This window comes from Amia ocellicauda, chromosome 21, assembly GCF_036373705.1.
Source record: "Amia ocellicauda isolate fAmiCal2 chromosome 21, fAmiCal2.hap1, whole genome shotgun sequence".
Taxonomy (NCBI): domain Eukaryota; kingdom Metazoa; phylum Chordata; class Actinopteri; order Amiiformes; family Amiidae; genus Amia; species Amia ocellicauda.
The window spans coordinates 7752622-8329337 of NC_089870.1; the positions used below are offsets into that span (position 1 = coordinate 7752622).

At 37.7% G+C, this 576716-nt stretch overlaps 11 protein-coding genes and 1 long non-coding RNA gene across 24 annotated transcripts in view; 4 read left to right on the top strand and 8 right to left on the bottom strand.

Moving 5' to 3' along the window:
- LOC136716732 (formin) overlaps window positions 1-17038 on the bottom strand; it is a 74195-nt gene extending 57157 nt beyond the window's left edge. Inside the window, exons 1-4 of the mRNA XM_066694085.1 lie at window positions 14004-17038; window positions 13037-13157; window positions 10638-10699; window positions 1217-1899 (exon numbers count right to left, since the gene is read on the bottom strand). Of these exons, the coding sequence (XP_066550182.1) occupies window positions 1217-1899; window positions 10638-10699; window positions 13037-13157; window positions 14004-16154 (3017 nt within the window). The 5' untranslated portion in view covers window positions 16155-17038. The remainder of the gene's footprint in view (window positions 1-1216; window positions 1900-10637; window positions 10700-13036; window positions 13158-14003) is intronic.
- Window positions 17039-18126: 1088 nt separating this feature from the next.
- On the bottom strand, window positions 18127-41395 carry LOC136717402 (formin-1-like). The gene is made up of 3 exons (XM_066695019.1): window positions 39367-41395; window positions 22395-22576; window positions 18127-18207 (listed from the first exon to the last, which is right to left on the bottom strand). Exons 1-3 carry the CDS (start codon window positions 41276-41278, stop codon window positions 18127-18129), a joined length of 2175 nt encoding a protein of 724 aa, XP_066551116.1. The 5' UTR covers window positions 41279-41395.
- A 13651-nt stretch (window positions 41396-55046) lies between these two features.
- On the top strand, window positions 55047-201997 carry LOC136717167 (ryanodine receptor 3). 3 transcript variants are annotated; one of them, XM_066694653.1, is made up of 103 exons: window positions 55047-55285; window positions 78351-78470; window positions 88294-88401; window positions 92799-92873; window positions 93948-94026; window positions 95079-95191; window positions 96315-96414; window positions 97362-97455; window positions 100845-100919; window positions 101310-101466; window positions 103853-104017; window positions 106126-106247; window positions 107470-107650; window positions 108849-108984; window positions 110817-110912; window positions 111512-111630; window positions 112483-112616; window positions 112919-113160; window positions 113375-113567; window positions 123983-124199; window positions 124825-124929; window positions 127772-127875; window positions 128961-129044; window positions 129322-129481; window positions 131478-131625; window positions 131863-132068; window positions 132343-132517; window positions 132691-132899; window positions 133195-133394; window positions 133681-133753; window positions 133930-134090; window positions 134334-134499; window positions 135087-135173; window positions 135385-135611; window positions 136069-136873; window positions 137046-137246; window positions 137882-137984; window positions 140815-140952; window positions 146132-146405; window positions 146498-146612; window positions 148015-148147; window positions 149929-150032; window positions 150393-150528; window positions 152078-152264; window positions 152486-152594; window positions 153629-153749; window positions 154080-154249; window positions 155521-155768; window positions 156010-156100; window positions 157386-157526; window positions 159595-159758; window positions 160430-160508; window positions 160809-160898; window positions 161085-161231; window positions 161582-161644; window positions 161954-162029; window positions 162221-162344; window positions 162939-163054; window positions 163505-163572; window positions 165283-165404; window positions 165633-165682; window positions 166232-166292; window positions 166621-166859; window positions 167237-167318; window positions 169220-169350; window positions 169746-170066; window positions 170191-170431; window positions 170646-170733; window positions 171532-171624; window positions 173444-173614; window positions 174020-174079; window positions 174924-175058; window positions 175685-175797; window positions 178087-178183; window positions 179951-180060; window positions 180506-180557; window positions 180677-180733; window positions 180967-181066; window positions 181155-181234; window positions 181546-181622; window positions 181922-181995; window positions 182823-182840; window positions 183417-183497; window positions 184355-184443; window positions 184796-184924; window positions 186981-187085; window positions 187857-187938; window positions 188057-189381; window positions 189753-189811; window positions 190222-190396; window positions 190732-190818; window positions 190917-191114; window positions 193688-193818; window positions 194217-194259; window positions 195418-195545; window positions 195998-196058; window positions 196192-196338; window positions 196443-196577; window positions 196793-196949; window positions 197482-197546; window positions 197723-197823; window positions 199352-199403; window positions 200904-201997. In XM_066694653.1, the coding sequence occupies exons 1-103, from the start codon at window positions 55238-55240 to the stop codon at window positions 200997-200999; spliced, it is 14700 nt and encodes a 4899-aa protein (XP_066550750.1). In that variant the 5' UTR covers window positions 55047-55237; the 3' UTR covers window positions 201000-201997. The 3 variants fall into 3 exon arrangements, with proteins under 3 accessions (XP_066550750.1, XP_066550751.1, XP_066550752.1); XM_066694654.1 differs by having other exon boundaries at window positions 155524-155768; XM_066694655.1 differs by having other exon boundaries at window positions 155548-155768.
- aven (apoptosis, caspase activation inhibitor) lies at window positions 201985-256924 on the bottom strand. 4 transcript variants are annotated; one of them, XM_066694662.1, is made up of 7 exons: window positions 256719-256924; window positions 256351-256392; window positions 254918-255089; window positions 205131-205201; window positions 204123-204218; window positions 203515-203857; window positions 201985-202885 (listed from the first exon to the last, which is right to left on the bottom strand). In XM_066694662.1, exons 1-7 carry the CDS (start codon window positions 256908-256910, stop codon window positions 202776-202778), a joined length of 1026 nt encoding a protein of 341 aa, XP_066550759.1. In that variant the 5' UTR covers window positions 256911-256924; the 3' UTR covers window positions 201985-202775. The 4 variants fall into 4 exon arrangements, with proteins under 4 accessions (XP_066550759.1, XP_066550758.1, XP_066550761.1 ...); XM_066694661.1 differs by having other exon boundaries at window positions 205113-205201; XM_066694664.1 differs by lacking the exon at window positions 256351-256392.
- On the top strand, window positions 238863-259678 carry LOC136717168 (muscarinic acetylcholine receptor M5). The gene is made up of 2 exons (XM_066694656.1): window positions 238863-239561; window positions 257526-259678. Exon 2 carries the CDS (start codon window positions 257602-257604, stop codon window positions 259198-259200), a length of 1599 nt encoding a protein of 532 aa, XP_066550753.1. The 5' UTR covers window positions 238863-239561; window positions 257526-257601; the 3' UTR covers window positions 259201-259678.
- Window positions 259679-260588: 910 nt separating this feature from the next.
- LOC136717173 (fibrinogen-like protein 1-like protein) lies at window positions 260589-263750 on the bottom strand. Its single transcript, XM_066694666.1, has 3 exons — window positions 263562-263750; window positions 263076-263243; window positions 260589-262469 (listed from the first exon to the last, which is right to left on the bottom strand). The coding sequence occupies exons 2-3, from the start codon at window positions 263230-263232 to the stop codon at window positions 261775-261777; spliced, it is 852 nt and encodes a 283-aa protein (XP_066550763.1). The 5' UTR covers window positions 263233-263243; window positions 263562-263750; the 3' UTR covers window positions 260589-261774.
- Window positions 263751-265712: 1962 nt separating this feature from the next.
- On the bottom strand, window positions 265713-269510 carry emc7b (ER membrane protein complex subunit 7b). The gene is made up of 5 exons (XM_066694667.1): window positions 269119-269510; window positions 268220-268339; window positions 267923-268061; window positions 267681-267761; window positions 265713-266508 (listed from the first exon to the last, which is right to left on the bottom strand). Exons 1-5 carry the CDS (start codon window positions 269346-269348, stop codon window positions 266359-266361), a joined length of 720 nt encoding a protein of 239 aa, XP_066550764.1. The 5' UTR covers window positions 269349-269510; the 3' UTR covers window positions 265713-266358.
- Window positions 268232-304261, top strand: acp7 (acid phosphatase 7, tartrate resistant (putative)). Of its 4 annotated transcripts, XM_066694659.1 has the most exons (16): window positions 276720-277022; window positions 278593-278711; window positions 279040-279073; window positions 282135-282281; window positions 283915-284115; window positions 285060-285242; window positions 285893-285918; window positions 288466-288563; window positions 297517-297579; window positions 299082-299196; window positions 299732-299845; window positions 301078-301144; window positions 301818-301885; window positions 302328-302399; window positions 302985-303122; window positions 303515-304261. In XM_066694659.1, the coding sequence occupies exons 4-16, from the start codon at window positions 282173-282175 to the stop codon at window positions 303578-303580; spliced, it is 1320 nt and encodes a 439-aa protein (XP_066550756.1). In that variant the 5' UTR covers window positions 276720-277022; window positions 278593-278711; window positions 279040-279073; window positions 282135-282172; the 3' UTR covers window positions 303581-304261. The 4 variants fall into 4 exon arrangements, with proteins under 4 accessions (XP_066550755.1, XP_066550756.1, XP_066550754.1 ...); XM_066694658.1 differs by lacking the exons at window positions 276720-277022; window positions 279040-279073 and adding an exon at window positions 268232-268361; XM_066694657.1 differs by lacking the exon at window positions 279040-279073 and having other exon boundaries at window positions 276721-277022.
- Window positions 271020-277473, bottom strand: katnbl1 (katanin p80 subunit B-like 1). Its single transcript, XM_066694665.1, has 10 exons — window positions 277283-277473; window positions 275588-275718; window positions 275347-275384; window positions 274935-275211; window positions 274284-274399; window positions 273950-274000; window positions 273773-273862; window positions 272828-272932; window positions 272277-272370; window positions 271020-271621 (listed from the first exon to the last, which is right to left on the bottom strand). Exons 2-10 carry the CDS (start codon window positions 275702-275704, stop codon window positions 271589-271591), a joined length of 921 nt encoding a protein of 306 aa, XP_066550762.1. The 5' UTR covers window positions 275705-275718; window positions 277283-277473; the 3' UTR covers window positions 271020-271588.
- LOC136717176 (uncharacterized) lies at window positions 290917-401488 on the bottom strand. Of its 2 annotated transcripts, none has more exons than XR_010805193.1 (4): window positions 401443-401488; window positions 301545-301624; window positions 291798-291937; window positions 290917-291647 (listed from the first exon to the last, which is right to left on the bottom strand). It is a non-coding gene; the product is annotated as an uncharacterized LOC136717176 (long non-coding RNA). The 2 variants fall into 2 exon arrangements; XR_010805194.1 differs by lacking the exon at window positions 401443-401488 and adding an exon at window positions 314988-315070.
- Window positions 401489-468951: 67463 nt separating this feature from the next.
- Window positions 468952-481396, top strand: thbs1b (thrombospondin 1b). Of its 2 annotated transcripts, none has more exons than XM_066694749.1 (23): window positions 468952-469193; window positions 469313-469404; window positions 469650-470209; window positions 470537-470612; window positions 471108-471197; window positions 471476-471585; window positions 471853-471978; window positions 472649-472745; window positions 473497-473670; window positions 473822-473998; window positions 474212-474385; window positions 474489-474616; window positions 474714-474866; window positions 475036-475254; window positions 475562-475669; window positions 476193-476352; window positions 476472-476590; window positions 477615-477849; window positions 478013-478240; window positions 478362-478633; window positions 478788-478885; window positions 479055-479194; window positions 479316-481396. In XM_066694749.1, the coding sequence occupies exons 2-23, from the start codon at window positions 469338-469340 to the stop codon at window positions 479321-479323; spliced, it is 3519 nt and encodes a 1172-aa protein (XP_066550846.1). In that variant the 5' UTR covers window positions 468952-469193; window positions 469313-469337; the 3' UTR covers window positions 479324-481396. The 2 variants fall into 2 exon arrangements, with proteins under 2 accessions (XP_066550846.1, XP_066550847.1); XM_066694750.1 differs by having other exon boundaries at window positions 469316-469404.
- Window positions 481397-481713: 317 nt separating this feature from the next.
- On the bottom strand, window positions 481714-567823 carry fsip1 (fibrous sheath interacting protein 1). 3 transcript variants are annotated; one of them, XM_066694753.1, is made up of 11 exons: window positions 567689-567823; window positions 566754-566937; window positions 566058-566111; window positions 565727-565896; window positions 565518-565599; window positions 564333-564428; window positions 563339-563475; window positions 562623-562736; window positions 556086-556253; window positions 520790-520936; window positions 481714-485659 (listed from the first exon to the last, which is right to left on the bottom strand). In XM_066694753.1, the coding sequence occupies exons 2-11, from the start codon at window positions 566929-566931 to the stop codon at window positions 485321-485323; spliced, it is 1485 nt and encodes a 494-aa protein (XP_066550850.1). In that variant the 5' UTR covers window positions 566932-566937; window positions 567689-567823; the 3' UTR covers window positions 481714-485320. The 3 variants fall into 3 exon arrangements, with proteins under 3 accessions (XP_066550850.1, XP_066550848.1, XP_066550849.1); XM_066694751.1 differs by having other exon boundaries at window positions 567403-567823; XM_066694752.1 differs by lacking the exon at window positions 520790-520936 and having other exon boundaries at window positions 567403-567823.
- Between the last annotated feature and the right edge of the window lie 8893 nt (window positions 567824-576716).

The following is a 576716-nucleotide window of genomic DNA, read 5'->3' on the forward strand; positions in this document are numbered from 1 at the left end:
CATTTGGCTTAACAAATTGATTTGAGAAGAAAAGCCAAGATACCTTTGTGGAGCAGTGCTTGACAAGTTTAGAGTTGTGGTGAAAAATACAAACAAAGTGAAAGGTTGGATTATTAGTGATGAATTACAATTCTCAAAATTACACCATTAAGATTCTGCAAAAAAAACAACACAAAAACAGCAAGTGTGTGAAACTGGCTGATATTGCTACTGATGAAAGTGTTTGGTCTCAGAGCAGTCAGAAGGGTTTAACAAACCACAGAAAGAAAGATTATTCTCAAAGACTGTTTTTAGATTAACTAAATATTGTAATCTTTCACCTCATTTGCTCTCGTGGCTGTATCTTGTACGTGTACATATTATATTATGCTATGAATCTATGCTGCATTATGTTATGTTACATCTAAATAAAACTTCACTTTTGTACGCAATAAAATAAACAGGTGCTGGAGATTAATATAATTGTAACTGGTATGCCAACACCTACACAATTATATACATCTGAAATCCTGAAGAAAACATATAAAGTTGTTATAGCAACAGGTCAGACTGTAACTCTTAAAGTTCGATGATAAAATGACTGAATTCTACCAACATTTGGGATGTTTCTGACGTAATCGCCTTATAATGCAAAAGCTTAAGCCTTTTATATACAACCGATTAAGTATATTCTGACAAGGCCCGTAAATATATATATTACTGTGTTAGCCTGGCATTGTTTAAAACATATTTCCTATAATCTGCCACAGAAGGTCCCCCTGCAAAACGCATTAGCTTAGACCACAGGATTTATCAACTTGCCGTGAACTGTTTACATTATTTTATACTTGCACTTCCACTAAAGCTGTAAAGGTTTTAATAAAGATAAAGTGGTTGTTGCCCACTTATAGGATGTCACCAGCTTGGTCTACAAAGTATTGTTAGTCTCAGTGGAGTCTTGGCATTAAACTGTTCATCCTTCCATCAAAAAATATAAAAAAATACTTCCATGGGATTGTTTAGTTAATTCCAAGTCAAATTAAACAACATGGCTGCTTACTTTTTATTTACATTTCTACTCCAGACTGCATTTTGCCCTGTCAATGAGCGCAACAGGAAAATAGTTTTGGTTTTGTTGCACCAAGACCTTACCCAAGCACTAAAGACTAGTTTCAGTCCTGAATATTACATTTTTCACTGAATGTGATATGAAGGCTTGGATGGCCTGCCCACTTACTTGTTTTCTTGAATCTGAATTCTTGTCCAGTACAGGGGCTTCATGGGGCACGTGGGCTCCACTGCCGGTTTCCGGGGGGCTTTCTCCATCACTCGCATCGAAAAGCCTCCTGGGAAAGGCGGAGGAGGCGGGGGGCCGGCTCCTGGCATCGGCGGTGGCGGTGGCGGAGGAGGGCCAGCTCCTGGCAGGGGTGGAGGAGGAGGAGGGGGTCCAGCACCGGGGAGGGGAGGTGGTGGTGGTGGTGGTGGAGGGGGTGGGGGTGCAGCATTGGGGAGAGGAGGTGGAGGTGGGGGTGGAGGTGGGGCCATTGAGCCTGGCAGGGGTGGGGGTGGGGGTGGGGGTGGGGGTGGCGGCGGTCCTGAAACATGATCCGTTTTCCTCAGGTTCTGGTTGATGGACTCCAGGTCCAGTTTTTTAGGCACATGTTGGTTGTTTTGGATAGTCCTGTTCTCGTCCTCGGGTGTCTTGATGAAGGTCTCTCTGTCCGTCTGGACGCACACGGTGCGGAAGGTCTTCGGGAGCAGGTCGTCCTCAGTCGACACGCAGACCTCCCTGAGTTCGCCCCGCTCTCTGCAGGCGTTGGTGCGCAGGTCGTTTTTCAACCTCTTAATGACGTCTTCCAGTTTTGCCACGGCCAGCGCATGTTCTCCCCGGACTTGGAAGATCTGGAGCGAGAAATCTACCTGTGGGGAGAAAGAAATAAATATATATGTTCTTTTCTTGTACTTCTTGGGTGTATTACCCAGTTCACCAAATACAAGTTGCGTGTATGACCTGCTCAATCCAAAAAGAAGTGAAGGACGAATAGCGCCAAAATAAAACCGGCAGCATACATCATATCGCTGTTCCCTCACACACTTTGTCTACAGGAAGGAAAGGGCCATGGTACAGAAGATCAGATTAAATAGTCTTTATCTACGGTAATGGGATTGTTGTGTCTGATAATGAAGAATTTAAATAAAAAATGATGTATCCCATCAAAGTTCCTCATAACATTGCTTCCAGTAAAAGCTAATCCAATTTTGCTCAAGCAGATTTGATTAAGTAAGTAAAACCTTTTGACAGAGCTTTTGATGTTCTGCAAGATATAACTTGTTGCATGCAATTTACAGTATTCTTGGGTGTGTAATAATTTTTCCGTAATTAGTATAACATGTTCTGTGGTCTACTTTTTCTTGTTCCTTATCTTACTGTCCTTGTTTTTTTTCTTAGTCCTGGTTTATGCATATATTAATGTCTCCCCATCCTAACTTTCTGGGGTATTGTGCAGCAATAATTTGCCTCCCCACCACACTTCCTCACAATCAGCTTGGTAAAGTATTTTCAAAAGCTAATTTAACTGGAAGACTTTAGCAGGCAGACATAACAAAAGTCAGATGAAAACACACAACAAATATAACCTACTTTATGTTTTACAGGTATGACAAAGGTGCTTTGTCCTCATTAAACGATCCACAATGTGTACATTAGCTCTTCATAAGGATTCTAATCAGAATAATATCTAGTTTCATATGTGTTTTCATTTGCAAAATCCACTTCAAGGCAGAGCACTGTTCTTGCTCTTAAAAGGCATTAATTATTAACAAGCAAGTTAGTTTTGCATGTATTAAATTGTAATGCAGCTAAATAATAAGGCTGCATTTAGTTCACAGGAGTTTGCTATGCGTGCAGTAAGAATCAAAGTCAAATTAAAGACTAGACTCTGGTTTGGAATGAGACAATTTTATAATCCATTTAACACATGTTCTTCATTTTGATGTGGTCTGAACAAAACTGAAAAAAGTTCCCAATGTGCCAGATCCAGTGTATAGTGTTTAAGATCTTTATGTTCCTGAATGTCACTATCAAGATGAATTCTGAAGCATGTAGGCCACGCACGCTATCCAAGAACACGACAGATTACTCTGACTACACAACATCCTTGCAATCCTTTATTTTAGTGGTGACCGATAAAGTGTAGGTCCAACACCCTGGGTTCAAACAACACAACTATCTGATAATTATACAGGTTTGTGTTTAATTAAAGTGAAGTTAAAGTTAATATCATTAAGGGATGAAATTCAAGAAGATAAGGCTTAGTTTAGGGAATTCTCAATTTCATATAGAGCACTTGTGTCATTATTTTTAATTGCAGGTTCACTTCTTAATCCCTTCTACCAGAACTACCCCGGAGACCTATAAAATGCTGCTTGCCTGGATGTGATTTGTCTTGTGTTTTACTTGAAATCACAGAAGTAATCATTTGACAGAAACCGTAACAAATAAGTCTGATGAGAACATCCTCATAAAACAAATCTTAGCATATTGAAGTTAGTATAAATTTGAAACATAACATGCAAAATAACTGTTCCAAAACATGTCCTTTTTCACCATATTTGATTAGATTCTGCCTGATGCTTTTACATAAGACTTAAATGGGCCCTTTCCATATTTTTAAGAGGACTTAGCTATGAAGGTAACACATACAAACTGCTATAGCTGATTACAACCATTTTACACACAGGGTTTATGGCCTACAATGTGTGGAAAAATACTCTGAGAGGGAAGGTGGGCACATGGGATTTGGGCTTGATTTCTCTGCACTTATCGCGCTTCCATCAAATGTGCTCTAGTTAGATTCTATTCTACAGCTCTTCTGTAAAATATTATTCACCGCAAGTAACTGCATTTTTATAAGGTAGTGTGAGTCTTAGACAGACACTTTTTAAGTGTTAGAGTCAAGGCAGATAATATATACAGTGACATCTCTGCGTGATTAAAACCAATTGGAGGGTTCTGTAAGTGAGAACCTACTTAACAACATTAGCTATTTAATGTCTTCTTGCATTTAATGTCTATTTCCGTTGACGAAGCACAGAGGTCAGACAATAGTGTGTGTTTCTTGTTAAGAATTAGCTCTGAAGGGTCTTGTCTGGAACGATTTGTAAAACAAACACTGCTTAGAAAGTCACAATTGGTCAGCTTAAGGACAGATTCAGTTCTAGGAGACGTGCTTAAAGAGCTCTAAATAATTTGGTTCTGTAAATATGATTTCCCTTTTTTCCCTACAGATTTTAAACTATACTTCAGACCAAAACACTTGACTATACTTACATCAATTGCAAATGCTGCCCATTTGTAAAAACTGGCCAAACACTCCATTACAGCCGAAGAGACAATAAATATGAGCAGATTTGTGGGGAGAGAGTAATTCACAAAGAAGCCCAATCCCACATATTAAAAAATAATGGAAGCCTTTTAACTAGGGATTAGACAGCTCTCACCACACTTTTAAAATAAATAGATTCTTTGGATGCATTCTCGTTTTAATAATCATTGTATCCCTACACTACGGAACGATTTTGTTTCATGCAAAATACTGGCAACAGATAAACTGACTACATCTGGAGACCATTATAACATTAAAGTAACTTTTTTTTTCGGTACTACAATGAAATGTGATTATCATGTAAGGAATCGTCCTTACATTTTCTCAATTGGCACCTTGTGTTTGCAGGACATTTGCTCAATTTCAAAATATTTTGGATTTCAGACCTTGCCTACTGTGTTAACCGGGGCCTTGTACTCCAGGGTTGTTTTTGCAGTTCTCTCTGCCTGCACTTTTGTGGAAACAGCCTCTGCCTCCTAAAAGCCCCCTCGGACAACTCAAACAAAGATTCTCACAGAGCAATTTCCATGTAGTGTCAAAACAGGGGGGCAATCTGCTACATAGCATATAAACAAGCCACCTGTCTACATTGCTAGACATACTTTTGAAAACCAATAAGGCCCACATTTGAACATCCAAGAATAACATATGCCTATCCCATTGCAACTGCTGCCAAATTTATATTGGCGTTAGGACAGATCTCATTGCCAATCAAGAACTGGCTGATGCAGTAACACTGAAAGGGAACTAAGACAAAGCCAAACTACAGTTGCCGTATTTTCTTTTTTGTTTGTTATATGTTTTACTTAACTTCTGTTCTTGTCAGACATGGAAGAACTCTTCACTGTCAACAGCTCTGTTTCTATGAAATAAAACTCCAAATGAAATACAAACTCCATGGGAAAAACAATATACTGGATAGATTGACAAAAAAGTACTGTTGACAACCACCATGATGGCGAGACAAAGTTGAAGTACTGGAAATGTTTTTTTGGTCTTAACAGGGACATATATGGCAATCCTGTGTTTGCTGGTAAAGAATAAATGGAAAACAATACTTGATATAACATGTAACAAACTATATGTCTTATAGTAAGGAAAAAAACATGTCAGTGAATTGAATACGGTACATAAAGTATGAACAAAAGCTTTTATGGGATTACTGGGAGAGCACCTACAGAGAGTCCAAAATTACATAAAGTACATAGAATAATCCAAATTATTACTGGCAATTTATGTGTTTCTTCATGATATTACTGGGACATTCTGAGAATTAGTTTGGTTCTTGTTTTCAAACCATATGTAATTAATCTTGTTTAACAAGACAATGGTTTGAATATTAAAGTTAAGCACCACAACCCAAACCTTAGATCCAAATGCCTCTAAGCTGAAAACCAGACCAGGGAAGATGAATAAATAATCAAATAATAAGAACTTGGCTGTTTTTGTGTCCATTCTGGTGACAATCTGTTGTCTTCAGTTAAGTATTAAAATACCGTACATGACCTCAAACTGTCAACAAATTAATGGCACAAAATAAGCACAAAAGAGTAGGGTCCATGTGTGTAAAACAAAGCCTTTCTCATGCCATACAAAATCACGAGATGAAACCTTCATGTTTTCAAAATTAATCAGAGAAAGACAGCATCAAGTCTGGCTTTTGCAAGAAACATCATCGGCTCAAAAGGGTTTCTGAGCACTTCAAAGAGTTACTCACGATCCGCCGTGACAACTTCCCGAAGCTGTGTTGACAAATGCGTTCCACCAATTCCAAAGGCCTGTTCTTTGTATATAGAAATTCCCCCCAAGAAAACCAACTACAAAGCAAGGGCACTGCATTGTTTTGCTATGTCTTCACAACAGATGTGTCCATAATCAAATAATCAGAGTAATTGTTTCAGAATAAATATACAATAAATATGTTTTCACAAACGAGCTCTTTGAACACACAGGCTTGTTAGCAGAAAACAACCGGCAGTGTCATCAGACTTTGGTGTGAAAGTGAAGCAGAGAACAAGTCTTTGTACAGTGAGGGAAAAAAGTATTTGATCCCCTGCTGATTTTGTACGTTTGCCCACTGACAAAGAAATGATCAGTCTATAATTTTAATGGTAGGTGTATTTTAACAGTGAGAGACAGAATAACAACAAAAAAATCCAGAAAAACGCATTTCAAAAAAGTTATAAATTGATTTGCATGTTAATGTGGGAAATAAGTATTTGATCCCCTATCAATCAGCAAGATTTCTGGCTCCCAGGTGTCTTTTATACAGGTAACGAGCTGAGATTAGGAGCACTCTCTTAAAGGGAGAGCTCCTAATCTCAGCTCGTTACCTGTATAAAAGACACCTGTCCACAGAAGCAATCAATCAATCAGATTCCAAACTCTCCACCATGGCCAAGACCAAAGAGCTGTCCAAGGATGTCAGGGACAAGATTGTAGACCTACACAAGGCTGGAATGGGTTTACAAGACCATCGCCAAGCAGCTTGGTGAGAAGGTGGCAACAGTTGGTGCGATTAATCGCAAATGGAAGAAACACAAAATAACTGTCAGTCTCCCTCGGTCTGGGGCTCCATGCAAGATCTCACCTCGTGGAGTTTCAATGATCATGAGAACGGTGAGGAATCAGCCCAGAACTACACGGGAGGATCTTGTTAATGATCTCAAGGCAGCTGGGACCATAGTCACCAAAAAAACAATTGGTAACACACTATGCCGTGAAGGACTGAAATCCTGCTGCGCCCGCAAGGTCCCCCTGCTCAAGAAAGCACATGTACAGGCCCGTCTGAAGTTGCCAATGAACATCTGAATGATTCAGAGGAGAACTGGGTGAAAGTGTTGTGGTCAGATGAGACCAAAATCGAGCTCTTTGGCATCAACTCAACTCGCCGTGTTTGGAGGAGGAGGAATGACCCCAAGAACACCATCCCCACCGTCAAACATGGAGGTGGAAACATTATGCTTTGGGGGTGTTTTTCTGCTAAGGGGACAGGACAACTGCACCGCATCAAAGGGACGATGGATGGGGCCATGTACCGTCAAATCTTGGGTGAGAACCTCCTTCCCTCAGCCAGGGCATTGAAAATGGGTCGTGGATGGGTAATCCAGCATGACAATGACCCCAAACACACAGCCAAGGCAACAAAGGAGTGGCTCAAGAAGAAGCACATTAAGGTCCTGGAGTGGCCTAGCCAGTCTCCAGACCTTAATCCCATAGAAAATCTGTGGAGGGTGCTGAAGGTTCGAGTTGCCACACGTCAGCCTTAAAACGTTAATGACTTGGAGAGGATCTACAAAGAGGAGTGGGACAAAATCCCTCCTGAGATGTGTGCAAACCTGGTGGCCAACTACAAGAAACGTCTGACCTCTGTGATTGCCAACAAGGGTTTTGCCACCAAGTACTAAGTCGAAGGGGTCAAATACTTATTTCCCTCATTAACATGCAAATCAATTTATAACTTTTTTGAAATGCGTTTTTCTGGATTTTTTTGTTGTTATTCTGTCTCTCACTGTTAAAATACTGATAATTTCTTTGTCAGTGGGCAAACGTACAAAATCAGCAGGGGATCAAATACTTTTTTCCCTCACTGTACTTATTATAACCAGTTTGATGATTTGCAGACGGTCGGACACAGGTTGATGGGTAATACACCTAAGGAGTCACAAAATAGGGATCACCAAGGACAAATAAGGATCTACCACAGCATAAATGTAAATGATAGCATAATTTAAACACTCAACACTAACAATATCAACTATAGTTCACTATAGTTTATTAAGTTTACACTTCTCTGAAGTTCAGTTGAATTCAAATGTGAGATAGTTTTATCCTTTGTTCACTGTAGGAAGAAGCTCTCTCTGGAGACAGAAAGGAGGCCTGGGTTATCTGATGAGATGATGGTTATAATCCTTCATTTGAATTCAAATATTTGAATACTGGTACTATTAATGTGAGGGTTTTGCACAACAAACTCCATATTCTGGTGGAACCTATAACTGCTCAAAACAATAACAAACATATTTATTGCAGAAAACCAAAATATTTAATTGATATTATCTGAAATACATTGCACAACTTGGAAGGTCTGTATCTTTGGATTTGCATTAAACTCACTCATATATTGTAATTAAAATGTCCTTCCTGATAGGGAGACTTGCATGTTCTTCATTTTGAAGATCATGAGGCCTTGATGTCTCAATAAGATCAGTTGAATTGTTTAATTAGAATACAGTTCTGGAGCAATTGTATTGTTTAGAAGAATACAAGGATAACTTACATTTGAAACCTTGTTCTTCTGAAGTCGTACTGTGCAGTTAAAAACCACATATAATGTTCAGCTTTGCAAGAAAGTCTAGCTCTGTGTATCATTTAATTCCAGTGGTTTTCTACCCTGCTTTCTAGCCAGAATAATATATTTAAAAAAATGAACCAACTATAACATATAATAATATCCAGGCAGCTTGACTGAACATACATTGTAGGTTTCCCAACATTATTAGGAACATAAATCCCTTCTTCGTTACACACAGACAATGAAGTAACCTTGAGGTTCTGGGAAAATTGGTCTGATTTACATCAAAATGATTCTTCCAAATTACAAATGGACCCCACAGCCCACAGATAATTCCCTCCTAAATGCCTTACATGGCCCAGAATGCTTTTGTATATGGGATTAGCATCCGACTGGAGTGGCTTATTCTGCAGGGTATTTGTAACTATGACCGTCAGTATAGCTAATCTGTATGACCTCTCTGCAAAGGACAGAAAGAGCCGCCTGCTTCTCCCTGCTAAATCCACCCCAATAAAGAGCCCTGCCTTAAGACTACTAATTTATGACTCTGCAAATGTAAATGCATCGCGCTGGCTGAAAGTTATAGCTGCGTCTCTTTCTCTGCAGAGGTCGCTGGGAGCACAACTGCTTTGTATGTTCAATACGGGACTACACTGCTGTATCTAGTGCTTAGTGTAGAATTTTAGATCCAGTAAAGATTATTAAAATGCAAAATCTCTTGCTGCTCCAGCAAAAATGCAGGATCTTATCTGAAAAACTCCTGAGAGCAACCAGTGGCTAAATCTGGAGGATAAAGCAAGTGGAGATGTTTATATATTTTCATTGATTTCAGAGGGACAGTCAATTCTTTAGGTCCCTGCTCAGATCTTTAAATATCTCATCCAGCAATCAGTGACATCTAGTGAGTTAAGGGAAGAATTACCAAAGATTCACCATTGATTTTACTGTAAGCGAATAACATGGTTTCATTTTACAGAACAAATCAAAACTCTGTTGAGTCATATCATGTACTTTTAGCAACATAGTACTACAAATACGATCTATGATCCCTCTTCCATTTCGTCTGTGTAGGGAATCTTCTTCACAGTTCAATGTAAATATGCCAGTGCAGTTCAGACTGGTCTGTTCCACAGTTATCCCTAATCTACATTTTAATTTGTTTGCAGATCAAAAGAAACAGGGCAGGCATTTGAAAGTCAATGAGATTGTTTCTGACCCTTCATAAATATAAATCTTCAATTTGGATTGAAATTTGAAATTCAAATGTAATTGAGGTAAATCAAATTAATTTTAAATGCTGCAAAAGTAATAGACACATTGGTTGATATACACATATTTACCTGTAACAGAAATCTCAGTATTGGAGTCAGGTGTCATCCTTAAATCAATTGGATGAATTTCAATTTGAAGACTCTTGTCTAGTAGTCGGCTACAAACTTTCATTAAAATTACTTTATTTACAGCAGGAGTTTCAGATCAGTGTTGCAACTGGATAATATATTTTTTTAATGTAATGGCTAAAATGAACTCATGATGAGAAAAATGAAGAAGGAAAAATAGTTACATTTTTAACTAACCACAACATTTGGTCATGTTTGGATTGTAACTGCCAATAGGCTAGCAATTTGTGATGAATAAATCCTTTTAAACACTACAGCGCTAAATGGATTTTAAACAAGACCACATTATTACATAACTGTCTTGCTTAATAACAGCTTTCACAAAAGGTTGCCAGAGTTCCATAAGCTTTTGGAAAGTGTCTTGAAGGATATCATTTGATTTACATGTGAATATTTTGCGTCTCTGCTGAAGGGAGGTCAAAATGGCTGAGATTTCTAAATTAAAAATCATATGTCATTGAGCCAGGGCTGACACAAAGGGACGCCTGAACTGTCTTGCTGGGTAAGAACAGCTGCTCCACAAAATGAAGCCAGGCAGACATTTAAAATAATTATTATTAAACGAACGATTCTACTTACATGTAACTTTTCCAGTTCTTCTTTGCTTTCTCTCTTCAACTGCAGAAGGGCTGCTTGGTGTTCTGTGGCAATTAAACAAACATCAGAAACTCAGAAATCAGAAATTTGTGTAGGAAGCAGAAGTTATTACAACTTCTAGAAACAAAGATGATGGCAACATCGTAAGCAACATTTACACTGAGGGCTTTCTTTAATTAAGCAGTTGCACAGTGCTCCCCACAACATAGGAAAAAAAGCAGCTCAGCTCAGTCATAGAGACCATTATAACATCAATACCATATATATATATATATATATATATATATATATATCAATATATCTATATCAATACCTCATCATTCTTCAACATATTTACATAAGAGTATGAATTTAAGAATGGACGAAATAAAGAGCATATTAAGCAGAAATCTGTGGAACTCAAAGTAATTCTCTCCTAAATTAATGCATTAGTTGAATGCACTGAAAGGAGCCGAGTTTTTATGCTGGGAAAAGGACTGTGCTGATTCCAGTTGTCCACAGGATGGCAGTCCTGCTACAGGTTTGTATTTTCACACTGGCACACTGGGAGCAGGTAGTACAATCCTACGACCAAAGTCTTTCACATATCCATACACATATTGTGTGTAGCTTAGAAATATGAAATGCATTTCTCTTCCTTTCCACAACACATTTATTATATACATTTCAGCTATGTATACTCAACAGTTATACGTCTGAAATTGTATTTTGGTCGAAATACAAAGTGGCAGGCAATCCTTGCAGGGTGCAATTGCAACAGCAGTAAATTAAACCCTTATCTAAACTAGCATGTGGCCACAGATACTAATACAAGATGCCATGATACTAATAACATGGCAGTTGATTTAACAGACCAAATTTAAAACGGAAGAAATGTTATGTTTAGTGCTGACTTATGCTTTACTGCTTTTTAGCACTAGTGAAATTGCCGTTTTAGGTGCTTTAATTGATCAAGTTTAATTGCTTCCTGCTGGGACCTGCACAGAGATGTTGAATTTGAATTCTAATGCGCTGCTGTCAGGTAAGAAAATAATTAAGTCCAAGCTCTTCATTAACATATTTCCAACTCCCCACATCGCTGTGTTGACAAATCACCAACCTGCACCATCCCGTCTGTGCCATTCCTCCTACTACTCCGAGAACCCAAAACATGTTCATTATCTGGATTCAAAACCCACACTGCTAGCACAGTACAATACTACTTTCCTATACTGCATATAATATTAACAGAGGATTGCAAAAGGTGTGTACAAAAAGTACATCATAGGCAGTTGGTGCCAATTGTAATTTGGAAAATAGAACTGTTAGTTAAGCATAGTTAAACATGTCTACTTTGATGTGATCCTTGCTGGTATTAGTTACAGAAATTCTGAGATGTTACTAAAACTCTTGCCATTAATAAAAAAATTGGTTCATATTTATGTTTATAGTAGATATTCTACATGTTCATCAACACACAATTACAAGTTGTATCCCAAAACACACAAGACAAACCAATTGGGCATTGCCTGTATACATTTGTACAAGCATCTTAAAAAACAAATTAATCCGAAACAGTTTCCATTTGTGTGTGTGGTAAACAGATTTCTTCCATGGCCATTGACCTGTACAGACAGTATAGTAGCACTGTTGTTCATGTGGTAAGAATCCTTCTATGCTTTGTGGTAGCCTATGATGTTAGTAGTAATTTAAAATACAGAAATATCAGTGTTGTGTATGATTTAGCCACATTCTTACTATAAGCTAATTTCAGAGATATATTACTTAGTTGTTTTCCCCTCAGATTGCAAACATTGCCCAGTGCATCATGCCCTTGGTTTTATAATTACATTAATTCATGCCCAATTAAATTCATACTTTAACATCAAAGATTAATCTGCAGTAACCTGGGTGGAGGTATGTTTCTCCTCATTGATACTAAATTATAATTTAAGGCAAGCCTCTGTAGTCAACTTACATTGCATATTTTCTATCTGGAACAAATTATATCTGCTTTGGGATTGTCAACACTGCACCAAGTAACTTTTTAAAGTGAAACAAACATTAACACCAGAAGACTATTAATCAAATACACATAAAAGGAAAACTTCATTGCTTTCATAGCCCTTTAGAAACATGAACTGTTGTGGAATTAAGTAAAATTAAGTGTAGATAACAGAATGGTGTTTCTCAGTCTTCTGTATACATTTTATTTTATTTAAAACAAAATGTGCACTGATGAACCCCAAGAATCAGCAGCTTTAGTAGCTGCATTTAAGAGGTTAATGTACTCTGAAAACTGCATCCCATTGTTTCCCATAAAATGAGGGCACTGGTTTCAAATCCTTGACTAGCATATCCTGTAGTCAACAGCGAGGAAATAAAACCGCATCGATTCTTACCTGCTTCTGTGTACTTCAAGCCAACTTTTTCTTCTTCATCCTTTGGTTTTGGTGGAGGCCAGACAGCCTGCAGACGCCCAGGTGTCCTGTCCTCACTGTCGGTAGGAGATGTCACCTCTGACTGGAGGAAAGAAGATAAAAATCAAAATTAAATCAACATGTTTTTAAAGATCAATGTACACCAGTCTGAAAGCACAGATAAGTGTCATAACATTATGGGCAGCTTTAACATGTGTTGTTTTCCATAGTTAATGCATTATAAATGTATAAGATATACACTGGTCATGGATTTATCACTTGCACATGCAATATACATCCACCTCCACAGATGGAACAAATATGTGGTTATAACTCAAGTTACAAACAACATTTCTGTGCTGTTCCACTTTCATTCACATGAAGACCTGGAAGAAACAGATCTGAATACACATTTAAGAGTGATTGTATGTGTACGTGATTATCTGGGTAGATTTAGTCAATTGTTTTAATTGCACTCCTCCAGTAATAGGTTTAGTACATCAATGTATTGGGCCCCAAAAAATTTAAATTGAGCTGATTCCAGCTGTGCTGAACAATAACTCCTCGATCAGCTGAGATGCAGGGGAACTTAATTGGATTAAACCAGAAAATAGGACAGCTGTGATTTTAATTCTCCCCACAGTCTTTACTGTTTTGTAATCACTTTGAAACTGTATAGAAATGCACAGAGTGTTTTTTTTTAGTTCTGTCAGATCCACAAATATAAAGGGCTGGAAACAGTTCATTATGCGGCCTTATGTAATCTGATATTTTGTTTAACAGTGACCTCACACCCTACAGCTTGATAGGAGACAAGGAAACGTTATACAGATGCCCAGAATTCAGCTGAAAAGGAAAAGGAAAACCTGCAAAAGGCAAAGCAGGATTACCAACAGATATTGTCCAGACACAGAAAAGTCATATTTACAAAGAAAGAAGCAATACATACTCCCTTCATGTCAACTGGACTCTTGTCAGCTGGTCCTGGTCTGGACGTAGATCTCTCAAATATGGCTTTAAGCACCTCTTTGTCATTTTTTATTTTTCTTTTCACTGCATCCAAGTCTATAGGGTCCGCTGCTTCCTTTTTCACAGGCTTCGGTGTGAAGAACGATTTGAAGGCATCAAAAGCAGTGGGACTGCCATCGGGGCTCTGCTCGGCCTTCGGGCTGGTTTTGTCATCAGTGTCCTTGCTTTCGCCAGTCTCCTCGGAGAGGTCACTCTTTGCTTCGCTTTTGGACCCATCCAGGTTCAGCAGTTGGGTGAGCTGCTCCAGGAGGTTGCCTTTCTGCTCAGGCACACCTTTTGGTTCCCGCTTCTTCGGCAGCTGCTCGGGGAGGAATTTGGCTTTGTTGACAGGCTTTTTCAGATTCAGCATGGCCAGATCAGTGTCTCTTTGTTTGATCTCAGAAACAGTTTCCCTTTCTTCTCCGAGCGCTCCCTTCTTAAGCACCCTGAGCCCACTGAACAAGGCAGGCAACTGAAATACTTTCTCCCCTGGAGTGGCAGGCAGTGGGGTAACACTCTTGGTGGGGGAACCTGTATTTGTAGTTGGTGTTTTGTTGCTGGCAGGCACATCTTGGCTTTTGGATTGAGAAGGCACTGTTGGCTTGGTGTCAACTGAAACAGCTTCTTTGGATTCTGCTGCATTAAAGGATGAAGAGAGGTCCTCCTTCGTAACATCGCAGGACTCCTCGCTGTCTTCCTCGAACACACAGAAATCTGCCTCAGCAACATCAGCAGCAACATCTGGACTGTCAGTTGCAACATGTGGCTCCTTGACAACTTCATAATCATCTGACTCTATGATCTCAGTAGAAGCATCAGTAAGGTCATCTTGATTTGAACGTGTTGGTGACATTCCTAAGTCCATTGTAGCAGGGAGATCATCTGGGACTGTATTGTGCTTCTGTACTTCATCTGGCTTCACGGGTTCAGAAATGACGGTAGGATCCTCTGGCAGTTCTACAGCTGCTGTAATAACTTCTGGTGCTGTTATCACTGTATTAACCTCAGAGTCTGTAGCATCAATTGGCACATCTGGCTGAGAGCTTGTTATAGAGGTATCTGGTTCAGTGATGTTTTCGGGTATGTCTGAGTCACAGATTTCAGTAGGCACATCTAAGCTTTGGATTTCAGTAGCTATGTCTGGGTTGGCTAAATCTGAGGGCACATCTTGGCTGATGGAATCTGTAACCACATCTGGGACAGAGATATCTGCAGGAGCCTCTGGCCTGATGGTTTCAGTAGGCACATCTGGACTGCAGATATTCTCAGCCACATCTGGGCTGCAGATATTTTTAGGCACATCCTGGCTTTTAATGCTTGAAAATACATCAGGATCTATTTCCAAGTCAGGCTTGTCTGACTTTGTAACCTGGAGAACAGCAGTTGCTCCTGAATATTTTCCTCCTAATCCTTTCCATTCTAACGTAGGCATGAAATCTGGGTCAATTTCGTCGTCACCTTCGGTGTTGTCCAAGTCCAGCGTCCCTCCAGCTGTCTTCTCATTCCCCGCTTCATCCGAAGGGGCTAGTTCTTCGTGGGATTCATCTGACAAGCTTTCCAGTTGCCTTGGGCTGCCTCCATCCTCATCTTCACTCTCAGTGTCACTGTAAGTCTCGACAAGTGTCACCTGAACCAGCTCTGCATCCTTAATGTCCTGTAAAGAATTCCCCACAGATACCGGAGGATTTTGTGGTGTCAAAATTGGTGACACCAATACAGACTTTTTGGTGTCAGCTTCAACGTCCTCTGTTGTAAGATTGGCACTTCCATCCGTTTCAGAAGTGCACTTGTCATCATTCTGAAACTCCTCCTCCAAACATAAAACATCTTCCTCTGACCTCTGGTTGTCATCCCCATTTGTATAACTGTCACCAATATCAACTTCACCATCATCATTTACTGGTTCAGATAGTGGCCGAAAAGACTTCAGGACAGCCTTCTCTTCCACCTCGGTCGTGGTTTTTGATTTTTCAGGACCAGACCGTGAAAACATTGTAGAAATCCTATTGAAAAAGGAAAAAGTGCTTCCTGCGGTCTTTGGAGGCACATTTTGTTTTTCTACAGGATCAGGGTTAGGATTTACTTTGTCCATTTTCAAAACATTGGTGAAGAACCACTTTAAGACATTAAATCACTTCACATTAATACAAAATAATAACTCATATATTTGATTACAAAATTCCAGCTCCTTACAATGAATTAGTTTGTTTTTCTGCATGGGCTTTACACATTACATTATAAGACTGTAGTAGTAAAGGAGAAACAAACATCTGTCACTTTACTCCAAACTAATCCAGCACTCAATGTATTCATCTCTGTATCTACAGCACTCAGACCTGCTACAGTCCCAGTTTCAAATGTTCCTTTCAACAAAAAGCCTTTGTGAATTGAAATCCGTTGGTCCTCAGTCTTCTCACTCCAGGACTGTTCCAATAAAAGTGTTTTGTCTCTGTAATCCTTTTGGCAGCACACGGCGATGTGGTCTCTTAAAAGTCTTCAAAGATGAATGGCAGTATCTAAGCGTAGCCTTTAAGTTTGATATTCACTTATCCAGAGACTTGTTACTCCGGTTCAGAAGCCTGTTCTGGAATTCTTGTTTTGAATCGGCAAAACAAGCCAACTTCCAAGTGAAAATGCCAGTGCTTAATCTCCCTGAGAAAAAAACATTAATCCAGAGGTACGGGGACAGGATCACAGCAGAAATTAAAACCCAAAAAACAACAACAAAAACGGCTTCAAAATTAGATCTTTCCAGCATGTGCTGTGAGTCAGCAGTGAAGTCAGGAAGTTTGCAGTTCTGTGTCTCAGACGCCACACACTCTCTGAAGTAAGAAGTTGTGCGCTGTGAGTTTGGTAGTTTAAATCTGGCGTCTGCAAGTGTACAGGAGAGCTCTGTGCTTCCTGAAAAAGCCCTCCAGGTTTCAGATGGAATGCAGCTTTACCCACCTCCCCCCTTGCCCGTCCCCCCAGCCTGAGCAGCAAATCCAACAATGGCGTAGGTGTCCAATTACCCTAGCTTGCTTCCGCAAACTGCAAACAGGTACTTATCCAAAGACTTTCACCACACCCAGAGACTCTACAAGCTGCGTGGCTGCAAAGTAAATAGACAAAGTACAGAACGCCGGGAGCTAATCTGCTGCGGGTCAGGTGGACTGAGGTACCTGCGTTTACGCTGCTCAGCTATAATGTGAACTAAGCAGGGTTTAATCTGCCGAGAGTAAGAAGTCTGCCTGCGCTCTCAGCCTTGTTTATAATAGGCTATTATATTTTTAGATAGGCTATTATCTAATTACTGTAACTTAAACCTTATATGAATTATGACTTTTAAAATATATATTAGGGAAATCAAGTTGCTTAAATTGTGGAAACTCATACACCATATCTATATAGAAAAGTTACACGAAACACCAGCTTTAAAAACTAAAAAAAAAATGTTTTATATTATCCTGCACTTTTTAATCACAGTTTCAAGCAAGTCATTATGTTACACTCAGTTTTGAAACTGATAGAATATCAAATGAAAGTTTATTATTTTAGTAAGTGTGAGGGATTTGCAAAATATCCCTTCTTGTTAATTTTATTCATTAATGGAAGTTGTAGGGAAAACAAGGACCTTGCAGCTGTGTGGTCTGTCTGTTAATCTCCCATGGTCAAGTCTGAACCACTGGAATCTGTTTTATTAACCCTTTACGTAATTGCTGTATAATTATTAGGGGGGCGGGTCTGGGAAGGCCATGTGTCAAAGCCCACTCATATTAGTAAAATAAAGCCAGATAATCCTTTGAAAATACATTCAAATGAAAATTGCTTAATAACACTCCCCAACGCTCAGAGTAGCTCAACCCTCTGATGACAGACACATTTGATATATTTTCCTTCAGCATTAGAGGAGTTCTTTGATCTGCCTGTAAACGTTTTTCTGGTGCAATGAGTGTAAAGCTTCAGGCTCCAGAGATGGCTCACCCAGAGTTGGTCTTCTGATGTGTCTCAGTTCTCTAGGGTGTAATTAGCTATCTATCTAAACCGAGCTCCACCCAGGTATGGCACTACAGTAGCTGCTAATGTCACTTTACAGGTTTGGGGGGCTGCTTTTGGGCTGCGTCGGTGTTGCAGTGAGAGTACTGATTCTCACAGGCTTCTGTTCCCTAAAAATGAAACCATTATGACACGGTTAATGTAGATGGGTATAAATGTGCTTGTTTTAATTTTTTAAACAATTAGTTGTTATATTTTGAACTACGATTGAGGAAAAGAGGACTTAATTGTGGCTAAAATAGCAATTAATGTCATTAATGAGAGCTCATGACAGAGACCAGATATATATAGTACCCCTAGTACCACATTTACATTACCAAAAGACCCCAAATAAACAATTAAACATATATAAAAATGCTAAAATATTATACTGTGTTTACACTGCAAGTTTGAACCTAAAGCGTCTTTGGTCCGACTGTCAAAGATTCCAGCATTTTCCATCATGTTCACTAGGACAGACCTGAGATGTCTTAGATCCCACCTGCATGCATAGCTCCTAATTAAGTTTATTTTGTATTGTATTAATATTGTAATTTATTTAAAATGACATTGTAAATGATATTGTATATTGCATATATTTTATATAATCAGGGCTTCCCACAGCTATATTCAGGCCTGGCCAAAAAACGGTATTGCCTGTCCAATCATATACGTGAACAGCAAAAAAAGTTAAAAAATAAATACATTTTGAAACACAAGCGCACTTGCACATGTTCCGCGTCCCGCTTTTGTTCACTACGGTACCCCACCGGCGACAATCCGCTAGCACCCCCCTGCCGGTACACAAATCGGAAACAGACCGCCACGTCTATGCACATTTCTGCAGGAAACCCTGATAATAATTATATAATAGTTAACTAATATTGTGATTTTATCAATGTTGTGAAATCGAGATTTTAAAAATGCAGTTATTATTATTAATTTATACTGAGCTATGTCTTGTCTTAGCTTGTCAGTAAAGGAGTCTATATGACTGTGTGTGCCTGTGCGTGATGAAAGAAGAGATTCACCCCGAGACAAAAGAGCAAATCAAGCCCCTTGATATTTAAATTGCCTTTTCATTTAGTTGAAAATGCTAAACAAGCATTGTTAGCAAGAAGAAAGAAATGCAGACCTAGTTATCCAATGGTACAGATATCACACACTTATTGTTCAAGGCAATGAGACTATATACATGTCCCTTATAGTATGAAAAGCACAGGATTGAAATACCAACTATAGTTGAAATGCCAGCGCAGCCTGTAATCTACCGCAAAACAATGCAGTGCAATATGAAGGGAGAAAATGAGACTAAAGCCTCAAGATACATAAACACTGGGGTCTGACTAGACTCATCAAACAGGATTACACACTGTCTTTATTGAAGCCCAACACATACAAAGGGGCTTAGTTATGTTAAAGCATGATGAAAACATGAAGGGACATCCTCAGAAAGAGTGCGGTTTGCTCTTTTCAGCCTCTTGTTTATTAGAGACGCTGGTTACCCTGTTTGTCAGAGTTCATCCTGTCTGCGGTCCAGACTGTGATGCTGGCCTGTTGGAGCTGCCATAGGGCCCACAGCAGTCTGCTGGAGAAAGGGCCTTCTGTTAAAGAGATTACATTTCTATTGATCTGATTGACGATGGACAGAAACACAAAAAGGCCTTTACCTTTTTAAAATACAGATTCCAGATTGAATGATGCTTATATTATTAATATTATCTACAACAACAATAGCAATAATAATAATAATAATAATAATAATAATAATAATAATAATAATAAATCAGCATCATCACATAACTTTGACTGTTTATTAGATTAATAATAAATTCACACATGCAATTAAAATATGGTCTCATATAGATCCTAGTTTGGCTATTTAAACTATTTATTTTCCCTCAGCAGGCGGCCTACTAATGAACATACTTTAATTAATTTATGTCAGTACCAGAGGTTTATAAATCTGTCTTTAAAAATACAAGCACAGCTGCTATGAGGTTTCCAAAGAGGCTAATGGTGATCTGTGAGTGAGAATGACTGCGTGGGAGCATGACTCTCCTCCCTGCTCAGCACACTTAGGTCAAACAGCAGTGTACTGACCCTCAGCAGCTTAAAGAGGAACTAGCGTGGATTCTACAATTACTGTTCTATACCTATTTACGTGTTGCTGTAGTGCATTAAGTAAGATGTATTGCGCTTTCCAGTTTATTCTATAATATAAACAACCTTTAACATTTAAAACATTTCAATTCATGTGTCATGTCGTGTGATAACTTCCTGGATAGCGCAAACACAGTGGAAAAACTACAAACGTATGGGATGTGTTCCCAGTGGCAACTCCAGTAATTATTATCAAATTAACTGAGTGTTAGGATTCCATGGTCTTAATCCTTGATAGTATTGTTTGTGTAGACAAGATCAGAGGAGACTACTCATGTTGTTTCTGCTATAAGAGTTAATAAGCACGGATAATACAAATACAAAACGAAAAAATAGCATCACACGTAGCAGAGACCCTACAACCTAGAACCATAAAATGTCAAATGTATTTTTAAATCCCACAAATAAACAATGGATAAACAATTGTTAATATCTGAGGAATGCTTGTATGCTTTAAATTAAGAATCATCATGTTACTGCATTTAAAATATAACTGCAATGGCAAATAATGAAGATCCTTTTTCTTGTTGTACTCCCTTCATTTTATTATCCTAACAAATGAATGGCCCAGGTGTAAAAATGTCTGTTAACATTAAATTACAAATAATATGATTTGTGTTTCCTCATGAATGTCAAGAGAATTACTTTTTTTTTTATATTTTTTGTAAAGTATATAATATATAATAAATAGAGTGTATATCCTGTAAGGATTGTGTGGCTTAAATCCCACACTATACAGCCCAGTTTCTAAATATGAAAAGTGTTACGATCCTTCTAAGTAAATTATGTAAATACCTTGTCTCGAAGACACGCTTAAGTTTAAACTGTTGGAACTTTTTGTACTCTGAGAGCTTTACTTGACAATAATTAAGTTGATATACAGGTTAAGACTGTTTGTAATGACAGTAAAGCAAACACTCCTACAATGCAAAACAATTAAATCAAATGAACATTTCCATGAAACAACTGTACACAATGGCAGCTACAAGATCAACTGAAATAATGCAAAAAATGTTCCCAGGTCAGGAAAGAAGAGATAACAAAACAAAAAACTATAAAAAACAATAATACCTAGCTACATACTGTTAGGAAATAAATAAAACAAAGAAATGTATTTTCCTTAAAATCAGTTGTAAACAAGTTTCATATTTGGAAATCTATTTAACTAACATATAAAATACGTGCTCTATCAAAATATTAGCTGTCTTTCCGCACCCAAGAAATCTTTTGTAAACACCCACTGTTGCCACTCCCAATCCCCATTTATTTTCACTTTTGCATATTTTATGAAATATTTTTATAAAACCCAGAATAGACAGACACTAAGATGTAATCCAAGGAAAACAAGTTGCCAGGTTTAGTATTTTTCCAATAAGTATATTAACATCCAATTCTGTGTAATACATTATTCAGATACCCATCTGTGTAGAATAGTTATAAAGGTCAACTGAGAAAAAACAAGTTAGCCTGGCACTGAGAAAACAACCCAAATAAATCACCTGATCCAGACACTTTGTGGTTAGGGTGGCTGGATTACTTTTCATTGTTGAAATGGTATGTGTTGTTTGTTGTTGTGACAAGTTGCATTTTAAGCTGCAGAGACTGCGAAGATAGTCAGATAGTTTTCAAGAGAACTCTAAATACCTAAAAAACTCCAGATCTATTTTGGTAGGAAATTACACAGCAGGCAGGCAGAGGATACTCGTTTGAACTGAGAGGATTACAGACCTCCAACTTTCCCTTTCACTTGCTCTCTGTACGGCTCACAATGTTACTTAACCTTCAAACATCTGCTACAAAGGAGGACACATATTTTCCAATTCTAGGTAAAAATAACCACACACTATAAACCCATACTTAATCATATCAATCATATCTATCAGTAGAAGAAAGAAGCATCTGACTAGAAATACATCTGACATCTGAGGTTTTCTATTAGCAGGTTTTAATCTGGCCCTGAAAAGTAAGAAAGTACAATATCTTCATAAATATATGAAACAATAATCAAAGCTCACATTCCAAAAAAAAAAAAAAATCATCCCAAGATTCCATTATGCAAAGACTTGACCCTTTCATAAAAAAATAGAAACATATTTTTGAACACCTTCCTCAACATTTCTTAGCCATTTCATATTAGAAGCCAGGTGTTACTCACATTGAACTCCAAATGCGTGTAATAGGATGTGTCAGTCGCGACGCATTCCTCTGCGGGGGTGATTCTGAGGAAGTCCAAGTGATCTGGTCTGGAGCTCCGGGACAGCGAATCATGACTCTGGCAGATAGAGTCATCGGCTTCCAGCAACCAGATCTCATCCTGCTTCAAGAAGGCATCCTCTCCTGCAAGACCAGGACAATGAAGGTTATCATGATGCTGATAAAAAGGGGAAAAAAATATCCAGGGCAACTTGCAATTGTTACAATATATCACATTTTTGTTTACATATAATGACTCATTTATACAGCTGGGTTTGTACTGCAGCTATCCAGGTACAAGGCTACAACGGCAGTGTCCCCCACCTGGGATTGAACCCACAATCCTCAGATCCAGAGTCCAGGGCCTTAACCTCTACCCAGTTATGTCAAATGATGGTTAGCAATTAATTACTATAGAATATATTAATGGTGTATTAAGATGCATTAGTTATTTCAGTATTTTAAAGGAGTTTTATACATTTCAAACAGCCCAACCGCCCTATTAGTTGAATCGATCATAACCGCACTGTAATTGCTATACAATTATAATTGAAGGAGCTTAGCTTGTCAGCATGTTTTCAGTTGCTCTTTGTTGAGGTCAGAGTACTCCTTAAGCAAACCTTGCCTGATGCTAAAAGAATTTGCCATCGAATTTACACAAGGTCACATGAAAAGCATCATAAGAATGATCATTTATTAACATAGTATTGTAAAGAAAACATCAGGATAAAAAGAATGTACAGCTTTTAATAGTAAAACATTAAAGTCCTTCTAATGATTTTTTGGATGTACACCTACCAGAAATGTCCATTGATTAAACTGACACATTCGCACAAGTGATAGATTAGATGTCCTTCCCCAGACTGATCCGAGGCACTTCTAAAACAACCACTTAAATCAGGTGTGTAAATCTCAAGATGAACATGATTATATTTGTATCAATCCATTCACGTTTTCGAAGTCACTATAGAATCATATCTTTCATGAAAAAGAAATTAACATAAATTATGCCTAGTAAGATACATCAAGAGATTATATGCCGATATAAAAGATATAGCTTCCACTAGAGAATTATTCGTGTCACAGTTTGAGAAATTATACTTTTTTCTCTACAAAACGTGATGTGCCTAAAAATAAAGTCAGACTGTAATGATTATACGCAAAGAAAGTACATGTCTGAATTCTGTAATTCATGTATTCCTGGGACACCAAGAGCACGGATGTGGTTTTGAACTCTTTCATTTGCTTGTCTAAGCTTCGTTTCTCATTAAACCTTCAGGAAATTTTCAGAGTGCTGGGAAACACTGTAAACCCACAGCCAGGCAGGAGACAAACCCCTTACTCAGCAGCTTTCGGCTCTGCTAAGAAACACTATCTTCACACAGGCATTTCTACTGTGGTTATTCAGCATTTTCCCAGGGATACTAAATGTCTTGGAAAATACACCATTTACAATATTTCCAGTGTGGAGAGATACAAAACTGTGTCAAAGCACAATATAATATTTAAAAATCAATCAATGTTGTCATTGTTATGACTGTATATTAACCTTTCTACAAATATGAAGATAGCTTTGGGCTGTTAGGCAGTGCCACCTGCCATATATCAAGGACACCACCTGTCTAGAGGTACAAAAGAGCATTTTGTTTTTTCAATTCGAATTGGGCAGACCTGCAATAACATCCACACAAAACGGAAACGTTTACTCTCCAAAAGCCATCATTCCATTCCTCTCAATTTAATGTGACCCACTTGATGAAAAAGCTCACACAGCAATGGCAGGATTTAGCTAGATTCAGGCTGTCAACACTTCCTGATTCCCTATTCAATTTAATCAAGAAAAATCACTAATCAAGTAAACACAATATATGTTGCAAAAGAAGTAAGAGACCAAATGTACTTGAGAGCATATATGTAAATGTTCCACATGGTAGACCACGTCATCAAATATTCTTGATTAAATTTGATTGGAGGAGTTTTAGCCATGCTGTTACAGCCAAACGTTGTCTTGATAATAATTTACCCTCCAATCAAGCAAAGAGGTTTTAAAAATAGGTATAACCTAGCTAGAATAGAAGTAATCTATTAATTTAGAATACTGTCTATTACCAGGCAAGCAGTGAACAGCATATACGTTTTCCATTTTTTAAATTACAAAGTATACCATCAGAGAAATATGGAATACAAGGAAAATAAAACATTACATATCTGATTTTCCACTAATTACAATGGTAATAAATTGCTTAAATTAAACTAATTTGAATCCAGTCTCCTCATGTGTAAGTAAAAGAGGCAATTGTATTGTTATTGATTTTATATTGGAATAACACTGTAGGCGGGATGCCAATAAAAGTCACTACTTCCATGGAAACTGAGCCAAACCAATGTGTCGTCTCTAGCTATTTTAACAAGTACAATATGGCTGTAATTAATAGTTCTATCAGTTCCTTCAGCACCAGATCGGAAATAACTGTGCTCTCAAGTCGGAAAGAAATTAGTATTTATATAATGTACTTAGTCATTCCAGTTCCAGCTTATACACAAGCCAGTCTGAGCCTCTTACGCATTAAATAAATAATATGTTTAATATACAGGGTTTGACCAAGAAAGGCACAAGGCATGTTTCTGCTGTAAAACTACATTTTAACTTTAGGCCTCAAAATCGCTATAATTATTTTTCTATTTTATGTTTGGCTTAAACATAGCAGCAGACATATTGTGACCCATTTTGTAATGATCCACATGACTAATCAATCTCTTCCTGATGAATAGTTTTAGTATTTCACAGAGAACCAAACCGCTAAAGTCTGTATATACACTGACACTGTGCCATGGTGCTTAATTGTTCAGTCTTACACAATGCCTGACATTAATGTTAATATGCTACAGACTGTAACTGTAACAGTACAGTATGTTATTACAGTATAATGTCTTTAATAAATAATTATAAATAAATCTTAACTGAGACTTTACCCTCATTCTGAAATGGAGGCGTATAATATTTTAAACAGAAGTAGGGATTCATTCATCAACATCCTAGTAATTCTCCAGTGCACCATCTGGTTGTCAAGTGATAATATGCTTAATTTACTACATAATGTCCTGAAGATGAGGATTTGCTCACTGCTGTACAGTGCACTGTGCTTTTAACATCAGAATATTTGTTCTGAAGTGTTTACATTGAAAATAAATTGCAATAACATCTCTGTATTTTTAGTCTGAGCCCAAGGGAAACAATGCTTATAAGAAGAAAAGCTGCACCAATCTGTAAAACAATTCCCAGCGTGTAAAACAGGCCTGACGCAGGCATGTTTATAAATTAGGAGAACTAGCAGACTAGGCACATTGGAGATTGGTCCATCAAACCACAGCTCTGCTACTCATTTTATCGTTTTATAGATCATTTGAAACACTAAGCAATACATGTGTGAATTAATCAACTCTTAAAAGGACGCCCCTTATTTTGTTTTGCACAGCTAGAAAAGTCCAAATTGGGAACCATAGAAGATTCCTTACATACCAAAGAGATGGATGTACATATCAGTTTTTAAAACAAAATGAAAATAAAAATATTGGGTTACCTTGAAAACACAACTGAGTAGCAGTTCTACCTTTCACTCAATTTTCAATATCATGCGCCCCCTAGTGTCAAAAACATAAAAGTTGCAATCTTGAAGAGTAAGTATAATTGAGAAAAAAATAATAATTGTGCTTATATAGACATGAGAGGAAATTAAAATCATAGTTCCCTACTAATATTTTACAGCTTTATAACACATTGACAATAAATACATGTATTAATAAAACTCAGTAAGTAAAATACTTTATTTTACACTATAGCATAATGACTTCAACACACTATGAATGTAAATTACATGATTAAGTGTTTTGCTCTGGTTTACATAAGCTTATAGCCTGGGCATTTCCAGTTTCCTTTTTTCTATCAGTTATGGAAATCAATCAAATAATCAATTTTACGATAAGAAGGCAATTCATTTTTATTTCACCAACAGCTCAAAAAAAAAAGACCTGCTATAAAAGAGACTTACGCCCACAGGATTATGTGACTCAAATATTACCAGCAATAACAACAACAGCAACCTCTTGGATGTAAATAGAACTTGTCATGAAAAGACACGCATCTTCTCTACACAGCAAAAGCAGCTAAAGAGTTCCTCTGCATAAGGAAAATATGTCATTTTAAACAGAACACAAAGAAGGGAGACAGGTGCTGAAATATTCCACAGACACACACCCTCAATATTTGATATCAATTACAGTACATATAGCATAGCTCAGGTGTAGTGTAAGACTCACTCAAGTGTCAGTGTCAGTGAGGTGCAGAGGGCGTACCCTGAGAGAGTTTTACAAACAGAATGCCACATTTCAAGTTCTTATTATTCTACCATTATTATAAATTACAGGGTTCTATTTCATTGGAACAAAAAAGGTGTTTAAATTATCCAACAGCTCTTATTGTTGAATTGTTTATCCATTTTAAAGGTTTTATTTGCTGCCAGTAAAGGCTATAATAAACAAAGACTGAACTAATACTAATTTGCAATGCTTTTTCAAAATCACATTGATTTATATATTATTGATCAATTATTACACTGAAATTTCTTTGCACTATATTCACCCAAGTTATCAATTAAGATGGCAGAACTTCAGCAACTGAAAACGGAAAGCACATAGTCCTTACAAAATCTGGAGAGCAATGTAATACACTTTTAATTTGGAGGGCTTTTCTTTTTCTTTTTCTACGGATAATACCAATAACTTTGCTTTTGTTTCTTTGCTTGTGTGGGAAAGAAATGTGTTTTGGCACTTAAACCTGCCCATATATCTTTAGCATATCTTTCTGTTGACATAGCAAGTGGGAGTTGCACAGAAGTCATAAAATATAAAATGCAAGTTTAAAGAAAAGTAGTACTTTCATTTTTGTCAGGTATGAAGAGTTCAAAAATACTTGAAAATGTGGCCAAATGGACAACCTACAGAGCAGGAAGCATTTGAATTGAAAAGCAAACCCAAAAGTAAATGCAGAGAGCTGAAGATGAGCTTAGTTTTGGCAGATCAAAGCTACATGGATATTTACTCTAACTATCTGGCACCAGCAACCTAGCTCAACCCAAACCCTGCCCCATGGTTTTCTTTTTTCAATTCTCTTCACAGGATGTAGTCTGCTTTGTGCTCAGCTTTAAAAATAGTTCGCTTTCAGCCTAGGCCTGAAATCCACTGAGCAGTCTCCTGGGTTTGCTCATCACAAACAATTATCCTCACGCAGCACAGCTCCCCACAAACAGCACAATCAGCGTCCATTACTGCTGGGTGCTTACATGCTCCAGAAGATGTACAATCGCTGCAGTTCACAGAAGGATAACCAGGACTGACGGAAGCATTCTCCTGGTTGTGATGTTTTGGTGTGTATGAACAATACAACCAGGAGAATGATATTGGTAGTCTGTCTTGGCAGGACCGACAAAATTGCAAAATTAAATAAATGATCAATAAAAACAAACAATATAACTTGTGGTTCTTAGAGGCTGGGCGTTTTAAAATAGAACCCATACCGGACATAAGGGACCGCCCGGGATCAAACCCGAGGAACGGCCACCCTTAATACTGTATGACTCTCCTGTCCACAAAGGTAGTTGACCTATTCTCGGTGCTGACAAATAGACTGAGCTCCCTCTACTGGAAAGATTTTGATGCAGACCAGGATGTGCTGATAATACGCTTTCTGCTGAAGCGTGTATTTTTCCTATTACATTTTCTCACTCTTATTGATGACATGTAAAAGTTTATAATGGTTTGAAGTGTTTTTTTATTATTATTATTATTATGTGGAGTTCAATATTTTCCTGGAATACACACTAGGCAACATATTGCTCCGCTGTGCCGTATTTGCACTTTCATTTAATTTGAATCTGGCAGAATACAAAGTTGATGGTCCTCATTTAAAAGGCAGTGAGGACAGCATCAAACAAAGTCGTCATCTCAGCACAATCATTGTTCACTTTCTTTTTATTTTAAACATTATTAGGCCAGTAGCATTGTTGTTACAATGTATATAATTAACATTGTTGCTTGATAAGTACAATTTTAATACAAGGAAATATTTAAGATGCAGACAGCCTGTATTAGTGAAGTATTTCTCCCCACTTTTTTGCATAAACCCCATACATTCCACAGGAAGGACCAAACGAGTGGAAACGTCTGATGAAGTGAATATCTGTTCATTAGGATAATGCACTGCATGGGGCTGTAGAATCAAGCACAGATATGCTGACAACTCTGTATATGGTGCCAAACTGAAAAAAGAAAGAAAGAACAAGCTTCTTCTAGTCTGTTCACAATGCTTGGAAATGGGTAGGGGCTTTTCAAACATCTTTTATTTAAAGCTGTCGCTGCCACAGGGATGAATTAAGTTACTACGCATCAGTGAAGGATGCTGTAAACCAGAAGTTCTCAGTATGTGATGCATAGACCCGTGGGGGCTGGCAAGCTCCCTGCAGGTGGCTCTGCATTGAGATGGAGATATAATTTGTACACTTCAACTGGGAGCTTCACCACTGTCATTGCACCTGACCCTTATGTTGTGTTTAGGGCTAGACTAGACCCAAGGAGAGGTTGGTTATGGTTGAAGTAATAAGGAATTAGGGAGACAGCTGAAAAGGTTACTAGTGACTAGTTACTCTGCTGTAAGCAATGACAAACATCGCCAGTCTCCGTGGGTGCCGACTCTGCTGGTATTTGTTCCATCTGTGCATTACTTGCCTGCCAGTCCATTCATTTGTTTAATTTGATCAATTATGGAGGAATAAGTCAATGTTCCCTGTAGATCCTGTTGAACTGAGGCCTAATAAAACCCCACTGAGCAGACTACATTTTCATTACGTCTCTATAATCCTCCAGAACTAAACATGGGCTCTTTAAATTACTGGTGTGATATGCAATTTTGATATTTGTATAAATGTTTATTCATTTATTTTAAATGTTAATTTATCTGTTTTTACCAATATGTTATGCAGCATTTTGTGTTTAAGGAAACTGATGCCAAAGTATAAACACCCACAGGAATTTCTGACCCCAGTTTAACTGGGATTAGTGGAGCTGCATGACTTGATACAATACATACTGAATATCATTGACCAATGTTCTGATGTCAGTAGACATTCCTCCTGTTAGTTTACAAGGCAAATGTCTACACACAAGCCTCCTCCACACACAAACACAAAGCTACTTTAATATATTCACTAGACTAGAGACATTTGATACACACTTTTGTTACTGGATTTACGATACTCTCAGTGGTTACACATAATAATCAAACAGAAAAGCAAACCAACAATATATCGCCCATGTGTTTGGCGTCACCTTGCCAAATTGCTTTACAACCAAAGCATCCTCTCAGTGATTGCACTGCAAGGGATAAGTGAGTCATAGAAGATACTGGGTTAACTGACTAATAAAACAAATATACAGATTTAAATGTGGGAAATTCTGTTTACACACTTTTTGAGATAATTAATATAACACAATGTGGAAAAAGCATTTATTTTCCAGCAACATTCACACAGACACATAGCTTTCATTTAATTAGCATTCATATTAACAAAAAAATAATTTATACACCTTCAATGTGAAACCATTACACATTAAATAATATTATAACAAACATTACAGGTAAATGTGTTTAAAAAAAACTACTGGAGACAACAGTACTATTACTAGGTCATACCATTGCAATTATCCCATCAAGCAGTCAAAATAACATGGAAATACAACATGAAAACAGGATGATAATGAAAGCCTAACTGCACAGTAGACAGCTGCCAGGTAACAAAAACAACAGAAAGTGTTGTTACATAATTATGATCTGAGACACTGTTTGGCTGTGAAGAATGCTGAATATAACTTTGAACAATGTCTCATGAAAGACTCTGTATTATATATGTTACATGTTGCTTTTGTGATGTATTACTAATTATGAAATTATGAAATCAAAAACATATTGAATGGAAATGCTTTTAGTTTCATTTCTCCACAGTTGAGTGCAGCCAATGAAATACATTGAAAAAGTGCATATAGGGCTTTTACCTCATGAATCTAAGAAAATTAGATTATCTTAAAAATAAATACATTAAACAGTATAAATGAATAAAGAAAACATCTCACTAAAAGCTTAAAAAGTGGCTTAAAAGGGATTGAGAGGGGCCTTTATTGCACATGACAACATAATCCACCACTCCAGGGATGAGGTAGCAAAGAAAAAAAAAAAGCCTTTGAAATAAGCATCCACAGACAGACAACCGGATGCATGCAACTGATGTACATTTCTAAAGGTTATTCATGTGATCTTGGATGCATAGAAAATGTAGTAATTTTGTCATAATAATCCCCACAAACCAGCAACTAAAATAACTGTCCACAAATCCTTACTCTATCCTCTTTTAGGAAAGCTTATCTCCCCTTAGCTAAATGTACCTTTGTTCTGAGATTTTGTGCTCTTCGTTTACAATAATTCAATTTAAAAGATTTGCAGATGATTCATATTGCAGTTGCGTGAGTGTCAGTGTCATTGAAGTATTGTACTGCACTGCACTGGCGCTGAATCTTTCCTGGCAGTTGGACTCCATTTCAAGCCACCACTTTAAACTCAAACCCCCAACTTACACTGATACCGAAAACCAATACTGTGATTACAAAGCTTCTTTGAATGGTTCAAATTTAGGACAACAGATGCACAATGTACTTAGTCAAGGCATTCCCTTTAATGAGGGCAAACCTAATACTCTGGAACATTGTTGATATTAAACTCTACTTATCCATCTATACATATAAATTGGAATAGAAATGCATCAAGATGTACAGGCCAAAATAGGAGGCACGGTGCGGATTTCATAACAATCAGCCCAGCTTTATCTCAGCACTTTAAGTTCCTTAATTGTTATCATGGCGATCTATTTTCGAGACACAGCAGGTTGAGGAGAAGGCTGTTCCAAGTGCTGTTGTGATGACTGGAGGGACGCTTCATGTACCATAAATTGGCAGAGACAGGGTACTCTTTCAATAAAATACCAGCCTGAGAAAACGAACGCCAGACCACGCACAATATTTTCATTCACACTGACAAGGTTTGCAGATTAACAGAACAAACATTTAAAAAGGATAACAGACTGTCTCCGGCTCACAGGAAACACAGCTTGATTCCATGGTTAATTAGTGTCTTTCTCCAGATCGGTGCAGCCCAGAAACCCAATGTCGCAAGTAACAAGAAAAAAATCACACTGGATGCTGTGTGGTGAATGGTTCTTCTTTTGTTTTTGTTTTTACTCAGCAAGAATATGTCATTGCACATTGTAAAATATAAAACATTTATATGGCATAAAATGATCTACTGTATGAGATCAAACATTAAACTTACTTTGAAATGTGATATGCCAAGCATGATTTAAAAAAGAAATCAGTGACAAATCACTCAACTTTTCCGTGACAGACTACTCTCACATAGAACAACTGGGGACATCTAAAAAAACTTGCACTAAAAGTGTTGCACCTTACCAAAGAATAATATAAAAAAGAAAGATGGTCATCTTTCCGCAACTGTCCTTGGTCCTCGTTCGTCACCCACAGAGAGTAGTCATTGTCCTTAAAAATGCACATCATATGAAAAATGAATACCACGAATAGTGCATGTTTAGGGCTGGTTGCCAAAAGAAAATATCAACTGACCCATTCTTCATTGTGATAGGATTCATATGACCACTCTGCTGATTTGTTTACGTAATTAATGTAGTGCATGACAGGAGAGATAAGGGCCAGTATGCATTCATTCATATTTTGTTCATATAGCAACAGCCACTGTTGTTTCCAACCCATGAAAGCTCCCAAACATTTTCTTAGATAGATTATAGATACCCACCAATGCAAATATTTCAAAGGAAGGGTTTGTTCCTTAAATAAAACCACAGTGGTATGGAATTACAAGAACATAACCACTATCTAATTTTATAGACTGTACACACTAATTGCTGGAAATGTTAACAAAATTAAAATGTTGATTCATTAATTTACCTGAGTTTGCAGGAAATTGTAGACAGACCCCTAAACTGATTGGATTGTCTTTGGATTGCTATGTGTTACCCTACTTTTTAGTGTTTTGACTTGACTTCCTAATATAAGTGAATTGTATTGGGCACCTCACCTCTATGATGCTCTAATTAAACATGAGGGATTTAGTACTGGGAACAACAAAAACGGCTTAAATAGATATGCATACAAATCTGAGGTATAAAGGCAGTGCAGAATCCTCGAGGATGCTCCACACTGACCTAATTGTTATTTTAGACTTTCTGTTTGATTTGGCCTTGTTGATATCTCAAGTGTAATTAAATATTGAATATGTCCCAGGGATAACTCACAATCCAGACAAAGGGGTCCTGATGGACAGAGCTTAGGAATTCTCTAGAATAATTATGCTACAACAAAACAAGCCGAATGAAGTCAAGTTGGCACGACGCAATTGCAAAACACTGACATCACAGATGTCACACCTGCAGCTTTGTGTGACTTTATTATAACAGGCAAGCATGGGATAATGTTACTCTAACCTGTCATCTTAACTGTACAGCAGCTTGGTTAGATCATGGAGTTTAATCAATAAAATACACTTTTATATTATTGACCTACTGCAGGTGCTTCTGTTCTACAAACAAGACCCGTGAGGTATAATTAGAAATACCATGCACAGGCTTTCAAAGCACAGATTCCACTATATGATTATCAAAAGAGAATGACAAAGGATACATACCCAGACAGTAAAAACAGACATACTTTGTTGTTTGCTTGTCCTCTTGTGATCTTTATTCAAAGTCTACAAAGCTTGTTCTATGTGAATTTACTCTTTTTTTTGTTTCATTATTCTGGCTGCTTGCTGACTTGCTGACTTGCTGTCCAAAGGGAGAAAAGCTCAGGACCAACTACTTCCAATGGCTATCAAGTATCCTTTTCTGTGCGTTTACCTTCCTTTTAGAGGAGCTGATGGATCTCCCCTTTGGCCAATACTGTCATGTGCTGACCTGTGACCTTTTGCTGAGGCCACACATTCACTGAGACAGCTATGCCACATTTATCATGCTATTGTAAAAGGAATACAAAATCTATAAAGACATGAAATCAACAAAGTATGTCAACAGATATTTATCATGCATATAAAACTGTAATAATAAGGAGTACGGAGTAGGTCATAGGCATATTAATTCAGAGGTTGCTCATATTTGTGGAACAAAACTGGGCACAACATGAGGTCTGTAGCATAATGCTGTATGAGTAATGAACCTGTTCAAAAACATGCTTGATGTTTTCTTGTGAGCATAAACAAAAGCTTTTACCTGTGTGAATACATCTACAGAGTACAAAGACCGGCGCCTCTTTGTTCAGTATGTGGAGGCTCACAATGGAAAATTCAAATGATTATCTAATTTAGCTGGAGTGGATCGGTGGACATGAACTGGAACACAAACAATCCCATGCTAAACTGAAGTGACAGCCCTGTTTATGTTGACACCACTCTTCTGTTTCTTCTTAGATCTGCAGAACAAGAATCCATCCCTTACATTTTTCCTAGATAATATACTGGCATCTCCCAAAAATATAAAGATATTCTGTTCATTACAATAAATGTTTAAATTCAAATATTCTATGGGAATGTCTAGGAATGTATTGATTTCTAACACTAGATTTATTTAGCCATGTTAAATAAATATACATTAAAAACATGTTTAAAAGGATAAGCACACCAACAGCAGGCCTCTGGCTTCTTCTTCACAGCATTATTCACTCACTGAATATTATTGATTCTCAAAGAGTCCCAGTGTATTAGATTCCACTATCTGCCTTAGCAAACTATTCCAAGTATTAACCGTCTGTTTGCCAGATAAATATTAGCCCGTATGTCAACATTTCCTCAAACAGAGCTCTATATTTCAAGGATTTGATTTGACACATGCACTATGTCCTGAATTATGTGCTTCATAGTCTCTAGTCTGTTTTTAATGACTCTCCTCAATGTTCTCCATGTTGTCTCCAGTTTGAATTCATCTCAGGTCCCACATAGTCCAAAAAGAAGACCTTCTCTTCATGAATGTCTCTCCCACAATGAGGTTTTAGGCAGATTAAAATGTATTGCTACGCTATGGTATGCTATTGTAAAATTATACTGGAAGCAGTTAAAGCTTCTGCTATTACAATTCTGTCATTAGTCCATCTCCTACAATGGACAACAGTCACAATTACTTCTCATACAGAGCTGCATTGTGTTTATCTACCACAGTCTTGGAATTCTTCAGTAATGAAATTAGTTTACCATCTAATTAATAAGCTTTTCCTTTTTAATGTCATTACGAATGGGTAGCCAAGGTTATATATTAACATTGGAAAGTTTTCAGGGATACTCAGTCACTGTCATTGCACTTTAATTAGTTCTTAAAAGATATTACTTGCTGCTTTTAAACTGGACTCTGGGATAGCTAATCTTCATTTTACCATTACTATAAGTAGATTTCATTTACAATTAATTAACTCCCTGATACATCTCAAATACCGCTTTGCAAGTACCAAAGTACAAATAGGAATTAAAAGGATCTTTCAGAGCACTCATTGTTAACCATACACAAGTGTGGTTCATTGTGATAACTGTGAATTGGCAATGTTCAACTGTGTCTCCTGAACTTTTACAAGGAACTCTATACTTATATAACCAGTTATCCGGAAAACCATAATGTTTACGCACTTGTTGTTATATAACTTTGGGGCCACAGCTGTTTAGAATTGTATGTTCTTGTTCCAGATTAAAGTGCAAGAATAAAATGTACACAGACGTGCATCAAACACACGCTGAGCATTGAAACACATGGAAATGGCACGTAACTCGGAAGCAGGCCAAAAGCACCTATTGATGGAGCCAAGGAACGATTAATTTCTTTTGATGATGTCATATCACAGGTCATGAGTTGTTAGAAAAGATGAATGTGATATTGCATAATGAGTCATATGTTGCAGTTTCTTCTTAAATAGAATAATTCTCCAATATAAAATGCCAGACATCACCAAGCAACAGGTTATAATAAAGTGAGAGAAAATATGACCTACATTAACAAATATACCCCAAAGGTTGCAGCCCAGTGTTAAATGCAATTTTAGATAAGTGATAAATAGATGCATTTAGTCTTTTATAACCTTCTTTCTTAAATATATGACTTGATTTGTATTTGAATGATATTACATGTATATTTGACATGCCACGTAATTTAAGTAACAATATAAAACAGATATTTTTTCTAAAACTCAGTGACCTTTTCAGTGGAACAGCTTTGACGTGAAAATTAACTCATATCAAAGGTTTAATGACAAGCAAAGGACCAGTTTCTTTAAATAGGGCCTACATCAATCTCTCTTGTAAGGCTTTTTGTTTGAAATTGAAATCCATTTAATATTATTCTGATTTTAAAATTTAAAATAAATGTATTTTAGGAACCTAAGATATGTCTTTTTAGTATTTCATATTCTCCTGCAAAATCCACTCGTGTAAAAACTACAAAAAGCTCTGCATATGAAACAATCTGGGTAAATTGTACTGAATTTTAATAATAGAAAACAGTAAGAGTCATTACACAATGTGTCATTGAAAGTAAATGTCACTTATGGAGTGTAAAAGCCATGATGAGTATAAAGAAATAACAAAAAAAATAGCCAGTTCAGTCTTAAAGTCAGTGAAGATTATTAAAACGAATCAGTATTGTTCCTATCACAGATACAGTAAAAGAGTCCAGCAGCACTTAACAGAAACTAATTCGACTTAAAGTGGGTTTTTCATTTGTATGCTAATCAGCATTATTCTCAAGGTAAAAAGAAAAAGAAGGGTAACTCATATCATGACCCAGTGTCACCTCATGTGGAGAAATGAGCACATCTAAATTCTTGCCATTAGCATGCCTTTAACGTTGCCATGTTTACTGGGGTTAAGTGAGTGCTGCCCTAAAATGGGTCTCCCAGAATATCCCAAACTGGTTTTGGGGATCTTTGTTTTGTTTCGCTTTTTCCCATGGATAAAGGAGCATCTGTACCTCAGTCTTGTTTACCGGTTCTTTGCCTGCCCTGTCATTGGGACTCCTATTGAAACCTTTCAATGCCAAAATGAACGGTATCCCTCGAGACGTAACTGCACTTTTGAGTTATGTCAGCATTTTGGCCTTTTTAACAGAATAACAACATGGGAGAAACCGTGAAATTCTACGTGCTTGTGCTTCCATTTCAGTGACTTAAAAACCTGGACTGTAAGACATTCAGGGGATGTTTACTGGGGAGGAGTTGAACTGATGGATTGACATTCCAGAATGATCTGTCAATTTGTCATTTAGACACACAAACAAGCCTACATTGTGTTTTTTTCCCCCCACAAGGTCTTGCCATAATTATGCTGAATTTGTTTAGGCCAGCAACTCCACCATTCATATATCCTTGTTCTAGAAATCTTAAATCAAATAAAAGCAGTTATCATGCAGACATACCAATTAAAATGCACAGTAAAAGTATAGCTACCATGGCAAGCTAAATATTGGTGTTTTTAAGAAACCTTACTGCTGATAACTAATTTACCAGCTTTAAAGATTCTGTTTTCGTCAGTACTTTAATGATAGTGAAATCATTCTTCTTAATAAGCATGTAAGCGTTTCAACCACAACAGCTCAACTTACTTGCAAGATGAGACAATTACGTCATTGATATTTCAGGACTTCTGACTCGCATTTGGCATAGATATTGTATTGAGTCGAACAGAAGAAGCTGCAGATTTCCAATAAGGAAAAACAGGTAGCAGTATACTTCAAATGCAAATCACTAACTAGTGCCAATAACAGTGATTTCCTTGAATAAGATTTCTTCTTTTACAATTGTCCATGAGACCTTAATTATTCTGTATGTATTTATTTGTTTATGTGTTTATTTACTTAATTGAGTTAGTAGATGGCTTTACCCAGGGCTAACATGAATCATCTGATCATCAGATGAGAACTCAATTAAATCATTCAGATATTTTTCACTCCCAAACAGTGGTCCACCAGCAACATCTGTTAAAGAACTGACAATTAGAAAATTCAGAACAGTAAATGGAGGTCGCCATTTGGCATGCTAACTTAGTTAAGAGTTTGTGTCAAATGTCATCTAATAAAGTAAGCCTACAATGTTTAAGCAGAGGAAAAGGATATTGCTTATGATTTCTGCCATGAACTTCAGCATGCGATGCAGCCTATTAGCAAGCTTAAGCATTCGCCCTGCTGTTTGGAAGTTCCAATGTATTCACGTAAGCCCCCAATAAATCCTAATCCTTTTATAGTAATGCAATTTGCCCTTAGCTGGCCAATGCAAATCTGACATCTGCCTTGGCTTTTCGAGTTCCCCAGGACTCAATCTTGGGGCAATCCAACTGGATGGGAAAACTAGATTAAGCTAAAGGGAGATATCTCGGCCAGACCCTGAACACAAATCAAGAGGATTCCAGTCCAGCAGCAGGTCTTAATATTCCGTTTCAGCAGGTTCCTTGTGTGGGAGAAAAAGTTAATAGCTGATGACTATGAGGCATCCGTCAGACACTCCTGCTTCATGCCAATTTACTTCACTCGGTTACACTTCACTGATTGGCTTTGACCTGCGAGTCACATGCTGGAGAACCTAGACTTCCAACGAAGCACGCCCTGATGAGAAGTCACTCCAATTAAACCCAAGCTCTCTGCTCCTTCTCTCACTTGCTCGTAACTCGAAAGGTCTCTTTAACCCTTTCCTGCACTAGAATTATTAAAAGTAGCTGGTAAAAATTAGACATCTTAAATTTGGTTTTATTATTTTAATTCCCTTGGAAGCAGAAATATAGCGCCCTCACTAGAAGATCACCCTGCAACAAAAGCAACACATGTATACAAGGTAATTTAATTGCTATTACATATGGTATAGCAATAAATTATAGCTTAAAATAATATTGCCAGTCATTCAAAGCACATTTATTAGAAGCTGTTAATATCTCAAATAGAAAAACACCATTCTAATTAATCACCCTTTACTAGCATTTCTGTATAATGTTCGGCCAGCATTGGTACACTGTCTCAAAATATGAATATCTTTTGTGCATTATGAAAAATGTACTAATCGTTGCATAATCATTATTATTATTAATCATCATTAAATTATCATATATATATATATATATACACAGAGAGTTTGTCAAATTGTCCTTCAACACTCAAAGTAATTTCAAAACAGCCCAATGTTTGACATTGCTCTTTGTAGAAATCACTAGCATAGCCAAGCAAAGAACAGCACAGCATTTTTAATTATAATTCACTAATTTGTCTTCATAAATTCACAAAAGTTAAAAAAAAAAAAAGGGAAACCAGATGGAGTTCACCATAATAACGTTGAGTTGAGACATATCTTATTAGGATTTCACTGAGTAATGATCCATTACCTTGAGGCACAACAATGAATTCATCCATATGCAAGTCACTATTCAGTGCCTGTATCTGTTATTAAAAAAATAAAAAATAAAAATAAAACCTCAGGCTAGCACGGCCACATGAGACAACCAAGGTTACAAAACAAACTGTTGAAGACAAACGTTTAAACCTTTTTAAAATGTTCTGATGGTGTCAGTATTTGAAGTTTCCAGTGAGTTCACTATTCCACAAGTGGGAGACTCAAAATACTATTTATGAATTCAGGGTTAACTCAAATAACGTATTTCCAACCAGCTTCTCATAATAATTGGTATTATAGTGTTTGTGAATGGGTGTGAGAGGGAAAAAGGATACTTTCCTGAAAGAGGATGGATCAGGAGTATCTAAGTTAATCTACTTTTATTGAGAATGAAAGGCACTAACCTGCATCAGGGAAAGAGACCCTCGAGCCATTCTGGTTCCCACTGTGCTCCTGACTTAGCCTGGTCACATTCAATTCCAGACGTGTTATGGTCCTTTTGTTCCCATTTTTGTCAATGATCTCTGTAGTGGCTCTATGGGCTCTGGACTCATCCACTCTCTCGATGGACAAGGTGCAGCCTTTCTCCAGCACAACCTCCTCCTCCTCCTCCTCCGATGGGTGCTGAGGCAAGAGTAAGATCCTGTGATTGAGCTGGGGACTGGGAAGCTTCGAGGACAGGGGGGATGGCACAGGTGACATACACTGGAGATTATTGTTGGCTGGGTAGGAAGTATTAAAGACGTTCCCTACAGCAGCCAAAGATGGTGAAGAGGGACTTAGGGCTTTAGGGCTACCATTTCCAGGTGGAGCATCAGCTGGATTCTGAAGTGGCAGCCTCAGCAACTCGGGGTTGCTTTTCTTTGTGGTTAAAGCACCTTTGCTGTCGAACTCTGCCCCTTGGCTGTCAGTTTGTCTCTTTCTCAGAGCTTTCCCCTCCTCAGTTTCTTCAAAGCTGTCATTTCGGATAACTCCGCTCTGTATAACTACCCCACCTGAGCCTGATGACTCATCTTTAGGAACTGTTGCTCCCAGGCATCTCTCAAAGGTAACCTCTCCCGTGCGGTCACACAGCATGACAGACTTTAGCTCCGGTACAGAGAGTGCATTCTCTTTAGACAGTAATGTACTTTGTGTGGCAGTGAAAACTGAGGGGAGGTTATCCTTTCCAGTTTCCACTGAGGACTTGAATTCAACTGCATCGCTCTGACAGACTTTTTGTACAAGACCTTCCACATTCTGCACTTTCGCAAAAACACGCAATCCCTGTTCTCTAGTGTGAACCTCATCCTGGCATGGGTCGGCCAACCGCTTATGAGCTAAATCCTTTTGGATCTTTTTTACAGACTCTTCCTGGCCAGGTAAGCTGGACTCACCTTGGGTGCCCAAGACATATCCACAAGCTGTCTGCTGGTGCGCGTGCCTGAGGTTATCTGGCATGTCCTCCAAAAAGCTGCTGCTACAGGACATCACGTATCCTGTGAGGAGTTCGTTGTCATACTCGGAGAGTTCGCTGCAGATGTCTGTGTCTGACTCGAAATTTCTGGAGTCCTCAACAAAATCCCAGCCTTCTCTTTCTATGCTCTGGTGTCCTTCAGGAGCTGGGGCACCGCCGCTGCCCAGGCTTGTGCAGGAACCGGCCGCCGATGTTTTAGGACCCTGTCTGGAAACAGGTTTCCCCAGAGCTTTCGTGTCTTTTCCCATTGGCAATCCTTTTGATAAGCAGTCAGAGGAGAACTCGATGCCGCTGTTCACTTTCCTCTTGATTTTGCTCTGCATGAACACTTCTGCACTGTCTGCTTTCATCCCAACAAGCTTCTTTAACTTTCTGCCCTTAGAGACCCCTTTCTTGCATTCGGTCGACAGGGAGAGGGATTCCTGCAGGTCCCTGCTGCTTAAGAGCTCCCCTTCTCCCTCAACTGGCAGGCTACCACTTTCAAGGTAGCCCTGAAGTTTAGCATCTTGGTTTCCCATTTCAAACCTGGCCTTGCAGTTAGCGCACAAAGCAATCAGATCAGTCAGTACCCCCTGGTGCTCAGCCGTTAGTCTGTAGAACTCGGAAACAACACTCTTTGTTGCAGTCAAGTTCAGATGCTCTCCACCAGTCTCACAATACTGGTCCTTCTGTTTTGCTTCCCCGGGCTCCTCCTTTCTCTGGTCATAGCAATGAATGGGCTGTTCTCGGGTAGCAGCTCTGCCCTTATACGTAAATCCTTTGATTCTTCCCCTCGGAACATAGCAGCTGATGTGGCACCGCTCTTTGATGGGTTTATGCAGTCGGTGGACGGTGTGAGTGCCTTCCATTACGAACATCATCTAATTATTCATGCACTTAAATTAAGTGGTCAGTGTTCTAAAGGCCTGCTAGCTGGCACAGGGAACGATGCAGAGAAACAGCCTAAAAAGTGCTTGATGTTCATCTTCTGCGCTATCGATCGCCTGTCAAAAAAAAGAAGCTGTTACCAAGTCTTGAAAATAAGTCTTTCATAAGAAAAAATGTAATATAGAAAAGTTACGCTACAGTTCACACACACACTTTAAACTGTGATTTTACCAAATTTCATAACAACTGTGCTTCAATCTCTAGTATTTAATAAACAACAAAGTATATCATAAATACATATCTTTCCAGTACATTTAGGAGTGAAAATGCATCGTGTCTTATTAAAAAAGAAACAGCGCTGCTAGAGAACTGTTGAATTTAAGAAAAAAATATTACACTTTATAGGAAACTGAAAACATCACAAAGGCTACACACTCTCTCCCCCACCCTACCTTATAAACTTGGTGATTACAAGATTGATAAAACAGACATAGAAAGAAACAATGTCTCAATTCAATGCTAAGAATATGCCTTCAGAAAAAATATCCCATGAAAAATGCCATGTGATTTTCTTTTAAAGGAATTTGAAATGCCGATAAATACAGACAATCTGAATTACCTGCTGGCCAGTATAATCAGTCACTTTAGAGGAGAACATTTTCTGAAATGCTATAGAATGATTATAGGCGAACACTGTAAGCCAAATCAAAGTGTGAAAGGATAACCAAGCATTTCCTACCTACAGGTCTGGAAACAATTAAGATACCACTGCAATTTTTTCTTAAATCAGCATCTCTACATGTATGGCAGCCATTCCATTCCATTCATATTTTTATTTGGAATTTGGGAGAAATGTTGTCAGTAGTTTATAGAATAAAACACAAATGTTCATTTTACCCAAACACATACCTATAAATAGTAAAACCAGAGTAACTGATAATTTTGCAGTGGTCTCTTAATTTTTTCCCGAGCTGTATATAACTTTGTTTCAGAAAAGTCCTGAGATGTTTTCTGATACTATTTCAAATAAACAAATGTAATGAAAAAACCAGTTTCCACAAATAACACCTACTTGCTACTTGAAAAACAAATGTTTAATCGCAAAACCTTTAACTTATCTCGGAATATCTTAAGCGACATCCGGCAAGAGATAATAGAGAAAATAATATGAAAGAAGGAATGTTATTGTGAATTATATTGTACATTTTCTTCAACAGAATGAATCTCATTCATCTCAGCAGCATAAGACAATGCAGGCTTGTAAGGTGCTACTTTAACAAGTTGCATGAGAGGATTTATCAAAGGCATTGAATAAGACTGTCCTAATAAGCTAATCACATCAGGAATCAGAATTTCAATTACAGAGAGAAGAATGGAAAAGACAGGCAGTGAAAACCAAGCTTTGCTATTTTAATGATTCTGTCCAACAAGTATGTTTTTTGACACTACAGTTTCCAGGTACAATGGCCTACATGAAAACATTGATCCACCTGAGAATGGCAACCGTTGTCAACACTTTATTCAAGGAGATGGGGAGCAGCATCCGCTTTGCTTGATTTGTGACTCATTTTATGGATTTGAATAATTTTATTTTTATATTTTTATATATTATATTATATTATATATATATATTATATTATATATATTATTTATATATTTTTATATTTTTATGTTGTGTTTCAGTTTTGCTAACATTTTGTATTTTAATGATTTTTAAAATGTCCCTTTAAAATTAATTAAGAAATTGAATACATTTGTGCTATAGAAAATCTGAGCATAGCCAGGTCATGCAAAGCAGGGTATAACTGTACTTGGTTTAGTGTTGGTGAATGGTGGGAGATTCCATTCTTTATTTAACAGGGCCAATGTTGATTTAGCTAAAAATTGCTAAAGCTTGTTTTCTGTGTATAAGTAAAAAATAATCTATAAAACAATCTCAAGAATAAGGAGTTTGTTTCATCTGAAGGTTATATAAGGCTTGTTATAAAATTATAGATGGCAAATCTGAGAGCAAAGTTAAGAAAAAAAACCTGTAATAATTGTGCCAGTTAAAGCATTTTACAGGATATTTGCAAAAGCAGCAAATTACACTGAAAGTGTATATCAATTTATATATAATGTACATATAATATGCATTAATTGCAGCAGCTTATAAAAAGGGAAGCTAACTTCTACTTTCAGAATATCAATCCCCAGTGAAAGAAAGATTGCAGGCACAGAAAAGTACATGTTCAAATCTAGTTAATATAATGACTATAATATTCATCTTCTGAGTCAAAATCAAATCAAATAAGATACAGAAACAAAATCCCTGTGGCTATGGAATGGTTTCCATTTGCTACTTTGTTTCCCTCTCTTCTGATAGTAAAATAGTACTGAGGGGAACCCAAACTCACAAAGCATGAATTTTGTAAAAGGCAAATTGCAAAAAAAAAAAAATGTATATAACTGCACTATATGTGAAAGTAAAACTGGAATGAATATTGACCTATACAATAAATTCCCCAATAAATACATGGTCAAAAAATATATTTTCAACTTCTTTCATCCATATTCATCTTAAAATCAATATTTACCAGCCCACACAAATAATGACCATCTGTCCACTCACACGACACCAAATTAGCTTTGCACTGAATAAAGTCCAAATGTATTTACAGTTCATTTAAACACAATCACCAAAGACAGATGGGTCACTTTACCTGAATATGCTTCCATTTAAGTGGACATTATATCTTGTCATGTCAAATGGATGCGAGTGGAAATCTAATCAAAAGTTATTCAATTTGATTCAATTTTTCATTCATCCAGCTTGTTTTCTGGATCAATCCTTTAGCAAAGCAAACGTTACACTTTTCTGCGAATTTGAAAACCATCTAAAGGGTATGGGGCACAACCTATAATGTGTTTAACTACTAATAAGAGTATTACTACAATTTTGCTTATCTTCACAGTGACTGATGGAGGGTCAGGAACTCTGCAACAATGTGCACTTCGTTTACCCAATAACTTTTCCTCTGACATGCAATGCATAATTAATATTCATGCTACACTGACCCCCGACCTTCACATGTGTAATAAATGTCAACATCATGTGACAAGGATGAGCAATTACAGGAAGTTTCTCCAACACTTTTTTTGCCAAAGGATTTCGGAAAGGTCCCCTATTAATTAATTAAGAAATTAACTGTAGTGTTATCCCATTGTGTAGCTGTGGCAGCATTAATAAACTCTGCTGTACAGAACATTCATCTGGAATATCTATATTGTGTTTAACATGAACGTGTGCTCAGCAGAAAAAAGCATTGCCTGACCAATTTCTCACTTTATGATGATGATAATGATCTATATTATTTTACTATTATTGTTGTTGTTGTTGTTGTTGAAGGTACTCTCTGTATATACTCTACATACCCTTGATACCAGTTTTAAGGAGACATTTTTCAAATGGATCCCTATTCTCCAGCTGTACAGAAAGGTCCCACAATGAAATGCTCCATTTACAGGATTACAGCAACCGTGTCATATTCAGCTCCAGCACAAGGACCAGGGCAACAGCCGCATTGCAAAGAAAAAAAACCAAGAGGAAATAAACTCCTTCAGCTAAAATCTCCTTTTCTGCAGCGCATTATTGACACAAACATCCCCCGGCACAAATCCTGCTCCTCATCTATGCCCTATGCCCTACCCCATCCTATCCTATCCTAAAGCCACGGATGCCAGTCTAATCTACATCTATTTGAAAACATTTCATCATTTCAAACACCGCTACAAAATACATTTAAAAGGACCAACAACTATTCCCTGCCAGGACTCACTGTATCCCCTAGAGAATTCAGTGCAGTATTAACTTCCAAGCGCATCTTTCCATTATTGGAAATATTGACGTAAAGATGAAATGTTTCAAAACATGTTACATGACCTCTGCATGCAGCAACTGCCTTTGATTCAATACAACACGTAAACCCGTAAAGCTATGTTTTTTAAAAAGTACATACAGTGTACTTACAGATCTCAGCTGCACCCTGATCTTTTTTCACATCTTTTCCATGCCCTGGCAAGCCGGACTGCTGGCTCTCTAAGGACAGGCGAATGGGCTCTTGATTGGCAGCGGGATGAGCCAATCAGGAGCCCCAGCGAGTCCTTAAGCCCCATGCGCTCGACAAATCCAGTCAGAGTAACAGAGTCAGAGGGAGGAAATGAATACATTGCATCTGCTGCTGCTCAGGTACGCCGACAGAAAATATAAATATATATATATATATACGCATGAAACCTGACAGGCGTCCCGAGCTTCTATCAGGGATTGATTTGTCTTTCAAAAACCGTCAAAAGAGAGGAAAAAAAAGAGTTGTCCGACATGAACCTGCGAGGCGGGGTTTGTTTGCTTTACCACAGAAAAACGGTCAATGGGATTTTACAGTCAAACACAAAAGAGGCAATTGCTTTGAAAAGCCCGGCTAGCTGTGCAAATGCAGTACACATAGACAACGCATCTCCTTTATGTCAAAGTAGATACAGTCCTTTCCCAGGCCTAGGGAAGGAGAGCACGGTTGTGTTTCCGTGAGCATCCAGGTGCCCGTCTCTCAGGCAGGTGCCCATTGATTTCCCCAAGTCCCGAAGGACCCGGATGACCTTGGCTTTCTCTACGGTTGTCTGTTGTTTGGAGGTCTCCTAGATGTATATCCCACCCAGACATATTTTCAGGGAGTCAGTAATGGATGATCATTGTGAAAAAGTAAGAAAAGTTAAATTAAAATAATGAAGGCCAGTCAAACCCACCACCATCATTAGATTAGACCCACCACACACAAAATGATAGTACAGGTTGAAGTTAATGCAGTACATAATCTATACCAATACATCCTAGTGACATTATTATTATTAATAATAATAATAATAATAATATTAATATTATTATTATTATTATTATTATTATTATTATTATTATCTTAGACCATGTCATTAAATCATATACTACAAATGCATGATGAGAAATGATGTTTGGCTTTCATAACCAGGTCTCTATGGGAGCTTCTGTATACAGGTGTGTTGACCTCTGTTGTTCACGACACAGTGGCAGGGCTTTGTTGATCCTCTCTATGGCAAATCCTTGCAAGGTATATGTAATGTTTAGCTCGAACAAAGCACCCAGCAAGTTAGATTGATCTTGACTGATGTGCAAAGCAGATTACGCAGTTGAGCGCGGATGAACAGCTAACACTGCTGCGATTACTGCGGGCTGCAAATGCAGGCAGAAGCGTGGTCCATGTGCCCTACATTTCCAACACGGTGTGACAGATGGACGAGAAACCAGAACTGAATTTGACTTCAGTCAGTTGGGTTTTTAAGGGAAAGCCTTTTGTTTCTCATATTGGAAAAAAGTGTATATTTGTTTAATGTAATATCAAAACACTCCCTTTCTCCAAAATAATAATAATACAAAAAGATAAACCTACTCTACCAATGCTGTTACTATACATTGTTACACAGAAATACTTTTGTAATTCATGTTTGTGTTATACCACTTGTAGTTTAATTTGATTTAGTAAAAATTACATTTCCTTTAAGTGCGTGTAGCCATCACACACACTCCTATAACATCAATACAGAACCGAGCAGGTTTTCAAGCAACAATGCAGGGTATTTCTCCTAATCATGCAGTTGGTAAATATCCTTTCACCTTCAGTTGTTGTAGATGTTTTCCTTTTTGATTGCCACTTTGATCCGTCACATGTGACAGCTGTCTTTGAGAAAGAAGCACCTGTATTATGCTGTTCTGACCCAGTGAAAGCTGTCTAGACCCTTGATTGTAGCTAATTTGTGATTTATTTAATGGTTTACACCCCAAAACATTTATGAACATCTAAGTCATAAACCCACTGCCCTCACTGGGAATATCCTGCCTCTCATTCACTCTAGGTATGAGTGTATGTCACTCACAGATCCTGGATCCAGTTTAAAGTGTTTTGATTGCACCAGGATTTGCTCAAAAGTGTCAGACACAAGAGTCTTAAGGGAAATCCTCTATTCAAATATGCACTATACAATTTCTTAAGGGAACGTTAGTTACATAATGTTATATATTGTTTTTATGTTTTTACCAACACATTATTTGAAATGGTTGGTTTTGAGCAAGTGTACTTTTAAAATTATTCTGTAATAATCTGTTTTTTGTGTTGCATTAATCTACCGCAGAATAGGAACTGGTTTTGCAGAAAATGAAATTGATTGATTTCATAAATTGAACTCTGGTTTGGTGTGATTATAGTAGATAATCCACAATCATTCTCAGATTATATTATCTGAGTGTTAAATAAATTCAGGAAATGTGAAAAACAAATGAATGGCTTTCTGTGTCGTCCTTTTGGTGCGCTTTATATTTTGCCCTTTTGTTCTCTTTAACATTACTTTGTTATGTCCAGAGACATTTCCTTGTGAATTATTGAGTCTGTCATTAGTTTATTGTTGGAAGACTTTGTTTCAGACACTGGGTAAAATATGACGAGATTAACATTGTCACCATCTGCCTTCCCTGATAATATTCAAGTCCGTTTTTCATACCGTAGTAGAAGATTGTATTAACTAACATCAAGTGTTATTTTCTTACACCAATCTTGTATTGATATTAGTGTTTGTTTGTAAGGATTAAAGGTGATTAGCAACGAACAGGCAGGTGGAACACAGATGTTAAAGTAAAATAATTAACTCTCTTTTAAAAAGTTGTGAAATACATACATAGGATTCTATGCATTTAGATCAGAGAGACCTAACCTACTTCAGTTGTCACTTCAGTGAACTTGAATTCAGTTCTTGTTTTCCAGTCTGCTGAAGTCAGGAGCATAACGCTGCTGATTTTCAAGTAAGATCTTTCATGTCCTGTGAATGCCATTCAGTTCTGTTTTGGCAAAAGGTGAACAAATCAGATCAAATCAAACCTTGACAATTCACACTCTGTGACTTCTATTGCGTTGTTCTTTCAAGAGAGAGTTTAAATTGTGAAGTTAACCAAATGTCATAATTAAAATGGTGAGTAATAAGTGTCCTGGTTTGTCATTGAGAGACTGCATTATCCTGCAGATTTGTAACTGGAGAATAATTATAGATGCTGTCTCTATTACAGTAAAACAAAGCATTGCTGTTGTTTCACTATAATTGAATTCAATTTGAGGATGGAACAAGTCAAGCTTTTCTATTATCGTGTTAGAATATCAGTGTATCTGGGTTGTGTTGTGTGCTTATTAGGCTAACGCTGTGTATTGTAGTTCACTCCACAACATAGTTAACATAGTCATAAGAAAACATTTTGATAAAAACTGTAATAAATCCTGATGTTTCATTATGATTTGTAATTGGACAACATGCTTGCCTAGGGTGCTTCAATCTATCTCTTGAAAACTGCAAACACATGCTATTATATTAATGTGTTGCTGTGTGTGTCACTTAATGTATACCTATTAAAGATGACTTGATTAGCTGTGCATATCCCTTGCTGCAGCAGGTGTCTAAAAACAGACTGGATGTGAAGGAATAAATGCATCCTTAATGATTTTTTTCTTTGCAGTAGCAGCAGGTGCTTTAACTGGGATAATGTTCTTGCCTTTATTATTTAAATTCGACTCACAAGAGCCATGCTTTTTAAGTCCAACTAAAAATATCTGGTCAATACTACCGATGCATTTATGTTATCTTATTTCTCCTGTTGTCTGCCTATGTATCTACCTGCATTTCATTATGCCAATATGTTTACTGTGCAAATAACTATTTATATATATATATATATTTGTTTTTGAACTCCCTAATTTTGCAAAACCTACTTCTGTGCTTGATAGCTACGATATGTATTACATTGTGTGTTAGTGTTTGAGATTGATTTGAAGTTATACTTGTATTCAGAAACAAAGGAAACGTAATTGAAATGCATATTCGTAGTGCTGAATGTTGCCATCTAGTGAGGACTGAAGCAATGCTGAAATAGAGCAATAACTGGACTTACTTTAAATATTGATTGATGGTTTTGTATTTACATTAATAAAAAGGTAGTCAACAGCCTTAAACTAATTTCTATAGAAACAAGCAACTGTTATTCATAATTCATACTTCATCTTTCCCAAATCTTTGAGGAGTACAAGTGAGGTTACTTGATTAGAAAATTATACATTGATGAGACTGATGAGCATTAGTTTTTCTTTAAAATTATTTGTCAGTTGTTTTGTTGCAGTTTTTTCCCCTCTAGATATTTCTGATCCATTAACCTTGCAATATGCATTTAGGCAACACACAAACCCACCTACAGTTACAAAGGATATTAAGACAGTATACATTAGAGAGAAAAACAAAAGTCAAAGTGCAAGAAGTTGATTGCGCTTCAACAGAGAAAGCTATTGGCTGCCATTCTGGGGTGAGTGGATTTACTCCTCGTGATCACTTGGCAAAGGCAAGTAATTAGGAAATGGAAAACTGCAGGCTGCGGCTGCCAACAGGGAAGGTAGGAGTGAGGGGAAAAATACATCTCTGTGATGGGGATTTATTTTTGCACGGTATACTATTGATTTAATAGCAGACTCATCTTGAGAAAAAGGAGCAGATTTATGGATCTTTGTTTTAGGATCATCAATATTTTGTTCTAAAAGGGAATCTAGCCTGGTTACTGTAATTTTGTAACTTAATGCCTAACACACCAGATCATTACAATTTGTATTTTTGTTTTAAAATACATTTTACATGTGTCTTTTTAAAACCCAGTTGTTGTTCACCATGACTGACAGGACTGCTTACTGTTCATTGCTCCCTGCTGCATCCGTGGTGAAGCAAGCCAATAAAAACAGTTTTTATGGATATAGTCCTGCCAGAATCTCAAATGACATGTAACCACTTCTTCTAATGGGATTGAATCACTTGTTAACACAGAGTTGTATATTTTATTATTATTGGATTCACTCTGAAATACATGTCTGGCTAATTATAGCCTGGTGTGGAGACGTGCCTATTTTGCAGTTAACAGTGCAGGGAATGCACTTTTTAAAAGACAAACAAAGGTCTTGGTTTTACTCTGTCAGTACTCAAAATGGTTTCACTTATTTTCCGCAACATTGTTAACTGAAATATATCCATGAATACACTTTTGAAGGCCCCTGCAGGTTTCCATATTGTAATGACTGAGCTAATCATTTGATTGCAAAATTTTCACCCTTGGTGTAATGCGGTTCTTGATGTGTGCCACTAGAGGGCAGAGTTATTCAGAAGGTTGGATTCTTTTTTTTTTTTTTTTTTTCCTTTCCTACAATACTATGCCCAGAATGCTTTTTTGATTTTAACATTGGTCAGTAGAGCCATGGATAATAGATCCACATTTTCTGTGTTGATCAGTGGCAAAAACTCCTGATTTACATCCATTCTGGTTTCACGTTGTAACTCAATGTTATGTGGAAAAGTCCAAGGGGGGTGAATACTTTTGAGAGCCACTGTATGTGCTATAAATCATCATGCAAGAAAATTATTTTTAAATGATGTCTCCTTGAAACAGACGTTTCAATGGTAGTGCTCCCTTTGCTCGGCATATTTGCATCTCTGGCTGTTTATGAGACTTTGTTTTAAGTTGTCACCTTTTTGTTGGACAGGAAAAAATCATGAAGAATTTGCAGCCACACTTTTGGATTTATCCTTTGGTTCATTCAAGATCCCAACTGCGGGGGTTAATGCTCTTTGTGTTTGTTGTGTAAATGCAAATCTCATCTCCTTCAGTTTCCCACTTGTGCTGTTGAGAGACAGCGTGACGTCGGGAAAGCTGGCAGTGCGTTCTGGGAAGTGGAGCCCTGCTGTCTTGCTGTAGGGTGTGATCACAGTGTGTTCTGCTGCGATACTGTTTTCCAAGGTTAAATTGCTTTGAAATGAGAGAAGTGTTCGACATTGTTCAGTCTGGTAAAAGAGGAGTGCAGGTGTGAAGATTTCTACGCTTCTCCTCTGTTCCTTCTAAACCAATTTCTTTAGGATGTTAATTCTTCAGTGCAAACACAATTCCAAGGCATATGAGAACATCCTTGAGTTGAGAATAGATAATTATAGCCCTTATATAACTTGAATTATGTATGTATATGTGTTGTCCTGACCCTAAAGGAACTGATCCCATAGCTAAAGACAAATGTCATTGCAGTTTCTGTGATCTCACACTGCTTGAATAATTGGCCTTCACTGAATTTGTTGCTGTTATTTTCAATGCATATCTGTTATGTATGCCTGTTTTGCTATAGTTTAAATATCTTAAAATTGTAAAAGTTTTCCCTGTGGCAGTATGCTGTGGAAATTATAATAAAATACTTTAATTCTGTCAAAATTGCCTACAAAGCTTTTGGTGAATGCTTAATTATTGGTTTCAGCTGATTATCAATCGGTATATATTTCTAGTTTTAAACATGTACAGCAGTGTCCCTTTGTTCCTCAGTGTTCTGCCATAAATGTTTTTTTAATTGTTGGCCAAGAAGAAACACTTTACTGCAGAGAGGATACGTTTTAATCCGGTTTCCACAAGAGGGCAGCAGAACACTTGTGTGAGGTAGGTTTATGTATTTGCTGTTTATTCACTTCTGTGAAAAACATGATGTATAAGATATAATGACAGTATCCAAATATTCTCTGTAGGGAAGTAAAATGAATGAGATTTAGTGTGTTGTTTATCTCATTGCCTGGGCATTAATTTCCAGCACATTTAAATATTTTGAGATTCCTGTGTATTTGTAAAAAGGATGTTTGAATTCAGTTTTAAATGTAAACATTGCAATCCATTGTGTGTGCCTTAAAAGCTAAACAAGCACCTACTATACTTTTATGAAAGCTTGCTCTGGGGTAATGATAATGTACACTTTTTTATTTTCTTGCTGTATTGAACAGACTGGGGTAAACAAACTTCTCAATGTGAAATAAGCACAGCTTGCACCTGCACCGCCCAGTCCTTCTGGAGCCAGCTGAGTGACAGAAGTGCCTAATGAGTGATGAGGGAAGTTCCCTGCTGACTTCTGATGATTCTAGTAATTGTGTTACTTCAGCTGAATAACAGGTGATTCTGGGCCCATGTTAGATAGTGGAATAAGCTCACTTCAGATTGGTAGTAGAGATCTGTGGCCATAGAATACTTATTTCAGTGCAATACAATGTGAAATCACTGCCTCCACTAAGTTAAAACTACAAATCGATCAATGCAATTTGTAGAATCTCAGCAATAATACATTTTTTATTACATAGAACGTAGAACTGCAATGCAATATATTCTCAATCAATAGTTTTACTGAATTGCAACAAAAAAATACTACAATTCAATACAGTACATATCAGTACTGCTGTTGAGTTAAAACTGCAATGCTGCATGTTATAGACCACATTCTTTACAGAATTATGAACACAAAATGGCTAAATGCACTTTTACAAACAAGTCTTGGTACCCCCTGGAGACCTTATAGAAAAATTAACAAGGAAATAAACAGAATGCAGCATGCAATATGCATTTCTGGCACTTTCATAATGAAATATGAAATACAGTATTTCATAATTTATACTTTGCAGAGTTAAATGCACTACAACTGGTCTCTGCAAGGTTGCAGAAAATGCCTTGTGGACATCTTTTCTTTTTGCTTTACCAAACCACATGCATTTATTAATGCTGTAATTATCTGCACTTATACGTAAGTCCCTGACTCATCCTTTTGAGCAAATCTGTTTATTGATGCAGAAATCAGGAGTTTATTTCCACTAGAGTTTCCAGTTTCCAGTTCCATATTCCCAGTCGCTACTGCTGTTTGCATCGACTTGGTCATCAGCATGTCTTTCCTTTCTCCTCCTTTTATCATGTTTAACTTTGTAGAGAACCAAACAAAGCCTGTTGCTGAGAACTTTTAATTTATCTAAAAGAAAACTGTTTTGCACCATGCAAATAAAATCTAGTAAATCCTAACCAGCGTTAGAATTAATTTGGCCACAGGAAGCAAGAATTATTGTTTGAGTATGTTTTCTTCACCAACCTTCAGTTACAGCAGCCCATTCAGGGGTGTGTGTATCTCACGTTACATAGAAGGAGTTGGTTCTCAATAATCTGAGAAAGACCCTGGGGAAATTCAAAAGAAAAGCTGACAATATTGCTTTTTTTTTTTTTTCTTTATGAAATTGCAAATTTTAATAGTGTACTTAAGAAGCAGCTCTGGCCATGAAGTGAGATCTATGCAGCAGAAAAGTAGGGCCCGCATGGAACAGAAAGAAATAAAATACTACAATAATTGTTCTTAACATTTTATTTTATATTTTATACTACTGTTCTGTTCTACCGCCCAGGTAAAATATGCAAATGAGTGTTTACCATGTACTGATTCTCGGTTTATTGTTGGTGCCATTATTGTAATTACAAATGTCATTTTATTTGACCATTAACAGTTCTTGGGTATGACAGGTTAGAGATCATTTAAAGGGCAACTCATTGGAGTAGTGGTGACATATGACTGTTATGGCCACAGACCTCCCATGTGTTTATATTTGGAGGTTTCTGTCACCTACAAATATAATAAAGTACACATATCATATGAAGAAAAGGCCATTGGGTCCATTGTGCACTTTTAGTAGCCTAATAATTCAAGAACCCACTAAAAACGAATCTTGCTTCCAGTTTCAGCACGGGCACACAAGACTTATTGCGAAAATAATTGCCTCCAGGTTTTGGTTAAACAATTTGTTGTTTTCTTTTCATTTTGGTTTCTGGTCCTACTATGTTGATTATGCTTATGACCTTGTGGTTTGAGTGGACTGTTGTCTCTTTAAGTCTGAGCACCTTAATCCCCTGACATTTGCTCTTAAGGTTGAACTGAGGTCACCCATTTAAATAGATGACAGTGTAAAACATTGCTCTGGTTCCATCAATCGATTATTTTGATTAATTGTTCACAATGCATAGTTTCTAGGTCCTTTGCCATGAATGATTGAAAAATGCCTATGCAACCCCTATAGATTACAGTCCTCAGGTTTAACCTATTCTTGCACACTGTGATGGGTATTTGGGTAATTAACCTTGCAACCTGTTTATTTGTTTTACATAATATACACAACTATAGAATTTAAAGGACATCTAAAAGTCAAGGTCAAAGCCTGCACTGTGCAGTACAGTGTTTAAAGATAAAAGATTGATCTTGTTGGGTTTCTAGCAATATACCAAGTATTGTTCATAGCAAGCCTCAACTGCAAGGTCCCAAAAAAACCCTGTATAATCCCAATGTCATGACCACCTCCTCAGAGTCACCAATTGATGCTCATGATCATAATAGTCTCTCCCTGCAGCTTTATGGTAATATATTCGTCATAAACCCATAAATGGAAAGCGCTGCTTTTGACTTCAGCATGCTATTGCAAAGTTGTGTATTCAATACGTTTTGGATGCATTTATTTCCATTTTGGCTATTTCTTAGCTTTGATGCAGTAAGGCATTTGTGCACATGACTTACTGCATCACATAAAATCTAACACGGGGACGTCAGAGAGCTGTGTTCTATGTATTTGCGTAGAAACATATCATTAACCCATTTTCACTATGAAAGTATTAACTTTCCAACACAAATACGTGCTTCAAAGCTCAGCTGTTATTTTTAGACAGTTTTGAACTAATAAACGCCACTGGTGACGTCAAGACTCCAACCCCGGTCTGTATTTGGACGGCAGCAGAGCGCTTCATTTCCGTGCACGCTTTTCCTCAGCCAGGGCTTCCCCGGGCGCTGGAGCTAGCCTGTGCAGGGGTCTCTGGGGATCGGCACCGAGGGAGCTGAGTGACAGGCTGCAGTGCAGTGGCTCTGCCCGGCTCTGCCCGGCTCCCCTATATGGCTGTGGATTAGCTCTATGCTAATATCCACAGGAGAGGAGCTGCAGCGCCGAGCTGTGTGCTCACAGTGGAGGCTACCCGAGTCTGAGCAGGCTCCTCAACGGCCATGGCTGAAGGTGGCGAAGGGGAGGATGAAATCCAGTTCTTAAGGACTGTAAGTAATAGCTGTCATTTATAAAAGGGGGTTTACTCTTATTCGTCTTTTTCGAAGCCAGGGCAGCGTCGTAATCCGCAAAGCCCGCTACAGCCAGTGTTGAAGCATCTCCTGCCGGTGCGTGAATAGCAGAGGTGCTGTTGCAGGATGCGTGCTTCCCGTCCATGGTGGCATTGACTGAGATGTCCATTTGCGTCTTGACTGGCACAGTGGTGCCTCTTGTTCGGCGCATTGTTCAGTGCCATTGTGCTTGAGCTGGAAGTTGGATCACAAATGTGCGCATGAACTGAAATCGTAACTTACTTCAACCATAATGCTATTTTGTATGCCTTTTATTTTAATTTCCCTTTTGGTGTGCATGTGCTGATTGCATTTAAGAACATTAAACTTAACTTGGGGTGCAAGGTCGATTGATTAAAGCAGTAATGGGCGCAAAAAGTTGAAGGCACAATTTTGTATCTTGAAGCTTTGTTCTCCGAGTTTAATGGGCGACGGAATCAGTGCAGGTGTTATATATGATGATGAGGACTGTTTCAAATGACTAAAGGTGTTGTCTTTATTGCTGTTAATTTGACAAGGGGTATTTACCAGCGCTTTCTGTAATCAGTCTGTCCTGTGGAGGCCTGGCGTTGGGTGTCCGTGGCAAAGACGACTTGGAGAAGTTCTGTTCACACGTTAGCTTCTTCAAGATGTTTCTATTTTAATCTCTGGACTCGGATTAGTTACATAGATGTGGTGGTGCAGGGTAGTTATCTTTGTAAATGATACCATAGGATGTTGGATTGGGAGTGAAGAACCGTCGCAGCTGGTCAGCTACAGAGTTATTGAAGAAGGCCCCTCTCCTTTTTTAAAAAAAAACCTTGGTTACCTGTATATGGCCGTTTGCTCCCATTGCATTTCATCCCTGATATTCAGTACCTGTTTCATGTGTGGCTGCAGTCCTTGGGGGTCATTAAACCATTTCTCATATGCAGTCATTAATTCAGCACCAGTGCATTTTCATTTTTGAATAATTTGCTTCTGATATCAAATGCATTTGTCCAGTGTATTTACTGAGTTGGCTATCACATTGATACTAATACACTTCTACAGAGGATATCGATAATTAAATCAGAAATACTACTGTATATGCACTATTTATTACATTGTAAGAATAAGCACATATTCATTGACTACATTGTCTTATATGATGCAAATAAAAGCACTTCCTCCTAAGGGCGTGGGGTGTAATGTAATGTCATGTTAAAGAGACCTGAACGGGTGCTGCCATGAGTCCATCATGGATTCATCAGTGGTTTGCTCAATTTGTGCTGGCTACCATAAAGAACAAAACAACCAGGGAAATTCATTCAAAATCTGTGCTTTTAAAAATAATTGTCAATTGTGTGTTGATTTTAGCTTACTGGAACACTGCAACCCATTTTAGCTTTTGTGAGTTGAGTGGTTTTCTTCAAAGTACAGTAGGTCAGTAGAGTTCGCTAGTAGACCAGAGCTTGACTTTCAGTGTTTATTGTTCACCTCTGGGATCTATCACTTGGAAGTAACTTGATGAAGCAGTATTAACAGGGCACTCCCAGTGTATTTTTTTTTTTTAATTTCTCATTGGGAATCAGTATAGAAAACTGTTAGTTATTGGTTTGTAGACATAGACACTTGAAAAAGAGTCAGAAAAAGTCCAAACTCAAATTGGTGATACAAATACTGTGTCATATTTTGTATTTGTTGTTGAGGATCTGCTACTATTATCATCCCAATTAACCCGCACTGCCAGCTGTGAACATCAAATTGCTTTGACTATTCAAATTGGCTGTGTAAACAGCTGTGAGTGATTTACAAACTACACAACTTTAAGACACCTGTTTGTTTTTTTTGGGTTGGTGGTCAGAAGTTACTACAATTACTTATAACTTGAATGTTTTGCCTCTAATCCCTATTATTTACAACTTTACACTTATTTACGACAACTTTGAATGTAAATGGGTCTTAATGGAAGAATCCATCTGTTTTTACACCTATGTTGTCTCCAGCACTTCTGCAGTTTAAGACGTATATTTATTAAACGGTTTTGCTCTTGAGCTAAAAGCATTTAACTTCCCCCTGTAAACATATTACTAGACTAATTACATATCAATACCTTAGTTTATGCTTAAAGCAGTAAATGAGGTGCATACAGAAAGAGCTGTGGCCCTGGCTAGTCTACCAATGGGTATAAATACATTGCTATGTAGATTTTATATCTCTCTTTGTTTCACTCGTTCCTCTTACCTTACAGTTTTAAATTAACCATGCCACAGACCAGAAAGTGTAGGAATAAGTTATCATCAAGCAGAAAACTGTCTACGGATGGCTCATAGCAGGTCTTGTGCTTTATCGTGCTTGATTACACTCCCGGCTTTCAGATTCCCTTTCCACACTGGTATGTTAACTATCTGACGACAGCAGCAGTTTATGGATGAACCCAGATCCAGGGGGTTCCCTAGTCTATCCGACCCTGGAGTCAAAGCAGAGAAAACTTATTTAAATTTTAATGATAGGAGCAACTGAGAAATATTTTTTAAAGGTGTATTGTACTGTGAATTAGTTTATGGTGTGTAGGCTTGGTTTTTCTCTAACCCCCATGATGAGTTTGTGTTTAACTGTTTACTGCTGCTATCCACATGGTCGTCTGTCTTTCATACTACCCAAAATCCGTTGCTGACTTTTTTGATGTCTATTGCTACCACGTCTTTAGTCATTGCAATTTTCAGTGTAGCTATAAACACGACAATGCTGTGGGCAGAAGTGTATATGAGATTTATGGGGCTACAGTTCGTGATAGTTACCATTTAAATGAATACATTAATAATCACTCTTGCAAGTTCGCATAGCTTATATGTAGTGCATTTTTTGTTAGTGTGAAAAAAACATGAGGCATTTGCTAAATTATCATATTAGTAAAGGTATGTACATTATTCACATACAGAAATGTTTAATGACTCAAAAAGCTTTAACAAATGTCTTTGTATTAGTCTGGATTTTCTTGTGTGCCGTTGCTGTGTATTGGATCACAATTAAAATAAATTAACTTATTCTCCTGGGGGATTAGTGTTCAAATTGTGGAGTACATTAACAAAAGGACAACCTTTGTCACGTTTTATATATTACATATCTGCATTTGTCATGTTTTATTTATTAGGCTACATATCTGCATTGATAGTATATTTCTTTTGTCTGTTCAAGTTGGCGGAATGTTACAAAAACATATTTTGTTAAGACATTCTCTGACGCATGGAGACTGAAATGCTTCTTTTTGCTTTCATTTTATGTTCTCTCATCTTTCTCCTGTGACAATCGCTGTACTTTGTGTATCTAGGAACTTAGCAATTAAATGTCAGGGCTGGATGTTTTAGGTGGGTGGTTGATAATGAATGTCGATTCAGCTCCAGGTTTAATAACTACATAACCTGAAGCAATGGATTCGTGCATGTGTACATAAATAAATGAATATGTTATTATTTTTAATGAGATACTATTATGTAAGTATATGATATTCTTCTTTTAAGGTAAGATTTCATAACTTGTTTTGCTAATATTAGGTATAGCAGCATAAAAATTGCAACCATATTGACTACAATATAACGAGGCCCAAACTCATGTCATATTGTCCCATGAATTTAGTATGCAGGCAGCGTGCTTCCAGGTCCTACTTGTCAGCAAGAGGTCCAAGCCTTTAAATTCTTATTTGTATTATGTTCACATCTAAAATGCAATATTAAAATGACTTACTTTACTTAGTAAAGGGGAGAAAATGACATTTCTAATTTGAGGTGTCGCTTGAAAATCATTCCAACCATGCTTATTTTCAGTGTTAATCTGATGAGAGCTGTCAAACGTACAACACAAAAATGTTACAAATGAGCGTTTTTGATCTTTCATTCTAACCCGATTTAACAACACCTTTTTAAAATAAAACCATTAATATTCGGTTTATTTCCTCTCCTGTTTTGATGGAAGATGGAACACATAATTGCTGTATTTCACATTGGCTATTGTTTTTCATAACACTAATTAAATTTTCTATGTTTGACAATACAAGAGAAGCATTTTATTACAAGAAAGAAAAGGGAATTAATTGAAAAAATGCCTGAGATTGCATATTTACATTATATAGATTGCATAAATCTGTGTCCAAGATTTATTTGTATGATAGTGCCTTATAAAAACATGTTGCAGCCTCCAGATTTATTGAACCCTTGATGTAGTATATCTAAAAGTTGATTTAACATGAAAATGTGTGTGTACAGTTCAAATGTGTGATTTGAACTGAAAACAACAGTCCACAAGTTAAGCTGTACAACCCAGAGGAGCTGGAGAGATTTTTTGCATGCAGCACTGCTCGAATATCCCTCTTGAGAAGATGATTAACCTATTAAAAAGCTATTGAATGTACCTCCTCCATGTTATAGACGCCAAAGTGGATCTGCAAAATACTGAATGCTGGGATCTGAATACATTTGAACATCATTAATTTAGAATTATACCTATTTTTGACAGCTATGCTATTAATGCACACAGTAGGGAGAGTCATGCAGTTTTTTTACTTTGTGATTTATTTGTATTGAAAAATATTGTAGTGTGTCCTGCCCTTTTCTAAAGTCATCAATTTAAAGTTGTACTTCATCAAGGGTCTGAATACATTTGAGACTAAGGTGTGTCACTAAATTGAAGGTGGAAAGACTTCTAATCAGGAAATTGTAGTTAAAGACAATTAACATTGCATTAATCTTCCATTACCAGTCAAAACTGCCATGAAGTATGATTTTCGGAAAAGAGAAACTGCTGCCAGTTAGATACTTGCTCCAAATCATTTTCCGTTGCGATACATAACCTTGTCAATAGACTGGTAATTCCAAACTCTTGGGAATGAAGAATATCTGCATAGTGTTAAGATTGCAGATCAATTAAAAACCAACAGGCTAATGTTTACCACATGATACTAAGACCTCAAAGCCTTTTCACCTAGCTGTCGATGTGTAAAGGTGATAAATCTGGCAGTGAAACATGCCATTTCTCAATGACAGCATCAGGAAGGTTGAAGAAGAGAGCAGGCTTTGGCACTTCTGTGTTAGTCTTGGGTTCCTAGCTCTTTGTTCCAGCAACACTGCTTAATTATATAATTATTATCATTAAACAAACATTGTCAAACAAGCTTCTTTTCAAGAATTCATCTTTGAGGTTTTTTATTACGTATTGGACTTCTTCATTAATATAAAATAAATAATGTGCTTGTTACTATATCGGCAACTATAGAATTTAGTCTGTAATATGTAGCAACAAAATTTAATGTCTGTTCACCTATATCAAAATACTTCATCCAGTGACACACAAAGTATAGTTTGGTGTTGATTTGGTTCCCCTGTAGTCCTTTTGTGAAAAACCTTTGTGAAAGCCTTTACTGAATCTATCTATTTCTATCTTTTTCACTGGCAAATTAATACACTGAGACAGAGAGAGAGAGAGGCAATCTGAGCAGGAAAATTGTGACTAAACACAAAACACTAACACATTCAACAGGTCATAGAGGAAGTGCAGGTATAAGCTACACCTTTAAGACTTGTTGTGCCATCGCAATGGGCTTATTTGGAGTTTATGTTGTCCTGGAAGCCTAGAGCATTCCTGGAGACGACTCCAAGGTTTAAAATTAGCCTTTAAAAAGCTGATGTTTCCACCGTGCCTACAGTGTCCCCTGGATTGAGGGCACACTGAGGTTATTGCATCAGCCACATACATCGTTAACCAAGTTATGACATTTTAGCATTATTCATTGTATTGCAAATATCTAATGAAATGTAAAATGAACAAAATGAAGATCATAACAGCATGACCTCTTTATACGTCTAGTATGTGCATTATTAAGGTTCTCTAGAGTATTTGTCAGTTGTTGATAGAGATATAAAAGCCTTCAAATTCTGCTTGTTTCTGCTGATTACAATTACTAGTGTTTAACAAATGTCTTTTTCCTTTAAAAATCTTGCAAGCATGGATGTTCTGATTTAAAATATGATGTTTTCAATGTACAGTTTAGAAGCACATGAATTTAAGAACAAACATATACTTCTGCTCATACGTAACTAACTTTGTGTTCTAACTTTTTTGGGGTCTTTTAGCATAATAAGATAAACAGTTTGAAGAACTAGCCCTTTAATAAGCAGTTTCTCATTATAACTTGCCACATGGGGCAGCAGCTGAGCAGATGACTGTAGTATCAGGTTCTGAGAGGTGTAACATGAATGTCTGGTCAACGCAAAGGAAAGAGGAGTGTTAAGCACAGATTAAAAGCATACAATTTATATTAGTCATGCAGCTTGACTTGTACCAATTCTCTTTCCCAAACAAAGTAATTTTTGGAATTATAATGAGACAATAACTTCACACCTTATATGGCTCATGCTTGTGGATTTGGGACGTACGATTTGTCTTTTTTTCTTTTTTTTCTTTTTTTTGTCCTGGACCTCTCGCTTTAAAGCTACGGTACCAATATGTTCTAGCCGTATTTTGTGCCTTTCAGGATCAATCAATGGAGAGATGAATTTGAATTGATGTGCTGTGCATTTTCCTCCTGGTAACATGTACATCACTTATGTGAAAACCGAAAGGAGATAGATAATGTGTAGATTAAGGTTTCCTTTTGGAATTTACAAAATAATAAAGATTTTTCCTGTTTCATCACTGTAAGAAATGTGAAATATAATACACTGTGTAGCAATGCAGATTGTAATATAACATGTGGTAATTGTATGTAAAATACTGTTGTGGACCACAATATATTCAGTATTATATCGCTCATCTCTACATAATTCTGCTAGGGAACACATTTTGGAGTAACTGTAAAGCAGATGTTAGAAGCAGCTGATCTTCCATGGCAATACAAGCCTAATAAGTAAGGCACTGTGGAAGCTTTTAGGATGCCAACTCATTATATCTGTTCCACATATTTTATGAAAAGCACCACTGGGTTATTTCTGGACCCAAAGACTGCAGGTGCAACATTGCAATAGGAAAAGCATTGCGAATGGGACTGCTACCACACTAGTAAGATGGCTGCCTCATCATTTAGTCAGTCCCTGGTTTGAAATAGTACAGATGCTTTGGTGCTTCGAGGTGTATAACCAACTTAATGAAATTATCCAGGGCTGTACTTCTGTTTATACATTTCAGAAAGAAGCTGCATACATCGCCACATGTTGCCTCAACTACTGCTTTTCACGGTGTGCATCCTGATGAGTTTTTAAGCCCGTAAATGTCTGTCTGTATCCAATCTGAAAATTGAATGAAAAGTGATCGCTGTGAACATACATCTACATGTTTTAAAACTCACCTGGAAGCTGACACTACACAGGCTGTGCTCAACAAAGACTACCTTTGAGACCAGCCCATTTGTTGTCTAAGTATACAATTTATTCTCACATTTTGTGTTATTTTGAGAATAAATTGATACAATTTTGTGCCAAACAGGTGGTAAATAGACAGGGATTTAATCTGTCTGCAATGCTTCAATATTGTACAGCTATTTCAGCTTGGAAGAATCGTACTGGATTGCACAAGCTGTACTCAAATAATCAGAGTGTTTCTCGATAAGATCTCGGAATATTTCTCCAGTGCTGTTGGATGCATAGGTATAATATATTGATGGCTTTTACCTCAGATTGTGCCCAAATTGTCTAGTATAAACTGGTTTTCAATTTATCTCACATTTTGATTGAACTGAAATACGGGTAAATAGTTATAATCTTTACAGTGCTAGAGTGAGATCTGCACACCTGCTTTTGATAGGAAACGGTAATGATACAGAGTAGCAATGTTGAAAGGTGCTCAGAATTAAGTACTCCAAATGATGGCACCAACTCAGTGCCAGATTTATGGATGTGTCGAGACACTGCCTCGAGTCTGGGTCAATTAAAGAGCTTTCAGTAAAGTGTGTCCTTTATGTCATTCAGGACAGATTTCATACCTTTGAGTGTAGTCTGGTCCACTGTTATTCATATTGATTGAACAGCAGCTAATAACATTCCTGTAGCGTGCCTCGTATAGTAGTCCAACCTATTGGGGGACGGTCATCTGTTATGAAAGATGCTCTTGCTTGTTGTGCTTCTTCTCCTAAGTTAATTGTTCAGGATGTCAAGGATGTCTGCTTTAGTTAATGACATTATGAACCTGATTTACCAGTCTTCTGTGCCATAAATGTTTAGTTTTTAAAAAACAAAATAATAAAAGGACAAACCTGTAATCTAAAGAACTTTGCGAAGAGACATTTGAATGCTTATTTTAGAAAACACAGGATTTCTAGCACTTTCTGTGGTGACTGACACCCCATTATGAATTGCTCATGCTGATGGTGTGTCAGATCAGTGTGAGAGATTTATTTTAAAGCTTCATCTTTTGTGGGAATCTCACACATTAATTGTATTGTGCCTCTCAGATACTTACACCAGATACTGGTGTTGTTAATTTTGATACAACTTATTGGACTGCACCACATAATGTCATCAGCTCTCAAATAGACATTAAATGCATTGCCTTGAGTGACACAGTCTGCACAGTGAGAATTAGCTGGAATAAGAGTCATGACATCAAAGCTAAGAAACCGAGTTAGTGTGAGGCATCGTGGAAGTTAGTGTGAGAAATGCATTCGTAAAAAGGGCAGAATTTAAATATTATTCATTTAAAATGGAAGGGCTGCAAGTCTTGGATTTGTCTTTGCACTAGATCAGGCTGAATTGCCAGCGAAAGGAAAGTTGTTTTTAATTAGAGATGTATCTTTGTCACGTTGTCTCGTGTAGGCAACAGCAGCAAAGTGCCGTTACTTCTCAGCATGCTTTAGTCTTTGTGGGTGTTTACTTTAATGTAAAACACAGTGGATGCCATTTCTTAACTCCCACATGCATTATTCCAGGTCTGCCGTGACTCATTTGGGTATGAATTTATCAAAGGCTTCAGTGCTCAAACTTATTTTTTGCCTTCATTTAGACTAGGGCATCCAAAAACTGTAGTTGTGGCTTTCCTGGATACAGTCATGTCGAGCTGTCAGTTTAAGTGCCACAAGAACCTCCTTGAAGAGTTTAGAATTAGTGCGGTTGTTTTAAGACATTGCCTGTTCAGCCGCGACAGTTTGTACAAGATATGAGGGGTTCGTAACGTGTGAGGACCATTGGGACAGGTGAGGCTTCTATGAATTATATAAACAGGACTCTCTCGTGTAATAGATAATGTTTGAGCATGTGATGGTGTTTCAGTGTGATCCCATCTTCAGTGAGGTCCTTATTAGCTCTCTAAATGTGTCCATCTGTGGCTGGAAATGTGAAATGTTGCGATCTCTTCTGCACTGCTGAGGTTTCATAGGAAACAGTTCTCCAGACCCGGTATTGGAGTTTCTGCAACCGGTGGTGAAATATAAAGTTAAACCATTGGAGGCCAAAGGGGGCAAACATGCAACATAAAATAAATAAAGAAACCAATGTACCACTTTATATTTATACATTTTTCATGGTCAATTTAATATGTAGAAGGATTTTATCTTTGAAAAATGGCATTTTGTAATAGTTACAGGTTTGCCCTTGAAAACAGATGAACGCTTCATCAATTTTTTTTTGTAGGCTTCACAGTTTCAGTTGTCAGGGTTGCAATATCTATCTTGACGAAAGCTGTTGAATTCCTATGAAACTATATATTACATTATTATTTTATAAGTATCAGTTCAGCCCCTTCATCCATTTCTGCCCCCTCATATGACAGACTCATTTACAGTTTCACTGAAAGGAAATATTTCATTTGATTGGATTTTTCGTTGCTACACCTTTTTATTGTTTTTTTTTAACCCAAAGTTGATTGATTATAAAACACGTCTGGGTATTTTGATGCTAAGCAAATTGCCTGGAGACGGACATGTCCACTTCATTGTGCTAGTCCCTGTGAATTTATGTCAGATGCTACAGAAATAATCTTGTAAAGGGTCTACAGATTTTATGAGAGTTGGATTACAATACAATTTAAAGAGTGAATCTTTCATAACACATAGTCATATAATACACATTTTGTCCCATATGTTTTGGATTTGACAGATTTTCAAAGCTTTGGTTCACATTTCTGCATTTCATATTCTTTGTTATGAATTGATTCTGTTCTTTTATTGATAATTAAGCAATAATAAAGAATAAAGGAACTCTCAGTGACTGGATGATTGGAAACTTAATGGCTAAAGAGTGTTTCTATATTTAAATATAAGATAACTCAACTCTTAACTTTGAGGATCCCAATTTTAAGTATGCCTGGTCTATCTGCAAGATTGTGATGGTATGAGATATGTATTTGAATGTCTTATTCCAATTAAGCACACATGTGAATACTGTTCTCTGTCTATTCTGTTTACATTTGTTTTAATTTAAAAAAAAATTGGATCAAAAACTGTTTTCTGGTAAACCATGCAGCTCCTCCTTTTTGTCAAAACATTACAGCCTGATCATACGTTGGATACTAGTATGAAGATGAAAGTGTGTATGTTAGAAATACAATTGTACTTATTTTAATTTTGAAAGGGGACATGCTAGACAGTGACCGACTCAATTGAACTGAAAAGTGAAATAGTGAAGTCATAGTATATTGGTTTGTATAGTTCAGCTTTGCTGTGCCTAAAGCTTTGGAATTGCAGTATGTGCAAAAATAACTGTGTAATATGGCTTTTACTAAGACTAGTGTTTTCCCTTCCAAGGCTGTGTCACATGTTTTATTGTAAAAGCTCTTAATGCTCTTTTACTTTCCATCCTAGACCCCCCCCCCCTTTTTTTTACTGTACAACAAATAGGCCTACTATTTATGTATATTATAGATATGTAAATACCTTTATATGCCAAAACTACAGGAGAATAAACATAGTTTGCCATTGATTCAATTCTCTTTTTGTGTTAATTGTCAAGTAACATTAATCAATTAATTAATTAATCAAATTTGCAGTACTAGTAAAAAAAAAAACAGGCAAAACAGACTATATCTGAGCTTCTTAGACATATAATTAAACAAAGAATAAAAATAATCTCAACAGACACATGGCTACAAAATCCAATATTGCTTGGCACACAAGAACAATGGGAGACCTGAGTCTATTTTGCTCTACCCGATTATGTTTGCAGTGCATGATTAGTCTTAACTACTCAAGTGTTTTCGGACAATTTGAGCACTGTCATTCAAATGAATGACACCTTAATATGGAGAAATCACTGCCAATAGTCTAGCAAGGACATGTTCTCTCTCTCTTCTGTCTTACTTCACCTGCTCCTGCTTTGCACTGCCTCTGCAAGGAGATGTATCTATTTACTAGTAATTATCAAAGGCTTGTTTTTATAAAGTGAAGAAAATCACACCAAAGCCACTATGAGCCTAAAAAGCAGAATATTGTATTGGTTTAAATGTCATTTAGATGTTTTTGTTTCGTTTTAACACAGGAGAGCTTTATATGGGAAAGATAAAATATAAAAAAGAGTGAGATGAATCTGAACTGATGGAGATTTTCATACAACAGTATGAAAAAGACAAGCTTAGACCATTTATTGTATTATTAACGGTAGCCAAATCATTGTTGACTGAAACTTCATTTTCTGTGATTTAAGTTCTCTGCATGCATTATATCTTGGTGATTGGTTAAATATCTGTAATGCTTTCTGTCTTGAGGTCGCTCTCAAGGATGGAACTGATTGTCATTAATAAAAGAAGATGCTGTGGTCAGCTAAGAGTAATTTCCAACCTTATTGTGAAATGCTGTTGATGTGCAGCTTGCTTCTCTTTCTTCTGCAAAATGAGAAAACACTGTAGTCAGGAGAGTGCAGATGGAAACAAAAATGCTGATAAAACTTAATTTAAAAAACAAAATTGCATGAAGTTAAAGCACCCGAAAGTAATGACGGATGGAAAAGAAGTGCACCATAATAAAAACGGATGCAGGGAAGATGAAACATCCGAAAGCTGTTCTCTGAAATTAATCTGCTCGGTGTATTTATATGGCCATAAAATTCTTGTTTTACTTGCAATGCAGATTTCTTTACCAACCAACAGTACCTCTCCTTGGATACATTCCTCCATGCAGAAAGACATAAAACCAAATGGCCTTTTTTTTTTTTAACCCCATTTTAAGACACAATATTTCCATTATACAGTGGATAGGTGCTCACGGTCTTTAGTGTGTCAGTTGGCTGTTTTAGGAAAAGGGAAGTCAGACAGGAAGCTGCAGTCAAAACCCCATTGTTTGAAATGCTGTCCAGAGTGCTGAAAACGTATGCCTGCTTGCACGCCTCCCTTCCTGTAGAAGAATAATAGACCCGAACCGTGATCCCCAGGTGTAGCACAGTGTATCTTAATTTGTTGAGCACACTCTCTATTAAAAACTAGGCAGCCGAGGTAGTTTGATGTGATACAGAACAAAGAGCTGGGATACGTTTCTGTCATCGCCTATCAGGATCACGGCAATATATTAACATGGTGGCTCAGCACTTCTTGCAGGGTTTTCTGGGCTGCAGTGGTGAAATAATACATTGTTGATTACACACATCATTGACTCTTTGCTGCAACAACCAGTAATACAATTGCAGATATCTCTTAGTCGGGATGCAGTGGTGTGAAGAGACCCAAAGTTGTTATAATGGCATTAATTTTTTATTAGATGGGGGAGTGTTGTGTTGTCAATATCAGGCATTGGGCTTCACATAAGCTAGAAGCCAGAGGAAAGAACAGCATCCAAACATTCATCAATTAAATTTGGGTGAAGATGTAAAGGTAAGGTTTATTGTGTAAAAACAACTTAAACTGCAGACTTTCTGTGTGTTCAATATTTATGTTGAATTAAAGTGGAACTTAGACAAACTTACTTGATTTGGAATTATATCCATATTATAAATAGAAGCAAGATCTCTATGCAAGACACAGAAATAAAGCATGCATCCAACTAATGTACTTGTGCTAGATTTTCATACCAATACATGCAGTGAAAGTATTTGTATTTTTTTACAATTATTATTTTTGGTTTGCGAAAGACCTTTCCAGGAATCGTGAAACACAAACCCTGCAGAAAGATGGAAAAGTGTGATTCAGCTCAGTTACAACAGCTCTTATAAACACAATAGGATTAAGCATGCCTGTTTGCTTTTTCTTCAGAATACATCTGGAGTCAAGTAGCTAGGCAATGCTCTAGGAACAATCATGTTATTCAACGAAGATATCAAAATCTGGAGACGCCATAGGGAAAACCAAATGTGAATAGCATGTTGTTGAAAGGTCAATAATGTTTGGGCTATTGTGGACTGGTGATTTATTTGCACCCCATTCATTATTCTTATGAAACAAAATACATTTTCACTTCACTTTTCAAATCAGCCATAGCAAATATGCTTCTCAAATATATTTAAAGTGAGACCATATGCAAATCATTTTTATAAAATAGTTTCACACAGCCGGGCTATAGTTGATTCCACACAGGGATATAGTGAGAGGAATTGAAGGCAAGGTAAATCAACAGGTGGTCAATGAGATTTGCGTCGTGATACTTATACAAATTATGTCAGGTAATTAATATTAGGTTTGATCAGAAGTTTAGGGGAGTGGGGGGTGTTTAGAGTGTTTGCAATAGACTTAGGACTGCATTTAAGAGATGCTGAGGAGGTGTGCACATAGAGATTTGCATTGTTTTCCCTGAGGTATTTGACAATGAAATGCTGCAATGATAAATCCACGCTGTTGTTTTTTTCATCCACCTGCAAGCTGGCTGACATCCTTTACAGAGCTTTACCTGTCGGATCTTTATTTCTTGATCTCGCAAGGCACCATTGTAGAGCTTGACTAGAAGCTGACTCTTTGGAAACCAGAATCTGTGCTCATCCATGTGTCTAGTTCCTGTCACGGGCTGCACTCGGAATTGGGAAAGGGAACAGTAAAAGCAGTGTAGGCTAAATTCGTATTCCCTCGTCAAGTGATGTCATAGTGCAGCACCGAGATTCAGAGGGAACTACTGCACTTGCTCGATTAATTTTTTTTGTGAGGGATCTGGGAAGTTACTTGGATCAGGGAACGTTCTGCTTCCTGTCGTCCTTGTTGTGATGGTATATTGCAGAGGTGTGGTAAAATAGGAACTGAGCTTGAGGAAGAACAATACATTAAAAAATGATATGCACTGAATTTAATTATAATTATAATCAAATCATTTGAATAAATTAAAGAGGCCTGATGGTTTGAGTAGAACATTTCATTGGCTGATATAATTAATCAAAAGAGGATGAATCCTATTGGATGTTTCAGTGAGCTACCGCTATCAACCAATGACATATGGCGCCTGTCCCATTGTGATTAGAAATTGTAATCTTTCATATGCAGCCTGGGGTTAAAATGTGCCCTTCCAAAGTCAATTCAGATAGAACCTGGATTCGGTTTCTTATTGTATTGTTTCTGTGCGTTTATTTATACATTTGTACCAACTGACTTGTCTTTGGTTTTATGATTGTCACACCCACTATGCATTTATTTTTAAACTTATTTCATCCCACCCAGCCCTGTGCATAAGTGGGCAGTGTTGAACAATGCAGATATTTTTCTTGAAATTCTGTCAGCTTGTAGTAATAACATTGATTGTAAATTCCAGTAGAGAAAAAACAATGTGTGCTGATAAAATCCCCATTCAACCTTCGGTGGAGGAAACAATGTATCATGAGACTCAATCTGTAAAACTATAATGAGGGTGAATGGCTTCCATCAAATTTAATTATATTTCTTTGCCCCTCATGATTTCAAATCTCCTTTAGCAGGCAAAATAGTTGGTCTTCAAAGCAGCAAAATTTATGTCCAAAATGGGCAGAATGTGAAGGCGTAAAGCTTCTCTTCCCATGACATGGTACTGTTTAGGTTAGCACTGAAACTGATGATAGTCCAAACAGTCAAAATGCACACTACTTACAGTTACTCCCAACACAACATTTTCATTTACCATTTGATTCAGTTGATTTTACAGAGAGGATGACTTGCACATGAATATGAATGTATAAAGAAAAACAGAGACATTTTAGTTCTTTGCTGCTGATGTTTGTCATGTTTAATACAGTGGAAGAAATTAGCACAACTGTCTAAATTCCGTGGTTTGATGATTTTACTGGGCTGCTGCAGATTCCTTAAATAGAACCACATTCTCGTGTTAGGTAACAGGTATGTATAACACATCATAAACCTGTCATGTTGGGGACTGTTAGCAGCCTTATTAAAGCAGACTAAATATTTAATAGAGACAGATTTATTTAGCATGTCACTTGAGTGGACAGGAATGTAGTTGCGGTACACTGGCAGTGTGTGCAGTGGGGCTGTCTACGTCTTGAAATCCACAATCAAAATGAACTTTACACTTTCTAGTTTTTTGGAGTCTATTGATCTACAGTGAGGGAAAAAAGTATTTGATCCCCTGCTGATTTTGTAAGTTTGCCCACTGACAAAGAAATGATCCGTCTATAATTTTAATGGTAGGTGTATTTTAACAGTGAGAGACAGAATAACAACAAAAAAATCCAGAAAAACGCATTTCAAAAAAGTTATAAATTGATTTGCATGTTAATGGGGGAAATAAGTATTTGACCCCTTCGACTTAGTACTTGGTGGCAAAACCCTTGTTGGCAATCACAGAGGTCAGACGTTTCTTGTAGTTGGCCACCAGGTTTGCACACATCTCAGGAGGGATTTTGTCCCACTCCTCTTTGCAGATCCTCTCCAAGTCATTAAGGTTTCGAGGCTGACGTTTGGCAACTCGAACCTTCAGCACCCTCCACAGATTTTCTATGGGATTAAGGTCTGGAGACTGGCTAGGCCACTCCAGGACCTTAATGTGCTTCTTCTTGAGCCACTCCTTTGTTGCCTTGGCTGTGTGTTTTGGGTCATTGTCATGCTGGAATACCCATCCACGACCCATTTTCAATGCTCTGGCTGAGGGAAGGAGGTTCTCACCCAAGATTTGATGGTACATGGCCCCGTCCATTGTCCCTTTGATGCGGTGCAGTTGTCCTGTCCCCTTAGCAGAAAAACACCCCCAAAGCATTATGTTTCCACCTCCATGTTTGACGGTGGGGATGGTGTTCTTGGGGTCATTCCTCCTCCTCCAAACACGGCGAGTTGAGTTGATGCCAAAGAGCTCGATTTTGGTCTCATCTGACCACAACACTTTCACCCAGTTCTCCTCTGAATCATTCAGATGTTCATTGACAAACTTCAGACGGGCCTGTACATGTGCTTTCTTGAGCAGGGGGACCTTGCGGGCGCTGCAGGATTTCAGTCCTTCATGGCATAGTGTGTTACCAATTGTTTTCTTGGTGACTATGGTCCCAGCTGCCTTGAGATCATTAACAAGATCCTCCCGTGTAGTTCTGGGCTGATTCCTCACCATTCTCATGATCATTGAAACTCCACGAGGTGAGATCTTGCATGGAGCCCCAGATCGAGGGAGACTGACAGTTATTTTGTGTTTCTTCCATTTGCGAATAATCGCACCAACTGTTGTCACCTTCTCACCAAGCTGCTTGGCGATGGTCTTGTAGCCCATTCCAGCCTTGTGTAGGTCTACAATCTTGTCCCTGACATCCTTGGACAGCTCTTTGGTCTTGGCCATGGTGGAGAGTTTGGAATCTGATTGATTGATTGCTTCTGTGGACAGGTGTCTTTTATACAGGTAACGAGCTGAGATTAGGAGCAGTCCCTTTAAGAGAGTGCTCCTAATCTCAGCTCGTTACCTGTAAAAAAGACACCTGGGAGCCAGAAATCTTGCTGATTGATAGGGGATCAAATACTTATTTCCCTCATTAACATGCAAATCAATTTATAACTTTTTTTAAATGCGTTTTTCTGGATTTTTTTGTTGTTATTCTGTCTCTCACTGTTAAAATACACCTACCATTAAAATTATAGACTGATCATTTCTTTGTCAGTGGGCAAACCTACAAAATCAGCAGAGGATCAAATACTTTTTTCCCCCACTGTATCTATCTGTCTTAAGCTCACAAGCTCACAATCAGAGTCTGATGGACTGATGTTGGAAAATGTAAATAAATATATGCGATTCAATTTTGTTTTTTAGATGCAAAGTATGTTGGTTCTAAATAATATCAATTAAATACCAGTAGTAGTAATGTTTTTTTTGTGTGTTTTTTGTTCATGTTGACAGATTAGGAGAACTATAAATCTCCGCATCTTTCTGGATGTTTATAATGATTGTAATGTTGTTTAAAATCCATGTTTAATATTAGAGGTTGAAACATAAATATAAATAGTTTTCTATTCCTGAATCTGTGTACTGTGTAGTGTGTGTTCCCATGCTCTTCTTTGATGGGCCTTTTATGCGCATCTCCCACACAAAACTGTCGGTGGTAGGTGAAGATTACTGCACTTTATTTTTTCCCACTTTTCCTTAGAGCACATTAATGCTGAGTGTGTTGTGAGCATTTATGTGGCACAGCAGGCACATTAGGATATCTCAGATTACTGCTAATGAATGCATCAGGTCTCAACTCCTTAGGTATCCGGAGCACCTGTTCCTGTCCTTAAAGACGTATGTATTACAGCGATAGGAACATTACAACCTAAAATGTATCGAATACAATACAATAAACATGCAGAAAGGTATGTTTTGTGTACTCTTTGCTCGCACGTGTTTTGGAGTCTCAGTCGCTCCGTTTCAGGGTTTCAGGGTCTCTCTCCGTGTTCCTTGAGAATCAGAGCAAGTTTGAAGCTGGTGACTTAAGGGAGCTCAAGTTCCCGCCTGGGGACTGGACACACACAGCAGAAACCCCCCACCCCCCCAGTCCTATACATAGACTGTGATGTGGCTCTTTAGCTTTCTAGCAGATGGCTTTTCTGCAGTCCTCAGGATCGTTTTGCTGCAGATTCACTGGATTCTCTGGCAGAAGTTCAAGCCAGTAGAAACCCTATTAAAAATGGAGTACCGTACAATGATCTGAACTTTTAATTTTACAGCATCATATCTTTCAGTTAACAGGCTGCTTTATGATACTAAATCACTTTTAGTAGGTATTGCTGGGTTTTTGTTCACTTTTACTTGAGGATTGGGGACAATTTTATAAAGTTTTGTGCCACAGTTCGGTGTTTGTATATGCTTTCTGATACAGAATTAATTATAGCTGTAACATTATACATATTTGATGTGTTATTTGGAAATTCAGGTGATCTACAGCTCACTTAAGGTGTTGAATGTAATCTTGGGACACTATTTTGTATAGCGCCTAAAGCTATTCTGTTTTTTCTTTCCTATTTTGTTATGCCATCTACAACTAAAAACTACACAATTCACCTTTTATTTGACAATGTGCTCTGCTCCCTTTTCTAGCATTAGGAAGATTAGTGTCTTTTTGGTTTTGGTAAGAGTTTACTGCCCTTGTGCTTTACTGAAACACTGCAGCTTTAATATGTGCAAGCAAAGGCCTGAGCTTAATATCTGCATTACTTTATGTCAAACTCTTGAACATAATATCTTCTGCGGGACTTAGAGGAATGCAGAGGTTTGTGGATCAGCCTTCACCCCCTGGAGTTTGCCAGCTTTGTTGCAATGTTTATTAATGACATGGCAAATCCCATTGGCTAGCTTCAAGTGTCAATCAGTGATTATTCGGCAGCGAGGTGCGGCCAGGCCCGGTCATTGCGTGGGTGTGGGAGATCTGGAAGGAAAACCAAGGTGTTCTTTTAGACGTTAGGGATACTGTGAAATTTTTCAGTGCTTTCCCTCTGGGAACCTGACTCTGATACAGTTGGTGTGGGAGCATTGGTAAACAGAAACATGTAGTTTTGGCCACACATTGTAAACTGACCCATCTTTGAGTCTTAGCCAGTAAATTTGATTAATTGACTTTCGTGAAAAAAAGACGTATTATACCCAGGCTTGTGATCCTATGCACTCAACTTCTGAAAGATTAATGTAAGTGGAGCAGTATCTCTCCCCATGTGTTGTGATTAGCGGCAGTATAAAATGCATGTGCAGCTTAATCTTTGTGTTCAGTATTTAGTCCACTTATTTTAGCGAGCAAAATAATATAACCATTGTGTTGCCTGTGCAGCAAGCCGAAGGAAACTGAAATCAATATTTAATTTAATTGCAATTTTTTCACAGAGATCGCCCTGGAAAAAAGACCTGATTAGGAAAAGTATAATGTGTTTTTTGAAGACAGAAGTTTTATATTACTTGCCATGTGAATGCCGTGACATTGATTTAGTGAAGGCCGTTAAGTGACAGACTTACTTAAACTGTACTCCTGTCTTTAAACTTTTTACAAATTTGATTTCAGTCTCACAATCCACTTCTGGGTTTCAGAGAATGGGTTTACAGTGCTTTGACACTTGAAAGGAGCAATTTCAAAGCTTTTTTTTCCCCCAAGGTTAAAATGTGACCCCATTTTTCCTTTCTTTAAAGCGGACACGGTTGTAAACATGCTAGATTAGAAAGATAACGCTGGTGTATAAATAATGCATTTGGGTTGTATCTCAGTTTGTCTATTGCAAGAAAGTGAAGAGAACATTCCTTCTGTGACTCAGAAATAGATCACTCAGGCTTAGCACATGTGGTTTAGGGGTGGGGCTTAAATAGGTTACAAGAGTGTTTCTGCTTCATGGTGCTTGTCTAATTAAAATGCCTGTGGTTTGTATGGGTGACTTTTTAGCTGGCAATTATTTCTAACAATTATTGCTAGCAAGCAAATTGCTACAGTGATACATAATAGGTAAAACAGCCTGCAGTATTGCTGAAACATCAGATTGATATTTAAAGTATAAATCTTTTTAACCAATTTCAGTTACTGAAGGCAAAACAGAAAAACAACCACGTTTGAGTATTGTGAATAAAGCAGTTTCCTACACTTCATATATTTATTCTACACACATTAAATTTGCAAGTCTTATCCAATACTTGTATCCAGACAACCTTGAAATGTACCAGTAAACTATGTATAAAATTTAAAAATCACCAGTATGTTTCAACCCATGATAAGCCCGTGCCAGTGAAGAATATTAATTGAACATCTGTGACGAGAGGGAGTGAACAGTCAAATAGTTTTCTTTATTTGCTTGCTGGACCACCTTTACTGTTCCACTTAACTGGTCCAGGTTAAATGCTTTTCTGCTTTACTAACTGCGTACTCAAGGTTTAACTAATTATCCTGTGTTTTGTGAGATTGAGTACGACGGTTAATCTAGTTGTTACCTTTGCCACTTCGGTCTTTACAGCTAAAGACCCCAATAAACCTCTCCATTGCTCCTTGTTACAGGACAAGTCTTGTACAAACAAAAGTACCATAGCATTATAATAACTGCACCATTTGCAGTGAAGTCTGTCCATTAATTAAATAAAATATTTAATTAAGAATATAATTAAAACAGCATGAGAATCATTGAAAAGGCAGTCATGCAGAAAACTTAATTCTTCAATGAAAATAAACATTTGAAGCATGTTTGCCTACACAGTGAAGTCAGTTTAATGGGATTGTATGTGTACACTTCATTGTGTTCTGTAGCCATCTTGTTTGTTAACGTTTCATAACTGTTATTTTCTCTCAGTGTTCAGTACACCTTACATTATAGCACCTTTAGCATTATAGAGCAAAGGTGTTGAGCTTCTGATGATATTCCCTCTATAAATATGTAGAAAAGCAATATTAATAGCAGTGTTCATCTGCAGCACAAATTGGAAGATTCTCCAGATATAAATTAATATTTAATGTTTTTTCAGGAAATGCATAGCTTTTCCAATAAATATGTGTATGCAGTGGAACACAGGTAAAAATAAATACATCAGCAGTGATGGCAAATAGCCCATCAAAGGCACTTCAAACAGAGGCATACATTCGTTTTACATGATCAGATCAATCTGTCCCTGAATCATGGCCACCTTGTCATCTGATATTAGAAAGCCATCTTGTCAAGTGCAACACGTATATCCATCTTGTCAGGGTCCTGAGAGATCTGAAGCCTACTTTAAATGTTTGCTGCATATTGCTGAACAACAAAAAATGTTTCCACATGTTTTTTTTGTGTTTTTTTTTTTAAGTCTGTTCCTCAGTCACACCTGTTAAAATCTATTGCAATACTCTTACGTTGTTGCTCTAACATCTGCTTATGACAGGGATACTTAACTTATTTTTTATCTCGTTGACAACTTAAACCCAATTATACGCAGGCTGGAATTGCCATGTCTCAGACATTGACCGATATAAATTGAATTAGTTTACCGCAATTTTCAATGAAATTCAGGTCAAAGGATGTAATGACATTAAGTAAATCAATCTTTTACTCTTTTCAATGTATTTCAGCAAGATTGTGAATGTGTTCCACATGTTTGACTGACCTGAATGTACTGAAGCTTAGGGGTGAAGGAAAGTTGTGGACTTCAGTTCCTTTAATTTTAATTGCATTCTTTTAATCTATAAACTTGTGTTCTAGAATATTTTGTTCTCTTTGCAGTATATTTCTATCCTACCTTTCGACTCATTTTAGCCTTGACTTTATTCTTTTCCCTCCTGCCAATGCTTTATTGCAGAGAACAGGCAGAACATAGTATTCAACAAAGAGCCTCATCAATGCTTTATAAAATCTTTGCTTCGCTTTTCAACATTGGTGAAGATAGCTGCAGTTGCATGATGTTATTCCAATGCTTGATGTTTAATGTGCTAAGGAGCAACTGTACTTCCAGAGATTTGGTTTCAGCTCTGCTCTGTTTCTTTGGCATGACATTTTTTATTTTCAAGCAAATCCAGATTGTGTGTACTATAATAATATTAAAGAAATAGTTGAGAACAGAACAAAACTAGTTAAAATAAATGAAGGAGACTGAATATACTGACTCCTTCAAAGTTTAAATATGTTTTCTCTGCTGTCTTTTGTTGGACTGAACAGCAGTGGATACTCATTACTGTTGTTTTGTCTGCTGTATTCTCTAAATTAATTACTTTGTAATCAATTGTGGCTTTAAAATTAGCTCAATCTCATCAAGCATAATAAATGGTTCAAAGCAGTTCACTGTGAAAAGAAAGAGACAGAAACCTTAGCTGGTTTCTTCCAGCTTCACAGAAAAGACCCATTTTACGGCAAGACAAGCTTAGAATGCACAATATGGGTTTGGGATAAAAAAAATGAAAATGGTAGTGTAACTAATGAGGGTTATAAAAACAAATTCTGTAAAGGTTTTAAGGATGTCTGTAAACGATATCTTGAGGACATCCCAGAAAGAAGCTTTTTTTTTCACAATTTAACTACCCTAAAGCAACATCATTCAGAGATTAAAGCGCTTGGTATACTTGTATGGTCTCATTGTTTCCTTTATAAAATTCAATTTCTTTTCACAATTATTTTAGATTATGTAAATTTAAAATATATGAAAAGCAGGTCCAAATGATATGCATATTTCCTCTGGAGGAGCTTTGTCTATGTGTTATTCTTGTTTGTCCAATTAGAAGAGAAACGAGAATATGAATGAAATGTACAGAAGAAAAGACAGCACAATTACTATATTTATTTCTTACTAAAATATTAGAAGCATAAATCATGACATTGATGGGAATTATAATTGATATTAAGTATTCAGAGTGTATGGTTTGCATTTATCTGATAGTCCCCACTGATGTTTATTCTTTAATCATTATTTCCTACTTATAATAACGATTTAACCAAATTTAGGCTTCTTGAAAAAACAAAATCTAGGACACATTGCAAATAAGTAAATCATTATGAACTGAGATGCCCTGTCTCTTGCTCCAGTCAGCTTTGGAAAGAAGAATATGAATCCCAATTCGAGTTCTAAACGAGAAATGCAGTTCTTCACTGCCCCATTCCCCCCCTGATGAATAATGTAAGATGCTTGGCTCTCCTGCCAAATCTTTTCATAACCGAGGAACTCAAAAGGCCCATCATTGTAAAATTATTCCCAGCATGCATTCTTCAAGAAGTGACCCGGCCTTGAAAGCTTGTCGTTACTGAAAGTGATGGAGATTTTTCCCTTTGTAAGGCTCTCTGTTGTTTCTCGCAGGATGATGAAGTGGTTCTCCAATGTGTTGCCAACATCCAGAAAGAGCATCGGAAGTTCTGCCTGACAGCTGAGGGACTCGGAAATCGACTGTGCTACTTAGAGCCAACGTCAGAGGCCAAGGTAAGCAACACTTACACTGTTTTTACTTTTAAGGAAACTCGTAAGTTTGGAATCGCTGCTAGCAAAATCTGGTCTGCAATCTCAGGTGTGATCTGGCCATATTTTGGCCAAGAATAATAATGCCGTGTATCTGTGCAAATCACGTCCTTCCTTTCAACAAACGGTTTATATTTTGAATTTTCAAAAATTGAATGCTTTGTTTATTTGAATATTTTCCTCTTCGGGTCTCAGACATTTGAGATCAGAATCAGATTTAAAATATTACAAGTTGATTGTACATGGGAAAACACTTATGTGGTATTGGAAGGGAAAAACTCAGGCCAGTGAGTACTTCTTAATACCAAAATATGATGGTAAAATTAAGTAATAAGTACAAAAAACAGATGAAAAACATCTGGAGTTAAAAGCCATAATCATTTCTGTATTTTTTGTTAGGCAATCAGTTAAAGAATTTGAAATCTGATCACCATGACAGCTGTATGCCGTAGTACCACAAGCTTCTAAAAGTTAACCTTGTAGGGAAAGATACCTGGGGCTGAGCAGTGACAACGAGCTGAATTAAGGAGTCTCAAATATCGGCAAATAAGATAAGGTACAATAATACAATAAGGCAAACAAACAACACCCACACACACAGAGTAAGATCTGATCTACATTGCAGGTCATTTAAAATAATTTGGAGATTGTACGTATTATTTTGTAATGTTTTTTTCTCAGCTCTGGTTTGTAAAATGAAATTCAGAATCCTGCTATATTCAATGAACAAGTCTCTGTTCAGCTAATGCTGTGTAAGTCATTATTCAATATATATATATGTATGAAATTCTTCTACATTTTTAGTGCAATTTTGTGATGTCCAGCAAAATAAATAAAATAAATAGCAATACGAGCAAACACATTTACTTTATAGAATTTGAAGAATGTGTTATAATTGGGAACAATATAGCCTGATATGAAATGCTCATCAGGATGAAGCAATTAGCCTCTTCTTAGATAATCTCACATTCCTGTTTTCCCTATGTACAGCTTCTTGACAGTGGGTCTAAACTGTATATTCTATATTGATTGTGCTTTTAATTGCAATACGTTTTCTTTGTTGGTAATGAATATGGCCCAGACATTAGCATTCAGCAGACATAAACAAAGGATTTTTATTTTCAAATGCAGATGAGAGCTGGATTCACACACGGCACATATTGTATGCAATTGCTTTTCAACCCCGGAACTGTGAAGAATCAGTGGCCTTTAATCTGTATCAGACAATAATTAAAGTAGACAGGAATGATTTATAATATTGCTGCCTCATAGTTTGTCTTCATTCTATTATCTCTGTCTGAAAAGCATCCCTTGGGGAGGTACAGATGGAACAAATACTGAAATCTTCACTACAGAAAAAGCAAGGAATCACATACAAATGCAATCAAAATGGAAAGAGTTTTCCTCATCCCTGCGGCTTTCAATACCGAGGCTGTTTCGGGACAGAGGTACACATGCAGCTTAAACGAGCCACAAATGTAATTTATTAATCTTGCTGCACAGAACAACCTGATGTGAAACAACTTGAGGGTTCTCATATTCAGCCCTAGTGCCTTATTACATATTACAGGCCTAGTGGCACTGGTTTGGATAGTTTTCATCATCTATCTTCATGGACTTATTAATCAAGATCCTTCATTGTGAACTAAATGAGAAAATACATTTTTCTAATATTAATAAAAGGCCAATTCATCATGATCTATATTTAATTGAGATTGATAAGGCCTATTGCACCAACAAAAAACTGTTAATAGTGTAAAGTGTGTGTATATATAATATAAAATGGCTAAAGCTAAACTGTAATACCAAAAAACAGACCCCACTGTACTTCCCATTTCCCTTGTTTGTTTTTCAATCTATTTCAAAGCACTACATCAACCACTTTTGTGATTTAAAAAAATGACTTTTAAAAAAAACATAACACTGGCATTCTACAAATAACGCTTAGGTAACGCAAACTGAGAAGCAGCGGGAAATGGGAATATGTGAAAAAATAATAATAAATTACTTTTGGACCCTCTACACATGTTGTATCTGCATATAAAAGGCAGTTTTAAGTCTAGAATGTGAAAGGATTAGGTCACGGGCGTTGTTTTTCAGCTGTGTTCTAACAAACCCTGCTACACTAAGGCCCGCATTTGCATTCACTGCATCAGTCGTCTTATTTTCAGTGCTCATTTATAGGATGTTGAAATCCTCTTGCTCTGCCGCCAGTCTTGCCTTTTACAATATGCCTGTTTGTGGCACTAAAACCACAAAACCAAGACAAAATACTGTCTGGCCCTCTTCCAGTAGATTCTTCCAGAAATCCATTTCAGGCCTGGATGTGAGAATCATCACTCTTCACATAACACCTATACCAAGCAGTGTAATGATCAAATTCAGGACAAAACTGTTATTACAGAAAAACATATTGCTGGATTTTACGTGCATTCATTTCTTTAGTTATCCATGTGCAGTGTGCCACTAATGTCAGACCCATTTTGAAAACGACTTAAAAAATTGTCATGCATCATTTATTAAATTATCCACAATAAATAAAATACTTGCAATTTAGAACCAGGGCATATTCCACCATGCACATACAAATTACTAAATGATCTAATGTGTTGATGTCTAATAAGAATGAACTGTAAGTACATGAAGTATAATTACATGTATATATACAGTGCATTGTAAAAATTAAGACAAAAATCTAAATGCAAAAAAGCAGCTGTTCTCAGTCTGTTTAATAGGCTGTAAATTCACCCTTGGCCTTAATGACTGTTGCAATCCTTTTGATAGATGGGCAGAGGAATACTGTTCCATTCCTCCTGCATAGTAGTTTCTAGTGCAACGAGAGAGAGATGGTCTCTGTGGTTTCTTCCTTATTCCCACATAATCTCAGAGATGTTCTACAGGAGGTCAGGATTCCTCAGTACTATTCTACTGGGGCCTGTGTTACCTTAATCTCAGTCTCAATTTTGTGAGAATAAAATGTTTAGGGTCCTCACCATACAATTCCATCAATCCCTCGCTTGCATTGATTTCTCTGTTCAAATAAACTGGAATTTTAATGGTTTTCAAAAACTCTAATATCATTAATAAATAAAGAACAATATTTATTCAATATATGTTCACAAAATAACAGTTTATACCTGTTATTCTATTGGATGGATGTCTAATGCTTTATATATTTTTTTAAAGAAACATATTAAGAACTAGATTATTTGCATTTTCAGTAATACAGAATTAAGACATTTGCATATTGATAGCTAAGAGCCTTAGAGAATGTGTTAATTACCATATTTCCATCTCATTTCATCATCGACTTCTGCTGTATAACAAATATCTAAGTATATATTTGGAGCATCTTTGTAATGTATACATACCTGGAAAGTTGATAGTGAAATGCCTAAATGTTTTCTTAAAAAGAAATACGGCCTTTTTGTAGGCGTTCCCTAGTATGACGCAAATAATGATTTGTAATTCACTGCAGTTTTATTTAGGGGTGAGTCTCATCAGTTCCTGCTAAGGCTCATCAACTTGTCCTGCAAAATCAAGTTGTCAAATTCCTGCAACTTGGATACAGTTGACTGTGCACCCAAGCCATCATCATACATTGTGCAAAAGCTGTTGGAAAATTATGGCCTTCAGGCTGTGACGTGTGCGCTCCCATCTAGACCTCGATGACTCACTGTTAGGCAGACCTGTGCAAGAGGGAATTCAAAGTAGTTTAGAATTAAAGATGAGCAATCCTTATTGCTGTAGACTCAGTTTAATTAACATCTTCATAGATACAACAGTAATGATCAAGAGAAAAATCGTTATTTTTTTTTTTAGAATATTCTTCAGGCATTTTGAATATCATCGAAATTACTAAGAGAGATAATGAAATCTTCGTTAACTTCCAATTTAGTATGCTAATATATGCCATAATATAAATATATATAAAACAATACATACAACAGTGCAAAAGTGGGGGTGGTTGAAACGATAGCTTTTTGGTAATAAAACTAAAACTTGGCCGACCTTACTGATTTTATTTCTAGACTGCATTCCTCAAAGGGGTCATAGTCCACTACAGTTTGTGTATATCCCTTAGGGACTTGAGTGACCTCATTGCACTCTTACTTGACAATAAAATATAACGGGGTAGCAGACAAGTAGTTGTAAAAGTGACTTTAGCCCCCACCTTTCCAGATTGAAAACACAATATCAGATCCCTTGTGCTGAGTTGCATTCTCATTAATAGGTCTTGCTCGTGTCTGCAGTTTTTTTCCTTGCTGTTGCCTGTATCCTTTCACACTGTGCCTCTCAGGTCAGAGGTCACCAGGGTGGATTACACTCTGGGGAGAGTTTCCCCTTTTGCTTTCCAATGTGTACATGATATTTTATGTATGAAGTGCCAGGATTTCTAAAGATGTTTCAATTCTCTGAAGAGGCCTCAATTAAGACAATCAATGGAAAGGGTTACACACTTATTAAGACACTTATGTTATGTTGTACAACTTGAATGGTTGATAACAGTTATTAATGCTTAGTTCAAGGTAGTTGTCTAGACTACTATGTGGACTATATAGACTACCTAGTGGACTATATAATTGACTAGATCAAGTATGATATGACCAGTTATCTATCTAGAAACTGTTATGGAATAGATTTTTTAAGTATTTGTGGTCTGAGTAGACATTCTTCTATATATATAATTTTATGTTATAATTTTAATATACAAAGCTGTTATAGTTTTTTTTTTAATTATTATTAGTTAAGGAATAATTATATGCACACGCACACATACACAAACACACAGACCATCAGGGATTATTATACCTGTGTCCTCTGTCATGTGCTTTATAAGTGAACCACAAGGATATGTAACAGATGTGCATTGTCTCAGGAAAGACGTAAAGTAATCTGATTTCAGAGGCTTTTTATTATTGTGAAAATGTGTTGGCAATTAAAAGTTGGACTGTACTCTGATAAGGGCTGGGGAGGAGAATTAATGAACCCAATTAAGATCACGCCAACCTGAGGGGCTAAACCTTTGACAGTACACAGCCTTAACAACCTTTTTCATCTCCAGCCAGTAATTAAGGGAAAAGTTTGTGAATAAAGCCGCTAGTGAGCAGAAAACACAGCAAAGCTGGATTTATGTCTTGATTTTCGCCCCTTGTTTAATTTTTTGACGGCAAGAATCGCTCCATACAATAGCGTTGCAAATGAATTAGTTGAATTCCTTGATCTACTTTTCACTGATATAGCTCTTGTAAGAACCCTCAGTCTTGACAACTGCTAATTAAGGAATACATGGCAAAATTATTACTTTTTGAGGACAATCTCTAGGCAACTCGGCATTACATGTATTAATGGTCAGAATCTCATGTCCTATAATTAGTATTACTCTGCCTTTCTATGATAGTAAATGAATTAGCTTGTTGTAGCAGTGATAAATCTGTGTCTCAAACTAGATCTTGAGATTTAGGATTTACCACCCTTGTCAGGCAGTCATCACATTGGTCACTTGCATTACTGAAGGATTACCACAATATTATGAGTGGAAAAGCTGAAAAAAGTGTATGTTGAGAAGAAGTTGTACTTTCAATGTTGGCAAACTATGAAAATTCGACAAATTGTTATAATTGGGTCAAAACAAATATATAATAATCTGAGCATGTTTTATTTATTCTTGTGTTCCCTATCTCTTTAAAAATGTTATTTTAACACTAATGATAACTTACTGATTGTCTAAAAACATCTTGTACTAATATGGCGTTCTGACCTAAAACTGCCATTAGTTTTTTTTGTGTGATATAATAATAGAGTATAAAGAGCTATAGACAATTAAAGTAACTGTAGCTTCTGCATGATCTTTAAGGACATGACTCTTAATTAAAACCTACCTAAAAAAAATCTTTGGGCTTCCTGTTAACTCTTAATGTTTGCTGGTGTATCTGAAATGGTTTGATTATTTGGGATATTATCTAAATCTAAATCATTACCTGCCTTTTTTAAACAACAATTTTAGAAAAGTGAAAACTCAATCACTTGACAGCAATTTAAAAAATGACTGTTGAATAATTAAAATCGGAATTGCGGAACTAATGCAGAGCTTTGTTTTCATAAGGCATTTGTCCTCAATGCGCTGGTCGATAATGCATTTCTTGTTTGTTTGTTTATGAGTGTCAGCTGCACTGTGCATCAGAGAATGGTTACTTGTAAACAGATATGCTGTTATTAACATCCATAGCTAAGTGATGTCTGATCCAATTATTACAACACAGTGCCTACAGAGAAAGGCAGCAGGGTTTGCCTATCATTACTTTTAATTTATGGAACATTTCACTATCTGCACAGTACATGCCAAGGAAAATCACAATGCATTGACATTTAGAAGACATTATTATTATTTGTCAATCTATCTGAACTTACACCTTTAATGATGGGAATGGAACCATCGGAGACTTTTTTAATTATATGAACTCTTCAGTTGCAGACAGGATTTTGACCCCTCTGTGTTTTTAGAAGCTGTCCCATGTAAATTCTGTTGTTATCAGTCAGAATTAACCTTGACTTTTATAAAGTTACGCTAGATTTATAAAGTTTACTTAATGTCAGAATAAATAAAAGTGTGCAAGTTAAATCTCTTCAATTTACTTTTAAGCTTTTTATTTGTCTCAATCATTCAGAGTGGATTTAGAGTGCGGTGAAGCGTATTTTGTTTTAAATATTTTTGCAATGGTATTGGAGCAATCTGACATTGGATCACATTGATATTTCATTGTAATCTAATAGGCCAATAGATAGTCATGTTAGGAAACATCTGCAAGGTATGTGATCCCTGTGCCAGTTTAGTTCTGATTCAGGATGTGTACAATCTGAAAATAGCAAGCTTTAGTAAGAGAAAGTATTGGGTTAAGGGCAATTCTTATACTCTTTAATATGCATCTTTGAAAGCTGAGACTAAATATGGGGAATTCCAAAGACTTCCTTTAGATTTTATTTGTAATGGTCATTGTGTGACTTATTTCAGGCTGCAGTCCATGTTACATTGTTCAGGGTAACTTTAGCGGCCAGCTTTTAAGTTGATCTCATAGCAAAGCTCAATAGTATGGCTTCATGCCAGGCACTTAGTATTCAGTGCAGGTTTTCAAAGAGAACAAGCATTTTCAGTCTAAGAACCTTAACAGTGACGCATCTTTCCACATAATGCAGGTTTGTACCTCCTGGTTACAGATTTGTGCTTCCTGTCAACTATGTATCTGATTCAGTTTTTCCATAATTTTACAAGTGTAATAGGGACTTGTAATGTATTCATTGCAGGCAGTGATTTGAAGTACAAAAAGATTAATCTAGATGTCATATGTTAATTAGCTTATTTTAGGAGTCAACCATTGGCATACATTAATGGCTTTGATATACAGTGAGGGAAAAAAGTATTTGATCCCCTGCTGATTTTGTACGTTTGCCCACTGACAAAGAAATGATCCGTCTATAATTTTAATGGTAGGTGTATTTTAACAGTGAGAGACAGAATAACAGCAAAAAAATCCAGACAAACGCATTTCAAAAAAGTTATACATTGATTTGCATGTTAATGAGGGAAATAAGTATTTGATCCCCTATCAATCAGCAAGATTTCTGGCTCCCAGGTGTCTTTTATACAGGTAACAAGCTGAGATTAGGAGCACTCTCTTAAAGGGACTGCTCCTAATCTCAGCTCGTTACCTGTATAAAAGACACCTGTCCACAGAAGCAATCAATCAATCAGATTCCAAACTCTCCACCATGGCCAAGACCAAAGAGCTGTCCAAGCATGTCAGGGACAAGATTGTAGACCTACACAAGGCTGGAATGGGCTACAAGACCATCGCCAAGCAGCTTGGTGAGAAGGTGACAACAGTTGGTGCGATTATTCGCAAATGGAAGAAACACAAAATAACTGTCAGTCTCCCTCGGTCTGGGGCTCCATGCAAGATCTCACCTCGTGGAGTTTCAATGATCATGAGAACGGTGAGGAATCAGCCCAGAACTACACGGGAGGATCTTGTTAATGATCTCAAGGCAGCTGGGACCATAGTCACCAAGAAAACAATTGGTAACACACTATGCCGTGAAGGACTGAAATCCTGCAGCGCCCGCAAGGTCCCCCTGCTCAAGAAAGCACATGTACAGGCCCGTCTGAAGTTTGCCAATGAACATCTGAATGATTCAGAGAACTGGGTGAAAGTGTTGTGGTCAGATGAGACCAAAATCGAGCTCTTTGGCATCAACTCAACTCGATGTGTTTGCAGGAGGAGGAATGACCCCAAGAACACCATCCCCACCGTCAAACATGGAGGTGGAAACATTATGCTTTGGGGGTGTTTTTCTGCTAAGGGGACAGGACAACTGCACCGCATCAAAGGGACAATGGACGGGGCCATGTACCGTCAAATCTTGGGTGAGAACCTCCTTCCCTCAGCCAGGGCATTGAAAATGGGTCGTGGATGGGTATTCCAGCATGACAATGACCCAAAACACACAGCCAAGGCAACAAAGGAGTGGCTCAAGAAGAAGCACATTAAGGTCCTGGAGTGGCCTAGCCAGTCTCCAGACCTTAATCCCATAGAAAATCTGTGGAGGGTGCTGAAGGTTCGAGTTGCCAAACGTCAGCCTCGAAACCTTAATGACTTGGAGAGGATCTACAAAGAGGAGTGGGACAAAATCCCTCCTGAGATGTGTGCAAACCTGGTGGCCAACTACAAGAAACGTCTGACCTCTGTGATTGCCAACAAGGGTTTTGCCACCAAGTACTAAGTCGAAGGGGTCAAATACTTTTTTCCCTCATTAACATGTAAATCAATGTATAACTTTTTTGAAATGCGTTTTTCTGGATTTTTTTGTTGTTATTCTGTCTCTCACTGTTAAAATACACCTACCATTAAAATTATAGACGGATCATTTCTTTGTCAGTGGGCAAACATACAAAATCAGCAGGGGATCAAATACTTTTTTCCCTCACTGTAATACTATGTATTTTTCTATATATTGTAGATAGATACAGGTAGGTGTGTGTGTGTATATATATACAGCTCTGGAAAAAATTAAGATACCACTGCAATTTTTTCTTAAATCAGCATCTCTACATGTATGGCAGCCATTCCATTCCATTCATATTTTTATTTGGAATTTGAGAGAAATGCTGTCAGTAGTTTATAGAATAAAACAAAAATGTTCATTTTACCCAAACACATACCTATAAATTGTAAAACCAGAGAAACTGATAATTTTGCAGTGGTCTCTTAATTCTTTCCAGAGCTTTAACAGGTTTAATAAGTAACCTTTAATCAGCAGTTTCTTAACACCTAGAACAATTTCAATGTGATAAATTAAGCAGGTGATTTGTAAAATGACTGTGTAGAGATCTGGTGTGAGGCAAATTACCTACCCTTTTCAGCCCTCAGTGACCAGAGTTCCCTTAATTGTACAAGTTATTTCCTTAATTGATCAGTAACTTCCATTTGGTCCCAGTCTGTCAAAATTTGCAATTTATGGTGACTAACCAAATGTACTGGATAGGGGCTCTCAAGGACCGTGTTTAGGCACTACTGCCTTGAGGAATCTGCCCCATTAGCGCTTTTGAAAAGCATGTTTGTTCAATTCATTCATGAAGTGGGTGCCTAAGAATCACAATGATGTGGAACTTGCCTGAATTACCCATGAAGTGAAGTTTCTTCACACTGTCTCACTGTAATTAATCTATGGAGGGGTCAGTGGAGCAAACAGTGCTGGGAGGTGTCTTGACCTTTGTTTTCTCTGTCTGCAGTATGTTCCTCCAGACCTGTGTATCTGTAACTTCGTGCTGGAGCAGTCCCTCTCTGTACGGGCCCTTCAGGAGATGCTGGCCAACACTGGGGAGAACGCAAGTGAAGGAGTAAGTGTAACTATTTCTAACTCCCATAAAAATGTTGCTTGTCAAGACTATATTACAATCTTAATACAGCTTAGATACCCAGCCAGAAGCTTATGTTTAAAGTTACTGGACGCACATGTATAAGATATGCAAGGATATGCATTTACACACAGAAATCATAAATATACACTTCACTTTTGACTATATGTTTACTAAAGTGCTCCTGCTGTATACCTGTATGCACCTTGTGGATTTTCTTCCATATTATACATTTTATCAGACTTCACACGTGGAATATGTAATAACTGAAAGGATATTGTGATGTCGGAGCCTTATTCCTCCAAGACTTTATTTCTCTCCTCTTTATTCTGTTTTCCCACTCAATCAACATTGTAACTTCTTTTTGTCTTAAATCCAAAATGACAGGAAAGAAGCTTTTGGTTATTACTAGAGCAAAAGCTTTCATCCACATTTACCCCATTGTGTCATACATTGTTACAGTTCTTTCTTCATAAATGTATCACTTCTTATTCATCAAGGGATTTAAACATTCGGTCTGGTTTCTTTTGCCTTTGCCATCCAAGAGAATTATTGCTCTCTGCAGCACCATGATACATTTAAAATCTAGAGCCGTATGGAAAAACTGGTAAAGGTATTAATAGTCTGGAACAGGACTGCATGTTATTGCTTGTGGTATATATCCACATTCTGGCTAATCTTTTTTTTTCTTTTATTTTTCTTTTTTTGTGCTGTACCTCTGCTAAAGTCAGCATTCAAATAGTTTAGATTAACCACAGCATAACAAGACACGCTTCTTGCCTTCCCTTTACAGTTCTTCCCTTGACAGACTTCAGACAGGGAGTGTGAGGATTTTTCAAGAGATATACATGATGTGCAGACAGCTATATATGATGGGAATACATTGGTTTTATTTTACATTACCTTCTTGAGAATCCTCATTTTGTATCCCAAAACTATTATGTTTTATAGTTCTTTTTTCTTTTTAGATTGCTGAAAATGTATTTTTTCTGTAAGACATTTTTATATATAAAAGTTTAATATATTAAAAAACATTTTTTTATTGAATAATTTAATGTTTTTTTTGCCTTCATTGACTGTAGAAGACAATAATCCATTTCATTTTTATTTTTTTGGCTTTGTAATTTATCTTTATTTTTGTTCGACCATGCTAGCACAAAGACCTCGACAAATGGGTATGTTCACCATCCATTTCACACTCATATGGTTTTAACCGCATGAAAGCTTTCGCAAAGCATTCTCATAACTTCACTTTCACTTAGAAGTGTGCACATTTTTGTCTTGTCCATCTTTTTAACAAAATACATAAACCTGTGTCATGCCAGTCTTTATTTTTAAGGAAGGGATCAATCCTAATGTTTTGCTTTAAAGTGGTCCTTGCTGCAATTTAAGTAAGTATAGTAAACTGTAATTACATTTTAAATAGTTATTTTCATCAATATTTTGAAAATATGAGGCACGATCGGTTGCCTATAATTTACATTGCAATCTACTTTATTTTTAAAATATACACCAGCATTACAATCAATGTTTTGGAATTTGATAGGAATTCAGAGTATTCATTGTGTCTTGATTGTGCCATTATTTATGCATTTAAAATCTCCCACTCAAGTGGAGTTTAGGCAAATTATGTACTTTGAATATTTTATTTCACATACCTTTGTAATGACAGTCAGAATAGGACTATGATAAAACTTTTATTAAAGGCCGATTTTCGCACAATGTACACACTGTGCTCAGTATAAGAACATAACCTTTTTGATTCACTTTATTATTGTATAATGTGTTTCTGGTTATGTGCTTTCATGCTGCCATACAAAAAACTATTTATTCCCAAAAGATCCCAAAAGATATGGGATTGTATAGACATTCCCCCCCCCAGTCTGGTATAAACTGTGGATTTGATATCTAAATGGGAGCAACTTCTAGGTACTTATGACTTTTAACAGGCTTAACATAATTGCACTTCCCAAACTTTCAATGTGACATTTGGAGAGAAGTGAAAATGCTACTTAATTTAATGAAAGGTTCAAGTACACTGCTAATGTGAATGAGTCAAACAGTCCTTCTTTAGCAAGTGTGGCTGGAGGTAAAAAATAAATGTACTTGTCAAAGTGGGCAGAACCCGCCAGACTGTGGAATTCCACTTTATGGTAATTATCAAATTGAAATCCATTGGTTCCGTAATGTCTCGCAGCATCTGTGTTTTGGACTGAGATTATGCAAGTAACGATTTAAAGGACTTACACTGAGCTAAATCCTCTCCTGATTTCTAATTAAACATCTTCAAGTGAAAGTGCCAGCTCTAGACTGCTTAAGGCTAATATTCCTGCCATGCTTATCCTTTAACATGACATTTGCCAAGACATGTGACTGGGGGAAGGGAGACAGGAGGCAGAAGAGAAAGACGTGTTCTTTGCTATTAATAATGTTACTAAAACCTACTAATCACTAACTGACTGAATTCACATCTGCAGAACATCTATGTGACCCAACTTGCTCACTTCACTTGTCATCTTTATTAGCAACTCTAATGATCTTTCTTGGTGTTCTTCATGAGGCTTAACTTCGGTGACATTGTTGTCGTAATCTAATGAGTGCAGTGGGGGTGTATTAACAGGACTCAAGATGAAACTGAAAGCCTGAAGAGCCCAACACAGTTTGTAGAACTTGGGACTGCGACTGTTTTGGAAATGGTGCATGTACGTTGCTCAGAGCAATTTCCTGCCATATCCACTTTTAGGGCCATACCTTCTAACGCTCATTCTTCAAAGTTGATTTTTGTTGTCATCATCGTCGTATTTTTGTTTAATGTATGCCATTTATTACCAAAGTTTCAAGGGAGAAGATGCATTCTTTTCTCACAGTTTGTTGCCAATGGGTTTCTCTCCATTTTAACTTGATTAATCCGATTTCTCTCTTTGCTCTTGTCTATGGAATGTGGTTTGGTAATTGTGTTCTCCTGGGGTTCTAAACCTCTTGAAATTTCAAGGGTACCAAGGAAGGGGAAATGTTCTGCAACCAATATGGAGCACAACCATAAACCTATTTGCTTGTCTTCAGAGCTCCAACTTGGACGGGCTAATGATTATTGCAGCTGTAACCAGAGACATTAGCTGAATTTGTCTGTTAAAAGCGTATCTCCTCTAGCAATGCTCGGTAGTGTAAATCTCACATCAGAGCCATTCTTTAAATCTTCCTTTAGCAGCTATGATCTTTGTAAAATGTTACCCCTTACAAAACATTGCTCATGCAGCCCTGATATTTATTTAATTTTGTGGGCATCATATTTTATTTTAGTTTGGCTTTTGCAGACACAATTTCACAGATTATACATAAATCTGCAGCTCACAACACTGGGAAAAAAAAAGTTCTGTGAAAGGTCACCATTTCTCATGTGATGTCAGTGTATCTGCAAGCTTGAAATACAGCAGGCAATCTTGAAGCAACAGCTGGAGGCAAGATACAGTTTTCTCTTTTATTTGAACAAATGCCCATTCCTTTTTTTTTTTTTTTTTTTACATACACTTCCCAGTTAATAGTGTTATTATATCCACAAATAAGAAGGGGTAAAATTCATATTTTTCTCTTTGTAACCTGTGCCATGGGCAAATTTTATGAAATGTTAGGCCTAGCTGCTGCTCTCTATTATTTGTATAATCTTGGTTTGTGTTTAAAATTGGGCAAAATGCTTTTAGAGCAGGCATTGTACATTTAAAGACTAATGTCATGTTAGCTTTTCATTGCTAACAGAATGGTGCAGTTTTTTCGTGTGTGTGCTCACAAAGTACAATTCGCAATTCAATCACTTTTGTTGTGATTGTTTAATGTTGTTATTTTTTAATTTTTTTTGTTTTTTTTTTTCATCTAAATTCTGTGATGACAAAAGAAGGACAAACAACTTTCATCCGGGATGTAAACTTACATAGCTTCGAACACATTGATGTTCAAAAGATAAGGCATTAAATAATAATATATCTTTCTATTCTATCTTAATGCTTCATAGATGTTTATAAGAAAGGTAAGTACTCTTAGTAGCTCCCAATGAAATGTGAAAACAATTTACTTTTTATTGTCTATACGAAGGTATGAGAGGTTGAAGAGCCAACATTTCCTCCCCTGTGGTATATCAATGAAATTTCGCTGGTTCATAATGGAACCAGTCAATCTCCTTTTTGTCTAACACGAGGAATTGAGTGATGTTGCATGGATTCGTTGGTTTTAGCACACAACTTTTGTATGTGGGAAATGAACACACAGTCATGATTCTTCCTTAACGCTCTTCAGAAATGTCTGTACCCTATTGTGACAAACTTCCCTGCCATAAATGTAATTGTTTTCCAGTGTGAGATTTTAACAGTTCCTTGATGTATCTGCAGGCAGCCCAAGGAGGTGGACACAGGACACTTCTTTACGGTCATGCCATTCTGCTTCGACATTCTTTCAGCGGGATGGTAAGAATGAGGACGTTTCATTGCTTTTGAGACACAAGTCAGGTTTTTATTTTGCTAACCTTTTCAGCTGGGATTTTTTCTGTCAGTAGTCAGAACATGGCATACAAGACATCTTTAGATCAGGGCTGTAGATCTTCAAATACTGTAATAGACCTATTCCTCAATGCTGCGGCATTTCACGCACTCATGACAAGCTGATGAGTTGTATGAAATTGATTTGAATGGATACATTTCCCTGGTGAAGAGAAAACCTTCCCTTCAGATGAGAAATGTTTGGGGTTAAGAAGTATAAGAGATGTATACGATTCCTCTTCAATGAGAATTCTTCTCTCATTGATAAGATTCCTTAAATGTTGTAAGAAAAATGTACACATAGCCCTATGCTTACAAACCACAGTATAGTAATTAATTGTTGGATTCATACCTGGATTAAATCAAAAGTTTACCTACAACAAGTAATACATTATAATGCCAGCAATTGATAGAACACTCTTCCTTATCTCTAGTGCAAACCAGCTATCAAGTACTGTATTTTTTTTCATTTGCAGTTGGTTAGTGGGTGGAAGTTTTGATTTGATCTGGCCCTCACACAAACATGACTAGTGGAAGAGGGGGATATTCTGTTGCACTGAGAAATAAACTCCAGTCAGGAAGCAAGCGCATGTGTAGTGAGGGAACAGTGAGAAGAGTGATATCTGTCCAGACACTAAATGAAATCGACAAGGTTTGTTTATTTCTCTCTGAGGCTTCCTACAACTGGAATTGAATTCATTTCCAAAGGCAAAGCTAAAGGTAGATAGGAGAAAATACGTATTTCTAAGGGACAGATCGAGTGAATAAAACTGAAGATGAGAACATAAACAAATTGACAGGTCTTTACAGTAAAGAGAGAGCTTTACTTGTTATAACAGATTGTTTGCTTACATTTTTGAATGCTGGTGCAACAATCCTATAATGTATGTAAACTTAAACTTAGATCAAGTATTTCTCATTCTGTCTGGAGACCTATCTGTCTGTATATCTGTCTGCCAATCTATTTTTTTATTGATCTTTTTATATTTGTGTGTATTTCAGTATTTAACCTGTCTGACTTCATCACGGTCCGTGACAGACAAGCTTTCTTTTGATGTGGGACTGCAAGAGAATGCAACAGGTAAACACAAACAAGGTCTAATTAGATAATTGAAACAGTAAGTAGGGCAAATAACTGAACCTAAACTGACCTCTAGCCCTCCCTTTAATTATTAATTTTGTTAATGGTGTTAGTTGAGGAGTTGCTAATCATCAATAAGGACAGTAAACATGTACTTATATTCTCTTCAGCTGTTTTCAGTACCTAAGGCCCAAACCACATGAGAAATGGAATACTGTTTTATAAATGCATCATACCCGAATGAGCCAATAAGGAACTGCCACTGCACTCAGGGTAGGGGGAGAAAAAGGAACATTGGGACTTGGTTTTAAAATAGAAAACTGGGGCAAATGTTATCAGTCACAATCACAATGGCTAGAACAGTGAAACATCTGCGTACTCTTAGTTTACTGTGATTTGCTACATGTAGATGGCTGAATTTGCCTGAGGAAAACAGGCACTGTAAGAAGCTAAGTATTTGAGAGAAAAATGTTTCCCAAGTAATTTATTTATTTCGAAGGACCTTTAACTGGAAAGTTCCTGCAATCGCTTTAAATCCACAGAATATCTTAAAATGGCCTTGCATAATATCTGATTCAGGTGACCTTTAAAACAAAATTGATAGAATGACTAGCATTTGGAAAAAGCTGCGTGTGGTACTTGTGATACCTATAGGACCTTGACATAACTCAATGAAATATTTAAAGTAGAGGACCTATCTCAGGGCATATGGTTCCACATCTGCAAAGGATACTTCAGTCTTAGTACTGTTTAACCATCATGCATCATTCATGTGACATGCCTGACCTTAATCTGTCTGAACTGGTGACATAAATTAAACTGCAAATTTAATGCAAATTTACATATATTTTTTTTCAAAATGAATCCATAATAATAATTTTCTAAGGTGGTTAATAATCAACAAATTATGGCCAGTAAGTGGATTAAATCAATATTCTGTAAGGTTTAAACAAATTAATACAGTTATATTTTCTTTGTATAAGATCAGTTTGACTGTGCATGCATAATAGATTAATTTCCCAGCATCTCTGCTTGTATGTACTTCTCTGTAGGTGAAGCATGTTGGTGGACCATTCACCCAGCATCAAAACAGAGATCTGAAGGAGAGAAAGTGCGTATTGGTGATGACCTCATCCTAGTCAGTGTCTCTTCAGAGAGGTACCTGGTGAGTAGTCATCTCTCCCTTTCAGGAGTCACCTTTAAGCGAAACTCATTGTCTTGAATTGTTCAATACTATTACCTTGTACTCTTAGGGTTTTTCTGCTCTTGGAATTGTGTGAAATGCTTTTTCCATAAAAACTAGCTATGGGAAGAAACAAAATATTTCCTGGAAGGTGTCTTCCCGATAATATGGGAGGAAATTAGGTGGAGCACAATTGCAATATTGTTCACACCTCAATACGCAATGCTTCACCAAAGGGCGTCCGCCGTTCCCACCTCACCACCTTGCATTGAGCTTCAGGTAGTCTTTTCTCATGCTAATTTTGCTTGAATGCTTGAATACTTGTCTTGATGGAAAACGCCATAAACAGGAACAATAGGAAAGGAATTCAGTTCAATCTCCAAGGACAGCACGTCCACTTTATCCTCAAAACTTTCTGTAAGGTCCCTGAAAGGTGAACTGCTTCTGAATTTGCTCTCCTGGTACAGAATGCTGTCGGCTTCAGTCAAATATCCTGTCAGTATTTAACTGTGACATTAGTTCATTACATAAACGCGCCAGGATTTTCATGGAAATGGATAGCAGGATATTTCAGGATTATTATCAGGTAATTATAGCATTGATAATACAATGCTTTCAGGTTTTGTGGAATTAATAGGAAACGATTTCACAGCCTTGAAACATTACTAGAGGATTTGTGGAAAGTCTTGTATCACTCTATCAAAGTGTTCTCTCTCTGCACATCAGGCAGAGAGAACAGCACACTGCCAAGGAGAACTACTATCATATTACACATTTTCCTAGATCCAAACCACATCAAGCTTGTAGCGTTTTAATTGCAAAACAATCCAAGACCTCAGAAAGCAATTACCAGTAGAATCACATTCTGCATTGACCCAGTCAGGCAAGGATGGCCAAAGCATTCATGGCTCAGGGATGCATGGCAGTATTAGGACATGTCTAATAATGACAGTGAGGAAGAAATTTGAAACGTTCATTTTCTTGCCTTGCATTTGAATTTATGACCCCATTTCCTCAAGACACAATCATATTGTGACACAGGAGGTATTTTATTATGGTGTTGATATATGTAATAATGAGTATTTCCATTCTTCTCTTCCTCCAGCATCTGTCCATCTCTAATGGGAGTATACAGGTGGATGCCTCTTTCATGCAGACGCTGTGGAATGTCCACCCCACCTGCTCTGGGAGCAATGTAGCAGAAGGCAAGTTGAGGACATGCTGGGGAAATTTCATCAGTCTACTGGACTAGAATACAAATCTCATGTTATCAAAAGTAGGAACATTGCCTTGAAAAAATAAGTCTTCTACATCTTATGCAAGAGTTAGAATTGATAATAAAGATGCAATTTCTTAGTGAAATATAAATATATATAAAATACTCTTGCCAAGGTTACTCCTTAATTGTTTTTATGGCTTGATTCTAGTGACCAGATAAAGAGACACATCAGGGTTGTAATGTTTCACTTCTTGCCCAGACTAAAGAAGCCCATTTATTCTCTGGACTAATAAGGTTGCGTTGATTGTAATTCCTGCTTACACAGGAGAGGGTAAAAGGTACTACTCAGTATTCTCTGCCTCGTCTCTAAAGAGCACCGTCAGTCTCCTGTCTTTGTGAAACTGCTGTTCTAACAGAAGTGTCTTAGTTAAAAAAACAAAACCAAAAACACGCTTCTTTCTTAAACAGGCGAAAGATCTGCATCAAAAACATCAATGTTCTATCCTGGTTATTCTTAACTAATGAGAGAGAGACTATAACATGAAGGTTATTTTAAAACAATTAATGACATTTATAAACCATTAGCAATTCTACAACCAGATCATATGCATTCAATGCTGTTAAAAGAAACACAAAAACAATGTACACAATAAAACAAAACATCCTCAAATGAGCCGAGTTGAGCCCCCCATAAAGCTCTATTGCTAATCATTAAATAGGATATTAATAAACCAAACATCCAATATTTACTTTCTTCTTTCTAGTGGATTTAATGGACATTCTTAAATGTATTACTAAACTCAAAGTTTTGTAATATGAATAGCTATGTTACACCTCTAAGCTAAACATTTTTTCTTATGATGGGTGAAACTTACTTAATCCCATTTCCCTCAGATCCAAAGAAATACTTTGACTCTGTCCTGTTTTCCTCAGGGTTCTTGCTTGGCGGTCACGTGATGCGTCTCTTTCACGGACATGATGAGAGTCTGACCATCCCGGCCTCCGACCAGAGCGACGACCAGCGCAAGTGAGTTTTATTTGGTAAACCCATCTGTTGGCCGGCTCAGGGAGGCCTGGCAGGATTAGTGCAAATTAAAAATACAAATATAAGTACAGAGTTACTGTGCTTTTCAAGAGTTGGGATTTAATTGATATCCATCCATCCATTTGCAGTTACCGCTTCACCCAGTACAGGGTCAAGCGCCATGATCATGGTTTAAAACCTGGGTGTTGTTATTTGATAGAGCATTTTGAGCATTGGAGCAGAACCTTTAATAATTTAATAACAGCAGCGATGCTCCCCTGATCTGTAATCAGTTTGGATTCATCAGTGTGAATTCAACTCAATTCTGAACTGGGAAGGTGAAAACTTGCTGAATTTGGCACTGTAGTTCTTTGGATTGGTAAACAGTACATAAGTGTCAGCTGGAGGGCAAAACAGTAAATGCTGTAGAGTCCTGGAAATTACTGATAAGGTTGAACAAAGCTCTCCTATAGCCCGCTGGAGCACCAATCCTGACTGCACTTCACCCAATCAGAACAGCCATGTAGGCCTCAAAGCCTGAATCAGTACTAAACATCACTGCTGCCTGGCTACTTGAGGGTTCTCTTAGTTTAAAATACTTAATTTCTTCCAGGTAATTTTCATATTTTAATGTTGACATGCCAATACAAATCTACAATGCCGAGCCCCTGAGAACTTGCTGTGTGTTCAACAACACAGCTATTGTTAATTCCACAGAAGGTCTGCAAGGCTGCTGTCTCTCTTACTTTTACATTGTAAGTACATATCTTGCCCATATTCCAGTTACTAATGTATATCTTCTGTAAACTCATCTTAGTACTGGAATATAAAGGTGCTGACAAATATAAAACTAGTATCTGAGTTTGATGAGACAATAACTGAAGGAGATCTCTACCGAGAGATCTCAAAACAAAAAATGCATTTACAATTAATCATAAAGAATAATATATGTATGTATATTTTATTGTAATATGAACACCCACACACAGTCGACCAAAGGAGTGTAAATAAAATCCAATAGAAGTAGCAGGGGTTTCTAATCTGATGCACTGTAGAGCAAACTTAAACTCTCAGATTCTGGAGATCAGATTTTGGTTTTGCATTCCTGCCAGTTTCTCCATCTTGTTCTCTCGCAACTGATCAAAGACAACTGTAAACCTGAGCCACTGACCCCAGGCCATTTTGCTCAGAAGTCAACACTGTCCCTGGTAGTGCTCCAAGCTCTGTCTTACCTATCAATGGTTGTGTTTTGTGCCTCTGAGCTGATGACCTCACCAGATGATACCCATAGCACTGCCATAGAAAATGTCATACCTGTCTTAGTAAGAGAAGAAATCAGTGGATATGACACACTCCAAGGGGCAGATGCCATTCCACACATCCTTGTGCAGCTTCCTCTAATGAAAGGGTCACAATCCGTGAGTTCGGGGAGGTATCAGGCTGTTTAATTCTCTTGGATGAAGAATCTTGATTCCTGGAAGGTGTTTCTGGAATCCGAGATGACGGTCTACAAACAAATCTTAAGACCCAACATTTTGGCACAACAAATGGAGAATTGCATTTTCTGATGACAAATGGCCAGCTTTGCTATGGACAGCTGTGCTTACACACACACAAAAGAAATACTGGGAGTAAATAGGGGAAAATGGCACATGGGTGAATAAGTGGGTCACAGCACAGGGCCTAAGAAACATTACCATGGAATGGAGATGTGATAGGGTTGTTCATCTCGTCTGGACTCATGGGATCTATTTTTAGCAAATGGTGTTTGGCAAATATACCGGAGATGAAATATTCGTTGTCAGCTTTGGCTTTACTTTTAGTCTTGTCCTTGAAATTTAATAGAGGTAACATTTTAAAAGAACCTAAATTGTTACCCAGTTCATAAATTACAAATTCAGAACTGTCACCAAAGAAAATGAAACATTTTTTTACTTCCTGCTGAGTTACAGCACAGCAGCTTGACGGAGTGGTGTTAAATTTAAAAGTGCAGTGCTTGTGTACTGAGCTGGTAATGGGATTTAGTTGAAAATGTTATTAGGTGAGAGAAACACAAGCCTTCTGTGCAGACTAGAAAATGTTGAGCTCAATGCATTGCATATATTCAGATTTAAAATAATTAATATGCCACCAAATATTATTCAGATTGTGATAAAGCCATTAATATTTTTGGAAGCTTATGGAACAACCACTGTTATTTACTTAGTAGACATTATCCTGTCAAATCAGCTGTGGTGAAAGATGGAAAACCATGTAAAGGTGTTGGAAGAAGGCTAGGTGATTGATTACAAAGTCAAACAATAAGATATTGATGGATGTTTCTTGCTGCAGATGAGTGATTACATTAATTACCAGTGGCAGTCTGTGATGTAATGCTTGGGCTGGTATTTTAAGTACTTGCCTAATCCCAAGTGGGAATGTTGCAGCAAATGTTTACGTTCAGGTCCTTGCTATTGTTATTTTCATTTCTTGGCAAGATTGCAAAATTATAGGTCCAGTGCGTTCACTCTCAAGGTACCAGTTTGCATTCTTGCAGGAGTCACTGTCTTCTTTGACGTCACTGGTAGCTGCTGGAGAAATGGCTATTTAAGGCACCTGCGTCACGTCTCGCGTAGAGAAAGATGTTTGTTTCTTGGGCAATTGTCAGTGACACGAGACAGATAGCAGACTCAAGGGATGCCCCAGCCATGCAACACCAAACTAAACCTGAGACCTTAAAGATGGGTGCACTGCAGCACCTATTAATGTAATAATTTGTCCTGATGCCAGTATTTTCTATGGAACGTCACACATACGTTATGCTGTATTTTTCAGAAATCCACTATTTGCTCTTTTAACTGGCTTCGCTTTGCACATGGGTTGCCATTTCAGAGCGTGACATTGATATGTTAAAATGCTGGCTTTGTAATTAAAGGGACTATTGGATTTTCCGGGAGTGACCTTTTGCTGTAGATTATGAGAACTGCTGGTTTTGCCCTAAAGGAACGAAACGCAGCTTTCACCTTGAATGACACACACTGACGCACTACATCGGAGAGGGGCTGACAAAGCCGACATGACTGGCTTCTGAATTGCTTACTCCCTTTATCCAAATCATTTCATTGGAAGAAACCAATCCAAGATCTAGCTGTTTTCTATCGAGTCTGTTATAAATCCCTGTTCCGCAATCTAGATTAATTCTCTCATAATGGGATATTTTGCTCTGATGTAGGCTATATAAAGAACAAAAAGGTGATTACACTGCTTTATTCTGAAAAATGTCCTTTGACCTTTTTTCAGGTATGCCATTTGCGAGCTTTACCACTTTTTCCTGACTCCCTGAAGATATCCCTTTGTATCACTCTCATAATCTGATTTCCCGACATGATCTTTTTTATTTTTTCTACCTTCAGGGTAGTGAACTACGAGACTGGCGGAGCTGGCGCACGAGCGCGGTCACTGTGGAGGCTTGAACCACTGCGAATCAGGTAAATATACAGCATATGAAGCAGCTCCAAGTCAATGCAGTGGAACAGACCTTTTCTGGAAAATTTTGGAGGTGGTGACTTTTCCTCAGAGACTGAGACTATCACAGTCAATTTGTTCCACTGGAGTTTGCAGTTTGGAGATTAGATTTTAGCAGTCGAGAGTTTGGTTCAAGAAGTGTTCTCTGATTTAAAAGTAGAACTGTGAATGGAGTCTTATTCTCACAGTGGAAGAAACAGAATATTTCCTTTATTCGATGTGCTGAGTAGACATACTGTAGCCCTCTGAGCTTGTGAAAAAATTAATTGGGAAGGGTAGGTATGTTTTGCTGTAGTATACAGCCCTTGAAACAGGAGATGGGTTGATAATAACAGGATATTTCCCCTTTGCAGCTGGAGTGGGAGTCACATTCGCTGGGGTCAGCCCTTTCGCCTTCGACACCTCACGACCGGACACTACCTGGCCTTGACAGAAGACCGTGGCCTCGTGCTTCAAGATCGAGAGAAGTCAGACACGAAGTCCACTGCCTTCTGTTTTAGAGTGTCAAAGGTAAGCTCAAATATCAGAACCAAGGCATGTCATGCTGAAAATGTTTCTGGACGACAACAAAATATATATTTTGATGAATTATCACAAGTTGTGAACCTTTAAAAAATTATATTTATATATAACCGTATAACAAATCCGCCCATGTATGGGTGGTGTATTTTAACAGTGCGAGACAGAATAACAACAAAAAAATCCAGAAAAACGCATTTCAAAAAAGTTATAAATTGATTTGCATGTTAATGAGGGAAATAAGTATTTGATCCCCTATCAATCAGCAAGATTTCTGGCTCCCAGGTGTCTTTTATATAGGTAACGAGCTGAGATTAGGAGCACTGTCTTAAAGGGACTGCTCCTAATCTCAGCTCGTTACCTGTATAAAAGACACCTGTCCACAGAAGCAATCAATCAATCAGATTCCAAACTCTCCACCATGGCCAAGACCAAAGAGCTGTCCAAGGATGTCAGGGACAAGATTGCAGACCTACACAAGGCTGGAATGGGTTACAAGACCATCGCCAAGCAGATTGGTGAGAAGGTGACAACAGTTGGTGCGATTATTCGCAAATGGAAGAAACACAAAATAACAGTCAGTCTCCCTCGTTCTGGGGCTCCATGCAAGATCTCACCTCGTGGAGTTTCAATGATCATGAGAACGGTGAGGAATCAGCCCAGAACTACACGGGAGGATCTTGTTAATGATCTCAAGGCAGCTGGGACCATAGTCACCAAGAAAACAATTGGTTACACACTACGCCATGAAGGACTGAAATCCTGCAGCGCCCGCAAGGCCCCCCTGCTCAAGAAAGCACATGTACAGGCCCGTCTGAAGTTTGTCAATGAACATCTGAATGATTCAGAGGAGAACTGGGTGAAAGTGCTGTGGTCAGATGAGCCCAAAATCGAGCTCTTTGGCACCAACTCAACTCGCCGTGTTTGGAGGAGGAGGAATGACCCCAAGAACACCATCCCCACCGTCAAACATGGAGGTGGAAACATTATGCTTTGGGGGTGTTTTTCTGCTAAGGGGACAGGACAACTGCACCGCATCAAAGGGACGATGGACGGGGCCATGTACCGTCAAATCTTGGGTGAGAACCTCCTTCCCTCAGCCAGGGCATTGAAAATGGGTCGTGGATGGGTATTCCAGCATGACAATGACCCAAAACACACAGCCAAGGCAACAAAGGAGTGGCTCAAGAAGAAGCACATTAAGGTCCTGGAGTGGCCTAGCCAGTCTCCAGACCTTAATCCCATAGGAAATCTGTGGAGGGAGCTGAAGGTTCGAGTTGCCAAACGTCAGCCTTGAAACCTTAATGACTTGGAGAGGATCTGCAAAGAGGAGTGGGACAAAATCCCTCCTGAGATGTGTGCAAACCTGGTGGCCAACTACAAGAAACGTCTGACCTCTGTGATTTTCAACAAGGGTTTTGCCACCAAGTACTAAGTCGAAGGGGTCAAATACTTATTTCCCTCATTTACATGCAAATGTGTTTTTCTTGATTTTTTTGCTGTTATTCTGTCTCTCACTGTTAAAATACACCTACCATTAAAATTATAGACTGATCATGTCTTTGTCAGTGGGCAAACGTACAAAATCAGCAGGGGATCAAATACTTTTTTCCCTCACTGTATATTTTTTAGATTGGTGTTAAAATGAATCAATCTTTACACTAAATATTTTTTGTATAATTGCATAATCAGAATGATATTCTTTTTTAAATATAATTTCTCTTAATAAACATAGACATTCTTGTTCCAGCACATAAACGCAACTCTGTAGACATTCAGTGGATCGAATGTGCCCATTTAATTCTTATAGGAAATACATTTTTTAGGTGTTTCCCATCTGTACAGGCAGTAAGGCACTCATGTTATAGCGAAATCAATATAGGAATTTAAAAATTAAACACACTGGAAGAAAAGAAAACACATTGCTGCATCATGTTATTTATTCAAAGTATTTACTTTTGCAGCTGGGCCTACTAATCAAGGTAATTAGGATTGTTCCCAATAATGGTGCTTACAAGTGTGGTGCATGTCACCAGTAATACAGTGAGCTATATTCATTCGCCCTCTCTTTTTCTCTTCTCCTCTCTTTCTAACTTCCTTTGCACTTTTGCCTTATAATTAGGAGTCACTTTTCAGAAAACGGTCACCAGTTTTGCTGTCCTTGCTTAACCTGAACTCGGTTCATCAGCAGAATTTAAATTGCTTCCTCTGAGGACCCACAACACCTGCTGTTTTACATAATTAAGAGTGTGATTTGAATAAAACTGCTTCATCCTGCCTGTTCTGGACAGTAATCAACACCAGCCTGATTTCCTGGTGGTTACCTTTACCAACTCCGTGTTTAATCTAACGACATCCCAATGTGCTTCCTCTTCAGGAAAAGCTGGAATCCAGCCCAAAGCGTGATATTGAAGGCATGGGGGTGGCTGAAATTAAGTATGGAGATTCAATTTGCTTCGTCATGCATGTAGCCAGTGGACTGTGGCTGTCCTACCAAGCGCCTGACGGGAAATCTGCTCGGCTTGGGCCTCTTAAAAGAAGGGTAAGGACAAGTGTTACAATTTCACATGTGATGCTGTATATTCTACAAATATAAGACTAAAATGGCAACCCCCCCTTTTCTGTATTTAGGTATTCATACTGTAACCTTCTTCCCCCGTGTCCTCATTTGATATTTTTTGGATGTTGGTTTGTTTTAGATCTTGAGATCTGTTTTTTATGTTTAAGAAATACTAGCAGGGAATGTGAACCCGTACTGCAATATGCTATCAACTTTGATTAGCATCTCACGTCATCCTTCGTCCTTCTGTAGTCTGGGAAGGTTATGCATTAAAAAGTTGATTAGCCTGAATACTAAGAAAGGAAAGCAGCAGGACTTCATTACCATGAACCAACACAGCGTAGTGCATACATTGCACTTTGTCTACTATAGCAGTGTGAAGAGGGGAAGTGGCTATATGAGTTAATACAGCGACGTGCTGAATCAGCAGCTTGCATGCACTTTCCCGTAATGAAATTGTGGATTGTTAATTACAAAGAAACACCTTTGTGTAATAATAGTTCATGACATTAAAAGGAAACTGGTTTCAATATGGAGACACATAATGTAACATAACATCATATAATGTAACCTAAAATTACAGTAAATAGTCCTTTCTGTTAAAATATTAAAAATATATATATTGCAGAAAATATGAGAGAGAAGATTATAAAACAAACATTGCAACAAGAAAATATGAGAGAGAGAAAATATGATGGTAAATAAGATATCAATATAATATCAATATAAATTTATTTTCCATTGGAGCCATGATGGTGGATTTCAATTCACATTGCCCTGAAAGAGACCCCAACATGATGCGATTTAGATGTTTTTTCCACACTTCTCTTGAGTTAAGGTCCTGTGAGCCAATAGTGAGGATATGCCTTCTCTTTAAGCTGCCCAGCAGATGATTTGTAGCAGGTGTCCAGAATTTGTACTGGTCTGCAAATAGGGAGGGGAGGAGGGGATTTCAAGGCAATAATTTGGAAGACGTGATAATGAGTAAAGCTGTGTCTGGGTTATTTTAGAAAGTGGGATGGTGATTGTGATTCACCAGCTCATCACTGTATTAGGTATGCTGTTATTTTTGGGAAAGGTTCCAATAGCAATTGTTTCACCTCCTCACACCGATCTTTAAAAGTCTCCAGAGTAATTTATCATAATTAAATAGCATTGCTTTCATTAATTTAGCTTGAGGACTGTGTTCGTGAGCCTTAAATACTAAATACAATCAATGTCTTGCCCTATTTCATTAACTGCCTCGAACATAATTTCTCTGTTTACTATACTGTCCATCTTCGTGAAGAAACATGCCTAAAGCTAGTCATTTTCCTTTACTTTAAATCACATGGATGCATTTAATATCTTCATGTATATGTGCATAGGACTTAATTTAATGTCTTCTGTAAAGATGGACATATTCAATTATTTCCAGATAATGATCCCTAGATAGGATGGACAATATGTACCTTTTATAAATGGGAATCATCAAAAAAGATAATTTTCATTCGCTCTTAGTTATTATATGCTTAGGGCTCTGTTTTGATTGATGGCACAGTGATAACACATAATCACACAAAACACAATTACCTTTCATGTGGTAGGAAATGTGATGCACAAGTAACAAAAAGATTGTGCACCCTGGGATTATAGTTACCGTCATCACTTTTTTTGTAAACCACATAAATGTTGAGCAACAAATGTGAGCTATCTTCTATAATCATGGCCCAATTGAACTAGTAAAGTAGAGTACTGTTTCGTTGTTGCACAAACCATTACTCTTAGACCCGTATTATTTAAAGTCACGTTTCAGGAATTTCAAGAGGAATTCTGTTCATGTGTTCAGATAGTGAAGACCACTTTCTTTTTTATGTGAACAGTGGCAACCTGTCAATCAAGGGGGATATTTTTCCCTGGAGGTCTTGTGGTCCACTCTGAGTCTGTATTGTAACAAGGTTGTGTCACCAGAACCAAAGGAGTGTGACTGATGTTGGCGTTTACCAAATGTATCCAAATGGGAATTGGTCTAAACAATGTGAATTTCACCAGAACTGTGACGATATCATTTCAAGGAATTATTAGTATTCTTTTTCATTTTTATCTTCCAGGCTATACTTCACCAAGAAGGGCACATGGACGATGGCCTGATCTTACAGCGCTGCCAGCACGAGGAATCCAGAGCGGCTCGCATCATCCGCAATACATCCAAGCTTTTCAGTCAGTTTATCAGGTGAGAAAAGACAGTGAAAAGGGCTTATTCTGCCTAACAAAGCCAATACTTTTTAATATTTCTCAATACAAGTTGTGTGTGTGTTTTCATTTCATTATACTATATATAGTATAATATGGATTTTTGCAATGCTGTATTGCAACATGGATGCTGTTTTCTGGAAATAATCAATAACACTAATTCAGGTCTGTAAGGACACGTTTACATTTTTAAATATTGAAACCTGGAAGCCATGTTGTTCTGCAGTAATGTTGATTTTTCCAAAAGATTTAGAGAGCAGTAATATACTCTGTACAATAAACGTCAGGCAAGAACACCTATTGCATTCCATTGTGTGTGTTGCATAGAGGATTCAGTGACTTAATACATGAGATAAGGGAGTCAGACATACACCAATTACTATAAATTGTGCACAAAGCAATTGAGCTAGTGCATAAAGGAAACATAATCTGCTAAACTGAAGTGACCATGGAAAACACATTGTTACATCATTTGAATATGGACTGTGATCATCTCCTATTTTGAATTGCACATCTAAGCAGCTGTGACCAGCTGTGATACTTTGACTTAAAAAAAAATCTCAAATATTGAACACATTTTCAAATCACATATCAAGAATGGAAACGGCTACATTGATGGAGTGACATTTTCAAGTATGGATACAGTGTAGCACTATGTTATGTTTCTGCACTGTTAATTTTGGGCATTAAGCTATTTTTAGCCACTTTTCAGTGGCACGTATCCCTCCGTAATGAAGATATATTGGAGGCACTCCATGTATGTATGGGTCATGCTGACGTAGTCATGAAGCTCTTATGAACTGTTCAGCCACTGAGTCATAAACATTGTCTGGGTGTCCTTTAACATAAATTTGGACCAAACAATCAAAATGGCAGGTTGTTACTCAGGCATAAGATTAATAAGGTTGTGTTTGCATTGCTGTTTTTTATTATTCTTTTTATTGATGATTTATATTGGGAATTATTGTAAATGGTGTTTTGTTTAAGAGATTCTGACAGTTCAACTTGTATATATTTAATATTTAGATAAAGATATTACTATTTAATTTTTAGATAAGGTCATTTCTTCGGGGGTTGCTGGTAGAGATTTGATTTGTAAATTGAGAAATAAGCTTTAGTATCTTTCAGATTATTAATGGCACAAGAAAGCTTTGACTTTTTCCACAATGGACTCTCACTGACATGATTGTTGCCTGTCTCAGAGACCTGGACAGTCTGAGTGGAAAGAACAGAACATCTGTGGCCCTGCCTATTGAGGAGGTCCTGCAGACCCTGAATGACCTCATCACCTATTTCCAGCCTCCGGAGGAAGAGTTGGAGCACGAGGAGAAACAGAACAAGCTGCGCTCCCTGAAGAAACGTCAAAATCTGTTCAAAGAAGAGGTCAGTCAGGATAATAATTTGGGACAACAAAGCATTTACTTTAATTGTGGATCAAAGTGGTCAATTTAATCTACTTGAACTGTGCCAGGATATTATTTGATCCTTTTTCATTCTTACTGGCCAATTGCAATGGTTTCTATAAAGTGCATTGGGTGTTGAAGCCAATCCCAGAGTTGCTAAAGATATTAAAACAAAACAAAAACATGCTCTAATGCTTAAGATCATCACCATGATTCTTCAGTTTATGATTATATACAATAGACCAAGATGTGCTTTGTTATTTACATGCTTTAGCTCTGGTTTATTTTTTCAACAATTATTCAAATTATATGTAGACACCCTTTTATTTAAAGTGAATCACAACTGTGACAATGAGTTTTCCACCTTATATTCATATATATATATATATATATATATATATATATATATACCTAAAATAATTCAGGTATATTAATTGATAAGATCAAATTGTTTGTGTGTATATGTACATATATGAAAATGAAGACAATGTTTATGTACACTTTAACAAAACAATCGTATTTAAAATGAGAATGTAGATGTTTGTTGCAATGAGAGAATCCCCCCACCCCTACAAAAAGTAGTGCTGGTGCTATTCCTATGTTTGTTTGTTTTTATAAATTGCTGATTGTAGGGTTTCATAAGGAGACCGTAATTGATCAAATACCTTGCTGTTAGAAATGCTGCTCAGGTTTGGAAATATTGATCAATGCTGGAGCTGAACTAAATGAAAAACACTTTATGATGTATTCATTATATGGCATACTGCATTCTCACTCTGTATGTTTACCTTTAGAAAATGTATTCAGCATCTTCAGCGTTGTGTGTGTTAATCAACTGTATGAATTCTTCAGAGGAATGTCTCCTACATTTTTCAAAATCTGATAAATGCATTAAATCTCCAAAGTCCAACAAAACATCATCAAATGATTAATATCATTGGGACCAGGCATCTCTCTCTCCTTTCTTGCCATTTATATTTGTCGTAGGTGGCAGTAAAAAAACTATAATTTTAAAAGAAAAATAATAACTTTCTTTCATGAAATTTATTTAATTAGCTTTTTTAATCAAATTTCTTGCTGTGTATTTCAAATGTTTTCCAATTCTACCTTTTTGCTGCTTTCAGCTCTTAGAAAACTTAGAAAAGTATGCAATAAAAGTTTCATATTTTTTATTGTAGGGGATGCTGAATTTGGTTTTAAACTGCATCGACCGCCTCAACGTCTATAACAGCGCTGCCCACTTTGGAGAGTATGCAGGAGAGGAGGCTGGGAGTGCTTGGAAAGATATATTGAACCTGCTCTATGAACTACTTGGTAGGAACTATGGCCCTTTCCATTGATATTTTTGTGTTTGTGCTACTCTGTCCTGACCTGGTATTCCTGTGTAAACTAATACTAGGCCTCCATCAAGCCAAACTGCACACAGATGTCTAATTTTTGACTGTGGGATAAGACTGAAGTAGGCTGAGAACCACTTATGAGGTTCTACAGAGGGAAAGCTTGCTATTTTTCCTTGTTTCTTGTTATCACTGGTCTTACCTCTGCAAAGATGTGACCAGTGACAGCAGGAGGACAGCACATTTAATGTGTATTTTGAGGAGTTCTGACATAATCACCCCAAGGCTTTTATCCAGTAAATGCTTTCACTTGAAGAAACCAGTTCTATTTGCCATATGTTTTGCATCTGCCATGAAATGAAGTTTATCATACTCTTCCTTCAAGGACGGTAAAGTTGTTGTAAACAGGCTGGGAATACGATAAATACATGTATTAGACCATTATGAGACATCTGGTCAAACTGCAACACTGTATTTCTAAACACCTTTCAGAATTTGTACGGGATTTTTTTTATTCACACTTTGAACATTCTGTTTCTTATTTGAATGATTGCTGTCCTTTGCTATACAGATAAGGATATCTTTACAAGCAGGTCTCCCTTGATGTCTTGCATTACTGTGCAATTCACATTTCAGTTTTAATTCCCGTCACATCTCTGGTATAATACATGCTATAATATATTTAAAGCACATCTTCAGCCTAATGAGATTTGGGTGACCCTGTCATTTTTGCTGGAATTTCTTTTGCCTTTCAATATTCCACCCTCCCTATAGATGAAATGGTAATTATTATGTATAAAGAACTAAAGCATGAGATCCTCCTTTTCCAAAGCCAATAGATTGTGCAATAAAATTGTATATTCCAAAGCATTTTGTAAACTACTGCACCAGCAATGCACACTTGGCATTTTCACTGACTGCATCCTAAATCACTAAGCCCAGTATATTGTATGGTTTGCACCTTACTTTAACTTTACAATGTAGGTAAAAATACATATTTTTCCAAATTGGTACCCAGAAGGGGAGCAGCACTTTATTTAACACATCTCATGACTAATGTTCTGACAGAACCTGGGTGAGAACAGTACAGAGTGTCCTGAGAACATGTGTCATCAGATTAGCTACCCCTTTTCACACTGTTTATTGGAACAGACCCAGCCAATATTTGGTACCAACTGGAATACAGACCTGACTCGCACTTATCTTGTCCAGTCCTGTAGGGGTCCAGTTTTCCACAGGAGTCAATGCTATGTGCCAAGTTAATTACATCCTGATGAGTTGTACCCAACTCAGTCACAGCACCTTTTGCGCCAGCTCTAAGCTGTCAATTGGCTTTCCCTGCCACTGTGAGCAAGTAGCTGAAGTCTGGAGTCAAACCTTTGATTGTCAGGTGTTATCTCCCAGATGGACTTGAGAGAGAAGCAGCCGCCTTCACACATAATTAATTATGTTTTTCAAATTGCATACCAAAAGCAAGCACATGCATTTTATACAAGCATCTTGAAATGATTTTATATAATTTAAGTCCTCATTTGTTTTTCTCTTAAGAAATTTAGAAAAATGTAGGAAATTAAGTCTGAATAGTTAATTATTATTGAACAAGTGTGTGAAAATACTGTAACACATATGATTATGAAGATATGCATAATTATGAGATTCTGGAAAGTATAAAAAAACATTCTCTAAGCTTTTGGAAACTGATGGAAATGTAGAAGTGCTTAGCATAGTGTGTTTTTTCCCCATACAAATCTGTGACTTTAGAGAAAACAGTCATTTATGACTTACTAATTTTCTGCTGGCTTCTTCCAGCTGCCCTGATCCGTGGAAACCGAAATAACTGCACTCAGTTCTCCAATAACCTGGACTGGCTTGTCAGCAAACTGGACAGACTGGAGTCCTCATCAGGTAATCAGATCTGTTCAGTGGGGTGAATGAAACACTTTTGCCCTCAGGTGTCATACATTTGGGGATTTTATGTTTTCTGTGTATAGCCAATAACTCTCCTATGAATGAGTGTTAAGGGGTTAAATCTGTGTTGATTAAGGGCAGGTAACTGTGTCATTAGTGGTTGTCGCCGTGCCAGTAAATGTCGTGTGGGTTTCCGCTGCAGAGCATCTTCATTCTGCCCCAATTATCCCCTGTTGTCAATCCTGGACTTCTGCCAAATATGAAGGCCAAATCATTCCTCATCATCTTGAATTTTTATGGTCTTGTTCCCTGGCTCAAAATTGAGACCACTAAACTCATTTCATCTGAGAGCTGCAGTGAATGTTAACCCAGTTTCATAGTGGAGTTCTTACCTTTGTCGGCCTTTTTCTCTATTCTTCGAATACTCCAGTATTGATGGTCAGTGTCCATTGTTCAATGTAAGATGGATATGCATTTTTGAAAGATGTTGTATTCAAACACACAAAAGTGTTTGTTGTGTAAAAATGTTAAAACCTTTCTTCATTACGGTTTCAATTCGTATTTCTTCAATCACTAACACATTTTTATCTCTTTAGGAATACTTGAAGTTCTTCACTGCATTCTGATTGAAAGCCCAGAAGCCCTGAACATCATACAAAAAGGACATATCAAGTCAATCATCTCCTTGCTGGATAAACACGGACGCAATCAAAAGGTATGAGGGAATTCTCATGAATGCACTAGTTGTATTTTTGCAAAATACCTCTTTAAAGGAAGCTGGCATCTTCTTTGTCCCTTTCAAGGTTTCAAGTATTTAATTATAATAGCATTCCTTAAGTGTGAGTGGATGGAAGTTATCTGAAATGTATAAAAGTATATTTTTCTAGTTTTCTATGTTCAAGCTGATGCTGTCAGACTTGCATGTTCTTCATTGTTCAATATATTTTGTATGTAGAATGTATTTGTATAGGGATATGCTCATGTTAAGATGGTCGTTACCAGAAGTGATGCATCCACCTGAAGTGAACTTTTAATAGTGAGATTGTGTCCTTAAAATGCAGTGTTGTGCAGTCACAAATTAAAGTTGGAGGATTCTCTGTGAATATTGTGAAGCAGGACTGTGATATTAATCATTTTCTCCTGGCCAGATGCCCTTGACTGGTGCTATTTTTCAAGTCCCTTAATTTCTTTGCCTTGTAGAGGGGGAAGTGCTGGGCTGTTCATATAGATCTGTACTTTATTGGATGTGCTTTGGATATGTATCTTAAAGTAATGAAATACGAGGTACAAGTAAGAGCAACATGAAAGAAAGGCAATACATTGTAACATTGTGTAACACTTTTGCCATGCAGGATTAGAATTAATGTAATTGGTTTCATATCACTTCCTCATCTCAGACAGTCTTTCATATTATACAATTTCACTGATTCCTCTCTTAATTGGCAACAAATGCTTTGAAGAAGTCATGTGATTAGAAGGCTACAAATCTTACACAGTGGGCAGAAATTTCTAATATTGAGTTGTCGTACATGGATTACAAGGTCCTCTCTTTCTCTGACTGTTTTAGATTTTAGATGTGCTGTGCTCCCTGTGTGTCTGCAATGGAGTGGCTGTGAGAGCCAACCAGAACCTCATCAGCGACCATCTGCTTCCCAGAAGAGACCTTCTCCTCCAAACCCGCTTAGTTAATGATGTCCAAAGGTAATAAGCTTCACAACTGCACTCAGCTACTGTTAAGCATGTTTAGATTGTTTTCGTCGCACTATCTGTGTTTTAATTAGGTGCGAAAGTTTGAATCATAAATATAATCCGTTTATTAAAGTATTTTTTTAATTATTAACTGAAAACACTAACACTTCATTCTTAAGCTGTAGGAAATAACTGTGTATCGGTTATTACATTTTTCAGTCCTGAGATCTGGTATTGAATCTCTAAAATTAACACATTATTGAGTTGATCTGTATTGCTATGATTTTGCTTTATTGCTTTTATTTTCTGTACAGTATGAGGCCAAATATTTTCCTGGGAGTCAGTGAGGGTTCTGCCCAGTACAAGAAGTGGTATTACGAGCTGATGATTGACCAGGTGGACCACTTTGTGACCTGTGAGCCTTCTCACTTGCGTGTCGGTTGGGCCACCACGAAGGGGTATGCCCCCTACCCAGGAGGCGGAGAGGGCTGGGGTGGCAACGGTGTGGGGGATGACCTGTACTCTTACGGCTTTGATGGGCTTCACCTGTGGTCAGGTGAGTGAGAATTACTCATATTGTTACTCCGATTATAGATATTAATGACTATTTTTTTGTCATGGAATTGTGTGTTTGTAATGTTTTCGAATGCATTTTTTGTTAAATATTTGAAAAGCCCACAGTTCAGAGGTCTCACACTGCATTTCAGTAAACTCTAAATCTGACATTTGGCCAAACGAACAAAAAGCAAAAGCCTTCGTGTTTCCCAAAGGGCGCATTCCCCGAGCTGTGGCCTCGATCAATCAGCATCTGCTGACCTCAGATGATGTGGTCAGTTGCTGTCTGGACCTGGGTGTCCCCAGCATCTCGTTCAGGATCAACGGGCAGCCGGTGCAGGGCATGTTTGAGAACTTCAACACCGACGGTCTCTTCTTCCCAGTGGTCAGCTTCTCGGCTGGAGTCAAGTAAGTGGTCAGAGAAGCAGGGTGGCAGTGTTTCAGCGGTGAAGCAAACAGAAGAACCACACTTAGAGTAATAAACTAATATTATTTAAGATAAAATAATAATCACCAGTGCATTTGCAGTTACATTCCTCTACACTTGCCCTGCAACCTTCCAGATGCCTACCACATTCTCTTCTGATTGTTCCCATTACCCCCGGCTTCCACTTTCCCCCACTGTCTCTATCTCAGGCCATCTAGCTGGCCATGATCTTTTCCTCCCTATCAATTCTGTCCATTTTCCCCTGGTGGGTGTTCAGGTTGTGCAACCCCGCTGGCCACTTGGCTACTATGCTGTCTTTAGCTTGCATTTTACCCCTCCTGCAATGGTCCAGGGGGCCACTGCAGTCTCTGTGATTCTGCTAGTGCAGTATTTCAGCTGAATTCCTTGTTTATCTCCATTGCACAGCACACTATTATCCAATCGCTTTTGCCATCTGAAACATAGTGAAATAAATCATTGCTTCAGTTGTTTCTTTTCTGTCAACTACAGTGCTTTCTTGTCTGATGTGGATTATCCATGTTCCACATTACAGGGACAATCAACTGGGCTCAGAGCCACATCCTCTGAGTTCCTATCCTGAATCCCAGAACATTACAATTTTAAAATGACAAGCATCTCATTGGGGATTCAGTAGATGTGTAGCTCCTCTCCGCTACATACAATTACCATTATTATTATTTTATTAGTATTGATTTAGTTTCTGGGGGAACAGTCCAGTTTTCTTAATCAAGGGTATGTGCCACCAAACAATCATCTTGAAAACATCTCTGCTTATAGTACTAGAAGAACAGATATAGTAATACAGAAAGACAGTGATGCTCAAAAGATCTATTCCATGTGATTCCCATCAGGATGCTACTCATTCTCTCTAATGCTTGAGCAGATCACATATAGGGCAGTCTTGATTGAGTACAGTTTAAATTATGTTACAACAAGACTTGTGTACTGCAACTTGAGCAACAGAACACATATTTAATTAATGAAACGCTTTGGAATGCAGTGAGCGGTTATAGGCACGCCTCATTGCGCAATAGCATCATTTTCGCTGGCCTGTGTTACTCGCTTTACAGCTGCATCATCTGCACCAACATTACAAACACGTATGTGCTTTTGTCTACACATTTAAGAATAATAGACATAAATATTTCAATAGGGATTAATTACATATTTTTTCATTCACATTTGAAATGAAATTCAAATTGGAGAAGGTTGAATCGAATTGCCAAAATTCTTACTGCAGATTTAAGAAATAACATAAGAAAATTTACAAACGATAGGAGGCCATTCGACCCATCGTGCTCGTTTGGTGTCCATTAATAACTAAGTGATCCAAGGATACTAGCCAATCTATTTTTAAATGTTCCCAAATTTTCAGCTTCAACCACATCGCTGGGGAGTTTGTTCCAGATTGTGACAACTCTCTGTGTGAAGAAGTGTCTCCTGTTTTCCACCTTGAATGCCTTGAATCCCAATTTCCATTTGTGTCCTCGGGTGCGTGTGTCCCTGCTGATCTGGAAAAGCTCCTCTGGTTTGATGGGGTCGATGGCTTTCATGATTTTGAAGACTTGAATCAAGTCCCCACGTATTCTCCTCTGTTTCAGGGTGAAAAGGTTCAGTTCCCTCAGTCTCTCACTAGGACATTCCCTTCAGACCTGTGGCAGGATTAAATAAAAAATGTTCGCGCGCAGAAGCATTAGCGCATGTCTGGGAATGGAAATCGTGCTGCTAAACTATCGTGGTATTAAATCACTTGATTTGCGCCGCAGAACGACCTTCTTACAGCTCCTTTCTCCTTTCACAACGCGAGAGAATAAAATACAACTTTCACACAGCCGCTACTAGAAAACTACATCACACTGTACTCAGTCGCACTTTCATGTTTAGTTAGATGCTACTCTCTTCTAGTTTTTAATGTAAATCCCATGATGTACAGTTGTGTAGTTTGCTATTAGCGGATGGATAAATTGTATATAATCCCGCCCAACAATACAGTGGGAATGGTAAAATTTTTGCTGTATTAAATCAAGAAAACACCCTTAAAATGCTCTCGCAGCTCCTCTAGTTTTAGACACTTTGGAGTTGTCTAAAGCCTCTTGCGGTTGAGGCACATTGGAAAGAAAGCACGGTTTGGCACAGGTTTGCGCAGGCGCTGCTCCGGGTTTATTCACAGCCTCCGCCGCTCTGTGTATTCATTGGAAATAACTGCTCATTGCTACAGTAACTACAATACAGGTGTACAGTGCGGGTCACAAATTACATCCACACAAACGAAATGTTGTCTATTATTTGTGCACAGAGAGAAAATACACCTATCAGCCATAACATTATGACCTCCTGCCTAATATTGTGTAGGTCCCCCTTTTGCCACCAAAACAGCCCTGACCCGTCGAGGCATGGACTCCACTAGACCTCTGAAGGTGTGCTGTGGTATCTGGCACCAAGACGTTAGCAGCAGATCCTTTAAGTCCTGTAAGTCAAGGCCAAGTCATCACCTTGAACTCGTGATTCATCAGACCAGGCCACCTTCTTCCATTGCTCCGTGGTCCAGTTCTGATGCTCACGTGCCCATTGTAGGCGCTTTCGGCAGTGGACAGGGGTCAGCATGGGCACCGTGACTGGTCTGCGGCTACGCAGCCCCATACGCAACAAACTGCCATGCACTGTGTGTTCTGACACCTTTCTATCAGAACCAGCATTAACTTTTTCAGCAATTTGAGCTACAGTAGCTCGTGTGTTGGATTGGACCACACGGGCCAGCCTTCGCTCCCCACGTGTGTCAATGAGCCTTGGCCGCCCATGACCCTGTCGCCGGTTCACCGCTTTTCCTTCCTTGGACCACTTTTGATAGGTACTGACCACTGCAGACCGGGAACACCCCACAAGAGCTGCAGTTCTGGAGATGCTCTGACCCAGTCGTCTAGCCATCACAATTTGGCCCTTGTCAAAGTTGCTCAGATCCTTACGCTTGCCAAACACATCAACTTTGAGGACAAAATGTTCACTTGCTGCCTAATATATCCCACCCACTGACAGGTGCCATGATAACGAGATTATCAGTGATTATTCACTTCACCTGTCAGTGGTCATAATGTTATGGCTGATCAGTGTATGTTGTTATTGAATGTCATTTTATATTTTGTTCAGTTGTGTCAGTGTTTCGATAGTTTTTTACGTATTTTTTCATGACTTGTTTAATTCACTCATTCGTTAATTCTGCCGTTGCTTTGTTCGCTGTTCTGAAAACTATTTGATGTCTTAAAAATGGTTTCCTTCTTAACACATCTTTCGTGGGAGTAGTGCCTACTATTGAGTAAATATGAATCCTCACTCATACTCACTACAACGTTCTGTATATTCAGCCTATATTATATAGGGGGGGGTTTCCATTTAAGTCTCCTTTCTTACAGTGTATCTGTACCGTAGAAGCACATGCAGTAATGCACCACCGCAGATTGAAAGTGTATCTAATGTGTATCTAATGTAAGCATTTTGTAATTGAAGTTTGGACATATCAGGTTTTCAATAATTGATGCATCTCTCTCTATATGGACTGAGCGCAACTTTTAAGAGACGAACACTGCATCGAGTGACACTACTGTCAAAGCGGCTGTAGTGTAAACATACAGTATAATTGCATTTATTCATATTTACACAAATAGGTAAAGCATGGAGACGTCTGGATGATATTTATGGAATATGTACAGGCATATATGGTTGCAAGCCAGTGCATCCAGTGCATGAGGTTTGTGCACTGTACATTGGTGGATTAAATAAATAAATACATACATAAATAATCTGTTAAATGCAAACTTGCACGATGTAGTGGATACATTTAGGATTGGAAACAAATATAATCTTAGAAAAATAATCTGAACAGACAATCTTCTAGGGGGTGGTCAACTTTTGCCTTTATCCCAGGCACATTATACGAAGGGGAAGTGATAACTATACATGTTACATTCACACACACACACACACACGGACATATTACAATGGTGTACTTTAAAGAGTATTTATGTATGGAAATGCAATTTAGACAATAGTACATGTGTAAATATATCTGTGTAAAACAATCATATATTTAACATGTATGTGTAAACATTGAACACTGGTTTCTTTATTACATATTTTGTCAGTGTGCACAGTGCACACATTCTTTGGAGAGATATGGCGAGTGCGCAGGTGCGCTGCACCGCAGGGTCTACTGTCAGTACTGGACATTGAGACACCGAGCGTAATGTTTTTACTTATTGCTTTTTACAGTAGATGGCATTGAGTAATATTAAAATTATGTACTTTGTACTGATGTACACATCACTGTTCATTTTCAAGTGATAATAAAAATTGTAATATGCGTTTATATCAACATCGTGTCCAGCAGTGGCGTGTTTAGGGGGGAGGCATGGTGCCATGGCAAATTTGATTAAAAAAAAAAAAAAAAGGCGTACGGAGCTCCCTGAGTGGGACTCAGACCCGCAGCTCAGGCACTCAGAGCTCCGATACTGTGACACCCGCCAGGCTAATCAGGCAGATATGTTGAAGTGGGCAGCTTAACACTGTACTTATTAATTTGGAAGGTTATGTCACTTGTAATGTGCTATGTTCAGTGAGCTAAAACTACTTAAAATATGTTTGCGCTCCACTATGATAGAAGAAAGTGTTTAAGGGCAGCACACATGTACATAAGGACTAACACTGATGTCTGCTGATGTTATTGATGAATTCAGGCCTCACAACAGGAGACTTGCATTCACACAGACCCTCCCACATAGCGGCGGAAACAGCTGATTTCCAATGAACAGTTGCGACTTATTTGTAGTTGCTAGTTTCTCCCAATGATAAATGTAACCACTATGAGTTTTGTAGCCAGTGCGTCACAGTTTGTTTTTAATCTGCACCACTACACATATCCCAGCTAACATACAATGTTGCCACAACGTTGTATCAACGTAATTTAAGTGGACGCTAAATAAAATATTTACATTGATCTGTTATTCACCCAACCATTGATCCACCCGGTAATAGAAAACGCCTAGGGCGTCTGCCAATAATAATAATAATAATAATAATGACACACAGCTTTCATCAATGGCGGCTTCGGTTTTTAATTTATATTTTTTCTTCTACTCATATTTGTAACCACTATGAAGTACAGGCTTGTAGTCTTGTGACAGCGGGGAGATTAATGCTGTGGATTTACAGCATGGAGTGTCAGATTGTTGTGTTTATCTGCTTTATTAACCCATCACTGCTTCTCGCAGGAACGTCCAGCTCTTCCACCTCCAGTTTCTCTTCAGTTTCAGACACTGTGATTGGCTCGTGGTGCCTCTTGCGCTGCCCGCCCATCCCAGAAGCCACGTCCTCAGAACAGGGTCCTCCCTGCTTGCAGGTCCTAATATTTTAGATTTAATTGAGCGAGGAGCTGAGCTGCGAGATTCCCTCCTGCGACTGTTCCGCAACTTTTTGCGTTCGCACTTTGTGAACATTTTTGATTTAATCCTGCCCCTGGAATAAGTCTGGTTGCTCTCCTCTGAACTGCCTCTAGAGCAGTGATATCTTTCTTGAATTGTGGAGCCCAGAACTGTACACAGTATCCAGATGAGCTCTAACTAAGTGCATTGTACAGTCTGAACATACTGCCCTTTTTTAAATTCTGCACTTTTGACAATATACCCTAATATCCTGTTTGCCTTTTTTATTGCTTCCCCAAAAATGGTTTGGATGGAGAAAGTGAGGAGTCCATGTAGACTCCTAGGTCTTTCTAATGCGTTACTTCATCTAGTTCTATTCCTCCCATAGTGTAATTATAGTGGAATTTTTTGTTACCTGCATGTAATACCTTGCACTTGTCCACATTGAATTTCATCTGCCAGGTGTTGAAGTATTTAATACTATATTTGTAAAGTCTGTTGAACAATATATTAATTTATTTCTTGTTAAGTCTTAGCTCAGTCTACAAGTCTACAAGCTTAAACAGATGCATTTTATGCATTTCTTTTGAGATCTATGGTGAAAATGCATCTGGGGAGACCACTGATGTGGAAAATTGCAATCACGTAGTCGGATTTTCATTTAGAGAGGGGCTTATGGAAAAGCAGATCCTCGGTTTTAGTTCTAACTCAGCCTTCTGGGACCATTTTTTCCTGAATATTTCCAGCCGCAAAATGATGGCAACCTGCTAGGTGGGTCTCTCCATCATGTCAGAATAAGTGAATGAGTATTACAGAAATGTGTCTCTGGAAAAGACTGCAGGGAAGTGATGAATGAGAGGACCTTCTGAAGGGAACTGTATTAATATTTACATAGAATTAATGTCTTCGTGTTTCCCCAATGCCTGGCAGAGCATGGCGGTGATGTTGATTTGTTTCCGCAAATACTTCCTTCTAATCAACTTGGAGTGTGATCGGAAGCTGTTCTTCAATTAATTATTGTCATTATGGGAAATAAGCTACTAGTATAAGTGGTAACATCAGAACATCACACTAGCAACAATTAAATCATTAACTAACAGGAATATATATATATATATATATTATACAGTATGTATACCACATAGTAAAGTATATCACTGGCCATCGATTTACAGTGGGGGAAAAAAGTATTTGATCCCCTGCTGATTTTGTATGTTTGCCCACTGACAAAGAAATGATCAGTCTATAATTTTAATGGTAGGTGTATTTTAACAGTGAGAGACAGAATAACAGCAAAAAAATCCAGAAAAATGCATTTAAAAAAAGGTATACATTGATTTGCATGTTAATGAGGGAAATAAGTATTTGACCCCTTCGACTTAGTACTTGGTGGCAAAACCCTTGTTAGCAATCACAGAGGTCAGACATTTCTTTTAGTTGGCCACCAAGGTTTGCACACATCTCAGGAGGGATTTTGTCCCACTCCTCTTTGCAGATCCTCTCCAAGTCATTAAGGTTTCGAGGCTGACGTTTGGCAACTCGAACCTTCAGCTCCCTCCACAGATTTTCTATGGGATTAAGGTCTGGAGACTGGCTAGGCCACTCCAGGACCTTAATTTGCTTCTTCTTGAGCCACTCCTTTGTTGCCTTGGCTGTGTGTTTGGGGTCATTGTCATGCTGGAATACCATCCACGACCCATTTTCAATGCCCTGGCTGGGGGAAGGAGGTACTCACCCAAGATTTGATGGTACATGGCCCCGTCCATCGTCTCTTTGATGCGGTGCAGTTGTCCTGTCCCCTTAGCAGAAAAACACCCCCAAAGCATAATGTTTACACCTCCATGTTTGACGGTGGGGATGGTGTTCTTGGGGTCATTCCTCCTCCTCCAAACACGGCGAGTTGAGTTGATGCCAAAGAGCTCGATTTTGGTCTCATCTGACCACAACACTTTCACCCAGTTCTCCTCTGAATCATTCAGATGTTCATTGGCAAACTTCAGACGGGCCTGTACATGTGCTTTCTTGAACAGGGGGGCCTTGCGGGCGCTGCAGGATTTCAGTGCTTCACGGCATAGTGTGTTACCAATTGTTTTTTTGGTGACTATGGTCCCAGCTGCCTTGAGATCATTAACAAGATCCTCCCGTGTAGTTCTGGGCTGATTCCTCACCGTTCTCATGATCATTGAAACTCCACGAGGTGAGATCTTGCATGGAGCCCCAGACCGAGGGAGACTGACAGTTATTTTGTGTTTCTTCCATTTGCGAATAATCGCACCAACTGTTGTCACCTTCTCACCAAGCTGCTTGGCGATGGTCTTGTAGCCCATTCCAGCCTTGTGTAGGTCTACAATCTTGTCCCTGACATCCTTGGACAGCTCTTTGGTCTTGGTCATGGTGGAGAGTTTGGAATCTGATTGATTGATTGCTTCTGTGGACAGGTGTCTTTTATACAGGTAATGAGCTGAGATTAGGAGCAGTCCCTTTAAGAGAGTGCTCCTAATCTCAGCTCGTTACCTATATAAAAGACACCTGGGAGCCAGAAATCTTGTTGATTGATAGGGGATCAAATACTTATTTCCCTCATTAACATGCAAATCAATGTATAACTTTTTTGAAATGCGTTTTTCTGGATTTTTTTGCTGTTATTCTGTCTCTCACTGTTAAAATATACCTACCATTAAAATTATATACTGATCATTTCTTTGTCAGTGGGCAAACGTACAAAATCAGCAGGGGATCAAATACTTTTTTCCCTCACTGTATCTAAAGGATTTAAAACATTCATAGCTGCATCCTGTTAGTTTAAATTGATTGGGACTATTATTATTATTATTATCATATTTTAACATTCATTGAGGTTTTTTACTGTCATAATGCATGCTCCCTCGTATTCCACTGAAATGTCAAAATCTCAGCTGAGAAAACTTCCAAATGACCTTCATACCAATAAAGGTTTTAAACATAGACAGTCACAGTTGCAGTTATGAAAGATCCAACTCACAAATTGGAAAAAAACACTTGAGGGAACAGATTACTCATCATTGTGTATCAATGGTAAGTGAGATGAGTCACCTAATTGTGTCCTAATCATACTGAATTATTAATGGGAAATAGAGATTGCTTTCTGTGATCACTAGCAATTATAGGGAAGTACATGATTTACTTCAAGATAGGATCTTTGTTTTTATTGTTTGTTTTGTTTATAATTGGTAATATTTTTATATTTCATATCAATTTTGAATGATGAATGAATACCTAGCCTGAGCCCTGGAGGAATTCAATGTGATATTCCTGCACGATATCCAGGCAAATTGCACAATTCACACTGCATTAGGAACCTCAGCTAGAGAGGAGATATTTCACTGGCCAACTGATGAACCTGTGACCGACTGGACTGCACCCAATCATGCCTGATGGCTTTCAGATGAATATGGATATGAACATTTTGTAGATAGTTTTTGACGTTTGTGAAGTCGTATGGTCATTTCTTCAATATATGATAGACAATGACATTATACTCATCCTTATATACTGATCCTGAAAAAGTTTATATCACGGTCTCATGAAACAAACACACATACATTTCCCAACTATCAAGAGCATATAAAAGGACAAATAAGGTGATGAAACTATCTATAGAGTCCTGGCAGATCCTCAGGCTTCTGAAATAGCCATTGAAAAATGCATGGTACCAAAATAACAACGTGCAGTGCTTATTAATATTTGATCGTATCGGTTTTTTTACGTACGTCACTAGATCTCCATTTAGTGCTATTTTTGCCCAGACTCATAAGACATAGTGTTAAATTAAGTGTCTTTTTGCCATTTTCAGATTGAACTTTGCCTTCACTAATGCATTCTGGCTTTTCTTAAGAAATGCCTGGCCTTCCATGAGATACTTGTCAACTTGCAGGAAATGTGCATCGTAAGGGAGAGAAGATTAAGTTAATTTTGGGGAGGATTTGCTGTAGGGATATATATAAATTCCTCCTCCCTGTTTTCTTGAGAAAACAATGGCTTCATGATTGAACTGATATTTGCAGAGAAATTGAATGAATTTTTTCTGTGCTACCACTGGGTCTTAAAATAGTGTCTGTTTAGTATTAATTTGTCACAGTTGTATTATTCAGCAATGTAGACTACTATTAACCTAAGAATTTATCATACAAATATTTAGGTGTAGGTCTAAGAGGAGAATTTTACAACCTAGTGGCTTTTAGATTGTTTCAAGACCTATTTTCCCATGAGAATTAAAAAACGCAAGACATATAAATCAGTTGTATTGTATTGTTATAATAAATGAATATTGGAAATTCATATTAATTACATTAGAATGTACTGCAGATATCTGTGCTTTTATGAAAAGAAGAGCAAATAAACATTTTTTTTTTATTGCCTCTTGCTTTGAAATAAAATACCACCCATTACAGTTAAGCAGGATACTATTGAATTTTCCACTTAAAATCATTTTCAGTAAACTGAAGCAATATTTGTACAATATTTCACTACTTTTTATAGGTATAATAGCCATATATGGGCATTGTAAATGATTGAAGCAAATAAAAACATCAAGAATGTTATCCTAATCCATAGATGACCCAAAGGGAGCATTAAACAAGTTTGAAGAAGATAAGTCTCTTTGGTATTAATGCTCTAATATCATGAAGATGTTTTTTGAGAGCGAAGTACTACTAAACCACTACCATAACATTTGAAATTAATAGTAAAGTATACACCTCTATTCTCTGATACTACTCAGTGAGGACACAAAATAATGTAATTGAGTTTCTTATCAGCATTCTGTGCTTTCTGCATTGTTCAAGTTTTGTTCCAATTAAATAGAATGAAACGTGCTGTTTTACAATGATGTTCAAGAGCTAAGACTTGACATGTTTGAGTGGGGAACGTTATCACAGCACTTTTGGCCATTGTAAATTAGTCCATTTAAATGTATGTTTCTTCAGGGTGCGTTTTCTGCTGGGTGGTCGCCATGGAGACTTCAAGTTCCTGCCGCCCTCTGGCTACGCCCCGTGCTATGAAGCCCTGCTGCCCAAAGAGAAGATGCGAGTGGAGCCAGTGAAGGAATACAAGCGTGATTATGAAGGTGTGCGGGATTTACTGGGTACCACGCAGTTCCTCTCCCAAGCATCCTTTATCCCCATACCTGTAGAGACTGGCCAGGTAAGCATGAGAAAAGAGTGAGTGTCTCTCCCTGCATTGGTCTTGGAAACATCCCTTTGCCTTTTCCAGAATGCATATTTACTAGCAGGCATGAAGGTAATCATGTATTTGAAGTGCTCTTTTAATTGGGCTTGACTGTCAAATGGAGGTGGGTTGGATTTCACAGGATTCAGTATGTGAAATGGAAACTCAATGAGGAATAACAAAGGCAATGGGATATTTAAAATGCAGACAAATACAATGCAGCTGGTATTCTTATGAAGAGCCCTTTTTATTAATATGCCTCATATGTATGAACATGCCGATGACGTTGCAGTATCTGTCTGTGTTTGGAATACAAAACTCTTTGTTGTGCAGATGAAGTCATTATTTCCCGGCATGCACCATGTTTGTTTTTGTTTTTGAGATGTGTAATTACTGATACAGTATTGTGATTCATCAGCTTTTATTGTCATTTCCTTATTTCTGATTCTGTTGTATGCAATTACACCTGATTCGCTTTCTTTTTTTGTTTTGCGCCAGTTGCTCGTTTAAGAAAAATTATTACTTTGTTTTTCTCAAGGTATTAGATTACTGTTTGAATATTGAATGAGTCCATAAAACTACACTTTTATGTATTTTCCAGATTGTCATGCCTCCACACCTCGAAAAAGTACGAGACAAATTAGCAGAAAACATCCATGAGTTGTGGGGTATGAACAAGATCGAACTCGGCTGGTCTTATGGCAAGGTACATTTCTTTGGATGTGTTTATTTTAAATTGTTTAACTGCAGCAAACTATGAGCAAGGCTCAATTTTTCCAGTAACCAGTGCAGACAAGAACAGTACTTGGAAATGTTATCAAATAGAGCAGGTAACCAAATATCACATGGTCTCAACTACCTGCTTAATCAGCGAAATAATACTGTGGTCGTTGTATCTCACTGTGAGAAATGACAGACGTTTCATGGTTATTAAACCTTTTCTGTGTTCAGATTACAATATTTTACCTTATTATATCAGAATCCAAAGGTATGGAAAAGGGGGCAATAAACCCTGAGTACATCATGATGCCCAAAAAAAACAATGGGCTGCACACATGTCTAATGATTAAAATTGTGTAATGTAACCTGCATGTATTTTAATCTAACATGATACAGTATTAAGTCACCACTCGAGCCCAAATTGCTTGAAGATCATTGTGCTTTCTCTTTTATAATTTGCGGTTCAAATAAAATACCAGAGGGTAAGTGAAATTACCACTTTGATTCTGTTCTCCATTGCCATTCTGACCATGCATTCTTAGATTTCACTTTTATTTGCTTGTGTCATATTCTGATTAATTCTGCCATAAATGTATCATGCAAATCAAAAAATTAAAGGGTGAAAAAAAAAAAGCTTGGTGAATGTTTATATTGGAAAATAAATTAGAAATACTGAAGAATTAAGAGTAAATGAAGAGAAAAGTGCACCTAAATACAATTAAAATAATACATTAATCGGGAAGACATTTAAAACTCCCATACTGAGGACAAAACAAGGACTTTAGAAGTCTGGCTAGCATGGTATGCTTACTCCCTGAGCTGCAGCACTGATGAAACAAGCTCCAAATCACCGACAAACTAAGTTATTAAAGGGTTTTCCACCTCCCTTTCTCAGGCCACTGACCAGATGTAAAATGCTTGTAGGGCACTGCTATTAGCAGGCTCTTTGTCTTCCAGGAGCTTCCTAGACTTATGCAATGCAGCTGAGATATGTGACTTTGCACATCAATCCTCCTTGGTCATTCCTTCCTCTTCAATGAAGCTGACCTTCCTGACTCAGGACAAGCATTACCGTTCATTAAAAACAAATGTGGACCACCTGCTGCCGCAAATTGGATTTTTTCCAAAGGGACCTGATTTAGTCAAAGTGACTGTCTTTCACTCAAGGTCACACAGCATGACTTGTTTGAGTAAACGGATAAGTTCAAATCCGTGATTTGTGTCATGCTGTGCTCTTCGCTTTTGCATCCTATTCTCGGGATCATCAATATGTTCGGAGAGATTTCTATGCCTTATACCATTTAATTTTTTGATGTGTGTATTTCAAACTCAATGCCCATTACAAAGTAGGCTACATTTTACTAACAGTTCAAATAATATCATAGGCAAGTGGTGACGTGTTCCAGTAAATGCAGTGTCTTCTATAGAGTCACTGAAAGCTGAACATTAAATAATTTAATTAAACGTTTTGCATGTCGGTAATTTCTGGAAATGCTGCAAGTGGATTACATAGTAATTTTAAGTCTCCCAGAAAAAAATGTAAATCTCTTGAAAAGCAGAGCACCAGGCTTAAGTTTTTTCAGGTTTCGATGGACAATACTTGAGCGTATGCCTCTTGTTTCTTCAGGAATAGTTGTACAGTCAAAGTAACAAATTAAGTGCTCTCAGACTCATTTAGTGGTACACAAAATCCAGAGAATAATATATTAGATATGAACATAGTAATACACATTTCCAAAAGAGCTGCCTGCTATTCATTTAATTCCTATAAATAGTTTTAGATTTTTTGGTCAGTTTTAATCTTTAGCTTTAGGGCTAGACCAAATCAGTACAAATCTGTACCCTATTGTGCTTTAATTTATTGTTTGAAGCCACTTTATACTATTTATAAATCAAAACACGATAGGTTATAACTCCATACTTTGAATTTTGATTTGGTCTAGCTCTTAAATTGGTTTGAAAAATTTTCACTATGTGAATACTAGTTTAGATTAGCATACTTAACAAAATATATATATATCCTCAGATTTATTCCATATTTTACATTTATTCATATGAAGCCAACATTTTATTTTCAAGTTTTTAAGCATTATAATAGTTTATTCTCTTCAAGACACTTGATACAAGTATCTGTCTCCTTCTATAAAGATTTTAAAGGTTAATACGTTTATTTAATACTTAAAGTGATTTTTTAAAAATTTTCAAAGGTTTAGAAAAACACGAATCTCAAACAGTACGGTGTAGTTTTTCATAATGTCGTCTTTACATTGAGGTTCAAAGAGACTCTGCAACTCCTGGACTTGTTACATGTACTCAATGCAAAGTGTTTTCTCTGAAAAACAGGTGCTGCTCATAACATTCTCCCCAAGAAAACATGCTTTTTAACTTCCATATCTCAGTGTTAGTTGTCAGAAAACATATCGTAAGCTTTTGGGGCATAAATTAAAGTATGTCCATTTTAGTTATAAAATGGTGCATTCATGATATTCTACCTACCCTTCTGTTTGTCTGGCAGAGGTATTGATTGATTGAAAGCCAGAGAATATATAAATATAATTCAACTTAAAACGTTAAAATTCAAATATTGGCACACATTAGGCCTGTTTCGTAGTGTTGGCATTCTCTCAGCGCCAAATAGTGATCTTCAGTGACTGTTGACTGCTTTCGGAATAGCTTTCTGTTATCAGTTCATGTTTCCTTTCTTTTTTATGTTAAATGAAAGTATCCAGATACCTCTTTTGATAAAAACAGTTTTATTGTTTTAGAGGAGGTCTGATATGAACAGTTCTTAAAATACACACAAATTAACATGTCAGCTGATTCCTTAGGTGCGGGATGACAACAAAAGGCAGCATCCCTGTCTGGTGGATTTCTCCAAACTGCCTGAAACTGAAAAGAATTATAACCTTCAGATGTCAACAGAAACTTTAAAGTGAGTTAAAGACATGCATTTCCCTTGATCTTTAATGCACAATGTCAGTGAGCTTCATTTGTACTATGAAATTATTGTATTCTTTATAGTTACTCATTTCTGTGACACTAGTTACTTCATGTTGATTTTTTTTAGAACATGTGAAATGTTATTTCTGCTTTTACTGATGTCTCAGAATGAAAATTTACCTCATAGCTATTTCCAATTCCCTGTCTTTTCACCAAAGACATTTATCATAAATCTAGTAATGGAATCTGAATACAGACTCATACACTTCAGGTTGAGCTAAAAGTGGTGTAGGGGAATAATCTGAGCATTAGTGTCCTGTCAGGAGCTGACAGGTTGTATTGATTCATTGATGGAGACTCTAGGCAGAGGAATGCAAATGAAAAGTAAAATCTTGAGGGGGGAAAAAAGCAGTTTTGATTACATTGAAAGCTTAAAAGTGTATAATTAATTTCTGCTATTAAACCAAACCACAGTGACATTCAAGTGCTCAGTATAGGTCTTACTTCACGCTGTCTCTTCATTGTGTTAACATAGCATGCAAGTTATCTTCCCAAGGAAATATTTGCCTATCACATTAGCTGGCTAAGGTCAATACTTGGTCTTGTTCCCCACCTCAATGGAAAGATTTCTTCCGGGCTGCTAATCAAGTTTAGTTGCTATACCAAGAAAAGTGGTTTGCAAATAAAGCTCAACATTATACCTTAAGTCAGTGGGATCAGTGAATCTGCAGAGGTTTCTGAATGGCTGAAGCTCTACCTAAACTGCTGACATATTTTATCTCATGTCATCACAAACATTTAAATTTTGATTAAGAACTTACTTCAGGTTTTAATTCTAAAAATAAACTTACCTCTTCATGATAATTTTGAAGTTGATACCTCATGATGTAGAATGGATCACTAATCCTGGAAAAGAAAATCCTGTACGGCACCCTTGGTTCTTGAAAGAAATTATCACCAATTGACTCTCGAATGCAAACATTTATTAAACATCTTCATTACAGTCTTCCGCAGTTCATTCCATTATAAAATATGAATATTGTTTTGTTTTGTTTCTCTTGTTTTTAACACTCACAGAACCCTACTGGCTTTAGGATGCCATGTTGTCCAAGTAAATGTTAACGCTGAAGAAGATCTGAAAAAAATGAAACTACCGAAGAAGTAAGTGTGTTTAAAAATAAATCAATAAATAAAAGCCAATTACTGGATGTGACATTGATAAATCTTGCTTTTATTTACACATATTTGGCAACTTCAATTTGATTATTTATTTATGTCACAGACATCATAATTAACAAAGAAAGATTGCGATCAGCTTCAGAGACTACATTCTTTCCACAGCACACTTTGATATGAATTGCATATTAAAATGTTATATTCTTACATACATTTAATCTATATCTATCTATCTAAAAGTAATTTGTTGTCTGTTTTAAAGCTATATGATGTCAAATGGTTATAAACCTGCGCCACTGGACCTTTCTGAAGTGAAATTGATCCCTGCTCAGGAAGTTCTAGTTGATAAACTTGCTGAAAATGCTCATAACGTGTGGGCAAAGGATAGGATTAAACAAGGATGGACCTATGGCATTCAACAGGTAAAACACAAACGCCATCTTTAAAATAAAAAGAAAAGAAAACACTTTGTCTATATAATTTTCAAAATGAAAATGAGTAATTTTTGAAGATGTATTGTTATCCCCTCAACTCACTTTATGTTCACATTGTAAATTCCTTATATTGCCTTATCTTGCCAAGATACAGTGAAGGAAAAAATATTTGATCCCCTGCCCCCTGTACGTTTGCCCACTGACAAAGAAATTATCAGTCTATAATTTTAATGGTAGGTGTATTTTAACAGCGAAAGACAGAATAACAACAAAAAAATCCAGAAAAACGCATTTCAAAAAATTTATAAATTGAGGGAAATAAGTATTTGACCCCTTCGACTTGGCACTTGGTGGCAAAACCCTTGTTGGCAATCACAGAGGTCAGACGTTTCTTGTAGTTGGCCACAAGGTTTGCACACATCTCAGGAGGGATTTTGTCCCACTCCTCTTTGCAGATCCTCTCCAAGTCATTAAGGTTTCGAGGCTGACGTTTGGCAACTCGAACCTTCAGCACCCTCCACAGATTTTCTATGGGATTAAGGTCTGGAGACTGGCTAGGCCACTCCAGGACCTTAATGTGCTTCTTCTTGAGCCACTCCTTTGTTGCCTTGGCTGTGTGTTTTGGGTCATTGTCATGCTGGAATACCCATCCACGACCCATTTTCAATGCCCTGGCTGAGGGAAGGAGGTTCTCACCCAAGATTTGACGGTATATGGCCCCGTCCATCGTCCCTTTGATGCGGTGCAGTTGTCCTGTCCCCTTAGGAGAAAAACACCCCCAAAGCATAATGTTTCCACCTCCATATTTGACGGTGGGGATAGTGTTCTTGGGGTCATTCCTCCTCCTCCAAACACGGCGAGGTGAGTTGATGCCAAAGAGCTCGATTTTGGTCTCATCTGACCACAACACTTTCACCCAGTTCTCCTCTGAATCATTCAGATGTTGGCAAACTTCAGACGGGCCTGTACATGTGCTTTCTTGAGCAGGGGGACCTTGCGGGCGCTGCAGGATTTCAGTCCTTCACGGCGTAGTGTGTTACCAATTGTTTTCTTGGTGACTATGGTCCCAGCTGCCTTGAGATCATTAACAAGATCCTCCCGTGTAGTTCTGGGCTGATTCCTCACCGTTCTCATGATCATTGAAACTCCACGAGGTGAGATCTTGCATGGAGCCCCAGACCGAGGGAGACTGACAGTTATTTTGTGTTTCTTCCATTTGCGAATAATCGCACCAACTGTTGTCACCTTCCCACCAAGCTGCTTGGCGATGGTCTTGTAGCCCATTCCAGCCTTGTGTAGGTCTACAATCTTGTCCCTGACATCCTTGGACAGCTCTTTGGTCTTGGCCATGGTGGGAGTTTGGAATCTGATTGATTGATTGCTTCTGTGGACAGGTGTCTTTTATACAGGTAACGAGCTGAGATTAGGAGCACTCCCTTTAAGAGAGTGCTCCTAATCTCAGCTCGTTACCTGTATAAAAGACACCTGGGAGCCAGAAATCTTGCTGATTGATAGGGGATCAAATACTTATTTCACCCATTAACATGCAAATCAATTTATAACTTTTTTTGAAATGCGTTTTTCTGGATTTTTTTGTTGTTATTCTGTCTCGCACTGTTAAAATACACCTACCATTAAAATTATAGACTGATCATTTCTTTGTCAGTGGGCAAATGTACAAAATCAGCAGGGGATCAAATATATTTTCCCTCACTGTACATTCTATTGAGCAACATTAAGGTATGCACAAGTATACATTATTTTCTCGCGCATTGCATTTTTTATAGCTGTGGTCAATTATATTTTGTAGTTATTTCCTTTTGAGAAAGTAGTTTTGTGAAATAGACAATTTCTGCAATGAGAAAACTAAGAAAAAGTCATCAGCCAATATGTGGCAGGAAATTGCAACACTTTCTCTAAATGAATCAGGTAAATATGAGCAATATGTACATGACGGTATGCTTTATTGTATTTTTTCAAAAAGGATTTGAAAAGCAAAAGGAATCCTCGTCTGGTGCCATATGCTTTATTAGATGAGCGCACAAAGAAATCAAACCGAGACAGCCTCCGTGAGGCTATCCGAACTCTGATTGGATACGGATATAACATTGAACCTCCAGACCAAGAGGGTGGTGAGTAGAAAGCTGTTCAAACACAAAGCGCATCGCACTCCTAAGAGAGCTGTTTCCTGCAAAGTTAATATTTACTCTGTTTCCGAGAAGTCTTTCAGACTGAGATGCTAGTGACACCTTAATTAACCCTCTTCCCAGCATCCCACACCTCCCTTCCCATCTTCACCTATGGTCCTCTCGCTGTAAAGGTTATTATTGTGTGCACAAGCGGAATAAGTGTGAATCTTTTCTCTGAAGCTGGCCAGGCTGTAGAGAGGCTGAGTATTGATAAGATCCGGTTCTTCCGTGTGGAGAAGACCTATGCAGTGACAACGGGGAAGTGGTACTTTGAGTTTGAGGCGGTCACCGGTGGAGACATGCGCGTTGGCTGGGCCAGGCCGGGCTGCAGGCCTGACGTGGAGCTGGGCATGGATGACCAGGCCTTTGTGTTTGATGGTTTCAGAGTGAGTTCATACACTTCAGTCATTCAATATCCAACCCCTCCAAGAAAACCATTGGCATGTGACTTAAAACCATGTGAATAATTGTATATTCTATTATTGGGCTCCTGCATTGATGTAAGTGTAAGTTAGTTTTCTAGCTTTATTTTTGGCATAGTTGGGAAAGCCCATGCTGTATGCTTTTTTAACTGTAACTGGATCATACAGTCATTGTCCTGTCAGCTTTAATCTTCAGAAGAGATTGAGCTGAGCCTTGTGTTTCGCTGCTGTTTTTCAGGGTCACCGTTTGCACCAGGGGAGCCGGTTCTTTGGCCGCAGCTGGCACGCAGGAGACGTGGTGGGCTGCATGATCAACATGGAGGACAAGTCCATGATCTTCACTTTAAACGGAGAGATCCTCATTACCAACAAAGGATCCGAGCTCTGTTTTGCTGACTTCGAAGTTGAAGATGGTGAGTACATACTATGCCAGCTGGAGTATTTTGGGAATATGATTGGATATTGTATAATGTGTGTAATCTGAGGATCATATGTAACTGTGCTATACAGTGGTTTCCCTTTTTAAATGAGTTACTACCTTGCTACATAATGTTTCTTATCCAATTTTTATTTTTATTTTTTTAAGGTTTCATTCCAGTGTGTAGCCTGGGTCTCTCACAGATTGGCCGCATGAATCTTGGAAAGGATGCTAGCACCTTTAAATACTACACAATGTGTGGTCTTCAGGAAGGCTTTGAGCCATTTGCTGTCAATATGAACCGCGAAGTGGCTATGTGGTTCAGCAAACGCTTACCTACTTTTGTCAATGTGCCAAAAAACCACAACCACATTGAGGTACGTTCTGCTTTTATTTTTATATAAATGAATGAAGGTATGAAGTTATCTTCTGCAGTTTACTGTAGTCATCGTGGACAGACTAGATAATGGACAGAATGCATATGGAATAGAACACTCACTATTAGTCAAACCTTGTTACTTGTATTGTTACTATAATTATGGGAAGAAAATCTACTTCTTTGTTTCCTGCCAGGCTTGGTTCGGGTAGACTGTGCAAATCTCATCAAGGAAATGTCTGACCAAAGAGATCCGTTATCAATGATACGTCCTGTTCTTTGTTTAATACTTGCAGGTCACAAGAATTGATGGAACGGTTGACAATCCACCATGCCTCAAGGTGACCCACAAGACCTTCGGTACACAGAACAGCAATGCTGACATGGTGTACTGCCGTCTGAGCATGCCTGTGGAGTTCCACTCCACCTTCAAAAATGGAGCCACCACCGAGGCAGATGGCACGCATGACGACGAGTCCCATAAACCAAAGCAAAGGTGACACCAACTGAGAAAGAATGCCTGAGCTGACTTAATGCTAAACGAAAGCTTCAGGACAGAATATGAAGCAGTAGATTTATTTATATAGTCAACTCTGAATTTACCTTCAGTATTGACTGGAATTAATGTTTTAAGTTGCAGAAGACTATAAAACAAACAAAACTATGTTCACCAGAGTTTTGCTTCTCGTACTCAGATGTATTGACTCGATGGAGAATCGATCTACAGTCTGCATCTATAAGGATATTGCTTTACATTTTTTGTATTTTGTTCCTCTTTTTAGGTTTCCTTTGAAATCCCAGAAACAAATTGATGAAAGTTCTTCAAGAAGAGCAGAATATGGCAACATAACAACGGTATTACCACTTCTATAACTAACATTTATTTTAATATAAATAATAATCAGGACAATAATGAACTAACTTATTTAATAAAAATAACACAATTAAGGAGGTAAAAACTACAATATGGTCTAAACAGAGTAATCTTAGTCTTATTTTCAATTAAAGTAATTGGTCTCTTGGCTCTGCAGTATTACCACTCTGTGCGGGTGTTTGGAGGTCAGGACCCGTCCTGTGTGTGGGTGGGCTGGGTCACCCCGGACTACCACTACTACAGCAACAACTTCGACCTCAGCAAGAACCGCACTGTCACCGTCACCCTCGGCGACGAGAGGGGCCGGGTCCACGAGAGGTGAGAGAACCGTTAGGAGCATCGAAAGAGTCCAGTTCTATTATAATAATGACTATATTATTAAATAATAATAATGAATGGTGTATAGATTCTCAATAAGTGTACATTATTAGCTTTCCTTCAGTTCATTCAGAAAGAATGGGTTAAAACAAATAACTAAACTGAATTTGATAATCAGGCCCACATTCTGAGATCCATAACTGAAGCATGAGAAATCCCTCATACTTCTCTTTCCTCCCCCAGTGTGAAGCGCTGTAACTGCTACATGGTGTGGGGGGGTGATGTCATCAGTACCTCCCATTCCTCTGGCTGCACTAGCGTGGATCTGGAAATTGGCTGCTTCATTGACTTGGCCACTGGACACGTTTCCTTCATGGCCAATGGAAAAGAACTGGGCACCTCCTACCAGGTATCTAAGACCGGTCATGGTGTTTAAAAATAGGCCAAAGACTGTTTTGGGCAAGGCTGCATTTTAACAGCTGCAAATTGAGTCTATGCAAAATTATCTATGAAAGAGTGGCGAGACCACATGTTTGAGATGATCTATGAAACTGAAACATGCTTGTTTGCTACAGGGATAGAAGTATATTTGCTTTTTTATATTATTTACACTGGATTGCTTTGAAGTGTCTTAAGGAAATCAGTAATAGAACACAATAAACGGACTATGCATTCCTGGTGATGTGCTGTCACATACCAATCTGTGCGTCTCTGGAGATATTTTTTGGCTTACATTTCTTTTTAAAATACGTTGGATTAAATCAAGTCTTAGGTGGGTGTTGCTGAGTGTTTGGTGGCAGCAATATGTGACTAATTCTTTCATTTGGCAAATCTAGCAATGTTGAACCAATAGCGCTGAGAGAAACGGGTGATTTAATTAAGCAGATGTGAAGTATGCAAAACACTTGAACATTTGTGGATGCTCGCTCAATCACTGATTATGCATTTCATTCATTCTGTTCATTTAAAGGTTGTTTTTGCCTGTGTCTTCTCTAGGTTGAGCCAAATACTAAGCTGTTTCCTGCTGTGTTTGTGCGGCCTACCAGCCCCAACCTGTTCCAGTTTGAGCTTTCGAAACTGAAGGTTTGTTCTTGTACTTCAAAGTGTGTTTCAGGAGTGAATTGTTTGATACTGTATTTCACAACACATACATAACTTCTAACAAAGAAAAACATTAATAACATAACTCAGAAAACGATATAAAGTGGCATTCAATACCCATTTATGGCTTTCCTTTCTTTGATGTGGTTTGAGATGTGCTGGTGACCTGTGCCGTCTGGTCTTGTGGTTACAGAACGTCATGCCACTGTCGTCAGCCATCTTCAAAAGCGAGCACAGGAACCCCATCCCTCAGTGCCCCCCCCGCCTGGACGTGCAGACCATCACCTCTGTGCTGTGGAGCCGGATGCCCAATGCCTTCCTGAAGGTGGAGACTGCGCGGGTCAGCGAGCGGCACGGTTGGGTGGTGCAGTGCCTCGAACCCCTGCAGATGATGGCGGTGCACATCCCAGAAGAAAACAGGTCAGCGCTCTCACACGAATACGCTCTGTGCTTTGTGTAGTGGCTACTGAAATGACTGGGTTGTGTAGAGAAGGTTGCCAATGCCAATGTTGTCTGTGGATGAGACCTAATGTGAAGGTGCAGATTTAACTGTCTACGCATCATTGATTGGTAATCTATTAAGAGTTGTTTAGACCGCTTAACAGTTCATTAAACAAGCTGAGGACAGATTAAATATAATTTTGTTTGATCGATGTCTTGACAAATAAACATCTGCCATGTCATATGAAACCAAGGACGTGCAAAAAGGAAAAGTTCAAATAAGTAATCTAACTCTTAGACTCACTGTGAATAACTACGGTTATGGCTAATCAAATAGTACATGGCTAATATTTAGAATGTTTGGCCCACATCTTATTTACAGGTTGAAGAAAATGGCCACCCTAACCTGTACCCCTTGCTTGGTCTTTACATCCAGGTGTGTGGACATTCTAGAACTTTCTGAGCAAGAAGATTTAAGAAAGTTCCACTACCACACTCTCAGGCTCTACTGTGCCCTCTGTGCGCTGGGCAACAACCGGGTTGCCCATGCACTGTGCAGCCACGTGGATCAATCCCAGATCCTCTATACCATCGACAACCAGTACCTGTCAGGAATGCTGCGGGAGGGCTTCTACAACTTGCTCATCAGCATCCACCTAGAGACCGCCAAGGAGGCCCGGCTGATGATGAACAACGAATTCATCATTCCGGTCACAGACGAGACCAGGAGCATCCGTCTCTTCCCCGATGAGTCCAAACAGCACTCCCTGCCTGGTGTGGGCCTCAGCACCTCTCTCAAGCCCCGCCTGCACTTCTCTCCACCCTGCTTCATCATCACCAAAGGAGAGCAGCAGCTGCACAGCCCCCAGATCCCTCTGGAAACCCTGAAGGAGAAAGCCATCAGCATGCTGACAGAGGCGGTACAAGGAGGCGGGCATCACATTCGAGACCCCGTGGGCGGTAGCGTGGAGTTCCAGTTCGTACCCATCCTGAAGCTGATTGGCACCCTGCTGATCATGGGTGTCCTGACCGACGAGGATGTCCGACACATCCTGCTGCTCATCGACCCCAATGTCTTCGGGGAGCAGAAGGAGGAAGAGCCCGAGGAAACCAAAGAGAAGGAGGAGGTGACCAGTAATGAGGAGAAGGCTGTGGAGGCCGGGGAAGAGGAAGCCAAAGACGCCAAACAGCCCATGAAGGGCCTACTAGAGAAGAGGTTACCCGAGTCAGTCAAACTCCAGGTGAATTAAATGGCATATTTGTAAAAATTATACTGAATTGCAGTGCAATAATATTTACTTATATTCTTAGGCTATTTAACAAAACTTTGACCCACGTGTGAATTGCAAATAAAAAATACAGTCCTTGATTTGTATCATGAAGAGTTATTTACTAATCACTTGTGTGTTCTAGATGTGTGAGCTCCTGCATTACTTCTGCGACTGTGAGCTGAGACACAGGGTGGAGGCCATCGTGTCTTTCTCAGACATCTTTGTTTCCAAGCTACAGTTTAATCAGAGATTCAGATACAATGAGCTGATGCTGGCCCTCAACATGTCTGCTGCTGTGACGGCCAAAAAGACCAGGGAGTTTCGCTCACCTCCACAAGAACAGGTAATGCTCCTCTCCGTAGCTCTTAGTTCTGCTCTAGGACCTAGTTTCTGTGCTGCACAAGCCTCATTGTGTGTTTGATCCTTTTAGGTATGAAGTATAAGATTCAACAGGAATCAGAAATTAGGAAAAGATGTCCACTGATCAAGTCTCTATATCCTGGCATAGAATTTGCTGTTAGAACATTCTAGAACTGCAGCATGAGCACTTTATATACTATTATTATCTGTAATATGTTTAAAGCACTTAGCAGTTCCTTTACATCTTGAAATTCTGCGTGCTTCCTCAGGTCCTAGATTATTATAGGTGTTTATTATATTTGACCTTGTTCAATATTTATCTGATTTTGGCTACTCCCTGAAGTCTTCACTATCCCACTTCCATTGTATTCTGCACCAGCTGTGTCTCTGGATTTGTAGTATTTGGATGAATACACATTTTCCTTATTGTTCTTGTTATTCTCGCTGAACTTCACTGTTACTGATGGTTTCTTGGCTTAATGGTGGCAACTTTCTCATTTCTTTTTTTTGTGATATACTTTTATAGTTAGTCCAGGAAACATAATATTAATATTTTAGCTTTATACTCACGTGGTGTTTTTTGTCTTACTGCAGTCTCTCTCTCTCTCTCTCATATAGATTAACATGCTCTTGCAGTTCAGTGCAGGAGATGACTGCCCTTGTCCAGATGAGATTCGACATGAACTCTATGACTTCCATGACGATCTTCTCCTACACTGTGGTACGACCTGACACTGCATTTGTTTTAATGTTTACTTTAAGCGGTACTGTAAAAGCGAGTGGAAGCAGGAAATGCATACTTGTATCTCAAATTTCAAAGCTCTTTTTCCTTATTTATTTGTGTTTAATAAATATAGCTATAGGTTAATGAGAGTTTAGCCACTAAAAGTACAAAGACCATGGTTGTACTGATATGGGCTACTGAGTTTTTGATCATAATAAAGATCGTTTGTACCTTGTTTGTTAGCCTTTACCCGATTATACTGCAATTTAAATAAATGTATTTATTTCATGAGTATATCCCACCTGCAGACACATTCATTTTAATTGTATGTATTGTTTGTGAAAAACAGCATGAGTGCATTATACATTATTTTTCATCCTAAACTGTCAGTAATTATATAGTTAAAATGCCAAAAGTCCTAAAATGGGGATATAAGTGGGTATCTTACTTCAAATCTGTTTCACATCATCTCTCCACTATCATCATTTCCAGAGATTAAAACCTAAAAAAGAAACACATTTCTTAAATGAATAACAACATTCATGAAAGCAATTCATGTTAGCACTGTTTAGGGCTAAAAGAAAATGCTCCCGATCTCCCAGACTTACAAGAGTTGAATTTAAGGAGGGGGAAAGGTTAGCCTTTCTGCCAAGCTAACTAGTGGCTTCAGCTTCTGGCTTTGCTGATTGTGCTGGATTCCAGCAGATTTATGATTTAATAATTGCAAAGGCATAGGCCAGGGGAATCTACAGTACTGTTAATGTTTTAAGACCAAATTATTAATAAGCTCATAATTTATTAAATAGCTAATTTATTGCATCTGTTTATTGAGAACAAAGGTATTTTTATTGAAGCAAATACACACACACACTATACATTTGAATGGGTTTTGTCACTATTTGCATATTTAGTCTAATGAAAACTTTGTTTTTATTATGTCTGATATCTCAGCTTACATGTTTTGTCTCCAAATGAGTACTGCTTTTCCCAGTGTTAAATTGTTCCATTTTAATCTTATCAACAGAATTCAATGCTCTCAAAGAAAATAAAAAATCAATACACATATTTTATTCTGTGTATTGCCCTTCAACACTGCTAGCAAACCTTATTATGAAACAACATTGCTCTTTCTTTCTATTATGTAACTGTTACAAAAGCAAAATGGACATGTTAAATTACACTGAAACTTGTACAAGTGTGCATTCGCTAATGTACTCTTGTGGCACAACCTAATGATTATTACATGTGTACACCATAGCTGTGACTTTTAGTGGAAGCTGTGAAAGCTGAAATGGATCATAGAATTTGGTTAAGAACATAAAAAATATCAAACAAAACTGTGTGTCTAGTTGCTTGTAGCATTGTGTATCTCATTTGTTAAAGATAATCAGCACCCACAAAATGATATTACTAGTGATATATATATACACTCACCTAAAGGATTATTAGGAACACCTGTTCAATTTCTCATTAATGCAATTATCTAACCAACCAATCACATGGCAGTTGCTTCAATGCATTTAGGGGTGTGGTCCTGGTCAAGACAATCTCCTGAACTCCAAACTGAATGTCTGAATGGGAAAGAAAGGTGATTTAAGCAATTTTGAGCGTGGCATGGTTGTTGGTGCCAGACGGGCCGGTCTGAGTATTTCACAATCTGCTCAGTTACTGGGATTTTCACGTACAACCATTTCTAGGGTTTACAAAGAATGGTGTGAAAAGGGAAAAACATCCAGTATGCGGCAGTCCTGTGGGTGACTGCCTAGAGGTCATAGGAGAATGGGCCAACTGATTCAAGCTGATAGAAGAGCAACTTTGACTGAAATAACCACTCGTTACAACCGAGGTATGCAGCAAAGCATTTGTGAAGCCACAACACGTACAACCTTGAGGCGGATGGGCTACAACAGCAGAAGACCCCACCGGGTACCACTCATCTCCACTACAAATAGAAAAAAGAGGCTACAATTTGCACAAGCTCACCAAAATTGGACAGTTGAAGACTGGAAAAATGTTGCCTGGTCTGATGAGTCTCGATTTCTGTTGAGACATTCAGATGGTAGAGTCAGAATTTGGCGTAAACAGAATGAGAACATGGATCCATCATGACTTGTTACCACTGTGCAGGCTGGTGGTGGTGGTGTAATGGTGTGGGGGATGTTTTCTTGGCACACTTTAGGCCCCTTAGTGCCAATTGGGCATCGTTTAAATGCCACGGCCTACCTGAGCATTGTTTCTGACCATGTCCATCCCTTTATGACCACCATGTACCCATCCTCTGATGGCTACTTCCAGCAGGATAATGCACCATGTCACAAAGGTCGAATCATTTCAAATTGGTTTCTTGAACATGACAATGAGTTCACTGTACTAAACTGGCCCCCACAGTCACCAGATCTCAACCCAATAGAGCATCTTTGGGATGTGGTGGAACGGGAGCTTCGTGCCCTGGATGTGCATCCCACAAATCTCCATCAACTGCAAGATGCTATCCTATCAATATGGGCCAACATTTCTAAAGAATGCTTTCAGCACCTTGTTGAATCAATGCCACGTAGAATTAAGGCAGTTCTGAAGGCGAAAGGGGGTCAAACACAGTATTAGTATGGTGTTCCTAATAATCCTTTAGGTGAGTGTATATATATATATATATACCTTCACTATTTTGGATAATATATTTGTAATATGCATTTGAAAACCTATATTACAAATATTTTAAAAGAACACACAATGAATACACAATTAACCTAGAGCCATTTCTGAATTCTCGAATGGTGGTGCGGGGGAGGGGGCACTGTGCTAAAATGTCAGGTATTGTTCCTGACAGGAATCCCAAATGAAGAGGGGGAGGAGCAGGAGCAGGACACCTCGATCAAGGGCCGCCTGCTTGCTCTCGTGTACAAAATCAAGGGTACTCCGCAGAGACAGGAGGAGGAACCCACCGAGGAAAAGCAAACCGCTCCCAGTAAGTGTGTTCAGTAACATAACCCTGCAGATACAATCACGTGAAGAATCTCCCGCTCTCTTGCCTTTCCAGTGATGAGTGAATTGCCAGCTGGGATGCACAGGCATGGTCTAGTCTTCCTTCTCATTAAAGATTAGATACTATCACACTAAGAGGTTATATGCCCCCTCCCCCAATGAATGACACGTTTTTCACATATTGATGGATGGTTTCATCCGGAAAAGTGTCCTCAGCATGAGAATTTTAAAAAGGCACTGTTACTAGTTTTGTTGTGCAGGGCTCCTTATGACAGTACAGCTGATTGATGGTAAAATTGAAGCAAGTATGATTGAATATGCCTTCATGCTTCCTGCACAGATTCCCAATATATTTTCTAAGCAGAAGTATTGACAGAGAACCACAGTGTACGTTTCACCTGCTGGTTTTCTACCAGATTTATCTACAGGAGCTCTGAAGGGTAAGGAGTTCAGTGTGTTTACAGGATGAACATTGCAGTAAGGCTGTTGGATTTTCTGTCAAAGCGAGCTCTAGCATTCAGGTTTTAGGATAAATTAAAGGCTATGCAGATTCCTCATCAATACACTCACACTTTCTGCAAATCCTGTGTAAATTGTGTATAAGTAAGAATTGCTTGCATCTCAGCATGAAATCAGACTTTGCAGTATGCAAAGCATTTAATTAATTGGAAATTATTGTTATATATTTAAGAGAACAAATGGATTGGAAAAAAGTCTGATAATAAAATAACAAAACCACTATTACTTAACTTAAAAAGCACATTCATCTGAAAACTGAAATATTAAATTATTTATGGTGCAGCAAAATGTTTCAGCCATCAGAAATCTATTGGAGATTTCTATATTACCTGCACAAGCCAGAACATCCTAACATGTATAACATGCATGTTTATATCTGGAGACGGCAGTTTATATCTTAAAGTATATAAGTATATCTTAAAAAGCTGTATATTTAAAATGGGCTTATACACACATTTTTTGTGAGTGGTTTTATTTCCATTATCAGTAAGTAAATAATTATGAACTAAGCTTGTCTCTTTGCAGTGCACTCCCAGTGAATGGCATAAAAAAATGATTTAGATAGATGCAGAAATAAGAGTGGTGCTGAGCTCCCAATAAAGGCCAGAGCAGTAATAATGAGCTCTCTGCTAATGGGGGAGACTGTGAGAAACAGCAGTAACATCATTGTTATAGCAAACAGCCGTGTCTTCCTAAATGTCAGTAAATCCCAATTACACTGAAAATATATTGTTTGGATGTTTTGTCTGTTTTTAAAAAATATATTGGGTGTGTAAGGAATTGATCTGCAAATCATGCGCCCAGATGTGCGATTAAATGAAACCATGACATTTAGAGATGCAGGGTTAATTAGTGTGAATCTCTCGGTTTTCTAGCCCGTTTCCTCTAGGAGCTTGACTAGAAGTCAATATAAAGACCAATGAAAAACACTCTAAAGAAGATGTATTAATTAATTATTTTAATATGATTCCCTCTGAGGTTTTACAGTGCTACTAGGAGCCACGCTGAATTTACAGAGGCTTTGCTACATTTTAATTTCCACATTCCACGAAGAGGAAACGTATTCTTAAATCGTTCCAATCAACCAGTCAAATGTGTGCTTACACTGGGCTCCTGAAAAAATGATTTGCTTCACCAGCATCTTGAAGGGTTTGATTAATTTGTTTCTTCATTTTGTTCTACGTTAGAGAGTCCTTTTATAAAAAAAGGAACCAAACCAAGTTCTTAATAAACCAAGCAGCTTCTGTTTAAAGACTAAAATGCATGTGTTCTAAGCTTCTCTGATAAGTCTGTTGCCCATAATTTGAATTTTAGCAATTTGGATGGAGTTTATTTTTAATCATATTGTGTTGTTTAAAAAATATTAAATGTATCGCAAATAACACAATTAAGTAGGCAAGCCATCAAAGCACTGTTTTTGCACTAGCATGCAATGAAGCCCAGATATGTATAACAGGAGAGGTTTATGGCTTTGAAGTCAGGATGCCATGACCCTCTGAATACAGATATACAGCCATAGTTTATATGATCAATATGTGTTTCCCCTTGTGTGTTTCCATTACAGGTTGCACAATTAAACAGAGAAAAGGGAGCTAGTTTTTCACCTCATTGGATTACATTGCATCTTCATTGAACAAAGGAACAAACATAATAGCAAATACCCAGCACTAAAATACTCAATACAATCTCAAGAATTCCACCTTCTTGTGTAAATTTAACACCGTAAAGACCTTGTAAGCATGTGCAACAGAAAACAGTCTTCTGGAGCAAAAACTTACCTGTCACAGACTAATTAGTTGTGTCAACAGAGTCAATTGCTGTTTTAGTTTTATCAGTGGTTAACAGCCTGTAGGAAAGATGTGTAATGCCACCTAGTACAATTTAGAGTGGTGGCAGCAAATATTCCCATAGGGCTCATGAGAACTGGACTTTGATTTGTGCTCAGTTAGTTATCCTTCTGTGAATGTTTTATGTCACAAAACTACAATACTGTCTTGCTCAAAGTTCAACTTATTATGGTTTCGAAACAAATGACTGCAAAACTACATAAACACCATTTATTGTAATGCAAAAATAAAAATAAAGCTCTGAAGTGGTCCCGGTCTACTCGAACAGTTTTGCCGAGGCCGAGGCCTTTTGGCTTAACAGACACTTGACATGTATATATCAACAGTATCACTATATTGCAGCCTTTATTGGTTCTGAGTTAATAACGAGACACAAGGGAATGCACAATAGCCTGGTGAAGATCATGGTTTTTAATAGACTTAAAATGCCTTTTGCGTTCTGGTGGCCAAGAACATGAAAAGTTCATCAATCTAAATTTTGAGGTATAACCAGCTGTGCCCTCGGCTGGAAGCAGGCACTTCTAAATTAAAGCCTCCTTTTCGGGTGGTCGGATAGAGCCCTGCATCTTGAGTCCTCCTTGTGCGATGCCTTAGTCAGCAGGGCTGTCTGTGTCCGTCCCACACGTGGTGATCTACAGCATCTTGGGGGTTTCGAATTACAATAACCAACGCATTTTATAAGAAAAAAATAGCCCCTTGTTTATGGCACTTGAGCCGCAGCTACCACCTGTTTCTGTCCCCGGAGTATTTGCAGAGAGCAAGAATGCTGCCCTGTCTAATTGGTGGGGACTCAGTCAGTCAAAGCAACTATAAAGGCATTATTTATGGCCCAGAATATGAACCGTGGACAGTTCTGGTGTATGTTATGTGTCCCCATACGTTCTCATATAGTATCTCACTAATGACATTCAGTAAGGGAATTTCCTATGTGTTTATAAAACTTTTTTGTTTTTTTTGTTTTTGTTTTTAAGAGAAAATAATTACCTGTCACTATTTGTAGTTCTTCTGGAGGTGGAAATGCTTTTGATTGTTATCCATTCATTGCTATAGTAATATCTACCATGTAAGATTTATTTTTCCCTGTATGATTTTATAAAGAAATATCTTGACAGACATTTAGGGAAATAAAGGATATGTTTAATTTTACATAAATAACTTATCGGATTAAATTGTTCCACTGTTACACTATTGTGCAAGTGTGGCTTTTATTTTTTAGTTACTAATAGTGCACCTTTAAAATAATAAAATATCCCATGATTCAGTGAAGCCTGTAGAGCTATAGAGCTATGTTGATCTTTATTATAAGAACAACATTGAAATTCTTCTCAACATGATCACCATGTAGATGCAAGAATATGTAAATATAAAATCTATGCACATTGTGTTTTTAAGCTGGGGAATAAAGTTGTACTTTGCAACATACTTTTTTCATCCCCTCAGCCATCCAGCATATTGGATATAATTGACCAGAACAGTCAGTGGCTATAATCTGTCAAAGCTGATGAATTACACCAGTACTGTAAATGCACTGGTGGGTAAATGTCCAATTATAAACCAGCAAAAAGGTGCCCCAATGGGTTCACTCACAAGAGGCCTGTAAATATGTAATCTTGTATGTACTCCAGTTGGGGGGGAAAAAAAAATCAATGATATTGAAATTCCTCCATTTTAAACTCAATCTAATTCCTCTGTGGTTCAGCAAACATATCTGCTGACTGACACCAGCATATTGATTTAACTTTAATGAACCGCTGAGGTTTACATTCATAGTAACTGTCCAGACAACTGGGTCAGGTACAGTTGAAGAAAAGAGAGAACAATGTATCTGCTACCTCTGTTCACGCAATTACATATTCTCAAAATAAAGGGATATTTTTTCAAAAGATTCTACCCTACACCAACGCCGCAGTTGTTTCATGAAGAGTGTAGGGTAGTACAGCTGCTGTATGGACTGACAGCAAAGAACAGAACAGAACTTTCTTAAAATAGAGTGGTTAAATGGATTAGGATGATAATCAATGGGAGAGAGCAAAGGTTATTTCTGATCTTAACCAAATTGACACAATGTGCTGCATATGCACCAAGACATCTTGCTTTTATTTAAAAAAAAATGTATACATGTTTGGATATTTACACAAGGTGTCTTATGTTAATGCTTGCTGACAGCATGGCTTGGATCTTCACATGTGGTCTCGCTGTTCCCTCACTGTGACCCCAGTCTGTAATTATCAATCAGTGTCTTCAATGACATGTAAAAGCAGAACAGTTTGTGACCTTATTAGCATTTTGAATTTTTGTTTTTACCACACTACATGTGTTAAGTATTTCAGTAGGCATCACTGATGAATTAGTTACAAATAATAGCCAGAAATGTACATGGAAACATGTTGGAACCCTGACATGTTTTGAGGGTTTAGAATGGAATGTTGAACTAGATTGACAAAACTGCATTTTCATCAGAGTACGAAAACACGCGTTTAACTTTTACAGCCCTACAGACCTGATCTCGGAGCCAAACACTTTCCCTGAATTGAGATCCTTTAACTTTCCATTCCTTGCCTTTATGTGAACTGATTCAATCATATTTCACCCACTTCTTACTGGAGCTATAGATGGACACAAAGCGAAAGGTGGCCTTATTGAACAGTCCTAGAGCATACTTCAGCTTTTCCATTCCCTCCATTTGCAGTAATCTTGTATCTCAGATATAACTGTGACTCATTGTGATTAAATAATTCAATGTGGTGTCCTTCGATTCTTCCTCTCATTAAACATCTTGCTTCCGCTCCCTTGCAGCAAACCTGAAGGAGCTGATCTCGCAGACGATGGTGAGCTGGGCCCAGGAGTGCCGTCTCCAGGACCCTGAGCTGGTGCGGGTAATGTTTAGCCTGCTACGACGGCAGTACGACAGCATCGGGGAGCTGCTGCGCGCCATGAGGAAGAGCTACACCATCAGCGCCGCCTCGGTGCAGGACACCATCAACCTGCTGGCCTCACTGGGCCAGATCCGCTCCCTGCTCAGCGTCCGCATGGGCAGTGAAGAGGAGCAGCTGATGATCAATGGTCTGGGGTAGGTTGCCTTACTTTTCTGTGGGTTGTTCATGTTTTTCTTGTGTAATGAGGTTGGATACTCTTTCACACTCCTTCCTGTTCTTTTTGTAGGGATATCATGAACAACAAAGTGTTCTACCAGCATCCCAACCTGATGAGAGTACTTGGCATGCACGAGACAGTCATGGAAGTGATGGTTAATGTCCTTGGAGGAGACAAGTCTCAGGTAATTTCATGTACCGTAGAAATATGCACAGGGATGGCATGTTGCCAAGTTCTATCAGTGTATTTGTGTCTAATCTTGTACACAAAGAGGATAGATCCTAATTCTGTTTGAGAGCACAACAACAGGAAGTCAATAACTCCTTTGGACACATTGTTAGCTTTTATGCATTTTTTTTTTCTTCATGTCACTAAACAGAAAGTTATTAAACTCAGAAATCAAGAAAATCTACTTTTGCCTTCAGTTTACGTATTTAGATATTTTTTGTGTGAGTAATCTAGTTAAATAGGGTCAGTTTCTGCTCTGACGTGAATGCCATTATTATTATTATTATTATTATTATTATTATTATTTTTTTTTTTTTTTTATTTTTTTTTTTTATTATTATTTTTTTATTTATTATTTTTTATTATTATTATTTTTTTTTCTTGGCAGACGCCCTTATCCAGGGTGACTTACAACATAAGTGCAATACAAAGTGCAAGAATTTTATGTTATGTAAGGTAATTTGTCCTTAAATGCTTTGTTTTTCACCAAGACAAGTTATAATTCTATGATGTTTTTCTTAAGTAATTTGAATGGTTTATTTTCCATTTGGTGTTTAAAATCGACTGATCTATGCACTTACGGCTAATAAGAATAAGTGGAGGAATTAATATGTTAATAATTGTGTATAACAGTGTATAATTATATTTTTTTATACAAGGGATGGTTTCCTCACTGATTTACTAAGCAATCCTTATAATAATTATTCACTAGTTCAAAAATATTGTCACAGTCAGCAAAATACCATTGCATTTCTGTCAGATACACTTCCAAATTGATATAATTGGTGATACTCGCATTAGGATTGATTACATAATTACAGTGTCATTTATACCACTACACACTATGCGTTTTCTGAATACCAGCTGTCCCACAATAATCACGTTCTCCATTATTAGCCTGACCATTGTGCTGTCAAAATGTAATGAATTACATTTTCAGGTCTTGCTCACTTTAGGGCTTTAAAAAAGCAACTTCACCTCCAGTAGAAACAGGAGCTTGTAACTTTCATGTTTCACTGTTATGGTGCAGTAGCACCAAGTCCAATACAAGGGAGTAGTAATAATGTTTTAATGATTACAATAGAATACATTTAAGTCATGCAGGTGTGCTGGGTTTTAAGAACCAAGACATTAGTCATAACGTGACTGTAATAAGAAGAGGAATAATGATAATTCCTTGACATTTTATAGCGCCTTTTATTCCAAAGGACAACAAAGGTAATATGGGTTAACCTATGTATAGCTTGAACTTTCTTCACAGGAGATGAAGTGGACATCCATACCAACCTTCATGCGTATAGCACCTACCTGCTGGATGTTGACATTCATACTTGGTTTTCTTTTTACTTGCCTTACAGGAGATTGCATTTCCTAAGATGGTGGCAAGCTGCTGCAGATTCTTGTGCTACTTTTGCCGTATCAGCCGTCAGAATCAGAAGGCCATGTTTGATCATCTCAGCTACCTTCTGGAGAATAGCAGCGTGGGCCTGGGTATGTGGTACTGAGCACCCTGAGACACTGGTACAGTACACCTTGAAATAAGTGAGTGCAAAAGTGTAACAAAACAGAGACCTCATATAGTATAGTATAGTATAGCTTTGATTATAAGCAATACACCCATACATAATTGGGTTCAGAAGTCTCACTTTCCCAACTGCTAACCAATTGACCGAATTTAAAAGAGCTCCTTTATCTAATTCTATTAACCATTCAATGTATTAGCCTGTCATCGATACGAAGGAAATAGCTTTTGTTAATTCCAAATTCTCTTTCCAATAAGTGCATTACTCTTATCCTTTCATCATTGAACACAAGGGAACTGCTGTTACTGCTGTATAGGCTACGCTTTTAACAGGAGCAGAAGCAATTTATAAGACAGCATTGAACAGATTATAGATTATATATATATATATATTATATATAGATTATAGTTTATTTAATGTATTTATTAAGTTAATTATAGTAAAAAAAATAATAATAATAATTTAAAAAAAAAAGCATTATAAGAGCTGAAATATGCAGCCACCTAGTGTTTTGAATCGTCACTGTTTTCCCAGTATATTATACTGCAAGGAAACCTATTTCAAAACATCATCATAACTGTGTTAGTGTCATTGTTGACCTAAAAAGTGACAGTCATTCAATTTGCAACCTGAACAATGTACAACAAAAAAACAAGTCAATAAATAAAACCATAAGCTTTCTAGAGGCATCTGGGGAAATGATACAGTGACACTATAATTAACGGTACTTGCACTAATGGACTCCAGTCGCATAACGAGTGAACACATCGGAGGGGGCTGAGCAGATGGAAGTACAGTGTGTCCTGACTGGAAATCACTCTGTATCCTGAAGGAGATCAAGGTGGGGGGGAGGGGAGGCAGGAAAAATGCTTGTGAGTAGAGCCTGAGTGAGGGAAGAAGTGTGTGGGGCGGGGGGCTCAAAGAGTATTTTGGCAAGAATAGCAATAGACAAAGTGATGAACAGCACCTGCTGCTGGGAACACCTGCACAGGCGAGAGCGTCACGCTGCATCGAAGAGCGCAGACTCCAGATGTTCAGCCTTTCTCCAGGGATCAGGATGCAGGTTGTTCAATAGGGTAAAGGAAAAAAACAAATTCACCCTGCTGTTCAGTCTTGGAAGCAATACATTTTTGCCTCACAATTTATGCCACTGAATTGACGTTTTTCAATATAATGTGCTTCATTTATGTATATTTAGTTTGAAATATGTATTATAAATTGTTTAACATAAGTATTTTAAGGTAATATGTAGAATTATTTTTTCTACACAACAGAAACGGCTATCCGTATTTTCATAGAAAGCCGAGTATATATATTGGTTAAATTAGGAGGCTGAAAAGGGGACAGAAAGTTTAGCGCTATCATGCTGTTTATCAGGAATTTCCTAAGAATATTGCAACTGCACTATGAACAGATCCATCGTGAGGGATAAAATGAATACAGTTCAGAGAAGCATGTCCAAATACATTTGAATATTAGGTTTCTGCAGCTCTTTTGAAGAACAGGGATCCAAACGATTGTGAATGTAAATGCTGCCCTCTGGTGTTTAGATAAAAAATACCATACATGCCAACCTTTTTTTTAATACTTAAATCATTATGAACTTCAAGTTGAATGAAGAATTCTTATAGCAGTAATCTACGCTTATTAGAGTTTCACTTTTCTGTCAAGAAAGACAAAGGCAACTGATTGTACCTGAACCCATGTCTGACCGGATTGTCTGCTGTGTGTGCGTGTGTGTGTTTGCAGCATCTCCCTCTATGAGAGGCTCCACCCCCTTGGACGTGGCAGCAGCTTCAGTGATGGACAACAACGGGCTTGCACTGGCACTGGAGGAGCCCGATCTAGAGAAGGTGACATTTAAAGACTTTTCCAAAGAGACTTGAGAGTGTCATTTGGAGCAATCTTCACATAGATTAAAACATAATGTGGTAAAGATATAGATTAGTCCATAGCATTCTTGGACTGAATGTGCAGACCCTTACCACATCATTTATACAAAAAATTGTAATTTGTAATATTGTACTACTGTGAGATTTTATTTGGAGGTAAAGACTTTTTTTTTTTTTTGCTAAAATTACACTTGTGTTCTCTCCTGTAATGAATAGATTTTCTAACTTTTTTAGTGTTGCTTGACACACTCAAAGCTAATCTTCACAATGTCTCCTCTGTAAGTGAGTTAGATGTCTGACAGAGCATTTGTGTTTTGGCAGGTGGTGACTTACTTGGCTGCCTGTGGACTCCAGAGCTGCCCGATGCTCCTGGCCAAGGGATACCCAGACATTGGGTGGAATCCCATCGAAGGAGAGCGCTATCTGTCTTTCCTCCGCTTTGCAGTCTTTGTCAATGGTACGTCCCAATGTATTTGATGTATTTATTGCTAAATTGGAACGTGATCCCTTAGCACCCTAAGCAGACATTGACTTTTTCGTTTAGACCAGCCATGACTTTTATGACTTTTGAAGCGACCAAACTGGATGACACAACATGGTTGATTAAGTACTAAATGTAAGGGTAATGTGGCATTGTCTTTCAGAAGGCCCTTGTGAAACCAGACCCATGTGTATTTAAAAAACACGATAGTTCCTGTAAAATGTCGCAGCTATTGGCTTCTCCTCTGATACGTTATTTTGCTGTTCAACTAGATGCTTCTTCATTGCCTTCTTAGCAGGGAGCTAATTTTCTGCACCCCGAGCCTAGAACAGCTATCAGTGCCTGGTGCATTAGCATGGGCAAGGCAATCTTCCTTTCAGAGTTGCATTCATTATCATTGTCAAGTGTAAGCATGGTATGAAAATCACATCATTCTTAATAACTCTTACATTAGTCATAGTCTGTCTAGTGTTTGTCCGGTCTGGATAAAGTTAATTACATCCTCCCAGTTGCAAAGGAATGTAATAAACAAGACAGGTTAAAGGATTGGAGCATCTTGAATCACAGATTTTGTGAGGGGACAAACAAGGACTAGAGGTCACACTTGGAAATCAAGAGTATAGCATTGAAAATGACAAATGTGGCTGAATTGCTCACATTTAACATTTCTTATTATTGTATAGTCTATTATTTAAAACAAATGCAGGTATGTTCTTCAAATCATTTTACAATTCAGCAATTGCTTTGCAATGACTATTTGATTGAATTATCTTTAATCTACTATCTGTGAATTTACATTTCCTCTTATACAAATAGAATGATCTATACAAGAGACAAGATGCATTCCTGTGAACTAAAAACACTGGGGGTGTAAACCGCTCAGAAACAATCCAGTTCAAATTGAATGACTTGTTTACTGTTCTCACAAGCAGGAGCAGTAGATCGACAGGCTGGGTATGTTTGAATTCTCAGCAGTCACAGCCCACGTTTGTGTCAGGACCTCGGGCTGTGCTGAAGGACACATATTTGCTCTCTGGAGAAGGGCTCTTGATTATGTTGCTTTGAATACAGACTTCAGGGAACTCAGTAGCTGCAGGTTTTGTGGTGTAGTACATTTAGAAGTGAATACATTTAATTTGTACTGCAATTCTTTTTATAGAAAAAATAGAACTTCTTGTCTTTCATGTTTCCAACTGAATGTAAAATAGTATTTTTACTAAAATACAGCTTTAAAACCATCAGAGTTAACTGGAAATCCACACTTAATTATTGGGCTAACAGGAAGGTGTATTCATTGCTCATGTTTTTTATATATATATATTCAAACATAGATTCACATCTTAATACAACGCAAAAGACAACAACAACAGAACTGGGAAACCACTAGGGTTTCTTATTATGTTTGTCCTTAACTTTCCAGTTTTAGGTTGTTATGTGAGAGATACTTTAAGCGTCCTCTCTGGGTCTGCTGTAGTGGAGTTTCCTTGGTTATTGTGATATGGTGTTACTCGTTTGCTCCTCCCAGGTGAAAGCGTGGAGGAGAACTCCAGCGTGGTGGTCAAGCTGCTGATCCGGCGTCCTGAGTGCTTCGGCCCAGCTCTCCGTGGCGAGGGGGGGAACGGTCTGCTGGCCGCCATTAAGGAGGCCATCAAGATCTCCGAGAACCCCGCCCTGGATGTGCCCCCCGCCCCACAGGGTTTCCACCGCAGCGCGTAAGAAATCCATTACTGACTCAAAATGGTTCACTCACCTGGCATCGCCTGGAGGATGCAACCGTGTGTTCATCCAGCAGTGGGTTTAATATGGGCTGATACATACACTCCTGTGGTTATTTAAGCAATTCTAGCTCAGATAACATCAGAATGTCTTTCTTGTTTTTGTTCCACTCATAAGTTCAGTTCCCCAGCATTGTAATGCTCTTGCTTTTGTGTAGATCTGGGGAGGAAGAAGAAGAGGAGGAGATCGTGCACATGGGCAATGCCATCATGTCCTTCTACTCTGCTCTCATTGACTTGCTGGGACGTTGTGCGCCAGAGATGCATGTGAGTTACATAAAAGAGGACTGCATGAAACAGTCAGATTCATTATAACCATCTGGGCTTCCATGTATAATTAATCTAGACTCATAGTACCCCCAGTATGTGGATCACAAGTCAACCAGGAGAGCTTATAGCTGGTCTGCATCTTTGCCATCTCTCCTGGTTTTGAATTCACTTTTTTTTTTTAGAGTATTAAGATGAAAATAACATGGGCATGAGCCGAACAGCTGTTACCTAAGCTTTAAGATTTCTTGTTTGTTTCTTGTTAACATTCTCCACAGTAAACGTCATTATTCAGCTGTACGTTGTGAGCAGCCATTGATACTTTATTTAAAAATGTACAGTAATGGGTATAGTCAGTATGTTTGATTACTGGCTTTGCTTTAAGATTGCAAAAGATTGCTTTAAGATTTCATTTAAAAAGTCTAAGCAATTTCCACACCATTTCCATTCCGTAATTGAAAACAACACAAATATAATCGATACATCAAGAATTGAGTTGATATTAGTTAGCTTATTTAGTATTATTTCCTGTTAAGAGGGTTAAATGCTTTGTTATGCGACTTGATTGTCAAGTTTGACGTTTACAGATATCAAATATCAATCGAAGTTCACAGTAAAAAAGTGTAATGTAATGTATTGCATCAAAATTCACTTTAAAAGAATACAGTTAAGGGCACCATTTTTCTATTTTTGCTTAAACTTAATTTTAATATAAAACTTTCAAATCATTTCTGAGTGTTTACTTTCAAAAAATATTTCTACAACTTTACAAAAGGTCAAAGCAATATTACCATAAATAACACGGGGAGTATTAGAGAGATGTATTGTCAAGCAGTGTGGTAGTGATTTATGTTATTACACAACACTGATATTGGGATGAGATCTCCCGAGTTGCTTTTGAATACTGTGCTGTCCTGCACTGTGAATATATCATAAAGATATTGCACTCCTTATTCTACTTCTGAGTCTTCAAGTTTGAACGTTCATCTGAATTGTGAATTGTTTTTTTAATATATATTCTTCTTGTCCATCAGCTGATCAACAAAGGCAAAGGTGAAGCTCTGAGGATTCGAGCTATTTTGCGCTCCCTTGTGCCCACAGAGGACCTGGTTGGCAGCATCAGTATACCACTCAAAATGCCAACTGTGAATAAAGGTATGACTCCTGACTGTGGGTTGATTAAAAGCGGTTTCTCAGATGCCCTTGGCTGCTCTCAGAAAGACTAATTCTGTGGAGATTGCTTGGAATCGCCATAAATAATGTAGGCCACTAAAATATAGGCCATTATTTACTAAAGTGGTTATTGCACTCTAAAATTCTACCTCCCACAACAGTGAAACTTCATTTTAAGAACTCCCTTTAGAATAATATTTGGATAAGCTTTGAATAGAATAACAGCAGTAGCTGAAGCTATATTGTGTTTATTTTTTGTTAGTTTGTTTATTATTGACAGTACTCTCTGTCCATCTCTCTCTCTGATCCTAGATGGCACTGTGGTGGAGCCGGACATGTCCGCCTCTTTCTGTCCGGACCATAAAGCCCCCATGGTGCTGTTCTTGGACCGTGTTTATGGTGTCGAGGACCAAAGCTTCTTACTCCACCTGCTGGAGGTTGGCTTTCTGCCTGACCTGCGGGCATCTGCCTCCCTGGACACAGTGAGTCAACAACATTGCTGCTGTTTTTGTGTGTCTGGTTGCTTTTATAGTCTTTAGCATGGGAAGTGTATTGCCTTAACCCCACATGGGCACTGAACTTGGTCTGAAGACCAGATAACTGGCTGGGTTATTTGGTGTTGCTTACGCTATTGGAAATCAGAGACTATTGCAATTCAATTATATTCTCATATTTAAAGATCATTCCCGTTGGGACAATTAAATAGTTAAAAAAAAAAAAATATATATATATATATATATATATATATATATATATATATATATATATATATATATATATATATATATATATAGTGAATTGGTGGATATACATTATGTTATTATTGCATTATTATTATGTTTTTTATTGGACCGATTTTATTAATGCTTCTGTAACATATCTTGAAGATGAGCAAGTGATTTATTTTGAGGATTTTGACATTTGTGTTTCCTCCATCCGCCACAGCCCCCCTGCCTACCCTTGATAAGGGAAGGCATCTCCACAGCTATGCTTATTTTGGACTTCTCTCAGACAGCGCCCAGCAGCAATCAAATATGATCTGCTGCCTTAATGTGACAACAGCTAAAAATAACACAAATACACCAACTGCTGTAATTCAAATCAGATGTGTATTCCTGTTTTGCGTGATGAAAGCTGTTGGATCACAATCTAAGATTTGATATAACATTTAACAAATAAATGTTAAACGAAAGGCTCACACGTAAGGGAAACTATTCCGTCTGCGGTGGCTGGGTGACACTGAAATTTCAACACTAGGCTTTGCAATGAAAACGAATAAAAAATAGATCTTGCAATTATTGAAACCCATTTTCTTTTCCCTAATTTGGTATTGCTTATTGCTCTACGACTTGCTGTGCTTGTGCACCCTTGCACAGATGTGGAAGGGTCATAGGCTGGTGCTGTCAAAAGCTTCATGTCTCTTATAGTGGAGTGTGTTATGGATGCAGCCTCCACTGGTTCTGGTCACTGTTGTAGCAACAGGCAGCTGGGGTTCACAACAAGACCAGCCCTTGGTATTCCCAATCAGTTGCCAAGCAAACCTGGGGTCTCAATCATCTGTGGTGGATCATCTTCCACTAGACGAGACACACAGGAGCCCCAGAAGGCATCGATTTTTGGCCTCAAAATGTCTCGTCACCACGTTACAACATGCTCTTGTCTACTTGTCTGTCTTGTATACTTGTCTGGCTGATAATCCTTTTATGTATAGTATGCATGCAATTATTATTGTTATTTTTTGTATTTTTCTAAGAAGAGCTGTCTTCTTCCCGTCACCCAGGAAGCACTGAGCACGACCGAAACCGCCCTTGCTATGAACAGATACATCTGCTCGGCTGTGCTGCCCCTGCTCACCCGCTGTGCCTCGCAGTTTGAGGGCACCGAACACTACGCTGCTCTCATAGACTCCACCCTCCACACCATCTACCGTCTCTCCAAGGGCCGCTCGCTCACCAAGGCCCAGAGAGACGCCATCGAAGAATGCCTGCTCTCCATTTGTAGGTAAGGATGTTCAACGCCATGCATTTCGGTCATTATTGGGGGATTCTACGAGTGCAGGGAGTGCAGGGAATTTTGAGCCTAAATGTGCTCAAATAGAATACTTTTTTTTTTTTTTTAAGAAAAGGGCTTTTGTTTTTAAAATGAAACTAAGGAGACTGGAACCCTGTAAAGCTTGGTAATTCGTGTCAGGTCCTCTGTTGACATGTAACACAAGAGATTGTCCCTGTTATTGTGGCTGTAGGTACCTGCGCCCATCTATGCTGCAACAGCTTCTGCGCCGCCTTGTCTTCGATGTGCCGTTGCTGAACGAGTATTGCAAGATGCCTCTGAAGGTATGTTCACTGGACCCTTCACAGCAAGGGTCTAAAACATGATGCAAGCATTCAGAATCATATGGTGCTGTTATTCTGTATGCTTCACCGCTGATCGTTGTTTGTAATCCCCTTGGTACATTATGCACATTGTTTATCAGCTGAGACAAGCAGAGTTTGATGCCGTACATCTGAATTAGCAAGGGTGTTTATACAACCGTGAGACCTTTATTTAATTTTTTAAGTAATTGTGCTTTAGAGAAACACCACAGAATTCAGCAACCTTCTAAATATAATCCTGTATTCTCCTTCCGTGTGCGGAAGGGTGCTTCCTCTTTCAAAGTGTTATTTTAAAGTCTTTTCAGCAATGCTATAATGTAAGCTAACAACTTGTTCTGTAGAACTATGCTGTTAATCCAGCATAGGGTTATAAAATGGCAAATACTGAAGGCCTCCAATGTTATGTTTGTGTTTGTTTAGTGATAGAGCGATATCTTGACCTTCATTTGTAAGATCTAAAGCATAGGAGCAACAACAGCAATCTTACCCAGCTTAGGTTTCCAAGCAGCCCCCTTTCGTCACGAGTTACGCGGCATTCATTTTGCGGATTGTCTAATGTCATGCCCTCCTCGGCCACACGCCTCAGCACTCAGCTTTAGCAGTCTGGATGTCTGAGTGTGGAAGTGTTTATGACAGCTTTCCACATCTTTGATCTCTTCCCCCCTCCAGCCCCCAAAAAAGGTTGAATTACTGTCTGAAGCCAGAAGAAAGCAAAATGTCATTCTGTCAGCTATAGCTCAGGGTCGAATTGCCCCCCGTACATCAGTTTTAATCAGCATGCCGTGCTCAAGTTCCCTGCACGAGAGCAGGTGAGAATGATGCCCACTGCATCAGAGATGCACCCACATCCCAGTGTGTGATCCCAGCAATGTAGATCATGTGCCAGCCACCAGCTCACTGAGGGTCGATATTGGTTGGCCAAAAAAGGAGGAGATAGGGTTGGCTGGGAAGGAACATTTTCAGATAGCCTTAAACTGAATATGGAAGAATCAGATACAGTGGATACTATATTATAATGGCTATGGAGGAGCAACTGGAAAATGCTGCCATTCATTTATTTAAAACGTTGTGGAAGGTGTGATTTTAAGCTTTAACGATCCCTTCTGCCTAATAGTGTAGCGTCTCCTCAGTAGGCCATGAATGTTGTGTGTTGTACATGTGTTGTTGCTAGAGGATTGATATTCTGTAAAACAGTGGTGCTGTTCATGTTGTTTGGTTTCTAGTAATGGTCTGATTTATCCAACAGCTCTTAACCAATCATTATGAGCAAAGCTGGAAGTACTACTGTCTGCCCTCCGGCTGGGGCAGCTATGGCATGGCGTCGGAGGAGGAGGTCCTGCTCACTAAGAAACTCTTCTGGGGCATCTTTGACTCTCTCTCACAAAAGGTACTGTATTACTCCATTTCCCAGACACCGTCCCAAATGGTGTTTACTAATATGAATGGTTTGTTTAATCAGATTGCAGTGTTAATTAAATGGAAGTGCAGCCTCTTCGTAAGAAATCCACCGGCAAATAATTATGCAATTATGGAAGGGTTTTAATTGCCTAATCTGTATTCTCTATTTCTAAATGATATTTCTATAATCATATTATTGAGAATAAAAGAAAATGCGTCTCCTTTTCTACATTGTGATCCTACTAATTTGTGGAATAAAATGAAATATGAAATAGGCATGATTTATAGCATGTTTCAACATACCACTGTCATTTCTATCTAACTAACATGGGGATAGCTATTACAATTTGTAAAAAACCTAACAATAAGATTATTATTCAAAGGAGAAGAAAAGCAACAGGTTTTAGTGTTACTTGTGCAATTTAGTTTATTAAAATATAACATCTTGAATATTTGATTTGGGTGGAAACCAAAGTACATTAGTATTTTGAGGCATGTGCATGAAAAGATTAATATATTAACACTGACTCAAAGTGCAAGAAATACTGTTGAGTTAATGGCACCGTGACAGATATTGACTCCATGGGGCCCCTAAGGTCTAATAAAGTCCTAGAAAATAACTTGCAATCATGTATAGCCTGATGTGACTGATCTTATTCTGACTAATTGTCTGAAAGGTATTTTTGACTAATATTTTACACCATATAAAAACTGCAAAATATTCCTTAACGATAGATTTGACCTCAGTCCTTATTTTATATTCCCTCTATAATCAATGTCCAGTTGACACAGGCACAATTAAGAACTGTTTATGAAGTTCACAATAATGTCAATACATTTAACCTTTCTTTGAAATCATGCAACTTACAGTACCTTGCACATATTTAAACCAAGACAAAAAGGAAGAGATGTAAATACATACAAAAAATTATGTGTGTGCACCATTTTGTAACTTCATAAAATAGGAAACCATAGGAAAGATCTGAATACTCTGGCAAAGCATTGTACATACACCGATCAGTCATAACATTATGACCACTGATAGGTGAAGTGAATAACACTGATAATCTCATTATCATGGCATCTGTCAGTGGGTGGGATATATTAGGCAGCAAGTGAACATTTTGTCCTCAAAGTTGATGTGTTAGAAGCAGGAAAAATGGGCAAGCGTAAGGATCTGAGCGACTTTGACAAGGGCCAAATTGTGATGGCTAGATGACTGGGTCAGAGCATCTCCAAAACTACAGCTCTTGTGGGGTGTTCCCGGTCTGCAGTGGTCAGTACCTATAAAAAGTGGTCCAAGGAAGCAAAAGCGGTGAACCGGCGACAGGGTCATGGGCGGCCAAGGCTCATTGATGCACATGGGGAGCGAAGGCCGGCCTGTGTGGTCCGATCCAACAGACGAGCTACTGTAGCTCAAATTGCTGAAAAAGTTAATGCTGGTTCTGATAGAAAGGTGTCAGAACACACAGTGCATCGCAGTTTGTTGTGTATGGGGCTGTGTAGCAGGTCTGATGAATCATGAGTTCAAGGTGTTGACTTGGACTCCAAAGTCCCCAGATCTCAATCCAATCGAGCATCTGTGGGATGTGCTGGCCAAACAAGTCCGATCCATGGAGGCCCCACCTCGCAACTTACAAGATTTAAAGGATCTGCTGCTAACGTCTTGGTGCCAGATACCACAGCACACCTTCAGAGGTCTAGTGGAGTCCATGCCTCGACGGGTCAGGGCTGTTTTGGCAGCAAAAGGGGGACCTACACAATATTAGGCAGGTGGTCATAATGTTATGGCTGATCAGTGTATATCAGTGCATGTGCTTTGAAACTGAAAAAACAAATAAGGGTAATGAAAAACCTGAAAAATCATTGGGTATTAACCAACACACACACACAGCTATTGTGCTTCTTGCCCTTTCAGTGATAGTGCATCCAGCAACTGGCTGCTAACGACCCTATTAACTGTGCAGCTGAGCAGTGTGGCTGTGTTCCTGCCTGTTACTAACACTCTGTGTGTTTCTTTGTTGGGCTACTCCAATCAGTCCCTGTCTCTTCTGCAGAAGTATGACCCTGAGCTCTTTAAAATGGCCATGCCTTGCCTCAGTGCCATCGCTGGCGCACTGCCACCTGATTACGTTGATGCCAGTATTACAACCATGCTGGAAAAACAGGCATCTGTGGATGCTCAGGGCAACTTTGACCCCAAACCTATCAGTACTGCCAAGTAAGTCACAGAAATCGGTGAAGTGATAATTTCACCTTAGTAATGCAGGTGTTTAGAAAAAGAGATGTAGAACTCTTCTGTTTTCTGGTAAATTTGCCAACTCTTCAAGGCCTCACTCTGTTTTTGTGTTCTTTTTCTTTTTGTTTTCGTCTTAAGACAACATTATTGGAAAAATTTTACTCATATCTTCTAAATATAATGTATTGTATTGTCTTTATTTTAAATCTGCAGACATTTGAGTTTTTCAGGTGTTGAATGAAGTTGCTTCATGTATTATTGAGGGGAAACATTTTAAATGGTTTATGAGTATAATGTCTGTTTTCAGCTGTCAAAAACTGAAAATTGCATTTTATTGGTGGGGTGGGGTTTTAGTGGATCTATTATCTAACTGGAAAATGTAGTGAACCTATTTTCTTCAAACCTTGATTCAACCTTATGTTGTATAGTCTTTTTTCTCAAGCATGATATTACATCTTACTCTTATATTCCTTAAGTAATGGAAGCAAACTTCACAGAATTATTGGATAACTAACAATATCAATATCCTAAACTAAAACACTTAAGAGGTTTAGAAAAAATCATACATGTGAGCTGAGCGCCATTCAATAAAAAGCACTCCATCTGACTTTGTTTGAATGAACTGTGAAATAATAATTCTGAACCTTTTTCAGTATTTCCCTTCCCGAAAAACTGGAGTATATTAGCAACAAATATGCTGAGCATGCCCATGATAAATGGGCTGCAGAAAAGGTAAGTGTTTAAATGGAAATATTGACATTTTGAAATATTTTCAACACCTGACAAAAAAGGGGTTAATGTACATCCCTTCATTTTGATCTTATATAAAACTAACCCTTTTATTTAAATAAAATGACCAATTGATTAATCTTACAAACATTAGCTGTTTAAACCTACATTACCACATCTACTGGATTGTCTCAAAATGTGTAGGAATTTATATCCCCAGGCATGTGCCATTTAGCCTGATCAGGGGCATTGTTTGCCATTGTTGTTGGCATGAACTCACTCACTGTGTCTGTGTTACACCAGGTGCCAAGCGGCTGGAAATATGGGGAGACCTTGGATGAAAAAATAAAGACTCATCCTCTGCTGAGGCCCTACAAGTCATTAACAGAGAAGGTAACTATGACAACGTGGACCAATACATCAATGAAAATTACGTCTTTCCCTTTTTTTTATGTGCATTTTCTGATATCAAATAAAAGTGTAATTCTCTGTGAAAAGTGGGGAAGTATTTGCCATTTATTTGCCAGTTTGCAGTGTTTGGCATCGGATGCTGTAGATGTGCATGTCTGTGTTTTGTAGGAGCGGGAGATTTATCGCTGGCCTGTGAAGGAGTCTCTGAAAAGCATGCTGGCTATGGGCTGGAATATCGAGAGGACCAAAGAGGGCGAAGTCATGTTTCAGCAGCGGGAGAGCGAGAAGCTGCGCAAGATATCCCAGTCTTCACAGGTATCCTGCTTCACAGCCCAAATATCACCTGAGAATAACATGTATTCCAGGAAGTTTTAATTTGTTCAGCAAATGCTTGAATTTGAAAGCTGTGTATAGTCTTTCTAATAATGTCTAAGGGCTGGTTTCACAGACCCAATGTAACTCTAATCATGGATTATCCAATGTTATTTTAGGTAGAGCAGTCCTAGATTAGTGCTAATGGATGTATGTGAAACCAACCATATATGTGTCAAGAAGTGTTGATGAGAACGGTGTTTTCAGGTTTCTGCAGTCGTCTTTAGCAAAATCATATTAATAGCAAACACTGAAGTCTTATGGTTGGTAATCTGTGACTTCTTGTTGGACAGGGCAATGGCTACAGCCCATCTCCAATTGACATGAGCAACGTTGTTCTGTCCCGTGAGCTTCAGGTTAGTACGATTCTTTGTTGTGTATGTGACTTTGTTCCTACTTTAGGACGAAAATATCAGATTTAAAATCACTTTGTTATTGTTACTTAGGAAGCATCGTGGATAATTCTAATTGTATTATTTTCGTGAAAAGCATAATGTGTATGTTTTCAGATGAAAATATATAAACCTTTGTATTATTATTATTATTATTATTATTATTATTATTATTATTATTATTATTATTATTATTATTGTTAGTTATTTACTTTTGTCAGATGTTATTACAGAAATTATGAATTAACAGATTTTTATTCAATTTTCATGCAGGCAATGGTTGAGGTTGTGGCTGAAAACTATCATAACATATGGGCTAAAAAGAAGAAAATTGAATTAGGAAGCAAGGGTAAGTCTTTCAGTCAGAAGCACCTACAGCATTTCTGCAAAACCCTATTCCATCTGCAAAATTATTCAAACAATGTAAGCTTGTTTTGGGAACCTACCACAAATGCCCCTGAAGACTCCAGGATAAAGGTCTGTAATACAGCCTTCTCACAGTGCCCCTTTTCTCTGTCTCCACTGTGATTGTCCACTCAGGTGGTGGAAGCCATGCTTTGCTGGTGCCCTATGACACTCTGACTGCTAAGGAGAAGGCCAGAGACCGGGAGAAAGCCCAGGAACTCTTCAGATTCCTCCAGATTAATGGTTATGCCATTTCAAGGTGACTCTCCCTTAACATCACCAAATCAGCCTGAATTGTGGAACCTAGCCTCAAGTGTAGGGCAGTATTTGGAGTGTAAGAAACAACAGAAAAAGCAAGAATTAGACTCAAAAGTATAGTGGTGTTGCAGGCACATTTTTGAGGTAAACAGGCATCTATGTTTGGATAGAGCACATTTTTATTCTGGAACTATACAAATAACCTGGTGATGTTTGGACAGATGACCATTGGGATTGACAGCCCTGTCTTAATATGAATATTTTAAACCAGCCTATGAAGCTGGTTAGCATAATCAAAAGTTTTATGCTTGCATATAAATCGTTTGGATACTCGTCCATTTGTCTACCTCATACAAATGCATGAAACAAAATGATTAACTACACACACCAGGCAAAAGCTTTCATTCTAATCCAGTGCCACCATGGCTCAGAGACATGAAATATTGATGGGCAATTAATAACAAATTAATCAAGTGTAATTGATTGCAGTGTGAAAATATAAATTTGGAAGCAGCACATGCGTAGGTTCAGTAATTTGCCATTTAAATACGAGGTCATCTTTTTAAACTCTACTTTTCTTTGGACTCTGATGCAGAGGTTTAAAGGATATGGAGCAAGATGCCTCTTCAATGGAAAAAAGATTTGCATATAAATTCCTGAAGAAGCTCCTGAAATACGTCGATTCAGCGCAGGAATTTATTGCTCACTTGGGTAAGTGCCCGAGCTATTGCACACTGCAGATGTACATCTCCCCTAATACGCTCGCCTACAGACAGATGCTGTACCTTCCCGGGAAATGAACAACCAAACGGTCCTTGCTGATGAATTGAATCATTATCCATGCTGTTATCAAAGTAAAAACGTTACATTTTATTTTGCACCATTTTGCAGCACATTTTCTTAGGAACCCTTTTTCTTTAATATTGTTATCTTAAGACATTGTTTGGAATTTTAACAAATGCCCTGATTCTATCTGAGTATTTAATCTTCACAATTGTCCCGTTTACTCTTAAGGGTGCACTACTGAACAGATCTTATTTTCTTTTAGCCCCGTGAACATATTGTGCCGTTTTATTTTCTCTAACAGACATGTTTTTGTAAATTGAAAATAATATTTAAGATTGAATAACCAGGTTTAAATGGTCTCTGCTTCCCTTACAGAGGCTATGGTAACCAGTGGAAAAGCAGACAAATCTCCGCACGAGCAAGAAATCAAGTTTTTTGCGAAGGTATGAATTTTTATTTTTACCACTGAAAAATCATACAGTGAGGGAAAAAAGTATTTGAACCCCTGCTGATTTTGTACGTTTGCCCACTGACAAAGAAATGATCAGTCTATAATTTTAATGGTAGGTGTATTTTAACAGTGAGAGACAGAATAACAACAAAAAAATCCAGAAAAACGCATTTCAAAAAAGTTATGCATTGATTTGCATGTTAATGAGGGAAATAAGTATTTGACCCCTTCGACTTAGTACTTGGTGGCAAAACCCTTGTTGGCAATCACAGAGGTCAGACGTTTCTTGTAGTTGGCCACCAGGTTTGCACACATCTCAGGAGGGATTTTGTCCCACTCCTCTTTGCAGATCCTCTCCAAGTCATTAACGTTTCAAGGCTGACGTGTGGCAACTCGAACCTTCAGCTCCCTCCACAGATTTTCTATGGGATTAAGGTCTGGAGACTGGCTAGGCCACTCCAGGACCTTAATGTGCTTCTTCTTGAGCCACTCCTTTGTTGCCTTGGCTGTGTGTTTTGGGTCATTGTCATGCTGGAATACCCATCCACGACCCATTTTCAATGCCCTGGCTGAGGGAAGGAGGTTCTCACCCAAGATTTGAAGGTACATGGCCCCGTCCATCGTCCCTTTGATGAGGTGTAGTTGTCCTGTCCCCTTTACAGAAAAACACCCCCAAAGCACAATGTTTCCACCTCCATGTTTGACGGTGGGGATGGTGTTCTTGGGGTCATTGGCAGCATTCCTCCTCCTCCAAACACGGTGAGGTGAGTTGATGCCAAAGAGCTCGATTTTGGTCTCATCTGACCACAACACTTTCACTCAGTTCTCCTCTGAATCATTCAGATGTTCATTGACAAACTTCAGACGGGCCTGTACATGTGCTTTCTTGAGCAGGGGGACCTTGCGGGCGCTGCAGGATTTCAGTCCTTCACGACATAGTGTGTAACCAATTGTTTTCTTGGTGACTATGGTCCCAGCTGCCTTGAGATCATTAACAAGATCCTCCCGTGTAGTTCTGGGCTGATTCCTCACCGTTCTCATGATCATTGAAACTCCACGAGGTGAGATCTTGCATGGAGCCCCAGACCGAGGGGGACTGACAGTTATTTTGTGTTTCTTCCATTTGCGAATAATCGCACCAACTGTTGTCACCTTCTCACCAAGCTGCTTGGCGATGGTCTTGTAGCCCATTCCAGCCTTGTGTAGGTCTACAATCTTGTCCCTGACATCTTTGGACATCCATTATAACTTTTTTGAAATGCGTTTTTCTGGATTTTTTTGTTGTTATTCTGTCTCTCACTGTTAAAATACAACCACCATTAAAATTATAGACTGATCATTTCTTTGTCAGTGGGCAAACATACAAAATCAGCAGAGGATCAAATACTTTTTTCCCTCACTGTAAATTATATATTCACAGTTTTAGTTGAAGCTGTTCACACCTTTCACATGCAACCATGTTCTTTAGCAATTCATTTTGTTTTATACTGTTCATTAAACTATACAAATTGATAAATGATATCAGCCTGGAGAAAGTTGATTGAGTCAAGACTGGTAAATTTTGGATGGCCACTCCACCAATTACAAATAATTACACTGCTGCTTTATTTATTTTGATGTCTCCCCCCCTCTACTGTTTCAGCTGATTTATTTTGAATTAACTCCCTGTCCGCTGTTCTTTTCTCTTGTTAAACCTACTCAGGTCCTGCTTCCCCTGATAGACCAGTACTTCAAGAACCACTGTTTGTACTTCCTGTCTTCCCCAATTAAGACGCTCAGTAGCAGCGGATATGCTTCCAACAAGGAAAAGGAAATGGTGACCAGGTATGATTTACTTTGCTAAATGTTCGCCTGTAGTATCCATGCAGGGTAATACCATCTCCTATTTTTGATTGTAAAATTTAGACAGTAATGGAAAATATTCAATCATCTTTTTAAATGTCACCTTTTCTCCAGCTTCTTTACCTGTACTGTGTGTTTTCCTTTGCCTTTTATTACTTCTTTCTCAAATCTTTTCACTTGTCTTCCTCCTCTCTTTGCCCTCTCTTCCAGCCTGTTCTGTAAATTGGCAGCTCTTGTCAGACACAGGATCTCCCTCTTTGGTAAGGAGATAATGTGTACATAACTCTGCTACACTGAGACTCGGTAAGATAGGTATAATCACAGTACAGAGTGCAGCATTTATAGATAATCAGAACATCCATAAATTGTAAGGACGAGGAACTGCTGGTAACACAGAACAATAAAACTGTAAATTAAAAAACTGATGGAGAATGATTATAATAACAGTGCACTGTTGCCTACATCTGGGGCTTCACTTCTTCTCACTTAGTCCTGTTGGTTACTATCATTCATAATTAGATTGATGTATACCATATCCTGAATTTTTCTCATTGTCATTGAGGGGAAAAAGGACTAAAATACCCAGAAAACAATTCCAATCTACTGCCACTGCAATGCACTTATAACTCACCTCAAAGTTACCAGCCAAGTAGAGAGAGGAAGAGTAGTTCGAAAAAGTTTGTACATTTCCATGGGGAGAAAATCACATCTTACTACAAAACAAATGTGGTTTATCTGCTTGTGCTTGTATTTTCAGTCATTGAGATTGTATCGATATAGAGCTGATATCGTATTGTGTTATTTTAAAGGGAGTGACTCCGCTACAATGGTGAGCTGTCTGCACATCCTGGCCCGAACACTTGACACCAGGTTTGTTTCTTAAGCCCAAATCAACCATGCAGTATGCCAAAACCAGTTTAAAAGCAGAGAGGACTATGTGAGAGAGAAGATTGTAGCCTTTCTTTCTCTCACAATAACAAGAAAAACACTCAACCATTTTGCTGAAGATGAGATATTGTTCTGTTTAGAGTTTTGTAAATACCAGTCCCTTGTGCTGTCTCTATGAAATGAGGCAGAACTTTTCGTTTACTTCTGGCTGAATTGCCCTCATTTATTTATAAAGAAACTCAAAACATAACATTTAGCTTCAGGGTGAATAGGGAATGCCTTACATTAATAACATTATTTTGTGTTGCAGAACGGTGATGAAATCGGGGTCCGAGCTTGTGAAGGCTGGGCTGCGCACCTTCTTTGACAGTGCAGCGGAAGATCTGGAGAAAACCTTGGAGAATCTGAAGTTAGGGAAATTCACCCATTCAAGGACCCAGATGAAAGGAGTCTCTCAGAACATCAACTATACCACTGTGGCCCTTTTGCCGATCCTCACATCGCTCTTTGAGCACATCACACAACACCACTTTGGGGCTGATCTGATTTGTAAGTGTTACTTGTCTGCTAGTTTGGCTTGTATAAAAGGAGGTATGAGTTCAGGCACAAGCAGGTTAAATTGTACACAAGTTAGAATGTATTTAATATGACATTGAACTGTACTAATTAGAACTTAAACCTTCCATGTTGGTTTCTGATTGGCTGTGAGTCTTTCTTAGGGTGAACTGCATTAGAGTTCCCTGCTACGATCTAGCTCTACATATTTCAAATTCATGATAAAAACAGCAAAGAACACATGAATGCTGTCTTTATCTGTCATGTCCCACTATGACGATCACATCCAATGCTGAACAACGGCCTAATCCAAATAGGGAGCAGATCCTCATTTTAACAATTATTTGTTTTGACTTTCTTGCCTTTTCCAGTGGATGATGTGCAGGTCTCCTGCTACCGTATCCTGTGTAGTCTCTATTCCCTGGGGACAGGGAAGAACATCTATGTTGAAAGGTATTTGTTAACATGTTTTAAAAATGAATAATTTCCAAATGAGATCAAACAAGAGGAGGTCTCTTCCAGTTGATTATTTGGTATTTGTTTTGTCTTGTTCTGTTAGTATTAACAGAGAGAAAAAAGTATTTGATCCCCTGCTGATTTTGTATGTTTGCCCGCTGACAAAGAAATGATCAGTCTATAATTTTAATGGTAGGTGTATTTTAACAGTGAGAGACAGAATAACAACAAAAAAATCCAGAAAAACGCATTTCAAAAAAGTTATAAATTGATTTGCATGTTAATGAGGGAAATAAGTATTTGACCCCCTATCAATCAGCAAGATTTCTGGCTCCCAGGTGTCTTTTATACAGGTAACGAGCTGAGATTAGGAGCACTCTCTTAAAGGGACTGCTCCTAATCTCAGCTCGTTACCTGTATAAAAGACACCTGTCCACAGAAGCAATCAATCAATCAGATTCCAAACTCTCCACCATGGCCAAGACCAAAGAGCTGTCCAAGGATGTCAGGGACAAGATTGTAGACCTACACAAGGCTGGAATGGGTTACAAGACCATCGCCAAGCAGCTTGGTGAGAAGGTGACAACAGTTGGTGCGATTATTCGCAAATGGAAGAAACACAAAATAACTGTCAGTCTCCCTCGGTCTGGGGCTCCATGCAAGATCTCACCTCGTGGAGTTTCAATGATCATGAGAATAGTGAGGAATCAGCCCAGAACTACACGGGAGGATCTTGTTAATGATCTCAAGGCAGCTGGGACCATAGTCACCAAGAAAACAATTGTTAACACACTATGCTGTGAAGGACTGAAATCCTGCAGCGCCCGCAAGGTCCCCCTGCTCAAGAAAGCACATGTACAGGCCCGTCTGAAGTTGCCAATGAACATCTGAATGATTCAGAGGAGAACTGGGTGAAAGTGTTGTGGTCAGATGAGACCAAAATCGAGCTCTTTGGCATCAACTCAACTCGCCGTATTTGGAGGAGGAGGAATGACCCCAAGAACACCATCCCCACCGTCAAACATGGAGGTGGAAACATTATGCTTTGGGGGTGTTTTTCTGCTAAGGGGACAGGACAACTGCACCGCATCAAAGGGACGATGGACGGGGCCATGTACTGTCAAATCTTGGGTGAGAACCTCCTTCCCTCAGCCAGGGCATTGAAAATGGGTCGTGGATGGGTATTCCAGCATGACAATGACCCAAAACACACAGCCAAGGCAACAAAGGAGTGGCTCAAGAAGAAGCACATTAAGGTCCTGGAGTGGCCTAGCCAGTCTCCAGACCTTAATCCCATAGAAAATCTGTGGAGGGTGCTGAAGGTTCGAGTTGCCAAACGTCAGCCTCGAAACCTTAATGACTTGGAGAGGATCTGCAAAGAGGAGTGGGACAAAATCCCTCCTGAGATGTGTGCAAACCTGGTGGCCAACTACAAGAAACGTCTGACCTCTGTGATTGCCAACAAGGGTTTTGCCACCAAGTACTAAGTCGAAGGGGTCAAAAACTTATTTCCCTCATTAACATGCAAATCAATGTATAACTTTTTTGAAATGCGTTTTTCTGGATTTTTTTGTTGTTATTCTGTCTCTCACTGTTAAAATACACCTACCATTAAAATTATAGACTGATCATTTCTTTGTCAGTGGGCAAACGTACAAAATCAGCAGGGGATCAAATACTTTTTTCCCTCACTGCATGATGTTCATTTTTCAGTGGTAGAAATAAAAATTCATACCTTCGCAAAAAACTGCGTGCGGAGATTTGTCTGCTTTTTCACTGGTTACCATAGCCTCTGTAAGGGAAGCAGAGCAGTCATTTGGGGAACAGAAGATTGGACAGAGCTTGAGATGGTTGGGTTTTTGTAGACCGCCATGGCTGATCTTTACTTTGGCCCTCAGGCAGAGGCCAGCCCTGGGAGAGTGTTTGGCCACACTTGCAGGAGCCATGCCTGTGGCCTTCCTGGAGCCACACCTGAACATGCACAATGTCCGCTCTGTCTTCAACACCAAGACGCCAAGAGAGAGAGCTAGTATGTGGGGCTGCCATTGCTATGAAAACAAATTCTGAAACTGTACATATTACATAAAATCTGAAGAAAACTATATTATTATTATTACTATTATTATTACTATTACTATTATTACTACTATTGTTGTTATGACTACTGTTATTACTATTAATGTTATTATTATTATTAATCATAATAATGATAAGTATTTGTTTTTAAACATGTTACATTTTATACTGTTATAGATAAATATTGAATTCACATCGCCCATAACGTTGTAAGTTGTATACCTAATGAAATTGTATTTAAGTATTTGAAAGATTTGCATTTTTAGATTTAATTTCTTCATTATTAGTGGTCGTACCAGCAGAAGAGATTATGGCCTAACGTCTATCTGTCTAACATGCTTGTTGCAGTCCTAGGCATGCCTGATACAGTCGAGGAGATGTGCCCAGACATGCCACACTTGGATGTGTTAATGAAAGACATCAATGACATGGCCGAGTCTGGTGCCCGCTACACTGAAATGCCCCATGTCATTGAGGTCATTCTTCCCATGTTGTGTAACTACCTGTCATACTGGTGGGAGAAAGGCCCAGAGAACATGTCCGAAAGCAGCAGTACCTGTTGCACCATGGTGACCTCTGATCACCTCAGCGTCATCCTGGGAAACATCCTGAAAATATTGAACAACAACCTGGGAATCGACGAGGCATCCTGGATGAAGAGAATCGCTGGTGGGTTATGAAATTCGTCTGATGTATTTATGTGTGTGATACAGTTTGCTGTTCTTTTTTCACAGTTGAACTCTGAAGTTCAGTCACTTATTTCAGCATCCTAAAATATCTCTCTGATTTGCAGTGTATGCTCAGCCCATCATCAGCAAGGCTCGGGCCGACCTGCTGAGGTCACATTTCCTGCCTACACTGGAGAAGCTGAAGAAGAAGACGGTGAAAGTGGTCGCTGAGGAAGAGCTTCTGAAGGCCGACAGCAAAGGAGACACACAGGAGGCTGAGCTGCTTATCCTCGATGAATTTGCAGTGCTCTGCAGGGACCTCTACTCCTTTTACCCAATGCTTATCCGTTACGTGGACAACAACAGGTAATAGACCATGGTCTATTACGAAATCAGTATTTGTACAGAGTTGTCAGCATGGATAAAGTAAGACTAGTCTAGACACTCGGCTTGGCTGTCACTCAGTATATATTTGCAAATTTGCATACACCACATATTAAATTTGTAACGTATGATATCATAAATCCATTTGATGTAATATTGTTTTGCATCTTATTTCTTTTTGTTTCTTTTTTTTAAGGTCCCGTTGGTTGAAAGAGCCTGATGTTGATTCAAACGAGCTCTTCAGGATGGTTGCTGATATTTTCATCCTCTGGTGTAAATCACATGTAAGATATCTGTATTATCAGCAGCATTGAAGGATCCAGATAATTTCACTTTTTCGTCTTATATTTTGATTAAGAAATAATGGCTCTTAACACGTGAAAGAATTTAAAAGGAGCTGAGACAGTGTTTTATAGTTTACTGCATTGTAGTTCTCATGCCACACTAATAGTGATCTATAATATTGTTGATGAAACTAATACTTGATAATGGAGTATCATGTACTTTACAGTAAGTATAAATACATAGTGATATTGATTGTAAAATGTACTCTTGTAGCTGTAATTCAGGAAGGATAATGATCTACAATATATTGTACTTGTAATACATGAATGACAGTGGTCTGTAAAGTACCTTATTGTAATGGAAGTAAAGCAGTTTTATGATTTGACCATTTGCTTAGTGATAATGATTGTAATTTTGCATAAGGTCTGTAATCATTCAGAAGATGTCTGTGAATGTACTTATTTACTGATAAGTGTAGCTATTGATTGCTAGTGGTGGAATGAAATGACATTACACTTGTAAGTTGTGGTTTGGGCAATAGATTAATCAGAACAAGTTAACTAATCATAACTAGGCAAGGGTTCTGTTACCTCTGTCCACTACAACATCAGCATCAGCAAAGACTTACTTCTAGCTGCATCTTGTGGTCTGCACACAGGACTGGTATGTATAGTCCTCACACAATAACTGTGTGATAACGATTAATTTAATTGAAAGTGAAATTAATGCAGAACTTTTGATTTACACTTTGTGTTCTTCTTAAAGTAACATAGTATTTTGTTGTTTGCTTTCCACAGAACTTTAAACGGGAAGAGCAAAATTTTGTGGTTCAAAATGAAATCAACAACTTGTCCTTCCTAACAGGAGAAAGCAAGACCAAAATGTCAAAGGTAAGGATACGTGACTGTCAGTGTGTGACTATTACTCCATGCCCATGATTATACCCATGGAGATCGCATGGTGCAGTTGTCTGAAGCCCTTTGATCATTTCAATGCCATATATCCTAAATGGTGGTACTTACTAGAAGACCCCTGACTGGTAACACTAGTGTTCATTCAATTCACAGACAACATTTCTTAAGTACTTTATTAAAATGTTCAGATATAGTTTCTGTTTTCTCAGGCATGCCATTTTATGTGCTTGGCTTCTTTTACCCTTAAGGGAAAAAAGACAATATGCCTACTCCTTAAACATTCAGTATTGTTCTATATGTATATATGTGTATTACACATATTAATAGCCAGATCAAATCAAAACTTTGACCTTCCCACCTTTTGCAAAATACAAACTCAGTACAGGGAGAAGGGTTCACTAACAGGTAAAAAAAAACACCATCAAGTATTGGTTTTGTAATTTGTGTCAGGTTCTTGATTTGGTCTTAGTTTCAATCTTTATAACAGGACAAAAATAATGGATAATCTGGGCTGCAAGTGTTTTCTGTTAAATAAATGTTTAATATAAAACATTTATTTTTTCAATGTTTTAAAATGCTGTATATATTTAAATACTGTATATATATTTAAATACATAAATCATTTAAACGTATATACATCTCAATTTAATATATGTATTTAAATACTGTATTTTGCTTAACCAGTACAACATTTTCATTAGCATGTCTTCATTTTTGTTTGATTTAATTATACATTAACTGTATAATACATTTTATTGTGTTTTCTCTTTTATACAGTCATTACTGTTAAAGGTACAGGTCAGAATGCATGAATTGTGTCAAGCCTTTTCATCATAGCTGCCAGGCATCAAGCAGAAGATTGTAACACATTATTCTAAGAGTAGTGCAGTATTAGGTATGAAATATACATCACTGAAAAACATTATTTTTTACTTACACATGTACAAGCATTAAGTAAAAATTACACTGGTTAGCCACCAGGACTAACCAGTGCCTTAGTAACTGGTGAGAAAATGAGGAAGTAATTTGTGTTTATTACATTCATATAATATGAAATACATTGCAATGCTTATAATAATGTGTTACTGATAACTGATTAGTATTACTTCTGCGCCAGCTCTTCAATCATTCTTATTGTATTAATACACCTTGTATTTTGAAAACATAATCTGTGCTAATGCATCATTTCAAACAAAGCTTTCAGATAAATGCTTAGCTGACGGGAGTCTTTGGCCCTGTGTGCAGAATTGATTTAAGTTATATAATAATAAATAATAATAAAAGTTGATATAATTCGCTGTAGAAAATGTTAGTAGAAGTAGTGAAGCAGAAAGCTTACAAAAGCCTGTGATTATTTAAGGTTTCTTCTAGACTTCTCTACTCTGTATACTTTGTATTCAAGAATGATTGGAAAAAGTGTATTCATTTTATTTTACTACTTTTAATTGAGATATATTTTTCCCTCCAAAAGAAACGCTATGTTGATGTCAAAATTTGATAGCTGGACTGTCTACTTATAGTATTTCTCTTGAATGGAAACATATTCCTAAAATTGGATACAAAAGCCAAATAAATTATTTGCTGCTTCCTGCTCTATTCTTTTTCAGCAAGTGGGAAATAAACTAAACGGATTTGAAACACCTCTCCAAAGTCTATTTTATCAGAATAATCTGAGAAGTGGGGCTAATTGAAGAGGGCGGCTATGGTGCTGTTTGTTTCTCAAGTAGATATATGAAGCAGTCCACTGTGGAAGGCACTTTTCAATTAATATACATGTTTATGGTTCTTTTACCAGACAGGAGGCCAGGACCAGGAGAGGAAGAAGACAAAACGCCGTGGGGATTTTTACTCCATCCAGACATCACTGATCGTGGCAGCCCTCAAGAAGATGCTGCCTATTGGCTTGAACATGTGTACTCCAGGAGACCAGGAGCTCATATCTCTGGCTAAAGTCCGATACAGCCTGGTAAGAGAGCCATTGGCTTGAAGAACTGTTAAAAAATCGAAAGCACCTCAGAAGCTCTAAAGAGGAAGTTACTTTCATTTAATTGGTTTCCAATGCAATCCTACAGCCCAAATCTTAGTCCAAAAACATGTCTTCAGTGTATGCAATAAAAATCTTTATTTGTAGACTATTTTTAGGGGGAGCTGTCATTTTATCCCAGGTTGGATGAATATATTGTTTGCTGCTGGAGATTCTGTTAAATCAAGATAGGATAAACCTCTGCCTTCTGTATTGGATGTGAAACTAATGCAATTCACACTTGTAAAGCAATATAAATATAAGTTTAGTGACTGTATTTATGTAACTGATTGTATTAGTGGAAGAACCTGGATTATTTACCTTTCTTTTTAAATATTTTTTTGATAGAAAGATACAGATGATGAAGTCAAAGATCATTTGCGCCAAAATCTGCACTTACAAGAAAAGGTAAGCCTCCTTGATGGAATTTTATCTTGGGTTAATTGGCTAGATGCATGCTTCAGTAGACTTTATTCCTGCAAAATACAACTTCTTCCTCAAATTCAGATTTACTGCATATTCAATATGGTCAACTGCAATCAAATATATTAGCCAGTAGCTACAGTGCATCCAGAAAGTATTCAAAGCGCTTCACTTTTTCCACATTTTGTTATGTTACAGCCTTATTCCAAAATTGATTAAATTCATTATTTTCCTCAGAATACTTATGTACAGGTGCTTTTTTTGTTTTTTTATTTTTAATAAATTTGCATTGATTAGCAAAGATTTCAAACTTCTTTCATGTTGTCATTATGGGGTATTGTTTGTAGAATTTTGAGGAAAATAATGAATTTAATCAATTTTGGAATAAGGCTGTAACATAACAAAATGTGCAAAAAGTGAAGCGCTGTGAATACTTTCCGGATGTACTGTATTCATTCATATTGCCATCTGTAGCATTTTCAACCCAGTGCAAATTAAATCAAATACAAAGGCATCACCACATGGAAGTGTCTTTGTTAGGAGTACTGTGTATTATAGATAAAGTATCTTCATTGTCTTTGTCAACTGCATATCATTGCTCCCCTTTCAAATAGGGATACATGTATATAGTTCAAATAATATAAAACAAGGTGTGTTAATAAGTGGTATTATTGTACAGTAAATATTAACAAACTAGATAAAGTACTATGACATTTCATTAGTGTACATGAGACAGGGAACTCACTAACTTGCAAGTAAGGCCCGATTATAAAAGACTTGTCTTCTCCATTCACTATTTATTTTACATTTTTTCTGGTTCCCTCCACAGTCAGAGGACCCTGCAGTAAGATGGCAGCTGAACCTGTACAAGGATGTGGTGGTGAAGAACGAGGAGCCCCCAGACCCTGATCGCACCGTGGACAGAGTACAGAGCATCTCCGCAGCCGTCTTCCACCTGGAACAGGTGAGCCCACCTCCAACATTGACTGTACAGAGACAGTAGCTTTATTAGTCAGACAATGGAGGGATATGGGGTGTGTAGCATCTGTGTGGCAGGACTGAGGGGGTAAAGCCAGTGCTAGGGCAGTTGCACAAGATCTTATATGCAAGGAGACTGGAGGGCAGATACTTACTTGTGGGGCAGGACTGTAGATTTCAATGCAGCAAGACAGTTTCACTTCAGGCTTGGCAAAAGATTTATGTATCATTGCTGTTTTAAATCATATTTTTCTAAAAAGTGATTAACTTCCTAAACTTTTTATGGAAATAATATGAAGGACTGCATAGATATATAGTATGTGGTAAGTGTCTGCTTTGTATGCAAAGACTTGATTTGATCTTAATAAAAATTTGCAATATCTCCCTTGTGACATATCTAGTCACTTATATGCTTTTAAAAACATATACTGGGTTTCATGGTAATCTATTTTGTTGGTCTGCTGTTTCTTAGAGAATGAGTTGCTTAATTATATTGCCTGTTTACTCCCATGAGCATTGTTAATATATCACAGATCTGGATTTATTTATATTTTTACTATGTAACTTAAAATTTTCTGAATACCTATCATCACTTTTTTTAATTAAAATAAGGTTGAGCAACCTTTGAGGTCCAAGAAAGCAGTTTGGCATAAACTTTTATCCAAGCAACGCAAGCGTGCCGTGGTGGCTTGCTTCCGGATGGCTCCTCTGTACAACCTTCCCAGGTATGCTAATGACTCGAAATAGCTTTGTGATTGTAACAAAAATTTACAATTCTTTGCCCAGTCATTTTAAACTTGTCATATAAAAGATTTTAAAAAAACAAAATCTGTATATTTAACGTTTTCTCTCAAAACATCTTTGCTTGGAGTACTGTACTCTCTTGTTAACATGTAATTTATTTAAGCCTTGTTTTTAGCAAATATCTCAATGTGTACACTTTGGAACAGGTTTTGTAAATATGGTTCATGCTCCACGGACATAGATATCTGAAGACAGGACCATTTCAATTGAACATATAGCTTTAACGTATGATTTGGATTCATGAAATGGGTAATTAATAGTCCCACAAAGATAACAATCATGTTTACATCAATCTTCATTGAATCCAGTCCCCCTAAGTGCATAGTGGCAGAGGAAACTTTTGATAATTCAAAGGACTGGTCCACATTTCTGTCAGAGTACTGTGTGCTGCCGGTAAACCCATATAGTGTACATGTGCAATAAACATCTTGGTGTAGTCCTGTCCTTAATATGACCCCTTTTTTAACGTAAACATCCTTTCCCATTTCTCTGTAATGTATTTTGCCTGTAGCCATTATCAGGAAGATAGAGGTTAGGACTCTATGACAATTTTGTACCAAGTTGGTGTAGTTTAATCGAGAAACCCCATAGGAACAAACAAAGGGGAAAAAAGCCAATTATGTTTCCAACTTGCTTCAGTAATTTCCTTCATTTTTTGTTTTGTCTAAGTTCTACACACATATAATGAATAGGTGCTATCTAGCTTCCTTGGTTCTGCATCATATTTAATTCATGTTAGTCAGTGACTGCAAAACAAGAATCTATAGCAAAATATTTGCTGTTTTTACATGTTAATATACAATTACTTTTGAGATAAAAAAAAAAAAAAATCATAGTTACATATAACCTACATACATTTTAACCTGTGACATGATGAATCTTATTTCTGTCAAGTTAATTCTTGAGAGTCCCTGATCTTCCACCCAGGACCAGTTTTAATCTCTAAACTGTAAAAATGGAAGAACCTCTCTGAGACTTCTGTTTATTACACATTTCTTTCTAATTAACTTTTGACATCTATTTTTTTCCTCTTCTTTTTAAATGACAACATTATACTTTTCCTCAGACACAAAAATAACAATTACTTCCTGAACTCCTACCAACAAATTTGGCTGGAAAGAGTGCATGAGAGCACAGACTATGACAGTCTGATCTACATGCTAACGGTAATGTAAGACAGCTAACGTTTGTTAAAAGCAATTTTCCTTCCCCAGCCATGGACTGTAATGCTCCTGCCCACCCTTCTCTTGTTGGGATTCTGATTGGTCTGCTTATAGGGAAAGGGAAAAGACTAAGCATTTGATTATATTGAGTAGGATATGCATAAAGATTGTTAATTTATGAGGGTTAAATCCACACACTGATTTAAGATTTAATTTTGATTTTGTACATACCTACACATGGGGGATAATCAAAATTGCAATAGAAAATACTATAAGAACATTTTCTAGCATCAGGCTGGAGGCCTAACACTCTGTTATCGGTCAGTATTTTAGCACCGATAATTATTTAGTACAGTGTAAGACATATTGGGGATTCCATATTTTTGTTGAAGATTTAACCTGTGCAACATAGGTCTGAAGAGTAGCACAGCATATTGTTCACTTGATTAGTCTTTATCCCTTGATTGGGATACCTTTGAAACTGGCGCTGTAAAAGTATGTACAAAATTAATTTATGTCACAAGATTTGAATGAGAAACTTGGGTTTAGTGCTATTTAATTCAAGGGAGTCGTTGAAACACGTAGAAAAAAAAAAAAAATTGCATAATTCACAAGACATGCAACACCTTCTAATGTGGGTTGCACTTCTTTTGAGTAGTTATGCAGCTCATAATATGGTCACGTGAATCTGTGACATTTCAGCTCTCATTTTTCATTAATTCATAATGTTCTGTACAGATAGGAAAATGTCCATGAACTTTGGACAAAGGCAATCAAACGCATCTTATATGCTGATACTTTCCCCTAAGCAGCTGGGGTTTACTTATTTATTTTTTACTTTCAGAGATTACTGATGGCTTTGAAAACTCAATATTAGGCAGCTTGAGCCCTGGCTAACCTAGTGGAAAGAGAGATCCCTATATGGCAGCCAGTCAGAAGACCAACAGTCTCACTAATCATTAACCGCGCAGCCCACCTGTTCCCAACCTTTCTGCCTTCCTTCCTTCCACCTGTTAATCCTTCCTAATCTCGCTCTCACCCCCCTAGGCATCGCTCTATTAACCTCTACCTCATGGGTTATCAGAGGTTTTGGATAGAGACAGAGGCGTACTCCTTTGAGGAGAAGCTAGTGCAGGACCTGGCAGTAAGTACTGTCCCGTGCTGGCCTCTGTGCTCTGCTCCGAGCTGCAGCTTCACAGGCTGTAAGATTCGCAAGCACAATTACTGCCAAGCCGTGGAAATGCATAACACTGAACAGCAATCTCTCAAACTTCAACTCAGTGCCCACAGGGTTGCATGAAGTTGTAGTTGATGTCCATGCAGTTTTTTCATACCGTACAGTGTGTCCTTCCACTTTAGAGAAAGAGAAACGGTATGGTTCATTCTACAATAAAAAAAAAATGTGAAAGGCTCTTTCTTACATTTTATCATCAGTTTCATTTTCACACCATTTTAAGAAATGTTTTATGTACAGCATTTCAAAGATATACTTTACTGACAAAATTAAAATGGACTTGCAAAATCAAGGAGTTTGATTCTTTGTAAATATATTAAAAGGGAAAAAAACTGTATATTAGTATATTATGTGCCAATTACACTTTGGTAATAGTGTTTAAAAAGGCAGATTAAAATAAAACGGATTATTTTTCTAAAAAACAGTAATATAACTAAATCCTTCCTCTGGTATGATTCAATTTCTATATTGTGGATATGTTTCTTTCCTTCTTTACCTTGAGAGCCTATACTTCCAAAATAATATTTAAAGTTAATTTACTAAGGAGTCTAACCAACTTCTAAGATAGTCATTAGTGTTTCAGTATTTTATTTTTTATTTATTGTTTTATTTAAAAAGACATGTTAACTGATATAAATGATAATGGATTTAGCATACTGTTTAGAGTAAAGAGTCATATACAGGGAACTAATTATTTAAATAGATAAATTTGAAGAAAAAAATGACCCTGGAGATGTTTGAAGAATGACAAAATATAAAACCAGCACTGTTGTATTGAATAAGACAATCCAGAAAGGGCAGATAGACATAAAAGGGAACTAGACAGCAAGTGAAACATTTCTGTCTGACTTTATAAATGACCATGTATTTTAAAATGAGAGGGATGGCACTGGTGATCTGTAGTTGAAATGCTACAATCAGAACCACTTATTTGATAGCTTAACTGTACTAGTTTCTGAGCAGCTTGTATTTATCTGAGATTACTGATATTATCCTCATAAAATCATGCTATATAACTGCTGCCATTCATAATATCTGGCACTGCATTTCAGTCTGTATGTCAGTGTGAATCTGGATGTGTGCATGCACTCTGGGAATTAGTCTTGTCAACCTAAAAGCATCAAATACTTATTTCTGTGTAGAAGAACAGTAAAAGCATTTTGTACGGGTGAGAGGAAATTAAATTTGATTTCATGCCAGATTGAGTGTGCATGTGTAATTCTACCACTGTCGAAAATGTTGTATACCTGCTTATATTAATGGTAAGTGATACAATCTATGTAATATGGCTGGAATATGCTGTAGGTTTTTAAATGTATGTATATTTAACTGCTAATGTTTAGAGATGGTACATTTAAAATCAATGAGTAGCTTAATCATGTTTTTTTTTAATGTATTTAGATATAGACTATAATGTGTCAGTGGTTTCGCTTTAAATTAGTAGATTCAAGGAGGTCTAATTGAAGAATTCTCACTTTTTACTACAATATATATTTGAATGTATATTTTAAATATATATCTAATGTGTGGAATTACATTCTAAGAGGCTGAACAAATATATGAAATGGAAATAATATGTACATATACCCAGGTATATAGGAGCAGTGTTGTCATGCAGTAGTATTTTATTGCTGAGATATCAAGCTGTTGTGCTGAGTGCTGTGTGTGTTCGTGCAGAAACCGCAGAAGAAGGCAGAGGAGGAGGAGGAGGAGGAGGCCGAGAAACAGCCCGATCCTCTTCATCAGCTCATCCTGCACTTCAGTCACAACGCCCTCACAGAGAGGAGGTGAGTGCACCCCTGACTCACACATCTGAGATTACGGGCCTCTGTCTGTGGGGTGCAGAACGTCCCCACAAGCCTTTGGTGCCCTTTTAGCCTTGCGATATATTTAACGGCAAAGAAGAGGCTAAACACACTATAAATAGCCTGTATATGAGTCCATGAACACAGGTTCTTGATTAAAATTACTCTGAAGTACAGAAGAGCAAAACAATTTAAACCTGTTATTCATTTATATTGATTATTAGTGCAACCAAAAGCGAAGGAAGTGCAATTCCTTTAGTGGGAACTTGCTTTCTTTCCTGAGGTGACTGTGAAGGAGCTGCATTGTGGACAGGTGTCATTTGATTAATGATATTGTGTAGGCAGGTTTGGAAATTGGTTAGATGTACTTCATTGAATAAAAAACAGGCTGCTTAATATAATTAACAAAGTTATTTTTCCCTTCTAGTGCTCTAGAAGAAGATCCCTTGTATATCGCATATGCAGACATGATGGCAAAGGTACAGTTTATCTTCTGTTGAGCAAAAATTGGATGATCTTAATTAAATGTAATATGTTGTAGGGGTTCTGTGATCTATATGCCCAAGTTCACCAGGATATTTGATCTTTTGTTTTTCAGAGTTGCCAAGGTGAGGATGAAGAGGAGGAAGAGGAAGGGAAAGAGAAGACCTTTGAGGTGAGTTTCCTCTGTTGGATGCCTCGTTGCTAAATGTCCTTCAAGAAAGTTTCAGTATTTTTGTCCTGTTTTAAATGTTACTAAAAGGCTGTACACCTCAAAATATATTTCCAAAGATATAGGCTGGTATGGCATTTGTATGTTGAAGGCATAAATCGGTCAATTTGTGATATTTATTGCGGTTTTATTAATTAAATTAAAATGATCTACAGCATTCCTAATTTCTTTCCCAGGAAAAGGAAATGGAGAAGCAGAAGACACTGTACCAGCAGGCCAGACTACACGACCGTGGGGCGGCCGAGATGGTGCTGCAAATGATCAGTGCCAGCAAAGGTATCTGCACAATGTGACACCGCAAGGAAGAATTGCCTGGCATGCCATCACAAACTTTTAAAGGACTAATATCCGTTTTTCTCTGCAGGCCAAATGGGACCCATGGTGACTTGCACTCTGAAACTTGGTATAGCCATTCTGAATGGTGGCAATGTTCTTGTACAGCAGGTATGCCAAGGCAATAGCCCTCAAAAATATTAATACTACAGTTTCCCTAAATTCAGTGAATTTTATTGTGAAATTTAAACATTATCAGTTCCATGGGGCCTTAAAACCACCTTTTTATAAGCGGTTTGACTAGATCTCTATAAATCATCCCCTTTCAATTAAGTCTGGTACAGAAAACATACCAAGGAGTATGGTAAAGATACAAACATGATTTAAGGAAGGGGATTTTGATGGACATTTCTATTGCAATTGACAATGCCAGTTTGATTCAATACAGATTCTTGTTAATGATGACAACTTTGCAATTTCAGAAAATGCTAGATTACCTGAAGGAAAAGAGAGATGCTGGGTTTTTCAAGAGTTTGTCAGGACTCATGCAGTCTTGCAGGTTGGTGTCAGCAGGATCCCACATTAATGAAAAGTGGAACAATTTATGAAAAAATAATACATGGGAAAGTACTCTGGTTAAAATGGTTAATTTATACAAATATACCAGTACACTGATATAAGTTTCCTTTTTCCATCATTCATAAGATTGATTGATAGCATGTAGTGTGACTGTGTGTACACTTTATTAAATATGATCTTCATTTGATTTATTTGGCCTCCTTTACCTGTAAAGCTCATGTTCTTGTTTATTTGTTTGTGTTTCATTCCAGAATAACTGTAATTTAATTTTCTCTCCAGTGTCCTGGATTTGAATGCATTTGAAAGACAAAACAAAGCGGAAGGTCTTGGCATGGTGACTGAGGAGGGTTCACGTAAGTAAAGAAAGGGAATGAAAAAGAAATCAATACATTTCACATGCATATGTCTGTCCTATCAAGTCTGCTACAGTCATTGTCTACTGCACATATTCATGGTTTAATTGAATATTACATTCAGAGTTGTAGGATATTGTTTTTGTCCTTTCACTGATTTAAATTGCTGTGAACAGAATAGTTTGAAATTATTTGATGTTGTATGAAACAGAACTACGCTTACCAAATATTAGGATTGGGAGGTTCAATGCTATGCAGGAAAATTAATACAAGATCAACCCATTGCTGTTCTAGTGCAAAATGCCCCAGTGATAGGTTTTTAATTGTTCTCAGTTTTGGGAAATTAGAAGTTTAAAAACATGGTGCATGATTAACCAAACACAAACACATATACCGTTGTTGTCTAAAGCTAAATGTGATCAAGAACAACAACAGAGTTGAGGTCATTGCAGCCTTCATAGACTTTCATCAGACAGTGCTTTCAAAACGTCATATATAAACTCAGTGACACCGCTCTAATCAACCAAAATGAAAAGTTTTAGCACTTTGTATTATTTTAGCTAGCTGCAATATAGCTGTATTGTTCTTCATTATATGAATGCAACTCATCTCCACATCACATATCCAGGCATAAGTGATGATGTTTCCCCTGTACTATTTTCCAGCTGCCAGAGTGTACAGTACTGTGCCTACGATTTAATGCATGTACATTTCTGTATCAAAATCTGTGTGATTTCTACTTCTATTAAATTCAATGTCTTCTCCTTTGCTTATGTCTGCTTTTTTTGTTTGTTTGTTTTTCTGATCATTTTACTCATCGGTTGCAGTCAACGTGCGTGAGCAGGGTAAATACATGGTTTAGATCTCCTAATTTCTGAATGCAGAGTACAGCTAGAATCGTCCCTGTCTTGGATGTTAACCGACTGGTCTGCAGGAAATGTGCATGCTGGGTAAAAAAAAAAAAAAAAACTAAAACCATTGAAAAAGACCAAAGTGGACTTATATCCTCTACTAAACTAGTGCCTGTAATTTGTATGGGAATTGTGTTTTTTAACAATACTAACCAAAATGTATAATTTGAATGAGTCTCTTTTACTTTGGTTGCATCCAAAACAATACCGCATAAAAGCATTTTGTTAAACTTGTTTCCTTTTTTTTTTTTTTTGACAGTAGCGTGTCTGCTGTTTTGAATTAATGTTAGTATTAATGCCATGTTTGCAGAGGAGTTTTACCTGATATGTTTCTTTTGAAAAGCTGATTTCAGCTCGTGAATGAAATGCCCCCTCCCCATCTGGCAGGAATAGGACAGGAATGCTGTAGAGTAACTTGCTTGTCTGACCCCAGTGAGATCTGAGTGGAATGTGAATCAGTGCTCAGCTCTCTTGGTAAATGTGCTTAATTTCAATGGTCTCTTTTCAAAGGTGAGAAGGTGCTGCAGAATGACGAATTCACAAAGGACCTGTTTAGGTTCTTGCAACTGCTCTGTGAAGGCCATAATAATGGTATGTATGACCTTTGGTATAAACATCATGTGGAGTGATATGTGTTCCTGTTTCAGATTTAAAATAGCAATTAACAGCACTTAAATGTTAACTATAGTTTCAGTACCTATAGTTTAATATTTCACAGCCTTTAGTGACATGAAGATGTATGGAGCCTGAAAAAATTTAATATTGGAACTGTTACTGAAGCTGGTTTTCACTGCAGCTCCCAGATTTCCGCAGGCCGCTAAGCCCATGTCATTTCCTCATCCATCATGAATGATTAACGCAGACCTGTGACATCATTTGTTCTCTAAAATAGTGTGATTTATACCTTTTTATCCAGGTTGAAGAAAGTGCTACAGACTATTAACTCCCATATAGCTGATGGCAGGCCATTAATCAAAAATATAGTGCTGTTGGCCAACAATAAAGAAACCCATTTTCATAGTGTTTCAGAGCATTTATGCAAGTTTCTTTATCTTTCAAATAGCAGATACTTACTGCACCAAGCCTTTATTCCCCTTAAAACACTTAAGAACTCCAATATTTTGGATGTTTTTATTATGCTATTTGCCTTGAAATGTAACAAAGAATGCAGCTACTTCAGATGTTAACTTGTTCATTTTACTATCCTACATTAGACATTCATACGAGAGACTTATTACCCATTCACAGTTTAATTCACTGTGTAATGGTTTAAAACAGAGGCCTCCAGGCAACGTTTCTGGGTCATTAAACAGGCTCTTTGTCATCAATACCCCAACCGTTTCAAAACAAGTGGTCTAAATTCAATTCCAACCACATTTAAAAATAGGGAGACAGGAGCCCTATTGATTATATTTGATTTAATTCTATTCAATATTCTCCTTAAACAGATTTCCAGAACTTCCTGCGTACCCAGACTGGGAACACCACCACTGTCAACATCATCATCAGCACCGTGGACTACCTGCTCCGGCTGCAGGTAACGGCACAAAATCTGGGCAGCTCACAGGCGTGCGTTACCTGTTGCATATGGGGGGTTTGCACATATTGAATACATTGGTAATAGTGTTTGATTATCCACATTGCACCTTATAAACAACTACTGTGTGCACCAAGACGCTCCACAGCAGCCTGAAACAGCGTGGTGAAGGGAAGGAAGAAACAGGGAGCACTTAGATATATATGACTGTTTGCAGGGTTATTTGGTGCTCTATTGGACCTGAATAATTGAACTACAGATAGCAATCACAGTATTTTTACACATTTCAGATTAAAACGTAGCTAGTGTTCCTTGTCACGCAATGGTGCAACTGTTCTGTTGGTCTTCACAGGAGTCCATCAGTGATTTCTACTGGTACTACTCTGGAAAGGATGTCATGGATGAGCCCGGGCAACGCAATTTCTCCAAAGCATTAGCCGTGGCCAAACAGATATTTAACTCACTTACTGAGTATATTCAAGTAAGGATGGTTTTCTTACATGTGTTGCAATTGCTCATAACATACTGTGAAAAATTATGTTTTATTTCCTTCTAACTGATTATTGTGTGACCAGTGTGAATATGTAACATATTGTCATTTTCTAACAGTATTTACCTTGTTAAATGGGTAGTTACAAATGCAAAAGTGTATAATCACAGCAGAGTAATTTAAGAATTAGTATTATTATTTTTACATTTAGAGCAGAGTAAGAGTAGAGAAGAAATATACTTAAATGAAGTTAAGTTATTTCTGTACACATGTAGTTCAGGAATAAGCCACTGAGTGGCACACAAGGCCTGAAAAGACAGGAATTTGAGTAGGTGGTGCTTTTATGCCTCTCAGAAATACCGCAGCTCTTCAGAAGGTTTAACCAAAGCCGTGAAAGCTCTGTCGTCTAGAGGAAATGTGAGCAAATTAGCTGCTATAAGTTATATTACAAAGTATCACGAGTCTGTTTTTTTACATATATATTTCAAAATCCACCAACACACATACATGTACAGTGAGGGAAAAAAGTATTTGATCCCCTGCTGATTTTGTACGTTTGCCCACTGACAAATAAATGATCAGTCTATAATTTTAATGGTAGGTGTATTTTAACAGTGAGAGACAGAATAACAACAAAAAATCCAGAAAAACGCATTTCAAAAAAGTTATAATGGATGTTCAAGGATGTCAGGGACAAGATTGTAGACCTACACAAGGCTGGAATGGGCTACAAGACCATCGCCAAGCAGCTTGGTGAGAAGGTGACAACAGTTGGTGCGATTATTCGCAAATGGAAGAAACACAAAATAACTGTCAGTCTCCCTTGGTCTGGGGCTCCATGCAAGATCTCACCTCGTGGAGTTTCAATGATCATGAGAACGGTGAGGAATCAGCCCAGAACTACACGGGAGGATCTTGTTAATGATCTCAAGGCAGCTGGGACCATAATCACCAAGAAAACAATTGGTAACACACTACGCCATGAAGGACTGAAATCCTGCAGGGCCCACAAGGTCCCCCTACTCAAGAAAGCACATGTACAGGCCCGTCTGAAGTTTGTCAATGAACATCTGAATGATTCAGAGGAGAACTGGGTGAAAGTGTTGTGGTCAGATGAGACCAAAATCGAGCTCTTTGGCATCAACTCAACTCGCCGTGTTTGGAGGAGGAGGAATGACCCCAAGAACACCATCCCCACCGTCAAACATGGAGGTGGAAACATTATGCTTTGGGGGTGTTTTTCTGCTAAGGGGACAGGACAACTGCACCGCATCAAAGGGACGATGGACGGGGCCATGTACCGCCAAATCTTGGGTGAGAACCTCCTTCCCTCAGCCAGGGCATTGAAAATGGGTCGTGGATGGGTATTCCAGCATGACAATGACCCAAAACACACAGCCAAGGCAACAAAGGAGTGGCTCAAGAAGAAGCACATTAAGGTCCTGGAGTGGCCTAGCCAGTCTCCAGACCTTAATCCCATAGAAAATCTGTGGAGGGAGCTGAAGGTTCGAGTTGCCAAACGTCAGCCTCGAAACCTTAATGACTTGGAGAGGATCTGCAAAGAGGAGTGGGACAAAATTCCTCCTGAGATGTGTGCAAACCTGGTGGCCAACTACAAGAAACGTCTGACCTCTGTGATTGCCAACAAGGGTTTTGCCACCAAGTACTAAGTCGAAGGGGTCAAATACTTATTTCCCTCATTAACATGCAAATCAATTTATAACTTTTTTGAAATGTGTTTTTCTGGATTTTTTTGTTGTTATTCTGTCTCTCACTGTTAAAATACACCTACCATTAAAATTATAGACTGATCATTTCTTTGTCAGTGGGCAAACGTACAAAATCAGCAGGGGATCAAATACTTTTTTCCCTCACTGTATATTTGTGTGTGTGTGTGTGTGTGTGTGTATTGAACAATTTCAGTATTAAAAACGCAGTTTTTCCCTACCATATTGACTTACTTTGTGCCTCACACTTATACCCCAATATGTTTTAAGTGAATGGCCACAGGGCTCTGAGTGCTGATGTATAATGTGTGCTTCCCCAGGGTCCCTGCATTGGAAACCAGCAGAGTCTGGCTCACAGCAGGTTGTGGGATGCTGTGGTCGGCTTCCTTCACGTGTTTGCCAACATGCAGATGAAGCTTTCCCAGGTACTGTCATTCTTTTATTTACAAAAGAGGTAGCGAGGAAAATCAGTATTGGAATGTCGATTTCTATGGTTTGTGACGGAGGGCCATGTGACTCCTCTAATTATTGTACTACTCCACAGATTTCACTGCACGTAGGAAAGAGGTTATACTGAATATAATTATGCTCACTTTTTCAGCAGACTTAGGGCATGTCTTTTATGTATACTCCATATTTTCTAAAAGGTAATAATTTTAAATTTGTGCCTGTCTCTTTACACGAGGCCTGAATCTGAGATCTGAATGGTATACACTATGAATAGTGTTTGCAGTGTGTAAAAACAACAATATTCCCAGCAACACAGTTATATGAAGGACAGCTTATTTTTCAAATTGTGTATAAATTACTATTATACAGTGTATATATCATATGAAATCTAATTAAATACAGTCCTTCAAAATAACTCAAACATCCTTTAAGTTGTCTTAACTGACTCATAAGAAGACAAACTTGAGGTGAGTAATAAAAGCTCAATTTTAGATGTATTATAAGCCTAGAATGGAACTCAGAGGAAGAAATCGAGTCAAGCGTTTGCAGCCACCTGCTCTGTACTAAATGCAGTGACGTTACAGTGTGCTAATGAATGATGGCACCCCAGCATGGGTTATGTTTTGGATGAGGCTGTGACCTTTCCAAATGCCAGTTCAGCATATTAAACAGTGTTATGTAAGGGTTGAAAAGAATGGCAATTCATAGAAGTCAGAGTTGTAACCTCTCAGGTGCTGTTTCTCTAGGATTCGAGTCAGATTGAGCTGCTGAAGGAGCTGCTGGACTTACAGAAGGACATGGTAGTTATGATGCTGTCTCTCCTGGAAGGTAGGCATCCAACCCCCACACCACAATCTAATGTTGTGTGTTTAAGTACGTCAGAAAATTAAATGAATGAGTGCACAGTGTCACAATATTTGAATGACCCAAGCTGTTTTTTCCCCAGGCAATGTTGTGAACGGAACCATTGGAAAGCAGATGGTGGACACCCTTATGGAGTCCTCGAACAATATGGAAATGATCCTGAAGTTCTTTGACATGTTCCTCAAGCTGAAAGACTTGACATCATCCGATGCTTTCAAGGAATATGATCCTGATGGCAAAGGTGTAATTTCCAAGAAGGAATTCCAGAAAGCGATGGAGAGCCAGAAACAATACTCCCAGTCAGAAATTGAGTTCCTGTTGTCCTGTGCAGAAGCTGATGAAAATGACATGTTCAACTATGAGCAGTTTGTAGAACGCTTCCACGAGCCTGCTAAGGACATTGGCTTCAATGTGGCTGTACTCTTGACTAATCTGTCTGAGCACATGCCCCATGATTCAAGACTGGGGTCTTTCCTGGAATTGGCAGCAAGCGTCCTGAGCTACTTTGAGCCCTACTTAGGACGTATTGAAATAATGGGAGGAGCAAAGAGAATCGAGAGGGTCTACTTTGAGATCAGTGAGTCCAGCAGAACTCAGTGGGAGAAACCTCAAGTCAAGGAGTCTAAGAGGCAGTTCATCTTTGATGTGGTCAATGAAGGAGGGGAGAGTGAAAAAATGGAGCTCTTTGTTAACTTCTGTGAGGACACCATCTTTGAGATGCAGCTGGCATCGCAGATCTCGGAGCCTGATCCCGCGGAGAGGCCAGAGGATGATGAAGAGGAACCTCACAGTCTCCTGGAGGAGTTGGCAGGTGATGAGGAGGAGGAGGCCTCCATGGAGTCTTCCTCAGCCTTCGCTATTGCCTGCGTTTCTATGAAGAAGAATTTTGCTCAGTTCATGCAGCTTCTGACTTTCAGAAACATCAGGAAGCAGTTCAAGAAGTTCAAGAAGATGAGCATGAAGGAGATGATTAAGGTGTTCTTCTCCTTCTTCTGGATGATATTTGTGGGACTTTTCCGCTTCGTTTACACTCTGGTGTGGGGACTAATCCAGATTGTATGGACTTCCATGTTTGGTGGTGGCTTGGTCGAAGGTGCAAAGAACATGAAGGTGACGGATATTTTGGGTAATATGCCTGATCCAACACAGTTTGGAATCCATGGGGATGTTCTAGATGCAGAGAAAACGGAAATAAATGAATCCACAACTTCATCAGACCTAGTACAGATGGCTAAAGGGGAAAAGGGGGAACCTGACTTGATGACGGAGCTAATGGGTATCGCATCGAAGAAGGAAGGCCATGGAAAACATGGTCCAGAGCCTGGCCTGGGTGACATCTCGGAAATTATTGGCACAGACACCCCCTCCACTCTGGCAGGTGCAGTTCGTCAAAAGAAATTTGCACAGGTTTGTTACATTTTTCCTATTCTTGTCTTATACATTACCACACACATTTAGTTATCCAGATTCTACAACAATATTTCAGTAATCTCAGCTGTTCCTCTAATTGCCAGTAGTTCTCTCTACCGACCATTTTTCATTGTGGCAAAATAAGGCCATCCTTCTTGGTTCTAGCCAGGCCTGAATAGCAGAGGGACAATCCAATTTTGGCTGATATTCCTGTGCTGATCTTTAAAGGGAAATGCCATTACTCCCTGCAGGCCCTTTCACTTTTAAGATACCATCTTTCTGTTGAATTCAAAATTTCAGATGCCTAGAAATCCACATTAAATGTATATATTTTTTAGCAATATGAACTTTTTTGTTTTACGTTACAGGCTGCTGATAAAACCAGTGAAACCGAAATGGAAACCAAGACAGAATCAGAAAAAGCAGAGTGAGTTATCTTTCATAAAAGGCCAAAACATTGACATACAAAGTGTGAATTATGAGATCAAAGTAAATGAAAATCGATATTGCGTCTTCTAATAAGGGAATACGTATGTTCTAAACTCCACAGATGGTGTGCAATATAGTTTGTATTTGACATTCAAAAGAGCTTAAGCTTTAACTGGCCATCTGTAGCCAACTCTATCTGTGCTTCCTTTAGAACTAGAGGTACGCACAGGTGAAACTACACAATTTAATCATTGACAGCCTGCCTTAATACATGATTTGGATCAGGGGGAAATTATTATTATCATATATATATGAAACAGTAACCTTGGGAATGTTCAAGTAAGCATGTTTATGGTTATCAGTGATTATTTCCCCCCCCCAAAACTATTATGTGTTCTGGGCTTGCAGCACAGAGGATGGGGAGAAGAAAGACAAGGTGAAGGAAGAGGAGCCATCAGAGCTGGTAGTGGAGGAGGAGGAGAAGAAGGTCAGGAGGAGAAGACATGATCAGAGAAAGGAAGCGCCAGAAGCCTTCATGGCCAGCTTCTTAGCAGGACTGGAAATTTATCAGACAAAGATGCTGGTATGCTTTCAAAACCACTTTCTTCTGTTCAACAGCTTAGCACACAAGAGTTCCTGAAATAAGATTTGAAAGGCTACAACAGCTCTGCAGATGTCCATAGAGTTCAGTTCAGTTCCACTGTTTATCTTTTATATACAAGTCTTTGAACATCACTTAATATAATAGTAAAGACATTTTCCCATAACCTTTCTAAAGATATTCTATAGCAGATTTTTTTTTTTTTAACAACTGAAGCACATTTAATGTTATATAAATTAAAACCGAGAAAAAGGCCATATTTCCATATAAAACACACAACTGTAAGATGTGATTTGTGATCAGTGTTTTTGTTTCAGAACTACCTGGCCCGAAACTTCTACAACCTCCGTCTGCTGGCCCTGTTTGTTGCCTTTGCCATCAACTTTATCCTGCTTTTTTACAAGGTAAAGGAACTGTAAAAAGCAGGAGAGTGTTCTCTATACCAGGTATACATCTAGCAGTTTGGTCAGGTCTATGTATTCTAATCTAAGAATCTCTTCAGGTGACCGAAGACCCCTTTGATGATGAAGAATCTGATGAAGACCCCTGGAATGGTGATGACGATGATGAGGATGATGGTGGCATGGTGTATTTTGTGCTGCAGGAGAGTACAGGTTATATGGCTCCCACACTCTGCTTCCTCGCCATCATTCACACCATTATCTCCTTGCTCTGCGTCGTTGGATACTATTGTCTCAAGGTAGGCCACCCCCGATGCACCCAGTGACTTAAAGCAAACTTCCTCCTCAATGTTGACCTGATTTCACCGAGGACAACACTATATTCCTAACCTCTAATGCTTGATGGTGAATTTAAGGGTACAATATACAGTATCAAGAGTTTCTGTGATCTGATACCACAGTATTTCCTTGGAGCTTAGCTAGTTTATTTTATGGTTGTTTTACTTTGTCATTTTTTGAAAGGATGTTTTATAGTAGGAATATATAATAAGCTTTTATAGACAATATTTTCAAATCATAGCAAGGGTTTTACTTGCAAGACTGCAGCTTCTATTGTGTTGTACGGTCTCTCCACAAACAAACAAAGAAGTGTTTGGGAGTTACCCAAGTCAGACACAGGACAGGTGAGAGAGAGATAGAGCTATTTTGTCGTGTTTTTACTTTCAGAAAGTCTTAGCATTCCTAATCTTGTGTTTAGATTTGCCTTAATTGAAGTAAATATTATTCCTAGTTTGCCTTAACACTAGAAGAGCCGACATTTCAAACTACCTACAAGCGCCAAAGCTGGTCATTGTAACCGATAGCTCTTTAACAGCTGTGATATGATAATCAAAGGCAAACTATCGCATAAAACTCATACGTTTTATTCATGAACATCAAATCCAACATTTGCATAGCACAAATGTTTTATTTAAAGATCTTAGCAGATTATTTAAGATCATGAAAAAAGTGTAAACGTAAATATTGGAATAATGCTCAAAAGCAATATTTTCCCCAAAACTTGCATTCATCAAAACATAATTTTACACTAAAGTAAACATTTTCAACACCGTGTAAACTTTGTTTTCAACATACAGTGCTTGTAATCACTGTAGCTTTGTATTTCAGTAAACTATTTACTTTATACAGTGAGGGAAAAAAGTATTTGATCCCCTGCTGATTTTGTACGTTTGCCCACTGACAAAGAAATGATCAGTCTATAATTTTAATGGTAGGTGTATTTTAACAGTGAGAGACAGAATAACAACAAAAAGTTCCAGAAAAACGCATTTCAAAAAAGTTATAAATTGATTTGCATGTTAATGAGGGAAATAAGTATTTGACCCCTTCGACTTAGTACTTGGTGGCAAAACCCTTGTTGGCAATCACAGAGGTCTTGGCCATGGTGGAGAGTTTGGAATCTGATTGATTAATTGCTTCTGTGGACAGGTGTCTTTTATACAGGTAACGAGCTGAGATTAGGAGCAGTCCCTTTAAGAGAGTGCTCCTAATCTCAGCTCGTTACCTGTATAAAAGACACCTGGGAGCCAGAAATCTTGTTGATTGATAGGGGATCAAATACTTATTTCCCTCATTAACATGCAAATCAATGTATAACTTTTTTTAAATGCATTTTTCTGGATTTTTTTGCTGTTATTCTGTCTCTCACTGTTAAAATATACCTACCATTAAAATTATATACTGATCATTTCTTTGTCAGTGGGCAAACGTACAAAATCAGCAGGGGATCAAATACTTTTTTCCCTCACTGTATAGGAAACAGAGGGTGTCGATTAGAGGAGTCGCTTCTAACTGGGGTGAGGTTGTTAGTAGAGTTCCACAGGGATCAGTATTAGGGCCTTTGCTTTTTCTAATCTATATTAATAATCTGGACTCTGGGATAGTTAGCAAATTTGTCAAATTTGCAGATGATACTAAAATAGGTGTCTCAGCAGATACAATCTTGGCAGCACAGGCTATTCAAAGGGACTTAGATAATATTCAGTTTTGGGCCGACACCTGGCAGATGAAATTCAATGTGGACGAGTGCAAGGTATTACATGGAGGGAACAAAAATGTCCACTATAATTACACTATGGGAGGAATAGAACTAGATGAAGTATCACATGAGAAAGACCTAGGAGTCTATGTGGACTCTTTACTTTCTCCATCCAAACAATGTGGGGAAGCAATAAAAAAGACAAACACAATGTTAGGGTATATTGTCAAAAGTGTAGAATTGAGAACAAGGGCAGCAATGTTCAGACTGTACAATGCACTAGTTAGAGCTCATCTGGATACTGTGGACAGTTCTGGGCTCCACACTTCAAGAAAGATATCGCTGCTCTAGAGGCAGTTCAGAGGAGAGCAACCAGACTTATTCCAGGTCTGAAGGGAAAGTCCTACTGAGAGACTGAGGGAACTGAACCTTTTCACCCTGAAACAGAGGAGGCTACGTGGGGACTTGATTCAAGTCTTCAAAATCATGAAAGGCATCGACCACATCAAACCAGAGGAGCTTTTCCAGATCAGCAGAGACGCACGCACCCGGGGACACAAATGGAAATTGGGCTTCAAGGCATTCAAGACAGAAAACAGGAGACACTTCTTCACACAATCGAGGCGTCACAATCTGAACAAACTCCCCAGCGATGTGGTTGAAGCTGACAATTTGGGAACATTCAAAAATAGACTGGATAGGATCCTTGGATCACTCAGTTATTAATGGACACCAAACGAGCATGATGGGTCGAATGGCCTCCTCGATTGTAAACTTTCTTATGTTCTAAATGTATTGCAGTCAATGAAGGGGTTTTACTTCCTGTCCCCAAAGGTGCCCCTGGTTGTGTTCAAACGTGAGAAGGAAATTGCCAGGAAGCTTGAATTCGATGGTCTTTACATCACTGAACAGCCCTCTGACGATGACATCAAAGGACAATGGGATCGGCTCGTCATCAACACCCCGTAAGCGTGGCAGAAAAATTTATGAAAACAAGGTTTAGACAACATTAAACTGATTGCTGCTTTTTCTTTAAGTTATAATTATTCACCAATGCAAATTGATTCTTTTTGGCTAATTGATTGTGTTTATAAGAGGTGTGAGAATAAGTGAATATGCATGTCAACCTTACTTGAACAGGAAGCATGTTTTTGTCAGGTCCCACAATGATTACAAAGCCCCAAAGTGTTCGATAAGCAAAGCTGTTTTCAGGATGCTAATTGAAGCGCATCTTTGCATGTCATTTTATTGTCTTATTTATTTTTATCTTCTTTATTTTTCTTTATTGTCTTTTTAACAGCAGTGGTCTAAAGTGTCAGTATATTTTGTAATATAGATGTGTGTGTATTCTGATTTTGTGCAGGTCCTTCCCTAATAACTACTGGGACAAGTTTGTTAAACGCAAAGTAAGTACATTACAGTATTTATGCATAACTGTATTCAACTATACACGCCCAACATGGCCCCTAAACACAAGCCAACTACAAAGAAACACAGATCGTCCGTCTCTCTCCCCTTATGTAATTAAATATACTGTAAAATTATATGTTCCATATGTACAATTTATTATTTACGGTACATTACTGTATACATTATACATTTATGAGTGATTTTCGCCTTACTTTAGATCCTACCCCCCATGTAAGACGAGACTCTACTGTAGATTGTTTTCATTGTTTTCAACAGTTGTGAATTATTTATCGTTGTGGGCTATTTAAAAAAATAAGCATGCATAGTCACCAGTTTTTATTGGTCCTTTGATTTTACCACACTCAAATGAAAAACTTAATCTGTGTATGCATTACTCATTTTTACATGATTTTACTGATGTATTAATATCTGTCCCATTCAGAGAGCTGCACACCGTTTTCTTGAATTTCATGTATCAGCTGTATTTCTCATTAATTGTGCTGCTTAGTGATTGTGAAACAGCAATATATGGAGATGTAATCTTTATTGAAAACTGATTAGGCGCACTGTTTTTTTTTTTTTGAGTAAATAGCAGTTTGCAAAAACCATGTGTGGCTTCCCATGTTTAGATATCACACCTTGCATTTATCTTTCTTTGTTGACTTCGTGACAAGTCTGCTGCAATCACGATCAAGATGTCTGCGTGTTCAGGGTCTGTACCCTCGAGGCTGTTGCCTGGCTGGGGTGCCTGGCAGCTGCTAGCGAAAGCCTCCCTTCAAACCCTGATGTGATGGAGACGCCTGTAGTTGGCGATTCTACAGCAGCTGTGAGAGACACGGACAGATAGCAGCCTTGAAGGTTCACCCCTGAACGAGCACAAGACATCTTAAAAACGATCGCATTGTAACTTCCCAGTATAAAACCTTCAGAATGGAGATGACAGTGAAAATGATTTGCAACTTCTGTAACAGTTGAAGCAGCAGATTTGGTGATTGTATCTCTGCATTTATTCCTGAACTCCTGAAGCAGAAAATGCCAATAAAAGGCATTAATATCGTCAAAGAATTTCACTTCCGAGCATTTTTGTATTGAGTCATTTCTACATTTACCCCTAACAATTAAGATAATAAATATTATGGATTTGTTCTTAACAGGTCATCAATAAATATGGGGATCTGTATGGAGCGGAGCGAATTGGAGAACTGCTGGGTTTGGACAAGAACGCCCTCGATTTTGACCCCACAGAGGAAACGGTGGCAAAGGAAGCCACTCTGATTTCCTGGTAAGATGGTTTTTAATGGAATAATTTAAAGACCAACAACACAGAATAAGCTTTTTGTTTGCCTTAATTATTATTATTATTGCTGTATTCTGTATTATTAGAAATAAATTACATTTTTAATTGCTTCAGTTGGTTGCTTGGTTAAATTAAGCAGTTTTATGCTGTATAGGTAAAGAGGTATGAATATGTAATGTTTCTTTCTGATATAAAAAGCAATACATCCACTTCCTATTACAAACAATATTATCACCATGCAGACATTAGTAGCCGAGACAAGGATTTGCAATGAGCGTTCACTGTTGATTTAAAGCAGAAGGCACTGTGATAATGGTTTGCACAACTGGTTTAATAAAAAATAGCTTGTGAAATGTTTTTATATCCTCAAAAACAGGCCAGTGACAAACTCCAGTTCTATTTAAATAATTTTAGAATAATTTAATTTATTTTGTTAGGCTAAGCTCCATCGATACAAAATACCACATCTGGAAACTGGGTGTTGTCTTCACTGATAACGTGAGTATATGACTAATGTAGTTGTCAATTCATAGTTTTACCATTTCAAATGCCAGTTCAGTTTTCTTAATTTTTCTCATTTAACTGACTATCCCTAGGTGACTAAGGCCATGTCTGCCTTCCTTTATTTCAGTCCTTCCTCTACCTGGCTTGGTACACTACCATGTCTATTCTGGGCCACTATAACAACTTCTTCTTTGCTGCCCATCTGCTGGACATTGCCATGGGCTTTAAGACCCTGAGGACCATCCTATCTTCTGTCACCCATAATGGAAAGCAGGTAGGTGCAGCCCAGCCGCACAGGAAGCATTGACTTCTGCACATTTGTGTTGTATAGTACCTGTGGCAGCTCTAGTGACCTGGGAATCGCTCTCCCTCTCGTAGCTTGTGTTGACTGTCGGCCTGCTGGCAGTGGTGGTGTATCTCTACACCGTGGTGGCCTTCAACTTCTTCCGCAAGTTCTACAACAAGAGTGAGGACGAGGACGAGCCTGACATGAAGTGTGACGACATGATGACGGTGAGACGTCCATTAGATGTGCAGTCCAACAACTAGACCTATACACTGGTTTAAAGTGTAGCTCTTTGGCTTGTTAACTATAAGTGCACTCTTATACCTGCTACCCCTCCAATTTAACAATGATTAGTTTAAACTTTGATAAATAAATAAACAGTGAGCAAGGTAAGCTGTATACCTGTGTGACCTGTGTTTCTGCTCCTGCTCTCATCTGGCAGTGCTATCTGTTCCACATGTATGTGGGCGTGAGGGCAGGCGGGGGCATCGGTGATGAGATCGAGGACCCTGCTGGCGACCCATACGAGATGTACCGCATCGTCTTTGACATCACATTCTTCTTCTTTGTCATTGTCATCCTGCTGGCCATCATCCAGGGTGAGTGCGTCCGCCACAAGGAAGCCGCCGCCACGGCCAACACAGTCCCTCCGCAAAGTCACTCCCGCTGTGCTGAGAGGAGCTCCCAGCTGTCCGAGCCTCGCTTTCACTTCAAGATATTATTTACAAAGTGGGAAAATAGCAGTAAAGGCCCCTGAAGCACGCTTTGGCCAGACTTTCACCCCCACTTTTTTCTGCAGCTGACAATTGATTTTGTAATAGAAGAAATAAAAGCTCAATTTAAGTTTTCACACAAAATACTTAAGACTTCAGAACCTCTGCAATCACATTGCAATAACTTATTTTCAAATTAGCACGTTTACAAAATAATGCAAATCAACACATTTATGCAAAGTTAGGTAAATGGTTAATATTATAGACCAAGACCCTCACTGAGACCTCTGTCCCTGGTAGGAAGCTGTATCTAGCCTACTGATGGTGTGATGAAAGGGGAATGGGATGGTATAAATGTGCCTTGTCCCCATAGCCTTTCAAGCTACTGTCTCTGACTGCAGATTTTGTCTTCAAACAGGTTTGATTATTGATGCTTTTGGAGAGCTGAGAGACCAACAGGAACAAGTGCGAGAAGACATGGAGGTAAGATGCTCCCAATTCACTTTCCCAAAAATCTATTCTGATCAATGGTAGAAGGTCATTTCTCAATTCCAGTCAATGGATGTTTTCCCAATTAACTTGAGTGTGAATGTTCCTTAGATAAATGAGGGAATGACATCACTCGTTATGTGAAAAGTAATGCGTTTTCCATTTTTCAGACCAAATGTTTCATCTGTGGGATCGGCAACGACTATTTCGACACGACTCCGCATGGGTTCGAGACTCACACTTTACAAGAGCACAACCTGGCAAACTACCTGTGAGTTGGATCTCTACACTGCAACACAAATCAAGCCACGAATGACATTTTAAAGCTCTTAATTCATGGTCATTCTTGCAAGCATAGACTGTTTAGGATTTAAGGGCTTTAATACATTTTTTAATGATGGCAAATGTGTTGAAAATATATCTACTTTTTGCTCACAGCAGATAATATAGTGTCGTCTAATGAAAATGCCTGTTCAAAGAAAAAAAAAAATCAGAAATCTATTTGTAAATGTATCCGGACACTAAAGGGACACTGGACAGGGCATAGATATTGATTTGTTCTTTTCGAGGAATGCTGAATTATTTATCGTTGTTGATGCTCTCAGAAAGCTACTAAGATAGGTGCCAGTTCTGCTGGTCCGCTTCAGAAGCATCAAACTGGATAACGAATCACCAGACTGTAATGCAACAGAAGCACCGAAACCACAATACGAACCCTGAATACGTGGTGCTGTAACTCTTGCCCAGAGTTTACCCTCACTGCGGTACAGAGCCCTTGCGCTTCTCCTCACCACTCTCATGGCTTTATCGGTGGTGCCAATTGTCACACGGTCCCTGGCACAGTGTATAATTAAGGATAAGGGGCCGATCATTCAAAATACTGTGTGTAAATGCTGGTGGGGAAAGTGGAGACCGTGTGATGTAAGCCTTCGCAACAATTAACTTTATTTATACAGCTTTCATTATAGTTTAACACATGACTAAGCTGGAATATGTGAGTGGTGTAGCACGCACGCATGCAGTATTTACTTCCACATTCTTCATACTGTGATAGGAGCACAATACAGAGGCCCTGTTAACCAGAAAAGATTAATTGGATCACTAAATAACAACTATAGGGAGTCTGGCCTGTTGATAAGGCGCTGGTTGGTTGTCCTGGATTTAACATGTAAAGACTACTGTGTACCACAAGCAGTGACATCCTTGTTCTTTCTGCCATGTTTGTCGTTCCACCTATTCATCAGCCTGAAGTGGACACAACCAACCAGCCTTGTTCCTGAGATCAATGGCTGTTAAACCAGTCTTTCTGTGGATCTCAAAGGGGAATGGTGGCTACAATTCTCTTAATTGGTTCAGCAGAAATCTACTTCTCCTACCAAGTCTATTTCTGGATGCCTAGTTTTCTTCCAATATATAATTTATCCAAAATCAGACAAGTTAGCTGTGAAGTGAGACCAGATATGCAGGGAAAAGCTCAGGCTAAAACCTGAGGATGTTTGGCTTTGGCCAGTTAGTGATGAGAACTAAAAGATTCGCCTCCCCTCAGGGCTCTACAGGAAAAGGATTTATCTAAGCAGTAATACGTTTATTTAGTCCATAGTGTCTACATATGTACTGCAGATATAGTTGAATAAACCAGGACTTAAGTGTAAACTACATTGGTGTAAACTATGGAAATTATAAACTTCCTCACAGTTTCTGGAGGGTTATACTCGGCTTATACTACAAGGGAAGAAGCTGAAAAATATCTATACAGGTTGTGTCACAGTTTTGTTTGAACTCCTCTACTCGCTTTGCAGGTTCTTCTTGATGTACCTCATTAATAAAGATGAAACAGAGCACACTGGTCAGGTATGTGTCCCCGTACTCAACAGTCTGAGCAGCTTCCCTCCGTCCAAACACTGTCCTAAAGGCTACAGCAGAAATACAAGGAGAGAGGCTGCACGTTGGCCCCAGTGGTTTTAGCACATTTCAGAAACCTGTTACAATAATATTGTAAATTCTGTAAGACTATAGGAAAGATCTAAAAGTTAATCACACCGTTATTTTCTCAGGCAAAAGATGCACATAAAGCCGCAGCTTGTCAATATGCAGTCTGTGGTTTGAATCGGCTGTTCTGATGCGGACAAAGAGCTGATGATTAATACATTTTTCATTAGCAGCCTTGATTATCAATCATTAGTCTTGTGTTTGCCTAATATTAAGACAACATAACCAAAGCCAAAAACAAGCAGCTACACGATCATGGGAAGGTCACTCATTAGCACGGGCAAACTCACTCTGATTTCCCCACCTATATCACTGCACAAATATTCTGCAAAGATACTAAAGTGATTTTGTTTAATATTATTTAGGAATTTAAATGACCTCATTAGCTAGGATTGGATGTGTCTGTGATTACATATGCACACTGTCTTTAAATTATAGAATGCACTTTACAATAATTTAAATGCATATATACATATTCACACTAAAATTAAATAGGTAGCTTCAGAAAAACACAAAAATCATTAATGTGGGAAACGCACACAGACGGAAATGATCCGCAATGAAGTGTCGAGCTCCACTGAGGAATTGCATTTTCCCTGCGGTGAAATTAATACATGAGCGTTGACAAATGCATAAATTAGTCTGTTACAGCCCTGTCAAAAATATAAAACCATTAGAATAAAAATACCACCCTGTCAGAGCTGTTGTTGTTGCTCGTGTCAGTTTGTCTTCAGGGTAAAGCTGAATGAAAAATGTCACTGACAAACCAGCACCCTCTTAAAAGTAAATATGTCTTCAAATGATGTGCAGTAGGAGAGTCAGCTACAGAAAACATTTCACCAAAGCCCCCGGGGTATGTAGAGTGATTAGACACGAACTCCACGCCTCTCACTCCCACTACATCTCCATGTTCATCATCAACAGTTTGGACATGGCTTTCCTAAGAGGGCCGGAAAACTAAAAGCTGGAGGTCTGCTTAAATAACGGCAATATTCTATCTGACAGCGCCCCATTTCAGCTACACTAACCTTTACACTCCACACAAAGATGTTTAGTAGCGTTTCACAGGCTAAATGGCTCTGCTATTTTTGTATTGGAGACAATTGTGCATTTTATATTGTACAAACATCTCACTTTACCATCAGTAATTGACCCAGATTGTGGTGTAAGTGGTAAAAGCTCACAAAATAGTGCTTCTATTATTGATGATATGGATAGTATTTTATCAGGAATTATGCCAAAAATGACTACGGACTATATTATACAGTCAAAAACCTTCCATGTGAAGTGATTGTCTACATATTTAGAGTTGAAGAGGGCACTGACACCAATACCTGACTGCTTCCTCTCTCTCTCGTTCAGGAGTCCTACGTGTGGAAGATGTACCAGGAGCGATGCTGGGACTTCTTCCCCGCGGGAGACTGCTTCCGCAAACAATATGAAGACCAGCTCGGTTAAGAGAAACAAGTTTAGTGCTCGGCGCTGCAGGCTGAAGACTAACTGCTAACATTTTTCAACTTTAAAGCAAGAATTCAAACCAGCTCTCCAGATGTACTTGAAGTGCATTTAAATGTAACTACTAAAAATGCTTGCCTCTTTTAACTAAAACAGACCAGACATACTGATCAAGACACCATCTTTTATATCAAGGAAACCATTTCATATCAATGTTGTCCTGTTACCTACGGTACAGTCAGACGTGCCAGTTTTACAAAAACTGCAACTGAAACCTGCCCAGACATTTTTTTTTTTTTCCTTTCTTTTTTTTTTTTTTTTCTTGGACTAATTACTTTGACAACGTGTTGCCTTTCTTCTGCATAACCCCAAACCATTGCACAACTTTTTGTCTTTCGAGAAACATTGGGTTCAGTGGGGTTATTGACTATTGTATAAATCTTCGCCCTGATATGCACAAGAAAACAACTTCAATATCGACTGAATATTGAACGGAGACTTATGCCAAAACTGGGGCTTGTAGATTTATAGAGAGAGAAATGTAATGTGTTATTTAACCCTTTATGCTGGGTCTATCTGCTTATTGATTTACAGAATACAGTTTAACAGAACTGTAACCAGCTAAAAGGTTGCCTACTATAAAGTGTCAAAAAAAGTGCCTTACTTTAATGAAGACAAAGCTATGCAAAATGTATGTTCTTTATAGTATGTTAGTGCTCTAGCTCTCCAGGATTAGCAGAAAGCATCATGAATTAGTTTAGTTTTGTGGCTTTTGTTTTAATTTGTTTAAAAATAAAGGCTCTTCAGTTGAAGTACTTTCCAGTTGCAAAATGTCACGGTACAATGAAACCACATTTTAAACTCAAACACCTTAAGAAAAGTGCTATTGTATGGCCATTTGTATGTAGTAGCTTTGCTAAACTGTGCATTTCTTTTGGAAGGAAGAAAAGAAAAAAAAAGAATAAAGTACCCAATGCAATAAACAGTCTGGTATTTGAGTATTTCGTTAGTTTTATTTTTAGACTACACTTGGGGAGGATTGGTTTTAGCTAAGGAAGCGCTTTTCATTTCAGAAAACTTCAATTTCTGAAGCTGGCTGATTGGAGAACGAGTTGTGAACACCAACAAAAAACAAAATGCAGATTGTAATTGCAATTTAAGTAATTATCCGATTTTTGCACCCGTAATTACTGAACACATTGAGTTGAATGGCGAGTTCTGAGTCAGAGCTCATTCTTTAGGGATCAATAAAGCAGACAGCAGTTTTACAGCCCTGTTTTCTCAAATCTTGGGTGGCGCTGGGGCAGGCTGGAAGATGCACTGCCTTGTCTCCTCTTACAAGTACAATTCAGGGGTTTAGTGCAGGCCCTGGTTCCATTTTAATAGCCCTCATCACAGTAATCCCATTTACGGCTGCCGGGGGCATCATAAACCATTATAGCATGAATTTACTGCCACTCGTCTTTGTCAAGGTGTCAGTGAAATTACAGGCAACATGGGATAGGGGAGACTGACCAGGTTTTCTCCCCGTAGTCAATTTCCTCCAATTTCCTAAAGAAATAATAATTTAAAAAAAAGTTCAATGATGGGGTGCGGGGGGGCGAAGCCAAAACAATCCCTTGAATGGTCTATTTAGGATAATGGCCTACTGAGAGGAAAATGGAAACAAATATTTCTTAACTCTCACGTAATCCTGTTTAAAGCTGTAAGGGAACCTGTTTAATTGGGTATTAAAGCTCATCTCAAGGCATCTGAATGTCCTGGGCTCCCTCCTGCTGGTCAGGAAATCATGCTGTCCAGCCAGTCTTCCAGATCATCTTCCGTGATGTCCTTTTTGGGAACGTCTGCTTCAGGAGTGGGAGGCTCTTCTTCCTTTGCTCCTTCAGATACTACAGGGGAACACATGTATATATGTATAATTAGTGAAATTCAGAGAGATTATTTATTATACATGCAAAGAGTAAGATTACTCTTTCCAACAGCCTACAGCAATGAGAAAGTCTTCTTAAAAAGGACCCATAAACAGCCTGATGTGAAGCTCTCGACACAGAAGAACCGCTGTGGTGCTGAATGATTGCCGTCTAGCATCGACACAGCGGCTCTATTGCCTTGTTCAACAGGCTATAAGGCACTGTCTGCAGAACCATTAGCACTGATGAGAGGGGAGGATTGTGTGGTGATTACCCGGCATAATTACTGCAATTCCACTTCGCCACGCGGTAGAGCCGCAGAATCGAGTTTCGTTTTTTAAAGGCTGGTATTTTTAATATTTAATATTTTGCTACAATAATGTTGCCCGTGTTTTGCTGGGGTTTGCTCTGCATTTGAAGTATGCATGTCCATCGGTCCCTATAACTCAGGTTTTATTTATTTAGTGAGACTAATATCATGGTCTGAAGGTCAAGCACAATTCAAGACATCTCAGCTCTTCAACTTGAAAATCAATTTTCATTTTCTAGCATCTAGTGGGTTTACAACAGATGTGAAATCTATGCATCATAAAGGGCTTCGCACTCACTCAATTCCGGGGCGGGGGCTTTCACTCCAGCTGTGTTCTGCTCGTCCGCTCGTGATGGAGCGCTGTCTGGAGGAGTTGGCACGGCTGTTTCTAAATTCAGCAGCATGTCAAGATCCTCGTCGATGTCATCAGCTGGGGGCTGGGCGGCACCGAGAGACGCCTCCAGAGGTTTGGAGTCCAGCGATGTCCCGTCTACAGTCTTGGAGACGGCGTTGGTAGCAGAGTGTGCAGCAGACGCAAGCAGGGGTGTCTTCATGGGGCTGGGGACGCCGAACTGACCAGCAAGCTTGGAGTCCTGCTTGTTCTTCAACGTCACCACGGGCAGCTCCACCGGAACCGCTAACTGAACCCAGACAACACAGTGCCAACGCATGGGTCTTCAACACTACAGTCCAATAATAAGTTTAAACTAAATAAATAAAGTATGAGTTATTTTGTATAATTAATCCTGACCAATGAAATAAGTTGCGTCAGGAAGAGAAGAGGGGAAGCTTTGCTGGAAATGTAGATGACTGGACACAAGAGATGGCTATCTGACTCAAGTGGCTCAGTTGGTCTCTATTAGACTATCAATCCCAGAATGCAGTGCAGTGAAAGTGCTACGTTACCTGCACCAGTTCTGCTTCCAGGTTCAACCTCTCATGCAGTGGCAGCTCCTGAAGCGACCTGGCTAAAGACTGGCAGTCCACAAACAGAGCTGACATCTGCAATGGAAAGAGTAGGGCTTCACCCAACAGTATTTCTGATATGTGGATATAAACTATTGGCATTTTATTATCCAGACTTCATGAAACATTGTTCTGTAGCTCACTAAAACAAATGGAATAAGTTAACCATTCACTTTTAAGGGGAACTAGTGCAGATCCTAAAATGATGGTTTTATACATCGTTAGTAGTGCAGTGCCATACATCTTACATATGCACTAATTGTAACACATAAAACCATAATTTCAGGATCTGTGATTGTTCCCCTTTACTGGGAGCCAGAAGCAACGAAGACAGTGCTTTTGAAATGGAGTGTGAGAACGAATTAGGTTCACTGTAGACGTAAAGTTTATAAAGCACTGTTCATTAAGCATATATCAAGGGCATCTACAATTAAATGACACTTCTTTCAGCTGCACATCTGGTTACAAGAAAGAGAATAATGTATTTTTCCTGCCGACTAGCCCCTACTTACTTTATCATCAGCCTACACTGGCAGTCAAGACTTTTATAGCCTAAATCAAATGAGTTCTTTAACCCAATGTTTTCCTAATGTGGCAGCATCAGAGTCTTAAGATGTAATCAATATAAAAATAAAAAGATATGCTTCTAGAAGGACACAAACAAAACAAAAAACGTACGCGTAACATCAGCTCAGCAATTGCTATAAATACAACAATGGTGCATTTTTCAGGTCTGACTGTCACTTGGTAGGATCAGAAGACAGACTTTGCAAGTTGGGTTCTGGAACTGTCAGAAGCCATTACAATGCATCTGCAATTACGGCATACGTTTTTTTTTTTTTAAAGCTACTGCTGTCTGACAAGCTGCTGATGAGGAGAACAATAATAGAAAAGCAGGTCACTAATACATATATTATTAAACCGACACACGTGTAAAAGGAAGTGTACTTGATTGTTAGCTGAAGCATCCACTTCCCATTCTTTTTCTTCAGAAAATCGAAACTGGGTGAAGGAGTCGCCTGGGAGAGAGGGAGATAATGGGATGTTAAATTACATTTCTAACATTAAAAAAAAAAAAAGTGATAGTTTGCCCATACACCACAATAAAAATCGAGCGATAATAATAATAATACATTTAGGTATTATTCAGACATCAGCAAAGGCACATCATATACAACAGGTCGTCTCTCCTTAATGCTTTAGCTGTTCGATGCCACGCTGTGTCAAACCATCCCTCGGTGGTGGACAGCTGGGTTATGCTCCAAGCTATCAGACAGCGCTATTCAATTATATGGAAACAGCATGATAAATATCCCCCCTTCCCATTCAAATTGAGTGCATGAACTTTCCATTTGCAACACGATACCTCCATTTACATGAATATTCTGAATACAGTAAATGGTTCCAAAAAGGTCGATTCATTAAATGTGTAGATTGAAACATTTTAGGGCAGACCACAAGCTGAGGCAGATAATTACAGTACACTACACAGCAATTATTCAATCACGCATTTAACCCTGTTGCGTGCCAGCTGGGGTACCCGTTTAAAGTGTGTCCTTTACTTCTCTAAGGCAAATAAGGTTGTGTCTTAATCTGAGTATGTCATCATATTTTTTCTCTCTCAGTATATGCCTCTGAGCGGGCAGTGTATGGAGTTACACTTCTGCAAACAATTGCCCTTGAGTTTTTGTGATCAGACAGGACTGTGGTTTGGTAAACAGTGAAACAACATCCTGTTCATCCCATTGGGCACTGCCCTGCTGTTCAAACACAATCTGCACCGCCAGCATTCCTGTGGCCGACAAAAACCTGGAGTACGTGTAAATAAGAAAACGCATCAATCACCGGCCGAAATAGTACAGTGACGACCGCAGCAATTCACGCGCTAGTCCTGACGCCCAGCATCACTGCGGCGATGCCATGTGGATGGCCCTTCTGCTCTCTGTGGTCATCCAGTACGAGTACAGCGCACGGTAAGTTATAAAACGTATCGTCTCAAAAAACCTCAACGTCCAAATTTCACGGGGGGCATCAACCACCTGTAGACTTCCATCTCACACAGCAGTAAGTCTGACGTAGACACTCTGGTGTAATGAGAAAATCACAGTTCCTCTTTAGGCCTGACCTTTTATTTGCAGATGCCTGTATTAAGATGAACAATATCAATCTTTCTAAAAGTAGATCATTTATGATAACAGTGCAATATACAGGTGTACAATACACACTGACGGAGTACAATAAAGTGGTAATAAAGCGTACAGTTCCAGCTAAGCAAAGATAAGCAGGAGGTAGGATTAACTCGGAAGTACCTGTTCTTTTTTCATTTTAATATAATCTCATACTGTTGGCAAACTGAGGATTGTGGGAGAATATCAGATGTTTTAAATCAGGGGTGTTAGAATTCAGTCCTGGGGGCTGGTGTCTGCTGGTTTTGGTTCCCACAGGAGCTCCCAATTACTTAATTAACACTAATTTACTCAGGTAGACGAATCTAAAATGTTCACATTTAATTTTTATAGCATTACAATGTAATGCCTCAATGCCTCATGACTCAAAACATGGAACCCACAGGACATTCGAGAGTCTGGAGAAAAGTGTTCAATTCATCCAGTTAATTGTTAAATTAGACTAATTAAGGAGCCAAGAGCTGGCACAAAACCCAGCAGACACTGAGGCCCCCCAGGACTGGAGTCTGACACCCCCGCTTTAGATCATTAACAAATCATCAATTTTTAAATCTGTTTTCACCACCCATCATTTTTAGAAGTCCAAAATCATACCCAGTTGAAAAGACTGGCTTCTAACTGGCAAATAAATGCATCTAAAAACATCACACACTTCTGGGTGTAATTTGGAGGGGGTAAAAACATTTAAATAAACCGTATTAATTATAATATTCGAATGCACATGCATAAAGTATTGCTGGCAAGAAGGTATAGAAAGTAATACAAAAGCCCACAAATGGCAGTGAGATTTACTTGAAACCTTTATCTTTTAATAGCAAAAGGAACACTGACTTCGTTCACTGCAATTGTAAATGGAGAAAGGAATTCATATTGAACAACTGAGTCAGGCTTTATCCCTTTTTTATGGAAGTACAGAAGAAAGATCTTAAATGAGACATTTTTATGATTAGATTAATTTGAATTAAATTGCTATGCTTAAAATAGTTTCTCACAAAAAAAGTTGGTTAGGTCTCATTGTAAAGAAGTGCAGATTAAAGTTATATTTAATGTGAAATCATGAATGAACATTTATTGTGTTAAATATCTAGACAAAGGGTAAGAACTAGAAAACTTGGCTCTCATTTCTCAAAAGCAGACTCTTGGATGTGTTAAACGTGTTGCACGACACCAAAATCATAAATGCTAATGGCAGTGCACGAATAATATAACTAATCTAAATATGTAGCAATTGGCATGTTTATTTCATTCAAACTACACCCATTTTAATGTCCTTTAACTGTGCATTTTATTTTTCTAATTTCATTCTTTAATGCTAACAAGTGCTGTAAGGAATGACCAAGTATGATTCTTCAACTGCATGCTGCAAAATAAAGGCACTTCATACACGGACGTCCATTGCCCTGGCTTGATTACATCAGATGATTTTGTACAATCTTGACATGAATACCACTATACAATGCAATATCCCTGCTGGTTTTTACATTTCACCCCAATTTAGAGCTTATTTAATATATGCGGCCAGTTATTATCTGCTGTGAAGGGAGCAGTGATCAAGGACAGCAGAAGAAAGCCTTGGCTTGTTTGACATATCAGCCTGTCAAACGCAACTGGCAGCCCGTGGCGCCATCCTGCCCATCCTCTGAGCCACAGAATAGAGGGGCACCGTGGGCATCCACTCGCTGCCATCCTCAGCCTCCACACAGGCCTGTCTCTTCTCAAGAGCATGTCGATTTATAGTTGCAGAAGTAGTTTACAGAGTTTTTAATTACGCTACTCTACTGGGAGGCGAGGACAGATGGTTTGCAGGGTTACCATTGCACTTTTGTGTTTGTGTGTGTGTTTGATCATCCCTCGCACGCAGTACCCACACTAGACTCCACTGTACGTTCCCTCTAATTAGGATATCCATTCATCATGGAGTACACTACCAAAAGGCAGACAAAAGCTCTAAATAAGGCAAAACACGTCCATTATGAAGTGGTGATGTTTCTCTCTCCAAATTAAATCTCTCTGTCACTGTGTGAGATGTTTTTTTTTTTTTCCCCGCCGTTTGTTTTTTGTTGCAGGTCTAATGATGATTAAATACTGCAGTTCGCCAACCTGGCTCTTGGCTCTTGTGGGGATTTCCTGGCACTGTGCAACTTCTCTTCCTGACTTGAGAGGGACATAAATTGATACTGATTTTGTTTGTGTAGTCTCTTAATTACAATTTAAATTCCTGTTTTTTCTATGGGCAACGAAGACTTTAAGATGCACCTGCATCTCGTAAAAGAAAAAACAAAAAAACAAAAAACTGTCAATCTACTTTTCCCTCATTAAAGATTCAAAATATAAATCTATCACGATACAAAAGGTGAGAAATAATGGGAAACGAGGCACTGGAATATTGTTGCTGTTAACAATTTATGATAAACAGTGACTAAACTGTTGACACAATTCCAAGAAACACAGATTGTGTATCCAAAAAACTAATTGATAAAAGTTTGAATAACATGCTAATTTAATTAAACTGATGGCTATTAATATGCTAAAAAAACATCATTAAAATGTTGGGCTGATTAAACACTTCCTGTAGACATCTTTCAAACTGCAAGGCATACACCAGTAAGTGATATGACCTTGTTTCCTTTGTTCGTTACTACATCGTAGATTATGGATTCCTACGGATGGGGGGGAACAAATGTACCTTCAGAACTACATAATTATAATTAGATATTTTACGTAAACGTATTCCTGAGGTTCCTATAAAGTTAAATACACAATATTTCAGTTCTCCGGGTTAATTATTAAGTGTAGTCTGTTTGGGAGAAAGGCACAGCACTAACGATGTTTTGTGGAGGTCAGCAGAGCAGCAAGGCCCTTCTCAAATTTCCATTCCGCTGTCAACCAAGATACGTCAGCTTCGGATAACGGTTCTCCTCTGTTTGCACCGGAGACGAAACCTGTAACAGGCGGCTGCCCGGTGTGTCATACCGCAGCAACAGTTGTCGGGTGCAATTGCTGCAGTGCATCAGCAGATTGGGACCAGCATGAAGTCAAGTCTGGAACAGTTTCCTTGAAAGAGCTGACAACCCAGAGTCTATAATGACAGCTGCAATGATGATGAGAGATGCACCTGTCAGAGGCAAACGCACTAGACCAGTCTAAGCACACATCAAGGTAGCCTTGAAAATGTTTGTAACATTCTTCCATTCAACGAGACAATTTCTGCCAATAAATAGATAATATTACCTGTACAGAGGACTATACAAGACCAGTCTTTTGAATGATTTATAGGCTACATTACATCATAATAGACACTTTTTAATTATGTGTATTTGGCAGTGTTTATGGAAATATCTGGAATGAAAGAACTCAAGCTGAAGTACTCAACAAGGTCACCTTTACGCACACTGCCTCAAAATAAGTCCTGATGCATCACAATTTGTAACGGTTTGAACAGTGAGACGATGTCTGGAAAGGAATGTGCTAAGGTCTCTTAATGCATTATGAGCAAAGATTGGTTCACCGACCTCCAGAGGTATAACATTTACAAGGCTAGAGAGAGACACACGAGGAAACACATATACATGTGCTGCACACAGTGAACCAATGCCTGCATTCAACACCTTTCGGTGCATTTACAAAACAGTGCTCATGAGATGGCAAGTGTGCTGCTAAGGCTGAAACTGTGGAAATGTTGGCAAACAGTTAAAATGACAGATGTGAACCTCGTGTACAGCTTTACTGCAGCTTGGCAGCTTATAGCCTACTCAGTGTGAGGGATTTTAGGAGATTTAGGGATTACAGTCCATGGAGCAGAGATTTCACTTTTTTATTATGATTTATTTTATTTTACTTTACCATTTTATTCTATCAGAAAGCGGTCTACGTTTGAAAGAACCAGTTCAGAAGAGCATTAATTTGAGATGGAAACAATCAGAAAATATATAAGTGGAATAATGTGGCAGACATCATTGAATTGTGGTAATCTTCATTTCCGTTGGGGGTTCGGATTCTGGCACCGGGAATTTGTGTTGGTATGGGAAGTACAGCGAAATGTCCTTTTAAAGTGAAATCTGCACATGCTCAGTTGTAGATGTAATAAACCCCAAAAAGGTTTGATCTTTCTGTCATTGTTTAGAAACTTCTATGCAACACTGATGTCAGAGATGGATTTAACCAAGTCCAATTTCTCACCCTAACTGATGTGTCAGATTCCTTCTAATTGGCTATGATGATGGTACAAATATATTCATAATACTATATTGCACATGTATTTGCAAATAGAGTGTATACATTCTTCTTAAAATAAATAAATAAAATTTGCATAGAAATTTCCATACACTGCCAGAAACCCTGTGAGGACGCAGATTGTACAAATTTGCTTGTCAAAAGCACAATAAAAATAAAAATATTGGACATTAAAAAAATATTGATTTCAAGGACACCGCAAAGACCGTCTATCCTTTTGAAAAATGTGCGATACAACGAGACATAGTAACAGAGTGTCCCCAACAGTGAACAATCGCTGAGAACGGCAAGGTATTTTATTGCGCTGATCCGGCAGAAGTATAATGCAGGTAGAAACCTAAGTTGAAAAAATATATCAGTGGGGGGCGATAAGGTCAATAAAGCAGCAACCACGGTCATATATTGTTGTGTGTGGGGAAACCTTCCCTCGACGAGTTGAGAAAAAAAAAAAAGTCCTGACCTTTCCTTTGCACGGTCTATGAAAATGGGGGAAGTGTAGAGCAGGGAATGAGGAAGGTGAAGTCACAAACTACAATATAATTCAGCCCCACGCACTAAAGCAGATGAAGTCATTAACCCTAATGCATCTCTGATCATTGGAAAACACACCGAATCATTGGGCAATGGCTGCACATTTATTTGTTTCTGAGCCACAACCTACCCCTGCCTCCCTACCCACTGCGTACTGCTCTGGTCTTTATGTCTTTTAAAATATGGCAGGCTATTAAATTGGTTCAGCCCCGAGATGGGAAATGTGTGGTGCATAACGTGTCTGTCTAATAAAGCGGGGGCTAACGCAAGGGTTTAAGGGCCTACGGTCCATCTTCCACATCGCGACAGCGGGGGCTCCCCAGCTGCAGCACACAGATGGCGTGGGCTGCCGCGAGAGGGGCACAGAAAGGTGAAACATCATTACACTGCACGGATTGCCAAACACAAAGCCCCATACCATAGCACTGTGCTTTTCACCCTTCCATTGCTCACTTTGCTGACATTGCCCAACTTTCACTTAATGAATCAAGTTTTTTTTTGTTTTGTTTTTCCAAAAAAGAAAATCAGCATCAAGCAATGGCTGAAAGAGCAGCATCTTGCACTGATGTCCGTACAACACTCACATACCTCCCCAGGTTATTTCAAATCAGAAGGGCTTTGAGAAAACGTATATCCCTACTTTTCCTTCTCAGACTTAAGTTCACTTGCATGAACAGGCCCAGACATGCATAACATTGAACTCCTCTGGCAGGAAGCCGACATCGTTATGCCCCCTCACCCCCCCAGTGATCAGAAATGCCATTCCGTGTATAAGGTGTAAAGTGAGCATCGGTGAAATGCTGGGACCCTCACTGTCTCGCTCGAGGGTGGACAGCGCAGTGACCCCGCTGCCACTAGACCTAGTCACGCAAGCAGGAGTGAATCGCCGATAAATATTTCATTCCACCCCAAAGAAAGAGGAATCAGAATGGCACGCACGCACACGGGGAAGGAGTTAAAATCAGTTTGAGGCAAATACCTCATGCAGGGCATCGCTTTGATAATGGAAGACACACTGATAAATTAATGCACTTGAGCAGAGAGAGTAATGAGAGAGAAACTAGGGATATAAAAATCAAAAAACCATAAGAGACTTCTGCGTCAATCAACCACCAGCTGAAATAGCAATTTCAGAGGTCAGACAGCATAGTAATTATATAATAAATTGGCCGCCATTCACACTTTGTGATATAAGCAAAAAGGCAAATAAAACAACACCTACAATACAAATAAAAACAAAATAATGTGTAGCTTTCACGATAGGTTAAAAGAAACAGCTGCAAATATTGAAATACAATTTAAGAAGGCTTATTCTAATGATAGCTTTTATTTGTGTCATAAGCTGCTGGAAAGTTTAACCAATTGATTTATGAAGCCAAAAGACAGCAGGAACTAGGTTAGATAATTTATGGTGCTATTTAGGAGTGCACCCAAATTTACTTTAATCAAGTGTGCAATCCTTTAGTAGGATTACATTTCTTAGGGGGTGCAAGATGACTGACAGGAATGGTATTATATTGGCTAATGCTTGGCAATTCATTTTCAGTTTCACTGTCCAGGCTGTTAATGGGTCTTCAATAAATGTTACAGATCCATTTATAACAAAAACTAAAACTATACAGTTGTATTCAACTTCAAAATTACATACAAAACTAAACTGTAACAATGAGGAGGGGCATTATTTTACCAGTCCAACAACCTGGAAACAGAATGCAGGTGTCCCTACAGGAGAAAATGAGCTAAACCCTTGCAATCAACCAGTCTTTGCAAGAGTTTTCAATGCACTATGTAATTGCTCCACACAGACTGAGATGTGCCAAAAAAGAAAATACTTAAAATAATGATCTACTCAATATTAATCACAGACCCCGCAGTGATAAATAAAACTGTCAGGGATTGTACAAATGGCTAAAATGGCAATCAAAATGCAGTTAGTTCCTCCCTCAAAAGGCCATGGGCAAACACTAGAAGTTGGTAATTAAGCTTAATTGGCAAGCAATGTTTTCTTGAGTTCCACTGTGGATATAACTGGCCTAGAGCTGTGCATTCAATCATCATATCGATAAAAGCAATTACATTACCACAGTATTCACTGCTGATGAATATACTGTCTATATCTTCCACCCCTCAAGGTCAACCTCTTCTCCTGACTTCTGAAGTTTCATTCAAATATTTTATGTAGGTAACATTCTATTTGTCTTTATATCCAATACTTCAGTACATGGGTTTTCTTTTTGTTACACCATGTCATGTTTTTAATGTACACTCACTGGAGGACCAGTTCATATATGATTTACCTATGGTGCTAGGGCACGAAGGCAGGATTGATCAAAAAAAGTCTGGTTGAAAAAACGTGCTACATCGAAAGTAATTATTTAGTTTTATTTCCCCATTAAAATAGAAAATCCATACAACTCCTCACGTGTGGCTATTAAATTGAAATGTACAATATTTTAGTCTTTCGATTCAGCACTTTTTAGAAACCCAACTGAATAATCGCAAATTGATTTGACATGGTTTCTTTTATAATTAATGGACGTAGAGCAGAGTGCCAGCACGCTAAATCACCTACTGAAAGAGAGCGTGGAAGTAAAAAACTGTTCAAATAAAAAGAAAGGTGTATATGCTAAACAAGAAACAAATAAAAACTAAACTAAGAGGATAATTGTTCATATTCCACCTTGATTGCAAGATTCTTCACAGTCTGTAGCTTAATTTTCTAGCAGTTTAAATATTTTATACTAGCATGTGTGTGTCCTAGATATTACGTGCAAGTCTGGAATCACTATTTGGGACAGTAAATGTCACAACCAAATACACTAGAAAAGCAAATAATGGTCCCTGTGGAAACACTGGTCATTGCCTTAAAGGTCCTATTGATTAAACACTCCAAAGAGATTGGTGTGCACCTAACATTGCATGCCAGCTTTGTAAAACATAAATGCAGCTTCAATGGGCTGTCTATGTTTGTCTATGTTTGGTGTAACAAACGGTACAGATTTTGGGATATTTAACAGGTGTTGTATGTTTCCTGCATTGCATCGGTTCAATTTAAAACACACTCCAGGCTGCAACAACATTGTGTCCAAATATTATTCCAGTACAATCCAGTTACTATATACACAGGCATGGATGCTCATGTTGACAGTACTTTTTGTGAAGTGTGCTTGATTTTATCTGTGCTATGAAGCAACCTAAATGAACACGAGACAGCTCAGTGAAAAAAATAAATTTAAATCGCTTTGAAAAGAGCATCATCACTTTTCCTGCATGTCTGCCTACTCAAGTAGCTCATAGCAACCTCTTTCCACAAATAGTCACTTTGAATACAGTGGATACCAATTAAATACCTCACCTCAGCAACAGATTAAGTCTTTAAATAAATCATATCATCATTAATTGCACAAAAAATTAAATATTAATGCAGCGATTGTGTAAAGAGGACAGTCAAACTCCCACATGTCAAGAATACGAGAGGAGGGGGGTGTCTGGAAGAATCATTTTCTAATTTTCTAGATGCATTAAGTCATGAGTAATCCAACATGGATCATAATCTATAGTTTCCTACATTACACCGTCAAATCTCTATTCATTCTAAATAATTAAGTTGACTCCTACTAAAAGCGCTAAAACTAACCTATACTGCATACTTAGGGGCTTTGGTTTTGGCCACAGATGCAGTTTATTACAGTTGCATGAAGGCAATGCAGGCACTGAACAGACTGCTTCTTAGATGCCTCATTCTGAAACGTTTTCCTACCAAATTCAAAAAGGGAAAGGAAATCAATGAACATTTTAATTACAAACTATGTGGTTGTCTTTGAGAGGAATCTGGAGCACAACTGCTTGTACTCAGAAAATACAATACAGTAAACTTGAAGGGGGAGGAAAAAAAGTCCTTGAATATTGTTATATCACCCTTGTCCCCCCTCCCTAGTGTAATACAGTATGCATGACGGGACACTCACTGGGGAACTAGTTTCTAAAATAAACAACCAACAGTAGGCAACCAAGTAAGTTGAAAATTGACGTAGACTCTTTGCTGGTTGAGACTCCATGGTGCCACTTGCACAAAGACTTTTAAAGACGCTTGATAAAAATATAGAACGCATTCTAATATATCAAGCATGTCTCTGTCCTACATTTCTTAGGGGTTACTTAAGCATTTCTGCCGATTTAAACCTTGAATTTCCATTTCCTTCAAATCTCTGGCCTACAATAATTTAGACATACAAAGGGTTAGCATATAGTCATAGGAAAACATTTTAAAAGGGGGTAGAATTGAATAAATGCAGAAAGCAAGGCACACCTTACTACAATCATTGAATTTGTGGGGCGTTAATAGATGTTACAGCATGTTGTCACAGGCCAACCATGTTGCCCTTCCAACCCAACTGATGAGTTGTGGGTTGTGGGAGCTTTCCAGACCGCCCTTGGAGTTGCGTTGGATAAGGGATGACAGAGGAATTAAAAGTCTGTAGGCGATTTGACTCCTGTTGCATTCACCGATGCCATCTTCTATCCTCATTTAACTGCTCTGTGAAATCTGATTTTGCGAGAAAACCAAATCTCGTCCAAATCTACGAATGATAGAATATTCCACAATATTCGACTTATGTAATGATTTGAAACAATGAGTAATGTTTCAGCTTGGGAGCTGGAATGGCTGTGTGTAGAAAGAGGATGAAGGCAGGATGCTCTGAGGACACACTATGTGGGCGCTGCGCCGGAGTGTCAATGTGTACAGTATTGTGAGGCTGTGAAAAGCTGCATAGTGAACACACAAACGGAAAGCAATTAACAAGGCAATGGGCATACAAAACACACCAGAAACCAGGTCCCAGATGAACAGAGCATCGGCTTTGCCTGTTTGCAACCGCAGAAAGGAAACGAGGTTGTGCTTCGGACACTGTTCTTGAGAGACTATTTTCATTGTCACTACCAAGGACAGCTCCATACCAGGTAGGTACAGAAACCAGCACGCCCACTACTTGGAGCAATGCCACACACAGTGAAGATCTTGTGCTTACATGTGAAAAGGCTCTTTGGGATCTCGGTCACCTTGAAAGCGATATGCTTGAAGGAATGTACACGATCAGAAAGCATATTGATTTTTTATTTTTTTTATTTTACATTATGCCTTGAGGATGTGCATTATTTACGGGAAGGTCAATTTCTATAGCTAGGCATGCTATAATGCTCTCTTAAGGCATTTATTAACATCTGTGGTAAAGATTTATAATAATGCCTCCAATAAATAAATAAATTAATTAATTAATTAAGACTTCAAATTACAAGCAACACCATAAAAACACAATTTTATACATTTCAAAGGGTTATATAACATCTCACATTTTAGGATTTGAGATTTCTGAAATTGTAGAAGAAAATCTGTTGATTCCTTTCCCTGATTATTGGTTTATGATCCAAAATGCTGCATGCTTATTCATTTTTGACCAGTCATGCACTGACCAGTTGTGCCAAATTCCGCTGTACTTTTCTACTGCTTAAATTCTGCACCTAACAAGTTCGAGAGTGAATTTAGGTTTATTTTGGTGCTTGCAACTTTCATTAATAATGAAATATGGTGTTTACATGAACTGATCCCTACAGATGCTACAGATTATTTCCTCCAAATCACTTGGATTTAGCATTTAAAATCTTCAAGGGAGTCGTGTTTCTGCTCCAAATGACCAAAATACATTATACTTGATAAATAGGAGGCATTCTGCCAATCTATGAATAATTTACCTATTAAGAAACTAGGTCATTGGTTTTATTCCATGACTGGTATTCTCTAAAATGAAATATAACCTTTATTTGGACTATGCAATTCACTATTACCATCTCATTTAGTGAGCACTGATCCATGTGTAAATAATCTGAGGAAAACATCTTGTAATGGAAGTACCATGAGATTCAGTTTCTACTTCCAAACTCTACCTGCAAGACACGTACTTCTCATCTCAAAGGGACTGATGCTCTTAAATGATCCCTCCCCCCCACAGTACCATACTGTATTTCAAAGGTAGGCTTAAAAAGCTAAGATTAAAACCTGCTTCAGTAAGCGCATCTCTCAAAAGAAAAGCAAATACATTAACCTGTGGTACCATTTGTGCAGATTACTGAACGAAACTAATACAGAATACTAAGCAAATATGACAAGAACAACACTGGTCTACAAATACAGTGTATTTACACTTCAGATTCACTTCCTTTCATTCCAGCAAAACAGAATCACCAGTCTCCAATTTGTGAATGAATTCCAACCACAAATAAGGGTTTCTAACCTCAATCCTTTTTGACATTATTGGCTATTAATTCACTATTAACCATAATTTTAAATTCTCAAGCAGTACCTCCATGCATAAAATGCAGAACTATAACAAATCAAACCCATTACAAGAAAGTGTTGCAGTAGAAATGAGTACTGTTTTCAACTAAATATAATTATGATGGAAATTCTTGGAAAATGACTCAAATGTAAAGTAAATGAAGAAACAATTCTGAAAGTTATGTAGTAAAAAAAGGACACCCCAGACCTACACAGAAGTGCTTCACTGAAGCTACTGCCACTTTCAATTTTCTGCCATAAATTCATAGCTGTAATTTATGCATCCCCACTTTCACTTCACTTATGGTCCTCTCTTCCCTTCAATGCACACCCACAGACTTGCAAGCATGGCTGATTGATAAGCACTGCTCTCAGTCTTACCTGCTCACCTCCACTTTTTCACCAAGTTACACTACAGAGATAGTGAGAGAAAGTGAACATACGCAGAAGAGAGGTCGGTGTCTCTCTCCCCCTTATCCACAGATACAAAGAGCAGATGGGCAAAATAAGAAATTAATGCCTTTACTTGCATTACCTATGCATAAAATTGGCTTTTTAATGGACAATTCAGGATAAAGTGCCCATTATAATGCAATGTCTGGGTCAGGATTTGAACCAATAACCCACTAGTTACAGAGTACAGTACAGAGCCTTAACCACTATTCCATACAGATAGCCGACTCTACATTGCTCTGTTATTTTAGTATGACAACGTATTCAAGTACTGCACCAAAGCTGCTTGGATTTGCTTCTTAAACACTGAAATCAAAGCAATGATATATTTCTTTAAGAACCCAGCACTTTAATATGCTTTAATATGCACTTTAAAAGCAGCCTTGGCAACAGGTTTTATGAAATATACTCTTACTGTTCAATACAAAATAAAAAATGTATACATTATTTTCATTTCACATAAATAGGTTTCTACGATCTGCCTTTAGTTTCAAAGCTGTAATATAATGTCTTTACAAACTTGATATTCCTTTTGTTAACCCCATGCCTCAAAAATAAAAATGATGTGTAAAGTAAAAGTATAATTGGTCAAAAGCTGCAGACAACCTCAAAAAAATTGCTTCCGTTTTCAAATACAGACAAAAACATTCCTGAATCCCTCACATAAATATACCAGTTAATGAAAAATACAGCCAAGATGGTTTACTCAATTTAATCTAAACACTAACTGTAAATGCCATTATTATTTAAATAATTAAATTATCATTCTCCCAGTCAAAAACACATTAGAGGCGATTGCAAATATTGTTTGTTTGTCAGGCGGGCAGACTGACTGCCCAGAGATAATGAACTGAGAACAACTGTAATTTTCTGATCTGTTGTGGGTTTTAGGTAACTGCATAACCCTGAAGACGAATTGAGTAGAGCAGTGATGGTTTCCAAATTGAAGTAAAATCTGTAACCTTTAGTGGGGTATTCTATAATTTCAACCGGGAGCATCATTTTCAGAAAAAAGAAAAAAAAAACATTAACCAAAAAATATATAATCTGGCCCTTAATGTTATTATCTTAAATAACTATAGCCCAGCCTTAAATTCCTTAAAGGAAGTAATAAAACTGCCATGGTCTCACTTTCAAATCATATGGAGCCCTACCTTGGATATGGTTAGTTTAAGGTTTTATTGTTACAAAAGAACAGCAAACAATGTGGGACAGGGGTGCAACATGTAATGGTGGTGATGTGTTTAAACTACATAACAAAAGCATTGGTCAAAACAGGAAATGTTTCAAAATGTAAAACACTGATATAGAATGTATTCTTCAAAAAAATATAATGCCACAGAGCTCTTATCCCAGACAAAAAATGTAAACTAGGTATTTTCACAGATGATCACCAATGCAGGTGGAAAATAAGGCATTAACAAAACAATCAGAGGGACGTATGAACAGTCAACACACAAGCTTCACTTCACGTTTTCATCTACTTTGTATTTTATCATAATAATTAAGTGATAAATAAAGCAGCCAAAAGACTCCCTGTGACATCCTGTAACAGTTGGTAGTAATAAATACTGAAGAAATACATTCCATGTGGTTGTAATATTAAGCTATGAAACAAAACATCACAAGATTGTTTTTAATGCATAACAGACAGAAATTATGAGGCTTTCCAATACAAAGACCCATCTAGAATAGGGCATCATTCTTTTTTTTTTTATTTCTTGCAGAATTGTATAATAGATAAATCTGCCATGTAATCTAAGTAGACTATATCACAAATTCTGGTATCAGGTCTCACACATGGAGAAAAATATATAGGGCTACAGTGCGTTGCAAGAGTATGCTCTAGAGCTTGTAGTCATGACTCTTTCAAGTAGGAGATCAGGTGGTATATACTAGGGATGGGCATTTGACATGTTTTCACTATTCAAATAATATTCTTATTTTTTTAGTATGCGAATATTTGAAAATACACTTTCTGCCAGAATTCAACTACTCTCAGAAGTAATTCCATACTAACATTCTTTGAATATTTATATACTCGTGCCCATCCCTAGTCATAGTCTTCCACAGGCCGTTTAAGCATCTTGGTGCCGAGGCGCTATAATTTAAAATGCAAGATTGCCAAGGTGCTATACATTTCAATTGCACTATAAACATTGTAACGATGTAACGATGATTTAAAGAATTTTAAGAAATATCACCATATCAGTGTTTACATCAAGATTTCAAGACCCAGGCCGCCATTTTGGTATGTACGAACGAACGCTTCTGATTGTCTGACGAGCAAATCGCAATCTCCAATTATATCAGCAGTCCCTCCATCCAATAGCAGCCCCCACAGAAATGTGTGTGCTTACAGAAAATCCTGGGGAAGACTCTGCTAGTATACACACAACTGAATCCACATATTCAAACCTAAAACAAAAAGAAAGAAGTAAATAGATGCTTAAGAAATAAAATTGAAAAAGTCATGATAGAACAAGCATCCTAACCCTTTTCTGTGGCAAACCAAAATTAATTCAGGTGCACAAAATGACCTTAAGCTATGTAATTAGTTGAATGGCTTCAGGTCAGGTAGTGAATTTCAAACAAAGATTCAACCATGAAGACCAAGGAGCTTTCAACGCCAGTCAGCACTAAACTCATTGAAAAGTACAGGTCAGGAGAAGTGTACAAAGTCTCTGAATATCCGTGAGCACAGTGTGCTCAACTATCAAGAAATAGAAGGTGCATTGTACTACACAGACATTGCCTAGATCAGACCATCATCCATCTAAACTGAGCAAACGGGCAAGGAGGAAACTGGCGAGAGATGACAACCTGGATTTGGCTGGACAGGTACTGAATATCAAGACGGGTGTCCAAGGAGACGCATTTTTGGCACAAAAGATGTTGACAGTTTATTTGTGACAGGCTATAATAAATGCAAATCATACTGTACACTAGAGTAAGAAAACAGACCATGTGTTAAAGTTAACATACTGCTTCCACAGATGCTATTTTATCATTCACATATGTACTAGAAATGTCATAATCTTTAGATTAACATAAGAAACAGCCCAGTGAAGCTTGCTATTATCTCTTGCGAGATCTTAATTTAAAGTTGACAATTTGCATTCTGCAACAATAAGAAGCTTATTTAAAATAAATAAAACTGATTGGTGACCACCTCTCTAAATGCAAAGGTCATAACCTTGAAGACTGTGTTTCAAGCACAAATATTAAGTCCCAATATATATATTACAGTTTACAGCACCTGAAAGACCTGTAGGATTGTACTGTTTGTACTGAGATTAGCCAAGTCAAAAGCAAAGAAGCACCTGATGTTACAATTAATGATTTTCTTAATGTTTATAGAACTAAATACACTGAAGAATACACCCCCCCTCCAGTTTATTTCATTTTGTTAATAATTTGCTACTTACATTTAGACTTTAAAAAAGTAGCCTGATACCTAACAAATTAAAACAGCTTATTAGTATCCATAATAGTATCTTTCATAAGGATGCTTGATTTAATTCAAACTGAGTAAACCCTACCAGGTGTAAAAGTGTAAGCAAGTCCAAAACTAAACCCTTCCTTGAATAATACAGAAAAAGGCCATCTTAGTAAATGGAGGAATTGTGCATCTCCTATACAAAGTCCAGTCACCTTTAGCTGAAACACCTGTTGTACTGACAAAACCCACAATCTGACCTAATCTTTTGTTTAAACTGACTGTCAGGATTGGAAATTGGAAACTGAAGTGCAAATAAATGGAGGAGAACGCTGCCGGGTTCAAAACCCAGTAGGACAGGTGGAGGCGCTGACAGGGGATCTGCAGGAGCCATACAGCATGGATGGATATCGATCAATTGTTTTCTCTAAATAATACATAACTAAGCCGAACTAAGCTACGCTACAATGAAGATCTGTAACAAAATGTTGCACTTGTAGGTTCTCGCAGTCATCTTTGGCTTTTTGTTGTAACTTATTATTTTTATTATAAACTATGAAGTGACAGTACAACTAAGTAACAGTATACATTTGGAACATTTGAATGACACTACAACCATTATGTTTTAAACCCTGATAGCTTGCTAAACACAAATAACAATAACACTGACATGATAATGCTTGGAATGAATCAATGGATTAAAAGGTGGGCTAAGGGCAATTACATTACTGTAATTCAAAGGGATAAACAACAGCTAGTATATAAATGCCAAAATGGATGAGGAAACTTGGAAACATACCAATGAAAAATGTTAGCATTAACAATGAATGAGGTTTGGAAGAGAACATTCTCTTTAGTATTCATTTTCCCTCTCTCTCTCCTTGTTATAATTAAAAATACCCAGACAGCACTTTTCATCTAACATGTTGGGGAGGAACAAGAGAAGATCATTCTTTAAAAGAAGGTGACATAAATCTTTCATTCTAATACTGCTTTTGGAAAGTGGTGTGACTTTACTAGGGAGCACTGCTTGGGACATTGTAAATATAGACTCGGCATATAACAAGGTAGCGGAAGCAGGCAAAGGTGATTTGTTCAATCACTGTTGAAGGGTGGTTGATTGTGCTCACTCAAACCTCAGGTAAATCTAGAAGTATTGAATATCAAGTATTTATCTATACAATTGTATTGTACTACAAGCATATTTAAACCTGGACTGAAGTGACTTAGTGGTTAGCTAAAGATTCTGAAGACAAATCTAAATGGTCACAGCTGGCCATGCTAATTTAGATTCATATTATTCAACGTAACTATAAAGACCAGACACACAAGCTCAATACAGGAGAAACACAAACATTTGAGCATGACATTCTCTGCTTACAACTGTCTTTTCAAATGTGCTGTAACGAACATTTTTTTTTAACATCTACTGTACAATGTAACTGATTTCCTTCTACAATATTCAAAGATGATGAAATAGCAGTTCAAAAGCTTGCAATAAGGTTACAAATCTAATAAATCCATTAAAAATATAAATCTAATAAAATCTAATACAATTAAAAAATGGTAATTACACATTACAAAATGCTTGACTTATAATTATCTGTATTTCAGAAGTTATTAACAATGATCAGCAGTTTGGGTTTTTCTAACTTCATACACTAAATATTTCATCAGTGCTGTCTCCCATCTTAAATCTTGACAATCTTAGCAATTATTGAATAATCACTGAAAAAGAATCCAAGTTGTGTCTATTAAAAAAATATAATTGTATCCATTAAATAAATTAACAGCAAAGGAAGCTGCAACAGCGACAAATTCATGCCTCGCATTTATGGAATTTGATACAAAAGAGCTCCCCAGCTGAGCCGCCAAAAGTTAAGCTGTAAAAGTCAACGTAATTTCATGTAATTTTCGACGATTCAGTTTGATGCTAACCCACAAGTTTATTTTGCATGTCTTCCAAGCTGAGCAGACCGAACTTTGCCAGGTAATGAATCGGGTCGGCCCAGCCATTAATGCCCCGGGGCCTGTTGTCTCGGGCACAAAGCCATATCCAGGGCCTGTCTAGCATGGCCTCTCCATTCCAGCTTTTATAGTCAAAAACAAAGCAAAACAGCAAAGCAATCACCATGAAGCTGGATCTGCTCAACTTTAATCTCATGGGATATGCCTAGACCCCACTCAAAAAAAGCTGGAAAAATAAGATGAGGTAAATTTAGAATAAGTACATTTAGAATTAGTAAGACGATGTGTGAAAAGGTCCTGTTGCTATAAGCAAATACGTAAACCGAGATCCAGTCAATCCTGGGACTTCAGGGAGAATTGGAGGGTAGTTGTCAGGCATTGTGGGGGACTTTCACGCTGCGGTGTCTGTCTGCTGTGCACCCCAGGAGCGCGACAGTACCTCACAGAACCAGAACAGTCCTGAGGCTCAGCTGTCAGCTAGGAAAGAGGTGCATCTCCCTGACATACGACACTGGGTAAAAAGCCCCATGACTATTAAACGTATTATTTCCAGGTTATGTTGTCCCGGGTGGTAATGAAGGCTGCTGTGTAAAATCTAATTTAAACCTGAGAACCTTTTCTGTGTTTATGTATAGCCCTGCTGCACCACATGCCGTTCCATGAATTTCACTCTGATATCAACAGAACAGTAACGGTCAAATACAATCACCTCTGTCAGCCCGTTAATCTCACTTACAGCAACAAACAATATGTTGTTACATCACATACATTCACTTTTCACTAGAAGGCAGTAACAACAACCAAACAAAAACCTAAATGGAGACACAATTCATTAAAGATCAGCATCCAGCAGAGTATTCGCAACAAATCCACAACCGTGTGCCATTAACAGGGTTAATGGCACATGGTTTGCCGCACTTTGACCACCACAGCTCGTGACTGCTTGTGGGATGCTGCAGAGGCACTGATGAGACAAGATCGCTGCAAAACCAGAAAAGCAATGGGAGCGCTAATGTGAGTTTGAGGTTCTTACAAGCTCAATTTGATGTGACAGTTCTATTCCAGCCCGGCTGCAATGCAAATGTCATGGCACAGACAGCACGTGGAAAACAGAGAGAGGCAGCATACAGTGTCTGAGCAACACAGCGAGCAATACCAAGGGGGGACAAAGATAGCGTCTCTAATGTCTGCTGGCAGTTCAAGGTGTAAGCCATCCCCTTGAGGATATTTAGAACAAATAATGGATCTCTCCATTAAAATCCACAGATACCAAAGGAAACGTTTGATAAAGACATTGATTTGTACGACTCCATGATATAGGGGTCAAATTAGGAGGTAAAGACCTCAAAGAAAGTCTGGGGTGGGTCAGAAATGGAAAGATCTCCCTTCAGTACTTTCTAGGGACCATCATGGAGAGGATGTGTCCCAGACAACTGGAATAACAAGGAGACAGTGTAAACATTTCCAAAGCTATGACTGCCGCCTTGTTGCCTTGACAATATGGTTTCTCTACACCTGCTCTGTTCTCAGGCTGTACATTCAATGCCTCAAACGGCTTTGTCTTTAAGAGAATTACTGCAAACAATAATATGCTAACCTTTAAATGATGATTAACCCTAGAAGGTTATTTTACTACAGGGAAACAAGGGTGTTTTTACTGTGTCTTTAAAAAAAAGGTTGTTCACATTGTGTGTATGTTTGAATAAAGGTCAACAATGCACAGTCAACCATGTTACACTGCACAGAATGACAAAAGTTAAAAGTGTGAGGGGATTTTTTTTGTATTATTATACAGTAATTAACAAAATAACAGAATATAGTGGCATCCAAATCTGTATTGAATTTATTTAAGAATTATTCTGGGAGATTTAATTATATTTCACAATTAGCTCTTGTTAAAAGCAAAATGTACTGAATATAATACTCTCAGTTTCTTTTGGCAGGGGGTGGGAAAAAAGGAAGACATTAATTTCTTCTTAATCGTACAAAATCGTCACAGCAATGGTGTGCTTTTCAAAATTGAAAATAACTGTGTTCAATTGCTGCTGCTTAGTTGCCCGCTTAGTGAAAACAGACGTCCAACTGTTTCACAGCCTACAATAGCAGAGATTTCCGTGTTCCATCCAGCCAGGAATTCATCCAATATTAAACTAGTCCCTTTATCTAAAGGAGAAAAACATGTCATCTGTGAAGTATAGGAAATGGTTGAGGAGTTGTCATATTCACCACTTTATAAACAAGAACATGTAGGAAAAAGCTCTGAAAGCATTACAGATTATCCCTACCTGTGTCACATTAGAGTCAACTTGATAAATGAATAGACCTGCAGCAGAAAAAAAAAAAATATATATATATATATATATATATATATATATATATATATATATATATTAAAAATCAGCGACAAAAAACAATATGAGTTTAAGACTGGGCTGCTGTTACTGTCACATTCTAAATGTATAACAAAGATGCCTTTGGCTCCGAATTTGTTTAGGACAGTATGACCTAAGAAGTAGGTTGAAAGACAGAAATCCTTATCTTACATGAAGCAGGAATTAATCCAGTGACGCCAATCCCTATGTCCCAATGCTGGCTGACTAAATCAGACAGTCTTTTTGGTGTCACAGCAGCAAAACATCACAGCTAAATGTTCCTTTTAATTTAAAACCTGCTTTTTCAAGTACAAGCACTCAGCACTTCTTAGAAATATAAGAGGACATGGCCACTTATTAATGCTCCACAAATCAAAGTGTTAAAGAGCACTCTTATATGTATACATACAGACGCAGAGAAACACAAATAGGCACTATAAAACTGAATTTAGTCATTCACGGTTACATGCATAGAGGAGGGAGGGAGAGAAAAAAAAAAAACTTATTTCCAAGGCCAATAAAACTCACAGCTGTTGCAGGATTCAGAGCCATCCTGAAAATAAATATATTTGAAGAGCTCAAATATAGTGTAGTCAATGAACCCCATTTGATTCACACATACACCAGCTCTTTAAAACACAGTGTTGTGTGTTTATGGATATTTATGCTATAAGTGTGAAACATTTTGTCAAAGTCGTATGTGCTCGAAAATCACTGCCCTTATCTGTATCCATTATATTCAAGCAGCTCAGTTATTAAACAACAAATGCAAAAATCTGGACTGCAAGCAACAATCAAAAACAAACATCAAAAAAGTAAAACACAAAGAGAAGACTACTTACATAAAATGGTGTGTAAAAAAGGAAAACCGTATCAAAACAAAGCTGGATTAATGTTAAAGTGGTCCATTAATCTGCCTGTTACTGTGTGTGAAAGGAGGTCAGACAGTGCATGTTCTTCTGAATGTAACCTACATTAATACACACTCAAAACAGAAAAGAAAAAAACAACAATTTAATCAAATTAAATTACAAATGGAATGGAAAAAAGTCAGTCTCTCTAGTACAGTATATTGAAAATTCAATACAAAAAATTATTTAAAACATTCATGTTTGCTTTTCCACCATTCTGCTGTGCATGTGGAGTAAACATAGGTACCCATCCTGGCTTTACCTGAAACCCCGGCCAAACCCTGCATCCCAGAGTGCCTTGCAGTGCATGTACTTTTAATGAACATCTCTGCCTATTATTAGTATTGTACAAATGCAAGAAACAAGTCTAGACTGAGAACGAGATCATAATCCAGCATCTGTCTCCAAATATTATTTCCTCAAACAAATAGTTATGAAACATTCTCATCGGGTTTCTATTAATAGAGCAATGTGTCTATCCTCATCAGGCATCGAGCTTGCCCACACAGACTGTTAACTAGCAAAATCCTAATGCACTGCAGATTAACAAAAGTAGTTAGTAAAAAATACCTTAAAATTGTGTTTTTATAACTTTCTTCTTTAACTTTTGCCTGACACCAAAAGTCTTATTTTGTCGATAATACTTGACACAAATTCTAACTATTATAGAAAAGGCCAGTCCTCATCACAGGATTTGACAAGTGTTAAACTAGAGATTCCTCCCTAATCCACAACATTGCATTTACCACAGATATCTATTCCTGAAGCTACAGCACAGATGCAACCAGGTGCTCTCCATTTAAATGCATCGACCATTTCTGCAGACTACGCTATACAATTTGTCACCATGAGTTGCACGGTGTCGGCTGCATTGATCCATAGTCCAAGCTGCACGCACTGCATACCACTCAATACCTCCCCATTCGCAGGATGTGGAAGTATGTTGTCCAAGCTCGTCTTGCCAAGTCCTCATTCTCCCCTTTGAAACTGTGTTTTGAGGAGTAATTCATAGCAGGTTGCCTGGCAAATCATTCATGAAGCCAGAAAACGGTTTAGCCTGAGAAAATCTCTGGTCTTTTCCATTAAGCACAGATTAAATCCTTGCATTGACATGATAAACCTTGTTGTTGCTTTTTTCATCCCATACTAATTTGAAAAATGAAAATCGTAAGAATGTCCCTACACCTACAGATCATTTTGTTTAAAACACACATCACTAAAATCTCCAATATCTTTTTTTATTATCTAAAACCTTTTCTAATCTCAGAATAACAATATACCTTGCAGAATAACTTCATATATGAATAAATGTGTATTCTCTATAACAGAAACCTTCCAATTTCTTACACTGCTTTGCTTTTTTGTTTACTCACTTTCATACACAAAACAAGCACTAACACTGTGCTATTTTTAAAATTAGACAAATCACCAAAAGGGAGTGAAGCAACTGCAGCTCAACAACCTTGGAGAGACCCTGTCTTCTCGAATCTAGAGACCATCTTAAATGTGCTTAAATGTGCTTCTTAAATGGTTGGAGTCAGAGGTTTTTCTTGTTCTCTTAAAAGATAGTTTTTAAATGTAACTTGTGTCATCTGTCATGACAAGTCTTACAAGTTTGCCATCAGGCCGCTTTAGATTCCATCCACTAGGCAATACAGAATTATGTTTGAAAGTGAAGAAAAAAAATAAAAACAAAAACAAGAGGTTAGTATTTTACCCCTTTAAAACGAGGGGGGAGGGTGGATAAATAAACAAAATACTATATATATATTTTTTTTTAAGTGGGCCGTTGCTGCAAGTCTTTCTATTGAATATAGAAATGTTATTGGCTTATTTCCTTGTTATGAAACAGGCATCAATGAATTCCACTGGCACCTCTAGGAATGTATTCTTCTTACTGCAAAGAGTAAAAACACATGCAAAACTAATCTTAATATGACATTTCCCCTTTTACACTGGGGGGAGTCAAATGTGAAGTCAAAAAGAGGAACACTGTTCTGATTTAGTTGGCTTACTTATTTTTTAAATACATTTTTTCAATAAAATCTTTGATTGAAATCTGGTTCCTTTTCTCAGAATGTTTCAGCCAGGGAATGATGTGTGAAATATAAAAATATGTTTTTAATTACACAAGTTTTTTTTCACCCAAGGGGCTTCCTGTGAGATGATGAAAATGTCGATGGGAGGAATGATCTTGGTGATGCTCATATTGTCTATCATTGTCATGTCTCCAACATCTTCTGTTAAAACATGTTGTAGATGTCTGAAATCTATTAAAGGGTGTGCATTTGCTAGGGGTAGATTTTTAGGGATTGCTGACTGAATTAATGTCACTCAGGATCATCTTCAATTTATTAGGTTATTTCTCTTGACAGTTCTAATTTGTGTGGGCAGTGTTAGATAATATAATTGATGCGAGGGAATACAAAGATTAAAATTGCTTTTTCATCTGCTTTCACAAAGACACTTCATCTTTCGTCTTCAAATTCAATTTGCCGTCACCTCTCCACCTTCCACATTATAAATTAATACTAATAAACCAAAACCTGAATCCCCATTTCAATCCTGGTTAAGGCACAGGACCGAAAAACTAAATTTAAGAAATTAGTGACTAGTTTGATTTGCAGTCCAGTTGCAGTTTTTTGGAGAACAAATGTATTTAAAGAGTAGTTAAAATGTCAAGATACAAAGTGATACAAAATAATTCCCCAGATGATCGTATAGAATACAGCCACATCTGATGCACAATGTCACAGCTGTTCTGCAGCAGCCATCGCACCACACTAGCAACTTAATAGACCGTTTTTAATGGGACGTGACTGTGCAGATTAGTGGGATTGTTGCTAGAATTGATAAGACTAGTATGTCAGTGTACACTTCAATAGCAAACCTTTTCTTTCCTGGAAAATTTCAATCTAAACTCGACTTCCATGCAAGTCCTGAACATTTGCCTATGTCTGCAACTCCCTAACACTCAGCAGCCTTCAACAACACAAGTATTAAAGCACAGTGGAAATAAATGCCCACAGCTCTTTCAAGGAGAAAACAGATTTGCTTCTAACTTCACCCCTTCATGATTACGCAGTTGTCTTAAGTGAGTAAGAGAACAGCTGAAATCAAGCGTGAAGAATCGTTTCTCAATTAAATGCATTTTTACTTTAGTCTCAAAGTAGCTAATTTCACAGGTTTGTAAATATAAAGTAGAATGAAAACCTTTGTCTTTGTCTTGTTCATAATAAAACTTTCAGATTTTGGTAACATTAAACAATGGTTATTTTGAGCCTTCAAGCTTGCTTGGAGTTAATTCTCTCTCATGTGGAAATATAGGTCACCATAACACTGCTCACAGAAATTGTAAATTTATTTATTTATTTGGCAACAAAAATAAATTCAGGTCAAACGTACTTCAGCTCAATCAACCAGACAACTCATTGTATCCATGTTTAGAGGCACTAAACTCAGGGTTTTCTGGCTGCGGTTCCATCTTAGTTTATTCATTACTTAAGTTTGTTGTTGTGGTCTTATTTTAAAGATACAGTTTATGAGAGCTGAAATATTGCTTAATTTGTGCAATTAATCAAATACTTACACACACACAAAAAAATAGCTTAGGAAGACCAAAAGAGCCAGCGGCCCTCGACAAAGCGCGTCGGATTTGAAATTATTTGGATTGCATGCTTGACCAGTGGGTTCCTGCAGGAACTAGTGGTGTTTCCGCACCTCAGCTTGTCTGTTAACCTCACAGGACAGTAATAAGGATTTGGGGAATGAGACCCTTGAGACTGTAACTCTATACAGTGTAAAGAATCTGCACTGTAGGCAGGAATGAAAGTGTTAATCTGTTTGATTTAGAATGTTAAAATGTTGGATGAAAAAATGTATGGGTTTTATCTCAATCTCCTTTTAAGTGACTTGCTAGGAAATACTGAATCCATGTTGATTGAAACATTACAAATAAATATATTATGATAATAAACATTGTGTAGACTATTTATCCATTGGATACTGTAATAATAACAATCCCCTTGCACATCCTCAGTACCTCTCAAAACACAGGTGTTTATGGTTTAGAGGTAGAAAAAGTGCATTAACGCAATTAAAACCTATTGCAGAATGACCGCTCTCTCGCTTTCACCCAATTACTTTTAATTAAAGCTGAAAATCACTGATCACACTCAAGCACGAACAATGGGAGGCTTTTATTGTTGTGTTTTTTTTTTCTTTCTGAGGGCTATTATTTTAATGATATGTAAATTAATACTTACTAATATCCTGAACACAACCAACTATACTGCTCATCAGTATAAACGTTGCCACAGAAGAACCATTCAGAAAAGCTAGAGAGTGAAACTGGGATTAAGAAAACTTGCTTATCACAATCAAAGAGTACTGATGGATTTGGACAGCATAAATTATATTACATATATATATATATATATATATATATATATATACATACATACATACATACACATATATATACATATATATATATATATATATATATATATATATATATATATATATATATATATATATATATATATAAACAAGATAATGAGATTCTATTCAGATTTACATTGAAATAACACAGAAATAAAATAGGAAGTGCTGGACAAACCCATCAATGTTTCAATCTTAGTTCAATGTAAAGCACATTCAAGTATAATGAAACCATATACAGACAACAATACAAAGTTTATTTAATGCCATAATTGATCTTTTCCTTTTTTCCTTTACTCTTAATAATGGATGATATACAACATGTATAATTAGCTTAATGGCTTCCAATTCTGCTTGGTTCAACAGCCAGAGTAAAACATGCCAGGTTTTAAAAGACACAGATGAATAAAACTGACACCTGTAATTAGTCCTTTCCAAAGTGGCTGCCGAAGCAGGAAGAAAAAAGGCCTCGAGGCACAGCGTGGTGGAAAAAACGCTTCCTACGAAGCACAGTGTGTGTGGTGGGTTACCAAGGCCATGCCATGATTTGTAATTCTGATTAACCTGAGAACTATTTCTATAATTGCAAAATGAACGCAAAAACAATGCCGGTGATCGAGAAAGGAGCACCCTTTTACAGAACAAAACAAAAGATTATTCAAGGTGAATGAAAACCTTAATTTGTGATTCTGTAATCACAATCTGCATTAGACAAAAGATGAAAAAGAAAAATACATGAATGCAATTTGTAATATGTAATTGTGGAGAAAAAGATTAAAATTAATTATTTGTCATAGTCTTACATTAATAGCCAAAAATGGCAAATGTTTTGTTAAGCGGCAATTAAAGTACATTATTCACTATCACCTGATGTTTTTCATGAATAAGATCTTCAGACCTGAATGATCTCTTCAGCTTCAAGTCATCTATGTTTCACAGGATTAAATGTAATTGTTATTTACTATGTAAGCCTATGCACCAGGCAGTGATCCACGTAGCGCATGTCTTCTTCAACATCCAGTTGAGACCACTGACATGACAGGCTTTGGTAAAACATGTCAACATGAGAGAGAAAAGGCACCAATAGCAGTGCCTTGTTCTGCCACAAGATAAAAAATTGAGATCGAGATTTTATACCTTTAAGGAAATCCGCAAAATGTTACAAATTAGCTAAGCTATAATATAAAACCCAAGAGTTATTTACTCTGCACACCTTCCCTAATGATTAGCAAAACAAAAAACAAATTAACAAAAAAAACAAAGCCATGACTAAATAAAATAACACAAATCATTTTCACTCTTTCCACTAATGCACATAGGTTATTTATGCTAAAATGATCAGCCCACACACATTTCCAAACTCAAAGTGAATTCTAATGTACTGTGATGCTGAAGGACAGCCAATAAGAAGGCATGCTGGGGGGGAGGGGTGGAAAGTGCAGATGATATTCATCGCATGTAAACTGTAAATGCAACAGAGGGGGCGGTAGTTCACTTAATTAGCTGCAATCATTTTGAAGTGTGCCTGAGCACAGACCTAACAAAAGTAGACAACAGGAGAGGACGGATGACACTCGCACTGCCCAGTAAGCACACAGGATGGAGGGGAGAAAGGATGATATTTTCCAATAGATTCTGGAAAGCCATTTCACTTGAAAAATGCAAAAGTGCCAGCATCACCACAGGGGTCAGAAAATGGCATTTTGTCTCGCTTTGCACATGCTCAAATTTGTCTACTTCATTCCAAAAAATTTTACCAGTAATGGAGGCTGTGTCATATAACTCTCTACGTCACCTACTACTGGTGGAATTGCAGCAGCGCAATACGCATTCTACCACCACCCAGTCCAGAACCCCCAGCGGTTTCCTCAATACTTATTTTCCAGTGTAGCGTTGTGATTACAAGTTGATATCCAGACTGTCAAAAGCTGTCAGCATCTCACCTAAACTGAACCATCATAAAATGAATCATAATTGAGGTGGAAATGTTATATATTACCAAATCTAGGACACACAACTTCCTTTTATGTGTCAAAGAAAAGTGTGTGTGCAACAGTAGCGGAGTTGCATGCTTGTGGCATTTGTGGCATATTAACATTTCTGTCATATCTTAGATTAGTCATTCTTGAGCCAAAGTTTTAGCCTACAGAAAAAAAAAATAAGGTGTTTAAGGCAGAGTCTGGGGTACTAAGGGTGGCCTCACAAGTCTTCATAACAGTCTCATTTTGTCACTGTAACCCAAAGGGAAAAACACAGATGCACTACAGACAAATCCAATCTGGAGGACTAAAAGAGCAGCATTTGATTGCTGCCCAAATCCAAGTTCAGGGCGAAACACAGCTGTTCTCTGCCATGGCTATAATTCTAGTGGTACAAGGGCACTTGTAGGCTAAGCAAGCTGCCGTTATTAATTATTTGTATTTTCACTGCTCTCCATGGTATCTCCTCCGTGTAATTTAGGTCAGCAGTTAAGGAACTTTTACATTAAGGAGTCATTTTAGTGAAAGAGAATAGAGCCTAGGCCTGACATGTTTATTTTTCTTCAGATGAAATGAACATAAAAAAAAAACATCCAGGCTCCAGGGCTTTGGGCCATGAACTTCTGAGCATAAATTATAAATCCTGTGTTTCTGTAACCGTGTGACCTAATAGAAATGCAGTGCTTGAACAAAATCTTTTTTAAGCGGTCTACGGGCACAGAAGAAATTAATGCATTCAAAAGGACAGTGGAAGAAAAAAAGGTATGCATGTAAAGTCTTCCCAAGATGCACTGGAAACTTTTTGGAGGTCTTCTAGAACACGACAGAATCTCTCTTCAAACAAGCGAAGAAGAAAACTATATTGTGACTTTTTGTATTTTGTCCTACTGATTAATTTACAAACACACAAGTAGGTGGTGATAGCCTTTCAGGAAGTATTTGAACCCAGCTCCTTTATGTAGACCTTGAATTCACTCTCGTACACTCAAGGTCATCGGCTTGACGTCAGGCTTTTCGGTAAAAGTCATATCAGATATCCTATACCACACATTACCCGCGGCGCCACAATAACACTTATGTCCAAGTAGGCCGTGATCAGATATCTTTTGACAAGAAATCATGAAACTTTTATTGAAGGAAACTCATTAATTACCCATACGTGACAATCTTTCCAGTCCTACATTCATGGTTAAGGCTTTTCTCAAAAGTGCAAAGCAGCGAGCTTCTCCATAATGCAAAAGGCAAGGTTCGTAAAGGCAAGCTCAATGAAGGTGCACACCATAGCCAGCGGGGAATTAGTAAATCCATTGAAACCAGGCAAATTATTGATTAAAGGATAGTCAAAAAAGGTGCAGCAGGAAAGTCATAGCTGGGATTCACTGGAGCCAATGAAAAACCTCCCTCCTCTCACATCTCATTCTGCATGGTTAATTTCCAGAATTACAAAGGCAAAGTGATATTCATCATGCTTAGAAGCCTTGATTAGCAATACAAACCACTTGTCATATGGTAAAAAGAAAAGTCATTTCGAAGGGCAAAATGATTAACCTGCCGCTTCGCTGACGAAGGGATAGGTTAATGGCTCGGTGGCAAGCGCTGGGAGAAACTTGATTGTGTCTCAAATCGCCATTAAAATGGCTGCCTGTCACTTTTTAGGGTTTGGAGTTCATTTTCATATTCACACTGAAAAGTACAAATAAAACGTTAAGATTAAAAGTCTTTTATCTATTTAATTCTTGTTACATTGTTTGGCATACTAATCAGCTTTTCCTCATTTTAAACTAGTTCTTTGAGGTTCCTACTGGGAAATGTGCTTGGAAAATGAAATGCCCTTGTTATTTTTGAATGGGGGCATTGGTAAAATATGATCTCATCTAGCATGAATATTTGAGCAATCTCAAGAAAAGCTCAAAAATACAAACTGAACAATTAAACCACCATATCCTTAATGAACACAAACAAAAATGGTAAGAAATTAAAACATGAAGAGGGTGTAAAATATTATAATATATTTATAGCTGGCATATTGCTTACTCTGAATAGACTTTCCTGGAAAGAGAAGAAACACTTCAGTGCAAACAACAGTACATCTTTACAGCTGATTTACATGAGTGTTTCCAAAAAGATACATATTAGACAATATTACTCAGTGTGAAGAAATATGCAAATAATAAAAAGACAGATTAGCCCTGTAAAGAACAGTGAGGACATGATGCTTCTTTTAGAAAGCTGATGAATGGCATTTGGGTACTTAATTAGGTCACAATTTTGCAACACCATCTGGACAGATGTGCTAAAGCTAAACATCCACTGACTTGTCTCGCTCGGTGGATAAGGCAATGAAAAGGAGACAAATTGTCTCACCCCAAATGTTGGGGGGTGACGGGCATGGCTTGAAATGCAGAATACTATAAAACAGAGAGAATGGGATAATACAGAAGACAGAAGACATTATAGCACCTAGAGCTACAACTCAAATTAATGGATATATCCCACATTGTGTCACTTCTTCCTTACAAATAACCTTGTATGTGTGTGTGTTATGTTTACACTTGCTTTGATCTCCGCTTCTCTTTTCCATGTCAAGTCTGCAAAGGGTATGATTTATTTTTCTGCCCATCTTTTATGTAGTCGTCTTCCAAGTCTTTTTCATCTCTTGGGATCCATTCAGTAGTTTCCTTTGTCCATCTTTGATCTCTATTTCTTGCAGTGTGTCCGGCCCATTGCCATTTTAACATTTTCACTCTTTCAATGATGTCACATATTTTGGTTTGTTCTCAGATACATTCATTTCTTTTTCTATCTCGTTATACATCTTTCCATGCTCCTTTGTGTCATCCTCAGTTTCTGTATCAAAGTGACCAGGTTTCACACACAGTAAGCACTGGTAGTATGCCTTGATCAAATACTTTTCTCTTGAGGAAATGGGGAAGATTTCCTTTCAGATATATTTTCTATTGGAGACAGATTCTCTTCTATTATAGGGCACTATTCTACTCACACAAACCAAAGAAACGAGACGCACATTAGCACTGAATAATGGTCCAAAACCCTTCAAAGCCCTGGAACTTGAAGCACATGCAACACTAGTTTCCTTCTCCGCAACATTTTCTTCAGTTTCCCCTCAAGGAACATTTCCTGAACCAATCATCTATCATTATTGTATCAATATACCATTTTTACTGTCCGGAAAGCAAGGGGGGATATGGTTTGTTGTTCCAACACAAAGGAAATTCACTTTCCAATTCTGTTTTATTGTTCAAACATACAGTAGAACTACACAAATACAAAATAAAAGTAACTAATACACACATAGAATGAAATAAAGATTTAAAAGGATATGTAAATTACAAATTGGTTTATTTTTTAAGTGTTATAAGGTTGCCGACTTAAAATCCTGATGTTAAAAGGAGCATTGGACAATTTTTAGATTAAATATTTAAAGATATGTAAATGATGCGGCTGCAATGTTTTTCTTTTTGAGGCCTTATAAACGTGTGCTTTCTGTAATTTTGTGTGTGGAGGTTCCATGACAAAAATACCAAGGAATTTACTTTGTCCGACTTAACGACGATTGTATCAGAGTTTAAATGTTTCACTTTTAGTTTTAAAACAATTCTTAAATGGGAGCCTAATACCCGATTACATTACAAGAAGTAGCCCCACATAGTTTTTTTTTAACTGTCCGCAACTTGATGTTTTAGAAAATTGCAACAAAAGAGAATCTATTTCACAATTAGAAGAAATTTCAGTTTATTATTAAAATAAAAAAAACAATTATCGCAACACCATGGTGATGTGGTATACCGCTCAGCCCTATCCATGCGTCTAACTTGCAGCTGCCAGGCTTGATGCATTCTCTGAATTAATAGACACTCTGGGGGATGTCAAAGTTACTATCCCCCATGCATTCCCCTACTGTGAAAGGTCTATGAAACAATAATAGTCATAGTAACTGCCATATTAATAAATGTACAGCTTTACCCCAAAGTTACGTTGTAATTGGTTCAGAGACCTTCGATGTAAGTAGAGACGCATGTTGTAAACATACCATTAACCATAAAAAACAGTTATCAGAAGTCAGAGAGATGATGTCAATACAGCACTGACTGCACAATGAAGCTCCCCTTTTTGTCAAACCCATTTTCTGTTTTGGTTGGGCATCTTTTTAGTTTAGATTTTGTTTGTTTGTTGCATTTGTTGCATTTAAACATACGAAGAAAGCCTGACTGGCAACCAGCACTCGGGAGATGAAGAGCTATGCTTTTGTGGGCAGGTGGCCTCATTAAGTGCGTGGGTATAAGTGACTTTCAGAGGCCTTAAGTTCTCTCCTTATCCTGCATGCATCAATGTGCACTTTGGAAAGATGTCAGTGTCACTTCAGAGTAAGGTAATATAGAAATCCCTCTGTGCTTAAAGCATGAAACATCAACTGAGCCTTTCCAATATATGCCTGCATCTACATACCTACACACACACCCCTATATTTACCCCCGTCGAAGGTAAAGGTCAAACTCTTTATGAGGATTTTATTTACAGACTTGAAGCCTGTTAAGTAAATGCCCTATTTTCCATAGATTCTGTGACTTCATTAACAGACATGAACCTAATAATGTAACTCTGCATGAACCCACCCCCCCTCCCAATAAAAGCATGCTGGGCATTCTACCATTCTGGCGTCTCATCAATTTTCCCCACTGCCATTAACATGCTGTTCCTCCCGCAGCGTTGACACAGTTTAAATGATCAGAGGATCTCTCTGTTAAGTCAATATGTTAACTATACAAAGAAGCAATGTCTTTCAGGAAGTGTGTGCTTCTGAATCCTTCACTATTCTACAAATCCTGCAAAAAAAAAACGGAAATTTAAGTTTAAATTCTTCCCCCTTTTGCACCTGAAAAAAATAATCTTAGTTGGATATTCATGTAGTTATTTCCATTAAAATTCATCACATGTAATGTCAATCAAAGGATTAAGGAAGATTTGACAGGGAGACATCTTTTTAGTTGACCTACAGAATTCAACCAATTCGTGGTTTAACCTTTTCCAGCATGACATTTGTCACAATCCATAGGAGTCTTCTGCAACACATTATAAAACGAAAGTCCCACACAAAGTTTCGCACTGATCTAGGTATTTCTGTCTGAAATCTGGAAAAGGTTTTATTGTACTGGTACCAGAAACAATTAACAATATTGTCTTGAGCTGTAATGAAAACACATAACAAGAAAAAAAAAGAGAGGGAAAAAAAATGACAGGGACATCTGATTCAGGATGATCTATTAGTGTGTGATTTTCCTTGGATTAACCCAGAGAGGATAATACTGTAAACTGTCCTGATTAGGCTGTGAAAGGGGCGTATATTAATAATGCTCACATCCCCCCACACACACACACACAAATCACTGCAAACATATAAAGAAACAAAAAAGCTGCAGCTAACAACAGCCTGCCTTATCTCTCAGGCACAGGACAAACTATCTTTGCGCAGTTGAAGAAGAAACGCAATAAAAGGAAACAAATGACAATTGATTTCACATCAAAAAAGCTGCGAACGGAGGCTCTGATACGCGCTGCTTACCTAAAGCTGTTCAAACACGAGGGGGCACCAATCAGAAGTAATAACATCATCCGCCTCTCCTTTTTGTCTTTTTAAGCGGACACTGCTGTCTGTCACATGGATGTAATTAATGGGCTCATTATGTAGGAGATGCGTCATCTTGTCAGATTGCTGCCTGGTTTCAGCAGTTCATATCAGCGGGTCCTTCTCCCTCCCCCCTCCCTCTCCACCCCACTCACTTCTTGCCATGCCTGCTCACTGTCCCGAAAAATGATGAGCCATCCTGCCCTATGGGAATTTCTCCTTCCAGCGAGCAAGTGCTACATCTGTGTCTGCTAGGAGCATCACATGGATACATGGCACTCTCCGACCGGCAGCTATCAACTTCTGTGGGAAAAAACTCAGAAATCCGAGAAAAGTTCTGACTGGCGAGATACAAGGCACCTGTTCTTTTCCGAGGACTTCTATCCATCCAAAGACAGCAAACAAAAGAGAAGCTTGCTAGCCACTTTAACCAGTACCTTTTTCTGAGCTTATCCTCTCTCTTCTTTTTCCTATCTCTCAGCACGGAGATGAATGCCAATCAATTTTTAAACAGCTCAGAATTATACAGAGTGAACTGATTCAGCCTCACAGTCTAAAGCACACAGATCCTGCTCTTAGGATGTTTTGGGGATGCTGGCACTTTTTGCCACTGGAATGCCAGCACAATTGGAATCTTTCCTTTTGGAATCTGTAGTAAAGAAGATCCTATTTAATTCTGTTTGTTTTGGACACACATTTGCCTGGGCGATATGAACCGTTAAAAGAAGACTAAGAGAAAGACAAAACAAACAAACAAACAAGAACAAAAGAGAAAAAAATAAAACACACAAGGGATTAGACAGTCACATTCGAACACCCATCTAAATTCTGGAAGTCATGCCTCTGCCTCAAAGAAGACAGCCTTTAATATCCAGAAATGCCAACTGTAAGTATATATTTTACACATGCTTAACAATCTCAGGAATGGAAAGTGGAATAACCTATTGTGATTCTTGAACTCACTTTAATGCTAGCCCAGACATGCAGACATTCAATTTGGGGATGGGTCATTATATTAAATTTAAAAAGTAAATAAAATAAAAAATGTAGCTTAACTTCATAACAGGCATCTGAACAGCAAAGGTAATCAAATAGGGGGAATATCAAAAAGTTACAGGTGTGTAAATCACAATTCAATTTAAAGTGTGCAAAATTAAAACTGATGAGCATTAAAGATATATATATATATATATATATATATATATATATATATATATATATATATAGAGAGAGAGAGAGAGAGATAGATAGATAGATAGATAGATAGATAGATAGATAGATATATTACGTATATTACTTCAAATAATTTCAGGTGTGTATTCAGTCTAGCAGAGCAAACAATTATATAGAATGCATAATTTAAGGATAAAAAACTACAATGCGGTATGAAGTGTATAAACCAAAGAAGCTAAAATACAGAAGTCATTATACTAACAAAAACCGAATGATACAGAGTACAATTGGGTCACGAATCAATGAATGTTTCCCTTTTCAAGAAATTCAACCTCAGCTGCCCTTTACTTTAATTAATGCTTAGTCCCTTCAAAATCCCCTCAAAGTGCCCTTTTCTCGCTCTTCCTTTTTATCCTAGAAATAGTCAGAGAGCTTAAAGACCGGTGCATTATTAGAGTGTAAGGTTTGAGAAATGTATGTGACTACATTAAGCATTGCATGCAATGCAGATTGACAGTACATTACCTGTGCATGAACTAGATAAGCAACAACATACATCTAAATAATTTGATATACCGTGTAGAATAAGTCCGTAAGGTATCATTCAATCTCTGATATTAGTCATATTACGAACAGCGGTAAGGAAACACATCACATTTTTTTCCACAGTGCAGTGTACAATGGTGTAATGCATTTTTGGTTTATTCATAAACTCTTAACTAGGAAACAATATTTTAAATACACAATGTATAGCAAAAAGAATATAAGATGAACTACCTGCTAAGAAATGATGCATGAAATATTAAATTTGTAATAAGGGGTGCGGGGCCACAATAGAAAGCGCTTTTCTTATGTGCATAATACACTGTGAAAGATATGTAATGTGTGACAAGAACAGTAGAAGATAGCCATTTCAATCCTATACACAGCATCAGTCATTACAAATGGGTTTATTTTATTGTATTTTAGAGCAATTTCTATTTTTCAGGCATATTCATCCTTGCCCTCTTAAACACATTTTACAAAAGATTCATACATTAAAATATAAAATAAGACTTACAAAATGCGACGTTTCTGTAGCATATTCCCACTGTAAGATTACTTTCCCATAGGTATTTTGCTCTCTTTACATAGGCTACATGTATATACCTCAACATATACAGTAATTTAACAAAGTAACCAAGGCCAGAAAGTAATGTAATAAAATGAATTATTTTTCAATGACCTCCATTACTTTCAATTACTTCTATACGAGTTTAGCAAAGAGTCTCCATAGCGTATATATTTAGGTTTACCAATTAAGTAATCTAGAAGATTATTAACTGATATAAAATGTCTGTCTGAGAGAATTGCTTGTCACAAAGCATATTAAGAGAGAGTGGATATAAATAAATAAATCTTGATCTGAATGATGCCTCATAGATCCCACACACCGTACTCTGTAGAAAAACTTGAAAAAAGGCTGTGGAATTATATGGAAGCAATAAAACACTGGTGATAAGTCACAATAAAAGGCCATTGGAAATTAAGGAAAGCAATAAAGCACCAGCTCAAACAAAGGCAGGTAAATCTGTCACTACAGATTAGGAGAAACTCATATCAAATCTAATCATCTAATTACTTAACAGAAGTGAGAAAAAATACAGGACTGGAAGCAGAAAGCAATAACTCAGAAAATGAAAATATCTATCTAATTAGTTTCTCACCATATGAAATGATATTTGGGGTTATCTCTGGCAGTAAATCACATGTATGCACACATGTCCCAAACTATTGAGGTTAGAAGCTGCCAATTGAGTGCCAAAGGGGCCTCCTGTTTTTTTCAGAAATACATGTGGCCGTTGTGACACATTAAATCAATCCAGGATTTTATGTAAATAAAATTCATGAACATCTTTTTTTTTTTTTTTATCCAATTTTTCTGACAATGCCATGTATCAAGTCTGTCTACACAGCATAAAGGCTTTTCATTTATACCACTAAAAATGCAATCCTATTGAAATCCATTTACACTTTTTCCAATAACTTCAGGTGTGCAATTACTGTGGGATAACGAAAGCTATGGAGCTTCATAGATTGCTAGATGAGGTCATATATTTGGATCAATTTAAGAAATTATATTCAGAACAGTGAGTTTAAGTGAATTGTGTTGCCTTACTAGGATCCTTTTAAAGAAGTCGTCTCGATTTTAAAGCAAGCCGTTTTACAGTTGTGTTTCTACTGTTCATGGCACAAGGCCAACTTCCAGGAGGGCAGGGGGGAGGGGGAAATTGACTTGAAAAATGTAGTTGTTTCGACCTATATTTTAGTAGTTTAGTAGTAGTAGTTGTCCTTAAGCAGTTTTAGAACAGAACCGTGGATGTGTTTGTGGGGGGTGTCAGGGCATACATATGTTACAACATTGCAGACTTAACTGTGACTATATAGGCAGATATTTTTGGTTACTAACTGATCACTGTTGATACCCAGGACTCAAAAAACAAACTGTTGGGGGAAAAAGGAACAAAATGCAAGAAAACTACTGAACATTTTGGACATTGGTTCCAACACATTTCCTGGAATTTGATATCATGTTTATGCTGGAGAAAGAAAAAGTAGAGATTCCAGCATGTCTTTTTTCGGTTCTCAGCAGATGCATTAATATGTACTGTTTGGTATAGTGTTCATTGATATATTAAAAAAACAACGTATACCATTGCCATGCAATTGTTCACTTTCAATTGTTTGAATGTCCCTGGATTGAGATGGTTGGATGCCCTATGTTGTATGAATGAGGTTAAGCTATTCATTCAGGAATATTCCTTGTAAATAAATAAATAAATAAATAAATAAGCAGCAAAACAAAACAAAAATCTTAAAATTGTGAGCTGTCTAGTGCAGGGCAGTAATGCTGTGCAATGATCCCCTTAAAACCACTGAATTGCATGTCCTCCGCCATTAATCTCTACACAATCTGGAAAGGCAGATGTAGGACACTCACCAAATTAATTGTTCTTAAATGTGTTGTTTAGTTTTGGAAACAAGTATATAATTTGTATGGATCTAAAGAGGCTGTGTTCCTAACCAAAAAAAGATGAAGATAACATTGAATATAACAAATGTTAACAAAATTAAAAAATGTTAACACCAATCTCGGCGGCTAAAGAGTGTTGGCATACGTGAATCCAGGGAGAAACCAGTTATTTAACTACAGGAAGCAAAGAAGCTTATGGACTCCAGATCACTGCTGTAGTGTCTCGTAACATATGACAAGATTAGTCAAGCAAGCCAACCTGAAGCTGCCACGAGTCACACAGGCAAATTAAACAAAGCTGTGACGATGTCTTTGTAAGGAGACAAATCAGAACCATTCTGGAATTAAAACACATTTTGTTGACATCAGTTGCTAGAAATATTGCAGTGTACGCAGGCTGATGTATTCTGGGAATTGCTACAGGATTTACAGTGACATGCCATCTCTGTAGTCTGAAAATATACAGGCCCAAAAAGTCCTATCAGAGTTGTTTTGTTATAAATACATAGGTGTCAGTGGCGTGTGGGGTGTGCTTTGGAAATCCATATTTTTTTCCCTCACTTCCAAAGCAACGAAAAACTAAAAATAACCATGAAGCATGGACAAAGATGACTGAAATATCTGCTTAAAAAGCAAAGCTATGTTGTTCTACTTTATGTAGCAGGTCTCTTCTGGTATACGATTTAAAAGACGCATACTCTATGTGGAGTTTCTGTCAGTTTCTCATGGCTGGCATGGCTAAAGTCAGAACTGTCTAAGAAACAAAACACTTCTAAGCTCCTCCAAGCAATGCGTATTACAAAGTAAGACTGAAGGATTGCATAAGTCTTTTTTGTGGGGTTTTTTTAGACTGCAGGTCCTTCACAGAACAGATTGGCAGACTAAACATTTATTAAACCATAAAGCTTATGGTACTCAACTGCAGCATTTTTATATAAACTTCCAAATGTGTGTTATATAAAATCATCATCACCATCAGCTTATTGATCCACTGTTGAATGAAAGCCATACACACATCGTAATCAGACAAATGCAACAGTAATAATAGGTCTATATAATAAAAAAGCAGTCTGAGATCAATGAGTACACCATTGCGGTTAGCTACTGAACAAAAGGCTCGGCCATCCCTACATCAATTTGAACTTCAGCTTGATTGACTCCATTCTTTCACCACTATGGACTATCTCCCTCCGGAGACTGACACGTTCAGGTTCACCTCAGTTCGGAGTTGAACCACAGATGGAGGACAACCGGCCTCTTCATCAAATAGCATTAATTTAAATTCAAAAGGGAGAATTTAATCTCCATTTCCTCCCACTTTACAATATCTATAACCTGTAACGTCCACATTATGTGCAGAGGAAGAGACGCAAAAGACCAAAGTGATATTTTACATTGACATTAATGTCTCTTAGATGTGGACTGGTGGTTTCTTAGAAAGAGACCTTCACAAAGGATGGGATAGGCCTGCTTGAGGAAAAAGATTTTAATGAACAACAGTAAAGTGAGAGATGAAAATCATTCAACTTTGTCCTGCTGGGGTACAGTAGCTTGTCTTCTTCTAGCACACAATTAAACTAATCTTTACATTTACAAATCTCTTTTGCACTTTGCACATATGCTGTGCAACCTTTTCATTTTATTAACCAAAATTTAAGACCTACATTTAGAAATTCCAGTTCTTAAGCATGTAAGAATGGTCACAGACTACTAGAGAAGTTAACCTGACTCAATTTGATCATCCAAGTATCTTATTGAACGGAGAACTGTGTCAAGCCCATGCACAAAGGAGCCCTGAGGATCAACATGCACAATGTCATCCCGCAGTTCATCCCATGCATGCACAAGTCTGTGTTAGTAGATTGCTCTTACTCCCTGTATGGATCTCTTTCCTTGAACTGACAAATTGGGATGCCTGAGAAACTTTGCTTCTTTGCATTATTTTGCTGCTTTTTCAAACTGGCCTTTTTTAGTAATGTTTCACTGTAATTTGCAATTTAATTATAATAATGTCACAATGCTAAAGAGGGGGAATATAAATAATTGGCTACACAGGTGTGTGGCCATAGATTTTGAACATATACAATTCTGAGGACGATATGGGACATCATCATGTCTGTGAATCAATAAAGCTGTGACACGAAAACATCCTGCACATTGACAGTAAATCAGTGAAGAAAGGGTTAACGCACACTCGCACATTTTTTCTTTTTCTTCCCCCATTACTCACCACATTATGTTTCCACTACAACACAGGGAATATCAACATGGCAGAACAGTGCTTGATTTTAATAGAAAAGATTAGTCACCATAAAACTTTATGCAAGAGTAATTCATTTTCAATGCAAAAAAGCAATATGATTCACTTTCAGACAGATACAATTCTAGTTTTTCTTTATTTTGTCATTGTGTGGGGGGGTGAAGAGACAAAGGGTCTGGATTACTTGTATACAGTGAGTCAGGGACTGCAAGTGAAAGCCTCGTCACAGAGCTGCCATGTTTATAATGCCTGATTAATTCCAACAGTTTCTGGCATCAGCAGACTGACTGAAATGCAGGGCCAATGTTGCTAAACCTTTTCCTGGTAATTTGGTCCAGAGATGTTGTCTTACAAGCACAGTAATCATCCTTCACAGGCCCTCGAACAATAATGAGAGGTACTTTACTACAGCAATATTCCACACTAATCCAGGGGCTCGTTTTGTAGGCCAAAGTAGTTCAGCTAAAAAGAGAACGAAAACAACAAATAACCTCAATCTCCTAGTATTAGAGAGAAGGTCTTTCATGAATTGGTTTTTCTAGATAAAGCTGTGATTTTAACACACCTCCCCCTAAAAAAACCATTAAAAGAGGAAATAAATAATGAATGCAGTAGACAGAGGCCTTAACTGTTGAAACGGTGTCACTTTGTACTTTAGTGGGTACTGTACCCATTATGGTGTCTGAAAATCTTGTTGAAACTATTCAGAAACTGAACTTTTAAATCAGAAATGGATAGCACCGCTTCCAGGATGCTATGTTAGCATGCCAAGCTCAATTATTTAATTCAATTATTGCTTTTTGAGGCCAGGTTTGCGTTTTTATTCCAGGTTTCGAGCTGTTTCTAACCTAACAAGAGCTGCACATTCTGTGTTTACAGCTTTAAAACTAGATTTAAAGGGAATGGAAAAAAATCCCAAAATAAAACAGTTACCATTTATAGTTCTATGCATTTATCAGACTGAGACCCCACACATTTTTGGGGATCTTTACTTCAACATTTCTTTGTACATTCTTTGTTTTGTGAAGACTGTATGTAATTAGTCTTGAATATGCGGTCTAAAGTTAAACTGTCAGCTGAATCAGCCATTAGTCGCACATGTAATTTCACTCATTGGGGGAAAAGCCTTACAAATTACTTAAATTACTTAAAATAATAAACAATTAATCTGTGAATTCAAATGCTAGTCCTTAATTAATTTGTGAAATAATGTCAGCAAAATCTAAAATTCTAGGACAGTATGCCTACCTGCAGAATATTACAAATCTTTAACAGATTGTTAAGGGTTACACCACATTCAAGACACAATCAATACATTATATTTCTTAAATGTTTTTGTTCATTCTTGATCTTATTTTAAAATTACTTCTAACTTTTAGTCATTTGAAGTTAATGTAAGGAACTATGTGGATTTCAATCTCTGGACACATTTTCATTAGCAATATAGAAAGAAAGTTACGGATAAAATGTAAGAGGTTTTCACTAGTAGTCAACAAGTCTATAATGGCACACTCTTAAAACACAGTTTGGTAGTTGGAGAAAAACACAGGCTGGGAGAAGTAGAGGTTCTCATTTTAAATATTTTGTAAGCAATACGATATGTCAACAAGAGAAAATAAATGGTGTGCGATACAATTTCTTTTAGCACCTGCTTAATCCTGGAAGAAGTCAATAAACTTAAAGCAATTCATATCATGATGTCAATGTCTGGATGCATAATCAAAGTCTCAATTATTCAAAAGAAACAGCTGTAAAAAGGCAGTTGCTATGAGGGGTTGTATATCCATCCCTCAGTCAGAGCATATCAGAAAACTATCTTCTACACTTCTTTCTCCCGAGAGAGTCCGGCCTATTTCCAACTCTGACTGCCCGGGCCATTTCAAGACCTCCCTGTCCAATTAACACGGTTCTTCACTTCCCTTGCCTTGCCTTCACAGACACTAGGGAAGCCTCACAAGGAAATATTTAATTTTGAAAGGAAAATGTATTTAATGGCAGAACCCCAGGCAGAACTTGTGACTTCTATATTTAGGCCTACACATAGACATTCGCAACAGATTTGGCCACTTTCACTAAAAGTAAAATTTTGTTCTTGAGGGCACAACCGTGAGAATTAACGAAAGTCCAAACTAAGTGATTTGTATTTGCGGGTTCATTAAATGTAATGTTCCATGTTTGTATTATTAGTAGGAATGAAATCCCTTACATTGTTGTCAAACACTGATAAAAAAAGACTTGATTTTCGTGAAACATAAATACAATTTTAATTAGCCTACTGATACAGTTTGGATAGCTCATCAAAATTAATTTAAGGAACAGAAAAATGCCCATTTCTATAGACAATGATCATTCAAAATATAAAATTAGAACAAAACATTCATCCTTGGGAGAGCAAAAATCATTTAAAAGACTACAAAATTAAAGTTGATACATCCCATTCATTCATAGAAGGTAAACAAGAAACAATACTCAGGTGTGCTGAAAACAGGACGCAGAAACCGCGTTCAGACTGCATAATCTACAGTAAGTCTGAGGTTTTAAACAGCAGTCTATCCCCGAGACGCCTTCTTACCTCCACTTTACTTGAACTCTGATGTCGATGACAAATCACACAAGGGAAAAGAAACATCACTTTAATCAACTCAAGGTACAAGCTTTTTTTTTTTTTTTCTCCTTTCCCCCCTGATGACAGGAGGTTTCTTTCATGTGAACCTCAGGCAAATGCTGTTGCTGATTGACTTATCCTAAGAGAATGACAATAAGGCAGGATTTATTTTTAAAGAAAAGGTCAACACAGCATTAGAAGAGGAAAAGAATGAGTCTCTTCAGTAAGGGGTTATATACCCTGGGTTGCTAAGTGTATTAAACACTTACACACATAGAAAGATAAACTAAGAAACAATACCATAGTACCAACATGTGACAACAGACTTGTGCTTCTGTAGAACAGGCATACTATATGTGACTAAATGACAAACTGGGCTACATTTAGTTTGCATTTGTTTTCATTTGTTGGGGATTCATAGGACTTATCCACCCTTTCAGACCTGCTGCCTGATAAAAACTAGTTACTGTGCGGACATTTCTTTGGAACTCCTGTAGTTGGGTGTTGAACCTAAGATTAAATGCAAATGCTGACAAATAAGCCTGTTCTGCAAGATCACAATCAGCAATTGTCAACTTTACACTGACACCGTTACTGCACTGTCACCACTGCACAGAAAACACAAGTGAGGCTAGAAAGCAATTTCAGGAAAGTGTAAGAGGCAGTACACTGCTCCACTGATGGTCAATGTCCAGCCAGGAAAATGGTAAATTACATACTTTCAATGGATTTAAAAAAAAAAATATATATATATATATATATATATTAAGTCTAGCAATGTTCAGTCAAGGCAGTACTAGATCAAATATACACGGTGACACTGAATAGCAAAATAAAAATACATTCGTAGTAGAACAAAGAAAAATAGACAACAGATAATTGGACAGGGCTGCTGCTGCTGCTGCTGCTGCTGCCTTATATCATTCTAACTTTCATACACTCAAAGGTACGATCCTCCATGCTGCATCAGTAATTAATCTCCGCTTTCATGACTTTAATTTATTTTTTTTAAAGGCTATGATAGTCCACATCTGTTCCTCACTGATCCCTTTAAGGCCACCCTATAGCATCCCTGCGCAGACAAAGCCTAACAGCCTTTATCACAGAGGGGCTTCCATTCATGACTATTGAATGTTAACATCAGAGGGGACAATCAAGGACTGATGGTGCAGACGCAAGATAACCGAATCGGTTTCCTAGCAGCCCTGGAGTATTGCTTATAAACCTACAGCAAACGTTAAACCTTCAAATATAATGATCCTCATTTTATTGGAAACATAAGCTTCCCAAATGGCCATGACATTTCCATGCCAACAATGCACATTCCTCACCTATGCAAGGCCAGGGTAGCTGCACCGCCTTCGAGCTGACCACCAAAGTCTGTCAACAAAATTCAATTCAAATTATTTTGCACATGGTTACCCTAATTACACAGAAACCCTGCAGCCAAGCCATGGCTAAATTTAACTAATCATTACAGGAAACCCAGGAGTATTTTAGAGGTTTTAATCATGAATTAGTAATGTGAAGGAAAACATTATAGAGACGTTGTGTGTGTGTGTGTGTGTGTGTGTGTGTGTGTGTGTGTGTGTGTGTGTGTGTGTGTGTGTGTGTGTGTGTGTGTGTGTGTGTGTGTGTGTGTGTGTGTGTGTGTGGTGGTGGTGCTGGGGGGTAAATGTAAACAGCAAAACAAAAGAACTGTGTCCTAAAAGGTATGGGCAACAGAATGTCCTTATTGTATACACATGCACGCACTACAGTTTATAGTATACAGTCACTGCAGTACCCATATGTGGACAATACTATTGCATCACTTTAACCCGAGATGCACCTAAAGCAAAGGGTTGGGCGGCCTGCACGGCATTATGGGCACGGCATCACGGCATCATGGGCAAGGGTAGACGCGTGTGTGAGTGTTGTGTAGCAGTTTTCTAAGGTCATCCCAGTTCACATCCCTGAACGAAGCGTCTTGCTCCTATATTCCCAACCAACGAGGATACCTTAGCACGAGTGCCTACGAGGCATCGCCTTAGTTGACAAGGATGCTGCTTCCTTACAGATAATTCCTAATCACTTATACCTGACCGAACAGGCCATGCCTCGTGGAGTAACAGTAATGAAATTCAGTTTGGTCTCTGGCTGGAAGGATCACAACGGGCAAAGGTTATTGCAGTCGGTTTCTGAGCTGTATCCATTGTTAAGGGACTGGCAAATTTGCTGTTAACTACTGCACAGATCATCGTTATTGAAAGAGACTCGCCTGAACCCAACAGACTCCCTGTTGAAGAGCCCTAGGAGAAAGTAAGCTGTACTTAGCAACATCCCAGACATCACCCCCACCCCCCACCTTCCAGCCCCCTCGGCCCAGCAGAAAACTGGCGGCTTCTATTTTTAATTCCTGCTGTGTGGAGCCAAGACTCCAGTGTCTTCACGCTGTCTTCCCCGCTCAGCCACGGCCTCCGATTCATCTGTCCACCCAGAGGCCATTCACTCCCAGCATCGCAGCTCCTTCAGGCGCGCAGCCCATTCCGTGCAAATCTGTCTACATCCACATGGGCAAATGCTCACCAAGCACAGCCAACAGCTGGCTATAAAAATAACTTGCTGGTTAACAAAATAAACAGGTCGCTTCTTTATTGCCTCACAAAATAAATCAATACAATTAAAAACAAATCTCTCTCTACATACACTCACCTAAAGGATTATTAGGAACACCTGTTCAATTTCTCATTAATGCAATTATCTAACCAACCAATCACATGGCAGTTGCTTCAATGCATTTAGGGGTGTGGTCCTGGTCAAGACAATCTCCTGAACTCCAAACTGAATGTCTGAATGGGAAAGAAAGGTGATTTAAGCAATTTTGAGCGTGGCATGGTTGTTGGTGCCAGACGGGCCGGTCTGAGTATTTCACAATCTGCTCAGTTACTGGGATTTTCACGCACAACCATTTCTAGGGTTTACAAAGAATGGTGTGAAAAGGGAAAAACATCCAGTATGCGGCAGTCCTGTGGGCGAAAATGCCTTGTTGATGCTAGAGGTCAGAGCAACTTTGATTGAAATAACCACTCGTTACAACCGAGGTATGCAGCAAAGCATTTGTGAAGCCACAACACGTACAACCTTGAGGCGGATGGGCTACAACAGCAGAAGACCCCACCGGGTACCACTCATCTCCACTACAAATAGGAAAAAGAGGCTACAATTTGCACAAGCTCACCAAAATTGGACAGTTGAAGACTGGAAAAATGTTGCCTGGTCTGATGAGTCTCGATTTCTGTTGAGACATTCAGATGGTAGAGTCAGAATTTGGCGTAAACAGAATGAGAACATGGATCCATCATGCCTTGTTACCACTGTGCAGGCTGGTGGTGGTGGTGTAATGGTGTGGGGGATGTTTTCTTGGCACACTTTAGGCCCCTTAGTGCCAATTGGGCATCGTTTAAATGCCACGGCCTACCTGAGCATTGTTTCTGACCATGTCCATCCCTTTATGACCACCATGTACCCATCCTCTGATGGCTACTTCCAGCAGGATAATGCACCATGTCACAAAGGTCGAATCATTTCAAATTGGTTTCTTGAACATGACAATGAGTTCACTGTACTAAACTGGCCCCCACAGTCACCAGATCTCAACCCAATAGAGCATCTTTAGGATGTGGTGGAACGGGAGCTTCGTGCCCTGGATGTGCATCCCACAAATCTCCATCAACTGCAAGATGCTATCCTATCAATATGGGCCAACATTTCTAAAGAATGCTTTCAGCACCTTGTTGAATCAATGCCACATAGAATTAAGGCAGTTCTGAAGGCGAAAGGGGGTCAAACACAGTATTAGTATGGTGTTCCTAATAATCCTTTAGGTGAGTGTATATTCTTCATGAATATCAATATTTTGTAATGAAGCAGATTAGGGAAATGAGAAAATAATTCAAGCAAAGCAACTCTGGGGAAAACATCCTCATTCTCTGTGCAATTTAATCTTATTTAAAGCCTTTAATAGGATATTTTCTTATTAAGAGAAGCAGAGGTATAGACTCTAAAATAAACAACACAACTCGGTCCGGCTCACATTATTAGTATAATCAGTATATGACATGAAATTAAAACGCACTGTATTCCACTGAATTACACAACACAAACAATAAACCAGAAAGTCATAAATTGTCTGTTTATTAATATGTATCTAGAAGGTGTAGGTGTATCTAGAATGTATCTATCGCGTATTCCCGCAATATTTCACACAGGAAACAGGTAATTAATCCACCAAGCCGTGACATCATTTAATAAAAAGAAACTTCGGCTTGCACAACTCGGGGAAGGTTTATCTTGCTGAAATGTCAACAGATGTTTCAACAGCAAGACATTTTACACAAGACAGATGGCAAACACTACTATCAGCCAGTGCTGTCAATGTAGAAATCCTTTGAAAGTATAGGTTGGGGGGCTTACAGAGCACTCTAAATCTTTGGGGGTCTTTACAAGATGCATGGCAGAGAAAATGGGGAAATAAATAAGAGTGTGCGTTTGTGAATATAAACAGATTGACACAAATGTCAAACAAGTGCAGTGAATGTCGGCGTTACGAGCAAAGGCCGTCTGCCACAGCTTGTCGGATAAAACCCTCGAAACAACTGCTTCCCTTCAGCCCCTCAGCTGAACTACATCTTCAGCCCATTGATGGCAAACAATCTTAATAGGTTAGGATGTTCACTAAATAAATAAATGTGTGCCACAAATAACATACACCAAAATGAAACATCTGCAGAAATAGAATACTTCAAAACATTTTCCTTTGAGGAGAAAATCCAGCAATGAGCATAGTCTCAGTCACAGTCAACACTATAACTTGGGCGTCTAGAATGGTGCCAACAGCACAGGGAGGAATTTGCGCTGGCTGGCACTGCCCTACTTTTAAACTGAGGTAAAGCCTTGCTGCAGGTAGATACATTCGTTTATTACTAACGGACCACTTAGAACAAGAACTATAAATGAATGAAGCAGCACCACCCAGGGAGTTGTTTTTTTTATTTTTATTTTATTATTAAGAGATATACCTGTTGCAGACATCAGCTAAGTCCTAGCAGGTAGCAAGGCATGCTGACCAAGTCAAGAAGTAGGTTTCAGTGACTCACATCAAAATGCCCTCTGCTAAGAAAGCACGTACCGGGTTCATAAGTGGGTTAACCAGGTCGGCAGTGACCTACTTCAGCATGTGGGTCAAGCTAGAAAAACGTATGATGCTTAAAGGGGAGCAAGAGACATCACATATGAAGACTTCTCTGCATGACTCAACAACGGACAGCCATAGCAGAGGTTGATGAGAGCAAACTCTGTGGTACTGAGGTAAAGCTGATTGGAGTAAGGCAGTTACAAACATTTGAAACAACGGGTGTGTGAATGTTTAAAAGGACATGTACTTTCCACTAATGCACTTCCCATGGTTTCCCACTGTTTGTATCATGGCTTACTATACCTTTTCCACTTTCTTTCCTACAATTTACTGGGGTTTTCTCATGGTGTTCTACGATGACATTGTAGAAGGGTTTTTGTGCTGGTTTTATTACCCTGGGTTCATCATGCTTGTGAAAATGTGATTCCAGGTAGACTGCCAGGGATAAAGTAAAGAACCTTAAAGTTCTGTCAAAGGAATTATGCTCAAGGAACATTTCTCTGCATCTTTAAATGTGGTGCTATTAATGGAAAGAAGAAGAAAAAAACTTAAGTGTAATTTATTAATTTATTAAAAACAACCATAATTCACATTTCTAATTTTCTCTTGATAGTTTCCCTAGAATTATGCCCCAGACGTGCCTGGATTGGGATTTCGGTCCACAACACAAGGAAACAAGATTCATGATTATATTTTAATCTGTGCTAGCTTTGCTTTTTTATTTTTATTCCATTATTTTCACATTACAAAATCATTTGATCATCGATAAGACTTAAAGAATTTTAATGCCCGCCACTAAATTGAAATATACTGCATAAATGCACTACCAGGTTTAGCCATGATATCTGAACAGTTGGAGTAAAGGTCACATCTAATGAGATTATGTCCTTTGAATCTCCCCGGCTTTCTTTAAATTGTCTGTAATGTGGTTTGAGAGATAATATAGAAAACAACAATGTCTTTATATAGCAAAACATAAATACAAAAAAAAGAAAAATCAGATCACACGACAGCTAAACAAAGGCTCTCTCCTTTTCTATCAGAAATTCAATCATTTATTCATGCAAATGTACAAAATCAGAACTGCAGCGCTAATGGCTTTGTAATATTCCTATTGTGGTGGGGGTTGGGGGGGTGCTACTCAAACCCTGGCTTAAATCGGATCAGCAGTTTTCTCTGAACGGAGCTGGCTGCTTTTACTCGCAAGTCAAGACGATGCATGTTGTGACCCTATTTCCATCCCAGGACTTTGTAAGCTGTCACTTCCCTTCTGCCTCTTGTGCTTCTCAATGAAATTCTGACCCCAAGGCAGCTGTCAGCAACTACTCACTGGCCCGTTGTAAATATCACACTAATGGGATCTTCCGCTGATCATCTCAGAGCTGTCTGCTTATTATAGATGTTTGCTTCTGTTTGGAATAGATTTGCCTTGTATAGGTTTTCAATTCTGTACACACATCTAAACTCCATCAGCCCTGCTCTCTGTCTGTGAAACCCTGGGCTCAAACAGCTTCTCTGACACCACAGTGATTAAACCCTCATATCCCTGGGTTTATTTGCAGTCTTATTCTTACAAAGCCGACAAATCTTTGTTCAACCCCATAAGCCTGTTAGATCAACGTGCCTTAGTATGTTAAAAACTCTTAATGTAGTTAAACGAAGAGCTGTATGGATAGGCTGATTTGGTTAATTTCCAGATATATTTTCTCTTCAGCCCACATAAAGATATTAGTGAAGGTAATACCAGAATATTGTTGGTCTTGACTGTTAAAGCAAGTGTTTTTACCTGCAGCATTCATAGATTCATGCTGTCAATAATCAAACACATTTATAAAAGAATTCAGATGTACAACCTACTCCAGGCTTGAAGAACAGAAAAGACAACCTTTCAGCAATATTTTTTTGCCGAAATCATACAACACAGTTCATACTGTAGCGTTCACAGACTTCCAATTCATGCTGTTGGGTCGATACTTTAAGCAAATAGTAACGGAGAGGCGGAAGAGAGTTCTAACCTGCAGAGCTGAGGAGGACGTGGAAATCTTGTCCTCTCTGCATCAGACTCTCCTCCCCCAGCTCCTCTTTCTCCGCGGCCTCGTAGCGATCCCAGTTGGATGCCAGCTTCCTTCTGGAAAATACTTGAGCGCCCTCCTCTTCCTCTTCGTTATTATCAACGTCATCTTCAACCTTCCAAAAGAAAACGTCCAGTGAGTTTCTGAAAGCTGATCTAAAAAAAGTCATGTTGAAAATGGTAAACAGGACAGTCAGTGGAATACTTGCTCCTCTCCTCTTCATACAACATTTGATTGAACCAAAAACCTGCAGAGAACCATGGAAGATGCAACTGGAATAAATTAATATAGTAGGAAAACTAAAATAATGATCTACTTACTGGGTAGGGGACTGTAATCGACTTCATCAAATTATTATTATAGTGGGCAATCAGTTCTGAGGAAAATAAAACTCGGCAGCTACAAAAACTCATATAAAAGCACTGGAAAATACTGTACTATCTCCACCATAATGAAGCTGATTTCAATATTGGGTTTGGTTGATTTCCTGCCCATTCAAATCTTATGAAAAAATAAAAGGTTTACATCTGTGTATGACACTGGGGCTCAACAAGATATTTGGTTTTGTATTCATTACGTATAGGCCTACACTCAGTTTTTAAAAGAAAATATAATAGGAGTATACTAAGTAAATTGTAAATGAAAGCTTCTCCCAATAAAACTTACAGTTCATGAGAAAAAAAAGAGTGGAAGAGTATTTTATCCATTGTTAATTCAGTATTTTAGTGGGATAAATATAAACTTTTATGCCGAAAGACTTTAGGTTTATTATTTATCAAATGTATTGCTTCTTCACAATTTCCTGAAATCATGCTGCTAAGTGTTTTAATGGATTGGTTTCAAAACTGCTATATATATATATATTTTTTTTATATTGATTAATTATCCAGCAACTTAAAACCCGAATACGTCACTGTGACTTTAACTGATTTATGAAGGTCTGTCAGAACCCATTAATACTGAATAGATTAGCATTAGAATTAATAAACTGTAAATAAATTAGTGCAAGTCATTGTTTCATTTGCTGTAAATCAGTGTCTTAATACTTCAGAAGTAGTCAAATCTCTCTGTACACAGGATACACTGTCATGCAAATATAGATCAATACCGTTCAGTCTATTAGTTTCTACATATAGATCTCAGGCCAGAAACAACAGTCTAAACATCTGTCTGACTTGTCCATTGATGAGTACAGTTCATATGTAATACCTGATATTCAGGACATTTCCTATAAATGGTGGGACAAGCACCTTAACCACAGTTTGTGACCAAAAGACTCCTTTAACATACACCCTAACCACCACCACAAATTGCCAAGTGAATCACTGCCACAAAAAGTGAAATTAATGAATGACAGAGAGAGCCCACAGGCTTACATTTGTTGGTTCTGTTCGGGTCTTTGCTCCACGAAACCTATGCTAAAGAAAAAAAGGACATTGACAGCAAGAGAGCCTTGACAGGACTGAACACAGAAATACCAACATCAAGACATTAAGGCTTGGGATCTATTCCAGCCAGCTGTCTACATGTGGGAATATTATATAATAATAACAATAAGATGGTGTAGGTGGAGAATATTTCTAAGTCATGCACTTAGTTTATTAAAAGTCCTGCGTATTCCCCAAGCAATGAGCTGGACAGCAAAAGGATGGTTTGACATGCACAGTCAAAACTAATATGTGTATTGCTTAGATACTGCTTAGATCTGAACACATTTCCACGTGTATCAACAACTCAGTCATACCCGGTCGGATGGAAATGGTCCCGAGCGACCCCTGCCTCGATGGTGGTCTCTTCTTCCTCTCCCACGGTGTTGTCCGCCCCGTCCCCGTCCTCGGTGCTCAGTCCCGGCCCCACTCTCGCCGCCACCGCCACCGCCACCGCCACCAGCGCCTCTCCTCCAGCTGCCTCCCCGGCTCCTGGGTCTATGCTCCATCACCTCTCCGATCTTCCACTGGATCTACCGGAGCATAATAAACGATGCGCAGTTGTAATGTAGTTGGGGTAACATTGAATACAGTCCGTCCGACAACAAAGTCGAGCGTCTTTTTAATTCCCGCTTTAGTTAATGAACAAAATGATTCCTTCTTGGATATTGTTTACTGTCGATATATACACTATTTAAAACGTTAACATCAGGGTTTTTAGTTAATTTAAAATATGTAAAAAAAAAACATAATTAATATGTAGCATCTATCTGCCAATAAATAAATCATAATCATAATCATAATCCATTTATTAATTTAAATTAGATGATGATGACGACGACTATTATGATGTAAATGTAAAATTTGATATACACCAATCTTTAAGCCTTCTCTGTCTTCTCCGAAAATACAAGCAATATGCCTGGTGTCCACTAGATGTCGACGCAGCAATGGGCAGAAGTTAAGATCACTATAATCAACATGTTTATATTAAAATCATGTTTTTACAGCATTAGTCAGTTTATTTTCTATGTTTAATAAGGAAGACACATGTAACAGTCAACTGCTATGCAGTCTCTGAGTCCTTTTATTTTAATTAAAATGTTGTTTCTCTTTTTTTACAGGAGATTCACATCATGGAAATACATTGACTCCTTTCTGTAGGTCAGTTACCTGTAGACACAGACATTGAGCATCAATATGGACCAGGACCAGCTGAAGAACTCCTCGATGGGTAACAGCAACACTTCTAGTTTGCAGCCTCTCAGTAACCACACTCTCTGGGAGGTCATAACAATAGCGACTGTATCAGCCATTGTGAGTCTCATCACAATAATTGGCAACATCCTTGTCATGGTATCCTTCAAAGTCAACAGCCAACTGAAGACAGTTAATAATTACTATTTACTAAGCCTTGCTTTTGCCGACCTTATAATCGGAGTGTTTTCAATGAATCTATATACCTCATACATTCTGATGGGATACTGGTCTCTTGGAAGCCTAGCTTGTGATCTGTGGTTAGCTCTGGATTACGTGGCAAGCAATGCATCAGTAATGAACTTGTTAGTTATCAGTTTTGACAGGTATTTCTCTATTACACGACCACTAACATATAGGGCCAAACGTACGCCCAAAAGGGCCGGTATCATGATTGGCCTGGCTTGGTTGGTGTCTTTCATCTTGTGGGCTCCCGCAATATTGTGCTGGCAGTATTTTGTTGGAGAAAGAAAAGTTCCAGCAGGGGAATGCCAAATCCAATTTTTCTCCGAACCAGTGATCACGTTTGGCACAGCCATTGCTGCTTTTTACATCCCAGTTTCTATCATGACCATTCTGTACTGCCGTATCTACAAAGAGACCGAAAAACGCACCAAGGACTTGGCAGAACTCCAAGGCCTCAACTCTTCAGCTGACCCCAGGACCACCAAGCCCCAAAAGACCATCATCAAATCCTGTTTCAATTGTAAACAGCCAGCCAATGGCAAACGAGAGCGGAGCCAAGCCTCATGGTCTTCCTCTAACAGAAGCAACGCTGCCAAAACCACATTGGCATCAAATACCAGCGATGAGTGGTCCAAAACAGACCAGGTGACCTCATTTAACAGTTACGCATCTTCAGAAGATGAAGAAAGAATAGGTTCAAAAGGCATGTATCAGACAGCTTACAAAAACCAGATGAGTGCCAAGAAAGAAAATGACCCTGCTGCAGAGACTGGGCAGGGGTTCATGGATGAACATCTGAGCAGTTACGAAGAAAGCGGCTACTTTGCTACACCCACCAAGTACAACTCACAGAAAAGCAAAAAATGTGTCTCCTACAAATTCAAGCCAGTCCCTAAAGACGGCAGTCCCCCTCAGAATAAAAATGGAGGCTCTAAACTGGCACCATCCTCTTGTTCCTCAGCAGAATCTGTGGGACCTTCGTCCTCCTCCAAATCCATGGACCCCAACCTGAAGAATCAGATCACCAAGCGGAAGCGCATGGTTCTCATCAAGGAAAAGAAGGCGGCACAGACTCTGAGTGCCATTCTACTGGCATTTATTCTCACCTGGACTCCATACAACATCATGGTTCTCATTTCCACCTTCTGCTCAGAATGCATCCCCCTGTCCCTTTGGCATCTTGGTTATTGGCTCTGTTACGTCAATAGTACTGTCAACCCAATGTGCTATGCCTTGTGCAACAAGACCTTCCAAAAGACTTTCAAAATGTTGCTCTTTTGCCAGTGGAAAAAGAAAAGGGCTGAGGAGAAACTTCACTGGTATGGACAGAATCCTGTTAACAACAAGCTGACATAAACAATACACAAATAAATAACATGCCTATTAAAGCTCAATGCAGGAACTGTTTTTACTATTCAAAATGGTGAAGGGTTTTCCATCTGGAATTACAAACCTGTGACACTTTGCAGTTTCCTCTTTAAGATAACCTCTACAAAATACAATGTGTAAAAGAATGAAGCATGACATGATCGCTTCATTAACATGTCACACCCATGTTCTTGTTTGATTTCCAACCTTTGAACCATTGATTATGAGTACCTGAACAACCCACAAATGGTTAATAGTATTGGAGGTGGTAATATTGCAATCCAGTATTTCCACAAAAATCCTGTATTTCAAGAAATATACATTATGCTATGATTTTGAACTTTTCTATTTATAAACACAAATAAAGACAAATATATTCTGTTCTAGACCAAAAAGAAAATGACCAATCTCTACTACTTGTTCCTAAGAAACAAAATGACAAATGCATACTTTTCAGTAAATATCTGCTTAAAATATGTTTTACGTATGAGGCCTAATTACAAAAAAATAATAATAATGTCTTGTGTCTACAGTATGGTGTTGTATTTTTTTAAGGGCTAATTGTTACTTGCTATACATGTTCACAGATATGACAATTCAAGGTTTATTCTGCCTTATTGTGAGTGACGACTGCAGTTTTACTTTATAGTTCTGTTTCTAAAGTGGGCTTTACCTTACTATTTTAAACTGCTCATGTTGTCTGCAAAAAGCTTGCTGCATTTGTGCTGTTTTGGAATAATGCTTTTAGGTCCACCTTGACCATGAGTTTGCTTGCATTCAACTAGGAATTCTCTCTCTCACATCCTTGACCAGAAAAAATGGAAATAATGCCATTTTGCATTTCATTTGGTTCAGCATCAAAAGTATTTATGGCATTACACACATGCACCTTTTCCCTTTGGCTGAGCTGTCACCCTGTGTTAAACAATAACTTGATTACATGGGGAGGATCATAAATAAAACATTGCACTTTGCATTAGGGTAAGAAATGCAAAGAGTATTTTAGTCAATCAGGCCCTTCAAGTTCACATGTGTACAAAAGCATAACAGCTAACGAGGGCCTCCGCTTTCATCAGTTCTCACTTTCTTGTTGGATTGTGCAGATGGAATAGATACCTGGTTCAATCAGCCTGAGGTGCTATTAAAAAACTGCAGGATGCTGTAGATTAGTTCCAGAGACTGCTGGTCAGACCGTCCTCTTTTCCATTCAATAGTAAAGAAGAGGTATGATGTTTTGCAATGCTCATTTGTGATTTTTTTATTTTTTAATTGAGTGACTTTTGTCGAAATTTGTTCCATTTGGTTTTCAAAATATTCGTTTTCTGTTGGTTCTTTCTTACATGTTTGTTTTTCATCATAAAAAGCAGACTAAAACATGAAAGAAAACAAGCTGGTTTTAATTGCGTTACATGTGTGTGCAGAAGATCATGTCCTATTCTCTTGTTGTTAAAATTGATATTTTCAAAGCAAAGCCTCACAGTTTGTCAGTGTTAGGATGTACAATCTGTGTGTCACTGCGCCTCATTCCTGCAGTGCTGCAGCTGGAGTATCAATTGCTTTAAACAGAATATCGGTGTGTGTGCTTCGGGCTCATTATTCAGGAAAAGTACAAATAAATACGTTTTAAAAAACTAAACATGATTGTGATTTTTCATATAGACACACAAAGAATGAATGAATTAAATAATCAATTTATCAGTCACAAAGACTTAAACGTGTTAACAGTTTTACAGCTAACTTGGAAACAAATGGGAAATACAAAAAAATATATGAAAGCACTTATATTCTTCTCAGTTGTATTGTACTGTAGCTAGGCATATCATCTTAGCAGTTTCTTTGTTGTACTTAATGTCATTGTATTCTTATGTACCTCAGACTTACCAACAAAATACATCATTATAAATGCTTGTTTCAAGATCTTACATGTTGGTGATAGAATAGATCTTTGGTTTGAAATTTGGTTTGTAAATGATCATTTATTTATTTGACAAGGATTGACTATGTTAATTAGTTATTTAAAAAATATTTAAAAAGCAAGGCCTGTAGCCAAAACCTCTGCAATGCTAAAGACATGATTAGGGGTAGTTGTTGTATTACAAGGATAACCTGTGTGTGTTTTGGTGTATAATAATAAAAGAGACAAGAGATATTGTCATAAATTGATAGGTTAAAATCTGTCAATGTAAATTGCTGGGAATAATTAGTCTAATTGGTTATCAGTACAGCACAGATGGACACACAATGTTTTTTTCCTTTTGGTCTGTCTGTTATTTATTTCCTTGAAATGATTGTGTGACTGATTTGACCAAAATCCTTTGCTGCTGCATCTGTCTTTTCTTTCCTCCGTCATCCCGAGTGGTTTCTCACTCTCCAAACAATAGTCTGACCAGAAGGCGAATGCAGTAACCACTGTAGACCTCTGTGCCGGAGTAGATAACAAACAGATATTTTCAATCAATTAAGAAAACAAACACACACAAAAACATTCAAACCTGTTGTGAACGCTGGCATGAAAAAGAAGGCAGAGAAGGACCTTTGCAAAGGTTATACAGATGAGTCTAATTACAGTTCATCCCGTTGACAGTTTCCAGTCCTGCTGATCGTCACAGCGTCCGAGGGCTTCAACATCATCCACGCGTACTTGCAGATGTGTTCCTTGTTGCAGTCTTTCTGCCAGTAGATGACGTTCCTTCGGTTGAGGTTGGCGCCTGCACAGGCATCGTACCACCAGCCCCCTCCGGGTACCCCGAGATATTCCAGCTTGGCGCAGTTCTGGAAGTAGTTATCGTTGTCTCTGTCCTTGGTGGTGAACTTCTGGTTGTCGTGCAGGTAGGCCTCCGTGTCCTGAGTCAAAGCGTCCACCGCCGTCCCCTCGAACAAACCCAGACGGATCTTGAATTGGAATTCCTCGCTCTCCACCCGGACTGGATCGTACTGGCCAACCTTGGTGATGGCGTCCTTGTCCACCAGCTTGACCCTGAGCTGGTAGCGTCCCGGTTGGTTGGTGAGCTGGTGCAGGTACTCGTTGCCCAGCCAGTGGTCGCCGTTGACCGAGCCGAATCCCAGCTTGTAGTCCTGCCAGGTCCGGTCGAAGTCCACGGTGCTGTTGACCGTGATGTGTTGCACCACCGTCCAGCCGCCGCCCTGCATGTCACAGAACACCACGATGGGCGAGGTCTTGAGCTGGATCATGTACACGCCGTCCCTGGCCTGGCCTTCCGAGCTCTGCCAGATCTTGTAACAGTCGCTGGGGTAGCCTGCATCAAAACACAAGAGGAGTCTTTAAAATATCCTTAAAATAGTTGTCAACAAACATTAGACACCTTTGTTGTTTGAAATCTGAGCACAACCTGTGCACCCCTGTAATGACATGCTTAGTATTTAATCATTTTTATTAATTTAATGTCAACTACAAAACTGACATAAATAAAGCCGCTGAAGTAATTATATATAATAATAATAAAAAAGTAATATGGATTAAGGAATGATGACACACATATCCAGGAATGTTCTCTCTCTAGAAGCAAGTGAAATTTGACCTCTTGTGTAATGCATCAATAATTGATTGCTTCCATGTCTTGTATGAAGTTTGAACTCTAGCCTACAAACTTGCAGTGTTGACAAAAGACACCCTACTGTTTATATCTGATTGTAAGTGGAGAGATAGTGATATATTAAAACCATAGAGTGATTACATTAATTGTAAAGAGAATACATTATATATGAAGACATACCTTTGCCAAATACATTTATAGTATTTATACTATATAGTTGATTTCAAAGCAAACATAAAAAAGGACACCTTATATTTATAATCTAAGCTGTCAATGAAATAAATTGGATAAGTCTCAAAAGCAACTTACCTTCTTGTTCCGGGTTTAAAACTAATTTGTACTCATCTGGCCGAAGAATGTGTATATTTTCAGCAGGAGGCGGGTTCACCGCAGCCACCAGCACACAGTGCAGCGACCCAAACAGAGCCCAGAAGCATCTGTCTCTGCTGTTCATGCTTCCCAACATTGTAACACCTCCTGTAAGCGTTCAGTACAGGATACAGAAATGCTCAAATCATTGCACACAAAAAGAATATATATTTTTTGAAGTTCTGTATAGATATATAAAAAGTAATTATACAAGCATTCATACAAGTGTTTCTTTCAAATAACATTTATAATTGTACAATAGTAGTTTAAAATTATTATTAAATGCACTGATAACTAAACAAACCTAGCATATGTCACATAATGTGTCATACATCTTACTGAAACATTAATATAAAGTCACCTTGGGTTTTGGAATAAACAAAAGATGTGCAAGGCATTGCTTAAATAAAAATAAATTAAACTTACCTCTCCTGCTTCTCCTAAAGAGTGTGAGAGTCACCGATTAAACAGGCTGAACAAATCTGTAACGAAACTCTTGCCCCAAACAATGTACTGTACTTTGACTGCTGCCTGCGTGACAGGAAAAAACACTGCTATCCAACTTGGCTATCAGAAACTCAGAGTCCAACAGTAAATAGTCTTTAACGCAGTATTGTGCATTAATTAGCCCTGCACTTTAACCGGGCATTACCTGAAAATCCAAAGCACACATCAGGGGTTAAAGCTGGAAGAATACACAATGTAACAATACATTTCTAACATGATTAAACTCCTCTTGTAACTATAAGTGAGGAAAATAAAATATCATTTCACTGGTTTGCAATTCATTGCATATAGAATTTATGAAGACTTTTAAAAAATCGAAGTTTTATGGCAGCCAGAATAATGACAATAACCTTTGTGCTGGTTATTGTTACGCAATTGTAGCTTAAACAAATGGGTTATGCAATGTTAACAGTATTGCAGGACCAAACATTAGTTGGATTTGTTGTGCTTCAGATAACAGATGACTAGTGTGACTGGAATACTTTCTATACCATATGAAGCTGAACAGGACCCCTGGGAAGATCAGACATTTCACAGGCAGGTGAAAAAGTATGCTAAAGACACGCTGATAGAAAGACTTGGCTTTTATTTCTGTTTTATAAAGAAATATATACTGTTATATATTAGGGATGAGTTTGTGTAGTCGATTACTAGACTACAGGAAAACAAGTTAACTATTTGAATAAAAAAAGTTGTGTAGATCTTATGAACTTGAGATATAATATATAATTTGCAATTGACGTTTATTAATGGTAATGGTAATAAATGAGGAGAGAGCTGTTATTCCTGAGCTAAAACAAACAAACAAATACATGCCGGACAGGCTATGCTATCGTCTCTCGTCTGAACATGTAAATATGTTCATATTCTTAAACAAAAATATGTAAATCGAATACAAATATAGGAAACACAGGGAATGTTTTGGTGCCACCTGCCCTTGCTGTGTTTTTGACTTTTGTTATTTTTTGAGCAGCATAAATGAGCAGCATTTATTGTTTTCTGATTTAACACTAAAGAATAAATACGTTTGTTATGGAGTTTCCCTGCTAACACACAAGGTTTCCACAACATTGTAGCAACGTTGTGTGTTAGCTGGGTTGGGATTTATTTATTTATTTTTAATGAAAATGACTTAGATTTAAACTAAAGGTTAATGCTCTACATCTTTTATTTTATGCACATGATAAGTTTTATTTGGATATGTACAATACATGTCAAGTAAAAATTGGCAGTTTTTTATTTGTACATGCAGGCATTTTATTTTTTATTAATCTTAAATTAATCTGATGCCAGTACATAATGTATATGGTACGCTAGTAATGTTAAACTATCATGCCGTGTAAATTTATAGTAGGCCTGTAAGTGCCTTTTATTTTTGCAAAGGAAGAGCAGCTGGACTCTAATTTGGTTAATTGAATAAAAAGTTTGGATCACGAGTATTTGAATAGCAAATTATTCGAAATTCCCATCCCTATTAATATATATACACACACACACACACAAATAATGCGTTTACTAGCTCTCAAACCCATTTAAAGCTACTTCAACATACAACTGTTAACCCACTACTAAATTCAACTGATTTTTTTTGTCTATAAAAGTGGGGCGCTGAAGCAATAACATCCAAATGATTGCTTTCTTCACATCACATTAAGTATTTTTCTCTGTAGCAGCACTGAACTGAAGCTAAACTGCATCCATGCTGCTATTGAATAACTCATAGCATCAAGATGTCTATGTAGTGCATAAAGGGATCTCTCTTTCCCACTTTAGCACATTGGTTTACATTCATCTTTGAACCCACTCCTTCTTAGAAGACACATACAGAAAAGTATACTTGTATATGAAAATTATGGCAAGTCAACAGAATGCATCAGTCTATTCTAAAGGATTTTTTACCAGTATTACACTTTGGAACAACTGCATCATTACTGGAAAGGGCATTAGACAACCGGTGAGAGCACAATGTTCTTGTATCTGCCCCAAGTTGTTTGGCACTATTTAAAATAAATTGGATGTAGACTCATTTGAACTAAATCTCAAGAGACAACAAAACAAGGAAGCAAGAAGTAGGATCACAAGTTTATTAACTTTGTACTTAAATAACATCTCTTATTTTGCATTCTAGAATTAAAGTCATAGGTTTACCATTTTTTAAATTATACTTTTCTAACCCATTGCAGGCAACTTAAACCTTCTTTAGTGAATTTCTTAGACATAGAAGCTATTATTCAAGTACATGTGGCTTTATTACAGTCATATTAAATATCATAAGCACTGCGAAAAAATATACAACTCTGCAACAGTTGGTTCATAACCCATTAAATGTATTACAGTAGCTTATTGACAGCTAAATAACTTAATGGAAATAAGATTTTTAAATATTGTGGGACCTGCTTTCAATGATCAGATGATGGCATGTGGTGAACTGTCCAAGATGCAATACACACATTTCAAGACTAAAACACAAAGGTTACCAGGCATTGAAAAGAGGGAAAGCCAACAGGCATGTCATACAGAGCAAGAACGCAATAGGCCTAGTCAGTGGGAAAGGTAACATCTGCAGTTGTTCACAGCATTACAAGTTACCTTAGTATAACGGTTTCAAAAGGCCTGGATTTGCCCAAAAAAGCAGTCAGGGGAGAGAAAAACTAAAACAATATCGACATGTGGTAATGCCAGATAATGCATCTTTGCCTTTACATTCCTCGGTCTACTACCTCCTCTTCAGTGGCCCACTTTTGCCACTTTTACTGCTACTCCCTGACTTGCCGGAGGTTTTGGAAGAAAACAGCTTGGTCATGAACTCGGAGACGTCTGGCAGCTCGTGGTTGGGGTTGAGCATATTCATTGATTGCTCCATCTCCTGCAACAAAACAGAGATCATTCAGGGATTAGACTAGATCAGTTCATAATTCAAGTGTTGCCTGAATTCAGGTTTGCTTGAAAACTTTTTAATGGCTAATCCAGTAAATAATCTGTTGAGCGTTTCCATTTGTAAATACTGTGGATTACCTTTATCAGACTACCATTTATCTGTGAAAGTTAGTGATTGAAAGTAGTGGAGTGCAGCACGATTTTAATAATCTATTTGAACAAGATTTTTTAATTCGTCTTATTTATTAGTCTATTTTTATACAACAAACCAGACAACAAGATATAAAGAAAGTGGTATTCAGCACTTTAAACACTAAACTACACTGGTTGTCAATTTACAATAACTTTAAACTAACAAATGCACTTATGTTTTCAATTAATATTGACAAGTACAGTGAATCATTTTTCAAGTTAATACATAAAATACATTAAAAGGGATTAAGCAAATCAAATTTTGAGTAATGTTCGTAGATCTACATTTCAATTCCATTCATACGTTTAACATTAAATTTATGCAAAGACCTAAACATACACAATGGCAAAATATAATTAGTGTAACCGATTGTGTGAACGAGACCATCCTCACAATCCATACACAACGGGGCTGTGAGTTGCCTTGCCTTCACCGCTTTGTAAATTAACTTAATCTAACCAGCACCAGCAGAATATCTTGTTAATATCTTAAATCAATGTCTTTCCTTTGTGAAGACTCGCAAGCATCAATGATTGACAGCATGATTTTGACACCAGAAGAGAGCTGTATCACATGGCCTGATTGGTCCATATTACAGTGGGACTGTGAGGAATCAAGACTCAGAATCAGAACACAATGTCGAATGTGTATATTTGACTTGTCCACAAGATGCCTTCATATACATACATGCAACGGTCTTATATTTATTACATCAGATTTGTGAGTATCTTAAATAGCCCAGGAGGGTTTGCCTAAATTAAAACTCTGAAACAAGCATTATACCAGGTGACAATGCAAAAGTAGGCTGTTCGAAAATATTCCACACAACGCTACAGTGCTGTAGGTTAAGAAAGTATTATAACGTTTTAATTTTGATGAGGGATGGTAAATGTCACTAACAAACCAGGTTGCTCAGATAGAATGAGCTGCTTTTGAGTACTGGCACAGACAGAAGACATGTAACTCACCCTTCTCATCTCAGGGTCATTGGTGTTGACAACTTTAGGCAGCAATACAATAATCAGCAAAGGAAGGACCATCATCATCACCTGAACGTCAACCAAAAAGAAATCAGATTTACTGTGTGTGAGAAATATCCATACAAATGAGATTGTCCATTTGGTATAAGAATGTGGTGTGAGAAGAAATAGCTGACAAGTTAAGTTAAACATAAGCCGATATACATATTTGATTTGAAATACAAACTTACCATTGGGTTCATGAGAAAATCTGTCCATCCCCAGGTCTCCCGCTTCATAAAGTAAGACGGTGGGCCGGAAGACCTCATCTGGAGAGGGTACGGCAAACGCAGGACTTCGGATGTCTTGATGTAATTGACTACTCTTGCCCTAGAATTAAAATAAGCTCAATGTAACACACTTCATGCAATTAATACCTAATTAAATAAGTCACCGAGTTGCTGCAGGAAGAGCAACTCTCAATAGACCTCTGAAAGACCTTGGGCTCCTGACGATCACATAAGCAACAGGGACCATAACAGCAATACCTCATTTTGCCTTTGGATGTGATGTCCACACGAACTGGCTCAAATCTGTACGCTGGTGATATGATCTCTACAACATAGGATCCCGAGGGAACATCGTTCACAGCAAAACTTCCATCAGTCCTAGAGGGGACGACAAAACACAGTAAGAAACTAACTTCAGCAGCACATGATGTATGATGCATTACAGTTTGACTTCCAAATTAAATGTTTAAACGTTCAATATTTGATTAACAAAAAAACATCAGCAGATGATGCATCAATTGCCACTGTTTTGTTGCTAAAGAAAATAAACAGTTGATGTAAAGAAAAAAGAAAAAGAAAAAAGCACAGGGGTTGGATACATTTCATATTTTATATGCCACAGAAAAAAGGGACTTCAGCATTATAATTTAGCATTATAGTGTACAATTATATATTTGAGAAAACTAAAATCAAATAATCTGGGTATAATACATCTAATTTAATAAACATTTCTAGCGATTTAAACATGAAACCATGCCATACTACAACTATATACTGTGCAAAAACGAAATGTGAATCATGTTTGTTTGCTTTGCTCTTGGAGACCCCTACCGTTTAGGACACAATGAACAGATGTAGATTATGCTCAACAGACAGGGTTTTCCTGTTAATGTAGTTTATTTTACATCGATATAGACATATGGTATCTAACTGCGCTATGTACTCGTATAGCAAAGGCGAAATACAATAAAAACGATGTGTGGTTCACACTGGTTCAAAGCCAGTACACAATTATGACAGGAACGCGTATATACAAACACACAGATGACTGTCAAATGGATTGAGAGAGAAATATGTAATGGCTAAACAAGTAACGACCACAGGAGCATGTCAGGAAATGAACAAACGCAGGACGTGTGTCAAGACGACAAACTCACTTTAAAAAGCCAACATGTTCTTCTCCTTCGACCAAGACCCGAGCCGTGGAGATCCAGTCCTGCGTCTTGACTCCCGGCACCACCGCCCGGCCTTCAATCCTGAACCGGTCTCCATTGGAGGCGACTACGGCCCCAGCAGGCCCCGACTCCGGGTCGCCGAAGCCCCGAGACGCCGTGAATAGAGCTGGGAAAATAAGCCAAGCTAACGAGGCACTGGCCCGCGGCAGCATTGCGACAGTGGAGGAAACAAAGGCTTTGTTTGTAATCTGCCGACTGTAAAGAATCACAAATCCTAATCAATATTATTTGGTCTGAAATAAATGATAAACATTCACATCCTACAGTGCCACCATTAACGCCTAACCTTCCTCTTCGCTGAGTGACGTAAGACACACAAAAAACTTTATAGACAACCCCCGGAAATGAACAGCCCCTTTTTTGTAACATGCAAAACACCAGTCGGGGCTTAACTGAGAAGAGAAGCACTATAAAACTATTAATAAAATACAAAACCATCAAAACCCAAACACATTAATGACACACACACACATCAGCACCGCATTTTTTCCAAGTTTAACGGCTCACAACTTTCTGTTAAACATTAAAATAGTATTTTAGTATTACATTATGAAAGTATTGTATGTTCTGTGGAAGATAACTGACTATAATAATTAGTATAAGTGGTTTGCATAAAATTGTTAAATAAATTAATAATCTTTACACCTCTCACAGAGAAATGGTGACGAAGACTGCATCTGCAGATCAAAGAGTCCATCTCTGCTTTGTACACTGTATGAAAAAGTCAATTAACATAAAGATCTTTGCCAACATGAAACATAAAATAAAAAATTAAGCATTATTATTTGATACACCCAATTAAGAATATTGCCATCCACACAAACAGAAACAGTTGCCCACCACATGCAGGACAGACCCACAAGAAAATTATATAAACTCAAAAGCATTTTTGATCTCCAAACAGTACTACCAAGAATCTCTCGAATGCCAGATCCTTTCTGATTTTAAAATATATTGAACTTGACTCTAGGTTTTGAGGCCATCAACTTATTTAGCGGTACACAAATACATGTAGTACATGTAGCAGGGATGTAGACTTATGCACCGTTTAACCCTCTGCACAATTAAGCTTCAACTCTTATAAATCACACTTTTTGTTTTATTCATAAACATTTTTATTAAAGCTTATAAAAATTACATCACGTCAGAAACAGATGCAACTAAAAATGAAATACGGGAGTTCACTCAAAAGAAATACCCACCTCAGTCGCTAACTCTCCACAAAAAACAAACCAAAAAAAAAAAGTTATTGCTAATATTTTCTGCTTTGAAAAGTGCAAGTTACTTAGAAGTGCCACTAAAGGAAGCATTCCTTAAGATTACAAATTTAAGACAATAGCGTTATTCAAGTCTCACGTCAAAACAAACAACTGATCCATGTTTATTCTCGTTTAAGATTGTGACTGACACAGACTTCCAAATGAATGTCATGCAACACAATTTGGTTAAGTGTAGCTAGTGGGAGACCCATACCCTGAAGATTTTTATATGAAAAGATTCACAAGCAACATGTGTATGAGTGAGGGGACTTGCAGGATTGGGAAACCACATTTGTTAATGTTTTAATGCCATTAACCAACTGCTTGACTTCATAAGTGTATTCCACTTATTTTACACACCTTTGTAAACTTCCAAAGACAAAACATGATGCTGTTCTGCCCAATTCTGCCTGAAATTAGGATCCATATCTTTGTGCCAGTCAAAGGTAATATATTTGATATGGGTGACTCATATATATGCAAAGGACAATAATGTAGTAAGTTGGCATGTAAAAATTACATTAAAGTCACAGGCTAAAAGGTTTTCTATAACGTGACACCAAGTACTTTGCAAATTTATTTAATTGTTGATTAAAAGAACATAGTGGTATGTACATTTTACAGTCAAGCTTTTTACCCCCCCAAGAACAGGCAAAGGCAAACGTAGTTCTAATAACTTAAAAAAATTCTGATGTACTTTCAAGTCCTCAACTGTAGAACTTTTGAGACGTAAGTACATTAATTACATTCAACTATATAAATGCACAGAATGTGGAAAAAGAACAATGCTGTAGTGAAAATATCTTGGCACTTTATTGAACAGCCTGGATTCAGACATATAATCAGTCTTCTTCACCTCATGGAGTCAGATGTGTGCCCCTTAGCAAGCTTTCCACTTCAATGTGAAGCAGTCATTCGCAATTCGTGGAAGGCTTTTTCATTACTGTTTATTCTCAATTCAATTGTAAGGAGTGTCAGTGGAGTTCTCAGTTCATTGTCAATTCCACTGCTGTCAGTTTTCCTGGAGCCACATCCTGTAATGGCTCAAGACTTCATTGTACAGTTGAAAAGCAGCTTTGTAACTGCAGCAACTGCTTGGAGTGGTTTCTTCCTCTGTGTGCTACATTTATACATCAGCGCAGCTGTAATAAATAGGATTCTACAGTCTGGAAGACAAAAAGAAAAAGAAGAGAAACAAAGGGGGTACAATTGACTTAATGTAATGGTTTAATTGCACATCTGAATGTAATGTAATGTGAAACCATGGACAATACATTTCAAATTGTGCTGAAAAGGCAACAGGTTAGAAGTGTGTAAGCAATTAGATCATTTATTGTAGCGTGAAACCCTCTAAACACATCACGAGCAGAGTGTACCGAGGCAGAAACAGCAACTGCAGGAGGCGGGTTCTTTCCAACACACTCCAGGACTGCTCGGTCGGCTTTTTTCTCCCACCAATGGTATTTAGAACAAGAACAACAACTTGGGAGACACTTTTGGTAACCCTGATTGAATAATGTTCACAGTAAAGGAGGAATGAAAAGGAATCTCTTAAATGAACAGTTTACTTCTAATGTAATTGCTCACAAAGTTTGTGCTTTCCTCAGGCCTAAATAACATGTAGTGCTTCTGGAGTCCTGTTCTACACAATGTGGAGACAAACATATAGCATAACAGCGTAGCACAATGCTTGAAACATTGGTACTAATCAGCCACTCAGGGTGATAATGTTAAAGGGCATTTGTCTCCCATCAATAAAATGCAAATATTCTTGGTTGGTTTGATTTAAAGGCACCTATACGTTAAAATTGCAACACATACCTTTGCTATTTCACCTGTAGTTCCTGGAACGAAACTTAAATGTCTTCCCTGCTCCCATAACTCAAGTAACTGCTGCTTCATGAGTCCAATATTCCTAAGAGAAACATAATGAGTTTCAAATTGTGAATCAAATGTTCAGGAAATAATTTGTAAATGCTGATAAAAAAATATATATATATATTTTAAATAGTCACATCTTTGCTGGACTGACCTCTTCAGAAACGTAGCAGATTTGAAATGGAGTTTAGGTGAACTTCAATATTAAGGAAAGTATTTATAATATGAAAAGAAAAATCATGTTCTATGTTGTCACGTACAATGTATGCAATATACACAGTAAGTGAACACGTGCACTGAAATGCTTTCTACTACATTCAGCACTGCTTTATTTGTGCCTTTGGTTCACTTTTCACAGATTTCACCTTTGAAATCAGTACTAAAAACTGAATAGTAATTAACAAATAGCTGCATACATCAGCTAAATTACCGAAGCATGGTGGAAAACAAAAACCTCAGAAACAGAAGCTGAGAAATACACGGCGCAGACTTACCTATCCTCGGAATGGCTCTCCCGGGCACTCCTACTGTTTGCCGATAGTTCTGGCCACCATTTTTGAATAACGGACTGAACCCAGTGAAGAGCGACTACCAGGTATCTGAAATGTAGACCACATGGCATTTGTTCGAGACTAAATGTGGCCAGTTTTCCCCAATACATTTTGATCACTAAACATTTGATGCTAATATGGTTTCCCATAGAAAAACAAAACTCCCGATAAACGACTGAGAGGTTATTGGAAGCCATTACAGGTTTGTGAAACACAGCCATGCTTTTGTTAAATAAAGCCCTTTGTCTACAGGACAAATAAAGAATAAACATGCTCATGACTTATAATCATATGACATCAAACCAAGCCTAACTGCTTTGGCGATGGTTGTCATTCCCAAAAAGTGAAAGGCAAAGCCAAAAACCACTGACACAAAGTCACAGATGAACCAAAGCAACCACCTTATTTTGTGGATCTAAACACTGCAATTTCATAAATCAAAAGGAGTAAGGAAAATACACTTGCAATTAAGCTTTGAGTGTATACCTCACAGCAGATATGCTAGAATCTAATGAAGTGGAATACAACCATGTCCCTTCACTTCTAGTCTATCCTAGTTTCTGCAGCAGGACACCAAACCAAAAACACAGTAGAAGCCCTGAACATCACAACACAAATAAGCCCCCACTAACTATGGATTCTGTTAAGCAGCTAGATTTCCAGGAGCAACTGGGGTAAAGTACTTTTCTCAGGCATATAATAGCCCTGTCTCCTTGTAGAACTTGAATATTAACAAATATTATATAATTACAGTTGTTCAGTAAAATACAGTAATGCCAAAATTCTATGAAGACAATTAAAGCATAAATCGCAACAAAAACACATACGGCTAGAGGCTCAAGAAGTCCGGACACCGAGAGGTGAATTCACACACTGTAGGGTACTTACTCTTCATATTTACTTGTAAGTATATTCTTTACTAGAGGTAAGAGGTCCACACAACAGCCGACAGATATGGTAGGCTTCCCATCTTGAAGGCTAACAGTGCGAGAAGAAATACATTTAGAAAGAAAACATCTACAGTTTTATTTGGCTACAAATATACTTTATGAAAAACATATTTACCTTTTTGTAATTACAGGTAAGCAATCAACAAGCACTCCCATATCTTGAATTCTGAAATAGATATAGTTATAAACCATTTATAATATGAAAAAATATACTTAGCTATATATTTTAATGGTATGTATATATAAATAATATAAATATTTGAATGGAATCAAATACAACTTTTGGTGGAACAGGTGATGTTTCGGGGGACAATCTCTGACAACACATTTGTACTGTGGCTTACAGCTCGTAAGATGTTTGGAAACCGTAACTACGAAAATGTCAAACACACGCCAGAAAACAAGACTGTTTCTAATAAATACACTGTATAACTTGTGCCACATTTTACCTTATCAGATATGCGACTAATTCACTTGCATTCCTTCGCCAAAGGGTCAGAGCTACATTTAGCCTGAGATTTCTTCCAAAAAGCACTTGTGTCATTGTTTCATGATCCTTTGATATCTGTGAAGGAGGAGAAAAAAGTTAGACAAGTCAAAAGAATAAACACTAACATATGACTGTGAATCCATGACTGTCCTGACTCCCCTTTCACATTTCAGCCAAATTCAGTAAGCTTTGCAAAATAACTTACATACAAGCTGTTTTGAGTTTTAATACAAATATTGTCTATAGTCATCTTATGTCTATATTTAAAAGGGTAGTGACCAAAAATAGCATTAGTTTACTGCATGTTTATAATATAATGTAGTTTTTTACCCAATAATTCAGTCATCCCAATAGAAATGAATGAATGAAGTGGAACGATTGTTAGCACGACAAGTTTATAATGTAAAATTAAATTAAAATAACCACTGTGCAACTGTTCCCACCCAACGGAAGAGTTATCGGAGGCAACGTCATTCACAGACAATTCATGGGTTTTACAATCTACTTTAAAGGGCTCTTCACACAAAAACATGTCTTCGTTGCGCTGACAATTGTGCTCACCCTCATGACTACAAACGCACTTGCCAATCACGCTGAAATCTGTTGTTACCTCTGCAAAATAATCACTGTATTTGGAGGCTGCGCCGTCCATCCTGGTGGACTCTGTGGAGCTCAGTGGGAAGCCGCAGCTGTCATTGTGCAGTTTCTCCTGCAGGCCGTCTGCACATGCCAGTTCATTCTCCTTATTTGCCATGTCACAGCTCCTACTATCTGAGGGCTGTCTCCGGCGTCCGCCAGCGTTCCCAGACACGTGCCGAGTCTTCCTCTTGCTGGACACCACCCTTTTCACTTTACAGAAGCTGTGTACAGTATGGCCAACTGGGGATCTGCCAGAAGCAGGGAGGGAAACACAAAGTTTACCTGGCGTGACAAAAACTCCTTCATAACTAATCTGCCTGCTTTTGGTACTGAATTGATCTTAACCCAATTATATAAATATGACTGTATGAGAACACACTTACCTCTTCTTATTTAAATCTTCCTTTTTAAAACAATCCACCTAAAAGGTATGAAAATGGATAAACAGATTAATAAGCAATACAATTAGGAATCCACGTTAGATATTTTGGTGGATTTTAAAGATTTCTCATGTTCAATGAGAATCTGCCTAATATTAAATAATGTCAATTTGAAAAATACAATCTTGCAACCACATTAAGCTTACAGTTGTTGTTTTTTGCTTTTGGCAAATGATGACCTCACCTCCTTCATGTTCTTCTCAGCAGAAGGTAGCATTCTTTGTTTGAGAAGTTCATTGGATAGAGCTTCCTCAAAATACTGGAAATCCTTATCTTCTGCATCATGGACTCCAGAGGCCATAATAGATTAAAACCCTTGAAGAGAAATAAAACCAAGAAAGATTCTGCATTAAAAAACTGCATTAATAAACACGTTCTCTACCGTCATCACATTGACACAAATGTAAATCTGTTTCTTTAAAGATGGGGTACTGTACTGTACCCGAGGTGATTAAAGATTGCATTTCATTCAATTATTGTAGGTGATAAAAAACTTTTTTCTTCAATAGGTGCAAAACTACATCTGCGCCGGTGTAGAATAGCTAATTAATTATTTCAAACCAGAGAAAAAAACTAAAGAGCAAGGAAATCTACAATAAAGTTTAACTGGTTAGTTGGTTAATTCTTGAGGCAGCTGAAGTCATTTATAAGGAACAGCAGGCTAAAGCGGCAGTGTTATGCACTGCTCTATATAAATTTAGAAGTAGGCTAGTCCAATAACGACCAAAACAAGTTTAATTTGATCCCTAGTGCCAAATGTATATATTCCCATGTATTGTTTAATCAAATACACAAGACACACAGCAGATGTCATAATCTAAAGCATTATAATTCACTCCCAAATAAACAAAGACCAGTATCGATATACATTGTAGATTCTAGACAAACCCATAACATTGTGGAAATAATACATGACTCATGCATAGGGACAATGGTCTGATCTATGGACTGAAAAAAGCATGCAGGGCGCAGGGTGATCTTTTCCTTGCAGATATGAACAGGACACGATCTCAGCGAGGGTGGTGTCAGTTTGATCATTATTAAATCAGCCAAGTGTTCAATGCAGATCACAAATTCTGTATTAGTAAAAATAACAAACCGGTGGTGGTATATGCAGTGACAGCTCTCTGGGCAGCCTGTCAAACACTGCTAAACACATTGAACCCCTGCTCTATATCACAGTATTGTACTTTTTTTTTTTTTTTTTAAAGGCATGTTTGTAGACAGACACTACATCAATCCCGATCTGTTTTGACGGCTGCTTTTTCACTTAAAACACAATAAAGTGAAAACCGTACTCGTGTTCAACTGCTCTGCCCATTTTACCCACAATCCCACGCACTATACGTACTAGGACAGCCAGGCACTGTAACCGATTATTTCCACGACGATATGGCGCAGTTTAAAAAAAAAAAAAAAAAAAAGACAAACTGGATCGACTACTGGGATATTCAACGAGATCGATGTGGCGACTTCAACTGAAATCAAAGAGGGTGGAAGTGAACAGAAACCCAAACCCCACTCGGATCCGGGCGGCTGCCACTTATCCCGGCCCAGGAGCCTTTGTAAACAGCAGTCAAGTTCACAGTTGAAAACACACGTTATAGTGGGATGCAACGGTAAGGCGTTTTAAATTCCAGCTGCAGGATATAAAGCAATAGTAGCATTGTTACATATTGATACAGCGCCGTTTCCTGGAAAGCACAGACACAAGCAGGGCCTAGTCTGCTGTGGGAATTGCTTGCTTTTGAACGGCTTCCTAAAACAAACGAGGCAATCCGTGCGAACACATCGTAAGGCATCAAATCAGACAGTCACTGCACATCTAAGCACATCCATGTTGGCCAGAAAGGCAGTTCACGGTGGGAAATGCACCTACCGTTACATTTTGGAAGGCTTTTATCGTGGGACGCTTGCGCAAGATGGATACTGTCCCTTCGCTGTATGGCCGCAATATTTACTACAAATGAGTGGATGTAGTCGTGTAAAAAGAGAAGGAACTGAAATACACATTCACGGCCAGCCCAGGCGGAGTCTGCGCCATTCAAACACAGGAGCACAGCATGTTGGGATTGATCTCGCCAGACATAGTCGCAGGGGCTATTGCACCCCCTAGCGGCAGAGCTGTGCTCTGCCGCTAGGGGGTGCAATAGCCCCTGCGACTATGTCTGGCGAGATCAATCCCAACATGCTGTGCGCTTAACCACTTAAGACACCTGTCTTTGTGAACTTGGCTGTTTTAGTGTGTTGTGCAGTGCAGGCCTTCCTTATATTATTTCTTCAAATGAACATCAGACATGATCAAGATCATACATGTCTTCTGATTGGATGCACACAAAGATTTTAAAGAAAACCAGTACATAAAAGAGCTCCCAGCAGATTTAAGCACTTCCCTGCTGAAAAGACGACATAATAAGGATGGTTTAATAGCTTTGAATCATATGGCAGTGTTCAAATATATTTTAAATTGGTGGCATCTGTGATGCTAGAACGCTTTATTTGGAACTGTGTATATTGTTATTATAACAGCTTAGGCAAACTATATGTTAAAGACTAATTCCATGTTGTATACATTGAATTCAAATTGAGTTTATATCTTGCAATCTCCTTTCTGCTTACATGCAAACTAACATCAAGTTTTACATGCGTGCCACAGAATCTACCACAGATGCAACATGGTATTTCACACATTAGAAACAAAAGCTTTCTACACTTGCGTGACATTTGTTTAAGATTTCATTCAAGCAACAATCATGTTTGTTCGTAATCCAAATGGGTAATTTGTTGCTTAACACAAAAAACCTTTTTATTAGATGTTTAATTTTTAAGTCTATTGAGTTTGTTTTCCCGAAACACATCTGTTGCCCTTGTATTGTTTATGTGTCAGTAATTGTGCTTTGAGCTGTAATTATGTGCAGAATGCTTAATATTATTGTGGACTGTGAAGTTCTTTGACATTTGTCTCGCCATAGTGGACTAATTTCACATACTTGTTTTGTCTAAACTGAAAACAGAACTGCAGTTCCTCTGTATTTATAATGGTATGATGTGTTCAATAAGGCAGGAGTATCACAGATAAACATTTTTTAAAACCTGCATGGAAATCAACATTTCCTAATAATTATCTGGTTTCTTGTTTGTATCACATTTTGCTGATTCAATCATTTCTTCCCTCTCTGTACGTGACAGGAAGTAAAATGCAGATGTTAACAGTGTGACCAAAAAAAACAGTTGAACATGAAACTGTCATTCCTAAGAAAAGGCAACCAACAACCAGTCACTCAGACTCCAAGTAGCTCCCGTTGAAGGTAAGCAAACCTTCATTTCTGTTTCAAATCAACTTTAAGAACCATAAAGAAATAAGTCTGTTCATCATTATGGTTTTGATTGCGACAATGTCAGGAGAAATTAACAAGTAAAATATACTCACATTATTGTGTTTTAAAAAAATGTCTCACATCTGAGCCTTTTCTTTTCACATTTTTTCAATAGGCCAGTTCTGGAATATTTTAACATTATTCAACAAACCGCTTAGAATTGTTATTTGAAGAGTAATAAAACTACAGAATACAACTGTTGCAGTATTTTACACTCTCCTTCATAGCAGAACATTGTCCCCCCACCCTCCCTGTACAGCTCCTCCACTCCCAAGATCCTGGACATCGCCAAGGTACCAGCGAACACACAGAGAGTGGGCAGTTTTAACTACCCAGCCCTAAATTGATTGGCAATGTCTTCCTAAATCCCACACAGGGTTTTGAATCCTTTGTATTCAAGTCTCGGCTCAAGAGATTTCTGTTTTGGAAAAAGTATAAATTATTATTATTTATTTATAGATTGATTTTTCTTAGCAAAGGCTCTTGGTGTAAAATCAAATTAATTCAGTCTTTCCTTAGGGCACTTTATAAAGCTGTATAGTACACCACTGCCTCGTTATACCGCTGATTCAGATATATTGTGATAGCGGGGGTTGGCTCACTTTATTATACTCAAGATGCATGCCATGAATATAATTAACCAGATTTTTGTTTTAATATACAGTACACAGACTACTGTTACTTGAAGTGTAGGAGGCCTGTGCAATATGTTGTTATTATTATTATTATTATTATTATTATTATTATTATTATTATTATTTATTTCTTAGCAGACTACCTTATCCAGGGTGACATACAAAATATAAGTGCAATACAAAGTGCAAAAATACGGTGTAGTCCAAGGCATAACATATTACAAATTCCAATTCACATAATACAGTGCAATTCAAAGCATATTACATTTTACAAATTCCAGTTTACACAATATATGAGGTTTTACATCCTGGACTGTAAAAGCTGATAAGTGCAGACAAGATGTTAGATCACAGTCAAGGGCCAGGGGAAGGGAGCATGTTACTTAAGTTATGTTGAGTTTGCCTTACTCTACTGTATATAGTGAACGTTCTTGTCTGTAAAGCAATAGTGCATAATTTAAAACACACAGTACAGTATTACAGTTACACTATGCAGTGTTAGCCTCCTATTTCTCTCTGTGTTTCTAGATGTATTGCTGCCCGATTATAATTTCTGAGGCCTGCAGCAAAACTAAAATTGATTGTACTTTTGTGTCTCGCTATATTGCACCCACTTGATATATCACTTTTGTTTTATCGGACATTAAAACCAGCAATATAACGAGGTATTGGTGTATGGTATTGTATAGTATAGAACAGCACAGCATAGTATAGTACATCTGTAACCTGTTTATACTGTTTGTTTGTATCTTAAATTACCAGCCATCTGTTGTTTCTTGTGAATTGTATTTGACTCAATATAATGACAAATACGTGAAATATAACTGAAATATCAAGGCCTTGCATGTAGAAACATGTTTTAAAAAATCATAATTCTTGTCTTCACACAAACACTCATAGCAAGTGTCTGAACAAGAAAAACGCAAATGAGGGAAAGAGGAGCAACGTATGTTTGCTGTTAAATTGTCTGAATCCAACTTTCAAAGATGGCATGGGGACACACGATTGGCCGAGTCCATCTTTCCGAAGATGGAATGCAGACACTCAATTGACTGAATCCATCTTTCAAAGATGGAATGGGGACACACGATAGGCTTAGAAAGACGAAATAGTGTGTGTCGATTGGACATGGTTCTATACGCCGAACAAGACAATCTCTGTTTGGGGGTGGGCCTGGATTTCCAGTCTATAAACCGCAGTCGCTTCGCCCTACTCCATTGCTGATTCAACGTTAACATCAAATGATTTTCTGTTCTACATTCCCTGCACTGGGCCCTGGGGCTCTGCTCACATTGATTTCAAAATTCTTGAAGTCTGAAATAGCTCTAATGTCTGGTTTTCATGAACCTTGAATATTTAACGAACACTGTACATGTTTGTGTCTTGTATAAAATGAGGTGTGAAGGCACTTGGATCATTTTTGCCACACTGTGTACTCAAGCAAAATTGACTCATAGTTTAAAGGGTCTTTAGAATAACCACTCCATTCAAAGGCAGTATAAACAATAGGGGGTGGACGTGCCTTCAGTGTTCTGTCATCATTTTTTCTAAACTCCCAGTCAGATATGTAATAAACACTCACTTTACTGCAATTTCTCTCAGAGCACTGCAATATGGTTTCCATTTTCACATACATCATTGTGGAGGTTTCTATAATCTAGGAATACAAATAAACAACGAGTTAATAAAGGACAAATGTTTTATTTACCATCTATTATTACCAACATATCAACCTATTGAAATGCATTTGGTAATCAGTTTGTTTTCTGACTTAAAAGCAGAATTATGAAATTATCAATATGCTTATGCCTCATCAATTATTTTGTTCTTGTTTAAATAGGAAATGGGTATCTTCCTGGGATAATAAGACAATGATTAGAATCAAGAGGGCCTATTGTTCTCACACCCCATGTGTATGTGAATCATTCATTGTTTTGAAGTATTTCCTTGGAAGAATAGACAGAATACAAAAGTGAGCTATTCAAAAACCGTTGAATAGGGTGGAAGCCCAAGATGTATTTATAGTTACTCGGGATCATGGTGCCCTTTACATAACATGACAATCCATTATCATCTAAATAGGGCTGGTCCTATTCATTTAGGTAATATGTGGCTGAATTCACAGACTTAGCACTATTCTCTGACTACTCTACCGAACATAACATTGGGTAGTCTATGACTTGAGTTAATTTGGGTCTGTGAAACTTTATTTATGCCAATATCCAAATATTTACAATACTAGTCCATTGCCATCTCTTTGAAACACTTGCTGTTTCCTGCTGAACGTCAAGGTACAGTTGAGTTTTTTTCTTGTTACGATTTGAAGGGTTTCTCAGTTTTTACAAGCACCACTTCATAAACCATTTAAACCACAAGATGATAAGAGAAACAGGCACACATGAAAAAACAGCCAACTGATTTTGCATGGCAGGGACCAGACAGCAAACACACATTGTATTATGTTTTGCCTAGGCTACTCATTAGAGCTAAACTTTGCCAGCCTTATACTCACCGGACATGTTTAACTTATTCCCTTTCTGGCTCAAGGGAAGCTAAGTGGTGTCTGTAAACAAGTTTATAGAAAACAGAAGGAGCACAGTCCACTGAATTTGGCAGTGTCTTCCACTATGTTAAATGTAACCTTTGAATGTAGGCAGGGTTGTTAAAAGCCATGAGACAGCAGCAGATAATAAAGTCAATACTATCTTTTCTTATTAAGAGTCTGGCAAGAGTGTGTGGTGCTGGAAGATAGCACAGATGGAGACACTTTGGAGGGTCTTGGTTTTCTCCTGCATGGGAGCCTCCCTTGTTCTTGGTGTCCCACCCATTGGCACTCAGCCTGAGCAGGTGCATATATCCTATCCAGGTATGGCTGAAGAATCTTATTAGAATTATTGTTCTGTTCATGTTGTATCCTATCATTTAATCCATATAGTTCAAGACACTGTGATTTCAATGTTTAACAGTCACAAGCTCAGTTTCAATTTCAGCTGAACGAAATGCTTTAAAGTGCTTGTCAACCCAGCGCTTTCAGGCAGTATTTATTTCATAGTTTGTAACTTGGGGTGACTAGATGAGTGTTAACAATAAATATGTCAGTCACCAGATGGCGCTACAAAAATACATATCTGTGTTTAATTCCTGCTCAAATGCTTTTGAAAGAGGGGGAACAGTAAGGAGATATGTTTGTGAAACAAAATACTAGATTGATTTCTTCCCAGATGGCTATTTGCAAATATTTTACTTGGACGACTGGAAGTACAAAAAAAATCTGTTTACTAAGATCACTGTTTTTTTATGATATAAATGGGAAGATATTTTATTATTTTTTATTATAAGAAATCTATTCTGTTTATTATGAATAGAAATGGTTTAACCAAAAATACTATGGTATATTACTTAATTATATAATGTGCATTGCCATCTACAGGTGAGAAGAGTCTATTAGCAAGTCATCTCAAGCTTTCTTTTATAACAACTGTAAGCCTAATGCTTGTACCCTGGTGAACTGTGGATTACAATGTGTTGTGAAGAGATTGCATTTGATCTGTTCATTTAGTTACTTTAAGTCCAGTAAAATGTGCACGGTATGTTTTAATCATGGAATGGTATCGGCCATTTTGTTTAATGTAGTTTTAAAATATATAGTCTCTCACCTTTGTATATTTCCGTGATTAATACACTCTTAATTAAAATTGGCATTTGTCAAAATATAGATTAATCATGTAAAAAATAAAGCCATGTAGTGAAAGGGTTTCATATTTGCATTATGCTACTCTTTATAATCTGTTACCTTACATTGTTACTAGTAACTGATTACACTGCCCAGTGAGAAATATGTAAGGATTTACTTAGAAGCAACACAATCAAATTGAAGTTATGCCATGGGTGCTTTAAAACAGGGACCTGAACCCTGCAGAACACATGTGGGAACACTTTGATTCACGAGCGTGATTATCATGTCCAAATCCCACTAACGTGTCAACTATACAAGAAAGGCAGTGCTAATACCAGACACACTAATGTATTCTTTACCACTTCAGTCTACGACATTTCTCTGGATATTTGTGAATGTGGTATATCTGTAATGTCTGATTTGGGGGTGTTCATTTTATGCTGCCAAGGCAGTGTATTTCTCTGTGTAATTTCCTCTAGGAAAGATTCTCAGAAACCTTTTTTTCCCTTGAACAGTAAGTTAGTATGAATTTTGTGTTTAACAGTAATCAGGCAAAACAAGCAAAATGAAAACTGGTGTTTACATGAAGATAATTAGAGAGATCTCTTTGTGGTGGCTTGGCTTGGTCCAACATACAAGGTTCTGATGCTTACAGAAGGCTGATAATATTTATACCACAAGCAGGGCTTTGTAATAGGAATTGCAAAATGGAAGAGTTTATGTAAGAGGAAAATGTAGCATAAAAGTTCCATACTCTGCAAAAATGTTGATTTATTGGCCTTGTTTCCAAGAATGAACTGTAGATTTCTGGTTCTGTTTTCAGGAGACCCAACATCCATGGTGATCACCTGGACAACTCTGAGTGAGGCCGAGTCCTGGGTGGAATATGGGCTGAGGGGAGGAATGCCCTTTGAGTTGACAGCCGAAGGCAACTACACCTTATTTGAAGATGGTGGCAAGGAGAAGAGAAAACTGTATATTCATCGCGTTACTGTCACAGGCCTCAAACCTGGCTCTGTCTACGGTACGTTTAGAAAACAGCCCAGAAGCGGATTAGGAATACTTCGCTGCACACTTTATAATGGGGCGAGACAGAGCAAGGCTTTGGGTTGGCCAGGTTTGGGGGTTTGCCAGACAGAAGCAAGACTGGTTTTCAAGTAGCAGGAAGTGAGTAAAAGAAGAACATTGCATGAGCTGTTACTGGTTCACCACAATCAGATAACTTGTACTTGAGAGTCTTCGGAACTACACTTACATAACTACACGTGCAGCACAAGGTTCCAGCTTTCAAAACATTTCCACACGTGTACCACTATGTGCCTCTTGTTTACTGTTAATATGGCAGGTTTCATCTTTCTTCTGTGTTATTTTCATGTGGTCGAGTGGGGATTTCTTAACTTCTCTTCTGTATTTTCTGGCATCGGTTGGTTTCGTATGATGAGAGATTTTATTCAGTTTAACTCTTAGCTTCTGTTTGTTTTTCCTTCAATCAGCTTAGGGAACGTGGAAAAAGAAGAGTCATTACAGCACATCCATCCTGTTTTTGTTTTAATACCACCTTTCGTTACTGCTTTGGCTCCTAAGGTGTTATGTTACAGGTGGTGCAGCAGAAGACTGAAGCCTGTACAACCAATTCATGAGGGAAACCCTTCACATATACTACACAAGAACTAGACTTTACAATCAGCCCAAAACTAAAGGCACTGGGGATTGTTCTATAAATGAAGTGATCTAACTTTTTAGAGTGTTGACTGTTGTTACTTTTCTAATCTAAAACTACCCTTAGTAAGTCAGGCCAGATCTTGAAGTCCCAGTTCATCTTTGCCATGAACCACTGGAGATACTGGCTTTAGAACAACTGAATATAAATGAAAACATGAAGCAAGTGTTGATGACGAGGAACCATTAATGCAAAGGCAATGGCACCCATTTATCCCAGAGTGACATGAAGTGATTTTGTCCATACAGATTATCACTGTGGTAGCAACTATGGCTGGAGCGAGATCTTCTTCTTCAATGCGATGAAAGGTGGCACCAGCTGGAGCCCTAGGTTTGCGCTCTTCGGTGATATGGGCAACGAGAACCCGCAGTCTTTGGCCAGGCTTCAGAAGGAAACTCAGCTGGGAATGTATGACATCATATTGCACATAGGTAAGGTCCCACTAAGGAGCTTGTTTTCATGACTTACAATGAGACTATGTGTTAAGAATACTATGGTAATTGAGAGTTTGTCTCATGTGCAAGATGGCTTGAAGGCAATCTACCTCAGACAGGCAAAAACTGAAATTTAATAGTATCACTTATAATAACTTGGAGACTTTAGCCTGGGGTTAAATGTAAATTAAACCACTAGTACATGGCTCGATGTTTGCTTGAGGATTCTTACATCCTGCTAAGCCTGGATAACATTACAACCCTGAATAATTTAAAACATTTACTTTTAGAGAACCTATGTGAATCTAATTCCAATTTATCGCTTTCCCACTAAACATTACATGTAAATTATTTTTTTTTATAAATGGCTGCATGTCCTATGTATACAAGTATTAAATTACATGTTTTTAACTGTGTCCTTTAGTATCTGATTCAAGCACATTTCAAAGAGAGTTTGATCCTATACGGTTGGTATTGTGGGTACTTTATTTGACTGACAGAATCATAGCATACAATCTAGTCATGAAGTTTATCAGGAATAATATGGTTTTCTTTCCATCAGTGTTTCACTTTTAAAACTGCATTGGCCAATTAAGGGTGGAATTGAAATTGACTAATTATGACATCTTTTGCTTTTTATTTTAAAGGGGACTTCGCCTATGACATGCATGAGGTAATATTTATCATTTATTAGCTTCTGTTGCTGCTCTGTTTTAAGGAAAGTATGAGGCAATTTAACTGCAGGCGCACACATCTATTTCCTCTTGAAATGTATTCATGTTACTATGTTACCCTGTGAGATAAGTCTTCAATAGCCTGGAAGTCCTATTGCATAGTGAAATGACCTCATTGTAACCCAGAAGAAGGATCATAGTATTATGTAGCATTGGGCAACACAAATACATATAATATGATAGGATTTGAGCAATGTACTGTAATTAAGTATGTATTGCCCATCACTGATATGCCATGATATATATGGTAAATGTTAATGGACAAGTTTTCAGAGGGTTCACCCATAACATTTGATGTATAAATGTGGTACCCCCCCGCCCCATCTTTATCAGCTTTTTCTCTCATCCTCCTCCATTTCAGACATTTTGCAGGTTTAAGTGGACCTTCTGTTTCCATCAGAAAATCAGCATACTGTTTAGATTGTTGAGTGCTGCTTCCAAATCAATGTGTCATGGCCTGACAGTGACAGTATAGTTAATTTGAGAGATAACAGCTCTATCTAAAGGCCTTTTCTGGCATTCCAAACATATCACACAGTATTTAAATAGGGTCAATAGATCATAATGACACTAAGACTTGGATAATACCATATACTGTATTAATCTTTATTTATTCAGTATTGTTGACTTGATACTTCTATGTTCATGGAAAACCCTGTCATAGATAAATCAGGAGGCACAGCTTTGAAAAATATACATGTAAAAGATTGATGTAACCATATAGTACCATATAAATTGAATCCCATTTTACCGTAACTCCAATCTAATAATTGTAAAAGCAGTTGGAAGTAAATATAAGCACGTATACTGCCTTCTCACTTGGCAATCTTAGTGAAGACAAGCACTCCCCTAAAAGGCCAACCCAGGAACCATGCTCACAGGGATGTTGATAAGGGATTCTCTTGTTTTGGTGGATACCTTAGTACTAACACAACAGCAGGTTGGCCTACATTGTGCTCCAGTGTGAGAGACATGGTATCAATGACACAGAGGATCAGTGAAAGTAGACTCTTTCATTAAAGGCTCAGTTTACAAAGCCCAGCATGCTTTAGCGGATTGAAGTAAAAATCCATCTCAAGACCACAATGAACAAGCTCAGTTGCTGATATTCGGCATCTGAATGTAGCGGAAGTAGGTTATTTCTAGTTTTACTAGCACCTAGGGAATAGTTCGCCCGGTTTGTTGTTGTTATGCACCTTATTAATTGACTTCAGGTTGATCGTCTGTTGTTTGTGCCAAGATGATGAAGGAATTGATGCTCTGAACCTTTCATGTGCTTCAGGGTAGCCAAAACATTTAAATCCATGCAATGTTAGATAGATTTAAAAAGAAGATTTAAAGCACTTTCTAATTTGTTTTTTATGGTGTCTGTAATGAGGAATAACATTTCTGAAGGCAAATAAATTATAAGCTATTAATAATAGATGTATATTATAGCTGCCAGTTGTTCAAATATATTACACCTATGAAGCAGTATAAGCATTGGTATTCTCATGTCCCATCTAATATTTGTTGGGTTTAAGAGCCAAAAAAGAATGGAAAAACAAGGAACTGAAAGATACTAAGAAAATAGACAACCCCTAAATCAGTCATCTCATTTCAACCAGGGCTTTGTGCTTGAATGTAACACAGCATTCTAGGGTTTCCTGTATCTTAAAAATAGAACCTGGCAATTTCTGTTAGAACAGCAAAAAACTCAAGCAAAACAAAAATACATTAGCTACGAGAAAATGATCTCAATCGTTGCTATTAAAATAGCTGTGAAATAAGCTGATCGAATTTCAATGGGCTTATTTGGCTTGTGGATACATTTTCTAAGAAAAAAAAAAAGTTATTGACTTGAATCAGAGTCAAGATTTCAACACAAATCGCACTTAGTTATGGACGTTCTGCTTCCAAGGATTCAAGCTGTTTTCCGTGGGTCTGAGCATTGTACTGGGACAGAGACTTAAGACAATAAATAAAGGGTATTCATGTGGCATTATCCCACACAATACAAAGTTAATTTTAGGGGAGAGGAGAAAGTTTGTATTGTGTATCCATGAAATCAGGCATAGATATTGTCCCCAATTGGAAACATAGTAGTCAATGGAGTTGATGTAAGGATTATACAGTGGAATTTGATTTTGCATGACTTATTTATGATGACATCTTGTTCATGGAAGTTTTCCATATGGTACTGTATGTTTCCATTTAAAATGTGGATAAAGTTTTGTATCTTGTAATAAATATACTCTTATGGAATGTAGAGATGTAACAGCACTTGTAAGAAACATACATTTGACACAATATTGTTATATATGAGAATATAGTAGCATCATTTTAAGAAAGATGTTTTTAATTGGAAACAGTAACATCATTTTTCCTGACTGCTTAGTTTTGACATCTGTGGCTGCAGCTCATGACACTGGGATCCAGCTCCCAATACTGGGAGATGTCATGTGTTTTTCTTTTTTGTTGAGGCTTTCTTTCCTGTTGCTTTAAAGGACAATGCAAGAATTGGAGATGAGTTCATGAGGCAAGTTGAAGCCATCGGGGCCTACGTGCCGTACATGACATGTCCTGGAAATCATGAGAATGCGTAGTAAGTATCTGAATTTGATATCCTTGACATTTTGCCCCAAAAAAGCACATCGCGCCCAATGATTGCAGTAAATGCATGACTTTAAAGAGTAAGCCTCCGTTCTAGAACTAGGTTTTAATGCATGAATATTTTTTAGACATCTGTAACCATGAAGAAGGGGATTCAAAAGCTATAAAACAGCAGTGCAAGACGGGGGAAAAAAAGTGAAAGAAATGCATTTTTGGTATTTTATGCTGATTCATCTTGCAAACAATCTGAGGAAGTTTTTTGCAAGCCTACGTGGCTCATAGGACAAGAACTCCTGCCAGTTCCTGCAGTGCTAATGGCTGGATTAAAAAAAAAGTGCAATCCCAATTACATTCTTTGCATTGCTGCCTGTGTATATAGCATTTGAAATAAAGCCCTGGATGAACATAAATATGAAGTAGAACCACCAACAGCAACTCATGAAACAGGAAAAATCTGATGCTATGATGTCCTTTGAAGGCCTAATGAGAGGAAATTCTTTTACCTCTGCCAGTAAAGGGAAGATTTTCCAATGTTCCCCAGCTACTGGCTTCTGCAGAGATTGACACAATACGTCACGTTTCCTGTTTTTAACTTTTAGATCAATGAAAAACACCCAATTATTTTTGTTTCTGAGCAAGAGAACAAATGTTGGGTTTGGCAGTCATTGCTTCTGTTCATCTTTCAGTGTAAGAGTAGGCAAGCATGCTTTTAATGCCTATTTCTGAGATATAGATAGTAACACGCAGGCTTGCCAGAAACTTGATAATATTAGACAACCGCTTCATAGCTACCTAGGGATTATGGTACCATAACTTTTAATACAATTGTGCAAAAATACATACTTGCTTACATTCTTACAGCTTCTTGGGAGAAAAACAATGTAAGGAATCTGCAATGTGTTAGACATATGATCAGCATTTGACAGGTACTCATTTCCTGATGATTTTTATCTGCAGTGTTATAGTACTATATATCTGTTCCAGACATTGTATATGATCTGCCGATATATTCCCATCTTTTATGTTTACAAAATGTTTCTCCTTTTACCGAGATAGAGATTTTGCTCTTGCTTTTTTCATCAAATAATGTGTAAACTAAAACGACCGATTTAATGGTGAACTCCATATGGATTTGTTCAGGCACAATGCTTTAAAAAAAAAAGAAAAAAAGAAACCTTTGGGGAAACTTTAAGAAGATTAATAAAGCTTAGTTTAAACCTTCTTCGACTACCAACGAGGTTAAGTGTTTCCTATGGCCTGCCTCCAAATTAATTTGTCATGCCTTTACTAAGACAGGGTGCCATTAGATCCAGGCTGTTTGACTCGGTGCTGGCATAGACTTGTGAAGAAAATAAGTTGATTTATACTTGGACAGTAGATGTTGATGTTGATGATAATACCAGAGATTTCTTTGATTTGTGTCGACAGCCCAGCCATGGATAGCTCTAATAGTCACTACCAAAACAGTTTTCAAGTTTCAGACCAGCTCTGGTTGGTGGAGGGCTGATTTCCTCTATATATAAGGAAAGCAATTTTTAATTTTATTTATTCAAAACATTGTTTTCTTCTCTTTGTATCTGTGCTCTAAAAGTAACAAAGTAGAGAATAAATCATCATGAATCATGTTTCTCGTGTAAACTGTTGGGCAGTATTAGGTTATTAAGAAAGTTTGGAAGTTTACTGAAAAAATTGAAAATTCGAAATGGGGAATAAGAGTTGGCCATGGAACGTATATATTAAGTGAGTGAAAGCATAGTTGAATGCTCCAAACGCAAAGATAAGAAGATTCATGTACTGTGTCACATGCTGTTTTTGTTGGATAATAAACCTCAGCTTTGCTTCAAGTGTTCACTTTTTTAAATATTCCCAAGTGTTCTGCAGAACAGAGCATATTACTTTATTTATAAACAGTTAGGTCAGTTACACATTGCAGAGCCTCGAAGAATAAACAAGGAACAAAATATGAAAGTGAGTGAAGACATGTCTGTTATTACTACTGTGAACGGTGTGGAAATGTGGCAGTTGTTAGTTTTTCCTCAGTTATTGGTAGCATTCCTCAAAGGACCAGGCAGTACATTATCTTCCTGTGTTATTTTGGATTTTGTTACTTCTGTTTTGTTTTAAGCATTAAAATATATGATTGAAACTGAAAACAGTGCAGAGTAGACACACATCATTGAGGGCTTTTTGCAGCCTGCTGCTAGTACAAGTCTTTGCAGCAGTGTGGTGAAGGCTCATTTTGTCATGGCTTCAGCGGCAGTTTGAAACTTCGCTGCAGTATTGAATTAGACAAGGGATGTTCACGCACAACTCTGGATTTCCTTCAACTACCACTAGCACCAAAACAAGTAAATACTCCACACTAAATAGTACTGTATGAGACTTGTGCCATTTTTTATAGCATGTTATGATAAACCAAAGAGATTTTCTTTGTCTATGTACATAAATAAACACAGTGGGCAAAACTGTGGGTAACATCTCCACAGTGGCCACTTAGAAAAGTGTTTTTCCTATAGCTCCTACAATTATCTTTTTCCAGTCTCCAGAGATGTTAATAAAATTATACAAACGTCTGAAGAAGCATTATTTAATTGTAATACACATAATAGTAAAATGCCATTGCCTTTAAAACAACTTTAAGCTGAAGTTTGTTCTGAGGTTGTCTGAATCTGGGGTTGGTCTTTTCCAACTGGCGTGACTTTACGATAGGCCTTTAGCCTCTTCACCTACTGTGTTCCAGTCTGTGCTGTTATACTTTATATGTACTTTCAAGTTTGCACATTATTCAGAACAGATGAAGGAACGTCAAAGACGTCTTTGTTGGTTTCCAAAAAGTTTGTTTATTTTAAATTTTTTTGTTTAGGATTTTTCTTTTCGTTGTGTGATATTTTTCCTGGTTTGCCAGATAGACCAAAGGAACTGATTCTAATTTAATTTCCACGTTCCAGAGCTTGACAACAAGTGTTGCAAGGGGAGTTGGTGTGCTGGAGAGGGGGTGAAGTGTGGAGAATACTGGCAGGCATTCAGACAGCCAGCATGTGTGCTGGAACAGCAGCAATAGGCTGCACTGGTGTGGCTGGAAGGAAAAAAAACTTAGAATCAAGGTTTGGTGAGACTTAAGCAATATAAAAGGTAACAAAACCTCTTCCAAATGTGATTATTTGTTAATGAGTTAACATGAAAACAATATCTCTGTGTCAAAATTAAATCTAATAGAGCTACCCACCAATCACCAATCCAAAAGTGACGCATGATGGCGGCCCTCACATCTGCCGAATGGAAATCTGCCACCGAGTCCTGGGTTTGGAATTTGTGATTGACTTGTGGCTTCAAATTTTATTCTGGGCTTTGGTGCCTCATCTCCCACTGAAAACACATCAACAAGATTGAATTTGTATTCAGAACAGGATGTACCACATTATGCTACATTTATTCGTAATATCTTTTTGCTGCCTGACAGACACAATTGACAGGTTTCACTTCTTAAATGTTTCATACAGACTCAATAGCCATCCCTTGTAAACAACTGGTATCAATACCACATTTGGCCAATTAAGTCATTGAAGAATTGAGAAGTGAGCTTCTGAAATGCGTCAGGGAGATCCTGGGGATCAGTTGTCAACACCTTTATTTATTTCTTAGTTGTTGAAGCATTATGAAGGTTTAGAGAACATACCAGATTAAAGACGATTTATATTTTTTATAGTCTCATCTTTGTTTTTGTTTTTTTTGTTACTGCTAATTTCCCCTCTCTTTCCTCTGGTAGTGTTTGCCTTCTCCTCACTGTTTCCTAGCATGTTGAGGGGTTATGCAGTAGCTAAAAACAGTAGCCTGTTATTTTTGGCTATACTATCAACTTAATATCAGTAATTTTGTTAATTTTGTCACACAGGTCCCCTTGCAAAGATTTCATCTGTTTTCTGTTGCATTCTGAAGGACTGGAACCTTCAGTGGTGTGCTCCAGTTTCAACCAAACCACAAAAGCAGTCCAGTAAATGGCAATGGCTGCCCACACAATTCTGATATTTCAGCATTCCAGGAGCATGATGCTTAGCCATCTACAAGAGACGGTTAGGTCAGATCAAGTCCGCTTCCCTTCCACTTCGAGGCTCGTAGATCAGTTTAACAGAAATTTGCTACAGTTTATAAACAATGAAGCATTTAAGTGATGTTTAATATTAATGTTCCTTCACACAAGAATTGTTCCTTTCAGATTCTCAGATATTACCAGACTGTTATTATCCAACACTTGGTCTCAATCACAAGAAAGAAAATAATCATGGTAGGCATGTGCAGTTAAAAAAGTAAACATCTAACGTGGAAAAAACATATTATGAAGTGGTTTATGAAAATGGTCCTGTGTATATTTTTGGAGAGGCTTCCCTGGAAAGAAAGGTTGGAAAATGTTGATATCAATATCAGATTAACCAAATGTTCTTCATGTTACCATGACAAAACAATTACTTGGAAAATGAAATGAACTCAAGTGGGTACCTTTCTAACTCCCAAATATTTCAGATTTACATATAGCAACACCCATTTAGTAATTTGAAGACTTGAAATGAACAAAACAATCACACACCACTTGCAATATCGAGTTTCAGGAGTAGAGTGAGTTTCATAATTTGAATCTGTCACTATATTTGTGGGACAGAACATTTATCTTATTGTTTGTCAGATGATGCTGCCAATTTGCACTGTTATGGGAAACTGGTGGGCCAGACACTGTGCACATTCAACAGTATCATGTTTATAGACACTTATGTCAGGGGATTTAATCCCAAGTATTTTGCAACATATAAGAAAAATATTTATTACCCTTAAATCCCCAGCCTTTGCGATTCCCATAAAAATGGCACTTAATATGATATATTTCAAGAAAAAGAAAAGACACCACCACCTCAATGCTCCTTTTCTCTTGATTTTGGTATATTATTGGTAAAATAAAAACAATTATTATTTGTAATTTAAGTGGAAACAGAAAACAGGGTTAGATAAATCTCTCTAATACAGGCTTATTTACCCAGCATGATTCTTGCAGTGCACTGAAACACTGTATCCAGTCAAATGGTTCACATCTTGTATGAATTCAGATTTGACTAGTACAACTTGAAGTTAAAGCAGGGAAATTGTTCTTGGCATAGTCACTTTTTTTTCTCTTTTTTGCATTGCTCTAGTGGTTGTTAAATTACCAGATCATATCTGAAGTGTTCGTGTGTTGGCAGTGTAACCAGGGGCAGGGGTTTGGAGGACTGTCTGCTGTTGATGAAAACACTACACTTGCTGATTGATGACTCCTGTGTTGTAAATGGTCTGTTCTTCTGAATCACTTATTTTAATTCATTGAATGTGAACTGTAGCCATCCTATAATATATTGGAGTCAAACAATACAAAATGTCATGTGGTTATATTGCCTGTTATATACATTTTGGAATCAGAACACATCAGTGTGAGGAACTCGAAAAAAAAGAATTGTAATAGTGAGAAATTAAACAAGAAAAAATAAATTAAGTGTTTCCACAATCTATAAGCAGAGAGTGACTAAGTATCAATAAGTATTTTATCTTTTGCTTTGCCTATGTCAACCTATTTTTTGCCTCCTCACCACACAGGCAGTTACATGGTACAATCTGTCTGACACAAGGATCTCCCTCAGCCTTAAATTTCTAACTGTTATGGAAACTAATGTATTTTGAAATGCTGTGCCATTTCCTTGCTAGCCACATAAAATAACACTGAATGCATTCGGCTATTAAATATTGTGATTGTGGACATATGCTTCTCACAAACCATGACCCTTGCACTTTTCATGAGAGAGAAACAACTAACTCCTTAACCACAAGAGGGTAGTATGAATCTGTAGATCATGCGCTGGATGTCTTCAGGGATTTTGTATTCAGTCCTGACCACACTGAGCTTTTTGGGAGGTATAGGAAGCTGACTTTCCCCCACTGGGAGCTCAGTCTAGAGCTTAAGGCAAAGTACCTCCGTGCTTTCACTACTAAAGCACACTTGATTTTGATTTTCTTAGTTATTTTGCAGCCCTTTACCATTAGCCACATGTACAGTTTTACGTGGTAACATCAAATTTAGAGTTTAGGATTTTTATTTTTAATACATTCTCAGCTTCCAGTTTAATTTAAGTATTAGTAAAAGAACTGTATTGTGAATTTAAACACAAGACTCAGGTGATCTGCCAACGTTTTCAAAATTGCTGTGGAACCCAAGGAGTGATTTATGCCATCTGCTATTTCTTGTTGAGTTCTTATGTTCTGAACTTTCCACTTTATGCCTGCTGTTTCATTCTTGTTTTTGTTAAGATTCACATCTGTCCTTCCAAGTCCCTGTATTAGCACATAGCGGCTTCTTAAAACCGAAGGAGATGAAGTACAAAGAGAAATATGTGAGCATTGTGTTTTAGTTTGAGCCCCATGGCCTAGTTCAGGCGTTCCCAACTTCCTTCAAATCCACTCCTATGCAGGTCATCGTTCTAGTTCTATAAAGAGGCACTTTTTAACAGTCAATTAAATAATCAAAGGTCTGCTTGTGTTGGTTTAGAAAATTGGCTGAAAGAAGTACACCACATCTCTTTAGAAAAGCATTTTTTTAATGAAAACAAACGTCTCTAGAGAGACTGCTTTATATAATAATATATTTGTTTTAAAAGAAGATTGGGTCACTGTTTCTCAGAAATTAAATTCTAGCAAATTGCAAGGAAATTATGAAGGAAAGATCTTTTTGTTGTTAACTGCCACTTTCAAAGAAAGACTTTTCCTTTTGCATGCAGTGTATCAACATCCAGTTTGCCAATGAAAATATTTGTAAAATAGCACGTGCCTGGACAGGAAAAAATGTCTCCAATCCAAATTACTGCTCTTTGTAGGGACCCTAGGTTGGGTATTTTCTAAAGGCACCATGTTCTGTGTTTTTTGGCTGAAACCAGTGACAAATGTACAGGCATTTATAAATCAGTAACTGTATAGGCAGGAAATATTTTTTATATTTACCTCACCTTGTATCGTCTGGAGTAATCACTGTGTTTTGACTTCAGATAGCCTGGTAGCACTTTCTTTTAAAATCACTGGAATATATGAAGACCATCTATGTTATTAACAGATCCATATCAGTCCCTAGTGCCATGTCTCGTTGGCTGAAAGGAAGCTAATGTAGTAAACCTCGGCAGGGTTCCTGTAGACTCTGATTTGTATTTTGTGGCTTTGAGGCATTTAATGCATACAATAAACAACAGGTTTAGCAGACCTCTTTGGCAATGCTTTGTTTGTATCCATTTTTGTGATTTATTGTGTATTTTTGGAACAGTCAAGAGAAGACAGCAAAAACTAGCTTTCAGCACGCGATTTGGGCAGACTTTAACGCCGCATGATCTGTTTTCACTCTGCAAGACTGCATGACACGACATTGACTCCAATGTGCCTGTGTCAAAGAGCCCTTGGTCAGAAGCCTAGATTAAACCATATTTGGTCATCAAAAGCACATAACACGTATGCATCTCCTGAAATGACACAGGTAAATCCAGGACTAGAACTAAGGTATCCTATAGAATGATTTTCCACTATACCATCCAAAATGGGAATCACCCACAGTTAATGAACTTAGATCACCACTATGACCCTTGAAGTGCTCCAGGAATGATGAAGCCAACATGCACTCATCCTCTGAAAACTGTAAGAGGGATCCATCTGTTTCTTTGGACACCTTTGACACATCTGCAGGACAAACAAGTACAGCTAGAGAATTGTATGGAGGTTTAATGCAGATCTCTCACACAGCACTGCAAGCAGATAGGCATCCAGTCAGTCACAGCAAACCAAGGACATTCCAGCTGACTTTGAGCCCTCCGAACCCTGGTCATGTTAAGCCAACTCTATGACCTCTACGTTTGGGAAATTCTGATCTGTCAGCTTTAATATATACAATGTTAATCTTTTTATTTAGTTGTAGTCTTAGTCAGGTTGACTAAAATCTCTATGAGATATTGTCAGATTTTAGTCATGCATTTTTCTTCATTTTTAGACTATTACAAATTGACTAAAATCTTCGTAAGTTTTAGTCAACTAAAATACATTAGTTTGAATCACATTTTAGTCATGCTATTTAATTTTGTCATATTGACCTAAAACCTGGATACATTTAATTCAGTTTTAGTCTTTGGAATATTAAATACATTTAAATTTACCCTAATGCAAGTTCTAATTTCTTAGCATTTAAATCCATACAATAATTGTGTTATTAATAAATAAATAAAATTAATAAAACAAAGATTTTTGAAATAATCTGCAGCTACATATTGTAGCCACATTCGGTTTAGTTTCCTGCAGTTTCATTTTCTAAATTTTCTGATCGTATTTGAAGAACTGCCAAACTGTAGATTTCTTTCTTCCTGAATGAATGGATACTCCCAATTTAGGTAACTAACCAGTTGAATCGACCATGCTATGTAGTGTAATCACTGTTAGCCGCAACCATGCCAAAACATCTTCAAATTATATGTTTAATTCAGTGTGCCCTGAATGAAAAGCTGATCATACTGGTGCTCAGTGTTTTCTAAAAGAATCCCCATGCCCACATTTTCCATAACAGACTATTGGATAATAGTGTAATTCAGCATATTTAGGGTACTTGTTTTTAAAAGGTAGAAAACCCCAAACATAAGAGATAGCAATTTACTTTTACCAGCCAATACATGATTGTTACATTTTTCTCTTTGTATAAAACTAGCAAACACACATGCTAGATGCCAGCTGTGGCAGTGAAAACAAAGATCACAATCTGCACATCAATAGCACAGGATCCATTTTTTTTATCCAGGTGGGCATGGGCGAAAACATTTACAAATATTTCCGTTGCTAATTAGCTAAGACATTTTAAGCATGTGATTTGACGGCCTATACATTTCAGCAGCCTTCCTGTTATGTTTTTACAGCAATTTCTCCAACTACAGGAACCGCTTCAGCATGCCTGGAGACAGTGAGAGCCTTTGGTACAGGTAGGAAAAAACCCTAAAGCTTGTTTTCACAACCGAACACCCAGGGGATCCCTTTCCTGTCACTCTTAATGGAAAATACGCATCTGACTCTCAGCTGAGCACACACAGACCAGTCACTGGGAAGAAGGGAGCTATCTATACATTGAATGGCCCAGCACATTCAATCTTCTCCATACTTGGAAATGAAATATATATACATATATACTTATTTGTATAGCTGTAGCTGAACAAACAAGCCCTTCATGGTTAAGTTTAGAAAAGAAGGAAAAATATAATAAAAAGGAACCAAAAGCATTGCTTGGATAAAATATTGGTTGCATTCCTTTTCACATGGATATAGGGGAAGTGACAGCAGATGCAGATGAAATCCAAGTTCCACTGAAGGCGAATACACAGCCTTTTCTTTGACTCTGGGGCTGGGTGTAAGGTGATACACCGAAAGAAGGTCCAGCTATGTGCAGACTGACCACAGAATGGCAGTGCTCTCCCCGGTCAGGATGCTATGGAATTAAAAGCTAATTTATCAAAGTGTTAGAGAGCTATGGCATGCTGCTGGCCTGCTAAGAGAGCACAACCCTGACACACTGCTGGGCAGTGGAACGCCTGTCAGCCGGATTATTGCTCTCAGCTCTCAATCAGCTTGGTGTGATTTTCCAGACCTCAGAGTTGTTTTTGGCCTGATGCTCAGCAAGAGCATTGTTAAAGTGATTGAGTACCGCTCTTCAGAACGGATGAAAGGTTTTAAATCCCTGGGAGATGGCATTCCAGAGTGTGCCATCCTAAACTCCCCTTGTCAGACCTTATCCCCTTCTAAGTGAGCAACGGAGAGCTTTCCAGTGGAGACCTGTGGTGTAGTCAAGGGCATAAGCAGGTATATGCCGTACGCCCATGTCATTTGAAAGGAATTTTGCGTACGCCTACGTATTTTAGAAGATCTTCCTTGAGTTTTTAAGGAACACCTGTAAAATGTAGAGAGGAAAATGGACATCTTTGGGACAGTTTTAATCATCAGCGACTGCATCTTCTTACCCTCTTTAGGATACATTTAGGATGTGTGACAGATAACAGGGATTAAGTTATGCTGGTTTAGAAACATTTTGGTTACAAAATGTGGATTGTTCAGCATGACTAATAGCTTTGAATCTTTACAAGCTTTTGTAGAACATCTGAAACAAACTTTTCTGAGTTTTTACAGCTTGCATCAAAGATTCAAGGACTCAGCTTCAAGGACATTTTGTGTCATGCATATTCTGTGAAAGTGCACTGTTAAACATACTCATAAAACATTTTACATTTGTATTTGTTGTAAGATAAGGGTCTACAAAAGGTGGAGTTCAACATCTGTTAATATAAAGTACAACTTTCCTCCATTTATTTTGCATTTTTCTTTTGGGAACCAACTTGAATGTATTTTCCTTGAAAATTAAGCCCATATTTATTTGTTTATATTTGTTTCTAATCTCATTTGAGGATCCTTTCATCTTATTTACTTCTCTCTGCAGCTGGAATATAGGACCAGCTCATATCATCTCCTTCTCCACTGAAGTATATTTCTATCTCGATTATGGGCTGGATTTAATTTTCAGACAGTATGCATGGCTGAAGAAGGACCTGGAGGTAGAAATTTGATGCTGCTTGTTATGATATTTTTATGTGTACACCACGCCCTTGTTATAATGCTGGTGTTGAGGTTGAATAAAAACAAATTCTATATATCAAGGGCTGAGATATAGCAAGACAAAAGTCTCAGATACTGTGCCACCAACTTTAACTTTATTGCAGGCCACAGAAATTATAATCAGGCAGCAAAACATCTAGAAACACAAAGATTTAGGAGGTTAATACAGTACATAGGGTAACCGTATTACTGTACTGTGCATTTTTAAATTCTGCACTATTGCTTTACAGACAAGAATGTGTCATCACTCCATACAGCAGAGTAGGCCAAACAGAAAAAGTAACAACTGCCAATTTCCCTTAATACATTTATACATGTATTATGTTTTTGCCCATATGATTCTGTTTAAAAAGAATCTCCAAGCGAGAATTACATTTATGAAAAATCTCAAATATGACAAAAGCACAAAGTGGATTGTGTACATCAGTTAAATCGTGTGTTGTTGTAAAAGCTGTGTTTTTATTACCTTTGTAGGAGGCAAACAAACCAGAGAACAGGAAGGTGAGGCCCTGGATTATAACCATGGCGCACAGACCAATGTACTGCTCCAATGATGACAAGGATGACTGCACCATGTTTGAAAGCTATGTAAGTTATTTTGTATCACATTGTAGATGTTTATGGTCTACACAGGTTTTAAGATCCTACTTCAGTTTCTATTACTTATACCAAGCACTGACATTGCCACTCTTGTTTTGCAACACACTGAAATAAATTCCTCACACAACAGTAACACAGCTGGATTCTGACTGTGAGGATGTCACAAACAGATGGCATCGATCCAGCAGAATACTGGGAGACAAAAATGTAAATTCAGTACAAGGCCATGTTAATTATCCATCCTCAGTTCTGGACACTGCATAGTGCTGGAATCAAGTTCAGATTCAAATGCGTTTATCTAGTTGCTTTGACAGTTAAATGGAACGAGTTCCAGATATGAACCATTTCAGAGCGTGAGGGGGCATTAAGCTGTTTAAGACTGGCGCCAACTAGGCAGGGCGCTGCATCAGAAATATTGTCTTGTATCATTTGGTATACGTCCCCAGAGCCAGAACGCCTCCAGCTATCATGTACTGACCTTACACCCCCTACAAAACAGCAATAACATTACAACCTTGTAACGCAACAGTCCTGATTGACTCTGAGCTGTGATAAGTAAAGGGTTGGTGGCATTTTTATGGTCAAATAATCCAGACATTTGTCTGGGTAGTAAAGGAACTCGTTTTACTGCGCAGCACACCGTTACAGATGTGTGGCATTAATGCAAAGTACTCCCTATTGTATAAGGTTCATGACTAAATGGCTGCCGTAGAGTTAGAGGTAAGAGTGTGAGCCAAAGTATTTATTCTACTGGTAATATTTAGTTTCACAGATCTGTGTAAACTGACAGTGTATATAAAATGTAATTCAAATGATAAAGTGCACCTGAAATTTGATAGAGGTCAGTGCATGGCTTTCATATTTTGGGCTGGATATTTATTTAGTTATTAGTGCTCTGCAGTGTTGATTATAGGTGACAGTCTATAGTGCATAATCCATTAATAGATGGAAAATTAATTACTAGAGACCAAGGCTTTCTGTAGGATCTGTGGTTTAAATAACTTGCTTTTTCATATGGCCTGTAGTATGTGCTTTTTGCAGCCACCTAAATATATAATCAAAATGTGATTACCATAAATTTAACAAAATAGCTTCCATTTGGTCCCTTTCATGAAATCCTCAGTACGTGCCTAGAGTGGCAGCTCGAGGTGGTTTGATGAGTGAGATACCAGATGCATGCTCCATGTTAATTATTGCAAATGTTTTCTGTTTAATTCCAGGTCCGTCTGGGACGTAATGATACCAAGCCTCCAGCCCCAGGCCTGGAAAATCTATTCTACCTTTATGGTAAAATGTCTACTGTAATGTTACACATTAGTTTAGCACTGATAAATACATACATCAAGGACAATGGATTGACTTAGACTGCATTGCTACAGCCCAAAACATAATAATAGATTCCTTTCTTAATTACAGTAAGAACTGACAAAAAGCAGACGTTTGTTCTCTAGTTGTGCTCACAGCTATTTGAACCATACTTCCCCCTGTGTACTATTTCTATTTTCTCCCCTGAATTTTAATGCTAAGTCAAATTCCAGCCTAAGTTAATGTATTTTGTTATGGATATGCGTTAAAAAGAAGTATAAACATGTTACATTTTACAGAAACTGTTAATTTAATTTGGTAAGATTGACAGAAGGACCTGTTTTTTGTGAATAACATCCATATCTGCAGCGCAAAAGCATACCTTGAAATCCAGCCATGCTCTTTTCATGTGGTACTTGTGCCGACCTTCTGTCACAGACACCAGATATCTATCCCTCAGAGCTGTAAAAATAAAGGAGATTTGTTCAAATTGAGACAGTAATTTACACTTTGTGAAAGATGTCAGACTACTCTAAAATACCTAAAATATTCTTGAGGGCAGAAAAAATGAGACACCACAATTATTTGATGGCATCATATCTGTTATATGATCATTCTTCCATCAGTGCTCAACAGTGTTCTGATTGTCTTTCAGGGGTTGATCTGGAGCTGTGGGCTCATGAACACAGCTACGAGAGGCTGTGGCCTGTCTATGGATTTAAGGTAAAGGGACTAAAGAAACAAAGAGAGGGATGGAATGGTGGCTATAGTAAAGTTATTATTCAATGCATAAGTAATTGTAAAAAAGTAGTCATGTGATAACTGTATAAAATGAATTCTGAATTTCAAAATTAAAGAAATGAAAATCAAACGCATGATTTCTAAAAAAACCTCAAAGAAGAACATTCAACAAGTTCAAATGTGTCCCAGGCTCAAAAGGATGAGGTTGGTTCGTCTGTTGGTCAGTTTCTTGATTAGGAAATTCCCAGGAATGTATCCCATTAATGAATTAGTAGTGGAAAATAATCAATTGGTCACATCACTACACATCAGACTGCATAATTGCCTCGCACCAAAGACTGATGCATGTGTTCATTGGTCAATATCAATGTGTTCAAAGAAGTCAAGAAACACAAGACAAATAAACCCTCTTTTATTGTGCCAGGTTTTCAATGGAAGCATGGAACAACCTTACACCAACCCCAAGGCTCCTGTGCACATCATCACAGGATCAGCGGTAAGTGTTTACTCTTCATTACTATACTGTGAATTACTCCTTTAGTAATCCTGAAGTGTCTGATATGCACTTCACATGTTGTACAATACTTGGAACTCTTATCTGCTGATATCAGCTAAAAGTAGCACTGCAATATGTTTTTAATTCCCTCAACAGTTGAATTTTACTATTTAGTATGTATAATGCATTTTAAATTGTGCTCAAAAATATCCTCACTTCATCATCAAAACTGTTGTGTATCATGGAAATTGTAACAACAATATGAAGTGAATATCATAAAGCTCTGGTTATACTTTATTCCTTTTCCTAAAGTACATCACTTTCACATGTTCTTGCAGTCTCTGTAAGGGACTTTTTTCACAGTAGAGAACTCTCAACCACATGGGTATCATACATCCCATATGAAAGTTCTCCTAAGACAAGACTAGAGCCTTGACAATCCATCCCAAATGTCAGACAAAGAACCACAAGTTCTTGAGAAGTACAATATCGTAATTATAATGATGCAATTGAGAACCCCTAACTGGAAACAGAGGCTTAGAAGCCACATGTTGCAGAACCGTGACTGTCTTCATTGTCTCTCAGGGATGCCGAGAGAAACACGATGGATTCATTCCAAAGCCACGAGACTGGAGCGCGTTCAGGAACACAGATTACGGGTACACGAGAATGCAGATCGAGAACGCCACACACATCTACCTGGACCAGGTCTCGGATGACCAGGTAAGAGGAGATCACCTTCACTAAATCTTACATCTGGGTAGGCAGACTCAGAATAACATGAATGTTGGTATACTTGGCCTGCAATAACATCATAATCTCCATAATGACTTTGTGAAACCAATTATCTCTACTCCTAGAACTCTAATTGACCAAGGATAGACTTCAATTGCCTGGAAGAGAAATTCAGGCAGTGGAGTATTTGGCAAACCTAAATGACTGGTGACTTGTTTACCATCCCCAAAACACAGACTCAAAGAATACCAGATTCCGATGATTTCCTCGAAATACACGCAAAAAACGCCAGTCATGGAATTGTAACTACATAATTTGCATAGCCAAATAAAGGCCAACACATAATAACGCATCTCTTTCAATAAATGTTTCTCTTTCAGAATGGCAAGGTGATTGACAGTTTCTGGCTTGTAAAAGAACAACATGGCATTGCTTCCTGGCACTAGCTTGTTGCTGGCAACTAGGACAGAAGCATTAACAATAAGGAATCAGAATTGGTTCACACTAGTAATTCATGCACTTTAAAAAATGTGTAAATAGTACCAGTAACATCTTCCAAATCAGCCTCCCCCACACCTGATAATGGAATATTTGTATTGAAACAATTCAATGGGACCAAGTAAGAAGGAAACTTCTTTTAAAACTAAACATATCCAGCGATAAGAGATGCTACATGTGGTTTAAATTGTAAATAAGGACAGTCCTGTAGGCTTTTGTTTTTAGATGTGTACTGTAGATAATGTATAAACTATGTGGCTCCAAAGTAAAATAATGTGATTATAATCATACCAATTAAGAAAAAAAAAAACTCAGGACATTTCTTGTAAAAGGTAAGAATCTATCAGGTCCAGGGATTATGTTTGTATTAAATGTATTGAACATTGTTCCTTATTTTTAAATTCACATTATACAAATGGTCAAATAAGCAGAATAAACCAAACACAATTTAAAGTGTTTTACATTTCCCTCCTTGTTATTGTCTATGAGAATGTATCAATTTGGGAAGATAGGCTACATTATACCATGAGTAATAGCAAGGATACATATGTTGATGTCTGCTAAGAAATTTGGTTGATGTGGTCTGCATTTTTGTTTGGAGATAAATGTCGTTCTTCCTACATGTCCAATCTTAGTGTATACAGTGTGGTTATTGTTGTTTATTTCCTGCCATTGCAACAGATTAATTCATACGAAGTCATATTAGGCAAAAACTTGCACACAAAGGAGTTCTTTAAGATAAATGATAAGAAATGACTTCTTGAAATACATGAATTGCACCGTCATTCTCTTCCAATTGACACAACATTTTGGTATGTGATGCTAACAAGCTTCGAAATGTGCTTTCAGAAGCCATGTCAGAATAGCATCGAATTAACATGGAATATGGAATATGTTGGCCTAAAATAGACTATGAATAGTAAAGGAAAGTGTGTCTGTGAAACTGTGAACTTCACATGACTGGTGGATAAATATACCCAGCACAAGAGGTCAAGGCGGCCCTATCAGCAGACACAGATGTGTTGAATGCTGTGCCGCTGTGTATTTAGATATCAGTCATTCCCCGCAATACATCCTGCACATGTCTTTGAAACCTTAACAGGAAATAGGAGACATTCCTTCCAGGGTTAAGCAGGGACACAAGACAGGGTCCTAACAGTGAGCAGAAAGACCTGTTGCAAAGATCTGTACAAAGAACACCTCAGTTAAGAGAATCAGAAGATGTTACTTTTTCTTTCTTTCAAGTGCACATGGAAAACCACACATAACATGTTACATACCAAGGCCTTTCATAATGTAGGGGATTCATTCCATTCCATTTTAGTACATTTTTACTTCATCTTTTTCTGTATTCATCATTAGAGGCTTGAATGACATCAGCTGGCAGTATTGTCTTACACCGAGAATGTTAATGTAAACCAAACCTAATAATACCCTAGTAGTCTAGAATCTAGAAGAAAGAAACAAAGTTAATGTTTCAAGAACAATAATTTAAAAAGTACAGGTATGGGTCCTTTAGTTCAGAACCAGCTGGATTGAATATGGGCATATATTAACAGTGAGAACTGCAATTACACCTCCCGGGGATACTTTAGCTCTCTGGTAATGTGGTTTTCAGAGTGAAAAAAATTTACAGCTAGGGAGACTTGAGTTTTATGTCGCTTTCTTTCTATGGCAAGGAGACGAAGCGATAAATAATTGTCGATTCCGAGATTATTTTAAAAGTAAAAAACAAACACAAAACACAGAGACATTGGAAAGCTGCTAAAATGTCAAGAAGGTCTGGAATAAACATCAGAGCGGAACCAAATAACGAAATAATAATTAAATGATTAAATGCTGGTCAATGGAGTGCTAGGCTCGTGCTTGTGCAAAAATAAAGCCAACAAAAATATAATAACTCTGAGGGAGACAATGTCCATGGAAACCAAAGAGAAGGTGTGATTTTATTAAGAGGAGCCTGAAGAAAACTATGCATACAAAATGTCCGTAAGAAAACAACATTAGCATTTTTAGCAGGTAAGTAAACACAGTCACATCATTGGAGAATGAATCATGGCTTACAGACTGGCTTGGGGTGAATAAAGCCTGCAACGTGTATTTGCTCTTAACAGCCAAATGGGATTCCCTACTGTGACTAGCACTGCAGCAGCGTAGTGCCCTGGGTTTAGTGCGTATTACGTGTCTGGGACATTGCCAGTCTGAGGCCTTGATGTGCCAGCAGCGTCTTCTCATCTTTTACAGGTTAGTGTGAGAGAATCACCTGGAGTTGATTTGACTTTATTGTTCTACACAGTCTCCCGAACAAAGAAAATAGTTTTTGAGTCCAGTTAAAAGTTCAGCCAAGTTGAGTCTGCCAGGGTTCAAGAGCTAAGCAATATCAGCTTAACAACATTGGATACCAAACAGGACTGGAGCATTGAAGCACTACCACTCTATCAGTGGTAGGCCTAAAATAATGATTAAAATAATCTGGTATCTTTCGTGGTGGGCTAGGACTGCTCGAGCTTCCACAATACAAATCTCCCCACAGGGTTTACTGACAATTAACTTGTTTGTTATATATATATATATATATATTATGAGCTGAATTGTGTGACCACCATTATAGGTTAAGACAAACTTAAAAAAATATGAGATCACAGCCTCTCTCCAACTCCTCCCTCAGACAATGTCAGCAACAATGGCCCAATTCAACAACTACCCTTCTCAGATCTTATGAACATAAATCCAGTTGAAATCCAGTAATCACAGCATCACAGCATCACCTTTCACATTAAAGCATTTTGGACACACAGAAGAACAAATCTGTTTGGTCAATATGTAGTCTCATCAATTTCGACACTCTATGTAGCCACCACTATCCCTATCCTTAAACTGTTATTGTTAGTACAGAGCAACTTCATATTGCCCATGACGAAAGATCTGATCACAAGTAACTTGTTTACTTCTTAAACCACTGTACACTATGTACTTTTGTGCTATACAGCTTTAGCTTTATAGAGTTCCTTGTCAGTTTATAATGTAATTGTGTTTTTAAACAAGAGGTCCCCGGGACAAAGGTGTCAGCCAAATAAATAATAATAATAATAATAATAGTAGTAAATTAGTAACTGTCTGGCCAATTAACAATCGTAGAAACAGGGACTTTTTCATCTTGGTTAAAATAAATACCCGAGAGGTCATCTGCTTCCAAAGAGCCGGGCTATTAGAGCGGGAATTGACTGCTTCAAGATGTTTTGCAGCTCCAGGAGAATGGTTTCTTTTTCTAATGGGAAAATAGCTAATCCTTTTCCTAGCAGGAAATGTGAATGTCTGAACATATAATGCAGAGACATTTCCCTTTCGTGGGCCTGCTTTTTATTAACTGCACACCCAACATTTTGTTATTATTGTAAAGGTACCCTGGGCAAAAACACTTAAACACCAATGAACTCTTGCCCTTTGACCCTTTCAGTTTCCAATAATTGTTATTATAAACAATCACAGCACTCCCTCAAAATGGTCATCAAGTTCTCTGAGGGGTTTAGCATACAGGTTACTGTATGTCATGTACATTTTATGTGACCCATACAGGGTTAAATGTCATAAATCAATTAGTCGTTTCTTCATATGAAATAGTCATTTATTCATTGTGGCTATTCCTGGGTTTTATTTTCCATTTAATCATTTCAGTCACTTCATATTTATTCATGCTTTATTTGATGCAATACTATACATGAAGACCCTATTAATACTGAAATACAACTTATCTTAGATAGACAGAAAATAAATAAATAAATAAATAAATAAATAAATATATATATATATATATACACTCACCTAAAGGATTATTAGGAACACCATACTAATACTGTGTTTGACCCCCTTTCACCTTCAGAACTGCCTTAATTCTACGTGGCATTGATTCAACAAGGTGCTGAAAGCATTCTTTAGAAATGTTGGCCCATATTGATAGGATAGCATCTTGCAGTTGATGGAGATTTGTGGGATGCACATCCAGGGCACGAAGCTCCCGTTCCACCACATCCCAAAGATGCTCTATTGGGTTGAGATCTGGTGACTGTGGGGGCCAGTTTAGTACAGTGAACTCATTGTCATGTTCAAGAAACCAATTTGAAATGATTCGACCTTTGTGACATGGTGCATTATCCTGCTGGAAGTAGCCATCAGAGGATGGGTACATGGTGGTCATAAAGGGATGGACATGGTCAGAAACAATGCTCAGGTAGGCCGTGGCATTTAAACGATGCCCAATTGGCACTAAGGGGCCTAAAGTGTGCCAAGAAAACATCCCCCACACCATTACACCACCATCACCAGCCTGCACAGTGGTAACAAGGCATGATGGATCCATGTTCTCATTCTGTTTACGCCAAATTCTGACTCTACCATCTGAATGTCTCAACAGTAATCGAGACTCATCAGACCAGGCAACATTTTTCCAGTCTTCAACTGTCCAATTTTGGTGAGCTTGTGCAAATTGTAGCCTCTTTTTCCTATTTGTAGTGGAGATGAGTGGTACCCGGTGGGGTCTTCTGCTGTTGTAGCCCATCCGCCTCAAGGTTGTATGTGTTGTGGCTTCACAAATGCTTTGCTGCATACCTCGGTTGTAACGAGTGGTTATTTCAGTCAAAGTTGCTCTTCTATCAGCTTGAATCAGTCGGCCCATTCTCCTCTGACCTCTAGCATCAACAAGGCATTTTCGCCCACAGGACTGCCGCATACTGGATGTTTTTCCCTTTTCACACCATTCTTTGTAAACCCTAGAAATGGTTGTGCGTGAAAATCCCAGTAACTGAGCAGATTGTGAAATACTCAGACCGGCCCGTCTGGCACCAACAACCATGCCACGCTCAAAATTGCTTAAATCACCTTTCTTTCCCATTCAGACATTCAGTTTGGAGTTCAGGAGATTGTCTTGACCAGGACCACACCCCTAAATGCATTGAAGCAACTGCCATGTGATTGGTTGGTTAGATAATTGCATTAATGAGAAATTGAACAGGTGTTCCTAATAATCCTTTAGGTGAGTGTATATATATATATATATATATATATATATATATATATATATATATATATATATATATATATATATATATATATATATATATATATTAGCCTTCTAAATGATTTGTTTCTTCTATTTATTTTAACACACAATATAACACGTTTTAATTATTCTAAATATGTTGTAAGCATTTTAGTGGATGCTGTGAAGTAATTAACAGTTTATTACTACACATCCATGTCATAAGGTCTTGTTCACAAAATGTTTTTAAAATACGAAAGGAAACGGAATCCTTAACAACATGGTTTCGAGAAATTAACTTCGGCAACACTGACAGCATTTCTACTAAAGATCAAATTCCTTTGCTGAACTAGTCTTGTGAGTAAGGCAGTTATAAAACCCAAGTTCACATTGAACTATCCTGAGAGCCCCCAGGTTTGCTAATAGATACTTAGAAAACAGGATTGTGAAAAGACTCTCTCTACAAGGGAGGCTGAACACTGAGATATTGGAGCATCATTACCCATTGAAGGATTTACTTGCTATCCATTTAGAAGTTCCTTTATTAAATCCCCCTTTATGAAATGTCTTAGAAACCAAACATATGTTCCTTAATTCAGGTTACATTGCTTGGGTAGATGGTATCATGTAAGGGTTAACTCTATAATTCAGGACTTCATTATACTGCTTTCAAAACCCTCGAAGGGTTGGTCTAGATAAAGTTTTACGGCTAGTACTGGAAAACATCACCGATTATTAAACAATATAAAAAACAAAAAAAGATGATTTCAGAAAATATTTCTTAATTGACTTTTTCACTGCAATGTTCAATATTCTATTCATACTCAGACCTTGGTTTGAATAGTAATCGCATGTCATATAGAGTCAGGAATAAGTTCTTAAGAATCACAATCTTTCAGGTCAAGTGGCTTCTAATGATGTAAAAACACAAACCAGTACTTGTCCAGGGAATGGCCAATCTAAAGAGCCTAAATACCTGTTCAGAGTTGATTGTTGTTGACATGCAAATTATAAAGAATGTGACCTGCAGTTCAGAGCTACAAAACTGTAAGTGCAAATTTCAGCAGTACAACATAACATTATTTGTAGGAATTTCATTTGTCTGTCCTGTCCTCATCTTGGTAATAATTATTGCAATTATAACAAAAATCATCCTGTACTATCTTATAATCTTATATGACAGAATTATATTAAGAATTCGCATACAGAACTTTTTTTTTTTTTTTACTTTTGTCTACATTTATTTCAAATTACTCACTATGCAGAAAAAAGAAACAAGAAAATAAAACTTCCATCTTCAGATCTGATGCCCAGTTTTTAAATATTACTTCTGCATATTAGTTAGCATTCCTATGGGAATTCAGAGTCTAGCATTTTACAATTAAATGTCTGCAGTCGGGATCATTCTTTAATATTTGGCCGAGCTCCTGTTATTTATGTTTGGTTGGAAAGCACTATTAAATTCAGACATTATTTCCCATCTTATTTGTGACATGTTACTCCACTTTAAAGCATTAATTCATCAGTGTATGTGTAGTGATAATAATCTGTGCACCGCCTTCCCCTGAATAGGCATGATCTGCTTGACAGTCTTTTCCCACCATCACACTCAAAAGTAATGTCTGTTTACATCACCAATTGGACATGCTTTTTGGATTAAAAACTCTTTATTCACTGACTCACATGCAGTGCTTCTGACTGCTGGATCGGCCATGATATAGAAGCAGACCACACAACGTTGAGGGAAGAATACATTCAACGATGAAAAAAAAAAAAACTTTGCTAGGAGCGTTGACTTGTCCAAGCCTGCAACTGCTGTCGGTACACAAAATTTGGAAAATAAAAAATGTGCGGCATACATAAGATTTTGAAAAGGTCCTCTAAAGCCATGCTGGGAGATAATTATATTATTATATTAAACTGTGTTAAATGTTTTCCTATCATCTGTTATTTATATTCTTCTGTACTTAATTGTGTGAAAATAAGATGAGCTAATATCTCTGAGGAACATTTAAGTTCAGGTTTGTTGACTTCTAGGAGTCTAAGGAATTATGCTTCTGTGACCCTTAACCATCCATTCCAACTTCAATCGCAATGAATTAGTGCTAACATCTGAGAAAATTAAATCAAATCTCTAAATAGTCAGGCTATCTTTAAAATTCCAACAGGATGATCTGATCGAATTCTTGAAGGAATTCTTGACTTTTCAAAGTTGATCTCACACCACGGACAGGTTTACTTTTCAAATTAGGGGCCCTAAGCCTACAAATCAGACTTTTCAGAAGACCCTTTCTTTCTCTGTAGTTACCCTAACCCATCTGTTACATATTAAATATGCAAATCTCTGTTTATTCAGTTTGCTACCTTATTTGCCGAGTCGTACAGACTAGGAGGTCATCCAAAACTGCAAAGTACACACACACACATATAGTCAGTTGAAGGAGCCAGCTTAATAAAACAAGGTCACACTAGTTCTTCTGACCCAATTTTAACTGCTTTCAATGGACAGAAATTAGAATGATGGATGCATTATTTCATCTATACAAATAGCATCAAAATAAAGGAAGAAAAAGAGAGAAAGGCTATTGTAGTTTGGTATAACCCTAGGGACTATATAGAGAAGTCGTAAAGTCACAACCATCAAGATAGGTCGTGGAGGTCCTTTAACTGTAACTGGGTCTTATTCAGTCAAGCATGACAGCTAGTCTCACATATGGTTCAGATTTCATTGCTTCATGGGATGTTGGTGGTGCTCTCATAATATCGTAGTTCAGCTGAAACTGAATGCTTTAATCTCATGCTCAGCTTTGATTAATTGCATGTTAAACCTCGTATATAATTAAATCAGAGAAGTACACGTTTGCTAGGACATTCCAAATGAATGATCTAATTCATATTTGCAAAATGTTTTGTGGTTCTCAAATCTTTAAAGGTTATTTTGTTTTGCTATAGGAAGTCACCTATAAATATATACAGGAACTTAACAGGAACTTAAATCTGAATTAACGGCTTGATGTGACCTGGTAAAGGCTGATCTGGTCTGACCGTGTGATCTCATTTCATCACACTAACACAACGATAATGCTAAACAACAACAAACGCCAGAAACATTCCTGCTGTGTATTCTGGTATTTTCAACAATCAGATTTAATTTAAGATGTTTCCTAACTGCAGTATGACACCATACAAAGAACATATCTTGGCTAGCTCTCTACCAGACTTCTGGAAGTCATATTTAGTGACATAGACTTTGCAGAGAATGTTGGCTGTACCTCAACTTGAGAAAGAAATGTTTAAAGCAAATACCAGTTATGCCAGAGTGGTTTAAGTTTGAGATTAACTCTGGTCCTCCTCTTATACTTATTGTCTCCGGAATTCAACATGACTATGTTCCAACGTCAATGCTGAAGATTACTTTGAAGAGATGGTAAAGCAATGCCAGGATAGAGCAAAGCAAAGTTAAACAAAACAAACAATGCAAAGAAGCATGAAAAGAAGAAATAGAAAAAGAAATGAATGGATCCGAGAACACACAAGAATATGTGACATCACTGAAAGAGTGAAAATGTTAAAATGACAATGGGTCAGTCACATTGCAAGAAGAACAGATCAAAGGTGGACCAAGGACAATTGGTTCCAAAAGATGATAAAAGACCTAGACCACATTAAAGATTGGAAGATGAATAATTAATCTTTGCAGGACTGACGTAAAAAGGAAGCTACAGATTGAAACAAGTGGAAACATCTTGGGGAACTATTCATCCAGCAATCAATCAACATAGGCTGCTGATGGTGATAACGATGATTAAAGTGCATTTGCATTATTAAAGTGTGTGTAAGAAACCAAATGATTCTTCATGATAAAAAACACGTTTATTTTTCGAATCATGCACATGGCAACGATTTTACTGAATATAGGCTATTCAAACCCTTATAAACAATGGGAAAACATTTAAATAGGATGTGATATCGGGTTGTACAAAATGGTCAAATACATTTTCATATTGTTAATCAGCTGTTGTGTATTAAAGGGTGTCAGTCTGAGGACTTGTGAAGGTCAACAACATAAATAGTCTTTCCACCTCATCTATGATTTTATGAAAAATCACATTTTATATAGCTTCATTTTTCTTTGTTCTACAATTTGAAAGAGAGACGGAATGAACAGTCTGGTTCTGTACATAGATGCTGGTGGGTACTATTATATGGGGGGAATGAAAAATAACCTGAAGAAAAGGCATCAAGAAAGACAAAGAAACATAAACGGTAATGGGAGGCCCAGGTGAGATTACAGCAATGCTGAAATTCAGTGAGAGCTCACTTCCCAAGTATGTATTAATACAATACAGTTATGTATCATACTTAACAGACGGTTTGAAATCTTTCATAAGAACACTATGAAACTGTCTCTGTCACTGTGGTACTTCCAAATTGTTATTAATTCCTTATGCACCGTTGTAGTCTCGCCACCACCACAATTGTTTTATATCATTCTCATTGTAATGTTTCTAATTTATGTACGGTATGTTTGACTTGTCTGAGCTCAAGTTAAGAGCATCAATTCTGGTAAAACAATACAATTAAACATTTTACCCCAAAGCCTCCTCAGTAACCACAATTCCACTGTTTTTGTGCCACTTTCTCTTTAGTCCACTACACAGATCTCTTGCTACTATTTAATCTATTGTTGGGGTGTGTGGGGGGGTGATTCCTGCTGTAGGTCTTCTCTTAATAACAATCTTACTGCCTTACTGGCCTCAAGAATGTGGTGTCAACATGAGACCACAGCACGCACACTTTGAAATGGTAACTGCTGTCATAAATTTAAAACAAACACTCCAGCATGCTTTCAGAAACAAAGACCTGGTGCTATGTGCTATTAAATGTGAAACACATTTTCTTTTTAATGTAAATAGAAGTGAGTTAAAGACTTAAACGAAAACATGCATAAGTTCAATGTTGCGTTTTTTTACATAAAAATGTAATTGTAGTTTTATTTTACCAGCGTACACTGAAGAGTGTTGAGTCCTGCAATACCGCACAACACTGGTCCATTTTTGTGGTCTCAGATGCCAGACTAACCACAGGATTTGGTGAATTCGTGTTACAGCATGTGCTTTCCTTTGGAGGGTTTTAAAAAAACAAAAAAAAATAACACACACTTCTGGGTGCAGTGATTAAACTCCTTGTGATTCAAATAAGTCAACTTATTAAATTGCTTGTAATTCTAGAGCACGTTCATGTATTTGAGAAATGTAGCATAAATTGTCCGGTGCACAGGCAAATACTGTGCCAGACAGATTCAGTGCATCCACGCTTTTTTTATACACATGGCCCCTTGGGTGTAAAAACTCGTGAAGTACGTGACCCAATGTATTCAGCTGCCTTCCACAGGGTTCTAGTTTGGCATTCCAGGACGAGCAAAGAAGTCACACTGAGTTGATGAGGGTTTTTTATTTCAGCATTGAGCTGCTGAATGTATGGGAGGATATATGTGTGTTTAGAAGTGTGAGGAGCTGGGGTGAGTGTAGGTGTTTTTATTCTACAGCTGAGGACCAGAGGTCATCCTCAGTGTTGGAAAGTATGAAAAACAAGTGAGGTCTTTCATCCTTATCTGTGGACGCGGCATCCATAGGGCGCTGCTTTGAAGTGTGATTTCGTCAGCTAATCAGCTTCACATTCCACCGGCTCAATAATGTATTAAAGCAGGTATAGATTATGTTGTTATTTTGTTGTGACATTACAGAGAACCCATAATGTGCCACAGATGTGCTTTTATAAGACTGCGGTAGCCAGTGTTTTTCCTAGGCATTCCACATTATCTGCTTACATTCCTTACCATTAAGCACGTCGAAAAAGTAGACAGCCGTAAATAAAGCCCAACCCTTATCACAAATATTGATGAAAGGAACAAAAACAACAAAAAAAAGAAACCAGAATGTAAGTCACTCTCAAAAAACAGCCTCCTCATATAAGCGACTGCTTGTGGTTTGCCCCTTTCCGGTGCTATTTAAACATACCCACAGGTGGTGGCCTGTACAGTTCAAAATGGTGCTGTGTATCAAATTGTCAACTGTGTCGGAGCCCCAGCGAGGTTGGTTTAGGTCCAACAAGTAATTGACAAGACTGGACCTGTTTAAGGACATACTTCAAAACGCACTTGATTCAAGCTTCTTTACACTCTCTCCTATCTAGCCTGAGACCCAGAGAGATGTATCTCATTTGCCACTCAATCAAATACTGCTACTAAAGCAAATCCCAGCTCACTGTAGGAAAGCCCGAATGAAAACCAGAACTGAACTGAGTTTGACATCGCTTACCTCAGATCTTCTCCTTCTGTAGAAAGAATTAGGCTAAATGTGAAAAGAGGTGACAACAGAGCTCAGAGAGTTTCCCTGCATTCCCTGCTCAGAGGTCAGTGTGGGAGTGCACGGGATGACCTGGCAGTCATAGCAACTGGGGGGTCTACAGAATGTGATGGAAGATTGTAAAGAGAGATTGTTTTCATTCATTCTGTTTATTGTGAACATGGCTGTAAATCATTGAATGTATCATGTTCGGGCCCCATAATAATTACCAAAATACAATGCAATAGCACAAACGAAATTAAGCCAAACTAAGTTATAGGCAGTAAACAACCTGGTTAAAGCTAGGACTAAAGGGCAAATTAGTGTCCAGTGGTGTACATTAAGAGATAAAAACAAAATGTTTGAAATGATGGATAATTCATACTTACTAAAATATCTGGTAAAGGTAGTAATTACATTAATGAATGGATGGTTTGTTATCATGACTCTGACCAAACCATTGTTTATTTGACATTCAGTCACGTCTCAGACAGATGCATGCTTTTTGGTCAATACCTCTTCCCAGGAAAACAAAAATCAACAAAACAAAAAAGGATCACTTTTGCTCATTTCAATGAATGTTTTTATCAGCATTGCATCTGAAACCAAAAGGTTCTAGTTGTAGGTTGAGGCAGTTGGTTAGTGTCTGTGTTTTAGTCTGGCCAGAGGTCTCTGTACAATGCCCCTCTCTGTGCACTACTCCTCTAACAACTAACTGATACTCCCAGACATGCCTAAACTGCCCACAAGGTACATTCTTGGGCCACATACTGAATGGCTGTATATTTCTTTTTCGTGTTGCTGCAAATGTCTTAAGAAACCAAGTATACGTATTACTCCAATCCATGCATACCTTATGTCCCTTCCCTTGAAAAACACATCACCTTTGCTGAAGGGTTTCAGTGGGACTTAGCTGAACTTGAAACGTGAAGCACACTCCAGCCCTGGATCTTAATATTTGTTTCAATACCGTCTAATATTTTTAGCATACCTGCTGTTGTCATTTTTGGGGATTGTTTTATTATTGGTGTTAGTAAGCCCTGCAACCCTCGCCAGGATAAGCGGTTTCGAAAATGGATGGATGGATGGTGTTAGTAAGCTTTCTGTATGCATGCTCGGAGAGTAAAGTGATACTGCCCCGTTTAAGTCTCAAACTCTCAAAGCAATAAGTCATTTGATTATTATTTTTCAACTCTCAATAAATTGTAGAACATATAACTCTGCTTTCACTGTATCATTTTGAACTTTTGCTCCCCAGTTTTATCCTCCAAAAAAATAGCAAATCTAATAAGAGCTAATCTATTACAATAAAAATGTGAGTGCTGCCATTGTATAACATTGAAGACAAAATGTTTATGAATTTGTGACCTCATGCCCTTGAATTCATGACTGTATGGGGATTTGTCTTTAAACTACCACTGTCCCAAGTGGCCAAAATTGAAAGTAAGGCCTTTGTAGTAGCAGCATCATCTTTGACTTGGATAGCAGCTTTAGCACATTTTAGCATGGACACGAGAGAGTCTGTGGTATTTGTGACCATTAACATGTGGTCACCAGGAGTTGTTCATCAAGAGAAATGCTGTATTATTCTAGGACACCCAGCAGATGCTTGATCAATAAGCTAGGGCCAATTAAGAAGTTTAAGGTCACCGTTACATTCTGCCTACTTGTTTTGTGCTTTACAGGACACAGAAATGGTGGCCATAGACACATTCTGCAAACAGAAATGGAAGTGGTGACTGAACTTGACCTGCCACAAGATATTATCCAACCCAAAGTGGGTAGAGTGGACCGCAAGCCAAGACTATAACTTTTATCATCTCCTGCAGAGGATAAAAGTGTCCCACTTACTCATACAATGTATTGTAATTTAATACAATGGGTAGGATGGGCATGTTCATATCTGAGAGGGAACTGGGCACAACACAAAGGTGGCTTGTTAAACATTTAAGAGTCATTTGGTTTGTATTAAACCAAAATAAAATATAAACGGTTATTATTCCATGATACCTATTGTAATTACAGTTTTTATTAATGACAGCATGTTGACAGCTTTAGCAGTCATTTTCTTCTTCATGGAAGCTCAGAGGAATGTTCTCCCATCCCTTCATTCCTATGTATTAGTGTTGAAATGTACCACAGGCTATTTGGCTGAAACCAATGCCTAGGTTCTGCTCTAGCTGTCAGGGCGGTTTGGAGTCCTGCAGCCTGGCTGGATTACCTTCTTCAGAACAGTAAATGGCAAAATACCTGAGCAGTTGGAGATCATTATTTGCTGTCAACAGCAGGTGTCATTTTAAACTGTGCCAGATGGGGTAAGAAGCACAATACTGAGGCCGAGTTCATGCTACAAAGGCCTATTGGATTTGTAAGCAGTGATAAGGAAAACAGGAGCCTGCTTTTGTACAGAAATTATGGTTTCCACAGCAGTATATCCAAAACAACTCATACATCAATATGGTGTCATTGTAAATAAAATATAATTCAATTTGATAGTATAACTTTTTCAGGCTCATATTAATTAGCCTCATTAATATATAGATAAAATCCTGCCTAAAATATTACACTGTCTTTTTATGTCCCAATGTAATACAATTATAATTAATCATAATAACAAAATATACTACAATTTGACACAAACAGAATAAAAAGCAGAGTTTTGAAACATATTACTTTATTTTGGGTAAGTATATGTATGTTTGTATGCAGCTGGAAAAAGCAAACATGGCCTTTGGGAACTCACACTAAGGTGCAGTATTTGATAGGATGTTGCTTGACACTGAATACTTTATATGGGAATGACATATTCACCAAACCAAGTAATTTTTCACCTCATTCTGCTGTCTATGAAAGCAAGTAATTTTCACTTACATTGGGACATGCAACTCATACTTAAACATTAAACAAATACAGTGAGGGAAACAAGTATTTGATCCCCTACTGATTTCATACGTTTGCCCGCTGACAAAGAAATGATCAGTCTATAATTTGAATGGTAGGTGTATTTTAACAGTGAGAGACAGAATAACAACAAAAAAATCCAGAAAAATGCATTTCAAAAAAGTTATAAATTGATTTGCATGTTAATGAGGGAAATAAGTATTTGATCCCCTATCAATCAACAAGATTTCTGGCTCCCAGGTGTCTTTTATACAGGTAACGAACTGAGATTAGGAGCACTCTCTTAAAGGGACTGCTCCTAATCTCAGCTCGTTACCTGTATAAAAGACACCTGTCCACAGAAGCAATCAATCAATCAGATTCCAAACTCTCCACCATGGCCAAGACCAAAGAGCTGTCCAAGGATGTCAGGGACAAGACTGTAGACCTACACAAGGCTGGAATGGGCTACAAGACCATCACCAAGCAGCTTGGTGAGAAGGTGACAACAGTTGGTGCGATTATTTGCAAATGGAAGAAACACAAAATAACTGTCAGTCTCCCTCGGTCTGGGGCTCCATGCAAGATCTCACCTCGTGGAGTTTCAATGATCATGAGAACGGTGAGGAATCAGCCCAGAACTACACGGGAGGATCTTGTTAATGATCTCAAGGCAGCTGGGACCATAGTCACCAAGAAAACAATTGGTAACACACTACGCCGTGAAGGACTGAAATCCTGCAGCACCCGCAAGGTCCCCCTGCTCAAGAAAGCACATGTACAGGCCTGTCTGAAGTTGCCAATGAACATCTGAATGATTCAGAGGAGAACTGGGTGAAAGTGTTGTGGTCAGATGAGACCAAAATCGAGCTCTTTGGCATCAACTCAACTCGCCGTGTTTGGAGGAGGAGGAATGACCCCAAGAACACCATCCCCACCGTCAAACATGGAGGTGTAAACATTATGCTTTGGGGGTGTTTTTCTGCTAAGGGGACAGGACAACTGCACCGCATCAAAGGGACAATGGACGGGGCCATATACCGCCAAATCTTGGGTGAGAACCTCCTTCCCTCAGCCAGGGCATTGAAAATGGGTCGTGGATGGGTATTCCAGCATGACAATGACCCAAAACACACAGCCAAGGCAACAAAGGAGTGGCTCAAGAAGAAGCACATTAAGGTCCTGGAGTGGCCTAGCCAGTCTCCAGACCTTAATCCCATAGAAAATCTGTGGAGGGAGCTGAAGGTTCGAGTTGCCAAACGTCAGCCTCGAAACCTTAATGACTTGGAGAGGATCTGCAAAGAGGAGTGGGACAAAATCCCTCCTGAGATGTGTGCAAACCTGGTGGCCAACTACAAGAAACGTCTGACCTCTGTGATTGCCAACAAGGGTTTTGCCCTTAAGTCGAAGGGGTCAAATACTTATTTCCCTCATTAACATGCAAATCAATTTATAACTTTTTTGAAATGCGTTTTTCTGGATTTTTTTGTTGTTATTCTGTATCTCACTGTTAAAATACACCTACCATTAAAATTATAGACTGATCATTTCTTTGTCAGTGGGAAAACGTACAAAATCAGCAGGGGATCAAATAATTTTTTCCCTCACTGTAACCTCAAAAGACAGATGCAGTTTAAAGTAAATGCTATTTTATTTTTTGGCACATTATTGTGAGTTTTCCAGTTTCTACTAATGCAAGATATTTGATCATGTAAGAAACCAAATGCTGCTTTCAATTGACTCTTTCAAATACTTCTTGAGTCCTCAGACTGACTTCAGCACTTGGACTAGACTCACCCCAGTTGGTCAATCTCCTCAGAAGTCTCAAAAAATATTTTGGTTGGTTTGTTTTTCTTTTTCAATGTTGCAATGGATTAAAACATATATATTCTGGCATACCTCAGTACAGGAATTAAAAAAAAATGTATTTCAAAGAAAGCCTTCTTGCTTCTGACACTTCTGTGGACTTGTTCCTTAAAAGTAAAAGACTCATCTTCTGGATAGTTTGCTACCGGCATTTCATTTAATGAAGGGAATCGTCCCCCCATTAAGCTCAAGGTCGGCTAAAACATAAGCTTTCATCAGGTGAGCTGCCCGTGCCAGGTTGCAAACCCTTTGAAGGTAGAGGCCTCGTTTATTAGGCTGATTGAAGTGGGTAATATAAACAAGCCGTAGAGGAACTGCTCCGGCACTGAGACAGACCTGTAGTTGTTTGAAGGTAGCAGGGGCTTGTGCCAAGGACCAGAGGTCAGACTCAATTACTGTGAGCCAGAGTGCTGGAGCACTTTAGGAGGCTTCAGTGAGCACAGAGGCGCTAAGTTTGGGGTACATCTGGCCCACATCACCGCACAATTTCCCTTTTATTGGATACTGCCAATCGTAAAGCTCATTGAGGGCACACTTGCCAAAATGGCTTCCCTGAATCTGTGCTTTTTTTGTTTTGTTTTTTTGATTAATGGAATACCTTAACCAATGTCAAAGATAAGATAGACGAAGTCTTTCATCCCCAATTCCTTGTCCAGGTAGTTAGATACTAATATCTACAATCAGGTCTATTAACCTGATCTAGCAGTTTCTTGAAGGTTCTGGAAAATCTCAGTTTGTCACATTCTCCCACAATTCTTTGCATCTGTAATTCCTGAATTTACAGACCTCCTTTACAACACCTTTTTAAACATGTTTGTATGTTAAATAATTTGTCAGATAACAAACAAATATCTTAATTAACAGTTATCAATATTTTAATGTTGTCTGAAGCATGCATATCATTATGAGAGGCCTTTAACACAGATATGCTTGCTTTAGAATATGCAGTAGTTTTCTGCATCTTGCATTTGTTAATGGATTTACATGATGTGGATTATTAGTATTTAATAACCTTAGCTTAACATAACATAAATTAAATAACAAATTTAATAAATTAAAACTTTTATTGAAGATATTCATGTTTTTTTTATATGTCTAGGACCAGACTTGGACACCTCCGCGTTAAATTATGTGATGCATTTATAAGGAGACTATTATAATACAAGATCAACTAATTGTCTCTAAAAAGCCTGTACTTCAGAACATTAATTTTGCTGTTATTCCGTAGCCGCTATGCACAGTTTAGGTTGAAAATCATTTAATTATTACAGAAACACGAGTGCTTGAACATTGTCATCAGAAAACTGTTTACAGCTCTCCAATTAGATACCTAAAACCTATTAACTTTTATAGGGTGTATTTCAGATTAACCTGCACACCAACTAAGAAAACCAGAAATGAGGTGTTGACCTTCAACTGGCAAATATCCAAATCTTTCTGCCATACTTCCCTCATTCATCTTTCCTTAAAAACCATGGCATTTCATTTTTTGCAAACATCCTTTCTGGATCCTTTCCACTAATGAAAACTATAATATAGCGACTGTACACAGTAATCGCTGTAAATTATGTTTTCCTCAGAAGCGAACTGAAATTGCGTATCAGTGCTATATGTTTTTGTGGTAATGAAGTTCTATCATGAAACTAAACAGAGCTCAGAAACTACAAAATCTCATTACCAGAGAAATACTTGCCTGTAGCTACTAGTTAGAACATGTTGGGCTGCAATTTAGGGTTTCTTTCACTGAGAAAACCACAGTGTACTCTCTGGTTCCTAAAAGGAAATATGAATACAGAACATTTTCATTTTATCTAACGTCTTGCTTAATAGATTATCCTATTATACCGTACTTTTTCTGCATGATTTCATTTATATTATGTATGCACGTCTATGAAACCTATTACTATTGCGAACTTAAAACAGCATTGGTAATGACATCTCAGTTTGGATTTCTAAGTTCTGTGCAACAGAGGTTAAACAAAATTGCAACCAGGTGCATAAGCCCTTTGCTGAATCAGGATGCACACATTATACATACTATTATGACTTAAAATAGCATTACAGAGTGGGGTTGATGGATGTAGTGTACATGCACAATAAAAATGTCAGAGCCATAAACACCATGGGCTAATGACGGATAAACAGCCCCATAGCCAGCACTGTCAATTCAAAAAACCCATTAACACCCCATCAAGCGGTAGGAAAAGAAGTTAGAAAATAAATAATCACTGTATTCCACAAAAACTTACAACCTTCATTAAACAAATAGAGAAACTGGTCACACTTTACAACAATTGGCACCAATCCTTAATAAATCGATGTATGAATACCACAGGAATAACACATGACCATCGTATGCACTTCATCTGAGTTCTTCTGTTGATCACAAGGTATACAAGACATAATAAGGTGAGGGTCAGGGTTAAGGATTGGGTTACAGTCTATGTTTGGGGTCAGGGCTTGAACATTTGATCAACATCAGAACTCAGTAAAAGTGTGTGAGGTAAATTACTTGTGTTAAAAAACAACAACTAGCAAATGAAAGATACAGGAGAGGATTAACCTTTATGAAGAGTATACCTAAAAGCAAGAATATAAGAATATTGTTTGTCACCTGGACAAATTCTGAAAAGAAAATGCTACGACAGCTATAAAACTCCATCCCTGGATAAAAACCAACCCTGTCAGCATTTAAGTTTTCATTCAATATTGTGATTGGAGCCATAGCTTGGCTCCAAAAAGCCACCTCATCAGGACCAACAATATCACTGGCACGGCAGTTGTCTGGCACCACATCTCGATACTTTCACATAATGTATGATGCCGCTGAATGGAAAAAGGCAAATTTGGTTGCCTATATACTGACTGTGCTCAAAACACACACTTCTTCACCACTGATGTAATAGACCATTTGGTACCCCAAAGAAAAAAGAACGATTGTGGTGCTTATGATAAGTAAAAAGAATTGTTGCACTGTTTTAAAGGGTTCATGTCATATGTACATGGGAAAAGAAAGGATAACACCTCAGCCTTCGATCTTTCAACAGAGAACAGAAAAGTGGAGTTAAAATGTGTGCCTGACTCCAGACTCTGACTATAACTTTTGTATTTAGTTTTTTCTGCTAGGAGATAATCAAGTTAATGTATCAATAGATATTAATAATGAAAAAAGCAATTCATGTATGCTATTGTTTTATGCATACATTACCCTTCATCATCATTATCATCATCATCATCATCATGATAGATCATGTCCCACGTTTCCAGTTTCTTGTTCACTTTCAACCAATTAAAATGAGCAATTCATCTTTAAGCTCTTTCCAACCAATTCTAACCAGCTGGAGACACACTACCCTGAAAATATCTCTAGTTTTTGATTTCTCTTCCTCCTTGTTAATGGTGATTCATCTAAAGTCCAATGAGACACAATGGAAATATTTGTCCAGATCAGGTTTCATGAATACATGTCTACATTACAGTAACCTGTAAGTAAGTAAAAATGTGAAATGTGAGACATTTAAATCTAAAACCACCCACTTCCGCTTGCCTAGCAAATAGTAAACCATGTTTAAACCATAGTCTGGTATAACAGTCTGCTCATCTTGGAGAATGACAGGGTGATCTTCAAAGCTTTTTGTTCCAGAGAAGAATGTATCTCCCCACAGTCAGATTAGAGTGTAAGAGCAGAATATATATTAAAATATAAAAAATCATGTATTCACTTTGGGAATTTCAGGCTTTATTTGGAGAGTAAGACCGAGGAGCAAATCGCATAATCGTTCAGATAATGAGACGGGAGTAAACACTGATGGGTTGAACTTCTGACTCTTGTTTTACACTCCCCTTATCATTGAGAGTAGTCTGAGACCAGAACCTGATGTAGCTTTCATCAAGTCAAGCTTTACCCCAACACTGAGGGTCCCATTATGTCAAACAGTGATGAGGCTAATTAATACACATTAGACTGTCATCTTAAATCCATTGACGGCAACACGTGTCAACACAGATATTATCGGCTTGCTCAAGGATATCATGATGAACACCAGGTTTGACACTTGAACACTATGCTTCCCACACGCCTTGAAGCACTGACCACTGTGGTGGAAGGAATTCTTAAAAAGCCAATAATTTTAGTCAGAAATATTTAGCTAAAAGGCCCCGTGAGGCTTCAATATGGACAGTATTGTGTTTTGTTTAGATATTTTCTACTGGTTACATTGTGAGTCATAAAAACCTGAGATAATTTCCTTCCCTTCCCAATACGTTTTACACTTAAAAGTACAAACCAAAACCCCAGAAAACACCTTTGTTCACTTGCTAAGGTAATGGAAATATATATATTATATATATATATATATATATATATATATATATATATATATATATATCCCTGTAGGGTATACTAGAAAAAGAGGTATAAATAAACTTTTTAAACAGATTTAAAGCATGCATTGATATATTTATCACATGTCAGGTCCAAAACACAGTATATGTTAATCAAAAATATTGTATTATAAGTTTCTCTTTCTAACTCTTTCCTGTCATACATAAAATACTATTGAAGTGAACATGGAGAAGGACAATTAGCACTCTATGGCATTGAACTGGCTAATAACAAATGGTACAATGTCAGTGTCAGCTTTATAGCATGGGCTGATTCACTGTGTTTAATGTCAGGCTGTTCTGAGGAGGAAAGCATCGTTCTAATTTTAGAGGCTTCAGACAGGCACTCTCTAATTACACTAATTTGTTTCTGGATCCAGCAAAAGCAGAATTATACAACTTATGTGTGTACACTCCACCTCAGGCCTCTGCAAAGGATACCTGCCCTCTACTCCACTTCTTGGAGGTGTTTTTCCCCCCCACCTTCATTCCAGTGGCTGGGGGATTTTGATAGGTATGTTTGTACAACTGGCTAGTCTGAAAGCTTAACATGAGAATACAGAGCCGTTCTCTACCCCTGATTAAGAAAAAAAAAGGGCCACACAGAGGATAAACTGGCCTCCATTCCAACACACTTCATACATTTTGCAGACAGATATGACAAAGATCCCTTTATGCGGATCAGCCGAGTAGAGGGAATAGGAGCCGTTACTGGTTGACGTGCTAAGAAATTGCTGTAGCAGCTAAAGAGGCAAAGCTGTCTCCAAATGAAGAAAGCATTTTGGATGAACCAAAGAGATGTGAAAATTAAAACCCATGTTGTTTATAAAAAGTCCATACCGGAGGCCTCATTATTACAGTTCTAGCCTTATTAGTCATTAGGAATTCAATAGGGACACAGAGAATTTCATGTACATTAGACCTTTAAAGGAGGAATTAATAGTTTAACAAACACAAACAGTGTTTTTCTTTCTTGTCGTTTCATTTATTATACTAAACAACTGCAGATTGCATAATACGGAGATCAATGTCATGCATTTCGATCCCAGAATGCACAGCAACACAGAAGTCAGACATGCCTACACTACTTAATTGACCTGATCAGTAGCATCTCTGAAGGATGAGATCACTGTGTACAACAGTTGTGCACACTGTTTATATCTCTAGGGCCCTGCAGTTTTATGATTTATTTTGATTTTGAATCCATGTAAAAACTTTACCAGGCATTCAGAAGTATTAATTACATATATCAACTAGACAACACTACAGCTGTCACAAAGCTTTACATTTAATTGACATTCACAAGACATATTGGGAATAATTTATTAGATTGTTTATTGAAAACCATAATAATGTTTTTTGCATAAGGGGGGAACCGATTTAAATTGCATAACCATTTCATATTAGGTAGAATATGAAAACTTTACCAGCTATTAAAATGTAACCGCATAGAATAAAACAAATTACTACGTCGCAAAGGGACCATGTGGGCACTGGCAGTAGCTATGTGCTTTCAAATGGCTTACAATTTGCATTCCCAGACAAAACACTTAATAGGTTTGTTGCTGACAGCATTCTTGCGAGAATTCTAATCCACAGGGGCCAATACGTTTCGAGTTGCAAATCCACAGTCACCCCAGGAGCTGGGGAGAAATGTTATGATTGCCCTTTGGTTATATAAGCTAAATATGAGTGTGCATTGCAGTTGCTCATTAGCCTCCCCAAGAACTGAACAGTCAGGAAATGGAAGACCTTCCCTTCCAAAACCAATCCATGAGGTTTTTATTTCTTGCTTTTCCTACTTACGGAAACTGATACCCCTGTCAAAAATGTCAAGTGGGAGCACTCTGAGGTTCTGTAGAAACTGAGAGATAGATGGTTAGAGGATAGATATTACATGAGAATATACAGAACACATTATATTCCCATCTTGATTTGGTATTGTTTTGTTTGTTACAATTTGTTTTATTTGTTACTATGACAAACTCATCTCATTATAATGTATATGATACACTTGAAAAGTGGTGGGAATATAGAATAAGAAAGAAAAAAAAAAGTTCTATTTGTACATATATTCATTACATATCAATTAATAATATTGCCTTTTCTCTTCTAAATACGTCTAGGTATATTAATCAGTGATGAGAGAACGCAATATGGGGATAATAATTTCCCATAAGCAGAGCCACATATTTGAGATGTCTCAACAGTTTATTATTTTACCACGCATTCTGCTTTCTCTCACTGCTGCTACCCATTGTGGAAGTTGACATTACCCAGCCTGTTCACAATGATTTTGTTCAGCTCAGCTTCTGTTGAGTCACTTGAGTCTACTGAGTCTGTCTTCTCCTTGAGTCAGCACAGAATCATCTTTGCAGCGAGGACACGAGTCTCGGGTGCAATTATTTATTAACATAACTCACTGGTACCACACTGTGTAAATAGACATCTTTTAAAATAATAACCACTGAGACCACAATCAATTAAAACTGTCTTCTATAACTAGTGATTTAAATCATAAGCTAAAAGAGAGTTTTCAGTAGCATTGTGCCTTACTTTCCTTCACTGTGCTTCTCCCTGTCCCTGTAGCTTTAAAGTCTCATCTTTAATCTGCTTGCGTAGAAGAGAATATAATTGTAAAAGTCATCTGAACCATAACCTCAGACTTTTTATTTTGGGAGAGGATATCGTAACAGAAACAGTGCAATTATTAGCAGATAGGAATTGGCCTTATATATATACAAAACACTGGTATAATAAATAAATGGTGTGAGCACAGCACACATGGTTTCTCCATGTGAGTGAGAGTATTCATTGTGGTTGAAGGTAAAAACAGTAGGGATATTGCTTTCCCTTTGGCAAAAAACAAACTTCAATCAAAATCAACCGTTTGGCATCTTACATTAATTTGACTTCTCCAGTAAGTGTTTCCAGGAGTTTTATCATGCCGATCAGTAGTCTGCAGTTATTCTGAAGGGACTGAAGGCATTCTGAAATTAATAAAAGGAAAAGATCAAGTGGGAGCTCATCAATTATTTGGAAACACATGGAAAATGTAATAAAAATCTTCAAGGGAATCAGAGATGGTTTTTTCTGCTACTTTCCACTAGTACATATGTATAGTTCAACATCGTTTTAACATTCCTTGTGGACAATCTTCAGTGGAATCTTATAATGGATCATTGAGCCTATATTTACTGAACTGTTTCTTTATAAAATTAGCAATTACAAAGCATTATTTTATTTACACATTAACATATCTTGACATCATTACATGGAATACACTTTTAGTCACAGTGGCTGCACAGTAGCATACATACAAAAAAAAAATGATGTAACAAATGTCTCAAGGGATTTGAAATTAAATAATCCTATGAATTTGTATTTAAATGAAAATAAATTATGCAGCAGACAATTCTTGTATTTATATATTTCTAACAACATGCATTGGGCTACCACACAGAGGCCTGTGACAGACCCACCCAACCCAATGTTTGTTCAATATTGCACAAGAGCAACCCGTCAATCTCTCTAGGCGTCTCAGAGCGGATCAGAACACCTGCAAGCGCAACTGCAGATGTGTCGATAACACTGAAATAACAGAAAACAACAAGGTTCTCCTGTGATGCTGCATAATATTGGCACCAAAGCTATAGACAGTGACCCTCATGCAAAAGTCTTATCGCTTCCACTGACATTCCTAAGGCTTTTATTCATCTGCTCCCTGGATGGAGCCTACATCACGACGAGGGACTCGGCAATACCTCTGGAATGTCCTGTGGGTCGGCCTGCTGCTCCTTATCTGATGGAGACAGGATTTAGATAGAAATGTTGCTAGCTCCCCAAAACAGAATGCCAACACAGATTAAGCATCAGGAGGCTTGTAACTCCTCCTGATGACTATCAAGGGAGAAGCTGGCTTTGAGTTACTCACTCTTTAGAAGGTAACCCTTTATTTAGCTCAGATTTTTCGTGACATTTTGAGTCCTGCTAGAAACGGTCCTATGTGGAGAAAAGTCAGTCCAGAATCACGTAACTGCACATCATGAGTCATAGTCACAGTCGATACAATGGGCTAAAACCAATGCAAAACATGACGCTTCATCCCTGGTGTGTGCCAAGGGGTAGGGTAGGCATCAGTGCCAATATTGGAGAAGTAATACAATAAATAAGTGGTGTTGTGCAACATCCAGTATATATTTTTTCTCTAGGTTCTCTTAAACGCAGAAGGACCGTATATACAGTGTGCACAGAGATATGGATAAAGCACATTGTAAATTGCTGTTTTTCAAGTGATCTGATACAGAACTCAGGTAGGGAACAGCTGAAGACAGCACACTGCAAACTTTGGACGTGTCCTTGTTTATACAGAGTTTTATTTTTGATTACTGGTGGTGGTGTTTGAAATATATCTGTGTGTAATGTGTTCCACAGGCTCCCCCTGAGACTCCCTGTAAATTAAACACATAAAACAAACCCTTAAGGACCCCTGCATTGAATTTAACTGAAAATGTTTCTTGGATCCTGACTTGAAGCAATTTGGCTGAACTTTGAGCAAATTCAAAGAACTACCTATACGTGACTTCTCTGTCTGAGCACTACAATGCCTTTTGGTTCACTTCTGTTCAGTCAAGCTGTTGCACGAAACCGAGGCGTCACAATGGTGGAAACGTACAGCTATGTGTATTGGCTCTGAAAGTTTTTCTCAGTATTGTGTGAAAACAATTCAAATAATCACCGCCATTATTAGAAACAAATTAAATTAATCTTTGTTACCAACTGAAATAAATAAATTATAAATAAGCAAATGCTGCAGAGCAAGTCACGATTTATTTAGTTATTTTAATGCTGGGAATATGCCCATATTAGTGCAGTCCACCAATATTCGAGTTTCTGTCTGCTTGCCAGTTCTGTAAGATAGCCCTCGGACATTTTTGATGTTACAAACATGTTTACAAAGGAAAACCGTATTAGTTCTGCAGTTTTAAACTAACATTTAATTTATTACATTTTTCATGGGATGAGTAAGGGAAATAAATGGAAAATTCTGACTTTTTTAAATTCTTTAATTGTTTATTACTGGTTTTAGAAAGAGACAGAGAAAGAAAGATTAAATATATGAAGTCAACTTTTAAAGGAGAGAATATTTTCCACCCTGAAGCCCACTGACACTGTTTAAGTTGCACACCTTTTAAAGTAATTTAAGAGGTTGATTCGTGAAATCCTCAAAAACATTCTCCAAAAGACCCTCCATATTCTTGGCATTCTTCAGATAAACCTAAAAGCTAATGAATTCCATATGTGTCAAACAGATTGTCTAATACAACTTGAGCAAAAAATAAAACACAAATATATACAACTAAATATTCAATGTAAAACAAGGTTTAATTACCTCTCAGGTTCCAGGCTTGAAACATTTCAAATAATTCTCCCGAGGAACTGTGGTTTACAATATATGTGTGGCGATGAGAAGTATATGGATTTCTATTTCATTGTTACTTGTAACAAGACCTCCCACCACCACCACCACCAAAAATGAAGCAAACAAAACACATAAAAACCAGTGTAATTCAGTTTAGTTTGATATGGAAATATAAAATAAGAGTTTCACCTTTGAACTAGGAGGCTAAGTATTGCCCTTGACGTCATCAGCTGGTTTCACAAAACTCAATTAGTACTGGACTTGGACTACCTCAAACAACATTGGAAAGTCTAACCTTGGTATGTAGAACAAGCTATAAAGGTCACAACTGCTCCCAATCACCACACTTCAGACATAGGCTACACAATTGTGTTAAGTACCTGTTTCTAAAAGATGCTACTTTACAGACAGCTTTGAAGATAAAAGCTGAATGTTTTTGTGAAAGCTGAAAACACTTTTGATAGTTTGCCATCCATTTAGAGCTCAAGGAGATCTGTTTTGTGTATCTTGTTAATGCCCAAAAAGCTGCCCATTGAAAACCCTGCAGTTCAGTAACAGACAGTGTGTCTATGAACTGAGTAATTGGGCTCAAGTTCAAAACTATTGTTAAGCTTAAAAAAAAAAAAAAAAAAAAAAAGACATAATTCAGGTATTCTAAAACATACTAGTACTTTATGGTTTACAAGGGTGCACCAAGAGAAACAGTAACATGTTTTCTCAATAAAGATGTAATGTAAATCACAGTTGTGCTATATTTACATTTTAGTTATGTATACTGTACACGCAGTACTGTAACTTCAATTAATGCTACAGTTATTTAGCACAGTGATGCACATATTTCGATCAGTCTGGTTCAAAATATGTTGTCCAGGAAAAACTGTAGTGTCACAAACCATCAATAGCAGTTTCTCAACCTGCATAATCACTGTATGAGCAAGTTACAGAGACTCTGCTGACATCATATTTGGCATTCATTTAGCAGTTCTGAAGTCCCAAATAAATAGATTCATTGTATACTCACAGTATGCAATTAATCACAGAAGTCAGTTGTTCCTGCTGTGCCAAGTATATTTGCCTTTCTTGCCTTTTAAAGTATTGATGGAGGGTTTTGATTTATTAATAATTAATATCAATGATGATGGTCTCATCAATCCACAAACAGAAAGAAGTCATGGTCTTTCAGAAGGTATGTCTGTAACCCTTAGGTATTTAGAGTGAGTGCAAAGTGATATTCAAAACATTTAGAGACTTTTATAGGAAGAAAAAACAACAGGGACTGGGGCTGTTTAGCCAATTCAGTCTCCAGTGATTCAACAAGGGATTTCTAGGCCATAGTGCATCCTGGTTTATGTCTATTCTCTCTGAATCATCTCCCCTACATATTCACAGTGGTCAAGTGGTGAAGTTTGCATTGTCTGAGGTGTTCAATGATACCATTTCAGAAAGTGGTGTGTTTTTTAAGCTGCAAAAATGCAAATAATAATAAAAAAAAAACAGATGGCAGCTTCGTTGAGCAGAAAACACTCTCCAAGTTCAGAAAAGAGCAGGTGAAGTGTGCCCTGCAGATGATTTTCATTTAATCGAGGCAAATCAAAAATGCATTTTAATAACGGCGTTGGGGTGGTAACTCCACAGCCATCATTTTGACCTGTCTTACAAAAGCTGTATTCTATAGCGCTGAAAAAAACAAATGTACAGAGGTATGAGAGACGAGACATGCCCATAAACATTTCCATAGCACTTCAATAAAACTGCTGGAGTGGGGTTTCTTCCGACATGAAAAGCATGTCAAAGAAACTTATGCCCACAGCATGGATGGTGGTTTATTTTTTCTCTGCATAGCCCAGTGGATAAACATTCCAGCTACAGTCTTCTGCACCACAAGGGGATGTGAACTGCATGCTAGCAGTGGCGGGATGGAGGCCACTGCCAAAAACGACTGGACCTGTGTAAACAGACAGCATGGCAGAACACAGGAAAAAGCAGGAGCTAGTTTATGAAAGGCAGTTCATAAATTTGTAAATCTAGAAGTTACTTTATTTTCAAAATGCTTTTTAATAATAAATCTGACAAGGAAGTACACTGACAGAAAAAAAAAAAAATTGTGCATACAAACACTTCTTTATAAACCTCTCTAAAAGATGTGCAGCTGTAAGGAGAAAAGAAACAGAAAACTGGAGTATAAATACTCTTTAGAATAAAACCTGCAATCATATTGGTTTACTGCATTATATGATAAATTATTAATTGCCCGTGATCTCCTACAGTCTGAATACAGAAACTTTTCCCCCCGTTTATATGGAGATGTTTTGGAAATCACTAAAAATACAATTAAAATGGTATTATTGTAATGGTATTATAGTATTATTGATAGACAGACAGATATATACACATCTCATTATAATAACCTATATACAGACGTGCTCAAATTTCAAAAACAAATGAAAATGGCATGGACAAAAATTATGGCACCCTCAACCTAATATTTTGTTGCACAACCTTTGCACAATCACTGCAATCAAATGTCTTCTGTATCTCTCAGTGAGACTTCTGCACCTGTTAACAGGTAGTTTGGCCCACTCTTCCTGAGCAAACTGCTCCAGCTGTCTCAGGTTTGATGGGTGCCTTCTCCAGACTGCAAGTCTCAGTTCATTCCATAGATGTTTGAAAGGATTCAGATCAGGACTCATAGAAGGCCACTTATTTCTTGGATGCTTTTAGCTGTGTGTTTTGGGTCATTATCCTGTTGGAGGACCCATGACTTGCGACTGAGACAGAGCTTTCTGACACTGGGCAGTACGTTTCGCTCCAGAATGCCTTGATAGTCTTGAGATTTCATTGTGGCCTGCACAGATTCAAGGCACCCTGTGCCAGGCGCAGCAAAGCATCCCAAAAATATAACTGAGCCTCCTCCATGTTTCACTGTAGGTATGGTGTTCTTTTCTTTGAAAGCTTCATTATTCGACTGCAAACAGAGCTGTGACTTGCCAAAAAACTCCAGTTTTGACTCATCTGTCCAAAGGACATTCCCCCAGAAGGATTGTGGCTTGTCAATATTCATTTTAGCAAATTCCAGTCTGGCTTTTTTATGTTATTCTTTCAAAAGTGGAGTCCTCCTAGGTCTTCTTCCATGGAAGCCACTTTCACTTACAAAGTGACGGATGGTGTAATCAGAAAGTGACGTAACTTCACCTTGGAGTTCAGCTTGTATCTCTTTGGCAGTTATCCTTGGTTCGTTTTCTGCCATTCGCCATTCGCATCCTTCTGTTCAATTTGGGGTCGGTTTTCTTCTTGCGGCCGTGCCCAGGGAGGTTGGCTACAGTTCCATGGACCTTGCACTTCTTAATATTTGCAACTGTTGTCACAGGAACATCAAGCTGCTTGGAGATGGTCTTGTAGCCTTTACCTTTACCATGCTTGTCTGTTATTTTCTTTCTGATCTCCTCAGACAACTCTCTCCTTTGCTTTCTCTGGTCCATGTTCAGTGTGGTTCACACAATGATACCAAACAGCACAGTGACTACTTTCCTCCATTTAAATAGGCTGAATGACTGATTACAGATTACAGATTACAGATTGGAGACATGTGTGATACTAATTAAAGAAACAAATTAGTTTGGAATATCACTATAATCCAATTATTTATTATCTTTTCTAAGGGGTACCAACAAATGTGTCCAGGCCATTTTAGAATATCTTTGTAGAATGAGCAATAATTCATCTATTTTCACAGCTTCTTTGCTTTATTCTATGACATTTTTCATGAGGAATGAAGCATTATTTCAATTAGCTGTAAGGGTAAAAACAAATCTGTTCTCATTCATGCACACAACAAAAGATTATATATCTACAGCACAATATTTAAATAATTGAATAACGTTAACAACTGAAGTGAAGGCTCTTTAATAATAAGTATCACCACTAGGAGGCTCCACTATGCAGTTACTGAGCTACGGCACCTTTTAACACTCATTCAATTATATGGAGCACTTCAGCATTCCAGTGGTTATTGTAAAATGGAAGATTTTCTAAAAATAAACAAAAACAACAGATTTACATTAAATCACAAACTGAATTACCCTCATATCACTGCTAAAAGCGCTACCTGTATTGTTTCCAGATGAGAAATGCATTGGCAGAGACTTTCTGGGATTATAAAAACTAAAATAAACAATAAAATGCTTGGCACTCATTTAGCCTAATTTGACTATTTTATTCTTTATCCTATAAGCACTGAGTCACTGTAGACAATATTTCCAACATTGTGTTGAAACATGACCTGCAAGTTTCCAGTTTTGATCGTTAAAATGTAGAAATGTAGATTTTATCAGATAACTTTATATATCCACCAAGGAAACATGTTGTTGTTGGAGTAGACAAGATAGGAAAACAGTGAAAAATAACAAGGAGTGTATAGTTTTCTGTGAGTTTGACTCTTCGGTTCATGGAGAAGGACTTCATATTAAATAGCATACACTGTCATACGTGCATATCTATGTCTAAAGTGTTAATCACAGCTCGGGGGTTATGTATTCATTTTTATCTTTCATCATTTACCCTGGACTTTAGGAAAAAATGCTTTGGTCAGTAGGATTTAGCATTTGACAGTTGTACATACAGTACAAATAGATAATCTACAAAATCTCATTTCAGACATTAAGACTTCAAAAAATACATAATCGTGTGAATGCCAACAACAATAAGGCAGAAGGAGACTGAACAGCTGAGTTATGTACAACAAAAAAAAAGGAAAAATATGACTTGGCATTATAGAGTCTGACTTCTGGTACTGATTTGAGACTTCCCAGTTTGTAGATTTCTCAAGGCAACAGACAGTTAAAGCACCCTAACCAATAAAAGAGTGGATTAAATACTTTCTCTAATAGACAGCCATTTCGCCTTCCTGCCAGGTTTATCAAGCACAGATGAAAGCAACAAAGGGCGAACTGTATTGGAAGCAACCTTTTCGTTTTTCGGGGGGGATAAAAATCTGTTTATACTTTACTCTGGATATATAATAAATGGGCTGCAGTGAGTTACAAGAAAGTAATTCCACTGAGGGGTTCTGTGACAAAAGCCATGTGAGCCTCACTTCAGAGTTTTAGAAAACATAGCAGGGCCTTGAGATTGAATTATTCCAGTTCGAGGGGAATACTGCAGGCTGTATTACTGCTTTACTGGAGTTGATTTCTGGTTAAGGAAGGTTTATCTGTGTCTTAAGACATCCAAAGCTGCAGGCCTCAGCTATCTACTCTCTCCCTTGTGGTCCTAAGCTCGGAGTACTGGCTCAGTTTTGTAGTTTCAGTCTCATAACTACTTTGATCTTCTCAAGATCAAAACTGGACCTGAAGGCTGAACTCCTTTTTTGGAGCATGTATGTCAGTGTGCAGGTATTATTATGAATTATTTACTTTCTTTACCCATCACCTCATACCATCTGGATGTGCGTATGTTTTTTGTCTTAATTTCCTTCCTAAAATCATCTACCATGAGTTTCCTATACAACCCAGCCCTCACCTGCTGGCATTACAACTCCAGCCTGTGTTATATGAGGCTACTGTCCCTAACAGCAGTGGCACTAGGCAACAGAAGAAACCACTGCAATACATGAACACTTTGATAAAAGGACCCAAAATTCTCTGGACCCACAGGCATCGTGCTGAACTGGCAAGTTACTTTGACCTTTAGCATTGGTTTTAGCATGCTTTCTGTCCATGAAGCTTGTGAGAAGTTGTAAAATGTAATATGGATTTAAAAGGTACTTGAATTATCAATATAATGTACATTCATAAATTCAATAACAGGCCAAGGGGTTAGTACAATACATGCAAGTCCAGTATACACTTGTTCATCAAGTGTCTATTTAAGAAGTCTATCCGTGTCCCAGAAAAGTAATAAGTCTATAATCCATGGAACAAAATCAATCCAGAGCAACAGAACAGTACTAACAAGAATAGTTATCAACAACTGCACAAATGGAGTCACATTCAAATAAATGTTACATTCTTTACTAGACCAACACTCCAATGCAGCATTGAATTAATTTAGAAAAAGTGCGAATCACATAGTTTCCAAAAGAAGACTATGAAAATGAATATATTCCCCAGATCCCTTATCCAAATATAGAACATCAACAAACTGATCAAAATAAGATATATAAACGAAAAGGCTATAATTCCATTAGCACTTAACAGAAGTGTACACTTCTGTGTTAATGTTTATGTCATGACATTATATGGACACCATAAGCAATCAGAACTGTAATGTTACACATATCTATTTTTACAATCACTATAGACATCTAAATAAAGACAACCCAGGTTAATTACAAAGATAAACCACATAAACCATACTAAAACAAATGCAGAGAGTTAAAGCCATCCTGGTGCTATAACGATCTTCACCGCTTCCCTTCACGCAACAGTAGTGTCTCAATGTGTGCTGAAAAAGCCGTCACAATAGCAGAAGTGTCGTGTCAAATCAGTTTAGATTCTGTTCCGGCTTCTAGATGATCTCCAGCTCCAAACTGTGACAGCAAGCATCACGACCACAACCAGGTCATCTCCTCCCTCTCGGCAACATAGACAACCACCACCCCCCCATCACTCTACCACATGTAGGCTTCTATAGACTTCCTGAAACCGAATTCGGGTATTTGTCTTGGAGGCACACAACCAGATTTTAAATGCATATGTGAGCATGTGATCAGCCAATATTGCAGTTGATTCGTCACACAGCAACACAGTAAGTAATACAGTGGCTAAAACAATCCTGTTGAGTCCTGTTCAGAGAATGTTTCATCTATATCATCCTCTGAAAACAAAGCACTCAATGTCTCATTCTGCATCGCTTCCCATTCTAACCAAGTGGTTTAGAACAGTTTCAAATTATGTATGTGCACATTTCTGACATCTAGCCCTGCCTCCTCCTGTACCACTTGATAGTTTACTGCGCCAAGTTTTTTCACCACTCTATATGGCCCTTTCCACTGTGGTGCTAGCTTTGAAGTAAAGTTGAGGGTAGCTTTGGAAAGGGGATGGATACGAACCCACACTCTGTGCTTCAAGGCATATTGGACATCACGTCTGTGTTTGTCATAGTTACATTTCTGTCTGACCCTAGCCTTTTCCAGGTTACTCTGCGACCTGTTGGTGCATTTGAGCTAAATGATGTATTGTGGGATATGCAGAATCATCAGGATTAACAGGACAACCATGCAAAGCCAGTTCCATGGGACCTCTAAGTCTCCGGCCTAAATGCATTTCTGCAGGTGAATAACCTTCCTGTAACAGGTTTGACACAAACTGTGGATCACGATCCGAAACCAAAAAGCATTGTACCATCTGGTAAAAAGTAGTCCATGACTACAAGCAATTGGGTTTTGTTTGTTGAACTCCTAATGAATGGTCCCATAAGATCTATCCCTATCATTTCCCAAGGAATTGTCACTGCAGTCTGCTGAAGCTCTCCTGCAGGGTGCTGGTTTTCAGGTTTAACTGCCAGACAAGTCTGACATTGATGCATATAACGATTAGTATCTGACCACATTTTTGGCCAGTATGCCACAATCTCCACAATTCATCAGGGTCTTATAGCACCCAAGATGTCCACTTAAAGGATTATTATGAATGCCATGAGCACATCTAGATGAAGATTACTGGGAATATAAATCTGCAAATGCGTTCCACCATCACGCATAACTGTTTGTCTGTACACTGTATCCTCGATGATCACATAGTTACTTATAGTTGGCCCAGCACACTCAGGATTGATGGACTCTTTGACCAGACTCTCATAAATCTGTTTACACTCTACATCATTATTCTGTGCTCTCCACACATCATCTAATGAAAAAGGGAAGGGAGTAAAATCCTTAACATATCTTACTGACCTGTAAGCCTGCATGCCTAAGACCACTCCCTCTGCTGATTCACAGGGAGCTCTGGACAGTGCATCAGGAGCTTCATTCAGCCATCCTTTCCTATATTTCACAACAAAGTCAATTTCTGCAGTTCCTTCAAATTGGTTGGTCGAGGGTAAGTTTGAATTGCATCAATTTTACTGGGGTCAGCCTGAATTCCATCTTTTGAAACTACATGTCCCAGAAACTTTATTTCTGAACTGCAAAATCGACACTTTTCCAGTTTCAATGTAAGACCAACCATTTTCAGCTTGTCAAACACCAATCTAACATCATTCAGATGTTCTTGGAAGGTTGCAGAATAAATGATGATACAATTCCTCCGATAAAACGTTCCCAAAGCTATTTCTATAACTCTTTTCCCGACTATCTTCTGACAGTTCAACCTTCCTACTTATCCACTTTTGAGATCCAGTGTGGTAAAGTAACTAGCCCCAGACAACGATTCTAAAATTTCATTCACAGTAGGTAACAGATAAGCATCATTCACTGTTTGCACATTGAGTTTCAGTAGTCCACACAAAATCTACCTTCCTTCTTAAAAATTAGAACAACTCCATGGGAACTCCATGGTGACTGGATTAAGTCCTTTGTTAGCTGTTGTTTATTCAGGGACAATCTATATGGCTTCTACTTGATGGGCATCATATTCCCTGTTTCAATACGATGCTTCATTATCGACGTTCTACCAGTCACTGGAGTGCAAACCTCTCGAAACTTTCAATACATTCCACAGCTCCATCTTTTGGGCTGGAGGTAAGGGAACTGGTATCAATGCCAACTCTATTAAATTACTTCTCACCATTTCTATGGTGTAGTTCTGCTTGAACTTAACAGGAACTGGAGAATCACAAGTATAAGCTTTTAAGTTTTGAAATGTTGTGAGGATTCCTCACCAGGGGATATTAAATTATTTTCCCCAGATGTCACAGATTATTCTGGGCTGTTTACTGAGAAGGATCAAACATGTGCTTTTGTAACACAGGTCTTTTATTCATGTTGTGGACTACGACAACAAATTTCCAATACAGAGGCCTCGAATTCAATGTACCCTACAACTGTGGGTTTCTGGTTATTGACTAGCTGAGATGTAATGGCTAACCTTATGGGGGGTATTTCCAGATCTGCTTCTTTTATATGACTAGCTTCTACAAAAGAGGTCCAGCACATCCCACTCATTCAGTCAGAGAATCCCATCTGATTTCTGCTGCTGTGTATGGTCCAAAACCTTATCATTCTGCGGAAATAAAAGACCCCGAAGACCAATGACTCACTTCATTATGCTCTGCAGCTAAAAAGCTGCTTCCATCCCCATGTCCCACCGGAGCCATGATTGCACTGCATTTGATGGTCCGCCAACTTGTGTTTTGTCCAGCAGAGTCATCTATGGGCTCCCACACGTGTTCAGCCCCATTATTTCAAAGAATCTGTTTACAGTCCTCGAAAACAAAATACAGCCACAATGTTCCCTCATAAGAATACCCTGATCATTCCCAATTAATTACATCCAGATAGGGACATTTTTCTAAGAGCAGACATCTCCAAACTGTCAAATTCTTTCAAATACATTGTATTTTATTTTTCAAGATTGTCTTTTCTGGATTAAAAGGTGTTTATACAATTGTAGATTGTGATGTAGTATTTGGAAAGTGTGAGGCATTTCAATTTCCTAGTCCATGACAGAGTACAGATGATTTTAATTCCAAATGACTGTCAAAAAATGTAAATAACAAATTATATCTTTCTGAAAATGAACAGTAAATCGTAATAAATAATATACATTCCACATCATGGTTTTATATTTACAGGTAGATATATGTAAAGGAATATTTCCTTTTTTTCTCCATACATATTGTATATGTTTGTCTAAGTTTGGAGTTACTAATTAAAGCACATTTTCACAGGTGTGCCCTGACTAAAATTATTATCCTGCAGTAGAATTCGAGATTAAAACTTAAATTTGCTTGTTGTCCATTGATTTACTCAGATATCTTGCTCTGTATTGAAATAAGTCATAGGATGGACTTCAGTTCAGGGTAAGTAGAATAGTAAAATAATTGTCAGATTTTTATTTTTGTTCTGATGGGAAGTCTTACTGCAACAAAAAGCGGAATTATAATTTAAAAAACAAAACAGTAAAGGAACAGATCATGAAGGACCAAATCCTAAAACATTTTGAAAGTATTTGGTACTTTTCAGCACATCCACTTAAAATATTGTCCGCGGGGGTGTGGTTTCTTAGGAACGTTAATAAAATAAAATAAAGTAAATACCATCCATATACAGCCCTGCGTGTGAGCCTGTCTCCGATCATGAGATGGAGATGTTTTTGGCAAGAAGGTTTTCCGGTTTCCATATTTTGCTGCAAATGGCAGAAGAGAGACCCAGCTGTTTGGCCAGACCCATCCGCCTGCTGGAACCGGGAATCACATTCCATTAATCACAATCCACTGGTGTGCACTTTGCCTCGATGTAAAGAATTGAAAATGCTGCCACGCCACTCAAGCCACAAGTCACCATGTAGTAATGGACAGTTTTTGGACCGAAACCAGCCTAAGGCATATGTAAGCAGCCAGTTAAAATGTATAGAATATATATGTGTGTAAATGTAAGTTGTGTAGCATTTTCTGTGGATATGGTGAGAACATTGCTCCTGTTAATGTGGCGTTTTTACGGTGAGGCACTCCCCTACAGCATATACTGTATTTAGACACATCGCCAAACAGTGAAGCATAACAGACTAGAGACAGGGTGTTAAGTCCTCCTAAAAAGACAGAATAAAGGAGCTCTATACTTTTCTGCCACACATGTTGCTTTCACAAATCGTGTTGTGAGTAACTCTCTTGGAATTACGCTTTTGGAAAAGCAACCTTACTGATTCCTCATGAACTGTGAAATGGCTTCCTTCAGTTACACTATATTAGACTTTAAGCCATAATGAAAGCAGTCACAGAGATCACATGAAGGAAAGTTTCTTTGGCCACAAGGAAAAGCATCACCTCATAGACAGGCAAGCCAAATGCTAAATATGGTAAGGTGAGCCAGGAAGGTCTGAGGCCGGCTTCCCCTTGTGACTTGGAGGATTATTTTTCAGTAATGTAACAAACTCATTGTTATCTTGATGGACGATGTGGAACGTGCCACTGCTACACTATGTCTACCAGATGTTTCAGGAATTTCCACAAGATATCAATGTGACATTTAAGTAATGTGAATAGAGCACTGGTCTTGTGATATAATAATAAACCTGATGCCATAGTTTGGCCACATACTGCTGTATTAAAATGAAAGAACATACAACCTGTCCCAAAGTTACAAACAGGCAGCTTGATGTCACACACGTCTAAAGATGGCGTCCGTCATAAAGACCTGTATGGCTTCCCTCTCACAGTACATTGTCTTTTGGCATTGGAAAGCATGTCAGTGTCTCTCTATGATCTGGTAACAATGAACAGCAAGGACCATTGATCACTCTTAGAGGTATTAAATGCATGAGAGATACTACATTAACTCAAGAGAGGAGACAAGAGTCAAAGTTTTGAGGTTAAGTCTGAATGGAATGAATCAAACAAACAAGGATAGAAACCTTTTTTAAGTGTTTAATATTTTGCACATAATATTCCAAATGCATTCACATTGGAGAAAAATGCGGAAAAAGGGAGAGAAAAGACATACAGAGAGAAATTGGGTCAGGTACACACGAAACTATGAACTTACGAAGTGGAATCTTAAATAACAGAAAACTTATTAATAAAACTTTATAAACTTTTTCATAAATTGTGTTTGCTATGAAATTAGAGACATGTTTAGCACTATCATGCCTATTACTGGGCATCAGTTTATATTTAGTTTTAATGTTCCCACTTGAAGCAAACATTACACCGCATTTTACTTTACAGTGGGAAGAAACTGAACTATTCAGAGATAAAAGAGTTCTCCCCACAAAATTCCTATTTTTATTTCAAACTTGTTTTTTTCATCATGTGAAGTCAAGCATTCAGCCAAAACTCACAGCAATCAGACCAGCCATGACTGATGCTTACAGGACTTTATGAAAGATGGAAAAGTATGTTGTTGATTTTTTTCAAAGCACACACATAAAAAGTAAACATCGACCAAATTCCAAAATTAATCTTGCTTACGTTCGTTCCTCCTAAATAGGAAAAGCAATTTATTACTAATAACTGAAAAGGGACTGATTTCAAGGCATATGGGGGACCACATTTTGTAAAGAAAAAAAATGAATTTATCCTAAAATAAAGGTGCCCTATAAAGCCAACAGCAGACTACTGTACAGTTCAGGGATATAAAATATAACAAAACCTATATAGTGTTATTCAATTTATACGCAAAAGGATTGCAGCACCTCACTAATTGCAAGGTAATTGCTTCTTCTACCTTGAGATAGTTGGATACAGGGCTGGGCCTTTCTGTGTGAGCAGCTGTACAGCACACAGGACCAAATACAGCTGAAGCATGTCGAAATTATGTTTGGCATGACGAGGTATACAACACTAGATGAACTGGAACAAAAGGGTCCACAATCATACCTCTTACGGGGGGTTGCAGTCCTAGTATTTAAGATAATTTCGTAAAGATAAAGACTAACACACACATCCATTAAACATTGTGCACTTATGTAATGAAGAACAGTTTAATTCACTTATGGGCTTAGCTACTTTTTCATGGCACAAGGAACTCTCACATGATACTGCAATCCCTGAGGGTGTTTTTCTAACCTTTTGCAACTGTTCTAAATAAACATTTATTTCCATGCCATCAAAAAGCAATTTTCTTGTCTACAAAGGACGTTCTGTCTTTATTAATGGAATGCTAAATCCTCAACCACATTTCTAAACCTTATAGGCAAAGGAAGTTAGAAGCAATTAAAGTGCACTGATTGACCTACGCATATAGAAAAATCAAATTACAGCCAAAAAAGAATCTCTGACTACCTTTCTGGCTTTAGGCCTTGCATTTTAGATGAATCACTGGCAAATGTAGGTCCAGTTTAGAAGGTAATATGATAATACACAAATGCTTTATTTAAATGAATGAGAGTGGATGAATTTTATATCTTATAACTGCAGTTACAGTACAACTCTGAATGGTGAATTAGAGTGATATTTAGATATTCAGAAGTATTACTGTAAAATCTTTTTTGGAAGATAGGAAAATAGAAAACTGAAAATAGAATACAGATGGAAATCAAAGACAGAATGCAGTGTGCTTTACTAAGATGTTATTTTGTGTTAAAATGCACACTTTGTAATGCATCTCACTTCATCTGTATTGAATGGCTACAACATGTAGTGTACATTTTGGTTACTTTAAAATACCATCTAACTTCCTCAGAAATACCTTTACTGTTCTGTATTTCAGCAGTTAATTAAATCTGTTCTTCTCAATTAAAGTGTCTAAAATATGTCTAAATATATGTCATGCTATTATTAAAGTTACCAGCTATGCACCAATTGTAGCATTGTAGGATGGATGCTCATAATTGTCTGTAAAGATAACTTCAAAAACAAAGGATTGGCAGAAGTAACTATACAAAATTAATAAATCAAGATATATACATAAAACAATGAGGCACAATATGAAAAATATGGGTCAAACAAAAGCATCACAATGCAGAATTTATTTGCTGATTTTATAATAACTACAGTGGGATCATGAATTTCACCTGTCATTTTCAATACAATGACTTGGAAAATTAAATGTTTCTAAATTTAATTTGATCCATTTGTTAAAAAAGTTTGGGAGTTTTTAACATTTCTTCAGTTCGTCTTCCCTGGATACATAGCCAACTGAATTGATTCTGCACCACAAAAAAACAGCCAAAGGCTCATTTTTAATCTTGTCTGACAGGTTCAAGGACAGCTGATACAATCTGCTTGGGCAGTGTGAGCTGAATTCAAGCGAAAGGAGAACATTTTGTACTTAGTGGCATTAGCAACTCCTAATATTCGCAAAAGAGGCAAGCTGGACTTTGTGTCCATGGATCACTCTGAATACAACAAATTAACAATGGTAAAAAAGGGAAAGAGACACAAGAAATACAACTATTATTTTGAATTTATGTGAAGTATTGCTCTGTATGGATATTCTTGATGATTCAGTCAGCAAGAAGAAAACATTTACAACAATGTGAAAATCCACTGACGGGGAAAACCAATGCCAAACTTAGTTGTTGATGAAGTAGCATTTATTGAAATATTACATTTTTTAAAATACTTATGGGCCAACTGTACTACAAGCCCTCTCCTTGATGCACCAGAGTCACCTAAGCCTTTCCTAGGAGCCTTAGTAATCCCTTCCCTGGTACACTCTTGCCATCTTTTTTTACTCATAGTGTTCACAGCATTCAATTCCTTCTTAAAATACACTACATGTGGACACCCCTACTAATTAGTGGATTTGGCTATTTCAGCCACACTTATTGCTGACAGGTATATAAACTCAAGCATAGCCATGAACTCTCCATAGACAAAAACTGGCAGTAGGGCTGGGCGATATTGCCCAATAATAAAATCTATTTTAAACCTGTTTTTTTTTAATGTTTTTCTCTAAACAAACCACAAATGACAAGAGATATTCAAACATATGCAAGTATTTTATTATAAAAAAAAATAATAGAACTTGTTCTATATCAACTTATCATGCATGTGCAATAACAGTTGTGCAAGAATAACAAAAGAACAGCACCACTTGCAAGGCTGTCATCATTGTGCATGTGTGAGCCACACATTGCTCCCATTCTGCTGTGTGTTTCAGTCGCAGGTCGAGCACCTAGGTTTGTTGTGCTGCCACTTTTACTTGCGATCTACTTTCTACAAACTTTACACAGCACAGTGATTTGCACAACGTCAGATTTCGTAAAAAGTCAGAGACATTGGACCACTTTTTTGTAGTATTTTGTCCAATTAGTACTGATTGGACTGCTTACATTCGGTCAGCTCTGATTCATAACAATTTTAAAATAAGATGTGTTTTTACAAAATATGATGTAGGGTTTGTTACGCCATGTCAAGTCACTTTGAATAAAAAGTGTATGTATGTGTGTTTGTGTGTGGGGGGTGGGATTTTCAATGTACATTTATAGGATTGATTGGCTCGTATTGCATGTTGTATACATTTATTTTCAAAACGATCGGGAAAAACACATATGCTTCTTAAAATATGTTTATTCTCCGCCTGCCTTGGAGAATGATAGCAGAGATTGCCGTTTTGCTCTTTGCAAACATGGCAAAAATAATCTGCATATGTTATAACATAAAATCTTGATTTCGCGATTCAGGCATTTTACACATTGTGCAAAAACATACATTCAAATTAAGCAAATTAATTGGATTCATCACCCAGCCCTAACTGGCAGTAGAATATGTTGTAGTCAAGAGCTCAGTGACTTTCAACATGACACCGTCATAGGATACCACCTTTCCAACAAGTCAGTTTGTCAAATGTCTGCTCTATTAGAGCTGCCCCCGTCAGCTGTAAGTGCTGCTATTGTGAAATGGAAACGTCTAGGAGCAACAACAGCTCAGCCACGAAGTGGAGCCACACAAGCTCACAGAATGGGACCGCCGGGTTTTGAAACGCGTAGCATGTAAAAATCATCTGTCCTCGGTTGCAACAATCACTGCCGAGTTCCAAACTGCCTCTGGAAAAAACGTCAGCACAAAAACTGTTCGTCGGGAGCTCCATGATATAGGTTTCCATGGCCGAGCAGCCACACACAAGCCTAAGATCACCATGCACAATGCCAAGTGTCGGTTGGAGTGGTGTGAAGCTCATGCCCATTGGACTCTGGAGCAGAGGAAACACGTTCTCTGGAGTGATGAATCACGCTTCACCTTCTGGCAGTCCAACGGACGAATCTGGGTTTGGCGGATGACAGGAGAACACTACCTGCCTGAATGCATAGTGCCAACTGAAAGGTTTGATGGCATTCTAGATGATTTTGCTCGTCCAACTTTGTGGCAACAGTTTGGGGAAAACCTTTCCTGTTTCAGCATGACAATGGCCCAGTGCACAAAGGGAGGTTCCTATAGAAATGGTTTGGGATGAATTGGAAAGCCAACTGAGCCAGGCCTGATCACCCAAAATCAGTGCCGAACCTCACTAATGCTCTTGTGGCTGAATGGAAGCAAATCCTGCAGCAATATTCCAACATGTATTGGAATTTCTTCCCAGAAGAATGGAGGCTGTTATAGCAGAAAAGGGGGGACCAACTCCATATTAATTCCCATGATTTTGGAATGAGATGTTTGATGAACAGGTGTCCACATACTTTTGGTCATGTCATGCTGAGTTCCTGGTCCAGCTCTACTTCCTTCTAGATTGATCTGCTGTAACTTCACTCTTCTGGCTGGCCTCCTGTATCAGCAACCCATCTTGTTAATGTCATCCATTCAAAATCATCCTTATCTTACTCTTCACAGGATGTGATTGGCCTTAGGGCAATGGAATTCAGGAAAAAATAAAAAATAAAAAGAATTGTTGAATTGAATGTTGTTACTTACATCTCAGCTTCCTGGTTTGTCCACTTCTCTGGTCTAATTTTTAAGCTACTGAGGCATAATATCAAATTAAACAAAAAAATGCAAAGGGGTATCTCTTAAGATGCTTACTTAGAAGCAAAATGATTCAGTATAGATGTGTGACTTCAGCCCTCACACTACTTGATGGATGTGGAAGTAAAGTGTACGAATCCAAGTGCATTGTTCAAATGAACATATGAAGAAAAAAGCTCACAGGTATTTGCATATACCAGTAACTAATTCAATACATAACATCATATAATTATGAAAACTGAGAATTGTCACAATATATAAATGTTTTGCTTGAGAAGGCCATTCAACTGAGCTTGTGATTTTTTTTTTTTTTTTTAAAGCTGGACACCCTTAAGGCAATTGGCAGAAGTATGTAAAAGTAATGTTTACAGAAACTCTTTGCTGTGTTGCTACACCATAACTGGGCAACTGGGCATTCTTGCATTAAGTCCAGCACAATTAGTGTAGTTTCGTTTGTACATTTTAAAGTAAATCAATCACCAACTGGTGAGAACTGGAATTATTGTATCAAGCTAAATGCTGGAGAGCAATTTGTATCACCACAGCAATGTAGCTCACAATTAAAATATCCATCAACTCAACCTTCCCAATTAAAGACCAAGCATGCAAAGGTTACCAAGCAGCAATAATGGGGTCTTTGTGCATGCACATGTAACATCACAGGTGGTCCAGGTGAGGCGTATTTTCTGAGAGACTCTGAAATGCCTGTTATCGTAAATGAAAGGGCACAGTCAAGATTATCTCGCCCTCTGCCAGAGGTGCAGTCACCAGGTGTCTGCCTGGCATTGTCCGGACAGGATTATTCCGTGTGAACCTAGACATTTTGGTCTTGCAAAGGGTCCCTCTCTCACAACGGGAGAAAATTAAGGTCACACATCGCTTAGCCTTTGTTGCCTTCTAGGTAGTACAAACTGAAGCTCTGGATTTTTATTTTTACTAATAGCAAGAAAGCCAAACAGGCATCCAACCTCAGATCTGTGAGAATTCTTTTACCAAGGAGTGTTTTGCATAAATGTAACAATGTAGGTAAAAAAGTACTGTAAGTACTTAAGTACTCTTACCAAATTCAGGTATTATTTGTATGATTACAAGCACCCTAAACATGGAGTAATATATGGCCTTGAAGTCAAGAGATCATTTATTTCAGATGCCCACTGCTATAAACTACTATGACTATGAACCTGGATTTAATGAAAATGCATTGTTCAGACTTTAAAATAATTAATTTCACAATTTGTTCTTGAAGAGATTTTTTAGAACTTTGTCATTAGATTCAAGTGATGTGGTTGTTTTTATTAAAATTAACCTGTGATATGATATTTGCATATCTTATTGATCTTATCCTTGATGCGTATTCATAGTGAGGACTAAGGGTGTAGTTCCCTTCATACAGATTCAAGAAGGAGAATGAATGTATTCATACCACCAAGTGGATTCTAGCACTTGAAAAAGTGGTTCCCACCTACATAATTTCCACTAGTACCTACATGCTTGCCTGTTTATTTTCTTTTTGTGCCGTGTTTGTAGTTACTTCAGGCCTTCAGGATAGGTCTTAATCAGGCACACCTGACATAACACAAACAATTTTTGATCATTACCATCTCTCCCTCTTTCTACTGCTTACACCCAGTGTGTCCAAAATTAAACTGATTGGGATTCCTTCGACATTTTGTCAAATAAACACATAGTGACTCATGTGGTGCTGTTGGCCTTCAAATCATAACAGACAAATTACTTGAAAAGTAAAGCATACATAACAAAAACAATACGAATCTGGTGTCCTAACGTTGTTCTCTGTAAACACACACTGGAGCATCAGGGCAGCATTTGAACTTGCTATACATTGAAGCCTCTGCAGTCAAAATGTTGAAAAGGATATACACACCCTCAATGTATTGCAAAATGTATGTGTATGTATCAGTAAATTAATTTGAAAGCTCAGTTTTCATGAAGATTGTAGTTATTACAACTCTGGCTTTGACAACTCAACAGCAGTCTGTAACCTATTTGATAAGGTGATTTCAAACATTTAATTTAAGGTCCACAGGGACCCCCTGACAAGATGGAAATCCTGGTCTGCCTCCGCAGCCAAAGTGAGCGCAATCTCTTATTGCCTTTCCTGTCCCTGTCATATTTGTAACTCTAATTGACTGCAGAAAGAAAACCATAAACTGTGGTACACAACTGGGAAAAGCTTTGGCATTTGTCTATTGTTTAATTTAGTGACTTAATGGGAGAGAAAACATTTTTTTCTGTCGCCACAATACTTATCCCTACTCCAGGTGTTTGTTTTGTCGGTTATTCTATCCAGTACATTCAGTCCTGGCAAATTGCAATGATCTCTGATACAGCTGGGACACGACATCTCTGTGGGTGGGTTCAAAACGCTCTCTTTCTTTGTTCGTCATTTTCTACACTTGTTCATTGGGGAAAGCTACAGCTGTGTCGACATTCATTGTGACATAATGGTACTTTAATTTCCGTGTACCACTGAAGAATGAATGCCTTCCTGAACTTCAGCAGTGTGCTGGGCTGCATATTACAAACTGAGGATAAATCTGCCAACAGTCCTAAAATGTTACTGTCAGAGATACTTACATCACTTATAGTAGCCATTTTATCAATGCTGGAATGCTACAAATATGAAAATAACTTAAAAACACAATAACCACGAAATAACTTAAATCAACAGCTATTGAATTATCAGCTATCTATTACAGTCACCTCTGTTAATGAAATCATCTTCCTTGTTTTGCCTGTTTCATGTTAAACATATTCCTGAAAAACCAATCTAACCAAAAATACACTTTAAAAAACAAAGCAAATTATGCAGAGCGGACTTACTTACAGCTATGTGGAACGATCCTAAAATACTCAATTATAATTATAATACAAATATGACGTCCTCTTATTTCAAACGCAGTTAATTGGACAAATTGTTCTTTGAATGGGGAAAAATATTAGCTTTTCTTGTTGTGAAAAATCTATATTTTATCACTTGTATATAGGATCCAAATGTTTGTTTAAGAAACAAAGTAAAACAAACAAAAAGCCATAACTCCTGCTCATATGGATCTCTATAAAAGGAAAAATGTTGGACATGTCCCCATTGCTCTGATGTCAGAGCTAATTCTACATCTGAGTGCTGGCTGTGGACAAATCTATAAGGCTATTATGGGAGATATCAGGAGCTCTTCCAGCTGCTGAGTAAATGAGTCATTATTACTTCCACAGGGAAACGCAGTCTAACACCCACTGACACTAAACAGACTTATCTCGTTGCCTCAACCGAAGATGGATGTTTTCCCAGTCGTTTGTTCATTCTGATTCATATGCAAGGAATGCAACGTCCTCACCAAATGGAAAAAAGATAAAACTATGTATATTTACACATTTTTCTGTTTCACCAGCATTCTTACTCATTTCTAGGCAAAAAAATTGCTATACATCATTCTCTAAATAAAGGATTTCCTCTTTTTCTAATCCTATGTTTAAAAGCATTCCCCTTTTACATTAAACACTGCTCCTACAGTCCCAGACAGACTTGATCTTGGGTTAAATTCGACAAATTGATAAATATTTGTGCATGTTTTTAAATGTTTAATGAATTTAGCTATAGGCATTATAAACTCTTGACACCGAATTACGACTCTCCCCACGTAATCCATCTCATGACGTTGGCTCGCTCTGTTCCAGAATGTGTCTACCGCACAGGCTAGAAGATCACGATACTCTACCAATCACTGCCGGTAGAATAGTCTTCTAAAAAACTAGAGCGACACATAATAAATGAAGGGGTGCTTTCAGATTGAGTGTCATCGAGGGCCGTGCCTGAGTGAGCAACTGGCAGTCTGTGGGAGGGAGGGAGTCAGTTAAGCGCACAGCCTACCTGAGAGCAGGAGGAAAGTGGAAAGGTGAAAGTCAATCAGTAACGCTGTGCTTTTCCGACATGCAGTGCAAAATGGTGACTCACCTAGTTTTGTTTTAGTTACGGCGCTTAGTTACATGCGAGGCCAAGCGATGGACAAGAGGAAGGACTCTGTTGACTCGGAACAAGAGACTGAACCTCCAGGGATGATCGGAGTTCACATCTCACTGAACTGAATCAGCATGACTTCAGACCCCAGCGAGGAGTGTGGTCTTGAAGTGAGTAGGCCATCTCCCCAGTGCACTCATTTTTAAAGCACATCAATGGTGAGATCTTCCAGTACCATGATTTTCTAAATTATAAATCCTATTTCTACATTTGTATGACCATGACTTTAAACTTGCACTGCTTGTTTATAACGAACTCCCTAACAACTGAATAATATACCATATCCATTGCGTGGCTATGGAGGCCTGGTGTTTTAAGCATATCAGCCATTGACAATCATTGTTGACCTGAATGGAGGACACACTGAGCACATAGCTGAGGAGGTAGTGGATTCAGAGGCACAGTGTTTGTGATACACAGTGGGGCTTCACGGCCAACTGATGGATTTTCCAAAACAACTGCCCTGGATCATAAACATTTCCACTCTAATCAATGTCTAAATTCACAAACAGACTGAATGCCAAAACAGCGTTCTTCTCGTTTGATAATGTGATAATATTATACCTCACATTTAAGATACACATTAGGGTGACCCTTAAATATGGGAAATATTTAAACTTTTGAAAATGTTGACTCTCACCCTCCAGACTGTTGCTACACTATAAAAGAAACGTCCCAACAAAATATTTTTGCATTTGGGTAATATTTAGGGTGTGCTCAAGTCGTTTTCATTTTTATATTGTTCAAAAATCTCATTTGCAACTGCAATTGCTTATTTTTGGTATTTGTTCACAGCCACTCTCACAGCTTACTTATTTATTATTTATTTTGTATGCTGTCCTCAGTGATGTCGTCATGAGGTCACTTCCTGTCTCCATTTTGTAATAAACAAACAAAAACTACGTTAATTATGAAAGTGAATTGTAGATTAAATTTCTGCTAGTGTTAATTATGGCTCTAGTAACTCGTAGCAAAGATGTTATTTATCTTCTGGGTCATATGAAGGACAGTCTGGTTGGAGCTAAGCTGCCATCAGTTGGTGATGTAATGCGCCTTTATCTGCATAAACTTACGAGTAGTGCTAAAACCAAACATGAGGCTACATCTCAGACAATACATGAAGTGGAACCATTCTGGCACAAGGCAAGGATACCAATAAGACCTCGTCATCATGCTATTGAACAGTTGGAACAGTTAATTTCCAGGTGGGAAAGGCTTAAGAAAAACAAAGGACGTCGAACTAAAACACAGATATCAAACGAAGAAAGCTTAACCGATACATTCTCCGATTTATTTGACATTGCTCACCAGGATGCGTTAGTATTAATCACGGTTGAAGAAGACAGAGCGTTCCTGCTAGCACAACGTGAATAAGGTAGGAAAGGTGCAATGGCAGGCGTGGATACAAAACTGGTGAAAAACTGAGGCAAAAACTGGATAAACGCTGCAAGTGGGAAGAAAAACAGAAAGCAGAACTAGATCTTTTCAACCAAAGCATTGCACTGTCATCAAGTGATGATGATACTGATTCTGAACCATTTTCAACAGAGAAAGAATCTGGAAGTTCGATTGTAGGAAACAAATTAACCAGAAAGAGAGGAAGAAAAAATATATTAACTGCTGATGTCATGGCATCACTTGACCACACCAAAACGAACTCCCGCAGTGCCGTGCACACACTTTCTGCTAGTGTTCATGCTTCTGGGCAGAAAGTTGAGGACTTCAATATCAACCGCTCTTCAATCCAGCGTGCACGCCAGAATCATCGTATACTCATCGCAAGTGATCTGAAGGCAAGGTTTGATCCAAAGAAGCCATTAACCCTTCATTTTGATGGCAAGCTGATGATGGATTTAACTGGTGATGAAAAAGTTGACCGTCTTCCAATCCTTGTGTCAGGGTCTGGAGTTGATCAGCTTATCTGCATTCCCAAACTGAGTGCAGGCACCGGTGAAGCCATGGCAAGTGCCATGCTTGAAGCTGTTGAATCATGGGGAATCAAGGATCAGATAAAAACAGTTCGTTTTGACACCACGTCGAGCAATACTGGACGAAAAAATGGTGCCTGCGTGTTATTGGAAGGTAAGCTGAATTCACACCTGTTATATTTGGCTTGCCGTCATCATGTACATGAAATAATGCTAGAAGAAGTGTTTGCAGGGGCTATGGGTCCATCAAGTGGTCCAGACATCGGACTTTTCAAACAGTTTAAGTCATTTTGGCCTCACATAATTATCAGTGACTACAAGGCAGGAACTGATGACCCACAAGTAGCAGCCGCAGTGCACGACATCAAATCAGAAGCTATATTTTTCTTAGTTTCTCAATTGGAAACTACTCAGCCCCGTGATGACTACAGAGAACTACTTGAGCAAGCCATTCTGTTTCTGGGTGCTGAGCCTCCACGTGGTGTTCATATAATCAAACCTGGTGCACTGCATCGAGCCTGCTTCATGGCCAAGCTGATATACGCTTACAAGATATTCTTGTTTCGACATTCTGACTTCAAGCTGACCAACCGTGAACAAAAAGCCTTGGCTGAAATCTGCATATTCGGTGTTCAGGTCTACCTGAAATCGTGGTTCTTGTCTCGGCTGCCAACCATCACTCCAGCTAATGATCTGAGACTTCTGCAAACACTGGTTTCGCTCGATTCACAAGCAGCAAAAGGTGCACTAAAGAAGCTCTGTGGCCACTTGTGGTACTTGAGTGAAGAGCTAATTGCATTATCATTCCTTGACAGAGATGTTTCTGCTCAGGTGAAAAAGTTGATGGTTTCAGCACTTCAAAAGCCAGCATCCGAAGATCCACCAAAGCGAATAACAGTTGACATCACCAAAATCCATGAAATGCAGTTGCATGATTTCGTGACGATGACTTCAAAGAAGTTCTTTCACTTGTTGTCAATACCTGATTCATTTCTGCAAACTGATCCAGACAAATTGATAACCAGCCCGGACTATTTGAAGGCTGAGGAAATTGTACGTGCTCTACGGGTAACAAATGACACTGCAGAGAGAGGTGTTGCCATGATACAGGAGTACAGTGGTCTGCTGACTAAAAGTGAAGAACAAACACAGTTTCTTCTACAAGTTGTTGCTGAGCATCGAAAGCTTTTTCCAGACAGTAACAAGATGACTGTACTTCATGGACTTTCTGCATCTACAAGCCTACCATCCGCAGAATGACTGGTATCGTGTTTGCAAGCGTTGAGCGCACTAGTATAGTTAGTTATTAGCTAAAAACTCTGATTTATTTAATTTGTTGTTTAACTTACAACTAATGGTTATGACAATTTGCAATTTTGTGAGCAGGATATCTGCGACATTATAAAATGAGCAGTCATGTAGTGGCTACTGGCTATATTTTAATTTACAGTCTGTTACCAAAAAATCACGTTTTCGCGAACAAATTTAATATTTCTGTATGCTTGAGCACACCCTAAATGTCAACTGATCTCAATAAAATGTTGCACATTTCTTTCATTTGACATGGAGACTTGATTGAGAGGGTGAGAGGTTTAAAATTCCAAAGTTGAAATTTAAGGGTCACCCTAATACACATGCACAAACGCCTGTGCAGGAATAAGGAAACTTACATACAATTGCATAGATACAGTTTTCAGCCAGAAGAAACATCTAGGTTTCTAAATCCTACCTAGATCACAAACAGTATTATATTTAATTAAAACATCTTTATGTATATGTAAGTTCTACATTAAAAAAACATAAGATAATGATTTAAAGATAATGATACATGTTCTTATAGTTAAACCACTTGAAATAAAGTTGTAATAATAAAACCAGTTTAAACTGGCATCTCATCTCTCTGCAGGTACATCTTTGCATTCTCCCCTGAATTATGCGGGCTGGGGGAGGAACTGCTTCAATCAGCCCTATGTCCGGTGACTCAGAAAGTTACATCAGAGGTGGAGAGCTGGGAAATGCAAGTAAAATTTCAGGGCCAGAGAAAGGAGACAGAGGAGGAATCTTGAGCGCAGGCTGTAATACCATCTCCGCCCAGCACTTCCGTGGGAAAGGCCAGATCTGTGCTGAAACAGTAGCCTTGACCTAATATGGATGGGAACCGCGGAGCTTCTGGTACGCATCATGGAGAGCCCAAGCAGCAGGCAAGGGAAGACATTAATTACATAATAGCCTTGGCTTGAAGAAAAACTGCTCAAGGGTCGTTTGATCTCAGCACCACACCATGTCAGCAGTGTCCCCAGGAATGCCCGGAATGCCTTTAGATTTATACACTGAGGTCGCCATAGGAACAAGACTGTGTGTGTGTTATATGGAGTGTAACAAACAGGCATCTGTTTCTAAAATGGGTCCCTTCAGCACCCAAACCCTAAGATGTGGTGATGTACAAACGGTTTGTGTTTGGAGGTGACAACTTGAGATTTGTGTTAAACAATATGAGCTGTGGACATGTCTGTGTACCCTTTGTACTTTTGGGAAGCAGTCCACCACGTCAGAAGGTTTTCAGCTTTAATCTGAAGGGTCTACTGCAAATCTAAACTAACTGATTTTGTTGCATACTTCCCTTGCCTTTCTCCCACACAGCACCCCCCGTAATGTAAACCAGCCCGAGTCTGAGTTTAGATTGGACAGTGATAAATTAAGCAGACATAAACAAATAGAGAAATCAAACTGCAACTGAAGATGAGTTATTAATTTTCAAGACTGTTTTTGTTAAGACATAGGAACAGAGTTGTTGTTTTTTTCTTTAATTATCAATTTTTTGTTACCAATAATGCCAGCATTTCCTTTTTTTCATTGGCAAGCTTGAATTAAGTGCTTTGTCGTTAACCTTTTTGTTTACTTTCACTTTAAAGATTTTGTCAGAGACCTCTGCTGGGTGCTCATGTGCCCAAAGCAAGGTAACAATGTTAAAACTTAAACAATATAGTGGATACATGTTGTAAGAGTAAGTCAAATTGTAAAGATCTGTTGCCTATAAGCTATTATTACTTCTGTTCTATAATGGTGACCATCCACAATACAACATTGCAGACACAACACGAAAGCTTTAACTAACTAGAGCTGTGTTTGTTTGGATATTGACAACCAGGGGAAAGTAATTTAAGACCAGCTTAAAATAGGTTCTGTATCACAATGCACTGTTAGACAACAACCTATTTGTTTCCAACAATGGTTGTTAAACAAAATTATATCAAATTGTGGCCTTTATCCTGTCTTTCAGAAGAAGCCTTTAAAGCATCAGATACCACAGGCCATGCATGGGACTAAAACACTACATTAATAAAATTTAAAAAAAAAAGGCCAGTATTGACAATACATTATTTTTCACTGTAGTGAAAAACTCTGATTCAGACTGTGATTGCATAAACAGTCTTACATTTCGTATGTGTTACTGGTTTATTTAAAGTGGCTATAAGACCTAAATAATAACATTTAAATGATTATTTTTTTGTAAAATATAATTTTTTAATAGTTTTCACAGTATTAATATGAAAAGAGCAAACATTAAACAATAATTCCAGGAAATAGCTTATTGTGGGCACACATTCAGAGAGATTTGTAACAATAACAAGCAAGTTGTTTCTGGTTTAAATTTAATTATTCGACAGAACGCATAAGACAAAAAAAAAAAAGAAAAAAGAAAAGAAAAGAGTTACGAGCTACCTGTAGTGACATCTGTTTTTAGTTTAGCAACAGAACTGCCAACTTCCTACAGAGGGAGTTTCACCTTTTCATAATTGTCTCCAATGATTCAGAATGGTTACACTTGGATGCTACGCCATTCCTCATTTATACAGACCAGGCCTCACTATTGTTAAGGTAGTTGAAAGTTTACACTGAATATAAATGGAAAAGATAAATGTCTCCTCTGAAAAGCCTTTGAGCTATGGCTTCTCACCAGCACAGTGACAGGCGATGACGAACAGCAGCAGCACACATTTAAAAATTGTTTTCAAACAGTAGACGATTAGAAGAAAGGCCTCTGTAGTGTAAAAATCCCAGAAATCTGCATGTCTGCAGCAAAAAATGATCACAGTAGCACTGGCAGGAGACACGTGTGTGTTTGAAACATGATGAATTATCAGGGCTGTGCATAGGGCCTGAGACTTTAGTTTAAACATCTTTTAGTCTAAATACTGGAATTAAGAAATATTATTATAAAGTACATAAATACATGTTAATGCCATATATATATATATATTTATATATATATATCTTACATATACATCAATAACGCAAATCAGAAATATGAAGGAAAATAAGATTATAAACAGTATGTGTGTAATTTGTAAGCTTCAACAAAACACTAAGCCAAATGTCAGTTTTTAAAGCAGCAAGTAAATTAGAACATAGAACCACTAAGAGCCTAATTTCTTTGCATTGACAAATCATCACCAGGAAGTATCACAAATATATATTTCTTGCATTATTCGTTTTTATTTAATGTATTTTTTCCAAGAAACACTGCAAAATAAAGTTGCCACTTCAAAGAAAAGCCTACAAAAAACAGCCTATTTTAAGTTATGTAATTAAGTAATGATACCAAAAATAACACATCTAAAAGATAAACTAAGAATTTAAAGAATGCCAACACAAACCTTAGATAACCGAAGGGTCTTTATGATGACTGCACTGATCCAGTAAGTGCAATGCTATGCTATGTTCTGCACCATTTAATGTAGACATATTTTTGAATGTAAACACGTAATTGTCCTTGCAAATTAACCAGTTCTGCATCGAGTCTCCAGTTATAAATGCAGGATATAATATCAGTTGAGTGTTCTCCAGCCTAGAAATGCCTATCTAGCCCAGATACTACTTACATTTAGGAACAAAGGAAATTAAAGCAAAATTGTCTTTTCTCAGAAACAGCAGTTACTTCACTAACACAGTAGGCTGATTGCCCCATCCAGTGATACTCATCAGAAAAACCAGGACATAGTATTGAGTTCATTGGGTCTACGTTGTTGGCATGCATCTCAATAGAGCTAGCTGGTGCAGACACATGTCTTACTGAAAGTCATTTCACAAATGGTAGATGCACAATGTCCCAATCTATATTTATCCAAGCATATTTTTCTTCTCTTCCTTTCAGTCAAAACATATCACAGTGACACATTGAAAAATAAGAAAAGGAAGCTATTTGAAATTCTTCTTAAAGCCTTTGGGATTAAAGATATCCACATCCCTTGGCTCAATGGATTTTCCATGATCATGAAAGGCCTTCTGGTTCTGCTCACCAAGCAGAGAGATGACTTGGGCCTGTTTGAAGATAACTGGTTCACATCAATATCATTCTTTTTCTGATGGACTGCTTTAAATGGATACAATTGTTACTAATTAAGACTGATCTTAAATACTTTTATTACCACTAGACAATTCATCTCCCAATCAGAATCACACATAAAAAGGACATCTATTGAAACCCCAGCTGAATATTAACTTCACTTTCCAATCTTTCCATCAATATTCTCAGTCTGCTGCAACTTACCACAGAAATAATTTGATTTGCGTATTTGTTTTCCTGCCCTACATAAAAGCACAATATGCGCATCAGGTATTCATTTGAAAGGAGCACAATGTCAGTTAACCCCTATCAATTAAACTGTCAGAATAACAAATGTAATAGAGATCAAATTACAAAATATAATTAATAACATTCTGCGCAGCTTTTGAAAACATGTATTAATACAGCAATTGCGCAGCTTACATTGCAGTGCATTGACGTCAAAAGTATTTTAACTGGATATTCTTCATCCTCATACATGGGCATTTGTAGGCAGTATTAAAAGTCACCTAACAATCTTGTAAACATTTGAGAATGCTTTGCGCATATGATTTATATAGTTGTTTTCCAACCTCCTCTTGCTTACTTATTTATGAGAGATGACACCCCCCAGGTTTTTATTGTTTTAGGTTTTTGTCATATTAATAAATAGCCAGGTGTTGTTAGTTCAGTTTGGTGACTGATTACTCCAGGAAAAGATTTGGAAAAATAAATACTCAGAGCTGATGTATTTGGTTTGATTTAAAACAAACAAACTAAATAAAGTGGAAAAAAAATAATACTTAGCACACCTAATTTAAGATTATCTAACACATATCTTAAATGGATCAATTAAAACTTTTCCTTTTTTTCTCCTGCACTATGAATTTTCCATCTTCAATTACTATTCTTAAACTTCCAAATATGGAAGTAGATTGTGTGTTCTTCAAAAGCAAATACCATATTGACACCAAGGCAATAACGATTGTTATGAGTCTCCTTTTAACAGTTTTAGAAGATTCCTGAACACTTAATTACATTCTGGAACTGATTAAGGAAGTTGTGTAAGGTGCTAATAAAACACTAAACAATTTAGAGATTAGGCTTTCTCCAATGCATCATTTCCATTTAACTGCGCTGACATCATAGTTTGTAAAGGTCTCTCCTCCCAAGATCAGCTTGAGTGGTGCTTATAATATTCAGTAAAACCAAGTTAATAAACAGCCTTATAATGTAATAATTAAGTTTAATAGTTATACAGTCAAACACTGTGTTTACAAGCACCACCTCTACTATGCACAAAAGCAGCAAGAATAGAATAGAATAGAAACACTGTGTAGCTTTCTTATGCTTATTTTGCAATCTTTCTTAATTTAAGTAAAAACCTTTTGGATGGTGTCAGAAACTTGTAAGAAATATTACTGTCCAAAGGAAACGTATTCATAGACCAGCAACAGGTAAAAATGACATTCATCACCCCTCAACAAAATCTCAAGGTTCTTACATTCTCCAGAGGGGAAAAAAAGACTTTCATTTACTGGAATCCTTAGAACCAGACTGCTAGTTTTCAGTACATGATACAGTGTCTTATTCTAATTGCAAACTCACCCTTTTGTGAACCGTACAAGCATTTTTATAAATTCACCTCCTGGAAATGAGGGAAACTGGTCCAGTAACGCATAACATGGCCACTTGAAAAAATAAAAGAAAACCTAATCTGCTCTCCAAACATTTGAACTTTTCTAGGCAAATTCCATTAATTTAAATGATCCCAGACAGAAATCAATGAATCTTATACACTGACAAGATTTTTTTATAGCTAAATATTTTCCCACTTAAGCATTACAGTAAGAGGGGTTTCCATCTCTTGCTCATTGTGCACTTGTATTTTTTTTATATATTTTATATATTTCCAGTAAACTATAGTATGTGTCAGGGTATATCAAATTACAAAGCACCTAATATGCCTTCACAATACAATGGGTCTTAATAGATGGGTAGATAGCACTTTTCAATCTTTGGGGCCAAGTTAACAAATTGGGTTTCTTTCCCCATCTCATATAGAGTACTGTTACAATTAGCATCATTTATAGTTTCAAGAACATCCAAAAACGTCAGGACAATCATCTTGCCTAGTTATATTTTAACATTTTGAAGAAAATACATTAATCTACAAAACATAGATATCTATCTTTGGAATTGAATACATTGTTCTAGGCTCACTCTTCCTGCCAAACATTTTACTAATAGTTTGATAAGCCCATTTTGCAGGATTTCTAAGGTTTCTGATTTCATTTTCTTCTTTCTTGCTGATGAATCAAAGGTTTCTTAGCATGGTACATTGAGAACAGCACAATTCTGGTCTTGACTTTATAAATGAGAATTGTTCAAGCTCATGTTAATTTATGGGACAAGTTATATAAAACAGTTAACTACTCTTGCCGGTGGATGAAAATGGGCGATTAATGTGAATTAAGTAATTAAATCTATAGATGGTACAATGGAGCTCAGCTCAGCGATTCTGATTCTCCTCTTAAATTAAAAGTATCCATTAATTAACCAAATCTAAGATTCAAGGATTAGATACTTCCAAAAACCCACCTTGAACAAAGCAACTGCATACTGAAATAATCTGTGTAATGTTTGTACTTTGATTCTCTTTTTCATAAACTTGCTTCAGGAACTATTTATTTTAAAGGAGCAAACTAAATGTTATAATTTAGGATCTAGTATATTACCTTTGATGATTAAAAAAAAAAGATTAAGCTGTTGACAGAACAGGGGCATTATGAAAGTATTCAATCATTATTCAGCAATAATATCTACCAAATGAACAAGGGAGACTGACAGATGTGAAGCCAAGCATTTTGCACAGCCGAATGGTATCTTATTGGAATTGCTTTCTTTATATGTTGCCCATGACTAATTAAACCACAGTTACTGCTTTTCTTCTTGTTCTGTGTCAAATTCTTATTATAATTAAAGTATGGGTATGTCATCCATGCTTCATTTCCTCGGTCAACGTTTTAATTTCTTTCAAGCCCCATTTTAATTAAATCAGACCTTTCTATATGTTGAGTGCTTGAAGGTCAGCTATACAACATGAATCGAACATTTATGTACCAACCATTGAAGCAGGAATGATTTTCTCCCTCCATTATTGACATTATTTCAGCATGATTCAAAACTTGCACTGTTTATCCTAACACTTTCTTCAGAAAGGGCATCTGTCTGCTATATAAACCATATATATATACAAAAGTATATATATATATACTTTTAATAAACCCGTTACATAAAACAAAATCAAAAGTAGGTACTGTAGACATTTAAACTATCACTTAACATACATATATGATTACCAGGATACTTCAAGAACACCCTAAGTTTTTTTTTTTAATCCCAAGCATTTAATTTAAAAGATATAGTATTGTGAAAGACAAATATATGTAGATGTGGCACATAACATGAACTTCCTCATTCAGGTTTAAGTTTTCTGGATGTGTTTGTGGAAAATAAAAACGAACCTTCGGGAAGTGATGCTGCTGGATGACCCACTTTAGAGGAGACATCAGGTTGATATATGGATGCAGTGCGTTGGGGCTGGCTGTTGCCACTGGAAATGTGCTTCATAATCTCTTGAAAGTAAGCCTCCTCTCAGTGGGTTACCAATACATTTCTACTGTACAAGATGCTGGCAAGAAATTTCTAATCCTAGAGGGATTTTCTGTTTTCTGACAACGAGACGAGGATTACTTTGTTAGAATCCTTCTTGTATGGCAACAGCTACTTTTATCAGTCTCCTAGGTATCACATGGATTGATCAAGCCTGTGCAGCAAATGAGAATACGCTTTCTTCGGTTTGTTTCACATAACACTTCCCAAGAGTTTTGTAATTGGAGGTTCACGGTCATTGGCCATAATTGACTAACAGCTCTTTTTGAAAAAGACTTTCATGCAAACAAATGTAATCTCTATATATATTTCAATTCCTTCTCAAAAGAAAGTGACTATGCTCTTCACGGAAAAGACAATTTTCTTCAGAAGCCTCAATGTAATCAAACACAATGCTGGTTTTGGGGTCACACAAATTCCAAGATGCTTGATTAAACTCCTTCATACTTGAAAAGTAAACACAACATAACAACAGCACATCACCAAACAAACTAATGTAACTGAGTGCCGTCCAGGGACTTGAAATTGAGAGCACTGTTATTCATTCCTATCCAATTCCGACACACATTGTTTGGCTCAATGTGTTAGTCTTGTTCACAGCACCAAACAAATCTTGACCGTAAAGCACTACCATTTCCAGTCAAACGAATGGTGATGAATAAATTAAGAGATTGAATGCCTTAATGGGTTCATTGTCCTAACAACTCCTTCACTGCCATAAACTGTGCCTGTACTTTCCAGCACATACATTGATTACATAATTCGTTAGTAATCCAATAGTCAGTTCCAAAAGAAGCTTATTTACTGATTTAGATTTCATGGTACTAATATCAAGCACATCTTTGATATTTTTTTGCTACAAGACTATAAATGACAGAAGGCTGTATTGAGTGCAAGTACTATAAACATTTTACAATATAAAACAACAGAAGGAAGCTGAAGGTTAATGACAAGAAAGGAAACACGGACAAGAATAACAGTCTATTTGAATTTAGTACCAAATCCAACTATCTGATAGAATAATGCATACACTCACGAACACACAGACACATAAATATGGTGTGTGTGTGTGTATATATATATATATATATATATATATATATATATAAGAAATGGCATTTGAGCAGGAGTAATTGGAGAAGACAATGTGATTGTGCTGTTTTTCAATGGAGAATTACTGCTCCAACTGACTCCCACTAAAGGGTGTGTATTTGAAATCCTGTCTGTTCTTGGAAGCACAATCCCATGAGGCCTTGCTAATTTACTGACTGTAGTAGAGCAGTATCTCTGAAGTGCAGCTGAACATGACATCATCGGAAGGTGATGATTACTGTAGCTGATGGAGGACCATCTCTCATTGCAAAGCAGTAAAACTGAAGTACATTAATTATTATACATATACAACCCAAAGCAAAGCCAATTCAAGGGAGGTGGAATATTGTGCAATTGAGCCTTACTCCACTCAATTAATTATACTTCTGTTCATTATAATTATGTGAATTACAAGTATTCATTAATTACACTTGCATTAAAAAATGAGAACTAAACCAAGTTTAATTCAAGTTTCCCATGAAAGAAATATCAACGCCAGAGATGGATCCATGTGTTTCCACATTATCTTGCTGTGTGCAGTTAGGACCGTTCCTGTTGTGTTGAGATTAAGTAATTAAATTGAGACAAAATAAATCCTTACGAACAACTTACAAGGGCAGTCTTTCAAGGATATGACCCCAAACCCCAAAAACAATGACAATAACAAAAAATGACAATGACGACAACTAAAACAAACTACATAAATAACAGATTGACACATCTGAGAAGTACATATACTTTCTCTGTAAAGTTATGATTACAGTTTTGTCACAGACTCATAGGAAGAGACCTCTTCTGACCATATGGAAGCTCCGACAAAACTTGTTAATGTCAACATGATGGGTGGCTTTTTTTCTTCTACTTATCTCAGATGAAACATCCTTTTCCCTAAAGAGAGTACTGTCCTTTGAACAATATATTTTGCTCGTCTTTCAGAAAAGTGAGCTAATACATTTATAGTGGGAGCTGTCTTGTTGATATGCAGAATAACCTCTGATGCAAAAAAAGTCTCAATAATAATTATCAACAGATGAATTTCACCCTTTGAAACTCTGTCCAAATAAACTGTTTTCTACACTGATTGTGTGGAGTTTAGTGATGCATGTGTTTATCAGAAACAGATGAAAACACAAACTGACATTAATTGTACATAAAGCATGCTGTTTGTTTTATTGCATGAGAGCCAAAAATGTAAGTCTAAATATTTTCTTAATTGATTAATCAATTGGAGGGTGACAAGTAGTTCAAGTATTGCAGCACAAATCTAATCAAATCTAATATATTATATAAAATACACACACAGACACACACACACACACATATATATATGCAATCAATATATTATATTTGTTACTTGTTATTACAAGCATGCATCTTTACATGCTTCCTTTTGTCATTTGCAATTTCTGTAACATTTTGGTTTCAGAGTCATGAGTGAGCATGACCACTCATGCATTGATATTTTTAAATTTGTATTTGGTCTGCAGTTTCTTCTCACATAGGGGTGCTTTCACTCAAGTCCAAGGGAGACCACTTTAAGCACTCTCACTGTCATAGCCAACAACAGCTGTCAAACTAGGCTTAGAGCCCTAGCTTCATGGGCACACTGACATCATGAGCAGAACACACAATGAAACAATGGCAACTTTGCAGCCTGGTTACAAAGTGGTGCCAATTTGCCCAAAGCACAGTCAACAGTCCCCCAGATGCAACAGTCCCCCAGATGCAACATAGCTGAGTAAGCATTCTGGCAGACATGGGAACACAACAATTGCTTGATCACGCTATCTTTAACTTTGCTAATTTGACCCAATCCTTCTTGCCAGCTCTGGGATAATAGTGTTTGTGATTAACTGCACTCTGACTCATCACCACTGCCATTTTGGCTCTCAATACTTCCTACATTTTGGAACCTTAAAGTCTAGTTGCCAACCATGTAATTTCCTAGAGCGTTGTATATAAAATTGCCTTTTTGTCATTTCTATTTTACTGAAAGCAAGACTTGATGCATCAAGTTTGGGTAACTTTGGAGAATCCTTATTGAATTAAAAATATGAAATTAATGTTTGTTTTCTCTGAGTGAAATACTAGGTTGCTATATTCTAAACTATTTTCTTTTACCTTTGAAGTAACCAAATGAGTTGTAATGTGCTTACTACTGTATTTATCAGTGGTTCACTTTCAGGCCTCAAACTTTTCTCCCCACTGACGTTAGCCTTACTACAGTCCTTTGAATGCCTGGAATGCTCTATTCTTTTAATTTGTTCAATGCTTATGAATTTGTATTGTTTTCTAACACTTTTGATAGTGTAAAAGGTAGTAATTAGTTCATACTTACCTGTGTTTCCAGCCATGCGTTATTTCACCAAGCCCTAGTCTCTGGGTAAAGGCTAGAAGCTGTGTTTTAGTCAATCTGGGGAGTTTGATTGAACAAGGAGTGGTGGTTTACCCTTCTACTGCTTGCTTCCAGAATTTCTTAGTAAAATTTGAGACTCAAAGATGTATTGGCTTTCAATGTTTCCCCCGTTCCCTTTCGGTAAATCAGGTTACAAATGAGGAGGCTCATTGGGTTTCTAACTGCTAATTGATGCAACTGGACATGCGACTTTGAATGACACTGTCATCTATGGCCAAACCGGAATGTATGAATTTACCAACTCGAATAATCTCTCTGTTTTTTTATAAGAATGCGCATCTTGTTGCCATTGGTTCAAACAATATAAAACAACACCTATAGCAACAGAGCGTGTTGCCACAATAAACCACATCCAGAACACAAACATTCCTTGTATGTTTGTATGTACAGAAGCTCCCAAAGACCAATATTGTCTCATCCCCCGCAACAAGTGCAATCAGGCACAGCTACAGTCCAAACGTAACAAGATAAAGTGCTGACTGACCTTCATCATGGAATCAGTGTAAGCAATATTTCTGTCTCATGAATCCTACAAAATTATTAGCTCTCCCATTGCTTATATTGATATAATTGTTAGTTTGCTGGTACTATACAAAAAGTGTAATGGTACACAAATTAGTTTTCACACATTAAGGGTGTTAATTGTGACAAGAGCTCTCCAATTTCCAGTAAATACAAAGGCCAATGTTTCTGTTTGTTTCCTGTACATGAAGGGGAAAATCCACTCGGTAGCTTGGCCGCAAGGCTAAATATGGTCATCTTGCCAAAATACTCTATTTGCTTATGTATTCCTTTCATACCATAAGGACATTTGTTTGACAGTGAGTAAAACCATGTTTGTGCTTTAGATATTAATCATGCTGGGTTTTGTTGCTGTTGCTGTTGTTTAGGGTTTCTTTAGATAGAACTTGACATTATTGAACGTCTGACTGACTAGCACTTCAAATGCACTGTCATTGTGGTGAAGCCAAGTGAAATGAGGAGGTCACAGTCTTGCCAAGTCTCTCACGGCCTAAAGAGCTCTCACGCATTTAAACATGCTCTTGTATTCTCACGCAACTGAGGGATTTCACACATATTTATGTATTGAAGCACTGTTGCTGCATATTTATGGAAGAATACAAAACTCAAATAAATCTTTCATTCAATTCCCACTGAATGGTAGCAGATTGTAGCAGCTACACATTATTGTTATTGTTACAATCATTAGAAACATGCACGTGTCATGAATGTTCCAGCACATGTCCTATGCAAACTGCTACCAATTCGGTTTCTTCAATTCTTCTGGAGTATCTACATCTCTCCCTGACCCATAATCCAAACTAAGCCCTAACCTTAAACATGCCTGACCCAACTGAGAAATCCTTTGCCCTTTCCTTGAATTAGCATTACTTGAGAAACCTATACAAAGGGCAGACTATGACAATTAAAAATTAAATGCACAGTTTTAACTCAGGAAAGAGCATGTGAAGATAACATTTGAAATAAAAGTTGTGAATGAAAATGATTAGGCTTAATTGAAATGAAAGCAAGCTATTCTCTCTGGAAAACACCCAAATACCTGAGAAAAAGGAATCTCCTTCTTAACCAAAGTCAACCAGATACTGAAGGTAATAAAGATCTGGCCTGGATTCTTTGGCAGTCGTAAAGCAGTGACAGCTCACTGGCGGTAACGCATGACATCAATGGGACATTGTGGAGAACCAGTGAGTCAGCAAGTAAGTTCAGTACTGCAATTGTTCGATATCAAGCCTGCAATCTGGTGTTTGCAGGGGAGGGATTTGCAGGTGGATTAATCTCAGCGCTCTCAAATGTCCTTGTATTGTTTCATTGGCTGAAAGAGTGTCACATCACTGAATTTGCACTAACCTAAGTGGACTGGTAAATATTTGAGAAGTAACACAACAGCGTTCCGCTTACTTCCAAGTAAAGGACAGAAGCAAAACATTTTCACAAGGGTATTGTTTTTTTGTTCTTAACTTCAATGCATTTGATATGGGAGTGTTTGGAATTTAAATCCGAATTCCCTTTTTCTCCCTGTATGACCCTCTATTACCCATAATAATGTATGACATATATTACATCTGATAATTTCCCTTTGGACCAAACTGAGAATGACAAATGTGTGTAATTTGAATTGTGAGAGTGTCTATTTATTTCTAAAATGTCTGTCACTATAAGAAGGTGGTGCTTGCCACGTACATAATCCAATTAGTGCAATTTCATGCTAGTCGCTCAGAATCAAACATTAAAAGATTTAGCACAGGTCAGAGTAAGCTATGACTTTTTAATGAGAGTCAACAGGCTTTCCTTTATAATCACTTCTATTGTTTCCCAACAGCGGAGCACACCCTAAACGAATTCATTAAGCTACAGATAATTATGTTATACACCACTAACTAAACAGAGAGAGAGGGAGAGAGAGAGAGACAATCCAAGATGTGATAGACATATTAAGCAATAAATATACTAAGCCAAAAGAACTACCAATGCTTTTGAATGACTACTGCTATGGCACTGACAATCTGCTCTGATTCCAGAGCATTTTAAAGTTGTTGAAAAAGCAGGTGAAAATGCAGCACCCTTTCTAAGCAGCATTAAGTATTTCAGATGATTATATTTTATTCATAAGGTACCAAAAAATAAAATGTTATTAAGTTTTATTCTACATTCTGAATTCAAAAATTCTGCATCTTATAATCAGGCAATGATGGCCTTTTATACATCTGCAACAGAATATGGGCAATATCTCCTTGCTAATAGCGAATCTTCGATTAGTATGCAAAGTGTCAAAATTTAGAAGTTAGCCTAGAAGTATTGAAAAGTTATAGATGGAAGGAAGTGGACAAATTTTGGGGAGGCCTTCATTCAGCTGTAGATTGATATATATATATATAAAATTAATAATAAAAAAAACAAATGAAGATGCTAAATGTGTTTTAAATCAGTGATCCCCATTATGTGTGCAAAGGCAAAAAAATGCACCAACAACCTTATGGACTGGTTTAAGGAATTAAAACTTGTATATAATTTGTTCCTTAATCTCACATTGTTGTTTTTCTTAGGACATTGTGCAAACCCCAGCAAGCTGTTTTTCTTCACCAACCCACTTTTTTCAGGAGACAAAACATGTGACAAAACACATGGAATAAAAGTGAAAAACCACTGATTAATTACATAGACATGTTTATTTACGACTCAGGACATGGCCATTGTATCTCATTTTAAAGCATTAATCCCGGGAGGCATATCATAATCCTACAAAGTGTATCATAAGTCTGCACAATGTGCCACAGGTTGGCAGCTGCATGCATCCTTTCATATTTTGAACTCAACCGCTCCCGTCCATGGTCTTGTTGAGGTAAGTCAGAGGTGAGGATTCTTTACCTTGACCTTTCTGAGTTTATAGCAGTGGATAACAACTGCTCCATTCTTCACGAAAGTATGTATTGTTTTGACATGGCTGACGATGCAAAGAAAACCACAGAGAATTAGACAGATCTGCCAAATGAAACTCGGGAACATTAACCGCTGTGTAGGACTGCACATGCTCCTTGTTAAGCATGCAGGGTATTTCCGAACAATCATGAAAACCTACAGTATGTAACCAACGAGAAAATGTTAAAAGTCATTTCAACTGTTAACTGACAAGGCAATAAACTCATATTACAGCTGCACACACTGATTTCACTGGAAAGCCTGTTGCTCCAACATCTAATTGATGCTGCCTTTCCATTAAGAGAAAAAAGTCAAATGTAATGTCACAGGGTAGAATTTAATATCACAGGAACAATTAAGCCTTTTATTTAATGAGCTGCCCATATAAGTGGAATGTATGTGTTATGTTTAGAATATGCACAGGGTACCTGAAAACTGTTGGCTCCTTTGACATGTATTGGGCTATTAGTTGCTATGGAAAAATTTACATTTTTTATTTTTGTCACACAGATTTATAAAGGGGTCTTTTCTATGGGCATAATTAATGCAATTGTCACTTTTCAATAAGTGAGAAGCAGTGCTGGAATACACCATTTCCTAGGAACAAGGCCTCCATTCAGAAAATATAAATGTTGGGAGCCAAATATTTTGAAAAATTAATTAAAGCTATTCTCAGATATTTTCAATCTAAAGCAAATATAAGACTAAAGCTTGACAGTTTTTGCAAATATGGATACTCTGTTAGAGTTTTCAAAACTGAATTGATAAAAACATTTATTCAGATGACGTTTTAACCAGTGAAATATTGTGAAACCATAGTAACACAATTGCTGTTGCTGCGGAAACAATACTTTTCATTAATAAACAAGTTGTGAAACTTGTTTCTTGGTGTCTTATAAACAATACATTGCAATTCTCTCTCAAGGTTCAGACTGAGATAAGATAGCTGTAACATCCAATATTTATCAAATATCCTTGATAATGTTTATACATTCCTATACCTACTGAATCTACTGTGGAAAAGTGACCTTTATAAATGCAAGTTGTTGAGGTATTTCTAAACACATTGTAATCTATTCTTTAAGTTTCTAGTGCCTATTTTCAGATAAGGAATTGCATAAGCCATGCATCAGAACCAGCTACAGAAAGGGATTATTGAAAACTAAACTAATCACAGAGCATAAATATCAATAGTTAAAATTAAATTAACCTTGACATTTGATAAATTACTGTATTGTATTTTGTAAAGAAAATCAGAAATGCTGTATAAAATGCAACAATAATAAACATTCACTATCATACTTTTGAATGTTGTAAAAAAAGCTGGTGTAATTAAATAATGAAGTAAATAATATCTCTTCTAAAACTGACAAAATCACTTGTTTCAATATTAAAAAACAAAACACTTATGGTATTATGGTTTTTTGGTCTTTACTATCCAATATTTTACATGAAAACTGAAAAGGGGAATTTCCACTGATAGAAAAAAAAACTAAAAACATATCAGACTAACACTGTAATTAGAACAAAATATGCTTCTGATGTCCTGTAGGCAGCTTTATATAAATAGGCAAAGTACAACAAAAAACTTTGATAGTCTTCCTTTCATGTATTACAAAGGTGTCTTTGAAGTGATGCGTCACGTGCCCATTTCAGACAATGGAATGGGGGTGTTGATGCGTTGGGTGATCACACAAACAACGACAGCAAGAAGTGGTTTTGGAATATTCCTGAAACAAAGTGGTAAAACATTCATTAGACATCAACACTGATTCAAAGTCTCTAGTAGGGTCCAAGTAATACAGTAGAGCAATAAAGACATTCAAGAATGCACTAAACATTGGGAAATGTGCAGGACCTGACATAGAAGTCCTAGGGCAGGATTAAATCAAAAATGTTCACAAAGTGAAAATGTGAAAAGTTGCAGAAGAGTCGCAGGAGGGAATCCACAGCATTAATCTCCACACAAAACTACAAGCCTATACATCGTAGCGGTTACAAATATGAGTAGAAGAAAAAAATATTAAAAAAAAACCGAAGCCGCCATTGATGAAAGCTTCTTAGTTATTATTATTATTATTATTATTGGCAGACGCCCTTACCTAGGCATTATCTGTTAGCGGGTGGATCAATGGTTGGGTGAATAACAGATCAATGTAAATATTTTATTCAGCGTTCACTTCCCAGCTAATGTAATGAGAATACAGTTGGCCTCCAGTCACTAGGGGGGGCCCCAGTTGCAGAACACGTCTCATCAGCAGTGGTATTGAGAGAAAACTTATCAGTGCATTTGACCAGTTGTTGATTGACTGACTGTAATCTGTACTTACTCACTCATTCTGCTCTATTGTTATTTTTCAGGAATAAAAACCATTTGCTTGGAATATCAACTCCCAGTGTATTTATTTAATACCACCGTACAGTCAGGGCATAACACTAACATACAGCATTGCCACAATGTTGAATTATGTTGCTACAATGTTTTGGCAACATTGTGTGTTAGCTGGGTTATGTGTAGTGGTACAGATTAAAAACAAACGGACGCACAGGCAACAAAATGATAGGTTATAATAGGTCTGTTGACTGGACCAGGTCACAGCATTACACAGTTCTTGGAGTGTGGCACCGTGAAAAAGAGCCCACGACATGGCCTGTCCCCTCATTGAGTGCGCTGAGATGTGTTCAGGCATGGGAACATTAGCAGTCTCATAGGTGAGTCGGATCGCGTCCGCCACCCAGTGCACCAGTCGCTGTTTTGAAACCACCCGTCCTCTGGTGGTTGAACTGTAGCAGACAAACAGCTGGTCAGATTTGCGGCTCTGCGCAGTCCTCTGCATATAGCACCTCAAAGCCCGGACAGGGCAGAGTGTATGTAGTCTGTGGTCCTCATCCGACTTGTGTGGAGGACGGAAAGACTCCAGGACAACAGGCTGGTTTATGTGTAATGCAGACACAACCTTGGGCAGGAAGGCCGTGTTCTTCCTGAGAGTAACTCTGTCGTTGCTCTCCCGAGAAGATCAGACAGGCTTTATCCACAGACAAGGCGTGAATTTCACCAATTCTCCTTGCTGATGTTATCGCTACAAGAAAAGCTAACTTGAGCGAGAGGAAGCGGAGCTCCATTGTAGAGATGGGCTCAAAGGGAGCACCGCTCAGTCCATTCAGCACTAATTCCAAGTCCCAGGCTGGAACTGTGTCTTTTATCGGTGGTCCCAAGGATCTCGCACCTTTCAGAAACTGGATCACCAGGAAATGCAGACATTATCAATTTTATCGTGAGATGGCAGCCAGCATGGATGCAGATTTCCCGTCTTCAAACAGCTGTTGCAGGAAGCACAGGATTGTCAATATGGGGCACAACACCGGATACACATGCCTCTCTATACACCAGCTGTCAAAACTGACAACTTGTAAGTATATTGGGCCCTGGTGGAGGGAGCCCTGGCCGATTGCAGCATTTCCATGACATTAACAGGCAGCCCCAGAGACAGACGGTTGCCTTTCAGGGGCCAAACCCACAAAAGTAGCTGCGCTAGGTTGGGTGCCACAGCAGTCCTTCTGCCTGACTCAGTAAATCCCATTGAAGCAGAAGCTGCCATGGATTTGTGCTGATCATCTGTGCCAGCGTTGCGATCCACAGTTGTCTTGGGCACCGGGGGGCAATCAGGAGAACTCAAGCTCCATCCTGGCGAATCCTCTCCAGTGTCAGTGGAACCAGTGGCAGTGGGGGGAAGGCATACAGCAGTTCCTGCGGCCATAGGTGAGCAAAGGCGTCCACGCCCAGGGGGCCGCCTCCCGTCTCCAGCGATTACCACAGAAGACAGTGGGATGTTGCCTGTGTAGCAAAGAGGTCGACCCGAGCTCGTCCCAGCCTCTTCCAGATCTACTCCACCACCAGAGGATTCAGTCTCCACTCAAAGCTTGCGCCCACAGGAGAAGTCTGCACGCCACACAATGTAGTCTGGAGGAGTGTTGGCGCCCCTGGTGGTCAGTGGTGATTCTAGAGTATCTGGGGGGCCCCAGGCAAAATAATTCCTGACAGTGTTGGTAGGTTTTCTCCCGTGAGAGCACCGGGGGGGGGCGACGGCGTTTTCTCCCATGAGAGCGGTTGGTGGGGGGAGGGGCGGACGGTGCTTTCGCCGGTGACAATGCGGGGGGGGGAGTTTTCCCATTTGGAAAACTTTCCCACCCTGCTGGTGGTTGATATAAGCCACCACCGAAGTGTTGTCCGTACGCCTGGCCCTGGAAGGCGAAACGCAGATGTATCCTGTGCGCTGGGAGGATGGGGACGTGGAAGTAAGTGTCCCTGAGGTCTATTGATGTGAACCAGTCACCCATTTGGACAGACTGGAGGATATGCTGCACCGTCAACATGCAGAACGTTTTTTTCTTCAGAAACATGTTGAGGCCCCTCAGATCAAGAATGGGCTGGAATCCTCCGTCCTTCTTTGGCACCAGGAAATACCCCAAGTAGAAGCCTGCTCGAGAGACTTCATCGGCCACTAGTCATATTGCTCGTTTCTCCCGCATCACTGTGATCTCCTGAGAGAGAGCTTGAGCCCTTTTGGGACATCCGACAGTAGTGAGCAGCAATAGGCAACTTTTTGTTTGTTGGGCGCAACATGTAATTTGTTACCTGCACTGTACACCTGTATTGCAGTTCTGTAGCAATGAGCAGTTATTTCCACTGGGGACACAGAGCCGTGGAGGCTGTGAATAAACCCAGAGCTGTGCCTGCGCAAACCTGTGCTGGACGGGCTTTCTTTACACTGTGCCACAACTGCGAGAGTCTTTAGACAACTCCGAAGGGTCTAAAACTAGAGGAGCTGCGATAGCATTTTTAGGTTGTTTTCTCAGATATTTTCTTGTATGTAACCACTTCCACTGTATTGTTGGGCGAGATTAAATACAACTTTAACCAGCTGATAATAGCAAACTACAAAACTGTGTATCATGGGATTTACATTAAAAATGGAGCTGCAAGAAGATCGTTATACGGCGCAAATTGGGTTAGATTTAATACAGCGATTTCCATTCACAGATATGCCACTAATCCCTCTGCAAGCGACTCGCAGCGCGAACATTTTTTATCTAATCCTGCCCCTAGTCTATATCCGTTGTGTTACACCTTCATCTTATTTTACTAAGTCATTAGTAAATCTGGAGTGCATATTTGTATTCTGACATACTAAGAAGTATGAGAGTATAGTTCAAGAAAATAAATCACGACTCAGAGGTGTTCCTTCTGTAAACAGTCTAGGATAACCAAAACCACAGAGTGATATACACACACATATTTGCTTGAGGAGGATAGCTGGTGTCTACTGAGTAGTCAACATGTCATAATACTGATAGTGAATTTCATCAAAAGCTTATTTTACAACCATAAGATGGAAAACTGGCAAGAAAGAATTACCCTGGGAGAGTGTGATTTGGTATAGGAGTTCAAAAATATCTTTTCAGGCAGTTATTCCTGATGGGTTCTGAGAATTATTCTTTGTTTTCTGTAACCAAAAACCTTTTCTGAAAGCCATGAGCATCTTAGGAATCAAAGAAAGGTAGTTTGTCAAATTGGAATGTATATTAGTAGACTCATAACTGAAACAAATGTGTGCATTTTTAAATGTTATTGCTTTTTTTTGCATTCTCTCTGATTCATGGTTTTCAATTCTGCTAAAAATGTTTTTTGCCATGCTTGATAACTATTCCAGAAAAGAAGAGAAACTTGCAGGTGATTTACATGCAATGTCAAGGGGAAATATACATCACTTAAGAGGCCTGACCTTTGCATTTTTCTGTGTCTCCAGTTAACATCCCTGTCACAGTTTTGAAAAGTCTCTCTCAAACTATATATAGAATGTAGAATAAGAAAGGATGAAGAAACAGGGCCCTGCATTTTATGTGACCACTTCGGCGGCACTTCAATTAGGCTAGTAATTCTATTAATGCATATTGGTGTCATTAATAGAATGACTGAGATGATTAAAGGAATATTAAAGGAATTGGGAGATTAATAATTAATAAGTGGTTTAAGTAGACTACATCTCCAACTTGCAGTGGGAGGAATGAGGTGCAGCCTAACTGACAATTTAATTAGAACCACATGTAGCCATTTTTATGTGATTGTTAATAGACTTAAACATTCTGACTCTGTAATGAGCTTCATTATTATTCATATACTATCAATTATTTTAGGCAAAGTACTGTTTCAACCTCTCCTACAAATGTCTTGTGACAATGTTTCCAATATTTGACAGATTGTGCCATTTTCAGTGCCAAACCTAATTTGTTTCTGTACTAGAATTTGAAATAAATAAGAAGTTCTGAAACAAATTAATATCACAGTTCAATATATTATGTGTTGCAATCTAATGTTGAATTGTCCAACTAATCTAGTCAACCTTTGGCATGACTAATTAAAACTGTTCCTGGTATTAAGCCCTCTTTTCATTGTGATAGATTTGAAAGTTCTCCAGTGATGATAACTCAAAAGCCAAAAACTAAATTAAAACTATAAGTCACTCCTCACTGTGCGATAATATTCCTCAGAATAAAAAAAATTAAAAATAGGAGGTTCTCATTTAATAATTCTGGGAATAAAAATAAACTTTCAGACCTTTAAATAGATTAATTCAAGACAACAATCTTCAAAAACTGAGAACATTAAGTCAATGGCGTAAATTCAAGAAAAGCAATCCGAACATTTTTTCCCAGAAACTGTTTTGCATCCTAAAAGTGATAAAGACTTGCCAGATAATCTACCTTTACTGCAACACTAAATGTGTGTGTGTGTGTGGGTGTGTCTTGCTTACTTATAAAAAGACACAAAGGATTACAATAAGTATCGGGCCATCGGCCAGTCCTTCCAGGTTAGGAAATATTTTCAATGCTATTATCTCTGAATCACATTGTTTCACTGGCAGTGACACTGAACATGATAACTCCCTCATATAAAATTCTATGAATGCAGGCATTACATTGCTGTCCAAAATAATGATACAAATTGGTGCTTGACAAAAGACAAACACCATAGCAGATTGCCTCTGATAAAAATCTATTACCAACAGAAAGGTTTGTCCCACTTCAGGAAAGATGTATATTTCTACAAGACATGCGATTTTGTTTTCTTCTTCCACATCTAAAGTAATCAAATCTCAAATCCAATAAATACATTTTGTAAACCTACGCTTGGCTCCTTGACATGATTCTGTTGCTACAGATATCTGCTAAATTGCTACAGAGTTTTAATTTCTTATGTATCACATTTCATAAAGGAATGGAACTATTAAAGGCGACCAATCAAAAAGTTGAGGAAAGTTGAGTTAATAAGTGAGAAAATATGTATTTTTCCAGTCAATAAAATCCCATTTTTGAACTGCTCTACTTAGTAGCTCAAGAAGTATCAATAAAATGTTCTGCAAATGTTTTTTTCCCCTTAAACTTAATCTCATCATCATGAAATGAAAACAGCAGTAAAATACATGACCTACAGTGCTAACTAGGAAAACCATATTAAACCCCATTATTGTCACAGCAGAAGCTTGGAAAATTATATGTGGTACTGCCAAACAATTATGTAACTATTGGAATATGTGTGAATGTTCATAAAAACATATGCCAGGGGCCTCCTTATACATCCAAGTACATACATTTAAAAAAACCTGCTTTCTAGTTTTTGATAATATTATCAATATGATTTAGGTATGACGATTCAGCATATGTTCTGGGATGCATTTTTTAATCATTAAGAATACAGGGTCTGACGTCTGAGATGGTCTCTCCTTCAGTTGCATCTGGCAATCTATGTCAAGAGTTCAGACAAGTTAGGGAAAATATGCCAGTGCAAGGACAGAAATAGTATCTCCTGAGTATTCAATTGAAGTATATGAATATTAAAATTTAAAATTAATTTTCTCTTTGATCTGCACACCATTAAAATCCTAGCTTTTGGACAGATTTCATCACTTTTCTCTGGGTATATTAGCACATTGCTGAAAATAACTTTTCAGCTGTAACATATAATCTAGAGCTGTTGCAAATTGCAGGTTTTCAGGCCTGTAACTATATTATAATTATGATTACGATAACTTCTACTAATAGCGTGCCACCGAACAGAAGTGGAAAAGGGCCAAACTCCCAGCTGCCCTCGAAGTCTACCGCTCTCTACTGTCCACATTCTTGTCCTCTCTCACCTCAGCCAAGAAGTCTTACTTCCAATCTCTCTTCGAATCCACTGTCAACAACCCTCGCAAACTCTTCTCCACCTTCTCCTCCCTCCTTGCCCCCCCCCTCCTCCTCCCCCATCTCTCACTGCTGATGATTTCGCCTCCTTCTTCTCCTCCAAGATTGCAGACATCCGCAGGCTCTTCAATACTCCACCCTCATCTCCCATCACACCGAAACCTCCCACCGACCAAGCTTCCTTTTCTTCATTCTCGCCTCTCTCAGATGCTGGAGTTTCTGCTCTCCTCCTACGTCACAAACCCACAACGTGTGACCTGGACCCTCTCCCTTCTCATCTCTTCCAAGCAACCGCTCCTGATCTTCTCCCCTTCATCTCCTCCCTCCTCAACACCTCACTCCTCTCTGGCTGTTTCCCCTCTGCATTTAAACAAGCTGCTGTCATCCCACTGCTCAAGAGACCAACCCTTGATGCCATCTCAGCTTTCACCGTCCAGGATGTAGGAAGTCACTTACTGTACTTGTGTAAATTGTAAATTGTAAATTGTAATTTGTAAAATGTATTTTGAATTGCTGTTTTACCCAAATTGAATTTGTAATGATTGATGCCTTGTACTTCTCTGTATTTTTGCACTTTGTTTGCACTTATGTTGTAAGTCGCCCTGAATAAGGGCGTCTGCCAAGAAATAATAATAATAATAATAATAATAATAATAATAATAATAATAATAATAATAATAATAATAAAATAATAATAATAATAATAATGATTGCAAAATACGTGTTAAATCTGATGTGCAGTTTACTGTTGGTAAATTCTTAGGCAATAGCCAGTCTTATCAAATTTGGGTGGTCTGTAACTAAAGCCTGTATTTCCTGCACTGTGCACTTCTCCACCTCGTCCTATCTTTTCTGTTAAGCCAAGAACCACAGCGCAACCCTCAATGTTCAATACTCCCTTGTTCTCAGCACCTCTCTTGCTTGGCACACTCCTGCCGCCTTCTGCTAAATAACATGCACATGATCCCTTTCTTAATGAATTTCTCTATGCACCTCCTAATCCAGGCAGTAGTTTTTCTTTGGATAACTGCAGCTCTCTCCTTGTTGGCCTCCTGCACCAACAACCTATTGTCTCCAAAATTATAAAAACATGAGCGGCTGTTTTCTATGTCTGGCTTCTCCTGTGTAATGCCATTTGACACCTCACTGGTTAACTCTGTAATCTCTAAATCAGATGTATCATTCCTCTCTATCTTTTCTCCTTTACTCTTCCCCTTCTGACCTTAAATCTCTTGTCGGTCCTCATACACTACCGGTCAAAAGTTTTAGAACACTTCCAGTTTTTACTAAAATTTAAGCAATTCAAGTTCAGTGAATAACCTGAAATGGTACAAAGGTAAGCGGTATACTGCTAGAGGGTAATAAACTAAATTAATCCAGTATATATTTGATGTTCTATCAAATACAGAGAAGTTCAGATCCAATTGTAAAATCATTGTACACTGTAAACAGAGGGTGTGTGTTGCTTCTACCAAAGCGTGGATGGTCTTGTTTTGATCAGTAGACTGTCTGGTTCCAGAAGATGTCATAATTGTCAATATTTTCTGAGATTATGTATTCCTACTATAGCCACACATTTGGCAAACAACACAACAGAGAAGAGTACACATGGAATTAAAGAGAATCTTTCTTCTCTCTCTCTCTCTATCTCACTCACACACTATGTTTTAGAACGCCGGAGGTAAGCGCATCGTTTGAACTGCAACAGCACATCCTGCTCTGTGGCGTAAGAAAGTAGTTCCATACAGAAGTGCATTTTTTATGACAGTCCCGAGTTTTTTTCTCTCTTTTTTATTTTCTTGTTTGTTGAACTGTTGTATATAAGCAATATCACACTCTCAATCGTGCGATATGGCCCTACATCAGCACTGCTGTGATTCGGCCGCAGATGTGAGGCCGTAGGCCGAGTGCCGTGCTGATGTAGGGCCATATCACACTCTTGCTCGTGTGATATTGCTTAAGTATAAGAAGCATATCAGATCAAGGATGATAAAATGTATTATGTTAGGTTATGTTAGTAACAATAAATTAATTCATGAAATAGTACAACACATCTTGAAGCCACACCAGGGTTTATTATTATTATAACAATGTCATAATTGAATGCTTTTGCTGAAGCAGGAACAGGTACATTTTGCAGTGAATGAAAGCTTAAATAAATCCATAATTTTATACCAGTGGGACATATAAGAATTATATCAGATTTTCAGCATCCGTTTTGTTGTTTTTATATGTCTTGTAGAGCTTTACTCAGAATACATTATTAGCCATTTGCATTAATGTTACTAAGCCGCAAAGAACACATTTAAAAATGTATTACCCAATCCTATAGAAGCAAGGAAAGCCAGAGAGATTGTTTTTGTTGCTAAGCAATGTGGAAAGACCTCTGTTATTTGTGATACAATTTGCTGTTATTCTGTCCATTTTCTTTCCATTTCTTTTTATTATTGAGCTGTTGTTCTTTCCAGGGATGGAGTGCATTACACAGTTAATGGAAAAATACTTGAATCATACATAATCAGTTTATTTTAATGGATTTAATGCAGAATAACTGATAAAGAATCTTCTCCAAATAGTATATTGGGCACATTATGAGGATTTTTACTACATTTTCCTTTGAATTTCCTTTTCAAGAATCACTAAAGTACTAAAGTAAAGCATTTTAATAGACACATGAATGGCTGAAGTTGATTTAAAAAGCTGGACTGGTTGTGAGAAGAAGGCTTGTGAAACGCCAGGGGATGACTGTCACTGGAAAACTATCTCAGTATCACTGGAGCCCATGACCTGAAACCACTCTCAATACACCAGGAGACCTTAAATGCCTGCAGCCCAATTAAGGCTTTTGACGCTGTTCTCCTGAAACCCAAAACTGCCTTGCTTTTAGATGTCAAGGTTGAGCGATATTCAAGCATTCATACTCGGACTTGTGTCAAATGTAAGCAAATACCTGTCGGTGATATTCTCAAGGAGACTTCGCTTGGTAAAAAGGAAAAGGAAAAAAAATTCTTAAAAAAAAAAAAAAAAAAAAAAAGTCTATACATTAACGTCACAAATGACCTTTTTTGTGCTGAAGCAGGTATTAAAAAACTATTTGTATTTAGCAGCAGTCAAAGCACAGAAGTTACATCTCTAAAATCAAGTAATTGGCATCTCAGCTGTATTTTGTCTCAACCTCAACCTTACAGCCGCGTGCAGGGTTTGCTTCTCATAACAGTCCTCAAAAAGCAGCAATAACGTGTAATCCAACATTTGGATATTAAGCAGATCAGAGGATAACATTTTATCCAAGTATTTTCCAGTTGTTGCATTAGACTGATATATTAGTTTTGGCACCTGGCCCCAAGACTCATTAGACCTAAGGTAAACCATCTGACTGCAGCCGGACCAGCGGCGTACCAAGGAGTGACAGCTTTCCCTGCTATGGTCAAAGGCAGTAGAAAAACCTGCAGGACAAAATTTTCCAAAGCACTGTGAAACCTCCACGTTTGCATTGATTAACAGTTTAATTGTGTTTGAAGGGATTATTTACCAAACTTGGTTTCTGCTTTGCACCATGTAAACTTTTTACCAAAAGATGGATGATGGACCATACCAACAGTCCACTTCCATAGAAATCAGTGTGTGTTTAAGAGTGAAGTGGGGAAAAAAAACAAAGCCATTTCGAAAGTAAAAACAGATTTTTGCTGCGTGAAAAACATATTGTTTGAAATCATGATCTGATTGACTCAGTAAGACAAATATAAATCAGTGCATGTGCAGAGTGGGAAGTTCTTAAATAGCTACACCGTTCCTTCCTCCTTTATCATGGCTTAAAACATAAACAACAATCCTACAAATGTATGGCTTAGGACCTCAGACAGTAGCAACAATGACAATGACAAACTCTTACACTACTTAACCCTTTCTGACCATTAGTATTTGTTCCCTGTTGTTGTCGTCACAATATTGCCAAGCATGCTGTGTGCCAGTGAAATTATCACAGTTGCTTTGCCCCAATAATCTGCAACATGTTAGAGGAAACGATACACTTCTTAAGGCGATACACTGATTTAAGCCAGTTTGGTATTTCCAGCAAGCCACTCTAATTTCCTATCAGCTGATAACATTATAGAATTAACAGAGGAAATGCTGGGATACTAGACCACCACATGACGTGTTGTTTTCCAAGACTTATGCATACGATGGGGGTGATTAGTAAGGGCTTTTAGTTAATTCACCTTTTGTCTATGGATAAAGATAAACTACGACCAGTTGTAATCTCATTAGAAACATTAAGTCAACTGTTGCCAAGCCACTTTTTATCTCACAAACAATTTGGGGATACTGAGGCAAAAAGCACATGTTCTGCAATTAGTTAATAGCTCAAACACAAACAGCAACTTTTAGAGTGTATACTCAGATAAAGTCCCATTTAAAAAAGCACTCAGAGATATCATAATGAAGCTACAAGCAAGTTATTCCAGGCAAAATTGTTCTACTTGTTACTGCATTGCAAACTGTGCTGTTTTTGTTATTTAGTTCTCTATTATATTCAATAGTATATGCTTGCCTGGGCTACAAAGGAATGTTATTTGGTTAGTTTCTGTAAGATATTAAGACACTTACATAAGTTTACTATAAACTGCATTTTTGTGTAGCTGGAGATAACTTGGTCAATAAAGATAGGTTGAAAGTTTAAATGATGATGCTGGTTCTTGGCAATGTCAGACCCTTGCAAACTCTGTGCTGGGGTTTTTCTGTTGTTTTGTTCCTATTTAAAATAATTAAAAGCATATTTAAACTTTACTTCATCTTTGGCCAGAGATCTGATATGGAGAAATATATGTAATGAACTTTGGAAAAAAAATAAGATTTTTATTTCCAGTTTCATATTTAGGATTTATCTCAGAAGGTGAATGAGTGGTCAAAACTACCAGAGCACCTGTCACAAGTATCTCATCCACATTATGTACACAGGCAGACTTTTTCATCTTTTTATTAAAGAACTTGGAAAGCAAACAATACAGAAAATATACTCAAACTTCTATACTTCCTGGCAACTGCATTATAATTCCGGTATAAATGCATCATGAATGTTACAACATATTGTTTTCGAAATTGCCCTTTTTACACAAAGTATTGCCACCAGATCTCTCATCCGGAAAAAAAATGAAGGTATAAGAGCAACAAAATATCCAAATCATTTAATTGCTTCAACAGGTGCTTTACTGTGTCACAGGTAACTGCAAACAAATTCCCTTTAATACTAATGCACAATTGTCCCTTTACTATTTCTATAGTTCTTTATTTGCAAAATGTAATGATGGGTGTCCCACTTAAAATCTGAAGCTCATCCAGAACTCAACTGCTCATTTGGCATTCTCTCTGCCCCAATCTGCACATGCCTTGCACCGCTCCGCTCCCTCCACTGTCTCATGATTTTGGCTCACATCCAGTTCAAGACTTTGATTCTTACTAACCTCTCTCTCGGCCAGATTGCAACGAACTACCTTCAGACCCTCATCTCTCCTTACACTCCCTGCAGACCTCTCCGGTCCTCCTGAGCCAGAATAACCCTTCTCCACACCTCTTTTCCTCCACTACCTGCTCCTTTTCAACCCTTCCCCCTAAGTGGTGGCTCGACTTTCCCACTATGGTCAGGACCTCTCAGTCGCTGACCACCTTCCAGCAATTACTCAAGACATTTCAGACTGTACTTGTAATAGAACAGCTTTTCTGCACTCCTGTCATTTAAATCCATAAATATCATACTGCAATTTTGTACAGATTGTACTACTGCATGTTTTTAATGCTTACGTATAATTGTATAGAATATATTACTGCACTTATGTAAGTTGCTTGTTGTGTAAACTAAGTCACCCTGGAAATGGGTATCTGCTAATAAATAAATAATTATAATATTTGTGACAGTATCGTATTGATCAGATACCCCTCCTTACCTTAAAGAAATTGACATTGCTTCATAGTTTTAGTAACAGCCTTAAAGGGTTGTTGTTGAGTTTTGAAAAAGTAATGGGAAGCTGCTGCCTACCCTCATGGTTATAGATGAGTTTCAAACAGCTGGGGTCTGAGCACTGTCACTATAGTGAAACCTAGTTCTTAAAATGTATTCCTATGACTCTCAATGTTTATCTCAAAGATATCCAAATCTTTTCAAAACAAGGATATTAAGTTACAACTGAGAAAAATTTATCTGCTGGCAGGGGCAGGGATACTCAGCTTGAAGGCAGGGAAAAAAACATTTGTTTTATTTCTGTTTTCATCTCAAACAAATTGGGTGATATATCAGCCTTTTTATTGAAGCACTCAACCAGATAATGCATGCAATAAAACACTTGACTGCAGTGTTTAATGTAATGCGTACAGTGATTTGTCTGAAGCTCAGTAAACCCACAGAAAACATACTTGCTCTATGTCAGTATTCACTTTCATATTTTAAAATATGTATAGAAAGTATAGAATAATTATTGTATGTGCAGAGGAATAATGAACATGAACATACAGTAATCCTAATAGCACAATAACCTCTCAGAATCTGGAAGGACTTTACATTTTTATTTTGATTGGGTACACAGCCACCCATTCCCAAACTTAGTATCATGCTAAAAACACTGTTGATTTCCATTCCAATGGGAACAGGCAAAACACATTTGAAGGGACATGGTTAATTATAATGTGGTTTGAGTGCCGGCACATGCCAGTCTGTCACACATGGATCTGATAAGTTTCCCCAAAAAACAAAATTTAAAAAAAATATATACTGTCAATTTAAAAGTTTGTATCCTTATTTAATAGAGTTAATTATAATAACGTAAAAAACATTTAAAATTGCTTCATCTATGCAAAATTGAACAAAGGAGGGCTTTTGCCATTTCAGAACAGTTCATTTTTAAATTGTAGTAAAGCTTAATTAGAAGCATTAATCGCCATGATACACAGTGGCTAAGGTGCTGTTAAAGTCAATCTTGATTCTTCATCTCTCTCAAACATTTTTTGCCATCTCTCTGTAGTAGATGGCAACTAAATATGTCCATTGTCTCCAGGGTCCAGGAATTATGGCCCCCTCCCATCTGCCCTACCTGGAATCTAAATTTTTTGGGTGGTTTTAATATTGCATTCCTTTTCTTGTTTGTTTAGACCAGCATTCTCAGAGGCTTCCAAGAAAAAAAAAAAGTCAAGTCATTATGATGAAGTACAGATCCTAATTCTCTGCCGGCTATTTACACTCAGAGTGCTTCCCAGCTGTACACACTCTAAACAATAAGGCCCATTCCCACAATTCATGCATGAAGAATTTGATCTCATTAAATAATTCACTCTTTTTCTCTGTCTATCAGACAGTTTAGTTTGATGTATCCTAGCTTTGGCTAATGTCAGAAAAATGCAAATCAAGATCCATAACTACCTTATGACAGTTATGTTCTGAGAAGTTTACTAGTTGGAACCTTTAAACTAAACCATGCAAACATTTTTTTTTTATTTTTGTCCTAAACTTTGCTCACATTATTCCAAATTGTAGTTGGCATTGGATATGTTTTGACAGCATAAGCATAACAATGCACTGTGTGTGTCAGGTATGGGTGAGCTTTAAGTTATTGTTGGTAAAATCCAGTCTTAATCCACTTATTTCTTTCACTCTGAAGCACATTTCTGAATCTTGCTCTGCTCACAAATAAATGAGTCACAGAGTAATCAGAGGGAGGAATTGTCTGTTATTAGGATAGACTTTTGGTTAAAGAGATGCAAAAACAAATGTCAAACCGAAAAGAGACTGTTTGTTGCTAAAGGCTGGGAAACACAATTTTGGGTGGCTAGTAATAAATAAATAAAATGTAAGCTTTAAGTATGTCCATTAAAAATGCACAAACATGTAAGCAAAAGCAGACAAGAAAAGGCTACCAATGTTTATTAAAAATATACAAATAACATACCCTGATTCATCATGTTAGCATGTATAAATATATGTGTGATTATGTTTATATATATATATTGCAGTACAGATGTAGAATACATTTTATAGTTCTTTTTACAAAATAATATCTGCACAAAGGGAATAATTACAAATGTGCACGATACTTAGATCCTGCTTAATAAAAGGTGTTTTCAAATTAAAAGCTAAAAGTTATGCAGTAATATTTTACAGGGAGAAATGTAAAGTGACTTTCTTTCTTTTTCAGGTTGATAAATGCTGCAATGAACATCTACTGTCTGATGCCTGAGGGGAAGTGAATAGGTTAGCGCACCTTCTCTCTGGTACTTGTGACCTCCAGCACAACACAAGTCAGCACTTAACATTGTAGCCAACATATTAGTGGTTTTGACCTAGTTACAAACCACTGAACAATATATCTCTCATATTTATAATCTATCAACACACACACACATTTGTACTTGCTATAAATACATGCTAACAGCTGTTTTTCTACTCTTCTGCTTCAAGCGGTGGTACCAAATTGTAAAACTGAGTAACAGAAGAACAGTTTTCAGAGGTATTTTTCAAATGTTTTTCCCCCTTCTCTGCTGCCCCCTGAAGCAACACAAAGCTCTAAATATTCACATGCACGCAAGTTTGCGTGTAAGGTTTACAGGAAGGGTGAATGTTGAACATAACTCATCTGCTTTTTGAAGTGATGCTTTACAAATCATAAGCTCAAGTTTTTTTTGGGGGGGGTTGCTGACAGGACATAAATGGAAAAGATGACATGTTAGCTGCAGCGGTATTGGCTCAACCCTCCAAGAGATGAACCAGACATGACACACAGAACCACAACAAGGCCACGAACCGTAGACAGGTAAAGCCGGGTTTGAGCTTCTAGCAAATGTTGCACATAGGACAGGGCTCCCATGGTGCTGCAGGAATTCAATGGGATGAGAGGAAATGTAAAAAGATATTGAGGCAACAGGCTGGAATGGAAATTACACTTACAGGGATGGAAAGAAACAAGTTTAAGGAAATAAGTGGGAGTGAGAAATAAAGGGCTTAAATTACATCAGACAAAAAATATGTAGTTTATATTAGTTCATAGATGGGTTAGTACAGAATTATTCCTCCACTTTTATTTACTTTTATTTAATTATTTTCACAACAGATTACACTTTTTTTCCACTTTCAGAAGGTACATTATGTAGCTAAGCTGCTTTCTTGTTTAAAAAGATTAGGCCATGTTCCATATTTTGATAAAGTAGAGATTCTTGGTTTGTTAACATGATGCGGTTCATCTGCTGATGGTGTTTATGTTGAGATTTTATTTAATTTTATGACGATGAGCCAATTTAACAAATGGATGAATGAACAATATCCAATGTGTAGTGTTGTAAGCAATTAGGATATATAGCCTAAAGCAGTCAAATATACTGGACATTTCATTATTCAGGTGAATTAAACTTAATCCAGAAATCCCGGACTGAATATAGAGAAACAAATACATTTATTGGAATATTCCCAGTGGAAAATTATCTTGATTAAGCTTGAAGGAGAGGCCTTCAGGTCCATGTTTTTGGTAACTGTGGATAGCACATAATCAGGAAATATTATTGATACATAGTTCCTCCTTACAAAGCAAAACATAATTCAATACAGTCCTTTAGTCAATCAAAACAAGAAATGCTTATTGCTTGACCCTTTACAGTCTGGTTTTCCATCCCACTCACTCCACAGAAACACGGTCATTCACTGTCCTCCATCCTATTTGTTTTTGACCTTTCACCTGTTTTTGACTCGGAGGATTACCTCCTGTTCTCTCTCTGCTTCTGGAAGTTTTGATTGACTTGTTTGATCGTTCTCTTCCTATCTTTCCAAATGTTCATTCCAGCTGCCAAGGTTCAACTCCCTCTCTTCACCTCTCCCTGTCTACACATTTTATAACATGTTTTCATGGATATCTAAATGCCTGGAGCTATCTCCTCCTGAATATACTTGCAGATGGAACAAATGTTAATATCGGGATGGTATTAAATTGTTGGTTTATTGTCTTAATTCAATTTTTACTTGTTCTACAGTTGAGCAATTACACAATAATGCATTGTAGGATACTAAAGATGTGTCAATGGTTCCACGTCATCATCAGAAAATGGATGTCTCTCGTGTTCACAATGAAACTGAAAAGATAAAACTTCTAAAAAAGAGGATGGATGTCTTGTCTTATATGTTCATACACTGAATATTAAAATGATGTAGAAGAATCAAGCCCTCGATTATGTGCATGGCTGTTCAAACTACAGTTAACAGAAAGCAACAAAGAAACACTGCAGTTTCAGAGATTGTACAACACAGCACTGATGAAAAATGATAGAATAACTTAACAAGTTAAGAAGTTTAATGATCCAGAGGTTTTTATCTCTGCTTTATCTCTCTTGTCAATCAATGTCTTACCTACAGCAATTTGAACTAGTTTAATCATGCTCACCATTCAAAAGATGTATTATTTGTACTTTATCTAATAATGTAGAGACACGGTTATACAAACAACAATAAAACATTGAAGACAACTAATTTGGTAGTATCATGTAAGGAGGGAAGATTAAGTAAACTCGTAAAAAATTTACTACTAACAGGTACCTAATCTGAAGGACAATAGGCCTGATTCACAAACCATTTCTGCATTACTGGAATATTTTAAGGCAGTCCGTTAAAACTGAAAACTTTACAACTTGGATGTCGAAGCCTGTAACAATAAGGGTGGTTTTTGATTCTGAAAAATGTGCTGGCCTCTTTTACTTCACCCTTGTTCATCCTTTATAATCTATTTTGTTTATTAAATTATCATAGCACAATGAGTTTCAAGCTTCTGAAATACTACAGCAGGGCACATTGACAGGCTACTTCTTGTAGTTCAGGAAAGGAAATTAGCTACTTGAGCTGAACTTGTCAGATTAGTTCAAACACCCTGGGAGGGAGGCTGGATGAGGAGGTTACAGCAATGGTGGCAAATTCCCCCCGCAGTAGTGCTGCACTGAGGGGCCAACATTCCTTCACTTTTGCCCTTCTCTTTGCATTTATCCTGGATTACTCGCTCAGTGAGAACAAAACGTGCACACGTCCAAGAGCTGCAGGAATGTGCCAGTGATCTGGAAAGGTAGGGGAGATTAAAGAACTACACGGGATTCGGACTGAAGACACTAAATGAGAGGTTAAATCCGTTCATTTGAGGTTTCCTGTAAAGACATTCTTGATTGACCTTTTAGTTCATTTTCATGGACTGCCCATGTCCCCCAGACCTGTCATACACCAACTACAGCGCTCAGTGAAAGTGCAGGAAAACCAAACCAAACCAAAACCTTGCATCTATTTGAGCCTACCTGAACTTTTATTCCTGCTCCCTCTCTATGCATAAAACAATAACACAAACAAAGACCCTAGCAAACAATCCAAGCTGAAATCCCGAATCAAGTCCAAGTCCAAGCAAAATGTAAACCTCTCTGTTTCTAAGTCACACACACCTTCCTGCTCCAATTCTCCCAACAAACAATGCATGCTATCTTCCTGCTTTTAAGCCAACCAGAAGAGTACTGAAGGTCTTGTGCTCCTGAGTGCTTATTCTTCGCTTCTTGGTGGCCTTTTTGTACCCCACCCAGCACAGCACCACAGTAGTTTTAATCAAGAACCCTCCCACATCTTCACAATTTGCAGGCTTTAACAGATCAATCAATCTCCCCAGAGCACAAGCCTATACACAATGTATTCATGGGCAGTATGTCTAGGACCAGTGGAAATGTATGTAAATGTATTTTGTAGTGAACTAAAATATAAATGCAACAAACTTGTAAAGTGTTGGTCCCATGTTTTACTGAAATAAAAGATCCCCATATTTTTCCTTATGCACAAAAAGCTTCTTTCTCTCAAATGTTGTGCACAAATGTATTTACATCCCCGTTAGTGAGCATTTCTTCTTTGGCAAGATAATCCATCCACCTGATAAGTGTGGCATATCAAGCAGCTGATTGAACAGCATGATCATTACACAGGTGCACCTTTATGCTGGGGACAATAAAAGGCCACTCTAAAATGTGCAGTTATGTCACAGAACACAATGCCAGAAATGTCTCATGTTTTAAGGGAGTGTGCAATTGGCATGCTGACTACAGGGATTTAATGTTAATTTCTCAACTTTAAACCGCCTCCAACGTCTTTTTTAGAGAATTTGTCTGGATCGGCGTGTACAACAGCATGTTACAGTTCCTACCAATATCCAGCAACTTCATTCAGCTATTAAAGAGGAGTGGGACAACATTATACAGTCGACAGCCCAATCAACTCATAAGGCAAATGGTGGTCATGCCAGATACGGACTGGTTTTTTGATCCATGCCCCAGTCATGTGAAATCCATAGATTAGGGCCTAATGAATTTATTTTAATTGACTGATTCAATGAACTGTAACTCAGTAAAATCTTTGAAATTATTGTATGCTGTGTTTATATTGTTAGTGTAGTAAGTAATGAACCAGAATAATAAAGTGTAAATTCCACCCATTACAAACACACAGACTATTTGTTTCCGTATTCCACACCCTTAGATTATTGGAGTTGTTATTGCTAGATTACATTTTAAATCCCTCCAGACCTGTTATGACTGACACATCTGTACATCTGAAAATACAGTCTTTGATGATGTAGGTTGGCACTAGAAGAAACCTTACAGCTCTAGGCCTATCAGAGCATATTGAGCATTTTTATTTGATCCCATCCTTGACGCTCCATTTAATATTGTAATTAATATGGAAACATGATAGGGAGACTCTTCCTTTACAGAATGCTAATTATGTGAACACTGTAGTTCCCTGTAAAAACTGGCACGTCTTTACAAAAATGAGCTGGCGGCGGGGGTGGGGGACTCTCATACAGTCTAGGGCAGGAATGCTAAATTATAATAATAAAAAAAAAGCTTTGTGTTATCCAAAGGAACAGGAGCACCATCAAGTAGTGCTCCCAATAAATTCTAGTTTACACAATGTAAAAAATATTTAATTAAACACACTTGTATCATGGAATGTATTTATTGTCTTTCAATAAAATCTGTAATCATCATCTATGCATGGCCTGTTTTCCTTTAAGGGAAATTCCTATTTCTGGGAACCTGTTAAAGTCAGCTTTGATGTTGTATGAGTACAAAGACTGTCAGGCATAACATTGGCAACTATTAAAACCACATGAGAGCATGTTCTTAATTTGATAAACCAGACCAAAGCAAATCTGAAACCCAAAACAAAAGGTATCTTCTTTTCTGAGGTTTTGTGTAATATGCATCTGCTTTATTATCTGTCTTCACTGCCTTTTCTATTGTCAGTTTAAATAAATGCACAATTTGATGGAATACAGTGTTGAGAAGGGGTATTAAGGTTTTATTAGAAGGAATATGGAATATGGAACAGTCAATATATAGATGAAAAATGAGCAAGAATGAAAGAGGGTTACACAGACAAAAAATCCTTGGTCACAAGAGATGACAAGAGAAGAATGGCTATCAAGTGCTTGCATGGAGGAGAGTAAGAGAGCAGACAGTCCCGAAGCAAATTGCTATTTCACAGGGATAAAATACAGAACATATGAGAAAAATAAAGCAGTATGAAAGAAGACAAAGAAACTCTCGACTGGAAAGGAAAGTGGAAAAGGTTGACTAACCAAGGGATATGGTAACGCGTGTATTTAACCAGAATCAACTGCAGACGTGAAGAATCACAACAAAGGACCGAGCATCGGCAGAGAGTTACAAAAACAACCAAAAACAGAGACGGAAAAAAGCATTTTGAAAAAAAGTGTCAAACAGAATTACACTTTAAGTGTTTAGTGTTGTGCAGAGAACAGATCTGAAACTGACATGGGATAAACCAAGAAAAGTGAGGTAGAGGGGAAGAAAAAAAAAGGATAACAAGAAACCTGGCAAAAATTCAGATGAGTCAGCACCTAACTAACAATTAAACATTCTTAAAAAATTCAAGAAAAAAAAACCTGTGGTTTTCAGTCTCTCCCAATTGCTGCCAAAAATCATTGTTCATGAGAATGTATTTATAACAGAGATACTTGTGTGACTATGTATATATACTTACATGTACCTATTCCATACCAAAAAAAAAACTTGAATACGTGAGCCATCTGTTGAAAAGCTACAGGAGGCATTAGATAGGGCCCCACCATTCTAGACCATCCACAACATCAGTCCCTAAGATTCTCCAGCTCTACAGCGTCTGAAACCGTGTCAGAGAGCACATACATAAGGGTTCTGAGAAAAGCACAATGCCATTTTCATATTTTTGAGGAACATGTGAAAATCATTACACTTTTGAACACAGACCACAGTCCTTTTGTAGTCAGAGTGAAATATTCTACTTTGGCTTAGTCTTTGCACATTGGTCCTGTTTGCAAAGCCAGTGGATGCTTAATAAGAACAGTAATACTCAGAAATGTCAAAAATCGTAACTTCTCTTAGGTCTGTTGTTAATGATATGTAAAAACAAAAGTATTGGGTCAGTAAACCTAATTGCAAATGAGCTCTTGTATAGGGCATCTGTTAAGCCTCCACATAGAATAATCTCCAAGTTGTGCAGTGGTTACTGTCAACACACTGTTATGTGAAGTGGCAACTGACCTTCAGGGGAGAATGGTTACTTGGTGCTTTTATAGGGGTATAGATGTGCCATGGGAGCAATGTCATTTGAGAAATACTAGAAATTCCGTACACAGCACATCTTGATCTTACCAAAGTTTCTTGGAGGAATGTAATATTTCATCTGATATATGTCGAGTTTTAGTAATTAGATTTGTGTGTATTATTCTCAAAAGTGTATCAACACTTTGAGATATGAATTGTGAAAATCTATCTATTCACTGGCCCATTGCTTTTGTAGTTTTATTTCTATATAAAATGATTCCTTTATGTGAAATTAACATGTATACAAACCATGAATAATATTACAATGAGGATACACTGTCTGTCCAATGCATTACCTTGAAAGACTTTTAATCCTGTGTACAGACTATTTTCTATACTCTTACTTTAAGAAATGGGCATCTCTGCTTCACTCACTATGTAACTTTCCTTGGGAAAATCTGTGGGTTTTTGCCTTGGCAGATACATATTTCTTTGCTTGTTTATTTGTTATTGGGGGGTGGGGGGTTACAATTAAGGAAATGTATGAAAATACAGGAGTATGACACTAGGTATACAAGGGAAGATTTATATCCAAGGGACGCCACCTCAGCCTTTGCCATTATCTTTTTCCACTCTAATGCACTTGATAGAGGTTAATATTTGTAGTTGCTGTAAACATGTCTTCAGGCTATGCATTCTTCATAATCCCTTGCTAACTTACGCCCAAATTTAATAGTCTAGAAACTCTGGGAAAGATTTGCAAAAGTGATAAACTTGCAAACTACAGTTCAGACAACAATTTGATGTTGACTGGGACAGCAAAATGATACATGACACAGTAATGACACATAATATTCTACATCTATTCTACACATATATGCATGCTTTGTTATTGTTGTTAAGAATACAATTTTATGTAAAAATAGCCACAGAAATCTAGCTATTTGGAATAACATGAAGGAATGTGAAGCAGGGCAGAGCATTATACACAAAAGTCTCAGTTAACCATCTACTATCCAGTGCTCAGAGATTTCTATATCCATTCTCTGAAGATTTTAAATCTACCTGAAAAGCTGCTTAAAAGCAGAATGTGTTTTTCATTTACCCAATTAAGTAGCTGATTATTTATATTAAATAATAGACAAAGAGCCTGCCACGTCTCTAATCATATATAAGAGCAGGGACTGTGCATTGAATGATCTCAGAGATAGTGAGCCAAGCTGTAATAACCCTCAATAAAACCTTTGCCAAGTGCTGAAAAATAATGTGATCTAACTTCTGGAATTAATCTATCAGTAGTGTCCTTAGAAACTCCTTGAACAGGAGTTAGGAATTAAAAGCAAGAGAACAGCAAATAGACTAAAAACATGTCTAAATAAGATATGTAGTTTTTCACAGTGTTTGCTTGATAATCATGAATCAAATGTAAAAAAGAAAATTCTTAACATGTAGTTTTTACTGACCCCTTTGTTTGTTAATCACGAGTCAGGGAACACCATATGTACCAAGTAGTACGTCAGTTAGTCATCCTGATAGGAAGACATCTATCTTGATGTTATGGCATTAAATGTATGAATCATAAAGGGAACCAGCACATGTAGCTAGTAGACTGCTAATCAGAGACACAGTATTAGCCACAGGAGACTGACATGAAACAAAAAATAGTCTGCATGTTTTCCCTTCCAAATCCTGTAGAATTTCTGGCTCTGTATTTTCTGGAACTTGCTAAAATCCTCCTGTGAGCTACCATATAGTATGTCGTCTTTATTTGCATTTTTCCATTTTAAGACTTAAGTTTTCCTGGCTAAGACACACAAACCGTTTTTTTTATATAATATCACCTAAAAGAGTCAACATGCCTGGTAAGCTTGTCTGCAGTTACACATTTAGAATTCATCACTGTTAAAAGTCTTTCTCTAGCTGCAAAGTGGATGCAAAGTGAGTCTATGAACCACACTTCTTTGAACCTGTCCAGTACGAGAGAATTGAAAGGTTTTTGCATTACGATATTTTACATTGAAAATCAATCTTAGAGAGAGTGCATACAAGTGTCTATAGACAGGCATTTCCACTCACAGGCAATACCACTATTTTGACACTGCATGAATGCTCCTGTAGTATCACTGATGTAGTGAGAGCTTGTAAAATGCATTGAGGTCTCACATTACATTTTAATTGATGTCGTATATGACTAAACAGCATATGGAAAGTTTTATTCCCATGGAAAACGTCCCATGAAATCACTAATTTTGATTTTTATGGGACACCAGAGCACAATGCAATTGTCTCTGACCATTTCCTCCCTCCAAAACCACATACAAAATGTGCCCTATATGCCATGTTAACCACTTAATATATATATATATATATATATATATATATATATATATATATATATATATATATATATATATATATAATAACATTTCCGGGAAATAATTCAGATAATGTCATTACAAATTCCTAGATATTAATTTTGCATTCAGTTAGCTGCTTTGCGGCAAATATTTAGGAGGAAAGTCTCAGGCCGTGAAATGTCTACTGTATCCATCAGCCACCTGTGACTTTCTGAAATGACCTCATTTGACTTGTGGTCTGGTCAACACAAAACCTGCAGACAGCTTTAGGAAACAAAACCCTGAACCCTGGCAGGCAACTTGACTAGGTTGTAGTGCATATAGAGGAAAAAAGAATACCAGAAGCAAGATAAATGGTAATGCAAATGGGCTTTGTTTAAAGAATAGCAATGCAGCCACTAAAGACAAATTTGTTTAAAATTATAATGGACACATTTAAAAAAGCAAATGTATCCCAGACTTTGTGTTGGAAAATTCACTCCCACAGGGAAAGAGGGGTCAGGAATACTATGCTGAATCACCATTAGAAAAGCCCCTAAAATCAGTGATGACCATCTTGTGTAATTTGTCTCCTTTGAGACATTGACTGAGTAATGCCCTGTAGAGGGGTTTAGTTTTCTTAGGAATCTCCAATTATATTCCAGACAGTATGTAAGTAACAATTGAAGTGAATGTGAAGTAAAGGCTGACCTAATATCCAATACCATTGGTAATCCTTCTCCTCCCATACTCTGTGGTTATACACCTTTATTCTTAGGGTAAACATCCCGTCGTAATGCTTGGCTTTCAATTCTTAAGCAGATTCAAATACTCCTCTCTCTTCACTCAATTGGTCTTAATGACCCATAACTCACCTTCCCTGGCTTTTTTTGTTTTTGTTTAGTTTGTTTTGTCAGGCCTGTGCCTCACATAGCTCTCACCCTGTAGCAACACCCATGTCTGAGTAATTTTCCTAAACAAAAAGATAACAGAGCATGTCTATAACATTTCATCAATTGTATACATCATCAGAACGTTAAACAACACGTACTTGACCTTAAGGGAGTCATTTCTCCTTCCACATAATTAGGCATGTATTGTATGGAACACAAATGTACTACGGCATTCTTAATATTTGTAGTGGGGTATCCTGCCTATGCTTTTTAAAATATTATCATTATCATTATTAATGCAGATACCTGTCCTTTCACTGGTGTATTAACTGAGGAAAATGAAAGGAAATCTTAAGGCTGGGGAAAATGAGTGGAAAAGGCCTGAAGAGTTGAAAAAAATAAATGATTGAGAATTGAGAAAGCATTTGAATAGCACTGACATACAGATGAATAAATGTTGTTACATTCACTACACTGTGTAAACCAACTGCAATGTATCTAAGAAAATGTCAGTTGTACCTTTGGTAATTTGGGGACTTTTCTGGTTAATAAAATTGGGTATTTCTGTAATTGTACACATACATGGTTTGTGTTAGTTGTATTAATATGCATTGGGTACTTTCAAGAGTTTAGAAACCTTTGTGATACTGCTATACATTTTTTAATACGTTGCAGTTGTGTATAGGGCTAGGTTTCAGCTCAGGACTTCTCAGCTGGAAAATGGGTACAAAATTCAAAAACTACAGGAAGTGAAATATTATGTAATTGACTTTCCAGATTTTATTGACATTTCAGAAGCCACTTGTTATGGCCTTTAATGGAACAAGGTAGAAATGCACAGACCTTGCCAAGGACATTCACACACACAAAAGGGATTCAGGTTATTTGCTAAATTCTTTTTAAACCATGGAAAATCTAATTTAACAGAAAGGACCTAACACTTGAGACATTCCAGCAGCCATGCACTCAGGCTGCACAAATGGTAGCGTGACCTGGGCCACATTCTGCTGCAAATACATGCCATGTCACCACTTCTTAGTGATAGTGCTTTTGATTATGCCAATACTACGGGCAACATTGTGGCGTAGGGGTCAGGGCTCTGGAATCCTGAGCAGAGGGTTGTGGGTTCAGTACTCAGGACACTGCTGTTATACTCTTGAGCAAGAGCTTTACCTATGTAAACCCTCCCCCCCCCCCCCCCCCCATCGTCTAAAAAATAAGACTTAGCAGACTTATATGCAAAGGATACAAATTGAATCTGAAATTACATAGCAAAGTGAAGTTCTAATTATCGTTCATTTCAGCAAAGACCAATATAAAGTTCATCAGCAAATGCTAAATGCTCAGATTACCCTGCTGAAATGTCACAATGGTCATTTATTCCAATAACTTCAATGCAAAGTGGTGTACAAAATATCCATACTAATGCATCCAGAATAAAGATGCTATGAAAAGGTTAACAAAACAAGGAAATTATGTTAATTACTGTATTTTCAAATGGGAGTGAGGACAGAAAGATGTCTATTACTTTGAGTACAACCACACATCCCTACTTTTCCTAAAGTAATTATCTATCTATGTATACTTATCTAAAAGCACTTTCAACATTTAGAATAGCAGCTAATGTGTTCTGTCAGTTATATTTGAGCAGGTTTAATGATATAACCAGCTGTTCTAGCTGTACAAGAAGCACCTTAGAAGAATGATGATAACAAATATGCACAGCCTTTGGCAATGTAGTTTTCTGTGTAATAAAACAAAAGGCAGGCTTTGTTTGACAAGTATGCCAAATAGCTCTCGAGTGATGACAACATAAAACCCAGATCTAAATTATTTTAAGAAAACACCCAGAATACGGTGTGGATCGCAGCAAAGAACGCGTACTTTGATTTCTTCAGCATTACAGCATACATATTCAAGAGACTTCCCTCTCACAGATTGAAGTACATTATTTTATTCTATTCTATTTTATTCATATTAATTAGCTGTTGTGTTGTATCTACTTTTAAATAGATCTTTAAAAGAAAAAATCCTGATAATTAAACAAGACAACAGCTGTAATCTCTGCGTAAAGCCTTGGTTTCCGAAATGAGTCAAACCAGTAATGTTCCCTTTAACACTTTCTCACCTAGGCAGCAGTCTGCACCTGGTGGCAGCAGCCACTTCAAATCAAATTCACCTTACAACAAAGAAAACATGTTTGTGCAGCAATCTCCTATTCTGGGTGCAGCTTGTCCTTTGTGCGGGTGTGTGTGTGTTCTTTCTTGCGTATGCTTTCTCCTTATTGTGCTTTTTGTTTCCCTTTTAATTTTGCGATTTGCACTCCAGGCAATTTTTTTGGCATACTGACAATTTTCAAATCTTTTTTTTTCAGGGGCTTGCTTTGTGTGGTGTCAAAATCAATGTGTGGCGTCAAAAGGGAATTATGTAATTCATAAATTCAGTCTGTCATTAATGGCTGTTGTGAGCATGGGCACAATGCCAAAACAAATAACCCCATTTTAGGTGTTATTATATTAAATCAAGGGTGCATTTATAAGCCATGATTTTTCAGAAAATAAAAACAAACTAAAAACATGCATCTAGTCAATAATACTAGGTATAGAGGTGCTTGTATACATGACCAAGGTGAATTATGTTTTAGTTTAATGTCTCACAGGTTGAGGTATGACATTTTTTGAATCCCTACTGTACACTGTAATAATTTAATGAATTCACCAGGACACTCCATTCTCATCTGTAAAGCAAGTCCAGTGTAAAGAGAAGAAACAGTTGTGTCTGCATACCAATTGTTAATGAGAAAACCATCCAAGTCCTGCAGGCTTACAGATCACATTCCCCAGAAGTGTACATGTACACATTATTTAATACCTGGTTCATACAAATATCTCCCTCCTATAGGAGGTGAACATGTTCTGTATCTGTATGATCAAATGCCCTAAAGTAAGTTGCCTTTAAGGAGATGTACTGATAAAAGAATAAAAGGCTCCAAGCACTTCCCACATTCCAATCGCTCAGAGCATTTTACTGGAAGCAGAGGTTCAATATTATGAAGAGTTTTCTTTATCCTTAAAGTGTGCTTAAAGTCTTAAGCATGGATTTGGAGATGCATACAAACATTCAGGGGAAAAAACAAAACAGAGTTAGAATAAAAACACATCGTCTTATAGGATTTCCTAACCTTACAAGACATGAATCATTTCCAAGAGTCCCATTGGCAAGTAGAGTACAAGAGAGACATCTTTGCATACCACAGAGATACTATCATTATCTGCAGGTCCTGGAATTAAAGTGTAAGCGATAACGCAGAGGAGACTTTTTGATTGTGTGCATGAGAGAAGGAAAAAACAAATAAACAAGAAAGGTAAGTGTGCCGAAAGAAGTAAATGTCATTCAGTCATGACCACAGTTCATCCGTCATACTTATTCTTTCCACTTTGCTACCCAAGACTTACGTAATAATATTAATAATAAAAATTGCATTCTGAAATCGTCATCTGGGCTTAAATATCAGAAAGGGAGAGAGGAAAGGCAATGATATTCCTGCAGGCATCACAATACTAGCAATGATATCTGAGCCCTTTTTAATTATAACTTAAACAGCAAGGACACAAAGATTTGAAGAAACAAAACAATTTTAAGATGCATTAGCTCCAAACTAAAGACATAATTGTCAATTGCACATATTGTTATTTCTTCATTAATCAATTAAGCCTTTGAGGTAGATTGTTCTCCAAGACAGTTTTGCACTCAAATCAGTTTTGTACAGCTCCATTAAATAATCATTTGATTTTCCGGAGGCAGTAGACAAAATGACACTGACTGAGGAATTTAACAGGAAGAACAGCTGCACAAATGTGTATAGATTAATCAGCTTTTTTTGGGAAACAATGAGAGACCGACTCTCCTGGCCAGAGAGAAAAGGAGTTCTTCACATAACCGTGTTTTCAGGTTTAATGCATTGGGCCTCATCAAATGCAAAGCCGTTTTGAATTAAACAAAGTATTTTCTTACATAACCCAAGAACTAGGCTAATTCAAAGGGAAACCCGGGCATACATTCTACTCCCATCAATCGCTTTACTGCTTTCTAGAGAAATTACGTCTCTGAAAGACATTACAATGTATGTTGGAGACATAAAGCTAATGTACTGAACTGCCACCATGTTGGATTTTGGCTGATACATTTATTAATGTTGTAAAACTATTCATGTGGAAAAAGGTATTTTTAATCAACTCATTACACACCAGTTTTCAGAATATGGTTTTGAGTGGGTAACCTACATAAGTAGCACATTTATAAAAAAAGATGGCATTATTTAAATATTTTGTAGAAGAAATGTGTATTAATATATTGAGTTTTACAATGTTATTGAGTGCAACCATGCTTTGCTAACACACAAAACAATTCATTCCATGTGGCGCACTGCATTACATTACAGTAAGTGTTCTACCAGAAGGAAGTTTGTGGTTGCAAATGGTGGTTAGACAGGCAGGTATGCCAATAATTTAAAGAATAAACATATGGGCCATATCATGTGAAGTGCCCAACTGCAGGATTATCAATGTGTGCATGTGGTATTTTCATTATCAGACTGAGCGAGGCTGACAAAGAGATAGTTTTGCACTGTGAGCAAAGACGCTATTGTCTACTGGGGATATCGAGTGCTGGTGAAAAGGTCAGTAGTTGACCATGAAATTGTCTGGGAAATGCATGCCAACATTGGCTGCTTAGCATAAAGGGAAGGTATTGACACCATCTTTTCATTTTCCTTGTATTCTGTCATAGAATAAAAGCACTTGGCTCATGCAATGGTTTACACTTAAATTTGAATGCAAAGCTATTGTTAAACTACTTGTCTCCTCTGAGAAAATTTGAAAAACAGGCATGTGTTCTAGGACAGCTCTGATGCTGACAATGAAATCTATGCCATGGACATTAGTAAGCCATACCACATACTGTAGTAATTAGTGCACAATCACCGCAGTAACCAAAACTGAAGTGTCACGTGACATTCCCTCATTAAATTCTCTCCCTCATTCCTATTTACAAATATTGGTACACCATGCCAACAAAGTCTGCAATGCTGTATATCACCATAGGAAACATTTGGAAACATCAAATGCTTGACTTCTCTAACTGGAAAGGTGAAGAGAATAAATCCATGATTCTATTTTATAAATATATGAAAAACAGCCACAAATTCCACAAGGTAGCACTGGTTGTGCAGGCATCTTTCATCCGGTTACATAACCAACTACTGAGACAAAAGTCAGTCTAAAAGTCTCCACCTGTTCCACATTTAGCCCAATGATCACTCTTATCCAGGTGTGAATGGGTAAAAGCAATATAGATCAGGCAGAAAGAACTAGAAGAGTATGCTTGCCATAAATATACCTCACAGTCCTATAGGTATGATCATAAAATGGTCTGTTTTGTTCTTGCATGTGGGCACCACATGTACGTGTGCCGCGTCAGCGAGGCGGACTCACTTAAAAAAACACTACAAAGTGTACATATCTAGATTTATAGTTACTATATCTGATGTTCATCCCTTAAAACAGCATTAAGCCAACATTTTATAAGGCTTAGCTTCGGGAGAACACTGGTTTCATGTCAAAGTCAAGCCAAAATTGAAGGTTTTCAAACTGTCAGTTGTATTCAACATTTGTAAATGTCTATGTGATGTCTATGCAAAGATTCAAACCAGTTGCATGCTGTTGAGCTGTTGCTTTTTCTTTTGCCCAAGAAATTTCAGAAGTCTGCTTCATTTGATAAACATTTAAAATAAATATTGTGCAAATGTATTACCTCTGTGAAAATTAATTTGCATTCATTTTTGGCATTCATTTCTGCTGCCTTCTTTTGAGTACAGCAAGCTTGATATTTCAGATTAGGTTAATTGCTAAAATATAATCAAGAAGCTGTCTGAAGAAATTTTGACAATCTTTTGACAATCAACATTTGTGTCCTTTACATCTGTGATCACCTTTTAATCTAGTAATGAATGACAGGCAAATTGATCATACTCTGGCTTTAAAAAGACTTAGGTAAAGCTTTGGTCATGAATTAGTCTAACTTTATTCCAGAAAAGCAAATGTCTACACAACACATGTAACTGTGACTCCTCAACTAGACTCCGATTATACTTAATTTGTTTCTAAGAGGAGCTTTTTTTTAATGACATGAATTCCCATGATGTTATATTCACAATTTTATGTTAGCCAATAATGTGTTTTCTGTTATACCCATTGGTTTATCCTGTCAGTAAGATAATGACAATATTTGACTTCGTTAGAAAACAAAATGTTGCTTTCATTGCTTAAACAATCTATACCATTTGAAGGTAGTCAACAATTGCAAGGAGGTAGTGAATGCACAATTGTTCCTACAGAAATCCAAGTGTTTAATTAATCTGTGACCTTTTTAATTCAAGGCATGACGTGGCCTGTTGGTGGGTTTGTAGTACAATTTGTAAATATGGAAAGAACAAATGAGGGAATGAAAACACCTCTGTTGAACCACTTAACTCTTCCATTTAATTTCAGTCCAAGCACCCCCGAGGGCAGCCAATTTTTTGCAGTACACCACATGTACCAGATTATGCAACAGAGAATATTTATTTTATTTCAGACAATAAAATCAGCAGAAGGTTGCAATCTCAGTTCCATTACAACAATTGCACCCCTATGTGAAATGTAATCGCATACTGGTAGGTGTCTTAATAGTATTGATTTGTTCATTTTATTTTGAGGATGCTGTTGGATGTGAAGTGATGTACCATTTAGGTAAATAGAGACACACAGAATGTTTTAATCTTCAATTGGATGATTATTCCTTTGCATTAGAACAAAAGTTCAACTCATACAATTCACATAATAGCAGCTCTTCTGGATGTATAATATGTTAATCCTGACCTGGATTTTAAGATTGAACTATTTCTAATTGGCTCAACGTTAAACACAGAATGGATTATTCCAATAATTGGCATAATTGCAGTGACCATGTATTTTATCTGGCTACAAGAATGTATTTTTTAATGTACAGCATTATTAGGTCTATATCTGATCACTGACACCATATTAAGTTGCTCTATTTAGCACAAACCAATGCAAATAAGATGAGTGCTGTTGTTGTTGTTGTGTAACCATTTCAGAGCCAGTGGTAATTGTGGTGCTGTTGTGAATTTAAGACATATTTGTCACCCTGACGCAACTCTACTCCAAGAATAATGCTGTTATATACAATGTTGTATATGATGGGTAAAGGTCTTATAGTAAAAGGACCATCAAATTCAGTATCTTTAATTTGAAAGGACCATTTCTATACTGTCCTTTAATTGTGTTTTAACAATTTGGTAGAAGCAGGCAGATGACCCAGTGCTGTCACAGTGAAAAATATTAAACTTACCCTTGGTTTGTTTGTGGGCGGATGTGGGCGGCCATGTTTGGTAAGGGCAAGGAGGCTATAAAAGAGGCCATCTTTCTTTGGGTTTTTATGCAGCTCCAATACCATAATGCTCCTAAGAGTGGGTCCAAGCCATTATTTGTTTGGAGAGTACACTTGTATTTGTATTTCTTTTGCACTTAAGGTATGTAGGTTTATAGGTTTTGTTTGTTATATTTGTATTTTAAAATATTGGTAAGTTATGTATTATTTTGAATGCTCATTTTGAATACTTTATTCCCATATATGGGAAATGGTATGGTTTAATGGAGGGGTTATTAAAGGAAAATGTGAGAGAGCTGCTAGTGCCTAACTTTGATCCTGCTTTAGATTTGATTTTTGTTTTTGTTCTTTTCCATTTCCATCAATGATCTTACTTTATTTAAGACTTCATTGGTTTTATCTTCATGTGACCTGTCCATCATATATCACTCATAACCAGACAAAACATCAAAAAACATCCCCATTAGATTAATATAAAACCATTTTCTTTGAGTTGTCAGTTAGAGATGAGAGCTGGAGCAGGGTTAAGAGAATTGGAACATAATCCTCATACAATAACTCATCAGGATATCTTTGTTGATTTAAGAGACCTAGGGCCAAACTGACTAAACTGAATGGTCTGTTCAGCACATTTTTAAATATTTTTTTGTCACTGCTTTCACTTAACACATGATTATTGCTCAACTGTCTTTCAACCAACTGAGGATTTTTGAACTACATGCAGTTTGTGAATACTCAGCATAGGATAGCATAGATTCCATTATAAGAAATCAATATTAAATTAGCATTACCTCCCATTAATTTAATGTTTGCCATGTTAAGTGCATCTGCTTTCTAGATGTGTTCTTGCACCTGGTTTGATTAAGTGCAACGTACAACCATCAATACGGTCAGGTGTTCCCATGTGGAGGCCATTTTGACCACGTGTTTAAAATTCCTACCCACACTCCAACTGCTCTTGGGTTTGTGTTTCAGTGCTGATGTCCTCTCTTTTAAGACAGTGATTGCAAATGCAAATTAAGGAAAGCTGACATTATACAAGAATTGTCAACAAGAATTTAAAAGCAATGTAATAGCTTAAATAACAAGAGTCTGGAGAGGAGCAAACTCCTGGCAGGTATGTGATTCATAGAAAGATAACAGAGATGGGCCTGGGAGAGCTCCAAGGGCTTTTACAATAGTAAAATGGGATTGTGAATGGGAAACGACAAGCAAAAAAATGACAAAAGGCATCATGAGCTAAGTATAGGAGGAAATTGTTGTTTCAGAAGTCGTGTGTTGGACAATGTGCAAAACCATTAGGGGTTTTCAGCTCCTCCAGTACTTCCATTAAATCTTTTTAAGAGATTTATGGATCAAAAGTTACTAACATCTGGATGAGTAAGATGGGCATACTTTCTTCCTCTTCTGTCTTCTGTCTTGTGCTTTTTAAAATGTATTCATTTAGTGGGCAATCATGAGCTCTTCAAAAAGGCATTCCCATTTGTTTATTTGATCAAACTAATAAAAGAGAGCAGTTGGTCAATGTGTCATGCACTCTTTTTATTTTCATATGCATCTCATTGTGACTTAATTTATTATAACTCCACAAGAAAGCTTTGTCATGCGATATTTAAAATACATCAGGGAAACCTATAACAAAATCATCCAGAGATTTAAATGGAAGATTTCCAATTTTTTTTTTTTTTTGCACCCGCTTCAACACTCAAATATCTAAGTTTCTTTCCGAAGTGGAATTAAAACATGACAATATTTTCAAATCTGGTTTGTAACATAAGCTGCCAGGAAGAGAACTGTATATAATCTAAGTTGTTTATATCTTGTATGGAAGCATTACCAGCTTTTCAATTACAATAGCATCCAGATTTGAAAATTACTTACATAAGAGCCTGATAGATTTACAGATGTTTGAGAAATATGACCTCGGAGTAAAATGGCCTGAAAAGGCTGCGCCATAAAAAATTGTCATAACCAATGTAACATCAACCTGGTACACAGACACACAGGAGACATTGCTCACCACATGCATGTCAGTATTGCCTTCCATGGCTATGACCCACTTATTCATCTCAAAACTACATTATGGTCCAGCTAATATCTCAAGATGGCAAATAAGTAATCCAGGACCATCGCTACATCTAAACTTTTTAACGAATGAAATCGTTAATGTTTTGAACACTATAAATACCTCGATGCCTCATGTACCATCTCCCAAATGTGGAATAGATTTTCATGTATCTGGACTGCATTTGCTATATATGGTATTACAGCCAGATAATGCAAATAGAAAATGTTGAAGTATTCAAAGTCTACAAAATCGAATGTTTTTGATTTGCGGCTGTTTCAGAGTGCAAGCGTGTTTAAAAAATTAATCTTGGTAATGTCTCTGACATTGTTAGTTCCCTTTTGTTTTGACAATGCCCAGCTGAATGTTTGCTGAACACCTACAGCTCATACCTGCACAGGAACATCAAGGTGTAGTGCATAATGTTATTGCTGGGTTTGATTATTTTCTTATCTAACAAAACGAATGAGTGAAAGTTAGCAAACACTGGACAACACTGCGAAACACAGGCAACCCGTGTACACAACAGTGTTCCCTTTACCAGCCCAGAAGTTCAGTAAACTCCAGACAGTTTTCTCTTCAGAACATGTGGGAATACTGAAGCTAATGTCGTTCTCTCTGGGGGTCCCCATCTCAAATCAGCAGCTTTGGCATGACTGGATCTCAAACTGGCAAACTGCCCAGTTGTACTCCCTCTTAATGGATCTACATATCAGGAAAGAAAATGAAGCAGCACTTTAAAATACATGAAATCAAATAAATAAATAAATAAACAAATAAATAAATGTCTTGTCCTGGCATAAAAAACAATGTCAGGGTTTTGAAATACTGAGAGTAAACAAGAACTGTTTATCTGAACTTTGCTACAAACTCTACACCTGGGGATCACATGGCCGTTTTTTTTTGTTTTTTTTTTTACGGCACAGCTCATGGCAAGGTTTTCTGTTAAAACACATCTTTTAACTGGGGGGCAAATGCACTTTCTGAGAATGCTTTAAACTCTGACCGTGCGTTCATAAACAAAAGTATTTTAACTTAACATATGCTGCACCACCGGTACACAGCACATGGTTTGTTGAAAAAAACAAACGTTTGGCAGATTGTTAGAAACAAAACGGACTTCAGAGTTTTCTAAGTATTCCAAGAATCTATTCCAATTTTCCTAACTTAAATTTGCCAATAAAGGAAACGTGTTTACATAACAAGGTTTTAGAGGGTACAAGTGAATGGTCTGCAAGTATTGAAAAACTGAAGATTTCCTCACTATCTGCTAATGCACTCCCAGCTTGTGATTGATATTTCCATTGAAAATGATAAAATGGAAAATTTGGCATTGCAGTTTGACAGCATTAATCATCTCACAGGACAGATTTAATGACCCAGAATTCTTTTTGTTGTATTGTCTGCTTGTAAAATACATTTTAAAGAGATAGTGTCATTCAACAACAGGCAAAAACATGTAGCTTACGCAAAATCTAAAAAAGCACATTGACTTCTTGTTATATAATTGACTACTGTTTTGCAACCACAAAACACAACAAAACACAACATAACAAAAAATGGACAGTTACCAGACTACAACTTTTGCTTACTTTAGCATTTTTGTGGACTCTTGACGTAGGTAATTTTCAAATATTGCTAGACTCAGACCACTCTAATACTACTGTTTTTGTGTAGTAATAATAATATAATCATTTTTGACAAGTTAAAACAAAACTTTTTTTTCTTGTTTCTTTACAATTGCTTAATAATTAGCCCATCCAATTGCAGCATATAGCTGTTATTTGTCATTCTCAGTTGTTGTCCTTTTTGATTCTGTTTGTGCCAGTAGTCATGCTGATTAAGGTCAAAATTATATACTTGGGTAGGAAAAAAAAAGCCTTTTGTCCCAAAATGTCAGATTTGTAATGTGCGATTGACACATGGTTTGAAGTTTTTATTTAATCTTAGCCCCGAGGCTTCCAGCACAAACCAAATCATTTTGCACCCTACCACTCCCAAACATTTAACCTAATGGATGCCTTCCCAAACAAAACCATATAACATGAAACTGACATCAGGAACTAATTTAAAAAGGGACTCAAACAATGACTCTACAGTATCATATCAATGCCAACAAACTGTGTATTGATAAAGCCTTCATACTGAAGAGATTTCTCAAGATAAAATTCACCCCAATGGAGTTTAGTAATGATGCTGGATTGGTGCTTCAGGTTTGGATCACTCACTACCCACATACAGTTAATATATATCTCTTTTCTTTTTGAGTATGCATTTGATTTATATCCAGACAGACTATCAGCTCTTTCTAATAAATAACCACATTTAATAAATCACAAAACAAAAAAACTTTATAGTCCCTATTGGAGTTCCTGATAACATCTACTTATAGGTGTTGAAAAGCTCACATTCCTACACATTTCCTTGCTGCTGAACTAATGAGGAAAGTAGGATTATTGCTTTTACACGGCACATTACTACCTTTATCTTAACACAAACTGCCACTGAAGTATTTTTCCCTGTGATTCTAATAGCTTTCAAGAATACCACAGAGAGCCCATTTTAGGATAACATCAGCTCGTTTGACCCCACATTAATCTGTATAATACTACAGATGCAAGCAGTCGAGGTTGTAAGGCAAGAAGAGTCAGACTTAAAATATTGGGCATGCTGAGGTAAACCCCTATCCTAAGGGCAGTGACATCAGCCCAAACACAATCCTCTATATTCTTACATGAACCAATACTTTTCAGCTTGTGTTTGGCTGTGTCACATGATCTCCTATGGTGTCTCAAGCGCAACACAATAATAATAAAAAACACTTACATAAACACAAAAGGAATCTCAACAATAACACACACACTGATGGCATTTTTATGGGAAAGCTGGATCTCAAAACTGTTTGTTTCATCAACTGAAAATGATTTTCATAGGCCTTAAGAAATAAAACTTGGGTTTCTTGAGGTAAAGCCCTCCACTGGGAATGTGGAGAAGGCCCTCACTTCCAACCCCAACTGTGAATCCTGCCAGCTGTGGCTGAGAGGAAAGTTGGGTTGCGTACAGCTGAAAGAGGGTTCTTGTCCAGTCACTCAAATGGCTCTTTCAGCAGCCCAGGTTACTGTGTAACTGACTTCACAGTGTCACTGCCAGGTGCGGGTGTCTGGCTGGCAACTCAGCTGAGCATTTTCCTCACAGCCTGAAAAGAGGTGACCCACTTGGCATTTTGGACAGTGCTGTATCCATCTCGGGCTCACACAGTTTTTGCAATGGCATATAAAAGGACAAAAGGAGAGTACATATGAAAAATTACTGTCTCCTTGGAAAATAGGCATTTATTGCTTGTTCTTAAATGGGAGAAAGAAAATGAAAACAAAATGAGGGCTGAATGATAATGAATAATAGAATAACTGTTGTGTGCAGTGGTGCCAAAATGTTGCCACAACATTTCTGCAACATAAATTACACCATATTGTGCACCAGTACAGTGAGAGGGACTTGCAATTCAAGGCCTAATCTCATTGCAGTGTCTGAATGGGTGGCAAAATAGTTATTCTGAAAAAAGTCAGAATGTGTGTACATATATATTACACTTTAGTTTTCATGTTTACAATCATATAAATTAAAAATGCAGACATCAAGAGCTCATGGTAAGTATACTAGGACAAGATGGACTAGTAATGTGCAATGCAAGTGATAAAGAATAAAATTCCTAATCAACACTAGCAGAGTTTTTAATTGTCTACACATTTCCCTTTCAGTATCTTACCACATCTTCAAGGCTTTTGATGCCCTGATGCTTCCAGGCTCAATGTGTAATCAGGTAGTAGCAGACCATGTTGCAGGGGCTAGCTATGAATCTGAAATGTATGTTCCTCTCCCTCTGCAGATGCACACAAGTGGTAAAGTCAACAGCTTAGCTATTATCTTGCACAAATTCAGCATCTAACTCTGAGCTGTTTTACAGATCAAGAAACAGAATTGCGAGAGTTCATTACACATTAACCCCCTGGAGTTTAAACTATTCTTCATTGCTTGAAGCTTCTCTCCATGCTTATAGCTTTCACAAAGCCAAATAGGTCAGGGCATACTTGGCCTGGTAAATGTTTTATCTTAGACCTGGATTCTGATGAGGTCAAAAGGCACCCTTTGTAGTTACTGTTGCAATATATTTATTATTGCAATATATATATTATTATTTTTATTTGTGAAATTGAAAATGAATTCAGCGTACCCATTATATAATCTGTAATGCAATAGGTTACATGTGACTGAATTCTGTAGTCCTAAACATAACCGTACTTGAAGTTATAAGAGTTTTGCAGCAACAACTTCTGAAGGGAATGAAAGAGAAATGCAATCCAATTGTGACAGAACGCGAGGCAAAACATTTTAATTTGATAATTGCACAACTGGTATGTGTGTGCATTATAAGCTCAAATGGCAGCAAGATATAACTGGTTGGTGCTTGGATACTAGCACTACTGTAACATACAACACTCACACAAGAGTGAAGAAAGAGGTGGCCATATATATATATACAAATGTACTTTCAGTGTGGTCTATTTAAGTCCAGTCAGAAACATGTATATCATTAAGTCATACCACCATCAGATTTTAGTTAAAGAATAACAAACACAATTTAAAAAACAGACAAATTCATGCTGGCAGTTATCCAATAAACCACAAAATAACAGAAACACACACTGCACAGTGCTTCTAGACCCTTAAAGGAATTACATCACGCACAAATATGCATGTTTTTGGGGGGAAAAAATAAAAAGAATACTGAACGTCAACACAAACTAGACATTTTAGAAAATGTTTCTCACTACTACATTGACTGTTATTATTTGTATGGTTTGTACTTTTAAAATACTTGAATAATCCAAATGTACAGTGTTCATAAACCTAGTTGCGTGTCCACAGCTAGGTAAGACCACACAAGCAGCAAGTAAAAGTAGATCACATTTAATTTCTGCACAAAGTCTGTCTTGTGGAGGTCAAATCAGCCTTCAAGGTCTGACTGGCACATTGAAGTGTAATGCAGATCAGTACTTGCAATCCTTACACCCCTGTAAGGTCCTGTCCTTACAGCACAGTTCATCATAAGAACAGTATGTCACAAAACTCTACTGCAAAATCATACTCCATATTGGTTTATTTGTGTCTTTCTGATTGACTGAGAGCAGTTAGCTGGAAAAAAAAAAAATGTTTTAGCAAAGAATTTCCGGAGTTAATTCCTGACTAGATTATATCACACATATTTTTGTGTATCTTTTGGTAACAACACAAGATGTTTTATATACCCCTGGCATTAAGTTAAACATTAAAATAATATAGTGAGATTTTCCTCTGTTTTAGAATCTAAACAGGCTTCCCAACACAAATGTGTAACTTGGCCAAATAAGAAAATAATGATTGACCGGATTTTCGGATTCTTTTTCAATTAAACTAACATGTTAAATGTGGCCTCCTGAGCCATGAAATGTCAAAGATATATATTTTTTTAAACTTGAAAATGTATTTGTATAACATTTACAGTGTCCTGCCAACTCAATGAAATGCTGACAGTATCAGGTTGAAGACAACATTATTTTACAGTGATACAAAACAATACCATATCATAGAAAATCACAACATGAATTTAAAATCACTTACAAAGCAAAGGATACATAACAGAAGTAACTTTCTTACTTCCTTGATTTGACATTGCATATTGAAACTAATCAAATTCCAGAAAAACACAAGACAAAGCTATGTCAGATATAATTTCAGTGTTTGAAGTATAGGTTCTAGTATTCAGTTTGTCTGCCATGCCGATGATATTAATAAGACATCTACTAAACAAGAAAAGTTTGTTGTATGACACTTGATGCTTTTCTGCTAAGATTGAGAATTATTCTTGCCAATGAACAGTCAGCATGGTGAAAGAATCTCTCAGCCCTGTCCTGGTGTTGGGGCACAGTCGGAGGATGCTACCACCAGACTTTCTAACAATCAGCTTAGAGAAAGTGTTCTCAGACATTTATTTCACAAGATTCCTATGAACGTCTTTGGAAAGGTGGGTCTAAATAAATAGGCTTGTTCTGTAAACCAGGGTGCTTAGTTTGTACAGGGAGGGGAGGACTCCACCCGTCATTCCCTCGACAGTCTACATACCTCAGATAAAAAAACAGAACGGCTGACAGTTAACTTGACCTTAGCCACCATGGCCAAGTGGTTTCCATCTTGATGAAAGACAGAAAGCATGGAGCCGCATCTCTGTGATAGTGGCCAGAAAATGCCTGAGGTGCATGTCTGGATTTGCTAATTATGTTGAAAAGTAGCAAGTCATTAACCCCTGTCTGAGACGATTAGGTTGGAAGCCTGGTTTGTTTGTGTAGGATTTAGTTGAATTACACCTGATGACACATATCCACCCTCTTTAACCTCACAAACTGAAGGGCTTCCTCACATATATTTCCACAGGCCAATCATGAATCACTATTTAAAAATGCAATGTACTCTTTTTCCTCAATAGTATTTTCTAAAGGATAACTTAAAAAACAACATACATAGACATAATTATCCTAAGACAATAGAAAATATTAACCTCAAACAATTGTACCTAACAAAAAATGACTGTCAGTAAACAAGCTACGTCATACAAGCTAAGACATTATTCCTGACTATACTGGAACCCCCACCTATTATTTCACAACGTAGATGTGGTCTTTCTTGGCATCCAAAAGTGTTCCTCTCTGTCATGTGCATAACCTGTTGACTTGCCCTTGGACCGAAGTCAGTTTGTCAGTTGCTTAACCCATCGTCTGCCTGGAGTTAGGAATGTCCAGAATGCAGGAAATTCCAACTCGGTGAGACAAAAGTGTTCTGATTACTTTTCGGTCAAAGCCAGCAAAGCACGGAAAAAACAGTGTCGTTGTAAACCCTGTCTTTCCAATGTTTCCATAAAAAGAAAAAGACAAAAAAGAAAAGAAACCACCTGGGAACATATATTCTAGAAGTTAATGACGGGTGAAAACAAACTATTCAACGTCACACCACCTTTGCCTTGGGTAAAATTCTCAATAGTTTAGTGACAGCAGACTGCTCCAAAGAACCCTTGATTGACAGTTTATCAAATCAAGTGAGCCCCTAGGACACAGATAGATCTGGAGTAATGCAAAGTGCCTGTTAAGTTTCAGGTTTAGATAAGATGTTAGAGACGGCATGCATTCTCATTGTAGAGTGTCATCCTAGCAATATATAACTATGACTGCATACAATCAACTGATTAGGTCAAATAGTGAAATGACTTAAGCATTATGTCTCATCACTGAATGTTCTCCAGTTTCTTTTAAAAATAAAAACTTTACTACAATACCTGTTCAATCAAAATTGGAAGTGAAAGAATCTGGGAGAGAGAAGAAGAGATTGTGTACACGGCAAACCTCATTAAAGTTGCAAGAGCCCAGGTCGGAATGTAAATGATGTTGATTAAATTGAAAAAGGTCGGCATTCAATCAGAAATCCCTTTTCCAGTAAATATTTGATTTGGGTTTGGCAATGGAAAAAAGAAACAATGAAACACCATATGCATTGCAGGAAATCCAACTTTCATCAGTGTATACCATCTCACACACAACTATGGGCATGTAAACAGACAGATACAGGTGTTCAAAATCATTATTACCAGATCAAGGTTAAAGACAATATTGCTCATTTCTTCTCAAATCCTCAATCTATTAACACTATGGCATGCATGAGCATCTCTTGGAAAGCTGTACATCTTGGAAGAATTAACTTGAGCAATATGAGGGTTTATGGAAATAGATCAATGTTTCCTTTAAGAATAAAACTTGTGACAGGTGTCACATGGTGTTAGGGGATGTGTAGGAGTAAAACAATTGTTTTAAATGTAAGGGGAGGGGGGGGGGGCACTGTGTAAGGCTAAATGTTAAAATTATATGAATGAAACATCAGGATATGGAGAAAACATATTTATTTTTAGTTTGATTAAGCCTGTGCCATTTTGAAAATACCTGCCTTGTTATTCCCTTTTCCAGGATGTTTTGACTTTTTGCAAGTCCCAGACGTTTCCACACCGTACCAAAGTACTGCTTGTGACCCAGTACACACTGTGGCTTAAGAGAGATCCAATTCCCACTACGCTTTGTAGAGGATCAAAATATGTCTTTTCTCAGTCAGTTCAGATTTATTTTCCTGACATGGTCCTCAAAGGGAGTCTTTATGGCACATTGCTCAGTGACACAGACCTCCTTTTGTAACCTAAAACACAAATTTGGGAAGTGAGTTTGTTCAAATTCAAGTGAAAAATAAAGCTTTTAGAAAACCAAGACACCAATTTGGTTGGTATAATTTTGGTCACTGATGTATTAAACAGTCATTCACTACAAACGGTCAGAAGATTAGTAATAAGAACCCACATGCCCCAAAAGCTTTGATCGTTAATATCCTACTTCACAGACTGTATAAAATGTTGGATTATTATTATAACTTGTGAAAATGAATTCCACCTCGCCTAAAGCCTGCTCAATAGGCATGCATATGTTGAAAGGCATCCCATCATTTAATTTGGATTCTAGCTGGCTTCTTATTTGAGAACCTGTCAAGTTAATTGTTTCATCTGAAATGTGGCCCCTGACAGGCATGGCCCTAGCAGGACCTTTTGAACCTTGTTAACATCAGCAGCCCTGTTTAACAATTGCTTTTCAATTCTCTGAGGGAGTTAATTCTCCTGCAAAACAAACGTGAAGACATAGGAGTTCCTGTGGATGTTAAATAACAAAAGCTGCCAATATTAGAAACATAATATTAATATTAAAAGATTGTGTAATGTATTTCCTTGTGTGAAAGCTGATGTTTTTGGTTGTGTGGTATTAGTGCACCACTGGGTAAAATGACAGCTTTTAGGAGAATCAAGTTTGTTTTTTAAACCAAATACTCCCGTGACTAAAAGGAATGCAGAGGTAGTCATCTGATTTGATGCTTTAAAGTGGAATGGAATGAAATGCATATCTTTATTCGGTATTGCACACCTGGTAGTGTTGTTTAGTGCTGTCCTGATTAATAAAGCAGACTAAACAAATCTCCCCTAAGACTATCTTTAGAAAAAACTCATTTGCTGAACTGTAAGAGAGGAGATCTGTGAAGAACAAGGTCTGAATATATAAGTCTTGTCATTCATTCACTTTATCAAACCAATGTTATTTTGACATAAAAATCATCAGAGCAAGGTTCTCAATAAGTGTACACTCAACAATTGTTTTGGTCAGTATTGACAAAATATCATCCATAAAGTGTTTGATACAAATATTATTTTTTATTTCATAACAAAATCAACAGATGTACACATTGCCTTTGTTTAGGTAGATGACATAGAATGACAAAATAAGTCTTTAACAATAACTGAATTAGTGCTGCAACGATTATTCAAAGTATTATTTGAAGTATTCGAATAATCGATGAATAAAATTAGTCGACTGTAAAAAAGAAATGTCGTCATAATTAAAAAATGGCGGAAGGTGAACAAGCACCAAGTTCCTCTGCAGGAAACAAACCTAAAAACAAAAGTTCAGTCTTCTGGAATTACTTTAAAAGGACAACACAGTTGCTTGTTTAATTTGTAAGAAAGAGCTGGCTTTTCACAATGGTACAATTTCAATATTGGAGCTAAGAAAAGGGAGTAAGTTTTACTTTAATTTTTATAAATTACTTTTGCATCAGTTTTAACTAGCAATATATTTTATTATGTAACTTAATGTCATTGTATTTTACAGACATTTTACAGCACACACACATATGTGAAACAGTTGGGGGTTCATAAAGCGAATGGAAGTGCTATTTCAGAAAAAAATAATGTATTTTTGTCTCCATAGTAAACAATAGAAAAATCTGTGTACTGTATTCTCAAGTGTATTTATATTATTAAAGTGAATGTTTTGGTTGTTTAACCTTCATCAGAACTGTGACTAAAACACTTCACCTCCGCTTTTAAAAACAAAATGGAGACTTCGAAATGTGCAGGAGAGTTTTTTGTTATCATACGGACATTACTCAGAGGTGTGTAACCTTTGTGATTGCATCAGCTCTCACGCATCAGTTCGTCTACTAGGAGCTCGAAGATCGTTGCCTGCATCTCGTGTTACTGTCTGAGTGCAGGCCTTCCTGTTATTATGGCGCTGCATTGTCGTAGTTGGAGTCTTTTGGGGGTGTCAATGTAGTTCCCTGTAAGCACACTTCTGCCTTTCCCAGCCGCATACCCTGTTAGAATACATTACAATGATGCCGTACAGTATTTAATTTATAGCAGATTTTTGAGGTAGTATTTTGAAAACCAATTTACGCTTGTAACTGCTTTTATTGTTATTATTAATGCACTGCCTATAGCTTGTTTTTCAACAACTAAATAAAATACTACATTATATAATTTATGTATTGGATATTTTGTAATTTGAATAATAGTAAGTGGTTTCTTTATTTATACTTTTTATATGTAGTATCAAGGCACAGTGCTGCATGTATATAATATATGCATATGTATATGTATATATAAACACAGTATTTGCAGGTGCTCTTTTAATAAATCCCATTCCAATAAAAATCAACTGAGTCTGTATGTTGTAACATCAAGTAAAGGTTTTAATTATGGCATTAATAAGGGGTGGCTATGATAAGTATACAATTATTAAAAGCTTCAATAATGCCGTATTTCGATTATTCAACTTATTGAAAAAAATTATCAATAGAATATTCGACTATTTAAATATTCAAAAGTTGCAGCACTAAACTGAATATAACAAAAGACAAATTTGTAATTTGTTGGAAATACTCATTGTTTTTTCTAGAGTGAGGGAAAAAAGTATTTGATCCCCTGCTGATTTTGTACGTTTGCCCACTGACAAAGAAATGATCAGTCTATCATTTTAATGGTAGGTGTATTTTAACAGTGAGAGACAGAATAACAACAAAAAAATCCAGAAAAACGCATTTCAAAAAAGTTATAAATTGATTTGCATGTTAATGAGGGAAATAAGTATTTGACCCCTTCGACTTAGTACTTGGTGGCAAAACCCTTGTTGGCAATCACAGAGGTCAGACGTTTCTCGTAGTTGGCCACCAGGTTTGCACACATCTCAGGAGGGATTTTGTCCCACTCCTCTTTGCAGATCCTCTCCAAGTCATTAACGTTTCGAGGCTGACGTTTGGCAACTCGAACCTTCAGCTCCCTCCACAGATTTTCTATGGGATTAAGGTCTGGAGACTGGCTAGGCCACTCCAGGACCTTAATGTGCTTCTCTTGAGCCACTCCTTTGTTGCCTTGGCTGTGTGTTTTGGGTCATTGTCATGCTGGAATACCCATCCACGACCCGTTTTCAATGCCCTGGCTGAGGGAAGGAGGTTCTCACCCAAGATTTGACGGTACATGGCCCCGTCCATCGTCCCTTTGATGCGGTGCAGTTGTCCTGTCCCCTTTACAGAAAAACACCCCCAAAGCATAATGTTTCCACCTCCATGTTTGATGGTGGGGATGGTGTTCTTGGGGTCATTCCTCCTCCTCCAAACACGGCGAGTTGAGTTGATGCCAAAGAGCTCGATTTTGGTCTCATCTGACCACAACACTTTCACCCAGTTCTCCTCTGAATCATTCAGATGTTCATTGGCAAACTTCAGATGGGCCTGTACATGTGCTTTCTTGAGCAGGGGGACCTTGCGGGCACTGCAGGATTTGTTGTCACCTTCTCACCAAGCTGCTTGGCGATGGTCTTGTAGCCCATTCCAGCCTTGTGTAGGTCTACAATCTTGTCCCTGACATCCTTGGACAGCTCTTTGGTCTTGGCCATGGTGGAGAGTTTGGAATCTGATTGATTGATTGCTTCTATGGACAGGTGTCTTTTATACAGGTAATGAGCTGAGATTAGGAGCACACCCTTTAAGAGAGTGCTCCTAATCTCAGCTCGTTACCTGTATAAAAGACACCTGGGAGCCAGAAATCTTGCTGATTGATAGGGGATCAAATACTTATTTCCCTCATTAATATGCAAATCAATTTATAACTTTTTTGAAATGCGTTTTTCTGGATTTTTTTTGTTGTTATTCTGTCTCTCACTGTTAAAATACCACTACCATTAAAATTATAGACTGATCATTTCTTTGTCAGTGGGCAAACGTACAAAATCAGCAGGGGATCAAATACCTTTTTCCCTCACTGTAGCTTGATGAACCTCACCACAAATAAATAATGTGGATATATTTACACATGAACCTCAAATCTTCGCACAGAAACAAAGCAAAAGTTAGTAGTCAAGCTTAAGACAAAGCTCACAGTAAAGAACAATTCAATATCTGTCTGATTCAGAAAACACTATACGATACTGACAAGCACACATACTACAACTGGGCAGAACAAATGTGCTATTATACATTATTAAATCTCTACATACAATTCTGATCCTTTAATTTTATAGGATACATACACATACATACATAAGACATACATATGTAACTCAGCACCCAAATAAGTCAAGTTTATTCGTATAGCACATTTTCATACATGACGGCAACTCAAAGTGCTTTACATGAGATTAAAAAAAAAAAGTAAAAGATTTAGAAATAAAAAAGTTAAAAACACTTAATAAAGGCTTAATTACCATGGTTTTAAAAGCCTCAGGGAAGATACCTGATTTGAGGGACATTCCTAAAAAGGTTTGTAGGTACAATGTTTTCAGATGTAATACAGTTTCCTCAGGAGTTTTACCATCAATAATCTCTGAGTCATGTTTATCATGTTATCTCTATTTGAATGAGAAGGCAGAGCACTGTAATTGATCGAGATGGAAGAGTTTATGGTTTGTTTAAAGTCTTGAATTTTATCAGAAAAAAAATTGCAAAGTCATTGCATTTATTAACAGCAAAAAATTCGGGAGGTATTAGAGCCAGTGGGTTTGTCAGCCTATTTACAGTAGCAAATAGAATGTGTGCATTGTTGTTGACATTGTTATATAAAATTATTTTCTATCATTTCTTATTTCTAAATTGTAAAAATGAAGTGTCTCTTTATATATGTCATAGTGAATTTGAAGGTTTGATTTTCATCATTTATGCTCTGTCTTACGGCACTCACTCTTCATGGCTTTTACTGACATAGCATTTCTCCATCGAGCTTTGTGCTTACCAGAAATTAATTTAGTCAGGTGCAATAGAATCAATTATTTTACAAATGTTTGAATTAAAATGGTCTAGAAGATCATTTACAGTAGTTGAAGTAGGGGTTTGAGTCAGAGAGAAGGCCTCCATAAACAATTCAGTAGTATTTTCATTGATAAACTGTTTTTTAACAACTTCAGAGTTAATAAGAATATCAGGGGTTGTAGAAAGATAAAAGAAAACACAGCAGTGATCGGATAAAGCAACATCAGTTACAGTGACATCTGAAATATTCAAACCCTTTAAAATAACTAAATCTAAAGTTTGACCACAATTATGAGTTGGCTCATTTACTGAAGTTGGGAGGTGCTGTTTCAAACAAAGGTTATTGTATTTTGTTATTTAATAAGCAACCAAATTCTTCTGTTGGACATTAGATTCATCAGAACAATTCATAAACAAAAGCAGGTCACAAAAGTATGATCAATTTCACTCTGTTTTTTTTTTTAACATTGTTTTGTTCCTGCTATTTAATCTGAAGAGATGCTATGCTGGCCTACATACTGCTTATTTCAGCTATTCAAAATATCAAAATGCCAACCACCTTGAAACAGTTTAACGCTGCATAGACAAAAACTGTGGGGTGTAGCTCCATTCTGTGGAAAATCTGAATTAAAGTGTAGGCCTAGAAGGGACAGTCAGGATTTAGATAAAACAGATAAAAGTGTCTGGCAAGGAGGCCCTCATACACCGAGCTAACTTGATTGCTTAAAATTGAAATATACAGATATATTTGAAAAAATTGGTCCTATATTTGTTACTCATTTGTAAAAATCTCAAAAAATCAGAGCACGTAAAATTTGTAAATAATTGCACACAATTGCACAAAAACATCACGTCTACCTCAGAGGGAACTTGCAAACCAGATGAAAATTAACTTTCAAAGTCTAAAGTTTAAGTACTAATCTAAAAGCAGCAAATAAAAAGTATATTTTTATAGATGCTCAGACAGATCTGCAAATATTCTTTGACAACGAATAAAAAACAAACAGGTATGTCCATCACGGGAGCTTATTGAACACTGAGAACAGGGCGAACAGCTGGACCTTAGGATGAAAATGCTGGACTATTCATTTGGGAGGATAGGTACAGTTTCCTTGGATTAAAAGTGTAATGTGCACGCGTGTTTGGAGCCCCCACTCGGATCTGAACCATCGTCTCTCAGGCACACCCGCCCCAGCAGAGCAACAAAACCGTTACAGCATAAGACCGATCTCCTAATGCGTTGCTGTGTGGGATTTGTCCTCTCTACTACATTCAGAGAGGGATTACATCACCAACAAGCTCATAAACTATGAGCCCCATTACATATATAATAACATCCATACAAGGGGGGTTGAGTGCTCCTCCTTTTCAAATTTTAGGGTTCGTTGTGGTCAAAAACTGCATGTTTTCATGTCAGGGACTGTTTTGGTGCGCCACTGTGGGAGGCTGGCTTTGCAAAATAGCTGAAGCACAAACAGCAGCAGCATTGATGAAATTGAGTCTAGTCTAGCCAGCAGAAGTAGCAGCCTGTCTGGATATCTGATAGCCCAGGGGATTTCTTTTTTCCCCAGAAACCCTTCTCTTAGTTTTGAGAGTTCTCATTAAACATTCATTCTTCACATGATGTTCTTGTGTTGAAAGAGCCGGGTTCAAAAGTGGAATACCAAAATGCAATACTTTCATTTATTTGTTACATAACCAGTCCACAAGAGCATCAAAGCACTCTGTGACCAGTTATGTAATGACAAAAGCTTAGGTGCTCTTGTGATTATGGAACAGGGCTTATAACCAGATCAGGTTCACCCACTGACTCACTGTGTCTTACCAGCAATTGAACTTTCTTGTGCTCAGTTAAGACATACAACAGATTTCCTAGTATAAGAGCCTGTACAGCATTAACCTAGAACCTAATGCTTATTTTACCCCCTAATATAAAAACAAACAAAAAACAATCCTACCAATGTTATTCTGTGTGTTTGTAAACGTGTATACTTCCCCTTCAAGAACACTTTCAACACTGTAATTTTTCTAAGGAATACAAGTAACAAGTATTTCCATTTACTCTTTAACTGAAGGAATGGTTGAGCATTTAAATTAGTTACAATTAATTAGCGTGACTTAATAAAACTACTACTATTATTACTAATACTACTACTGATAGTAATAATAATTATTATATAGCTTACCTCCATCTCAGACATGCTATCTCTGTATTATTGTATTTATTTCTTAGCAGACATCCTTACACCCTAGGGCGTCTGTGTGTATTTAACTACATGCTGAGGTTAAATTAGTTCAATTTTCATAGGAATTCTGACTCAGCATCCAAACAAAGGTTATTGTATTTTGTTACTTTTCCAGAAAAATAAGTAGGAGATAGACTTCAGGACATGTACTTCATGCTCTACTTTAGATTAGCTAACTAAAGACGATTTTTTTATCCTCTTTTTATCATGGGTAAGTGGGTGTTACTCTTCACAAACACAGCAGACTTTAAACATTAAGCTGGCGCACATAATCTTGTTCAACAAAGCCGTGAACAGCATGCCCACAATACCCCATTGTTTCAGCCTGCGAGGGAAAAAAACAAGACTGGCATTAAGACCCACCCTTGAAGGACTTCAGCAGGACTGGGGACAGAGCGGTCTGTATTATGTAACATGCTTTGGTCTGGAACATACACACAAGAGTGATGCCCGTTTTCTAAGACCTTATCTGTGATCCTGTATTACTGCACAGTGGAAAGCACTTTAGTAATGTACGGCTGCTGAAATAAGTAAGTTTATTTTAAGCTTTCTCCTAAACCCTCTGATTAGCCTGTACTGTAGGAGCAATTAATTAATCACTTGGGTGGCCAACGATGCATTTGCTGTTGGATGTGATACTATGTAGATCGCTTCTGTACTGAGGGCTAAGGGGATTTCCATACAGTCGTGTATATGATGTGTAGAAAAAAAAACTAGCCGTCTGGGTAGATGGGAATTATGGTCTTGGTACAATGGAAAAGTATGAAACTGCTGCCAAACCCTGAACCCAATATGCAGTAAACAGAGCGAACAAGTGAAGATTTTTCTCTGAAATTAAAATGGTATCAGTTCTTGTACAGGGCAGATGTGTCAGTTTTAGCTTGTATCAGGACTGCTCTACACTTCAGAATACAGGAATGGCAACTGGTACCAATGAGGTACAGTGAAATCTGCCTCCAGTGAAGGATACACACTTCCGTAACTAAGGAGTTCAATTCAAAAACATTTTTGGGACACATTCAGTTTGTTCAAGCGAAAACTATTCACATGGTTACTTTTGCTACAAAGTCACCAGTAGTCTTCTGATTTCCAATGTAATTTATTTGTTGTCATTAAAACAAATTGCCTTTAAATTAAAATATGTTTTAGGCATTTGCTACACATTGGGTTACAATACAACCCTGCAGCACACTAAAGGTAAAATAATCGTAATATTACTATACACTAATGCTAATACTCTAGAGATCTGATGATTGCAATTTCTTTGCATTGCTCTGTAGGTGAAGCTACAAATACATGAATGGCATGAAAACAATTATAAAAACTGTATATATATATATATATATATATATATACACACAAACAAAATGTAGTAGGAACACTGTACGATGTATTGAAAGTATACCAATGTCCAGGTCTGGTTCAGCTTTAAATGAAATATGAAAAAGTTTACAGACCAAGACAAGCTTTCAATTTCTAAACTTACACTTTTTTTTCCCAAAACAGCAAAATATATTTTAAAAAAGTGCTATTCATTTTATTTGGTCTTTTCCCCTGTGACAGAAAAGGTGGTGTTTCCCACCCGCGTTTGTATTATTTGTCAGCACTGTGACTTGGTCAGAGATATTTTCCCAGGGTTACCAAGTTCTTGGCTTACCCCTTTCCAATTATCACATCAGTCACACAATCCTGGGTTACAGTGCTGGCATGTAAACACAGAACTTCTGAACCATCGTTCACTTTTAATCTGCTCTAATTCATTGTTCAACTTTCCTGAAGTTCATTATCCAAGACATCCCGGATCCTTTTAATAACAGTTATAAACTGTTAATATTTCTAATCCAGCCCACTGTGGACAGATGAAGCTCACATTATTAGAGAATTAGCCATTGTCTTGACTCTAGCCATCCAGAAAAGAATGTCCCCTATGTTATAAAACTGAATAAAAATAACCACACAACAACACTGCAGTTCCTGGCCTTGTAAAGGTTTCCCCTTATCAGGGAAGATAACGGCATCCTTTTTCATTACAATATTCTTATCTGATTGTTCAGGACACTCTAGCTTCTTTTGTTCAAGATTTCTTTCTTTTGTTATATGTGCAAGTCTCCAGTAACAGTGTTAAAAAAAAAACAGCCTACAAACAATCTTTCTAAAGGTGGAATTTACAATACAATCAAAAACGAAATGAAGAGAATGTGGAAATATCAGTTCTGAGTCTAGGGATCTGGCCAGAAGAAATCCTGTTTTTAATATAAATTCAAAACTCTGTTGCATTAGACTTTTAAATAAGTAGGGATACTTCAACTACGAGAAATATAACATGAATATTCAAAACTATTTACTGGAAATTCAATAAAGGAATTGTTTAGGACAGAACGTGCTTCCTAATAAATCATCTGTATGTTGCAACATCTGCTAGAGAAGGTTCTTGAATCAATTAGATATGATGCACCAGACATTAATTTGATGAAGTCATTAAAGTAGAATGGGTGATCCAGCCTTCATCTATATGTCATTAGTTTCTAGCTTTGTTCTAGCATACTATTTCACATTATCCATGCAATTGATGATAAATGGGGAGTCTTGTTTCTATTTCTTCTTCCAGAAATCAGTCTGAGAAGTCTGGAAACAGACTCTTGTATTTGGCAGCAAATACAGTGTAAGTTACTTTGTCTGATGCCTGAAAACTGATAAGCGACATATCAGAGCTGAAAAACATGGATGGTATTATCTAAATACCTTGTTTCAGCACGTTCCTTATGGAATCTTTTCTGTTCCAGGATTTTAAAAATCACAACATTTACAGATAAACAGTATTCCTTTACATTGTGTAATTTATTCATTCAATGTCTAGTCACAGCAATATTGTGGTGGCCCAGAAATAAGGCAAATATGTATCCAATGCTATGCAGGGAAAGGGGGGGAGTGTATTTAAAACTGAATTGCAACAAAACTCCAGACACTTTCAATGAATTTGTTTTGCAACTTTGTGACAGAAAATAAGTACATATGCTGCTTGTTATGACTTCCTTTTCATTTTACAGAGTAATGCACATTAAACACTTCCAAAAGAACAGTACTGAAGAAGTAACATAAAAACCTGTCACTATTGGAAACATCTTCTCTGCACATCTCCTGGATTCAACTTCATTGGAACCGCGGGTCATTTGATGGTCAGTCAGCAAATGTTTCTGGGACAGATCCTTGAGATATAATTCAGCTGTCTGGAGAAATGAACTATGACAAAACTAAAGTTTATAACATTATAATAATAATCTGATTCTTGGGAACGGGTAAGTCGATTCTTGGGAAAAGGTAAGTCTGACAAAAATGTATAAAAATGTATGAGCCCATGTCTGACAGCAACAAATACAAAGCAAAGCAGATGGTCATTGTGTAGTTTAAAAGGGTGAATAATTATCTTTTATATAGCCCATTCCATTGGCAATATAGAGTGAAACCTCCCGATTCTTTTTTTTTTCAAGCTCTAGTCTGGAAGACAAAATTCACGACCCTCACTGGTCCTTGTACAATTCTGATGCATGTCTTTCATTTCTTCACACTGCACTCCTTGCATGCATACAAGAAGGCTTTTGAGCAAAGCAATGGATTGACACAGCTTTCAAGTAAAATGACCAGTCCAACATGCGCCTAGTCCACCAAAGAGGTCTGTGGTTCATGTTATGCTTGGGATCCCCAAGTCAGCCCTTCCAATCCCCTGTAGTGCTCAAACCTTTTTTCTTTGTGTGTGTGTGTGTGTGTGCAAATCTGCAGCAGCTACTAAATGATACGTCTGATCTACTGTTTACAAAATAAAATCCAAAAACAAGCTCAGATTATGTGCATGCATTTTTTGGCCAAAGAAGACATGCCTACATGCCATACGAGTAACAACCTGTTGGCACTTTTTTGCCAGCTGTGTTATCTAATATATTATCTGACGATTGGGTGATGTTCCTTCCTGCATCTTGTACACATGCAGACTTCGCAATCAAAGATGTAGATAAAACCAATAAACTATAGAGAAGGCAATATATTCTCTAATACATCCTGTGTTTTGTAATGAGAAAGAAATATAACACAAAAAAGCAGTACTTATTACTGCATAAGAAACTATATGAAAGACAGGAATTAAATAAATGTGTATATCACCTTTTCTCTATATATCACAGTGTCTGATATGGTAACAATTACTCATGAAAAGTGTAAATGTCTAGAGTTTCAGTATGGAAACGTTCAAATTTGGATTTTCTGGTGAACAGTGTGGTGTGAATAAGCTCCTTGAATACTGAATGGTTAAGGGTTAGTTGTAAGGGAATGTAAGCTACCCATCTCAAAACATCAACAGCAACTGAATGTCTGGAAAATGAATGAATGAATGGAGTTTGAGGCCTTGAGCCAGCTTGTCAATAAAAAATTGAGAACTATCAGTTATTTTCATCTTTCTTTTTCAGTAGGCAAACTAAAAACCGTCTTTGGTGTAAAGATGTGAAATTCACAGTAATTTACTCAGAAATGATAACAATGCTCCCCGTGTGAAAATATGTGTGTCGTATAAAAGTGAGGAGCAAAAGCAGGCCACAACAAGATCAAACATCCAGTCATAAAGAATAAAATAGTCTCTCTTTGCAAAAAGCTAAGTTTGTCTTCCAGAGAAACTGAAAATATTTCCTGGGAGTCTGGGACTTCAATAATAATAACAATAACAATAGAAAAAAAAATTCTGGAACGTTTCGAAGACAAGTAGGTAGCCACAATATTTCCCGGTCGCTAGGTTTTCTCATCGTATTCTCTTGCTTATGGTTTTCTATTTAGTGCAGCATAATACATGGGCTTCAATATGCCCCCCCGCCAACTGTCTGACTACTCTGGGCCTCATTCTTTCAGTGCGACTCTGGTAGCAGTCTCAGTAGCAGTGCTTATTTTTCAAACACCTCTCCAATGTCTGCTAAAGAGTTTTTCCAGAGGGTCCTGGGAGACACCTCTGTACATCAGAAATTCAAAGGAAAATTCTGGGCATTCCTCAAGCAATACTGTCTGATCGTCCCATGAAAACAACACAAGAATTGTACCGATTCTAAGCTTGACTGAGACACAAAAAATAGAATTCTATATACTAGCTAGAAACCAAGGTATGAAGAGCCAAAAACATTCCTTGTTATACAATGTAGCACAGGAGAGAGAAACAAATCACTTAACATTTCATTTTCACACAAAATGTTTTCATGAATTAACAATTTAGTATGACTGTATGTGTATAGTCATGTATATTCAGCCAAAATAACGCAGAAATCCCAAATAAGATGCAAGCAGTTTCCAGAGTACCCAGAAACCCATATATAGATGTTAATTGTAGCAGCCAGGGTGTTCTGTCTTTATCAACTGTTTGCTTAACTCCTTCAAAAGTGCAGCTAAGTCAATTGTCCTCTTACACAAACTACCCTGTACTCCCATCTTCCTATGAACAAACATCGGCTAGCTGCCTGTGTCTGTGATGAGGGATGGCACATGGGGGTAATGGTCCAGGGCAGGCCTTTTACAAAGGGGTCCCCCAGACTCATTCATTCCCCTCCAAGACTCCTCTGATTAAAGAGTTTAGTCTTGTAAAAGCACAACACTTCTTTGTCTTTGATGTGGGACTTCACATAATCTTCACCGTCTGTGCTGTGTTATGGGAAACGTATTATCAGAAGTCATTTCTCCTGCCTTCCTGATACTGTTTCTTTCCATAAACATTATTTTTTTTGCCTCTGGCTGCGTCACCAGAATTAACGATACATCTCACGCTGGCTTTGAAAGGTCTTGAAGCTCTTTGATTTGATTCCAAAGCAGAACTGGTGAATGTATATGGTCATCATGATGATCATTAATTAAAATACATCTATGGAATTAAAAGTTTTAGGTCTACCGCTTTCTTTTAAGAAACCAAAGCAAATGCAAAAAGCCCTGTCCCACCTTGTGCATTTTTAACAAGCAAGAATCATTGTTTAAGCGAGCTGCACACAGCCACAGGTCTGCAGCAGATACACCAAGTCCTGCCAGAATGAAAGCAACACCCCCAAATCTGACAACGCTGTACACGATTCTCTCGGTCTTAACAGGCTTTAATGAAATTAGTCTCCTACAGAGTGAGAGATTTCCTGCTTGAGGTGAGCAACACTGAAACAAAAATGACAGGAGCTTAAATAGAGCGCTTCCTGACGAGAACACAATCAGTCAGTATTTTCAACGTGATCTGTGAGAAACATTCCCGTAAAAATGTTGATGTTCATAATTTCATGAAAATTGTTATTTATAAAATAACAATGTATTTAATGAATTCCTAAAATGTCTTATTAGTTCATTATATCCTCAACAGCTTTGACCTTATTCCATTCAATGTAAGAATTGTCTAAAACTCGGTTTACTCTCCACCACTCCCCACAAATTACAAATTGTTATCAGAAATCTATGCATGTGATTGGATAAAGTCTGGAGACATCTGAGGACCTGAAGAATGTCGATTACCTAAAAAAACAAAAAAACAAAAAAAAACACCTCAGTACAGATGGCGGTAAAGGTAAATCCCTGTCCAGAGCACCAGATGACTTGTGGGCAAACAGCCTCCATTCCTGTTCCAATGGTCATAAAGCCCCTATATTAACTTGATGGATTTGTGTTCCCTCAGAGTTTGGCAAAGGAAGCTCTCTCTCCAAACAAAAGAATTACATATTTTAAAAACTTAATTGCAGTCCTGGCCCTTGCTTCAGTATTTACAAAGGGAACTGTGATTGAAGTAATGTGAACAGCTGGGGCATCCAAAAAGTTCTGGTACTTTCAATTTTATGAATTAAAAATGTGAATTTTGATTGTTGTTTATTAGTTTTTGCTGAATTACATTATAACTGCTAAACAATCTATTTGTAATGGGATTTCTTGTGAGGCTAAAGTGCATGCGACTTCAGCAATGCCATTTAATTCATCGTTGTTCTTTGATGAAGGCTTTGCCTTCAGCTATATTTTATTGCCATGTGTCTTCTATTAATTTTAGATCAGTGACTGGGCTGGCTACTCAAGTCCTCAGTAAAAAAAATTAACAAAAATCTACAACTTTAGATTTGCAATTCTAATCCATGGATAGCAATTCCTGCTCTTTAGATGTTTCCATCTCTTTTGAAATAATTATCGCATCAAACATCTGGTTAAAAAAACTGGAAGTAGCGCTATTTGCGTATTTCTGAGACTCTAACTCTAACTCGGGGCAGGAACACACTATTTGTTGGAAAGGGAAACAATCACATATTTAGCAAAATAACCAAAGGCTTTTCTGAGCCATTGGATTGAACTTTGCCTACATTGAAAGTTACAGGCCCTTGTAAACATAAACTGATTTGAACCTCATATGTTTAAAAAAAAAAAGGATCTGAAAAATATTTTTTTCAAATAGAAACATAGCAACAAATCAAAATAAACCAACAAACCTAAATGTGTTTATTACTGTTGAAACTGACCTCAGAACACCGAGTTACGTACTTCAAATTGTATTATACTCTTTAAACTAATCCAAATTCTTTATTGACAGGTTTCAATTTCAGAACCTATTTTGTAAATAAAAATTACATTTATCTGATGACCCAAGGAAAAAACACTACGAAGGAGAGAAAACGAGAAAAGAAAAACAATGTTTAAATAAAAATGTTTATCCTTGTTGTATTTTTATTTCCAAATTCTCTTCTTTAGCATGTGGTTCTCTCATTTACTGGAAGGGAGAAAACGTTCAATCTGATGTTAAACAGACATTGGAGAAGAAACATTTGACCAAAATCAAATTATATATTACCGGGGCTTCTCTTTCATTTGTGGTCGGCATCTTAGAAGCAACAGTATATATGTAACTGACATAATATTGTACTGAGGCTAACAGTTAACATATTTTGAAAGGGTATGGGTTTGTCTTTAGCCAAATCATCAGTTGATCCAAACACATTATGCCCATTTCATATGGTTTACACTACAGAATAATTCAGAATATCCAGGAAGTCAAAAAGGACACTGTTAATAACTACAATCAAAGTAAACCCAATAAAGATTATTTTTAAAAGATACCAATTAAAATTGAAGAATATAAACATATATATTCAAGAGTCATGAGAATGAAGCAAATGTATAGTCTGTCTGCGGACGTTGTTTTGTCAGGTTTAATGTGAATGTAAATACTGTTCAACGTGGGCTGCCTAAAATGGACTTCAGCTTCTTAAGTGGACTGATTATCGGCTTACTTAGTCAAGGAATAACATGGTATACAGACCCCAACTGAAGTTGCTCATGAAATCTGAGAGAATAGGTTTTTCTTTGACCAGAGTTGGACACCACTGCAGCAGTCTACAGTTGGGTAGGCTATGCATAGATAAAGGCCTGCATCAGTATTGGAAGTGTAATGCTGATACGTACCATCCGATCCGAACTCAAATCAATACATCAGTTCTTGTTTTTGGACGAGCTGTTACTTGTTACAATCTACAGATATTTTCCACTTGATTGTTTTAGCTACAATTTCTTTCCTCCCTTGATTTAAAGATTTTAATGCATATTGACACAATGTTCTGGAATTTCATTAAGACCTGGAATGCTTAGTTTCCTTTTTTTCTTAATGCAAAACATCAACAGTACGTCACTTAACATCTGTTCTGTCAAATAAGCACTTAATTGCAAAACATATTGGGGCCTCTGGCTGTTACTGTCATCACTATCGAGTAGAGTAGTGCACTATAAACACCTGTATGGTGTCTGACACATTAATTCTCTGACTTGTCTTCCTGAATGGAGTTATTTGCATGCAGCCAAGAAGTGAATCTCTCACTCACTGACATATTCAGGGAAGAAATACGCATCCAAGATGTGTCTGCTTCATTTCCCCACCGTAAAAGTAGTGATCAACCACCAGTTATTATTTATGGATTTGAAACTGGAATGGATCTGAATGTGCCAGATTAACAGTGTTGCACCATGACCGAATCAAATACTTCTTCCTACCTTAAGTGGGGAGTTGAGATTCTGCCCAAACCACATTTAGAATGTTATTTATGATTCAAATTAATGTTAAGTTTATTATGATTTTTTTTTTAAATCCTGCCTTTCTCTCTGACAGGGAGAGATTTAAGGGATCCATGCTAGAAAATGTCTGTTTTGCATGCCAACAAAAAAGTAAATATTGGCAGATATATTGGTAATCGGTATCATTATCGGATCCAAAAAACCTATAATCGGTCGGGCTCTACTATCTATATCATTTAGTTCTACCATGATTTGTGGCAGGGTGTCGATAATGGATGGACAACATGCAAAATGAAAACGGACAGATAAGCACTATTCTAAAACAACATTTTGACTGTATAACCCCCACCACCAACATGATAAGCAGCTAAAATACTAATACTGCTGTCCTTCCCTACTGGAATGATTGGAAATGGCTGGAATATACGAGGTCTAATTAAACATCGCCAGTTAAACTTGTTTTGCAGTGTCCTAACTGATGCCGAACCCAAAAGTCCAGAGAGTCCTAAGGCAATGACCAGGAAGATGTTACAAATACATATTAATTAAATGATGGACTGTTTCTGATGAACAAATATGTTATTTCCAGAATTATATTGTCCCAAAAGCAATAAGCAACCATATATACAAATAAATGCATACCTATCATTTTTTGTTTTTTTACCAATATTCAACAGAATCATAATTCTTACAGTTTAAAAGGTATTTCCTTTGACAGAATTACAACAGCAAAATAATATGCAGGCACCAAATACCCCTAGCCAGCATAGTAGTCAGTTCTGCACGACTGCATTATTAAATAAACTGTGCATTTGTCTTTGATTAGTGAGAGCACAGAAGACAACCAAGTAAATAATAAATAATACATTATATGGATTGGCATTTGCTATGTATGCAATATGGAAAGCTACATAAGAAGTATTAAAATTCCAGGACAATTTCTTTAATTGCATCCTGTCTGGTAAAATAAATGGCAGACGGATACGCTTCTCTGATCTCAAACTATCTTTTGTATTACTCATTCCAGCGTCATGTGTTTTTGAGGACTGTTCTTGTGCAACAGGCACAGCACATTAAATATAAAAAGTTACTCACGGTTTAAACAGGTGTGCAGTAGTAAATAAAAGTTGTGCTACGTTCTACAGAAACTAAAATGACATGTAATGCACCAATGTTGAAATTTATTTCAGAAACAAGCTGTCAATAATGTGACATTACTGTGTATTATGTTACAGGTTCTGAGTCACTTTATTTGTTGCAACAAAAAAAAAATGAAATTATATTTTGATTGTGAGCTGTTCTCTTGGTATTCCAAAATACAGAAAAAAATGTGAACATTTTAATTAGGAATGGTATAAATAACATTATGTTCAGAAGTAGTTCATTTTAAATGTTTAGTGAAGTTTCGTCCATACAATTTCCCAAACATAGAGTGGGAAAGCCCATTTGGGACTACATAAGCAGAAATAGAAATGGTTGAGATGGCAAATGACTGCTTTCTAACTTAATTTGTCAGGGAACCAACCAGGGAGAGTGCATGCATTGACTTGATCTTTTCAAATGACCAAAATAGAGTCAGAGGGACACTAGTTAGAGAACCAATGCAAACTGTGAACACAATATGGTTAGATTTGAGGCATACTTTCACAAAACAAGGACCAAGTCTAAAACAATGGTCTACAATTTTAGAAAAGCAAACCTTGAAGGTATAAGGCGGCACTTAGAAGAGGTAGACTGGAGCACAATGGATACAGATTCAGTCGAAAATGGATGGTTATATTTTAAGAATATACTATATACCAAAAAACATTGGCCAAAATGGTTTAATTTTTTGAACATGCAACTGCAGCTGTAGATCATGTGAAAGCATATGATATGATATACTTAGATTTTCAAAAAGCTTTTGATAAGGTTCCACACCAAAGACTGATCCTCAGATTGGAAGCTGTAGGCATTCAGGGTAACGTAAGTAGATGGATTATGAACTGGTTGATGTATAGGAAACATCAGGAGGGTATTGATAAGAGTAGGTGCTACAGGGTGATACAGGGATCAGTATTAGGGCCTATGCTGTTTCTAATCTATATTAATGATCTGGACTCTGGGATAGTTAACAAACTTGTCAAATTTGCAGATTATATTAAAATAGGTGGATCAGCAGATACAATCTTGACAGCACAGGCTATTCAGAGGGACTTAGATAATATTCAGTTGTGGGCCGACACCTGGCAGATGAAATTCAATGTGGACGAGTGCAAGGTATTACATGCAGGTAACAAAAATGTCCGCTATAATTACACTATGGGAGGAATAGAACTAGATGAAGTATCACATGAGAAAGACCTAGGAGTCTATGTGGACTCCTTACTTTCTCCATCCAAACAATGTGGGGAAGCAATAAAAAAGACAAACAGGATGTTAAGGTATATTGTCAAAAGTGTAGAATTGAGAACAAGGGCAGTGATGTTCAGACTGTACAATGCACTAGTTAGAGCTCATCTGGATACTGTGGACAGTTCTGGGCTCCACACTTCAAGAAAGATATCGCTGCTCTAGAGGCAGTTCAGAGGAGAGCAACCAGACTTATTCCAGGTCTGAAGGGAAAGTCCTACTGAGAGACTGAGGGAACTGAACCTTTTCACCCTGGAACAGAGGAGGCTACGTGGGGACTTGATTCAAGTCTTCAAAATCATGATAGGCATCGACCACATCAAACCAAAGGAGCTTTTCCAGATCAGCATAGACACACGCACCCGGGGACACAAATGGAAATTGGGCTTCAAGGCATTCAATACAGAAAACAGGAGACACTTCTTCACACAATGGAGGCGTCACAATCTGAAACAAACTCCCCAGCGATGTGGTGGAAGCTGAAAATTTGGGAACATTTAAAAATAGACTGGATAGGATCCTTGGATCACTTAGTTATTAATGGACACCAACCGAGCACGATGGGTCGAATGGCATCCTCTTGTTAGTCAACTTTATGTTCTTATGTTCATACATCCATCAAAAACATAGCTTGGTGCTTCATTAGTTCTGTACCAGTTCTAGAATGCTCTGTATATCCGACAGTGCACTGACTCGGAATGACTCTGAATGTGAACATGTAGCTGATTAGTCAGAAACAGATCTCAATCCATGCCCCAGACAGTAAACTCTGAGACATCAATGTTGCCTAATATCGAGACTGTTACTTATAAACCTTTCAAGAATAAATAACAGATTAGCTTTTCCATAGACAAGATTCATGCACACTGTCAGCAATGGGTAATGGAAGTAGTTGAGGTATAATCAGAGTTATCACTATACACTCACCTTAAGGATTATTAGGAACACCATACTAATATTGTGTTTGACCCCCTTTCGCCTTCAGAACTGCCTTAATTCTACGTGGCATTGATTCAACAAGGTGCTGAAAGCATTCTTTAGAAATGTTGGCCCATATTGATAGGATAGCATCTTGCAGTTGATGGAGATTTGTGGGATGCACATCCAGGGCACGAAGCTCCCGTTCCACCACATCCCAAAGATGCTCTATTGGGTTGAGATCTGGTGACTGTGGGGGCCAGTTTAGTACAGTGAACTCATTGTCATGTTCAAGAAACCAATTTGAAATTATTCGACCTTTGTGACATGGTGCATTATCCTGCTGGAAGTAGCCATCAGAGGATGGGTACATGGTGGTCATAAAGGGATGGACATGGTCAGAAACAATGCTCAGGTAGGCCGTGGCATTTAAACGATGCCCAATTGGCACTAAGGGGCCTAAAGTGTGCCAAGAAAACACCCCCCACACCATTACACCACCACCACCAGCCTGCACAGTGGTAACAAGGCATGATGGATCCATGTTCTCATTCTGTTTACGCCAAATTCTGACTCTACCATCTGAATGTCTCAGCAGAAATCGAGACTCATCAGACCAGGCATCATTTTTCCAGTCTTCAACTGTCCAATTTTGGTGAGCTTCTGCAAATTGTAGCCTCTTTTTCCTATTTGTAGTGGAGATGAGTGGTACCCGGTGGGGTCTTCTGCTGTTGTAGCCCATCCGCCTCAAGGTTGTACGTGTTGTGGCTTCACAAATGCTTTGCTGCATACCTCGGTTGTAACGAGTGGTTATTTCAGTCAAAGTTGCTCTTCTATCAGCTTGAATCAGTCGGACCATTCTCCTCTGACCTCTAGCATCAACAAGGCATTTTCGCCCACAGGACTGCCACATACTGGATGTTTTTCCCTTTTCACACCATTCTTTGTAAACCCTAGAAATGGTTGTGCGTGAAAATCCCAGTAACTGAGCAGATTGTGAAATACTCAGACCGGCCCGTCTGGCACCAACAACCATGCCACGCTCAAAATGGCTTAAATCACCTTTCTTTCCCATTCAGACATTCAGTTTGGAGTTCAGGAGATTGTCTTGACCAGGACCACACCCCTAAATGCATTGAATCAACTGCCATGTGATTGGTTGGTTAGATAATTGCATTAATGAGAAATTGAACAGGTGTTCCTAATAATCCTTTAGGTGAGTGTATATGAAATTGAGGTAAGATAAGTTCAGGGAGTTACGTTTTCATGAGATGAATTCCCTCTGTGTTGGCAGGGCCATGCTGTGGATGAACCTCAACGTAATTTAATGTTTCTCAGCTGTGGAGGTGAGCGCAGGAGCTCAGTTAACCAGTAGCTGCATCAGCACTTCATGCTTGGAAAGCATCCTGAGCACGTAAAAAACTCCCCAGCAGACTTCCGGACTGCGTCCTTCTCCGCCCGCTGACGCTGTGGAGCGTTTTGACTGAAGACCCCTCTGGGTGGTCTGCTGGAATACAGCCTGTTCATAGCCCAACTCTTTAGTCTCCGAATGTGGAAAAAGGGTTATTATAACTCAGCTTGACGTGGCTTCTCAGACTGAACATGTAGGGGAGAGGTTTCCAATCACCCTAAGAGGAAAGAACAATATTTCTCCCTGCTCTTGTCAGAGACAAATAAAACTCCTTCATAAAAGGCTAAAGAGGGGAACATTCTTGACATTCCTGGTTGTGCCAGTAAATGGCATTGAAGTGTTTTATTTTCTTTGTGATGTCTGATTCATTTTTTTTCCACACGATTGAAATTTTAAAGTTTTAGTTTTTTTTACCACTACATTTAATTTGCCAGTCTGCATGCGAAAGTCCACAAAATGGATTGTAACCATGTTTTGTGATGTTAACCATACATGTGGGTAACACATGCTGACCTTTGTTTCCATGTTCTTCACCTTGAGGATTTGTTGGTTCCTTTCAGTATAAACTAAACAGTGTGAGGATGGGGGAGGGAGCAAGTCATTAATAAGAAAAAAAAAACATATATATATATATATATATATATATATATATATATATATATACAGCTCTGGAAAAAATTAAGAGACCATTTTTCAGAAACATCCCTTTTTCAGGACATAAAGATAATGTTGTAAAAATCCAAATAACTGTACAGATCTGTATTGTAAAGGGTTTAAACAATGTTTTCCATGCTTGTTCAATGAACCATAAACAATGAATGAACATGCACCTGTGGAACGCTCGTTAAGACACTAACAGCTTACAGACGGTAGGCAATTAAGGTCACATTTATAAAAACTTAGGACACCAAAGAAACCTTTCTACTGACTCTGAAAAACACCAAAAGAAAGATGTCCAGAGTCCCTGCTCATCTGTGTGAACATGCCTTGTGGACTGCAGATGTGGCCAGGGTAATACATTGCAATGTCCATACTGTGAGACGCCTAAGACAGCGCTACAGGGAGACAGGAAGGACAGCTGATCACCGCAGTGGCAGACCATGTGTAACAACACCTGCACAGGATCGGTACATCCGATTATCACACCTGCGACAGGTACAGGATGGCAACAACAACTGCCCGAGTTACACCAGGAACGCACAATCCCTCCATCAGTCTGCAATAGGCTGAGAGAGGCTGGACTGTGGGCTTGTAGGCCTCTTGTAAGGCAGGTCCTTACCAGACATCACCGGCAACAATGTCGCCTATGGGCACAAACCCACATTTGCTGGACGTGATTTCCTGCAAGACAGGAATGTCAGTGTTCTGCCATGGCCAGCGAAGAGCCCGGATCTCAATCCCATTGAGCACGTCTGGGACCTGTTGGATCGGAGGGTGAGGGCCAGGGCCATTCCCCCCAGAAATGTCCGGGAACTTGCAAGTGCCTTGGTGGAAGAGTGGGGTAACATCTCACAGCAAGAACTGGCAAATCTGGTGCAGTCCATGAGGAGGAGATGCACTGCAGTATTAATGCAGCTGGTGGCCACACCAGACACTGACTGTTACTTTTGATTTTGACCCCCTGTTTGTCAGGGACATGTTATTCCATTTCTGTTAGTCAGATGTCTGTGAAACTTGTTCAGTTTATGTCTTAGTTGTTGAATCTTCTTATGTTCATACAAATATTTACACATGTTAAGTTTGCTGAAAATAAAAGCAGTTGAAAGTGAGAGGATGTTTCTTTTTTTGCTGAGTATATATATATATATATATATATATATATGCAGCTGTAATTTATTCTACAAAAGAGAACAAATATTGTTCAGCTTTACAGATTGCACCATAACCACATAAAACACAATACGGAACATGACAGCTTACTGCATACACGTGCAGATCAAATTGTCTTCTATGTGCAATTTTGTACATTTTAGTATTTTCTATATCCAATACATATGAACATACTATCTGCCACTTAGTATTTAATTATATACATGAATGAACACAGATGAACCGGATTGTTGATCACACAACAGGATTTTTTTTTATCTTTTTAATGTGTTTTTTTTGTTGTTGTTGTTTTTGTTTTTCATTTTTAAAAGCTCAGACACATCAAAGCAAACCTCAGGGGGAAGAATTCAACAAGAACAAAGAGTATTGCATTTCTTTCTCAAGGAAGTACAGAATTATCAATTAGAGGTTTTATATGTAGTTTTCCTGCAAGGTTGATAAACTAATAATCTGCATACCAGAGCTTGTTACCTAGCATGCATTTAATGGCTGTTCGAAGACAAATAGGTTTACCTGCATGCGGTTCACAGGTAGACTGTGCTCAATCATTATATCTTTAAGGATTAGCATGAAAAGTACCTTGCTAAAAAGTTACTGGCCATAACTTCACTGTACAGCTCATTGAGTTTCATTCTTTGCCATTCAAATATACATTTCAACAAGCCTACAGACTGCAAAACAATGTAACACTGGTGGCTAATTTAATATGAAATGAAATAAGGAGGGGCGGGTGTTTTAATTCTGCAGCAAATGCACTGCATCCTAAAACTACAAAAGACCAACACTGCATAAAGGCTATACTTTGTCTGAACAGTGGCGTAAGGGATTCCTGCATTCCTCTTTCTTTTTAGAAATATTAACAAAAAGTTGTGAGAAATGTGAAGCAGCTGTAGTTTATTCCTTCCATTTTGTTATGAAACCTACATGCCGTCATGGAACATGCCATTGGAAAGATAAATCTGTGACACTGACTGCCCTTGTTTATCTTCCGACTGAAAACCACGACAACAGCTTGGCCTGTCCATGGGCCACAGCCCAGTTCACTCTCAGTATCACTGTAAGACATGGATCTTCCTGTCCATTTCATTGCTGCTCTTAACACGAGTCATTTATCTAAAATAATCAACTAAAAAAAAATCACCTACATATATGTCATCACATATTCAAGATACAGCTCAGCACAATTCATCCGTAAAGAGTGGGGTTTGCCTTTCACACACAGTATAGCGTAACTCGTAAGTCTCATATCTCAAGTTGCTTCCATCTGATGAATGTTTTCTTTACAAAACATTATAATTACTGTTATAGAAGACTGTTAGAGTGTGAACCTACATTTTTAATTTCTAAACCTATCGTTCTTTTATGTCAAGTGGTGGCAGATTGATAAGTCACCTCCTGTGGGTTTGTTTCAGGGAATGTCTGAGTGAGTATGAGAGTCTCGACTGGGACAAACACAAAGCAGCAGTGTAGTAAATATTCTCAGGGCGGCTGTTTATACACGTGATCATGGGTGTCTGGAAGCCCTAAAAGCAAATGAATGCAATGACAGAACATATATCAGATTATTCTTTCTGACTCTTTCAACACCCCATTGGGACCATTCCTCAACCCCAGTCCAACTCCCAATTCCCACTTGGAAGGACATTCAGCCGTGCGAATCAAAAAAAAGTTTTGTTTGTTTGTTTGTCTTTTCTCCATAGTAACCCCTTTCAAAATTTGGTTTTAATTGAAAAAAATGCTGTCTGAGAGAGTAGTAGACAGGATCTGGGTAGTGATGCCAGCAACACTTTAGCTAAATAATGAGGGCAGTTAACCTGAACAAAACCCTAAATAAATTAATAAATTAAAAACAGCAGAGTTGCCGAATGAAACACATATTTGGTTATAAAGAGGCTGCCATAAAAATGTATCTTATGTTTCAAAAACCACACAACCTATATGTTATGTTATTGGCAATAGCTAAGCCATATCAAAGGGGTTTTGATTTTTCTCCTTCGAAAGTTTAAGCAGATCATGTATCTCTTAAGAAATTAAATGTTTCTCACAGTAAATTGAAATATATCTGCTCCCTATTAACATTCCATGAAACTTAAAGTCATTTAAATTAAATCCATCCATAGCTAACATCATAGCTGAACTCCACTTTGTCTACAACTAATTAGAAAATATTGGGCTTTCATATAGAGATTAAATCAAATACAAATGCAAAAATTCATATAAATGTGTTCTAGTCTTGAACACAGACTCATATCTGATCGCCGCTGCTCAGTATTGCTCCGATGTCATTTTAAAGTACCAAAGACACAGTGAAAATAATGAGCAGCTTTTAATCAACTATTACATTAGGATATTATTATTAAAGTAAATTATTTTGTTTCGCACACAATTTTTGAAAAAGGATGAAAATCAGTGGAATGGTGACAGAAAAAAAGACATTTAGTGTATTCTACAAATGAAAATAAAGAGAAGAACAACTCACTGCAGGTTTACATTGCAAAATATTACAAAGCAACACAACAATGGACCCTCTGGGAGAAAAATAAACTTCTCATATCTGGGAAGCTCTGAACTGAGTTGTATCCAGGTTGCTGGAGGCAGCCAGCAAGCAGGAAAGACAGATAGTGATGATGTACTTAACTGAATGTTATCAAATACCACAAAAATAAATGCCAAAAAGAGTTATTCAGCTATAAGAAATTGAGTTGACAGTTGTTAAGCTTCAGTTTGTTTTATACAGTTGTGCTTCCAGGGACTAGCCAGTGAAGGCAAAAGCATAATGACAGCCAAGTTACAGAACGTAGCCTTGTGACGTAGGATGTGATCTAAAATTCAATAAAAGACAGGCAACTTCAATGTTTTTTGTTTCTCTTCTGAAAATGAAACTCATGGAACCGACTGATAGATATATCACCTTATCATTTATTTTTGCTTTAGACATTCAGTCACAAGTAGTAAGTAAATTATTTCCTTTTTTCTCCTTATACATCAGGAGAAATACAGCTAAACAGTTGTGTGTAAGGTAGTTGTTGCCACTATCATCTGGCAGTTTTAGTACTTTAATTGAACTCATGAGGGAATTTCCATTTGCCTACTAATTAGCACAGTAAAGTACCCCAAAATACTTAAAAATACAGATTTAAAAGATAAAATTAAAAATTAAATAAGGATTCTTAAGAGGACCCCCCTCAGAGAATGTTTCAGATTTTTTTTATTTATTTTATTGCTGGAAATTACACACTATGAGATGTTTTCAAGACATTATTTCTGTCATCATCTGTGCTTCTTTTTCAAGGGCAAATTGTATATTTGATTCAAAGGCTTAGCTTGTATGTAATTATTTTGATCGGGAGGTGTGACTGTCCCCTTCCCCCACATATTAACTGATCTCACACAAACTGTGTGTGTGTGTGTGTATGAACACATATTTCTTCTTCTTTTATCTCAAATAAATCCAGTCTTCCTCTAAATAGAAAAAAGCCCAAAGCCTTTTAGCAGATGGATGGCTGCTTTGCTGTAATTTGGCTGGAGATTTGTGCATGGCCTGTTTTGCAAATGAGAAAAGCACCTGGGAGGCCTCAGTTGTTTTTCTGCTTTCCCTCTCCCCACTCCCCATGAAAGAGCAGGAGATAACCAGGACTGTGAAACTGCTGGCCACCTTGGTAGTTTGAAGTTAAATTCTCAAGCAAGATTGAACAATGTGAGAAATGCAGAACGTATGCAAAGTTTCTGCTTAATTATCACACAATAGTGCCCAAGGTTTTCTTGTGCAGCTTCAGCATTTATTGATCCACTGCTGGATGAAGGTGAAGGTCTCACCAAGATATGCACACTTCCATACTCGCATATTAAAATATAAAACAAAATAAGACTCTCCTATACCAAGGAATGTGGAGGAATTAGGCAAACCAATACTTGTGACATCCCTGTAAATGTTAAGTATGCTACTGGTTATTCTCAATTTACTTGTAAAGCCTACTATACAAGTCATGCTTCCAATGTAAGACACTTAAGAAATGATTTAACTGAAATAAACCTTCATGTAGACCATGGGCATTGTCTTTAAAAAGAATCGCTTCATTGTTCTCTCTCAGAAACTGATGAAACTCCATCACCTCTTTACTTGCTTGAAGTAAATCTTTCAAGCAGTTGCCGGATTGCTGCCCTGATTACTTTAACAGGCTCTCGTGAGCTTCAGCAATGTTGACTTAATTTCATGAACCCTTCAAATGATATTACATCATGGGCGATAAAGAGGGAACAGTTTTGATATGAAAAGGGCACACTGCTGCCGTCTTTACAGTCTGGTGCCATGGTGTTGGTGATACTATCAAACCTCAAAATGCCTTTCAGACCAGGGAAGTGGTAACAGCTGTCCTGTCACGTTTGATATTTTCCATGAAACTGAACAATGGGTTTAAGCTGTATCAGATACAGATTTTCACATTTTAATTATTTATTTATTTAAAAAAGATACAAATGTTGGAGGTAAATGCAATGGAAACTACAAATCATGAAAATCATGCTTTCACATACCTGGACAAGTCTAGAATTTAGCTTTTACATATGGAGCTGAAAACCACATTCTTGTTATAGAAATGTTATAGCCCAGCAATACCTATTGTAACAAATACAGTACTGTCACAGAGTTACAAGAATAGATGTATGAAGCATTTTTCTCCAATATGAAGAATCAAGAAAGAAAAAATAAATCAAAGCACAAAATCCCACCCATATTTTTCACAGTAAATGACTGATGTATGCATACTTCAATACATTGCAGTAACTACAAAAATCATTATCTCAGGTTTTTGCATTACTATAAAGACAATAATATAGCAGATAGTATGTGCTATTTCCTATTCTACAATTGTGTACTCATTGTACATGCTATTTAATTATATGTAGTTTTTATGTTGTTGATGGTTCTCTTTAAATTAACTTTTTCATAAGAGGCGATAATTAAAGTCCAGAAAAACTGATATTAGACTAAGTCCCAGCTGTAAAATAAGAATTCTTCCTCATCTCCCCTCTGCCGGCTTTGAAGGTTATATTTTGGAGCATTTATTTTTTCCTTTAATTTAATTTGACTGAAAGCTTAAACAGGAGTGAAGCTCTTAGAAGAAATTATAAGGAATGCTCAGAAAATATGAAGTCAAATTAAAACACATTTCTAGCTGAATAGCAATTCCATCCTCCAAGCATGGGGAGATAATACACCCATGTTTCCTGTGAGTTTTATTAAAATCTTGTTTACACAACTATTGGCACCCATAAGATGGGGGGGGGGGGGTGTCATAAGATATATAAACAAAGATAAAATGAACTGCTAAACTGAAATTATTACGAATGTCCACTTTGCACCCTATTCTCAGTGTGGAATGGTTTAATGATCTGTGAAAATAAACACTGAAGGGATGCGCAAGGAATGACTTCAGCACAGCCAAGGGCATCCAATTTTCTTTACATTAAAGTTCCAAAGAATTCAGGGTGTCCTCCATTACAATACTGGTCTTGTATCCTACTTTGTATTGTGCTTATATTTTGTAAGTCGCCCTGGATAAGGGCGTCTGTCAAGAAATAAATCATTATAATAATAATAATAATAATAATAATAATAATAATACTGATTTCCCCGTGTTGTCCATTAGTAAAACCAAAACTGTAGAGATTTAAAATAGGACTGCATTATATTTTCCTTGTTTTTCATGAAAATGGGCAGTGTATGTTGCATGTATTAACAGTTTATATGCACATATCATCTCGATTAAAACTGTTACAATATAATGAAACTAGGTTTGGGATTAAATCAAAACTTTGATTCACCTGCCAATAGCAAACTAGCAATTTGTACTTAGTGGCAGTTTCATTTTTTTAAGATACTACTTTCTTCTACCTATAAATGTAACAGGTATTATAAGTACAGGTTTGTACTCTGATATTAATGGGTGACAAAGTTTTGATTTAATCCAGCCCTAAGGCATATATTACAATTTACAATTTTAATTTTTAATTTAAATACATTTATCCAGTGTGCTTATAAGTAATGTGTGCATGTTTGAGCATTGATGATCAGTTAGCTTAAAGGTTTCAGCAGATTGACAGTACTGGACTTTGATGCACTTGACCTTGATTGTGGATTACAGATTTGGACTGGTTTCTGAGTGTTTGTCTTATTGTCATTAGTTAATGTTTAGAGAGGGACCCATTACATGTTTGAATTAGGCTCAAATAAGAGTCAGGGCTTTGTATAGTTTTTGTTTGTCGCTTTGTTTTGAGCACTGTGTCATAGTGTTGATTGGATGTAATTTAAATTTTGTACCTTGACTGAGGATAAAATACTGCTTGGATGTAAATACCACCTCATACATACATTCAAAATATACAAAATATACAACCCCAAAAGATGTGTGTAGAAGGTAACTAGACTCGCTTGACCATGGGAACAATGACCTGATCATGAGGACAAGGCCATCAGACCCCTTCCAATACGTGAAATGAGGCAAGGAGCTGCTGCACAGACATTTGAGACTGGAAGAGGAAGGCAATGCAAAGAATGCTGGAGAAGTGCATTTGTTTACTGGATACTTACGCTTAAGTAAGATTGAAGTCAGGTGCAAGAACTTCATTTTAAAACTCTACAATGAGACCACAATCTAAACGCTTTGTATATCACAGAAATTAGGGGAAGGAAGGTACAAAAACATACAGTAGGTTCAGAGATATTATTGAAATCAAATAATTGTGATTTGCGAATCTGAGAATAAGTTCCATTTCAAACCTACACCCTCGATCCTACAAAGAGGGATCTGGAAGTACTGTGTCTACGTTTATTCCCCTTTCTGGCACCAGATCAAACAAAATGAAGTATCCCTCAGCAGGAATTGACCTGTATTGTGTTGTTAATCCTGTTGATATCTAAACAAACATAACCCCAAGAACTCACAAAGTAAATGGAAGGGACGTCAAACAGGCCCTAAACTAAACGTCCATTCATAACTCTACTTCATTTGGCAGTAGAATTAAAGGGTCAGATAGTCATAGAAAGTGATTATCTTGAGTCTGCTGCACAGAGCAAAGTGTAAAGATAAAAGTGGATGACAAATGTGATGGATTTAGGAGAATGGCTGTCCTTGTTGTGGCAATAGTCACTCATTCCAGCCTTCATAATAAGGTGGACTATCACCCTCTGAACAATACGACATACAGGGTAACGAAGGGTATTTGAACATGTCTCAATTAAGAGGGTGTAAATGAAATCACGCAAGCCAGCATGGTGGAGTTAAGGCAGAAAAACACAACTTTTGCTTTAAGACCTGTACTACTGTGGTTCTGTAGCTGAAATAGAGGAAATACGAGTTTTAATTTTTAATGAACTATGAAATCCTTAAAATTGCATTACCAGCTGCAGAAAAATATCTTAAGAGATCATGTTGCTTCAAGTAGGCTAGGAATCTATAGAATATGATGAGAAATAATAGGTTTCACTGGAGCAGATGCCAAGTGGAGGGCAGGTAGGGGACTCTATTGAACACTACTTGCTGCAACAGGCCATTGTGGTTCTTGTCCATTAGTACTTTGTGTAGCTGTGATACCCTAATGTTTTGTTCAGACAAGCATCTCAGATTTAATTTATCAGTGGTGAGGATGAAATTAAAACTAATCTTAACATATAAATTATTCTGTGAATTTCACAGAAAGTTCCACAGAATTTAGAGGTGCCTCCCATTCACAGTTACACAAGTGTTGTTTTAAGTAAACTCCAAGTTCCATGTAAAAAAAAACAAAAAAAAAACAAAGGAGGTCGGAAAATATCTGTTCCTGTATGGATTTCTGAGTGTTCGTCTTGTTTTCGGTAGTGCATGTTTAGAGAGGGACCCGTTACATGTTTGAATTAGGCTCAAATAAGAGTCAGGGCTTTGTATAGTTTTCATTTGTCACTTTGTTTTCAGCACCAAGTACTGTGACATAGTATTGATTTGATGCAATTTAAGTCTTGTACTTTGACTGAGGTTAAAATACTGCTTGGATCTTAATACCACTTAATACATACAGTGAGGGGAAAAAGTATTTGATCCTCTGCTGATTTTGTACATTTGCCCACTGACAAAGAAATGATCAGTCTATAATTTTAATGGTAGGTGTATTTTAACAGTGAGAGACAGAATAACAACAAAAAAATCCAGAAAAACGCATTTCAAAAAAGTTATAAATTGATTTGCATGTTAATGAGGGAAATAAGTATTTGACCCCTTCGACTTAGTACTTGGTGGCAAAACCCTTGTTGGCAATCACAGAGGTCAGACGTTTCTTGTAGTTGGCCACCAGGTTTGCACACATCTCAGGAGGGATTTTGTCCCACTCCTCTTTGCAGATCCTCTCCAAGTCATTAAGGTTTCGAGGCTGACGTTTGGCAACTCGAACCTTCAGCTCCCTCCACAGATTTTCTATGGGATTAATGTCTGGAGACTGGCTAGGCCACTCCAGGACCTTCATGTGCTTCTTCTTGAGCCACTCCTTTGTTGCCTTGGCTGTGTGTTTTGGGTCATTGTCATGTTGGAATACCCATCCACGACCCATTTTCAATGCTCTGGCTGAGGGAAGGAGGTTCTCACCCAAGATTTGACGGTACATAGCCCCGTCCATCGTCCCTTTGATGCGGTGCAGTTGTCCTGTCCCCTTAGCAGAAAAATACCCCCAAAGCATAATGTTTCCACCTCCATGTTTGACGGTGGGGATGGTGTTCTTGGGGTCATTCCTCCTCCTCCAAACACGGCGAGTTGAGTTGATACCAAAGAGCTCGATTTTGGTCTCATCTGACCACAACACTTTCACCAAGTTCTCCTCTGAATCATTCAGATGTTCATTGGCAAACTTCAGACGGGCCTGTACATGTGCTTTCTTGAGCAGGGGGACCTTGCGGGCGCTGCAGGATTTCAGTCCTTCACGGCATAGTGTGTTACCAATTGTTTTCTTGGTGACTATGGTCCCAGCTGCCTTGAGATCATTAACAAGATCCTCCCGTTTAGTTCTGGGCTGATTCCTCACCATTCTCATGATCATTGAAACTCCACGAGGTGAGATCTTGCATGGAGCCCCAGACCGAGGGAGACTGACAGTTATTTTGTGTTTCTTCCATTTGCGCACCAACTGTTGTCACCTTCTCACCAAGCTGCTTGGCGATGGTCTTGTTGCCCATTCCAGCCTTGTGTAGGTCTACAATCTTGTCCCTGACATCCTTGGACAGCTCTTTGGTCTTGGCCATGGTGGAGAGTTTGGAATCTGATTGATTGATTGCTTCTGTGGACAGGTGTCTTTTATACAGGTAACAAGCTGAGATTAGGAGCACTCCCTTTAAGAGAGTGCTCCTAATCTCAGCTTGTTACCTGTATAAAAGACACCTGGGTGCCAGAAATCTTGCTGATTGATAGGGGATCAAATACTTATTTCCCTCATTAACATGCAAATCAATTTATAACTTTTTAGAAATGCGTTTTTCTGGATTTTTTTGTTGTTATTCTGTCTCTCACTGTTAAAATACACCTACCATTAAAATTATAGACTGATCATTTCTTTGTCAGTGGGCAAACGTACAAAATCAGCAGGGGATCAAATACTTTTTTCCCTCACTGTACATTCAAATTATACTTAGCTTTAGTTTGGACAACCCCAATAGACGTGTTTAGAAGGTAATTCGAGTTCATTCTGGCATAGACTCACTTGACTATGGGAACAATGACCTGGTCATGAGGACAAGGCCATCAGAACACATGCCAAGTGGAGGGCAGGTAGGGGACTCTATTGAACACTACTTGCTGCAACAGGCCATTGTGGTTCTTATCCATTAGTACTTTGTGTAGCTGTGATACCCTAATGTTTTGTTCAGACAAGCATCTCAGATTTAATTTATCAGTTGCGAGGATGAAATTAAAACTAATCTTAAAATGTATTAGTTATTCTGTGAATTTCAAAAAGTTCCACAGAATTTAGACATGCCATCCATTCAGTTACACAAGTGACACAGGTGTTTTACATAAACTCCAAGTTCAATGGAAAACAAAACAAAAACAAAGGAAGTGGAAAATGTTTGTTCCTGTTAAAAAAATGAAGGACTATACTACTTCAAAATTGCTAGCCATCAGCAAACATGAGCGTTTAGACTTTCAAGGCAGGGCTGTATGCTTACTTTTTTCCTTAGGAGCACTGTGCCCCTAGATTGAAAAATGGCAGTGGCTCAAACCAAATATATTTATATTTTGAATTCAATATGTATGGTACTAGTTTGATCATATAGTATAATGCGCCATGGCTGTGCAGTGCACTTCCAGAGGCTGTGAGGCTCACCCTACACATTTAAAAAAATGTCTAAAAAATCACTTTTTGGAAAAAAAATTAAGGATCTCGGTTAGTTACAAGTTTTAAAATAATCTTTTCAGACTTTTTATTGCTTGCTCACCTTTATTGGCTAACCAAGCTGCTTGTTTTGTTGCTTATTTTGCTGTGTCTATGTACTGCACTGCTGTATTGCATCTTTGTACTGTGTCTGTTTTGACTGTTGCTTGAGTGTAGCGTGTGGGTATAATAAGAGCGTGTTATAAATAAAATGTATAATAATAATGTAGTTGAGGAGGTGAAGAAACAGGTGTAGCTTGCGAGACGCACACTTGTTCAATAACGGGAAAGGCTGAGTACTGTGTGCGGTTTAAATGGATCCAGTGTGCAATATCCTTGACGGACAGCTTTTCGGAACCAGAGGCAGCGGCCTGCACCAGCCAAGTTCCTCCATCCTGCCATTTCAGCTCAGCGCGTCTCTACAAATATTGTATTCGCACTGTGCGCCCAAATTGTATTTCACACTCGCACAACATTATTTTTACTCGCAAATGCGTAGAGATTTAGTTATAGACTTTTGAAACGTAGTCTCTGGGCGCTATGGAGGACAACAGGGCTTAGCATTTACCCACTTCAATAGCATGATGTAGTCACGCACGTCACATGCAAACCCTCAGTGCCATGTAGTTTCATGTCATTCCCAAAGCCAGTGTTGATACTGCAGAATGTGAATTGAAAGCCGGGGACCACGATCATGCCATGTTTTTATCCAGTCGCATGTTGTTTAGAGCCTCCATGTACCTGTGCGTGTCTTACTGAACATGGATATGCAGTACACAGGAGCATAAACGGGTAATGAAAAACACAATTTGGTTATTTTTTTTGTATTTCATTCATCATAAATGTACATTTTAAAGCAATTTCAGGCATTACATCATTATCATCATTATTTTCAAAATGTTTTTTTTTTTTTTTTCATCTGGAGTTGAAGTGGTTAAGTGTAATGTAAAATGTCCCTGCTGTGAGTTTTTTTTTTCAGTAATCAGAGCCCTATTCAGAGATTCGTTGAACTCAAGAATAGGATGCCATGTTGGCATCAGGACCCCATAAGAATGCATTGATAATTTATTGTTGTGATTATTCAAATAATCAATCGTTTTTATGTATAGAATAATCGATTATCATAATAATCGATAGCTGAAGCCCTAATTATTTTTAATCGCAAATGCGAAACGCTTGCACTGTAGAGCCCTGCAATGGCTTTCACGATGTTGATTGCTATGCCAAGAATTAGTAAGAATAGATAAGATTAGTAAGAATAGTAATTATAAATTAGAATCTGGTTTTCAACATTTTGAGCAGGTGTATCTCAGTTGGAAAAAAAATCAATGATTCATAATCATTGAGTGGTATCCTCAACACAAACAACACCCCATTTCAGGGAAAGTATGGTAATTTAGAAGTATGTAATAAATAGGTTTGCAAGTGTGTGTGCATGTTTGGATGGGGGCTCGAGTACACTGTCTGTCCTCAGGCAGTGCTTGCAGTTGAAACCACATAGAGCAACGCCATTAATCTTATTGAGGACCTGAATTATACCTGTGGTACAATATGGAAGTGCAGATATGGGGGAGGTGAGTCTGTCTGAGTTTCCGACTGATCTGGAATTCATAGAAGCCCTTGACATAGTATAGTATATTTTTAGTCTGTATTTTATTGTGATGGTTTTACCTCGTTGAAAAGACAGCACACTTTAATGTTTTTACCAGCCATACCGTCCTCTGCAAGGATGCATGTTATAAGAATGTAACTCACTTTATTGAGTGCAAATCTAATATAGGAGGTATTTTTGGAGGGACACAAATATCAGCATTTACACAGACAATTAAATGTAAGGAATGCAAAGAAATCACACTAACTTCCTACATGACCATTAATAACTTCAGCACCTGATTGTGTTGTGAAGTAGTGTAAGTGGCATTTGATACATTAATTAAAGTGAACTGGCTTGTAATTTTGCTTGGCTCAACTTTACTATAAAATCAGTAGGCGATACAAATTGGTTTTCATTCTCTGATGGCTGTTTATTCCAAAATTAAAGTAGAGCAAGGATCCTCAAGATACATTTCCTTAAATCTCTGATATATCCATTAGACTGGGTTATGTTTGTTTAGTGTGAATCGTTACTTCGCTCAAACCTAGATACAGCATTCTTTCAAATACCCCCTGTGGCTTAAACCGCACTTTACAAAAAAAAGAACTAGGCAAGTGTTTTAATAGATTTTCAAGACAGTAAAACCACAACAGCAGTCAGCTCTTAGTTCAAGTTCTCCCAAAGCTATCAAGGCCCGGATTGCCCACTTTACTCAAGGGCTCCGTTTGTCCACTTCTGCTGGCCTGTCAAATAAAGCGACCCCTCTTCGCTGGGTACTATATTATAACAATTAACTTGAATCTAAAAAAAAATGCTTCTGTGCATCTTTTGGAGTTTATACAGTTCTAAGTCTCAGACAAAACAGAACAGAAACAGAAAACACCTCTAACCAGATGATCCACACAACCCCAAACCAGCATCAAACCTCTTACACCAACCTACTGGGTGGGCTGAGTGTTGTCTCAAGTCTAAGGGAGTTACCGTAATGTATTTAAAGATGTGTATGTGCAGTGAGAGATGTGACATACTGTATGTTCAGTATATTGCAGCAAACCTCTGGTCATCCAAGATACATTCCAACTTTTGTTAAAACAAGTAACCTATTTGATAACATATAATTATAAAAAACTCTGTAAAGGACAGTGAGTTACTGGCTGGTGTAAAGCAGGAGATCTATAACAATTGATACTAACATGCTATGCCTTTTACTTTTACAGGTGAATAAAGCTGACTTAAATCATCTTTCATTTCAATAACTACAATGTAAAGGAATTCTTAATTTAAAGATGAAAAATATTCCATTCTACAAAATACTGACTGTAACGCTGGCAGTACAATTGACACATTTGCAAAAGCAAACCAAAACAGAACACAAAGTGGTAACACTTGAAAGGGTTTGCACTGAGTGATCCTTCTGTTTAATGTTTAATCTCCCAGTTAGATCAGTCTGATTATAACGCTGCACAGTGAATATGAATGAAGGTCTTGAGCAATAGCACTTCCTTTATTAATAGTTACATAAACTGGATACAAAATATTGAACTTGGCTTCACGCAAGTATCCAGCTTATTTTCACTTCACAGACTTTTCTGTTTCGTTATCTGTGTTCTATTTTAAGTTATGTCTGAAGCAAGTATTTGATTTAATATTTTCTTCACATTTTACTCTGCATAACCAAATTAAAGTTGAACAGTACTAGGGAATGATTATGCACAGAGCAAAAAGCATAATTTTGATTTCCCAGATGTTCTTATATTTACACAAGAGATTCTAATGGTTTTATTCTCATTGAAATGAAATTAAATCAGAGCTCTTAATAAAAGGTAGACATAGAGGTTATTGTTTTACTTATAAATGTAATGAAATATTTAGATGGAAGAATGCTCCTGGCATTCACTATAGCTTGTGAAGGAATACACTACTGGGGAAACCATATACACAAGTCGGGGGGGGACATGCTATCAGTGCCCTCTGGTCAACCTGGATTGCAATAATAAACCATGGATCTATCACCAGTAAGTATCTGAAATGCTGACATGAGCACACCCTATGCCTTTAAACTCCACATATTCTCCTGTATCTAAAGTGAATGTGTTGAGAGATACAGTCTTGGATTCCAGGCTAGGACCCAAGAGCACAAGGTTGATAGCCTCAGGTCAGAGGCTGGGGTCGAGGATAGGAGCCAGTCAAGGCCAGTCAAAGCAGAGAGGCTTTATGGTCAAGCACAGACAAGGTAGTATTCTGTAGGCCAGAGATGTGCAACCCTAGCCCTGCAACGCTTACAGGTTCCTTTACTTTCTGATGGATTCTGTTTTTTATTCAACTCTCCTCAAATTCTTAACTGAAGAAATAATATTCTTGTTGATTTTCAAGATGTATAAAATATCCTCAGGCAGCCTAGACAACCTGCTTAATCCCATTCTGTGTCATTTGCCTTTAGCTTCTTTAAGTAACAGCCTCACTTCAACAATTATATTTTCTTGGGAAGTGAGTCAGTAGAATTAATTTCCATTATCAAAGGAAAACAGTGCTACAGATACGTCTCATTATGAAGATTGAATTGTTCCTGAAAGTGTCTGATAAAGTACCAAAGGATCACATGAGCCCCAGATAGCAAAGCCGCAATAACCACAGTAGCCATAACAAAGCAGATATTTTTTCAGAAAAACAGAACATCATATAGAGTTATTTTAGTTCAAATAAATATTTGTTTTATTTTTATGTTATGGGATGATAGGAAGGAAAGCAAGTGAAACTTCTAAGAAGACCCTCAGTCTGTATAATTTTGGATACTTCACTATGATATGACCATTCAAAATGTTTTTTTGTTGAAGACCATGGAGTTCATCCTCAGAAAACCTTGACTGTTTACTGTCAAATAACACATTATTCACTCAGTAAAAGCTGGAATAAAGGTCCTATTGCAGCAAAAGTTCTCATTTTAAAACAAAAGCCTTCTTCAAAGATGTTTTTTCACATTTGTTCATTATTCCAATCCACCATTGACCTCAGCTACATGTTCCCATTGTTCAAAGCAATAATGGAGACACTTCCAGACTTTCACTTATTCAAGATGTCTAAACATCTTTCATTTTACCGCCTATAAGATTGAAATTGAAAAATAATGATTATAAACACAACAACAGTGTGCTGTTCTCTTGAATGTACACTTTTGCTCATATTCAGACAAGTATAGTTAATTGGTGTCCAAGTGTGTGGGCTTTGAAAGGTTAGAGATGCCTGCTTCCTAATAACCAACACGCTCCTATTTGAGTCAGGCCAGCTGCTTGCTAACTATAATAAATCTGCCTCCTTTTTATGGGAGTTTACATAACAGCATCAGATTTTCAACTTAAAAATTTCATCACATAATTCAAGAGAAACAGAAGTAGTAAGAAATTCTGAGGAAAAAACTACATACTACTATTTTACTCATGTAGACAAATTAACTTGTTTTGCTATTGTTTTTTGTCTTTCTTCTAAATAAAGAAATATAAATAAAATGTTAAAATAATATCTTATATCTTAAAATATATTCTTCATTGTACCCTTTAATAGCATCTTCTCGTGGTGATTAAGCACTCCATGCCTTATGAAACCCAACAAAACAACAAAATATTTTCCCAGATTGTAATAATTAAGGATTCTGTATCACACTTCTATTAATTTTCTAAATATACAATTAAAAACTCAGTATATCTTGTTTCTTTCCACACCCCATTCTGGAACGCAGCTATACAAAGCAGCATCTGATCCATTGCACACACATACACATATATACTTAGTAGTAGTAGCATTAGTAGTATTAATAGCAATAACAATAATAATATAAATAAGACTGCTTTTTTTTAATATATATATATATATATATATATATATATATATTTGTACTACATCAATGTGAATTAGATTTTGCTTTCATGTTTTAACAAAACTTAGATTTTCATTCTATCCATACTGTAGTATGTAGAGTAAGTCAGGATACATATTTTCATGGCACAAATATAATGTGCAAAAAAACATGCTAGCAGTACAAGATAATTTCATGTTTTATGGGTGGAAAATGCTCAAGAATTCTGCTACCAAGTAATTGTTTTAGAATGAAAGACCAGCCACATCAAAGAAAAAAACACGATCTAAGTCATTCTAGCAAAATTTATATTAGTAGCAGACTGTAAACGATGTATTAAAGTGTTTTATGTCTGCAAGCATGGATTTAGTGGATTTACTTCCCAAAGCCAAGCCTTCAGTAACACACCATAAAACATCAAAATCTAAAACGTGATATTTTGTGTACATTCTTTTTTTCCAGCGTGACACCTTAGCAGAGTGCCAAATCTTAGACATGATCACCTTACATAATAAATACCATATCTGCTTGTATTTTGACCACTGAAACAATACAGTGTAGCTCTGTCATGAGGTTTTGTGAACATGGATGTAACATCATATGCTTATATATTTGTGTATGCATATCACTGCCAGCCCAAGAGTTATGGGTTTGGACGGCCAAAATATTTCAGTTGCTGGAGCCCACAAGTCAAAACCAAGGGTAGCATTCGGCATGATTATGACTCACAACCCAGTCATTTCGTTTGCACATAAAGATAAAAAATACGACATTGTTTTCAATTTGTGGAAAAACACAGCCTGCTGACTTTGTAATGCCATTAGCATTGGACCTCAAGTCAAACACCAACAACCCCAGAAGATCAACCGAAGACAAAGCTGGGTTTGGCCTTTTTTTACAGAAGTTCACTTTTGGTTTACTAAGTTCTTATAAAGACTACTTTATATTTTATTTTCAAGACTTCATCTCAAAGTTTCTTTGTTGTTGTTTTTCATTCACGCATACATTTGCCCAGGAGGCACTGAATAGCGCAGAGGGAAACCTTGTACATATCATAAGCCTATATCAATCCACTGCTGAAGGTCTCCCCAAGAAGTCCATTTGTTTCAATGTACAGTGTCTCCTTCTGATGTAAGGCCAGCATAACATCTCATTTTATCTTTCCTTCTCCTTTGTGCTCCTTTATTTTTTAATCTCATGGGATGCATTTACTACCTTCTTTTGCCCATCTTTGTTTTGCAATGTCTTGCAATGTGTCAAGCCCATTGGCATTTTAACACCTTCACCCTTTCAATATAAATTAAAATGTAACGAACTAGAAGATAAAAGCAGAGAGAAACAAGAGGGTGCCAATGAGAATTGATGATCAATCCATGAAATGGGGACAGGCTTCTTTGGCTTACTGGTTATAATCTATACCTTTTGTGTCCTCTGATCTCAGGTTGAAAGAATTCCCCCTTGATTCGCACATACTGGAGCTGTTAATGTGTTTAAGTACACAAGATCTGAAAAATTAGATCGGGCAGCAGCGCTAGTGCTTCGGGGGACAAAAAGGCAGCCGATGTATTTGAATTGGAATTCAGATTCTTTCAATTATTTTTAAAAACCGCCCTACTAAACTTCTGACATACATGAAAGAATGATATTCAAAATCAATCTCAGGTCTGTCTGTACCAATAGGAAACAGGTAACAAAATGGATCACCAACCTTTGCCATAAATGTAGATGGGGACCAGAATTAAGCCTATGGTTCTATATGGGTATCTCTGTGGATTGATATGTTCTGAGCCTGATAAAGAAAGAAACACATGAATGCACAAGTAGAAGATAGTTATAATTAATCTGTAATCTGTAATAATTACAGATACAAATTATGTAGTAACAGTATTACTTTCTTAATTCAAATACATAGTTATCATTGTTTTTAATCGGTGTGAATTAATCAGCCATTTGCCCTGCTTTTCACTGATCTGCTTTAAGCCTGTATTCTGATAGGAACAACATGAATTTTGACAATATAGCAATGGATAGGGCAACCACCAAAATGCAAATTATTGTTAAATGTAAATTGTACAGGGAAAATTGGGATCCCTTTAAGTTGCAGGATATTGATGTTGAGAATTGTTCAGTTCCAAATTATATACCCAAGTATACCCAAGAGGCCTAAACATTGTATTCCGTAAAAAAAAAAAAGACAAATCAACATCATTCAATGTTGCATACTGTAAGAAAAAGATGAAAAAAAAAGTTGAATGCTCCTTGCAACTTTATCAATCCATTTGATACATAAGTGCCCAGCCTCCTGTCCTAATAATGGATTGTACCAGAGGTCATGTGTTGTATAGAGGTTATTTTTCTCTAGAGGCCGCCAAGACCACCAGTAAGTGATAATCATGATAAATAACAAAACTGAGAGTATTACAATGCTTCAGACAGACATTACTTCATGGACTGCTGGAATGACGAATCAAAAAAACTGTTTCTGATAAAATTACGAATCAGGAAAAAAAACAGCTTCTTGCTGCTCTAGACATTGCACTGGAGAAGAGATGGTACACTGTTCTGGAGCCATCTATCGAAACGATTATAGCAGTCATCTAGTCAAGAGCCTGTTCCACACCCTACTAAATACATTGCTTACTTTGGTGGATTTCCTTTTTTGCTATCTCTTCTGGTAATATAACTAATTAAGTTTAAAAAAAAGAAAAGAAAAAACAATGACCTAGTAAATTAGTGCTACCAGAGCCCAGTACAAAAAAAGCCTATTTGTGGTTTTAATTCTTACTATTTACCTACCAAAAAGATTATACGAGGTGTAACAAATAACACCCAAGTCCACGTTCAACTGCCAAGACACACAAAACATTGTGCAGAACAAAGGTAACTTCAGGTTTGTAATCCAAGGGGTGGGGAGCAATTACTAGTCCTAACAATAGTAAACACAAAGCAGAACCTGGCTGTGCATACCTCACAATAAACAGGCCTGTGCCAGGGTTAAGCTCCATTACATTTACAAAGACAGGCCAGCATTAAATCTCAATCAGAGCCGCCCACTTTAACAATGAACCCACAAAACATAATTAGTGCAACACCCAAAAAACACAGTTCAAAGACCAGTACAAAATTCATGGATCTTTACTTTGAATGCATAAGGTTGAAAAGGCTGTGTAAAAGGGGTAATACATTGATGGTGCCCAAAAACCTGGTTACGGTTCTTTCATGCTCATGGGAGCTAGCATTTAAAGCTGATATGATGGATTAGGTTAATGTTTGCTTTGTAAATTGTTCCTGTTACTAAACTCTTGTAAATATTGTTTGCTTAGTAAATAATCAGCAAATGCTTTGATCCCTAGTAGAGCTGGTGTTAATCAAAATATCTGCATGAATAAATAATGTCGGCTTAGCGATATAATGTTGAGTTGCATGTGCATGAAGTAACAACAAAACAATACAAGATCTGCAGATCAAGACAGATACCACCAGGTCTGCCTGTGAGTCATGTTAATTCAGCTACTTTAATCATGTCCCGCAGTCTTACACAGCCACAGAGGCATTGTTCAGAGAGGGAGACTCGAAAGAGAGCGTGTAGTGTTTACAGTTGGAGGTGAAATCCTATTTAAAAGTTTTAAGAGGCTTAAACTTGTGGTTTTATTGCAGTGCTGGTGGGCTTGTTTGTTTTAAGAAACATCCCAATTGAAAATCACATAGCCGATGCAGAGCACAAAGTACTTGCAGGCACAGGCGTGGGAAGATATTTTGAGCAGGGGGTGTTGCCGAGTAAAGTCATGACGTCATTGCCATTTTTAAATATTATCCACTTTATCAATTTGCTTGTTTATGTATTTTGCAGGGCGGATCTTAAGAATAGACACATATAATACACACATGCGAATCAGGGTAAATATCTGTCCACAATGTCACTGCGCACTGTATGACAGTCAACCGCCTCTGCTCTCTGATAATGACTTCTGCGTTGTTATTTTTCTTGATATCGATGCTCTCCTCACAATTAGGAGTGTTTTTTGTATTTTTGGTACAACTTTTATAAAAATAAAAAAAAGTCAGATTTGCGCTTCTGCCTGTTTTCCATTTTGCACGACAACTGTATGTGAGCGCCAGCAACCACGGCGCTGATTGGCTGTTTTCGAACTGAATGGCCTACTGTTGTCCTCCCTCAACCAATCACGATACACTATTATTCATCCCGCACATTTCCCTGCAGTTTCAACCTATTACATCAGTCTCAGGGTTAGCACTGTATTTATAAAAATCGTATATATATTGTGATCTTCATCACGGCGTTAAGCATCAACAGGGGGTGTTGCAGCAACTTCAGCACTTTCCTTCCAGCGCCTATGAGCAGTAGTTAATAACTGGATCGTGATTACAGTGCCTCAGAAACAACAAGTTATTTCAGACATGTCTCTCCAAATAAAATATAAAAACAAAGCTCCAGGAAGGACAACCCCAGCTCTGTCATACTGGACATTTTACAGCTTAGTGAATTCCAGAAAAGACCCAACAACAACCATATTGTAATAATCCATTAGCTCCTATTGCTACAGCTTGCTTTGCTCTCTGTTGAACCTTGGCCCTAGACATTTCCTTTCTTAGGAGATGTCAACACCATTATTTCATGATGTTACAATGTACATCCATGGCAACCACTGGAAACCATATCAACAGCAGCCGTGAAATGGAGCAGCTTACATCAATAAAGTGAAGTTCAAAAATAGTTGAACTAAATGAGCGTCTTTTGTTGAGACTAAGAAATCACTTCATTCTCATTAGCTGGAAAGTTAGGGGCAATTGAAAGTGAGTATAACCTAGATTGACCTAACTTGAAAACCATCTTAAAAAAAAAAAAAGTTTGCAAATTGGACAACAGCACACTCTGACATAATTACGACTGGCTAAGAAAGAGTGAGTGTGAGTGAGGCCCATGCTCTCCCTCTGCCCTCACAGTCTCTCATAGGCAAACAAACCCCCACATATACACAGTGTACAAAGACAATCATTAGTATGGAAGTGCAAATGTTTTATATTACATTGTTTTATGTATTGTAGGTCGGTGGTGCAAATATAATTCACGTAATCTACATATGATATGAATCTACAGTGTTTTACAGACAAAGTAAAATCATTAAAGTATTTTAAAATGAATGAGTAGAGGCTGGTTGAATCAAATCAACCTGACCTGTGAGTGTCTCCACAGGAAAGGAATAGGGAATTCCCATGTCAGAGGTCCTCACTGAGCAGGTGATATAACCTGGCTTAACATCTGAGGATATCAAACACTAAACGGATGTGAAAGTAAGCAATTACATATATATATATTTTTTTTTCTTCTTAGGTTTGAAATGGGCAGGCTTCCAATATGCAGCGTCAAGATTCCAAAATATGGGTGGCAACGATTCTATAACCCTGCTTAGGTTTCATGCAAGTCTGTAGATTATATACTATGAAAGAAGGCCAAGATGAAGTCATACAAAAATGAAACTTCCTGTTCTAGGTTTTAATTGTTTGAAATGTAGGTCAGTTACAGTGAACAGAAAGTATTGGATTTTCGTGGTTGTCATTTGGTAGCGAAAAGGGAATAAGAAGTAACAATGACAACAACAGCAAAAACTGCTTTAGATCACACACTCATCAACACTAAAAAATAGACTTAAAAACTGCACCCATCTTGTTTCAATCAGTTCTGTATTTTAACCTTTCAAAAGACAAACAAAAATGCACATTTCTGCTATTGTTAGAATATTAAATTAAATAACAAGAATCTTCCAAAAGCACAAATCATGTCCCTCATAACAAACGATGAAGGATGCACGATTACTACAATGAGTAGTCAAAAAAAAAAAACTTTAAAATGAATCTTATCAGCATTCCTGTATCTCCAAATCACTGTTCAGCTGCTAGATGACATACAACTCAGCCCTTCTTTCACCCAGCATACTACATCACAAAAAAAATCTCATTCTATTGCACAGTCGAACCCAAAAACAGCATCTTGACCTGCCTGTCTAGTCCCTGTTTATCTTTCCCAAACGAGAGTCAGCGGTCTGTTGTCCGGCAGTGTTATTGTAGTTATCAAAGGGAGCACTGTCCTTAAAATCACGATGAGCCAACCCCACTCCAAATTCCACAGTCACAAATCCTCACTGATAAAAGTACATTTTAGAGCCCATTTAATAGGGCTGCATGCCAGTGCCTCTTGGATAAGCAAAATACTCTTTAAGGGTTATAAAATCTGGGACTAGACTACACATGAAGAGTAGGAAGCTGTATAGTCTTGGGAAAGGGATCAGTTGCCTTCATGATGTTTAGAGCATTACTTAAAAGACCATGATATACATTACCAAAGCAGCCTGGAGTGCTTTGTGTATAAGGGTTTGCATATACAGTGCATCAAAGAACTGCTGTAATTGCCCCTTGCAATAACAGCATATTTTTTCAGATGTTTTAATGTTGAAAACTATTTTACAGATATGGTAATGCTTCCCCTGATTTAAGATGAAAATCCCCATTTGACAGCAAATTATTCCCCCACCGTGCAGGATAATGGGCTTCTATTGTTCTCACAGCATGCACTTGAATGAGTACGTGGCTTCAATTAACATACAACCCACCAAATAACCTGTATCATACTTATACAATTTTCCACAAAATTCAGAAAGAAAATTGACCACAAACACGCAGACCTTAATACTTTGGAACTGGAAGCCCAGGACTCTCGTAATTCTTTTGGTCACTGTTCTCTGACTAAATAGTCGGCTTAATGAAAGACCATACTGTTAACTAGAGAAGTTAACAGTCTGTGACATTTTCAGCTTTACAGCTACTTTGTCAGTATGTTTTTGTGACATTATCACAAGTCTTTGGATCTAAAAGCATTCTCTGTATCTGGAAACAATATACAGTCGTAAAAAGTTTCGATGGGAGGCTCTGAGACCTGTTTTACTCACTGCACTAGTCTCTTTGCACAGAACAAATAGAAAGCCAGTTCTCAGAAGATGTGAGTATTAGCACATAGTGATCTTTGTATCTTAAAGAAGCAATGAGATCCCCAGTTGTTTACTTTGCCGTTCAGTAATTTCAGTAGAAATGTCTAAAATTGTGCAGTGTTTGATCGAAATTAATTCAACTGATGAAAATGACAACCAGACCCATGACCAGAGAACATCAATTCCCAGCTAAACAGAAGAGGTAATTTGGAATGAGGTTGAACACCTTCAAAAAGTTGAGCAACTCATCCAACTTTTGCTTGGCGCTATATTGTCCACTTAGTCACCTGAGGTGGCATGAAAACAGTGGCAAAACAGACAAATTAAAAGCGTGCCAAGTGCCCTAACAAAGTTAACAAATCAAATACAAATGAAATGCTGGTACGCACAGACTTGCTTTAGAAGGTTTCTGATGACAGTCTACGCATGACTGCCTATCCAATTTTCCGCCCATTGCCTGTCTCTGAGGTTATCAGAAAGCAATCTGTATGTGGTGTATCTGTTTTTGATGATCCCTCTGCTACAAGGTTGTGCATTGCTTTGCAGGTCTGGGCTGATCCCTCACACTTCAAGCTAAATGGTAAAGCTGGTGAAGGAATGATGCCAAAGGCAGTTTCACAGATGATGCTGGAACAGGGGAGTTGGATCCAGACCTGAAGTCTGAGCCAAGACTGAAAGGCATCAGAGAAAACATGGTGGTGAGTGAAAGTAAAAATGATTCTAACTCCCTCTCCGTCCATCCTGTCACCACCTCCACAACACAACAGCACAGTCAGTTGCTTCACAATAAATGAAGTAGGGTAGTGGAGCTGTGTGTCAGTGTCGTTGGCTGAAAGATGTGCAACATTATTGTTCAGCTCACACATCACATCAGGAGGGAGAAATCAGGGCAATTACATAGTGTAGCAATAAACTGATGTAAGCAATGCACAGGGCTGTCAAGGAAATTAAAATAAACAAAGGGGGGGTGGGAAGGTTAATGCAGAGTTTTAATATCGTGCTCATCAATTACAGAAAGCTTTTCATGAAATATAAAGTTTTCCCAGCTTTACGCTTTGTTGATGAAGGTTTGTATTGTGCCCAGAACTGCAATATTGACAGTCATTATTAATACTGAAAGCTGCTCAGAAGGAACTTAATAAAGGCAGAATAATGAATAAAAAGACAGATCTCAATGCTTTCTGTCACACACAGTCGTCTATTAGACTGGATTGGACTGGACTGGACAGCACAGAGAGTGACAGTTTATTAGAAATTTACAAAAACAAAGGAAAAGGGGAAATAGAGTCCAAACTTGATAACAGAACTATGTAGCCTATTTTCTGAATGTCTATCACTGATTATAGTCGGCAAAGAACAATAAAATATATTAATAATTACTTTGCAAAAAAAATAAAAAATGTACTGCTGGTTATCTAGGAAAGCAAGACCACACATATAAAGGCTTACTGTAAAGACAGGGGTCATAGTCATTGCTCGGCAACAATTATATCCTTCAGAGGAAATGCTGACATAACTAGCCTATTCTTTGAATGATAATTTAACAGCATTGTTGCTGCAATAGTGTCTTTTCTGGAAATTATGTGGTAACAAAAAAGGAGCATAATAGCAAAACGCACAATACATAATCATATCTACAAGAGGCAAAACCCTTTAACCCTTTAAATAACCAATATTTAACTGTGACAAGATAACTGTGTCTTGGTAGAAAAGTTAAAAAGTCTAACACTGTAGACTTTTTAGAACAGTAGACTGTAGAATGTTTCTTCTTAATTCGGAGAAAGTGTGTCAGTAACTAAAAGACTCTGGATTTGTTCTCCCATTTGAGTAATATAAAGTTTAACAGACTATACAGTAAGAGACGGCATATTTATGTTAGCCGACGCTCTCAATTCTCCTTAACGACCTAGTTACAGTAAAGGAGGCACCCGGGAAGATGACAACATAGAGACTTCAGCAGCCCTAATGAACAGGTGCCGACTCCAGGGGAAAGTGTGGGACTCGTTCCAGTCTCCGTCACCGGACGCCCCGTCAGAATTGCACAGATGTGAAATGAGATCAGTGCCAGAATATGGACACTTTCCCATTGCGTGATATTGAAAATCACGTAATACATTACAAGAGGTGGAATCACTGTTACCATTTTCTCTCATTATTTTAGCGAAGTAGGCCTCTTTAAACAAGAAGGACAAAAATGGCATGCTCTACTTGAGAACATTAATAAAAAAAGCCACAACAATGGATTTGTTCAATTTACTACAGTGACTCCGGCTCTGGACAGACATATTTCATGGATACCTGACTGGATGTTTTCTCAATCAGATTTTAAACCCATTTTTATTAAACATTCCCCTGGTTACAGATTCCATCCATTTTCTATGGGCTGTGACGGGATAAGAGCCTTTTCAATAATGCCCCTTGTTTCTAAGGTGCTCTGGCCAAACAAAAGGGCTAAAATAAGAGCTGTACTTCATTTCATCTTAAATACTTTCCCTGCAGAAGTTGCAGTCCTTGTGTACACACTGAAAGCAGAGGCCAAGAGGTCACGCGTATTATCACCAGTAGCACAGTAGGAAAAACAAGCAGTCCAGATGCTTCTGCAAGTGCAAACAGTGTCGGATTACTCTTTACGATCTGGCGTCTGCTTTTGGCGTCGTCAGCATTCCGGAAGAAACAAACAGAGACTTCTGAGAAAAAAACACAACATTATTTTTGAATCAAGCGATAAAAAACATATAGGAATACAGACTTTCCCTACCATGGATGTAGTACGTTTGTATGTATTTATTGAAAAGCAAAGTTTAAAATAACAAACCTGTCCCCCCAAAAAATCTAGCATGCCACACCCTTTATGCGTACGCAATCTCATTATATAATCAAATGAAATAGTTTTTACCTGTCCTAAGGCATCGTCTTCACTCACCTGTGACTATGACAAGTGAGTAACAGGAAATGTCAGCTTCAAGCTTAGCAATAATCTTCACACCAGAAACAAATCAAACCCATCAAAACACAATAGGGCATATTTTTTGTAATCTGCAAATTCACAGGAAGGTCAAACGTTTTTATTTGGTCTAGGCATACGCAAGCTTTTCTAGGAAATGAAAACAAACACTAATTAACTGCCCAGGAAGATTGAGTGTGGTTCCACAGAGCAAAGTGTTAAAAGCAAAGTGTAGAAGACAAAAAAAAAAAGAAACTAAATGAAATGATCCCAAGAGAAGAATTGGAATTAATAAACCATTATCAGAACTTAATTACACAGCTATTATTGAATTCACCAGAAAGCCAACACTATAAAACACACCACAAAACCAAACACTATATAGTTTGGACCTTAGGACTCCTGTGGTTTCACATTTGACAACGTATCAATATCGTGGCACTAACACATGTCTTTAATCATTACGATGCTGGTCATTGATTCTGCAGTGTGAGCTTTCTTGTTCACTTGCATCATCAAGGTATTTCATCCATAATTTAAAGTTTCTCAACGATATTAACGGGTTATATCTGAGGTCGTCTGGCAAGAAATTCATACTCATGAGAATAAAGAACTTAAGACCACTGTATTGGTGTTACTCCTTATTCAAAAAAGGTTACCAATAGAAATAAATCAGACCAAGTTTATGATTATAGGCAGAGATCTACTGGATCTGCAGTGATTTACATTTTAATGTATTTTTCTGCTGTTTAAAAAGACTGTCCTTAATAAAGGTGACAAGATCTTTGATCAATAAAGTCTAAGCAACCAGATAAGAAAGTTCTGGTCTGGGTTGGTCTCTGCTCTTGCCTTTATTTTTCTCCTGTGCTGCATTCCACCTGTCATGTCCAATAGTCCTTTCCTAAAAAGGCTCCCGACTCCTGGTCTAAAGTTTCAAAGAACACCAATAAATCCAAAATGGGCAAGTGAGGACAACTTCTGATTCCCAACAGATGGCATCTTCCAATTAGAAATCAATCAGTCCATGTTGAACACCATTTCGGAGGTAATTTTGTGACTGAGCTTGTAGTGAATATCATTTGAAACCCAAAATACAAAGAGCTCCTTTGACTCCTGTTATGTCAGTCTCTCCAAAAGCAGAATAATGATATGATTCACGTCAAATTAATTGAAATAACAATCCAATTATAAAGAAGTTAATGTTATTTTTTGAAAATAGAAATACCTAAACCTGGCCATGTTATACATTACTGCATGTGGCTAACTTGCTTAATTACTTGTAATTGTTTTCTTTGTTCACACCCTGATGAGCTTTTCCAAAGTGCTAAGTCTAATGCAATCTATTTACAGCCTGTGTCCTTGAGACAGCTCTCAGTCTGACATTTCTCGCAGCTGCTGGAGAAAATGCAACTACAGAGTAAAACAACCAAAACAACAACAAAGAAACAGGTGTCCTCATCGTATCACTGTTTAGAGAAAGGTATTCGTCCTGCAGCTGTGAGAGACGTCCTAGCTCTGAAGGATACAGCACACAAGAGCAAGCTGACATCGTCAAACTGATTCCATTAGACTTCACAACTCCAGAGGTGACCAATGAAAATAAACTTTGCAGGTATCCTTCAAATTTCAATGAAATGTCTAGTGTGTGATGTAATGTCTTACACAGTCAGACTCAAAGAATGATATCAATGTGGGATTGCCTAAAAGAAAAAAAATTCAACAAATGGTTAGTCTGAGGTTAAGCACATTCAAGAAAATGTGTTTTATTTCTAGTAGAATCAGACTATTATTAACTGTCCAACAATTTTGGTTCGGAAATGTCAATTGCGTTAGCAGAGGCACATTATGTGAAATTGGCGCACTAAAATATGTTAATAATAGGCCTGTATGAAATATTGAATTTCCTTTAAAACACTTCATATTATGTAAAGCATATATAATGATTTAATGCTTGCCCTATTTGAATTATGATACAGATTTTTTTGTAGCTGAAGAAAATGGTGTCTGTGCAGTCTGATGTCTTTAGTGAAAACTGTCCCCCATGGATGGAAAATGTCACAAACCTGGCATCACTGATTCTATGTGAGTTTTAGAAAATTAAGAAATAACTCAATTTCAAGACCCTCTAGTGGTCCTCTAGTCACATGAAACACAGCTGGGTAAATTAATTTGCATTTCTGGGCTTTATACCCAATCTTTTTATCCCTTTCTATGCTACTGTTCCTGCTTGTCACTCAAAACTTCAGAAGCTGTCATGATTTCAGAAAGGGTATATTTAATTCAGTTTGTAGAGGCTTTTAGCTATGTTTATACCACAACATCATTACAACCTCTACCTACTTAGCTCTGTTCTTGTCACAACAGAGCAGCTACAAAGTAGAAATAGTGCTGGAGATGAGACATGAAAGCATTACATGGGGTTTGCCAATGGCATTAAAGAAAGTTCTTCATTATCGACATGTGTGGTCAGATCAACTTTCACCCAGCCAGTCAGTCTCCTACTGGATGTGATTTTTTTCATTATGGGCCACGATATGTTATGACTTTCTTCAGCACATATTTCTGAGCTAGAAAATGCTTCTTTTTCTTTGACAGACTACGCGCAGACGTGCAAAATGCGTGAAACGGAACATTTCTGTGCATTCCTCAGATTCACACAGCCCACTGCTTGGCTCCCTTTGCTCTGAGTCCCGTCATTGCCCAGCATGAGTAACAGGAGCTATTTCTGTCCATTAGTCAACCTTGTTCCACTAAAGAGAATAAAAAGTACTTTCTTATCTCTTTGGGCTTGGTGGAAATGAACATGGATGACTTAAAATCCGCTTTATCTTGTTCTTAGTGACAGGTGGAAGCGAGGCATAAGAGAGCAGTAAGTCCAGATAATCAGACCGTTACATCAGTTACCACAGTAGGAATGAACACTGTTTTCAATTATAAGTGTACACGCTAAGATCCTGCATGCATTAGAATGCAGCTGTGGGACAATATATACCGCAGTAATTACATTATTAGACGACTCCTAATTTCAATTAACTCAAACGTGTTTTCTGGTTGATTTTTATCAATCCCTCTATTAGTAGGTTGTCTTGTCTTCTCTTAGAATGAGAAAAAGAGGTATTTAGGTGAATATCTGATATATTCTTTGAAAAAGCATTGTAAATGTATGTATAGACTTTTTTTTTTTAATGGTAAAGGGTGCAGTACGAAGGAATTAAAGCAAAATAATCACAAAAGGACAAAAAGTTGCATTGTTTCGCCAAAGGAGATAAAAGTGAGATAAAATTCCCCTAGGCATGTTGTAGTCATTATCTTAGTTTAAGATTCCTGTGGTTCGTAATGGCAACACTAAATTCACCCTTAATCTTGACAGGTGAATTATGAACGTCTAGCAACTTTTAAGGTTTTGTTGATGTTGAATTGACCTCCATCAAATTCTTAATGAGTAAATGTTTAGAAGTTTTGAAATGTAGTATATTTTTCTTCTCTGATCCACATCAAATGGAAATACGTGTAGGTTCAGTATCTATATATAAAGTAAAACGGATATAGATATCATACTGAGAAACAGTACAGATACAATTTGAGTTTTGTATCTAAGGCTGTTACTTTACACACTGTACAAAATCTTATAAGTATTTTATAAAGAAACAAGTTGTTGCAACATATTTGGAAAATAGATGGTTTCTTCATTAGCTACGATTCCTTTCTTTCCTCTCTTAAAAAGCCCATTAATCACTTCATGTTAGGGAACAACTTCATGTCATGTCACATATTATTTAGCAAACACTGACGTACACATTGAAAAGTAATTTAAAATGTCTTTTATGCTGTGCTCCCTTTGCAAGTTTGAGGTCCAAGGCCTTCACCTAACAATGTTTATCGCTGATGTTGCAGATTTATAAACTGGTAAATAATAGCATATATCTTGGATTTTAAGGAGTCTGTTTTATAAGCAGGAATAGCTTTGGATCATGTTATGTTTGACAGATAGCTCATGTTACTCAGAGGAGGAGATTTGTGTGGCCTCAATGTTTATGTCAATGTTTATATCAATGTTTATGCTCTATACATGCAAATGTAGACAGGGATGTTTGCCCTGGAGATTTCTCAGATAACTCTCCTAGGACATATTCACACATTCAGCTGTGTTTTATGAATCACAATATTATGTCTATAGATGATTTTGTTGGGGGGTAGAAGTACAGAAACACAGTGCTGATTAACAACTGACTCATAAACTGTGTTAAACGGTCATCCCTAAGGCACGGTAAATGGCAGGGTTTTGACGATGCCTGGATATTAGTTTGGGATTATCATACTCAATCAATCAGAAGCTCCGATTTCCGTGCAGACAGCCCATGGATTAGTGGATATGTGTCATTGCTTCAAAGCACCTATATCCCCAGGGCTAGAACCTGAGTGGTTTCAGACAGGGCCTGAAAATGCATCTGTAAACATTCTGTAGATATTGAGGGCTTTCAGCGGCCATTAATACAAGTCCCTTTTACTTTAGAACACTGAGGTGAAAATCCAGTCAGATTCTAGAATTAATCTGACGAATGCAGTTGTCCAAAACCTACAGAGACCACACAGTCAGAAGAAAAGTTCCCAATAATTCTTTAATGAAAGATACAGATATACCCTCCCATTAAAACATGCTTTTCAAATAGCATGCTTTGAATAAAAGTATGGATAGGGTGCCCTATGAAGGGTTTTATTATGACAGAGAGAGAGAGAGAGAGATAATCATATTATAATAACAATGGCTTGTGTGCTCCAAGCAGATAGATATGGACCATAAATGGGCTGTCTCTGTCATTATGTCTTCACATCATATAGTTTTACACACCAGCTTCCTGTGAGACCAGAGGGGAATCAAGACAAGACAGGCCAAAACAGTACCCATCAATTTAATTCCCGGACTAAGCCAATGGGACAGAACGTTCCTGTCAGAGGTGACTCACGTTCAGACTGAGGGGTATCTGATGTGTGCATTGTCACGGAGAATGAAAAGGAATTGTGCAAAACTAAATTCTCAATCTGCAAATCCAAGACACTTCCCTTCTGGAGAAGACTGAACATAACGAATTGGCAATCAACATTTCGTCAAACTAAATTGACTCCCGGATGCTACTTGGACCTTCCCTTGCATTTGTGTATTTGTGTTTTTGCAAAAGTGTAAGTTCAAAAGTGAACGCTGCCCTTGTTTCTACACAACTGTACTCCGCTGACTTCTTTTGAGATCATCACCAGAGATTGACCTCGGTGATATAGTTGTTTTCACTGTAAACAAATATTGTATACATTTTGTTTGTATGTAGCTTGGAAGATACATTGCACCTGAAGTGGTTCTGCAAGGATCTTGAATTCCCTGACATCTGATAACAAGGAGATACACTAATTCTGTAAACATAATCAATATTGCTTCACTGTAATACTGAATACTGTATTCAGACATATTACTGCTGAATAAACCATGTCTAGGCAGATAAATATGAAGATTGATTCAACTGATTAACAGCCACAAACAATGAGATTATAGTTCTCTAAGGATATAAATATATACAGATATTTCAAGTTATACTTTCAGGTCATTCTGGAGTTCACTATTCTCAAAACCTCAGCACATATTAGAGACCTTTTGGGAGCCACTTGTTGTGTCCCTTCAGCCAATTAATTTATTTATTTCCAAGCCAGTTTCCTCAAGTTAATATAAAGACAGTTATGGGTAAAATATGTATATACAGTTGTTGTTTTTTGGACGGCAGATCTGATGAAACCCTTTTTTTTCTGATGCTTTTTTCCCCCAGTTCTTTTTTCCCAGCATTATAAACAACAGGGACAGTTAAGAGAGATCATATAACTCCCTTTTTTGGTGCTGTTTGTTTAATTTCACTGTTTTTTTTTTTTTAATAATACATATATGGAGAAATGAACAAAATAATAAAATTGCTGCTTTACAGAGAATGAATCATACCTTTCAGTGTGAGTGAGGAGAATGCAGCCCGGAATATAAACACTCTATTTTAGTCATCTTTCCACATCTTTCCATGTGGAGACTGCCTGCTGATAGTCAAGACCTGGCACGTTCCCTCCTCTCCTCCCTTGCTCCAGGATAATGTTTTCTTTTCGTGAGGTCACTTCTCGCTTTCCCGCTACTCTGACACACCTTGACACACCTTTCACTCTTCCTCCTTTAAATTTCCAAACAATAATACATCTGTTTACTCAAAGCCTTTCCCGAAACAAATCCTCAGCCAAGTCTTTTATTTTCCCTTAGCTGTATCAACCATATCTGTATAGGTGATTGATGATTGTTTTTTTATGGTTGCCGTTATATCTGCATGATTCTTTTCGCAAACCTTTTCCAGTTTATAATTGTTCACTTAATTTATTTGATAATAATCTGATCTTCCACACTAAGGTGAAGTACAAATAATAGGTTGCATTACAAATACATATGGTACATGTATAAAATGCAATAAAATGCCATATATGACCAGAGTGTTTTCTACTGTGGCTACTAATGTCAAATCCACCAAATTTTCCAGCCAATTTTCCATTTTACTCCCAGAAGCTACAATGCTAACTGGCACTGGCTGCAAGCATTATTTGTTGCTTTTTTTACCCTTCATGGGGGACCATATTCTGAAAAAGAACCAGTCCAAGCTATGCTGTTAAAATGGCTTGGAAGTGGCGACAGCTAGACTCAAACTTTACTTACAAGGTATAAGGTCCCGGTACAGGTATCTTTCCAACCACAAAGCAACAATGTCTGGAAAAATGTGGTAACTGAAGCCTTATGAAAATGCTAGCTATATACTGACCTATAAAGACATGTAAAATGTTTTAGAAGGGTCAGGGTATCTATTGCAGGATACATACATGTTCTATAGAAATGTTTTTTGGATTTCGTGGATATGCAATCTATTTGTTGAGTATTTAAGAAGGGGACAACTTGGACAACATGCAAGTTTCATTTTACTGACATCATAATGTGTATCAAGTACTAAATCATAGGAAGCCATCGGCAATTATTTACTTTACTCGCCCTGATGTACAAAAAGCAATTTCAAGCCAGGATTTTGACGAATCCAAGCAACGTTGGAATTTGTGATTGGAAAGTGAGTCAATGTTTTTACCATGTTTTAATGTGTATAAGAATATTAAGCAATGTACGAAAGTCTGGAAATTGTAACTAACAATTTGTTGTAAATGAACCCCAACCAAAATTGGACAATTTCTATATATATTGCAAGAAAAATATTGTTTTCAATTGTGAAATCAGCCGATTTATTATTCTATCCCCTGAACGTAAATTATTTCATTCTTTGCCTCCTCTACTGCATTTTTCATTTTGGGGGGTTTTCTTTTAATACACCGACATCTTAAAACCATTTTAGATTGGCAGTACATCATTGATGGGATTACATTTCTATTTGGAGGCAGAGGTTAAAATATCAAATGCAAGAAATGCTTTACTGAATTTGGTAAAGTACTGTCAAACAACATCAAGCCTAGAATTGCAATACAAGGCTGAAGAAAGTGAAAAGTGACACAGTGTGTAATTGTAGAATCCACAATATCTGTGCTTGATTTCTTAATACTTTATTTAAGAACTATATTCTGAAGAAGAAGAACTGTATAATAAGAATCAGTTATAAAGGCTTTATTAACACAGCTAGAGCACAACTTTCAGACCTTTACTGTTGGGGAAAGGAGAAAAATCAGTGTCTGCTCTCTAGTCCCCAGGACAATGTGAAGCCCTACTTATATTTCTAATGCCAACTACTAATAAAACGACTAAAAAAAAAACACTTAAACTAGGATGACCTAGATCCGTATCACATTTGATCACATTATTGATTTTGTGACTTCCAGACTACACAGCTGGATGGAAAGAAGTTCTTTGGGCTTTTTTTTTATTTATTTTTTAATAGTTTTTAAATCTCATGAACTCACAACGGCTCCTAGCGGACAAAACGTGAAAAACAAGATGGATTTAGAAGCCAAGAACTCCTGCCCTGTGCATTTTGCGTTTATAGTTTTTATATGATATTTTTATTCTTATTCTTATTATTATGGTTATTAGTAGTAGTAGTAGTAGTAGTAGTAGTAGTAGTTGTAGTAGTATGGTTATTATTAGTAGTAGCAGTAGTAATATTATAGATTATTTGCAAAAATAGGTACATCTTTCGTTTTCACTTACATCCAGAGATAAGTTCACTATTTGCTTTAACTCCCATTCTAGTTGCAAAAAGACACACTTTTCCAAACTGATCAATGCATTGCCTAATGCTAGTAACACACTAAAAAAAGTGAGGGTTAAAAAATATCAGGAAATATCAGACAGATGATGTACTTTTGCACAGGAAAAGGGTGCTTGGCACGTTTACGTCTATAAAAATATGTATCAGCTGCTGGAATGTCAGTCCTGGAATGTGTCGTTTTTTTTTTTTTTTTTTTTATGTGTGTGTGTCTCAGTTTTTTTTTTCCTTCTTGTTGTGAGGTCAGTGCAGAAGCTCGTCCCTCTCCTGCCCCTCTCTGATTGGAGCAGCCGGGTCCTCAGGAATGGCTTGAACCTATTTAAAGCGCACTTTCTCCACATTGCTCATAGTCAGAGTTGAGCATCCGAATAGATAGTGCAAAGAGAACTACAGGTTATTCAAATAAAAGCACTGAAGAGAAGAACAAACTTGTAATAATTCGGACATTTGAACTGAACCAAAGGAAACTTGCAAACTTGAGGATTGTCTTGGGACTTGCGTACACTTTTGGACTTATCCACTTCTTCCAGCAATTGAAGACTCGTTTCTTTTCATTCTTTTTTAGTTTCTACACAGGTAGGTGAATTGATAACATTTTATATCCAGATGAATCCTAACGTTTAATTTGAAGTTGTTGTTTTGTAATACAGTGTTCTTTTAACCAATGGTCAATTTAATTTGGTTTTTATTTTCAGCAGAAAGAAAGAAAAAAATCTTACCATGAAGTTGTGTGAAGGTCTCTTCTTGCTCCTTATGCTGTGGACCAGTGAAGGTGCCCGCGTTGCAGGTGAGAAAAAGCAGATGTTTCAGTGTCAGTCACAGCTGTCTTCCCAGGCGCATTGAGAATGAATAGCAATGCGTAATTCATATCTGATGCGCCAATGCGTAAAAATCATTTCACCTGTGTGCCTGTGCGTTGTTTCGCCTCCCAGACCTTCTTTGAAAAGCATCCAGTTCTACTGTTATTTCAAACGTTAACCCACGTGTATCAGCTTAAGTTCTCAATAGTTTTTGGTGTCCTTATCCCTACAGAAAGTGGAGACGACAATGGGGTTTTCGACCTGTTCGAGATGGTGCAAGCGCGCAAAAAGGAGCACGGCGTTACCCTGGTGAAAGGCGCAGACCCCTACAGCCCAGCCTACAAGATTTTAAACCCTGACCTGATCCCCGCGGTTCCCGAGGAGCGCTTCAGGGACCTGATCGATGCCATCCATGCAGAGAAGGGCTTTCTCCTCTTGGTGAACTTCAAACAATTCAAGCGGACCAGGGGCAGCCTGTTGACCGTGGAGAAACTGGACGGCTCCGGACCCATATTTGAGATCATTTCCAATGGCAAGGCTAACACTTTGGATCTGGTTTACGCAACGGCGGACAAGCAACAGGTGGTGTCCATTGAAGACGCCAATCTGGCCACCGGCCACTGGAGGAACATCACCCTGTTTGTGCAGGAGGATCAGGCGCAGCTGTTCGTGGGCTGCGATGAAATTGACACGTCGGAAATGGAAACGTCCATCCAAAGAATCCTGACCCAGGAGGTGCCCAGCATTGCCAACCTGAGGATCGGCAAAGGAGCGGTGAAGGACAGGTTCATGGTAAGGAATCAGTACTACTTCTGCCGCTACTAGGCTATTACTACTACTACAAGTACTGTTTTAGTCATCTTAATAAAATGTGTATTATTTTTTACTGCACCCTATTAAAATCACATTAGCGCTCTTACAAAAAAAAACCTATAGTCTACTTTTTACATTTACGCAACGCAAATACCTAAATTAATAAATGGGAAAACCCCGACCACCTGTCAAATCTTTCAATATAATAATTTTCATTTTTGCTGTGGTGTTCAGAACAATTATAAATCATAGAACAATATTTAGAACAATGATGTGAAGTTAAGGGGTTGTTTGTTTGCTCTTCAGGGGGTCCTCCAGAATGTGCGCTTTGTTTTTGGAACTACTCTGGAAGCTATTTTGAGGAATAAAGGATGTTCCCGATGTAAGTGCCAATACAACAAGTTTATGTGTGTGTGTGTGTTGATTTGATATCTATATCTATATATATATATATATATATATATATACTGATATGCATGAATACAATTTGTAATATTAGATTATGTATTGTACGGAGTTGCAGCCAACGACATCTGATGGTGACTGAAGGGAAATTATAGTTTTTTTAATCCAGAGCATGCATAGGTCACTTAAAACTTTATAAGTATAATTTTCTTGAAACTAACTGTATGCATACTTTCAAGCTGAGACTTCAATATATTTTATACATATTGCCATGTATTCTATCTATTCTATCGACATATTTCACGGAAGATGATTGTTTTTAAATATGTATTGAACGGCATATAATGAGAAACAACAGTGGTTGACGGCTTGGATGTATTGAAATCAGTTGCTGTGTGATCTGTAATACATACCATCTCAGTAATGAAGAACAGGAATTAAATTGTCTGTGTTGTTGTTGTTGTTTGTTTAGCTACTTTCACAGAAACTATTGTTCTGGACAACCTAGTCAATGGATCAAGTCCAGCAATACGAACGGACTATGTTGGTCATAAAACAAAAGGTAAATGTGACAGTTCATTCATACAAGGAGCTAAAGTAACGGACATTAGTCATTTGCTAGTGTGTTAGATTTGATTGGACAATAACTAATGTATTTCCCAAGTATGACATTTGTTTTAAAACTCTGAAATATAAAGATCATAATTATGATTAAAACCACAAAAACCTGAATAGATATGTCACCATTTCGTAACAATTTGACTATTACTTCACATTGTATGTACAGATGTATCTCAGACTAGTTCCACCGTGTGAGATTGAACACTTTTGTATCCGCAGATCCGCAGTCAGTGTGTGGATTCTCTTGTGAAGACCTCGCAAACATGTTCAAGGAACTGAAGGGGCTCAGTGTGTTTGTCCAGCAGCTGGCACACGACCTCCACAAAGTGGTAAGTCCCCAGCAACCTGCCACTTGCAGGAGAAATATTTGAGAAAAAGCAGCCTTCTAGTGGTGATCTTTGCTAATCTGCCAGTGAGCATTCTCTTTCGGCTCTGTTGAGAGTAGAAATGGATTTGAAAATGGGTATTGTGTGAATTGTTTTGTGTATTTGTATATACACAAAGTTTCAATGGTTTAGCCTGTAAATCCCATGTCTCAGCATGCAGATACCTTTTCTTCCTCGCTCTACATCAATATTTTACACCGTTTCTTTCAGACTGAAGATAACGAGCTCATCAAATCTGAAATGGGCATCAAAAGTGGTGTTTGCATCCACAATGGTATTGTCCACGGCAACAAGGATGAATGGACTGTTGATGACTGCACTCAGTGTACCTGCCAGGTAAACGCAAATTAAGCCAATACAGATAGACATGTAGTGCACTACTGAATGCAGATTTCATCAATGAGCTCCTAACTGGTGACAAGGTGCACTCTTAACAGCATTCTGTTATACCATTCAAATCCCACAACAACAACTGGGGAGGTCAGTCCAAATAACAACCACAGTTTTAACAATAACATACTGTAACTGGTAATTTGTCCCTGGTATTTATACCCAGATTTATAATTAACCTTGCACGTTGCCATTTTTTTTCCTTTCTAAGTCTGTGAAATTCTTAAGTGCCTGGTGTGATACCCAACCAGAATTAGCTGTTTAATTATAAAGAGTTTAGTGCATTAGCCAGCAGCTCAATTCAGCAAAGTTCTATGGTATGCTGCCATTAGTGACTAAGTGGATAAGTCCTCAAAATGTCCTTTAAAGTCCATGTCGGTGAGTAAATTCACCTACATCATGCTTCCAGTTGGCTGTCCTACTCAGTCTGACCTCCAGCAGGTGCACAGGCTTCGTCAGAGCTCAGTGGGGGTCAAACATGGAAGCCAAAGACCATTACTTTGTTCCAAAACATTGCAATCTGTCCCATTGGAGTAATTTCCTTTCCTTAACAATTCAGAGCAAGTATCTTTCCTGTCCAGACAAACCCTGTTAATCCCTGCATTTTGTCCAACAGAATTCTGCCACAGTGTGTCGCAAAATCTCCTGCCCCCTGATGCCCTGTGCCAACGCCACTGTTCCTGATGGAGAGTGCTGCCCTCGCTGTGGTACACGTAAGTAATCTTTCCATGATTTGAAAAACAAACAGCACTGGCTTGCCACATTTTGTTGATCACGCATGATCTGCATCTGAACAGATTTAATATTAAACCCTCACTTGTTAGGTATTACTGGCACACATCCAGGCATTTCGACCCCTGCAGAGGGAGGAATTAGTGGCTACCAATAGTTGCTTTTATTTTTTCAAAATGTTCTAGTACAGATGTGTTCCAAATAAACTAAAAAGATTAATCATTCTTGGAGAGTTAACTGCACGAGCCAGTGGAATTCCAATTCCAAAACCCAAATTACACCTCATTAATTCCTCAAATCAATTGCTCTCCACGCCAGTCTATACCATCCCAGCTAATGAAAGAGGGTATTGTTTTTAGACAGCAGCTTTTCATGCCAGAAAACATTTACCTATGCAATGAGAGTAATTGTTTAAAAATTGGTGGAAAATTGCTTTGCCTATTAGAGATAGAAAATAACAGGTCCAAGATTGCTGACTGTTTAGATTTTTAACATGCTACCTAGGTATTAAATCTGCAAAAACTCTAATCTTCATTCATTTACAGAGACATATTAACACCTATGACAAAATTGGCTTGATCATTACTGGTCAGTGAAAGCAAACACATTTACATTTAAAATTAATAGATATTTTCAGCTATCAATCAGTGCAGCTAGAGGTCTGTCCTGTCAATACTCAGTGAGGGTGGTTGCTAAAGCCTGTAATAAAATAAGACTGCGTTATCTTCATAGCGAGTGACTCTGCTGAAGACGGCTGGTCCCCCTGGTCTGAATGGACTCATTGTTCAGTGTCTTGTGGAAGAGGTATTCAGCAGCGAGGTCGCTCCTGCGATCGTATCAACAACAACTGTGAAGGCACCTCTGTGCAAACGCGGGACTGCTACCTTCAGGAATGTGACAAGCGATGTAAGTTATATACAGAGATGACTTTGCTCTTTTCCAATCAATACATAAATGTTTCAACTGAAAAAAAACTAAAGCACAGTTTATTCAGACTGAAACATGCAGGGCATCACCACAATGTTGGTTCAACGTGTCTTTCTTTAACTCCCTACAGTCAGACAAGACGGAAACTGGAGCCACTGGTCCCCCTGGTCTTCTTGCTCGGTCACCTGTGGCGCCGGAGTGATCACCCGCATCCGCCTCTGCAACTCCCCCACCCCTCAGATGGGGGGCAAGGACTGCGAGGGAGAGGGCAGACAGACCGAGAAGTGCCAGAAATCCCCTTGCCCAAGTAAGTAGTGGAGAACGGGAGTTGTTTTACTGCAGCAACCTGGGAAACCTGACTCTAGTTTCCAAGTTGATGAATTCAAAAAGCAAGTCACCTCTAACCATCCACAGATGTCCAATGACTGATTCAATGAAAGACTAAATAGAGTGTCAAAAGAGTAAAGGGCTTGGTGAGGTTTATGTGTCTGACCAGGAACTTGCCTTTTCTTTGTTCCAGTCAATGGAAATTGGGGACCCTGGTCTATCTGGGACACTTGCACTGTGACCTGCGGAGGTGGTGTTCAGACCCGAAATAGGCTCTGCAATGATCCCGCTCCCAAATACAACGGCAAGGACTGTATCGGGGAGGCCACTGCAACACAGCTCTGCAACAAGCAAGACTGTCCTGTCGGTGAGTCATTTTAAACTCCTAAAGGGAGAAGGTAGAATAAGCATCTTTAGTCTGTGTGCTGCTGTAAAGAGTTGGCTTTCTAATACACAATCTTCTTTGTCAGACGGGTGCCTGTCCAACCCCTGCTTCGCCGGCTCAAAGTGCACCAGCTTTCCTGATGGTTCCTGGAAGTGTGGACGATGCCCAGCAGGTTACCAAGGCAATGGTATCCAGTGTGAGGACATCGATGAGGTAAGGGTTCAGATCTTTTGTGATAGTTCTCCACATTATATTACTTAATTTTGCCCTGGAAATTAAACCATTCTTCCCCTCTGCCTTCTTCCCTCAGTGTAAAGAAGTCCCCGACGCTTGTTTCGTGTCTAACGGAGTCCACCGATGTGAGAACACCGAACCCGGATACAACTGCCTGCCTTGTCCCCCCCGATACACTGGGGTTCAGCCCTTCGGTAGAGGTGTGGAGGAAGCCACGGCTAAAAAGCAGGCAAGTGAATCTCTAGGAAGGTTGTACGTTTGTCCTAAAACAAGTCTGTCGACAAGAAGCAGACAGTCATATCAAAATGGTGCAATGTCACAAACCTGAACTCTCAGTGACAAGCAGAAACATACAGATCTAAAAGTCTGAAAGTGACATCCAACGCTCTCTCTTCCAGGTCTGCACACCCCGCAACCCTTGCACCGATGGAAGCCACGACTGCAACAAGAACGCCCGCTGCATTTACCTGGGCCACTTCACCGACACCATGTTCCGCTGCGAGTGCAAGCCCGGGTACGCCGGAAATGGATACATCTGTGGAGAGGACACTGACCTGGATGGCTGGCCCAACGAGGACCTGCTGTGTGTGGAAAATGCCACCTACCACTGCAAGAAGGTATGCACTTTAAATGAATGATGTGCTTACATAAACCACACCAAATTAGTTATAGCCATTATTGTATCATTCCCACCTTGTTAGGATCTGGAGAGACAAGGAGATTAGCCTTTTTTTTGTTTCCCCCAGAGACAGTAGCAGAAATTTGCCTGCTTTCTGAGTGAAAAGTCCTTTTGCCTTTGTTTTTCAAATTGAAGACCATACATTCTTCTTTAACGATATGTCTGTCTCTTCAGATGTTTAAGTAACCTTTTATGATATACTCGCAGTGACTCACAGTGACTAAATGACAATGTTTTGTTTGCAGGATAACTGTCCCAACCTCCCCAACTCTGGGCAGGAAGATTATGATAAGGATGGAATGGGTGATGCTTGTGACAACGACGACGATAATGATAGCATTCCAGATGACAGGGTAAGACATGAAAGTAAATGTTTTGATTTCCTGGTGGCAGCCAAAAAAAAGATTCAGCAGCCACCACCAGGTCTTTGTCCTTAGGCGATGCAAAATCTGCAGCAGTCTGCACTTTTTGTTGAGATGACAGAATGTGCTCAAAATTATAAGACTTTGCTTTCAGAACTAGGTCAAAATGGGTTTATACTGAGAATTTGTGCACCAGGGATCTAAAAAGGCAAGGGGAAATAAAATGCACCCCACGGAGTCAAGCTTCACATTCCAACCCAGAACTATATCACTTGCAGCTTGAAATTAATAGCCCGTTAAAAACAATGACACGTTTTGTTCTCCAGTACAACTAGATATAGCATTTAGTTTGATGCAGTCGTTGTGACCTACTGTAATTCGCTTGCATAATGTCTACGGTTGCCTGTTAATTATTAGCATAATGTGATAAATGAACTGTTCAGTGGGATGTTTATGTGGCTCAAGTGAGAGTGGACTCTGGACCGTTTATAATTATTTTCTTCCCCGAAACCAGGACAACTGTCAGTTCATCTACAACCCGAGGCAGTACGACTATGACCACGACGATGTGGGAGACCGTTGTGACAACTGCCCCTACAACAGCAACCCTGACCAGATCGATACTGACAACAATGGAGAAGGAGATGCTTGTGCTGTGGATATTGATGGAGATGGTGAGGGTCCTCTCTTTCAATGCAATCACAGCTCTCGATCAAATTTAATGCTATTGCGTTATTATTTGCAGCCTTAAAGAAAATAAATTAATTTGAGAAAACCCCTTCTTCTGTTACAGGTATTCTGAATGAGAAAGACAACTGCCCCTATGTCTACAATGTTGACCAGAGAGACACCGACTTAGACGGGGTTGGAGATCAGTGTGATAACTGCCCTCTAGAGCACAATCCAGACCAGGTGGGTGTTCTATGTAAAACTGGTCTAATACACACGTATGTCTATATATTAGAAGATCTATTTCAAGAGCGTGTTTCCATAGCAGATGAGTATGTATTCATCAGTTGACTTCCGCATTACATACTAAGCTATTTTCAATGTACTTTGGAATCATAGTTAAAATATTGGGTTTCTGCCACGCCCTTTGCCACAAAATAATAACATTTGCCAAAGGGTACCAGCCAAATTCTCACGCTACATCAAGGTGGAGTGCAGTTTATTTCACCTCAGGGGCAGGTGAACACAACCTTTTCAATAGGACATTCAACCTCATTAAATGAAAAAAATCGTAAGCTCCTAAAAAAAAAAAAAAAAAAAACAAACGTGTGGGTGCACTTGTAGGATCATGCATGTCCTGTCCACACACAATTCCTGCAAAGCACATCTGCGCTGTTATTTAATCCAGGGTTAGGAATGTGTACTTGTGGAGTACAGGTACTCAGTCTAAAGAAAAATGAACGAAATGTACCCCGCCCTATTCTTTTAGCGGTTACGGATATCTGTGTAGTCCTGCCAACTGCAAGGACACGGAGATTCATCGCTTTAGGGGCATTGCTCGAATGCTTCTTTGGAAGTGCCTACCCATGAAACTGAACAGCAGATGATAGTCAAGTGCAGCTGGACTGGAAACCGTTCAGCTTGGCAGGTTACAAAAAGCAAAAATGATGGATGCTCCTGGAGGTTGTAAGATAATACACAAGGCGATGTTAAATCTATAGTGGGCAGAAATCTAGGGTAATCATAGGATAACAAATATGCACACTGCAGCATGTCTTACTGAAGTTACTCAAAGATTGTATCTTTCAAATGTTGAAAGATAATGATGTTTAAGAAAGTATATATGTTGAAAATCTCACCAATACATATCAAAGGACATTTTTTATTTTACTTAAAATGGAAAGTCCAGTCTGAAAGCACAGATATGGTACGATGTACGTCTTTAAGGGAATAATGCTAAATTGGATATTGTGTTTTTGTGGAACAGCTCGATTCCGACTCTGACCTAGTGGGAGACCAATGCGACAGCAACCAGGACATTGATGAGGACGGCCACCAGAACAATCTGGACAACTGTCCCTACATCCCTAATGCCAACCAGGCTGACCACGACAAGGATGGCAAGGGTGATGCCTGCGACCATGATGATGACAATGATGGCATTCCAGATGAGAAGGATAACTGCCGATTGGTCGCTAATCCCGACCAGCTAGACTCTGATGGTGAGAAAACCATACTTTTCAGCAGCTGTTTGTGGTACATGAAAGAGACATGAAAGATAATGTAGTCTGGGGTCCTGTAGGCCAAAGACTACAAACTTGCAGGGTTAAGCATAATACAGCAGCCTTGATGATACATTATTTTAAAAACTTGTTCTTCTTTCAGGTGATGGACGTGGCGATGCTTGCAAAGATGACTTTGATGATGATAAAATACTTGACATCTACGACGTTTGCCCAGAGAACCAGGAAATCAGCGAGACCGACTTCCGTAAATTCCAGATGGTGCCTCTGGACCCTAAGGGCACCTCACAGATCGATCCCAACTGGGTGGTGCGCCACCAGGGCAAAGAGCTTGTGCAGACTGTCAATTGTGATCCTGGCATTGCTGTTGGTAAGCCTTTCAGAAAAACAGCACACTTGTACCTACACATGCGGTGTAGAAATGCAAAGTCACATCAAGGCAGTGAAAACAATGAAGCCTTACCTGGTTTTTATAATATCTTTCTCCTCAGGCTTCGATGAGTTCAACGCAGTGGATTTCAGCGGCACCTTCTTCATCAACACAGAGAGAGACGACGACTATGCCGGCTTTGTGTTCGGTTACCAGTCCAGTGCTCGCTTCTACGTGGTGATGTGGAAGCAGATCACACAGACCTACTGGTCCTCCACACCCACAAAGGCTCAGGGATACTCGGGACTGTCCATCAAGGTGGTCAACTCAACAACTGGACCTGGGGAACACCTGCGAAATGCCCTGTGGCACACTGGAAACACTGAGGGACAGGTAAACTTATTGTAAATCTCAATTATTTTACAAAGCCACTCAACAGATAGATTTCAAGAATCACTTAAATATGGTATTGTAATATGGCAGCCATTCTGTAAAGTAAAGTTAACAAAGGAAATTAACTTATGGTTGTGTGTTTTTCCCTCATTAGGTGCGCACTCTATGGCATGACCCTAAAAACATTGGCTGGAAAGACTTCACAGCCTACAGATGGCATCTGACCCACAGACCAAAGACTGGACACATCAGGTAACCATGCTTTGATAAAAGGGCAGAGTACCTTAGCAGGCAATCAGGGTTTAGGTACTCTGCGAATACACTGTGTACTTCTCAGCTAATTAGCTAAATAAAACAATACAACGAACTGTTGAATGTGCACAAGATTGTGTCTCACACATTTTGTTCTCCTTTACTGTAGAGTCGTCATGTACGAAGGCAAGAAAATCATGGCCGATTCTGGAAGCATCTATGACAAGACCTATGCGGGTGGAAGGCTAGGACTATTTGTATTTTCTCAAGAAATGGTGTACTTCTCCGACCTCAAATATGAATGCAGAGGTAAGACAAAATGACATAGATCTATGCTACCCTTCAACTAATTTCCTTGATGTTTATAATGCAATATGTGTTTTTCTTCTGCAAAGAATACTAACTTTCCCTTTTTATTTTTCCCTTCTAGATACATAATTGCAAAGAGGAGGGTTTTTGTTGTTTTTTTGGAAATTGCACCTTTTCTGTATAAATATAAATATATACTTTAAACAGAATCCTGGGACCATTATATTCATTACTCTTCCTTCTGCAACGCACATTGGTGGGACTCGAGCATGTGATCTGCTTCAAGGTAAATTGACGTTGGGACAAAACCCAGCTGACTGCCAGGCGAGCGTTAGACCCCTCCACCGTGGCCGGTAGAGCAGGACACCCTGGCTTTGCTCAGCCAGAAGCTCTTTGAAGACTCTCTCTCTCTGCACTGCGGGGAAAAGGCTCTCAGCAGCTGCCTCTGCACTTCAGACCCTGTTTCTAGATCTTTTTGTTTTCTCTGGATGAAGGTCCCATGGAAAGACTGACTATTTCCTGACTATAAAATAGAAAAGACCAACCTCAGATCTGCTGTGGACTGAATTGAAAAAAGCCAAACAAAAGCCAATAAAAGGACAGATTTGTTTCAAGGATGAAGAAAGCAATAAGATTATTATTTTTTGTTTAAGGGTCCAAGACCCTTGGGACTTGATTGTCAATGTACAAAACATGGAGGGACTGTTACTATTGAAACATATGTATGTATGTGAGTGAGTGCGTATATATATATATATATATATATATATATACTTCCTCAAAAGAGCCAGCTTTCCATAAAATATATATATATGTGTGTGTGTGTGTGTGTGTGTGTGTGTGTGTGTATATGCACTCACAAACACATGTAACTAGAACACGCTAGCTTAAGCTTTCTGCTGTGTATTAGACACCAACTTCAGAAAATCTCTTTGTCAAAAAAGCCTTTACAGAAACAAAAATCAGAGGAATTATCCAATTGAGCCACAGATTGTGCTGAAAAAATGGGCATTATAGAGCCTAGACATAGTGTTTGGCTAAAGCAGCTGTGCTGTTGTTGCTGGTGATGGATATAACTAGTTCAGTTCAGCGAACGTGGTATTCTCAGGGTGAGATTGGTTCTCCCTATGAGCCTTTCTTGACAGCAACTGAAGACGGCATGCTAGATTACACAGGAGGAGTCTGGAAACCAGGCCTAGGGCAGGACCACGTGTTTGGGGGCAGGTCCCCCTGTCCAGTCTCATCTTTTATTTTTTCCCTAATTGAAGATACAGTTTAAAACCAAATTACTTATTGTATTTTTCTTATTTTCAAATTTGAAAGTAAATGGTTTTGAACATGATGGACTGGGCAGGGACTGAACTTCAGAAATTAGATTGCCTACCTCTGCAGAAGATCATGGTACAATAAAGCACAGAGCAGCAGTACAAATCCAAATGCAATTGAACCGCAAACAGAGAAACTTTGGGGAATGTGTTTGCAAAAGCCAATGTATAAAATTGTTTATTTATTACTTTGTGTCAACCGTGTCTGTAATGAGAAGGATTCTTTCTGTAAAAGCAGAGCAAAGCAGATGCACTGGACTACTAATACATATGTATTGCTAGTCTGGATAAGACTACGGTGTATACGATTGTAAATAAAGTAATTATTTATTAACTTTCTTTCTCTGGAATGATGCTAGAAACAGCGCAGCATTTGAATATCTGAGATTTTTTGTATTCAATTCCCCATCACTCCTAGTAAGACTGGAAACTGGGGCTAAACTTTGTAGTCCTATCAGTTGCAGAACCCATTGTATTCCAATGCATTTAGACTCCGACTTCCCCGAACAGTGAACCATCAGAGTCTCGGGGCAGCGTTCTTCTGCACAGTATGCGTGACCTGTGTGCATGTTTTTTAGTTTTTTTAAAGAAGTTAAAAAAAACAACAACAACAAAGGAAAACTTTGATGTACAAATATTACCTCATTATTGTATCATTGAAACAGAAAAGTACCTTTTGGATTTAGCAGCAGAAAACAAATTGGTTAACTTCTTTTAATGCTACTGTAGTACAAAAATAAAGGCTGTACATAGTATAAAAAATATTTTTGCAGATAAGAAAAAATAAATCTTCCCCCAGCAGTAAAGAAAATGGAATGGGAGACTTTTGTTATATAAATATGTTGTGCTATTTGTATGTCCAGTGCTTTTTTTTTTTTAATGAATAAATTATTGTTCAATTTCTCTATGCTATTTGTAACAGGTAATTTCATAATTGTGTAGATATATGCTATTTAAATAATTTATCTGGAAACATGACCCCAAGTGTGAGTGTTTCTGTCTGTATAAACTGTTTGCACACTGACGTGAGGATGTTTAGTTCTTTATTGTTTTTTTTGTTTTTTCTTTACGTTTTTATCATTAGTGATGCTTGTCTGTACACATTTTTACCAGTTTTACAATACAAAAAAATGCTGTTTTTACTCATACCATTTATTTTGTAACATACAACAGAACAATAAACCAATTTCAGAAAAACAAAACTGAAAAAGTCCCTTATTTTCCCATGTCAGCTGACAAGAATGTATTTAAATCTTCTTCTGCTTGTTAAATTGCATTTCATAAACATTGTATCCAATAATGAATGTATTGCCAAACCCACAGATATTTGAATATTTCTTAGAAAAAGTCCAAAAGGAGTTTTTAGATTACTTAAAAGGTTCTCTTACAGGGCTAGAGCAAATTAAAACTTAAACCTATTTGAAAAATCACAAAGTATAAAACTGTACCCTCTTGCAGATTTATGTACTGTCAGAAGACAATTTCTACTACTTATAAATCAAAGTTTTGTATTCTGTGACGTACAGGTAGGTCAATTATTTGATTGGTCTAGTAACAAGTCTCTTGCACACTAACTTTTTAAAATAACTTCACCTGGGTTAAATAGAAAAAAAGGGTCCCCATCCCCTCTCCAACTTGCTTGCAAACATGCACTTGGGAAATCACATGGAATTTTGTACCACTAGTTCTGGTAGCAGTTGATCTTTTATTTCTGCAATGTGAAGGGTCAGAAAACAGTCATTCTCTGAACTTCCCTTCCTCCGAGGCAGTTTGCCTGCCAAACCAGATGTTTATTAATCTTCACTTGGACTCTGTTCTGTAAACGTCAGTGTCTTTAAATATATATATATATATACACACATACATACATACACGCGTGTGTTTTGTTACACAATCCAGAAATTGCTTGATTCTGTCAGTTTCACACCAGCTGCCAAAAACGCACACACACACACACAAAAACAAATAAAGACGTTATCTCGGAGGACAATGTGAGATTGAAACCTGAGGCCACCCAAACCAGAGTTTATTGGGTCATGTCCACAGGTTGCTTAAATTTTCCACCACAAAAAAAAATAATACATACATATATGTATATATGTATATATATATATATATATATATATATATATATATTAGATACAGTGGAGGGGGGAGTGAAAACAAAAAAGTGCATTGGCTTTTCTTTACACGGTTACATTCACAGCTCAGTGAAACAGGCAACTAATCAACCAAAGCACTTCTTGTATATTTTGTTTTCTGGATATTGTCCTTCTGGAAGATAACACCAATATTTCACCTTTAAATACTTACAGACACCATCCAGTGAAGCATCAAATCCAAAAGAGACCTGTGGTTAGACTTCCAATGCAAGTTAGGCCTGGAACCATTTCAAAAATAATATATTAATGTGAATATGTACTAGTTGAAGACTTTTTAAAGTGATGTGTACTACCTGCAATTAGTTGGCACAGTCTTATGTTGGGGTATAATTCATTTTCCACTTAGTACTTTCCATCTTGTTATCTGTGTACAGACAAAGTATTCACTTAAAAGGTATAATCGTCTGAAGCACAAACTGTCAAGACGTCTGACAAAATGAAGGCACAACTAGATGAGACATTCTTGGGTTTCTCATTTCACATCACCTGCAGAGACATATAGCTGCTATAGCTTTAGTGGCATTTACAATGTTCTTTTGCAGGTCCCACTGTTACTATAAAAAGGATTATTATGGGTCTTTGGGGCAGGCAAAGCACACACTCCACTCAAACAATGTGTTGTTCCTTGGCTTCCAGGCCTTAACTGCAGGGGGGGCTCATTTGTGTTTGGATGAACATTCAGTTCTAATATCAGGACGCTCTGGGGTTTTCTCTGGAGACTAAATGGATAAATAACAACAAGATGTTACAAATTGGAGCTACTGCAGGGAGTACAATAAAGAGATGAATTTCCTTAAATTGTTTGGAGAAACCTTGGGGCAGATTCTGGATGTTGTAAAAGTGGTAGATAAATGTCTACTGGCTGTTAAAACCAGATACGCTTTTTATTTTATTTCCATTTTTTCAGGGCAGAAGCCAATACAGGTACCACATGTACTTGGAGAAACTGACCCAATGTACGTCTCATACACTGGGTCAATTTCTCAAAGTACATGTGGTTTAGTCAGATGGAGAATCTTCATCACACTTAAATACAGTGACTCCTTGTGACAAGTCAATTGCTAGTAGGGACTAAAACATGTTTACAGAAACAACGCCCAACTTCAAGGTTGCCATAAAGGCATTACTGTTTCCTCTCTGAAGTAAAAAAAACAAACAATGCTTTCAGCTTATAACTTGGTCTTTGAAAACAGGCTAGCAGTATGAATTTGCTGCAGATGGAATACTATTGCTTTTATTTAACATTTAAAATTCTTATCACATCCAACAGCTGTGTTCGTCAAAAAGTAAAAGGTGGGCTGAAGTCACCTAATGCAAGTGGGAATCAGCTGTAGTAAATGTGCACTCTGGGAAAGCATTTGTCACGGCCCAATGTGCACCAGTCACAGTCAATTATGACATAGCCTAGATTTGACCTAGCGATGTTTGGACTGTAGAACATCACTGAAGTAGACAGTTACTCGAAGAGCAACTTGGGAGCCCGCACCTGCCTGTGTTTGGAGGCTGCGGACTGTAAAGATTGACAGTTTTGACTGCAAGACAGGCTCTGTGTTTTAAAGAAGCATTATAAAGCACCACTGAACCAAATGACTGAGCTGACCTGCTGTTCGTCCCACTGCGAATTTGAAGAGACAAGCGAGAAGTTACACCTACTTTGAATTTAATTAATTATATTTTAATAACTAACTCATACACCAAAATGGACGTATGCAAAACATTTATATATATATAGAGAGAGATTAAATATACATTATATATAAGACAATGTACTAATTTGCAGATGCTAATGACAGACCTCTTCAGAGCCCAGCAGAAACAAGTCTCCCTCCCATCATTGCAAGCATCCGTTTTTGTCGTAAATTAGAGTGTTTCTAACAAATGTAAGTAAATCAATGAAGGCTGAATCTGCAGCCAAATTAGCAGGATTTGAGGGCAGAACAAAGACACTTCACCCTAGAATTACTCTATTGAGCGCTGCTCCGGGGCGGGCGGCTCACCTATTGTGGCTGGAATGTGCGGAATGCCTGCCGGGCGGACGGCCATCGCCGGTGTCAGTGCTGCAATAAGCCAGGTCGCCCCGGAGAGCGGACCTGTTCAATCTCTTTGTCCTGAGCGCAGCACTCTTGTGTGACCCCTCATTAGCACAGCTGCTAGAAACCAGCCCTTTCTCCCCCTGCTTTCCAGACTTTTTCTCTCCCCCTTTCCTCTCAGAAAAAAGAGAAAAGATAAAGAAAACTTTTCTTTTTTATTAAAAATATTCAGACTAATTGTGAACACGTTGAGCTAGGTTAAAGGATGGACTTGACTTATGGTTACATTTAAGTAAGGATAATGGTAAAGGCAGATCTTATGCTTCAATTTAGGTTGTTTCTGGGTAACATTTTGATTATTTAAGATATATGTTGCACCACAGTTAAGAGAAACAGAATTGTCTTACTTTTGTTTAGGATTGGGGATCTGGCTGTAGATAGGTCTAATAATGGGAAGGGTATCAACTATATAATTTAAGTGGGAACTCAAACCCTAGACCAGTCTACAAATGAACCTTGAGTTGAGCTGTACCTGAACTCTAACCCTACCTGAACTGTCCTGCAGGGCTGAGTGAATATGGATAGCAATATCTTGTACCCACAGGCCTGTCAAGTAGATGCTTGGGATACAGTTACAACAGCACCATGACGGGCTACAGAGATGTCTTCCACAAGAGAAGAATTGCTGTCATCTTCATCAATCTGTGAGCTTCTTTCTGACTGGCAAGCTTCTTGCTGCAGCTGAGAGAGGACGGATTCAGAAAGTCTGGGTGTGCTCTTCGCTGTCAACAGGCCTGAGGACAAAGGCGGGGTGGAAGTGCTTGAGCTTCCAGCAGACCGTGGAGATGGGTCTTCCACCAGGCCGCTACTCTCTATTCGGCTCTGGGCCCGGACACATTCCTCCAGCAGGCATATTAACTGGTCTTCTGTCAATTTTGGCCTCTCAGTCTATAAAAGACAAGATTTATCATTGTTAATTGTTGAGCAATTCTTAATGTTAGGACATATAGGTAAAGGGTAGCATTTCAATCAAAGGACATTATGATAACATTCTAAAGAGTACTGTGGACAATTATGACTACCATGTTACAAAACAGACTTTGTCCCTCTGGACTCAGATACATACACACAGACAGCTTAGAAACATTGACTCCCTTTAGTTGAGAAGCGAGACGCACATGAGGGGAAGTGACAGAAGCGTTCCAGATCCGGAAAGGAAATGGCAATGTCAATCCAGTTGACTTAGTAACAGTAACACAGATGAGGACAAAAGTGCAAACTAAGAGGAAGATAAAAAGACTGAAAACAAGAGGGAATTATTTACACAGGGGGTTGTGGAAGTCTGGGAAAAGTTATCGAGCCATGTAGTTGAAGCAGACACACAAGAATGCCTTCAGAAACAGCTGGATGAAACCCTTGGATCTATTAGTTATTAGCATGCAACCAAATGAGCAATGTGGGGTACTTGTAATCTGTTATGTTTTTTATGGTCTTAATTTGACAGAAACAAAATATACACATACCAAAATTTAGAAAACAGTATGTTCCCTAATACTAACACAGCTTCTAGAATACAACTAAGCAGCCTCAAGTGTTTAGAATTTAGTTGTTATATAACAGCAAGAATGTTAGTGCATGCTAGATTTGCTTGAGCCATGTGGATACTGAAGTGGCATTTAGCTTTACAACATAGAAAAGGACACAAAGTAACTTGGAAATACAGATGCTGAACATTCACTAAACTGGGAATAAAACTACCTTAAATCACAATTCGATTGTTCCCTATTGTTCTTAAAATTACTATTTTGTTGGCAAAACAACATATGCTTTCTTGTTTCCACATTTAGATTGGACACAAAATTGGCTTCTAGATGTTTATAGTTCCAAAGATTGAATTTACGATTAAATTAATGAAAAACTAAAATGAAGGACTGATGTAATGTTTAGAGACACCACACTTTTATGCTGAACCCTGCTGCTATGAGATCATCTTGACTCACGGCAACACAATCATGTGGATTTTGCTGCAGGTTTGTTTCGTTTCAAAAGGCTGATTCACAAACTACACAATTATACTGCAAATCTGGCAACCCGGAGCCATATAAATCCATGCAGCAATCCTATATTCCGGAAAGGGTTGAAATTCATAAAATAAATTCAGTCCCTTGCAAGTTTTCCTCATAATGTAATCAACATGGGAACCAGATTTCAGCCTTGGGTCCAGGAAAAAAAAATACTTCTGGGATAAAGGATGAGATTTTATTTGTCTGATTCATCAGATGAAGGCAGATGTCAATCCTGCTTTAACCTTTTTTTCTTCTTGAATTTGGTTATTTCGAGTAAAAAATAAATACGAAAAATGCAAATTTGTGAAGCATTGTTTATTGAATGTAAAGCTTAACAATGCATTTGATTTCTAATGTTCCGAGACAGACCGACAGAAATGAAGCACAATTTCAAAAGAAAGTTACGTGTTCCTTTTTTGTTATTTGGCTGGCATTCAAAGCCAATTTGATATTACTGACATATCCTATACTCTTCCAGATGGAAAGCAAAATGTGTTCATCATGATTATTATTATTATTTTATTATTATTTTTATTTCTTGGCAGACGCCCTTATCCAGGGCGACTTACAACATATGTGTCTGCTTTTAAGTATCATATACTGTTTCAGTGTCTCCCTTAAAACATACATTCTTTGCTGACCTGTCACGCAAGGTGCTGTTCCAGTCCATTCCCCTTTGCAGTTTCCACATAATGTGATGGTCTTCAGTTATTTTCCTTCAATGACTGATGGTAACACAAGCCACAAAGTCCTTTTTTTATTGTGTATAAAGAGCGAACACTGAGTCAAAAGACAGAAACTGAGGTGCAGCCCAGGTTTGTTTCATGAAAATGCATAAACTCCCTCACAGAGCCATCAGGACAGCCTGTCTTTGGAGGAAACGGCATTCCATCACACACTGAGACATTTATAAAAGGGGGTTATGTTGATGACAGCCAAAGGTACGTGACCATTCATTATAATCGATTGCTGCAATTCAGAGAAAAAGTCTTCTTTTGTTTGCCAGGCATAAAATTAACCTCTTCAGCTAAACCCAGGGTCTGACCTCTGTGTTGCATTGTAACAATACATTTAATTGGAAAACCTTGTTTTTAATATAACAATTCAAATGAATTGCTTCTCCTTCGTAACATATGTATAGATGCCAAAACAATTTCACAAACAAAATGTTGTTGAAAAGCAATTATATTTGACCAATTGTTTAACCTAGGGAAAGTATGCATACAGTCTGTAAGGTGTCTTGCAAACTAATGATAAATTAATGTTTTGTTAACATTAAATACATTATACATTTGTATAACTCAATTAACTTTATAAACTCAATTAACCATTTAGTGTATTTTAAGATCCAATAATGTGTCCTGAAATGTTATACTTTGTTATTTTACTATAAGTCTACTATTTGCCTCTTTCAGGGATAAACTGTCAATTTTGGCTATTGCTTTCATTTATACAGACAACCCTAACAGATGGGGTTGTCTTAATAACGAGTGTCTGCTTTTAAGTATCATATACTGTTTCAGTGTCTCCCTTAAAACATAAATTCTTTGCTGACCTGTCACGCAAGGTGCTATTCCGGTCCATTCCCCTTTGCAGTTTCCACATAATGTGATGGTCTTCAGTTATTTTCCTTCAATGACTGATGGTAACACAAGCCACAAAGTCCTTTTTTTATTGTGTATAAAGAGCGAACATTGAGTCAAAAGACAGAAACCGAGGTGCAGCCCAGGTTTGTTTCATGAAAATAATTGCCATATGCCTCTAAAACTAGATCATGGGTACTGACTGCACCAGACAAACGTTCAAATGCTTGACAAATCGGAAAGAAGCCATTGGAGAGGTAAATATACTGTCGTTGCACAGAATAATGACATTTCTGACAATATAATCATTAACTTTGGGACTTTCCAGGTAAGGTAATGCACTTTGTATTGCACTTATGTTGTAAGTCACCCTGGATAAGGGCGTCTGCCAATAAATAATAATAATAATAATAATAATAATAATAATAATAATAATAATAATAATGGTATTTGCACTGTCAGCAATTACAAATCAGAGGAAAATAATAATAACATGCATACACGTATAACGTGTCCAATTTTTTTTTAGCCCACCATCATGACAGAAATTAATTAGTTTTTACTCTTATACAGTATTGGATCCAATGGTGCCGCTGTTTTTTTTTTTTTTTTTTTTTTACAGGCATATTATCAGAGGAAGTACTGTAGGAATTCTAATACAACTGTCAGTTTCATTTTTTATGAATTATTTCAAAACCCTTGTAACATGGGCAATTGTACAACAGGAGACAACCGTACAAAAAACAATTCAAGGAAACAAAGCTAACCCTACCCCTCCTATTCCGAGAAGCTTGGACACAATTAACATGTGTTACACTTCTTAAATAGGTGACCTACACAGCATTCGACCGGTCTCCTTTAATGGTGATTTAAAGGAGCCTGCAGTGTTAAGGACACCCTGTACAGTTGAGAAGAGGGGGGAGGATATGCCGTGCGTTCAGACCTCAACCTACAATTACTTGGACGGCCGGCAGTTTTTCACTGCTGACACTGAACACCGAGTTCAATCTCAAGTCCTAGGCTCCTGAAGAGGAACGCCCCCCGAACACATTCCTGGCCCTGGCCCCATCACTCCTGAACAGCCCTGCTGTTGTCAGCTGTCCTCCAGGGTCCCTCTTCCTCCTGACAGACTTCACCTTTGACCTCTACAGGAGGGCATGCCCTTTGTTGTGAGACCTGCCCCTGCTCTCAGGGTGTGCAGGACCTTTGTCTCCACCGAACAGTCTGCCCTGACTGATTGGAGCAGGACTTAGCCAGAGGTGTTCCTACAGAGAACGGTGTCAACAGGGTTAGCAGGTTGACGCTATAATTTAGTAGAGCAGTAACATGCCAGGACTGAAAATGGCAAGGGAAGCTCTGTACTGCTTACTACATTTTTTTCTTTCTGATGATGACAATAACAATTATTATTATTATCAATGTGTATTTGATTGTCTGAATTCTATTCAAATGAAACAAAAATACATTCGACAGTGAGCATCAAGGTGAAAGGCCTGCACACACACAAAACAAATCTCAGACACAGAATTTATTATTCATTACATAACTGGCAGACGTTCACAGAACTTAACAGAAGTTCAAAGGAAACTGCCCTTTCTTTTAATTTCCTGGAGTGAACATGGCTGGTGACTCCACTGTATCTCCTGGCTAAAGTAAGCCCTTTAATTTACTTGATTTATCAACTGTACGTTTGATCTGCTACTTTATATTCGTCTATTCTTACATGTACACAGCAGTGTTAACATGAATACCAAGATGTAGAACTCAAGAAAAATAAGTAAACTGAACGTCAAATAAAAGGGAAAATACGAAACAGTAAGCAGCATGAAACAGATTGGAACTGTGGTTCCAATAATGTTAAATGGCATGTGTAATAACAATGTAATAACTTACCAATTACACAAGTATTACTGAACTGTAATAACCAGTAGAAAACATTTTACACATACACAAATTATACAAATACACTGACAAAATCAAGTAAATTAAGTTAGTTTCATCCCATGGTCAAAAATTCAACCAAGACGCTATTATAATCCCTGGCAGCATTGTGAGGGAGTATAACAGTGTATACATCAGCATGCGTTGCAACAGCTGCGTCACTAACAAGCTCTACATTTTCCTTTTCATTGTTTACATCAATAGATTTTCAGGGATATGCCTTCAAGGCTATAGTTCTTATGCTTATAGGTACCACTTCCAATCTTGACCCAATTTCTGGTTTATAGGCCATTGTATATTGAGAAGGATTTATCACTCTCACAGAGAGGGCTTTTTGAGGACTCTGGACCTGCTGCAAGTGATTATGCATTCTCATGGCTTGTGTGTATGCTCCTTCTGCAAATGTAAGAACCTCAGAAGCTTTTTGTCCCTATTTGTGTGCATGATTAAACCATTTACACCACCCACATATGTATGCAATGGGTTATTTATTCAAATGACTGATTGTAATGAAAGCCACAGGTTACTTTTAATTACAAACAAAGAGTGAAAGTCAGAAGAGTCAAAAGACAGAACTAAGGGTATAGCTCATGTTTGTGTTATAAAAATAATTACCATATGCCTATTAAATTATTATGAAACTGCCTGCATTTAAAACCAGATTAAAACCTTGATAAATCAAAATGTCATTAGAGTTCAGTGATGGGATTTATGCATTACATTGATGGAACGCTAAAAGAGAATTATCTTACATAAGCTGTATGCTATTGTTGTAAGTCTGAAGTCAGTAACTATAATGCAGATCTGTGAGATGAAATTAGGAATGCCTGAGCCAGTGAAAGACTCAGGGGATCTGGCTGAGGTATGAAGGGTATAGACAATTTAAAGGCAACACTATTTCAATACAAACACTAGGTTGAGGGGACTGAAAATAAAACGTACAGGTAGAGTTCAGGAGTTCAGAACAGGATGTTCTTCTTTAGACAAGATGTTCTAAATATTTGGACCAAAAGTGGCAAAAAATGGACAAGCACGAAGGCCAAACAGCTTTCAAAACTTTCTTATGTTCTGACAGGTTAATTTAAATAAATAAACATCAATATTAACTGCGATAGTCCGGTTCATAGTGGATCAGAGGAACAATATATGTCATAAGCATTTGATATTGCTAATGAACATGTGATCCAAACACAAGTTTTTCATAGGAAAGAACTAGAATTTCATAATTGAAAAACAAACACGCCCACATCTACATCAAAATCATTCTGGCAGTGGGTAAAGTTTGTGTCTGATTTCTTCAGTAACACATGACCAGTTGACCATGCTGAAATACGTGCAGGTATGTGGGAAGCAGGTATCTGGCTATAGCGTAAACATTTCCACATTTGGGGATTATCTGGACAAATATTAGAAAGAAAAAGCAACTACAACATATTTATTCTCTTTCCACCCATGGGAATCTCAAAATGCCGTGCAGGCTCAGATCCAGATACTAATTATAAAGACATTATGGTCCTTAGGAGCACTAAAATTGCCAGAAAAGCTTTAACAGATATGAACATACTTAGAAATAAATCTCTTTGTAGAGGTTCCTGCACATGTGTCTGAAATGGCTAATTAGAATTAGACGATTCTCAGGAATTAGAACGATGCGTTTAAAATACTTTGTAGACAAAGGGGGAGACATGAAAGACGTGATCCGACTGTGTCAAATGCCTCACAATATTTAGTTTTGTTTTAAAACCCATCTGACCACAGCTGTTTTTAGGAATATAGGAGTACACAGAGTCTCACAAAGGAAGAGCTTTTAACTTTAGTTAAAGCCCTTCTCGTGCCATGTCACTCGGCAGCCCCCTGCAGAAATCCTGCTATTTCCTCTCCAGCGCTGGCCTGTGAAAGTGCTTCTGGAGGGGCAGCCCAGCACTAAATCACAGTCAACACTGATGAGAAACACAGCTGCTAAACCACCCTGGCACAGTTATCAGCTATAGCATCAGACCATTGTGGTGTGGTATTAAACAGAGCAATTAATGTCGTATCAAACAAATACCTCTGTGATAACAATAACAGACAGAGTGTAGGGGATTCATGAAATGATCATAGAACAAGATAACCCTTTCTGAAGCTAGTAAAATTGTTAAGCCATCAATCTTGTGCACAGGTTGATTCATCCCAAATAATAATAATGCCACGATAAGTATTGGAAGAAAAATACATCAATCACAGCAGCGTATGGAAAATAATTTAGCATCACTGTGGTATTGTCAATGGAGTCGCTTGCAGTTGTGAGGTGTTACACACATTTACAATAACTGAAATAGGCCATTTAATCATAAGTTACAGAATAAATAGTTGATTTATGTAATATATTTTAATTTAGTATCAGCCTGCTATATATACAATTGTATGCGCCAAATGGGAAATTACAGGAATTATGCGACCGGTCTTCCCTTTGCACCCGTTATAATAGGGTTAGGAGTTAGAATAACCATAGACACACACACGTCCGCTTAGACCTGTTGTCATGTTGACCCCTTGTTTTAACACATTAAATCCCCCCTGCTAAAACACGGTTGTGCTTCTGCAGCAATGTGTGACGGCTGCTGGCCTGACTGGTGTTTAGCCTAGAAACCCATGACTGAGGAATTTTCCTTTAAACAAAAGTATAAAGTTTGCCTTTGGGACAGAGGGTCACTGGCGGGATTGAAAGACTAAATTAAGTTAATTCTTTGGAAAAGCTTAAACTAAGCTAGAGGGCCAATACAACACAGAACAAGAGTTCCCAGTGTCACAGGTGTTCAGCTAGAGCCCAGCGTTTTTAACGACTCCTCTTTTGACTCTAGCCTGCTCAGTCCCTTCACCACTGGGGACAGCGGGCTTTTGGCCAGCAGTCTGCATTCAAACAAAACAAAAACACTCTGGTAACAGGAAAGGCTTTTTATTGGGGGTGGGGGGGATAAATGTAGCTGTGTAAAAACAACAACCCAGAGCAGTTTTTTGTGGGTATGGATATTTTTGGAGGGCAAAAGAACTTAAAAGAAATCGAAACAAATCTCATTAAACTACCCTTCTGTAAATATTCAACAATAAAGTCTAAATTTGCTATTGTATCTTCTTAGCAAAAGACAAATGCTTTTCCTGTTGCTGCATTCCACAGGTGCTACAAAAAGTCAACACTCTGCGATACTGTCTGAAGGCCTGTGTTAAGCATCCATTGTGGGCTGACACTTTGACATACTGCCTCAATCACACCCAAGAACTCGACCCCAGAGCTGTGACACTTGTTGCCCTGGAATGACATCGCTCTCTCTGAAGATAAGCTTGCACAGGTGTGGAACTGGACACCGGCTGTGGTCCTCAGCACAAATCAATCATTTATATATCTCTCAGAGCTGAGCTAGGCAGCTGTACCAGACGGACATCAAAACAACCTTCTTACCTGAAGAACAGTATGCCTTATCAGTCTGCTATTGATGGAAAGGGAGGGGTACCTATAAAGCCATTAGGTCATATTGCAGTCTTTCATTTTTAAAGACCAGGCAGCGTATTAGAAATGAATGAAAAGACTGGATATATTTGAAAGTGGAGAAGTTTCAAGTATGAGAGACAAACGTATTGCTGAAAAGAGGAGTGTGGCTTACAAGTGAAGAATTTGTTCCAATATGCTAAGGAAGTATATGTAGGTTTGCCTTTGTCTTTCTACAATATCCTAATCCCATCAATAATATCATAATGCCATTAGCCATATTCACCACAATACACCTTTTTATGTAGTCATTCAATACTGTGTATGACAAGTATGTCATTAAAAGTATGTCATTAATTCAGGGGGAAAATATGTTCTCTATTTGTTCATAACGTATATATATATATATATATATATATATATATATATATATTTTTTTTTTTTAAGCCACTTTCCCTTTTGTAGCAATTCGTTCTTCATAAATAACATGCAAAAAGAAAATAAAACATTTCTAATTCTAAGGAAACCAATCAGATCAACATCCGATTGCAGCAAACATCTTTCAGGATAAGAATACTCTATTTGGTATTCAGTTTAAAGACCTGAACAACAAAACAAAAACCCAAGGCATGCGTACCAGATAAAATACAATTTACTCTCCATTTAACAGCTTTCACATTCCTAAGGCAGGACAAAAAGTCATACAGAACAGGCTCTCCCAATAGGGATCTAAAAGAGCTGATTAATTGCCTCTCTAAGATGACATAATCATGTTTTCTCCCCCTCTGTCTGGGGTCTCTTCCAATGTTTGGAAAGCTTACTGTGTGCCATTATTAAGCACATTAAGGTAAAATACCATCTGTCAGCAGTTTACTTGATCTGCTTTATCGCAGGTCTTGTTCATATATCCATTGTCTCCAAAATTCATACAGATTAATTCTCTTTCAGGCTTCATACTGTAAAATAACATGAATGCTGGCTTTTGGTAACAAGAAATCACCCTAAATGAGTCTTAAGATTTCCTTTACACAAGACCAAACTGTCTTAGATATGTAATAGTCCCAGACTTAAAATATCAGTTTATGGATTGACTCCAGTTTTCTGAAATGATCATCTGTACAGCTGTACACTTTTAAAATAATTACTGCATTCTTTGCTTCTACAGAAATAATGTACTGACCTTTTAATAGATACATTATATCTACGAGAATTATTAACTTAAGGATCAAGCAGAGCTTTAGGCACTGATTTTAAACACCGATTGAAGGTGACTTAGTGAAATTCTTCAAGTTTGTTCATGCAATTTATGAGCAACATAATTCTTTCCAAACAGTGTGGAAATCCCTAAAAATCACTCGGAATTAAAAATGACAAATTTTTAGGAGTCAAAAGACTTAAGTTTTACAAAATGGACTGGATCTCTTAACATCAGTTACTTTAACAAAAGGTTTAACTCTTTCCAGGCTGGCAATACCTCCCTTTGAGAGATTGAGATTTTACTGACAAAACAGGTGAAGTTGTGCAACCCTGAAAAGTGTATAATAACCTTCTTAATCAAAACACACATATACATTTTTAAGCTCTGAGAATTTCTCCTATTCGATTCAGGCACCTCAATGGTTAATGGAGGTGGACGGTTTTAGGGTTGTGGCTGTGTTTAGGGCATCAGTTTGCCATGCTGCACAAAAACAGACAAGTTGAAGTCCGAGGCACAGGTGAGGATTGCTCTGGTATTGAAAACAAAGCGTTAAAGGATTTTCTTTCTCCAGTGTTTTTTTTCTTTTCGGTAAAACGATCATGGCATTGTAGACACAGGTGGCTCGTTGGGGGTTGTTACCATCAGCCTGTGCGCTGCAAAGGTTCAGAAGCTTTTCGAATCACAGACATGCATTTCAGGGGCAGGAGGCAGGCTGCTCATGTTACAAGGTCAACGACTTCAGTCTCATCCTTCTTTTTCCTCGGGCACAACTCTCTTAATAATGGATGGAATTCTTTTAAACCTGCTTCTACTGAGATGCCTATTTCAAGCAAAAGTATCAGAGAAGTTCAACACTAATAACAGAGTGGAGAAAGCTGCAATACAATATGAATACGCATCATTATTTCAATTTCTCCAAGAGTCACAGTTTACGGTTATTTGCCTGGCCATGCATTTAGAGAAGAGAAATATTTTAATGAAATTGTGTCTTTTATAACCTATAAGTATGGAAATGCAAGTGAAACACCTCTTGGGTTCCTCAACTGATAAAATGTATCTTCAGTTTAATTGTGAATAAGTCCTTGAAATCCATCATTTAAGTTCCCCTGGATCTCAGTATGAGGGATAACTCTGCATCTCCTTCACTGCTGTGAATTAAAACCAGATTTCCATCACTCTGAAACATGTGTAAAGAAAATTGGAAGAAAGAAAGAGGGCTCTGGTGGGGATTAAATACTGTACCATTCTACTTTATTTACTTTAAGACAAGGTGAAGTTCGGAACATTTTATGACATGGTTTGTCCCATTTAATTTAAAAAGGTTTTTTGCTTTCGGTCAAGTCTGTTTCTTTGCTATATCTATACAGTGCCTGCAAATATTGTTAAAAGTGAACCACAGCAGATACAAATAAAAAAATGAACTTCTTCCCAACTGCAAAGTGATTAGACTTTGTATGCAGCGCCACAGAGAAATATCTATGTAAAAGTAATTGGAATGTCACAGTTCTACTATATGCAGCTCAGATTCACAGCAAAGATGACAGCTCTTAAAATCCCATACAGATGATGGCTGATGATGTCACAAACAATCTGAGGGAGGAAGGCAGCTAAAGCAATCAATCTTGTAACCACACAACAGTCTGACAGAGACTCAGTTTTAGCACTGCAGTCAAAGGAATGCAGTCTAAATCATCCTTAATAACAACATAAATAACAAATATAAATTATAGAATGGAGCTCAAAATGTGTTTATCTTATAAGGCATTTAAGACAGCTGTTGTTTATCAGATGTATGTTAAATATATATTTAAACATATCAACTCTTCTTGGAGGACTAGGACATCTTACCAACTGGAAATTATCTATGTCTGAATAGTAGATATGGTAATCAATTCCATAAGATTCCATAACAGACTTTTTTTTAATTATTATTACTGTTTTGTATCATTCACAGAAGATACAATATACTGTACCCCAGTACACAATATGAAATATGCTGTACAGTGAGTTGATTATTGAAATGTTCAGTACAGTGAAGGAAAAGGGCAGTAGGTCTTTAAATTACTCATATGAAATACATCGTACAGCATTTTTTCTCTTTTAAGAATTGATTGGCCTAATGTTTCTATTTGAACAAGGTAGCCAGCCAAAGGGGACAGAAAAGGGCATTGTTACAGTAAACGGTGGCCATATTCAGTGACAACGTCATAACTGCACATTCGTGTATGCTGTTGCAGACAAAGGACACTGGGAAAGCCAATCTCACAAAGGGCGCCAGCTTGCATTTCGGCTGCCTTTCAATGGAAGCGGGGGACGATAATAAAATCCCCTTGACTGTGGCTGAGCAATACCATGATAAGAGTCATGCCATCAGGGTAGTTCACAAGAATGAAATTTATGGGAAAGATGCAAAGCCAACTGACAGCTTCGCCGCCATAGGTAAAAACAGAAATATGTGGTCTCCTGAAACCAGCTGGTGCAAACAATAATTTCTGCAAGGCAAGCCAGCCTGTTAAAGTGTGCATATAAGAGAGCTACACATTGAAAATATATATATATATATATATATATATATATATATATATATATATATATTCCTTTTTCTAATCTCTAGGCTTCAATGTAAAGAAAAAAGCATTAATCAAATGTGTTCATCCAAATCAAATGTCCTCCTTTAGACATATTGATGTTTTGCGATGTGTTACTTTCTCTAAGACTTGCTTCTTTTTTGTTTGGTTTTGGTGTTCCTTTTTGTAGTATACAAAATCAGTAAATCATGAAACCTTGAAGCAAAAAGGACTGAAAGTAACACTGTTTCAAGAGGAAAGTTATCTTATGTAAATGTTTCGCCAGTTTTCTGGGTTAAGATTAAGGTTGTAAATTCAGGAATATTTATTTTTCTGTTCTATCATCAACAGGAGGGATGTGTCCTTCCACTGTTTCCTTCCCAGGATGATAAACTTGTTAGGGCTTTTAAAGAGAAAAAATATTGAGTTTTTCTGTCCTGACAAAATCTTCCCGAAAGCAGTTAAGACTACTGATCTAAGAGAACAAACTAAACACAATATAAACAATAAAATAAAAAGTCTGACAATCCATATTTTCCCCAGGATGTTAATGAAATAGCTTACTATTTACTTAGATAATCTGAGTGCATTTTGAAGTTTTTTTAATGCTTTCTTTCCTAGGGGGAAAACAGATAAATAAATAATTTTTGAATAATTTGTTGTGCATTTACTGTGTGATTATTTAACAATTAAAGTAACTGCTTTGAGATAAGTTTTTCTTCTTCCAATCTGGAATTTTAAATGTTAAATACACGTACGTACTAAGTACAAGTTACATTTAAAGAAACTAATTTCCAGCACCATGCTGAGTATGAGTATTTGAATAAAAAAAAATTGCACTGCAAGACACTCGCAGAAGCATTAGCGGCATGTCTGCTAATGGAAATCACGCTGCTAAACTATTGCGGTATTAAATCTAACCCAATTTGTGCCGCATAACGACCTTTTTGTAGTATTTTGTCCCTCGAACTGCACATTGCGTTAATATAATTCACATTTTATCCCACGAAATGCCCACGTATTTCGTGCTTGGCAATTCTGGATGAAAGGTAAAATGTACTTTGCTTTCTGTGGACGGAATGAACAATTAGCATTCATGATCAAACAGGTGACTGATCAAGGCATTGATCCAGAGACCTGGGTTTGCAATGTGATCAAGATTGAATTCCAAAGGAAATTTAGAAACTTGCTGAGCCGATCAGATACACCAGGAACGCACAATCCCTCCATCAGTCTGTAATAGGCTGACAGAGGCTGGACTGAGGGCTTGTAGGCCTGTTGTAAGGCAGGTCCTTACCAGACATCACCGGCAACAACGTCGCCTATGGGCACAAACCCACCTTCGCTGGACGTGATTTCCTGCAAGACAGGACCAGCGATGAGCCCGGATCTCAATCCCATTGAGCACGTCTGGGACCTGTTGGATCGGAGGGTGAGGGCTAGGGCCATTCCCCCCAGAAATGTCCGGGAACTTGCAAGTGCCTTGGTGGAAGAGTGGGGTAACATCTCACAGCAAGAACTGGCAAATCTGGTGCAGTCCATTAGGAGGAGATGCACTGCAGTATTAATGCAGCTGGTGTCCACACCAGACACTGACTGTTACTTTTGATTTTGACCCCCCGTTTGTTCAGGGACATATTATTCCATTTCTGTTAGTCAGATGTCTGTGAAACTTGTTCAGTTTATGTCTTAGTTGTTGAATCTTCTTATGTTCATACAAATATTTACACGTTAAGTTTGCTGAAAATAAAAGCAGTTGAAAGTGAGAGGACGTTTCTTTTTTTGCAGAGTATATATCTGTGTAACACGATCATATATTTAACATGTATGTGTAAACATTGAACACTGGTTTACTGGTTTCTTCATTACATATTTTGTCAGTGTGGCCACAGTGCACACATTCTTTGGAGAGATATGGCGAGTGCGCAGGTGCGCTGCACCGCAGGGTCTACTGTCAGTACTGGACCTTGAGACAGCGAGTGTAAAGTTTGTACTTATTGCTTTTTATATTAGATGACATCGAGTGATATAAAAATGATGTACACATCACTGTTCATTTTCAAGTGATGATAATTAAAATTGTAATAGGCGTGTCCAGCAGTGGCGTATTTAGGGGGGAAGCACGGTGCCATGGCATTTTTGAAAACAATAAATGCAGACGGAGCTCCCGCGCGGGACTCGAACCCGCAGCTCAGGCACTCAGAGCTCTGATACTGTTACACCAGCTAGGCCCATCAGGAAGATATCTTAAAGTGGGTGGCTTAGCACTGTACTTATTAATTCAGAAGGTTATGTCACTTGTAATGTGCTATGTTCAGAAGTGAAGGCTGAATAAAATATTTACATTGATCTGTTATTCACCCAACCATTGATCCACCCACAAATAGATAACGCCTAGGTAAGGGCATCTGCCAATAATAATAATAATAATAATAATAATAATAATAATAATAATAATAACTACAGAGCTTTCATCAATGATGGCTTCGGTTTTTATTTAATATTTTTTTCGTCTACTCATATTTGTAAACTACTATGAAGTACAGGCTTGTAGTTTTGTGTCAGTGGGGAGATTAATGCTGTGGATTCACAGCACAGAGCGCCAGATCTCTGTGTTTATCTGCTTTATTGACCCATCGCTGCTTCTCGCAGGCCCATCCTGTTCTTCTGTCTCCGGTTTCTCTTCAATTTCAGACACTGTGATTGGCTCGCGGTGCCTCTCGCTCTGCCCGCCCATCCCAGAAGCCACACAGCAAAAAACGTCTCCAGAGCTGCGAGATTCCCTCCTGCGACTTCCAAAACTTTTCGCGTTCGCATTTTGCGAACATCTTTAATGTAATCCTGCCCCCGAGTCATATTCTTAACATATGATCAAGGCATAAAAACGTCTTGAATCAGACTGAATTAGTGCTTGCCTCTCTTCTGTCTTCACATCTGGGAAATACTGAGGTATGAAAAACAGTTGTGCTGTAATCTCTGTCTGCTTGATGACACAGATGGGTGTGGGTGAGGAAGGACTGAAAAACTTTTTTGAATTCTGTACATCAGTTCCTGGTTATGGTCACAGCCTTAGGACTTGACTGACATTTGAACGACATTCAAGTGACCCGGGTCTACCCTTGTCCGACAGCATGGCCATTGTTACAAACGTTCAGAAAAAGTCCTCTTTATGCTTCGAGCTTCAAATTCATTCTTTTCTGAAAGTGTTGGGGGGTAACTGAATGCACATCTCCCTTGTACACAACAATTCCTATTTTATCTGAAGACACTAGCAAGGCGCTTTAAAAAAATACGTGAAAAATAAGTGAAAAGGGGCAAAAGCAAGCAGAAATGGGACATAATCGGCTTTCTGTCTGGCTACCAGCAGCCAATAATTCTGTATATGCGATAACATCACATACAAGCACCATACATTTTCTGTGGCAAAACACACCTGGAAGGATGCAAAACAAAACCCAGGAAAGTCTGATCCTAATCAAAGAGGGCCCGTCCTTTTCAAATATGTGTATAATCTCGCACCTTTATCAAAGACATCTGCAGAGCCCTCATGGCATTCCTTCATCCCTGCTCCTTTGACTTGAAAGGAGGCAGCGCTCTAATATTTGTGGAACACTTTTTGATTTGGGAACCTGTTATGAAAATATGAAGTTGGCTGAACAAAGAATCCCATATGTTACAGAACCAGAATGCATTATATTACAGATTTTAAATCAGACAAGCTGTTGTTGCTTCACTTGAACGCCAATCATGTTCCACTGTCACACAGAGTATGCTTTTAAGATCTCCACTTGTTCCAAGCAGATAAATGTATAAGGGACTATTTGCCAGTGCTGTTCACAAGCTATAGTACAAGGTATAGTTAAATAATTTGAAGGCAATTAATGCAAGAATTCTTTAAGATAATCACATATGGTAGAGTGGATCAGTCTAAACTGAGAAAAAACAAATCATGCCTTTAACATATTATCCATTTGCTTAGCATTAACCAAATGATGTTTTAATGTATTACTTCCTTTGCAATCTTTTCTATATTATTTTTCCTTTTACAGAACAATGTGCATCAAAACCTGTTGGAATCTGTGCAGAATACTGCAGTATATTCTACTGTACTGTAGAGCGGTTAGCTTTGGGAAGTGGCCCTTTGTCAACAACACTGAACAAAATATAAAAGAGGTGTCATTTTTTCCATGGTTTTCCTAAAGAAGCCTGGGCACAATGTGCTAAACCACAGCATGATGAAATTCTTCTGAAGGTTAAGATTTTTACAGTGAAAAAATATAGTAGCTTGAGTTGCTACTTATTAAGCAATAAAATAAGGTCATCACTTAAAACCCTTTTTTTATTTCAGTACAGCAGTAATAAGAGAAGATTTTCACACAGTGATCAAGCGTATTTTTGAGATTTAATAAAGCCTGTGATTACAAAGCTAATTTACATTCCTTCTGTTTCTTTTAGAGTTTGTTCTGAAAATAGCATATTTAACAAGGCTGTAATCACTTTTGAGGTGTCTGGGGGCTATAGAACCAATGGGAAACAATATAATCATCAATTAGAGGAACCCAAACCCATAAGGTGGTTTAAATATGGTTAAATATTAAGACTGATCCCTTTTACGATAAACCAAACAGTGCAAGCCTGGATTTTAATGGTTTAATAACTAATTAATGGTTCTACTTCTAAATTGAAGTATAAATTCTAACAATGTGTAAAGCCTAATAAAATGGGTCGCCTTAAAGTCTTAATAAATATCAAAATGAGGCTCTAAGTAGAAAATAAAGTAACAATAAAGTAATAGAGACATGAAATAACAGCAACAGAGTGAACTAAACTCTAAAAGGGAATTGACTCTTGGGCAACTCGGGCAACTCGATAGATATGTATATCGGAGATGAGCTTTTGAAAACACTCCAAGGGCTGGGTTTTCCCTGTGGGGAATCTGTCAATCACATTCATTTACTATGTTGGCATTTTGCCCATATTTTGCTCACAGGGAAAATTAGGCCCTTATGATTAGGATATTCTAGTATTAAATATAGTTTCCTACCGGTGGTTGGATATTTAGCAACACCATTTCTGGTAAATACAAAAAGATAGAAGATTGCACTACCTAAATATCAGTGCAGATGTGAAAATATGCAGCAGCCACAGCACATACTAATATGAAATTCAGTTCATGAAGTGTCACAGGGGTCAATGAGTCTTAGAGATAAAACTCACTCGGGATCTGACACAGGACTCAACAAACAAAATAAAAGTGACACAAAGGTTTCCTTGACTTAACGATGTTGAATTTCCTATGAAGTCTCATTCCTTTTTTATGTTAAAGGAATTATTGTGCATTATTGTCCATCATCTGGGACTGGAATCAAGCAACAACACAAAATGAAGTTCCTGTGCTAATAATTATTCACTAAAAAAATAGAAGAATGTGAGCCCTTACCCTGAAGACACAGCTTCAATGAAAGCGCTTATTTAAGCAGAATGTTTATTACAAGTAAAATAGAAACATAAATTAATTTAAATTAACACATGTAATAAAATTAACAAATGTGGTGATTTTTCCAAAATGTCCTATGCAACTTTAAAGCTGAATGTTTGTTGTGCGAAGATATTTTAAATGTAAATATGGGAAACCTTTGACTAATACTTTAAACCAAAGTTCACCCAAATTTTCTTTTTTAAACAAACAAACAAACAAACAAACAAACAGTCAAATGATGTTGGGTGGTAACTTATTATTATGTGTTGGTATCAAATTAAATCACTTGCAATGTTACAAATGCAAATACCACACACACTAATGGTGCCTGAAATCTCTGTCCAACTCAAAACTCATCTCTTAATTCTAACCTTTGGCGACCAAGTATGGGAAAATCCTGAAGAAATATTGATTTATTTATAAGCCTTTATTTTAACTGTACAATAGTTATCTTAGTGTTTATTTGATTTGTATCTTGCACTGGCACACAACTTTCTTCTCATGAACTTTCAAGTGGCTGTAGTGACAGACAAACTGCAGTCCACTTATTAGATGAAGACATGGAAACAATATTGCCCTTCTCCTGCCTATTGTGAGAATATATAGCAACTCTTTACAAATACTGTATTTTTTGACTGCTGTATATAAGAAATTAGTTCACCCCCCCCAAAAAATACGTTTTCTATATTCACTATTGCATTAGCACGTATGTTTGATATTAACCTACACTGTACATTTTTTCTAAAAGCTTAAATGGTCTTTAACCCCACACAACCTCTCCACACTCAACCCAGAGTAAAAGGGGTTGGAAATATTTGTATAGTTTAAACTCCTTCAGTAGGAAGGCCACTAACATTTTAACCTATGGAAGTGGGTCAAATCCAAAACAGGTCTAATCAATCACTATTACAGAAAGCTGGCACAGAACGATTAATTGTAAACAGCCTCTGAGGTGTTTGCCTGCTATGATACTTCAGTCTGCTTTTCACCACATGAAGAAAATCACATGTGATCCAAAGTGATGTCTGTCTGGAGTGACACAAGACAATTGTTAACTATAGCAAAGAAGAATTGTGAATCTTCCTGCAGACATAAGTGCAGTCCTGTACTTCGCTGATGTTTAGTTTAGTCTGATATAAAATTAAACAAAGGCTGTGCTTGCCCTCTCTCTTGAGCAGTGTGACCCTGTTTAGGGAAGTCTGTTTTTATACCCATTTTAGATTTCAGTTGCTAGAGACCTGTGAAACGTGTTACATCCTAAATAAGCAAACCATTAATTCAATGAATATTGGAAATTACATACGTTCAGATGAAGAGTCCTGCATTACAATAATAAGTAATAAAGAAAGACAATGAATCATCCAAGGAAGCAAATGAATCCAAGGAAAGGTCCAAAAAAGATCTTTGTCTTTCAATACTGTTTGCGAATACCAGTGCCTTCACTTTTGAAACACAGGCATTAGTCTGACAAGAATCTACTCAGACTTTTTATAGGCTGTAGTATTAGTGCTAACTTTTTCCCCTCAGCCTCAATCCAGACAAGAAGGCACCAATTCAATGAAAAGTGCTTTAAATATGTCAAGACATGTGTGAATATAAGGCAGAAATTGTATCTGCCAAGTCTCATTATTTTTCTCGGATAATTGTCAATAATCAAATAAATCCTAGAAAACTGTTTCATACCATTAACAAATTGCTCAAATGTAACAGTTCCTCTATTGTGCCTGCTTCAACTCACCTTTGTAATAGATTTCTTGATTTTTTTAGCACCAAGATTGACAACGTTCATAAATCCATCCTAAATACTCCTGTTTCATTTGTAATGTGCTTTGTTCAGAAGTGAAGGCTGAATAAAATATTTACATTGATCTGTTATTCACCCAACCATTGATCCACCCACAAATAGATAACGCCTAGGTAAGGGCATCTGCCAATAATAATAATAATAATAATAATAATAATAATAATAATAATAACTACAGAGCTTTCATCAATGATGGCTTCGGTTTTTATTTAATATTTTTTTTGTCTACTCATATTTGTAAACTACTATGAAGTACAGGCTTGTAGTTTTGTGTCAGTGGGGAGATTAATGCTGTGGATTCACAGCACAGAGCACCAGATCGCTGTGTTTATCTGCTATATTGACCCATCGCTGCTTCTCGCAGGCCCATCCTGTTCTTCTGTCTCCGGTTTCTCTTCAATTTCAGACACTGTGATTGGCTCGCGGTGCCTCTCGCTCTGCCCGCCCATCCCAGAAGCCACACAGCAAAAAACGTCTCCAGAGCTGCGAGATTCCCTCCTGCGACTTCCAAAACTTTTTGCGTTCGCATTTTGCGAACATCTTTAATGTAATCCTGCCCCCGAGTTATATTCTTAACATATGATCAAGGCATAAAAACGTCTTGAATCAGACTGAATTAGTGCTTGCCTCTCTTCTGTCTTCACATCTGGGAAATACTGAGGTATGAAAAACAGTTGTGCTGTAATCTCTGTCTGCTTGATGACACAGATGGGTGTGGGTGAGGAAGGACTGAAAAACTTTTTTGAATTCTGTACATCAGTTCCTGGTTATGGTCACAGCCTTAGGACTTGACTGACATTTGAACGACATTCAAGTGACCCGGGTCTACCCTTGTCCGACAGCATGGCCATTGTTACAAACGTTCAGAAAAAGTCCTCTTTATGCTTCGAGCTTCAAATTCATTCTTTTCTGAAAGTGTTGGGGGGTAACTGAATGCACATCTCCCTTGTACACAACAATTCCTATTTTATCTGAAGACACTAGCTAGGCGCTTTAAAAAAATACGTGAAAAATAAGTGAAAAGGGGCAAAAGCAAGCAGAAATGGGACATAATCGCCTTTCTGTCTGGCTACCAGCAGCCAATAATTCTAATCAAAGAAATCCTAGAAAACTGTTTCATACCATTAACAAATTGCTCAAATGTAACAGTTCCTCTATTGTGCCTGCTTCAACTCACCTTTGTAATAGAATTCTTGATTTTTTTTAGCACCAAGATTGACAACGTTCATAAATCCATCCTAAATACTCCTGTTTCATTTGTTTCTCCTCTTAGTTCTTGGGTACTTCTTTTTCAAATTTCTCCTTACTTGATCTGGTTTCTCTTGGTAATGAGGTATCAAAAATGAAGGTTGTGACTTCCATAGTTGATCCTATTCCAACTTGTTTGTTTAAATCATGTTTTGCTTCTTTGTGTCCTGTTGCCTTGAGTATAATAAATGACTCCCTGGGTACTGGTTTTGTGCCAGCAGCATTTAAAACTGCTGCTGTAACCCCAATACCTAAAAAGACTAACTTGGACTTGGACAATCTTAACAACTTTCATCCCATTTCTAATCTTCCCTTCCTTGCAAAAATTTTAGAATGAATTGTGGTTTCTCAATTATACACTCATCTTACTGTAAACCGTCGTTTTGAGCCTCTTCAATCTTGTTTTTCGCAAATTTCACAGCACTGAAACGGCATTAGTTAAGGTCACAAATGACTTGTTAATAGCTTCGGACTCTGATTGTCTTTCAATTTTGATCCTTCTTGATCTCAGTGCCGCTTTTGACACTGTAGATCATTCCATTTTACTCACTCGTCTTGAGACAGTTTTTGGTGTTACTGATACTGTATTAAACTGGTTCAAGTCTTATCTCTCTGATCGTTGGCTGTTTGTTTCTTTGGGTGGATGTGGGTCCAAATTTGGTAAATTGTGGTGTTCCTCAAGGATTGATTTTGGGTCCCATACTTTTTAGCATTTACATGTTTCCCCTTGGTCACCTTTTAAGATCTTTTGGTCTTAATTATCATTTTTACGCAGATGACACCCAGATTTACATCCATTCAAAATCTGGTGATTGTGTGGCTGTTGCTTTTCTTGAACATTGCATTACTGAGATAAAAAAATGGATGTCTTTTCATTTTCTGTGTCTTAATAGTGATAAGACTGAGGTTATGCTCATTGGTTCACCCCATCAGCTTCGTAAAGCAGGTTCTTTAACCTTAAATATGGATGGCTCTGTTTTGGAGTTTCAAGCAAAATTGAAAAATCTGGGGGTGATATTTGATGCAAATTTAACATTTGATCCTCATGTCAAGAATACTTTTAAAACATCATTATTCCATCTCAGAAACGTTGCAAGACTGCGCCCCATGTTATCTTTCTCGGTGGCTGAAAAACGAATCAATACTTTAGTTTTTTCTCGTATTGACTATTGTAATGCTTTACTTGTTGGGGTCTCTAAATCTACCTTAAATAAGTTGCAGTTTATGCAAAACTCTGCTGCTAGAATCTTGACTAGGTCCAGGGCAAGTGATCACATCACTCCTATTTTGGAGTCCTTGCACTGGCTCCCTGTCAAGTTTCGTGTTGACTTCAAAATTCTCCTGCTTACCTATAAGGCTTTGCATGGTTGGGCCCCTAAATATTTGTCTGAACTTTTAACCCCCTACACTCCAATGCGTGATCTCTGCTCCTCTGAATCTGTTTTTTTAACTGTTCCTCTTGCTCGTCTATGTTCTATGGGTGATAGGGCTTCTTCTGCTCAATAATTGTGGAACTCTCTCCCTTCTGAGGTTAGACATGCTGAATCTTTTAGTATTTTTAAATCTTCTCTTAAAACTCATTTTTTTTAGGATTGCTTTTGGGTGATTATGATGTGATTTATTATTGTATTATTTTTTAAATTATTCTGATTGTATGTTTTTGTTTTTTTGTATTTTAATGTATTTTTTATTTTTTCTTGTAAAGCGCTTTCAGATGCAACTTTTAATGGCGCTATAGAAAATAAGTTGTATTATTATTATTACCAAACACAAATAAGATGGCATATATATCCCCACTGCGAACAGTAGCAAGGAGTTCCAGTTTAAAAACCCATTCAGAACAAAAATAATAAATTATAGTCAGTTCTTTATACATAGGTCCTGGGTAGCTTCAGAAAAAAAAACAATGGATATAAATGACATAGAATACAGCTTTTGCACTTCACTGAAGTTATAAATGCATGAGGTACTACGCAATCCATCATGTTTAATGAGACTAGCTGGGAGTAATGGTGACCTTTGAGATAGCCTTTTGTCAAAAGGGCAAGATAACACAGAGATACAGGTCAATAGGATTTTTCTGGGTAGTACTGTGAGGAGTATTGTCAATGGACTGAACACGAAACTAAAGGAACAATATGTCAACGGAAAGTAAAAAAAAAAAAAAAAATGAAATAGTTTCAATTTGTAATCAATCCTGTTTAGGTTTAGGTTTTTAAGATCACCACCTGATATAGCAATGAATCATTTTAAATGCTGAAACTGAACAACTATTCCAATTAGCTTCTAAACTTCCTATCTAAATTAATTTGATGACAAAGATATGATCTACATTAATGTATACTGTCTAAACAAAGAACTGTATCTAAAGATGAATTTTGAACACACAAGGAAAAAAACCTCTTCCCTGTTCACCAGTGTGTGAAACTCATCAGTCTTCTTGTCCAGACACTAACAAAGGCCAAAACATCTCTGGGGTGCACCGCACTTCCACGTATTGCCTTGGAGACATGAAAGCCCTCCCCCCTCTCCATCAGCCTGCATGAAGAGATTACTGACCGCGAGCAGAATTAGCACCTGCGCTCCCCTTCTTTTTACTCACGCCACATGCATTCTGTCTTGCATGAGAACTTACACCTACTTATACAAATGATTGGAAATCCCCTCTCTTTGAGCCCCAGCTCATGCTTGGTGATTGCTAGCCAACGATGGAGCATTAGCTAGTGAGCAGGAGGCTACTCTCATCCTCCTGTGGCTCAGCATGGGCATGCTCAAGGATTCAGTTGAGTGCAATCCCCTTTGAAGCAGCTGCCTTTAGGGGAACTAGACAAACAGTTATCTTCATTTTTGCAAGTTTGTATCTGATGGGGTCGGGGGTAACGGAAACTAGAAAAGTTTGCATATGCTACATGTTCCAATGTTTACAAACTACTGGCCCGGTAGAGAACCGTACAGTAAAAAAATAAAACAAATCTTAAGGACCCTCTACCTATGAATAAGTGTTGGTTCTAGATCAAACAGTTCATAATGAAAAAGGAGGAAAGCTCTCACAATTACAGAGTTAGCTGATAGAAGTGTTGAGGTTTAAAGATATTTTCAAGCACATCTTATAATAGGTAGTGGGAAAATAAGGAAACCTTTGTCTTTCATCTATCTGTAAGAAAATCCACATTCTTCACCTACAAAAACATGTTTATTTCTTTTCTTAGCTCTTGTTCTAAAAGCCCCAAATAATACGGCTGCAAATTACCTTGGTAGTTAGATCAATAAGTCTACATGTGCGGTTGGTTTTAATAAGCTTTGTCACTCTTCATAATCTACTGTAAATTACAGGATGGTGAGGTGTTAGTGTAGCTCTGTGTAGAAAACAGGTTTACAACTGAAAAATGACATCCCTGTTATTTAACATTCTTCAATATACAGTAGTACTCGCCCCCTCATTTGAAACAATGTTGTTCTGTGATTCACTGAGTTTAACTGACACTGTTAATTAAATGCTACCTTGAAGGTTTCAGTTGACTGGGTTTGCATAAACTTTGACTGCTCATCTCAGGAATATGTTAAAGAGATCAGCACTAACAATTACACTTCGTCTCCATAAAAGTTTTTAAATCAATTTGCATGCATAGACTTAAATTATAGAGACATAAAATTCCAAATATAAACACGGATATGTGTTATTTTTGGTTCTTGTGTTAAAAATGACATAATGGCCTCTTAATTATACCATTTCACAAATATAGCCGTTCCACTCACTTACCGCTGGGGTAGTTAAGCTCTAAGTTATGTGGTTATTTGGTAATGAAAGAGTTTCTACAGCTGACCACAACAAGCTCTTGTCCCGTTTCTCATATAATTTCCCTTGTAGATCTCACAACATCTAATCCATTGAATCTAAAGCCAATTATGGTCAAATCAAGAGGGGCAAAGGTTAGTTCCTCAGAACCTAAATTTAATAGATGTGCCCTTTCAGTAAGGTATACCTTTAATAAAGCAGAAACAACTGTTTTTTTCATATTCTGTGCTCATTCTGTGCCTTGCAGTTTTCTGTTAAATGAATACAATACAAAAATCCAGTTGTTCTGATTTCTTATGCTATTCATTTGAAGCAATTAACTGATGTAGTAGATGGGCTCAACTGTTTATTCATTTATCTTTAATGTTTTATTTTAGGATTAACCAATAAATTACCCTAAACTTAAGTAATAATACTTGCAATTCTTCAGTTTATGCAAGTGGTGAAAACTGAAGATGAAAATTATTTGAATGTGAAGCAAGACTGAGAATCTTCTGCAAATATTTAAGACTTGTTTTACTGGAACTAAGTTTGTTTTATATGCATCACTATAAGTGCCAGCCTATTTGACTTGAACCTGATCGATTTGATACAGAAAGCCTCATGCTTTTCTAAGCTTTTGTGCGGCCTATTTAACACAGAACAGGGGTTACAATGAGCATGTGTGAGATATATAACGCAAACAGATATGCAACTATTATTACTCTAAGAAGCGAGGAGAGAATTCAAGTATACTTTGTTCCATTGAAAAAGAGCGTTGCAGTGACCGTTTCGGTGTGTCGGGCATTGTGAGGCGAGAGGCTGTGCTCGGCTGCTCCTGAGTGAGGAATTTTAAGAGGATTAAAACCATCTCCATTGCAGAGCTGCTGAGAAAAAGCCAGGTCTGACAGTCCTATCAAGACTTCTGCTGTGGAATTAAAATTACTGCAGACTGTGAATCTCCACATGCGCAGGTGCAGATCTAACCGAAGATGTGACTGAAACTGTGACAGAAGTGGTATATTGGAGGTGCCATTTTATATTGCATTGGCCGATTCTTTTAATGAAAAGGTTTAGGCGCAGAACCACACTTCACTGGACTCAAAAGCAAGATGAATCATTTTCTGTGAAGCCACACCACCCCGAGGGCTCTGGAATGCGATAGGGTTGGCCATTATTCTTGTACGTCTGGGGAAGCATTATGGTTGTGCGCCTCCAACCGTCAGAAGGCACGGTCCAAGCGTTGTGGAGGTTTAACACACAGTGGTTAAACAATAATCTTAAATTAGATCAACTTTCCAACTGAAGTCTGCCTTCAAAGTCCTTAACACAGATTAGGGTCTGTTACACAGTTTTAGTTTTTTTTACACATATATATATATGTAAAAAAAACTAAAAATGTACATCATACAAAACTTAATGTTGAATAATTGTTGAATGACAGTGTCCGAGTTCTGAGTGGATCAATTAAAATTGAGCTATGGCAAGTGATTCAATTTAGTTTCCGCTTTAAATGAAGACTATTTATTTCATTGCAGTTCAGCAGAAACTACTTTGGAGCACAGAATATACCAACCTCAGGTCTGTCAAATAAATCTCTTCTGCTTTTATTTGAAGCCGTGTTGCTGAAATGTGAGAAAGGAATCTGGGACACTGCACTCAGAATGGCTTAGCGATCTCTCCATTTGAAATGATATATTAAATGAAGGTTTATGTGTAAGCTTTAGTCTGAGATTGTGAACCAGAGGACACAGTGTACACAGTACTGGCACTCTGTTGGTTGCTTGCCATTACTCTACACATGTTGTACATTCTCCAACTATATGCGCCAATGGCTACAGAAGTGCTGGATCTTGCGTAGCTTGCCTCTAGAATAATGACTTGCACATGCACAATGCAATGCAATCACGCCAACGCCTCACAGAACTTCAAGGAACATTTTGAATGGATCTCATACCAGAGGATTTGTACCGATACTCAGACGTCGTCATTCAACAATTATTCAACATTAAGTTTTGTATGATGTACATCTTATCCTAGGGATTAACAAACAAACAAACAAGTTGTCCCTAAAAGAACACATTTGGCAGTATAACAACCAACAAGTTTAGACTTTACTAATTAGCATTGCTATAGAAAGGGCCTTTTAAAGTGCAAGAACTCCTTGAAGGTTTCATTGCTTTTGGCATGGGACTGCCTGGTGCCGTTGGATACCCCAGGCCTGCAGCTTCAAAGTTAACCATTAGGCAGTATTCATACAAGGACAACTTTAAATGTCTTTATCTGTCTTTCCCTGTCGTGAACGCCAGCGTCCAAGAGGTCAGATGAAGCCGCCAGACCACAAGAAGCAGCCAAAATGTGCTCAAAAGAGGTGCCTATAAGGGCTTGCTTCATTGCGTTTTTCATTTTTGCTCTAATTGCACCGGCGAGGTGATTGTAATTTGCAAGCACGTTACTTAATTGCTGTCTATGTGGGGGCTATTAAAATCCCCTTCCTTTCAGCGGCAGAAATGTCACTTTGTGGCTTTGAGAAAAGATGAAGAAATTCCTCGCTCTTCAGATTTACCAGATCACAATCCCTGTCAATGTTATCTTTGTAGAGACTCCTAGTTTTGGCAATGGCTGTGCCATTATATCTTCAGCCACGGCAATTACCATGTAAATTTCACAGTGAAACAAGCAGAGCATGGTCAGCTCTTGCTAGGCCGTAACCAGGTTGCAGCTACTGCAGTGTGAAACAGGCATAAGTCAGACTGATTAGGTCCAGTGGAGCACATTTAGGCCCTTCTGCCTTGTTTTCTTCTCCTTTTCAGACTGATTTAAAGTAAAATGAAGCTGTTGAGCTGCTGTGTGAACCAAGGGATCCTTCTCCAGAGGGTGGGTGCTCTACATAATTACATTCTGGGAACAGATTCAATGGTCCAAGGCCAGACTCGACAAGGCTTAATGTTGCATGGAACGCATTTGTAGTAAATTAAATTAGATTTTGTCTTCATTAATACCTCCACTCATTTTCTAAGAATAACTTAAACAATATCCTGCGCAGAAAGACCTTCTTCAGGTTCTCTCATTGTCCTGTTGTGTTCAGTAGACATGTTCAGCCAAGGCAGGGAAGAGTAACTGAAGAATTTCTGTTGGCATAGTTACATGGGATTGCTTACATTAAAACGCACAAATGATCTACTGTCTTATTGGAAGCATTAATGCTGTGTCAGGTTCATAACCATCTTGAAAATCTTGAGACCCACAAATCACATTCAGACTTTTAATTTCTTTAACATTGAATAATATGAATAATAATGTCAAAAATAAAAAGTATAACATTTTAGTTGAAAACTTGCCATTGCAAGAGTACACATTTTTTAAAGGAGGAAACTGATTCCATGAAAAAAAAATGAGTATAGTATATTTTAATTACCATGATCACCCCCCAAAAAATGAATACATATTTCATATATATTATATATAAATAATAAATGCATTTTACTATATCTTCATGCAAGTGATATTCTATGAAATGATCAGATTTCACCACTAGATGCCACTAAGGATTAATACAATTAAAAAATCCAATCATGGCAATAAAATGCACCAATCCCAAATTTTGTTTACTTTTTTATCACTAATGACAAGAGACATTATTTCTATAATTTATTCGCATCTGTACAGGAAAATCAATTACATGTTATTAAAAATGGAACTTAAACGTAGTGTTTTAAATTCTTGCATGTATTTGTTTATCAATCACTAATGGAAAATTGATTTCTCATTACTGCTCTGATGTATACTTAGGTGAATAGGAATAAAAATGAATTGGAATCTGTTTATGCGTGTTTTTAAAGAAAAGTAGTCTCTTTAGTATAGAAGATTCCAGCCTACAATTTTCAAAGTCCCATTAAACAAATTTACATAACCTTTGAGGCCTGTTGCATAACAATCTCAGCTTTGCATACTAATTGCCTTACAGCTTCAGAAATTATAGCAACTCCCCAAAGAAATCCACATAAACCATCTGACTAAGTAAGATATTCCACAAACAGAACAGTGTCAGCCTAAAGAAAGTAAAAACAGGAAAAAACTAATAAAACTAATCTTCAAGACATCTGAAGACAAGCTAAGCACTTGTTCTTCTTGTATGAAGCAAACATGTTGTTGTCTGGAATATGGAATATCAAAACCACATTGTCGTGCTGTTGAGCATCTTTCACAGTAGACATGGGCATGGCATCCTAACTGACCACATGATCACTTCAGACATCACTGAAGGGCCATAGCATTAGTATGGTCAACTCAAAATGCATCTCTTCAGAGAAATATCTGTACGTGTGGAGACAACCACAAAATGTATTGGCAGTTTGCTTTTGTTTTAATAAAAGCTGCATTTCAGTTTTCTTCACTGTTGAAAAATGTATCTTCGATTGTGAACAATACAGAACTTCATAAGAAGCCTATTGCACATGAAACTGAAGGAGGGGCTTCTAATGAGAAAGAGTAATTAAGGACAGGAACAGGAACGGGTCATTAGAATCCAAAAGAAGAAACCAAATATACATACAAACATTTAAATACAAAATTGAACAGTTGTGTAATTCATTCTTAAATGTTTAGATTTTGGGATCTTGATGTTTAATTTGAGAAGAGTGTAGTTTATTTATATACATTCGAGAGGGCTTTGACTTATGTGGTTCTAATTAGCATCTTAAAATGGTGTTTCTAACTTAGAAAGGATACCCAAATCATTGTATGAGAAATGTTCAATTTGGCTCTCTTCAAATGCATTCATGTTATACTTAGTAAAGCAACATTATGCAGACTTTTACGTAAATGTGCTATTTTGCACTTGACACTAATGAACAGAAATTATTTGAAGGGTAGTTTTATGGTTAAGTAACGTTTGATGTGTTTTGGACAGCTTGAATAAAGAAAATCACAAGTGTTTGAATCTAGCCTCCAAACGGAAGTCTGCCACTACAGTATTTGCTTGAAAAAAACAGGGACACATATCAAAAGATATGTAAAGTAAAATGCAATTACTTTTGCATGTTTGGCACAGGTTAGATCACATATAAGACAGTAAAACCCCCTGAATTGTTTTCCAAAAAGGCCCACAGGTCAGGTAAAGGTGAAGGCATAACAGGCACAGATTACAGTTGGGGGTTTCAATATGTGTAAGAATAGTAAAAGTAAATGTTCTCAGTTCAAACAAGAACAACTAGGCCTAATTAAAGGAATGAAAACAACTACACACAAAACTTTCCAAAATGATTTTATAAGGGATAGCAAAAGAAAAGATCAAAAGAGAAAACACAACAAAACACAGTATAAGTAATCCAAGATTGTAATCAACACACCACACTGCAATTCTTTAAAAAATAAGCATATTTATACATTAAATGAACAACAAAAAGATTATTCAGGCTCCACTTTCGGTGGTTCGTTAGTATTTATAGTCTTGGGTTTTTCATAAGCAAAAGAACAAAAACTAAATCAATCTGCATGTGATTTTTTTTAAAGCATACAGGTCTAATAATAATTATAACATAATGGCTAGGTTTTTTTTTCAGTTGAATACCATGTCTCTAGACTGATAGAGGAGAGAAATCCGTTCCTGCTTGTATGACCCAGACTCGCAATGCAGTAGAGAGACCATCCATAGCACAGAAGCAGCAGTCTGTGATGTGAAGTGGGGTTATTTAGTCAAGTACATCAGTGTTTTGGTTACCAGGATATCAGTGGAATGTCTCCCCAAAACTGTATTTAATGTTCTCTGAAGTTACAGTAGCACTTGCTGTCAGACTCGAACAGTGTATTAAAACCCTGGTGGGGGTCCCGTTTCAAGAGGTTTTATTGTCCCAACAGTTTAATGGGGCTTGGTATGTAAAGAATCTCACCCCATCGCTAAGTCTGTCTATCCATGGAAACCCCACTGTTTTCAATAAAAGACAGAGATATTTGAAGGCCACATTCAAAGCATCTGTGCCCGAGCTAGATCTCACTTACGTCTCGATACTTTCAGTCCAGAAAATAAGCCTAGGCTGTGGAACAAAGTCTGTGTTTTGGGGCAAAGCTGTAATTGTGCTGCTCAAAAGACGTCCTGCTGAAAGTTATCAATCCCTTCAAAAATAAATGTTTAAGTTTTTTAGCAATTTGATTGAAAGAGAAAGAATGAAAGAAAGAAAGAAAGAAAGAAAAAGATAATGGGCTGGATATACATGTAACAAAGAGCCCTGAAAGCACAGAAACGTGTGGGGAATGTGATTTAATAGTTTGCAGAAATAAAATGTCAGCTGTTGCCGTTCAAACGCTCTTTCATTTTGTAAAGTGTATCAATTCAAACAAAACAATCAAGAGCACAGTTATGAATTAGAGGAGGAATTGCAGAGGATGGAAGACAAATGACAATATAAAAAGATCATATGCAAGTAATTTCCTCCTGAGTGATTCAATCAGTAATCTGCGTGGAGCGGAGCGCTGGCCGGTACACTGCCCATTTCCAGCTCTAAGGGAGGCTGGGCGACTCGACAGCAGCACGGCTTCCAGGAATCGAACCCAGCAGCCTTTGATGCTCACTAGGTTTCTGCAGGACAGCAAGATATCTAAGGAGACATCTGTCTGTTCTCCAGCTGACACTTAAGCTCCACGGTTTCCTTTCCACATCACAGTGTGAAAACATAGAAATATAATTGCCAATTCCACACTTACTTGAGTGGCAATATAAAAGTGATTCAAATCTCAAATTCCCTAAAACCTGTATTCTAACCTACCTGTTAGTTTTTATTAGCTAAGAATAATTATATCTGTAAAACCACTACACTGCATGTTGCAAATTACCCAACATAAGCTTCCTGTGCTTAAAGGCATTTTTATCATCTTTGATATGTGGAACCTAAAAGGAATACTTCTTGTATGAACTAATATGATGTCATTCCCCCGGGATTGTAAATAGAAAAATTAGCTTTGTTTTCCATTGCTTGTTAGAAAAGACAGAGTTAAGACTGAGACACACCCGACACAGCAGTGCAGCACAGAAACCACCTAGAAAGCTGGGAATGGCTGAAATTAGGACAATGGAATGAAAAGTAGGACTGACAGGCTGAAATTGATCAAATCACAGGCAATGCCTTGCATAGCAGACCTAGAGGGGTTGTTAAAAGATGCCTGGTGGTGGATCAGGAGGAATGTTACAGGATTCACAGGAGATACTGGTGATATCATCACTTCATGTGTGCCAAGAGATATAAACAAGCACTTTCAACTGGTTGTCTACTTTTCATTTCTTAACATGCTTTATTACTGCGTGAAATTTAAGTCAGAAAGTATTGTATGCGTTTATTTTTTGGATTATTATTTTGAATACCAGTGGCCTATATTCTCAATCACTAAGCATAAAGCATATGCTTGGGAGAAACTGGAAACAGCATGGAATTCCCGAATCAAGGGCAAAGTTAAAATTAATACTTTTGCATTAATGCCCCATGACAACAGAGTGATCTGGTATCTAAATTACAATCATCAGAGAGGAGTATTGGTTATTAGAAAAGTTCTGATTGAACTGATACCACAACTGGTGAAAGCACATGGTACTGAGACCCCAATGGTGACTCAATACTGCCCCCTTGTAGGAAGAAGCATTTGTACAGATACACTCATTCTGTTTGGGGGACGAATGACAACCTGATGTTCATATTATTGGCATATTTAAATTACAGCTATATTTACCACAAATAACTTTTTAATCACTTGCTGTTCTATGTCTTTGGGGGATAAAACACAGAATAACATGTAAGTAAAAAAAATTAAAATATCTAAAAAGAAAACACTATACTATTGTATGTATTTGCTGCTGTGACACACCACCTGAAGACAACTAAAACGTCCACACCCAAGTTCTTAATGACAGTATGATTTATTCCTTAAATTAATAATTTATTTCCCTCATTGGTAGCACAATTCTCACAGTTATTATCACATTGGTTTTGTTTTTCACTAGTTTTAGTGTTTATAGTGCTAGTTAACATGCTTCCTTCAGGTGCATTTTTTTGTAGATCAAGCTGCTTATTCAAGTATTATGGAAGACTTTCAAAGATAGGTAATACTAGGAAGTCTCACTAACAACACTGCAATCATACCTTCATCAGCAAATTGGTGGACTTTTCTTTTTGTTTTTCTGTCTTTGTGTTGCAGCCAGAGACCCCATTTTCAAGTGAATTTAACTCACAGTGAAATTCAAGGTCATGTGCAAAGGGCATTACAGAAACGAAAGTTGCTTTTGTAAGAAAATATCTCATCCCTAGACACAACTGGCAGAGAGCCACACAGGCACTGTACGTGGCTGAACAGTTCCTGTTTTGCCAAGGCAAATGTTAATAATGGGAAAGCAAACTAAAAGATATAGCAAAGCAGGAGCTCTGTTGACTTGTTAAGTGCACAACAAAGGAAATGCTTGTGCCCCAGGGTATATCAATCTTTTGCAAGCGTACATGTTAGGGATAACCCTTCATATTTACACCCGAAGAATGGGACCAAGTCCTTTAAAAGAGAATGTGCAAGCAAAGTTCTCTAATCTAGAGAGACAGGGGCTAATTTGTTTACTGATTTTACATTAAAGTCCAGCCTTATCTTCCAGATCCGTCCAACACCCTCTTTCACAAATATCCCAACACAATGAGGAATGATGTATCAAACAGAAACCTTTGTGTTTTTCCTTTGAATTTCTCGATGTTTACCTCTTATCAGAACAGCCAGCTGATGATGTGCTGACAGTGCTAATGGTTCGAAGTCAGTCAGACAGCAGCTTGGGCTGTTAGCATCTGTACAAATGTATGCTGACATCTTCAAAAGGCCGTCAGACTGAACAACAGCAAGGAAAAGCACAGGCACGCTACTTAAAGTCTTCAGTACGACTACATTTTTACAAACCGCTGCAACCTACTCTTAGATGGAAATGTACATGTATTATAACACAAGCTTCCTTTGATTGCTCCCCTCAAATTCAAAATTAAATTGATTCAAGCAGCTTAAAATGGTTGGCTATAATTGTGCAGCATATCTTGTACGGTCCTATTAAATAAAAAACAAGTTTACAACATGTCTTACACCTGGCTATAAAGTGAAATGCAAAAGCAAAAGATACAACAGATCAAAGCACAAATCATGCTTTCTTTTGTGTGTGCAAGTTAAACATAACTAAAAATATATATTTATTTGCAACTGTTCAACAACAAAAAACCACTGAAAGGAAATGGCAAACCTAGTTAGAGTGGCAAATGGGTAAGAGACTCTCCAGCAAGCTTTTTCCAAAAGAGGAGCCCATTGTAGTGCTGTGCATATAAGGAGGTGGAGAAGAAGCAGGTATTTCTTTGGGCTCATTGTGTGGGTTTGTAAGGGAATGCCCTTTGAACAATGACACGGCAAAATTCTGGAATTTAATGCCCCTGCTTTCTCACTACACACTAAATTAAAGTCACAAATGTCAGTGAACGCAGAAAACAAATCCATCATCTTTTGTCTCTGAAAAATTCCATCGTTTAACACTTAGCAACCAAGGCTTTGGGAAGCACAGAGTTTCTGTGTCAGTAATGTCACGGAGGTTCACATTACGAGTTTGCGGTGAATGGTTTCCAGGGGACTTCTAGGTACAGGAATTTGTAAAGGAATCACAGAAAGCCTTTAAAAGCAATGAAGAATCCCTGTACAGGGGTCACGTAAAGAATTAAATAGCTCACAAATGCAACTGTGAAATCTATTCGGGGAAGTAACAGTCCTGCAAATTTAGAGAAAAAAAAACAGCACAACAAAGACACTGCGTTTTTGCTTATGCTAGTCTTTTAGAAGTTATTTCAATCACAATGTGCAATATGCTGTTACCGCTAATCTATGTATTTGTTTATTTTACTTAAGGTCATAGAACATAGATAGTGCTGCCTAACTGTGATTTTTACGACTGAAGCTCCTTTCCCAGTGAAGTGGAATATAATAACTCAGAGAAGCAAATCTCTTGAGAGCAGGCATGTCATGAAAATGCTAGACAGGCTTTTGCCTTTGTACAGTACATTAAAAACAAATGACAAGTGGCCTGGTCTACAGGGAGCTGTAGCCAAGTCCTTATTCTATGGATAAGGAATGCAGTTAACCTCATTACTTCGGTAATTGTTTTATCATTGTTAGCAGCTGCTTTATTCAATCAAAGGACAACTCTGTATTTTCACCAGCGACCAAGTCCGAGCTAATAAATTCAATACCACCATTTCTACTGGATAGAAACGATTGTTTTGTGTTTAAAAGACACTGGAGACCCACATACTGAAAGCAATAATTTACATTTAGTAACTTTGATACTGTATTGCAAACAAAGATAATAAATAAAATGTGTTTAATACATCTCACTGTCATCTTTTGAGGAAAATAACAAGGCTTTTATTGGGGGGGGGACATAATCACCACACTATGAGCACAGTAAGCTTGTAAACACTTTAAGATGAGGGGAAAGGGTGAAATGCAAAATAAGACATTTTAGTTAAGTCACTGAGCCTGTTCTTTACACATTATGAAGTTAATTGTGTTCTTCAAAGATACCTGGTGTATTGATTGGATCAGCCTTGACATACAAGTGCAGCAAAGCACCAAACAGATGTAGATACAAACACCAAATACCTTACCAGTAGCTGAATCTTGTGCCTGAGGTAAAGCGGAAAATGATATTTATAATTACAGTGGAGGAACTGCTTGGGAGAGTTGTGGGAGGATGATTAGACTCTGTACGTGCTTAAAGAAAGAACAGACTTTCTGGGCAGATGCTCATATTCTACCTCATGAAGAATCTTTTATTCAGAGACGGTGAATGGTAAGGGAAGCTTTTAGATTAATGCAGACATGATTCTGTACATGTGCATGTGATTACTATATATTTTTCTCCTAATTGTGTGTTTTGTTTGTTTTTTTTGTAACTCACAGCACTCTCCAGATCTTGGTCCAGATGTTGCAGCTGTTGATCGATGTCTCTCAGCCGAGACTCCTGACCCCCTGTCTCCTGCATGTCCTGAAGAACCTTCTCTCCTGGCAGTGTGTCCCCATAGTTATGTAAGCCAGCCCCAGGACCCTAACGAAAAACAGACACCTCCTTTTCTTAAAGCGTTCTCACTCCATGGAAGTCTAAATAAAGCCAATCCATTACAAAACAGGAACATGAGACAGAAAATGTAATTCATTCAGATGTATTTAATTTTGTTACTTTCCCTCTATCCAGTTATTTCTATATTAAGATTTATTTTGACGCAAAGTAAGCAAAAAAAGGTAAATTAATTTGTCATCCATATGCAAATGATGAAATAAATCAATGCCACAGGAATCTGAAAGTTAATAGTAAGTTATTGCGATGGTCTGACCTGTAACATAGTTAAAAGGAATAACACCCACAAAAAAGTAATCTTTCTTGCACAGACTTGATCCCAGATTCCAACCAGGATTACAAGTAGGCTCAAACCTCATGGTTAAAAAAAAATGCCATCATAAATTACACCAGGTCAGAAATTAGGCCATCCATGCATTGTGCAACTGGTGAGAAGAGGAAAACTCAAAAAGCATATTACTTCTCATTTTCACACTACATTTTTTAAATACAGCTATACTTTCAGTAAGAAACTTTTTTTAAAATATTTTAGAATCATTAGAATTATAGAACTGTGCGGAAAGTACCCCCTGTAAATAATCAAGCTTCTTTCAGTCTACTGCAAAGAAATGTACACAATAACCATGCAAATCTTAATAAAACGGGTAAGGCTATAATTGTGTGAAAAAGACATGATGACGCCCTTTTCAGCTGCATCTAGAAAAGTAATCAAACGTTTTCCTTGAGAAAGTTGGCCGCCTACATTTCAACCGTCTCTGAACTGTGTTGTTTTGTCCTTCAGTCTGAAAGATCATGGACTTCAAGGAGAACGAATGATGACAAGCCTGCGTCACTCTGTCACAGATCTGGTTTCAGTTGTGTGCTGGGCCCATTCCTGCTCAAAGGACATGTCTAAATAACTCTGCAAAACAAACTGTAAATTCTCGCTTTACTAGCCTCCTCAGCCCACTAACTATAGGCTTCTTAGCAAATATTGGTTAATTCGCTTTATTTATCTTATGGTAAGGATTCCAGCTCCTTTGCTGACAGTCAGCGTCCAAAAATTATACATTCAAGTTTGATGTCATTTTTTTCCCGGCATATTTTTAAAATAATTGAAGATTTCTTTTTTCGTCTATTTTTTTGTCAAGGGTTTTTCAACATACTTTTGTGATTTTCCAGCCAGTGAGCTTGCTCTATATATATATTTTTTTTAACCAAAAAAGGCCTAGCCAAGCCAGGGGATATCCTGGCATTATATACTTTCGTGTAATTTAGTAGGAAGCTATTTTTATCCTCTACCATGGAGTTTAGGTAAACAGTTGATTTCTCAATTGGAAATACACATCCGCCTGACCAAAATTACAGTCTGAGCCCAAGGCACTTGAAATAAACCTGAAGGGAGAGGGAGAGACTGTGGGCATGCACATGTCTTGACATCAGCGTAGACGTTCACATATCTGGGTTCCCTGCATTTGAGCAGCTTCCCTCCTCTTACACTTTCTTTTCGTCAGTTTGGGTTGTGCTGGGTTGAGCAAAAAGAAAAACCTAACTTTGTTTTAGGCTACTGGATCAGAACCCTAACTCTATGACTGCTCGAACAAAAACTTCTTGAAGACATTACGTGTGCTATCTTGCTTTAATGAATTAAAAAGGATCGAACAAATCTAGTACTGCGACCTTAATAAACACTACCTAATGTTGTTTTAAACTCCTGCTTTTTCGGCTGGAGTCCTCAAATCAGATCTGATTCTAGTTACGTTGGAACGTGCAAAAGCCGAAGTTTAATATTAGGTCACAGTGAATCATTCAAGATTGTGCTTTGCGGCTGTTCCTCAGGTTATCAACACGCCGGCCGCTTGCTCATAAATACCCTTTCACTTCCCAAAGCCCTGTTGAATATTTGTAAGTATGTATAATTTTACATGGTGCCAAACCAGTCCCCATGTGCCTAAACAATTGTGATGTCAAAACAAATTAGGGTTAAGATATAAAAAGCAACTCACAGAAGCAGCACAGGAAGAGAGAGAGAGAAAGAGAGAGAGAGAAAACAAAAAGCTGACATAATTGGCATGTCTAAATCACTCCACCCAGAAAAACCACTGGCCTTGACACAATGCTGTGTTAATCCGAGCCATCTGCCAAAATAGTTACTATAGACCATATATGTGTGTGTAACCAATGTACTGGGGCAAAATATAGAGAGGATAAATAACTGTAGAATATTCACAGAAGCTCTCCATTCTGGTTTCCCTCAAACTTGCTGCGGTGTCCTTACTGATTAAGTGTCACAATTGATAATAAATCTGTATGTGTTCTCCTTTCTAGAAAACAACATGTTTGTTTTGGTTCGATTTAACTGACACGCTGCATCATATTGTATTGGACCTTCACTGTTTTTTTGTTTTCAGTCATGTTTTCTATAGGTGAAACTTGTTTTAATTAAGGACATAGAAGACTATGATCATGTGATCTGCATTTTCCCTGTGTCTCACATGTCGCCTATCAAACTGTTGTATTTTTTTCATTGTTCGTGCTCATTTCTGTGCATTTTTCCATGTTAACTAACTAACTATGCCAGAATTCATAAAACCAAAACTCAAAGAGGCCTCTGACAATAGAAACAGAACAAGTTGAGCATTTAATGTTGGAGCAGTTGCAGTAAAAAAAAAAAAAACGGTCCTGCTTACCTCATCCTTCAAAATCCGAATACAGAACTGCAAAGACGGACCTGCTTATAAACCTTGCTATGCATCTTTTAAAGTAAAATTAAAGTTACAGGCAAACCCTATACACTTGCAAAAAAAAGTTGACTTATATATCAGGATAAAAAAGGAAAGATAGGAGATCTGGGAGCTGGGGGCCAGGAGCTGAAAGGCCACTGGTAATAATGGAAACAGATTGTTCTATTTCTTTCCTCTAATATGGCGCGCATCTGTTTTCTGGGAACATGTTTGCCAGAATCAACAGTGGAAACCCTGCTGATATGGACGTCATGACAAAAATCTCAACCACAGAAACAAGTAGCCAATTAATTAGGTCAAGTTCACTATGACAATCGTTCACAGTGAATCTATCCAGGGCAAAAAAGAAACTTTGCAGGATATTTCTAAGAAATGTATGTATATACCATCATCATTGATCAGCCTACATCGATTCACTACTGAATGAAGGCCTCCCCAAAATGTTTCCACTTGTAGGTGTTTTTTTTTTTCTTTTGGGATCCATTCAATAGCTTCCTTTGACCATATTTGATCCGTTCATCTTGCAATGTGTCCGGCCCATTGCCATTTTAACATTTTGTTTTTGGATCCATTCATTTATTTTATCTCTTTTTGTTATTCCATGCATCCCCATGCTTATATTTAAATATATACACACAGACACAAACAAATATATAAATATACATACATACATATACACACACACACTGAAGCGGATATTATTTGAAATAATCCCTGCTTGTGTTACATAAATTATACCAAACAGCAACATACCCTTTGCATCTCATTTCCTTAGATACTGTGGTACAGAAGCAATATTAATAAACACTGCCTTGACCAGCATGTAGTCTGTCACATCAGGGAGGTACCTGCTTCCAAAGTGCCTTGAAGTTTACTAGCAAAATCACAAAGATGAGTGCTTTGGAAAACAGTACCTCCTCACTTTATTTGTTATAATTATGTAGGTTTCCTGATCTTAATGTGCTGTATCTTCTGTAACCACTAGTGGGTTGTCTCAATCATACACAGGAAGATCAACTTTTTGATTCAATTTAAACCGTAAGTGTCTTATCATTAATCAAACATTCCGTCAAGTTTATTGAAATAAAAGACACTTAATGGGAAAAGACTGACAATTCCTCCAGTCCTAATTCACAATCAAGTGTAAAAAATATCAATATAATGTGCTATCAATTCCATTGAGGACCAGAAATATTTAAAGTTGAAAACTCCATTCTTGAAAAGTAAACTGTGAGAAAGGAGCATTGCATGGCAGAATTTAAGCACTGACTTAATGACTGAATTTTCTGTGCAAAACTATAAATGGGGTCATACAGTAACTGATGAGGGGAGGGGGGGGGGCTTGGCAAATGAAGGGCAATTACTTGGTATTACATGATAATGGAATGTGGGCTAGAAATGTGTAAATTACATTATAAAAGTATTTTCATGAAAATGCATAACCCAACCTTTATGAAAGCATAACACTTTTAACATTGTAGCTAGCATCAGTAAATAGTCTGAAAAAAGTGGTTTGGTGTTTACAGTTAGTTATTCAACCCATTTTCAGCAAACTCAAACAAACCATGCAACAAAAGAAAGTAACTTTCAGTAACGTATGCCTTGTATTCACTAAGTGTAATGTTTTTAAATATTAAGAAGTTAATTTGTGTATTTATTTTGTATATGAATAACATTTTTTTTAAATGATTGCCGAGTTCTAATTTGAAATGCTTAGATTCTTTCACTCACCCTTTTCAATTACTGTATTCATTGTTTTTATCAGCAAATTGCAAACTTTGCATTTCTGGCTGAAAGGCATAAATGGAAACAGTGAAGGAAATAGCTTACTTTATTGCAAATGTTGTAAATGTTTATGTTTGAATTAAATGACAATGAACAGGCGTCTTGTATGCAGACCCTCTCGCTTCGTAGACCCACTCCTGTGGTGTTATTGCCCATTTGTACCCATAACCACTCTAAAAGGTTGCAGAAGGCAATAAACAGCACACAAATTGCATAGTTTATGTCACATTATGTTACTGGAACAGTAAACCAACTGAATTTACGTACAAAATGTTTGAAGCCTGCTTTTGCCCCGTGTAATCCATTACAGTATTATAAGAATAAAGAGAGATGGAGAGAGAAAGTGAAATAGAGAGAGGGTGAAAATTGTAGTTATTTCAAGTCTTCTCACTGTAAATGAAAGAGATTTTTGCTCATACCTCTGTTGCAGGCATTCACAAACCTTCATGTGTAAATCAATATTAAAATGCAGAATACTGCCCATGGGCCACAAATCCTTCCTGGAGACACTAACATGGCAAGTCAGAAGCCTGATTAAGACCAATATAATCAGCAGAGGAGGTTGGGGACTGAACTTGGAAAAGGAGGGCACTGTTTAATCATGGGCAGTTTTGAGTATCAAGGGGCTTATATTTCAATGCTTACATAAACAACATAGAACAAACATAATGAATGATAAATGTATTTCAAACAGTAAAACAGAAGGTTAGTTTACTTTTTTCCTCACATGTGAACACAGAACCAGTGGCCAGGCAGTGAACAACAAAGTAAATCAAAGCTCAAATCCGAATACCTTAATAAATGCATCATGTTCATGTCTACATCTGCACATTCTGAGTGGAGGGGGCACTGCTCGAACTTAAATGCTTGTGCATTACAGCATTCACTGACATGGGACTGGGATAGATTTTCTCTGATGGAGAAAATCCAGGACATTAATGATATGTTGGGAATCCCACTCTCACAATTGTAGAAGGACTTCAAAACTTATTTGAAAAGGATGACAATGTAATCCATTATGCTCCCAGCTTCATAAAATATTATTTCCAATGTGATTTTAATTGAATACATCCTTTAGTCTGGCCTCATTGTGCTTGCATCTGTTTGGCATCTCTGCATGCCGCCCCATGTATGTTATAAAGGTCTTTTTACAACATACTTTCCTATGCGCATTTTTGGCTTGGGATTTTTCATCCCTAAAAATTTAACTACTAATTGCAAGACAAGAGGTATCAATTGGTCCACACAGACATCATACAACACCTCCATTCATGACTCTGAATAAGCCATTTGAGTTTATGAAAGAAAAAGGCATACCTAATATTCTAAAAGGAAATCAACTAGTCAAAACATACATGTAGGCTAACAGGTGTGGTGCATTAACGTCTTAAAAGCCATTGTCAATATGTAATGTCTGTACTTAAAACACAACAAGGACTAACATAAGTTAGTATAATCAAAACCATGAAAGCTTAACAATTTTGTTTTAGGGACATCCAACGTTTAAACCAAAGAAACGCCTGACATTTCACATTACAGTTACAATCTGTATTAAATAGGACTATAAATATACAAACTTGTTTATGTGTCGAACAAGTTACGAAATACAATATAACAACACTGCACTCATTAACACAACAGTCAGATTTTGTTATAGCAAGTCACTATACAAATACAATGCGGCCTTATTTTGATAATTGATAATTCACAAACACATGTTCAATTCATGGCTGCAAATAGAGAAAACACTGTTGTTGGGACAACCTGATCCAAATCACTTCAATCCTTTAATGTAGTCCCTAACCTAGCTCTATTTCAGAAGATTTGAAAAGCATGGGGAAAGCCCAGCTTAGAATGGGAACGTGTGGAATTTCCTCTGGTCTGGGCTCCATTGCTAATGGAAAGAATGAGAGAAAAAAAAGTATCTCTTGTTCTGTAACCAGCTTAAGTCTGGCTTAGTTTGTGTTGTTATTTGCTTTGTAACAAATGGACCGCAGCAAGTTTCCAAAGAGTACACCAGTTTGCTTCATTTTAGAAGAAAAATAGCTCTTGATTTTCTGCATCTCCTTCACTTAGATGAGAAAACAAGTAAAAAGCCCTGGCCTGATGAGTTAAGAGATTTCATGGGAGCCACTTTTAAAATATAAACAGTGGGAGGGGGAGTGTGTATGCGATACGTCTTTGTTGAATCCAAAATGGTAATTGAACTCTAACTGCTACTGAATCGCAGGAATGCTAAAAATGTCAGACGTATTTGTGAACCAAACAATCCATAATTTGGGGAGCCTACTTCAATCTTCTAGTCACGCAGCCTAGATTATTTTTTTTCCTTTTCTTGTTTCCCCCAAGGAAGGCTGTCATAGTGTATGGCGAGAAACAATCAAATGATAAGATCTAAACCCAAACATTTCTTTTATCTTCACGTCACCGTTTCATGTTGATATCTCCATGTGGAGTGCTGGGATTTTACTTAATTGTCCTCAAAAAGAAAGCCTTGCACGGCTTACAATTTCCTCCATGTAGAGAACAGAATGTATTGACTACAATCCACTTAGCTTTTGTAATTTCTTTCAGCTGCAATGATTTAGGAGAAGGTAGGTGTTGGATTCTGGGTCCGTGAGGGTCTGTGGGCCTCCTGGTTTTCATTGCAGGGAATACTTTGCCTAATTAATCCAACTTAACACATTTTCAGTTCTGAGGCAGATGGATTTAACTAAGCCAATATACTCTGCACACCTCAAAAACAGGAAGTGTAGACCACAAAAACAGGGAAAGTTATAAAATTCGGAAATCAAACTTCAAGATGGTGGCAGGGATCACTTGCACTGTAGGATGTGCAAACTTTGGTATTAATCTCCCAACACAAGTTCTTATTACACTGTAGGAGTCAAACACCCAACAGGACTTTTCAAACTAAGAATGATGTATATTGCAGTGACAAGGCACTGTCCAATACAGACGGTAAGAATGGTCCCTTGCAAAATTCTCCCCATTTCATTGGTATCCTGTTACCATCTGCTCCACCTTTTTTCAATTTGTTCCCATGGTCACACTATTTGTCTGGAGAAAAACGGTTGCCATGCCACGCCTTGGCAGTGATTAACTGTGGTTACAGCTGCAGCTTTATTGTCAACCATTCTGCATACATGGCTGTAATGTGCTATAATTATAAACTGTTATTGTTGCCGCTTTCTTCAGCTGCAAGAAATCAAATAAAGGTTTGACCCTCCCGTACTTATGCAGAAAGAGATCCGAGTGTGGAGAGTAATTGCAGAGAACAGTAAACGCCACAAATATTGTTATAGTAATTGCTGCTCAATTACATCCATAAATACACACATAAATTACTTTATTGGTTTTCTCCAGTGGATGACCCTAACAGGTATATCAGCAGGAGTCAATGAGGTTCTGTGGAAGTGGAGGTTGATTACAAACACCTGATGTCAGAGCCCTGACTGACCTTTGCCCTTACTAAGCTAATCACCTGCATCATTAAAAAAAATATATATGTTTTGCTGGCATGCTTTTATAGTCATCTTTGTATGCTCTCCATTGCAGCAAGCATCTTCCAAAGCAGACCAAGAGCACCTTGTAGCATTAGTTTGAGAAGTAAATGCTTAAGTAATGAGGGAGATTAACATTAAGCCCTTGTATTAAAATAACAGAGTTTTAAAGGAATTTGTTGTTTGGGGGGCTTAACTTTGTTAGGACTTCATGAGTAAAATAAATACAAACCCAAAGGTTAATGAAGCATGTATAGTGTATAATGAATATATATAAATAATGGGGAAATAAACATTTTCTTTAAACTCAAATTAGGTTAGATCACTTCTGTAATATAATGCCCAATAGCAATTTACGAAATAAGGTTGGCCTTGTGGTAGAATGAGGGAAAGGGAGGCGCAATACAAGCAGCCTCCCACCTAGGCCCCAGCCATCACAGAAACATAGTAAAGTAAAGCACATTATTCTATTTTTCAAATAATTTTAAGAAATGCTACTGTTCCTGCTTTCAAGTCAAATATAAATAAATAAATATACAAAAAAAAGAAAAAAGGACATGCCATCATGCGATTTTAAATATGTACTCTGCAGTTAATTAAATTATACACAGCAGACAGTATTTATTTTGAAGGTCTCAATGCCAAAATGGAAAGATTAAAGAATGTGGCTATGGTTTGTTTTCATTTTCCTCACTGGACATCATTCTATCTAATCCTCAACAAATGTCAGAGCATCTTTTATTGTACAAGTCCTAGGCCTTCTGTGGCCTTCATGACTCTTGTTAATTTTATTTTTGCCTGCAGAATTATCCTGTGACATTGTCCACATTATAAATGACATTCTGTTTACAGATGTTCTTAGTGTTTGATCTACGGACACACCCTTGAACTCTATAAAAGACATATGGCTCACTTGAATCAATTTCCTTGTTGCGAGTCCAACTCCTGTAGATGTATGCCTGTATAATGGTTTGACAAACATTGAGATTTAAATCTCTATTGACGTGGATTCATTTGATGAAATACTGTCTTTGATATTTAGTGGGAAACCACCGATCATGGTGAAAGTATTCAAAGTCAAGGCTCAATTAGCTTAAAACATGTCTATTGATTAAGATATACACAAAGTTGTCATTTGAAGATTTTAAATTCCACTACAATTAGTTGGATGTTAGCAGCCTACACTTCCTTGTATGTACGTAACCTATTGATATTACAAAGAAGTTAATTCAATAATTATAACAACGGTTGGTTGTCCAGCAGCCATTCAATTCAGTGTGTACTCTGCAATCTGTTTCTGTGTAGCTAGCTGGCAAGTTTCAAATTTGATATATTTTATTTGCTTGTTGTTGGTTTGTTCCTTTGCTTGCTCAACAACTAAATACAGTGTGTATTACTCAGATTGGGGTTATTGGCTTTATGATTCTGTCAGTCTTGTCATTTAATTGCATCACATTTGCAGATGATCCCCTTTTATTAGTGTGAACAGAAAAATCAGCCATTACTTAACTGCTAATTTGCCGATCTGAAAATAGTTCTCTAAGGTACATACTGTTTTCTTGAACACTTCAGATTTTTTAACAAAAGCATTTCATTTCCAAAGGCTATTATTATATATACTGCAACTTAACACTTTAGTTTAGCATGCACGTAGTCAGGGTAATTAAAGAGCCATGCAAATTACAGTAAATTATAAGTGAGCGGCATTAAATTACTTGAACTGTTAGTGAGATACAAAGAACGAAAACCCAGATTCAGTGAGGTTCTGTGTTTATTTTGTTTTGGCTTTTTTTTCTTAAGAAAAGGAAGAAAAACTGAAGAAATAGCAACTTATATTCAGTCATATTCAAACCACAAGACATTGGGGGTGTCTCCTTTAAGTAAAATGATGCCACTATGGGTTTACCCTTAGCATGTGCTTATAATTTTTCAGCACTGATTCTGCAGACTATGTCATAAACTATGTTATATTTAAATCTGCATACAGTAAGCATATAATTTTTTAAAATGTTTCCGTCAATTTCTTGACAAGCACGCACAACCGCAAAAATTGCTCAGGGTTCTTGATGTGTTCTCTCTGTAACCACAATAGTGACAGTACAGTAGTAATATAGTACTATGTTCATTAAAAAACACACACTGACAGACGTATGTATTAAATAAAATTGAAAATTGAACCACGTAGCTCCAAAGCAACTTTCTTTATAATTATACATTTTGTTTTCTTCTGTTTTTTCATCCAACCTGTTCAAATCTCTGCACTATACCACAATCTTCATGTGAATGAAACACACTTTCCTAATCCTTCACAAAATATTTGCTCAGTTATATTCCAATTTTTACACAAAAAAACAACTAAACTAGAAAAGAATGTGGCTTACTTTTTGCTGCAACCAAAATGTGCATTTTAATTTCCCCCCCAAATTGTTTCAGTGATATTAATGAGAATCACAGAACACTCAAACAGTGACAAATGAAAAAAAAAAACATACAAACAATCAAATGAATGGACTTAAACGTGCGACCTCCCAATAACAACTACAGCTTGGTAAAATCAAGTTGATTCCTGCTATGAGACTATTTTCTTGCTGTAACCACTTAGTAACAAGAGCAAAATGATGTTGTTGCGTAAATCAGCTCTGGTGCCCAAAACTTGCAATTACTGCCTTAAAGTCTTTCACATTACTTGGTTTATTATAGCAGGAAAATGGCTAAAGAGCTTACTTTTAAAAACACAAACTGTGAAAGGAATTTCGAACACAGATTATCTTTTGAGAAATGTTAACCCTGGCTTTTAGTTTTACCAAATGGGGGTAAGTGAAAATGAAATGCTATTCACCAGAAAATTTTAATTTCTGAGCTATAGGGACTTCCAAAATATAACTAAATATAACCTCTGCTTATTCAGTCAAAAGTTGAATAAGTTTTTGTATGTAGAATTAAGTACACTAAATGAAAAAAGAAGAAAAAAGAAAACATCAGTAACCTAAGACTAAACTGCTAACCTAGAGACCATTTCTTCTAGACTGCAGCCCTATCAATGTGATACTGTACATGTTCAAATCATCAGAAATGTGTTGAGCTTTTAACATTCTGCAGTGAAGATAAAGCAATATGCAAAATATGTTTGGTCTTGCAACACCTTCAGTAAAGGGTGAAAAAGCAAGCCTGGAAGCCTGCAACTGAAAGACATAGTTTCTGTTTGAATCATGCCACGTGGAACGAGGCTACCTGCCAAAGAATATAGCCCTGCATTAGACTTGCCACAGACTGTGGCAGGCGTTTTTGGTACGCCCTGTAGCAGCTCTGAGGGTGATGTCGTTTTTGATCGATCTGGTCGCCCTTGCTCTCCCACTGGCCTAGTTCTCCTGCTGGCACTGAAAGAGTCCAATACCTTTTTATGGCTCTAGGGCTCAAGAATCCACATTATGTTAAAAAGAAAACATTAGCTGAACAAAGACAGAAGATTATTTGGTATATAAAGGTAAGACGAAAGGAAGGAACAGAGAAAAATACAACAAACATTTACAAGAAAACAGGAAACATTTATTCTAAAATGTATGAAGACTACAGATGGGAATTTATAGAGATTCCCCTTAAGTGCTGTTATAAAAACATTGCTGAAGCAGTGCAGCCAAGTTGAGTATAAGTGGATGATAACAATTACAAATACTGTTATGGCATGGTGAAAAGAGTCAATTTGTCCTTTAAAAAAACACAAAAAACAAATTTTGTATTTTTTTTTTCTAATGTTTCTCTTTTTAATACAATACAGCTTGCACTGAGACATGCTGTATCACTTACAGAAGACGGATACCAAGTGTGGGACATTCCTTAAGAATTACAAGATAAACCCTTAGGTCATTGGGACCTCAAGAGTTCAATTTCTGTCACTGCGGGTGGTCTGTAGCACGGAGAGCTAAATTTACAGAGATGAAAACCTACAGACCACGCTATTGCACCACAAAGTCAACTGTTTCAACACAAAGAATCCAAGATATTTATTTAATGGGGAAAATTATCTGAAGTATCTGAAACATTGTATATTACATATCCACAACAAAATTCAGAACAGAAAGGGAAACAAAATATATCATATTGGGTGGAAACATGGATTTAAAATGAAAGTGCCTTATATTTATCTGTCATCCTATAGGAGTTTTTTTTCCCACTCATCCATGCCTAATGCTTTACTTTTACATTTTCTATTAATCACTTTATTGTTCTTTAAATCTGTGAGGCAGTCTGTGCCAACCAAATAAAAACTGATTGACTGAGTGATTTATTTTAACAGACTCACATGCAGGCCATGTGCAGTGACAGTTTTCTGTGAAGGGCATCATGATAACCTGTACATTTTTCCGCTTTATGGACCACATCATCAGCTTTAATGGAACTTGATGTCAACAGTACATCTGAAACGGTACATCTGAAACAGTATCATGATAATGCGCCACATGACAAAGCTGTGAGAGTAGCACAGTGGGAAAAGGAGAAAAGTGTTGAAAATATGTCACAGCCTCCCCAGAATCCTGACCTCAATCACACAAAACATCCCCGTGAAGAACTGGCACAGCAAACCAACAAAACCAACTGCTCAGTAATGGCTCAGTTTTCCCCCAGCCAGGACTGCAGACAGCATTAAGGTCAAGCTGGGCCCATGTCCAATTAAATCCTGGAGGACAGAGTGCCACAGACAAGCAACAGCGTGATTGAGGGCATGGCCTTTAATGGCAGTGCACCTAGCCACAGGAGTGACCGGTCAGCCAGCACCAGAGGACTTTAATTGGTGTCTAGTGGCGTACGGAGTTCAGATGTGTGTCTTGGGCTAAGATTGTGGACTGCGTTGTAAGTCTGTTGGAGAATTTTAAAAGATATAGGCTACAAGCCTTGAGAGGGAACATGTATAAATCTTTACAAGGACTGGCGTAATGGGCTCTGTGCTTTTCGTGGCGGTTTTTCTGCAGAATTTCTGCCGCAGAATCTGTGCTAACTGCAGTCTCTTCTGTATGAGAATGGTGACCTAAATACAGAGTATGGCATCACTCATGTATGGAAGTGATAAAAACAAGGATTTTTGAGCATATAGATAAAGTTACACCTGGGTTTTACAGGATGTATTTCCCATAAATAAAGGGGTTTTCTTGGGAACTACAGTAGAATGTAAAATTTAACCTAAATGGTCACATTTCCATCTGTTAACAATCTTAAACAGTCATGTTTAGCTCCAATTGATGAAAAATATAATGCAAAGAAGAAAATTAGGCAAAAATGTGACTGCGGCAATTATACATTATACATAGTCCTGTGAGGAAATGCTTGCGTCAGAAAAGTGAAGCAATAGTATTTAATTACATCCACATACACTGTTGAAAACAGAGAAAGAGAATATATACATATGTACATTTGTGTATGTGTGTGAAGGCCCAGACCAAATATTTGATCCACCCTACAATGCCAAGTTCCAATACTTGACAGTGTATTTGTGTTTATACCTCATGCAAAACCTCTGATTTGGTCTGGCCCTTAGTTTCTATCCTATAAAAAAATATTTAGATATCTTGCTCTGAAAAAAAAAAAAAAAAAACAATCATGGACACAGTTGGTGTAGTTTGAATTTCAACAAAAAAGCAACATGAATGACCCATGTGTGGAGGTTGAACAACTGAAGTAAATTGTCAGGAGATGTACTTGATGATTGGATTCTGAGTCAGGCCACTTAACAATGCCTTAACAAGACCTGGGAAAACTAGACCAGACTCTGTAACAAGCTTTCCCACTGTATTTAAAATTAGAAGTTTTAAAATGTGAGAAAAACTCTAAACTCACTGAACTATTTCTTAAACTGCACTGGGCTGGGCTGCTGAGTGAAAGGGGCAGAAAGTATTACATTTAAGGGTGGGGGGGCTGCTTGACAAAAGCAATAAACTACATAACATAACATGCTGTTTAAGACTTAACCAAACCCAGTCCAGAAATAAGAACCAATCAATCCCAAAGGGAATTACAGGATTTAGATGGGTGTGGAATCCTGTCTTTTTACATTAAACACCAAATCGGTGGCCAATCACCCACAAACGCCTACGGTCCAAGAAACGCAAAATGGGTGCCAAGTGACCCATTGGTGAACTTTCTGGCTCTCAAAAGCATTACACCACTAGAGCAGACCTCCGCTGCGCATCAGTGAAGAGCTTTCATTCATCTTACAATGATAATATGGTAAGAAAAGCCAAACTGTCTGACAATCGGAAGCACACTATTGCACAGGATCATCTCCATTGAAATAATTGGCACAACCAATTATGAGAGACTACTTTAAAATAACACTCTTGGTTCACATGTAGTAAAAAAGAAATGCTGCTACACCTCCATCCTCAATGAAAGGAGAGGGGGGCTGTTTCACAGATTTACACCAATTTCTAAGAAATAAAATGAAAATGAAAACACTGTGCTCTCTCATTTTGAGATTTTCATTAACTGATAGATCAATATATAGATCAGACTGCAGAGACAGATTGACAAAGAGACGCATTCACTTGAAAAGACATCTGACCTCAGTAGGTCTTAAATGCCCACTTCTACACTGGTCGGTATACTAATATAGGTACCAGTAATGCTATTTAAGAAATGTAGAATAGTCAATTATCCTATTAAAAACAGTTGCCATAAATGAGAAGTTGATGTGCCTGTGACGCAGTAAATATCTAGACGGCACAGAGACTAGTCATTAAAAAGGGCGGTCGCCGTTAGGATTGTATTTTTAAAACTCGGATCCACTGCTCGTCTGCCGAGACTGCCGTCCAGCAAAACAATTTTTCCTCTTGAAAAAATACAAATTACTGCTTACAGTAAATTAAATTCACTCAGGACTGCCAATATTTACAGCGAAACAGACTGAAATAATTATCACCAAATTATGCAGTGCTGCTGAAAAGGAAGGGGGTGAAAGAAAATATACAGAAAAAACAGGCGAAACAAAAAGGGGGAGGGTGGGGGGGAGATAATAACATTGCACACCATCCAACCATATCGTAATGGTGTCACACTAGAAGTCTGGCCAGGACACCGTGTTTTGAGATCAAGCAATAAACAGTAGCATGCCAGGGACAGCGCTCAACTAGGCCAATTAAGTGACCTCAGATATAGCATCTGCTAACGATTTGACATCATAAAGAACACATAGCATGAACAGTAATATGCATGGCACAGACACATTGAGAATGTCTTATTATATTGGCAAGGTTGTTTTCTAAAGGGGGCATATAAAATGCAAAATACACAGTCCTAAAAAGGACTTGAGGTCTGCCAAGCCACCTCTGGAAATGTATTGTAATGTTCAAATGATATACCACAGGGAGACAAAAAGCTCAGTGGATTCTACTAACACATACGCACTTTACCATTCGACTTTAAGCCCAGGACAGCTATTATAGCATTAAACATATAATACTCAAATATTCATTCTGCATATACAATTTCTCTGATAATTTCGCCTACAGTGTTCTACACTCACCTAAAGGATTATTAGGAACACCTGTTCAATTTCTCATTAATGCAATTATCTAACCAACCAATCACATGGCAGTTGCTTCAATGCATTTAGGGGTGTGGTCCTGGTCAAGACAATCTCCTGAACTCCAAACTGAATGTCTGAATGGGAAAGAAAGGTGATTTAAGCAATTTTGAGCGTGGCATGGTTGTTGGTGCCAGACGGGCCGGTCTGAGTATTTCACAATCTGCTCAGTTACTGGGATTTTCACGCACAACCATTTCTAGGGTTTACAAAGAATGGTGTGAAAAGGGAAAAACATCCAGTATGCGGCAGTCCTGTGGGCGAAAATGCCTTGTTGATGCTAGAGGTCAGAGGAGAATGGGCCGACTGATTCAAGCTGATAGAAGAGCAACTTTCACTGAAATAACCACTCGTTACAACCGAGGTATGCAGCAAAGCATTTGTGAAGCCACAACACGTACAACCTTGAGGCGGATGGGCTACAACAGCAGAAGACCCCACCGGGTACCACTCATCTCCACTACAAATAGGAAAAAGAGACTACAATTTGCACAAGCTCACCAAAATTGGACAGTTGAAGACTGGAAAAATGTTGCCTGGTCTGATGAGTCTCGATTTCTGTCGAGACATTCAGATGGTAGAGTCAGAATTTGGCGTAAACGGAATGAGAACATGGATCCATCATGCCTTGTTACCACTGTGCAGGCTGGTGGTGGTGGTGTAATGGTGTGGGGGATGTTTTCTTGGCACACTTTAGGCCCCTTAGTGCCAATTGGGCATCGTTTAAATGCCACGGCCTACCTGAGCATTGTTTCTGACCATGTCCATCCCTTTATGACCACCATGTACCCATCCTCTGATGGCTACTTCCAGCAGGATAATGCACCATGTCACAAAGGTCGAATCATTTCAAATTGGTTTCTTGAACATGACAATGAGTTCACTGTACTACACTGGCCCCCACAGTCACCAGATCTCAACCCAATAGAGCATCTTTGGGATGTGGTGGAACGGGAGCTTCGTGCCCTGGATGTGCATCCCACAGATCTCCATCAACTGCAAGATGCTATCCTATCAATATGGGCCAACATTTCTAAAGAATGCTTTCAGCACCTTGTTGAATCAATGCCACGTAGAATTAAGGCAGTTCTGAAGGCGAAAGGGGGTCAAACACAGTATTAGTATGGTGTTCCTTTAGGTGAGTGTATGTTCTCTGTTGCATCTGCTTAGATTACCAGTTGATGGGCTCACAAGCTCTACGAATCAGGTAATGAAAAGAAATTAAAACATGCAATTTCTCATTGATAACCTCATAGCATACTTTCCCAGTAAGGTTTACTACAAAATAAATATCATGAAAAAGACACCTGGTGTGATTAAAATACACACTATTTGGTTTAGATAATGCAAGTAAAGAAGAAATGTGTTTTATGTAAACATATTTTCTTGTTGTCTAAAACACTTCAGACAATTTTCAAGCTATGTGGTTTCACAAAAAAATTGTCAGCAAAATGATCAAAATTGCTGACAGTTCTGAAACTATAATGTTCAGTTTTTAGACCAACTGACAGTATATACCAGGCTTTTCCCAGCAATTTAGCTAATTGTGCCACAGGAAAATTAATAACATGTTTCTGAGTTACATAACTAAGCTTTTATCAGTCAATAGCACATTTCTTAAAAAAAAAAAAAAATAATAATAATAATAATAATAAAATAATTAATAATAATGTTTCAACAAGATGTATAATATCAAATTTTAAGTTATCACGAAAACAATGTTTATAAACATTTTAGATGCACTTCATGGATCTTTTTTTGTTCATACAAACTATGATGTTCAAGGCAATTCATTTACAGTAATAACATCATATTGTAATAATCCTAACTCATTTTAGCTACAAAGTCTGTTCCTAAGTTTTTGGTCAGTTGATTATGTTATTTTATATATTCTTTAGATTTCACAGGGGTGAGAGTGGAAATGGAATAGTACACCAGTGGAAAATCTGCTTGTGTGACTAATGGACTTTGTCAGACTTTAATTTGCTTCACAATCAAGCATGACAAGTCATTCCATAAGTTTTCTAGTTGGAATATTATGTTTCTGGGGCACACAGAGAAACAATACACTTGTTCAGTCTTGCAATCTCAGAAGCAAATTAGAAATAACTTCAAATAATTAACATGTGAATGAAAATGATGGGCACTATCAGGGGCATTAATCTGTGTCCATCTTTGAGACTTATCATCTCAACTGCTGCAATTTGAAGACATGCTGCATAATATTACCTCATTAGAAAACCACCACTGACTGAACAAGCACACTCACCTTACTGTTGACCAAATAGCTTATTTGAATGGCATAGTATATCACACTAACAGTATTAAGACCCTATCCCTTTCCACATGGATCCCATCACATGTAATGAATACATTATGTTCCTCCAACAAATCAAACACACATGCCTCAAGGCTCACCTAAGATATGTTTTCCAAATTAATTCCACATGGAAAGTGCATTCTTCAACATTTCCAACATAACTTTCCATATGCTCACATGTGTGCCATACACATAGAAGAAAGCTAGTAAAAAGCACAAGTGTTACCTTTTTACAATACAAAACCTTTTATACTAGACCTTTCATCTTTGAACTAGAATGAATGCTTTGTATTTTATATTAACTGGATTACTGCACTTTTGTAACGCTTAAATGTATGTTTTTATTGATTTGTATTACTGCACTTTTGTAATGCTCGTGTTAACTGCATTCTGTACTGTAGATCTTATTCATCAAAATCGTCAATTATTTGGTGGACCCAAGACCATGACCAGATCAGTAAACAAGCATTTTAACTAATATAAGTCACAATGTGACAATGTAAACATTTACTTTTCAATGAACTGTAACTATTGATTTCAATGCACCGAAATTACAAGATCATTACTCATTCTGCATGGCTTACTTTTTTTTTTTTTTATTGTATTTGTTTATTTGGGCCTAAAACATATTTCTTCCAGATCTGTAACAAAATGTTATTCTAAACAGAATAATTCCATTCAAGTAAAATGAAAAGATAAAATATTATCAGCAGTTAAACTGTAAGAGCAGTGTGCTAAATAAAGTGAACGGTTCAATCTGACTGGAGCTGGCTAATGATAAAAGCTGTAAAAGACAGAGATAATGTATGCTTTTCAAAAGCTGGCTCTTACTTACACTGCTAATGATCAAAAGCACTGCCCGTGATTCAGACGGAAAAGAAACGGTGCAGCCAAATCAGAGTGGGATCCATTACAAAACAGTCATCCGGCATGAGAATCTGTTTTTCTCTGAAAAATGTGCTGATCCAAATCATTCTGTCGGCAGCACATGTTTAGGAAATAAATTATTGCAAAATACGGCATATATTAATCTTGTAGGCAGTAGCTATTATATTGATGTTTAGTCACCAGTATTTACTCACCAAATATCTTTAGATATGTAAATGTTTCTGTGGTCATTTTACATTACAGATAAAAAGTCCCTCCACTTAGAGGATGATGCACTTCCAAGTCCTTATTTTACTTCAGAGTAAAGTAAAAAGTGTGTCAGGGGAGGGGGGAACTACATGATAATGCATGAGCTGGAATTGGTGACAGCTAAGTGAGATAAAACAGTCCCTTCCCAGAAAGAATCTTCTGAGCCTAAATCCGATTTGCACAAGTAAATATTTTCAAAAGAACTGGCAGCCATTGCAAATAGCCTTGGATAACTTGGTGTTGCCGGCCCAGCTCTGAATCCCCACCAAAGCATCGCCCTGCAGTGTTTGCAGAAAGACAAACTATACTGGCAAGCTTATCTTGAAATAAGAAAAGAATAGGAAAGAGTCTGAGCACCGTATATTGGCCTGGGCCTCATAATAAAAGATTAGAAGCCAGCCAGTCAAGTCCCTCCGCTTTAACAAGGCAAACATCCAGTAACATGTTCTAAAGGTCTTTATCACACAATATTCTCCTTGTGGCCTACATAATTCTCAAAGCAGGCACTCATCCAGGTTACTGATTGGTGAGGTTTCACAGCCATCATCCAACAGCTCACCCAGACATACACATAAAGAAGGTTGAGTATTTCCTATGTAAAAATTACCTGCCATTTAAAACAATGTCATATACAGAGATCCTCACAGAATCCTCTCAAAACCCCATAGCTTGAATGAGATTCTCATTCTGTTTCATTACAAAGTACACTAGGGAGTATTATAGGATAGGTGATCTGGCATATATTTAAAAAAATGGTTCTTATTGTTTTCCATGCTTTTTCTCTATTTTAAGACAGTTATATATGTAACTTTTGGGAAAGCATTATGGACAATAACATGATTTCATGTGTTAAGATTTAAGCCAATATCTGAGATAGAGATATCTTCCTTTATGTACAGTTTTTTCTCAAACTCATTAAAGCCAAAAAACAACTATAAATTGCATGACTAGATCAATTCAAGGTGCCCAAACAAAGTCTAGTCCTCTTCTGGAAAAATGAAAACAAAATCTATACATTCGATCACAGTACCATAATTCTGAATCAGGGTTTTCAAAGTCTCCCTTTAAACTCGGCTCATTTTATTTCAAATATTTAGTGTTAACTGATCAAACTGACTTGCTTCACTTATTTTACCTGACCTTCCATACTCATCCATCACTGTGGGGCAGACCTCACCAGTCAAGAAGATCTGATTAGAAATGTTCATAACAATGTACTATAAAAGAAATGCAGCCATTACCTAAGGAAAACTGAGACAAATGATTTACAGAAATAAATGTTTTGGGTTTTTTGCAGGCGTTGCATATTCTGACCAAAAAACACAACAAAAAAAGTGAACTTTTATTTCAAGTGCCCTAAAGCAACTGAAATGAAACAATTCAATCTTGTTAAGCAGAGGCTTGCATTTGTTGAGCATGGTGAACATGATTGACTAATGGATGAACTCCCTTTATTCATATGTTGTGACCAGTGGAACCAATGACTACTATGAAGGAAGCTTTTTGTTGAGCATGACAAATTTAAATGTACAATGTCAGCGTAAGATGCAAATTTCTGCCATGCCCAGTTGCACATACTGGCCAAGAAGAAAAGTAAAATGTATAATGTAGAAAACAGGGGGCAGAAAGCAGTGGAATGAGACCTCTGTCAGATAGGCTTTTACACAGGTGTATGTATTGGACCAGTGGAGTATTTTAACGAGGGATATGGGGTTTGCAAGGACTGGATGGGTCCATGGGTCCAATCCAGTTTTATCATAATCTTATTTCCTATCTATATTCTTCCACCAAGCATATATTATACCATCAAAAGGAAAGGCTTATTTGGTGTTGATTAGTGATGCTACGGTTCCTATAATATCTGTGACCTTGTGGACCTTTGGCTGAATTGGCCAAATTGGCCAGATTTAACTTCTAAAATTAAAATAAATATAAAAAGGTGAGGTTTTAAGAGAATTCCACTTTCTGTTTATGTGGACACCACAGTGAAGCATTATTGCTTTGTGTAAAGGCGTGTATTATGGAGGACTCTGAGTCAGTGTCTCAGCACTAAGTTGTCCATTGTCTGGTGCTGTAAAAGGGTTTTTCCACAGCTCCCGCAGATGTCACTTTATAGCCACATTGTAAAAATAGCAAGCCAAGACTTATTAAAATAGTAAAAATATTTAAAAGCATGTAAGCATTGGTGCATGGTGGAAAATTCTGCAGAATTTTCCTAAATGGACAGATTAATATACAATTATGATTCTTCTGATGGGTTTTTAGCTCGTGAATAACATTTGTGTTTTGTTTTGTGGATAGCAATCTGCTATAAATCATGTCTAAGATGTAGGTCAATAAAATGATTTGGTTGAACTCCAAGTAATACATTGCCGAAATAATGTTTTTGTTTTATGACAGTGTATTTTGCTCTTCCAAACAAACTCATAATTTGTCTTTGTGAAGCCAAACATTAAAGTATTAAAGAAATGATTTACAGTGAGGGAAAAAAAGTATTTGATCCCCTGCTGATTTTGTACGTTTGCCCACTGACAAAGAAATGATCAGTCTATAATTTTAATGGTAGGTGTATTTTAACAGTGAGAGACAGAATAACAACAAAAAAATCCAGAAAAACGCATTTCAAAAAAGTTATAAATTGATTTGCATGTTAATGAGGGAAATAAGTATTTGACCCCTTCAACTTAGTACTTGGTGGCAAAACCCTTGTTGGCAATCACAGAGGTCAGACGTTTCTTGTAGTTGGCCACCAGGTTTGCACACATCTCAGGAGGGATTTTGTCCCACTCCTCTTTGCAGATCCTCTCCAAGTCATTAAGGTTTCGAGGCTGACGTTTGGCAACTCGAACCTTCAGCTCCCTCCACAGATTTTCTATGGGATTAAGGTCTGGAGACTGGCTAGGCCACTCCAGGACCTTAATGTGCTTCTTCTTGAGCCACTCCTTTGTTGCCTTGGCTGTGTGTTTTGGGTCATTGTCATGCTGCAATACCCATCCACGACCCATTTTCAATGCCCTGGCTGAGGGAAGGAGGTTCTCACCCAAGATTTGATGGAACATGGCCCCATCCATCGTCCCTTTGATGCGGTGCAGTTGTCCTGTCCCCTTAGCAGAAAAACACCCCCAAAGCATAATGTTTCCACCTCCATGTTTGGCGGTGGGGATGGTGTTCTTGGGGTCATTCCTCCTCCTCCAAACACGGCGAGTTGAGTTGATGCCAAAGAGCTCGATTTTGGTCTCATCTGACCACAACACTTTCACCCAGTTCTCCTCTGAATCATTCAGATGTTCATTGGCAAACTTCAGACGGGTTGTACATGTGCTTTCTTGAGCAGGGGGACCTTGCGGGCGCTGCAGGATTTCAGTCCTTCACGGCGTAGTGTGTTACCAATTGTTTTCTTGGTGACTATGGTCCCAGCTGCCTTGAGATCATTAACAAGATCCTCCCGTGTAGTTCTGGGCTGATTCCTCCCCGTTCTCATGATCATTGAAACTCCACGAGGTGAGATCTTGCATGGAGCCCCAGACCGAGGGAGACTGACAGTTATTTTGTGTTTCTTCCATTTGCGAGTAATCGCACCAACTGTTGTCACCTTCTCACCAAGCTGCTTGGCGATGGTCTTGTAGCCCATTCCAGCCTTGTGTAGGTCTACAATCTTGTCCCTGACATCCTTGCACAGCTCTTTGGTCTTGGCCATGTTGGAGAGTTTGGAATCTGATTGATTGCTTCTGTGGACAGGTGTCTTTTATACAGGTAACGAGCTAAGATTAGGAGCAGTCCCTTTAAGAGAGTGCTCCTAATCTCAGCTCGTTACCTGTATAAAAGACACCTGGGAGCCAGAAATCTTGCCGATTGATAGGGGATCAATTACTTATTTCCCTCATGAACATGCAAATCAATTTATAACTTTTTTGGAATGCATTTTTCTGGATTTTTTTGTTGTTATTCTGTCTCTCACTGTTAAAATACACCTACCATTAAAATTATAGACTGATCATTTCTTTGTCAGTGGGCAAACGTACAAAATCAGCAGGGGATCAAATACTTTTTTCCCTCACTGTATCTATCTATATCATGTATATAAAGATAGATAAATATATCAGCGCAAGTGGAATAATCTTGGGGAGGCATTCATCCAGAAGTGGTTCGGCTGATGATGATGAGTGATATACAGCTCTGGAAAAAATTAAGAGACCACTGCAAAATTATCAGTTTCTCTGGTTTTACTGGTTTTATTCTATGAACTACTGACAACATTTCTCCCAAATTCCAAATAAAAATATGAATGGAATGGAATGGCTGGCATACATGTAGAGATGCTGATTTAAGAAACATTTGCAGTGGTCTCTTACTTTTTTACCAAAGCTGTATATATATACTACTGTTCAAAAGCTTGGGGTCACTTAGAAATGTCCTTGTTTTCTATGAAAACATACATGAAATGAGTTTGAATAGGAAAAATAGCAAAATGAATAGGAAATATAGTCATTGACTAGGTTAGAAATAATGTTTTTTAATTGAAATAATAATTGTGTCCTTCAGACTTTGCTTTAGTCAAAGAATCCTCCATTTGCAGCAATTACAGCCTTGCAGACCTTTGGCATTCTAGTTGTCAATTTGTTGAGGTAATCTGAAGAGATTTCACCCCATTCTTCCTGAAGCACCTCCCACAAGTTGGATTGGCTTGATGGGCACTTCTTACGTACCATACGTTTAAGCTGCTCCCACAACAGCTCAATAGGGTTGAGATCCAGTGACTGTGCTAGCCACTCCATTATAGACAGGATACCAGCTGACTGCTTCTTCCCTAAATAGAACTTGCACAGTTTGGAGCTGTGCTTTGGGTCATTGTCCTGTTGTAGAAGGAAATTGGCTCCAATCAAGCACCGTCCACAGGGTATGGCATGGCATTGCAAAATGGAGTGATAGCCTTCCTTTTTCAAGATCCCTTTTACCCTGTACAAATCTCCCACTTTACCACCAGCAAAGCACCCCCAGACCATGACATTGCCTCCACCATGCTTGACGGATAGTGTCAAGCACTCATCCAGCATCTTTTCATTTGGTCTGCATCTCATGAATATTCTTCTTTGTGATCGCAACACCTCAAACTTAGATTAATCTGTCCATAACACCCAATCTTCCTCTGTCCAGTGTCTGTGTTGTTATTATTTTCTTTTTATTGGCCAGTCTGAGTTGACGTTGACGTTGAGACTGGTGTTTTGCGGGTACTATTTAACGAAGCTGCCAGTTGAGGACCTGGAGGCGTCTGTTTCTCAAACTAGACACTCTAATGTATTTGTCCGCTTGCTCAGCTGTGCACTGGGGCCTCCCACTCTTCTTTCTATTCTGGTTAGAGCCAGTTTGCGCTGTTCTGTGAAGGGAGTGGTACACCGCATTGTACAAGATCTTCAGTTTCTTGGCAATTTCTCACATGGATTAGCTTTAATTTCTCAGCATGAGAACAGACTGACAAGTTTCAGAAGGAAGTTCTTTATTTCTGGCCATTTTGAGCCTGTAATCAAACCCACAGTTGCTGATGCTCCAGATACTCAACTAGTCTAAAGAAGACCAGTTGTTTTGCTTCTTTAATCAGCAAAACAGTTTTCAGCTGTGCTAACATAATTGCAAAAGGTTTTTCTATTGATCAATTAGCCTGTTAAAATAATAAACTTGGATTAGCAAATGGAACGTGCCGTTGGAACACAGGACTGATGGTTGCCGATAATGTGCCTCTGTACACCTATGTAGATATTCCATTACAAATCAGCCATTTCCAGCTACAATAGTCATTTACTATATTAACAAAGTCTACACTGTATTTCTGATAAAACTGATGTTATTTTAATGGACAAAAAACTTCGAAAACAAGGACATTTCAAAGTGACCCGAAACATTTGAATGGTAATATGTATACATATATACACACACACAGATGGGTTACAAATTAAAGGAAAAAGCAATATAGAGGGTCTCAGTAAGCTGTTGGGCACCACGAGCCACTAGAACAGCTCTTCCAAAAGATATTCCCTCATTTGGCGTTTTGATGATGGTGGTGGAGAGCGCTGTCTAACATATCAGTCCAAAATCTGCCATAGCTGTTAAACTGGGTTGAGATCTGGTGAATGCGAAGGCCATAGCATATGGCATATGATTCACATCATTTTCATATTCATCAAACCATTCAGTGAACCCCCCCCATGCCCTGTGGATGGGGGCATTGTCATCCTGGAAGACACCACTGCCATCAGGATAGAAATGTTTCACCATGGGATAAAGGTGATCTCTCAGAATAACTTTGTAATGATTTACAGTGACCCTCCCCTCTAAGGGGATAATTAACTCATTTCTTTATACTAATAAAATTGCTATGAGAAAATGTTTATAAAAAAATTATTCAAAAGATAACACCCGGAAAGACTCTTGTTAATAAAATCAAAACAAAATTAAATCTGCAATAACATTCTATTTTTTTTAAGTACATGTCAGTCTTAAGGAACTCTATTGCGGCCTTCCATGGCTGTCTGTATTCAAATGATGGGGGAAAAAAAAACTGTTGTGGAAACAAAGTTTTGGAGTCGGGAGTTCTAATCAGAACTTATTACATGCATGGGAGGAAAGCGCAACACAGAACTCAAAGGATTTTAGGCTAGCATGACACTGCTCCCAAAAAGTTTTAAGATAGAAAAAAGCTGCTGATAACCAAGTTAAGAGAAACGGCACACCAAGGACAAAGGCAGGATAGGATGTTAATATTTTTCCCCTCACACTGTACACGCATGTAAAATCCATTCATGATTCATCATCATGGGGAAAGGCAAAGAACTCACAAATTAAGAGACAAATGGTTGTTGACCTTCATAAATCAGGCAATCAGTTCAAAATAGTTAAAAACCCAAATATACCACTTACCACTCTTAGGGCAATAATTAAGAAGTCCAAAACAAGAGGAACAGTGGTAAACCTGCCTGCCAGAGGATTCAAATGCATCTTGCCCCCAAGCACAGTGAGAAAGATGGTTTGGGAGGCAAAGAAGAATCTAAGGTCCACAGTTGGAGAATTACAGAACTTGGCTGCATCTTGGGTTCACCAAGTCTCCAAATCTACAATTAGACAACAGCCTATTTGGAAGGGTTGCCAACAAATTCCCTTTATTGAGAGCAACCAACAGATGTAAGCGCCTGGAGTCTGATAAACAGCATAGAGTTCTTTGGCCACACACATGAGCATTGTGAACCTCATACCTACTGTATAAAATATTTTTCAAGCTGTCACTAACATTAAATAACCTGTAAGAGAAAGACTATTCCATACTTGCAGCAACAGAGCATGTGGCATTTGGCACCTTCAGACCAGGTTGTACACAGTTGGGTTCGAGTCTGTAGATGGCTATTTACTTCTCATTATACAAAAGTATAAACGCAATCATTAAAGCAGCAGGAACGACAGCACCTGTATTAGATACCAATTATAAAAAACAAATGTTTGTCTGTATACTAGTGACTATAGATAGTATTACAGCATTTCATTCACATTGTACTTTTACACTTGGTTTCTGTGGATCAGTACAATTTGTATTCAGGTTGTAAAATTTCTTTGCATCATATATTTGTGTATCTGGGTTATTTCAAGTTAATGACATCTTGAAAAACATTTGATACATTCAGTTAAGCTTTTCTGATAAAGCTATGGGAAACATTTCTTTCCGCTCTTCCATAGTACTTCATCTAATTCTTCTCAAAATTCATCCGCAACCACAGAGATCCTAACCACACTGGATATATGATTTTCTCCAATATTTCACATGGCACACATAGTCCATATTGTAATGTATAAAATGCAGCTACCCAACACCAGATGTAGCTATATGATCCAGTAATAAAGTTTTACCAGATCCAAATTTTACAGCTGAACAGAGCTTATAGAGAGATACTTTGTCCAAAGTTTTTTTATTTTATTTTTTACCATGCAAGCATATATGGAAAAACTGTTTACCTCTTTTTTTCCTTTTGGGGGGTGGGGAAACCTAACCTAAATGGTTGTTTTATTGCTTCAAATCTATGAAACACTTCCTCTTGCAACTTGCTATAAACACTTTTTCATTTTACCCAAAGCATTGGCTTAGTGTTTTTATAGCCCATTACATTATTTTTAGATCCTACCAAAACACTTCTTCAGAGCAACATGTACAACAGGAAAGCAATGCAGTGTACACACCTGAACTTCAAGACACAGAATATTTCTTTTTTCTGAGATTACCAAATTAATAGGGTTACAATGTACTTTTAATTTAAATAGTTATTACACATTCCATGCAATGACTGGCTAAAACAATATGTTAAGTTTTTAAGCATTTGTACATGTTGCTATAGTGTATAACTAAGATGTTAAACATTAAACTTAAAACGTATGATTGTTTCTTTGCAAAAAAAAAAAAAAAAAATCATCTCCGAAGCACATTCATTTTCACTGTTGTTGGAATGGAGAAAATCACTCTTTCTTCACTGATTTTCCTGCAGCCATGGCCACAGCAACGCTTCATGTTGTCTATGGAACCTATAATTACTATCAAGGAGTAAGAATATCGAGTAAGAAACACCAACACTCTATTGACAGTGATGTTCATGACTCGTGTTGCCACAAGGAAGATAAATCCAATGATTTTATAATTTTTCCACTATCCAGAAAGTTATGATACAACACATCCCGAAACAGTGAAGGAACATACATGCTGGCTTTTGATATCCCCCATTATTTAGTAAGTTTTAAAACAAAAATGTAAAGTTGCTTATATGATCTAGACTAGATCTTAAATAGTGGTCTTACTATCTTACTTATATACTATAGTAACATGAAAAGACATATGAAACCATACCAGTTTCCCTTTAACACAAACATTTCCACAGCTCATAAAATTGGATAATCTGTAATTTTGATATAGCTGTGCTGTTTCCTCTGACGCAGAAGAATTTCCTATTTGACTGTAGATTTCTATTTCTCAGAGAATTCAAACTGATTTTTTAAATTGCACACTCGAGCACATCAAAAAGCACAAGAACTTTAACTACCTTAAGTTTCTATATTAAAATTTGATCAGTTTCTGGTTTCAAAACAAAGAAAAAACTATTTTCCAAGACATCTGACAAATTAATAATGGCATATCCCAAAAACCTGTTCCTCTAGTCAACATCAAAGAATACTGATATTATAAGTCATATTCCTTATGGTGCTGGAATGCATAGCATGTGAATAGAGACTTCATGTGTTTTCAAATTAAAACCATCAAATCTAAAGTAACTATGTGCTCAGAGCTTTGGTTTTGGAGCGCACGCTGGAAAGGCATATTATATTTAGAAGTAAAGGTAATGTGAAGTTGAGTTGTTGAGTTGTACATGCAATTGGTTGCATGTTTGTTTGTTCAAGCCCACTTAAGACGGAGCTGGCAAGGAATCCAAAATAACGTGCTACAAGGTTTTGTGTACTGGAATACAGAAGTTAAGTATTGTCTATATCATGAAATCAATAAATTAGCTGAATTTATAGCATTTGTGAAGACCACTAATCCAAAACATCGATCAAATGCACCTGTATTCTATCATGAATTTGGTAATCTTAAAAATAAAATAAACAAATAAATAAAGCATCAAATACAACGCAGCTGGAAAAATGCACAAAATATGACAAATCTGTTTTATTTATAAGGATCTGCTCATTGTTTTGCAGCAAAAAAATAAATACTTTTAGAATTTAATGTGAAGTTTTATGATGTAGTAACCGCAATGAGATTCCTCTGATCGTAAAAGTGAAAATCTGTTCTGAGGAACATTTATTTATATGCCAAGTCTCAAGGCGTCTGTTTGCTGCTCTGTGTTCACTATTCACTGACTCTATAGTGATTCAGACACTGACTTTATCCAGTTGCTCTGTTCAGCCTGTAAAATGAGCCAAGTGCAGTTTGCCTTCCATACTCTTTGTCAGAAGGACAGCGTATTTTCACCTCATCACCCATACTGACGAAGTCGACTCATGTCAGAACTCAGAAGCTCAAAAAGGCTGGCAGTGGCCAAAACTTGGATGGGAAGTGGGGTTACATGACCAGCAGGTGGGAGCCTCCCATTCTGCAGTAGAGAATCAAAATCAATCCCCTATTATGTTGACAGGGTGATTAAACTAAACCAAGGTACTGTCCTCAAAGCAAACACAGATGTAAAGGTATCCAAATGTAGTAAAAGGAGCCTGAAGAATGTGATCAATTATTAATTATTTGTGCTTGCTTTTGATCAAGATATATTCAGAGCTTCCAAGCATATATTCCATGTTTTTTGGAGGCGTTCGTCTTTTCAGATGAAATATTTCTTCTCATTTAGAGGTTAGCTTAAGATGTGCTAGTCCCAATGTATCTGAATAGCTCCAATGTGATGTTTAGGAACAAGTTCAAAATATGAGTTAATATCCATGCAACTCTGCATATTTGTAAAGGTTTTTAAAGACACTTGAAAAGGAAAGAAAATTGTTTTTCTTTTATATAAAGGAATGAAGGAAAGCTAATAAACCCAACATTCTTCACATACCAAAATGCAAGTTGTTTTGCAGACATATTTACATCATCGGACTGCGCAAAAGTCTGCTTTCTAGAGTTATGAAGCACACAGGGAGGCCTCCGCTCTGTGGAGTTTTAGAGAGATGTCAAAATGTTCTGCCACTAGTGTCTGGCTTTCAGCCATAATCAGTTACCTACAGGACAGCCTGGGGTGCCCTGTGATTATAGTAAGAGTCTAAAGGGGAATAATTTTCTGTTGCTGTAGCTTATGATACAGCACAAGCCTCCTGAAGAAAAACTCCTAATGAGAGAAGTGTTCTAGAATGTGTTATTACCTCAGTTGGATGCATTAAATGTCCTGTGTAAATTTTATTCTAACAAAAATAATAATAATAATAATAATAATAATAATAATAATAATAATAATAACAGTATCGGTCAAGTCTTCAAATGGCAAATGTTGAACACAGAAATATGGATTTTTTTGTTTATTTTCTTTTCATCACAGCCAATCTCTAAAACCCTGAAAACATAGTACTCTCCTCTTCAAATAGACAGACAGTTACTGGCAGTCTGCAAGAATCTCGGCAGCCATATTGTTGAGATGAACTCCTTGAGAACTCTCAAATGTGGCCTGGATGCAATTCTTGGATCTTGAATTGCTTCATAGCAGAACAAAGGCATTTGGGAGATCCAGAATTATGAAAATTAGCATATCAGATTCCAAAAAATGATTTCATAAGGTTCTTGGAGCAACAAACAACCAACATCCAGACAAGACAAAGTGCCTCGTGCAGTTTGTTACATTATGTTACTATAATACACTTTGAAATAAATATCTCTGGGGACATGATGGATTTGTAATGTCAAATTGTCTGACAGTTTATTTATTTGATCTTAGTCACAAATGTTTGTTTTGTTTGAGTCAACCATGACCTACTGCATTAGGCCTTACCCTTTAATAAGTTAATAATACTGAGATTTTCTTAGAGAAACCCTAGGTCTTATGTTACCCAATTCAGATATGACAGGTATCCCACCTATATTCATATATTGGATTTCTTCATTTTAATGCAGTATAGAAAAGTTGAGGATTTATATTCAGTCATCTCACAGAGCAAGGTCTCAAGGTACATTGTTGTAGCTACATGTAGCTACATTTCTTGAATTGTATTTTCTTTAGAAGGGAAAAAAAGGTGAACGAAAACTCAGTGAAGAACAGCTGGGCTTCTCTATCCTCCAACTGGTTTTAATTAAGTGTTTAACTGGCAAAAGCTACTGCAGAGAAAAAAGGCGACCACAAAAAAGCATATTTCCTTTTACTGCTGCTCTTGAATCTGCCACAGCCGAGAAATGAGCAGATGGATACAAAATAAATTTATTTACAACGGAACCTACCTGTTATGTGTTCACAGTAAGTGAAAAATGTGCTTCTCCTTAAACATCAGAAAACAGCCATTTATTACATTGCAAATTGCCCAATATCGATGGCTTTTTAATGACCCACTTGACCTCAGGATCGAGCTTTTGCATTTTGCTTTATCGCTTCCAAGCTGTCACCATGGGTTTCTCTGGCCACAGAAATGTAATCCAGGTTTCCAATTTCACTGCCTACTGAAAACTCTATCAGCTTTCCAACCCCTGATTTTGTTTTTGATATTTGAAGAGATTATCTGAAATGGATTGCTTTTATGTCACCTGCAAAGGCTCTGGCTGCAACAGCCAACCAATAAAATGATAAAGTCAAGTAGCATTATCCACATGTGGATAGTCAGCATTTATGAGTCTTCTAATAAAATGATTTGTTTTGGTAGTTTTATTCTTTATTTCTCATGTGGGAATTGAACTCTGCATTTCTTTACTTCTGCTTGTCCAGGAGAGATCTTACCAGATTGCTTCATATTTTCTTGCATTTTATTATTTAATTTAATGTTTTTGGACACAAGAAGAAAGAAAACAAGCTTCATTTCAGGATCGCGTGTAATAGCTTCCGTATGTTATAGCTGTACCTGCTGTTCATTCTCCCCATTTTTCAGAGCTCAGATTTTCCATCTATTCATAATTTCCATTAATTTTGAAAGGCATTTGCTTCTTCATGAAAGGGTCCTTTAAAAGCAGTCTGCAGACACTTTGAACTCCATAGTGCCAAAAATCTTGTACACTGGACAGTGCCTTAGTTTATTAAGGTTTTAACGATTTAATTTTTCAACCAACATCCCTGCCAACAGGATCCTTTTTTTTCCAGAATTCACAGCCCACATGAGAGTCATTTGCAGCCAAAGAAACAAAATGAAGAATTTAAATATCTTTCAAATAAATGTTTATACTGGCAACTAAACATTGCTTCTCAGCTTCTCAACTCCCTATCCAGAGACGCTGGTATTTTCCTTACCCCTAGAAACAAACTGCTGTTGTTTGGCTACAGTTACTGCCTCCAGATTGTCAGTAACACACACACTCGCAGAACAATCAAGCAATAATCACCTGACTGTGAACAGAATGCCACAAAACATAGATCTTCATAGACGTTGCCACATGTGTCCACCCCCCCCTTTATTCCCCTAAAGAAACTATTATGCAGTAAAACTAAATAAGAATATGTTACTCATAAATGCAAACTTAAATTACATTTTAACATACAATAACAATATTCTTTGAACATATAACTGGAAACCAAATCTGTTTGGAACATCTGAAATATTTCATAACATCAAATGCCAGATAAGTCAGATTTTGGAGGATTTCCTGGTGCTTTTAAACTTTTAAGGAGTCTAGAGACTTTATTAAAGGCGTCCATGGAATTTGAACCCTGAGTTACCCATTTTTTTCCATTATCAAAATTAAATATAGGGAAAGATTTTCACACAGTTACCCAGCTCTGTTGGGTGACTATCAGTTCTTACGCTTGTACATTAAGTCCTAAGACTGTTGGACATTGTGTGTCCATACCAAAAATTGTCAAAAAATGTACAAGAATGTCAGCAGTGCATTCTGGGATCATTGTACAAAACAGGCATACCACACTGAACTGTCAGCAGCATCAAACGTGGGCTGCAGTGTGGACTCTCAATCCCAGGTGCGGGACACTGCTGTTGTACCCTTGAGCAAGGTGCTTTACCTAGATTGCACCAGTAAAAACCCAGCTATATAAATGGGTAATTGTATGTAGGCTATACATAATGTGATATACTGTAACAATTGTAAGTCACCTTGGATAAGGGCATCTGTTTAGAAATGCAATAATAATAATCACAAAAGTATAAGCCTCAGAGACAAAGTACCAGATTCAGATCTTGGGCATTAACTGAACACATAGCTTATAGCTTTGGTTAATTTATTAAATGAAATGAAAGGGGGGGACAAGTCAGAGGCCAATGTCCATAAAATTAAAACGTGGCAATCATAAACAATGTAGCTCCACAGGGTGTTTCAATGAACCCCTAAACTACACTTTGTTCAGAAGACTGATCAACTTGGACAGATGTTGGGAAACAAAGGATCTAAAGGGAATCATATGCAGAGATGGCCAAAATGATTTGACAAATAATCAATTTATGATGTGAAAATTTGAGCTCTAGCCTCTGTATGTCTTGGCAGTCAGAGTAATCGTTTCCTTTTCCGTGATAATCGATAATGCAGAAGTGTGCACAATGTGGACTGATGCTCTCCTTCTTTCTGTGTAATGCAGACTCATACGCCACCATAAATGACAGATGTAACAACATATATGACAACCACCATATCCCTGTAGCAAAGATTATTAATAGTATTCAATGTTCATTTAGTTTAATAAATATTGGTCAGGAAGCTAGACTTTTCCCACCAACAATATCTTTTCAGAGGTTTGTTCAACACTGATTTAGCCAAGAACGAAAATTGTACAGATGCCAGGGTGGCTGAGCGGAGTGAAGACAGGGGTTGTGTAAACATTCAAGTGCCACTCCATATAAATCAATGTGTGAAAAATGTCAACCACCACTGCACATACTGTATATATTTAAATATGTAAGTGGGGCATGTGTTCGTTTGAAACTTGGGGGGTATGGAATATTCTTTAAAAAAACAGCTGTCTCAAATTTAAACATAAGTCTCACACTGTGTCAGTACACAGCTTTTGTTTGAACTTGAAGGTCAAACTGATCAGGGGTTTGCCGTGTGGCACCTACTCCAAATAACAGTCTCTTAACTCAAACACTGCAATCTACAAGGCTGTAGGGAGCAGGAACATGAGTCTCCTTCTCTTTCACCTCTTTCCTGGGCTTCTTTTCACCCTCCGAATGAGGAAGACTGCAAGGAACCATTTCAACCTGAGAGAGCTTTGCCCAGATCCAACAAATCAGTCTTAGCTGTGGCGGGTAGAGGTGGAGGCAGATCAAATCCAAATGATTTTCCTTCCCTGGCTGATGCTAGTTTTGCACTCCGAGGAGTTCTTCAGCCAAGATCAGCAAACCAGCACGGCTTGGATTCCAACCAGCCCTGACCCAATACGCACGGCCCACCCGAGACGCCGCTTCGTATGCCTCTTTGACGAGTCGCACCGCAGACGACCCCCGTGTTCCTCCACTTTACACTGCACTGGCGAGAGAGGGTACAGTAATCCTGGAAATAGTCCCAAGCTAGTTCTCAAACAATAAAATATCCAAGTAATTTTTAAAAGAGTAGAAATAAAAGCATTCAAATGAGATCAAGGCTGAATGGAAAAGTCAGTAAGGAAAATATTAGCTCACATGGCAATGCCTTCCCAATATACAAAGGTTATTTGAAATGCGGTCAATTTCAGGCAACAAGAAACATTCCTCCTTTGGCTGTTATATACGGACCTTATCCAAGTTATACTTCAGCGGCTCCAAGTACCCTAAAACATACCAACTTGAAATGTGCTCTACCATTTAAAGCCAGGAAATGTAAAACATATATACAAATCTTTATTATCTTTATTAAAAAATACCAAATATTGAAATGAACCCCCCAAAGAATCTCAAGTCTAACACTAACTCCGTACCATGGAAAAACAGCGAAACAAAGACCAAGACGACTTCACCGCACATCCTATCACAGATAGGAAAGTAACAGCGAAAGCCATTTACAGCACAGTGCCATCAGTGCCAACAATAATGGAGCCAGTCCTCTAAAGAGCATCCCCGCAATGCATTAAATCTATCAGGATCCAACATCTGTAATTTACTCTTTTATCATCCAATAATAATTGAAAACTCAACAACGGTTTGGGTAAAAATAAATATTTGAAAGTTAGATCTCTAAAATATATATGCTTTGCCTACAAATAATAATAGGATGCCCAAATCATAACATTTCCCTACAAATTCCCTGTAATTGAAAGAAATTAATATGTAAATGACTAAGTTTATATGAACCTGCCGATACTGGTTTCTGTTGTGTTTAGCAGAGAAATACTAAGCTCTTCTTTGAATTCACAGAAGAATGTGCCCTTTTTCTCCCGATCACATCAGAAACACAGCTGTTCCTTTAGTCTGAGCAGTGGCAAGAGCGGACATGGCCCTATTCACTGGCACATACCTGAAGCAGGGTGTGGCTGGAGTGCGGGCTGCACAGAGACAGGAAGTCCTCCACCGAGAGCAGAGCCTGGAGCTTGGAGTCGATGTCAATGAGTTGGTCAAGCTGTGCCGCTTCTGAGGTGTAGCCCACACCTGTTGCCACAGGGACAGCCCACATGGAAGAGTCTTCCTAAATACAAACAGGAACATAGCTTGTTTGTCTGGGCTGCCAAAAATATACCTTGAATCTTGTTCGAACAAGACACGTATTCATTTCACCCTAATAAATTATCTTGTCCTGAGTTTTATATGTATTTCCGAGATGTTTGTATGTTAGTTTGAGGGGCCACAAGCCACGTGGGGAATCTCAAAGGTCACCAAAGTTCATATGTTTCCTTAACCATATTTATGTTATTTATGCCAATGCTTTCTCCTTTATAGTCCCCTTTAAGTTCCCAAATTGTGATTAGACCAGACACCCCACTGCATGAACATGTGGCTTGGCTAGTTGAGTCACTTCTTAGTATTTTGTTTATGTAAAACAAAACAAAAAGTCTGTGATGAGAATTTATTGCTCTGGTCTATTTAAAAAAAATAAAAAATAAAAAAATAATAATCCCTATATGTTCTCGACAGCCATTTCTGTTTCGTCTGAGAAATGGCTGGGTCTTATGTGTTGGGTTCAATACACTCTACTGCACATCCTAAACACAGAATACACCCTTGAGCACCAGAAATTAAATGAAACGGGAAAAAAAAAGTTTCCCGAGAATAGCGGGTTTGATGATTGGGAGTTTCATAATCCAAAGGTTACACCACACAATACAGCTTGAGATCCAAAATCATTTAAAAGGCATTTGTAAGTAATTAATAACATGTAAACAATTCAAAAACTAATGTACGCCTTCTAAATCGGATTCCTTACTTCCATACTAAAGGCTTAATATCTATTAGGATTAATACAATTTGGACAGCACTTGAGTTTATTTTATACACACTGCCAAAAGTTCTCGATATTCATTCAGTGGAACAAACTTTTATGATCCAAGTTTTTTCTGTTTATGAAACCTAGATTCTGAAGCCAAGTGCTGGGTTATTATCAAGGGTTGAAACACAGTTGATTGGCCCCAAAACCCAACTACTGTCACACATTACATATAAACTGCACTGGGGGGGAGATCATAAGAACAAGCCTTCCAAAAACAGAAAGCATCCTGCATCCAGCATGTGTCAATAATGTTGCAGAGACACTACCAAAATAGTCATAGATTTAACAGCAATATGATTCTCATCAACAGTCTGCCAACTGCCAACTCATCACTTCAATATTGTGCCTACTAAAAATACATCAGATTGCCCACCTACAGTATAGGGTTCACTGCATCTAACACTGACTTCTACAACCTTTTAACATTGGTTCGCTCAGCTGGGGATTTGAAGCCAAGAATCCAGAACAGAAAAACATGTTTATGCCTTCAACACCACAAATCTATCAAGTTCCTAAAATTACACCCCACAAATCAGTGCTTACATGTATTTCAGGGTTTCTATTTAGAACTGCCACATGTAGGCTAGTTAATAATCCTTTACAAACAAAAACAACGATGGAGAAGACGACGACGAAGAGGAAGCAAATGAAGCTATTGTGGCAGCAGATGTTTTTAAATGTTATACAGACTGTTGTCCAGCAGATGGAGATAAAGGCTTACGGATGACCTATGAAGAAGCTACAGTCATTGATAGCTTCTGATCTCTTAGAAGTTTAAGAAGCATTGATTCAATTCTACATGCATCATAAAGGGCATTAAAACATACAAACATGTGCTCGCTCCACTTGCATGGCCTCAATTTAGAAAGCTGTAATGCAATATTTCACCTATGAGCATACAGTATTGAGTTTAAGAATCATATGTTATATATTAAATACATGTCCCATTCAACAGATCTCTGACGGAATATACTTTCCATAAGTATCATTAGTAACACAGCATATAGATTGATTGATAGAATTATATATTAAACGGCATATTATTTTGTCATGCAAACAAATGTTTAAAATGTCTCAACAAAAACTCTAAATACAAGTACAAATTAAGCATAAATCAACTAAAACAATAACACACCTTGTATCACTACACCAGTCAATGGCTACAGATTTATGCATCGTCCTTCTTGCCATTTGAAAAGCAATATATTTCATTTTATTACCTAAAACAATCTGAAACAGTTTAAGAGTGCAGCACACATGGCTGTTGCTTCAATAGCAATGGTTTAAACTTGTCCTTGATCTATAACGAAGGGCAAAATGTCAATCCACACTAGACAGCAAAAAAATGTACATACCTAATACTTCCCCGGAATTCCTATATTGGATATACTATTACTATTACTATATACTATACTATTACTCCAGCTACACTGCTTTGAAACTTTTAGTTTTTTTCCTGCCTCATAATTATTAATCTGTAGGTAGTTGACACGTTTACGTGTAGTAGCACCTCAGTAAAATGTTTGTTTCATTTCCTGTTTCAGTTTCCACAAAACCTCACTTCATTACTCTTTATTTATTTGTTTGTTTTAAAACTGGCAGCAAACATTCTGGATTACATTTCCTTATTACAAAATCATTTGGTAATGAACTTGCAGAGTCTAAAATAAGTATATGTGCTTCTATTTGGACCTTAGATAGACTGTAGCACACTTGGGCTGAGAACTGTCCAGGGTCCTGAATTATATTATTTTACTGATGTATTACTTATGTACAAAAATCAAGACCACCCCTCCCACCCCCACAAACTAAAAACAACTTTTATAATCCTTATCTAATAACATCTAGTAAAGCAGTCGTTTGCCATTACTGAAATTAAACAAAGCCCGAACACAAACACTTTAAAGTTAAAACAAACCAGAAATGTTTACAATAAACTCTACTGAAACAAGGAGGGAGAATTGCTACAAGCTGGTCCTTCCCTTAAATGCATGTTGGCACCTCCACAGGACAATATAATAAAACACTTTGGCCATTTGGAAGACGGCTTTCATATGTTTTGCACCAATTAAGTTGTACAAAGATTTTTGTACTTACTGTCATTTCCAGAATTAGAGGTCATAAGCTGTTCTTTTAAATGTATGTAATCATTTATTATTGAGATTGTTTCTCAGGAAGCTCTTGTAACTAAGGATTCAATCAAAATAAGCCAGAACAAGAATAATAAAATACTATTTACAGCCATCTTTAAACAGCATGCAAATTAAATTTTAAGCCTGTATTCAATTAGCAGTCTTGCCAGGTCTCGTCAGCTTTTCTGCCTGGCTATAGACCCATGGTCAATTGCAGCGATTCTCCCTTATCACTGAATCGCTCTGGTCCAAGACACTTCAAAGCAGCACATGTTCTCCAATAACCATTCATTTAAGCAGACAATAACAGGAAGTCTATAATGTACCTCTAAAAGATTTGAGCATGTGTCATTCGCTCAGTTAAATAAAACAGTTATAGCAAAATTGCGAGCAAAAAAACAATAAATTTCATAGCCTGACCTCGCAGACACTGGCAAAAACATTCAAGACAATGGCACGGCACCAGAACTTAAATAAAACCGCATGCTTAAGGTAAATATGAAAAAATGTTAAGATCTTCCCCTGAAATAAGTCTCAGACGCCAGTGTCACTTTCCTCACTGTTTACATCGAACCATAGTAACACAAACCAAACAAACCTCTCTAGCTTGCTCAAGTGAAATATCTTATAGGTAATTTGTAAAGCAACATGATTCAAGACAGCTAATGCAACACATCACAGTTGTGTCAGGGCACTGCAGAAAAGGCCCCTTATTTAATCAGGGAGCAGATATCCAACCCTGTGAAGCAGGGATTAAAACATAGACATAGACATCATACATGACCTCATGCTAACCATCATGCAAGATTTGTTCTATGAACCTCACCTTGTGGGTATCATTCTTTCTATTGCTTTCATTCCCTCAGTTGACTCCTTATTTTTCGATTTAGCATTTACATATCTCCACAATCACAAAGGGAAATTGCAGAAAGGTACAAGTCTAGACTCTGTTAGTTCTTTCTTGAAAGGTAACATTTGAAAAACTCATCTCAGGATGTAGGAATGTACTGCATGCCCCATAAAGAGGACATTGTGAACTGTAATTATTAGATCAGTCACATAATCTTATTATTACTCAGCAATTAGATTAAACTAGATTAGAAGATCAACACTTAAAAGATATAGTCAGCAAACCTCAGACTTTAAATGTAACTATCCCAGAAATTATGTCTGGATCGTTTGGGGTATTACAATCAGAACTTTGGAAATCATAAGGAGTATTGAAACAATCATTTTTAACTTTCTTTGGCACTAAATGCTAATAAGGCTTAATGTTGCCTGCCAAGAGTGTAACAATATGGGATACAACTATTAATCAAATTATACAAATTATGTATTTTTTATTCTTGTATGGTTTTCTGTAATTTATGTGTGAATCCACTATTTCAACTTTTGTATTCCCGCTTTGTTTAAATGGTTGTTGATCTACATTCAATAATGGATAAAGATCCCTAGCTGCTGGAGATAGATGGTGGTTTTCGACCCAGTGCAGATGTGTTACAAACAGTTATCGGCTTACACTTTCAAACTAAATCTCAAAAGGGTTAAGACAGAAAATCACAGGGCAAACCTGTGCTGCATTTGATTAATTGGGATTAATGAGTCAGAAGAATATGTGGGTGGTGTGATTTTGGCACAAAGCTCAAGAAACAGTAGAGGAAAAAAAAAAAAAAAAAAAGATGCTCAAGAAACATCTGTCATTCATTTTTTTAAACGCTATAAATGCTATTGAATGTCTTCATTACACTGAAAAGCTTCCTCTGAATTTTCCTATTAATTAAATTCTCAAATTGCACGTTTGAGTGAAGCCAGCCTTCAGGACAAAGGGAGATCTATGAATATGGAAAGATTGTGAATGGATTCCAGTCAAGGGAACACAGTCCACTACATATATATTGCAAAATTTTGCCAACATGCTAAATTCAATCTCACACACACACACCCGGCCACACACTCAGTTGGAATACTTCCCCATCCAAATGATAGTAGTCTATGAGGTTAACATTTCATTGAGCTAATCATAAGTACATTAACTTAAAGGTACAAGTGAGAGCAGGTCCTTGGATCCATCAGTTTTGTTTGGTCAAGATCATAATAAGTCATCAACAACAGGAGGATCACTTGCATCTGGAAATGTGGGTGACTTAAATCGCAAATTTTGATAAACCGATTTCAAAAATATAGGTGTAGGAAATCTAAAAGGCAACTTGCTTATAATTATATAATTAATACAGGAAACTGCTGAGAATTTGATCATAATTTCATATAGATCCTAATCAATCAGTATAGATTTAAATTTAATAGGAATACCTCCTTTGTCAGAATCATAATTTTATTCAGGCAGAAAAACATCTAGTTAAACACATTTAAGACATAACCATTCTGCTACTGTATATTTGCTAGGGCACTGGCTGTTTATTTAATCCTTGGCACCCACTGAGGCTTTACTTTCAAAACAGACATAACTAAAAGAATGAGTAAATTATACACTACAAAGCTGTGTCAGCCGATATCAGCACCCTGGCAGCACAATAAAACCAGTAACGTCAAAGCAAATTTTGGAAAATCAAAATAAATTGCTTTCCAAATACCTTCTGCATATCAGTAGATTGGGGTGATAGAAAGCATAGTGTGCTTTCACCACCGCACTTACAAAACAGTCTGTAATTTACATTCCTCTTGAAATTTATTTTCCATTATAGTTGAAATACAGGAACAACATTGATACAAATCGGACATTCGATCTGTCTTGCTCCAAAATTTGCAAAAAAAAAAAAACATTCAGTGTGACGACAGCCTATACAGTTCCTGAAGAAAATCTACCTATGCCAAACACTGCAGACACAAAACAAGGAAACTAAGAAGGCTTCTGTTCCCCTGCTCTTAATAAAAACATTTTCTCTGTTAGGTTCTGTGGCTAAAGTCAAGAAATAATCATTAGAGTTGCATTTTAAAAATAAGTAACATGTAATATGTCAAGTAGGGTAATATTCAACAAATGGGACCTCCGTGACAGCCTTATTGAGATTCTCTCTCATTGTTAATACCTTAAGGAAGCAGATTAAATAAGATTATCTCATTTAACTACCATATCCCAAAGGCTAGACTTCTTATCCATCAGAAATGCTGTATAGTTCAGTGTCACATAGAGCCTCCAACCAGAAAGAGGGCCAAGAAAGACCGAAACACCCTATTGCCATCGTACAATCAAATCATTTAATTTTCCCCCAGAGATGTCTCAAATCTAGAAAAATACATGTAGCTCTACAAGTCAAAATTAGCTCAACAATTGCAGCTGCAGCTATATAAGATTGCACTCAGTTCCCTAGATGAACTTATTTGGCCATGTAAACACTAATTGTTTTGCATCTGCATCTTGGGATTTTGTCAACCAATAATTTAGGTTAATCATGTCCATGTGCAGACAGTCGAGAAGTACCTCAGCACTTGGAAGGTCTGCGTTCCCCTGTTTGTCAATGTCTTTCAGCAGTTCAGCCAGTCTTTTCTTCTCTTTGTCTGTCATGAGCACATGACTGCCAGCGTCCTTCGCCAACTGTCATGTTAAGAAAATAAGGACATTTGCAAAGAACAAATAATAGTGAAAAGCACACTAAAACAGTTAAAGATGCTGTGCCTTCTACAACTCATGACTTCAAAAAACAGCTACGTGGAGCACATCTGCTGGACAAATAAGAAAACAAATAAGTTATTAATGTAATAGGATGCTCTGTTTTGTGTAGCAGAGAGAAAGAGTGTCTGTTTGCTATAAACCCCATCAACCTCTCAATATATACTTAATGATGTCTACAGCTGCAGACAATAAGTTGATTTTTTCCGTCTTGCATTTTTAATAAAGTTTCAATGAATGCTTTCAGTCAGTCAGAATACTACTACAAGCGATGTATTATGAGTGTTTTCCTGCCATTTAAATCCTAAATTAGTTTTCCCTATCATTTATTATGAATGCATCTGCGATTGATTAAGAAATTACCAACGGCAATTATCTAAACAGAAACCACAGAAAATCATACAAAACATATGCTTATTACAAAATCTTCAGGAACCACTTCCATTTCTAACAAGAACCTTTGTTCTGACATGTAATACAATGGTATATATATTCCACACTAGTTTGCTTTGTGACCTTTGACATACCTCAATGTTTTTCTTCACAAAGTCTTGTTTTTTCTTGCCTCTGTTGCCTCCGCCTTGTCTACTAGCTGCCTGATCAGGGTTCCCCTCGCCTGGGCTCTCTTTGGAAAGATCTGATTTTTTCACCTGGTCACCCTGAGCTGAAACCAAGAGTCCTCATTCATCTGTGTTCATTTGTCTTGCAAGAACGAAAGGAATTCAGATACATGTACTTCACTCAAGTGAACCCTGTCGGCCCTTTGTTTAGTGAAAGGCACAGAAGGCAGAAACAACAGGAAGCAGTCAGCAATGTACGAGACTCACTTGGCTTTTAAGACTTGGTTATATTTTGTAGAAAAACAGAATAGCTGAATGAGAGAACCTGACGCATGTAAAATACTAATATAATCTAGACCAGCAATTAACACTATCTGATTTGCTCTAATGAATAGAACATTGCTCGTATACCTTGTCCTTAGTTCTAATATAGAGAACATGAATATTTTTATATTTTTCCATTATTCTCCCTTATTCTAATTTATTTAATTTACTTTTACAATGTTTGATTTGTGGTTGTTATTTATGAGGAAAATTAATGTTTATTATGTAAAATGTAAAAGTCCTGCCTTCAGTGCATATTTGACAATTGTTTTCTGACAAGGAGAGATTTGAGTAAAATGTACCTTTCTGCTTATGAAATATTGCCATCTAGTGTCAACAACTACAAACAGCACAGGGTTAATTTGGCTGGAGGAAGAACAAAAACAGGATCTCATAGCAATAATTTAATTTGAAGCTCCTTCTATGTAATGAGATCCCATTGTTAAACCCTAATTATCAGGGGAAATGGAAGCAACGATTCCTATAAACAGGATTTACTACTATAACCAAAACAGAGCCATTGATTAGGTCTTCGCAGCATATTGAACAATCACAATAATCTATTTTCCCTGTAGGCTTCTAGCTGGGTCAAAACATCTTCTAGAAGCACACCTGCTTCACTTATAGAGTTACTTACTTTTCTCGGTGTGCTCAATCCCCCTGTCATATTCTTTAGCTGGAATTTGGGTGTCAAATAAGGGTACAAAATCCATATCTTCTCTGGAACAAGAATCTGGTGTGAAGGAAAAAGGAAAAAATGGCAAGGCAAGTTGAGTGACAGGTTCAATCATACACTTTTCAACCTTTCCTCTCTGGGGGACAAAGTTGAAGACCACGGTTCACAGAGAAGTTAGATAATTGGTTTCAGTGAAGCCCCAGTGATTGGAGTTTGGAAATATATCACCTTTTCTAGGTGGTCTGGGACAGTCATCGTGTAGGGGCTTTATTGCTTTGATGGATAAGTAAGTGATTTAAATTTCTAATACTGGTTCAGCAACTTTCAATAGCATTAGAATGGAATATAAAATTAAACTAGGCATGAGGCAGCTTGGTTTAATTTTACACTCACCAGGCAAAACTACGTCAACTTGAAATCTCAGATATGCCAAAGGTAACATTTTAACAAATTAAATTACCCTAATTGCAGTTAAAGTCTAAACGAATGTACTCCTTAAGGTGTATGAATGCAGCAAATTCTCCAAATGCTTTCTGTACAATTTTCGACAGTAAAGGGTATTTTTCTAAGTGCAAAACGATAATCTTGGAACAAATTGACTGAAAGGCTTTTACGTTATTGAAGCTGCTGAGAGTTGGCAAAACACATTGTCAAGATTCAATTGAGTTGCATGAGCCTCTTAGACCGCAAATAAAAATGTAAATCATGCATCCGTAAAATTGATCCACTTAGATTTAAGTATCACTTCATAAAGGTTACTCCCAAAACACAGCATTTGGCATAATTGCCTGCCATCTCCAAAATATACTTAAGTCCTGCACACTGATGAACACTCAGAAGTCGTTTTCAACACTTAGTGCAACTTCCTTCTGAATCTAAATAATTTAATCAACCAGATTTAGGTGACATTTTCTCTATTTGATGCATTATAATTTATATCACAATAATTGGCATCTCCACCTACTCTTTGACCACAAACCATTTTATACAGCATTCTCAAGGAATGCTGACATACAAATTTCTAAAGACTATTGTTTTAGGATTGCACGAGATTTACCCATGACCATGTCTTATGCTTTTTGTTTTGTGAACTTATTGGTTGGATACAAATTCTACTGATGTTGTAGGTTTGAAAAAGAGACTTACCATGGTAAGACGACAAAGACAAAAACCTTCTTGTATTTTCAGCTTCATCGTAACTCTCTAAAACACCTCCTGACTTTGTATCCTGTAAAAGAAAATACATAGACATGATAAGTAATAGAAGCAAATGCCACAGAATGGATGGAGAAGTTATTGAAGATCTGCATTTTTGTTTAGATTTGTTTTCAATGCTGTCTTTTTTTTTTTTTAACCTGTAGCTCTTCCCACAATTTCAGTCTGAGTTCTTTCCCTTTCTTCTTCACTTCTCTTTCCTTAGAGATTTTATGGGCTAGAATTTTGTCCAGTTGCTTCATCTTCTTAATGGCTTTGTGGAGTTCTGGATCTTCATTCTCTTCATCAGATTCGTTCAGTTTTGAAGAAGCTAGCCAGTTTCATTCGGATAAGAAAGAGGGGAAACAATGGTTAATAGAGCAAAAAGCCAAACAGTTAATTTTGCTACATATTGGTAGCAAAATATTGGAATTGTGGAATAGAAAAAATGCTGATAAAAAAAAATTGTAAGAACATATAATAATCTCTTACTGTTGTCACTCTTTTCATCATTGTCTTCTGAATCTACTGGGCTGGTATTCATTTCTGAAAGCAATTAAAGACAACTCAACAGGGGATATTCTTTACAAATCAGGCACTGAAGAAAACCACACATACTTTGCAGGCTGGTTTTGCAGACTATGAGTAGCTCTAATCTTCGAATACAAATTGTTATTAAGGAAGTCTGAGACTAGCAATAACCTGCGTCTGTGAAACCAGCCATATATCAACTGTATCTAGTGTATAATGCAGTCTAAAACACCGTAGCTACTGAATTTCAGCAGGGCACGACCATTTGCTATCTCCAATACTGTACGTTACACATCACTGTCATTACTCAGCAGTAGAATTTGACTCTAGTAGTAGAGTACATTTTACACTGAAAAACATTCAGTTTAGACCATTACCATTCATTAAATCTAGTGAAATGTCATTGCAATCTTCTTCTAAATAACACCAACATAAGTGTGGCAATGCACCTTATAATATATCAGTTTTTAATATTTTAGACGCTATTGACTGATAACACTAAATCAAACTTGTATTCAATGTGGCATCTTTCACACACTTGGAGCCCAAATTTAAACTCCCAACATGCAACACATTTTTGATGATGAACTGAACGTAGTTTCAAATCATTGGCATCCAAAGGGAATCGGGCAAATGACACATGTTTCACTGTCATACCTTTGTTTCTTTGTTGCTCCTGTACAGAATAATCTCTCTCTCCAGAGACAGCGTGACTGTGATCCTCACCATCTCCTCTCTTTGTAGCCGAGGGAAGAGACAACTCCAGATCACACTTCAGGTCCTCAAAGCCATCAGAAGAATCTGAGGAGAAGCTCATGTCTTCCAACAGAAGCATAGGGTCCTACAGGAGGACATGAAGGGAACAAAAAGCCAGTTAGAGTAAAAGGCCTTAAAGACCAATTACAATTAACACTTGGTCCAGCTGTGGACATCTGTAAGGAATCTTAATTGAGCATCTACCATGCGCATCCTGAGTCAACTTAAAATAGTTACCCTTACACCCTCTTCTTAGCATCTATTCCTTTGTAAACGTCAGCCTCCATTTTGAAACCCGTTTCCTTACTTTAAATGTTTACATCCAGAGCAGGTGAAGCCATTTTCCCTGTTGTTTATGTAAATATGTGCAAGTCATTTAACGTTCGTGCGAATAAATATATGTGTTTAATGTCTTGTGCAGCTTTGAGGTGATGTTTTGGTAGTATCTGTGCTGCTGTTGTTACTGGATGTTGTTGCTTCGATCCTCATAAAGTCTCTGTGGTAAATACAACATTCAAAACAATACATATTTGAGGCATTTCAGGTGTACCTGCACGTCGTTGACGTCGGGGGCGAGGACTACCAGAGAGCCTGACCTGGCGCTCCCAGCGGCGCGGCTGCCGGGGCGAGAGCGGGCCCCGGATGGTGGCCGAGAAATGTCATCCAGGCTGCCTTTTACGATGTCCATATCATTAATTATAACCATCGACACTAAAATACCGTTTACATCAAATCCGTTCCCGAAGTGACGTCGTATTAGCTGTCTGACGGACAACTGTTTAGCTATTTTATATAATGTTTTCTTCTCTGATATGTTAAATAAACGTATGCATTACCTGAACAGAATATGTTAATTGGAAGTCGTGGAAATGCGGACTAAAAAGGTATGGAAATGAACGGTTTCAACGCCTCCAACTTTTTCAGTGCAAAGTGTTTCACAAGGGTCACCTGCGCAGCTGTCGGTCCTGCATCCAAGGACGCCCAAAAGCCCGGATGTCGTTTCTATGCTGCACTATTCAAACTCAGCACAGCTTTATCAAGCGCTGAGGCTTATGAGCAGTCTTCTGCTCAATATACTTCAAAAACAAGTTACCTCCTAAACTTAAAGTCATTAAATGTTAATTGAGCGCTGAACCTTAGCTAAACTGATTAAGTCATTTATAGGATCCACAGGGAAAGGCATCAGTCTATTGTAAAAGTCAGATACCATGTTTTTTTTGAGTACACATGATATAGTTTTCAATATATATTTAATATTATTAATTTCTGAATGCAAATCCCCACAAATGTTATGTTTTGTTTGTTTGTCCTGTCTTAAATGGTGCGTATGTGTTTTCTCAGTAGGCTGTGTCACTTTTTCATTGTTGACCAGATGGAGATGTTATGGTCTTAAACAACAAAGTTTGCTTGTCATATTCTTAATATGAATACAATAAGACACAGATGTCCCTAAAGATGTGATTTGGGGATACAACCTATGCTGAAAACACAGTGTATCCAGAGTCACAAGAAAGCATTACCTTCATTCACTCTCTCATCTTCATACATGTATTAGTATGTACACTTTTTTTTTTACTTATTTTTTATAATTTTCCTTTCAATCGCTCACAAAGAGACATCTTTTAATAAGTAAGAGGTTGTTCAGTTTCAAGACAGGTTTACACTTTTAACGCAGTAGTGGAGTGCTTGCCTCCAATAAAATAATTAGGACACAGTTTGAGTCACACCAACAGTGTATTTGTATTTAGGCCTTTTGTAGAATGCAAATGAAAAATGGTTTTAATGCACTGCTCTCCAAAGAAAAATGTATTATTATAGTCAGGAGTGATTACTGCACGGGCTGAAAGGTAAGTGAATGTTGTTGCCATGGTGATTGTGCAGCTGAAGAGTGCTCTCCTATCAGAACAGCCCCCCCCCATCTCTCTATCTCTCTCTTGCTCGCTGTGTCTTTCCATTAGTAGCCAAGAGAGAACGGTGAGAGCTCTTGAAAGTACACAAATACAAGAATTCTTTCGAATTGCTACTTCTTTGCTGATGAATTATTATTATCATTATGATTTGATTTCACTCTATGGCCACTAATGTGCTTTGAGGACAATGTGCGTGACTGTGCCACCCAAGATATTTTCAAGCTCAGATTGAGAGCTGCCCAGAAAATGACACTTGTGTGGATATCAGAGCAAAGGACTAGGAGGATATTTAATGAAGGATGACTAAGTGATTAGATGCAATGATACGGTGGTTCCCAGAGGTACAGGGGTTTCATTAGCACTTAGATCTTAGCTGCTAAAATACAGTTGGGTCCATAAATATTTGGACGGTGACACAATTGTCATCGTTTTGGCTCTGTACGCCGCCACAATGGATTTCAAAGGAAACAATCAAGATGTGCTTTAAGTGTAGACTTTCATCTTTAATTAGAGGGTAGTTACATCCAAATTGGGAGAACAGAACGGGTGTAGGAATTACATCCATTTTTATATGTGGTCCCCCCAATTGTACGGGCTCAAAATTAAGTTTAAAGACTTTGTTGCAAATCCTTTGCAGTCAATGACTGCCTGAAGTCTGGAACCCATGACGTCACCAGATGCTGGGGTTCTTCCCTGGTGATGCTCTGCCAGGCCTGTACTGCAGCTGTCTTTAGTTCCTGCTTGTTCTTGGGGCGTTTTGCTTTCAGCTGTGCCTTCAGCATGTGAAATACATGCTCAATTGGATTCAGGTCAGCTGATTGACTTGGCCATTGCAGAACATTCCACTTCTTCACCTTAAAAAAGTCTTGGGTTGCTATCGCAGTATGCTTCAGGTCATTGTCCATCTGCACTGCCGTCCAATGCGTTCTGAAGCATTTGGCTGAATCTGAGCAGATAATATTGCCCAAAACACTTCAGAATTCATCCTGCTGCTTTGGTCAGCAGTCACATCATCAATAAATACAAGGGAACCAGTTTCCTGTACGCACATGCAATTTAATGAATTATCTGCTGAGTATGGCTAGCAATCTTGTTCTTTGTGAATTGAGCCAGAAGACGTACAGCAAGGAAGAGGTTTAAGGATGAGTTTAAAAAAGAAAATAAGCTTTTTTTGTATACTTTACATTCAAGCTATATCAGCCATACCCTTCTATTCTTAGAAAGTTTTAACAGTATGACGCCTTACATTCAAAGGAACAACATAATACTCTTGAAGTGACGTGCACTTCCTTAAAGTACTGCAACAAAGATAGACTTGTGATCATAGAATACACATGTTGATAGACGGGCAAAGGCACCTGTAAACACTGCAAATGAAATTTAACAACACAATGTACATGCAAATAATATGTTTATATGGGAACAAAATTCACTGTTCAATGCAAGATGCACTGTTTATTTTTAACTGAATTGCATTTTAACCGCCGTACAAACAGAAACCATCTCAGACTTTTTCACAGTTGATATTTCTGAACCCGAGTCTGCTGGGTATATTAAAGGCTAATCGAATGCTCCCAGTGAGGAAGAAAGCCAGTCTGTATGTGACAGGAGTATTCATGGATGATTTGCAGGCTCCCAATTATCTTCTCATACTCTGACAGCTGACAGGTCTCAGTGTCTGCTGACAATCACTCCTCTCTTTGTCTCTTTTTCCTTGATCGTTTTTATTTTTATTTTTTTGTATCTAACTGGAGCACACTGACATCAAATTCTCCTTGCAAACAGCATTTTTGTAGAACCCGAATTCGATTTCGACTTCATGAAAGCCTCTGTCACAGATGCAAACTGGACCTTTGCTCTGTTCTTCTAGATTACTACTGAAATATTTGTGCTTGGTTACAGTCTCTTGCCGCTGCATCCAAAATATGCAAAACTTATATACATCTGGGATATTTGATAAATTATATAAATACATTTTTTAATTCCTTTAAATTGATTTAAAAAAAAAATCCTTATATTAATCACCCCGAAATAAACCAATTTGCTGTTAATGTAGGTAAATATTTAGTTTTCCTGCTGTAAAATAATATGAAAAAAAGAGAAACTTGTATTCATTACATGCAAAATTATGTTCAGTTTTTGTGTTTTAAATAATAAGGGTTAAAGATCTCAGCAATAGCCCAGCACTGTGGCAACCCCCCACGTTTCAATATGCTGATGAAAGGTTTCTCTCCAGTGATTCCTTTCCCTCTTATGTTTCAAAATGTATTTTCTCTGACACTCCCTCACTCGCACAACTCTCCCATTGGTTCTGAGTAGGCCTAGAGTTTTTCTGAGCATGTCGCTTCACAATCAAACCAAAGGAAGTCATTCTATTGCATGATCATGTCCAGTCTTCCCATGTGACTGAACAGAATGTCCTACCTTAACTACTGTGACTGAATGGCTTCCTTTCATTTGTAACCTTTCTCATCTTCTGAGGCTCTTAAGCTCTTGGGATGCAAATGTAGCTTCACATTAAGAGCTGTAGATGTGTAGCCCACTTCCTTTGAGGTAGAGCTCACTGGACAAGACTCTGAGACCCTCGTTTGATCCTCTGTTTTTGTTGTTGTATGAATTATTTTAGCCCTCAGCCTCTTACAAGATACAAGACCCTTTGAAACCATGCATCCCATTCTAACAGTGAAGTTCATTACTTCTTCGGGACACTGTGACTTTGCTTTGTGTCATCTGAGCTGTGAGGGACTCAGAACATCCAAGTGGTTATTACTCAAATGCTTTGATTTGCTCACCCTCTCACAGCATGGCAGCATCAAGAGGAGCAGCAAGATAATGTTCCCTTTCAAAATTACCTCTGGATAGTAACCTTGTGTAACAACAGCGCTTTCACCTCAGAGATACCTATTCTTAGCTGCTTGTATGCGGCTGTCAAGGGCCTTTGTGGTCTTGTTTTTGTATACCACCCAGGATGTAACTGATGATTGTTTGAGTTTCACATGTGGGTTTTTGTCCAGCTGTTGCAAAAAGCATGTTGGATGAGTTCAAATAAACAGTAATTCGTGTCAAGGGAGATACAGAAAAGAGCAAAGACTATTGCAAGTGATTGACACTGAATTTTCAAACTAGCTCTTGCTAACATTAAACTTCACCTGAGACTAAACTCCACTGTAGATATGCAAAAGTGGACAAAAAAGTACATGTATAGATATGATGAACATGAATTTGGCCAATATTTGCTTTTCTAGAAATCAACAGAAAACCTCTCACTTTGCCCTTTCCAAGTGACAGTTACACTTGTGATCAGAAACAAAAAACATTTCAAAGCTATTTACTGTTGAGTTGTCAGAGCTTTGTAACCCAGATCCAACTCGCTAAAACTGGGTCTCCAGTATTGTTATAAAATATTCATAGAATTTTGTATTTCAATTATTTAAACATATACATCTATTTCCATTATTTAATCCACCTTCATCAACCCCCTGCAGGAAGAGACATCTACATAAGGAATCAGTTAAATGGTTCATGTTTCTTCCGGGTGGCCCTCAACTCCAGCTTTCAGAACACATCTGAACCGATTGCTTTCACAGCTATCAATTATACAGCACTTCAGTGGGCTGTGGAAGCAGAATGCATATGGACATGAGGTGTGCAATCTCCCCTGAAGAGATGCTTGGCTTTGTTCACTTTGTCAGCATCAACACAACACAGTGACTCTGCAGTTCTCCGGCTGCAGGGTATTTCAATCAGCCCCCAGGCAGAACTAGGCACTGGAGGCCACCTTTCCTGAGGACAGGGATGCTGCAGCGTGGAATTATGGGATCCATGGCTCTTCCACGAAAAGGGCCAGTTTGTTGTACTTTAAAGCAGACAAATTCCATTATAACACAGTGTGTTTATAGCTGAGTTGGAGACTGGTATACAAACTGTTTTTTTTGTGTTGAATCTTGAATGTGACCTGAATTCTTCACAGGTCCCATTTTACATGTTTTATTCTCTTTTTTTTCAATATTTCTTACAGAGCGGGCTTGCACAGAGTAAGGTTCCTCAGGGCTGCAGGGTCCTCTTGGTTCTTGATCTCATTTAAACAAATTATTCGTTTAACTGCTCACATTTCTTTTTCAAATGTTTGAGGTCTGGTGCTTTTGATAATTGAAAGACACACTGACTTGAAAATGCAGTTTCCACCGGACTGAGGACAAAGGCGACTGATTTGTGTTATCAAGTGATTCTTACAATTACTAAATGAGAAACAGCGTGATCATGTGGAGGGGAAAACCAGGCACTGCTGTTGGTCTTCACTGACACGTTCTGACCTGCAGTCCCTCACTCTCCTGCTTAATATTCAAATCAGAAACAGACTCTGCATTAACAGCAGCCAGGGCAGATCACATTTTCTTTCATTTGGCATGATTGCATTAAAGCTATTTTTCAGTCCTACCCCACCTGCGTTCTCTACCTTCCATTTAGAAATGTCATATTTGGTCATTAATGCAGAACATGAATGAATAAGTGAGATAATTCAGTGGTTATCATCACACCCTCTTTCCTGAAACAATCTTTGACTGTTTCAGATATATTCATTATCTGCTGTGACATCTCCAGGCAGACGCAAACCAATAGGAAAACGTCATCAATTAAGCAACAACTGTGCAGCGCAGAGGGGTTGCTGCTGCAGGAACATCTGTTGCCAGGCAACTCCACTAACCCCTTACTTCCAGGCAAGTTTTATTTGCACTGACGATTTACACATGGATGGGGACGGTCGGCAAGCAGAGTGATAGACGGGTCAAAGCAGGCGTAAGATACGGTGGATTTGGATGTCGAGATGTTACACTTTTTCATGTGACTGTGACTTTATTTGACCTGGGATTGGCGTTACAACAGTGTCGAATGCATGAAAAACAATGCCATCCAAAGCAAGAGTGTGCAGAGTGCTTGGATTATGTACAAAAGCATTGTTGCCTCTGACTTTGAAGGATATAACTGGTTCTTTGACACTAGAGAAAAAAAGGTGAATAAACAACCAATCCCCTGAATTCAAATGCTGACTCGTCAGGTTATAATGACATACAATACAAGTGTTTGTGTAGCATTTTTCGGAAAGAAGCTCACACTGAACAAAGGCATTTATGGTTCACTTTCAAGAACCTTTACTAACAATCACCCTGCTGTGCCGAATTGCAGGATTTTGCAAACACATTAAATCCTTTTAATTATTAAGGCGGGGGTTGAAAAAAGATTTCAGTAAGCTTTACAGGAAACACAAAATCCCCTCAGCAATAAAGTTTGCAGTTCTTACTGTAGCTTAAGTAGCTTACATTAGGAGGCAGCACCATATCTAAGAATGATCAGTAGCAAGTGTCTCTCTCACATTTATTACCTAGCAAAGGGAGAATAGAAAGAGAATGACTTTGATGAAAAATGTATCATACCAGGGAGTACACTAAAGCAATTATGTAAGATCCATTGTTTTGGGCTCCATCTTCCTGCATTTCTTCATTATTCTCACTATGTTGATTAATACCTTGTTAGAGGTCTGAGAACAAAGTCTTAATGTGCAAAGTGTGTTTCAACATCCTGCAGACATGGCAGACCATTTCATACAAACATCATTGTTTGAGTGATGAATATCACCCTGGGAAACAACAGAGACATAAACAGAATAAAACAAAAAGCTGGTGGTACAAAACTAGGTAAATATGTAAAAAAATATATATAAAGTAGAACTGGCAACACTCAGACACACAAAATCTCATGTAAGCCATCCTGCAGTTTGTTCTTTGCTGTTATTGGTCAGATCATAGTATTAGATTTGAATTTCGGGATGAACCTCTTTCTGATGATGACAATCCCTGCCACTTTCTCCCGTAATCCCCATGAATGCAGTGACTTTGTTTGAAAAGTGCCCTGCTTGTATCATGTGCTCCTGCTCACGTAGACTGACGCTGGGCTTCAAAAGAAGATTATATGTAATTAAACTCCTTTTTCTTGGGGTTAAGTATAATCCAGGTTTCCTTTTTGATTTTTCACAAAAGGTTTCCATAACCTTCCTTGAAATAATACAAACCGATTATACGCAAATTACCCTGTGTACTGTTGGTTAATCAAAGAGCAGTGTAAACTGTTCTGAAGAATGCTGGGAGGCTTTTCAAAAGCTACTCTTCAGATGGCGTTGATGTGTAAAGCGCTAATGTCAAAAAAGGAATCCTGATCAATGCAATTAAGATGTAAAACCATTCATATTTTTTTCCTAAGTTCAAGTATCTGTTCTAAATTTGCATTAATTAAGAAACAGCTGAATACAGATCTCATTCTAACAATATATTATGTGATTCTCACATTTATTAAATGCAGTAAAGCCATTGTTTACATATTTTAAATCCCTGCAGAAGAGCTCCTTGAAGCAGGGAAGTAATGAATAGAAGTATAGTCCACACTGAGCACCAGAGTCAAAAAAATGTAATAGGATTTTGACCTAAACGTAATCGACCGGCCACCAAAGAGTGATTACAGAACCTCATAGGATCTTTTCCACAGAGACACACTGAGTACTTACTGGGTAAAAGGTCAATGGTTCCTAGGGGTTTTGAAATCAGATTGTGATGAAAAGAATCCACTAATCTACGAAAAAGTCACCCCTTATGCATTTTCATAGTAAAGGACAAGAGCTAACAGAGGGACATTTAATCAAATGGCATTTGAAACACAGAAGGAGATATCTAGGAAAGTAGAGTCTCGAGTCTAAACTCTTTAACCTCCTGGTGCCAACTGTAGGGGCCCACCAAATCCTGGTCAGAGATGCAGATTCAAGGAACATAAATCAGAAGAGCAAACTTTTCCCCAGCCTGTGCAAATCTTCTTTACTATAATCAGACTGCTGTGGAATTTATCTGCATAAGTGTTAGACTGGAAAGAAGGTGCAAACATTGTAACCTAAGTGTCAACACAGAGAACCCAATGACTTTAGAGAAATGCTTCTGCTAATAAAATGAACATGTACTGTTTAGACAGGGCACCCAAGAGGCCTTGTCAATGAACCCTTCTGTCAAAACCAAACAGATTGTAGGATGGACCAATAATAGAGGCACCTTGTTAAAACATTTCACTCCCCGTGCCAGGACCGATGAAAAATAAAGGACCACACCATGAAGTGGTGTTGAAGCAACTGTTGAAAAGGTTTATTGTGAAAGTCACAGCTCTCAGCCCAGTTCGTCCAGAGCTGTGTGAAGAGAATTCATATTGACACCGGTATAATTGCTGGGGTGCCCAGTGATAGCCTGGTGTCCCGTCCTGGGTGTATTCCTGCCTTTCGCCCCATGCCTGTCGGGATTGGCTCCAGCTTCCCCGCAACCCTCACCAGGATAAGCGGTTTTGAAGATGGATGGATGGATGGATAATTGCCGGGGAGATGGCAATAATCTTCAGTCAGCCATCTGAGGTGTTGAAAGATCTGTACAACATGGATTCCATTTAGTAAGGTTGCAGTTCACAATTCAAAGAGGTTACCGTGGAAAAGCACAGAATGCAAACTAAAACTTGAAGAGTTTGTAATTAAAAAAATATATATATATACATATATATATACACTCACCTAAAGGATTATTAGGAACACCATACTAATACTGTGTTTGACCCCCTTTCGCCTTCAGAACTGCCTTCATTCTACGTGGCATTGATTCAACAAGGTGCTGAAAGCATTCTTTAGAAATGTTGGCCCATATTGATAGGATAGCATCTTGCAGTTGATGGAGATTTGTGGGATGCACATCCAGGGCACGAAGCTCCCGTTCCACCACATCCCAATGATGCTCTATTGGGTTGAGATCTGGTGACTGTGGGGGCCAGTTTAGTACAGTGAACTCATTGTCATGTTCAAGAAACCAATTTGAAATGATTCGACCTTTGTGACATGGTGCATTATCCTGCTGGAAGTAGCCATCAGAGGATGGGTACA

Bases quoted from the DNA above. Each gene is read 5' to 3' on its own strand.
- LOC136717402 (XM_066695019.1), bottom strand. From the start codon at position 41,278: ATGATGTTCGTAATGGAAGGCACTCACACCGTCCACCGACTGCATAAA. The intron at 22,577-39,366 runs GTTAGTGCCTTT...CTGGTCTTGCAG, and splicing joins GGTCTCTTTCCCTGATGCAG to GAGAGGATGCCTTCTTGAAG. The intron at 18,208-22,394 runs GTGAGTAACACC...TTTCATTTTTAG, and splicing joins ACACGCATTTGGAGTTCAAT to GGAACAGAAGCCTGTGAGAA.
- LOC136717167 (XM_066694653.1), top strand. From the start codon at position 55,238: ATGGCTGAAGGTGGCGAAGGGGAGGATGAAATCCAGTTCTTAAGGACT. The intron at 112,617-112,918 runs GTAATAAGCTTC...TTTTCTGTACAG, and splicing joins TTAGTTAATGATGTCCAAAG to TATGAGGCCAAATATTTTCC. The intron at 133,395-133,680 runs GTGACACCAACT...TCCTCTTTTTAG, and splicing joins TCCCATAAACCAAAGCAAAG to GTTTCCTTTGAAATCCCAGA.
- aven (XM_066694661.1), bottom strand. From the start codon at position 256,910: ATGGAGCATAGACCCAGGAGCCGGGGAGGCAGCTGGAGGAGAGGCGCT. The intron at 205,202-254,917 runs GTTAGAACTCTC...CCTCTCTCCCAG, and splicing joins CGTCCTCCTCAGCTCTGCAG to GCGACTCCTTCACCCAGTTT. The intron at 204,219-205,112 runs GTGTGTCGGTTT...TTTCCATTGCAG, and splicing joins AAGTACACTTCCTTTTACAC to ATGTCAGCTCTGTTTGTGGA.
- LOC136717168 (XM_066694656.1), top strand. From the start codon at position 257,602: ATGGACCAGGACCAGCTGAAGAACTCCTCGATGGGTAACAGCAACACT.
- LOC136717173 (XM_066694666.1), bottom strand. From the start codon at position 263,232: ATGTTGGGAAGCATGAACAGCAGAGACAGATGCTTCTGGGCTCTGTTT. The intron at 262,470-263,075 runs GTAAGTTGCTTT...GTTTTGATGCAG, and splicing joins TTTAAACCCGGAACAAGAAG to GCTACCCCAGCGACTGTTAC.
- emc7b (XM_066694667.1), bottom strand. From the start codon at position 269,348: ATGCTGCCGCGGGCCAGTGCCTCGTTAGCTTGGCTTATTTTCCCAGCT. The intron at 268,340-269,118 runs GTGAGTTTGTCG...CGTCCCCTCTAG, and splicing joins GAACATGTTGGCTTTTTAAA to GACTGATGGAAGTTTTGCTG. The intron at 266,509-267,680 runs GTGAGTTACATG...GTTTTGTTGCAG, and splicing joins ATGACCCTGAGATGAGAAGG to GAGATGGAGCAATCAATGAA.
- katnbl1 (XM_066694665.1), bottom strand. From the start codon at position 275,704: ATGGCCTCTGGAGTCCATGATGCAGAAGATAAGGATTTCCAGTATTTT. The intron at 275,385-275,587 runs GTGAGGTCATCA...CATACCTTTTAG, and splicing joins CTGAGAAGAACATGAAGGAG to GTGGATTGTTTTAAAAAGGA. The intron at 274,001-274,283 runs GTAAAATGTGGC...TATCTATTTCAG, and splicing joins TTAGTCGCATATCTGATAAG to AATTCAAGATATGGGAGTGC.
- acp7 (XM_066694658.1), top strand. From the start codon at position 282,173: ATGGAGACACTTTGGAGGGTCTTGGTTTTCTCCTGCATGGGAGCCTCC. The intron at 284,116-285,059 runs GTACGTTTAGAA...TTGTCCATACAG, and splicing joins CAAACCTGGCTCTGTCTACG to ATTATCACTGTGGTAGCAAC. The intron at 299,846-301,077 runs GTAAGTTATTTT...GTTTAATTCCAG, and splicing joins GCACCATGTTTGAAAGCTAT to GTCCGTCTGGGACGTAATGA.
- thbs1b (XM_066694749.1), top strand. From the start codon at position 469,338: ATGAAGTTGTGTGAAGGTCTCTTCTTGCTCCTTATGCTGTGGACCAGT. The intron at 470,210-470,536 runs GTAAGGAATCAG...TTTGCTCTTCAG, and splicing joins CGGTGAAGGACAGGTTCATG to GGGGTCCTCCAGAATGTGCG. The intron at 476,353-476,471 runs GTGAGGGTCCTC...CTTCTGTTACAG, and splicing joins TGTGGATATTGATGGAGATG to GTATTCTGAATGAGAAAGAC.
- fsip1 (XM_066694751.1), bottom strand. From the start codon at position 567,558: ATGGTTATAATTAATGATATGGACATCGTAAAAGGCAGCCTGGATGAC. The intron at 565,600-565,726 runs GTTAAAAAAAAA...TTTCTTTTACAG, and splicing joins AATTGTGGGAAGAGCTACAG to GATACAAAGTCAGGAGGTGT. The intron at 562,737-563,338 runs GTATGTCAAAGG...TTAACATGACAG, and splicing joins TTGTGAAGAAAAACATTGAG to TTGGCGAAGGACGCTGGCAG.